At 39.2% G+C, this 576,716-nt stretch overlaps 5 protein-coding genes, 2 non-coding genes and 2 pseudogenes across 14 annotated transcripts; 6 read left to right on the plus strand and 3 right to left on the minus strand.

Moving 5' to 3' along the window:
• Nucleotides 1-14,646: 14,646 nt before the first annotated feature.
• TRNAG-CCC (transfer RNA glycine (anticodon CCC)) lies at nucleotides 14,647-14,719 on the minus strand. The gene has a single exon. It is a non-coding gene; the product is annotated as a tRNA-Gly (tRNA).
• A 25,256-nt stretch (nucleotides 14,720-39,975) lies between these two features.
• TRNAE-UUC (transfer RNA glutamic acid (anticodon UUC)) lies at nucleotides 39,976-40,048 on the plus strand. The gene has a single exon. It is a non-coding gene; the product is annotated as a tRNA-Glu (tRNA).
• A 5,940-nt stretch (nucleotides 40,049-45,988) lies between these two features.
• Nucleotides 45,989-375,069, plus strand: ANKRD44 (ankyrin repeat domain 44). Of its 7 annotated transcripts, none has more exons than XM_068544732.1 (28): nucleotides 45,989-46,140; nucleotides 173,622-173,705; nucleotides 211,938-212,016; nucleotides 231,050-231,120; nucleotides 245,792-245,992; nucleotides 246,636-246,723; nucleotides 249,206-249,348; nucleotides 250,365-250,577; nucleotides 258,855-258,933; nucleotides 269,665-269,779; nucleotides 278,497-278,579; nucleotides 279,764-279,827; nucleotides 281,831-281,899; nucleotides 283,257-283,397; nucleotides 285,028-285,111; nucleotides 288,087-288,198; nucleotides 338,044-338,115; nucleotides 346,447-346,648; nucleotides 350,630-350,717; nucleotides 351,750-351,867; nucleotides 353,467-353,683; nucleotides 357,045-357,132; nucleotides 363,525-363,608; nucleotides 364,628-364,773; nucleotides 365,256-365,338; nucleotides 367,296-367,378; nucleotides 368,253-368,344; nucleotides 372,655-375,069. In XM_068544732.1, the coding sequence occupies exons 1-28, from the start codon at nucleotides 46,114-46,116 to the stop codon at nucleotides 372,819-372,821; spliced, it is 3,093 nt and encodes a 1,030-aa protein (XP_068400833.1). In that variant the 5' UTR covers nucleotides 45,989-46,113; the 3' UTR covers nucleotides 372,822-375,069. The 7 variants fall into 7 exon arrangements, with proteins under 7 accessions (XP_068400833.1, XP_068400831.1, XP_068400834.1 ...); XM_068544730.1 differs by lacking the exon at nucleotides 372,655-375,069 and adding an exon at nucleotides 370,785-372,194; XM_068544733.1 differs by lacking the exon at nucleotides 372,655-375,069 and adding an exon at nucleotides 372,109-372,194.
• Nucleotides 114,152-115,349, minus strand: LOC137764806 (eukaryotic peptide chain release factor subunit 1 pseudogene; annotated as a pseudogene).
• Nucleotides 181,234-181,712, minus strand: LOC137764807 (small ribosomal subunit protein eS12-like; annotated as a pseudogene).
• Nucleotides 303,884-305,015, plus strand: LOC137765224 (1-acylglycerol-3-phosphate O-acyltransferase ABHD5). Its single transcript, XM_068544737.1, has one exon. The coding sequence runs from the start codon at nucleotides 303,899-303,901 to the stop codon at nucleotides 304,949-304,951; it is 1,053 nt and encodes a 350-aa protein (XP_068400838.1). The 5' UTR covers nucleotides 303,884-303,898; the 3' UTR covers nucleotides 304,952-305,015.
• A 38,560-nt stretch (nucleotides 375,070-413,629) lies between the features above and the next one.
• On the plus strand, nucleotides 413,630-492,833 carry PGAP1 (post-GPI attachment to proteins inositol deacylase 1). Its single transcript, XM_068544738.1, has 27 exons — nucleotides 413,630-413,885; nucleotides 419,281-419,434; nucleotides 421,919-422,094; nucleotides 445,317-445,488; nucleotides 449,164-449,321; nucleotides 452,938-452,990; nucleotides 453,831-453,897; nucleotides 455,701-455,806; nucleotides 456,478-456,533; nucleotides 457,979-458,062; nucleotides 461,867-461,913; nucleotides 462,671-462,722; nucleotides 466,514-466,591; nucleotides 469,974-470,049; nucleotides 473,985-474,058; nucleotides 474,165-474,216; nucleotides 474,706-474,772; nucleotides 475,213-475,321; nucleotides 476,989-477,027; nucleotides 480,630-480,723; nucleotides 483,912-484,002; nucleotides 484,808-485,005; nucleotides 485,939-486,074; nucleotides 487,354-487,404; nucleotides 487,887-488,074; nucleotides 489,288-489,392; nucleotides 490,459-492,833. Exons 1-27 carry the CDS (start codon nucleotides 413,739-413,741, stop codon nucleotides 490,595-490,597), a joined length of 2,769 nt encoding a protein of 922 aa, XP_068400839.1. The 5' UTR covers nucleotides 413,630-413,738; the 3' UTR covers nucleotides 490,598-492,833.
• Nucleotides 492,834-517,764: 24,931 nt separating this feature from the next.
• On the plus strand, nucleotides 517,765-525,746 carry C5H2orf66 (chromosome 5 C2orf66 homolog). Its single transcript, XM_068543674.1, has 3 exons — nucleotides 517,765-517,899; nucleotides 518,923-519,096; nucleotides 525,528-525,746. Exons 1-3 carry the CDS (start codon nucleotides 517,780-517,782, stop codon nucleotides 525,744-525,746), a joined length of 513 nt encoding a protein of 170 aa, XP_068399775.1. The 5' UTR covers nucleotides 517,765-517,779.
• GTF3C3 (general transcription factor IIIC subunit 3) lies at nucleotides 525,708-556,138 on the plus strand. 2 transcript variants are annotated; one of them, XM_068544740.1, is made up of 18 exons: nucleotides 525,708-525,918; nucleotides 526,849-526,960; nucleotides 530,534-530,727; nucleotides 531,238-531,361; nucleotides 533,381-533,572; nucleotides 534,094-534,259; nucleotides 537,551-537,698; nucleotides 538,241-538,340; nucleotides 539,149-539,252; nucleotides 540,532-540,703; nucleotides 543,067-543,269; nucleotides 543,615-543,716; nucleotides 544,338-544,473; nucleotides 546,284-546,521; nucleotides 547,102-547,292; nucleotides 551,335-551,459; nucleotides 553,192-553,344; nucleotides 554,768-556,138. In XM_068544740.1, the coding sequence occupies exons 1-18, from the start codon at nucleotides 525,817-525,819 to the stop codon at nucleotides 554,888-554,890; spliced, it is 2,685 nt and encodes an 894-aa protein (XP_068400841.1). In that variant the 5' UTR covers nucleotides 525,708-525,816; the 3' UTR covers nucleotides 554,891-556,138. The 2 variants fall into 2 exon arrangements, with proteins under 2 accessions (XP_068400841.1, XP_068400842.1); XM_068544741.1 differs by having other exon boundaries at nucleotides 540,532-540,616.
• The last annotated feature ends 20,578 nt before the right edge of the window (nucleotides 556,139-576,716 follow it).

Raw genomic sequence — 576,716 nt, forward strand, 5'->3', positions numbered from 1 at the left:
TGAAACTAAAACATAAGAATGACTCTAACTTCTTTTTACCAGACCAGATTATAATAGCTAAAATCTTAAAATACCCACTCTATATAATTATATGAGTTCTTCATTTGTATTTATATTTATATAAGTAACATTTATTTATATTTATTATATATTTTTTAAAAAGTTTATAATAATAAAAATGCCAGAAGTCTGTAGAAAAATGAGCAAAGGACTCAAAGAGAGTTAGTAAACCATGTGGTTAATAAGCGAATATAAAGATGCTTAACTCATGAGGAACTGAAGAAATGCAAAATAAAACAAAGTGACATTTTCAGCTACTGGTAAAGATTGGTAAAGATTTAATTTTTTTTTTTTTTTTTTTTTTGGCTGAGTCGCATGGCTCGTGGAATCTTAGTTCCCCAACTGGGGATCGAACCCCGGCCCCTGGCAGGGAAAGTGTTAAGTCCTAACCACTGGACCGCCAGGGAATACCCAAGATTTAAATGTTGATGAGAATATGAAGAAAGATACTTTCATACACTACTGCTTAAATTATAAATTAGTAAAAACTTTCTGGAAGGCAATATATGTTCAGTTAAAAAAATCTGTATACCATATTTCCTAGACATTCTATTTCTAAGAATTTCGAAGGAAATAATTAGACGAAGGCACAAAGATGTAACTACAAGCATGTTCACTGTAATAATATGTATAATAGTGAAAAATAGTACTGAATGAGCATTAATATAGGATGAGGAGGCATATTTTAAAGACACAGACAGTGTTCGGCTTACCCATTAGCTATAAATTGTGATGATATTTTCCATAAAGGCTTTGCTGAGCATTAGATAATTGGGGCAGAAAGGTCAGTGAGAAATATCTCAACTGCTTTACCATGGTGACTATGTAATATGCACTTAATGGAAACGCAACTTGCCAAAATATATAACTCTCTCCCACAGTCCTAGAGCCTATTTGTTTTTTAGTAAAGAACGTTTTCAACTCAGAAATGGTAAATTTAGTACAAGGCTTTCAGTTGTTTTGGAGGGGGAAAGAAGAAACCCTAAACGGATTCAAAGAACACAGGGACTAGAATTTCTATTGAAACCAGATGTTCTCATTGCGGTTGTATTTTAATGGTTATCAACAGTCAAACCTTAAAACCCACATCTTCAACATGGCCTGGCTAATGTGAGTCATCCACTAATGACTGGGCAAGTTACAATTGCCCTCCATATCCAGGGGTCGGCATCCATGGGTTCAACCAATTGGGGATAGACTATGTTAACGTTGTTGCTGACTTACACTATGAGGTTAGGCCTACTATGGTTGTGTCTGTATTGAACAGGTACAGACTTTTTTCTTGTCATATTCCTTAAACAATACAGTATAACAACTATTTCATAGCATTTACATTGTATTAGTAATCAATTATAAGTAATCTGATTTAAAGTATATGGGAGGTGTGCATAGGTTATATGCAAATACTATGCCATTTTTATAAGAGATTGAGCATTCGAGGATTTTGCTATCTGTGGGGGGTCCTGGAACCAATTCCCTACAGATACTAAGGGATGATTGTGCCTTTTTTTTTTCTGTGCACGAGAAACAGATTACTATACTGGCAGCTTTTGTTTGTGAAGAATTTGCTATGTGCTGGTCCCCATGTGTAAGCATCTATCCATCTTATTGCATTTAATTCTAAGAAGCCTATAGGGCCAAGTGTTTTCTGCATTATATAAATGAAAACGTTGAGAGTGTGAGAAGTTAATGGCTTGCTTAAGGTCATCCAGCAGGGATTCAGGCCCATGGCAGACTACAGCCTGGCTTATGTTTTCCACATCGTACAGTCTTTCCACGTTGTACAGGGAAGGACAGATGTAGAAGAAAGGGTCGTAGCAGGTCTGATATTCAACTGGTAAACACCAGTGTGGCCACGATGATTTTCTAAATGTTAAAATATTTCCATACTAATTGGTAAATAGCTGCTATTCTTAGCCCCTCCCTGCCCCCAGTGCTCTTCCACTTCCCTCCTACGAGACCCCTGCCCTGTCCCCCCAAACATGCAGCAACTAGAGGGGCCACACCTGGCCCAGGAGGAGGCTTCAGGGGGCCTTCTGTTTGGGCAGCGTGGTGATTATTAAGTCTCCGCACGTCACCCCTGAGGAGAGGAAATCCCTAGTGAGGATAGGGCAGAGACAGCAGCTCTGGAAGTTACAGCTTTGTTTGTCATGTGCCATCTCTAGCTACTCTTTTTTATACATTAAAAGTTTCCTTCCCATCAGTTATGAGTCAATCCCATGTTCACTCTTTGCTGCCACCCAGGGACCCATGCATGAGGTCTGGCCTTTCCATACAGCCTCTTCTTTCCTGGTGGCATTATTTCCTCACCTTCTGTTCAGCACTGTCAGCTCCAGGGCACAGCCAAATGTGATTGTGGAACTTGGGGGGGATTTCATCAAATCTAAGGCATCACTGACTGAGGTTCACCATTATTTTATGTATCAGAGAGAAAGAAAAAACCTGCCAACTAAACTGTGACCCAAGAAGTGCTGTGCCATTATGATTCAGTCTCACTAACGTCTTATTGCTTTGAAATTTCTTTCATCTATTCTGAAGGATTTGGCAATGTCTCTGCCATGATAGGCAATCCTTCTGTATATTTCTCTGTAACAAAACGTAAGCTAGATTCATCTACTTGTGGGTGTCTTCCTTTTTTAGGTTCTATAAAGGCTGTGGTTGGTTTACTGCTTTGCTAAAATATGTAAATGTGGTCGTTACTCCTAAGAGGATTATTTGTATCTTTAATACCAAATTCACGTTCTACTGTTGTTTCTATTTTCTGTGTGTGTTTCTGCTGAAACTTTTCATATCAGTGTTGAATCATAATGTCATCATTCTGCAGACTTTTCTTTTTTTTTTCTTTGGCTGCATTGGGCATTGGGTCTTCCTTGCTGTCGCGGGCTTTCTCTAGTTGCGGCGAGCAGGGAGTACTCTTCGTTTCAGTGTACGGGCTTCTCATTGCAGTGGCTCCTCTTGTGGAGCATGGGCTCTAGGCATGTGGGCTTCAGTAGTTGTGGCATGCGGGCTCAGTAGTTGTGGCTCGCGGGCTCTAGAGCGCAGGCTCAATAGTTGTGGTGCACGGGCTTAGTTGCTCCGCGGCATGTGGGATCTTCCCGGACCAGGGCTCGAACCCGTGTCCCCTGCATTGGCAGGCAGATTCTTAACTACTGCGCCACCAGGGGAGTCCTGCAGACCTTTTTCTTTTTTTTAACATCTTTATTGGAGTAGAGTTGCTTTACAATGATGTGTTAGTTTCTGCTTTATAACAAAGTGAATCAGCTATACCTATACATATACCCCTTATCTCCTCCCTCTTGCGTCTCCCTCCCACCCTCCCTATCCCACCCCTCTAGGTGGTCACAAAGCACAGAGCTGATCTCCCTGCTCTATGCAGCTGCTTCCCACTAGCTATCTATTTTACATTTGGTAGTGTATATATGTCCATGCCACTCTCTCATTTCGTCCCAGCTTACCCTCCCCCCTTCCCATATCCTCAAGTCCATTCTCTATGTCTGTGTCTTTATTCCTGTCCTGCCCCTAGGTTCTTCAGAACTTTTTTTTTTTTTAGATTCCATACATATGTGTAAGCATATGGTATTTGTTTTTCTCTTTCTGACTTACTTCACTCTCTGTGACGGTCTCTAGGTCCATCCACCTCACTACAAATAACTCAATTTCATTTCTTTTTATGGCTGAGTAATATTCCATTGTATATATGTGCCACATCTTCTTTATCCATTCATCTGTCGATGGACACTTAGGTGGCTTCCATGTCCTGGCTATTGTAAATAGAGCTGCAGTGAACATTGTGGTACATGACTCTTTTTGAATTATGGTTTTCTCAGGGTATATGCCCAGTAGTGGGATCTGCAGACATTTTAAATGGTGATTAAAACAGATAAACTATCAACAGTGCATATCACTCAATTAAGGTGACAATAATATGAGCAGCTAGGACCAAGTTCTTGCAAGCACAGGCAGGGACAACTCTGTCGTGATTACTGCCTGGCCAACAGTGATTGTAAGATGTATCCTGATTTCAGAGATTTTAAATGTGAAAATATATGCATCTTAGGACTGATTAAACTACGCCTTGTTTATTTGAGGTCAATCAGTTGAACTTTGCAGATGCAAAGACTGAGATTCAGAGCAGTTGAGCACTTTAAGATCACAACCTCATAATTGATGGAGCCTGGAATTCTGAGCCATGTCTGACTCCAAAACCTATGCTTCTTTCCGTATAAATTGATTATCCAAATGCGGAGAAAAGTCAGTCCTATATGAATATCAAGGACATTATTGATGCTTTACCTTGTGTCCCCAGCTACCAGGACTGTGTTCCCATCTACAGCCTCTGGGGGCTTCGCTCTTAATAGCTGGAACCTGCAGCCTTCTTTAGAGAACTACCCTAGGGCTACCGAAGCAGCTTGAACTGGACCTTCCCAGAGCTGAAAGGTAATGGGAGTTTTCATGCCCTCAGGGCAGCCGAAAAGCAATGACTGACTAATGCAGGAGTAGAAACTAATGCAGGAGTAGAAACTAATGCAGGAGTAGAAACTAATGTAGGAGTAGGAAGCTCAGCTCCTTTGCCTTGAGGCTGGACAGATTCTGTGATGTAACTGACCCTCCAGAGTTTCCCTCAGGATCAGGCTAAGCCTGGGACTTCACCAGCCTGGCATGGCTTTTTCCCTTTCCCTAACCTGCTTCCCAATTCTTGTACTGCTTTCTCCTGGAGCCTTTCCTTAATAAGTCAATTGCACACAAATCCTCATCTCAGGGTCAGCTTCTGGGAAACCTGACCCAAGACAACACAGAAATAAGTGAATAAGGCAGCATCATATATGGCACCATAATGCCAATGGCATATGCTAATTGAGTCCAGCCTTCATCACCCTTCCAGTCCTGGGGCAAGTCCTATATTTCCTGAATCTCACTGTTACATTTCTGATGGAGTAACTCAACTTCCAACTTCAAGTTCTAGGAGCTTTAGGTCTAGTTAAGACCTGCCCACTTTGGGTCCCAGGTGAGCTCCCTGTGGACTCCTAGTCCTAATGATGATCTTTCCACATTCCAGCATCAGCTACTGGGGTGGAGGCTCTCTGAAACAGCCCTTGGGAATCCTGTTTTCATTCTTGTCACTATTCAGACCCAAACCTAGATTATTCTAGAGACTGTGTCCCTGCGCGCCACTTTTGGGATCAGTAAACTCTGAATTCTCTTTCTCTTTTCTTCATCTAAACATTATGTTTGGAGTCACACAGTACTGGAATTGCAAGAGCTCTGAAAAATCATCCGGCCAACCAGAGAGGGGAAGTGACAAGCTCAAGATCAAAAAAAGAGCTGGGGGGACTTCCCTGGTGGCACAGTGGTTAAGAATCTGCCTGCCAGTGCAGGGGACACGGGTTCGATCCCTGGTCCTGAAAGATCCCACATGCCGCGGAGCAACTGGGCCCGTGAGCCACAACTACTGAGCCTGAGTGTCTGGAGCCTGTGCTCCACAACAAGAGAGGCCGCGATAGTGAGAGGCCCGTGCACCGCGATGACGAGTGGTCCCCGCTCGCCGCAACTAGAGAAAGCCCTCGCACAGAAACGAAGACCCAACACAGCCAAAAATAAATAAATAAATTTATAAAAAAAAAAAAGAAAAGATTATTTTTAGGCCAGGACAGTCTTTTTTGGGTAGAAAGGACCTACAAGGATTTTATCATGCATCATCATTGCCTCTTTTTCCTGGGGGTAGAAAGGGCCACAGAGGGTGAAAGATTACCTCAGTGGTGCTGAACAGAAAATTTCAGACTGGTTGATTAAGATTACATTTCTGGTGAGGGTCAAACTGCAGTTAGGTTAGGTATTAAATCTAGGTTTGGGGGACTTCCCTGGTGGTCGAGTGGGTAAGACTCCGCGCTCCCAATGCAGAGGGCCTGGGTTCGATTCCTGTTCGGGGAAATAGATCCCTCACGCATGCCGCAACTAAGAGTCTGCATGCCACAACTAAAAGATCCCACGTGCTGCAACTAAAAAAGAAAACAGAAAGATCCCACATGCCGCAACAAAGATCCCCGCGTGCTGCAGCTAAGACCCAGCACAGCCTAAATAAATAAATAAATAAAAATAAATATATATTTTTTTAAAAGTAAATTTAGGTTTGGTATCATGGGCTTTAGCACAAGCAATGCCATTTTGGGCCTGTGGTTTTTGTCTTTAACAATGTCTTCTGAGAACTGCAAGATCCATGCAGCTGTCTGAATGACGTCACATACATTATTTATCCTCCCTGAATTTCAGTTACTCTAGTTATACAATGGTTATAACAACACTTCTCTTTCCCAGCTCATATAAGGGAGATCACCTGAGATCATTTATGAGAAAGCGTTTTGTTTTAAGTTGAAGTATAGTTGATTTACAGTGTTTCAGGTGTACAGCAAAGTGATTCATTTATATATATATATATATATATATATATATATATATATAAATATATATATATATATATATATATATATATATTCTTTTTCAGATTCTTTTCCATTATAGGAAAGATATTTAATATAGTTCCCTGTGCTATACAGTAGGTCCTTGTTGTTTATTTATTTTATATATAATAGTGTGTATCTTTCAATCCCAAATTCCTAATTTATCATTCTCCTTTGGTAGCCATAAGTTTGTTTTCTATGTTGGTGAGTCTATTTCTGTTTCATAAATAAGTTCATCTGTATCATTTTTTTAGATTACACCTATGATATCATATGATATGTGTCTTTGTCTGACTTACTTCACTTAGTATGATAATCTCTAGGTCCATCCATGTTGCTGCAAATGGCATTATAACATTCTTTTTATGGCTTAGTAGTATTCCATTGTGTATATATACACACATGCCACGTCTTCTTTATCCATTCATCTGTCGATAGACATTTAGGTTGAAAGCATATACTTACAATGTGTTACCTTCTCTTTGGTCCTTGCTTTCTGCTGGGTGATATTGGGCCTTAATGAGAGAATTAGATAAACCATTTTCCTAAACTTCAATCACTCATATGCCACCTTCATGATTTTTACTGCAGCCTCATATTATATGTACTATCATCAGTTTAACATTCATATTTAAATAAACTGACTAGGTAAATTTAAATATATTATTTAAATATATAAATTGCTAGGTAAGTCAATTTAAATTATTTTAAACAATAATATCTGTGAAAACCCAGGTTTGAGGTGCTAGTTACATTTCTTCCTAATATATATTAAAAATAAATGTATAGGGGCTTCCCTGGTGGCGCAGTGGTTGAGAGTCTGCCTGCCAATGCAGGGGACACAGGTTCGAGCCCTGGTCTGGGAGGATCCCACATGCCGCGGAGCAACTGGGCCCGTGAGCCACAATTGCTGAGCCTGCACGTCTGGAGCCTGTGCTCCGCAACAAGAGAGGCCGCGATAGTGAGAGGCCCGCGCACCGCGATGAAGAGTGGCCCCCACTTGCCGCAACTAGAGAAAGCCCTCGCACAGAAACGAAGACCCAACACAGCCATAAATAAATAAATAAATAAATAAATAAATAAATAAAATTAAAAAAAAAAAAAGTGTATAACTGTTAAAATGGAGAAAATCTGTCTATAACCATCAATTTAACCCCCAATAAAAGATATGCTGCACTTTGGAAAATAAATCACCTGTGTATGTTGGCTTGCTAGTAGCTCCTGGCAGTTCTCAGCTAGTGTACAAGGTATAAGGTGAACCCTTCACAGGAGGGTGTGGGTATTGTCAAATTTTGACTAGCACGTTCCAGTTAATTCTTCCTGGGATTCAGTATACATGTATTTATTTATATGAGGTCTGTCAGCTGGAATAGGCTGAGGGGCTGTGTGACACAATGTACAATGTCATAGAACTTTCTGTGGAGCAAGCCGGTGCCAGAGAAAGGTCTTCTGTTGCGTGGATGTGAAAGGTAAAGTCATTGCCTTAACAATGTATAACAGAGCCTGGTCATGTAGTAAAAGGGTCTGCTAAAATAGTAACATGGTGCTGAAGGGTGACAATCATAACTGCTGCTTTGACAGTCACAGTGGCATTGTTCCACTGTAGTACGAGTGTATTGGAATTATCGCTAACTAGTTTAGTATTGTCTGAAGGCCTTGCAAGTGTGCCACTGGTATTCGAAAATGTCCTGCAGACGAAAAAGGCTCAGAACTGCTGGCACAGTGCTTTAGGCTGGTTACAGTGCACACACCTGCCTAAAACAGAGGCCCTTAAGGGTAATGTTACCGGTGGAAATTTCAGGGAAACTTGCAGGTCAACAAGATATCAGTATGAGAAGAAAATCTGCCTTGGTCATTGACAATCTCAGTTATTAAATGGTCTCTTTGTGCATTACAGATAGGCAATTGATAGAAGCATGGGGGGAAAAGACCCATTTTGCTGCTATGGGAATTCCTGAATGCCTTTTCTGTCATTTGCTGTCAACCAGCAATGAATTATTGGGTTGGCCAAAAAGTTCGTTCGGGTTTTCCGTAATATCGTCTTACCAAAAACCCGAGCGAACTTTTTGGCCAACCCAATATTTGCGGTTAAGTCTACCTTCCCTGCCTAATTCCAGTTATATATTCTCTAACTTACTTATTTTCTTATTGAATTAATTTTGAAGAGATATATTTTTCTAGTCAATTATTCATTTAATCTGATTTCAGTTTTATTGCCAAAAAGTTGTTCTTAGTATTCTCTTTTAAAAAAATCTTTGTTGTATTTATAGTAATGCTCCCTTGTTACTCCTAATATTGTCTATTTATGCTTTTTCTTTTGATTTCTTTACCAGTTTGCCAGGGTTTTGTCTACTTTTTCAAAAGTCCTCTAAAAGAGCCAAATTTGGGCTCTGTGGATTCTCTCTACTGTAGCTTCTTTGTAATCCATCTTTACACCCTTGGCATGCACTGCAATATTTGTATTTGAAAACTCCCCTAATAACTCAAAGCTGTTGCCCTGAATAAGTAAAAATTCCCCTTATCTGGAAAAGCTTTCAAAAATTTCCTGTGTGGGCATATTTCCTTCTTTCTGTCTACTTCTGTAAAGTCGTTTAACTCGTTTTAATATTGTTGCTTAAATTCTCTTCCTTTGGACGACACTTCCCGCAATTATGGGTATGTTCCCTCTCAGTTTTACTGCTGTTCAAAATCTGAAGCACATTAAGAAAGTTCTTTAAGGGCAATAAGTGATTAGCTTGGTGTATTCTAGAGAGCTCAGGCTCAAGTTGAGCTCTGAAAGATGATTAGAATTTGGATATGTGGTGGGACCAGTGATATTCTGGGTGGGGCTTGAAGGTGGTGTGTGTGGGTAGCAGTGAGACTATCCCCCTCAAAAGAAAAAAAAAAACAACCTGGAAATTCAAAGTTATCTCCTTCAGGACTCCCCTGGTGGCACAGTGGTTAAGAATCCGCCTGCCAATGCAGGCGACATGGCTTTGATCCCTGGTCCGGGAAGATCCCACATGCCACAGAGCAACTAAGCCCGTGCGCCGCAACTACTGAGCCTGCACTCTAGAGCCCACGAGCCACAACTACTGAGCCCGTGTGCCATAACTACTGAAGCCCACATGCCTAGAGCCCGTGCTCCGCAACAAGAGAAGCCACCGCAATGAGAAGCCCGCGCACCGCAACAAAGAGTAACCCCCGCTGGCTGCAACTAGAGAAAGTCCACGCACAGCATTGAAGACCCAATGTGGCCAAAAATAAATAAATAAAAGAAATAAATTTAAAAAACAAACAAAGTAATCTCCTTCAACCAGCCTCCTCTGAACCCTGCTCTCTCTGGCTCTCTGTGCCTTAGAGGCTCAGGCCATCTTTCAAAGTCTCAAATCTGTGCTGCTCCCTCTCACCAAAGGGCCTTTAAACATGCTCTTCCCCCTGCCTGGGACTCTCTTTCCCAGTCCTGCCACCTTTTTCCCACTTTATTTCTATTCCCCTTCTCAGATATCTGTTTAACCTCTGTCCTTTCCTCATGAATACTTTTCTGATTCCCACTAAAGAAGGTCAAATTCCCCTATTGCAACTTACCATGAGTGTAATTTTGTGTTTTTTTTGGCTGTGCCACAAGGCTTGCAGGATCTCAGTTCCCTGACCAGGGATTGAACCCGGGCCATGGCAGTGAAAGCCTGGAATCCTAACCACTAGGCCACCAGGGAACACCCACATTAGTGTAATTTTATATTAATGATGTGATTCCATGATTAGTGCCCATCTGCCTCTCTGGCATATAAACTTGAGGGCAAGAACTAAGTCTACTATTTTTTCACTTGTACCGGTGCCTTACAAAGAGTAAGCACTCAGGTAGCAGTTGTTTCATTTTCTCTCATTTGTTAACTAGTTAACATGGTTAACTAGCTGTTAACTAGTTAATGGTGTAGAGATCTACAAAGTCCATCTCTAGAGACATAATGTCCAGACAAGAGCTACTTGACCCAGGACTGCTCAGAATTTGAGAGGCCTAAGTTATTCCCACTTATTAAAATAAATGAAGAAATGCAAAATGACTTAGAAAAACTGCTATTTTGAATGTTTACGTTGAGGCAATTAACACTTTAACACATACAACACATAATACAATATAACTGTGCCGGTCACAAGATAATTGTAAGGTTTATTAAATTACCCTTTCATTGCACTCAGGCAGTGTGGACTGGATTGGAGTTCAAGCATAAAGGCATATGATGCATATCCTCTTCAACCCCACTACTGTATCTCTTGGTTCAAGGAGTCACCTCTTCCACTTCAGGCCCTTTGTGGAAGTGATGCCCAAGGCACATCCCCTCCTGAGCACCCACACCCATGGTGGGACCAGGCTTGACCAAGGATATTAGCCTATCCAAAGAAAGAGCCTTGGGAAAGACAGAGATAGGGAGAGAGACCCTGGTGAGTTCTCTCCCACACAGCTTACACCCTAACCTGGGAACACGCCCAGCTCACCTGTGTGGCAGGTCAAGTTCTAGAGATGAGTTGAAAGTGTCCAGCAATCACAGCTCCTTGATGCCATGAGCTCCCATGGCCCTGAGTCCAGGCTCACCAAACAACGTGTGATTATAATCTGATTTCCAGTGTTTGTAGCACTGTAATACAGGTCATCCTTTAGTAATCCCCCCTGCCTCTCATTGAGTGTCCTTAGAATATTACTGCAGAAGATATTCCCTACTTCCAGCAATTCTGGGACTATCTGAACTACCAGACAATTTCTCAGTCACAAGGATATGTTAAGGGATTTAACAAATATAAAAAATATTGTGTATCACATACTTCAAAAGTAGAGTTAGATAGATAGCACAAGGACTATGAGAATTCCTAGGTTAATGTCAATTTTTAAAGGCTGTTCACTTCACTCATCTTTTCTTCTTTTCCTTGCAGAGGAATGAGGAACCTTGAGATGCACTTGCCTTTGTGTTTAGCTTAAGTATTGTGTGACTAGGAACAAATGTATTTAAGTGGAGTGTTCACAGTCTCTTTTACCCACTAAAGAGAACTCTGAGTCTAGTGACGCCCACCTCTCCTTTTTCCTGAGAGCTGAGGAGGATTCTCTCTTTGCCAAGTTGGTTTCTGGGCTCTGTGATGCAGAATTGGGACAATAGTAGAAAACAGAACACAGAAGAGACAGGTTGGAGTATTTTCATAGAAAAAGGCCAAGATGTACTCATAAGAGGAAAAAAAAAGAGAGGATAAAAGGAGGAAAAGAAAGGAGAAGGAAGTCTAGAATTATGAGGACTTTTTCTCTCATGAATTTTGTAATTGATGGTTGAAGGTCAAGAAGAGAGAATATGGACTTGATGGGCAATTCTTTTCCACATAGAGGACACTGAAAGTGCCACTGGAGGTGAGAGAAAGGATTTTTAAAAAATATGTGTATTAAAAATATCCTTGATGCTTTCTGAGAGAGATGATAGTAATGATTTTATTTGTGTTAGTTTGGTTGCTGGACTGTTGGCATTGAATGCCAAACTGCTCTGAGATTGAGCTTCATGCGTCCTCAGTTCTATCTGAATTAGAGTTAGATGTGGGAATTAGATATTCCTCATTGAATAGTCTTTCTTTTCTCAGGCTTTGGATCTTCCCTCCAGATTTGGTCAGATTATGACCTTCCAGGAAGTTGTTGGCCTGGATAAAGATTAGTGTCCTAGCCTGAGTTCTTCCAAAGCAGATCCTGAGGCAAAGGTTTGAGTTCAGGTAGATTATGTGGGAATGTGATCCCGTGGGAAGTGAAACAAGGAAGAAGCAGCCACCACATGCATGTGGCCACTGGGTCTGGCACTGGTGTGGGTGACTGGTGCTCCATCCTGAGGGGCCTTTTGAGGAGCTTTATGAGATGTCTGAGGAGCTTTTTGTTTCCTCTGGGGAAACAAAAGGGGAAAGCATTTATCATTGGCTCTGATCTTCTCTTGGTCAAGGGTGGCCTCATAGACTTCAACTGTTCTGGGCCTTTGGCTGGTGCCTACCTGAGAGTTGAACAGTATTAAAAGATAAACTGAGGCACTTAAAAAATTTTAGGAAAAATTGATTAGAATCTTACAGCGCCAGGGCTTCCCTGGTGGTGCAGTGGTTAAGAATCCGCCTGCCAATGCAGGGGATGCGGGTTCGAGCCCTGGTCCGAGAAGATCCCACATGCCGCGGAGCAACTAAGCCTGTGCACCACAACTACTGAGCCTGCGCTCTAGAGCCCATGAGCCACAACTACTGAGCCCGCATGCCACAACTACTGAAGCCTGCGTACCTAGAACCCATGCTCTGCAACAAGAGAAGCCACCGCAATGAGAAGCCTGCGCAGCAACGAAGAGTAGCCCCCGCTTGCCGTAACTAGAGAAGAGCTTGCGCACAGCAACAAAGATCCAACGCAGCCAAAAATAAAATAAATAAAATTAAAAATTTAAAAAAAAAAAAAAAAAAAAAAAGAATCTTACAGCGCCAAACCAGAAGTAGTTAGGAGCACTCCGCCAACAGAAGCTGGGAGAGATGTTTATAGAGAAGATGCAGAAACAAAGCAAGGAAATTACTTGATTGGCTATAGCTTAAAGCATGGTTGGCTGTTTGTGTTTGGTTGTCCTTAGGTTTGGATTTTGTGACCTTGGGCATTTACAGGCTTAGATTTTGGTTTGCTTAGTAGGCCACCTCGGCGTTAATGCCATCTAAGTCTAGCGGCCTCCTTGTTTAATTAGTTTAACACTAGGTTCTCATGGACATCCTACTTCATGAGGTTAGAGAAGCCCCAAGGCCTAAAGCCAAAGGTCCCTGGTGTGGAATAGAGACAAGGCAGCCTTGGCTGGACTTGCTCAGAGCTGGTCACAGTCTGGAACTGGTTTGCCCCAGCAGTGGTGTGGGACACAGAGTGTGTTAAGAACAGAGACTCTGGGGAAAGGGCAGGGTGTGCGCCTGGACGGTGTATGTCAAGGAGAGCAGTGGGAGGGGAGATTGTTGAATGAGACTGTGCAGCCTTATGGGCTGAGCAAAGAAGACGGACTTCATCCTGAGAGCAGTGGGAGCCGGTGAAAAGTTGATGCAAAAGAGTGACCCGATCAGATTTATGTTTTAGGAGAAAAAGCTAACCCTGGTCACAGTGAGCAGGGTGGATTCATGGGGGTGGATGTGGCATGTGGGGGCTTGGTAGGGGTTTCTATGGGAAGTCTGAGAGCTGTGAGAGCAAACACACAGTCCAGGTGAGAGACCGTGAAGATCTGGAATAAGACTGGCCGGTGGGGGTTCCCAAGAGAGATCCAACAGGGAAAGGCGACCAGCAACTGGCTCAGTGACGGGCTCGTGACCCGGGCTGAGTAGAGCAGAGTCTCACTCCCTTCAGATCACAAGCTGTAAGGATGTGACCCCAAAGCTAGTGGCTGCTTTGTTCTCCATCATGTACTATACCTGAGCCCCTTTTAAACACTTTATTATTTTTTAATATTTATTTAATTTATTTATTTATTTTGGCTGTGCGGGGTCTTCGTTGCAGCATGTGGATTTAGTTGCAGCGTACATGTGGGATCTAGTTCCCTGACTAGGAATCAAACCTGGGGCCCCTGCATTGAGAGCTTGGAGTCTTATCCACTGGGCCGCCAGGGAAGTCCCTGATTATTGTCCAGAAAAACAATCTTTCAATACCTAATAATTAATGTACCATTGTTTTTGTTTTGTTTTTCCCCCAGAGCTGGGAGGATGAGGCCAACACACATCAGATGCTGAGGGGTATGGTGTGTGTATATGTGTGTGTGAGACAAAGAGAGAGAGAGAGAAAGAGAGAGAGTGTGCCCATGCATGACTTGCTGTGGAGTTTCTGCATCCAGTCTACCCCCAGGCCTGATCTAAACCCTACTTTCCATGGTTTGATGGTTTGTTTATATGAACATGTAATTTCCCCTTTTTGGCTTAAGCTGCTTCAGTTGAGTTTCTCGTAATCAAGAATCCTGACTAGAATAACATTTTTGTACCTAAAGCTTTTTTTTCTTCTATTTTAAATTATTTCCTCAGCATATGTATATATATTTTTTAATATTTATTTATTTGGCTGCACTGGGTCTTTGTTGTGGCACACGGGATCTTTAGTTGTGGCATGTGGACTTCTTAGTTGTGGCTTGCATGTAGGATCTAATTCCCTGACCAGGGATCGAACCTGGGCCCCCTGCATTGGGAGTGCAGAGTCTTAGCCACTGGACCACCAGGGAAGTCCCTCAGCATATATTCTTCTTCTTTTTATTTTTTTAACTAATTAATTAATTAATTAATTAATCTTTGGCTGCATTGGGTCTTCGCTGCTGCGCGTGGTCTTTCTCTAGTTGCGAGCGGGGGCTACTCTTCACTGTGGTGCCGGGCTTCTCATTGCAGTGGCTTCTCTTGTTGCAGAACACGGGCTCTAGGCGCGTGGGCTTCAGTAGTTGTGGCACGTGGGCTCAGTAGTTGCAGCTCAGGGGCTTAGTTGCTCCGCAGCATGTGGGATCTTCCAGGACCATGGCTCGAACCCGTGTCCCCTGCATTGGCAGACAGATTCTTAACCACTGCGCCACCAGGGAAGCCCCCTCAGCATATATTCTTATAAGGGAAATAATAATCACCAAATTACACCATCTCCGGAAATGTATAAGAATAACTTATTTCACCATACTCTTACAAGTACTGAGTAATATAATTTTTTAAGCCTTTGTTAATTTCTTAGGTTAAAAAAATCATGTTTAAAATTACTTATTTTTAATTGCTAGTGAGGTTGAAAATATTCCAGTTCTATTTGCTTTATACCTTTTTCCATGAATTGTCTAATTATATCTTTGACATATTATCTTTATTGGAGTTCAAATATCTTTGCTTTTTTAAATTAATTTTTATCAATTCTCTCCAGCTAAAGCCTGTTAATTTGCCTGTCATATTTATGTCAAATGTTTTTCCTAGCTTGGTTCCTCACTCCAAATTCTGTTCATTGTTGTTTTGGAGTTCTAGAAATTATAAAATGTTATGCAGTTAAGTTTGTGTTTTCTTTTACAGTTGTTTTGATTTAGCAGAAAATACAGTTGACCTATTTTCTGCTCTTTTGTCTTTATACGTTGGCTACAAAAAAAGTTTTTTTTAAGAAATGACTTTTTAAAAATAGAAGTGTTTCATAGTGAGTGTGGCAACCGTGGAGGCCCTGCTCAAACCTCATTTCAAGAAGGAGCTCACCTTTCAGCTGTGACGAGTGCAGTGGCTGACTCTCTCTAGTTGCAGCACCCTCAGGATCTGCCACAGTGTTTGAGCTGAGACCACCCTCTTCCCAGGCAGCTCCCAGCCAATGACTGAGCACAGCAGAGGGACTAGCCCTGGCCTTTTCTGCCAACACAGGCAGACTGCTCTATGAGCCATCCGTGTGCTGGACTGCATTGTCAGATTACGTGAAACTTCTCAGAGCTGTACTGTAGTCTGGAGCTCTTTCTCCGAATCTCCCTTCCTTTCCCCTCTTCTTTCATGGGTACCAGATCGACACTTGCAGTCTGAAGGTTTTCCCTGCCTACTCCCGCTCCCTCTCCCCTCTACTTTTCACAGGCATTACCTGCAACAAATCTCTGGCACCTTTAACTTTGTTTTGACATCTGCTTCCTGGAGGACATAAATGACAGTTATTATTAAACAATGAAGTGGTTCAGAGAAATACAACAGAGAAAAGAACAAATCAAACTAAGTCCTACTGTTGCAACACATCCATTAGTGCTGTAATTAGATGTAGACTAGTTGGGCAGCTGGCTGGATGGAGAGATGGGGCAGGGATTTATGTGTGTTCTGTTCACTACTTATGCTCACATCTAGAGCAGTGTCTGGCATGTGGTGGGTACCGACATGCTTGTTCAATGAATGGACAGATCAAATAGTTTACTAAAAATTGGATGGTACTATATTTTTTTCCATTAAACAACAACAATATTGAGTTTAATTTTACTTGAATTTATGAGAAGGAAAAGCTTTAGTAAAATGTAAGGAATTTCTGAACTGCAGAAAAGATTCATCATCACAAAAAGTAATGGTTTCTACTAGGATCACTCTAAGATTTAAACGTTTTTTAAAAATTACTTAATACATTTTATTTGATATTTTCAAACATTTTTCTCTATGAATTTTTGAATCCTATCATCATTCCTCAAAAAATCCTCTGAGATTTGAATTATGATAAATTGATGTCTGTATGATATTCATTTTTAAATCTAAAAAACATAATATGTTTCTGCATATATGCAAATCTCTGTATCTCTTCAACTTGGATTTGCATTTTAAAAAATTATACCATGCAAGTCTCTCATGAAAAGAGTCCTACTTCTAGGTATTTTAGAGTTTGTGAGAATGTAAACATCATTTCAAAGCAAATACATGATAATTTAGGACAACACAGCTTGCTGCTCTCACGAACAATCCAGGGTGTGAGGACCACAGAAGACTCAGGGAGGTGAAGAGCATTAGTAGCAGCACGTCCTGTCAGATGGAGTCCTGCCACCTGCCCTGGGCAGCTTCTTCCCACCTGATCCCCATTTTTGTTCAGCTGGTCTTCTCGTTGTTGGCAGAGCCTTTTTGCCACCAAAGGGGCTAAATGCTGGATTTTACTTTCAGCTTCCCTTACAATGAGAACCTGGACATACAAGATAGAAAAGGAAACCTGTTGAGTATCTAGGAAAGATTTTTTTTCCTCTGGTAAAAGAGAGACAAGCAGGGATAGAGCCCACCCCCTCACTTTCTTCCTGTCTTTGAACATTGATGTGTGAGAATATGATGGTTGGAGCTGTGGCTGTCATCTTGCAACCATGAGGGGAAAGCCGAGAGAAGCTCACAAAAGCTGTCCCAGTGACCTGACATCATCAGATCATTGCATCTGCCAACTCTGGAATTGCCTAATAGAATAATAGAATGTTACCACGTGTTCTGGAATGTGTCCTGTGTCCTGTCACATGCAGCCAAAACCGTATTAACTAATACACTTTCTGAATCTGCCTTTGCCTCTTTCAGCTCTTTGTCATACAACCCATTTCTAGTTGATAGTTCTTCCACTTAGAATGAGTGGCCTAGTTAATACCTCCAGATCTCACCGTTGCTAGCTCTCTGCTCTCCCATACATTTTTCCTCCTACATTTAAACGCTCCCTATTGCACTAGGAACCAGCCTGATTGCTCCTGGGGAGAACCTGTCTTCTACCCTTGCTCTATAGCCTACTGATCATTTGTCAGGGGCTTAAAAACAACACAAATTTTACACATCACGGCTGTTGCACACATATGCTGTTTTTTGTCTGCTCATCATTTATTCCCTGCTTCTCCTGCTAGCAGTGTTTTGAATGCCTATGAGGAATTGCTCTCCTTTACTCTCAGTTCACGTATGTGAATAGAATAGATCCCATCCTTTGTGTTCTAGGCCTGGCTGCTCTTCCATCACCTAACCATCATTGGTTCATGAATGAGCAGTGACACAATTTGAGCCAATGAGCTCCAGCCCTGTGACCTTTATTTTAACTAAATGGAAAGAAATTTATTTTTTCTGCTGAGATTGCCAGAGTCAGGCTGATGCAAGGCTGGGGCTTCTGAGGCCTATAGAATGTTGGACTAAGAAGAAGTCAAAACAGAAAAATACCAATCAGCAAGTGGAGAGAGAGAAAAAATAGGCTTGGTGACATTGTTTGAACCCCTAGACTTTTCTATCAAGTGACCCAATGACTTCCCTTTTTGCCTAGGCCACTTTGAGTTTAACTCTTGTCGGTTGGACTTGCCACCAAGGAAGCCCCGATTACTAGACCTCCTATAATCAATTGTGCAGGCCTCAATGACCTCTGGGTATTAATAACCTATTACCCCCATGTCATAACCATGGGACCTTGCCACCATCCCTTCCTCATCCCAGTTCCCGTCCACTGCTTCTCCAGGTGTCTCACATATACATGCTCCTGACAAGGCCTCTCACATCCTTCCACTCCAATGTCTAGGTATGGTCTCCTGTCCGTAAGTCACCTGAGGGAGGGCTTCACCGTTGTCCAAGCTGCCAGGGCCCTCCATGAGGACTGACCACCCTATTATATAATCTGAGTTTAGATTCCATTACAAACACAAAACAGCTGCCATGGATGAGAAGGTAAAATGGGTTTGAAACAGGAGAGAAGGGGGCAGGGCACAACCTTTAAAAGAATGACATAGTCATAGGACATGACAAAAACTGGTTAGAACCAGCTAGGTCCAAGATGGCAGAATATTCAACTTCCAGTAGACCTGAGCCTCATTATACGCTTATTGTAATACATTAGCATATGCTAAATGACACACCCACCAGAGCCATGACAGTTCTGAGGCTAACCATAAAAGGCCAAAAAGTGGGCGGTGGCCCAATTCCTGGAAGTCTCCACCCTTTCTTCGAAATAATTGGATTAATCCTCCCACTCATTAGCCTATGAAATTACCCAGCCCATAAAAACTAACCACGCCATATTTCAGGGCTCTCTCGCCTTCTGAGATGGCCCACACTCTGCCTGTGGGGTGTGTTTCTCTGTAAATATTGGGTTGGCCAAAAAGTTCATTTGGGTTTTTCCAAAGTAAAACCCGAACAAACTTTTGACCAACCCAATAAATCCACTTCTTAGCTATCACTTTGTCTCTCACTGAATTCTTTTTGCGACAAGACATCAAGAACCTCAGACTCGTTGGGAACAGGTTCAGTGTGCAGCAATGCTGAAATCCCTCAGAACCACAAGAAGAAAAATTTCATAAGTTATCACCAAAAAAGTGCATTACATAGAAATTCAATTATGAGCAATAGGAATTTTAAAGATACTGACTCTATGTATGAAAAACCAGAATTCAGAATCAGTGAGGGAATCCATGGTAGTTTTATAGTAAAACACTTCTAAGGACTCATGGAAACTTGCTAAAATAAACATAGGTTTAAGCATCTTTAAAGAAACAAAACTAAAAAATTCTAAAAGTAAATTTTCACTATTGTCTTAAAACCCCCTGGTGACCACAAGTTTGTTTTCTACATTTGTGACTCTATTTCTGTTTTGTAAATAAGTTCATTAGTACCATTTTTTTAGATTCCACATATAAGTGGTATTATATGATATTTGTCTTTCTCTGTCTGACTTACTTCACTTATTATGATAATCTCTAGGTCCATCCATGTTGCTGCAAATGGCATTATTTCATTCTTGTTTATGGCTGAATAATATTCCATTGTATCTGTGTACCGCATCTTCTTTATCCATTCCTCTGTCGATAGACATTAAGGTTGCTTCCATGTCCTGGCTATTGTAAATAGTGCTGCAATGAACATTGGGGTGCATATATCATTTCAAATTATGCTTTTCTCTGGATATATGCCCAGGAGTGGGATTGCAGGATCACACAGTAGCTCTGTTTTTAGGTATTTTGTTTTTATTTTTGTTTTTTGGCCACGCTGTGCAGCTTGTGGCATCTTAGTTACCCAGCCAGGGATTGAACCCGGGCCCTTGGCAGTGAGAGTGTGGATTCCTAACCACTGGATTGCCAGGGAATTCCCCTATTTTTAGTTTTTTAAGGAACCTCCATACTGTTCTCCATAGTGGTTGTACCAATTTACATTCCCACCAAAAGTGTAGGAGTGTTCCCTTTTCTCCACACCCTCTCCCACACATTGTAGATTTTTTGATGATGGCCGTTCTGACCAGTGTGAGGTGATAACCTCATGGAAGTTTTGATTTGCATTTCTCTGATAATTAGTGATGTTGAGCGTCTTTTCATGTGCTTTTTGGCCAACTGTATGTCTTCTTTGGAGAAATGTCTATTTAGATCTTCTGCCCATTTTTTGATTGGTTGTTTGTTTTTTTGATATTGAGCTGCATGAACTGCTTGTATATTTTGGAGATTAATCCTTTGTCAGTTGCTTCATTTGCAAATATTTTCTTTCATTCTGAGGGTTGTCTTTTCGTCTTGTTTATGGTTTCCTTTGCTGTGCAAAAGCTTTTAAGTTTCATTAGGTCCCATTTGTTTATTTTTGTTTTTATTTCCACTTCCCTAGGAGGTGAGTCAAAAAGGATCTTGCTGTGATTTATGTCATAGAGTGTTCTGCCTATGTTTTCCTCTAAGTGTTTTATAGTATCTGGCCTTACATTGAGGTCTTTAATCCATTTTGAGTTTCTTTTTGTGTATGGTGTTAGGGAGTGTTCTAATTTCATTCTTTTACATGTAGCTGTCCCGTTTTCCCATGACCACTTATTGAAGAGGCTGTCTTTTCTCCGCTGTATATCCTTGCCTCCTTTGTCATAGATTAGGTGACCATCAGTTCTTCATTGTCCTCAATTTGACAGTTATCATCCCAGTGAATATATTTCTATTTTTAAGACTATGCAGTAGTATTTGAATATTTCAAACTTCATATAAATCATGCTGTTGTATATACTTTACAGCTCTGTTGGCGTAATGTTCTGCTTTGTGAATTTATCCATGCTGATGAATGAGGATCACTGATTCATTATTATTGTTGTATAGTATTTAAATGTTGTTTATTTATCCATTATCTTGTTAATGAATATTTAGATCGTATTCATTTTTTCCACTATTATAAACAGTGCTGCCATGAGCATTTCTCCTTAGTGGAATTACTTGGTCACTTTACTAGATGTTACCAAATAATAAATTTATAATCCCAGATGCAAATAGGACAGCTCCTGTTGCTTCACATTCTTACCAACATTTGGCATTGTTAGACTTTTCAATTATTTGCTCATCTGATGAGTGTGAAGACTAATTCATTAGGATTTTAAGTTGCATTTCTCTGATGACTACTGTATCCAGCCTCTTTTTTATGTGTTTGCTGATTTCCTCTTTTGTGAATTATCTGTTTATATATTTTTATTATGATCAAATATACATAACAAAATTTTACCATTTAAACCATTTTTAAGGTAGAATTCAATGGCACTAAGCACATTCACACTTTTGTGCAGCCTGTATATTTTATTAATTTTCTAGTTTAGTGTGTTTAAAACTGTTACTCATCATAAGAACTTTATTTTATACTGTGATCCAGTATGTTTGCATGCATACACGTGTATAGATGTATAACTGAAACAAATTTCACAAAGTAATATTTATTTTTAATGTGTGATATATACTCAGATATTTTCTATTTTATTTTAATTTTTTTAAACAATGATAGCCTAGTGATTTGATTTTATTTTATTTATTAAAAAATTTGTTTTTCATTAATTTTTTTTTGGCTGCATTGGGTCTTCGTTGTTGCGCGTGGACTTTCTCTAGTTGCAGTGAACGGGGGATACTCAGTTGCGGTGTGCGGGTTTCTCATTGTGGTGGCTTCTCTTGTTGCAGAACACGGGCTCTAGGGCGCGAGGGCTTCAGTAGTTGTGGCACGTGGGCTCAGTAGTTGTGGCATACAGTCTCAGTAGTTGTGGTGCACGGGCTTAGTTGCTCCATGGCATGTGGGAGCTTCCTGGACCAGGGATCAAACCCATGTCCCCTGCATTGGCAGGAGGATTTTTTTTTTTTTAAATTATTTATTTATTTATTTATTTATTTATGGCTGTGTTGGGTCTTCGTTTCTGTGCGAGGGCTTTCTCTAGTTGTGGCAAGCGGGGGCCACTCTTCATCGCGGTGCGCGGGCCTCTCACTGTCGCGGTCTCTCTTGTTGCGGAGCACAGGCTTCCGACGCGCAGGCTCAGTAATCGTGGCTCACGGGCCCAGTTGCTCCGCGGCATGTGGGATCTTCCCGGACCAGGGCTTGAACCCGTGTCCCCTGCATTGGCAGGCGGACTCTCAACCACTGCGCCACCAGGGAAGCCCTGGCAGGAGGATTTTTAACCACTGCATCACCAGGGAAGTCCCTCTGATCTATTTTATATTTTTAACTGCTAATCTATAACCCATGAAATGAATTTCAGGGCCCATTAATGGGTCAACTATAGTTTTAAAAGTACTATTTTATTGGGTTATTTTTCTTTTTAAAAATTTTACTTATTTATTTTTGGCCACACGGCTTGCAGGATCTTAGTTCCCTGACCAGGGATTGAACCTTGGCCATGGCAGTGAAAGCGCCAAGTCCTAACCACTGGACCACCAGGGATTCCCTAAAATTTTATTTTAGATACTAAGACTTTTTTTAGTTTTATATATATGCTTTGCAAATATCTTTACTAGTGTATCTTTTAACATTTTTCGTATTTGATGTACTGAAATCTTCTATTTTTTTTTTAAACATCTATATTGGACTATAATTGCTTTATAATGGTGTGTTAGTTTCTGCTTTACAACAAAGTGAATCAGCTACACATATATATACATCCCCATATCTCCTCCCTCTTGCGTCTCCCTCCCTCCCACCCTCCCCATCCCACCCCTCTAGGTGGTCACAAAGCACCGAGCTGATCTCCCTGTGCTATGTGGCTGCTTCCCACTAGCTATCTATTTTACACTTGGTAGTGTATATATGTCCATGCCACTCTCTCACTTTGTCCCAGCCCACCCTTCCCCCTCCCCGTGTCCTCAAGTCCACCCTCTAGTAGGTCTAACTGTTTATTCCCATCTTGCCCCTAGGTTCTTCATGACCATTTTGGGTTTTTTTTTAGATTCCATATATATGTGTTAGCATACGGTATTTATTTTTCTCTTTCTGGCTTACTTCACTCTGTATGACAGACTCTAGGTCCATCCACCTCACTATAAATAACTCAATTTTGTTTCTCTTTATGGCTGAGTAATATTCCATTGTATATATGTGCCACATCTTCTTATCCATTCATCTGTCAATGGACACTTAGGTTGCTTCCATATCCTGGCTATTGTAAATAGAGCTGCAATGAACATTGTGGTACATGACTCTTTTTGAATTATGGTTTTCTCAGGGTGTATGCCCAGTAGTGGGATTGCTGGGTCATATGGTAGTTCTATTTTTAGTTTTTTTAGGAACCTCCATACTGTTCTCCATAGTGGCTGTATCAATTTACATTCCCACCAACAGTGCAAGAGGGTTCCCTTTTCTCCACACCCTCTCCAGCATTTATTGTTTGTAGATTTTTTGATGATGGCCATTCTGACTGGTGTGAGATGATATCTCATTGTAGTTTTGATTTGCATTTCTCTAATGATTAATGATGTTGAGGATTCTTTCCTGTGTTTGTTGGCAATCTGTATAATCTGAATCTGGCAATCTGTTGGCAATCTGAAAGTTCCCTCTATGCCTACTTTCTGGAGGGTTTTTTTCATAAATGGGTGTTGAATTTTGTTGAAAACTTTCTCTGCATCTATTGAAATGATCATATGGTTTTTCTCCTTCAATTTGTTAATATGGTGTATCACATTGATTGATTTGTGTATATTGAAGAATCCTTGCATTCGTGGGATAAACCCCACTCGATCATGTTGTATGATCCTTTTAATGTGCTGTTGGATTTTGTTTGCTAGTATTTTGTGGAGGATTTTTGCATCTATGTTCATCAGTGATATTGGCCTGTAGTTTTCTTTCTTTGTGACATCTTTGTCTGGTTTTGGTATCAGGGTGATGGTGGCCTCTTAGAATGAGTTTGGGAGTGTTCCTCCCTCTGCTGTATTTTGGAAGAGTTTGAGAAGGATAGGTGTTAACTCTTCTCTAAATGTTTGATAGAATTTGCCCGTGAAGCCATCTGGTCCTGGGCTTTTGTTTATTGGAAGATTTTTAATTACAGTTTCAATTTCATTACTTGTGATTGGTCTGTTTATATTTTCTATTTCTTCCTGGCTCAGTCTCGGAATGTGTGCATTTCTAAGAATTTGTCCATTTCTTCCAGGTTTTCCATTTTATTGGTATAAAGTTGCTTGTAGTAATCTCTCATGATCCTTTGTATTTCTGCAGTGTCAGTTGTTACCTCTCCTTTTTCATTTCTAATTCTATTGATTTGAGTCTTCTCCCTGTTTTTCTTGATGAGTCTGGCTAATGGTTTATCAATTTTGTTTATCTTCTCAAAGAACTAGCTTTTAGTTTTATTGATCTTTGCTATTGTTTCCTTCATTTCTTTTTCATTTATTTCTGATCTGATCTTTATGATTTCTTTCCTTCTGCTAACTTTGGGGTTTTTTTGTTCTTCTTTCTCTAATTGTTTTAGGTGTAAGGTTAGGTTGCTTATTTGAGATGTTTCTTGTTTCTTTTTTTTTTTTAAAGGAAGGAAGGTTTTATTTATTTGTTTGTTTATTTATTTATGGCTGCATTGGGTCTTTGTTGCTGCGGGTGGGCTTTCTCTAGTTGCAGTGAGAGGAGGCTACTCTTTGTTGCTGTGCATGGGCTTCTCAGTGCGGTGGCTTCTCTTGTGGAGCATGGGTTCTAGGCACGCAGGCTTTAGTAGCCGTGGTGCAGGGGCTTAGTTGCTCTGCGGCATGTGGGATCTTCCCGGACCAGGGCTTGAACCCGTGTCCCCTGCATTGGCAGGCGGATTCTTAACCACTGCACAACCAGGGAAGTCCTGTTTCTTGTTTCTTAAGGTAGGATTGTATTGCTATAAACTTTCCTCTTAGAACTGCTTTTGCTGCATCCCATAGGTTTTGGATCGTCATGTTTTCATTGTCATTTGTTTCTAGGTATTTTTGGAGATCCTCTGATTTCTTCAGTGATCTCTTGGTTATTAAGCAGTGTATTGTTTAGCCTCCATGTGTTTGTATTTTTTACAGATTTTTTCCTGTAATTGATACCTAGTCTCATAGTGTTGTGGTCAGAAAAGATACTTGATACGATTTCAATTTTCTTAAATTTGCCAAGGCTTGATTTGTGACCCAAGATATGATCTATCCTGGAGAATGTTCCATGAGCACTTCAGGAGAAAGTGTATTCTGTTGTTTTTGGATGGAATGTCCTATAAATATCAATTAAGTCCATCTTGTTTAATGTATCATTTAAAGCTTGTGTTTCCTTATTTATTTTCATTTTGGATGATCTGTCCATTGGTGAAAGTGGGGTGTTAAAGTCCCCTACTATGATTGTGTTACTGTTGATTTCCCCTTTTATGGCTGTTAGTATTTGCCTTATGTATTGAGGTGCTCCTATGTTGGGTGCATAAATATTTACAATTGTTATATCTTCTTCTTGGATTGATCCCTTGATCATTATGTAGTGTCCTTCTTTGTCTCTTGTAATAGTCTTTGTTTTAAAGTCTGGTTTGTCTGATATGAGAATTGCTACTCCAGCTTTCTTTTGATTTCCATTTACATGGAATATCTTTTTCCATCCCCTCACTTTCAGTCTGTATGTGTTCTAGGTGTGAAGTGGGTCTCTTGTAGACAGCATATATATGGGTCTTGTTTTTGTATCCATTCAGCCAGTCTACGTCTTTTGGTTTGAACATTTAATCCATTTACATTTAAGGTAATTATCGATATGTATGTTCCTATTACCACTTTCTTAATTGTTTTGGGTTTTCTATTGCAGGTCTTTTCCTTCTCTTGTGTTTTGTGCCTAGAGAAGTTCCTTTAGCGTTTGTTGCAGAGCTGGTTTGGTGGTGCTGAATTCTCTTAGCTTTTGCTTGTCTGTAAAGCTTTTAATTTCTCTGTCAAATCTGAATGAGATCCTTGCTGGGTAGAGTAATCTTGGTTGTAGGTTTTTCCCTTTCATCTCTTTAAGTATGTCCTGCCACTCCCTTCTGGCTTGCAGAGTTTCTGCTGAAAGATCAGCTGTTAACATTCTGGGGGTTGTTCCCTTCTGTGTTATTTGTTGTTTTTCCCTTGCTGCTTTTAATACTTTTTCTTTGTATTTAATTTTGATAGTTTGATTAATATGTGTCTTGGTGTGTTTCTCCTTAGATTTATCCTGTATGGGACTCTCTGTGCTTCCAGGACTTGATTAACCATTTCCTTTCCCATATTAGGGACGTTTTCAACTATAATCTCTTTAAATATTTTCTCAGTTTCTTTCTTTTTCTCTTCTTCTTCTGGGACCCCTATAATTCAAATGTTGGTGCATTTAATGTTGTCCCAGAGGTCTCTGGGACCTTTTCATTCTTTTCATCCTTTTTTCTTTATTCTGCTCTGCAGTAGTTATTTCCACTAGTTTATCTTCCAGGTCACTTATCCGTTCTTCTGCCTTAGTTATTCTGCTATTGATCCCTTCTAGAGAATTTTTAATTTCATTTACTGTGTTGTTCATCACTGTTTGTTTTCTCTTTAGTTCTTCTAGGTCCTTCTTAAACGTTTCTTGTATTTTCTTTATTCTATTTCCAAGATTTTGGATCATCTTTACTATCATTATTCTGAATTCTTTTTCAGGTAGACTGCCTATTTCCTCTTCATTTGTTAGGTCTAGTGGGTTTTTACCTTGCTCCTTCATCTGCTGTGTGTTTCTCTGTCTTCTCATTTTGCTTAACTTACTGTGTTTGGGGTCTCCTTTTCACAGGCTGCAGGTTCGTATTTCCCGTTGTTTTTGGTGTCTGCCCCAAGTGGCTAAGGTTGGTTCAGTGGGTTGTGTAGGCTTCCTGGTGGAGGGGACTAGCGCCTGTGTTTTGGTGGATGAAGCTGGATCTTGTCTTTCTGGTGGGCAGGTCCACATCTGGTGGTGTGTTTTGGGGTGTCCGTGGCCTTATTATGATTTTAGGCAGCCTCTGTGCTAATGGATGGGGCTGTGTTCCTGTCTTTCTAGTTGTTTGGCATAGGGTGTCCAGCACTGTAGCTTGCTGGTCATTGAGTGGAGCTGGGTCTTGGCGTTGAGATGGAGATCTCTGGGAGATTTTCACTGTTTGATATTACGTGGAGCTGGGAGGTCTCTGGTGGACCAATGTCCTGAACTTGGCTCTCCCACCTCAGAGGCACAGGCCTGACACTCAGCTGGAGCACCAAGACCCTGTCAGCCACACGGCTCAGAATAAAAGGGAGAAAGAAAGAAAGAAAGAAAGAAAGAGCAAGAGAGAGAGAGGGAGGGAGGGAGGAAGAAAGAAAGAAAGAAAGAAAGAAAGAAAGAAAGAAAGAAAGAAAGAAAGAAAGAAAGAAAGAAAGAGAAAGAAAAAGGTAAAATAAAATAAAATAAAATAAAGCTATTAAAATATAAAATAAAAAATAATTATTAAGAAAAATTTAAAAAGTAATAAAAAAAAAAGAAAGAAAGAAAGAAGAGAGCAACCAAACCAAAAAACAAATCCACCAGTGATAACAAGCACTAAAAACGAAAAAAAAGAAAAAACAAAACAAAACAAAAAAGTGGAGAGACAGAACCCTAGGACAAATGGTAAAAGCAAAGCTATACAGACAAAAATCACACAGAGAAGCATACACATATACACTTACAAAAATAGAAAAAAGGAAAAATATATATATATCGTTGCTCCCAATGTCCACCTCCTCAATTTGGGATGATTTGTTGTCTATTCAGGTATTCCACAGATGCAGGGTACATCAAGTTGATTGTGGAGATTTAATCCGCTGCTTCTGAGGCTGCTAGGAGAGATTTCCCTGTCTCTTCTTTGTCTTTCTCTCCTGGGGTTCAGTTTTGGATTTGGCCCCGTCTCTGCATGTAGGTCACCTGAGGGCATCTGTTCCCTGCTCAGACAGGACAGGGTTAAAGGAGCCGCTGATTCGGGGGCTCTGGCTCACTCAGGCTGGGGGGAGGGAGGGGTACAGAGTGCGGGGTGAGCCTGCGGCGGCAGAGGCCAGTGTGACGTTGCACCAGCCCGAGGCACGCCGTGTGTTCTCCCGGGGAAGTTGTCCCTGGATCACGGGACCCTGGCAGTGGTGGGCTGCACAGGCTCCCAGGAGGGGAGGTGTTGATAGTGACTTGTGCTTGCACACAGGCTTCTTGGTGGCAGCAGCAGCAGCCTTAGCGTCTCATGCCCGTCTCTGGGGTCCTTGCTGATAGCCGCGGCTCGCACCCGTCTCTGGAGCTCCTTTAAGCAGCACTCTTAATCCCCTCTCCTCGCGCACCAGGAAACAAAGAGGCAAGAAAAAGTCTCTTGTCTCTTCGGCAGCTCCAGACATTTTCCAAGACTCCCTCCCGGCTAGCCGTGGTGCACTAGCCCCCTTCTGCCTGTGTTCACGCAGCCAACCCCAGTCCTCTCCCTGGGGTCTGACCTCCGAAGCCTGAGCCTCAGCTCCCAGCCCCTAACTGTCCCGGCGGGTGAGCAGAGAAGCCTCACGGGCTGGTGAGTGCTGGTCGGCCCGATCCTCTGTACGGGAATCTCTCCGCTTTGCCCTCCGCACCCCTCTGGCTACGCTCTCCTCCGTGGCTCCGAAGCTTCCCCCTCTGCCACCTGCAGTCTCCGCCCACGAAGGGGCTTCCTAGTGCGTGGAAACCTTTCCTCTTTCACAGCTCCCTCCCACTGCTGCAGGTCCCATCCCTATTCTTTTGTCTCTGTTTTTTCTTTTTTCTTTTGCCCTACCCAGGTACGTGGGGAGTTTCTTGCCTTTTGGGAGGTCTGAGTTCTTCTGCCAGCATTCAGTAGGTGTTCTGTAGGAGTTGTTCCACATGTAGATGTATTTCTGATGTATTTGGGGGGAGGAAGGTGATCTCCACATCTTACTCTTCTGCCATCTTGAATCCCCTCTTGAAATCTTCTATTTTAATATAGTTAAATATTTTAATTTTTTACCTTTGTGTTTTGGGCTTTTTATGTCTTGTTTTAGAAATCTTTCCTTTTCTCACAGTCTTAAAGATATTCTTCTGTATTGCTCTCTAATTTGTTTTAAAGCTTTGATTTTCTATTTGGATATTTAATCAACCTGGAATTGATTTTTTGTGTTTGGTGTAAGGAAAGGATATAACTTCAGTTTTTTACTATGCAATAACCAGTTATTCCAGTGCCATTTATTGAATAATCAATCTTTATCCCACTGATCTGCAATGCCACCTCTGTCAAATTTCATGTTCCATAAATGAATGGGTCTATTTCTGGGGTCCCTATTTACTTTGTGAATCAATTTATCTGTCTCTTTATCAATACTATATTGCCTTAGTTACTCTTATTTTACAGTAAATCTTGACATCTGTTAAGGTGTGTCTCCCTGCCTTGTTCTTCATAATTGTCTCAGTTATTCTTAGCTTTTTATTCTTGCACATAAATTTTGGAATCAGGTTGGCAAGTTTCATGCAAAACCCTGTTGGTATTTTGGTTGGAGTTACATTGAATTAATGGATTAATTTGGGACTATTGAAAAGTCTGAAACATTGACTTTTCTCATCCATTAAGATAGTGTACCTCTTTCTTTATTGAGATCTTTAGTGTCTTTAAATAACGTTTTACAGTTTTCTCCAAATAGGTTTTGTACAAATTTTGTTAGATTTATTCGTAAGTGCCTTCAAGTTTGGATTGGTATGGTAAACAGTATCTTTTACTTTTAAATAATGTTTTCTAATTTTCATCAATGGTGTGTAACAGGAGTTACACACCTTATGGCCTGTGGACCAAATCCAGCCTGCACTGTTCTTTTGTAAAGAACACAGCCGTGCCCATTTGTTTACATATACTCTACGGCTATTTTTGCACTATAATGGCAGATTTGATTAGTTAAGATTGAGACCATATGCCTTCAAAGTCTAAAATATTTACTACTTGGCTCTTTATAGAAAAATTTGCTGACCCCTAATGTATAGGAGCACTATTGATTTTTGTATATGTACCTTATGTCCAGCAATGTAGGTGAACTCTCCTGTTAGTTCTAATGATTCTTGGGTTAATTCTCTTACCTTATTTATGTAAACTATCACATTATCTATGATTAATGATATTTTTTTTCTCTTTAGCTTGACTGTTTTGAAAAATGTTGAATAAAAGCTGTGATAACTGGCCTCCTAGCTTTGTTTCTAATTTTAAAGAAAATTCTTTGCATTAATTAACAGGATTGCTTTTAATTTTTGGTAAATATCAAATATCACATAAGGAAGTTCTCTTCTAATTTTTTATTTTTAGCTTTAAGAGTTGTTTTGTGATCACCAATGGGTGCTGAGTTTATCAAATGCTTTTTTGTATCTATTGAGTACCTATTGATCACATGCTTTTCTTTTGATTCTTTGACCATTGTGTATTATAAATAGTATGAGGAATCCTTAGAACAAATAAAATATATTTGTATTTTTCTTCCTGTTTTTTAATTTCCTTTTCCTTCTATCCATCAACAATGAGATCTCAATTCTGTACAACCACACAAAATAATCAAATTAAAAGGAATCTCTTGGTAGTAACTATAGTGGATGCTTCTGGCTGTATCTAAACTGAGATAGATTAAGTAAATTGATAAATTCACATTCCACCACAGGTGGTTTCCTAGAGCCAGAGATGGGAGTGGGAGGATAGCATACTGCTTGGCTTCCATCCCCCTAGCCCCAGGCAATAGTTGTGAACTTTTTGGAGAGAAGTATGGTATCTGCATTTCTGCATGGAACACAGCATGGTGTTGGCATGGTGCATCCTGAAGAGGAACCAATGGCACTTGGCACATTGAAGGTTTTACAGGTTTGGGAGCACTGAAGTCTGTGCTATGGGCAGGATATTTTCCCTGTGAGCTTCAGCAGAACATTGCAAAACAATGGGGCTGGCAGCCGATTGCCGAAGCTCAGCAGACTCAGTGGATAACCAGCAAAGCCCTGAGAGAGAGTAGAAGCACCTCATTTGTGTTGATTCATTCTGAATGTATGTGAAACACCCTTGTGACTTCCCAGAGTCACTTAGGGTCTGGAGTGGAAGTAGGGGGCACTTAGCCAGGAATATATTTGGGCTTAAAAGTTAAGGTAACCTGAGGCTGTTGGGCTGAGGAAGTGGGGCTCCATAATCCTACCTGCACTATTCTAAGTGCCTGCTTACTTGGATAAAAGCTTTTGTATGACAAGAAGAGCTATTGTAGACCTTCAGTAAGGCTCCAAAAGACTTGTCAGTGAACTATTTGGTGGATTTGATATTTGCTAGCTTATTTTTCACCATGGGCCATGCACTGACAATTACACTGCAGAGAAATAGTAAATGTAAAACATGCAAGCGCATTTTTAGATTCTTTTGCTGTGTTCTTGATTTCCTTGTTAATGATGCATCCAACTGACAAAGTGCCAGACACTAAATCTTTATTCTTTTCTGTTTCTACAAAAATTGAGGGTACTTTCCTATGGGTTCTACCATCACTGTCTGACGGCTATGCGTTCTGCATACTGGATGGGAAAATCCAGCTGTATCTTTGTGTCTCTGAATGTCATTAACTAATTCTCAAATATTCAGTGAAACCACAGATAGACAAGGTCAAGCACTTTTCCCCCTGAGTTTTTGAAAATATGCACATTTTAAGAAATGTATTGCATATGTTTCTTATTCATTTACTGCTAACTGTTCCAAATCTTGCATTGCAGGAGTTAGACACTGTCCAAAGAGCTTATTTTTTTAATTAATTAATTAATTAATTAATTAATTAATTTATGGCTGTGCTGGGTCTTCGTTGCTGTGCGCGGGCTTCCTCTAGTTGTGGAGAGCAGGGGCTACTCTTCGTTGCGGTGCACGGGCTTCTCATTGCGGTGGCTTCTCCTGTTGTGGAGCATGGGCTCTAGGCGCGCAGGCTCAGTACTTGTGGTGCACGGGCTTAGTTGCTCCACGACATGTGGGATCTTCCTCAACCGGGGGTCAAACCCATGTCCCCTGCGTCGACAGGCAGATTCTTAACCACTGCACCACCAGGAAAGTCCCCAAAGAGCTTACTGAACCATTTTTGAAACTGTTCTTTTACAAAAACAGAAAGTCACAATATACCAAATGTCAAGTAAATTTGAACTTGAGAGAAGTTGGATTAGGTTCAAAACATTTGAATTCATAAACTTGAGCAGGTTCTAAATCAGAGCATTGATGAGTCCCCTGGTTTCTAATTATTTTTCCTCTTTTATGCTTGTGTGTGTGTGTGTGTGTGTGTGTGTGTGCGTGTGTGCATGTTTGTTTATACAGTGCCTACTTCATATGCACTCTGAAGTGCACTGATGAGAAGAAGAAATTTCTCTGTTTTGATTACACTGGATTTTGGGAGGCAAGAAAAACAATCCTGAGGCTTCAGACTTGGAAATTCAGAATGCATATTTAATCGTCTATGAGCAGTGTGACTACCATTCTTTTTTTTTTAATTGAAATATAGTTGACATACAATATTATGTTAGTTTCAGGTGTACTACATAGTGATTTGACATTTGCATACATTATAAAATGATCACCATGATAGGTCTAGTAACCATCTGTCCCTATATTAAGTTATTACAGTATTATTGATGATATTCATTATGCCATATATTACAGCCCCATAGCTTATTTATTTTGTAACGGGAGGTTTGTACCTCTTAATCCCCTTCATCTATTTCACCCACACCCACACCCTCTCCCCTCTGGCAACTACCTGTCTGTTCTCTGTAACTATGAGTCTGTATTCATTTTGTTTGTTTGGTTTGTTTGTTTTTAGATTCCACATTTAAGTGAGATAACATGATATTTGTCTTCCTCTGTCTGACTTATTTCACTTAGCGTAACACTCTCTAGCTCCATCCATGTTGTCACAAAGGGCAAGATTTCTTTCTTTTTTTTTTTTAATTTTTGGCCCCACTGCATGGCATGCCAGATCTTAGTTCCCCGACCAGGGATTGAACCTGTGCCCCCTGCAGTGCTAGCGTGGATTCTAAACCACTGGATCGCCAGGGAAGTCCAAGATTTCATTTTTTTTATGGCTGAGTAGTATTCCCTTTTATATATATATATGTGTGTGTGTGTGTTTATATATATACATATATATATATATATCTCTCACAACTTCTTTATCCATTCATCTGTTGGTGGACACTTAGGTTGCCTCCATATTTTGGCTATTGTAAATAATGCTGCAATGAACATGGGGGTGCATGTATCTTTTCCAATGAGTGTTTTTGTTTTCTTTGGAAAAATACCCAGAAGTGGAATTGCTGGATCATATGGCAGTTCTATTTTTAATATTTCATACTGTTTTCCATAGTGGCTGCACCATTTGGTCCTGTTTGTTGTCATTTGTTAAAGCCACTGAAATAGGGGACATTTACACTTAGTGATTTTTTTTTTTAAGATATATTTCACAGATTACTTAACATATTATTGAAAAGAGTGCTTTGCAAAGATAATTAAAAAGTGTGTATGGTTTATTACTTTATATGCTAATCATATATATATATATTTGTTGTTGTTGTTACTGTTGGGGGACAGGAAGGAGACTTGGAAATGTTCCAGGACCTGAAAACAGCAAAAAACTGATATAACTGCTATGCTCTACATTTGTTTAGTGGCTGATGAATCTGTTGAAGGTGACTTAGAGAAGAATTTTTGGAGTATGAAAGAATTATCTTCTTAACAACATCTTATACATTAGAAGATATAATTTTAGTTCAGTTAATAAAAATTTGACTGAGGGCATATTATGGGACCAGGCACTGAGTGTGCTTGAGATAAAAAGATGAATTTGAAATGGACCTGCCCTCAAGGAGTTCACAGTAGAGTGAGATACAAACAAATCATCAATATTTAAAGTGTTAGACCAAGTAGTAAGAGGTTAGATAAAGTACAGGAATCATACAAAGGGGGGCAGGATTAAGTGTGTCTGGGGTGGTGAGGGAGGATGGTGAGGGAACGTACAGCACCTGGCACTGTGCCTGGTACATAGTAGAGGCTCAGAAAATGTTAGTTCCCTTTTCCCCTTCCTTTAGATATAATATGTTGACCTTTATATGCAAAAATTACGATTCTACTGGCCAAATGTCAAGGGGATATGGAGTTCGAATTCTTTCCTTGTTGAGTGTTAAGTTAGTACGGATTCTGCTGCATTAAAATTTTTTTCGATTCTTCTGGGGACTAGTGACCAATATTTACAAAATTGCTGACCAGTGCAATGGGCAAGCAAGGAGCAAAGAACAGACACACAAATCAATGTTCAACTATAAACTTGTGGTAAATGAACTGACCATATTTGCTGAAGATTCTTCTGTCTTTGTTTCATTTCAGCAGCATGGAAGCCTACCAAAGTTCTAAAAGCCGTACTTATTAAACTTTTCCTAAGCACCCCAAGAGCATAGCTGGGTAAAGACTTACTCCTAGGGCTTGGGAGTATGGAGGTTTGGTAGGGGGAGTGAAGGGAGACAGTGTGGGACTATTGTCCACTGGAAATACAAAATGTTTGAAATCTTAGGTTTATTTAAAAGAGGTATGCAAGTGCTATAGTCCAAGCTATAACATACCCATTTATTTATATAAATATGAAAATACTGCTTCAGGTTACTTACCAAGTAAATGATTTAACTTCCTGAATCACCAAGTAAAAATGATGTTCCAGGAAGAAGAACTGAGTTTATCCTGTGATTTCTGAGCCCTGGGTACACCATTATGAACAGCTTGGTCTTCAAGAAAGAAATAATTATTTGTATCTCACAGATCGTATGACCAGTTGATGAACTGATATAACGGCTTCATTACTACATTCCTCATTTCCCACTTGCTGTCTCTTTGAAGCACTATGGCTGCTCATTCTAATTTAAGACAAGACAGAGAATCTGTGCTCACTTCAGCAGCACAGGCATCAAGGTCTTACACATGATGGAGTGGAACGGTATCTCTCATGCCTTTCCTTAGAATCATCCCATTCCTTGTCACTTTCCCTTTATGGTAATGCCATGACAATTGTTCTCTCTCTCTCTCCCATCGATTTATTTCTTTCCACTTTCAAAGCATTTTCCACACACGTTTTGTCATATTGTTCTGTAAAATATTGAGGACAGACATTCTTAGCCTTATTTGACCAGCGATAAACTAAGGTTTAGTTAGGTTAAACGATTTACCCAAAGGTGCTTTCATTCAAAAGTATTTACTTTGTTATCTACCATGTGCCAGACTCTGTACAATGAACTAGAGACACAAAAGTGAGTAAAACACAGTCCCCGCTCTAAAAGAGGAGTCAAGAAAGTAAACAGACAATTATAGGATCAAGGGATAAGTACAAAAATAGGATTTAAGCAGAGGGCACTAAACATAAGCCTTAGGGAAATTCCTATTCCAAAACTGGGAGACAGTGTGAGTAAGGGAGAGCTTTCTTGGTAAGTGATATCTAAATTGAGATCTAAAGGATGAGTACAATTAACCAGACGAAGACAACATGGAGTTGGACGAAATTATAAATGCGAAACAGCGATATGCAAAGGCTCAGAGTGAGGGGAAATATGATGTGTCAGGGAAGCTGCTTTTAGCACAGTGTATGAAGTGTGAGAAAGAGGCGAGGCTGCCATGTTTAGTCTCACAGGTTGTGCACTGCACTACTCCAGCAGTCATCATTCACATAGACCAGGATGGGAATGGCGGCTCCAGAATTGAGCAACCTGGCTTCCCTGCAAGAAGAAGGGTGGGTGGGGAGAGTGCAGGACTTTGAAAACCAAGCATGCTAAGGTGTTTGCCAATAGCCTGCAGGTAATGGAAAGCCATTGAAGGAGAGTGACTTGATCAGGCTTGCAGTTTAGAAAGATTGTACTGCCTGTGGGATGGAGAATAGATCCAGGGAAACCAGCTAGGAGGCTGCTCCAATAGGTGAGTATACATTGAGACTGTCCTGAAGTGAAGTCCTGGAGACTGGGATCGGAATAAGTGATAGATTTAAAAGATATGACAAAACCAGAATTGATCAGACTTGGAAGAGCCTCAGCTTTTGTTTTTAGACCAAACTAGGTCCATGGTAGTGTCATTTACTGAGATGGAGACACAGGAGGAGGAATGGGTTTAGGGGAACATTATTAATTCTTTTTGGATATGCCGAGTATGAGGTGATTTTGCCACATCCAAGAGAGGAGTTGGATGGTATGGAGATCAGGAGAAATACGGTTGCCCTGAGACACAGAAATGCATTTTGGGCCAAAGACAAAGTGTTTGTCAGCATGTGCCCAAGTGGAGCTGGTCAGAGCTGCTATGTTTTCAGAGGAGTGGCTCAGGGGAGTTGGAGAGGGATGAGGAGGTGAGGAAGGGGAGATAAGAAAAAAGAGACATCCCTTGTGAGAAGTTTGGCTGTGAAGGAGAAGAGAGAGGGGCAGTTAACAAATTTTGTGAATTTGCATAATCATTTTTCTGGAGGAAGGTTGAGAATGGTGCCTTGGATTTTACAGCGTCCCAGTGAAGCTGAAGGACCACCACTGCGTGTTAAAATGCCCCATCAGGGGGTTCTCTTTTAATGGAGCTTGATACCTCCACCAACTTCACCTCTTTGACATTTCCTTGCAGCTTCTCTTCTCTCCTTTATTGCCCATCCCTTTGTATTTTAAGATGAGTCTTTCTCATCTTCTCTTGTTTTTGATTTGCTTTTCCAACACAGCTGTCTAAAAAAGTTGAAAATAAATGGAATTTTAGAAACCACAGTAAACAGTGGAAGCCTTAACCCAGAGCAAATGCAATATTCATTGTAGCAACCCCTCACAGGAAAACTTTAAATACTTTATTTCTAAATCACTGTAATAACTTAGCTCTTTCTACTTTGTTCTACATCTGAAAAGTTTTTTGTGTTGCTGACTTTTACACTTTGGGTAGGAAAGTAGGATTTTGAGTAAGTATTTAAAGAAAAATATCTTAGTACATATTGAGTAGAATTACTACATTTGCAGCTATCATTCCCTCCACTTTCATGCTTTTAAAATCAGATAGTGTGCCATTATTTATCGAATTTGTACTTAGTAGCCAGCACTATAGGGGATACCAAAGAAGTATAAGCCATGGTCAGTGCCCACTAGAAGTTTCTAACATAATGAGGGAAACAAAACAAGTACAAAATAAAATATAAAAAGTCATAGAAAATTGATACTTACAAAACTGTTAAATACAATAGTTGAATAATAGCAAATAAAACAATGAAGTACTACACTGAATGCTACTGATTACACATGTGCTAGAAGGTCAAGGACAGTAAAGAACAAGAGCCGCGGAAGGCATTCCCTGGTCTAAAGAACATAACTTCCAATAAATTAACACCGAAAATAATTTTACAATATTTATTTTAAAAAACTACTATATTTCTTCAATTCTAAGATGTCATCTTTTCACATTTTACAACAATAGATATAACAGCTAGCATTCATCTTGCACTGACTTTGTACAAGGTACTAAGTGCTTTATATGTGTTGACTCGTTAATACGGATCATTTAATGGGGTGGAAATATTTCATCTTCTCCTCCCTGAAAAAGTGCTATTAAACCATTGGTACAAACATAAACCCCATGGCTGTTTCGAATCCAGGAAGCATGGTGTGTGCAGAAATAAATAGTGCTTATAAATGAAAATTTATAAAAATGCACTGACAAAACTTTCTAATCTCCTTAGCCTCGACTGCAAGGCCCTGGGTTCTGCTTTGTGAGGATCACCTGTAGCCCTGATACCCTTGAACCTCCTGTAGCTTAACTGTTCCATCAAAGGCCACACCAGCTTCAAAACTGAAAAGTCTCCACCCTGACATAGTGAGGTAACCTCATTCAAAATTTATCCTCATTCAGCAGACATTTACACAGCTCTGCTTGTGGCTTTCACCTAGGCTGCGAGGGTGGCTCTGATTTTTTTACAAACAGGGGATCAACTATCTAAACCACCAGCGTAAAGTCAAAATAGATAATTACATTGGGTTGGGTTTCTCAGGAACAGTCTCTGAGGTGGAGATTGGCATGCTGGGATTTATTGGTTTTTAGGGTCACCACCTGTGGGGAATGAGGGAGAAGCTTATCTGCTATGAAGTTGCAGCACAGGCCTCAGATGATCCCAGGGGAGCTCTGGGGCTAAAATGTCCCCAGTTGAGGTTAGGGGGCTGGGCCTCTGTTCCCTTCCACTCACTGGATAGGAATACCTCCAGGGAGATGTTGTAATCTCGATTGCTCTTGATCAATGTTGATTGCTCTTGGCTGAGGCCAGTTCTTTAGGGGAAGACAAATGCAGGCTGTCAGCAGGCAACATTCTCAGGAGTTGGGGGAGCGAGGGCTTTGGTCTTGGAGGTAGGAACTGGGTGGCACACCACAGCGTCCACTACAGTGACATACATTATACATTCATATGTTTTGTATATTCACAGGCATATATGTTCATATAGACATACATGGGTATATAGGCAAGCATATATTTATGTGTGTATTTATATTTATCCAGGTTTAAGATGCATAAGTCAGGGGACTTCCCTGGCGGTCCAGTGGTTAAGACTCTGTGCTTCCACGGCAGGGAGCACAGGTTCGATCCCTGGTCGGGGAACTAAGATCCCACATGCCACGTGGTGTGGCCAAAAAAAAAAAAGCATAAATCAAGTAAAGAAAACAACCACGGTGAAATGTGACATAGTAAGTTGGGCGGATTTATTAAAATCATAGGTAGTGATCACTGCAGTACAGTAGATCTGAGGGTTGCCTCTTAGGGAATATTTTTGAAATTTGAGGGAGTGTATTTGGTTGTCACAAAGAGTAGGGAAGTTCCAAGCATTTATTGGGTGGGGATCAGAGATACTAGGTGTCATGCAATGTCGAATTTCAAATGTCCCACTGAATACTCATGTAGGTGAAAAAATCTGTTTGTAATTATCTTAGCCTAGAGCTTAACCCATTTTACATATAAACATAATGTTTTTGTTTTGTTTCATATGGTTTTAATATTCTGTGATTTTTCTTATTTCAGGGATGCACCTCTGTTGTTGTAGCAGACAGGATCTAGTCGGGAAAACAAACCACAGAAATAATTTAATATGGAGAATTGCTGAAACAGGTGTTGAGGACTGAAAAAGCAAAGAGGGAAGCAGCATCATGAACTGGGCTGGGGAACAAAGGGAAAAGTTTAGTTACCAGGACTAAAAGTGTGCAAGACTCATACCTTCATTCCTGAAGGGTCTGAATCTACTTTTAAACTCTTTTAAAAAAAATTATAGTAGCTTTCCATTAACTTTTACTATAGGACACGGAGGTGCTAAGAGGTATCACAGAAAATCAAGAAGGCAATCCTTTTGTCCCCATAGTCTTCCCTGACCCCACTGTGAAGCAGCAAGCCAATTTCCTCTTGGCAATTGGAACCAATCACCCCAGCCAGGACAGCAACCCCTTCTTCACCTGCTTTTTCTCTATAGTATGAGGAGCCCAAAGTGCCCAGGTACCATCTCAACCTCAACCTCAATGGAACCATAGTTGTGATCCCTGGTGGAAATATTCCTCTGTTGGGAAGTAAAATCTCCAAACCAGCAGGGCTCAAAGTTACAGGAACTGGAAACAGAAATTGTGTGAGTGGATTATTGGGTATAATGATGAGAGGAACCACTTCCACTTTCCCCACCCCTTGATTCTTGAACCTGTGTATTTTGAAAGAAACAGTACTATATATTGGCACTGACTCAAAGCATATACTGCATCCTATACGAGGGAACTTCAATTTTTAACATGTTATTTCCTAACTGGCACCAGAACTCAGTAGGCTATTCCATTATCCTTCCAGGAGCATCTGGCTAGTGGGGCATATGATAAGACTAGCAAATTCCAGGGAATTCCCTGGTGGTCCAGTGGTTAGGACTCTGCACTTTCACTGCTGAGGACCCAGGTTCAACCCCTGGTCAGGGAACTAAGATCCCATAAGCCGTGCAGTGTGGCACCCCCTCCCCCCAAATTCCATTTGCACGAGTCCATTGCTGCATTTCTTTTGCTATGAAATGAGTTCCCTGGAAAGAAGTAATATGTAGAATATCATAACAGTGAGTGAGGTATAATGAGTTCATGGTTGGTAATATCAGAAACATTCTGGGCGTAGAAAGCAAATCTGTATCCAAAATATGTGTTTATTCCAGTAAGACAAATAGCTGTCCCTTCCATGATGGAAGGGGTCCAGTATAATCAATCAATCTGTTACTAGGTGACTGGCTATTTTCTCCTGGAAATAGTGCCATATTGGAACTCAACGGGTGATCTCTGATGTTGGTAGATATGAACCTTACTGTGGGGAAGCCCATGTTCTCAAGCCCATGCATATCCTTTGCTTCTGACTCCATGGCTACTTTGTGCAAGCACTGCAGTAGGTGGAAAAAGAGGCCAACTCCATCAAATGTGTCATCCCCCTGATTTTGAAAGCCTTCTCTGAGTGGATGCCCTTTGGTGTACACAAATATCCTCACACTTTGTGCCCACTCTGAGGAGTGCATCCACATACCTCTTCCCTAGACCTCCTTGTCATCAATCTCCTAATCTTTTCTTTCCAAGTTATTGACCATTCAGGAAAACCATCAGCTATTGCCCATGAATGAGTGTAGGTCTATACCTCTGGCCATCTCTCAATCCAGACAAAGTAGACACCCAATGCACTGCAGGACGTTCTTTGTGCTGGGAGAATTTCCCTTCAGTACTACCAACAGGGGCATTCCTCATGGGAGTTCTAATGCTAGAACAGACCGCTTCCAGCTTGTGCCAGTATATTGAGGAGAACTGTATGTAAACCAGTTAACTGATTGAAGATGAGGAGGCAATATACCAGGAGTAAGAATCAAAGGAATCTAAGTCACTGGCTAAGGCAACTTGTGCTTTCTGGACCTGCTCAAGCTGTCTCTTACATACCACTTCCATTTGATGAGGGATTGCTCTTGTGCAAGCCCAACCTTATGGGCTGATGGGTCAGATAACATCCAGTTCATAACGGGCAGCTGAGGTTGCATAGTTACTTGATGTCTCATGGCCAGTCATTCAAATTCAGTAGCAAGCTAGGTACATTTTCTCAACTGGAGAATTGTTATCTGCAGAAGAGGGCATGGCTTTGCTGTGAAACTAAAGAAAGCTGCATTGTGGATCTTCTATTAGAGTTTGCCAGAGGCAGATGTATATGTATATATTTGCCACAGACACTTCAAGTATCATGGGATTCCTCTGGATCATAAGGTCCTGCTACAGAGTCTTCTTTTTCTTTACTCCTGATAAAAAATGCCAGCCTTATGAGTTACTGGGTAGATGGGTCAGAGCACCACACTCAAATGCAGTATATATTTCTTCCAAAATCCAAAGAGGCCCAACAAGTATTGTGTCTCATTTTTAGTGGTAGGTGGTACAAGGTGCAGCAACTTGTTTTTCATCTTGGAGGGATATCTCGATATCTTTCTATCACTTGGATCTCCAGAAACTTCACTAAGATGGTGAATTTTAAGACTTCCCTGGCAGTCCAGTGGTTAAGACTCTGCACTGCCACTGCAGGGGGCACAGTTTCCATTCCTGGACGGGGCACTGAGATCCTGCATGTCGTGTGCATGGCCAAAAAAAAAAAAAAAGTCTAAAGTATTTGTTACTTCCTGTTTATTAGGTCCAATCAGCTTGACGAATCTAACATAGTGATCGAGATCTCTGCAGACTAGATTATGACAGAGAGCAAAGGAGTTTATATCCCACAGACAAGACTATAAAGGTATGCTGCTGGCCTCGCCACATAAAAGAAAACAGCTTTAGTGCAAATTGGAATAGATGAAGATAGCACATATAGAATTGCAGTTGCAACTGGCATTACCATCTGATTAAGTTCATAACAATTCATAATTATTCTGTAAAATCCACCTGCCTCTGGATAGGCCAAACAGGTGCGTTAAAAGTGGGAAGTGATAGTATCACCACTTTTGCATCATCCACATCTTTTATGGTGGTCCTAATTTCTATATCTCTCCAGGGATATGGTATTGCTTTTGGTTTTCTATCCTGGTAGCAAGAGGAAATTTCCAGAGGCTTTCACTTGGCCCTTCCTACTACAATAGCCTTCACTTTGTAGGTCAGAGAAATAATGTGGTGATTCTGCCAGTAATTGAGCATGTCAATTCTAATTATATATTCAAGAAGTAGGGCAATAACCACAGGGTGGATCTGCAAACCTACTGGATCCATGGTGATATATACTTGGGTGAAAACTCCATTTACCATCTGACTACCATAAGGGTGCACTTTGATTGGTGGACCCAGTGATATTTTTGGATCCTCAGGAATTAGCATTAATTCAGAAACAGTATCAAAGAATCCTTCAAATATATGGGTATTTCCTTTTCCCCAGTGTATGGTCACCCTAATAAATGGCATCAGGTTCCCCTGGGGAAGGCTTGGATGAAGATTTGTAGTATATATTTATGGCAATGCTGCAAGATTCTTCTTCAAGGGGACCAGCTACCCTTTCAATCAAGGTCTCTGTGTCTGTGAACTGGCTGAGGTATGGAAACTGGATGAGAAGAATGATTTCATTTGATGGCTCAAGTCAGGTTTCAGGCAGCAGACCTAGAGTTTTGCTTGTTAAAGAGATCAAAGAATATTTCAGAAGTCTCTCCATATATTTCATTCCTGTGGCCACCTAGGGCATTACCAAATATCCCTGTAGGTCAAGACCTTTGAGTACCACTTTGTCCCTGCTACCCAGTATAGTAAGTGTCTGCCTGGTCCCTGCCAGTTAAGTGCTGCCACTTGGCCTTTGACATCCCAGGATCCCACTCTCGCAGAAATCAGGGAGTCGTCTCAAAGGAAGCATCTCCCACCATCATATCCAGTTACCACAGAGCTTTTCTGGTGCTCCCCTTACTAATGTATTTTTCTTTTTAAAAATTTTTTTATTTATTTATTTTTGGCTGCGTTGGGTCTTCATTGCTGCACGCGGGCTTTCTCTAGTTGCGGCGAGTGGCGGCTACCCTTCGTTGCGGTGCGCGGGCTTCTCATTGCGGTGGCTTCTCTTGTTGCGGAGCACAGGCTCTAGGCACGCGGGCTTCAGTAGTTGTGGCACGTGGGCTCAGTAATTGTAGCTCGCGGGCTCTAGAGTGTAGGCTCAACAGTTGTGGCGCACGGGCTTAGTTACTCCGTGGCATGTGGGATCTTCCCAGACCAGGGCTTGAACCTGTGTCCCCTGTATTGGCAGGCGGATTCTTAGCCACTGCACCACCAGGGAAGTCCCACTAATGTATTTTTCAATGCCTTACTGTAGGGGTTTGTAGTTTGGGGATGGGTATACAGTATGAATGATAAAATCACTCCAACATTCCCGTCTCCATAAACCTTTGGATTTTTTTTCTCTACATTGTACCAGGGACATTCTGTCATCTCCATCTCATCAAATATAGACCACCACTGAGTCTGAGTTTTTTTAACCAATGAAGCAAACTGTTGGAGTCACTTTCAATTCATGAGCTCACACATTAAATCCAGACTTTCTGGTAAATGCACCCATATCAATAAATTTAGTTTAATCTTCCGCTCTTTATTTTGTTTGGAACTTGACCAGGAACTATTCAACCTTTCACAAAATCATGTCACCAATGACAACACCAATGTTGATATGTGAGTTGCTAATAAAACATTCAAATTGGATTGCATTTGTAGTTCTCTCATTCACAATGGTTCTACACACAGGTGCAAGCATCTTACTATTTGTCTTCCGATAGAGTTGTGCTATAGCATCTACTTATTGAAATACACATTAATTATAAATTGCTTCCCTTTTATTTTTCCTTTATTATACAATTAGGACATTATGTTGATTTGGAGGGAAATTTGCATAGGTAGGTAATATTATCTATGAATTTCATTTCATAGTAATGAGTGTAAAAATACTAGTTATAAAAGGGGATGATGGGTCTGAAAGGGTTGAGAAATGCTTGCTCCTCCTTTCAAACCAGGCATGCCCATGATGAAGCAAAGTGGATCTTGAGTGCATCTGCCAAATCAAATCATATCTTATCACTCTTCTGAAAGACAGCTATATTTAGGTAGAGAAGTCAGTGTCCTGTTCAGTTACTTACAAAGCCATGCAGGATGATATTAATAAATAGACATACCAACAACAGCACTGAAGAACTGCTTCATAGATGCAACAAAAGCAAACTATTTTGTGTTTGAGGGAGGCCTTGGAGTGAAATTTTTTTTTGTCTCTGTGCGTCACTGAGGATAGTGGAGTGGAAGCCAGGAGAGTGCTTTCTTGGTTCCCCTTGCCTGTGTGACTGAATCCCAAGCCCATGGTTAGATAATAAATGGGAGGATACTAAGCAAAAGCTCCCATCCCTCCTCTCCTTTCTCACATAGACTCTTTGGGGAGGCTCTGAAAGTGGGGAGGAAGAGTCCACATTTGGTTTGTGAATGAAGGGTAGATACTGTGGTTTTGGTTTGCCGTTCAACTGTAGGTTTGTTCCATGGCATGCCAGGGGCACGTGGGGCTGCCTGGGAGCATCACCCCATACACTTGCCCACTTAACCCTTTCTCCTGAAGAATCTCAACTCTTGTCACTTTCTCAGGGAAGCCCATCCTCACCTACCAGTCTGGCCTGAGTCCTCTGTCATGGATTCCTTCATAAGTATTTTTTTCCCCCTGTGATCCCTTATCTCATTCTGTAATTACATGCATTAGTGATGATTATTTATGTCAGAGACCTCCTAAGACTAGGTATCTTGGATGTTTATGCTCCCCTTTACATACTGTGCCTAGCCAGTATCTGGTACAAAGTCGGCACTCGGTACATGGTTGTTGAATGAATAAGCGTTTGCTTCAGATTCCACAAGTATTAACACTTTACTCTGATTATGACTATTACCATTGTGTGTGTATATCCCATGCTGTTTGACAGCTGGGTCTTCTATCTGTTGAAGAGCATGGTAACTGGATTTTGTAGAAATGAATGAGTCAGAACCGGTGGAAATCCTCAAAAGCCCAATTAATGCGGTAATTTAAGACCTCTTTTCTTCTCTGGTAATCCGCTCCACCTCCTTCCTCCCCAAATCAAAACCCAGTGTTTGAATTTAACGATGGGGTTCTGCGCGTGTCCAGCAGGGAGGTAGCTGGAGAACAAGATGCAAGGGCCAGAGCCCTTGTCCCCAACCTCCAAATGTTTGACAAACACTCGCTAAAGAATTAGCGTCGGGGCCTCCCCGTATTACACAGATGGCATCAGCATAGTGGCCCCTGGCCCAGGTGGGATAAATTGAAGTGCTGGGCAGTCTGATTCCGGATTAGGGGGAGAGGTTTAGGGGAAGGCGTGTGATCCAATCTCCAGGGTTAAAGTTGGCTGCGTGTGAGTGCAGCCTTTCTTGCCCCTCGGGGTGTGTCCACAGGGCTTGCCCGTCAGGTTGTGTTTGTGGGAGACAGGGCGAGGGTGGTGGGTCACGATCAGCCCCCCGGGAAAGGGGCCTCTAACCGTGCACGCCCTGGGTGGGGGCAGCGGGGGGCGGCCGCGGGCCCCGGTCCCCCTCGCCCCTGCGCAGAGTGCAGGTGCGGAAGCAGGCAGCAGTCCGGCCCCACGGCGGCGCGCCGGGGGCGGGGGCGGGGGCGGGGGCGCGCGCCGGCGGGCGCCGAAGGCCGCGGGCTGCGAGGCGCGGCCGCGGGCGGCAGGAGGCAGCGTCGGCCCAGGCGTCGAGGCGGCGAGCGAGGCAGCGCGCGGTGATGTCAGTGGCGGCCCGGCTGGCAGCAGCCGGTACTTCCTGTATAAAGGCGGGCGGGCTCGGCTGCAAACCCTACTAGCCAGTGTCAGCCTCTCGGCGGGAGGAGGAGGAGGCGGCGGAGGAGGAGCAGGGGGAGGGCTGTCAAATTCGGGAGCCAGATTTTTTTCCTTTCCCCTGGCAGTCCCTTCCGCTTCCCCGGCTCCTGGCGTGACATCTGCGGACCGGGGACCTGTATGTGTGTGCGCGCCCAGGAGCGGAAGAATGGCAGTGCTCAAACTCACCGACCAGGTAGGGGGCGGCGGCGCCGGCGCGCGGGACGCGCGGGCGCGGGGCGGCGCGGAGCCCCGGCGGGGGGAGGGGGGCGCGGCGCGGAGCGTGCCAGCGAGCTGTTTACTCGCGGCGAAGAGGAGGAGTGTCTGCGGCCGCCGGCTGCTCCGAAATCCGGCGGCTGCAGCTCTCCTCCCCGGCTCGGTCCCCGCCCTGGGCCGTTGGAACTGCGCGCTCGGCTCGGCGGCCGGGGCGCCCCGGGGGCTGGGGAAGGGGCGGCGGGGCTCCCGCTGGCGTGCGGGGGTGCGCGGCAGTGCGTTGTCCGCGGGCCCGGGCTGGGCAGGGGGAGGGGAGGCTCGAGGTGCTCCTCCGGCTCCTGTGGCGCTGCGCAGCGTGGGCTCCGCCAGCCCGGGTGGGCCGAGGGGAGGCTGGTCCGCGCCGCCGGGAGGAGGACCGTGGATGGAGAGGGAGAAGGGATGGCAGCCTGGGACAAGCCAAGAGACCCCCAGCCAAGCCGGAGACCGGCCCATACCGCGGCTCTCGTGTGGTCGGGCTGTCTTTACCCTTTTGACATGACATCCTGACTTCCTCTTTAGTAGCCCAGAGGCTGTGTGTGTGTGTGTGGTGCGCGATGGGGGCCCCTGGCGCGGCTCTCCCAAGAGGAGTGAAGTCCGGCCCGGGGCTCCACTCGCAGACGGTGGGCTACCACACAGGGTAGCTCTGGAGTCCTTTGCTCGGAAAGGTGTGGGTATTTGCTGGCTCGGTTGACAGTCCTCACTGCAGGTCTGTGCAATGGAAACACCCTACTTTTGCGGACTCCGCTGCTCTGAGGGCATTGACACTCACAGGCGCCCAACCAAGTTGCATGACAAAACTCTGCAGCTCGTCCTACGAAAAAAGGAAACAGCTTGCTTTTTTTTCCTTCTGCCATTTATTCATGGATAGTGAAATGAACATTGTTTTGCGGTCCTGGTAGGCGGCAAGGCATTCTTGACTTTGACACACACGGTCAAACATGACAGTCCTTGGTGTTAAACATCTCATACTTATCCAGTGGGTTGCGCCTCGTGCCTCGCTGTCCTCAGTATCCAGCCAGAACTTCCTGCGACTTAAATGCAGTCAGTCACCACGATAGTTTTTCTCCTGCCTTTAGATTCAAAGTTTTGCTTTGCTTTCCATAAGTATTTTCAGGCTTTTAAAATTTTCTTTTTTGTGTGGGGGAGGGATCACTGAATTAAAATTCACGTTATCGTTAAATTTAGCAGGGGGAGCAGCTGGTAATCGTGACGAATCTACTTGTTCGCATTGGTTCCAGAGCATTGAAGAGTGCTTGTAAGTTGATACTAGTTTAGGCTTCCCCTCAACCTTTTTGGTCACATACTTGACAACTGTTATACATTTGCTTGTTTTAAATCTTCCAAGTTTAGTCTGCCTTGGTCTTGTTATCTTTGCCAGTGCAAGTTACTATATTTCTGTTAATGCCTAAATCTTCATCTTCAAAGTACAAAAAATGCTTCTAATAGGCGTTGTCATTTTCACATACACAGAAGAATTTCACATAGAATTTTAGAGCTGGAAGGAATGCCAAAGATGATCTTCACCCAGATCCTTGATTTTTTAAATGAAGAAACTGAGGGATAGAGAAGGGAAGCATGTCTTCCTCAAGGACCCAGCTTTTGACTTGTAGGGTAGAGATGCACTCCTGGCTCCTGCCTTCCAGGTTCCTGTGCTTTCTTCTAGGGATTAAGACACCTCCCTCCATCTTGTCATTGAATGTGTTGAAAGGCTGACAAGAAGGCATCCTCTCCTAAATCAGATCAACACTAGTGAAAAGTGTACTTGGTCTTAGAAAGAAAGGAAGTTATTCTCCAGGACTTATCAGAGTAGGACTTTCAAAGATCGTTTCTCTTTTAAAGTGTTTCTGAATACATCCCAACCCTTCCCCCAACAAACTAGTATTACTGTGGGGGGAAAGAAAGAGTTGTATAACCTTCATTTGGTTCCATTTACTGATGCATAAAGGGAAACTAAGGAGTTCTAAGATTCAAGAGCATCTAAAAATTGCCAGCCTATCTTGGGGCAAAACCGGAGGGAGGTTGGGTGAGGAGGTAGACTGGGTGGGGTGGAGTGGTGAACAGTGATGGTTTCTGTGAGGCTTTAGGTCCAGGAAGTGTGTGGTCTTTCTTGCCTTATATAGTCCTACCTTTCAGTTTGAGACTAAATTCTTAGAAGCTGGTTCTTAACCTTACCAGAGGCTTAAAAACCCTTTGCTTAAACTCCTATTGCAGGAGCTTTGCTTCACCATTATGGGTAGGGAGCCACCTGCTTTGAATCCGGGCCTTAGAGTTTGTAGAAGAGTGCCTACGTCTCCACTCAGCTGTTTGTAAAGCAATCACTTGTTAATTCCCTCTCATCTGTTTAACACCCTATTTGCAAGGTGGAGCTTATTTTTGCGAGGGTTCTTGGATTTTTAGTTTGAGGACACATTCTTGCTGTTGATAACCTGAATCACTAGTTGTCTTGTTTCTTTGTTTTATTATTTTGGTTTTTGTTTGTTTTTTTGAGTTTTATTTTGTTATTTTTTAAAGTGAGGTAATGTTGATTTGTAACATCACATAAGTTTCACGTGTGCATGAAAGAAGGTGACGTTTCCTGTCCCACTGGAGCTGGGGGCAGGAGCTTGCTGGCGATGACGGTCACCACCTCAACAGTCAGTCCTGTGCTGACATCTCCATCATGCAAGAGGAGGAAAATGCCTTTTCCTAACTCTGTTTTGGGAGAGTAAAAAGAAAGGGGGAAGGGAGAGGCAAGTGTGGTGTGTTTTTTTTTTTTTTTTCTTTTTTACAATGAAAAGGAACTGGGAGCTATTGCTGCAAACAAACTTCGCGTTGAGTACTTCTGCATTTTAACTGTCTCTTCTGTTTTCCCCTTCACAAAACACACATCAGTTTTCTTGCAGCGTTAGGGGGACCAGTCTTCCTGGTTTGCTAAGGACGGAGGGGTTTTCGAGGACGTGGGACTTTTGGTGCTAAAACCAGGACATTCTAGGCAAATCAGGTCAAGTTGATCACCCTATACAGCACAGCACACACTCACCTATGTAATTAACATAATAATGTAATTATTCCATCTATGAAGATGGACGTTGGGAGGTTTATTTATACCTTTGGTAAAGTGAGGTAATTTTAAGTTTGGGAAAGAAAATTTCATTGCATCCAGATGTAATACATTTTGTTTCAAGATAGACGTGAAATTCTTTGCAATTTGATTTGATATTGAACTTTGCAGGGCTGCGGGGGGCATTCTTTATGTCATATAGTGAAGGCACTGCAGTGATTTTAAGAGTGTGGTCATATCTTTAGCCTGGCCCCCCCAAAAAAGTTTTTCAAAGTTCTGAAGCAGAATGGTAAGTGCTATTGGACCTTTGAAATATTCACTCTTCTTCCTGAATTTGCCAGTGACAGCAGAATGCCATCTCCATCTTGAGGGCTGCCCCTAGACAAACTCTTTCTGCAGGGGGCCCTTTTTGGAGCTTCCTGCCTGGAGGCCTTTTGGTTTTGTGTCCTCTTGCCAAGTCCTATAGCTCACACTTGAGTCACCCACCTCCTTGCCAAAGGCAGTGGCTGGCAGCCGTGGCAGTGGCAAGAAACTAGAAATCCTGTAACTTTGAAGGAAGCATTTCTAGCCCATAGTGTGGGGTCTTGGGACACGTTACATATTTTACTGGGCTGCCCTTGTCCTTCCAGGGCTCCCGGCAGCACTGGGCTTACAGCAGACTCTGTGTCCAGTTCTGACTTCAGCAGAGAAGAAGGGAAAATAAAGGCTTTATTCTTTGGACCCTTCTCTAGTTGTCTTGGGATGCAGTCACGTGGTTTGGGGAGGGCACTTGAGGACTGGTGTTTCATGGCAGAGACCTCATAATGGCTTACATAATTGTGGTCTTATTGTATGCTGGGCCGTTGCCGTGAATCGTCTGTCTTAATCCTCACAGCCATGCTAGGAGGTAGGTGGTTGTGTGATTCTTACTTGAAGATGAGAAAACAGGAATAAAGAGGCTAATTGACTTGTTCGAGGTCACAGACCCAGTAAGTGATGGAGTGCAGTGTCCTACCCTGGCAGTCTGATGCTCTAACCACAAAGCTATACTTATGATAGTTGAAAGGGCAGTGCACCGTAGGACTCACAGATGCCTGCTCTTATTTACCGGGAAGGCTTCGGGTGAGCCACGCTCCCGCATTTCTCCTGGCTCGGGGGCCAGAACCAGGTCTGGCAGAGTCAGGAGCTGCTCTGAGGCCTCTGCTCCTGCCAGACTGGTGCCTGGTGCCATTTGCCTTTCACCTCCCTACCCTGGAGAATGGTGTGTCGGTTGGTAGCTTGGTGATTTTTTTCTTGGTCATTAACAAATAAACTGTGGTCATTGTAGAAAAATCAGAAAGCTAGATAAGCAAAAACAGTTAAAACCATCTGAAGTCTCTATACTCAGAGAGAGCTACTCTTGACAGCTTGATATATTTCCTTCTAGCTTCTGTCTAGGTAGCCAGGTAAGAATTTTAAACATTCCACATGATGATATTGGTATTTTTCTCTTGAGCATCAAGGTGATACCTATGATGTCTAGACCAATGGGTTTTCCAAATAAACTGAATTTATGCCTCTCTATAAACAACTGGCTGCTTTAGTGTAAATCCAGCAGTGGTACACAAGGTCTAGCCCTGGATTGATTGAAAAATTTTTTTTAAGGTTTCAACTTTTACTTCTTCTTTTCTTCTAAACAGGGAGTAAATATAAACTCAAAAAGGCACACTTGTTTGTGCCAGAAATAGGCCTGAAACATTCTTTAAGAAGATTTCTATTTCAACAATATAATGTGAATTTTAAAAAACATTTTTATTGCAGTATAGTTGATTTACAGTGTTGTGTTACAAGCAATTATTTATTTATTTAAATTTACTTTTGGCTGCATTGGGTCTTTGTTGCGCGCGGGCTTTCTCTAGTTGCGGCGTGCGGGGGCTACTCTTCGTTGCAGTGCGGAGGCTTCTCATTGCGGTGGCTTCTCTTTGTTGCAGTGTGCAGGTTTCTCATTGCGGTGACTTCTCTTTGCAGTAACATGGGCTCTAGGTGCATGGGCTTCAGTAGTTGTGGCACTCGGGCTCAGCAGTTGTGGCTCGCGGGCTCTAGAGCGCAGGCTCAGTAGTTGTGGCGCACAGGCTTAGTTGCTCCGTGGCATGTGGGATCTTCCCGGACCAGGGCTCGAACCCGTGTCCCCTGAATTGGCAGGCGGATTCTTAACCACTGCGCCACCAGGGAAGTCCAATGTGAGGTTTTTTTTTATAGTGTTTTTTAATTTAATTTTATTTATTTTATTTATTTATGGCTGTGTTGGGACTTCGTTTCTGTGCGAGGGCTTTCTCTAGTTGTGGCAAGTGGGGGCCACTCTTCATCGCGGTGCGCGGGCCTCTCACTGTCGCGGCCTCTCTTGTTGCGGAGCACAGGCTCCAGACGCGCAGGCTCAGTAGTTGTGGCTCACGGGCCCAGCTGCTCCGCGGCATGTGGGATCTTCCCAGACCAGGGCTTGAACCCGTGTCCCCTGCATTGGCAGTCAGATTCTCAACCACTGCGCCACCAGGGAAGCCCCCCTTCAATGTGAGTTTTTATAGGCGAAACTATAACATGAAATACTTTAAAAATAGGCAGGGGCTACAGAGATCTGATAATCCTGTGGTTTCCAAAATTGCATAAGCTATGGCTCTCCTTTTTGGTTTTTTTCCAAGGAAAATTCCGTATTGAAGCTCAGTATATAAAAGAGGTTGGTGAGAGTAGTGGTCCCTGAGGCCCTTTCAAAGATTATTTGGGTTTAGTATTATTTGAAAGTGTCTTGCAAAACTACTGGTGACTGGGTCAGTGGTTCTTTTCCTGACACACTGTGTACTCAAAAAACAAACATTTATAAGTGTTTGTAGGTGATTAGGAGTTACATAGCATTTGGATGACCATATCATGTTAATCCAAACTGGGACACCTTTGAGGATGATAGCGGGTAACATTAAATATCACGTTGAGGAAACAGGTGTGAGTCAGGACTGTCCCAGGTAAACCTGGACACAAGGTCACACCACATAAACTACGTTTGCTCACTTCAGTATTGAAGTGACAGTAATAGTGAACTAGTTTGGCTAGTAGACTAGTCACTCTCTTTCCAGTCAGATTTGCACTGGAGCTGGTATGATAAAGACTGTTTTATGACCTTATGCAAGGCCCGAGTTGGAAATTGGCTTCTTTCTCACACATCAGCTCTGACCAGTTGGTCAGGGGTTGCAGGAGCAATATGTCAGAAGCACTGTGCCTCTTGCAGCCAGAGATGGGGGAGAATGTGATGATTGATAATCAGTGTTTGCTGTGGGTATAATGATAAAGGAGAGGTAGCATATATTGTGCCTTAGCCAACCCTTGGCCAGTCAGATTACCCTCTGTGGGCCTCCGGCTCCTCTTTGTAAAATGAAGAGGTTGGACTGGGCGCCTTTCTAGTGCCTGGGCTCCACCCTCTCCCTCTGTGACTCACCGCTGCACGGGTGTAGTGGCTGAGGAGGGTGTGTTTGCAGATGAGCTCTAACTGAGCTCCCCAGGTAACGAAGTCAAACAGTTTATTTCTGGCTCCAGAAGAGAGTTTCAACCGACGTCAGTAATTCAGGAACTGATTCCTGCCCTGTCTCCCGCTTTCATTTTATAGATAATCCAAGATTATCTAAGATTCTTCATTTTATAGATTATCCATTTTATTGATTATTCCTTTAGTACCCTTTTGCCAACATCATCTTCGGCCTCTGCTCTGCCGTCGGAAAGTTAGGAGAGCAGGTATTTTCTCTTATCAATGTTGATGCTTCTGAAAGAGTTGGTCGCCCAAGAGGTTGAAATGAATGATTCATGACTCTAATTTTTTATGATGATATTCATAACTTTTAAGGATCCTCTTACTTGTCTCTCCTTTTGAAAACTGAAAATTTGTCTAGTACTCTATTAATTGGGCCAAGCAAAGAAAAGAAGCATGTAGTCCATCTTTGGGCCATTTCAGGCTTTACTAAGCCAATGTTTGCTTGTATTTCTTGGTTTTCATTTGTCTCTCATCCCCTCAAACACACCCTCATGAGTCATAAGCACCCCCATGTAACTTTCTAAGGTATCTTCAATGCCAGGAGGCCATTTTGCCCCAAGGGAGCCCCCCACCCCGACCCCAACCAGCTCCTTCTAAAATTAGAGGTGTGCAGAAACATCTGAGGCCTAGACACGCAACATTTAATCACAGTTCTAAGCTGTTTCTAAAGATTTCCATGTTAAATTGCTTTAGTTTTGCTTTCACTTATTTTTAAAATAACACTTGATTGGGAATCTGAAGATCTGGATTCTACTCATGGTTCTTTTTCTAATAGTTATATAGCTTCGGGCAGGTCCTGGCCTTAGTTTCTTTGTGAAATGGGAGTGGGTGGGTGGAGAGTCCTCTAAATTCTTTCAGCATTCTAACGTTCTAAGAGAGCACTCCAGGTATTTCAATGTCAACCTCTTCTCAACTCTTGGAATCTGGTTTCAAAAAGTATCTGCCTTCCATGAACTTCTGATTTTCCCTCCAGCACCCACAGTTCTGCCTGAGTCAGGGGTCCTTTCCCCCAAAATGCCATCTTCTAGTGTCTCCAGGAGCTTGGTTTTGGGGACACAGAACCCCTGGGGCTTTTCTCAGTGTGGCCTTTTGAGATTCCCTTGAGCATCTTGCAGGGCAAGGGGAGCAAACTTTCAGACCCCATGTTTGTCTGTTGAGAGCTGTGGTGAGCTGGGGCCCACTGTAGCCTTCCTCAGAGGGGCTGCTTTAGCAAACAGCCTGGGTTCTCTCCTTAATCCTGTTTTATTGAACTCCACAATATCTGGGTCTAACAAGTCTGTTTCCCAACCATTGGCCCCAGATACTGGGTGCAGTGGACCCAAAGACCATAAACTTTCACAAGGAGGGATTTCTTGCATGAGATCAACATGTGTAGATACACAGTCTGTGGAGGAAACTTGTTTTGGTATCTAAGACTGGCAGAATGAAGAAGAAGATAGGAAGTGAGCACAGGACAAGTGTCACAGCAGAAAGCCAGGCAGAAATTCAGGTCAACTGATACAAATCAGCCAACCAATTATTGTTAAACAATGGCCTCCTAAAGAGGAGGGGGGGCACCTCTACTCCAGGGGTGAACAGGATGCCTTATTGATTTTGAGAAAGAAAATATTAGAATATTTCTTAAAAAAATACCTTAAAAATTTTGTTTGTGTGTACTTTTAATGTATATTATATGCTAGTACTATAAAACCCTCTTAGCTCTACTTTCCACTTTTGGCCACCTTGGCCAAACCACAACTTAGATTATTGCAGTGGCCTTCTGACTGGTCTTCCCCATCCAGCCTTGGCCCCTGCACTCTATTCAACATAGCTATCTGATGGCTCTCAGATCATGTAGCTAACATCCTAGAGTGGTGCCCCGGGCCCTCTCCACCCAGTACTGCCACTCACCTGTTCAGCGTGTCTCTTCCAGTCTCTCCCTGGCTTCAACACAGAGGCCTCCGCACTATTCAGTGGATGTGCCAGGTGCACTCCTGCCTCAGGCCCCGAGCTTCCTGCTTCCCGCTTCCCGTGAAGCTCTTCCCCAGGTACCTGCATGGTCCACCCTCACCTCTCTCAGATCTTTGCTTGAATATTACCTTATCATTGAATTCTTTTCTGGCCACTCTAGTTAAAATGCCCACTCCACACACTTCTTGCCACTGTTTCTTTCTTTTCTCCATGGTACATATCCTTTATACCATATGTTTTATATATATATATATATATATATATATATATATATATATGTATATTATATACATATTTTTTTAAATAAAAACTTACGTGTAGGAGAGCCACAAGTAACAGGGCAAAGATATATATTATTTTCATTTCCTTCTGTACCTTCAGCACTTAGAGCAGTGTAAGGCACATAGTGAATGCTCAGTAAATATTTGTTAAGTGAATGAAATAAATATGTATGTGTATATATTTGTATGTGTTCAAATGTTTTTACTTACGAGGTGCTCAAAGAAAACAATTTGGAAAAACTTCTGTAAACAGAGCTTCTATCTGTACACTGGGATATTGAGTTTCCATTCAAACAAAATTCAGAGTAAATTTTTGGCCCCCTCAGAAGATAAAAGATCACTTTTGGTCTTTTTTTTTTTCCGGTTGTTTCCTCTCTTTTTAAATTGGGATGGAGATGGGTTAACATTGTATTTAGTTCTGAGCAAGTTCCATTTCTTTACAGGGGAAGTATCAGGGTGACACTAGGAAAAGGGACTCTAAATATGTAGGGAAGGGACACTCACACCCATGGCAAAGTGGATCTTCTATGTATTCAAGCAATCAAGGAGTGTTTAATGAGCTCCATCTCCATGGCAGTGACTCAGCTGGAGTCCTCTACTCCCCCTCTTTCCACAAAGCATAAGAACAGGTAAGACTAGGTACAATAAAATAGAGACCAGACAGAGAACTGGTAATAAGGAGACAAGATAATACTCATGCTTTATGTGATTTGATCCTAACAGCATATCTGTGAAGGAGTGGCTATTATTCTATTTTACAGATGATGAAAATGAGAACTGAGAGATTAAGTAATTATTCAGGGTCACATGACTCTGGGGTTCACATCTGGGCAAGCTTGACTCCAAGGTGCACATTCTTAGCCATTGTGCTTCTGGCCTCCTGACATAGGTGTAGCACCACAAGAGACCCTTTCCCCTGTGGAGGTCATGGTCTTGTTAGAGATGACTGTGAATGCCTTGTATGTGGAAGGCCCACCTCAAATCTTTATTGAATACATGTGGTATATGAAACAGCTCTCAAACCAGATATAGCGCAGGTTTAGACTGTATTTTGGGGTACTGATTAGGGACTACAGGAGTCCAGAGATGGGCAGAGTTATTAAGAAAGGCTTCAGGGAGCTGGAGGGAGCCCAACTGGTCCTTGAGGAAAGGAATGATTTAGGCAGCAGATGGGGGTGGAAAGTATCCCAGATGAGTGACGTGCCATGTACCTGTCGGGTAACCTGAGGACTGTGAATTTACTGAAGCATAGGGTTCATGCTAGGAAGGCAGAAGAGCAAAAGGAAGAAATAGTTAACATGCAAACTTGGTAGGAGAGGTGTTTGTATATTAACAAATCTTTCTCACTTGAGTTCTTCTGATAGGTACTACGTGTCCTCTCCTGGAGACCTAAATTAATGAGTTTGTATCTGGACAGAGCTCATTATTCCCATTTGTTGCTTAGGCATGAACTTTTAAAAACTAACACGTACCCCACCTTGTTCCAAAAAGTACTAAAGCATAAGGTAAGGTGTTACCTGTGGGTTCTTCTGTCTCCATGACACCCTCTGCTTGAATAGAATGTTGCATATATTACTTGTCATGGCAACATTTTGTGGACAAACATGTATCCTGGAGTAGCATGGACTTCGTTGAAAGAGGCTGATGGTCTTCATGGTGCAGGACATTGATGGAATAATGTAGTAGTCCTAGAGATGGCCTGTTTTTAACCTAACACATTTTTTAAATTAAAAAAAAATTACTTAAAAAAATAGAGACTGTGGGGATTCTACAATAACAAGATCCCATTTCTTAAAAAAAAAAAAATTGCATGAAAAAAAAGATGGAGGGGAAATATATAGATTAAATGAGAATTAAGACTAATTGGATTCTGATGCAAACAAACTTAAAAGACACACTTCTAAGAGACAGTTGGAGAAATTTGGATACGGACTGGCTATTTGGTGACTTAAAGTATGAATATAGTATTGTGATTATGTTTAAAAAGAGAATCCTTATCTTACAAAACAAGAAAAAAACCCATGAAACCTTAGCATTTGCCCAGGGCACTTAAATATTTTAGTTGACTCACTCTTTTTGGAAACTGTTTCTCTTTTTACTTCTTCCTGCTCCTTTTGTTCTCCTCCAAGCCCTTCACTCTCACGTGATAGAATATCTTCGATAGAGTTTTTAGAATCCTTTTTGATTGATTGTCAGAAAAGCACACAATTCTGCTAGTTCTGTTGCCTGAAGAAATATGCTTCTGAATTAGTTGTGAGGTTCACCCACCTATTGACTTAGTCTAAGCGGCACTCATGACTCCAGTCAGATATTTGAGTGTCTCCCTTAAAAATCACATCTTGTGTGTGTAAGGAAGACCTGGATTTGGCTGTCCTTGTAAAATATTTCAGGGTGAGGTTTTTCCAGGGGAATTCAGATTATTAGAGTTGCCAAAAAGTCATTTTGTTATATTAACTTTTTAACCCTGTTTCTATCTAACCCGGGTAGTTTTTAAAAGCAGCAAGCAGTTATAAGGTCTCAATTTTAATGACCCTGCCTCCTCCCCTCTCTTCTTACCTGAACAGGAAGTGTGTGTTGGTCGTTGCCCCAGGGATTTCAGTGTTGCTTTACGCATGCTGAAATATCTTCGTTTATTCCTACAAGTGTGAAAATCTTTCCATATCCTTCTTAATGGAGTCCAGATTTCAGAATAGGCTGTAAGCTTGAGAATTGGCCAACTGCAACTTGAGTAAATGATAGTGTCATAAGTTATTTAGAAGCCAAGTGAATAGGGTTTTAGGTGCCTTGGAGCCTCAGTACAATTATGTCTTGGGGCCTCTGAGGCGAGTGTAACATTTAGTTGCTAATGCTCCGTTTCTTAGCAGCCAAGAAGGAAAAATCTTGTTTTGAGAAGCTCTGCTCTTTAGCAAAGAGTCTTATGTCAGGGTTCTAGGGTACTCTATTACTGTTTTAAATGTAATGTTTTAATGTTTTAAAATATTGTGGCATCTCAATGAATGTTTTAAAATATTGTGGCATCTCAATGAATGTTTTAAAATATTGTGGCATCTCAATGAACAGCTTCCAAAAATATTACATGGGAGTGGCATAGTTAAGAGAACACTGAATTGCTGTCTGGAGATCTAGGCTATAAGCACATCTCTTCTCCTAACTAGCTGTGTCATTCTTCCTGTGACACAACTTCCCTCGATTATAAAATGGGTATAATAATACTTGCTTGATGGGAAAGTTGTGATAATCAAGTGGGAAAAGCCTGTGTCCGGCAAGTGGCTCATGGTAGGAACTCAATAGTCTTTGAGTCTCTAGTTGGTTCCTCATTTGTCAAATTAAAGGGACTAGCTCTCTAGGATTAAGTTCAGCTCTATAAGAATATGATTTTAATTATGTTTTGTTTTAAGTTTATGCCCATTTATCTGGTCTTCCTTCTCTCTAACTTAAACAACATTGGTAGAGAGTGTGTGTTTGTTTTATTTTTGTGTGAAATTTCCATCCGTAGGTTTGAATTGTAGCATTTTGGTCCCCCTACAACTTTAGGAGGTGTATTTTTCTTTCATTTCATTTTAAACAAATCAATTGACTTAGTTTATTTGACTGAAGAATCTTATGTTTAGATAGGAGAATAACTGTGAGTTGAAAAAATTCTGAGGCATTTGCAGTCATTCTTGATTTAAGTTGTCAAAAAGAACTGAAAATTACTTATAAGAATGCCATTTCCTCTTCGCAAAAGTATATAATGGTGTCTTTTTGAGGAAGTAAGAACAAGATAGTTGATAGAGCAATCTTGATAAAAAAAAAAAAATCATGGTGTAATTTCTGAAAAACATTGCTGTAAAACTTCAAGCCTTGAATGAATACATAACAGGATAGAAAACCCTAAATTTCTCTGAAAAAAATGTGGTTAAAAAAGTCAGATGACACATCCTGTGTAAAAAGTCACTTTAATTTAGAGTCCTTTTTCTCTTAAAACTACAGAATGCTATTTAGAGAGGAGGTAAGTTACACATCATTGGATACATGTGTGTATATTAATTTTAAAGTGTATTTCAGTTTGAGTTTATACCCAGTGAAGGTGTAGGGCAAAATAAAAAGGGTCACGGGAAAATGAAAATAAGAATTGGTACCAAAAAAAAGAAAAAGAGTAGATTAAAGAAAGAAAAATAGGAGAGAAACATATTTTAAAAAAAGAAGGAAGGAAGTAGGAATGGGAGGGAGGCTGAGCGTATTACTTTCTGAGGTGAATGTTGGAGGTGCTGTTGAATGTAGCCTGAGTTGGTCATCCCTGCTCTCTCTGTTCTTTGAAATAATTTTTAACATCGATCTCTGCTCTTCAGCCACCTTGACCCTTATTTCTTGGAGTTCTAGAATCAGAATAACCAAAGTGGAGGTTGTTACTTAGGCTGCAGAAGAAATGAGCAGAGCTATGTACCCAGAAGGGTGGAACGAATCAGGCTGATGGGAATCTGGCTCATCCTTTGGGTCCTTGCTGCTGATACAGAACCCTCAGAATTGGTGCAGTGGCCGGCAGATGATAACTTGTTTTACATAGTGGGCAGGCAGGTACTGAAGGCTCCTGTGACTGGTGACTAGTTTCCTGTGACATATCTGGTGTTAAGCACCCACGGCCCGTCCGTGTGAGTTGAACTCAAGGACATTTCTTCATCACTGCCTTACCTTTTCAATGATCCTTTCCAGAGATCTAATTCTCAGCTCCATTCCTCCTGTGAATTGGCCGGGAGACCCTGGCAGTCATCACACCTCTCTGGGCCTCAGTTTCCTTTAAGTGATGAGGACGTTGGCTTAGGTGAGCCAGCTGCCACTCCTGTGTTCCATGACTTTGACCCAGAGGCTGGCAGACCACTCACTGTGCACAGGTCAGATCCAGCCCGCCGCCTGTTTATATGGCCTGTGAGCCAAGAATAGTTTTCACATTTTTAAATGGTTGAAAGAGATCAAAAGAATAATATTTTGACACACATAAAAATTATATGACATTCAAATTTCAGTGTCCATAAATAAAACAGAACACGGCCTCCCTCATTTGTTTATGTACTGTCTGTGGCTGCTTTCGGGCCCTGAGAGCGGAGAGGAGTCCTTGTGACAGAACCTATATGGCCCGCAACGTTGAAGATATTTACTATCTGGCTTTTTGCAGAAAGTTTGCCATCCCCTGCTCTAACCTGAGCATACACTTGGGACCGTACTCTTCAGAAATTGAGTGCTGCCTTCTTACAACCTTAGTATTACCTAAACTGAACTTTGATCTAGACTTAATTAGATTAAGATGGGAGAGTCTTGCCTTTATTATTTTCTCCAGGAGAAAGTAGAAGCTTAGTTAGCTTTCTTGGTATGCTTTTAATTAAACAAAAAAAAAAAATCCTCTTTAAAACAATATTTTGTTTGTACTCAGACTTTTTTTTTCTCCCTCTAGGAATCACTGTAGAAAAGGAAGCCGTAAGTTTATATTTTAAATCATTTGCCTTTTAAACTGGATTTTTAAACTCCAGATGTGGACTCAGAAACAGTTAAAATGTACTTTTGATGCTCTCAAAGAGCTGAGACAGGAGAGGAGAGCTTTACCACTTTTATATATATATTTTTTTTTTTTCTTCTTTTTTTTAACATCTTTATTGGAGTATAATTGCTTTACAATGGTGTGTTAGTTGCTGCTTTATAACAAAGTGAATCAGCTATACATATACATATATCCCCATATCTCCTCCCTCTTGCGTCTCCCTCCCACCCTCCCTATCCCACCCCTCTAGGTGGTCACAAAGCACCAAGCTGATCTCCCTGTGCTATGTTTACCGCTTATATTTGAGGGTGAAACAGAAATCTTAAGATTTTTCTGTTTCCCATTGTGTGCTGAAAATGCTATTTTTAGTTTCTTTGAGTAGGGTCTCCAGATTAATGTGGGGATGAAAATGGTTTTAATTTTTATGGAAAACCAATTTAAACAGTTAAATACATTTAAAAGATACACTTAATTGTTATGCATGGAAATCATAAAATTAAGAAATAAATATCAATAGTATCTGCTTATCTAATGTTTCTCCTTATTCTAGGACGTTCTCTCCGAAGCTAAATCTGGTAATTTCTGTGTGAGTTATGAGTTTGGGTGAGTGTGTGCATGTGTGTGCGTGTGTGTGTGTGTGTGTGTGTGTGGTTTCCAGTGTTCATGTCATTATAATTGTAAAGAGGATTTGCCTCCCACTCTTGAGCTTCCAGAGTCATTTGAGTTATTCTAAAACTCCTCCTAGGCCGGGACTTCCTTTTGATCTTGGGAGAAGATGGGTACCTTGAACTGGTTAAGTGAGGAGCGGAAGGGCAGTCAATCAACACACGTCATCTTTCTTTTAAAAGTTAGCTTCATTTTTCTCTTCTGAGCCTACAGAGAGAAAGAATTAAGACTGAAGGGGGGGCTTCCCTGGTGGCACAGTGGTTGAGAATCTGCCTGCCAATGCAGGGGACACGGGTTCGAGCCCTGGTCTGGGAAGATCCCATGCCGCTGAGCAACTGGGCCTGTGAGCCACAACTACTGAGCCTGCGCGTCTGGAGCCTGTGCTCCACAACAAGAGAGGCTGCGATAGTGAGAGGCCCGCGCACCGCAATGAAGAAGTGGCCCCCGCTCGCTGCAACTAGAGAAAGCCCTCGCACAGAAACAAAGACCCAACACAGCTAAAAATAAATAAATAAATAAGTTTATTAAAAAAAAAAAAAAGTTGTCAAATGGAATTCAACTCAAAGTCTTTAAAAAAAAAAAAAAAAAGACTGAAGGGACTTGTTGATAAAGAAGATTTGTAAAGAAATTCTTGTAGTGTATAACTTTAGAAAACATTGACAGTGACTTTGTACCTAAAGTACCTGAAGACCTCCAACATTTTCTGAACAATATTATAAATCCTCCGGGGGAGACAGGAGGCGAACACGAGAATCCCCATTTTTCAGAGGGAGAAACTGAGGTCAGAGGCTGTTGCTGGGCTTGCTGACTCTCAGTCGGGCTAGAGCTCTTGTTTTTCCTCTGGCTCAATCTGAGGTGCATTTCATTTGCCTGTCCTGTTCTTAAACAGCACTTGTAAAAACATGTGTCGTTTCTACAGTTATATTTAGGATACAGCTTGAAACACTGCATAAACACCCCAGGATAGAATACTGAAGTCTGCTGCCTGGTAATTATTATGTGGTTCTAGTGTCATGTTGTCTGTGTTATCCAGGTTAGAACTAGATCACCCAGTTTTAAATTGGTCTAGAAGAGGGGGCCCCTTGTGTACAGGGCCGAAAGGATATTGCCTCATGGTTCCCCTTTGGGTTAAGAACTTTGTGATATACAGAAGGCCGTGGAACTTCATCCTTGTTTGAAAACACTTGTAACTGGGAAAAGTGCTGAAATACTAAGGCTTTCCCACGCCCTGACCCCCAGAATACCTCCACAGTGTGCTTTGTTTTCTTTTTTCGAATTTCCTGAGAAGTATCTGAAATGGCCATCTGAAGGGAATGTTTATCACACAACTGCTTAATCTCTAGACGTGTCTAAATGCAGATGTAGTTAACCAGTACTTGCATTTTCCTTCTTACATGGGCAGGGGCGAGTTTCTTGGTTGAGACTCTTACTTCTGGTTTTAAGCCATGTTTAGCTCCTTGTTTAGTGTGTGGCTTGGGAAGGTGGGAGCTAAGCCGTTTGTTTACTCTTCACTTAGGAGGGAAAGTGTTTGCACGCCCACTTTTTAGTATGCAGGGCTCTGGTGAACCTGATAGTAGGTTATCAGTAACTACTAACTGAATGAATGAATGATCCAGTGCCAGTTTCTGCTGCTGTGTTTTCTCCTTCCCCACCATCCTTCCCAGTTCCTTAATATTTACTTTCTTTCCTCTTCCTGAAATCATTAAAATGAAGCCAGAAAGGTCAGGACATGATTAATATTTTGTTATATAAATAGCCCTAGTAAAAGGATTGGTGGTGGAAAATATTGTCAAGTTTTTTGGTGGATGTTTTTTTCTTGGTTCCGTGTTAAATATGTATAATCAAGAATTGTGTGACTGATAGCTCATTGTGTCATGACATGAGCAGATCTGAATCAGCCTCCCTCACCCCCAGTCAAGGAAATAGCACAGGAGGAAATGTTCGGTTATCGTTTTTTTGTAGTTACAAGATTTTAGATGGGCTTTAACTGAGACAGGTCTTTAAAGACTTGCACAGGGACTTCCCTGGTGGCACAGTGGTTAAGAATCCGCCTGCCAGTGCAGGGGACACAGGTTCGAGCCCTGGTCCGGGAAGATCCCACATGCCACGGAGCAACTAAGCCCATGCGCCACAGCTACTGAGCCTGTGCTCTAGAGCCCGTGAGCCACAGCTACTGAGCCCGTGAGCCACAACTACTGAAGCCCGTGCACCTAGAGCCCGTGCTCCGCAACAAGAGAAGCCACCGCAATGAGAAGCCTGTGCCCTGCAACAAAGAGTAGCCCCCGCTCGTGGCAACTAGAGAAAGCCCACACGTGGGAATGAAGACCCGACACAGCCAAAAATAAATAAATAAATAAAATAAAATAAAATAAAGACTTGCACAGGAAGTCACTGTTAATGTGGGTGCTTGGTTTAAAGTACCGAGCTTATATGGGCCCAAAGGAGGCAGAATATGATTCCCACCATTGATCCTGGGTGGACCAAAGGGAGGGCCAAGCCGGGCCATCTAATGATGCTCACGAACAGCTCTACAACATTTTTTATCCTCAACTTTTACCTCTGAAAGATTTTATTTTATTTTATTTTATTTATTATTTTTGGCTGTGTTGGGTCTTCGTTTCTGTGCGAGGGCTTTCTCCAGTTGCGGCGAGCGGGGGCTGCTCTTCATCGCGGTGCGCGGGCCTCTCACTGTTGCGGCCTCTCGTTGCGGAGCACAGGCTCCAGACGCGCAGGCTCACGGGCCTAGTTGCTCCGCGGCATGTGGGATCCTCCCAAACCAGGGCTCGAACCCGTGTCCCCTGCGTTGGCAGGCAGACTCTCAACCACTGCGCCACCAGGGAAGCCCCCGTCTGAAAGATTTTTACAACTATGTATTCCCTTGCACATTTTTTAGGTTTTCATCATAAAGTTAGAAAGATACAAAGGATGTGATTCCTGGCATAATGTAAATATTGACTTTTAAAACAAAAATGTTGCATCACTGTTTAAAATGTATTGAATGGAATTTAAACACTGTTGTGATTTGATATGTCCCATCATCACTTAAAAATACCTGAGCAGGCAGTTCTTTAATAGAAGGAACTTTTACATTGTTCTTTTTTCTCCTTGAATTCATACTTCCATTTTACTTCCTCACACAGAATTTTACCCAAGTGTAATACGTTAAAAACCCTGATTATCCAATGATACTTTGCAATAAAAATATGATCCTAAGGTGGTAAGGATTATATAAATTTCTGAATTGATTTTATCTATAATAATTATTAACAATTTGTCAAAACTTAAATATCAATATAGTACAAAGTTCGATAAATTATTAACAAAACCTGCAAAGTAAGACATTCTTGTTTGAAATGCCTTTCTTAATCTCTGTATGAGGCTGGCTTTCTTGTTTTAAATTAGTTTGAGTATTTGTGGAGAACGTAACTTACTGCTGGGATGATACGGGTGTTCTTTAAAGGAAGTTCTCCTGACCTGTAGTATTTTGAATGTGCCCTTTCTTTGGCACCAGCACGTTTAACACCTTGCGGGCAGTTCCCTTGGTCAGAATCAGAATGGGGGAGAGGTAAGTCTACCTTTTGTCACGTGGGAGAAGAAAGATTCCCCAGGAGAGATGTGTGAAAAAAGCAGCAGCAGGTCTCCTGAACCGATGCCTTTTAGGAAGGTGGACATTTGGAAGCTGAGGATGTGGATCGCGATTCCCACACACAGCCTGTGTCTGCAAACCCCTCACAAAGGCTTCCTGTGCTCCAGGGGGTGAAGGGCCCCTACGTGAAGTCACTGCTCTAGAGAGGCAGCCCTAGAAGAGCTGTTGTCGTCCTGGGGGGCGACCTGCATTCCTGTGCCCCCTGGAGTCCCATCAGTTGGCCAGCTGGGTCACCAGGTCACCTCAAGTGTGAATGAGACACATTAGTCAACTCTCATAGGCAACACAGATCTTCTTTGAAAGCTTGTGCTTGCAATTTTGAAAAACTAGGCTCATATGTGTTAAAATTTTAACTTTTGAAGGTAAGGTAGAGGGATATGTAATAGGGCTTTAGATATATTCTCACTTAAAAGATATTTAAAACTAATTAATCCAAATAACATTTCTTTCATGATCTCTGTGTTTCTGAAAGATAATTCTAGTAACTAGATCCTTGATGAAAAGTCGGTTTCATGTGTATGGATGTTTGGACAACTTATCCCTCCGACATGTGAAACTTTATTTGACGCTTGGGAAGACTTCCTCTCAGATGTGTTGAATCTGGTGTCTGTATAGTACCCCTCCTCATATTCCACTCTGTGCCATAATAATCGTGGGATGTTAGCAATGGTGTTTCTCATTAAATTTTAAAATTTAATTAGAATTCAGTGTCTTGGAAAGCTCAGTTCTTATATTTAAAGACCCAGATCCTGCTCTTATAAATGATTTTTGGCAAAACAGCTGCTTGTGGGAGGACATCTGACAGCTACTTTGGTTTGTCAGTTTTGGAATGAGCTAACAAATCCCCTGATTCCCTAAGTTGGAAATAGATATTATATCTGGGCAGTTACTTTACCAAAAATGAGGTGAAATATCTAGACATAAAATTAAAAATGATGTATTGTTGTATGTATATGTCGAATGGCTTCATCTGGCTTTTCTGTGCAGTGTTTCAACAGCATCAAACATGGTTCTTTAAAGAGAATGCTGATCTCTGATGACTAGCGTTGCTGGTTCCTCTCTCGCTCATCTCTAGGCCAAACAGAAACACATCCTCTCTGCCAGGTATTCTGTGATGTCCCAAGGCAGGCCCGACAGCACAGCGGCTTTTCCTTTTCTGGCTGCAGGAGGTTTAACCTCTTCCTCAACTATTCTACCCATTTTTTTCAGTTGGAGGATATGTACTATTACATTATTTAAGATATTTAGTAGTGTTATTTCTTTTTCAAAAACCAGATTTTATTTTTTAGAGCAGTTTTGGGTTCACAGCAGGAATGAGCAAAAATTACAGAGTTCACTTATACTCCCAGCCCCTACCTGTACAACCTCACCCACTCTCAACATCTGGAAACAGAGTGGTACATTTGTTACAATCCCCAAACCTGGATTGTCACCTCATTATCACCCAAAGTCCATAGTTTACCTTAGGGTTCACTCTCGGTGTTGTGTGTTCTGTGGGTTTCGACAAATATTTAATGACAGGTGTCCACCATTATAGTATCATACAGAGTAGTTTCATTACCTGAAAAATCCTCTGTGCTCTGCCCATTCATCCCTCCTCCCTAACTCCTAGCAACCACTGGTCTTTATATTGTCTCCATAGTTTTGCCTTTTCTGGAATGTCATATAGTTGGATAGATTCTTTTTAAAAAAGAAATAATAGGATAAGGGAATTTTGGAACTTTAAGGAATCTTAGACTGTTTCCATTCTGTGGCCTTTTCATGCTTACCAAAGTTACATATTTTTTAACAGTTCAGATAAAAACCAAATGTTTAGCTTCACAAGCAAAAGCATACTTTACATTGTTTAAAATCAAGTTAAATATTTCTAGGAGAAGTAAGGAGAAGCATTAACAAAAAATCAAGGTATAGGAAGTAGAAAGAGATTCTTTCCTTAAAAACTCCTCAAAGAATTCTTAAACCAACTTTGGTTGCCATTTTGATAGCATTAAAGGAGATCTTTGATTAAATAAAAAGAGATTGCTTTCAGATTGAGAGAACTAGTATTAAATAGAAATATGTTCAGTTTTATTGCAAGGTGGAAATGGACTCTGTTGAGGCAAAAGACGTTTGGAAAGGTTAATGTGCTTTAATAGTGTCATGGAGAACTCTTGTAGAGTAGCAAACGACTATGTTGGCCAACCAGCTACAATGACCGAATGGAAGAGTTCTCTTCCTTGTGCCAAATAATTGGCCAGCTTGCCCCTTTACTCTGTAAATTGGGGTGGTAGTGCTATCAGTCTCACCCAGAATTAGCTCTGGGGTTCAGGCATTTAGTGTGGGAGGTGGTATTGTTGAATCACTTCCACTAGTGCCCAGTGATAAAACTGGCAGCCTTGATTTTGTCCAAGAGGTGACCACATCGACGTCTCTTCTTTAAGAATCTGATACTGTTTTATTTTATTCATTTCTTTAAGCTCTGTACAGGTTCTTTGTCAGCCACAAATGGGGTTTTGTGTTTTCTTTCCTTTTTGTTTTTCTGTAATCTGTTTAACCAGGGTTTATTTTGCAGGAACTTGTGATGGGGGGCATGCCTGAGACTAACAAACAGACCAAGTCTTTAGGGCTGTGACACTAGGCTGTTAATAGCTTAAGAGGCTCTTCGTTATGGAAGTAAGTCATAAAGTCACAGAAGGATTTAGTTTCTTGAGAAAGTAAAAATCTACTTAGCATGTTTATGAGAAAGGAGTGAGAGTCATTACCTCATTAGAGCCAAGCATTAAAGCTCCAACATCCAACTAGAATATTTCCCATAGTTTGGCAAGTCACTTTAACCCTTGGCGTCCTACACTTTGATCCTGTTTCTCCAGTTGCGCCATCACAGGCAGGCTACTGTGTAGGGATCACAACCCAGGAGAGGAGCAGAGGGGAGCTTGATGCCACAGGTAGCACTTTATGGAATCACACATGCTCCATTGACTAACTCTTGGCTTCCATGGTTCCAGACGCATTCCTACAGCAGGAGGGTTTGTGGAACTAGTTGGTGGACATCTTGCAACTGGAACTCACCAGGGCCTACAGGTCTTGCACAACTCAAACTCCCTAACTTTTCATTGCTTCCTGCAGAATGTTTGTAGGTGGGCCTAGGGATTTCACTAGAGACTAGTGAGTGATATATTTGTTCAGGGGTTAAAGCTCCTGGGTGGGCTTCGAGGTGCGCATTGCTCAGAGTGCCACAAAATTGGAATATCACTGCTTCTGTCATAAGAAAAAGACGCTGCTCAACTAGAAGAAAATATATTTCTATTGTAAGTAGTTAAAATTTAACAATCATATTTCTAGAATTTTGTTTAAATACACACATGTAGTTTTTGAGTACATGCTGCCTTCATTTCTTGTGAGATCATGTGGTGGTAGGTGCTAAGATTTTAGAGAAATTAATGGGAAAACTTTAAAAGAATAAATGTCATATCTATATGACACTATATATAATTATTGTTTTCCTTCTAAGAATTGGGAAAAAGACTCCATTGTTTGATTTTCATGGTGAGGCAACTTGGACCTGGTCAATAGAGCATGGGTAGCCTGAGGGACAGTAGTTGGAAACCTCTAGATCAAAATGCAGGGAAAACTCCGAGGAATCCTGGTAGCCTGTCAGAAGCCTGGGAGACCTTCGTTCATTCTGCGTGTGCAATTCTTTGATGTTGTTTGCAAGTGGATCTCACTAAAGTGAGTTCCATCTCTTTTTTTTTTTTTTTAAACATCTTTATTGAAGTATAAGTGCTTTACAATGGTGTGTTAGTTTCTACTTTATAACAAAGTGAATCAGTTATACATATACATATGTTCCCATATCTCTTCCCTCTTGCATCTCCCTCCCTCCCACCCTCCCCATCCCACCCCTCTACGTGGTCACAAAGCACCGAGCTGATCTCCCTGTGCTACGTGGCTGCTTCCCACTAGCTATCTATTTTACATTTGGTAGTAGTGAGTTCCATCTCTTAATGTCACTAGGTATAGATGTCTGTCCACCTCTGGAAGTACTTTGGAAGATGATCTCATACCAAATGAACATGTTACATGCCTGTTCATATGAGGCCTGATGCTTTTTTTTTCTCCAGAGTAAAATGTAGATATTTCAAGACTGTAAACTCTGTGAAAGCACTTCAGTTTTAGTTTCCCTGTACCCCTCAATCCAGCAAAGAGACAATGTCCTGGACCTTTTTGGGAGATAGTTGTCCGACTCTCTATTCATTTTCTTCCACATGACCAACTGGTAATTACTTCACGTAATTAAAACTGGAAAACCACTGGCAGCCCTCGTATAAGGCACCAGCCCCTAGGTAATTGACATCAAATTTCCGAAGCCAGTAATAGGATGTAAAGTGCCTCTTTTGATGAATCTAGCAGCAGATGTGTTTGGAAAATGAGGAAGTGATGTTGCTAACTTGCTAACTGTATAATGTAACAGGGTGTAGTTTAACTGGTATTTCCTCTATTAAGGGAATGCAGGCAGGCTTTTTTTCTTGGAATTAAAAATGTCTGTATTGCTCTAAAAGCCTCCTGGGAATTTGAAACTTCTACCTGCTTGCTTATAACTTTCCCTCATTTTCTTTCCAGCAATGGAAGAGAAGTTTAAATCTTGTTTAAATCCATAGTATATTCTATATTATGAGACTTGCTGGTAGGTGCTAATTCTAAACCGGTGTTCTGTCTAAAACCCTCTAAAATGATTCTGATACAAATATGGAAACTGCAGTGTCTACCATGTTTTCCAATGAAAGTCTTTACTTGGAGGCATTAGAGAGAAGAGGCTGCAGTGAGGGGCAGTTGTTGATGGTGTGTGTGTATCTTGAATGCTGAACTTGGCAGTTTATAGTATTGGGCTGGTACGGGGTGTGTGACAGTGTATGTTTAAGAGTTTGAGGATGAATCTGGCATTAGGATATAGGTAGCTTAGTTTATTTATTTTATTTAATTTAATTAATTTTTTGTGGCCACGCTGCATGGCACGCAGGCTCTTATTTCCAGGAACTAAGATTTCCTTTTTTGTGAGGCCTATTAAATTAAAAAAAAAAACATTATGATGAATTACCCTAGGAACAAACAAAGTGGAATACAATTCATTTTCCACCAGTAAATATTTATTGAGTCCTATAAAATTTTACGCCAGTCTGTGGGCAGAGCCCTTCGATATGTCTTTCAATACCTGTTGTACTGAAATTTCAGTATTAATCTCCATGTTCCCATATAAAGCAATTCAAGTAAAAATTAAGTGAAACAGTCGCTAGCGTGATGTAGTAAATACAAAATAATTGTAGTCTTAATAGAAACCTAACAGTTGAAAATGCGACAAATTAAGTACCTGGATGACAATAATTATCAAATCAACATATATTTTAGTATAATATCATATATATTAATAATATATTTTAACAATTTATGGGGAAGGTTTCTTAAAAAAGTTTAATGTAACAATGAAGTCATTGGAATCTCTGTTACCGAAGTGGATTTTTAAAATTACATTTCCCTCTGGCAACCATTTTACAGCAATAAAGGAGCAATAAGCAGGGGAAGGTAAGGCTTGGGCACTGCATCTGGCTGGAGTAGGTCAGGGCACTGTCTGAGAAGGGAGGGGTTTAGATTTTGGTGTGGAGAGATTTCTAGTGTTGCACTGTTTCAAAGAGTAGCTCAGTGGTATCGGTGTTCTTATACTTAAATGGGCACCAGATGTGGAAGGGTTTTATCAAAGGAGGAACCCCATTAATTACCTTTCCCGTTTTGCAGCATCTACTTATGGACAGTACTCTGTATCCTCAATTCACCGAAAAGAAGGGAATATTATTTTGGAAATATTTTTATGAGCCTAGAGAGACAATGTTGTGCATAGAACCAGGGCTTAAGACTTTAGGGTAAAGAACATTCTAGTAATCAACGACTTTATATAAAGAAAACCAAAATCTTAGCTGGAGAGATTTAGGAAGGTAGTAGCAACATAGAGTACAGTGGTCCCCTCTTATGCGCTGGGGGGGGTGGGGGTGGGGAATACATTCCAAGACGCCCAGTGGATGCCTGAAACTGCAGATAGTACCGACTATGTTTTTTCCTATACATACATACCTATGATAAAGTTTATTTTATAAATTAGGCACAATAAGAGAATATCTGAATTGCCAGCATCACTACTCTTGTGTTCTGGGGCCATCATTAAGTAAAATAAGGGTTACTTGAACACAGGCACTGCGATACTGTGACAGTTGATAGCCCAGATGGCTACTAAGTCACTAGCTGGAAAGATAACCTGGACAAAGGGATGATTCATGTCCCAGGCGGGACAGAGCTGGATGGTGCTAGATTTCACTGCACTACTCAGAATGGCGCTCAATTTAAAATTCAAAACTTACATATTGTCTATTTCTGGAATTTTCCATTTAATGTCTTCCGACTGCTGTTGACCTTGGGTAACCGAAACAGCGGGTAGGGGGACTAGTGTCATGGAGAAAGAGAGGCTAAGTATGTTGGGTATTGATTGGTAACATGTGACTGTTAATTGGTAAGATTAGTCTCTGAATTAGCGACTGACTAACATGGGTAGCTGTGTTTCTCAAGCGATGCCGCTACGCCTTGGCAGCTGTTACCTTTTCAGCAATCAGATCGACAGCACAATTCCTGGTGCACCAAACTGTCTGCAGTGAGGCCTGTCAGGACCATGGATGTTGTCTAGCTGTCGCTCAAAGCCTCCACACTCCGCCCCAACAGACCTGAAACTGTGGAGTCAGCTCGAAATCTCTCCATTTCTGTTAGGTTTGTGGTTCAGGCACAGGTAACTGAAAACAGATGTGCTGAGTGAAAACTGCTAGTTTTCTTACTGAGTTTTGGTGATTGGGGGCAGGGAGCTAAATCTGCCCCTTACAAAGCCTTTGTGCTTTCATTTCATGTACAGTTTTCCCATCTCAGCAATGTTTGCCCAGGTACTATCCAGATGCTTGCTTTCTTTTTTGTTACTTAGAGGGATTGCTGATGGGGGTGGAGAGGAGCCATAGCCTACTTTTCCTTTATGCTAATCTCTTTCTCCTGTTGCCTGTTTCGTGTCTGCAGACCGAACATGGCCCTGTGGGGCCCAGGGTGATTTTCCGACCTGGCAGTCACCTCTTAGGATTCTTTCGTTAAACACTCCTTAAGCTATTTGACAACCCTAGGGACAGAGTGAATTGGCAGTCCTGTCACATGCTCGGGCTAAAAGAGAGGGCAGTGATGGGACAGCGAGGAAGAGCAATAAGGTGATTTACAGACAGAAGTATCTCATAAACCATAAGTCCCAGGGAGGACCCAGATAGTGGTGATTGCTGAAGAGTGAGGGCAGCAAACCTCTCGTGAGCCTCCGCTGTGCGAGGGGAGCAGGTGATGATGGGGAAGTCGGTGCGGGAAGCTGTGCCCAGGAGCTGCACAGTCCACCTGGGGCGGGTTCCGGGATAAGGGAATAAGAAACCCACAATGCACAGCACGTACAATGCCAGCTGATTACTGTCATGGTAACTCAGGGAGAGAGAGATCCAGGGCAGGACATTTCCTGAAAAGCAACTTTGTGGAGGATATGAGAGTTGAACTGGTTTTTTTTTTTTTTTTTTCTTTTTTTAATTAATTAATTAATTAATTTATGGCTGTGTTGGGTCCTCGTTTCTGTGCGAGGGCTTTCTCTAGTTGTGGCAAGCGGGGGCCACTCTTCATCGCGGTGCGCGGGCCTCTCACTGTCGCGGCCTCTCTTGTTGCGGAGCACAGGCTCCAGACGCGCAGGCTCAGTAATTGTGGCTCATGGGCCCAGTTGCTCCGCGGCATGTGGGATCTTCCCAGACCAGGGCTCGAACCCGTGTCCCCTGCATTGGCAGGCAGATTCTCAACCACTGCGCCACCAGGGAAGCCCCTGAGCTGGTTTTTAAATGCCTCATGGTAGGAGTTTGACAAACTGGGAAGAAGGAGGAAGGGGGCATTTGGGACAGAGGTCTGCAAAGCAAGAGAGAAAAAGGAAGCTCTGCGCTGGGTTTTCAGGAGCAATGACATCAGCTGTTGACTGAAGCCAAGGGTTTGCACAGGTGACTGTGGGAGATGGATTGGAGAGAATGGGCAGCGCCCCAGAAAAAACGCTGAGGAGTTTGGGTTCCATGGGGAGCCGCGGAAGACTTGATCAGGGCTGTGATATGTGCAAAGTAGTGTTTTAGGACAATCTAACCACGATGTAGCGCACCAATGGCTTATTTACTGCCTTGACTGTGTGTTTCTTGAGCTATCGTTCAGTTAGAAATGCATTTTTATTGTATGCAGGTGGGCCCCCTGGCATTGTATCAGGAACTGACCCTCCTGATCTTGTTAGGAGAGGGAAATGTTTTTATCACCAGCTTCTCTTAAATCCAAGGAGGCAATATCAGTCCTTGAAGTGTGGGCTGAATGATGGGTATGCAGTCGACTCTTAAATACATCACTGCTAAGCTCAGCCCTGCAGTCATGCGGTTATGAAATATTATCCAGCCTGAAACCGTAAGAAAAAAAACCCTCTTAGTCTGATCTACTCACAACACACAATATGAGAACCTAGTCTTTGAAGGGATGCGGAAAAACTGGAGAACCGCTGACTGCATGCAATGCAAATAAGAATTCCATGAGGAGGGATTCTTAGAGTTGTGGGTATTTCATTCTCTTGAATGTTGGCTCCAGAGCACACCACCTGTTTCTGCTCCGAATGTTTCCAAGGCCAAAGGTCTCTGCTTCGCAGATTTGAGACGCTTGCTTGCTGCTGACCCACATGCCCTTCCTGAGGGAAGGGAAGAGGATGGAGAGGAAGAGCTGATGGGCAGAGAGCCTTTGGTCTTTTGGTTAATATAAGCTGGGGCCACAAAGCAGTGCTTTGATTGGAAATCTTCCTCCAGAAGCATTTGGTCTCCAGACAATGCACCTGGAAGTTGGGGAGCTGTGGGAATGGGGTGTGGTACATTGGAGTGTCTTGCTTTAGCTTAGCAGGAGAAATCCTCATTGCCCATGGTGATACATGGGATAATTGGTCCTGCCTTACCTGCATCTTCTCTGCTAGGTTGGTGAAGGCTGGTCCAAAAGAACCCGAAGTTTGATTTTACCAATGGGTGATGAATCTTGGTCAGACCAAGATTTCATTCATTGCAGAAGCCTGGTCCCCTTCCAACTGTGGACCCAGGGTTATCAGTCATAGTGGGAACATAGGTCAACACTGGGAAGGAGCAACGTAGAACCAGTGAATTTTCCTTAGGGTCCGCAGAGAAGTAGCCACTCAGCTATCTCTGATCTGGGACCTCTTGTCCTTGGTGGTATTCTGACTTCCCCTTTGATTAGCCAATCTCTTTTCACATCTATGAAAAGTGCAGGCCTCCACTGTTTTCCTTGCCATTTCGTCCTCATTCTCCACAGACATGTGGCAACCACTATGCTATTGCTTATAGCTATAGCCTCTTTATTCTTAAATGAAATGACAAATCATTGATTTAAAGAGTACATGGAAGCTTCCCTGTGTTATTAAGGGTACCCTCCATTGCTTGCTGAGATCACCTCGCTCCCTATCCGCCCTTCAGCTGCTCCTTCGTTCTCCCGGCCCCTCTTCCAAATGGCTCCTGAGACATTCTGAGCAGTGGTCCTCACAGTGTGGTCCCCAGATCAGCAGAAACAGCACCCCCTGCAAATTGTTAAAAAACGTAAAAAAAAAAAAAAAAACACACGTAAATTTTAGGGCCCTACCTAGGATCTACCGAGTGGGAAACTCTGGGGGTGGGCCCAGCCATCTGTGTTTTTACAAGCTCCCTAAGTGATTCTAAATGCATGCGAAATTCCCAGTGTCTGAGTTTGAGAAACGTTTGGCTTGGCTTATGAAGAGCCTTGATCTTTCCCTATGAAGTGTTAAAAAATAAATTTTTTATCTACCTGGATGCACACCTAGGATGTAAGAATAAAAACAGAACCTGATGCATTTCATCTTCATTTCCATGCATTGTTGACAGTTTCTGCGTTAGAATGGGGAAGCTTAGCACTTGCACTTTAACAGCTAGTTAAACACCACTTAACCCCTTAGCACTAGCCAGTTGCTTTTCCTCCGAGCACGTTTCCACCCCCCGCCCTTCCCACCAGTGCCCTCCTGATTGCCGCAGTCGCTCACTATTAGGCCGATTCGCTGCTCTGGGAGACAGGGCCAAGATGGCCCTCTAGTTAGGTGGGAATTGATTGAGCAGAAGCTGCTTTGTGCTGTTGCTAGATCGGGGGAAGCAACCAGAGAGCTTCTCATTCCGAGCCTCCTTCCATTTTGCTGTTGCCTCAATTAAGTTACTTTTCTATGCTTTGTGGCTCATCGGTGACTGCTGAATGCCTGTTCTCCTAGAGTGTTTCCAGCCTTATGTGAACGATACATGTTCAGAATCCCTCATCACAGTGAAATCCTTTTGCCATCCTGAATGTTGGTGACAAGGCAAATAGCAAGGTGGAAATGCAGCTTTTGAATAGAAGTCATCCTTCTTGAAACTCCCTGGGCCCTCCCCCAAACCCACCTTCTTTCCCCTGGGCCAGGTCCCAAGTGTTAGCTGGATGGTTAAGCCCTGTCCTCTGGGGCTGCAAGAGCTGAGTTTGAAACCTTAAGTTACCTGACTTCCCTGAGCCTCAGTATCTTCTTCTGAAAGACCTGGACAGGAATGATATTTACCCAGAGGGTAGCCGTGAGTACTGACAGAGGTAATTTTATGTAAAGGGCTCCTGCAGTGCAGCTCCCCAGAGATGAGACTCCTGGGATCACTGTTTTTCAGATCCCCACGCCAGTGCGCCCTCTTCAAGACACCTCCCCCAGGCTAGCATCTCCCTGTCTTGAATTCCCATAGCACTTTGTTAGGACGCATTTGCTGATTAAGTGCCTAATGTTATGGTTACACCTCCAGGCTAGGCGATGTCTTGGTGTCCCCTCTCTCCTCCGTAGCTGTGGCTACAAAGCCTGGATGAGCATCAGAATCACCTGAGGAGCTTTGAAAAAATACAGATTCCTGGGTTCTAGCCCCAGAGAACACTCTGGTGAGTCTGGGTTGGAACCTAGGAACCTGGATTTTTTTATGAACGCCACAGATGTTTCTGCTGAGGGTGGGTCTCAGACCCCAGTTTTAGAATCAATTCTATAAACCATCAAACCTAACATCCCCTTTTATATATTTTGTAACATCCTCTTTACTTCCTGAAATGGAACTCACAGGTAATAGGTCTCACTTACACACAGTATAAACAACAACAACAACATAAGCCTCTAACTGTAATATAGAGAAGTAACATGAAAATAATTCATAATAAAATAGCTTGTATTTCAATATGTGCACAGTTACATTAGAAGACATAATGAGAGAGATATTTGCTCTTATAATAAATCAGTTTGGATTTAAGGACTAGTTCAATTGAATATTATCAAAAATCATACATAAAACCTTAGAAATAAAGGCTAAATAAATCTTTATGTTTATCACTAAGACTAACATAGCTACAAATACAAACCAACACGGGTATGTTATAGAGGTGACTCAATAATCGTAAGTGACACTCCTGAAACTGTCATGACTTTTGGAGATGATAAAAAAAACTCTTGGTAAAGTCCTTAATAGAATAAAATACACCTTTCCCTCGATTTATAGGATAATTGAATTCTTAGAAAATTCAGTGTATTTAAAACTGAACAAAACATTTTTATGAAATGTAGAGTTGAGATCTAGATTCAGATGATGATATAAACTTTTGTTCTCTTTTTTGAAAGTCGTGTGGGACATGGGACAATCCATCATCAAGAGGGACCTTCTGGAGCATTGTAGGCATTTAGCATTTCTGCTCCCCCATCCGCAAATGCCAGCAGAGCCCTGCAGTCGGTGTAACAACCAAAAGCTGCTTACCCAATTCCAAAGCCTCTAGGGACATGACACCCCACCAAGAGCCACAGCCAAGGAGATAGACATCAGCCCTAAACTATAATCATTACAGAGCCCTTGTGGCCCCCAGCAGTTTGGCCCCAGGACATGATGTTGTGTACACATGTGGTGAATATGAATGAATTACCAGACTTGGAATACTTCGAAATAAATGGCACATATGCAAAAAAAAAAAAAAAAAAAGTTTATGAGCATGATATTTTTTTTTCTTCCTAAACCAGAATTGGCCTTTGTCACATTATGGAAGCTGTGAGGTACTTTAGACAGCCAAAGGGCTTTGTTGCATGTTGGGTTCTCTGGAAGCAGATGCATGGAATTTGGGGTGGAAGATGCTCATTAGAAACTGGTACCCAGGAGAGGAAAGAAGCAGGATTGGGTAGAGGAAGGGGTTGCAAAGGCCTCAGCCAACCTGGTGGGAAACCCTGGGGTGAGTACTTGCAGTCATGGTGTCCTGCTTTGGGCCAGAACTGCTGGGCCTCAGTCACCAGATGCAGATTGTCTCAGGCCCAACAGGGAGGGCATGATCTCATGGAGGCATCTCTCTGCCCCTGAGGCAGAGCCTGAAGGAGCGGGCGGCTGGAGGCCTTGTGCTGATCCCACTACCCATAGCTGGGAGGCAAGTCCTTCCCGGAAGGGGGATCTGGGCAGCTGACCTCCATCTACCACAGGCTTTCATGTATATCCTCACTTGTGTCTCACAGTAGCCCTAGGAGAGGCACAGTTATCATTCCCATTTCATAGATGAGGAAACTGAGGCTGAGAGAATTTTCACTAATTTCCATGGTTTAAGTACCTAACTAGTGTCTCAGTGAGGATTGGATTCTAGGCCTTCTAAATGTCAGGTTCCCTCAGTGATGTCCACGTGAGCGTGACGATTCTCATTCATTCTTTCATTTATTCAGTCCCATTCATTTGGTTGATGTGAGGTGCCGTGCCCCATGCTGTGTGGGATAGGTGAGCTGCTAAAACCTCTCCCATTTATACTGTTTCTTTCATGGCTGAGTAGCTTACAGGTAGATTAGCACAGTGAGGTAGAAATATCTGAGTCCTTTTAAATATCTAGCTTTATCACTTGATCAGCTTAAGGAATTAATTAGAAAAATCCTTGAGGTGCCGGAGAGCTTGTTTTGTGATAAGATTTTCCTTATAGGTTGTTTTTGGCAGAGACAAGGACCTTTGATTTAGGGCCTCTTGAAAAGAGTGCCTCGGGCCTTCCGGATACAGTATCACTTCCCAGGCTCCAGCCAAGTGGAGAATCGGTGGCTGGCAGCTGCCTTGGGAACCTGACATGCACACAGGAAGCTCTGGCCACTAGGTGCCCCGGCCGGGTCCTCCATCCTTCACTCTCTTCCTCTCTCTTTGCTGGGCACCTTCAGTTTGGACTCTCAGTGGCCCGTTGAAAAGACTTTCAGATTATTTCCAGGTCCCCCAGGGGGAACTACTGTCTTTAATCAAAGGCAAGACATTTCTGCTACAGGGTGTTGGAATAATTTTGGCTTTTTCACAAATCAAGTGGGAGATGACTAGGTTATGAGGTTGGCCGTAGGCAAGTCCAGTGAACCCTTAGTGTGGTCAGCCTTGTTAACCCCTGCAGGTGGAATAAGCACAAGGTATGAGAGTTTAATATTCTTGAGGCCAGAATTCTTTTAAAAATAGTGTAATTTTTTAAAATTGCAAAATATAAACTCACTTTAGCAATGAAATCTCCTGTCCCCTCCAATGCCATCATACCCTTAAGGCTATCAGTATTAACATTGTGTACATTTCCTTTCCTTTCTCTGTGCTTATTCAAACATGTACAACTCTGCTGACCACATGGGTTTTTCCCTTCCTTTTAAATGAAAGTATGATTCTAAATATTTTATAAATTGCTTTATCCACAAAACAATATATTACGGACATCCCTCCCACCCCAGGTCAGTATATAGCTTCATAATATTCCATAGTGTGGATGTGTCGTGATTTATTCAACTATTTCCCCTATTGATGGGCTTTCAGATTGTTTCCAGTTTTTGTTATTAAAACAATGCTGCAGTGAAAATTGTTAGTCCAAATAGTGCTTCTACAGGCACCTCAGAGCTGGGAATAGGAGGTGAATGAGAGAAAGGGTAGGGGGAAGGGGGAGGGAGGGAGATGCTCCCTCCTTTCTAGAAGTGTACATTGTGGTGGTGGGGAAGCTATGTATAAACAGGTAAAGCCGTTCATAAAGTAGGAAATAGCAGAGATAAGGGCTCTGAGTAAAATAAAGCAAGATTCCATATTAGAGCAAAGGCGTCTTTCAGGAGGTAAATTTATGCCAAGACCACAGGACCAGGGAGACAGCCCTGCAGTGAGCGGTGCATGTGAGGAGGTTAGACTCTTATCCTGGGGGTATCCGTTACTGGAGCCTGCCACCGTGACCTTCTGCAGAAGTTCTAGCAATGCCCACTCCACCCAGCAGTGTCTCGGAGGCCCTGCTTCCCCACACCCCCCTTAGCTCTAGTGGGGGGTCTTTAGTCTTGCAACATTTTGCCAATCCAATATGTGAAAATGGAAATTTCCCTGAGTGCTGAGGAGGGTAGGCAGCTTTTTATATGTTCATTGACCTTCTCTGTTTCTCTTCCTTGGATTGCTTACTCACTGACTTTGCCATTAAAAAAAAATTGGGTTATCCGGCCTCTTCTGACCATTTTGTAGCAGCTCTGTGTCTATCACACTCCATTCCCTCTTGTATTTCCTGACTTGTTTTTCTCTTCATCTTTCTTCAGTCTCTCCAGACTTCTTTCCTTAAGCCCCAGAGACCCCCAGCCTTCGTTAATCCTTAGGAATTATGAGCCTTGGTCCTGTGACCTTTTCAAAGGCCTAAAAATATGTCTGAAATCAGGAAAAAAAAAGAGTTTATGTTGGCCTCTTGAATACTGAAAGAAAACTTTAAAATCAAAAGTTATCTATTTTTGGGGACTTCCCTGGTGGCTCAGTGGATAGGACTCCACGCTCCCAATGCAGGGCACCCGGGTTGGATCCCTGGTCAGGGAACTAGATTCCCCCATGCATGCCGCAACTAACAGTTCACATGCCACAACTGGGGAGCCCGCCTGCCGCAACTAACACCCAGTGCAACCAAATAAATAAATAAATAAATATCAAAAAGGTAATATATGTTTAATCAAATGCCTATAAAACATAACATTTATGTCAACTAGTCACTTGCAACTCAACTCAGTATATAGGTATAACACAGATAAAATGTATATTTAATGTGGGAGGTGGGCATATTTTTACATGTTTAATATGGTGGGGGGCAGGGCTTCTAAGTGAAAGAATGGTTGGTGGTCTTGGAAGATTTTTAGTCACCCTTGAATCTCCCAGAATTCTTAAAAAGAAAACATTTACCCCGTTCTGCTTTTCCTCCAAGTTCCTTGAGCTCTCCTTTTTTGTGTGCTCTGTCTTCGATTTCTCCGCTTTCTGTCTTCCTGGTCCCTTGGCATCCTGCCCTGACGCTTCTCCCACGCGGCCCAGGACTGATTTAGTTCCTTCTCAATGGCCTCAGGATGCAGCTCTCACCTTAGCCTGATATTCTCTGGGGCTCTTGACCTCACTGACTACTCCCTTCTGGAAGCTCTTTGGCTCCCTTGATTTTGCCTATTTTTTCTTAGTTCTCCTTTTACCTTTCTGACCATTCCTCCTCAATGCCCCACCTCCCAACTCAGTGTTGGTTCCTCCTGAATCCTTCTCTGATTCTCTGCTTCCCTTGGTTAATTTCAGCAATTCCTTTGTCTTCAACTACCCTCACTATTTTCTGTATACTGCCTCAAATTCTTTGTGGAGGAAAGAGAATATAAATTTTCAAAAGAATCTGCACACCCCTTCCACCACCACAAACAAAACAAACAAACCTTTAGTATTGACTTAGCCCAAGAGAGTATTTTTAAAACTGATTTGCAACCCATGAGTGGGTTGTGAATGTAATGGGCTGGGGAAAAAAAACTGCATTAAAAAAATACAATAGAACAGAAAATATAATTTTATATCACATGTGGTTGGGAGATATTGTTTTATGAAACTTTTGTTAAAGGTATTTGTATGTGTCAAGATTGCCCTCACAATCTGTGGGATCCTGTACAACATGAAGATGGGGGACCTTTTGTTAAAAAATTATTGGAGATTTCAGGATGGCAACAGCAGAGCACGTAACCAAGAGGGGGGCCCTTCTGAGCGCGGGACCCTGTGCAGCTGCCCAGCTTACACGCCCATGTAGCCAGCCCTGGTGTGGATGTTCGTGTCTGACCTGGGCTCAGATGTCAGATTATTTTCTTACCGTGAGTCACAGGCAAATAAGTTGGAAAGCCACCATTCTAACATGTGCCAAGATTCGTGTGAAAGGGTGGCCGTAGCCAGTCAGCGACCAGGAGCTGGTTCCAAACCACCTGTATTCAGTCATTCCATCTCTAGTCCGCTCACCTCCACCCGGCCAGCTGGCTCTACTTTCTTAGCTCCTGCCTGCCTGGGCCTGGTTTCTGCTGTGTTGCCCACGTGGTTATGCCTGGCTCCAGGCACTCAGCTTTTTCGCCAGCAGTTGCCCCTCTCCCTGGCTTGTTTAGCACTCTGGGGAACACTCCTCCTGGTGGCCCCTCGAGGAATGGCTTGGACACTGACTGCAACTAAATGCGAAGGTTTCTCTTACTTCCAACCCAGATGTCTCTCCTCAGCATTAGTCTATTTATTACTTCTTAGACATTCCACCTGGACGTCACTTGTGTGCTTCAGACTCGTTTTCCGCCTCACCTTCCCCTCCGCTCCAGCCCTGCTCGGACTCCTATAGTCATCCCTTTGGTTAGTGCCACTACTGTTTACTCAGTTGGCCCAGCTTAAAACTGCGGGGGTTATTCTTTATTCTTCCATTCTTCCTTCTTCTCCACCTCCTCATAGCCCGTGAGCTGCCAAGTCTTATGGGCTTGGCCTCCTACGGGACTACTTTGAATCTGTTGTCTCTTCTCCACGTCTGGCAGAGAGTCTGACTCCTTGGCAGGGATGCAAGGCCCTTCATTCTGGTCCCCACCTGTGCCTTACCCTCAGCTCCCACCCTCCCTCCCACCCACCCCAACCCCTGCTCCAGCCACGCATCTGTTTTCCTAGGTTCTTGGGCTTCTCAGCTGCGAGCAGTAGCACACCCGCACTCCTTGGTACCTTTAGAAATGTAGGGGGCGTTACATTAGTTATCATAACGGTTGGGAGTCGCTGCCAGCGATTAGCGGGTAGGGTCAGAGATGGCAAATATCCTGCAGTGTGTGGGACATTCTCTCAAAGGGGAATTGTCCCACCCAGAACTGCAGTAGCCACCCTGTTGAGAAACAGAATGGGGCTGTGTCATGCCTCTGTCCTTTGTCCCTGCATTCCCTTGGCTTGAGACGCTCCTCCTCGACCTCAGCCTGGGGAACTCCTACATATTCTTTTAATTCTAGTTTTAAAAAGATGCCACCTTCTCTCTGAAGCCTCCAGCACCCGTTTCATGCTGAGGGTAGTTGGTTCCCTCCTTTGTTCCAGGCACTGGTACCTCGAGTGGAGCGCTTCTCTGAGCATGCCTTTCCCTGTAGAAGGGCCAGCCTTATACAGCTTTGCGTTTCCTGCACCTGGCATGGGGCTGGCAGGTACTACCGTGGGGTCACCATAAGGTAAAGAGGGCGGATTGGCTGAAATGAATGAATCCCATAGCCTGGCAGCCAGTCAGTCCTTAGATGGGCTTTACTTGCTGCACTTGAATTTCATCTTCTCCTTCCTCCGTCCCCGCCTCTCTCTCTTTTTTCCTTTCTTTATTGCAGTCTCTCTAACTCTGGCACGCGCTTCTTCATTACTACAGATCGGCCGTCTTCCATAGTTACAGTCATCTGCGGTTCCTCGAGGCATCTAAGAATTGAAATAGATCTTGGCCATCTTTGCTCCCGAGGTGTGATTGCAGTAGTTACAGCTCCTGTTTCCAAGGCAACAGCCTTCTGGTTATGAGTAGAGTGCTTCTCTTAGTGGATCTCCATTCGGAGAGAGGAGTCTTAACGGCTTCTATCTCCATATTCAAACTTACCCTGCTTTATTGCTTATAAAAGGCCAGTTTACATTCGAATAGGGCAAGGGTAAACTATTACTCTGCTCTGACAATTTTAACACTTTTTATTGAAGCATACTATACATATAGAAGAGAACACGTATAATAAGTGTATATCTCCATGAACGCACCTGTGTACGTAGCACCCAGATCAATAAACAGCACCTCAAAGCTTAATGATTTTCCATGGAACTGTTGGATTTTTTTCTAATGTGCATTTCTTATGGGTGTTTTATCTAAGAATCACATTTCTTTCCCAAACCAATACTAATCTAAGACCCTGTAAGATGGGGCCTGATTTAAGACCCCTGGGCATTCAACCCACAGGTTATATAGGGAGCTTTAGGTCATTCCTATTTAAAATACCATTTAAAAATGCTAGTCCTCTGGCATTAGGGAGGTACCCTGTGGATCAGCTACTGCAGTCTGATGCACTCACTCTGTTCTTTGAAAGCAATGCATACGAGGAAGGCCTCAGTCCAGGCTCTTTCCTCTGTGCAGGCTGATTCACATGAAACAGATGCACACAGACATAGAGCCCCCTCTCCTCACTCCATTCCTCCATCTTTTTCTCCCTTCTTTCCTCCCTCCCTTCTTTCCTTCCTTGTCACGTCTCCTGTGTATCACTTGGTGCAAGTGGGATTTAGGAATCAGATCATTCTGGAATAAATCCCACCTGTCACCCATGCTGTGTGGCAATTCTTTTCAACCTCTCTGGTTTTCAATTTCCTCATCTGTAAAGTGGGAATAATATACTCCTCTTGTAGACTTAATGTCTATAAGACATTGTATGAATGAGATAATGAATGTGAAACACACCAGGATTTTGCTTGGTTCACAGAAATAAGCGATAGTTCCTTCTCTTTTCTCACCCAAAGTTGAAAATCGTCAGAGCTTTCATCACATTATTCCTGGATAACTGTTGTCACCTATGTGATCTCTTTGCTCCTGCTTCCCCTTCCCCAATTCATCTCCAATGCTTGTCCGTCCAGATTTATCTTTCCAAACCACTATTTCCACTTTTGCTCTTCCCTTCTCAAAAAGATCAATAGATTTTCATGGTATGTATGCTAAAGCCTGACTTAGAAGGACTTCCTAAGTTGGCCCTAGAGCCTCTGGCTTATCATTCATAACTGCCATGTTGAGAACTGTGTTATTTCAGGGAATGAATGGGGTGACCGCACTGTAATGCATGTGGAGAAGTGTTTGTGTGACATATATAGTATGTTTGAGACAAATATAGGTGTTGGAGACGTATGTAGCTTTCTCCAGGCTAGCCAGTTGTCCCTTTGGTGTGCCTTAGGTTTTCCTGCCCCTGCATCACCCACTGGCAATGCCCTCTCTCATAGGTCATCCATTTGGGCATTTCAAACACAGGGCCACTTTGCCCTTGGGCCCTGCAGAAGGTGATGCCTGTGGGCCATGGAGAAAGGGATGGTTGGCAGCCCTCTGCCCCTGTTTTCCTGACATAATCTGCTGGGTTCCTCAGCTTTGCCACAACCTGAGACACTTGACCCCTACCTGTAGGTCCTGTCCCATTTGACTTTGAGGATTTAAGGAGCTTCAGCTGAGCTCGGGGACGCTGTGTCACGTTGGAAAATTGGGCTTTTTTGTTTTGTTTTTCTAAATTTATTTATTTTATTAATTTTATTTTTGGCTGTGTTGGGTCTTCATTGCTGCGCGCGGGCTTTTCTCTAGTTGCGGCGAGCGGGGGCTACTCTTGGTTGTGGTGCGCGGGCTTCTCATTGGGGTGGCTTTTCTTGTTCTGGAGCATGGGCTCTAGGCGCACGGGCTTCAGTAGTTGCGGCACGTGGGCTCAGTAGTTGTGGCTCGCAGGTTCTAGAGCGCAGGCTCAGTAGTTGCGGCGCACGGGCTTAGTTGCTCCGTGGCATGTGGGATCTTCCCGGACTAGGGCCTGAACCCGTGTCCCCTGCATTGGCAGGTGGATTCTTAACCACTGCACCGCCAGGGAAGCCCTGGCCTTTGGTTTTGTTCCTAAGTTGTCATGTCTACCTTGCATCCGACTCTGATGACTCTTTCTCAGCTCCTCCCTTTTCTGGAATGACTTCCTCCCTCAGAACCCCAGTGTCGAGAATGGGGTTTCCACTCCTGACAGACAGGCTTCCCTGCACTCCAGGGGTTTTGTTTTGGATACCCCCATTCTAGCCCTAGACCAGTTGCTTACTTAGATAACTACCAGTTATCTGGGGCCATAATTTCCAGATACCCTGCCTAGTGGAACAATTGCCTCTTAGCTCCTGGAAATGTCGCACTGAAATAGCATGAGTTCATTTAAAATGACCTTTTTGGAACTTGGCTTTCTGGCCTCTTACCTATCCAGAACAAGGTGGAGAGTCAGGAAGTAGTCTGAAAACCAGAGCTCGTGATCAAGCACACCTAGATATTGTAAGGTCTAAGGATTCTTTACTCCCAGGCTCTCACTTAGAGCCGTGTGCTCTTACTTGAGACATACTGCTGTGGTCGATTGCCTTTTAAGTGTGCAATAACCCAGAAACAGCCAATGTTAGGCTGTTTATAATAGGGGGAAATGATAACCCAACAGAAAGGGAAAGGTAGGAAAAATGACAAAAACATAAAATAACTGAGAAATTGCATAAAAAATTCTGGAGTGATTAAGTATTTTAAAGCCTGCTTAAGAACATCTTTGAAGTATAGGATGTATATAACGGTGACCTTCTGGTGTCGGCAAAGTGTGCGATTACTATCTTTATAATCTTTTCAAGAAGGTAAGAGAGGGCGCTACTGTAGTACACATTTTAAGGAAATCTCCACCTGAAATGGCTAAAATAAATAGCATTCCCACATTTATAAGGGCTAACTTTTATTCATTTGTTCATCTAATATATAATGAGCACCTATTATGTGCTGGGCACTGTTCTAGGTGCTGAAGATACATTACAAAGCAAAATACAAAATCCCTGCCCTCTTGGAGATTAATCTAGAAAACTAGGCTATCCAGAGCGAATAATTCTCTATGACTTGAGAGGGTCAAGGTTTTTCCTTTATTATTTTTAATAGATTATATGGGAAGTTTTTCTATGTTGCAAATAGATTAAATGGAAGAGATTATTTCTAAGACTTTCAAAACTGGTTGCATGAATGTCATATACCATGTTGAAAGTCTCTTTGGAGCTTGACTTACCCTAGTTATTTTTCATCACAACAGGAAGTACGAATTGTGGTTTGTTTTTTTGCAGGTGGGGAAATGGCAGAATGGAGAGGTGCAATGACTTGCCTGAGGTTATACAGGGGTTAGTGACACTCTTCAGTGCTCAGACTGGAAGATTCCCCACTTCCAAGTTCAAGTTCCTGGGTTGGGACCATCGTTCAGTTGTGTAAAGAATAAGGGGTAAAAAAGTCCAAATTTTAAATATGAAAGGTTAAAAAAAATGGAGTGATTTAACGTTCATGTAATCAGTCCTAAAATGAATTCCTCACCCATGGCTGTACATTAGTGGCTTAACTGGCTCTCTGAAGGATGTAATTTCAACTGTAGTTTTCCTTTTCCCCCCCTTCCCTCTGGCAATCTTATAGAAATCTCTTAGCTGTTATTTGGGGCTTTCTAAATGATCAAAATGAAACAGCTACCGCAGCTTTTATTTTGGTCCTTAATCAGAAAGAACTGAAAATGGTGGTGTTTGATGGAAAATTCTTTAGATGGTCACCGCTGGTTGGTCCCCTGAAAGACTGTGGGTTCAGCCTAGTCAAGACAGCCACCACATCCTCAGATAGGTTCCACCTGCCCGAGCAGTCACTTTGCTGCCTTCATGTACAGCTTTTTCCTGGCTTGCGTCCAGTTTGTGACTTTTTGCTTGGAGAGTGAGCATTTGATTTCTTTTTTTTTTTAACTAAAGTTCATTTTTTTTTTTATACAGGGATATGTCATACGCTTTATGGAGTATAGATTCTAGATGGATTTTTAATTACCTCAAGCTAAATATGCTTTAAATTTTAGCCCTTGGAGGGTGTGATAAAATACTTTCACTACTGGAGTTCAGTTTATGAAAACATAGGTGGCTAGGATTAGAACTCTTATGTTATGCTGCTAATAAAGCCAAAGGGTTGAAATAGGATTTAAAACCCCTTTCTTTTGTTTTTAAAATTGAAGTGTAGTAGATGTACAATATTAAATGTTACAGGTGTACAATATAGGGATTCACAATTTTTGAAGGTTATGCTCCATTTATAGTTATTATAAAATATTGGCTATATTCCCTGTGTTGTACAGTATTGTCTTTTTTTTTTTAATATCATGGAATCATGTGCTCTTTCAAATGTTAAAGGAAAGTGATACCTATTGGTTTGTGGTATTCTCATGGTAACATTTAATGTGCTCTGTTCATAAATGGTCTCAATTGTAATACTCTCTGCATATGAGATATCCCACACTTAGGAGTTAAAGAATCACAAAACAAAACACTCAATCATTTTTATTAGACAAGGCAGGGGCAGTAAAGAAAAAAAAAAAAAGACAACGCAGGCTTTCATTTTAAAAAAGCTTTTACTTAAGCAAGTGCATTTGCATTTCTGTGACTAAAATAAGAAAAAGCTATCTGGTGTGTGGAATGGGTTAATGATGTGTTTGCCCTTAGTTGGGTTTTTGGCTAGAGGGAGATTAGGGGTTGATATAGGACAGAAGAATTCTATGAGGACTCAATTCTGCAGGAGTTTTACTGGGTTTTCTCAGTGTTTTTTGGCTGCTGACTCTTTCACCCTTCTTGTCATTGAGCCAACTATCATTTTCATTCTGTAAGTGGTAATGACTATTACAAATTTGAGAAAGTTTAGTTTCTTTTAAAGCAGAGTGTGTGTGTGTGTGTGTGTGTGTGTGTGTGTGTGTGTGTAGAGAGAGAGAGAGAGAGAGTTTTTTTTTAAAGAGCAGTTTTAGGTTCATAGCCAATTTGAGAGAAAGGTACAGAGATTTCCCATATATCCCCTGCCCCCCACACGTGCATAACCCCCATTATCAACATCCCCACTGAGTGGTGCATTTGTTACAACTGATGAATCTACATTGACATTATGATGAATTTTTATTTTTAAAGAACCTATGAAATCTGACCTGTTAACTTTATCCTAAGTATTTTGTCCCGTTATCTGGAGTCATGGATTTTGACTTCCTGAACTATAAAAAGGTGATTTTTCTCTTTACCCTCAGGGGTCTGGGAGAAGTTAAGATAAGGTTCTCATTTTGTAAAAGATGTGAAGGAAGTTCCCAGGTGTGTCCTACCTTTCTCGATGGAGGGATGATGAAGACAATATGAGATCCATCTTATATGGATGAGATGGATGCTAGGTAGAAGGAAAGACTTTCTCCTTCTGAGTGTATTGTCATTCTTGAGTTAAAAGTCATTATACTTTCTTTAAACATTCTTTTGTGGAAAGAATGGACTCATTTTGGCAAGTTGGAATTTTCACACAGAATTTCCATTAGCACAAATCCATATGCATCAAAATGAGAAAAGCCTTCAAAGGACAACCTCTGGGAAATAGGTCAAAATTTTTCATTCTGGATGGGAATTTGATTCTGCAGTTGTTAGTGGTCTGTAATTAGGGCTGACTTGATGATGCAAATCCTAGGAATGGAGCCAAAACATTACAAACTCATTTATAACTCCCCCACCCCCTGTGAGTAACCATATTAATACGTAATTTTAGGGTCTGGGTTCTAAAATAATTTTATTAAAATATAAGAGTGATGTTTCTTGTTTTTCTACAAGAAGATAGTGCCAGAAAGCTCTGCCATTTCTTCTTTCTGGCTACTTCCTGTCTGGATTTTGCTTCCTGCTCTCTGCCCAGAATGCTCTATCAGAGGGAACTACTGTATGGTCAGGAAGGTTGGCTTGTATAAAAGTACGTGAATATTTTGTTCTTGTTGGTAGGAAGTGAGCCGTTGCTGATACCTAAATTCTTACTGCAAAGCCTGGCACATACCATATATTATAGATTTTTAGTTGAGATTCCTAGTTGTATGCGTGTTTGCGTTTTGCCCTTGGGTTTTCTCTTATTTCATCACACACAGCAAAGGTGATTTTGACATCTGAGCTTCAGATTCTGTTTTCCTCATAAGGGTGAACTAGACTTGCAGGCTGTCTCTTCTGGCCATCTATGAAAAGTTAGCAGGCCTTGTCTCTTTTTTAATATGAGGCAAATGTTCTTGCTGGCTTAGTAGTAGTATATATTGTGTCTCCAGCTTTGTTCTGGTCTTTGGCTTGGCCGTGAAGTTTCAGCGTCTCTAGGGTCCCTTGTTGTCACTCCACCTTAAACCTTCTTCAGGAGACTCAGTGGTAATGACAGCTACTACGGAAGAGACAGGGTATCAGCTGTCATCAAAGTTTCCTGTTTAGCATAGAGACTTAGGGTGAAAGTTTTTAGAAAAGACTGTCTCTTTTTTTTTTTTTTTTTTAAAGAAGCATTTTTTTTTTTTTAAAGGTTTGCATTTTTTTTTTAAATTTATTTATTTATGGCTGCATTAGGTCTTCGTTTCTGTGCGAGGGCTTTCTCTAGCTGCAGCGAGCGGGGGCCGCTCTTCATCGCGGTGCGCGGGCCTCTCATTATCGCGGCCTCTCTTGTTGCGGAGCACAGGCTCCAGATGCGCAGGCTCAGTAGTTGTGGCTCACGGGCCCAGTTGCTCCGCGGCATGTGGGATCTTCCCAGACCAGGGCTCGAACCCGTGTCCCCTGCATTGGCAGGCAGACTCTCAACCACTGCGCCACCAGGCAAGCCTCGTCTATTTCTTTTTGATTGTTGTTGTTCTTACCAAGAAAGCCTTTGATGAATTTCCTTTTAAAAGACTGTTTGGTTCAGGTCTCTGCTTCCAGGAAAGGTATTATTACCATTTTTCTGGGGAGGCCACGGAGATGCTTGATTTTGCACAAGGACCTATAAGGCTGCATGGCCTTTTTATTGCACCACATTATTTTTCAATGAGTTATAGTAAGTGACCCTCTGTTTATAGATGAACAAAGAGTGGTTATAAGCCCCCAGAGATACTTCAGGATTTTAGGTAAAGTAGGAACCCAGAGAAGGCAGACATCCTCCATGGAGAGTCCTTGCTGCTTGCGTCATGGTATCACCAGCACCAAGCTCAGCCCCTAGCACACAGGGGTCTGCAGCATATGCATGTTGCCCGTGGAATTAAAGACTGTGAATTGGAGGACAGTTTAATAAAAAAAAAAAGGAAGAGAAAAGATTTGAAAGGGAAATTTTCTCAGGCAGCCTAAAGACAGTTAGGTTAGCTTAGATGGAGAAGGGAAAGACAGATTATTTATAGGATTTGCAAAGTCATGGCGGGCTAGACAAAGAGGGACCCAGATCCAGAGAATTTCACAAGGAGTTATCTCACAGCAGGACTTTTAATTCCAAGATCTTTTAAGTGCCTGAATTTGTCTTTGCGTCTCAGGTTTACGAAGTTACTTTTATAATGAGGAGGTTGAATCTATTGCTGGGTTGTGTTGTTAGGCTGTGGCTTTGGGAGGGGTGCCAGAGAATGCATGTGTGCACATGTGAACACACGCGTGTGCATGCATGAGCAGGAGCTGATCAGCGAAGGCCTCGGGTAGCAGCAGCAGTACCTGACTCAGCGCACCAGCCTCCTGACCCCAGAGCCCTGGGACCATCCTGCTTTCCACGCACTCAGCTAGCTAGTTAATCTCCTTGACAACAAAGACATTATTGGCAATATAGGAGGACTGTGCTTAAGGCTGTTTTACCTAGTCTTTAAGAACCTGGAAGGAATTTTTGGAAGTACCCTTTATGTCCAGGCCCCAGGGATTTGGCACTGGTTGAGACGTAGATAATGGAAGCTTTGGCTTCTTAGTTTGAGTGTGTTGGAAGTTTTTCAGAGCTCCCAGAGCATTTCATAATTATCTACTTAGAGCAGTGACTACATTTCTGTCATATAGAAAGAGATACGGAAACAAAATAAGAAGACGTATTTTGAAACACCATTGAAAAGAAACTGGAACGGTCACTAATCACTAGGGAAATGCAACTCAAAACCACCATGAGCTATCACTTCGTACCCATTAAGATGGCTGTTATCAAAAGAAAACAGAAAACAGTAAGTGTTGGTTAGCTCACAGAGAAACTGGAGCCCTTGTGCATTGCTGGTGGGAATGTAAAAATGGTACAGCTGCTGTGGAAAACAGTATGGCATTTCCTCAAAAAACATATCATAGAATTACCATCTGAGGACTTCCCTGGTGGCACAGTGGTTAAGAATCTGCCTACCAATGCAGGGCACGTGGATTCGATCCCCGGTCCCTGAGCCACAACTGCTGAGCCCACATGCCACAGCTACTGAAGCCCATGCACCTAGAGCCCGTGCTCTGCAGCAAGAGAAGCCACCATAGTGAGAAGCCCGCGCACTGCAACGAAGAGTAGCCCCCGCTCGCCGCAACTAGAGAAAGCCCGCACGCAGCAGTGAAGACATTTGACCCAGCAACTCCACTTCTGCGTATATATCCACAATAATTGAAAGCTGAGACTTGAACAGATAGTTGTACACCAATGATCAGAGCAGTATTATTCACATAGCCAAAAGATGGAAACAACTCACATGTCCATCGACAGATGAATGTATAAACAAAATGTGTATATACATACAATGGAATGTTAGCCTTCAAAAGGAATGAATTTCTGAAACATGCCACAACATGGATGAATCTCGAAGACATTATGCTAAATGAAATAAGCCAGACAGAAAAGGACAAATATTGCAACGTCCCACTTATATGGTAGTCAAATTCGTAGAAATGGAAAGTAGAATAGTGCTTACCAGGGGTAGGGGTAGGAGGCAAGGGGGAAGTTGTTGTTTAATAGGTACAGAGTTTCCATATAGGATGATGGAAAAATTCTGGAGATAGTGGTGATGGTTGCATAACAATGTTGTTAATGCCGCTGAATTGTACACTTGAAAATGCTTAAACTGGTAAAGTTAATGTTATGTATATTTTACCTCAATAAAAAATATTTGTGCAAAAAATGTGTTTTAAGATACTAAAGAAAAAAAGAGCAGGAAAATGGAACTGAAGAAAGTCATGACGGTTTTTTCCCAAAGATTTATAATAATCAGTAAAAAGCTGCCTAGTATTGTGTGTTGATTCTAAGTTTTATCAAGTAAAAATATTCTCTGTGTGGCTTTAACTTTTTTTTAAAAAGAATACTTCTTAAAACTATTGTCGATTCATGTTGAACTGGCAAATACCCAGCTTTCTTTTGGGTCTACATTGGTACCCATGTTTGGCTAACTGACTTCCTTTGCACAGTGACCTAAAAGAAAGCTGACTACCTCGACTGTAAAGAAGTCTCCAGTTACTGCAGCTGCCTCCAAGCCAGTCCCGAAATCTGCTTAAGCTCAGGCACCTGCATTTTTTTTTTTTTTACATATATGAACATGCATGTGTATGTGTGATTTTTTTTCACACACACACACACTGTATTTTATTTTTACAAGAGATAAATAGACTGACACCAAGCATTGTAAATGGATGACCACAACAAAAGCAACAATGATTGCAATTACCAAACACGAAACACACTCATACTATGTCATAATATTGACATTCAGTCCAGTAATCCTCCACTGTAACAGCTCCTTTACTTTGCAGTGAAAATTGATTTGTATATTCTTTGCCTCTGAGTCCTTGTGGGATTTTTTTTTTTAATTCAAACAGAAAGTCACAAAAATTATAATCATCCTCATCAGTTCACTCAGTCCCATGTAATTAATGTTTTTTTTCATCTTGATCTTTTGTTAGCACTTTTATGAGTTCATCAGTTTTTCATTAGAGTTCTGAAAATGCTTATGCATTCAGTTCAGCAGTACAGTTACCAGAAACCTGTACTTGTCAGAGTCTTTTCTCTGAATTCCTTGATGATGAAAGGAATTTCATTATGTGAAATTTCTAAAAATCTTATATGTTCTGGTATAATGTTATAAGTCATAATTCTAGTTATTGCTTTAAAATGTATATCTCAGAAAAAACCGAAATTTCCTTGTCAATTGCACTATTATAAACTTTCATCAAATCTTTAACCGTGGTCATTTTTAAGTCTTTTGTCATTCACAGACAGTTCTGGGTGTACTCTGATGCTTTTGCAAATATGTTCCTATAAAAGGGTTTCATCTTCAAGGCACCTGCATTTTAAACCCTAAACCTGTGCAAGCGGTGTGCTTGCTTCTTAGGGGCTGGATTCATGTTTTCACTTTTTCCTCCATTTTTATGAAGACAGGCTGCTCTCTGAGATATGGAGACATCTACTGACTTCTCTATTTTCTACACCTCCTGAGGCACCCACAGCATGAGTCCAGTTTTTTTTTTTTTTTCCTTCCTCTCTTTGTATAGTCTTTGTCTTTATTCTGTGTTGAAAAAAAGAAGGTTGAGAAGGTTTTTTGTTTTTGTTTTTTTTAACATCTTTATTGGAGTATAATTGCTTTACAATGGTGTGTTAGTTTCTGCTTTAGTTGAGAAGGTTTGAAGCCCCTCACAGCACAGTTCACTGTTTATTGGGGATACATGGAAGTCTTGGACTAGGGGCATGTGGCTGCTCAAATTTCATAGGAAATAATTGGCTCAGAATATGAGCTTCTCGATTTGTTATTGATGTATAGAGCCTTATACCCCCTTCTTTTCCTGTGCCATTTTCTGAAACACCTAGGCCTTTGTTTTAAATCCATTCTACAGGAGATTAGTGATGTCTTCTTCAGAATGAATCTGTTTTTTTTTTTAACAAAAAATTAAGTCATTTAATACTCAGAAGAATCCTTTAGGTTAGGAGCAATTAGTATCTCCATTCAGAATGAGTCTTAAAGTGTATTTTTTAGAAAACTTCAGCCTGGAAGGTAGATGTTTAACTTTAGGATATATATATATATATATATATATATATATATATATATGTAAATATCTATCTATCTATCTATCTATAATTTCCCCTTTGTCTTCCCCAGGCTGATTTATTTCCTGATGTAATGACTATAATGCACTTTGGCTTTGTTAACTTTGTTGTACATAGATGCTTGTATTCAAACTGTCTTACCTTTGGCTCTGTTGTGCCTACACGTACCTTTTGTAAAACTGTTGATATGTGGAGAATATCTAAATGTTGGATTTAAAGTTAACGTGTCATTTAAAGGCACACAGTTAAAGACACAGAAAAACAGGAATCTCTTCTACCGATGCTCCTGACAGGGGCTAACTGTCCTAACTGTTTTAAGTTCACACTCCTAGTGATTTAGAAACCAGCCTGGTCCAGCCTGGTCCACTGTTGGGCATTTGCTAGAAACTCGTTCTTCATCTGAAATCTCTCTTTTTTAAATTACTTTCCCCATTTGTCTTATTTTCTGCTGTCCAGAACAGTAAGCGAAAGTGGTATGAATTCAAAGACTCTGTATTTTAGATTTGAAAATGGGTTCACGTTATAGGTCATCCATACATTTTCTCTCAAACCATGTGTACAAAAGACAGCCCCCATTACAAAAATATAAATTCAGAATATGATAAGAATTTCCTTCAGTCATTTTTCTTGATTTAGAACAGATGGTTTAAGATTCCTTACTATTTTTAAACTGTACTTAGTAACCACCCATTTAAAAGGTCTCCTGCAATGAACAGCACAGACGCATGATGAAGCATTTCTCTGTTTGGTGGGTGTCCTTCCATTAAGCGTGGTGTCTGCTCTGGCGTCCATGATGTGACTGGAGGAGGTGCACTGTTACTCTTCATCAGCGCTCTAGCCCTGCTTTCTCTGGCTTTCTTGTGCTGGTGGACACGTGGCAGTCTGTAGTGGGGCAGCCTCTTTGCACACTGATGGTGCTGACAACAGCAGAGCACGTAACAACCTGGAGAAAAGGGAAGTTCATAGTCCTGCTAAAGACTAAACACAGGCCTGCTCTTCTTCCTCTTTTTTAAATTTTTATGCTCCCAAATTACAATTTATAGGTTATCAATTCCAAAACTATGACAGTTTAAGGCAAGGCAGGTTAGATTGGTTCCTTCTTGCTAGGTAAGAAGGAATACCTAATTTCTATCCAAATAGGAGCCTGTCCGGTTATTGATTTAGTTTTACTGCCCTTGGCGTCTCTTCGTTCTCAATTTTTTTAAATTAAGAATTGCTGTTGGACCAGAGGGCAGACAGCAGAAGCAAGAAGAACTACAGTCCTGCAGCCTGTGGAACAAAAACCACATTCACAGAAAGATAGACAAGATGAAAAGACAGAGGGCTATGTACCAGATGAAGGAACAAGATAAAAACCCAGAAAAATAACTAAATGAAATGGAGATAGGAAATCTTCCAGAAAAAGAATTCAGAATAATGATAGTGAAGGTGATCCTGGACCTCAGAAAAAGAATGGAGGCAAAGATCGAGAAGATGCAAGGAATGTTTAACAAAGATCTAGAAGAATTAAAGAACAAAAAAACAGATGAACAATACCATAACTGAAATGAAAAATAGACTAGAAGGAATCAATAGCAGAATAACTGGGCAGAAGAACGGATAAGTGACCTGGAAGACAGAATGGTGGAATTCACTGCTGCGGAACAGACTAAAGAAAAAAGAATGAAAAGAAATGAAGACAGCCTGAGAGACCTCTGGGACAACATTAAACGCAACAATATTCACATTATAGGGGTCCCAGAAGGAGAAGAGAGAGAGAAAGGACCAGAGAAAATATTTGAAGAGATTATAGTCGAAAACTTCCCTAACATGGGAAAGGAAATAGCCACCCAAGTCCAGGAAGTGCAGAGAGTCCAATACAAGATAAACCCAAGGAGAAACAGGCCGAGACATATAGTAGTAAAATTGGCAAAAATTAAAGACAAAGAAAAATTATTGAAAGCAGCAAGGGAAAAACGACAAGTAGCATACAAGGGAACTCGCATAAGGTTAACAGCTGATTTCTCAGGAGAAACTCTACAAGCCAGAAGGGGAGTGGCATGATATACTTAAAGTGATGAAAGGGAAGAACCTACAACCAAGACTACTCTACCCAGCAAGGATCTCATTCAGATTCGATGGAGAAATCAAAACTTTACAGACAAGCAAAAGCTAAGAGAATTCAGCACCATCAAACCAGCTCTACAACAAATGCTAAAGGAACTTCTCTAAGTGGAAAACACAAGAGGAGAAAAGGACCTCCAAAAACAAACCCAAAACAATTAAGAAAATGGTCATAGGAACATACATATCAATAATTACCTTAAATGTGAATAGATTAAATGCTGCAACCAAAAGACACAGGCTTGCTGAATGGATACAAAAACAAGACCCATATATATGCTGTCTACAAGAGACCCACTTCAGACCTAGGGACACATAACAGACTGAAAGTGAGGGGATGGAAAAAGATATTCCATGTAAATGGAAATCACAAGAAAGCTGGAGTAGCAATACTCATATCAGATAAAATAGACTTTGAAATAAAGAATGTTACAAGAGACAAGGAAGGACACTATGTAATGATCAAGGGATCAATCCAAGAAGAAGATATGACAATTATAAATATATATGCACCCAACATAGGAGCACCTCAATACATAAGGCAAATGCTAACAGCTATAAAAGAGGAAATCAACAGTAACACAATAATAGTGGGGGACTCTAACACCTCACTTACACCAATGGACAGATCATCCAGACAGAAAATTAATAATGAAACACAAGGTTTAAGTGATACAACAGACCAGATAGATTTAATTGATATTTATAGGACATTCATCTGAAAATAGCAGACTACACTTTCTTCTCAAGTGCGCATGGAACATTCTCCAGGATAGATCACATCTTGGGTCACTAATCAAGCCTCAGTAAATTTAAGAAAATTGAAATCATATCAAGCATCTTTTATGAACACAATGCTATGAGATTAGAAATCAATTACAGGGAAAGAAACGTAAAAAACACAAACACATGGAGGCTAAACAATACGTTACTAAATAACCAAGAGATCACTGAAGAAATCAAAGAGGAGTCAAAAAATACCTAGAGACAAATGACAATGAAAACACGACGATCCAAAACCTATGGGATGCAGCAAAAGCAGTTCTAAGAGGGAAGTTTATAGCTATACAATCCTACCTCAAGAAACAAGAAAAATCTCAAACAATCTAACGTTACACCTAAAGGAACTAGAGAAAGAAGAACAAACAAAACCCAAAGTTAGCAGAAGGAAAGAAATCATAAAGATCAGAGCAGAAATAAATGAAATAGAAACAAAGAAAACAATAGCAAGGATCAATAAAACTAAAAGCTGGTTCTTTGAGAAGGTAAACAAAATTGATAAACCATTAGCCAGACTCATCAAGAAAAAGAGGGAGAGGACTCAAATCAATAAAATTAGAAATGAAAAAGGAGAAGTTACAATAGACACCACAGAAATACAAAGCATCCTGAGACTACTACAAACAACTCTATGCCAATAAAATGGACAACCTGGAAGAAATGGACAAATTCTTAGAAAGGTATAACCTTCCAAGACTGAACCAGGAAGAAATAGAAAATATGAACAGACCAATCACAAGTAATGAAATTGAAACTGTGATTAAGAATCTTCCAACAAACAAAAGTCCAGGACCAGATGGCTTCACAGGTGAATTCTATCAAACATTTAGAGAAGAGCTAACACCCATCCTTCTCAAACTCTTCCAAAAAATTGCAGAGGAAGGAACACTCCCAAACTCATTCTATGAGGCCACCATCACCCTGATACCAAAACCAGACAAAGATACTACAAAAAAAGAAAATTACAGACCAATATCACTCATGAATATAGATGCAAAAATCCTCAACAAAATACTAGCAAACAGAATCCAACAACACATTAAAAGGATCATACACCACGATCAAGTGGGATTTATCCCAGGGATGCAAGGATTCTTCAATATACGCAAATCAATCAATGTGATACACCATATTAACAAATGGAAGAATAAAAACTATATGATCATCTCAATAGATGCAGAAAAAGCTTTTGACAAAATTCAACACCCATTTATGATAAAAACTCTCCAGAAAGTGGGCATAGAGGAAATCTACCTCAACATAATAAAGGCCATATATGACAAACCCACAGCAAACATCATTCTCAATGGTGAAAAACTGAAAGCATTTCCTCTAAGATCAGGAACAAGACAAGGATGTCCACTCTCACCACTATTATTCAACATAGTTTTGGAAGTCCTAGTCACGGCAATCAGAGAAGAAAAAGAAATAAAAGGAATACAAATTGGAAAAGAAGAAGTAAAACTGTCAGTGTTTGCGGATGACATGATACTATACATAGAGAATCCTAAAACTGCCACCAGAAAAGTGCTAGAACTAATTAATGAATATGGTAAAGTTGCGGGATACAAAATTAATGCACAGAAATGTCTTGCATTCCTATACACTAATGATGAAAAATCTGAAAGAGAAATTATGGAAACACTCCCATTTACCATTGCAAGAAAAAGAATAAAATACCTAGGAATAAACCTACCTAGGGAGACAAAAGACCTGTATGCAGAAAACTATAAGACACTGATGAAAGAAATTAAAGATGATACCAACAGGTGGAGAGATATACCATGTTCTTGGATTGGAAGAATCAACATTGTGAAAATGAGTATACTACCCAAAGCCATCTACAGATTCAATGCAATCCCTATCAAATTACCAATGGCATTTTTTACGGAGCTAGAACAAATCATCTTAAAATTTGTATGGAGACACAAAAGACCCCTAATAGCCAAAGCAGTCTTGAGGGAAAAAAACGGAGCTGGAGGAATCAGACTCCCTGACTTCAGACTATACTACAAAGCTACGGTAATCAAGACAATATGGTACTGGCACAAAAACAGAAACATAGATCAATGGAACAAGATAGAAAGCCCAGAGATTAACCCACGCACCTATGGTCAACTAATCTATGACAAAGGAGGCAAAGATATACAATGGAGAAAAGACAGTCTCTTCAATAAGTGGTGCTGGGAAAACTGGACAGCTACATGTAAAAGAATGAAATTAGAATACTCCCTAACACCATACACAACAATAAACTCAAAATGGATTAGAGACCTAAATATAAGACTGGACACTATAAAACTCTTAGAGGAAAACATAGGAAGAACACTCTTTGACATAAATCACAGCAAGATCTTTTTTGATCCACCTCCTAGAGTAATGGAAATAAAAACAAAAATAAACAAATGGGACCTAATGAAACTTCAAAGCTTTTGCACAGCAAAGGAAACCGTAAACAAGACGAAAAGACAACCCTCAGAATGGGAGAAAATATTTGCTAACGAATCAACGGACAAAAGATTAATCTCCAAAATATATAAACAGCTCATGCAGCTCAATATTAAAGAAACAAACACCCCAATCCAAAAATGGGCAGAAGACCTAAATAGACATTTCTCCAAAGAAGACATACAGATGGCCACGAAGCACATGAAAAGATGCTCAACATCACTAATTATTAGAGAAATGCAAATCAAAACTACAATGAGGTATCACCTCACACCAGTTAGAATGGGCATCATCAGAAAATCTACAAACAACAAATGCTGGAGAGGTTGTGGAGAAAAGGGAACTCTCTTGCACTGTTGGTGGGAATGTAAATTGATACAGCCACTATGGAGAACAGTATGGAGGTTTCTTAAAGAACTAAAAATAGAATTACTATATGACTCAGCAATCCTACTACTGGGCATATACCCAGAGAAAATCATAATTCAAAGAGACACATGCACCCCAATGTTCATGGCAGCACTATTTATAATAGCCAGGTCATGGAAGGAACCTAAATGCCCATCGACAGAAGAATGGATAAAGAAGATGTGGTACATATGTACAATGGAATATTACTCAGCCATAAAAAGGAACGAAATTGGGCCATTTGTAGAGACATGGATCTAGAGACTGTCATACAGAGTGAAGTAAGTCAGAAAGAGAAAAACAAATATCGGATATTAACACCTATATGTGGAACCTAGAAAATGGTACAGATGAACTGGTTTGCAGAGCAGAAACTGAGACACAGATGTAGAGAACAAACGTATGGATACCAAGGGGGGAAAGCGGCGTGCAGTGGGGGTGGTGGTGTGATGAATTGGGCGATTGGGATTGACATATATACGCTGATGTGTATAAAATGCATGACTAATAAGAATAAATTAAATAAATAAATAAATAAATAAATAAATAAACATTAAAAAAAAAAAAGAATTGCTGTTGGAACAAAGGTCGCACCCACAGCAAAAGTGATTCACCTTATGATGAATGAGGCCCTGGGTTGCCTTTTCCATCACTTTAGCTCGTGTTTCCCAAACTGGAGTTCCCTGTGGTGTGCTCAGGTGAACTACTCAGGGAGCTAAGCTTCCAAATTGATGGAGTGCAGTTCCAGAAAGGGTGGCCCCCCTGACTGGACATCTCGGGGACCCAGGTGGCATTTTCATTCTACCTCGCACCTCTGCTTCTCCCTGAGTATTTTCTTCATTTGCTGCCTTTCTGAAGACCACATTTCTTGTCTCCTCGGATTACATAGGGGGACACGTGGCTACAGCTCCTGCCAAAGAGAGAGACGTCTTGCTCTCCATCTCCTCACATTCCCTGGATGGGGAACCTCCTGGTCCCCCCTGGGCCTTGTGGTTCGGTTAACAGGGTGAGGGCCTGGGGCAGCATACTGCACAAATGGCTCTCAGGAACTTGCTTTGTGGATGTGGTTTGTAATTGGGAAGGGGAACATTTTTTTTTTGTTTTTTTTTAAATATTTTATTTATTTATTTATTCATTCATTATTTTTGGCTGTGTTGGGTCTTCGTTTCTGTGCGAGGGCTTTCTCTGGTTGCGGCAAGCGGGGGCCACTCTTCATCGCGGTGCGCGGGCCTTTCACTATCGCGGCCCCTCCCGTTGCGGGGCACAGGCTCCAGACGCGCAGGCTCAGTAGTTGTGGCTCACGGGCCCAGTTGCTCCGCGGCATGTGGGATCTTCCCAGACCAGGGCTTGAACCCGTGTCCCCTGCATTGGCAGGCAGATTCTCAACCACTGCGCCACCAGGGAAGCCCAAGGGGAACGTTTTGAATAAGGCAGACAATCTGATGGGTGTGCACCCCACTGGGTACACGAAGTGCTGTAATACATCTACTTCCTCCTCCTGGAGTATCCATTTTTCCTAGAGTTTTAGAAGAAACATTTTTTGCTGTTAAAGCAAATGCATAAATACAACAGAGATTAAGCTGGAACATATACAAGAAATCTTAAGATAACCCCAAGGGAGAGTAATTTAATTTTGTATTTGGGATCTGCTCCTCTGCTGTTAGGATGCTTCAGTAGAATAGTTCAGGAGGCACCAAAATTTCTGGCCGATTACAGGCGGGAGTTGGAAGCTTAACATGAAACCATGGAGTAAGATACTGAGTGCTTTTGCCTGTTTTAGTTCAATGAGGCCAGAAGATTTGCAGCCTGCGTATTATAGAATTGGGTAGAGAATACTCCCACTGGGGGTGGCTGAGCTCAGAAACATTAATCTTGCAAGGAACCCCGGACTGATTATTAATATTGTTTCTGGAATGAGGCTGAATAATAAGACTGAGTCAGTTCAGGAGGCCACAGTTAACCCTTTTGCTTGTTGACTGCAGGACCACGTAGTGTTGCGCTTGTCTCCTCAGAGTCCAGCTAACATAGTGTGACTTTCTTTTTCTTGGCTACAGAAAGAAGATAAAACTCTAACCACAGGGCCTTCTCTCCACCCAGCTGAGGCTGCAGCTGAAGTGATCTTCTGTGATTTAAATACCTATGTGGAAATACGCTGGAGAGTTAGTAAAGCATTGACTTACGAAGGCTTCTGCATTAACATTCTTCTGGTTTTCAAGTGCATCCAAGTTTCTCTTTATATACATATGTGGAATACATACATATAGAATAACTGATATTAATAGAATAATGCAGAAATCAGCATTACTGAAATCATTAATAAACTATCCACTGTGCTTTTGGACATCTTAGAATAAGATTCTAATAATGCCTGACAGCGAAGAGAATTCAAAAGCAGCCAGTGAATAAATGGGGAATGCCACCTAGGTTTTTTACGAATCCCCTTTCATTTTCTCCTGAAGCATAAAAAGTAACTTTCCCATGACATTAAGGAAAAGTTTGAAAAACTAAAATTACTCATGGTTGGGCTACCCTCATACAAGTTGATTTTGGTTATTTATAAACAAGCAAACAAACAAAAAACAATAACAAACCCTTTGCAATAGGACTAAGGATTCTTGAATACTTCCTTCAGGAAGCACTCTGAGGGTAAATTGGTACCAGTGTTGATCCTGGATACCACGTGATCCTTACCTTACCTTGCAAAGGGCTGAGAGTCAAAAATGTTTGTCTCTGGCCTCTGCTCTTTCTTAGGTAAAAGATTAATTAAGAGTGTAAATTATCTTTCAAGAGCTTTTTCCAAAGCACTACAGAAGTAAATGCAGATCTTTTGCTTAGCAGGATTTAAAATCAATTTAAATATTAGCCTTATGGTTCTTGTTAAGAGTTAGTTTAAAATGAGAATTTTGCAGCTAAAATATTTGGAAACTTGGGGAATATTTTAAAAGTATAGATTATTAGGCTGCAATCCCGAAGATTTGGAGCATGGGACGGGAATCTATATTTTTAAAAGGCTCTCTTAGTGATTCTGGTTTGAGAATAAATATTTAGGTAACAGAAGGAGATAAGAGGCAGAGTGGTAGAGTCTAAAAAAAGTGTTTATAACAATGTGCCTTATGCTTTTTCTTTTTCTTTTTGTATTGAAGTATAGTTGATTTACAATGTGTTAGTTTCAGGTGTATAGCAAAGTGGTTCAGATATATATATATTATATATAATATATAATATATATATACTTTTTCAGATCCTTTTCCATTACTGTAGGTTATTACAAGATATTGAATATAGGTCCCTGTGCTATACGTTAATCCCAAACTCCTAGTTTATCCTTCCTTGCCCCTTTTTATGCCTTTTCTTTTTTGCTAAAAGATGATTGAAGAGTTTATTGTATATGTTGTTTTGAGGAGGTTTTTTTTTTCCTTTTTATACTTAAGGAAAACAAAATCTGAAGATACTGTTTTTTTTTTCCCCTAGGAGTTTGAACCTACCTAGCAATTTTGGGATAAAAGCACAAAAGAAATCTTATAAAGGCTATTACCCCATAGTGAAAGAATAATCCTTTATCTGCAGAGTGTAGTTGACAATGAAAACAAGGATTGATGTATATATGTTAATCCTACTCTTAGAATTTTTGAGTGTAGTGGTCTTAATAGTATCTTTGGGAAAAGATAAGCAGTGGAAACATTCTTGTTCATATTTTTATCACTAAGATGGACAGTTATGCCTCAGTTGTTGAAATCTAGGAGTTCTGGGAAACGAGCTGGAATTTGGGTCCACCCAAGTGTAAGTCTAGATAAACCAGTCATTTAGTCTGCATGCAGTTTGCAGAAATGAAATTAAGCCAACTTTGTTTTGAAATATGTGAATCACAACAGCACTAAAACCCAGAAAGATTAATGGGCAGAGAATAGGAGCAGGTTTTTCACAGGAGGAAATACTTGCAAACACGCCTATGGGGAAACGCTCCACTCCAAATCAAAGAAATGGAAGTAAAAAAATAATGAGAAACCATTTTATGGCTACTTAATGAATACAAATATAAATAAAACAAAGCTAATGTGACCTGAGAAAATGAGCACATTCTTACATTTCTGGCAGCAATGTTAATAGCTCAATTCTTTTTGAAGCCCATCCACAGTGGATGTAAAAAGTCATACAAATGGTCAGACCCTTTGACCCGGCCATCCTGCTCCTTGGAATCTATTCTAAAGACAAACTGCTGAAGAAGAAAAAAGCTATAAGGAAAAAAACCCATTTATTGTATTGTTATTTCTGATGGTGAAAAATTAGAAAGAATGTAGGTGGCCAACAATCGAGAGATAAAATTGGAATTTTCTTTTAGCTATTCCAAATGATATTCAGGAAGACTGGAAATGAAAAAGATTTGGAAGAAAGCAAAGTGAATGAAATGTATGTATTTATATATTGTAATAAAATATGTAAAAAGATTATCAAGAAATAAACAGTTTTATTCTGGTGTTGGCAATATATGTGACGTTTAAAACAAAAAATTTTAGCAATAAATAAAAGATATTTTAAGAGGAGCATTCTAAAGTGGAATGCTGGAATAATTTTTCTTCCTTCTTTGCCTTAATGCAGTAAAAATGGGTGAAATAAGAGTGAAATAAGATGCTTTTTATTTGAAATTTGAAGGGCTTTAAAACTTTTCTCCTTTTTAAAAAATATTTATTTATTTATTGGCTGCGTTGGGTCTTCGTTGCTGCACGTGGGCTTTCTCTAGTTGTGGTGAGTGGGGGCTACTCTTCATTGTGGTGTGCGGGCTTCTCATTGCAGTGGCTTCTCCTGTTGTGGAGCACGGGCTCTAGGTGTGAGGGCTTCAGTAGTTGCAGCATGCGAGCTCGTTAGTTGCAGCACATGGGCCCGAGAGCATGCGGGCTTCAGTAGTTGCGGCACGTGGGCTCAGTAGTTGCGGTGCATGGGCTCTAGGGTGCGCGGGCTTCAGTAGTTGTGGCTCGAGGGCTCTAGAGCACAGGCTCAGTAGTTGTGGTGCATGGGCTTAGTTGCTCTGCAGCATGTGGGATCTTCCTGGACCAGGGATCGAACCCGTGTCCCCTGCACTGGCAGGTGGATTCTTAACCACTGTGCCACCAGGGAAGCCCCTAAAACTTTTCTCCTTTTACTAGCTTACCTCCCCAGATGAATTTTATAGCCACCTCAGTTGTCTTTTCTGCTTTAAAATTTTTGTAGCCACCCAAACCAAGCCTTTGCTGACTGTGGGGTCAGACTGTCTGGATTTCAATCCTATTTCTATCACTTACCTGGAGAAACTATATGACCACTCTGTGCTTTGGTTTCCTCATCTGGAAAATGGAGATGATAATGGCCTCTAACTGGTGAGAACTAAATGATATAATGTATAAAAAGTACATAATGAGGTGAGTGGTACTAAAAGCATTCAATAATATAAGCTATTATTCTTTACCCATCTTTGGAAGTGACTCTTGATTGCCCATCCCGCTTTCTTCTTTGTTAACAGAATCCCAATTTTGTTCAGGCATCCGGCTGCAATGTGCCCAACCCCAGGGGATGAATGAAGACCTCTTAGCAGATCATGGCAATCCTATTCCCATTTGGCACAAATTCATTTAGAATGGGTCATGTGACTTCATTCTGGTTCAGGAGATTTACTGGAAGACTGGGGGCTTCTGGGAAAGATATTTCTCCCTTATAAAAAAGAGAGAGGTTCAGGGAGTATATACTCCTCACCTCTCTCTGCCTCCAGTGTTCCTACTTTGGACATTCTTGTGTGATGATGTGTTGTTTGGAGCTTTTGCCACCATTTTGCAATCACAAGGGGGTGGTCACCAACTACCAAAGATGCAGAGCAAAAGGATGACATCACTGAACCACTGACCTACTCAGGCTAGAACAACCTACCTCAAAAGGTTTTGCTAAGAGAGAGATATAAATGTCCAGATTGCTTAAGCCAATTTTAGTTGTCTTTTCTGATGTTTGCAGCTGAAAACATCCCAACTGATAGATAAATTTAACTGTCATTGTCTAGTGTAGTGATTTTAAAATTATGCCACCAAAAGAAATTGTTTTTCATGAGTAGATTAAAATTTCTGAAATAAGTCAGCATTCTCCTATTAGTGTTTCATCATAGGTGCAGATCTTCATTATAGAAAGGATATTTCTAGAATTTAACCTTAGTTAATACCTATCGTATATTTTGGGCCTAGAGACATCTTTGAAAACTACTTTGATGATAAAAGTGAAATGTATGTGGACTTGGATGCTTTTAATTACCCACATGAAAAATATTCTCAAAATAAATACTGTAGTGATGTAGACATGAGAATGAATGTAAACCTGTAACTCGACAATTGATGATGCAGCTGCAGCTGTGATAGGATTATGGCTTAAATATTTTGAATATCTGTTTAAAAATAAACTTCAGTGCAGCTGATGAAGAGATTATGTGTTTTAATGGTTGTGTTTGCTTAAATTACATATCTAAGACAAATAGGAAGTTGTGTTTTCCCTTTGCTCTGTCATAAAAACTGTTTTTGTTTCCCAGCGTACTGTTTGCATAAAAGTATGCTGGTGGCCACTTGATTATTCCACACATAGAGCAAAATAGGGAAGTTCTTCCTCTTTCATAATGTGAATCTTGTCCTCTTTTAAGAAGGTTAAGTTGATAAAAATTGTCAAATGGGTTTTCTAGTGGGATTTTTATAATCAAAGTGAGCTTTAGACCACACTTTTCTTACATATTATGTAATTTTCAAGAATAATAAACTTTCTCCTTGTATAGCTAAAAATGTTAGTTCTCCCTAAGCAAAGATCTTCTCAATTCCAGCACCGCCCCCCTGCCCCCCGTCATTCCTCAAAGTACATATACATCAGTACTTCCCTCCGCATGGACACCACATGCTGTCTCTGCTTTGAGTTCCTCTTCATCATCCCAGAGACCCTTCTTCATCTGTAGCAAAGATCTGCTCCCGTAATGTTCCACCATTGCCAGTTGGTCCCTGTGTTAGTCATGATTCTCCAGAGAAACAGAAACAATGGGAGATATATATATATATATATATATATATATATATATATATCACACACACACACACACACACACACACACACATAATTTTATATATATATATACACACACACATATATATATGTATAAATGATCCATATATATATGATCTATCTATCTATCTATCTATATGACATTTTTAATAAGGAATTGGTTCACATGATTATGGAAAGTCCAAAATCTGCAATGTGGGCCAGCAGCCTGTATACCCAGGGGCGCTAACGCAGCTCTCACTGGAATGGATACAGCTCCAGTCCCAAGGCAGTCTGCTGGAGAATTGCCCCTTGCTTGGGGAGGCTGGTCTTTCTGCTCTATTCAGGCCTTCAACTGATTGGCTGAGGCCCACCAGCATTATGGAGGGCAATCTGCTTTACCCATAGTTCATCCATTTAAACATTAATCTCATCCAAACACACCCTCCAAGCTGACACATAAAATTAACTATCACAGTTCCCCTCCGCATCCCCCTCCCCAGGTTGACGGTAATGAGGCTCTGCTCTTACTGCAACACTGGGTAGGAAGCCAGGAGGGACAAGTGTGGATGTTGCTACTTTCTTCTTTTCTGCTTCTGGGTTGTTCAGGTATTTTGGGGAGCAGGGAGGAGGAGGGGGGACAAGGAGGAGGAAGAGACCCCGTCCAGAACCATTACTTAGCATGCACAGTTGATGGAGTGAATGTCTTAAGCCTGCAGAAACCTGTTGCCAGCCGTTTCCTGGTTCTTCCTGGGTGCCTCTGCTCCTCAGCTTGGACTCTTGTATTGAGTTGGGCAGAACCTTTCTTTATCATGGAAGAGGCTGTATGTAGAGGGAAAGGTCTGTTAGAAAATAACTGCTCTTCACACCTGGGACCCTCAGGCTGGACTTGGAGAGAGAAGACTTGGGCTCTTGTCTTTTGTCTGTTGTGTGGTTTTGGGTACATTACTCATCATCTTTGCACTCAGTTTCCTCCTCTGCCAAATGGGGAGAATAATAAGGCCTCAGAACGTTGCCATGGGGATGATGTCAGAGGTTATGTGTAAGTGATTTGTATCCTGTAAAGTACTGTATGAATTAAGTTTGGGTTTTTACTTTATCCTACTTGTTGGCACCAAGCAAAACCTAATTTATATAAAGCAATTGATTTTGCTCTACGTACTCAGGACTACTGCCAGTATGATTGCCCTATGATAGATTTGACAAATTTTCTTTCAAGGAACAAAAGGATGTATTGTAAGGAGTTTGTTTCCTGGGTTGGGGACCCATATTCAACAACCATGCTCCACCCTAGTGTGACTTGTAACACGTCTGGGTGTAGATCTGTTACCGCTGCCTTGCTTGGAAGCCCTTGCTGACAGTGAGGAGATGAGTAATTAAGCTAACACGTTCTTGTGCAATTTCTTTGTTGCCTGGTGTCATGTTCAAAGATTAGATTTCCTGGGAAGACGCTGAAACAATTTTTTCCCTGTGGCATTGAAAATAAGGACCATGTTTGAATGAAATAAAAACTGACTGATCATTCATTAGCTTGGACATTTCATTCAGTCAACACGTATTCATCACGAGGACTGCATTGTGCTGTGCCAGGTAGTAAGGAAGAAACGAAAGGGAAGAGATGGAAATAAGACTGGAAAGATACGGAGATGCTTGATGGTGAGGCTGGAGAGTTTGGATTTTATTTTGTTGGTGTTGAAACATGGGGGTTGTGAGTGTTTTGCTGTATCCTAGCTGTGTAATTTTGGGTAAATTATGAAACTACTCTGTGCCTCAGTTTCTTCATCTGTGAAATGGAAAAAATGAGAATATAGCTCATAGTACCGTAGTGAGGATGAAATTAGATAATGCATGAAAAGCACTTAGCATAGTGCCTGACCCTGGGGAGCTGCTGTAGACGTTTGAGCTCTAGAAAATATGTGTCAGGAAGCAAATCTGGCAGCAGCACGAGGGTAAGGTGCTACAATGGGAAGGGCTGACAGGGGTGGTGATGGGGAGACTGTTACAGTAAAAGCGGGATACTTGGCAGCACCAGGGGCCCAGGAATTCAAGCTCCCTCTGTAGGCTGGCTGGGCGGAATGGTTTAAGAATGTAGGGGTTATGTGCGGCAGGGCATAGTTATTCGTGGCCTTATAACTGGACTTTCGTATTTTGCCTATTCTCTTCCTTCCTTTTCCTTCATCAAAGCCTGGCCTTCATCAAGGCTCATGTGGCTGCATTGTGTTCACGTTCCTGATGTCATTTTCTGGTTTGGGGACAGAACAAAACAGTAGGAATGGAGCATTGGGGGAGAATCCAAAATACTCCTCCCTTTTCCCATTTTTTCCCCCTGTGTTTTCTATTTCCATTTCAATGAGATAAAAGAGGTTGCATGATAATCTGAGTGCTATATTAGGGAATATATTTTATTTCTCTTGCCTTCCTAGTTTTTAAAATGTTCCTGGAAGAATTTAGGTACAACTTTGATTTGAATGGCCTCGATGCTTTTAATTTTCCCTGAACGTGAAGACATTCCCTTGTCCTTAGGAGTCACAGTCACTTGTGACGCTCCAGCTGCCTCCTGACTCGAGTGATACGTACAGAATCATCGTGGTGATTCTCATGGGACGGCCCAGCAACTGCTGCCACTGTTACGAAAAATAACTCCACAAACAACTTTGCTCTCAAGTTCCCTCTTCCCCTTGACCTGATAAAAACTATAGCAAACAGCCTCTTTATTTTGTAAGGTAAATGACACCCTTGAGTTAATCTGCTTCGTAATTGGACATTTTCATATATTTTCTTAAAACAAGCAGTGTGTGTAGCCAACCTGTGGGTAGCCAGCCTTCAAGATTGGCTACCCACAGACTTATCCACCTATCCATGTATTTTTACCAGGAATGGAGTGATCAATCATCTTGATAGAGCAAGGGGTTAGCTGAAGAGATAATTTGCGTCACTGCTTGAGATGTAGAGGTGGCTTTCTTTAAAAAATTGTCAAGCCAAAACTTTGTTGAGGGTAGAAAGCAAATAGTAAATAGTCTCTGTACATGTTGTCATTTCCCCCATTTTCTGTTTTTCTATCTCCTCAGCAACGGTTTCAACTAACTAAGAGACACACACGGTATTCTGTCCCACCTCTATCCTGACATATGCCTGGTGGCAATGAATAGAAATGATTATTAGCAAATAATATTAGAAGCGTTCTAAATTCTTCAGAAAGACGGGAGTAAATAAAAATTACTGCCCGCTGCTTAGATACTGACCAATCAGAGGCTGACACATTCTTCTTATCTGCTAAATTAGTAAGAGAGTGGGAAGCAATTTTCTCCTAATGCTATTGTATCCCTTGATGTACAGATTTATCTCAATTTTCCCATTATACCATGGGTAGTTGCTTAAGAGAGTTGTGCCCAAGCATTTAAACAATTACCCTATTTTTTAATGTGGCTGCTGACATGAGCTATTAAGAAACTTGAAACTTTAACAGCAGCTGCTTCCTTTGTCATTTGTAGCCACCTAAGTTGTTTTGAATTTCTTTTCACTTTTAAGATGTGGCTCCCATGTGTGAGAAGCATTTGGTTATTTTGATATTTTTGCCTTGGAGTACAATGTCAATGACTGTTTGCTAACTTTTATACATAGGTCATTTCATGTCTGTGTTCGTGGGTGACATAACAATAGTTCTGTGCCTATTCATAGTGCTGTTTGATTTCTTAACTCCCTTGTTTTGGGCCCACAAATATTTCCTCTTTGTATGTTTTCTTGGCCTTCACTTATTTGTTTTAACAAGTGAGTTTTAGGAAGCCCCAACTAGCTTGAACTTATTAACATTGATTCAATTAACACAAAATTTAGAGTTCAGGCCCACGTTTCTCTTACTTATAAAACAATTTTTTTTTTTTCCCCGTCTTAAAATAAAGTTGTACTTCTGAGGCACTGGATTCCTTGTTTCTTAGGCTCTCTAGGAATCCTTTTGAGCTAGTCTTACAGACTTTCTTGCTGCTATTGACATCGTAAGACAAATTCAGTAGTGTGAACTAGAAACACATTGCATATTTAGTGAATATATGTGTATAGTAAATACTCAAAAATGGTACACTTAGTTTATTTTTGTTTTGCTTTGGTTTGATTTGTGGATGTTTATTCCTCTAAATGGCTTTTCTAATATGGTTTTGTGGGTCCACTTTAGTCATTGGAATTCTTGCTCAGTGAAATTGAAGGAAATCTCAGCACTTTCTAGAAACTCTGTCCCAGCAGAGCTGTAATTAGAGCAGGGCAATATAATTTCCCTGAGCAAATAAGTTTGCTGCTTATTTGGCTAGTCACAAAATTTAGGCCTGTTTATTCAGGTCTCAAAGCAAAGGAACTTGTACCTATTTGTGGCCCTTCCATCTGGCTGTGGTTAACCTGGTGGACTGAGAATTTCTACACTGGGGCTTCCAGCTCACATAATTTCCCTGGGTTCCTCCCCTTTGAGTTGTAGAGAGACTACACAGAGATTTTCTGGTCTCATCTTGGGAGATGACGTAAATAGAAGCATGTTCTTTGTCTCCCTTGATGGGTGAATCAAGTCCCAAAGTCTGCCTACGTTAGAGTGTCCTGTTGACCATTCTTGACCTTCCCCCTAGCTGAGAGGAAGGGGGTCATTCCCAGAACTGTCTGAAAATATTCCATGGGAAGAATAGCCTGGAGGGGTTAGAAGAAGAGTTCTTTTGTTCATGGTGAACCTGGAGAGGTGGCTTTGCTAGTTTAACTGAGTCACTGTGGTTGTAACTGGGGACAGAAACGCCTTAACAAGTAAGTGGTGTGTAGAATTGCTAAAGATGGATTTTGATGCCTGGCTCCTCCTTCTCTTTTGCTAAACCTGGCATAACTGGAAACGTAGGAAGCCTTAGGACCAAGCATACTGAAATTTTTTTCTTTTGGCCAGAATTAGAATTTGGTTTTACTTTTCTGGATAGTCCAAGTTACCATGATTATCAAACTGAAAATAAGACAAAGCAACAGATCATATCATAAGATATTTGCTACGTAGGTCTGTTATAACTTTAGTTTCTCTATGCTAATTTTTCTCTTTCTAATTTTATAAATAGTATTAGATTTATTTAGCTAATAACCTGCTAAAATAACTAATCCTGAAGAAGGACCTGCTTTCATGGAATTCTCCAGGAATAATCACGTATTTCCCAGTATGTAATAAGCATTTAATAACTTGATGAAAGAATGAATGATAGAGTTTAAGGGTCTATTGATAAAGTTTTATTTCCAATTCAAGTTTTTATATATAGGGTACTGTTACAAAATAAATCAAGAGGTTATATTTAAAGGAGATCTTTTAAATGATTAGGGGGAAAAAGCACAATAGCATAAATATATATTTTTATATTGATATTGTACAAGTATTTTTATTATGTTTGCAGGCTTTAGTTTATTTATTAGCTCATAGTGGGAAGACCTTTGAAGAGTTTCTTTTCCTCTTTCAGGCTACTGGCACTATGTAGTGAATCATCAAAATAAATTCTTCCTTTTTATTACTCCTACATTAGAACCTGGCATACTGGAGGTATACAGTAAATCTTAAAGAACAATAAGCACCTCTGTTTCTTAAAAGAAAGAAAAAAAATCTCACTTTCAGTTACTTCTGATTTTTAAAAATATTAAAACAATATAGAGTCAAACGTTAGTTTTTCTTTCTCATCCTTAACTTTTTTCAGATTGTAAAAGCAATAGCAATTCATGATAGAGAATTTAGAGATACAGAGAATTAAAATTACCTGTGAACTTTATTACCCAGAGACAGCCCTGTTTAATCTTGATACATTTCTTTTCATTCTAGTGTGTTGCCATGTATATTCTACAGAGCATTTGCCATATAAGATGAACAAGAGTTGAAGTAGAAGATCTGTCTACTGTGCCCCTCTTGGAGATCCATAATGCATATTGGCAATATTAAAGGCTCTGAGAAGGTCTGCAAGAAAGAAACCTTTCAGTTAGTGTTTCCCAAGTTTATTTGACTCCTAGCACTGTGTGTGTTTGTGCGCGTGTGGGCGCGTGTGTAATGCCTATTGGCATCGTCACACATTGACAAATTTAATTCTATTTTCCTTTTCTCCTTTTAAGTCATGAGCTTTTCTGACAGTCTTCCCTGGCAATGGGAAATTCTCCTCTAATTTTTCAGACCTGATGTCTTGGTACACCTCAGAAACAGGACCGAGATTCAGAAAAGAGAAAATTTGTCCTGGAAAGGAGGAGTAATCTTCAAATGCATGATCATTGTGGGCTGTATAACATGATTTTGCATACCTCCAGTCCAAAAAATCAAATTTATTCATGGTCAAGAGGATGTTTCTGAGTCTTTGCCAGCTGTGGATTATGTATCTGGGGAAAGATGATGGAGAGGCCTTTGATCACAGGCTGGCTTGTTGTAGAATTTCCTGACTGCAAAGAGCAGACAGTTACTTTTAAGAGAGGATGGGTGTGTGTCGGGGTGGGCTGGAGAATGGGCCAGAAAATTGTGAGGTTTGGTTATTATGCAGTATACCATGTCCTCGGATCTGTCTTTCTGAGATGACTTATCCGCAGTAAAACATTACCACATGCTGCTGTGGTTAATCAAAAAAAACTTACTTTAAAACTGCTGTAGCCACACTAAATCTAAACTGGGCACAAAGCGTTTCCCTCAGAGAAGGACTCGCTAGAAACAAGTGAGGTCGAATCTCTAGCAATTTTGTAAAGGTTTCCTTTACGCTTCTAGCAACTGTCACTGGTGTCACTAGCTTGCCGTTTTTAGAACAGCTTCGGGGATTCCCATCTTGCTTCTTGCCCAGTTCTTCCTCTTAATTTCTGAAATACCTCGAGTTTAGTAGTTGAAGTCTGACCAACTCTTTTTTTTTTTAAGAAGGTACCAATCTGGTTTGACTTACCTCTTGAGTATATTTTTCTATGTAAGTTTTATTCCGTAATTAACAATTCAACCATTGGTATTTTAGGAAATGCAGAAGTCATATGACCCCAAATGCATATATCATAAGGGAGTGTGTTTGAGAGGTTAGCAGAAAAATGAAAAGCCCCTCTTCTGACTGAAAACCCACATTGAAGCCATTTGAGAAGAATTAGACTGATTGTATTTGGTATTTTTTTCTCCCAATATTCACCACATATATTTCTTCTTATGCAGTCTAATCTGAGGATGCCATGTAAATGGGTCACTGTGAAATGCAGCAATTTAATTTTTCTCCAATCGAACGATCTCATTTCTATTAACTTTTGAAGGTTTACAGCAGTGAAAGTATTTTTGCTTCTGTGTATGAAGTTTAAAAACATCATTTTTTTTTTTCATAAAATACAAGAGCAACCAATTTTCACCGTTGAGTAAAAATAAAAACTGGGATTTAAAAATTAGTCCAAAGTGGCATTTAGGAACTTAGCTGTAGGTTGCTGTGCTGATACCATGACAAACCAAAGTGTAGGGTTGGGTCAGGTTTTGTTTCGGTTTTCTTTTCAATATCCAGTGCTCGTGGATTAAGTTATGGAAATGTTCCAATTGTAAGGCAAGGATCTGTTTGGATTCCACCACGGGTATGTTCCTTGGGTTGGATGCTGGGGGGTGAGGCACGTTTCGCCAGACCCATGTCAACTACCTAGTAATCATCAAAGTCAAAAAATTCATCGTCTCCTCCTTGGTATTCCATTCCCTGGAAATCTACTCGGTACCGCAAGATACCTCCAATTGCACCAAATCCTTTCACAAACTGGGATCCTTCTTGTGCCTTATCTGTGACAATTTCCAACATAGCTCCAAAGTTTTTTTTATAGTTGTCAGCAAACAGTTCCAACAGGGGCATCATGCTCATGTTCTTGTCGTGTCTCTTTGTCTGTAAAATGAGATTTATCCTTCTCTTTCTCTGGAGTTGATAGAAAATTTTGTCCTCTTCTGTGCTCTGGCAATGAAGAACATGTCTCTGGCTGATGTCATCAGAGTATCGCTCTATTAATTTCTTCTCTTGAATGAGCTTCACGTTGGAGAGGACTTCAGTAGATATCTCAGTAGCTTGGTTGAATCCATTTTTACCACCGTAGGATGTATCAACTAATTTAAAAACTTTTGATTGTAACCTCTGATCAAACATATCAGATAGACTTAGTTCAGTTTTAAAGTCAGCTGATCCAGCTAAAACGAGACCAGTCACATTCACTTTGTCCCCAGAAATAAACAGCTGCCCCGCAGTCTGAGCTACTTTCCAAATCGAGTTAGGTCACTTCCCATTCTTAAATGGGCAAGATGCAGGCTGGTTGACCTCCTGCACCATGTTTCTTTGGGAGAGCCACAGTGAGTTTGTGCAGGACTTCTCTTGTATTTCCTTGGAGTGTGCCAAAAAGTCACCACTACCATCTGTTACAATGATGCCAACTTGCTGTCTTCTGGAAGCAGTGCTGTAAGAGCCTCTGGATGGAATTGGTTGTCCCACAAATACAATGACCTATTAATTGGTTCGAAAGGTTCAAAGTCAATGTTGACTTCCTTTCCCTTTCCCTCTTCTGTTACAGTTGTAGCACAGGCCAAACTACCAGGCCATTTGGATGTACTTCGTTGTAAAACTTGAGTCGTTGTTGTACAGATGTAATGGCTCCCAGGACTGAAAGGCGGTTTGCTAGTAACTTAAAGCTAGATGCACTTCCAAACTCCTCTGCTAACATTTTTGCCACTCGTGAAATCTGGTCTTTGGGAGGGATGATCAATGACATCATGCCTGTGCCTTTGCTGCGGGCCGCCTCCGAGCTCCTAATGAGCTTCCTGCTCTTCCAGATCTCCATGTTCCTGTCGGCAGCGCTGGGGTCATCTGCTGTGTTCTCGCTGCCTTCTCCCTCAGGGCCCACTCTTTGGTGGCAGCAGCTGCTCCTCCCCGGCGGTGGCTCTGATGTAGGACACCCTGCATTTGGCTTTTACATGAGTGTTCCCCTGGTCACATTTTCATCTCTTGTTCATGATCTGAAATCCGTCAGGGTACTGAAACTCCCAAAGACTAAAAAAAATAGTTCAAAGACCAAAGCAAAGGTGGTATATAGTCGAACGGGCAGGCTATAAAACATGAAACTCTGAGTCTGCTCTGGGACAGTGTAAATGGTACAAACATTTTATGAAAATAGAAAATAAAATCAAAGCAAAACTGAAAACATATTTCAGAACTCATGTGACGGTGATACTTGGTTATCTTGCATGGAGACTAACTTGTTTGTTCATATCAAGGCTCGAATTACATTCCGTTGTTGGACATACAGGTTTCTTTCTCCCGTTTGGTCGGTCTTACTTGCTTAGATGACATCCATTTGAGGAGGGACCTGCTGTTACCAGGAACAGCAAATGAGATCCCCTCAAATGTCTTTGCAATTTGTGGCAGAAACTACTGATTGTCTCCCAGTATCCAGCCTTCTGTTCTTTGTTATTAATGTAAACTTCTTCTAGAATACAGACTATATTTTCTAGCTTCCCTTGCCTCTAGGTATGGCTGTATGACTACATTCTGACTAAAGGACTTATGTGTGAAATTTCTAGAAAGGGGGAAGCTTTTTTACCTCTTTTTTTTACCTCTTTCTTTCTTATTGATGCCTAGAATTGGATGGGTTGGCTGGACTTGAGCAGCCTTGATGGATCATTGAAGTAGAAGCATGAAGTAGATGCTAAGCAGAGTTTTGCAGCAAGATAGACGGAACCTGGGTCTTCTCACTGCAGATCACTGTAGCAGTCCTGGGTAACTTTGTATTTAGACCTTGTTTACAGTGAGGGAGAAATATGCATCTATCTTGTTTAAGCCACTGCTGTTTTGGGATTTTCTGAACTACACTGCAGAACCTAATCCTTCTATCATATTATGCTATCTTTAGGACTAAACCAGTTCTTTGTCAGGGTCATGACCATAGCATAGATCAAGATAAACTAAATACGCCGAGAAGAATCTACTTACTAGCACTATGTCAAGCCGATTGATCAGACAGTTTTCAGAACACTATTTTCTTCACTTCATCTTTATTTGGCCTGACCATTTATATGGCAGGGTGTCAGGACATGATGGGGTTTGCTTACTAAATTCATTCAGCAAATTGAGTGCCTACTATATTCCAGGCGTTGCGTTAGGCTCCAAGAATCCAGTGAAAGCAAAACAGCCATAGTCTCTGTTCTGGCAGGACTTACAGTCTGGTGTAGAAAGATGGATATTAGTCAAAGAACACACACAGTTACATAATTACTCTACAGACTGATAAGTGCTCTGAGGGAAAAGCACAGGAAGCTGCAAGAACCTGTGTAACGGGGAATCTCATCTAGACGGGACAGTGGTAGGGTGGTGAGGGAAGGGTGTTTTGGACAAGGGCCTTTTGAATTGAGATCTGGAAGGTGAATTGGATTTAACTAGGTGAGGAAGAGTGTATAGAATGTTCTAGACAGAGGGAATTGTCTGTGCAGAAGCTGTGAGAAGGGAGAGGGCTGATGCATTTCAGGAGTGGAAAGGAGGCCACTGCATTCCCGTGCATTACTGGTGCACAGTAAATAAGGGAAAACGGTGGGAATAAACTAAGCTTATTTGGTAAGGATGTCACTTTTGTAAGGAATTAAGTATTATCTTTTATTACAGTATTATTGCAGAGAATCTGATCACTTAATTCCAAATCTATCACAAGATAGATAAAACAATCAGACCTTTTGTATCTTTGGAGGTGATGCTCTGGGACATGTAATTAAGCTCCAGGTTTTTCTGCGTGATTCTCTTTTGCAGTGATTTACATATTGTTTATCAACTGTCATTTAGACATTTGCACAGGTGGATAGTAGACACAAACAGAGCCAGCATTAAAGACATCACACCCATTGAAGCTTCTAATGAGAACATTAATGCTGTGAGATATTTTTAATGAGCACAGGCTCCCTTGAATAGAGCTTCATTCCTAAAAAAAAGGGAGAGGACCAGAGTGGCTTGAATGCAAGTGAGTTGGTAAGTCTCTTTTTTTGAGAAAAATATTGCTGAAATGGTACCTTTTAAGTTAATGCTACTGAAAGTAAAAACAGCAGAGGCAGGAAAATATTTGTTTTCCAAACACATTTTATTTATTGATTGGTGAGTTCTTAGAAAAGATGATTTAATAATTGATTCCTTCTTTGTTTTGAACAAATATAGTGTTTGGTGCCTTTCTTAGGCGTCGTAACTAGTACTGAAACACTCAAGAGTGCAGTACTATATGAGAACAAAGGTCTATTCTTAGGGAGAAAAATCAGCTATTATATGAGACCCACAATCGATGGCAAGCAACTTAAAGAAGTCGAGTTTGCTCCAAAAATGAGTCTATGCTGCCTCTCATCAGCTCAGTTCTACACTGTTGCCATCTTCGCTGCTGCCAAGCCATCAAAGAACACTTTGTTTCGCCTATTTTCTTGACTTCTAGTGAGAGACAGTAATGTCTTGCTTCTCTCGATTTTCCCTCTAGTATTTCTGAATGCTGCTGTGCCTTTGCTGCTTCTGTAAGTCATTTTAATTACAGTATAGTGTATTTCTTCTTACCATGTGCTCTGTACAAACTTGGACTTGACGTGGTACAGCAGTTCTCTTTTTCTCATAGCTACTGTAAAATTTCTTTCTTTCTTTCTCTCTCTCTCTCTCTCCCTTCCTCCCTCCCTCCCTCTCTCTCTTTCTTTCTTTTCTTTCTTTCTTTCTTTCTCTCCCTTCCTCCCTCCCTTCCTTCCTTCCCTCCTTTCTTTATTTTTTTAGTCATTTGTTGAGGGGAGATATTGGCAGTTTGGGGCTTAGATCGAGGCTACCTTTGTGAGGAATGGAGAAAGAAAATTGAAGCTTATTTAAAAGCTCCATTAAAGGGATATATAGATAGACAACACTTCTGTCCATAGAGTTGAAGGAAACGACTAGGCCCTCTAGATGATAAGGCTCAACATTGTAAGAATAAGTGAACACAAGAAATCTTTTTTAATATCCTCTTTTTATTGGCCTACAGAAATATTTTTTGCGTTATGTTCTCCTGTTGCTCCTTTTTTTCAATGTGTTCAGGCTCTACCATTGATTAGCTGGGGAGGCGGGTTCAGTTGTTCAGATACTTGTGAACGCTTTCAAGGTAAGAACCATGTGTCTTCTTAATCTGCTCTTAACTTAGGCAACAGACACATAGTAGATGCTTAGTGATGGTTTTTGAATGTATTTACATGCAGTCAGCCTTCAGGAGAGGAAAAGTGCCTACAACTTAAATTCTGATCCCACCAAGAAGGCTTTGCAGAGATAGTGCGTTGCAGCCTCTTTGGCCCGTAGAAGGTGCAGGGGTTGGGAGATTCTGGATATAGCTCTGGGTCTGTATTGAGCATCTAGGTGGCATCTTTTGGCTTTTCACCTATTGGAGCATTATTATGTCCTGTTTCTACCAGATGTGCACTTATACTTCTATTCATTTGTCCAGGAGTGTCTTAGACTCAGAATTACTATTTGATGGTCATGTAACAAATAGCCCTCATCAACTGACTCTATGTTTCAAGCCCTCACTGCAGTGCTGAGGGCTCTATTCAGAGTGACTTGTGCGGTGTTACTTCCCTTGATTTACTGTCCCTGAGAGCTCCTCCTGGAGCACCATTGCTTGAACCATTCATTTGCTCACTCAGATGAATGACTTTGGACTACTTTGCATTGTTACTTACTTGTTTTATTCCTGTAAACCTCACCTCCCCAAATGTTTTATAGCTTCTAGAAGGCAGAGGTTGGATCTCAGACTACTTTTGATCCCCTCTCAGCATATAGTAGGCAATCAACAAATATTTGAATTTGGAAATTCCAAGTGAAGATAGTTTTTCCTCTTGTGGAAAATTCTAGCAATATCATTCTATTTAGTTCTTTTATAGAACCCAAGACCATGCTTAACTGGGTAGACAATTCCATATAGCTTGCTACGATTTTCACATGCAAGCCTTCTTTCTTTCGTCTTAGCAGTGTGTGTGTGTGTGTGTGTGTGTGTGTGTGTGTGTGTGTGTGTGTTTTGAGGCTGAAGTTTGTAATGCATAACATGGAAAGCCCATAGGTATAGGCCCATTCTCTCCGAAGGTGAAACGTAGGACTAATTGAACAAATGCTGTTAGCAATGAATAAGGAATGAAGTTTGAAAGATTTAGCATTGAGTATAGACTGCTAACCCTCTCTTCAGCCTTTTCTTAAAATGACTCTATTGAAAGGAGATATTAGAACTTACTGGAAGTGGTTTTCAGGTGAAATTTGGAGAGAGGCAATCAAATGGAGATTTAAAAGTTTTAAAGTTTAGCAAAGTTTTGTAATTTTGGAAATCGAGGACCATTAAGGTTAAGTAAAGTTTGGAGTATTTACCTAACAGAAAACCATATGCTATTAAAAAGATGAGGTGGGCTTCCCTGGTGGCGCAGTGGTTGAGAATCTGCCTGCCAATGCAGGGGACACGGGTTTGAGCCCTGGTCTGGGAAGATCCCACATGCCGCGGAGCAACTAAGCCCGTGAGCCACAACTACTGAGCGTGCGCGTCTGGAGCCTGTGCCCCGCAACAAGAGAGGCCGCGACAGTGAAAGGCCCGCGCACCGCGATGAAGAGTGGCCCCCGCTTGCCACAACTAGAGAAAGTCCTTGCACAGAAACGAAGACCCAACACAGCCAAAAAAATAAATAAATTAATCAAGTGTCTGTTTCACTCTTAAAAAAAAAAAAAAAAAGATGAGGTGGATAGGCATGCATGACATGGGAAAATATACAAAAAGTCAAAAAAGCAAGTTGTAGGACAGCTCTTAAAGTATGATCTCTATTATATAACAAAACAGAATAAGAGATTTCTGTATATAAACACATATAGTTATTTGCAGAAAGAAGTCTGGCAGGATGCACACCAGACAGACTGATGGCTGATTACCTCTGGGGAGTGAAGATGGGTGGTTTTTTTTGTTTACTCTATATTTTTGTATCGTGTGAGACTTTTAAACAGATAATATGTTTATATATTATTCGTTATGAAAAAAGTACATCCAGTGGTCCCAAGACATTCCTCTGTCATTCCAGTTTTGTGGTGTCTTAGGAGAGAAAAACTGAAAGAACAGTGTATGGTTTTGGATTGTTTCATTGCATTATTTTTCTTGGCCAAAGATGAGTGCGGTTACACTTGAGTTATTGCTAAACAATGAGAAGCTGTGATATGAAAGAGAATATAAGCAGTTTCTGTTTATTCCCTTTGTTAAGTCAATTTAGAAATCATCAGATATTGGTTGAAGAAAAAAATGCAGCCCTCAGTTAAATAATATCATTTATGCAATCTAATTTGTATTTTCTAGCAGTTCAACTGTAGTCAGAGACATTCAGTGGCTGAGAGGCATATTAATCATTTCTGGGAAGAAGCTAGGACACCACATTACGAAATGCTCTTGCATGGTGTATCCCACTGGATCCTTTTAAGAGCAATGGATGAAGTAGCACAGGAGGCACTGATTCTGCTTCATATAGGAGGAGATGGTCCCAGAGAAAATGATGACATAAACTGAGCCATAGAGCTGGTAAGTGACAGCGTCAGCAATTGGATGGAGCCAGGCTCTCTGGTTTCAAATTTTGTTCTCTCTCCACCTAGCATGAGGGTGTGCACCATAGCAGAGCTGCCCAGGGTAAAATGTACTGGGACCGTGTTTTGTCCCAGTAAAGCTTCAAACCATTGAAAAGTGTTGTGAGAGAATATTAGGCTTGAAGGAAGAGGATGAGGGTCAAATAAGATAACAAATATGAAAGAACTTTCTTGGAAAACGTTTTTCAAAGTGAGGTGGTGCTTTGGTGATGAGTGGTATAACAACACGTTCCATCTGTCCTTGACATGCTTTGAGATGTGCCCGAGAGCTCTACTCTCTTTTAGATTCAAAAGCTGATGCAGAGGATGGGGAGAGATGAGGAGGGAAGAGAACCAGGAAAGGAACCTCATGGGCTGACTTCTGTTTGGATCAGTGGACTCACTGCCATTAAGGGAAGCTACTTTCTAGAAGAAAGTGGGCCCTACTCCAGACCTTAGGGGCTCCTCTCCTCTTCTCTTGTGTGGACAGATTTTGAATGACAAACAGTTTTGTCATTGTGCCCATCCCCACGTGCTGTGTTATTGAAGCTGGGATGGTAGTTGCATATACAGAGCTCAGATCAAATGAAGTTCAACAGGCAGCTGCCACATGGGTACAACTTCCTATATCTTTGGGCCTGGATGAGGGTTTGTGAAGAGCTGACTTATGAAGGTGAGGCTTTGTGCTTCATTACCAGCCTCTAAGGCCATGTGCTCCTTTGAGCATTGGATTTCTTAAGGACAGACTGGATTATCACCTCCTTGTTGTTGTTTTGTTAGGTTTTCAAAACGGGAAGTCTTGAGAACCAAATACCTTCATTTATTCAGAAGGTGAGAGTGTGGGACACAGTGGTTCAGGGTCATCCACCCATCTACTCATTCAACGTGTATTATATGCCTGATATTAGTGGACACTGGAGGGTGGTGATGGATACAAAAACCAATTCTGTTCTTGCCCTGAACTCATAATCTAGTGGGGAAGGGGAAGAAGAGACATGGAAATAACTATTCCATTACAATGGTGCTAGGTGAAGCACCGGGCACATAGTAGGTACACAGAAATGGCACCTGAATGCAAGTATTATAATAAGTGTATGAACAAGACCCTAGATTCAAGGCCTAGAGCAGAGCTTCTTAACCATGGTGCTATTGACATTTTGGGCCAGATAATTCTCTCTTATGGGGGATTGTCTTGTACGCTGTAGGATGTTTAGCAGTATCCCTGGCCTCTACCTACTAGATGTCTGTGGCACTCCTCACCCAACTGTGACAATCAAAAATGTCTTCAGGCGTTGCCAAATGTCCCTGACAGGGCAACATCGCCCTTGGTTAAGAACCACTGGCCTAGAGGAACATGGGATTATCATTCCATGTTTGGCAGGGCTAGGGAAAGGTATTCATGGTAGGACATTCTTAATTGATTGATAATTCAGGTTCAGCTCAGTTTACCCCCAAGAAGTATGGCTGCTGACAATGACTTAGCTAAAGGCATGTCTGTCTATTTTTGTCCAAATCTGGATTGATTTCCTTCCTCCTCCTCACGGCAGAGAAAATATTCCATCAAACCCTGTATTCTTTTCTCTCTGGGTCCAATTTTCCAGTCTTCCTTTCAGTTGGGTGGGGATAGGTGACTGAGTTCTGGCCAGTAGAATGTGGTCACTTTCTGGCCTCGTCCCTATAAAACCTCCCACATGTTCCTTTACTTTGTCTTTCCTGGCTTGTTGACTGTAAGCACAGAATCCAGAAGAGGACCCTGAGGGTCCTGGAAGGTGAGGGAAGCACTGGAGGAAGAGGCCTGAGACCCTGAATGGCCACGTGGATCCCTGCCCTCTCCTAATCTGCATTGGACTGTAACACGAGAAAGAAACAAACTCTTACTGTGCAATAGTACTGACGTTTAGGGGATGTTTGGCATAGTAGTTAGCTTTCTTGATTAATATACTCTCCCTTGCTCCCTCTCCTTTATTGGGTACCTCTCACATGTCATAAAAATACTACTTAATGTTACTTCTCTTTGGTCAGTCTGGTGATGTGCACATGTCATAACCTAGGATATAGCCCTGTCTTAGCAGTACCTATGATATAATTAATTGTATAACTTCTTATCTCACATGCTTTTCCTTTTCAAAATCTTCCTTGGAAAGGATGAGTGTTTGAATCTGCCTCTAGTGCCCTTTGAGACTCCTGGGACCCGGTCATGGAATAGGAGTTTTGGTTGCAATCCAAGCAGAAAATTCCTCCTGAATGCTGAGTTCATAGTAGCTTTATTCCCCACACGGTTCAGATGGTGACATTCTGAAGGCAGAGGAAGAAAGAGGACAGTCAATCCTTTTATTTAATTTTGGCAAGACTACGGGTTATGGTGCTCTGGGGAAATGCAGCCACAGATGCATCAACCTTTTTAAAAATTCTTGGCAGTTTAACCCTTTACGTCATAAACCTAAACACAGACAGTGCATCCTTGAAGAAAGCTTGTATTGGCTACATTTGTCACCAGTATCCCTCCTCCAAGATCATCCTTCCATCTGTGCTTGTGAAATGCAAGTTCTGTTTACTTTAATCAGTATTTATTTGCTACATTATTTGGGTTATGATTTTCAACATGTTGGACAGTATTATGATTAGCTTAGCAATCCCTATTTTATATATCATTTGCTGCCAAGTTATAGATAAGCATAAGGGAGTTTTTTTTTTTTTTTTTTCTAATCGTGATAATATTGTATCTACAGTGACAATATTGTATCCCTATTTGAGAGGCAGCATAGCAAAGTGGTTAAGAACGTGGACTCTGGAGCCCTACTGCCTAGGTTCTAATCCCAGTTTAGCATTTTACCTACTGTGTGACCTTGGGGCAGGTTGGTTAACTTCACTGGGCCTTGCTTTCAGGACAATAATTGTACCCACTTCATGGAGCTATTGTGAGAACCAAAAGGGTTAGTTTGTGTATGGACTTTAGGCGTGTGCCTGGCACAATATAAGTGCTTTATAAATGTTATCCTTCAGTGTTTCTGTGCTCTGTATTTTTCATATATTTTAATTACATGGTAATCAAAAAGAGAAACTAGTTATTATTTAATTCATTAGGTCTTGAAACTTCCTCTGTGCTTTTAAAGGACTTAATTAGCTAGAGTTATTACAACTCAGTTTGGGGAAAATTTTCTGTTTTTATATATACACAGACAGGAGGAAGTATGAAAAAATGAATTCCAAAATTTCATAGCATCATCTCTGGGAGGTTTGATTATGGATAATCTTAATTCACGGAAAATTTTCTCATGTGCATTTTTCCAGTCTCTGCACATGAGCCTATATTACTTGTAGAGTTTGTTTTAACAGAAAAAGGACTAATATTTTTGACATTTCGTGTTCTATAGTCAAATCCTTTTTTTAGGAATTTAGTACTCCTGAATGTTTTATCTTTTTATCTGCTGATGTAAGTCTCTTTCATTTCCTTTGCTCTTCCCAGTAATACTTACATTTATGTGCAGTTCTGTAAGGATTTCTTTTTTTTTTTTTTAGTCTTTGGTTGAACCATATACCATTCTAAGTGCTCTACATTACATATACTATCTCACATAATTTCCCAACAATACTACTACTATCCCATTTTACATATGAGACAAGAAGTTAAGTAACATGCCCAAGATGACACACATATATATATAAATTTTTCTATTTCTATTTCTAATATTGACATTCAGTCCAGTAATCCTCCACTGTAATAGCTCCTTTACCTTGCAGTGAAAATTGATTTGTATATTTTCTGCCTCTGAGTCCTTGTGGGATTTTTTTTTTAATTCAAACAGAAAGTCACAAAAATTATAATCATCCTCATCGGTTCACTCAGCCCCATGTAATTAATTTTTTTTTCATCTTGATCTTTTGTTAGCACTTTATGAATTTATCAGTTTTCCATTAGCGTTCTGAAAATGCTTATTAACTCAGTTCAGCAGTATAGTCAGTTACCAAAAAACTATATTTGTCAGAGTCTTTTCCATGAATTCCTTGAAGATGAAACCCTTTTATAGGAACATTTTTGCAAAAGCATCAGGGTACACCCAGAACTGTCTGTAAATGACAAAAGACTTAAAAATGACCACGGTTAAAGATTGGATGAACGTTCATAATAATGCAATTGACAAGGAAATTTAGTTATTTCTGAGATACACATTTTAAAGTAATAACTAGAATTATGACTTATAACATTATACCAGAACATATAAGATTTTTAGAAATTTCATGAAATGTCTGAAACATTTATATTAACATATTTCCATACAAATAACCCAAAGAAAGTTTAGTATTAGTTTTTTGTTTGTTTGTTTGTTTTTTTATACTGCAGGTTCTTATTAGTCATCAATTTTATACACATCAGTGTATACATGTCAATCCCAATCGCCCAATTCAGCACACCACCATCCCCACCCCACCCCGGTTTTCCCCCATTGGTGTCCATGCGTTTGTTCTCTACATCTGTGTCTCAACTTCTGCCCTGCAAACTGGTTCATCTGTACCATTTTTCTAGGTTCCACATAGATGTGTTAATATACTATATTTGTTTTTCTCTTTCTGACTTACTTCACTCTGTATGACAGTCTTTAGATCCATCCACGTCTCAACAGATGACTCAATTTCGCTCCTTTTTATGGCTGAGTAATATTCCATTGTATATATGTACCACAACTTCTTTTTTTTTTTAAGAAAGAATCTTTTTTTAAAAAATTATTTATTTTTGGCTGTGTTGGGTCTTTGTTTCTGTGTGAGGGTTTTCTCTAGTTGCGGCAAGCGGGGGCCACTCTTCATCGCGGTGCGCGGGCCTTTTACTGTCGCGGCGTCTCTTGTTGCGGGGCACAGGCTCCAGACGCGCAGGCTCAGTAGTTGTGGCTCACGGGCTTAGTTGCTCCACGGCATGTGGGGTCTTCCCAGACCAGGGCTCGAACCCGTGTCTCCTGCATTGGCAGGCGGATTCTCAACCACTGTGCCACCTGGGAAGCCCCCACAACTTCTTTATCTATTCATCTGTCGATGGGCATTTAGGTTGCTTCCATGACCTGGCTATTGTAAATAGTGCTGCAGTGAACATTGGGGTGCATGTGTCTTTTTGAATTATGGTTTTCTCTGGGTATATGCCCAGCAGTGGGATTGCTGGATCATATGGTAATTCTATTTTTAGTCTTTTAAGGAACCTCCATACTGCTCTCCATAGTGGCTGTATCAATTTACATTCTCACCAGCAGTGCAAGAGGGTTCCCTTTTCTCCACACCCTCTCCAGCATTTGTTGCTTGTAGATTTTCTGATGATGCCCGTTCTAACTGGTGTGAGGTGATACCTCATTGTAGTTTTGATTTGCATTTCTCTAATAATTAGTGATGTTTAGCAGCTTTTCATGTGCCTCTTGGCCATCTGTATGTCTTCTTTGGAGAAATGTCTATTTAGGTCTTCTGCCCATTTTTGGATTGGTTTGTTTGTTTCTTTAATATTGAGCTGCATGAGCTGTTTATATATTTTGGAGATTAATCCTTTGTCCGTTGATTCGTTTGCAAATATTTTCTCCCATTCTGAGGGTTGTCTTTTTGTCTTGTTTATAGGTTCCTTTGCTGTGCAAAAGCTTTGAAGTTTCATTAGGTCCCATTTGTTTATTTTTGTTTTTATTTCCATTACTCTAGGAGGTGGATCAGAAAAGATCTTGCTGTGTTTTATTTCAAAGAGTGTTCTGCCTAGGTTTTCCTCTAAGAGTTTTATAGTGTCTGGTCTTACATTTAGGTCTCGAATCGATTTTGAGTTTATTTTTGTTTATGGTGTTAGGGAGTGTTCTAATTTCATTCTTCTTCATGTAGCTGTCCAGTTTTCCCAGCTCCACTTATTGAAGAGACTGTCTTTTCTCCATTGTATATCTTTGCCTCCTTTGTCATAGATTAGTTGACCATAGGTGCATGGGTTTACCTCTGGGCTTTCTATCTTGTTCCATTGATCTATGTTTCTGTTTTTGTGCCAGTACCATATTGTCTTGAATACTGTAGCTTTGTAGTATAGTCTGAAGTCAGGGAGTCTGATTCCTCCAGCTCCGTTTTTTTCCTTCAAGACTGCTTTGGCTATTCGGGGTCTTTTGTGTCTCCATACAAATTTTAAGATGATTTGTTCTAGTTCCGTAAAAAATGCCATTGGTAATTTGATAGGGATTGCATTGAATCTGTAGATTGCTTTGGGTAGTAGAGTCATTTTCACAATAATGATTCTTTCAATCCAAGAACATGGTATATCTCTCCATCTGTTGGTATCATCTTTAATTTCTTTCATCAGTGTCTTATAGTTTTCTACATACAGGTCTTTTGTCTCCCTAGGTAGATTTATTCCTAGGTATTTTATTCTTTTTGTTGCAGTGGTAAATGGGAGTGTTTCCATAATTTCTCTTTCAGATTTTTCATCATTAGTGTATAGGAATGCAAGAGATTTCTGTGCATTAATTTTGTATCCTGCAACTTTACCAAATTCATTGATTAGCTCTAGTAGTTTTCTGGTGGCGTGTTTAGGATTCTCTATGTATAGTATCATGTCATCTGCAAACAGTGGCAGTTTTACTTCTTCTTTTCCAATTTGTATTCCTTTTATTTCTTTTTCTTCTCTGATTGCCGTGACTAGGACTTCCAAAACTATGTGGAATAATAGTGGTGAGAGTGGACATCCTTGTCTTGTTCCTGATCTTAGAGGAAATGCTTTCAGTTTTTCACCATTGAGAATGATGTTTGCTGTGGGTTTGTCGTATATGGCCTTTATTATGTTGAGGTAGGTTCCCTCTATACCCACTTTCTGGAGAGTTTTTATCATAAATGGGTGTTGAATTTTGTCAAAAGCTTTTTCTGCATCTATTGAGATGATCATATGGTTTTTCTTCTTCAATTTGTTAACATGGTGTATCACATTGATTGATTTGCGTATATTGAAGAATCCTTGCATCCCTGGGATAAATCCCACTTGATCATGGTGTATGATCCTTTTAATGTGTTGTTGGATTCTGTTTGCTAATATTTTGTTGAGGATTTTTGCATCTATATTCATGAGTGATATTGGTCTGTAATTTTCTTTTTTTGTAGTATCTTTGTCTGGTTTTGGTATCAGGGTGATGGTGGCCTCATAGAATGAGTTGGGGAGTTTTCCTTCCTCTGCAATTTTTTGGAAGAGTTTGAGAAAGATGGGTGTTAGCTCTTCTCTAAATGTTTGCTAGAATTCACCTGTGAAGCCATCTGGTCCTGGACTTTTGTTTGTTGGAAGATTTTTTTTTTTTTAATTATGCCTTTAGATGTGAACCATAGCTCCAATGTTTAGTTTTTATTATTTATTTATTTATTTATTTTCAGCTGTGTTGGGTCTTCGTTTCTGTGCGAGGGCTTTCTACAGTTGCAGCGAGCGGGGGCCACTCTTCATCGCGGTGCGCGGGCCTCTCACTATTGCGGCCTCTCTTGTGGCAGAGCACAGGCTCCAGACGTGCAGGCTCAGTAGTTGTGGCTCACGGGCCCAGCTGCTCCGCGGCATGTGGGATCTTCCCAGACCAGGGCTTGAACCCGTGTCCCCTGCATTACCAGGCAGATTCTCACCCACTGTGCCACCAGGGAAGCCCCTGTTGGAAGATTTTTAATCACAGTTTCAATTTCATTACTTGTGATTGGTCTGTTCATATTTTCTGTTTCTTCCTGGTTCAGTGTTGGAAGGTTATACGTTTCTAAGAATTTGTCCATTTCTTCCAGGTTGTCCATTTTCTTGGCATAGCGTTGCTTGTAGTAGTCTCTTAGGATGCTTTGTATTTCTGCAGTGTCTGTTGTAACTTCTCCTTTTTCATTTCTGATTTTATTGATTTGAGTCCTCTCCCTCTTTTTCTTGATGAGTCTGGCTAATGGCTTATCAATTTTGTTTATCTTCTCAAAGAACCAGCTTTTAGTTTTATTGATCCTTGCTATTGTTTTCTTTGTTTCTATTTCATTTATTTCTGATCTGATCTTTATGATTTCTTTCCTTCTGCTATCTTTGGGTTTTGTTTGTTCTTCTTTCTCTAGTTCCTTTAGGTGTAAGATTAGATTGTTTATTTGAGTTTTTTCTTGTTTCTTGAGGTAGGCTTGTATAGCTATAAACTTCCCTCTTAGAACTGCTTTTGCTGCATCCCATAGGTTTTGGATCTTCGTGTTTTCATTGTCATTTGTCTCTAGGTATTTTTTGATTTCCTCTTTGATTTCTTCAGTGATCTCTTGGTTATTTAGTAACGTATTGTTTAGCCTCCGTGTGTTTGTTTTTTTAACGTTTTTTTCCCTCTAATTCATTTCTAATCTCATAGCATTGTGGTCAGAAAAGATGCTTGATATGATTTCAATTTTCTTAAATTTACTGAGGCTTGATTTGTGACCCAAGATGTGATCTATCCTGGAGAATGTTCCGTGCACACTTGAGAAGAAAGTGTAATCTGCTGTTTTTGGATGGAATGTCCTATAAATATCAATTAAATCTATCTGGCCTATTGTGTCATTTACAGCTTGTGTTTCCTTATTTATTTTCATTTTGGATGATCTGTCCATTGGTGTAAGTGAGGTGTTAAAGTCCCCCACTATTATTGTGTTACTGTCAATTTCCTCTTTTGTAGCTGTTAGCAGTTGCCTTATATATTGAAGTGCTCCTATGTTGAGTGCATATATATTTATAATTGTTATATCTTCTTCTTGGATTGATCCCTTGATCATTATGTAGTGTCCTTCCTTGTGTCTTGTAACATTCTTTACTTTAAAGTGTATTTTATCTGATATGAGTATAGCTACTCCAGCTTTCTTTTGATTTCCATTTGCATGGAATATCTTTTTCCATCCCCTGACTTTCAGTATGTGTCCCTAGGTCTGAAGTGGGTCTCTTGTAAATAGCATATTTATGGGTCTTGTTTTTGTATTCATTCAGCAAGCCTATGTCTTTTGGTTGGAGCATTTAATCCATTCACGTTTAAGGTAATTATCGATATGTATGTTCCTGTGACCATTTTCTTAATTGTTTTGGGTTTGTTTTTGGAGGTCCTTTTCTTCTCTTGTGTTTCCCACTTAGAGAAGTTCCCTTAGCATTTGCTGTAGAGCTGGTTTGGTGGTCCTGAATTCTCTTAGCTTTTGCTCGTCTGTAAAGCTGTTGATTTCTCCATCAAATCTGAATGAGATCCTTGCCGGGTAGAGTAATCTTGTTTGTAAATTCTTCCCTTTCATCACTTTAAATATATCATGCCACTCCCTTCTGGCTTATAGAGTTTCTGCTGAGAAATCAGCTGTTAACCTTATGGGAGTTCCCTTGTATGTTATTCGTTGTTTTTCCCTTGCTGCTTTCAATAATTTTTCTTTGTCTTTAATTTTTGTCAATTTGATTACCATGTGTCTCAGCGTGTTTCTCCTTGGGTTTATCCTGTATGGGACTCTCTGCGCTTCCTGGACTTGGGTGGTTATTCCTTTCCCATGTTAGGGAAGTTTTCCACTATAATCTCTTCAAATATTTTCTTGGGTCCTTTTTCTCTCTCTTCTCCTTCTGGGACCCCTATAATGCGAATGTTGTTGGGTTTAATGTTGTCCCAGAGGTCTCTTAGGCTGTCTTCATTTCTTTTCATTCTTTTTTCTTTATTCTGTTCCGCAGCAGTGAATTCCACTATTCTGTCTTCCAGGTCACTTATCTGTTCTTCTGCCTCATTTATTCTGCTATTGATTCCTTCTACTGTAGTTTTCATTTCAGTTATTGTATTGTTCATCTCTGTTTGATTATTCTTTAATTCTTCTAGGTCTTTGTTAAACATTTCTTGCATCTTCTCGATCTTTGCCTCCATTCTTATTCCAAGGTCCTGGATCATCTTCACTATCATTATTCTGAATTCTTTTTCAGTGAAGGTTGCCTATCTCCACTTCATTTAGTTGTTTTTCTGGGATTTTATCTTGTTCCTTCATCTGGTTCATAGCCCTCCTCCTTTTCATCTTGTCTATCTTTCTGTGAATGTGGTTTTTGTTCCACAGGCTGCAGGATTGTAGTTTTTCTTGCTTCTGCTGTCTGCCCTCTGGTGGATGAGGCTATCTAAGAGGCCTGATGGGAGAGACTGGTGGTGAGTAGAGCTGACTGTTGCTCTGGTGGGCAGAGCTCTGTAAAACTTGAATCCACTTGACTGCTGATGGTTAGGTCTGGGTTCCCTCCCTGTTAGTTGTTTGGCCTGAGGCAACTCAACACTGGAGCCTACCTGGGCTCTTTGCTGGGGCTAATGGCAGACTATGGGGAGGCTCACACCAAGGAGTACTTCCCAGAACTTCTGCTGCCAGTGTCCTTGTCCCCATGGTGAGCCACAGCCACCCCCTGCCTCTGCAGGAGACCCTCCAACACTAGCAGGTAGGTCTGGTTCAGTCTCCCCTGGGGTCAGTGCTCCTTCCCCTGGGTCCCGATGTGCACACTACTTTGTGTGTGCCCTCCAAGAGTGGAGTCTCTGTTTCCCCCAGTCCTGTCAAAGTCCTGCACTCAATTCCCACTAGGCTTCAAAGTCTGATTCTCTAGGACATCCTCCTCCCGTTGCTGGACCCCCAGGTTGGGAAGACTAACGTGGGGCTCAGAACCTTCACTTCAGTGGGTGGACTCCTGTGGTGTAAGTTTTCTCCAGTCTGTGAGTCACCCACCCACCAGTTATGGGATTTGATTTTACTGTGATTGTGCCCCTCCTACCGTCTCATTGTGGCTTCTCCTTTGTCTTTGGATGTCGGATATCTTTTTTGGTGAGTTCCAGTGTCTTCCTGTCGATGACTGTCCAGCAGCTAGTTGTGATCCTGGTGTTCTCGCAAAAGGGAGTGAGAGCATGTCCTTCTACTCCGCCATCTTGGTTCCTCTCTGGGCTAGATTCTTCTATAAGGATTTCTTAAAATATAAATTATCTATTAAATTATCTGCTTGGTCTTCATAACAAACCCATCAGGTGTGATCCCAGCTTTGCCCATGAGGAAAATAAGCCACTAGAAATGGACTTGCTCCGGGACTTCCCTGGTGGTGTAGTGGTTAAGAATCCGCCTGCCATTGCAGGGGACACGGGTTTGAGCCCTGGTCCGGGAAGATCCCACATGCCGCGGAGCATCTAAGCCCATGCGCCACAACTACTGAAGCCCACATTCCTTGAGCCCATGCTCTGCAACAAGAGACGCCACCGCAATGAGAAGCCCATGCAACACAACGAAGTGTAGCCCCCACTTGCCACAACTAGAGAAAGCCCAGGCGCAGCAATGAAGACCGAATGCAGCCAAAAAGAAAAGAAAGAAATGGACTTGCCCCAACATATGCTGCCAGTAAGTGGCAGGAGCAGGGCTGGAACTGAGGTCTTCGGACCCCTGGGCCAGTTCTCATTCTACTCTGCTGTGGTTCTGACCCCTCTTTCTCACAGGTCAGCTGTCTTTCTTCCTGCCCCAAGAGGATAACTTTTGGTTAAAACAAAAACATTTTCTTGGTTATTTTTAATAGGTAAGAAGGATTGGGACATGCACATGGGATCAGGCAGGAGAAGCAGAGGAGACTGCTTTCCAGGGGTTTTCACACCTTAAGTTGTGTGAATCAGGAGGTATTCATGAAACCCCAGGTGGGGTCATTGTGCTTATCCCTTTCCAGAATCTGGAAAGGGACCAGCGATGCCACATGACACCCAGCTCTTGAGGAGCTTGGCCCATTCTAGCTCCATACAGTATTTCTGCAGTCCCATGTCAGCTCTTCCTGAAAGCAAAGCTTCAGACCACCCATCAGCAAATAATTTCTTTTTCAAGAAGTTGCCCCGGGCTTCCCTGGTGGCACAGTGTTTGAGAATCTGCCTGCTAATGCAGGGGACACGGGTTCGAGCCCTGGTCTGGGAAGATCCCACATGCCGCGGAGCAACTAGGCCCGTGAGCCACAACTACTGAGCCTGCGCGTCTGGAGCCTGTGCTCCTCAACAAGAGAGGCCACGATAGTGAGAGGCCCGCGCACTGCGATGAAGAGTGGCCCCCGCTTGCCGCAACTAGAGAAAGCCCTTGCACAGAAACTAAGACCCAACACAGCCAAAAATAAGAAAAAAAAATTAATTAAAAAAAATTAAAAAAAAAAAAAAAGAAGTTGCCCCGAAGCCATTTCTTTACATGAAAGCTTTTAGTTCATCCCTACGCTAGAAATTCAGTTTACCACCAAATGAAGTTTTTCAGAGGCTGTTGTTATTATTTCTTTTAAAGAGAAGTATCAGGACAGGGGTTGATGGAAGCAATAAAGAAAACCATTAAAATAGATTGTGAATTAGGCTGCTGCTTCCTGGTGAAGATGGCAGCAGTGGGCGTTTTCCAGCTCACATGGTGATGTGGTTGTTATAACAGCAGCCAATGGCTGGGTGTCCAGGCCACAGTTAGACTGACTATTGTGTAGCTGGTCTCTGGAAGCTCTCAGGGAATTGGGTCCAAATTTGGGTCCCTTTTTAAAATCAGACTCTGAGATCTAATTTCATAAGGAGAAATAGAATTATGAAAGAAAGTAATGTAATAGAGAAGAATCTGAAGACATGGGTTCTAACTCCCAAGTTATTATGGGCTAATTACCTATGTGACTTTAGGAATGTCACTTCACAGCTCTGGGCCTCAGCTTCCTGACCTGTAGAATGAGGTGGTACATCTGTGGTACCTGACCCTCACTATGCATCAGGATCACCTGAGGAGCGCCTAAAAAAATACAATACCCCAGCCCCATCCATAGAGACTCTGATTTAATTGGTGTGGGGTACGCCCAGCATCGGTATTTCTAAAAGTTCTGCAGGGGATTCAAATGTACAGCCCAGTTGGATCAACTCTAAAATCCCCTCTAGCCATAACAGTCTATTCTAAAATATATATAGCTGGTCTCTTACCAAGGGATTTATAAGCTACACAGCAGCTTGTAAATCGGTTTATTGTAATGAAGAACACTGATCATTTTTGTCTTGAAAAACATAGAAAAGTTATTAAAGAGTTATTGAAGCTATGTCATTGATTTGTACAATAAGCTAATTCTGCAGGGGAAGCCATAAAAGTTTTCTTCTATGAGGCATGGAGGATAGGAGAAAGAGAGTTTAACATAGCCAGAAGGGAGGAATTGCTGTTTTTAGGTAACTGAAAGTGTTTTTCCTCAGAGTTTATGTTGGGAGAACTGGTTCATAGGCCTCGAAGAGAATGTTTGGGTTGCAAATTATTTTTAAGGTAAGCACAGTAATTTCTAACCCATACCTCTTTTTAAGTCCCAAGGCAGAAATCATATTTTTATAAATGCCAGATTATTAGGTCTGGTTTTGGGTCAAAATTCCAGTCCTTGCTAAAGCAAATTACCCTTCCTTGGGAATCAAATTACCCCAAACCAGATTTATTTTTAAAGGTAATGCACTGGAAAACATAAGATTAATTGAACATTCCTTTTATTTACTTAGTTTCAAATTATTAACCATATAGGAATTGGGCTGAATGATTTTATAGTTTATACTTGGATATCAAAAGAAAAATTAAGAGACGTGGCATCAAATTTGATACTGAAGGTTTCCTCACAAGTACTTTCTGTTCAAGCCTTTGGTTCCTTGGATCCCCAAAGGTGGTTATCATCCAGCACATAAGCCGGTCATAGTAAATCCAAAGCCCAAGGTCACCCCCCTTCCGTCCCTCGCTCCCTCCCCACCACACACATAAAAAGCTCTGGCTATGTAATCCTCTTTTGTGTCAGAAGAATCTAGGCAAAATTCAGAACTGTTGTTTCTTGCAAACAGGAAGGTACCATTTATAGCCATGATAAACTTCACATTTGTTTTGAATTTAGAGCCTGTGAGCTATAACAATCCTATACCAGGAAAGGATAGTAACTGACCTCATGTGGCATCGGGTAGGAACAGATATAATTAGATAAGAGACACTTTTAAAACAATCAACGTTTCTACTTATTACTAGCCCTTGACTCCTTTTCCTAAAAAGAAAATTGAGTTTGTATTTGAAAATTCTATGAGGCTTAAAAAAAAAAAAAAATCAGGTGTTAGTTTCTTAAGTACAGAAAAGCATAATGAAGAAAAGAAAAATGACCCCAAATTCATCACCCAGCTAATCCTGTAAACATTAGAAACTCAAATGTCCAAAACGGGCACAAAAGACTACTCCTTAGATATCTACTTTTTAAAAAAAATTTAAGTATAGTTGATTTACAATATTCTGTTAATTTCTGCTGTACAGCAAAGTGATTTGGTTCTTAGATATCTACTCTTAATAGAGAACTTTTTTTTTAATTTAAAAAATAAGGCTAGAATATAATAACTAATTTTTTTTTTTTTTTGCCCACCTAGGTGCCAATTCCTATTCTAACTTCTAATTCTCTAACAACTATTACAAGGTAGATACTATTATTATCCTCACCTTACAAATGAGAAAAGATGCTAAATAATTTATCCAAGGTCATGGTTAATATGCAGCAGAGCTGAGATTTGAACTCAGATCACCTGGCTTCCAAGGCCCAACTTATAAACCATTTCTATATGCTGTATATCACAGAATTTTGGGGACTTCAACTGCAGAAAGTTCTAATTACTCTTGCTAAGTGACTAGACTGCTATGAAAATTGTGAATTATTATCTTAGGTTCTGAAGAACTCATCTCAAGACCATCCCCTTCTGCTCCTTTTCCAGGACTGCCCTTTGGGATCAGCTTAGAAAAGTAGAATTTGTTTTTTGTTTTGTTTTTTTTTTAATTGGACTAGAGTTGATTTACAGATTTTGGTTTTAATACCCGAAAGATTATGCAACTTTATATATATAGTGTTTCAGATTAAAATTAATATGTTTATAAGGAGGAAAATGCCAATTGTGCATACAGTGTATTGAAACTGATTTTCCTGTTTGTTCTCCTTCCTTTTTCATTTGTTCAGTTTTTTCTCCCCCTTAAATCTCTTTAAACTATGGTCAGGATTTTTTTTTTTTAATTAATTAATTAATTTATTTATTTATTTATGCCTGTGTTGGGTCTTCGTTTCTGTGCGAGGGCTTTCTCTAGTTGCGGCAAGCGGGGGCCACTCTTCATCGCGGTGCGCGGGCCTCTCACTATCGCGGCCTCTCTTGTTGCGGGGCACAGGCTCCAGACGCGCAGGCTCAGCAATTGTGGCTCACGGGCCTAGTTGCTCCGCAGCATGTGGGATCTTCTTCGAGACCAGGGCTCGAACCCGTGTCCTCTGCATTGGCAGGCAGATTCTCAACCACTGCGCCACCAGAGAAGCCCCTATGGTCAGGATTTAAGCCATGGAGAACCACTTCCCTCAGAGCAATGACAGTGGTGGTGGTGGTGGTGTTTCTTGTACTCTGCCTGTTGAAGCCTAGGACATGAGTTGCCTTCTAGAATGCAGAATGTGCTCAGGGAACAGTTTAAGGGACCAAGATCCTTTCTCTAGTTGTAATCAGTATCTCAGAAACTACTATTTCATAAATACAGATAGAAAATTCTTTTCCTACATGCACTCTATTACACATGTGGAGGTGCATCTCCCACTTTGGGGGGCTTGCTTACACATTTGTAGAGTCATAGATTTATTTGTTCATCAGACTTTTTTCTTTAAAAGTTTTTTGGAATTCAAAAACTTATTTGTTTTGTAAGTAATAAGGGGAAGCATGCATTTGTTGTATAAGTAATAAGTGGAAGCATACAAGTAGACATAACCATCAGATTTACAAGAATTAAAATCTGAAAATAACAAATGTTGGAGAGGCTGTAGGTACACAGAAACTCTCACAATACTGCTTCTGGGAGTGTAAAGTGTTATAACCATTTGGAGAGTAATTTGGAGATGGTCAGGTTGAAGCTGTGTACACCCTACAACCTAGTGATTCCATTCCTGGGTCTATACCCATAGGAAACCCTTGCATCTGTGTTTAAGTACAAGTACAAGAATGTTCACCACAGCATTGTTTGTAATGAAAAACTGGAAACAAACCTAACTGAAATGGAGAAATAGAGTGGTTATTTTTCATGCAGTGGAATACTATACAGGTGTAAACATGAATTAACTAGAACTATGGGCACCAACATAAGTAAATCTCCAAAACATAATATTGAACGGAAAAGGCAAGCTTCAGGAGAATATGGATACTATGACTCCATATAAACCTTTAAAACATTATGTTGTTCATGGTTATAAACACACCCAGTAAATATTTAAAAACATGTACGGGAGTGATGACTACCGATACCAGGGTAGTGGTTTACTGTGGAGTGGAAGATGGGTGATGGGTGTGGGGCTTTACTTACATCTGTTATGCTTCACTTCTTAAACTGGTTAGTAGGTACACAGATGTCATGTTTCAATTCTTAAACTGGTTAGTAGGTCTGTAATTATCTAAATTGTTTCGTATGCTTTAAGTATGTCACAGTTTAAGAATAGAAAAGAAAACAAGTATCTTGTACAAGTACATTAATTTCAAAGTAATTTATACGGCACAGACTTTTCTGCTGACATGAAGAAAAGTGCTTCTGGAATATTCTTCCTGTTTCTTACCTACACAATCATTTGTGTAGGTAAGGACAATAAACAGGGCAGCTTTCTAAAGCTTGTTAAAATAAAGGGAATCTTTTCTGCTAAGCTTTTACTCTCTTTCGTTCCTTCCTTCCATATTCTCTAAGGCTTTTCCCTGCCTTAGGAGATTTGTCTGTTTGGCCTGATTCTAATTTCCTCTGTAGAATATCTTCCCTTGGGAGATGAGATACAAGCTTCCTTTTTGTGTTACTGCTTTCTCCTATTACAAAGCAAAGAATCTTCTTTTCAGTGATTTACACTACATGATCCATTTGGTTAATTATCTTCTGGTCTTCCCAGACTCTGATTATTCTCAAGAATAATCAGGGTCCCATTTGCTTTCACAGTGCCAGAAAATTTTGTTTTATTCATTGTTTTTAAAAAAAAACCCTCATATCCTTTATGAATTTCTTGTATTTATCACTCTATACTCTGCATTTATTTATTAGTCAGGATTTTGTTGGATGCAAGTGACAGAAATCCCTCGCAAGCTAGTTTAAGCAAAAATGTCATGTTTTGGAGACGGATGGTAGTGATGGTTGTACAGCAGTGTGGATGTACTTAATGCCACAGAACTGTATGCTTTTAAAAAGTGACTTTATGGGCCCCCCTATACTGGGAAGTCTAAAAGGGCTTCAGGAAACTTTTTTTTCATTTTATCCCTTGGACACCCAATGTTTAACTTCTCATCATTTCTTTTTTAAGTTTCAGAAGTGCAAGTTTCCTTCCGTATGTGACAGATTCATGTGGGAGGTGGGAGTGCACGGTGGGATGGGTCCCAGGTGATTTCATGGAGAAGCTGGCTACTGAGCTGTGGTTATTGGCTTGGGAGCAGTTAAAAGAAAAGTTCTCAAAGTAAATTGATCAGCTTGAGCAAGGGTGTGAAGATGGGAAAATGCAGGAAAATAGTCCACTTTGGCTCTCAAATGCCCTGTACCATGTGTGCAGAGTGAAGGGGTGTGGTATAGCTGAGTTCAAGAAAGGTGGCCGGGAATAGCAGTGAGTCCCACTGGTATTTTAGACACCCCCGGAGGATGGAGGGTGAACATGAGGCCTGGGATAGTGGCCTCAGAAAGAAGGCAGAGACTCCTGCTCTGGGGAATTTTTCAGGGGAAGGAGTATTGGAGAAGGATCATCTCAGTAAACGGTCTTCGTTCCTTCTATTCAAATGTCTTTTATCTTTTCATTTATAGGATAATCTTTCCATGTCTCTGCCATTTTACAGGTTCTCTTTTAAAGAATCCCAAGCAAATAAGAATCTGTCCTCTTTTGGTGTCCTGATCTCAAGAATGATTCTTTCCTTCTCATTCTAGTGTTTTAACTCTGCCTATATATTTTCTTATTTATAACCTAAACCCTCATGCTACTGCTAATCTTATTTTATCCATCCATAGGAAGCAGAGGGAATATTTTAGTCTAGGAGTGGAGGGCTTTGTTGCTAAATATTTTTTCCTTTGGGGACAATTACTCAAATGTTTTTCTGGAAACTCTGTGGGAAATGTGTTTTGAGTTGAACTGTAGACTCTTTAGATGTGGAAAAGACCTAAAAAACAAAACAAAACAAAAAAAACCTCCAAAAAAAACCCCCTAAGCCAACCAAATGTAAAATAGGTAGCTAGTGGGAAGCAGCCGCATAGCACAAGGAGATCAGCTCAGTGCTTTGTGACCACCTAGAGGGGTGGGATAGGGAGGGTGGGAGGGAGATGCAAGAGGGAGGGGATATGGGGATGTATGTATATGTATAGCTGATTCACTTTGTTATACAGCAGAAATGAACACACCATTGTAAAGCAATTATACTCCAATAAAGATGTTAAAAAAAACCCCAAACCCAAGCCATCCAACCTGCTCATTTAACAGATGAAAAAACTGGACCCCACAGTGGTTAAATAACCCTATCATATGTTTATTACCTCAAAGGATAAAAATCTCAAGGGTGCACCTAGAGGAAGAGCAGGTGAATGATTCAGAACCATTATTGCTCTGTCCCAAAGTGGAAAATACGCTCTTCTGGACGTGTTATCTGGCTGTTTTCCTGTTGCTTAATTTCTCAATTGTTTTACACAACAATTTCAAGTATCTCTGAGGTACAGAGTCGAGTGTGATATTTTTGCTGCCTCCCTGCAGGAGAGTCTATTATGTCATTTAAGCAAGTACTAGACTTTCTCTGGTTGAGTCACTTGAATTTTGGTGGGCTGCAATGACACTAATATCTTCTGTATTAAAGAACACTAATGTGTTCCCCCATTGAAATCTGTTTGGGGAGCCACCCAACCTTAGTGAAAATCTGTATCTCTGGATGGTTTTAGAGCCTTTGAATGAAGTCCTGGTGGTATTTACATCATATCTGACACCCTGCATTTTTCTTTGCTTCTTTACGGGTTTTCATGGAAAAGTATATGAATCAGTCAGGAAACAGGAGGTAATGGTGATTATCTAGATAACCTAGTAATGTGGAAGATAATTGGGCCACGAAAAAAGTGGAAAGAAAATGAAATGATCTCTATTCATCAGCAAAGCCAGGCTCACTTGGCAGTGATGAGAAAATAGTCATCACTTCTTTATCTTAGGCATGGGAGCTTTTACAGATCAGCCAGCTCTGCCTTTTTATTTGTGATGGTGATTGTGTCTTTTTTTTTTTTTTTCAGTCAAGAGAGTAATTTTGGTTGGTTGTTTTTCTATCAATGTGCTTGCTTACACTAGCCACTGGCTGCCTTAGATTTCATGCTATTTCAGGGCAATAAGGTAGTGTTTCCTAGAAGTTGATGCTTGTGATGGCAGAAATGCTTTTCTGCTGGAAAAAGGCAAGAAAAGATAGTTTTGCGTGAGATGATGTTAGGCAGAATGGGATGTCTACTGTCTTCCAGTTAGAGAAGGGCAAGAGGAAGATGGTGAAACGTGCCTTTACTCAGTGTCTTAGAGAGAGATCACCCTTGTTCTCCTCCCAGGATCCAAATCAATTTCTAAAAAGAACTCTGACTTGTCAGCCTGCGTCATGTGCTTGCCCTGGTGGTGAGGACAGCTGAGCGAAGTGTTTTAATGAAAAATTTCATTGGAATCACAGGGATTTAGGGGGGACGGTTCCTAAAATTGGAGGGAGGTAGGACAGACTAAAAAAGGTCCCGGATTTTCCCTGCAGTGACACTGATCCTTTGGAGGGCATCGAATAGTTCACAGTAGGTAAGCCTCAGAAATTTGTTGGGTCACTTATAGGATGAGTCAAGGAAATAGTGTGTTTCTCCCCAAGTGAGAGACTTTCAGGGTGAAGTATCAACTCATCTTCTCTGTTGAGTGGAAGTACCGTTCTTGTAGATTACTTCCAGATCAGGACAATAGTTTTTGAGAACCATACCAGACACACTATATTTTGAAGGATGATTTTGTGCTCTGTACCTTCACGTGAGTTACAGCCAGAAGAGCTAGGTGATTTCCTCTTGGTTTTAGGAATAAAGAAACAGGCAACAAGGGGTGAAGTTTCAGAGGTGGCAAGGGGCCGAACAAATCCTTGAACCCAAGTCTGCGTGACTTTCTGTGTTCTTTCCTCTACACCCCAGCTGCTAGTCAGAGAACCGGCATGTGCTACTATTAATCAAGATTGTGAATTTGAATACAAATTGAGACGGGAATGTGGAGGAAACAGCCTCATAAATCCTGACACAAAAGTTTAACGCTTTGCGGCTGCTTCCCACTAGCTATCTATTTTACGTTTGTTAGTGTATATATGTCCATGCCACTCTCTCACTTTGTCACAGCTTACCCTTCCCGCTAGCACAGGGAGATCAGCTCGGTGCTTTTTGACCACCTAGAGGGGTGGGATAGGGAGGGTGGGAGGGAGGGAGATGCAAGAGGGAAGAGATATGGGAACATATGTATATGTATAACTGATTCACTTTGTTATAAAGCAGAAACTAACACACTATTGTAAAGCAATTATACTCCAATAAAGATGTTAAAAAAAAAAAGTTTAAGGCTTTTAAAAGACCTTCAATATATCTTGGCTCTTATGATCTCTCTGTTTGTTGTCACATAATTAGGACCAAAGACCTAATTGCAGGTTGATTTCTAAAACTGCATGACCCTTGCCAGTAGGATTTATGTTGAGACATTTACTTTAATTAAATGGCTACTTAGTAACAGGGCTTAATATGTATCTTTTAAAGTACCAGATATTTTTTTCAGATACTTGGTCAACCGAGAGTATGTTTCTTCCTCATTAACAGTACATAGACATGTTTCTTTCTGTTAATTGAAGCCATGTGAGGCCATCATAATTATTTGGGGAGATGTTCTCTAATCTGTGTTTTTTAGGGATGGGTTAAATTGGAAACTGTGGATTCACTGCCTCACACTTTCCCGTTTCAAGTGTTAAACTGAGGTATTGGTTTAACCCTGGCACCAAGAGATCCTCGTGCTGCCCAAACCTGAGGTTTCTGCAGTCCAGCCGATGCCAGACAAAATGGCCTTTTCTCCCTCAAAAGCGAGAAAAAGCTTCAGTTGAAAAACTGGAGCTGGCTATTTACTTCTTAGTGTTTTTCAGTGAACAGAGTGAAATAAGCTATCACGTTTTGCTTAGATTTACTATATCACCCCAACATAGAAAGTTCTGATGCAAAACTAATGATGACGTATCAACTTGCTTTTTAAATATAGCTCTTGGTTCTTCCAGTCTCTGAATTCTGGTTTGGCCTGACTTGGAGCATCCATCTAGGGAGAAGCAGCCCTGATCTCTGGTCTGAGGCTTTGCTTCTGCTGTAGCTGTTGATGTCACTGGGCTTCTGTGTTCTAGTCACTCTTCAAAAATTCCATTTAAATTGCAATTTCATTTAGACATCTGTTTTCATGTTAAGGGTTTATAATGTTTCTTTTCTCTCTCAAGTATATCAGTGATGGATATTAACTGTAAATTTAGAATATACACATGAGAAAAAGAAAAAAAGGAGAAAATAACTCATCTGTAATCTAATCACTAAGAGAAATACTATTGACTTGTTGATATTTTTCCTGTTTTCTTTATACTTGTTTATGTGTATATGTACTTTAAAATATAGGCTTGCTATCTCACTGTATGTGTTACTTAGTGTGACAAAATGCTTTTTGCATGTATGCCGTGTGCCAGGCCTTGGATATGGTTTTGTTTACCTTTTTTCTCACTCAATCTTACATAACAAATATTTCTCCAAGTCTTTAAAAATTCTTTGAAATATAATTTTTGATAGCTGCATAGTATTCTACCATCTGGATGTGTGCCATATTTTATTTCATTATATCCCTAGGATTATTAAGAAGATTCCAATTATTTTCTATAATAAACAACGCCCCAATTGACATGTCGAACATAAATCTTTGTGCTCATCCCTGATTGTTTCCTTAGGGCAATTTCCCACACGAATTACAGGAATAAAGGATGTGAAGATACGTGCAGCTCATTCAAGTGTACCCTTCAGCTGCAACCTCCATCTTATTCTATGATTCTTTGTCCCCTAAAGGGATATGGATTGCTTTAATGTGATCCTAACACTTTCATAGCATTAAAAAAACCTAAAATATGCTTTAGGAAAGATTCTATACTCCCAAAGATACAAACATTTAATCTCTTAAAGTGGCTGTGGTTGAGATATGTATCTTTCTAACAAGGAATGAAAGTGTCCTAAGTTTGTTTACTCAAAAAGTCTATTAAAACAGATCATTAGAAGTGTTGGAATTGTCTTGTTTATGAAAACTTACAGTTGATTTAAATTGGTCATTAAAAGATCGTATGAACCAGTCGCCAAAAGCTTAGCAATGTACGGGCCCAATTCCATTATTTGCTCAATAACAGATTTTTATGCTGAGGCTTAGCATATAAGGCTGATAATTGTGGCATCATAAGATTGCATAGTGCTCAAGTGTATAATAAGCCTTGCTTAGCTGGAGTAGAGAAATATTTACCAGTGCTCTGCTAACGAGCTGTTCTTTATATCATTTAATTAGCCAGATTTATTTTAGCTAAGGTTAAATGTGTTTAATATATTTAATAGAAGTCTTAAAATAACATGTGCTGAAATCAGTTAGAAGAAATGCAGAAAAATTCCAAATAGGCTTGCTGTGGAATAGTCACCATGCAGATATTATTTTGGTTCATCTTAGAAAAACCAGAAAACTGGTTGGAAGAAAATGTACTGAATCCTAACCCGTGCCAAAAATAATATTGTCTACATTATCAACCCTTCTTTTATAGACCACTTGTGGAAGCAGATGTCCAATCCTCTCCTTTGGAAGGTACTCCTTATTCAGCCTACTCTTGTTGTGGGTGATGTATCAGACAGGGCTTACCAAGTGGCTAGATTTGTGAGTGTGTATAGGAGGCAGAAGTCATGTAGAGTCAAAATTACCCTTGAGAGTCTCTTTGGAAGGCCCCACCTTGGAGGCCAACACAGCCAGTTTTGCCTGCAGAGTTGGAATTCACTGCTGTTTCTTTGAGCACCAGACAAGCAGTTGGCTTGAGTGTAAGGGCCGACCTGTATGAAAAATATATTTCCCACCAGGATCCCACTCAGGTCTGAGATGTCCACACTGGGATGAGACTGACTGAGGGAGCTGAGGAATGAAGTTGCCTTCTCTTCCTTACCCTGGGGCGTGAGGTCATTGAGTGGGTTGGCCGGTGCGTGTGTGTGTCTGTCTGTCTCCCTCCCTCGTGGTAGGTGTTATTGAATTCTTTTGAGAGAAAGCATGGGTGACGTGACACCACAGTAGTTGCCATGATGCAGAATTTTTACCCATGGAGAAGTTCTTCTGTGAGACCTTCCAGTGACCTTATTGTTCAGTACACACTATGAAAGCAGAGTAGAAGAGGAAGGATGAAGGAATGTGTTACTTTGAAACTAACCTATAATAATACTGTAACTTTCCTTTCCCTACATTCAGTGAGCAGAGATTTATTGAGAGCCTACTACGTGCTAGGATTTAGGGACACAGTGGTGACCATCCCTGCTCTTCTGGAACTTATGGTCTTGGTAGGTCCTTGAGAATGTGCCTTTGCCTAGGCAACAGTGGACTGACTAGATAATCATTATACCTATAAGGACTTAAATATTTGGTGCAGAAAATGCTTATTTGGGGTTCTTGATTTGGGACTGTATGATGAACATGGTTTCTTTGAGAGCTATCCATTACCTAAGCTCACATGGCTACTGACATAATAACCAACCTCAGAGGCCAGTTGACCTTCCTGTCTGATGCCGGTGTGCTCTCACTGCATCACCACCTACCTGGTTTCAGACTCAGCTCAAGTACTGCCTGATCTCTGGCATCTTCTGTGTCCACTGGCACCAGCAACTCCTCACTCCAGCTCCTCAGTCTCAGGATCTGCATGCCTGTCATATCTCCTCTGCTTCTCCCAAAGTGGTGGTGGTAGATTGTGTGTGCGTGTGTGTGTGCATGTGTGTACGTGTGTGTGTGTGAGAGGGAAGCAGACTCAGCAAAGCACATTCCTGTGCATGAGAGTTGACTTGTGATTACTGATCCTTCATCATTAGAGTGATGGTTGCAAACCTGGAGAAGAGGGCAAAGTGATTGGGTCCCCATTGTGTGTGTTCCTTTGGCTCTCTTGCTGTTCACCTTTCTTGGGACTTCCTTGTGCCGTGTCGTCTCCTGCTTGCTGTCTCTCACTATTCTTCTTATCTGAGTTATGGTTTATAACCTCCAGTCTTTCTAAATGAACACCTGGACCCTCCAAAGTTGGTAAAGAAGGAGAATCTCATGGTGGGGTGGGGCAGCAGGACCGCGTGGCCCTGACTTGGTCCAAGATTCTTGTGCCCCTCAAGATGGATGCCAAGATGGATGCCTCAAGGTATGCCAGGGTACACATAATCCACAGGATTAACATGATTTATCTTCCCAGGCAGTTAATTTTTTTTGTCAGTCACCTAAAAACATTATTTTTACATTGAAACAAGCATGGATATCTTAAGGCATAGACTACAAAATTTACACGAAGTTTAAGTTAAATTATTTTTGAGGCAGACACCCAGAGGGATACATTCACTCTTGTCTTCTGTTACAAGGACTTTGGAGGAAGAGTTGAAACAGGCCTGGCTGAACCCTGGCTCCTTGGTGCAGTTGTTTGAGGTGTAAGAAGCGCACGCGGTGCATGTTGGCTGCCCTCCCTCCCTGCCCCCAGCTGCCCCCAGCTGCTCCCTGTGTTATCACTCGCGCTGGAGGTGCTCTGCTCCTCATGTCACCCCTCGTGCATGCCTGCCTGGTCCACCAGCGCTGCGGACATTAATCCTGGGTTTCATTGGACCTGCTCAAAGGGCAGATCCCGTGGCCCATCAGAATCCTGGGGGTGAATAGTGCGGGAATGAGGAGTGTGAAGAGGGATGGAGAGCGGCTGTGGCCAGCTTCGTGGCGTCAGAATGGGAGGCATATGCCTCCTTTAGAGAAGGGGCCAGCGTCCCCCTGGCCCAACACCCTCTCTTGGCATCCAGGCACGCAGTGGAGCCTCCTGAACGTGACGGGGTGTCTGTAGTCCCTAGGTGAACCCACTGATGGAGCAGGACAGGATTAGCTCATAGGCTACAGCACAGACCAGAGCAGATTCCACCCTGGATGCTTTCTGCTGCATCAGAGGCTGCAGGAAGACATTTGTCCCTCAACCCTTTCATTCTTCTCTACGTGGAGCTGAGGCCATGCTCAGCTTCTGTTTCTGACCTCCTTTGAAGCTGCATCTCTCCATGCGGGAGGAATGATATTTGAGCCGAAGGAAGCTGACGCATGCCATTCCAGTCTGCATAGCCCTGGCACCCTAATCTCTCCAAGACAAGAGGTTCCAACAGGTGGGCAATCCTTCTCTTTTAAGACCTATCTTATAAGAGGAGAATTTCCTTCCTTCTTAATCTCTGGAAGAAGGCGATGCAGTAAGACAGGCATCAGCCTTAAGGAAAATTTCTGAGTGTGCCAAGTGTGTCTTTGATGCCATTCCAAAGGACGCAGCTCAGTGTGGTGGGAAGGGCGCCAGTGTTGGAACTGCCCAGATCAGGATCTGGATCCAGCTTTAGTCCCTTGCTACCCTTGTCTCGTCGGTGAGGTTACTTAAATCTCTGAGCCTCATTTGCCTCATCTGTAAAAGGATGATGTTAATAATAACTCACTGTTAGTGACGAGGAGGAAGCAAGATGATGTATGCAACGTGCTTGGCATGTAATAGCCAACTGAAAAATGCCCCTCACGGATGCTCTACATTCCCCAAGCCCAGTATTGGATACAGGGCAGCCCTTCTCAGGAGGCTCCAAATCACATTTATTTTCTTTCCTTGTCTCTATTGAAAACACTTGTCCTCCCCTTACTGCTGATCTTTATTTCGGAGTCAAGGGGGAAAAAAACTAAATAATTCTCCATAAGATGTGACTAAATGATAATCTAACTCGCTCAGAGGCGATTTCAGCCTAAAGGGGAAACTTTAACTCAAGGGAATTTCTGTTACTAAGAGAAGTCTTTCAGGTAGTAGGCGTGGGTTCCCATGGTTTCTGAGCAGTTTCCTGCTTTACCCATGTTCCCCCAAGTGAGGCCCCAGCGTGCCCTCTCTCCCCTGCAATCCTCACCTTGTAGCTGCAGCCCTGTTTTCACTCCCTCTTGGACTAAAACTCTTGCCCTGATAATTTGTTCTCCTGATTCTTAGTCCTCCTCTTGGGCTGTGTGCTGCGGCAGCTTGCTTATCTATTCATCTTACAGAAATCAGTTTTTTTTTTTTTTTTTTTTTTTTCCACTGAGCAGCCGCGTGCGCCGCTGGGGAGGGCGTTTATTACCGAGCGCACTGGGGTAAGGGGCTGGGTGTGGCCGGCCCCCGCAGCAGCAGGGAGCCCTTCCTTCGACAGCGCCCGGCCCGGGGGCCCCGGAGAGCGGGGACAGGGAGGCACACACCCCTGGGGTCCCGGCCGAGGCTGTCTTCCCACGCAGCCAGTGAGAAGCAACAGTTTTAACGTTTAACTCTTTCTAGTTTTCGTGGTGATTTCTATAAACTGTTCCACTTCTTAGAGGAAAATAAAATAAATAGTAAAATAAAATAAATAGTTAAATAAAAGACTGGTCAACTTTTTGTCTTTGTCTATCACCAATGGATTGTCTAGCTTTCTCTTAAACCAGAGTGACAAATAGGCCAACTGTTCTTGATTGTTAATCATTGCCTGGGGTACTTGAGTGTTGAGAAAGCTTCTGAGGTTGTATCTATTTGAGATGGAAAAGCATGTCATGCTTGATTAGTGATGTCTGCTAGAGGCACAGGAAGGGAAGTACAGTGCTGACTACATTATTTGTCATGCCTTTCTCCAACTCTCTAGACATTAGTCATTTCATCATTTCTCTCTTCATTTGCTCTCCCAGTTGAGAGCAGTTGGGGTATCAAAGAAGGTACTTGCAAGCCAGGTTTACTCTGGTAAATGATTTAGCCTGGCTGAAGCATGACGCCAACTAAAACTTATTTTCTGTAGATTTCATAATTATCCTATTCTTGAGGTCCATTCATATGAATAATTAAGAGTTCTGATAAAGTCAGGGTTTTTGGATCCTGGGGTCCATAAACAGCATCAGGATTTGGTTCATTCAGAGAAACGACTCAGAACATCTTGCCTTTTCATCTCTAAAGAGCCGTGAGCATGTGAACCGTAGGCTAGGAAATGAATTGCATTCATGAATCACTTGAACAGCACAAAGCAAACCAAAGAGCTGCCTCTAATAGTATCGGCTGTTGTATCCACTTTGCCTTTATTCTAAATGCCTATTTTCCAGGTAGCCTAATGGATGAATCACACTATGTTCCGAAAGAAGCAGAAAAACAGCCCAGAGAAAATGGGTCACTTACATGGGGTTTCGGGTTATTCTTCTCCAAGGTTACCATTAGAACCCATTTGAAAACATTCAAATGAAAGCCATTCTTGAAAAATAGGCACCCGGTGTGTGGCATGGCTTAGCTTTGCCCACTCACCTCTCCCACTGGGAAACTGAACTAGTCTTTGGATGTTGAAAGTTGAAGGGCTAACAGCTCTTCCCCCAAGTGTTGTTTATCCTCTGTTCTTCCCCAGGGTGGGAGGAGAGGTGGCGTAGATACTCAGATAAGTTTTTCCGTGAATTTAGGAGAAACTGGCCAGCTCTCTCTGACCTCCATTTTTTTCTGCACTGTTGGCGTGTTTGTGGGTGGTTACTGGTACCAAGTGTTCTCCACTAGGGTAACTGCAGGCAGGTTTAAGTCATACCTTGGTTTTGAGGCTCTTCTATGGAGTTACTGGGAAATTATCTAAAATACTTAACAAATCTTGAGCATCTCTTTGAACATCCTCCAGAGTAAAATATATATTTAGAAAGTTTGAAGAAAGCAAATTTTTTAAAGTTTATCAATACCATCCAAGACTACTGTAAAACGATAATCCAATAATAGCAACAAAACTCCCATCACCATTTGGCATCGCCTCTTCCTCTTTCCTTGCTGTGTAGTGTGTAAAAGGGGGAGGGGGACTTTAAAATCTTACTTTTAGGAGTCTGATATATTTTTTATAAGCTGATTCTGTTTGGAGGCAGGCTCATAAGTACCCAGGGAAAGGATACCTCATCCTCATTTCTGTTTTCCTCTAATTTGCCAAATGCAAAGGTTAGGATTATTCAACCATATGGGACACGAGTTCTTTCTTTCTGTAACATTTCTGGGAAAGCAGATTTTGACTCAGTACTACCAACCAGTAGTACATGAGCTCCTTTGCTGGTGGACCAAGGAAAGGTGTATGACAGGCATGAAAGATCATCATGGCAAAAGAAGAAACTACCAGAGGGCTTTCTCAGTGACCTGACCTAGGTGCGAATTACCTGAGCTGGTATTTAAAAAGGGACAGGGGAGGGAACACATTCATTTGCTAACGTACTTTTTTTCTTGCTAGAATGCTAAAAGATCAGAGGAGACATCCGAGGCGCCACAAAGCAATTAAAATCACCTCTAAAGGAGAAGCAGCTTAATGTGCCATCCACAAGCACAGCTGTTTAACCGAGGGTCATTCTTATACTGGAATCAAGTAAAGGAATGAAAAGAATGTCGTGGCTGTGACTTAAACCACAAGGGCTCTCTGGTAGGAACGTCCTGACCTCACTAGTGACCTGGGACTGAGCAGACTTCTGGAGACCATGGGTCAGAGCACCGGGAGTCCCCTCCAGACCTGAAAGGCCCTGAGCAGGGAGACCCTTCAGACAACACCCCCCCCCCCCCCCCCCCCCGTACACACACATACACACAAGTCGTGATTCTCTGGTGACTTGTTCCGTGGTCTGTTTTTGGATAACTCCAAACTTGTTCCCAGACCACCTAGCATCTATCCCGAATACAACAAGAAGGGTTTTCATTTAATTTAGTATGAGGCCACATTTAGTAAATTGTTAATAATGCTTCTGATTTATTAATTTAATATGCCATTCCCATTTTTTTCCTAGTCGATCATTTCTGTTCAAGGAACGATGTATTAAAATGGGGGTAAATTCTTCTTACTTCACATGAATGAAATACACCGAGAGTAGGCAGTCTGCTTTACATTCTCACGTATGAATATTAGAAACATAATGCTGAAGAGTACTGGCTTACTGAGGATATAGCTGTTTAGGGTTATCTTACGGGGCTCTTATACTTAATGACTCTCTCAGAATTGATGATGGAGGAGGGGGAAGGCAGCCCCCTAATGTCCTTTAACTATTATATTATTATTGATAACATGCTCAACCAGTCTACTTTTTGTATATTATTTAATACTTTTGAAAATACTTCCACAAGCATCTTTTGCCTGGCAGAGGGTGAACTCCACGACAGCAAGACTGTGTTTGTTTTTGCCCATCCTTGTACATCTAGCTCTGACAGAGTGGCCAGTACGTAGCCAGGGCTCTGTAATATTGTTTACAGAAAGAAGGAAGGAAGGGGGGCAGGAGGAAGGAAGGGGCACAGTCATCTCTCTGCTTCACAGCCTCTGCCCTGCCACCATCTTTGTAAGGATGACCATCCCCTCTTAGCTGAAATTATTGCCCCAGTCTTCCGCGTGGTCCCCCTGCCTCTAGTCAGTCCTGCCCTGCCAATCTGTTTCCACACCACAGCCAGTTGGATCTTTGTTAAGATGTGATTCTGAATATATCACTCCTTTGTGTTAAGCCTCAACCCTTTCTGTTTCCCTGAGGACAAATGATGAAGTCTTAGCGTGGCACACAAGTGCTTGGGGCTCTACCCTGCCCACCTGGCCAGCCCCATGTCTTGCCACTCCTTTCCTTGCATCCTTTTCTCTAGCCACCCTGAACTGCTCGCATTTCCCCACATGTGCTAGGCTTCCGCTGGCCTCTGGGCCTCTGTAGATGTTGCACCCTCAGCCTGAAATCCCTTTTGTCTTGTCACCTTAGGACTCTGGATTTGATGTTACCTCCTCCTGGAAGCCTTCCCTGATAACTCAAGGCTGGGTTGGGTGCCCCTCTCGTGTGACCCCCTAGTTCTCACTGGGATGTAATTGCTTACTTTTCTGCCTCGCTAGATTCTAAAGCTTCCTGAGGCTGGGGACTGTGTCTTAATCATTGCTGAATCCCCTCAGCCATTGCCCTGCCTGGCTCCTCAGGGGCAACTGAGAGATGTTTGTTGAGCTGGTGAAAGAGGGCACTTTGGTGAAGTTCAACTAGTATGTGGATCAGAGCCAGAAAGATCTTCTCAGTAACTAGCAGTTAACTTGGATCATACTCAAATTCCCCAAGTCTTAGTTTCTATCTCTGGGAAATGGGATGGAGGACATCACTTCTGACCTCCAGCAATTGTCGTGAAAATTCCATGAGATGACATAAGAAAGCATTTAGCACAGAGCCTGTCCTGTAATGAGCTCCAGTAAGTTGTTCTTCCTTCCTTCTGTCCCTCCCCTCCTTCCTTGCCAGCTAGGTCAAGCCATGGATTAGAGTCATAGAATTCCCGCATCAGAGTCAGGTTCACGGCGGTGGTTCTAAACCATCTGCCAGGAGGCTAAGACACTTTTAAAAAATACACACTCCTGGGCCTCACCCCATGGTTCTGGGATGGGGTCCAGGAATCTGTATTTTTTTCAGATTGCTGATACTCAGCCATGATTGGGAACCTTTGACCTAGTCCAACTTGTGACCAATAACAGGAATCCCGCTTACATAGCCCTTGCTGGAGCACCTTGGGGATGGGCAGCTCACTGCATTTTGGAGTTCTGTTTGCTGTTGGGTAGCTCCTTGAATGTTAGAAACCCTCACTTATCTACTGGGCCTAATTCTGCTTCCAAATGACACCCAGCCTTTAGTTCTGGATCTGCCTCCTAGAGACAAATGGATTAAGTTCACACGTCTTCCCATAGCCATTCTTCAGATATTTGAAGTTACTACCATGTCCCTTCAAAGGTTTTTCTTTTCTAGGCTAAACATTCCTGTTCCTATAAACTAGAGTTTGCTGACTGGCGCCTGTGGGCTACGTCCGGTCCACAGATGTGTTTTGTTTGGCCTGGGGTGTTTGAAAAATACTGAATAAGTTGCCAACGTTTAAAAATCAGGGCATTTGCTGAAAAGTCTGGAGCTCTAGCATCTCTTGAAAACTCAAAAGATCTGGAGCCGCAATTCCAGCTTTGGATGGGATGTAAGTTCTCCAGATTATTGCACTCTCAAACACTCCGTAGTTTTGTCTCACCCCCGCTAATTAAATCATTACATCATGGGTTTTTCAGACCTTTCATTACTCCTGTTACCTTTTCCTATCTGTGCTCCAAAGTGTCAAGTGGTCTCATCTTTTTAAAAAGTTCTTTATTTTTATGATTATAAGAATATTTAACAATAATTTAATGATATTTAATAATAAAAACAATAGGAAATTTGGGAAATTATGGAAAAATGTAAGACAGAAAATGTATCTGTCCATACCCTGTGTGACAATTTTATACATTTCCTTCCAGTGCTTGTTCTTCTGTGCATATTTATATATTGTGAAGCTGGGATCACACTAGAAGTAGTTTCATAGACTGCTTTTTCCATATTTTCTGCATCTCATTAAATTCCCTCAAAAGATCAATTTTAATAACTAAAAGATGCTGTTTTATGTATTGTGCCTTTTTCTGATTGTGGTAAAATACACATAACATGAATAAAATTTACCATTTTAACCATTTTATTTTATTTATTTTTATTTTTTTGGCCGTGCCATGTGGCTTATGGGATCTCAGCTCCCCGACCAGGGATTGAACCTGGGCCACAGCAGGGAAGGGCCGAATCCTAACCACTAGGCCACCAGGGAACAACCTTTTTAAAGTGTACAGTTCAGTGGCGTTTACAGTGTTGTGCAGCTAACCCCACAACCCAGTTCCAGAACATTTCCAAAAGGAAGCCCCGTCTCCATTAAGCAGTCACTTTCATTCCCTCCTCCTCCCAGTCCCTGACAACCACTAATCTGCTTACTGTCTGTATGTATTTGCTAATCCAGATATTTCATATAAATGGAATCATACAACGTGTGACCTTTTTGTGACCTTTGTGGCTTCTTTCACTTAGCGTAATATTTTCAAGGTTTGTCCATGTTGTACTATCTATCACTATATGTCATTCCTTTTTATGGTTGAATAATATTCCATTTTATGGCTATACTGCATTTTGCCTATCTATTCATCAGTTGATGGACATTTGGATTGTTTCCACCTTTTGGCTATTGGAATAGCGCTGCTATGAACATTTGTGTACACGTTTTTATTTGAATGCCCATTTTCAATTCTTTTGAGAATACATCCCGGAATGGAATTTCCAGGTCATATAGGAGTTCTATGTTTACCTTATTGAGGAGCCTCCAGATTACTTTCCACAGTGGTTGCACCATTTCATACTCCCATCAGCCATGTTCCAATTTCTCCACATTCTCAGAAACGCTTACTTTTTGTTTTATTTTGTTTTAGCCATCCTAGTGTGTTTGAAGTGGTATCTCACTGTGGTTTTTTTTGTATTTCTCTGATGACTAACGATGTTGAGCATCTTTTTGTGTGCCTGGCACCCATTTGTATAGCGTTTTCGGCCTTATGTTTTGTAACTTATTTAATAATTTCCCGAGCTTTTACACTGGTTCCTTTCTAATTTTTGCTATCATGAATATTGGTGTTATTAATATCTCTATATAAAAATTGTGTGCATATCTAGTTATTTTTGTAGGATGGCTTCCTTGAAGTGCGATTATGGGGTCAGAGGTGTGCTATTTCTAAGGTATTGATATGAAGGATCAGATTCAGTACTGCATGTTTGAGGAGCACATATAAGTTGCCTGGAAAGCCTTTTCAAGTGCCTGTGCTAGGATTTCCATTTCTGACTTACTGCATCAGGCTCATTGGGGTGTGACCCACTTTCCCAGGAGATTCTGATATGCAACCCAGCTATCACTCATTAGCCAAATTTCTTCTGCACCCATGATGTAGGTCTTTAAAAAAAAAAAAAAGAAGAAGAAGCACTTGAGAACTCCACACTATTGACTGTCCCAATACCCTGACCAGTTCCAAGCAGACTGGTCCTGCTACTTCCCCAGCTGTGAGCAACATGGTCCATTGGCAAAGTGAGCTTACCATCACCTGGACCCCTCGGTGGATTTTTTTTTTCCTCTTAAAATCTGGTCTTCCCCTTCTTGTTCTTTGGGAGTTGATTGTTTTGAACCCATTTTCTTCTGGTGAGGAAACAGAGGTTTCTGTTAGCCTTATGACTTGCCCTAGTTTTATAACACCTACTCGCCAGGGCCAAAGTAAAACCAGGCCTCTGGCTTCTCAGATAATTTTTCTACTTCCCTCGGTGACCTCGTTTCGACATTTTTGATGGGTCATGATCCAAGAAGTCAAATGTAGTCGCACATGCCAAATGTACTCAGAGTCTCGAAAAGAGGGAACAGGCTTCAACACGTCTGGGCAGGCCGTGTCCGTCACACGAAACCCTGGTTTTAATGCTTTTGGCCAAGCCCAATTCCATCCCTGGGAGGAGGAAGGGCAGCCAAAAGTCCTCCCCAGCTGGGACAACGGGACTGTGGTCTCTAAAGAACTGTGATTGTATGGTGCCTTTTAAACCACTGGAGCGTCGTGTGGTAACTGGGTGACGGCTGCGAAAAGTTTTGACGTTAGATATGCAGGGCAGATTCCCAAATCTAGATTTCATCTCCAAAGACACTCATGAGGTCTCCGTATCATTTAGTGCCAATGTCAGGGAGAGTGTTGGTGAGGAGAAGGGACTGTGGAGCCACCAAGAAAGACACCACCTCAGTTATCGTCAGTCGGGCCATAGGAGGCATCAGGACACTGGCTGCCTCGCTGGTACCCAGGCTCAGACCTCACTCAGTTGCCTTTGTGGATGGGCTGGTACAGTGGAGGTCAAGGGCTTTTTTTTGTTTGTTTTGTTTTCCCCTACTGCTAAATAGAAACACACAGCAAATTAGGTTTTATTTAAACTCAATAATTCCCTCTCCTTATTAAAAACCCTTATTTTCTGTGCTATGGCTGTCAAGATTATGTCTTTGAACTTGGCATTCAAGTTAACATCCTGGGAGTGAATCTTGTTTTCCTAAAGTTTAAAAAAATATGTTCAAAGCTAATTGTAGACCGGGAAAGGCAGTGAAAACAAAGAAAATCGTAGATTTCCCTGTGGCTCCACCTCCGTTAAAAATTGCTTGTGACTTTTAAATCTCAAGACTTTGAGATGAAAGGGACATTAATTTACGTATGCTGAATTCATTTGCAAAATTGTGTCACAGAGCCACTTATATTCAGTATCAAGACATAATACCTATCTGGCATACACATGGAACTCTCAAATCTTAGTTACCAATATGATAAAATTTAAAACATGGTATTAGATATATTTTATATTTAGATGGACTTGGTAAGTTGAAAACATAGCACTGTAGCATAGAGTCAAAGACTAACAGTGTAGTGGTCAGTTTATCAATAACAGCATTTTTTTTTTTTTTTTTTTTTACTAGATCCAACACTTGAATTTCTTTTTTTTTCTTTTAAATTTATTTATTTATGTATTTATTTTTGGCTGTGTTGGGTCTTCGTTTCTGTGCGAGGGCTTTCTCTAGTTGCGGCAAGCTGGGGCCACTCTTCATCGCGGTGCGCGGGCCTTTCACTGTCGCGGCCTCTCTTGTTGCGGAGCACAGGCTCCTGACGTGCAGGCTCAGTAGTTGTGGCTCACGGGCCTAGTTGCTCCGCGGCACATGGGATCCTCCCAGACCAGGGCTCAAACCCGTGTCCCCTGCATTGGCAGGCGGATTCTCAACCACTGCGCCACCAGGGAAGCCCAATAACAGCATTTTTAATAGAGTTTTTGATTCTCAAAAGAGCTCAGTTTTTTGGTTACACTACAGTCACTTCAACTTCATCATTACTTTCTTCCGTGTTACTCATGTTCTTTCCCAGGTGGACAGGAACAGTTTAAACAACTGCTGTTGTTTACAGGGCACAGAACAACGTGGGGTGTGTGTGTGTGTGTGCATGTGCAGGGCTGGGGAGGGGTGTGTAGGGGATGGGGAGAGAAGAGACCTGGGGAGTATTTTCAAGCTTACGCTGGCTGGAAGTAGTACATTTAAATCAATGTTAGTGTAGTGCTCTGTGGGAGCTAAACTTGGGATTTTTTTATGTCTTTAAGCAGAGGCTGGGTGGGCGTAGAGGAATACGAGAGGGCATGTTTGGAAATGCAGTGACCTAGAGAAGGGCCTGCTTACTGTCACTCTCCTGAGCATATACGTGGCTCAAGTCAGTGCTGTACCCTGGCTCATTTGTCTCTGAAATACAATTGCTTTTTCTCCATCCATCTAAACTGTTCTCAGGCCTTGGTCAAGTACTGCCTCCTCTGCAGATACTGCCTTGATTTCTTAGCCTTTCCTGTTTCCCCCTTTTCTGAATCAGAGAAGCTTCCTAGAATGTTAGGGCTAAAGGGCCCTCCGAGCTCTCGTTGTGCTGGAGGAAAACCTGGCATCCACTTGTGTGAAGTCTGTAGAACGTGGCTCAGTCTCGTCCTACACGGTTTAATTGTTCTGTGTGGGCTAGGCTTACTTCCTCAGCTATATTTGGCATTCTCTGAGGGAGGGACTATGTCACACATTTCTTCTGCATATTTCATAAAAATAGCCTGTAGTAGGTCCTCAGAAAATGCTTTCCGCTCTGGTAGCACTTTTCTGTGAAATGCACTGGCCAGGATGGACACTGATAGAGGCTGTTTGCTGTGCCACCAACTAGAAACAACCTGAATGCCCAGCCACAGGGGAGTAATTGAATATATTATGATCTCTCCATATCGTGGAGCGTCACATAGCTATGAAAAGAAATGAGTTAATCCTATAGCTAGTGACCTGGAGGATGTCCTCAATCTATTATTGTTCTTGCAAATACCAAGAAAGGGAAATAGTAAAATCTCACCTTGGAGATAACAGTGTAGCCTCCTATATGTGTATCTATATTTTGATATATCAGCAAGGACTTGGGGAAAGATGTGGAAGGTACACATTAGGCTGTTAATGCTGGTGATGGAAAAGGTTATTACATTTTTTTCTTTACCCTGTCTTTATATTCTTGCAACAGGGAAACTACTAAGATTAAAAACTAGCAAATATAAGACAAAGAGAAAATGCGTAGAGGTTTTTATGTATTAAAAAGTCCCTTTCCCATAATACTTCTATTTTTCAAACTTTGCATGATTAAAATAATTAGTTTTATTCTTTGACTAAATTTTAGAATTAGGAAATAAAGACAGCATTATACTTAAGTTGGGTCTTTTTTTTTTGTTTTTTGTTTTTTTGCTTTTTGAGCTTATGACATAAAGATACGTTCTATTTTCACCGAAACCTAAACTATGAAGGTAGCACCAAAACCGAAAGCCTGGCGCTCTGGTTTCTGTGGTGGAGTGGGGAGAGGAGTAGCAGGTTAGTTATACAGATGTAGGATGCTAACTGACTTCAGAGCCCTAGGAACTTCCTATCCCAGAGCTGAACAGAACAGAGTAGGCAACTGGAGATGCTTGCACAAGTGGGAAAGTGAAGAAAGCAAATGCTGCAGAACTTCCGGTGCTCCTCCGCCGATGGCTGGGGCAGCTCTGCTCCAGAGAGCCCTGCATGTCACCCAGGAAGTTGGTGAGAGCCTTTCTGAATGGAGACGGCCATGCTTGAGCTGGCTTGCCCTTGTTACATTAAAGGTGGAGGTAGCTCTTTTACCTTTTAGTCCCTAATAACTAAGGGACTCCATCCCAGGACCTCTCACCCAGACTGTTGTTGTGGTCTCCTAACTTGTTGAACCACTCTAGTCTTTTCTTCCAGTTCATCATACAATCCATTTCCAGAATGATTGTTCTAAAGCACAGCTCTTAGGTAACTCCCTTGCTCAAAAACATGCATGGCTCCCCAGCTCTAGAGAGGAGAGTCCAAATCTCTAAACCTGACATTCAAAGCCTTCTAGAATAGGATCCCTGTCTACTTCTCAGCTTACCTCACTTCTCTCAGGCTCCGGCCAAATGAAACTGTTCCTGTGCATGTTCAGTCTTCTGTTCACGTTCTTCTGAGGTGGGAGCACTCCCTTCCCATTCATCCATCTCTACCTGTTTAAATCCTCTCTAAGCTTCAATATTCGTTTCAAAGGCTACATCTTTCAGGATGCCAGGTGTGACCTCTTTCTCTTCTTCATGTACTTCTCCTATGGTACTTACCTTACACTCAGGTTGTCTACTTCCTCTTGCCCCTTGGTAACTTCATCAAGGGGGAGACTGGGTGTAACGTCTCAGTGTCTGAATTTCTTACCCTTAGTAAATTTCCTACATTTAATCAATCTTTGTTGAATTGAATTGAATGTGGTTGTTATCTGAAATGTACCAGATTCATTTTTAAAAAACATATCATTCATTTCTTGTTGGCAGGGTGCTGTGCAGAGAAATAAAGGAAATATGAACTGGGTTGGTGTCCCTGCAAGGAAATACGATGTGACTCTCCTTTTTTGCAAAAGTTCCCATTTTATATTATCTAATGTTTTCCAGTCTCTTGGACTGCTTTCTTCCTGCTGTCTTATCATTTCCCTTTGATATCTGTCACGGAGTGCCCTTGCCATGACACTGGATGGGGAAATTGGAAAGATGCTTCCAAGAAGACTACCTTGACAGGGTCCCTTATAGATTTGCATTCCTTGTAACTTTCCTGGTTTTGTGGGCAGCAGGGGACCCTTCAGGCATCTCAGGCAGAGACTAATGGAGGTCCTGGTCAGCCCACTGCCTTAGATTTGAGAGTGGTTTGAGCAGCCAAGGCCAGGAAGGTAAGTCCGTTTTGCACACCTCCATAATCCCCCACCTGGCTCCCTGTGGAGAAGTGGTGAGAGTTTAACTGCTATCTCCCTTTCCAAGGAATGCATGTGGAATTCAAAGAAAAAGGACTACAGAAAGGAAGGAGAGGTTTAAAGGGAAAATCTCATGGGCTTTGGAAAGACTTGATTGGGCAAAAGGTGGCTTTTGAGAGAATCCAGGTTCTAACAAATTAGACAAACCCAATTTGGAGTTTGCCTGAATCGTGAATAACTTTATGTGATTGAGTTAATTCATATATCTCATGTGTGGTCATTCCATCCCCCTCAAATATAACAATAAATTGTCACCTTCCTGATGAATGCCTTTTATTTCTACACATCGATTTTGTTTTTAAAGGCTGCTTGAATTGCTTTATTTAGCTTCCAATTTCCAGTAATTCTCAAAAGTTATTATTACTCTAGATCGCAAGAGAATATGACTGTAATTAACTTTCTGTCATATTTTTTCTTTAGGAATACTATTTTACCATTGTCCTTATTATGATAAGGGATGTACATACCAGATATTAATAAAAAATTGTGTTTGTACAATGCATCCTAAAACTGAGAACTGCTTTCTATATCTGAACAAAGAAATTACACTGAATACACTTATCACCCTGAAAACCATCTTCTGGCCCTATATAATTTTTTCCCCACAAAAATCACTAAAGTGGCTTTTATTGATTAACATTATTAAGTCACCCCATTTGTATTTGAAACCACATTAATTCAATATGCTCTAAGATACAGTTATACAAAGAATGTAAATAAAAAACTAAGATAGGAAATAAAACCTCTATAAAAATTTCTCAAAACAAGAAACTGTTGTAGAAGTATATTGTTCTTTTTGTTTCACTAAAATTACATTGATTTAAATACGCTGCACACACTAACCTATTGCATCCAGTGTGCTCTTGCTTAAATTAATTTTTTTAAAGGTTAACTCCTGAACGCTGTTTAATTAACTTAGCTAAAGTTGAGATTTGGTCTCAAGCCATTTCGAACTAGACGGAGTGAAAAAAGATGTGGGGAGTTGGCAGCAGATCCCAATACAAATTTGGCAAACTATGTCTGTGCTGTTTTGCTTTGCTTTTCTCTTTATGGTTGTGGCCTATTTTTGAAATGCTATGATTTAAATTCAGTGCCCAAATGACAAGTCTGACGAAACAGAACTTATTTCCCTGGAGGTTCTGTTGGGGGAAAGGTGAAAGTGTTCCAGGCACTAAAGGAAGTAACCTCAATTTCACCTGGAAACAGTAGTGTCTCGGGGCAGGAGATTTGGGCTATAAAGGAAAGTGGCGCAGGTGCTGAGCCAAATTTGAATCCAGGAACAGAGCAACATCAAAGAACTAAAAACAGTATCTGTTGTTTCCACTATATCCCTGTAAGTTGTAATCGGGGAGCCCGAGATAAATGGAGATCGGAAAGTTCTCTCCTGAGATGCCTTGGATTGTGGCGATGGTCTTCTAACTGGGTTCTCTAACTCCACTCTCCTTCTCCAATGCTCAGCCCACACTTTGGCCAGAAAAGGGTTTGCAAAGACTCTGTGCCGTTTTTTTGCTCAAGACCTCCAGTTCCTGTGTGCCCAGAAGATTAGGTTAAAACTCCTTCTGCTGGCTGCATGGCACAGGGAGATGAGCTCCGTGCTTTGCGACCACCTAGAGGGGTGGGATAAGGAGGGTGGGAGGGAGACGCAGGAGGGAGGGGATATGGGGATATACGTATGCATATAGCTGATTCACTTTGTTATAAAGCAGAAACTAACACAACACTGTAAAGCAATTATACTCCGATAAAGATGTTAAACAAACAAACAAAAATCTCCTTCTGCTGGCGTGGAGCTTTCCCTAACCCAGTTTTTTTTTTTTTTTTTCCTAACCTCATCATCTACTATCCTCCAGCATGAAAGATATTCTCCACAGTCTCATTCAAAATCCAGCTTAATACCTACGTCTCCTTTCTGATAATTCAATCCACACGGACTGCCACCGCCCCCCCCCCCCCAAGTTTGAAAGATTGTAGCTATTTGTTTTCTAACTTTTGGCAAGATTGTTTTATTGTTAGTTATTTTGTTAGGAGTGACTGTATCTAGAAATATATATACATATATCGTCACTATACGGTGTATACACGCACACATAGAATAGATATGGTAGCATTTTCCCTTAGTGAGTTGTTAGGTGTAAATTTCTCCATAGAAAGTTCATTGAAATTGAGGCAGAATTACTGGTTAAGAATTATATATAATATATTCTGTATTAATTGTATTGTATTATATTTATTGTATTGTATTAACATGACATGTGAGAGAGAGAAAGTACTAAAGTGGGAGAATCTGGAAAACTAAATCCTAGTCTCAATTTTGCCACTAACAGGCAAATCATTCGACCCCCTCACAGCTCCAAACGGGATTAATCTCCTTTATGAGAGAGCATAAAGGAAAGCATAAAGGAAAAGTATAATCGTGCTTGTTTATAATAACCTTAAATAGTAAAATTACGATTTCACGTCCCATCCAGTGGACATAAATATGCGGCACAGCTGGATTAGTCAAGAGAGATGATGTATTATTCAGGTGAGTTGCTGTTATTTTGGTTTTATAGATTAGACCCCTGAGTACAGAGAGGTTGTGCAACATTTTTGAGGTTGGCCAGGGCAAAAAAGGCCAAATCAAGCTCAGTGTGATTTTTACTCCCCTTCCTGTATGTAAACGCTTTTTTCCCCAGTGTGATGGGCCCCTCTGCTTTACTGGTGGTGTTGAGTGGGTTATAATCCTAACTTGATTTATATGCTCTGTAATTTTTAAGGAAATCTCCCTGGATCCCTTATTTTTCCTACTGTCGGATGGATGGACTTAAATGCACTTGTCTATGAAAGTTTTTGAGCTTGTTACCTCAAAATCAACACTAATCACTATCTTTATTGAGCATTGGCCCTGTACAGGAGGCACTGCATATATGATGTCATTTCTTAAACACATCTTATAAAATGGCTACAATAGCCCTATTTTGTAGATGAGGAAACTATGGCTAAGATTTAATCCCAAGTCAATCTGATACCAAACATAGGAGGAATCTCCCTCCTATGGCAGAAAAAAAGAGGGAGATCTCAGGTATGTAAAATCAACATTGCTTCCAGATTTCAAGCTAACCGATACTGTTGTTTCATCATTTCCTTTTACCTAATCTTTTGTGAGTAACTAGTAGCAAAGTTGACATGCCTGGGTTTCATTTTCCCTCAGACCAGCTCTCCTCTGGTGAAGGTGCTAATGAGTGCTCTTAAAAAGCAGAGAAATAGCCAAGGAGGATCTCAGGAAAGGAAGGTGTGACAAAGGATGTGAATTTTCCAAAAACAATAATTGGTCCTTGAATAACTATATCATAGTCAATGCCTATGTGTTATTTTCATTTTGGAAAAGGTCAGATAATTAATTTTTCCACTTTCTGATTAAATATAGTTCTTCTTTCACAATGTTTAAGTATAAAGTTAATAAATAGCTACATATAGGGAGGGTATTACTGATACTTGGAATTTTATGCTTCTTCTGTTTTTAATAATCGGAAATATTATAGACACTCTGCAGCACGGTTTGTAGGAGACATTTTCAGACATGTAGTCTTGCATTAAAAAATGTTTATGAAGACTCAGTATATTTTGTACAGTTCTTAAGGGAAACAGATTTTGATTTTATGATCATCATTGTCTTTCTATGATGGAGTGAACTTCTCCCCAAGTAGAATGATCTATATTCAGGAAGCACTCAATGGCATCCTTTCAGTGGATCACACAGCAGGAGCCACATGAGTAGAGCTAACAAGTTCTGTCCATTAAATCTAGTGACTCGAACAAATTTTTATTATCCTTTTGTAAAAATGTAAGCACTGCCTCACGCAAAAACCAGTTGTTACCTAATGAAGTGTTTCAACATGTTCATATACGTTGATGGTTTCATACGGCCAGATTATTGCTGCATCAGCTATTAGCTACTAATAACATGTTCCCATCCTGCTTTAATGACATTCTGTACTCAGAATACTTAAGTGTGGACAGATGTTTAGGAATATCATTTTTCCCTCTTGGCTATTGACTGACTCCCAACACCCACTCCTGATTAGACTGCAAGATGTTTTCTTTTAGACTTGGAGTCTTTAATTACCCAATCTAATCAGAAAAAGACAAGCAACACACCAAGAATTTGGAATGTAATGCGGGAGCATCTTCTTGGACTTCTTACCATGGACTGTATTTCCAGATGCTCAGTGACAGCATCTATCACTCTGTTTATCTTCCAAAGCCAAAGGGTTAGTAAAGAACATGCAGCTCTGACAAAGAGAAAGTGAAATGCACTCTACAGTGGTTTTAGCCAAAATCAAATTGATGGTTTCATTAGGAGATTTTGGAGGGGTGACCCACTACCTCATTGCAGGGCAGGATGGAGTGGATCCTCTAAACCAGCTGTGCTTTCTTCATAGAACCCCTGATGGGCTTTATTCCTAAACCAGTGGCATATCTGATGCCACTAGTAGCACTTTTTAAAAGTGCAGTTGAGGAAATAATTGAATTGGGTTTTTTTTTAATTAATTAATTAATTAATTTATTTTTATGGCTGTGTTGGGTCTTCGTTTCTGTGCGAGGGCTTTCTCTAGTTGCGGCGAGCGGGGGCCACTCTTCATCGTGGTGCGCAGGCCTCTCACTATCGTGGCCTCTCTTGTTGCGGAGCACAGGCTCCAGACGCGCAGGCTCAGTAGTTGTGGCTCATGGGCCCAGTTGCTCTGCTGCATGTGGGATCTTCCCAGACCAGGGCTCGAACCCGTGTCCCCTGCATTGGCAGGTGGATTCTCAACCACTGCACCACCAGGGAAGCCCCTTAAGTTCTTTTGTGTCTTGAATAAAGTGGATCCTCCAGCTACCTTATTACGCAACCTGAACATTTACTCTTATCTCCCAGGTAACAAATTACCATCTTGCTCCCCCTAGTGGAATTGTAACTCTACTTCAAAGTTTGAGAACACTGTTATCAGTACATATTTGATTTAGCATCTTATTTTGGGGAATTGGATATTTTCCTAGTTTGTTCTCAAAGACTGAGAATAAAACAGAACAATATTGCATTGAGTGGGCTGATAGGGGATGTGGGTAGCAAAATTGGCTTTTTGCTGATAAATTTTCAGTTCCTAGTGTCAGCAAGGTTGGCTACTTCGTTCATAGTGGCTGCCAAATTCAAGCGGCTTCTGCTCTGCACTTCTGTCTTAGAGGGGTCAGATGTCATCAGCCTGGCAGACAGTCACCTCTAGAAGGCAGCTGTTAACACTCCTGGCAAAGATGGTGGAGTGCTGGGAGTTGGTAATATTGAAAGACAGGGACTGGTCTCATCTGAATGTTGACTCCCACTTGGGCCATTGGTCAAGTAGGCCCAGGAAGTATCCTTCTACCTTCTCGATCTACATGAGGGACTGTGCCAATATCCACAGCACATGGCAGTCATTTCCAGTGTACAGCTGCTAAACATGCTAAAAAAATTCCAGTAATTGAAGCTGAAATTACTGTACATCTCTTCTTAAGAATTTAAGTTTCTTTAGGGAATGATAACCAATGGTTTCACCGCATCAGAATCTCTTTTTCCTGCCACTATTTGTTTTTTTTTTGTTTGTTTGTTTGTTTTTTTATACTGCAGGTTCTTATTAGGCATCAATTTTATACACATCAGTTTATACATGTCAATCCCAATCACCCAATTCAGCACACCACCATCCCCACCTCACCGCAGTTTTCCCCCCTTGGTGTCCATATGTCCATTCTCTACATCTGTGTCTCAACTTCTGCCCTGCAAACTGGCTCATCTGTACCATTTTTCTAGGTTCCACACACATGCATTAATATACGATATTTGTTTTTCTCTTTCTGAGTTACTTCACTCTGTATGACAGTCTCTAGATCCATCCACGTCTCAACAAATGACTCAATTTCGTTCCTTTTTATGGCTGAGTAATATTCCATTGTATATATGTACCACAACTTCTTTATCCATTCGTCTGTTGATGGGCATTTAGGTTGCTTCCATGACCTGGCTATTGTAAATAGTGCTGCAATGAACATTCGGGTGCATGTGTCTTTTTGAATTACGGTTTTCTCTGGGTATATGCCCAGTAGTGGGATTGCTGGGTCATATGGTAATTCTATTTTTAGTTTTTTAAGGAACCTCCATATTGTTCTCCATAGTGGCTGTATCAATTTACATTCCCACCAACAGTGCAAGAGGTTTCCCTTTTCTCCACACCCTCTCCAGCATTTGTTGTTTGTAGATTTTCTGATGATGCCCATTCTAACAGGAGTGAGGTGATACCTCATTGTAGTTTTGATTTGCATTTCTCTAATAATTAGTGATGTTGAGCATCTTTTCATGTGCTTCGTGGCCGTCTGTATGTCTTCTTTGGAGAAATGTCTATTTAGGTCTTCTGCCCATTTTTGGATTGGGGTGTTTGTTTCTTTGATATTGAGCTGAATGAGCTGTTTATATATTTTGGAGATTAATCCTTTGTCTGTTGATTCATTTGCAAATATTTTCTCCCATTCTGAGGGTTGTCTTTTCGTCTTGTTTATGGTTTCCTTTGCTGTGCAAAAGCTTTGAAGTTTCATTAGGTCCCACTTGTTTATTTTTGTTTTTATTTCCATTACTGTAGGAGGTGGATCAAAAAAGATCTTGCTGTGATTTATGTCAAAGAGTGTTCTTCCTATGTTTTCCTCTAAGAGTTTTATAGTGTCCAGTCTTATATTTAGGTCTCGAATCCATTTTGAGTTTATTTTTGTGTATGATGTTAGGGAGTATTCTAATTTCATTCTCTTACATGTAGCTGTCCAGTTTTCCCAGCACCACTTATTGAAGAGACTGTCTTTTCTCCATTGTATATCTTTGTCTCCTTTGTCATAGATTAGTTGACCATAGGTGTGTGGGTTAATCTCTGGGCTTTCTATCTTGTTCCATTGATCTATGTTTCTGTTTTTGTGCCAGTACCATATTGTCTTGATTACTGTAGCTTTGTAGTATAGTCTGAAGTCAGGGAGTCTGATTCCTCCAGCTCCATTTTTTTGCCTCAAGACTGCTTTGGCTATTCGGGGTCTTTTGTGTCTCCATACAAATTTTAAGATGATTTGTTCTAGCTCCGTAAAAAATGCCATTGGTAATTTGATAGGGATTGCATTGAATCTGTAGATGGCTTTGGGTAGTATACTCATTTTCACAATGTTGATTCTTCCAATCCAAGAACATGGTATATCTCTCCACCTGTTGGTATCATCTTTAATTTCTTTCATCAGTGTCTTATAGTTTTCTGCATACAGGTCTTTTGTCTCCCTAGGTAGGTTTATTCCTAGGTATTTTATTCTTTTTGTTGCAATGGTAAATGGGAGTGTTTCCATAATTTCTCTTTCAGATTTTTCATCATTAGTGTATAGGAATACAAGAGATTTCTGTGCATTAATTTTGTATCCTGCAACTTTACCAAATTCATTGATTAGCTCTAGCAGTTTTCTGGTGGCAGTTTTAGGATTCTCTATGTATAGTATCATGTCATCCGCAAACAGTGACAGTTTTACTTCTTCTTTTCCAATTTGTATTCCTTTTATTTCTTTTTCTTCTCTGATTGCCGTGGCTAGGACTTCCAGAACTATGTTGAATAATAGTGGTGAGAGTGGACATCCTTGTCTCGTTCCTGATCTTAGAGGAAATGCTTTCAGTTTTTCACCATTGACAATGATGTTTGCTGTGGGTTTGTCATATATGGCCTTTATTATGTTGAGGTAGGTTCCCTCTATGCCCACTTTCTGGAGAGTTTTTATCAGAAATGGGTGTTGGATTTTGTCAAAAGCTTTTTCTGCATCTATTGAGATGATCATATGGTTTTTATTCTTCAGTTTGTTAATATGGTGTATCACATTGATTGATTTGCGTACATTGAAGAATCCTTGCATCCCTGGGATAAATCCCACTTGATCGTGGTGTATGATCCTTTTAATGTGTTGTTGGATTCTGTTTGCTAGTATTTTGTTGAGGATTTTTGCATCTATATTCATGAGTGATATTGGTCTGTAATTTTCTTTTTTTGTAGTATCTTTGTCTGGTTTTGGTATCAGGGTGATGGTGGCCTCATAGAATGAGTTTGGGAGTATTCCTTCCTCTGCAATTTTTTGGAAGAGTTTGAGAAGGATGGGTGTTAGCTCTTCTCTAAATGTTTGCTAGAATTCACCTGTGAAGCCATCTGGTCCTGGACTTTTGTTTGTTGGAAGATTTTTAATCACAGTTTCAATTTCATGACTTGTGATTGGTCTGTTCATATTTTCTGTTTCTTCCTGGTTCAGTCTTGGAAGGTTATACGTTTCTAAGAATTTGTCCATTTCTTCCAGGTTGTCCATTTTCTTGGCATAGCGTTGCTTGTAGTAGTCTCTTAGGGTGCTTTGTATTTCTGCGGTGTCTGTTGTAACTTCTCCTTTTTCATTTCTGATTTTATTGATTTGAGTCCTCTCCCTCTTTTTCTTGATGAGTCTGGCTAATGGCTTATCAATTTTGTTTATCTTCTCAAAGAACCAACTTTTAGTTTTATTGATCTTTGCTATTGTTTTCTTTGTTTCTATTTCATTTATTTCTGCTCTGATCTTTATGATTTCTTTCCTTCTGCTAACTTTGGGTTTTGTTTGTTCTTCTTTCTCTAGTTTCTTTAGGTGTAAGGTTAGATTGTTTACTTGAGATTTTTCTTGTTTCTTTAGGTAGGCTTGTATAGCTATAAACTTCCCTCTTAGAACTGCTTTTGCTGCATCTCATAGGTTTTGGGTCGTCGTGTTTTCATTGTCATTTGTCTCTAGGTATTTTTTTATTTCCTCTTTGATTTCTTCAGTGATCTCTTGGTTATTTAGTAACGTATTGTTTAGCCTCCATGTGTTTGTCTTTTTTACGTTTTTTTCCCTGTAGTTCATTTCTAATCTCATAGCGTTGTGGTCAGAAAAGATGCTTGATATGATTTCAATTTTCTTAAATTTACTGAGGCTTGATTTGTGACCCAAGATGTGATCTATACTGGAGAATGTTCCGTGCGCACTTGAGAAGAACGTGTAATCTGCTGTTTTTGGATGGAATGTCCTATATATATCAATTAAATCTATCTGGTCTATTGTGTCATTTAAAGCTTCTGTTTCCTTATTTATTTTCATTTTGGATGATCTGTCCATTGGTGTAAGTGAGGTGTTAAAGTCCCCCACTATTATTGTGTTACTGTCGATTTCCTCTTTTATAGCTGTTAGCAGTTGCCTTATGTATTGAGGTGCTCCTATGTTGGGTGCATATATATTTATAATTGTTATGTCTTCTTCTTGGATTGATCCCTGGATCATTATGTAGTGTCCTTCCTTGTCTCTTGTAACATTCTTTATTTTAAAGTCTATTTTATCTGATATGAGTATAGCTACTCCAGCTTTCTTTTGATTTCCATTTGCATGGAATAACTTTTTCCATCCCCTCACTTTCAGTCTGTATGTGTCCCTAGGTCTAAAGTGGGTCTCTTGTAGACAGCATATATATGGGTCTTGTTTTTGTATCCATTCAGCCTGTCTATGTCTTTTGGTTGGGGCATTTAATCCATTCACGTTTAAGGTAATTATCGATATGTATGTTCCTATGACCATTTTCTTAATTGTTTTGGGTTTGTTTTTGTAGGTCCTTTTCTTCTCTTGTGTTTCCCACTTAGAGAAGTTCCTTTAGCATTTGTTGTAGAGCTGGTTTGGTGGTGCTGAATTCTCTTAGCTTTTGCTTGTCTGTAAAGCTTTTGATCTCTCCATCAAATCTAAATGAGATCCTTGCCGGGTAGAGTAATCTTGGTTGTAGGTTCTTCCCTTTCATCACTTTAAGTATATCATGCCACTCCCTTCTGGCTTGCAGAGTTTCTGCTGAGAAATCAGCTGTTAACCTTATGGGAGTTCCCTTGTATGTTATTTGTCGTTTTTCCCTTGCTGCTTTCAGTAATTTTTCTTTGTCTTTAATTTTTGCCACTTTGATTACTATGTGTCTCGGCGTGTTTCTCCTTGGGTTTATTCTGTATGGGACTCTCTGCGCTTCCTGGACTTGGGTGGCTATTTCCTTTCCCATGTTAGGGAAGTTTTCGACTATAATCTCTTCAAATATTTTCTCTGGTACTTTCTCTCTCTCTTCTCCTTCTGGGACCCCTATAATGCGAATGTTGTTGCGTTTAATGTTGTCCCAGAGGTCTCTTAGGCTGTCTTCATTTCTTTTCATTCTTTTTTCTTTAGTCTGTTCCGCAGCAGTGAATTCCACCATTCTGTCTTCCAGGTCACTTATCCGTTCTTCTGCCTCAGTTATTCTGCTATTGATTCCTTCTAGTGTAGTTTTCATTTCAGTTGTTGTATTGGTCATCTCTGTTTGTTTGTTCTTTAATTCTTCTAGGTCTTTGTTAATCATTTCTTGCATCTTCTCAATCTTTGCCTCCATTCTTATTCCGAGGTCCTGGATCATCTTCACTATCATTATTCTGAATTCTTTTTCTGGAAGGTTGCCTATCTCCACTTCATTTAGTTGTTTTTCTGGGGTTCTTTCTTGTTCCTTCATCTGGTACATAGCCCTCTGCCTTTTCGTCTTCTCTATCTTTCTGTAACTGTGGTTTTTGGTCCACAGGCTGCAGGATTGTAGTTTTTCTTGCTTCTGTTCCCTGCCACTATTTGTTTTTCACAACTTTGACCCTTGTAATAAATTTGTGTTTATTCAAATTTGCACACAAAGCACTCCTATTTTGTATATGCTAGCGTTGAAATGTGTGAAACTTCTAAAAAATTTTTGTACATGCCAAGGCTTAGGACTCTGTTCTTTTGCAAGTAAGACCTTTTCAAGGTCAAGGCAAAAGGTGTAAAAGATACAGTGGGGCTTCCCTGGTGGCGCAGTGGTTGAGAGTCTGCCTGCCGATGCAGGGGGCGCGGGTTCGAGCCCTGGTCTGGGAGGATCCCACATGCCGTGGAGCAACTGGGCCCGTGAGCCACAATTGCTGAGCCTGCGCGTCTGGAGCCTGTGCTCCGCAACGGGAGAGGCTGCGATGGTGAGAGGCATGCGCACCACGATGAAGAGTCGATGAGGAGTGGCCCCCGCTTGCCGCAACTGGAGGGAGCCCTCACGGAGAAGCGAAGACCCAACACAGCCATAAATAAATTAAAAAAAAAAAAAAAAAGATACAGTGATCGCCAAATTAATAGTCAACAGAATATAAGTACTTGGTACTTATGAGCAAGAATATTGTATTTAGAATATCCCCCCCTTTCTTAAAATCATGTAATAGCGACAGTATTTAGAAATATTTTTCAAAATATTTATTCTCAGGGCAAGTGTTTACCTAGGGAAAAATAAAAGAGCAGGATCCGATTAAAATCCCAACAAAAGGGAATGCCAAAATGTTCTATGGGCATGTTTTATTTGGGAGTGTGGAGAAAAAAAGAAACACCCGTACTGGTTTTTTTTTTTTTTTAAATACCATTGGCTCAAGAGTTACAGAAATTTAGTTTAAGAACTACATCCATGCAAACACACGGCTTCCGTTCAAGCAAAGCATGTACCTGTGAAGTTCTGGTTTGGAATCTCATAATGCCTGGATTAACAATTGTGAAGACAGTGATGTCACAGTGGCCGCACAGCCCGGCTGGGGTGGAGATGTCCATTTAGCAAGACTTCGGGCTTTGGGGAACCGGCAGTTTTCTATTCCACAGGGAGTATGAGGGATTCGTGCGTGAATCAGCACGTATCTCTGTGTATACACACATGAATGTAGATACAGATGTGTACATACATGTGCAAATGTAGGCATGTACATGTGGGTATATTCATGTATGTATGTGACTGCAGCTTTGGAAGAGTTACAGCAATGGCTCAGCTTCTTCCCCAATGGATGCTAGGAGTTCTGGGCGTTGACAGTGCTTCCCAAAGCAGCTTTTAGCTGAGGGAAGCTGGGAGGCATTGGGGAAGTGTGCATACCATTCTCTGCTGGGAATTCTCTGCACTGATGATACCCTTCCAACAGTCTGAGAGACCAGGGCTGGGAAGCTCCACATACCACTCCCTGAAGAAGGACTGTGCTGGCATCTTTGTCTGGCAGCATTACAGGGTGGCTCTCCTTGGGAACATTCCAGCCATAGCTTGGAACCCTTGTCTTTCTTGAGGGGTGTGAGGACTGAATATCTTCACGCATTCCTTAGACTCATGAGTGAAGAGAGGCTTTGCTTACCTAGCTCTGTTTCCTTAAAGTGACTAACTAGTGGTGCATTAAACTGGGATGGGTTTGTGTCTCAGAATCTTAACTTCTCAACTGTTGATTGACCACTGTTGACTCAACACTAAAATCTTGTCTGCCTCTGCTTGTCATCCCATTGTTATTGGGGTTTGTTATTTGCTTTCTCTTAAGTTTCAAAAAGGTGGAAAAGTATACACAGGCATTTGACCACAAGCAGAGCAGATAGAGAATTATGAAATAGATACACAAGATTCAATATTTTTGTTGAAATCCTGACTTTGTGTGACTGCCTGTTTTACATGAAATATGGCCCTTGCCATGGGGCAGATAGCTTGGAGACGTGGTTAGCAGGTAGTCAGCAAGTGTGGGAAGGAAGTCCTTGTCTTGGGCAGAGTGCCAGCTGACACCAAACTAGTCAAACTTGCATTCTTTTCAAGACTTCTTTCCTGCTACTTAATTGTTGGCAATTTGAGAAACTATCTTTGAATCATACACCTTGGCAAGAAGGTAGGATTAAGAGAATATTGGGGACAAAAAAGAGATACAAATGTCCACTCGCTGGAAACTTCGATGGCAGAGGGAAGACTGTGGACAAATTCCTGGCATATGGAAATATTTATCTGCAATTTAACATTTTTTATATAATGTTTCCTCAGGGAATCTTACTATATTCCTACTGACAATACTTATATTGGTCCCCCCAGATAACAAGGAACACCATCAAAACATGTAAGAGAGGCAACAGGAAGGTAAAAAAGAGAAAAGAAAGTTTGTAGGGAAAATCAGGACTTGGAGTCTCACATAGATTGCACAGGGAGCGGTTGAGGCAGATAACGCTAACCTCGTCACCTTAGGCCAGTGCTCTCCAGTTCCCAAGAACTAAGTGGGTGTTTATTAAAAATCTAGGTTCTCAGATCCCACCCCAGAATCTCCAGGGAAGGGATCTGGGAATACAGTTTTAACAAGCATCTCAGGTGATTCTTACCATCAGACAAGTTTGAGAAACTGCCATCATCCTATTGCCTACTAGGACTGAAATATTTCCAAAAGTTGTAAGTAAGTGTGTGTGTCTGTGTGTGTGTGTGTGTGTGTGTGTGTGTTATTGCCAAGGTTTTTAAAGTTTGAAAAAAAATAGTCAAATAGCCTGTATCGGCATCATAAACATTTCTTAGTGAAAACATCTGTTATTTGTGTAGGGTTGTAGAGTTACAGAGGGTTTTCCCATATATTATCTCATTTGTTCCTAATACCAACCGTTTGAAGGGCTGGGCAGTGAAGATCATGTTCGGCCCCAGATTACACATGGGAAGTGGGCACCACATGTAGCTGGCAAGTGGCAGAACTGGCTTTGAACAGGATCCTTTACCATGTGGGCAAGCCCAACTCCAACCTCTGAGCCCACGCCTTTTCCTCTCTTCCCCCCACACCCTGGTCACCAGGTTGATGGCAGCATTTGTAACATGGATTTGCATACCCACACCTTTGCACATCACGATCCCTCTGCCTGCATGTCCTTCCTTCCCTGTCTGCACACTCAAACCCATTCATTAAGGTGCCTTCCATGAAGCTTTTCTGGATACTCTTCTCACCCTACCACCCAAGCAGAGACAGTTTCTCTTTCGGCCGGGTTTCCATCAAGCTTTACAAATCCTTCTACCATATGTTGGGTCTTGTTTAATATAGGTGAGTTCAACGATACCTGCTCAGTAATGCCTCCCTTCTTGCTCCCCACCCCGCCATTGTACCACTTACTTTATTTTTTTAAATTTTTATTTATTTATTTATTTTTTATTCTACTACAGATGACAAACAGTAATGTTAGCGTTGAATAACCACTTACTTTAAGTAGATGGGAAGTAATCACCTCTAAAACACTCAGTGCTTGTTGGCTAAAGCTATGGGAAGCATTCAGGAATGATTTAAAGGGTTGTCCAAACATCGACAAAGAAGTGTTCAGGAGGCCAGAAACGTGGCCATTGACATCCTCTAGGAACAGAATTGTTTACAGGGACCAGGGAACATTGCCTAATGAGAGATGGCGGAAGGACAGGGGACTCTGTGCACAAAAGCATAGATTTGGTAGTTTCCTTGATAGGTAATTTAAGGGCCTTTCAAGGACATCTCCAACTAGGGTTGATTTTCATGTTATGCTCATAGCCCCAGGTTAGATGTGACTGTCTGTCATGGCTTTCAAATCATATTATAGTTAATTCTTTATGCAAATACACCCCCTACTAGACTTCGAGTGAGGGTGAGCCTGAGCCATATTCATCTTTGTCTGCCAATTGATAATTGTTGAATAAACTTTTTGGGGAACATATCTTCTAGCCATCTGCATCTGAATGCAATCCAATTATTTAATTATAGTTCTAATTCAAATTCTCCTGTGTTTACAGCCACCATTGGTCCAAGCAATCTTCAGCGGTGATCCAGAGGAGATACGGATGCTCATCTACAAAACGGAAGATGTGAATGCTCTGGTAGGAGATGCTCTGGCTTTGCCGGCTCAGACCCTCTTAACCTTTTCTGTGCCATGGACCTCTTTGTTGTCTGGTGAAAGCCCTGTCCTGCTTCTCAGAATTCTGTTTTTAAATGCACTAAATAAAATATATAGGGTTCGAATGGAAATCAATTATATTGAAATTCAGTTATCAAATCAAATTTTTCCTATAATAACATATGTGTTTATCAGCACATTTAAACGGCAAGATACAGTAGGAGATCTAATAGTGACCATAATTTAAAAATAGTGGTGAGCCTGATGAATATTTTGTGCTACCTGCTACCACTCTAATGTGGTATGAATGTGATTTCTGCTGACACTACTGAGGTTTGCTGCCCGCATTCATAATGCGAAGAAACGTGGAGTTTCCATTAGAAGTTAGTGAAAATAGAGACAGAAAATGTGTACCTCTAGAACCCTTGCCCTACAGCAGGGATTGACAAACTATGCTCTGTCACCTGTTTTTGTACAGACTACCAGCTAAGAATGGTTTTTATTTTTTAAATAGCCGAAAAAAGAATGAAAAAAGAATATTTTGTGACACAGGAAAACTCGATGAAATTCAAATTCTGATATCTACAAGTAAAGTTTGGTTGTAATACGGGCAGCGCAGCTTTCATATTGCAGCAGCAGAGTTGAGTCGCTGTGACAGAGACAGTATGTGGCCTGAAAAGCCAAAAATATTCACTCTCTGGCCCTTTAGAGGGAAATTTTGCTGCCCTCTGCTCTGGAGGGTCCATGAACCTGGGATCAGTGGATGGACTTGGCATTCTGTGTGCACCCTGAAATCGTATGTAATATGTGTGTGCACTTGTGGACATATTTTTTTCTGTGAAAGGGTCAAGGCATTTCATCAAATTCTTAAACGGGTCTATGACCCCCCCAAAGATTAAGAACCACTGGATCTGGAAGTTCTTGAAATAAAGAAACCTGCAATGAAGAAAGGTGAAAAGAGTTAGTCAATCATTTACCCTGTTAATAGTTTTCTAGACCTAGATTAAACAGGCAATTATGTACAGTACATGCTACTAATTTTCTTAATGTAACTCAATTACTTAAATGCTCCAGTCCATCGGGGAGAGGAGTTTTCTTTGAAGTCTCTAGTGTTCGGTAGGCACAACAGAGTCAGACACATCGGGGTAAGGAGAGCTTTGCCACCGGGAAATGAATTCTGTCTGAGGTTGCATCTCTATCCGGTCGGCTGAATGCTTTATTCAGAAGGCGAGTCATTGGTGCAGCCATTGTTCTGTGGCAGTGTAGGTTGCCGTGGCTTTTTGAAAAAGCTTTGGGCCGCTTCTCGCCAGCTGGCACTGAAAACAACGGAGCAATGTGCTGTGACATTTTTGCAAGGTAAGCACAGATGAGGACAGGGCCAGACTACTTGAGAAGGCAGTTGGGCCCTTGTGCAGGGCCTGCGGGGCCCTGTACTTCTGAGAGGAGGCGAGGCAAGGAAGCTGATCATCTATTGTTCTGACATCACCATAATTTGCCCAGCCTGTTTTGTGGCTTTTCCTGATGATCGTGAGCAAACAGGACTTTTGTTCAGTCACACATCCCAAGAAAGATTGTACTGTCCTCTGAATGGCCTTTATTTCTCCTTAGGAAAGTGACAAACGGCCGCTGGCTGGTAAAGATTAGGGGAGCTTAACTTGAGTTGTCACCTAACTGTGTGACTGAATTAGAGAGGTTTACTCCTGAACACGTAGATTCCTAAGTGTCTGATGGCTCAAACATAGGAGAAGGTTGGTTCTCTTATGAACAGATTAGAGGGGTGGCTCTTTTCCACATAGAGTCCCAGGTATCAACATGTAGCTTCTAAGGTCACTCAAGGGGTTTGTCTCCAGTCCAACCAGAAAGGAAAAAAGAGTGTGGAGGCAAAGCATGGGAGGATTTTTATGGGTCCGCTTGGCAGTGACTTAATCACTTCCACCCACGTCCCACTGCCCAGAACTCAGTCACGTGCCAAACTTACCTACAAGGGAGGTTGGGAAATTAGTGTAGCTGTGGCCCCAAAGAGTCAGAGAACAGGGACTTGGGTGAACAATTAGCAATTTTGGCCACACCAATTTTTGGTCTTAGATAATTCTAGGGAATACCTCTTACTTGTCTGTACAGTGTCTTGTTCATTCGACAGTTGTTTACTGAGTTCAGACCCTGTGTTAGGTGCTAGGGATACAGCAGTGAGAAGACAGCTCTTTCCCTCGTGAGCTTACATCATGGCAGAGAAGGCAACAAATGAGAAATCACACCTTGGTGTATTTCTGAGGGAAAATCCAGGACACTATGTAGGGGCCTAATCATGAGGGACTAATGAGACTACTGAGGAAGCTGATTTGTGTTTGTAGCCTGTTGGATGTGTGGCAGCAGAAAAGGGTGGGATAAAGGGAAGGAGAGGAATAAATGAATGAATGAGTGGTTGAATGAGTGAATGAACCCACCCAAGGGGGGCCTGAGTTCTTTATGTTGATCGTGTGGCTCTTCTGGGTCCACAGCCCCTTTCCACCACTCTCACCTCTTAAGACTCCCTCTTCGTGTCTCCCGTTCCCTTGTCTCAGGTGAGCGTAAAGATCATTTGCTCCCCTACTCTGTTACCAGGTGTGTTGGAGACACTGAGCTGTCCTCTTCGTCTCATGATTTTCCTTTGCCAACGCTCCGTAGGGATCAGTCACAGGGACTGTTTGTGGGAGGTGGATTAGGCAGTTTAGGGGAAGTGGTTGTTAATAAAGGGCATAGGGAGGTGGAAGATAAATAAGGATTAGAAATCTAAGCCTAGAGTTTCATTTTAGGATAGAAGAGAGGCTGCTTCAGTACATTTCAGTGTCAAGGAAGGGAAATAAATCGTGGAGGAGCCTCTTGTTAGTGGGAAGACAGTATTTGTCTTCCCTTCTCACCTTTTGCTTTTCTCTCTTCACCCCTATTTATTCACTTAATTTTTCCTTTCTGCCTTAGGTTCTGACTTTTTTGCCTTCTTTTTTCTTCCCCACCTGTCTGTATCTTTTGATGGGTTGCCTGTTCTTTGGTACAAGTACCCTTTGATTAGCTGATCCTGATAGAGGAAGAGTCTCATCCAGCCTTGCCTCTCTGTGTGTTTTTCCAAACCTTACTTCCCAGCGGTAGTATTCATGGACCCTATGCGTCAACCAAACCAAATTACTCAACCCACTGGTATTTTATTCTTTTCTCACTTCCCCACTGTTCTGATCCCACCTCTCCCTCCAGGCCTACTACTTCCTCTGGTAAGTTGGCCTGATTCTCAACTTCCTTTCTGCTGCCTTCTGTGCCACCTCCCAACTCCCATAGCTCTTTGCACCTCACTGATCACTTTACTTGAGTTATTTATGTCTGCGTTTTACTTTTGAGAAACTATGTGTTTGATGACATGATTGCTGTGTCATTCATTCTCCTTTGCTCAGTGGCTCAGTCCAGTCCTTGCAACACTTGCTGAGTGAATGACTAAGCCTGCTTTATTACTTATGTTGAGCCAGTTTGTGGTTGCCTATTTTTCATTTCTGCCAACGAGGACAAGTTGCCAAATAGTTCTGGCTTAGTTAGTGGCCCTCAGTTCTCAGTTGTAAGATTGAAAGTTCTCTTCATAAGATTGAAAATCTGTAGATAGATTTGAGGAGCCACTGAAGGATCGGGAAGGGTACTCTGAGTCTTTTTTGTGGTTTCTCTGGCCGGTGGCATGCCAGGGGCTGGAAAGGTGGGAAGACAGTTATATGTTCTGAGAAAGCCATTGAAGTTGACCCAGCTGTAGCTGATAATAGAAAGATTTAGACGCCTCCATCAGACTAATTAAATTGAGGTGGAGCATGTGAAGTCTAAATGAATGCAGAGAGTCTGAAAGCCAAAATTTGAACTCAGTGAAGGCATTTTGGGGATTATGTCCTGACAACATGACATCAATAGACCATTTTACCACGCACCGCACTGAAACAAGGACAGAGACAAATCGGTGCCTGTCAATAGCGAGTGGTGAAGACAGGGAAGGAACCATGCCCAGTGAGGAATGGCTGAAGAAACTGGTGATGTTTTAGACTTGGGAAGGACAGGAGAACTGTCTGAAATAGTTCAAGCACTGTCAAGTTAAAGTGGAGCTCTTCTTATATGTCTCGTGGTTGTCAGCTGCAGAAAATAAGATTTCAGGTCAAAATATAAGAAATAACTTCATAGAACTGTCTAAAGAAGTAATGAGTTGACTTGACAAGTATTAAGTTCCCTGAAAGACCACTAGACTAGAGATTCTAAAGGTAGCTAGTAGTAGTAACACACATTGCCCCACTCTCCTGTCTTGTGCCCTTGGCTGGCATTGCTAATGGTTCATGACCTCTTTTTCCCCTCTTAGTCTTAAAGGCCTAAATTCCTTCTCAGGACAGCACTATTAAATTGGAATTGGCCTATAAATTGAAATCTTCTTCCCATGCCTGGACTAGGTGATGTTTACAGTCTCTTAAAACTGTGAAAAACTACAATTCTAAGATTAGTAAGTCCCACGCGATAGCAAACCCATGGAGTTTATTTCATTTTTAAAGTATCACTAACAGATAATGAACACACACACACATATACACACACACAAAATCATTGTCATACTAAATAAAATTCTCAATAATTTCTCAGTATCACCTAATATCCAGTGCATATTCAATTTTATTTTGTCCCAATAGTTTATCAGAAATGCCTTTTCACAGTTGGGTTGTCCCTGTGTTGATTATTTTAATGCATCTATTTTATACAAAAAAAAAGATTTTTCCAAGCAGTTAATGTTTATTATTTGCCATAATAGGATCTGGCCCAAGTATATTGGTGCATTTTGCTTACTCTCTTCAGTTCCAGGGTAGGAAGGGATGATGTGTGCATCTACTAGAATAAATCTTGAGATGAAAGCTAAGCTTATGTTAGCAAAGTACTTAAAGTGAAAAAAGGGAAGAAAAGCATTAAAGCTGTGGTTCTTGACTACGGACAGTAATTCAGGGGATGGTGGCCTGCTAGTCTCAAAATCCAAGTGAGAAAAAAGAAACTGTATCAACATTGTATGATGAGGGGATTTTTTGCAATAAATAAGACAAATTATCAATAGTAAATTTATAATTTGTTCTCATGTGTGTGTTACTATACGTACAAAAAATACACCGTACATAGTTACAAAAAATTTTTTTTATGATTAGAACTTTTAAGATCTACTTTCTTAGCAACTTTCAAATGTGCAATACAGTATTATTAACCATGGTTACCATGCTGTACATTACATCCACATGACTTATTTATTTTATAACTGGAAATTTGCGTTATTTCTTTTAAAAATAGAATATATTTTTTGAATCCATCCAGAAGGCTGCAATCTGACTCTACCTAAAGAACTTTGAGTGATAAATTTAATGTCCTCTCTAAACTTGTCTCAGCTTCATTCTATCATGTCATGAGAACATGAGAAATACAAACTGTAGAGCACGGGCTTTTAAACTTCTAGATTTTTGTGTATTTTCCCTCACCTACATATATCTTACTTGATTTTTTCTTTTTTAATGAGGAATTTGATATGGGGGATAAAGACTTGAGGTGTTTTGTTAGCTTAGAGACCTGTACACCCTCTAAATTAGACCTAAATCAGAAACTGCTGGGAGCAAGGAGGCTGCAAGCAAGGGTAGGGGGACAACCCCCAAAGCAAAGTTCCATAAATGCAGAAGCACACTGTCACTGGGGGTGATGACCCTCTCAACTCTCACTGAATGTTCCTGCACAAGAATGCAGGCGCAGCGTGGCCCAGACTTAAGTTTTTAAGAGAAAATACAGGAAGTCTCTAAATTGTTAAATGTTGGTTCCAAAAAAATGATCCAACATCATTCAGGCCAAAGAAAACACATCTGTGGGCCAAATCCAGCTTGCCGGCCACCGTTTTGCTAACTGTGGATGAGATCGGCAAATATTTAACAGTTAAGGTTTCTCTGGCCACCTGCATCTGGAAATCTAAAGCATGGTCCTGAAGCAGAGGGTCCGGGGTTCTGGGGAGAGCAGTGACCCGTGTTCTGCAAGCATGGACAGCACTTCTGGCTGCCTGGCCCATGGGTAGGCTGGCAGCCCCTTCACAGCTCTGGGAGGGGTGCTTTTTGTCTTGAGGGTAGGTGCCCATCTCTCAGCCTATGCCAGGCAATACTGTCACCCTGCTCCTTGTTGGACCACTGCCCAGGATGTGGGGCTGTGGTTTGGAAGCCATGACCTATGTCCTGTAGAGAATGATTCATGAACTCCAGACGGCTCTGAGCAAGCTGCAGCGATGTGGCTTCAGGGCATTTACGATGTGTGAAGGCAGGTCTGGTTAGCATCACTCCTAATTGCCCTCCGGGGCGCTTAGCAGCTGAGGCCCCATTTCTCCAGCACTGGCCTTGGAGGCCAGAAAGCCATCCTCCATGAAAGAGAAATCTTATAAGGGTATTTGACGTGCACCCTCCAGATAGTAGAGATGGGTATTTTGGAGCTATGGAAAAATTCCAAGTATAATGGCATTAGTATTATTTTACAGTTGCTAGACATTTTTACAGCACAAAAAAGTCTTGAATTAAAAGATGTACTTTGTAAATAGCTTGAAAATGTGAACATCTCTAGGATAAAGGGTTATGGTTTTCCACGTTAGCTGCTAAGTTTGGGGGAAGGATGAAAATGTGAATAAATGAGCTACATCATTCTCAGATGGAAAGAAGACTCACTTGTTAGAAATTAATGTATAAATTCAGTGCATTTGATTTTGGTGGTAAGACTTGGATTGGGGAAACTTGACAAGATCATTCTAAACTTTATCCAGAGGAATAAATATATGAGGAAACTCTTGAAAAAGAAAATCGGTGAGGAGAGAATTTCACCAAATATAGTAGAACAAATTACAAAAGTATAGAAATTAAAACAATGTGTTACTGGCATAGGAATAGACAATCAAATCAGTGAAACAGATATAGTGAGTCCAGAATTAGACTCAAGTGTATATGGTCATTTGGTATAAAATAAAGGAAGCATTTGAAACTACGAGAATGAAATGGATTATTTAATAAATGGTGTTGAGACAACTGGCTGGTAAAACGCTGAATCCTTCCCTAATTTCTTATACCAAGATAAATTCTAGAGGTAGAAAATAAAAAGATGAAAGTAATGGAATACAAGGGGGGAAATACTTTTTTTTTTGAGGAACAAGAGCCCAGTTTTTGTTTTTGTTTTTTTTTTAAATTTATTTATTTATTTATTTTTGGCTGTGTTGGGTCTTCGTTTCTGTGCGAGGGCTTTCTCTAGTTGTGGCGAGCGGGGGCCACTCTTCATCGCGGTGCGCGGGCCTCTCACTGTTGCGGCCTCTCTTGTTGCGGAGCACAGGTTCCAGACGCGCAGGCTCAGTAGTTGTGGCTCACGGGCCCAGTTGCTCCGCGGCATGTGGGATCTTCCCAGACCAGGGCTCAAACCCGTGTCCCCTGCATTGGCAGGCAGATTCTCAACCACTGTGCCACCAGGGAAGCCCAGAGCCCAGTTTTTTTATTTGATCATTTCTTGCATTTGAAGTACTCCTCGATGACATCCTTGGCCTGAGACTCTGCCATAGCCCTTGACCACCACACAGCTGCAGCCAACCACTTTGCGGGGTTTTCCCTCTCTGTCAGTCTTACAGAGGCCTACCCATTCCCCTGGTTTCTTGTCGTCATCAACCTTAATCAGGTTGATCTGGTGCTCAGCACAAAGGGCCTCCACCAACTTGACATACATAGGCTCGTCACAGTTGGATGCAAGCACACAGAGATGGGCTTGGCGCTTGTCTAAGGCTTTGGCGGCTTCACGAATTCCACGCGCTAGGCCATCGTGGATGAGGGCGGTCTTCAGCACCTCTTGCAGAGCAGTATTAACGTCCGTTACACCTCCAGCTGCAATGCCTTCCTCGGCCATGGCGGTGGGTTACGGGTGGAGCCGAATCTTGAGTGCACCCACGCCTCCGCCTCCGCATGGCTCCGCGGCGGCGGCAGGGAAAGAGGGGAAATACTTTTTTAATCCTGGTGTGAGGGAGGACTTTCTAAGCATAATAGCAAAGATAAACATCATAATGGAAAAGATACCTTTGAATATATAAAAACTGTAAACTTCTGTATATTAAATCTCCGTAAACAAGGTTAAAAGATAAACTAAAGGTATGTACAATATATGTGAAAAGTGTTAATGTTCCTCATATATATAAAGAACTCTTGCAAATTATTTAGGAAAAGATAAACACCCAAATAGAGAAATGGGCAAAGAATATGCAGAGGCCACTCACCAAAGAAACTGTAGATAGCCAACACGTATATGAAAGGGTGTCCAGTCTCAATTTCACCTGAGATCTAAGAATTCATATGACAGCCATACGGTGCCATTATTTACTTGTCAAATCAGCAAAGATGAAACTAAGATCTCAAGGAGGGTGTAGACAAAGGGACACTTTGATGCCTTTTTGGGGAAAGTGTGATTTGTACTAGCCTTTGGAGGGCAGTTTGACATCTGTATCAACATTCAACAGAGTATATCCTTTGACAGAGCAGTACCACGCTGGGGAATTTACCCTAAGGGAAATCACTGGACAACTATATATACAAAAAATGCTTGTTGTTCTGTAGTTTATAATAACAGGAGATTAGAAATTACCAGTAGTTTATTTCTGAAATATGTTACAGTATATCCATATGTGGTAATATCATACCATCTTTTAAAGGGGTGATTTGTAGCAATTTTTACCTATTACATATATTTATTGATGGGTAAGATCTTCAAGGTCTATTTTTTTTTTTTTTTGGCTGTATTGGGTCTTCGTTGCTGTACACGGGCTTTTCTCTAATTGCAGCGAGCGGGGGCTACTCTTCGTTGCGGTGCGCAGGCTTCTCATTGCGCTGGTTTCTCTTGTTGTGGAGCACGGGCTCTAGGTGCGTGGCCTTCAGTAGTTGTGGCACGCAGGCTCAGTAGTTGTGGCTCACGGGCTCTAGAGCACAGGCTCAGTAGTTGTGGCACACGGGCTTTGTTGCTCCGCGGCATGTGGGATCTTCCCGGACCAGGGATCGAACCCATGTCCCCTGCATTGGCAGGCGGATTCTTAACCACTGCGCCACCAGGGAAGTCCCTCAAGATATATTTTTGAGTGAAACAGCCAGTTGCTAAACAGCATATGTCATGTGTGCATATAAGTTTAAGAAGAGGTCCAAAAGGTTAATTATGATTGAATCTGGGTAGTAGGATTTCCGCTGTTTTCTTTATTCCTTTGTGTGTTATTAAGATTTTTTACACTGACCAAGTATTGTGTTGATAAATGATAAAGACTAATACATTTATATCAAGAAGCCACATGCACAAGAAAACCAACAAACCAGGTTCCAAAGTGGTTCATATTTAGTATAAGGATATGATTGCTAAAATGCACTTGTTATATTTGTTTGAATAAGTATAGCGCATACTTCAATGGTGTGGTACTTACTACCCATAGTGATAAGCAGAGAGGTGCTCCCGCCTTTTATTACGTGACAGGGGCCTTTCTCGTGGTGGTGGGAGATGTTGGCATCTCAGTAGAGTCCTTTTCTTCTACCATCATGCTTCCTTCTTTGGAGGAATTTCAAGGGGGGACCCCATTCATTGGCATTTAAGACTGGAAATGTGTAAGAATGAGATTCTAGAGGGCAATATCATATAATTTCATGTCTTTTTACTTAGGTTTATGAACCACATGTCATATCATAAATTATGGAAAAATAATTTTTGATTGCTAGTTTCGATTAGGGTAAAAATCAAGTGAAAGTTTCCAGGTGCTTTTTGGGCTTCTTTATTTTCTAATTTCTTTTATAATGAGAATATACTCATAATCAGAAAAAAAAACATTTAAAGCTTTGTTGAAAAGAGCTAACTCATATTTAAAATGAATTGGGCAGAGAGAACCACATGCCCAGATCATTCTTAAGAGATATGCGCAAATTAAAAGGACATAACATATATTTTAGATCAATTAGTTGTGTCAGCTGTGATTTTTACCAAGGAAATATTGCTTTTGGTTTCAAATGTTAAATAACTATATAATTATGACAGCCAGAGGACTTTCCATTTGTAGTTTTATAGATGTATTATCATTGCAACTGACTTGAAAAGAAAAGAAATGCAAAGAGCTTAAATGTATGTTTTATTTAATTAGGGTAGAAGCCTGCGGGGCTGGGTGGGATTTTTTTCCCCAGGAGGTTGCATAGCTGGTTGTAGTCAAGTCAGTTGCCAACTTTCTGCTTAAAGAGATGTTCCTGGCAGTCAGTCTAGGGCAGCTGTGGGTTTCTTGCTATGTACTTTCCGAAGTCACCCTGAGTGTAACACAGGCCACATTCTCCTTCTCCTTCAGCCCCTTCCTAAACTCCTTCCTGGCTTTCCTTCTCCAACATGCACCTGATCAGAATTTTTGATGTAACACCTTCACAACCAACCCTTATATGTCCCTGCTTGATATACTTTATTTGTTGGTACATAATCCCTATCAGTCACACCAAAATGCAACTGTGGTGTAGGGAAAAGAGTACCAAGTTTAGCTCAGAGGCAGAAGCCTTGGGTTCTGTGTGTTTTTGAGTCAATTAATCTACTCTGGGCTCAGTTCCCTGTCTATAAAATGAGTATGATAACAAACTTTGTATAAGGTTTTGGTTGGAGAGATGCTATGTGTATATCTGTTAGGATTAGATTTGGCTGCATTAGAGAGAAAATGGATAATAGTAAAATGGTAGCTTGTAGTAAAATAAAAGCTTATTTCACTAAAATATAGTGGTTTTGAATAAAATAGAAGTTTATTTATTTCCTATGTGCAAGTACAGAGATAGACTGTCCCCGGACTAGCGTGGTACAGGCATACCTCAGAGGTACTGCGGGTTTGGTTTCAGATCACTGCAATAAAGCAAGTATCACAATAAAGCAAATCACATAAATTTTTTGGTTTCCCAGTGCATATAAAAGTTATGTTTACATTATAATGTAGTCTATTAAGTGTGCAATAGCATTACATCTAAAAAGCAATGTGCATACCTTAATAAAAAATACTTTATTGCTAAAAAGTGCTTAACCATCATCTGAGCCTTCAGCGAGTCATAATCTTTTTGCAGTAGTAACATCAAAGATCACTGATCACAGATCACCGTTACAAATATAATAATAATGGCAAACTTCAAAATATTGCAAGAATTGCCAAAATGTGACACAGAGACATGAAGTGGGCAAATGCTGCTGGAAAAATGGCACCAATAGACCTGCTCAACTCAAAGTTGCCACAAACCTTCAATTTGTAAAAAAAAACAAAAAACAAAAAAAACTCAGTATCTGAAAAATGCAATAAAGCAAAGCACAATAAAACAAGGTTTGCCTGTACTCAATGATGGTAGGAGCTAGTCTTTGTCTCCTTTTGTGCTGCCGTCCTTGGTGGGTGGCTTCCATCTCATTGTCCAAAATGTCCACTTGAGCTCCAGCCATCACATCCAAATTCCAGAGAGCAGGAAGGTGGAGGAAGGGGATTCCACCCCCACCCCACCCCAAGGACACTTCCACTAAGGAAACGATTGCTTATGTATTATCTAGAACCTCATCATATGTTCATGTACTCGGCTAAAAATAATTGTTTTTTTATGAAAGAAAGAGAGATGTTGGGGCAAACCAACAGTCTTTGCCATGACCTTTGAAAGACTTTTGTGACCTGGGAAATACTCTGAGTCCAAGAAACTACATTATTTATGTAATATGACTGTGAGGCAACCGCATATACATTCATCCATTCACCAAATATTTATTAAATACCTGCTAGAGGTGTAGCACTAGAGCTGACACCCCATATGCTTTCTCACATTTTCTTAGTTAGTTTATGTTATTTCCAAAAAAGAGTTTGAGAGATCCATGTAGCTGTGATTCCCTCCCCGCTTCCCGCTTTGCTGTGCATGTGGGAACATAACATCACTAAAATACCATCTCCCTCTATTTGGGAGGAGGGAAGGAGAAGGGTGACACTGGAGCATGTTGTAAATGGCAGCTCTCTTAGCTCACCAGTACAGACACTGTGTGTTTTCCCCTCCAGCTCTTAGAGGTCCTGTCTTTTGTCATCAATGCTTCATGTTGCTTTACATCTTGTGTCCCTACTTACTTTGTGTATATGCCTTTCCCTCTGTTTAAAACAGATGTGCTGGATTGTCTCTTTATCATCTGCCCTCTTCCTTTCAAACAGGGAACACTCTGTGTTTGAACAAGCCTTTGTTTTATTTGGGAGGCAAAGATGGATGGATGGATGGATAGATAGATCAATTAGTGGGCGGGGGGGCGGATGGTTATGCAAGCAAGCATGCATAACCTAAAGGCCAGGCAGCATTGTCCAGTACTGGGGTTATTACTGTTCTCAGGGGACCCCAATGTGTGCAGGATCCCTAAGGAAACAGGATCTGCAGTCACAGGCTCAAGATACTCCATTTGGAAAGGATCTGGAGATGTCTGACATCCTTCCTTGTAATCTTTCAAGAATTGACAGTAGTGGGCTTTTTTTTTTTTTTTTTAATCTTCTTGTTTCTTTTATTATGAAAAATTTCAAACATTCAGAAAACAACCATGAGCCCACTACTGAAATGGAACAAATGTTAACATTTTGCCATATTTACTTAAAAAAACAAAATGAAATTTTATAGCTGTAGAGATTTCCTCATATAAACACATGCTCCTTGTGTCATTCATGTCTTTGCATTAGCACCACCTTATCTGAGACACCGTCCCAGAACTTCCTTTGTAAAAGAGGCTCCCTCCATCAGCCTCTAACCTCTCTTGCTAGCACTTCCACCGCCTGACATATACAGTGCATTTTTCTGTCTTCTGTCTGTCTCCCTCCTAGCATGTCTAGCATGTCTGCTCCATGAGAGCTGGGACATGGCTTTGTTCCCATTGAATCACCCTCATCTGGCATCAACTAGGATCACATGAACAGAGATGAAGCCTCTTTTAGGCTTCCTGACCCATCATCTCCCTCCATGTCTCTCTCCCCAGGGGGAACCACTGTCCTGAAGTTTAAATACCCTTCCCATCCTTGTCTTTATATACTCTAATTTTATTTATACCTTTAAATCTCTGTGTGTGCATGTGTGTACACAGATGCCAAAACAATAGATGGTGTTGTGTATCTTTAAATACATTAACTAAGCAAGCTGTTTATATCCTCTGTAACTTGCTTTTTCCTGTTCGACGTTATGTGTTCGAGATTTATCTATGTGGATACATGCCCACAAGAATTTACTTCATATATTTCATATTCCTACAATATTCCTTCTAGGATTTTATCACAGTGGGTCCACAGCCTTTTAATAATGGCTATATTACCCTTCTTTTGTCATGAACTCTCTGAATCTGAATCTGATCTGTGGTAACAATTGTACAAATCCTAGAAATGGGCTAAAAAATTAGGATGGTAAATTTTGTTATGTGTATTTTACCACAATTTTTAAAATTTTAAAAAAACTTATTAAATTATACATTTAGAAAAAAATAAGTTAGAAGGGGGACCAATAAGCCTTGCAGTCTTTGTAAAAGTAAAATCATTGTTAATGGTAATTTTAGAGACTTAATTTTACTCACCGTTGAATACGTTTAATTATAACAGTAGCTTTTTCAAGGAATTGTGATTTTGTTCTTTGTACCTTAGAAACTAGAATTCCCTCAAAGAAGACATACAAATGACCAACAGGTACATGAAAAGATGGTCAACATTACTAATCAGGGAAATGAAAATCAAAACCACAGTGAGATATCACCTCACACCTGTTAGAATGGCTATTATCAAAAAGACCAGAGGTAACAAATGCTGGCGAGGATGTGGAGAACGGGGAACCAACCCTTCTATACTGTTGGAGGGAATGTAAGCAGGTGCAGCTGCTATGGAAAACAGTATGGAGGTTCCTCAAAAAATTAAAAATAGACCTATCATATGATCCAGCAATTCCATTTCTGGGTATATATCCAGAGGAAAAGAAATCATTGCCTTGAAGAGATCTCTGCACTCCCATGTTCATAGCAGCATTATTTACAGTAGCCAAGGTGTAGAAATAAACTTAGTATCCATGCATGGGTGGATGGATAAAGAAAACATGGTATATATGTACATTGGAATCTTATTCAGCCTTAAAAAAGAAGGAAATCCTGTCATTTGCAATAACATGGATGAACCTGGAGGACATTATGCTAAGTGCAATAAACCAGACAGAGAAAGACAAATACCACAGGGTATCACTTACATGTGGAATACAAAAAAAAAAAGGTAAATATGTGAGGTGATAGATGTGTTAATTAACTTGATGGGAGAATCTTTTCACAATGTATATCTATATCAAATCATCTCATTGTATATTTCAAATATCTAAATTTTTGTCAATTATATCTCAGTGAAGCTGGAAAAAAATAGAATTCCCTCAGAGATAAATCACATATTTCAATATATAGTTCTCCCGTATTAGAGAACCTTTAATGGCTTTTCTCCTAAGGAGAGAAAACTTGAGAACAAATATATTGAGTTGCCCTAAAGTAATATTCAGAATTCTTGGCTTTTGACAAGATTCTAAATGTCAGGGAAGTCTGTTTTTGCAACAGCATGACAACTTGACTTCACACGTCGGTACAGATTAACTGCAGTGCCTGGATTTTCTGTAAGACACATTCAAATATTCCCTTTCCAAGCTTCCTATTAAAAGCAGACTTGTTAGAGGACAAAGCTTTATTTATAAAGCATTTTGCAGATATAATTATAGGTACAATTGGAAAAGTTAAGGAAGATTTATCACCCATAATTTTGAATAATGACTCAGTAGACCTTGGCTAAATGTGAAAGTGTTCTAGAAGGATCACACGATTGACCCTGTTTTTCATTTTGCTCATAAAAATCCATCCGGGCTGTCCCATGAATGTCTTGTTTCTAGAGATACAGTCAGATTTAATGAGCTATTTATCAGTTTCAAAACAGGTCCTGTTACTGCATTTCTTAAATTCGATTGGTATATGTCCCCGAACCCTACTAAACTTGAATACTTAAAAACACTATTTAAAACATATTTGGCAGTTAAATTAACTATCTAACCGCGGCTGTTTCACTTCAGTTCAATCAGCAGATGTTTATTGAGCATCTACCATGTTCCCAGCACTGTGCCAGGGCTGGGACTATAAGATGAATAGAATAGGGTTCTGGTCCTCCTGGACCACATAATCAGGTGGCTGAGACAGATATTTATCCATGTTATCAAAGGAAATGGTCAATGCTACAATAGAAGTAGAATCGTCCTGTTACTGCACGCTCCCTGTGTGGCCAGGACTCTTAGAGCAATAGATTACTACCCTCAGCAACAGTGCCAGGAAGTGCATGGGCAGGTGTGAGGGTGGTGATGGGGGGAGAGCTTTTAAACCTACCTACCATCTTCATCAACTTCCTTCTTCAAGCTGCCAATAATAATAATGACAGTAGTTTTTGATTTGGGCAATTGATCTTTTCTCAATCTTATATAAAGTATGACTAAAAACATCTTTAGAAACTTTTTATTTTATTGAATTAAAAATAGACTTTATTTTTAATAGCAGTTTCAGGTTCACAGCAAAATGGAGCAGAGGATGCCCTCTGTCCCCACATATGCACAGCCTCTCTCACTGTCAACATCCCCGGACAGAGTAGTACATTTGTTACAGTCTGTGAGCCTGCATTGACATTCCCCTCAAAGTCCACAGTTTACCTTAATATTTACTCGTGGTGTGGTACATTCTGTAGGTTTTGACTAAAGTATAAGGACATGTATCTGCAGTTATAGTATCATATAGAACAGTTTCACTATCCCCCAAATCCTCTGTGCTCTGCCTATTCATCCCTCCCTGTCTCTGTTTTATTGAACTTTACATATAACCTAAGTAAGAACAGTTGGCCTGAAATGCAAAAGCGGCTCCAGCTAGACTGTCACACCGAAGCCCTCCCAAGCACATTCTGGAGTCACTGCTGACTATGTTACTTCCTTTGGTCATCCACGCCTGTACGTGAGAGCTGCTGTGTTTAGCGCAAATGCTCACAGTTTATGTTAGAGTCTGTGGCATTAAATTCTGCGGTTTCAAAACCATTGAATGTGGTAGATGTGTTCACGGTCAACTTTTTGTTCACCATCCTCCCTTTCCCATCACACTTTGACCACCCTTGTCTTTATAAAAAGGTCGGAAGTCTCCAGACAGAATCGCCTTTGTACTGCTGAGGGTTGGGGGTCTTCTGTGCTCCAAATGTCTGATTACAGTATAAACAGACCTATTTGCTTTTAGGGAAGCAAATGTTTTCTGTGTCCAACTGAGCTTGTAAAATTTCATTAAGAAGCTAATCATTAGCCCTGATTAAGTAAACACTGGATGTTCGGCATGAATATTTTAACTTCCTATTTCCAGGCTGGCTTAGCCTTCTCAAGGTTACTGATGGTCAGCTGGCACCGATAATTTTTCAGTCACCTGCGCAGTTTTCCACTCCATCATCAGAGAATCTCCTCCCCTCCCCCATTCAACTGGGGAAGAAAACCAGGGCTCTCCTAGAGTCCCAGACATGAAGCTGGTTCTCTGATGCTCATTAGAGGACTTTTTTTTTTTTTTTTTAACATCTTTATTGGAGTATAATTACTTTACAATGGTGTGTTAGTTTCTGCTGTGTAACAAAGTGAATTAGCTATACATATACATACATCCCCATATCTCCTCCCTCTTGCGTCTCCCTCCCACCCTCCCTATCCCACCCCTCTAGGTGGACACAAAGCACCGAGCTGATCTCCCTGTGCTATGCGGCTGCTTCCCACTAGGTATCTATTTTACATTTGGTAGTGTATATATGTCCATGCCACTCTCTCACTTCGTCCCAGCTTACCCTTCCCCCTCCCCCTGTCCTCAAGTCCATTCTCTATGTCTGTGTCTTTATTCCTGTCCTGCCCCTGGGTTCTTCAGAACCATGTTTTTTTTTCTCTTGCAGTTGAAGTAGTGAATCTCATTGCTGCCTACTCCAGTGCAGGACAAGAGACTAAACTCTGCTCTCTTTCTAATTCAACTTGAAATTGCCACCATTTCTATCCCTCCATATTTGCCTTTATAAACATTTCAGGCTTTAACAAAGATCAGATTTCCTTTTATGGATACTTACAAATCAGTAGGAAGACGTGCTTAATAGTACACTTTTATTTTCAAATCTAGGAAAGAGCATAAAAGATAAAGATGCAAAAACCTTAAAGCAGTTACCGCCAGTGACTCAGACGTTATTAATATCGCTGTGGGCACAAGGAATTGGAATGGTGTTAGAACGATTTTCTCCGGGGAAGAATACATTATGACAACATTTTCCAAGGTGTGTTTCTCAGAGGCCACAATAAATTTGACTAGTGTTTAGAAGGGGAAAAAAAGATATTTTGTGGCTAAATAAAATTGGGAAGTACTTCTACTGCAAATTTCCTTGTTTTAGTGATTTACAATGTGTATTGCTATATTAAAGGCTCTGGGAATTCCTGCCATAAGGAAACCTGTTTAACTTTCTTCAACACAGTGTTTCAAATTTATTTGGCTTCAAATGCCTACTTTTTTTTTTTTTTTTTTTTTTTTAATGTGACACCTGGAACCAACGCTCAGAGCCAATGGGATATACCTACACTTTGGGATATCATGTTGTAGAATGAGAGTCTCTGGAATAGTCTGTGGCAGTGGTTCTTGAACTTGAGTGTGCATTAGAATCCTGGAGGACTTGTTAAAATACTAGGTTGCTGGGTCTCACCCCCATAGTTTCTGATTTGGGAGGTCCAGGGTGAGGCTTGAGAATCTCTTTTTCTAATAAGTTCCCAGGCAATGTTGATGATGCTGGTTGGCGACCACACTTTGAGAACCACTAGTCCATGTTCAAACTGGAAGGAAACAAAAGTTATGGGGGATGGGGGTGGTACCACAGGTGCGCTGCTATACAGTATACAAGTTAGTGTACTCATACAAGAGATATCGATCAAACCTGCTCTGTGTCAGGCACCATGCTAGGTGCTGGAGATGATCCTGGCATTCAGGAGCTTACAGTATAGTAGAGAGATAGACAGTAAATGGGTAAAGGAAATGAGTCATAGGTCCCTATGAATTGAGACGACTACTGTGAAGGAAGCCAGCAGTGTGTGTGCTATGATGCTCAAAAAAAGGGGGTCGGGAAAGATCTCTCTGAGGTGGCAGGGACATTTCAGCTGAGACTGGCCGTGAGAAACCGGGGGGCCATGAGAAGATGGGGATGATGTTTCAGTCTGGATAAAGCCACGAGCAAAGGCCCTGGGGGGTGGTGGGGCGGGGGGAGAGTAGCAAGTTCTGGGAATGGAAAGAAGGCCAGGATGGCTGGAGGACAGTGTGAGAGAGAGAGAGAGAGAGAGAGTGTGGAAGAAGAAGAGGTTGGAGGGGAGACAAGGAAGGGCCGGGTCACTGGGACTGAATGAGGCAGTTTGGGTTTAATTCTAAATGCGAAAGGTTCTGGTGACTATTGTAAACAGTCACTCTGGGTGTTGTGTGAAGGAAGGATTGTAAGGGGAAGAGTAAAAGCTGTGAGACCAGCAGGAAGACCATAGCTGGAGTCAGGGTAGAGGTGATTTGCCTGGGGTTAGGGCAGTGGCGGTGGTCAGGCGGCCACGTACTCATGAGCTCTAGGGGGCGCCACTCACAGGGATTACTTGTGGCTGTTAGCAGTGGAGAGATGTGGATTGCTTCCCAGCATATCTCGGAGGTAGATCACCCCAGATTTGATGATGGGTTAAGTGTGAGGGGCAAGGAACAGACAGGTGCCAGGAATGACTCCTGAGCAACAGAGAAGGGGAAGAGCTGCAGGAGGAGGAGGCAGCTCATTTCAGAGAGAGAGGAGGGAACTAAACAGTTATTTTTCAGGGGGACAGTGAAGTGACCACAGCCAGTTATTCTGCAAATATAGTAATTGGCTGTTTGCTGGTACACAAGAGAAATGATATTGGGGTTTAATAAATACTCTTATTAGAGAGTTGCTCTATGTGTTGTGTATCAATGGTTGCCTGGTAGCCCAGAATTAGAAAACAAATAAGGCCATTTAACACTAAGCATAATGTTGCCTTTCTCTAATATTCAGAGAGCACTTCAGAACCTCACAGAGACTGTTACTATTGCTGTGTAACAAACCACCTCACAACTTAGTGGCATAAAACAGCCATTGTATTATGCTCATGGATTTTGTGGGTTAGGAATTCAGACAGGGCACAGCGGGATAGCTTCTCTCTGTTCCATGGTGTCTGGGCTCAGCTGGAAAGACTTGTCAGCCTGGGGGGACTTGACAGATGGGGGCTGGAATCATCTGGAGATGTCTTCACTCACGTGCCTGGCAGTTGATGTTGGATGTCGGCCTGAACACCTCCACGTGGGCTCTCCACATGGCCTGGGCTTCCTCACTTCTCGGCCCCTACACGATAGTTGAACTTCTGACATGGCAGCTCAGGGCTCCAAAGGCGAGTCATCATTGCAAAGATCTTGAATGTTTGAATTATACGAAACAGGTTGCTGAATTCATGTTCTGCTTAATAGAATGCTAGATATGAACGAGATTGCCTTGCTTGCATGCTGCCTCGGGGATAATTTGGGAAGAAGAGCCTGGTTTAGGGAAAGAGCTGGCTGTTTTGCATTAGAACAGATGACAAGGATATTCTCGCTTTGGCTGTGAGCCAGTCATGTGATAAACAAGTATTTTTCCAGCCTCTTCTACTTGCCCAGCTCTCAGGGGTGAAGCAACCAAGCATAGTTCATGCTTATCGGATAATAAGAGGATGTTTATAAACTAGGACATATAAGAACTGGTTTGGAATTATTTAAAAGCATTACCTGGATTCAGATTTCCCAAAACCTCTATTCATAGATCCATTCTGGTGAGTTTCATCCATGAAGTAGCAATGCACAATGCTTCCTTAGAAATTGTTCTTGATGTGAATCTTGGGTAGCCCTTGATGACTAGAAGACACCAGTCTGAGTTGGATGGTCTAACCCTAAGATAAATCCTTGATCTAAGGCAGTAGATTCCAAAAAGGGGAGTATAGGCCTCCCCAGAAGTGTTCAAGATGATCCATGGAGGGCAATGGAATACCTACCTCTATTTCTTAAAAAAAAATTTAATATATATTTTGTGTGCATCTTATAGAATATTAAATATGTAATGCATGTATGAAATTTATGATTGGTTAATTTAAAAAATAATTTTGTTTGTGCTCAAAAAGTTGTTTTTTGCTGATGGAGTACAGCTTAAAGGTGTGTTTTATCACATTTATTCCTTGTTGCTAATGCTTTTCAAACTTTATTATGCAAATCACCTAGAGAAACTTGATTTTTCTCAGCTCAGTGCAAGAGTGATTAGAATTTGGGGAATTGATTCACACTAAGCTCACAAGAGAATGATTTATCAACCAAAATGCCAAATTTATTAATTTCCAATAGCTGGAAAACTAGACCTATCATTGATACATGTTATGCTTTTATTCTTGGACAAAGTGATTTATCTCAGGATACGAAGTATCAGAAAGCTATGTGTCTTTTAGACACAGAACTGCATTTTCTGAGCTTCTCTAGTGTTTAGGGCTCTTCTTACATATGACCTCCTGGTTACTACTCTCTGTTCCTAGCTCACCTGGCTCACAGGTGCTCACCCACAGGAAATGAGATGCAGCATGTGACCCCCTCGCTGTGGTTGGTGTTCAGTCCACCTTTCTGGCACCCTGGTAATTATAGGTGCCTGTGGCAGCAGTCAGATTTTGTTCACCAAAGATGAAAAGCTTGTCTGGTCAGCTCCTCTGTCCGGTGACACCTCCTGCCATGTTGTCATATTTTGATTTCGTTCATCTGATCCTGTGCATCTCCAGTCACAGGGTCTACTAGAGAGGATGTTTATCTGGCCCTTGGACATCTTGATTACCCTGGAATTTAGGTGAGACTGGGTGGGACACCTTATCCTTCCCCACCTCTGTCCCACCCTGACTTCTTTCCCTCTTCCCATCAGCCAACCAGAATGGGGGAAAGAGTAAAAACATGGATTACATAACACAGGCAACATTTGTTGAGTGCTAACCATATACTAGGAACTGTGCTTTATTAGCATCATTTTATTCCATCTCACAAATTCCCATTTTACAGATAAAGAAATGGAGGCTCCAGTAATTTGCCTGAGACCACATGGCTCCAGGTGTCAGGGCCAGGATTGGAACCAGATCCCTCTGCTTCCAGAGCCCACTGTTGCACTGTCATCCTTAGAGATGGCTAAAATCCAAGGCAGAATCAACTAAGTACAAACAAATTTCAGGGACCAGGGAGGGGAGGAACTACTGCTTTTGAGAGATGTTGCTGGGAAGGCATTGCTGAGAGGGCCTGGAGGAGGTTGAGGGCTGTGCCTTCTAAAGTTAAGACATCTTAGGGGTGGAGAGACGCGGGGGAGGAAGGCGGTTCTGGTTAAGAGGCAGGCCTGATTGAGCAGAGGTTTGGGGCCAGGAAAGCCAGCGCTCTGGGGCTGGGAGGGTCCCTTGGCAGGGGGTGGGGGTGAGAGGTATGGGGGGGGCGGGTAGGGGCGGGCTGCAGGGAGGGGAGCAGTAGGAGGTGAGAGAATCCTGTCGCACGGCGACCTTCACCCTCCCATGGAAAGCTGCCTCTCCGAGTAGGGACGGCGTCATCACTGCGCATGCCCACTGTGGAGGCCAAGCCTGCCCTTCCTTCTTCCACCGAGAGACCACGCTGTGGGGAAGGGCTCTCTAGAGAGCTGCTGTTCGGCTGGAGGAAGTGCCTGACCTGCCTGACCCCACAGCGTGGCTCCGGAGAACCAGAACCGAGGGAAAGGGCTTCCTGTGTCAGGCCGCCTGGGAATTCCAGGAACACAGCAGCTGTTACTTCCTTCCCTCTTCCCCACACCCTTGACCTCGTGCTGCCAGAGAGGGGTCTGATATCCAGACACAGCTGGTAGCATCTGAGGCCAGACCTCCAGTGACCTGAGGAATGTGGAAAAGTCCCCGCTCGGCCGAGTTGGAAATCAAGTCGGTTCTCACCCCTGAATAAAATTTCCCTAGCAACTCCGGTCCTAGCTGAGGGACACGGCTGGACTGGGATGTGGGTCCCCCAATACACCTCAACCTTTTTGGGAAATCTATCCTTCTGGGAAATTCTTGAGGGATTGAGAAGCGGTAGATACTACCTGTGACCCCACTTCCGTTACTTGTCCTTCATAAAGCACTTTGCTGGACCCACACCCCCGCTGTAATCTGTTCAGCCCTCTCCTTTTAAGAAACAGTGTTGGTGTTCTCCGTCACCAGCACCCCTCCCCAGCACTGGGCCTGCACTGGCCTGTTAATAAAGGTGACCAGGGACTTCCCCGGTGGCGCAGTGGTTAAGACTCCACACTCCCAGTGCAGGGGGCCCGGGTTCGATCTCTGCTCAGGGAACTAGATCCCACACGCATGCCGCAACTAAGAGTTCGCATGCCACAACTAAGGAGCCCATGTGCCGCAACTATGGAGCTGGTGAGCCGCAACTAAGGAGCCCGCCTGCCGCAACTAAGACCTGGTGCAACCAAATAAATAAAAAATAAATAAAAATAAATTAAAATGGTGACCAGCTCACGCCTTCTCCTTTCTATGCTTGTCCCAAACATCTAGGTTTCCTATGCCTGGAACGATCCACACTAGTAGTTTCATTTTAATCGGAGCCTCTAATCATATCATATACAGGTTTGGGTTAGCCAGAGACAAGGAAATAAATGTTCCACATTTTTAAAAAATTCAGTGTTGGTCCACTAGTTCTACAAGCCACTGGATTCCCAGGAACTGGTATTTGTGGACTGGCCGTGGACATGAATGTCCCTCTCTAGGTCTTATTGTAGCTGAGGTCTCACAGAAACCAGAACTGCACAGCAGGCAGCCCTCACTGGAGGGGGCACAGGTGAGCTTTATTGATAAGAAACGACGCTAGCTGAGCCTCATAGCTTTTTGTTACCACCTTCTTAGCAAGCCTTCTCATCCACTGGGTGAGTGAGGTACAAAATCAAGGCCCTATTTTGAGAGCAACAGAATGGATAGGAAGTCTGAAGGGCTGAGGGGTCCTGGGATGCTCAGACAGCTTTGAAACAAGGCCAGCCCCTACCTGTGATGGACTGAGGGGGTTGCTATCTTCAGTCGGTGTTAGAGGTGGATGAGAGCCACACACAACCATGCCACCCACCCATCCAGACTCTTCGGCATCCCTAACCCCTTGTAGACAGCAGTTCTCTGCCTCATCACAGAAACCTGCAGGCTACCCTCATCCAGACCCTTTTCTTGTTGGAGTTTAGGTTTTGATAGAGTCTAAAATAAATCAAGACATTACTCTCTCTTATTCCTCCAAGAAATGTATATTGAGCACCTACTGTATGCCAGATGTGGTACTAGGTTGATACAGAAATGAATAAGACTATCTCTGCCCTGAGCTCACAGCTTGGTTAGTAGGAGTCAGGAAAAAAGGAGGGCAGACAATCGGATGTGATGGTGCCACGAAAGAAGATTGTAGAATAGAGGGGGTGGGATAGAGAATCAGAAGAGGTTTCAGAGGAAAGGTCAGTTGAGCTGCATGTGAAAAGACTCTCCCAGGCAACTCCAAAAACCCAAATCAGGGGCTCCCTGTTTTGTGATTTTAAAATAAATGTTGCCTTATGTTACGTCAACTGTCCCTGCTTCTTCTCAAGGGGGAATGTTTTGTGTTGACTGTCTCAACGCCCTCACACTTCCACATCCTTGCCAGCACTTGTTATTTGTGGTCTTTTTGATACTAGCCAACCTCATGTCCTCTTTTGTTATCTTGCCATTATTTTATAATTCAATGGAAAAAATAATAAATTTTACACAATTTTAATGTGTAGACCACTTTCAGAAACACATATGGTATGCAAAGCAACATACATTTAAATTAAAAATCTTTCCCCTCCATGAATACATAAGGTCAACAGAGAAAAGATAACACTTGCAAGCAAGCAAACCAACCAAATATGTGTTAGTGTTTAACCCATCCATGGAATGCCATATCCCCATGTCCTGTGGTGTTGAGTAGGGTATTTGAGATCTTCTGGGGGAAGACCCCATTCTTGCCTTCTGTATACTCTCAGAAGCCAGATTTTCAAGTGAGGATCCTAAGGAGCTCTTAACTCATGTGAAAAAGTACTAGTTAGTCTGGAAATACTAAGCAATTTGAAGTTGGGTTGGGAAAAAATATCCCCTATAGTCCACGGTTGCGAAGGCCAATTGTGTCCCCAGTGACCTTTTTCTCTGATGGTTGTTCTCAAGTGGTATGGGTTTTTTTGAGATTGTCCTGGAGGTGGAGCGATGCATCTTCTGTTTCCCTTGTCTCCAAGAAGTGCTGTTATGGAACCATCTCCACGTTCTGGGACCACTCACATCAGTCTCTAATTAGAGGGCTTGGGAGGCCTGCCATCTTGCAGTCTTCCCTCACTAAGCAGAATGCTCTGTATTGAATCATTGCAGTGTGTTTGGCTTTCTGTACTATTAGCTCAAGTTAGGAAGGGCGTAGATGAATGCTTCTTTGCTTGTTGTTGTAGAAAGTGGCCCCCTGTTTATTTTCCTGAGTACCTTTAATGATTCTGTGGTGGCTTTACTTCTAATAAGTTAATAAGGGAGACTTTGATTAATAGAGTAGGTGTCTTGGATAGCAAAACTCTCCTGTCAGGTGTCGGAAAGGTTTAGTGAGCTTTCGAGCTTGGGGATGCCTAGTTCGAAGGTTTTCAGCTTTGGAGGAGGAGAGAAAGGGCACAGCATCCAACCCCCAAGGACAGCTCCCATCTGTCTAGGTTGCTGACTCTACTGAGCTACCGAGACTGGATGAGAAAGGAGGCCTTCATGGCAGCAGAGATATGTTCTCAGCAAAGGTTTAGAGCTGCTGGGGGGTAGGTGTTTTAGGTGGTTCCACGAGAGGAAAAGACTCCACTGTGGGTCCCACGAGATAAAGGACGAATTATGCGAGGCCCAACTCTGGAGTCTGGGAGAAGCTTTGGTTACTTTGGTTGAGGTGGGACGGATAACAATGGCCAAGCCCACTGAGTTGACTGCTTTAGGCTGGAGAGGAAGCAGGCAAAGCACTGCTGTGGGCCAACTTTGAGCAGGCATTGCCAGCCCTTCTTCTGGTAAACAAATACCATTTCTTAACAGTAAAACTGTTTCCCCAGAAACTGTTCTGAATCTCCTTATTTAGTCTAATCACCAAGGGGAGCTAAAAAAATTAGGATAAGCCACAAAGATGTCAATAATAATAATAAGATGGCTGATATTTATTGGACATCTGATTTGTGACTGCAAGGGAGGTGATCCTGTTTTCATTTTACAGAAAAGGAAAATAAGTCTCCGAGAGGCTGATTTATTTGCCCAAAGTCACACAGCTCCTAAGTGGCAGAGGAGGGATTCAAAGTCAGGTCATTCTGACTCCAGAGTGTATGTTCTTTAGGCCACATGAGGATGCTTCTAATGAAAGTGTGTGTGTATGTGTGTGGGTGTGCGTGTGTCCATCCCTATCCTGCAGGTCACTTGACAGGAAAGGTCAGAGTAGGACCAAAGGCCTCCAAAGTGCCGTGAGGAGGGTGGAAGCAGGTTCTTCCTTGGCGAGGAATTCGTACCAGCTAGTACAGCCCTATGTAGTATTGTGAGAGAACACAGAGAATGTGGAATCAGGACACCCAGAGTCACCAAAAGTCGGTGTGTGACTTTTGGCAAGTCTTTCAACTCTCTAAGTCGGCCTTGATTGCTGTCCTGTTAAATGGGGATAACAATACTACCTGATCAGTCTCCCTGACTTTTCCTATGATGCATCGTGTAGGATGCTGCTTTGGCAACTCTGTGGTACATTATACAAATTACAGTTTTTCCAGGTTTATTCATAAACATAATATTTTGTCATTTGCAAAGAAACACATTTGCATATCAATTATTTAAAACCTTACTACAAGATAACAAAGGTTTTGGACAGGAAATAACGTCCAGTGCTTTACTATTTATATTTAATTACTTACAACTAGCTCTTGTTAGAGCAGGCCTGTTTTTTTTGTTTGTTTGTTTTGTTTCTGTTTTGTTTTTTAAGTAGGAAAGTCTTTCTTATTTACAAAAGGAATTTTGGTTTTCCTGGTTCTAAACTGTGTTAATATAAATCTTGAAATACGGGCAAAGAAAGAAGAAAGTGAAGAACACCCATAATATTCTTCACCCAGAGGTTATCAGTGTTAACATCCTGGTTTATTGAGCCGATCTGATATCTTAGGTCCTGATAACTGCATTGGTGATTTTTATAATCGGTTTTATATATAAACTCTGTTTCTATAATATCCACCTGGAGGCTGAAAAAAAAAACTTGTAAAGAGATGCTAATCATTTTAGTTAAGATGATTTTTTTCTTTTTTGTTAAGATGATTTTTTGTGGACCACAGAAATTGTTCTTATAAGCTTTCGCTGTTAATTCCCCTCCCCCACCCCCAAATAAAAAAGAGAGATGGCAAGAAACAGACCCAGTAACTAAGAGTTATTGTTGTGTACAGAGTAGCTTCCTTTGAGCATTGTCTCCTTTCATGCCACACTCTTTCTTTCTCTGTTTGCCATTTTCTAACACTGCGTAAGTGTGTCTGCTCTTTGCTGATGGATGTGATTAATCTAATATTAGTCCACTGTAGTTAAATAGCCCATTGTCGTAAATAGCCTGGAGCCAAGAAAGTGAGATTCTTTGAGGTTCCGTGAAGGCAGGGACCCTCTCTTGAATGCTGCTGCATCCCAGGACTGAACATCATGCCCAGCACATAATAGGCGCCAGTAAATATTTTGTCATTTGTATGAATGAAAGGTTCCACCGCTGCCATTAACAGCTATGTGACTTTGGGCCAATCAATTAAATTCTCTGGATGTCTCTAATACCCTTTCAGTTTAGATATTTTATAATTCTAGGCTTCCTCTCCTGAGATTTTGATTCTGACACTGTGTGGTCATATACCTGATGACAAACTTTCACCATTGCTATCTCCTTAAAGATGTGAAAACCTAGCAACTGCCTTCTCGCCATCCTTTTATCAATAGGACATAATTTTCCAAGTAATTAACTGATTTTCTTAGTTATCTGCCTCTCCTATTAGACATCTTTGTTTGTTGAAGAAATTGGTTAATGATCTAATTAAAAGAGACAGGGAGCCTGGGGTGGGGTCCTAACAGAAACTAGACTTCTCACGTTGTTGGTTAGCTCATTGGAACCAAGGGCAGTTCCAAATTGTGGGCTCCCTTAAGTATCCTTAGCAGTAAAACCTTCCCACCATGTATACAAGAGTTATGGTTTCTCCATGAGAAACTATTTACCAAATGCATTAAGTTTAAAGACACTGCTTCTTCTTATACTTGGGATGCTACACAGAGCATCTGTGAACTTTATTAGCTTTTAGGATGCAGGGGGAGGTAGTGCTGTGAAGATCTGCCTTGGTTTCATCAGAAGCTCCTGATGACTGCCTCTGCAGTGGGTGGATGTGTATTACTGTTTCACTGGCAACAAAACCCAAGCATGTTGGCCAGCTTTCCAATCTGTAGGACTCGAGGACTAGAACCCTTTTCTATGTTCTGTTTCCACTGACTCTCAAGAAATGTTTCTGGCCAAACGAAATCAGGGCAACAGAATAAATAGTTGGTATCCCATCAGTTTCCCCAGGCAGAGTCTGCTCTAAAAGGACTTCTGTCACTTGGGAATTTCTGAGCGCTGTGGTAAGATCCCAAGGGTGCTCTGGTAATCTGCTGGTGACATGTTGCTGTGGACCCACAGGTTAGGCATAAACCATTCACTTTCATACTTGTACTTAGTTTTCTAGATTTATTTTTCTACTTCCTTACCCAGTACACATTTGTCAAAGGTTTCACTGAGGAAATGTAAATGTCCTAAGAGATTTTGCAGAGAAATCTTGCTTGTGCCTGTTTTTAAAGCATATAGACTTTAATCCAGCACCCCCTTCTTTTGCCAGAACTTCACTTTTATGTCTATACATGAGCAGGACATAACATGAATTGCCTCATTTCCTTTCATGACTTTGCCATTTCTTTTCTTCCTCGTAACTGAGTTGTTGCGTAGGTGTATTTTTTTAACTCTTAAATATAGACTTCTTTATGTTATGCAAAAGAGAATATGTTTCATTTGCCTGCTTGTGTATTTTAAAAGCAGCTTTATTGAGATATAATTGACATACAGTAAACAAAAATTTCCAGTTTTGACATGTTTACACCCATGAAACCATCACCACAATCAAGATAATGAATACATCCATCACCCCCAGAAGCTTCCTTGTGCCCCTTGGCAACCCTTTCCTCCCACCCTTTCCTATCTCCCTTCCAGCCTCCTCAGGCAAACCCCGATCTGCTTTCTGTCACTGTACATTAGTTTGCATTTCCTGGAATTTTATGTGAATGGATTCATACAGTACATACTCTTTCTTGCCTGGCTCCTTTCATGCAACAGAATTACTTTAATTCATCCATGTTGTAACATGTAGCAATAGCTCATTTCTTTTAATTGCCGAGTAGTGTTCCATTGTATGAAAATACCACAGTTTGTTTATCCATTCATCTGTTGATACAAATTTGGATTGTTTCCAATTTTTGACTATTAAAACAAAGCTGTTACTACTTGTGGCTACCAAGGGGGAGGGGGCTGAGGGAGGGATGGATTGGGAGTTTGGGATTAGCAGATGCAAACTGTTGTATACAGAATGGATAAAGAACAAGGTCCTACTGTTTAGCACAGGGAACTATATTCAATATCCTGTACTAAACTATAATGGAAAAGAATATGAAAAAGAATACATATAATATATACATAAGTGAATCACTTTGCTGTACAGCAGAAACTAATACAACATTGTAAATCAACTATACTTCAATAAAATAAATTAAAGAAAATAAAGCTGTTACAGGCATTCATGTACAGGCCTTTGTGTGGACGTATGCTTTCTTTTCTCTTGGGTAAATACCTAAGAGTAGAATATCTGGATCATATAGGTCTAATGATCAATGCCATTGAGCATTACTTCATGTGCTTATTTGCTATCTGTATATCTTCTTTGGTGAAATATCTGTTCACATCTTTTGCCTACTTTTTGATTGGATTGTTTTCATATTAGTGAGTTTCGAGATTTTTGGGGGGTATATTTTAGATAGAAGTCCTTTATCTGATATATACTTTAAAATATCTTCTTTCACTCTGTGGCTTGTCTTCTCATTCTCTCAACAGTGTGTTTCAAAGAGCAGAAGTTATTATTTTTGATGCAATTCAATTTATCAATTTGTACTTTTATGGGTCATGTTTTGGTGTTATATCTAAGAAATCTTTGTCTAACCTAAGGTCACAAGGGATTTATCCTATGTTTCCTTTAGAATTTTAAGTTTTACATTTAGTTCTACGTTCCACCTTGATTTAATTTTTGTCTAGTGTGCAGGGTTTGGGTTGGAGGTTTTTTGTTTGTTTTTGCTTATGGATATCTAATTGTTTCAGTGCCATTTGTTGAAAAGGCTATCTTTTTACCAGTGAGTTGCCCTTGTACCTTCTTTGAAAATCATGTGTTGTCCATATATGTGCCTTTGCACCTATTCCAAATTGTCTTGATTACTGGAGCTTTAAGATAAGTCTCAAAATCAGGTAGTATTCATTCTCCAACTTTATTCTTCTTGCCTACTAGTACTTTTTACTTAGGAGAATTTTGTTCTTAGGTCTGGAGTATTAGGGCAAGAGTACCAATTATCACAAACAATAACTTTCACTTTGTTTACTTATAACTATTCAGAGAGTCAGCAAGAGAATGGGCAATGGAATCAGATCTGGTTCTGAATCCCGGTTCTACCACTAATTAGCTGTGTGACTCTGGTCAAGTTACTTATCATCTCAAAGTTTCAGGCTCCTCCACTGTAAAATAGGGATGATAATATTTACCTCACAGTATTGTTTTAAGGAACAATAAAATAAAAATAAAAATCTCTGTTATAATTTTTGCTTAATATACATTAATTTAGTTAAAAATTAATGCAATAAAATATATAGTATTTAGTTACCCAAGGCATATATAATCAAAATGTCTTTGGCATTCTCATTTATCTTATTTTATCTTTTTTTTTTTTTTTTGGCCACACAGCTTGCAGGATCTTAGTTCCCCGACCAGGGATCGAACCTGGGACCCGGCAGTGAGAGCACCGAGTTCTAACCACTGGGCCAATTCCCGCCAGGGAATTCCTATATTTTATTTAAAGTCTTTTAATAAGACTTTAAAATCTCATTTTAAAGTCTTTTGAGTGATTATTGTTTAGTTTCTATAATTAGGTATAGTTTTGAGGTTTGAATTTGAACATTTTTGATATAGCAAAATGTACTAGTGTTTCCCATACATCTGTGTTACATTCAGATGGATGGGTTGAAATACCAACAGAGTGATAGTTGAATGAGGTTGTTCAATGGTGCGGGTGTATAGGGACAGAGATTAACCATCACTTTTGAGGCATAGAAAATTCCAGCCAAGGAAAATCCAGCTCCGTGGGGTCACTCATACATGGAAGATGAATGACGATTGTAAATCTGAATTTTTCTCTTATGGTGACTTGGGGTAGACATTGACCCATCTCTGCTGTGTCTAGGTGAAGGCATAACGAGTTTTCATTGAAAGCTGAATTAAGCAGTATTTTAAAAAACCCTCCACACATCATAAGAAAAAGACTAATTAAACTGAATTTGGAAATGGATAAAGGATATGTACAGGCAGTTTGCAGTTGAAGAAGCCAGAACTTTTAGTAAACATATGAAAAGAATCTTAACCTCACTTGTATTTAGTGAAATATAAATCAAAGCCACAATGAAATACCATGCTAGGTATATCATATTGGCAAGGAGTAATAAGGTTGATAACAACAAGTATTGGCAAGGAACTCATTAATATTTGACTGGTGGGAGTATAAATTGGTGAACCATTTTTTGAAAGCTATTTGGCAATACCTAATAAAGTTGAACATGAATATTCCCTAAGATCCAGCCCCTTCATTTCTTGGTATCTGCTCTAGGGAGATTCTCATACATATTCCCAGAGAGACATGTACAGAATGTACATTGCAACATCGTTTGTGGTAGTGAAGAACTGAAAACTGCCTAACCTAACATGTCTCTGTTTCTGTGTCTCTGTCTCTCTCTCTCTCTCTCTCTCACACACACACACACACACACACACACACACACACACACAAGTTATTTTCAAGACCATTTGCAAGTCACAATGCTCATGACATTTTACCCCTAAAGCTATTTTTTAAAAACAGAGTTCTGAAGCAGATGTAAAAAATATTAACATGTTTGACATGTTTGATTTTGCTGGTGGGAACATATAGATCTGGTATTTTCTGTACTCCTCTGTATTTGTGAGATGTTAAAAAGAAACATGATTTTTGTTTCCCTCCTTTGCTTTCTTTTCTTCTTCACAAATTTCTTTTAATTCACCACCTTCAGACTAAACATCTTTCCCGTTCTGCATATTGTTTGATTTGAATCTTTAATGTGTCTTTGGCTCTTTTCCTCATATGATTTGAAGAATCTCCAAGGTACATATTTTGTGTCCAGAGTTCTTTAGATATCTGCTTGTTCCTAGTGATCTCCGTTCAATATCACATAAGCTGGTTGGGCCTAAGTTGTTAGTAATTTCTTCGCTTCTTTGATATTAGTGGGAGTTTGAGTTGACGATTGGAACTTAACTTTTGTATTTCATGACAGGAAAGGTTTGCAGAGCTTGTTTTTTAATATTGCTCCATCTGCCCGTCTTGGTATATAAGATATTTCTATGTAGGGAGGGATGTTTGTTTTAGTGTATGACAGATACTTACAATGAAGATTAGATCATGCACTTCTAGCTGAGAATTTCCGAAGCATGTAATAAACAGTTCTTAATCTTCAAAAGAGAGGCTTGGGGTGCCCCCTCAGTCGGCCTGCCTACACAGTATTTTCAGCTGCCAGAACGGACTCTCTGCCCATGTCAAGCTCACTTTACATGGACATACTTCTAGTTCCCTATTTTCTTTCATCTGCTTCTTTGGTAAACAGACGACAGAAACTTCCTCTGCCTGATCTTTCTATGACATACTGCAAATTTAGCTCAGACGCCAGCTGGCTCTGTGTCTTTGGCTATTCATAGAAAGGGAGGGTTTACCTTCCTTCCTTCTGAAGAAACCTGATTTTTTTCCATGGGTCCGAATCTGTTTGCCAAGGGCTATTTGGAATGGGAGCTCCTGGGGAATGGAAAAAGACCTCTCTTTTTGTGGTACTTGAACAGTCTTTTTAAAAACTACATTGATGAGTTATTACTAATCTGTGCTTGCTTTTGAATTGTTTTTTCCTCTTATATTCCTGGGTGTTGTAAAGACCTACACAACCATTCATGAGCTGTTGGTCATCACAGAGAATCCACTTGGGTAACAGATAGAAGTGAATGCAAATGGTGCAGAACATGTAGCTCGGCCACTCTCCCCAAAGGCTACTCTGGTCCTAGCCTGGTCCTGGATTCTAATTTTGATCCAGAAACTACCCCTAAGGCAGCCTATAAGATACAGGCTGGGCTCTGTGACTGACCTGGAAGTCTGACCCAGGGCTTCCAAAGTTCCCATTTAAGCTGGAGCCAATGGGGCCTTTCGAGAGTCCTGGGCAAAATTTGTTTACTTCCCAGTTCAGGAGAGATTTTTTTCTTGTCGGTTTAGACTCCCTGCCCAGGCTTGGTCAGAACTGGACAGGTTTGGGGGCAATATTTACTACAACATTTGTCTCAGTTTATTTTCACAAATCTTTTAACATCACGAATATCACTAATTACCATGTCCCTGCTTTTGTTTCTGTTTTGATGTCCTAAATTTGGAAACTGGTAACTGGACTGTGTCTTTAGGGTGAGGACTGGATATTTTAAATTTTCTATTCCTAACATCCACCACAATGTCCGGCAGATAATACCTTCTCAATAAATGTCTGTGCCTAGAAAATATGGCTGAGTAAATGGTTGTAAAACATATCCCAAAGTCACTGTACTTATTTTATCCTTCTCCAATTTTTTTTTTTTAACCCTTGTTTTCATCTCTCTTAGACCAAAGTCTTACATGGTTTCTAGCATCATTTGTACTGCTTCCTGTAACTCTTCCTTCATACCTCTTCCCCCAAATTTTGTTCAGTTAAAAAAAAAATAAGGTCTTGTTTTCTCCCTTGGGCTTTGTCCTTCATGTTTAAATGATTTTAAACATTACTCGTATCTCTGTCTGCTGCTTCTATAATATTATCTCAAGCTCTTGCTGGTTGTTATGCCTGCTGACTCTGGCTTATGGGGAATTAATTGTTTCTACGTGGGTCTGTGGTTTAGGCTGGTGAGCTCATCTTCAGCGGAGGTTTAATATGTGGGAATCCTGGATTGCTTGGATTGAGGGCACATCTCTCCAGATAGATTTTGTTTCTTCTTCTTGGCACCCTAGGGGTATCCTTGGCTTAGAACCAATTTTTATGCCGATTTTTTAGCTTGAAAGTTTCTAGACTGCAAAGGTATTGTGAATTCAAAACCCCAAACCACACGAGGGCAGACTCTGGAGACGTGGATGCTCAGTGGAGACACTTTTGTTCTTCCACCAAGAATCTAGGCCAAGGCATCGCTTTGCCATCTGCCCATGGAGTGTCTGGCTTTTTCTCGAGCCCACCATTGCACTTCAAGGATCTTTCTTCAAGACCACTTCATGGGTCTTCCAGTTCCAGTTCCCTACCTCACCTCCCATCCCTGAGCAAGTGTTCAGTCCCAGGCTCCTGGGGTATGACTTCTCCCTGCAGGGTAATAAGCTCATGTGCTTCCAGCTTTGGTTCTCACTTTACTGTTCATTTCTGGCCCCAGACTATTACTTTAACTTACTGTAAGCTCATTTAAATGAATGTTTACTATATGTTTGTCACATTTTCCCTAGAATCTCTTAGGGATTATAATGGAAAGTTTTTTAGACTATCAAGGCAACTTCTAAAATGATGTTCTTGTTTCCATTTTTATAAAGAAAAATGTTTTAGGTTGGTAGCCCAGACACCTAATTCTTTGGCATCAGTTTGCTGTGTCGGGCAAGTCATATAATCTAGGGGTCAGATTCCCTATCTTTTAAATAGTGGTAACAAGACTTAACAACACAGTTCTGAAAGGTGTGTCTCCTCTGATAGGGATGTTATGAGATTTAAGTAATAGAATAGATGAAAAGACATTTTGAAAAAAAATTAAAAGCCCTGCATAAGTACCAGATAGGTTTTTTTTTTTAACATCTTTATTGGAGTATAATTGCTTTACAGTGGTGTGTTAGTTTCTGCTTTATAACAAAGTGAATCAGTTATACATATACATATGTCCCCATATCTCTTCCCTCTTGCGTCTCCCTCCCTCCCACCCTCCCTATCCCACCCCTCTAGGTGGTCACAAAGCACCGAGCTGATCTCCCTGTGCTATGCAGCTGCTTCCCACTAGCTATCTATTTTACATTTGGTAGTGTATATGTGTCCATGCCACTCTCTCACTTCTTCCCAGCTTACCCTTCCCCCTCCCCGTGTCCTCAAGTCCATTCTCTACGTCTGCACCAGATAGGTTTTGTTTCTTCTTTTAGATGCCATAGGGGTATCATTGGCCTAGGACCTATTTTTAGTAGTATTATTACTAGTATTCTCTTTTCCCCAGAGCCTTCCCCCGCCTTCTTCTACCATTGCATCTCCTACTCCATTTGTCTAGCTTATGGCAAGTAGAGTGGCCCTGTACTTAGGCAGAGGATGAACTGCAGTTGGTGAGACCTGGCTGGTTTCACCTCATTGGGTATGGTGATAAATGTGGCTCTGTTATTCACACCTCAACTCATGATCCTGTACATCACTCGGGTTCCTTGCTAGAGAGCAGGTGTTGGTCAGTAGTAGTAATGCATTGTTATTTTGGGTAAGGTCTTAATAGCACATGAAATTATTTATGTGATTCTGCTGCTTCAGTGAACCAAACAACTACTGCCTGAATACAGATCTTCTCTGCAGTTACCTGTCTATGGCTTGTCACTGAAGGAGAGTGTCAATTGGCATAGATGTTCAGGAAGCTACAGGAAGCCTTTAAATGCATATTAACAGGAACACTGGGATTTACAGTCAAGGAGTTTTTACAATATGATCTCATGTAACACACCCATTTTATAATATAAAAACTTCAGTTTGAACAAGTCGTGTCATAAAAGGGGCCGCAGAATGAGCAAAGCCAGTTATATAATGATGGACCAACCAGATTTGGATATTGGTGTTTTCTTGGCTTTTATTTGAGGCCAAGTTCTCAAACAGAGCATTGAATTTGCTTCAGGTCAAATTAAAGTTATAATTTGCATTGGGTTAGTCCTTGTTTAAATCACCTAGGTGAGGCTTAATTTGTTGAACAAAACTCTGGAACCAGTTCAATTCATGAAAGAACATATAATTATATAACTTTTATCCTAAGACCCAAGAGGTACTTTTCAGTTGATATAATGAGGATTCAAAGGGAATATGAAACTAAAAAGGAAAGTGCTTGTAGAAATATCAATAGAAGAAATAGAAATAGAAGACATTTGTGAAAGTCTGGTCTCAGTTATTTGTATAGTTCATTGCACAGATTAATACACTTGATTCTCAAATAAGCAAACATGTTTTTAAATATTGACACTTTATTTTCACAGAAAGGATGATATAGCAATAAGAGGGTTAACCATGGTTGTATATCTTACTGAATTTTCCAAGGCATACCATTATTTAATAGGGAATAGTTAACATGACTGCCCTATTTCCTCTTATCTGTAGTGATTGCCTGCAGCATACATAGACAACATAAATTCCCCGCTAACTCTTTTGATCCACTGAAAAGTTAGTTAATCCATTCATAAAACCTATTTACCAGACCTCCTAACAAATAGACTGGTCTGAAGATCAGTTCTTGTCATGTTCCCTGCCTGCCATCTGTTTTAGATATTAGTGAGTCATGAAATGCCTAAAATCTATGGTCTGAAAGAGACTGAGAACAGAGGGCCTGAACTGTCCGCAAACAGAATAACAGAATCCTTAGGCTACAAGGACTGTTAGGTATATTGTCTAATCAAGTGATGATAGGAATGATGATTAAAATCAGTAGTGAATCCACAAATCTCGAAACTAAAATGCATGCTAGTTTCAGGAGAAACCTCTAAGATAGCATATAGGCTTTGGTTACTGTTGTTATGGGACAGTTGATGGAAGTTTGTGGAAGAGACCACACACATAGACTAGTTTAGTTTGGTCAGTTTATGCTGAGCACCTACTGTGCTGCTACTATGGGGAGAGAGGGGAGTAAGACCTATTCTTTACTCTATGAGAGTTCTCGGTTTTGGAGGGAAGATGTAACCAAACCAAACTTGGGTCTGCTCGCCTATGTGCAGTAAAGACAATCTACTGATACTGGGCTGTAGTGAAGGAAGGTGCAGTGTTTATCGCAAGGCCAAGCAAGGGGTACTTGCCTTAGCAAGGGGTGGCTATTGCTCAAAATGCCTGCACTCCTCAATGGCTTTTGGGGAAAGGTTTTTAAAGTCAGGGTGAGGGAGACGGTTTGGGGATGTGTGACCAGCTTGTGGACATTCTTCTGACTGGTTGGTGGTGAGGTAATCAGGAGTCAACATCATCAACCTTCTGGTTCCAACTTATCTGGGGTCTACGTGCTTGTGGTCAGCATGCAGTTAACTTCTTCCTCTTGGTGGAGGTTTCAGTATCTGCAAAACAACTCAAGGATGTGGCTCAGGATATTCTCTGTAGCCCTTGAGGAGGAACTAAAGGTCCTAGACTTTGTTTAATGGCTAAACTATTATTATTTTCTCTTACTTTTCTTTGTTTCTTTCTTTCTCACTTCTTTGATTAAATTTATTCTTTGGAACTCGGGGAAGGCCTAGGAGGCTAAAGTTTTTCTACAAACGAGAGGCAGGTAGAGGACAGGGATGCGGGTGCTGTCCCGGGAAGGCCCCATAGGGTCCTGCTGGGTTACAGTATCACACAACTATCTATGCTGTGACAATAAAGGCTACTATGGAGCACTTGCTGGGCATGGGCCCAGCCTCATGCCTGCCTAGGACTTATTTACTTACATTATCTTGAATGTTCTTATCAGTTCTCTAGGGAGATATTATCATCTCCAGTTTACAGATGGGAAAGCAGTATTTTTTCCCCTGCCTGTTAGCATGCTGCCTCTTAGCACAATATGTTAAATGCCTTGCCAAAGACTGAGACTGGAATCTGACAGGTGAAGGTCTAATCTTGACTCTGCTATATACCTGTGGGGTCTTGAGGACATTTCTTAATTTATTTGAGCCATAGTTTCTCATCTATGAAACAGAGTAATATCTACCTCACCTCTCAGCTTCAAGGTCAACATCCTCTGAAAGGCCTTACTCAACCACTCTAAGGAATCTTTCCCATCTCCCCAGTCACTTGATCTCATTATCCTGTTTTTATTTTGTTATGGCCTTTACCACCATATGAAAGGATCTCATGTGTCATTGGCTTACATGACTACTGTTGGCCTCCCCACGTGATTATGAGTTTCATGAAGCCAGGGACTGGGCCTGTCATGGTCACCCTCCCTGTCCCCAGAATCTGGCTTCTGGCACATAGTAGGCATTCAATAAGTACTACATGAATGGGCAGTGGTCTAGGCAACAGTTAATGGAAAATATCCTTGTGAACAATTCCACTAGGTTCTCTTAGAAAGAAAATAAATCATTGAAAGCTTTGAACTATGCTGTTAAGGTAGGTAGAAAGATTTGAATTTTTTTTTTTAACCATACTGAAGGTTTAAAAGTAAATTGAATTTCATCATCCAGTGCATGATGGTCCATCCTTGACCTGAACTGGGCTTCAATAAAAGGAGCAGGGAGGTAAATACGACACACAGACACAGAAATTGGGATCTTTCGTACACGTGACTGTGGGAGATGCTGAGAGAAATGTGTAACCAGAACTGACCTGAGTAGGTGTTTGGCCTTCACTCTCTGTCACAAGCATTAATCTCAGAGTGAGTGACATGTCGTACTATAACTACAAAAGATACCTCCGGCTGCCACTGACTTGTTTATCTTTGCCATTGTTTCAGGATTCTGAGAAGCGAACCCCGCTTCATGTGGCTGCGTTTCTGGGAGACGCAGAGATCATTGAACTCCTGATTCTGTCAGGTAAATATCAGCTGTACTTAAAAGTCAACTGCAGATAAAAATTTAAATGACCAGTTTACTGGATTGACTACTACAATGAACCCAAACAAAATTTCTTTACTGTGCTCGTGGAAGTTTATTTGATCATGGAGTTTATCAGTAGACAAGGGACAATGCAAGACCTTCTTCTTATTGAAAAATGACTTCTCTAGTGAAACTTTTATATTGCCTTGAAAGTCTGATTCCTGACTGTCTAACCAGGCCCAGTATTGTAAATGAATTCAGTACATTTGGATATCTTTTAATTTTTTTCATTGTAAAAATACAAAGAACAAACAAGAAAGCTGTTTTCTTAAAGTCTGCATGAACACACGTAAATGTTTATGTGTATTTACATATATTTAAATTGCATTACAAAACAATACTATGTTTTGCTTATGGATACATGACTGTAACGATATAATCAAAGAACAAAAATATGGAAGGAAAAGAAACATATCCATTTCTGGATAGTGATTACCTCTGAGGAGGCCAACTGAGTGAGAGATGTCTTCAGGGGAGGGTATGAAAGAGACTGTAACTCTGTAAAATATTTTTATTTTTTAAAAATTGGGGTAAATATGGCCAACACATGTTAAATCAGATTTGTGTGTGTACTGGTCTTTGTGATATTATTCTCTTCATTTTTCGATGTATTTTAAATATTTCATCAGATTTTTTAAATGTCAGTGTTTTCATTTTTGGAAACCTGTATGCTTGGTACATCTCACCAAACAGGTTTCCAAAACCGTTATGTGCTTTCTCCCTTGAGTATTTGCTAGACAAATCCCCAGAATGAATCTGAGCACGTGCACGTGTCTCCGTGTGGATTGTATGCAGGCCAGCTGGCTTTCTTCCTCCTTCTTTTGGTTTGGGGAGATTCAAATCTGGAGGCAATGCCTCTGCCCACAGACTATGCAAAAGGCCTATAATAAGGTTTTACCTTTGTTTGCAGTAGTAAAGGGAAACTGTAGAATTCCAAAGTCAGCTACGCAAAGGTAGGAACTGACATGGTATTCGAGCAGATGGGGAGAACATTATGGAAAAGAAGCAAGCATTGTGCTGTGATACACAAAGAAGACTCACATTGCCCTTATTTTTGTTGTGTTTGTGTCCTTGAGGTGGGTTTTCCCAGGAAACAAGTATTTTGTGCCTTACAATGCTTGTGCCCCGTGCTCCTGACAATCTCGTGGAACTTAAGTTCGACTCCCTGTAGTATTTCTGGTGCTCTTGAGAACAGGCCTTCATTCTGATAATTCTAAAGATGTTTCAGGGCTGTGTTCCAAACAAAACATGTACTGTTTGATGCCGGCACAGTCTTTGGCTAACAGACAGCGCACACCTGGCTGGTCGCCCCAACAGTAGAAATTTGGCCCATGGAAAATTATAGGCAGAATTGGTGGGGGTGAAAAATAAAGAGTTTTGTGGTATGACACCTAATGGTCCCGACCCGCTGTACTCACCATCTAAATGTTGTATTAAGAGACAGCTCTGGGTCTCAGAGGAATGTTTGGTTCATGAAGGTACAAATTCAAAACCTTGTTTTAGATCCCCAGCTTTGGTTTTTTGGTTTTTGGTTTGTTTTTCCACATTCGAAGGGGAAGGTTTTAATTCTTCAGCATGAAGGACCCATCTATTTTTTTTTCGGGCATCTGGGGTCTGGTGATCAAGAAACTTGGTTTCACCTCCCCTTCACGTGGGCATGGAGTACACCAGCCTCTTTTAGATGGGGCTTATTCAGTAGAGCCAGGAGAAACGGTTCTGTATATCTTGATCTGTACACCTGTTCTCTTAGCCCAGTCATCTAGGAAGAATCACTGGCTATTAATGTCTCTAGTATAATTTTGGGTGGCACATGCTATGGAATTTTTCCTTCTTCCCTCATCAAATTAGGAAGACTAAGGGCATGGGAGAGCATTGGGAAAGTTCTTTAGAAATTTTATTCAGCTGTGGAGACTTAGGCGAATTCTTGGAATTCTCATGGTTTTAATTTCCCCAAAAGGTCCTTTATTCAATTTGTATATATTCCTAAAGAAATATCATTGCAAGAGCAATGATTTCATCTCTGAGCTTACATCTGGCAGCTGACCCTTTAGGGAATCCAACCAAACTGTTTTCCAATTTAATAATGAATGAGGTGCTAACAATTCCCACGTTGGACAAATCACTTGGCTTTGCCAGAATTGCCCATTACAGCTGTGTTCTCCATTGTTGTATTAACTTACAGAGCATAGTGTAACCCAAGCCCGTTAAATTCCTACTGACATTATCTCCTGTTAGCCAGGCAGATGGAACCCTGAATGCCTCTGAGCAGACAGCGAGGAATTCAGGCCTTGCAGATTTCCTCTTCTAACTGCCGGTCCACATTCTGGCTTTATTTTCCCCACCTGCTTCTAGCTTCTGTTTTGGAACTGGCTGAGTCAGGATTAAGGCAAATACAAGGGTCAAGAGCTTGCTAAATCGTTTGCCTGGAGATGGATGAATGAGATCAGTGTGAACCAATCAGTGGCCAAGAGTTAAGAGCCTAGGCTTGAGATACAGGAAACAGAGCACACAGAGAAACAGCCACAGTAACGAGACCCTGTAGAGAAACTCTGGAGACACACAAGGGTTAGAGAGTTCTGGGCTGAAGGAAGAAAACCAGAAGTACCCACCCTCTAACATGGGAGTGTTTGTGAGTTGTAGCTACTAATTAAAAATAGTAAATTTATTAGAACATAGGCCACCAAACAAGTGGTATTCCTGTAAAATTATTTCCTGTGATTGTTCAAAATGTGATTACTACTCCCAATGCAAATTGCCTCCAGAGCTGGTAGCAGGTCATTCTTTTGATTATCTCATGCATAACAAATATTCATCCTTTGAGGTTGGATTTGATTTTTTTTTTGGTCTAGAGAAAGAGGGGTGATTAAATGAGTCAATGCTGATTTTGGCCTCCAATGTGGTGCGATTATAAAGTAATGGGCCATTTGCTGACGGGTATATAAACTGGCTCCAAAGGCAGCTCCAAGGGAAGTTTTTAAAATGCTTTGGACAACTGCTACATACATGGAATTATAATACACTCTTCCAAGGTCATTGCTTTGAAGGACAGTGCTCCTGGGCTGTAATAAGATTTGGTCTGTTTGTTAAAAAAAAAAAAATCAAAAGCAAGCTGATCTCACTGTATTATAATCATACTTCATATGATCTTTCTTTCATATTTCTTTTTCTTTTAAATTAATTTATTTATTTATCTATGTTTTTGGCTGTGTTGGGTCTTTGTTGCTGCACGTGGGCTTTCTCTAGTTGTGGTGAGCGCGGCTACTCTTCTTTGTGGCGCGCGGGCTTCTCATTGTGGTGGCTTCTCTTTGTTGCAGAGCACGGGCTCTAGGTCCGTGGTCTTCGGTAGCTGTGGCATGTGACCTCAGTAGTTGAGGCGCACATGCTTAGTATCTCCGCGGCATGTGGGATCTTCCCGGACCAGGGCTCGAACCCGTGTCCCCTGCATTGGCAGGTGGATTCTTAACCACTGTACCACCAGGGAAGTCCCCATATTTATTTCTATAATTAAAAGCCAAACATTGGCTAAGCCCGCCTTAAGAATCAGTTGTTCTCTCTGGCCTGTAAGAGTTTTAGTCATTTGGTTTACCTTTTTTCTTTATTCTTCTTCCTAGAAGACAGGGCTAAGAGAACAGAAATATTGCCTCTGGAAAAGATGCTCAGAGTTGTTTTTACTCCTAATATCTATGAAAATAAAATCAAGTGTTAATAGGGATAAGATTTTTAAAAAAAGGTACTTAATTTGTAATTAGAGTTTAACTTTTAGTTGGGTCTTTGTTTCTGCAGAATCAGTATAGCCTAGTGCTTTAAAAAAAAAAAAATGATAAGCTTTAAAATGTCCTTGGGGAAAAAGCATTTGCCTTTAAATCATGAGACATGCAGACTCTGTGTCCTTCAGTGCACAATGGTGCCTGACAGGCAGGTAAATAACATGAAGCTTCCTTTAGAAAAATCAGTTATAAATATTCAACTCAAAGCCATCTGATGTCTCCTTCTGACATGTAAACAAGACTCTCAGACAGACGGAGGAAGAGGATGAGGAAGCCGGTCTCACGGAATGACACTGATGAAATACTGCGTCCCGATTCAGATAGCTCTGCTTTTGTCGTAATAATTTTGTTGTTCTGGGAGAGGAGGTTTACTCGGCAGCTGCCTCTTCAACCTTTTGGAGGAGGATTAGTAGAGGAATGGAGGACTTAAATAGTGACTGAAAGAATCTACTTCCTAGATTTCTAATTATCTTTCATTTCCTCAAGTAACCCCAAAGCTGCATGAACACAGTGCTGATGTTTGTTACACACGGGGCGTGTGTTGCTATGCTGCGCAGCAAGCTCAGGGTCAAGGTGGTGGGATGAATCGGGAGATTGGGATTGACATATATACACTAATATGTATAAAATAGATAACTAATAAGAACCTGCTGTATAAAAAATAAATAAAATTAAATTAAAAAAATAATAACAAGACAATATAAATGTATGCATATAAATTATAAGAAAAACATAGAAAAATAGGAGAAATAGGCAAAGAATATAAATAAATGGTTCTCAGAGAATGAATTATAAATGACCAGTAAACAAACATATTAGAAGATGCCCAACCTCACTGTTAAACAGGAAACCAAAAATGTGAGACCATTTTTCTCCAATCAGATTTGCACTATTTTATTTTATTTCTTTATTTTTGACTGCATTGGGTCTTCATTGCTGGGTGCGGGCTTTCTCTAGTTGCGGTGAGTGGGGGCTACTCTTCGTTGCGGTGCGTGGGCTTCGCGGTGCGTGGGCTTCTCATTGCGGTGGCTTCTCTTGTTGCAGAGCACGGGCTCTAGGTGCGCGGGCTTCAGTAGTTGTGGCACGTGGGCTCAGTAGTTGCAGCACTCAGGCTCTAGAGCGTAGGCTCAGTAGTTGTGATACACGGGCTTAGTTGCTCTGCGGCATGTGGGATCCTCCTGGACCAGGGCTCGAACCCGTGTCCCCTGCACTGGCAGGCAGATTCTTAACCACTGCGTCACCACGGAAGTCCTGCAGTATTTTAAATAACTGATAATATCAAGTGTTGATGAGAATGTGGGGAAATTAAGCAATCATACACTGTGAGTGTGTACATTGATACACTTTGGAGGGTTCAGACTATGAAAACCAAAAGTGTGCTTGACTGTTGACACAGAAAGTCCGATTCTAATTATCTATCCTAGACAAATACTTGCACATTTGCGTAAGGAGTCATTTTCTGGATATTCATAGCAGCATTGTTTGACTAGTGAAATACTGGAAACAATTGAAATACCCATCAATAGAGAGAATGTCTAAAAAAAATGTGTATTTATATGTTGGAATACATGTGGCAAATAAAGAGAATGGACTCATTCTCTAAGTTTCAACATAAACAGATATGAAAAATATATTATTGAATGAAACAAGGAAATTCAGTGTTATTACAATATGGCACATTAATGTAAAATCATACTTATGAAATAGTGCTATAAATTTTTAAAAATTGTGTAATATTTTAAAAAACAAGAAGACTATTGTATTGGCCACTCAGCTTAATTCTCTGATTTTCTATGGGTACACATATTTGTATATGAAGACATAAAAGAAACCAGAAGCTCACCAACCAAACTCAGAGTAGTAGTTTTCTTCAGGGAGTGAAGAGAGTCCAGCATTGGGGATGATTCTCAAGGGGATTTTACCTAAATCTTTAACAATCTATCTTTTAAAAGAAGAATGCATTCATGTATTACTCATATGATCAAAACATGAAGTAAAATAAGTCTGCTGCTATTCATGGTGATAGGCACATTTTCATAGCTCTGGTTCAAGCCAGTTCAGTTGAGGAGACATTGCTGGATCTCTCTTTTAACCAGAAAGCATCCTTCATGTGGCAACTGTTAACTAAGGTCTCAGCCGGACTCAGAACTGTGCCAGTGGTAGATACCCCCAGTCTCTATCCCTTAGTTCCCTGACTCTACTTCGATAACAGTTAGCAAGCAAGTATACAGTGTTTACCATGTGCCAGGAAGTGATCTCAGGGCTTTTGTGGTACATCCTTCTAGAATGTTTAATGTTTTTACAAAAATGGGTTCATTCATTCATAATGTTTTAGTACTTGCTTTTTGCGCACAACCATAGTTTGTGAACATCTCTCCACATTATTAAGCATTCTTACAAAGCATCGCAGCTACATCATGTGGCTGTATTGTAATTTATTTAACCAACTCTTTGTCTAATGCCAAAGTTGTTTCCAGTATTTTACTTTTATGACTAACCTTTCTTAAATCATCCTTAAAGATTAGTCTTAACATTTACCCAGTTATTTCCTTAAGATAAAGCATTCTAATGCACACACACAAAGACAAAAATAGGTTGTGTATATGAGAGAGAGAGGGAGGAGGGAGGAGAGAGGAGGAGGGGACAGAGGGAGGGAGGAGAAAGAGAGGAGGATGGAAGGTAAGATTTTGGGGTTTTTTTGTTTAACATCTTTACTGGAGTATAACTGCTTTACAGTGTTTGTGTTAGTTTCTGCTGTATAACAAAGTGAATCAGCTATATGCATACGTATATCCCCATATCCCCTCCCTCTTGCGTCTCCCTCCCACCCTCCCTATCCCACCCCTCCAGGTGGTCGCAAAGCACCGAGCTGATCTCCCTGTGCCATGCAGCTGGGAAGGTAAGATTTGAACTTGCAGTGGCAAAAGCAGGTAGACACAGGTCAGGCATGCACTACACACATGTCCTCTGCCCTTGTCAGTATGCTGGTGGTTTGGCTGGTGAGGGAGCTACTGGGATGAGATGCTTACATTCAAAATGTGGTGATAAAATGGCATGTGGAAAGACAGCAAAAGATTCGCTAAGATTCTAGAGCCCTCCCACCTTTGGGTAGGCACAAACTTTTTTTTTTTTTAATTTTTTTTTTTATACAGCAGGTTCTTGTTAGATATCTATTTTATACATATTAGTGTATACATGTCAACCCCAGTCTCCCAATTCATCCCACCACCACCACCCCCCGCCCCCGTTTTCCCCCCTTGGTGTCCATACCTTTGTTCTTTACATCTGTGTCTCTATTTCTGCCCTGCAAACCAGTTAATCTGTACCATTTTTCTAGATTCCACATATATGCGTTAATATATGATATTTGTTTTTCTCTTTCTGAGTTACTTCACTCTGTATGACAGTCTCTAGGTCCATCTACGTCTCTACAAATGACCCAATTTTGTGCCTTTTTATGGCTGAATAATATTCATTATTGTATATATGTACCACATCTTCTTTATCCATTCATCTCTGGATGGGCATTTAGATTGCTTCCATGACCTGGGTACTGTCAATAGTGCTGCAATGAACATTCGGGTGCATGTGTCTTTTTGAATTACGGTTTGCTCTGGGTATATGCCCAGTAGTGGGATTGCTGGGTCATATGGTAATTCTATTTTTAGTTTTTTAAGGAAACTCCATACTGTTCTCCATAGTGGCTGTATCAATTTACATTCCCACCAACAGTGCAAGAGGGTTCCCTTTTCTCCACACCCTCTCCAGCATATGTTGTTTGTAGATTTTCTGATGATGCCCATTCTAACCGGTGTGAGGTGATACCTCATTGTAGTTTTGATTTGCATTTCTCTAATAATTAGTGATGTTGAGCAGCTTTTCATGTGCCTCTTGGCCATCTGTATATCTTCTTTGGAGAGATGTCTATTTAGGTCTTCTGCCCATTTTTGGATTGGGTTGTTTGTTTTTTTAATATTTAGCTGCCTGAGCTGTTCATATATTTTGGAGATTAATCCTTTTTCCATTGATTCGTTTGCAAATATTTTCTCCCATTCTGAGGGTTCTCTTTTCGTCTTGTTTATAGTTTCCTTTGCTGTGTAAAAGCTTTGAAGTTTCATTATGTCCCATTTGTTTATTTTTGTTTTTATTTCCATTACTCTAGGAGGTGGATCAAAAAAGATCTTGCTGTGATTTATGTCAAAGAGTGTTCTTCCTATGTTTTCCTCTAAAAGTTTTATAGTGTCCGGTCTTAGATTTAGGTCCTTAATCCATTTTGAGTTTATTTTTGTGTATGGTGTTAGGGAGTGTTCTAATTTCATTCTTTTACATGTAGCTGTCCAGTTTTCCCAGCACCACTTACTGACGAGACTGACTTTTCTCCACTGTATATCCTTGCCTCCTTTGTCATAGATTAGTTGACCATAGATATGTGGGTTTATCTCTGGGCTTTCTATCCTGTTCCATTGATCTATATTTCTGTTTTTGTGCCAGTGCCATATTGTCTTGATTACTGTAGCTTTGTAGTATAGTCTAAATCAGGGAGTCTGATTCCTCCAGATCTGTTTTGTTCCCTCAAGATTGCTTTGGCTAGGGCTTCCCTGGTGGCGCAGTGGTTGAGAATCTGCCTGCCAATGCAGGGGACATGGGTTCGAGCCCTGGTCCGGGAAGAACCCACGTGCCGTGGAACAACTGGGCCCATGAGCCACAATTACTGAGCCTGCGCATCTGGAGCTTGCGCTCCGCAACAAGAGAGGCCGCGATAGTGAGAGGCCCACGCACCGCGATGAAGAGTGGCCCCCGCTTTGCCACAACTAGAGAAAGCCCTCGCACAGAAACGAAGACCCAACGCAGCCATAAATAAATACATAAATAAATTAAAAAAAAAAAAAGATTGCTTTGGCTATTTGGGGTCTTTTGTGTCTCCATACAAATTTTAAGATTTTTTGTTCTAGTTCTGTAAAAAATGCCATTGGTAATTTGATAAGGATTGCATTGAATCTGTAGATTGCTTTGGGTAGTATAGTCATTTTTACAGTATTGAGTGTTCCAATCCAAGAACATGGTATATCTCTCCATCTGTTTGTGTCATCTTTGATTTCTTTCACCAGTGTCTTATAGTTTTCTGAGTACAGGTCTTTTACCTCCTTAGGTAGGTTTATTCCTAGGTATTTTATTCTTTTTGTTGGAATGGTGTATGGGATTGTTTCCTTAATTTCTCTTTCTGATCTCTTGTTGTTAGTGTATAGGAATGCAAGAGGTTTCTGTGCATTAATCTTGTATCCTGAAACTTTACCAAATTCATTGATTAGCTCTAGTAGTTTTCTAGCGGCATCTTTAGGATTATCTATGTATAGTATCATGTCATCCGCAAACACTGACAGTTTTACTTCTTCTTTTCCAATTTGCATTCCTTTTATTTCTTTTTCTTCTCTGATTGCCGTGGCTAGGACTTCCAAAACTATGTTGAATAATAGTGGTGAGAGTGGACATCCTTGTCTTGTTCCTGATCTTAGAGGAAATGCTTTCAGTTTTTCACCGTTGAGAATGATGTTTGCTGTGGGTTTGTCGTATATGGCCTTTATTATGTTGAGGTAGGTTCCCTCTATGCCCACTTTCTGGAGAGTTTTTATCATAAATGGGTGTTGAATTTTGTCAAAAGCTTTTTCTGCATCTATTGAGATGATCGTATGGTTTTTGTACTTCAATTTATTAATATGGTGTATCGCATTGATTGATTTGCATATATTGAAGAATCCTTGCATCCCTGAGATAAATCCCACTTGATCATGGTGTATGACCCTTTTAGTGTGTTGTTGGATTCTATTTGCTAGTATTCTGTTGAGGATTTTTGCATCTATATTCATCATTAGTGATATTGGTCTGTAATTTTCTTTTTTTGTAGTACCTTTGTCTGGTTTTGGTATCAGGGTGATGGTGGCCTCATAGAATGAGTTTGGGAGTGTTCCTTCCTCTGCAATTTTTTGGGAGAGTTTGAGAAGGATGGGTGTTAGCTCTTCTCTAAATGTTTGCTAGAATTCACCTGTGAAGCCATCTGGTCCTGGACTTTTGTTTGTTGGAAGATTTTTAATCACAGTTTCAATTTCATGACTTGTGATTGGTCTGTTCATATTTTCTGTTTCTTCCTGGTTCAGTCTTGGAAGGTTATACCTTTCTAAGAATTTGTCCATTTCTTCCAGGTTGTCCATTTTATTGGCATAGAGTTGCTTGTAGTAGTCCGTCATGACGCTTTGTATTTCTGCGGTGTCCATTGTAACTTTTCTTTTTTCATTTCTAATTTTATTGATTTGAGTCCTCTCCCTCTTTTTCTTGATGAGTCTGGCTAAAGGTTTATCAATTTTGTTTACCTTCTCAAAGAACCAGCTTTTAGTTTTGTTGATTTTTGCTATTGTTTTCTTTGTTTCTATTTTTTTTATTTCTGCTCTAATCTTTATGATTTCTTTCCTTCTACTAACTTTGGGTTTTGTTTGTTCTTCTTTCTCTAGTTCCTTTAGGTGTAAGGTTAGATTGTTTATTTGAGGTGTTTCTTGTTTCTTGAGGTAGGATTATATTGCTCTAAACTTCCCTCTTAGAACTGCTTTTGCTGTATCCTATAGGTTTTGGATTATCGTGTTTTCATTGTCATTTGTCTCTAGGTATTTTTTGATTTCCTCTTTGATTTCTTCAGTGATCTCTTGGTTATTTAGTAACGTATTGTTTAGCCTCCATGTGTTTGTGTTTTTTATGTTTTTTTCCCTGTAATTTATTTCTAATCTCATAGCATTGTGGTCAGAAAAGATGCTTGATATGCTTTCAATTTTCTTAAATTTACCAAGGCTTGATTTGTGACCCAAGATGTGATCTATCCTGGAGAATGTTCCATGCACACTTGAGAAGAAAGTGTAATCTGCTGTGTTTGGATGGCATGTCCTATAAATATTAATTAAATCTATCTGGTCTATTGTGTCACTTGAAGCTTGTGTTTCCTTATTAATTTTCTGTCTGGATGATCTGTCCTTTGGTGTAAGTGAGGTGTTAAAGTCCCCCACTATTATTGTGTTACTGTCGACTTCCTCTTTTATAGCTGTTAGCATTTGCCTTATGTATTGAGGTGCTCCTATGTTGGGTGCATATATATTTATAACTGTTATATCTTCTTCTTCAGTTGATCCCTTGATCATTATGTAGTGTCCTTCCTTGTCTCTTGTAACATTCTTTAAAGTCTATTTTATCTGGTATGAGTATTGCTACTCCAGCTTTCTTTTGATTTCCACTTGCATGAAATATCTTTTTCTATCCCCTCACTTTCAGTTATGTGTCCCTAGGTCTGAAGTGGGTCCCTTGTAGACAGCATATAGATGGGTCTTGTTTTTGTATCCATCCAGTGAGCCTGTGTCTTTTGGTTGGAGCATTTAATCCATTCACATTTAAGGTAATTATCGATATGTATGTTCCTATTACCATTTTCTTAATTGTTTTGGGTTTGTTTTTATAGGTCCTTTTCTTCTCTTATGTTTCCCACTTAGAGAAGTTCCTTTAGCATTTGTTGTAGAGCTGGTTTGGTGGTGCTGAATTCTCGTAGCTTTTGCTTGTCTGTAAAGCTTTTGATTTCTCTGTTGAATCTGAGTGAGATCCTTGCTGGGCAGAGTAATCTTGGTTGTAGTTTTTTCCCTTTAATCACTTTAAATATATCATGCCACTCCCTTCTGGCTTATAGAGTTTCTGCTGAAAAATCAGCTGTTAACCTTATGGGAGTTCCCTTGTATGTTATTTGTCATTTTTCCCTTGTTGCTTTTAATACTTTTTCTTTGTCTTTAATTTTTGTCAATTTGATCACTGTGTGTCTCGGTGTGTTTCTCCTTGGGACTCTCTGCACTTCCTGGACTTGGGTGGCTATTTCCTTTCCCGTGTGAGGGAAGTTTTCAACTATAATCCCTTCAGATATTTTCTCGGGTCCTTTCTCTCTCTCTCTCTTCTCCTTCTGGGACCACTATGATGCAAATGTTGTTGCATTTAATGTTGTCCCAGAGGTCTCTTAGGCTGTCTTCATTTCTTTTCATTCTTTTATCTTTGTTCTGTTCTGCGGCAGTGAATTCCACCATTCTGTCTTCCAGGTCACTTATCCGTTCTTCTGCCCCTGTTATTCATCTGTTCTTCTGCCTCAGTTATTCTGCTGTTGATTCCTTCTAGTGTGGTTTTCATTTCAGTTTTTGTATTTTTCATCTCTGTTTGTTTGTTCTTTAATTCTTCTAGGTGTTTGTTCTTTAATCTTTTAGGTCTTTTTTAAACATTTCTTGCATCTTCTCGATCTTTGCCTCCATTGTTTTTCCGAGGTCCTGGATCATCTTCACTATCATTATTCTGAATTCTTTTCCTGGAGGTTTGCCTATCTCCACTTCATTTAGTTGTTTTTCTGGGGTTTTATCTTGTTCCTTCATCTGGTACATAGTCCTCTGCCTTTTCATTTTGTCTCTCTTTCTGTGAATGTGGTTTTCGTTCCACAGGCTGCAGAATTGTAGTTCTTCTTGCTTCTGCTGTCTGCCGTCTGGTGGATGAGGCTATCTAAGAGACTTTTGCAAGCTTCCTGATGGGAGGGACTGGTGGTTGGTAGAGCTGTGTGTTGCTCTGGTGGGCAGAGCTCAGTAAAACTTTAATCCACTTGTCTGCTGATGGGTGGGGCTGAGTTCCCTCCCTGTTGGTTGTTTGGCCTGAGGCAACCCAGCACTGGAGGCCACAGGCGCTTTGGTGAGGCTAATGGCAGACTCTGGGAGGGCTCACACCAAGGAGTGCTTCCCAGAACTTGTGCTGTTGGTGTCCTTGTCCCTGCACTGAGCCACAGCCACCTGCCGCCTCTGTAGGAGACCCTCCAACACTAGCAGGTAGGTCTGGTTCAGTGTCCTATGGGGTCACTGCTCCTTCCCCTGGGTCCCGATGCTTTGTGTGTGCCCTCCAAGAGTAGAGTGTCTGTTTCCCCCAGTCCTGTTGAAGTCCTGCAGTCAAATCCTGCTAGCCTTCAAAGTCTGATTCTCTGGGAATTCCTCCTCCTGTTGCTGGACCCCCAGGTTGGGAAGCCTGACATGGGGTTCAGAACCTTCACTGCAGTGGGTGGACTTCTGTGGTATAATTGTTGTCCAGTTTGTGAGTCACCCAGCCAGCAGTTATGGGATTTGATTTTATTGTGATTGCACCCCTCCTATTGTCTCATTGTGGCTTCTCCTTTGTCTTTGGATGTGGGGTATCTTTCTTGGTGAGTTCCAGGGTCTTCTATCAATGATTTTTCCATGGTTAGTTGTGATTCCAGTGGTCTCACAAGAGGGAGTGAGTGCACATCCGTCTACTCCGCCATCTTCATCCCAAGAGGCACAAACTTCTGAGGTCCTGCCTTTCCTGCGTGTGCTGACTTGCCTCTATTCAACAGCTTGGGAGATCAGCAATAGTGATTGTGGAGAGAGGACAGAATGAGAAAAAAATGACAATAAGACCAGCAAATAACACGTCATTAACTTGAAATTTTCTTATCAAAACCGACTGTACAGGGGCTTCCCTGGTGGCGCAGTGGTTGAGAATCTGCCTGCCAATGCAGGGGACACGGGTTCGAGCCCTGGCCTGGGAAGATCCCACATGCCACGGAGCAGCTAGGCCCATGAGCCACAATTACTGCTCTGTGCATCTGGAGCCTGTGCTCCGCAACAAGAGAGGCCGCGACAGTGAGAGGCCTGCGCACCGCGATGAAGAGTGGCCCCCACTTGCTGCAATTAGAGAAAGCCCTTGCACAGAAACGAAGACCCAACACAGCCATAAATAAATAAGTAAATAAAATTCTTTATAAAAAAAACAAAAACAAAAAAAACGGACTGTACAAATGATGTCATCTGCAAAGCCAACAGCAGCTCTTACTCCTCTTTTCTTACTCACCTGGGGTGAGCCTTAGGAAAGTCCTGGAAGAGACTATGAATGGACCATTTTATATGAAAGTGTCATTTTTCTAACAAGAAGGGCAACTAACCAAGAAAAAAGTAGTGTAAGAAAAAGCAACTTAATCCCCCCCTGAACCATTTTCATTAAGAGACATAAAACTTTAAGTGTACTGGCTTTCTTTGAAGTATTTTATTAGAAAATATTTCAGACATATAGAAAAGCATGGAGAATAATGTAATTAATACCCATGTATATCAAGCTTTAAGAAATCTTAAGATTTTTCTATACTTGCATTATATCTTTTTGAAAAGGAGGTAAAGCATTGAAGACACAGTTGAAGCCCATTGTATCCTTTCCTTATCCTTTCACACCCTCCCTCCCAAGAGGCAACCACTAGCCAGAATTGGTAGTTGTTTTTTTTAGCCATATTTATTACTTTTATTTCAATCTATGCATCTATAAACAACATATTGCTTTGTTTTTGTAAATTTAAAAACTTTATGTAACTGGTATTAAGCCATTGGTATTAATCTGCAACTTCATTTGTTCATTCAATGTTGTGTTTTTGAAGTGCATATGTTTATATATATAACTTCAGTCTGTTCATTTCCATGACAGTGTAGCATTCCATTGTACAAATATACCACAGTGTATTTTTCCATTTTACTCTTGATCAACATTTAGGATCCCAGTATCTTGCTGTTACAAACATGCTTCAGTGAATATTCTTGTACATGTATGAGAGTTTCTCTAGGGTATATGATTGGGTGGTATTGCTGGGTGGTAGGGCATGCACATCATCAGTTTTATTAGGTAGCACCACCCTGTTTCCAAAGGGGGTTGTACCAGTTCACACTCTCACCATCTGTATCTGTGTTTCCCTGTTGCTCCATATCCTTGCTAACTCTTGGCATTTCACACTTTAAAATTTTCCCCAATTTGATGGGTGCGATATGCTTTGTTAATGTTGCTTTCATTTGCTTCTCCCTGATGAATTTTGAAAAGTATCTTTTCACCTGTGTCACAAGACACAGGTAAGCCTGTGTCCTACCATTTGGGTTTCTTCTTCTTACATTAGCTTTTTAAGTTTATACACAATATTTACTCTGTGAAAGACCATGAATAACAAAATATGTATTTCTGTTCCATATTATTACAACCAGTGTTTGGAACTAGAAGGAAAAATATGAGAAAGAAGGAATGAAATCAAGGGGGAATATATACATATATATGAAAATATATACATGAAAATGGAGAAAGAGGGAGAGAAGAGTGACTCTAAGGACCAGAGAGAAAGATGGGGAAAATGGAAGGGAAATGCAATCAGTGTTAGTTGAATGCTGTATGAATGTTGCTAGTTGTGAAATGAGGCACACTGCCCTAGAGCTTGGCTTTGAAGTCAGACCACCTGGGTTCAAACTACCATTTCCTAAGCTGGGGACCTGGAGCATGTTATTTCTCATGGCCTTGGTTCCCTCATCTATAAAACTGGCATAATAATAGTATCTCCCTATTAAATGGATTACACATACGTTAGTATAGAGAGTCAGCGTTCAGATCACGTTAGCCATTCTTAACACGGCTCTTAGCAATCTCACAGCTCTAATAGTAGAATCATAGCTCCTTAGAACTGAAGAGAGCTACTCAAGCAAACGAGTAGCCAAGCCTGGGCTCTGCCACCTAGCATTTAGAGCTGCACTGTTCAGTATGGTAGCCACACTCCAGCTGTGGCTATTGAACACTTGAAGTGTGGCCCGTTTGAATGGAGATGTGCTGTGAGTGTGAAATATACATGGGATTTTGAAGCTTTAGTATGAAAAAAAGAATGCAAATTATCTCAATAATTAAAAAATTCAATTACATGATAATATTTTGGATATATTGAGTTAAGTAAAATATATTACTAAAGTTAATTTACTTGTTTTTTATACCCTTTTTAGTGTGATTACTAGAAAATTTTCAGTTACTTGGTTCACATTATATTTCCATTGGGCAGCACTGATTTAGAGGCTCTGAGGCAGAACTGATATGCTACCCATAGCGGGTATCAATCTGTCCCATGTAGCATTCCTTCCTACAAACGTACTAAGGAACGGAGTGACTAAAGTGTTGATAAGAACATCATGCAGACAGCCAGGTGAAAATTCAAACCCAGAAACAGAGGGAACTTACGGCCAGATGTTCTTCATCTCAGATGACTGATTTGACTTCGTGACACGGAAGTCCCTTAAAAGCGGGCAGGGAATCTGAAGGGACACCCTGATACAGCCATCTCTACCGGTAGGGAATGAGACTTGAATCCAGCTCTTTGTGAAATCTGGGTGATGTTCGTGACGTGTCAAACAGCCTAGAATTAAGTAACAAATATACATTTGAGTTACGAGAGAGAATAAAAGGTCTGTCTTCTGATATGCAGGTATAAGCACAATGTGGTAAAATAGACATATTTATGACCCGGGTAAAGGCCTGACAAAAAGATGGGTAATTTTAGAAGGGTGAATAACTGAATGTTGGAAGAAGAAGTACTAGGACCTGAGGGATAAATACTGTTTGTTTCTAAACCAGAAAGGTAGGCTTGTAACAATCATCTGGTGCTCCCTTGGAACTAAGACTTAGGAGAGGAAAGCTAAAATTTGTTTTTTGGTAGGGAAAATTTTGTTTTAAAATTCACAATTTTGGGGCTTCCCTGGTGGCGCAGTGGTTGAGAATCCGCCTGCCAATGCAGGGGACATGGGTTCAAGCCCTGGTCTGGGAAGATCCCACATGCCACTGAGCAACTAGGCCCGTGAGCCACAATTACTGAGCCTGCGGATCTGGAGCCTGTGCTCCGCAACAAGAGAGGCCGCGATAGGGAAAGGCCTGCGCACCACGATGAAGAGTGGCCCCTGCTTGCCGCAACTAGAGAAAGCCCTCGCACAGAAACGAAGACCCAACACAGCCAAAAATAAAATAAATAAATAAATAAAAATTAAAAAAAAAAAAAGTCAAAGGAGTTTAAAAAAAAAAAAAAATTCACAATTTTTTCTGCTCTTAATTACATCTGGGTTTCCTCCTCCCCGGCATTCTCTAGCATCTGAGTCTCTCTTAGTCTTCAAAAGATACCTGTTTGTGCAATCTCTAGGTGATGGTTCTTTGCGTTCTTAAATCTATATGTTTGACTTCCCCCTACTTTCCTGGGCAAAGACTGTGCCTCTCACTTCCTTGAAGACCTGAGTCATAGATTTAGAAGTAAATATGACATTAGAGGGGATTTGGAAATAAGAACTGCTAATATTTTTCTAGTGCTTTGCAATTTACAAAGCACCTTCAAATTCACTTGATTCTCCCTACCACCTCATGAGGTGGGTAGAGAAGTATTATTATTATGTTGTTGTTAGCCTCATTTTACAGAGTAGTGGCTTTTGGTAGCTGGGCCAGTAGGTGCTGAAATCAGAATCAAATCTGGGTCTTCTGACCATGAATCCCACTGTCCTTCCCAGACCTCATTCGTTTCACTCCAGAGCATTTAGCCCAGGACATCCTGCTACTGGGGAGTGAGATGTGTGCTGCCTTGGCATCTTAGCACCACCAAACTGATTTTGTTTGGTTCTTACTGATGTAAGGGGCTTGAACCTTTTCAGGTAAGCTGCCTGGATGAGGTTAGTAGAATTAGGATTCAAATAATTTTAAGTTTGATAAACTAAGCAACAATTTACCAGTGGCTCTCAATCTTAACAGCCTATTACAATAACCGTGGGTCCTGGGGAGTTTTTAAAAAATACCTGTGCCTGGTCCCACCTCCAACTAATGAAATCAGAATGAGGGGAGAAGAGACACTTTCTCTCTCTTTGTTTTAGGGATTATTATGTTCTTGTTTTCTATCATTAGTATGGTTGATGGTATTTGTTCTTCAGTTAAAGAGAAAACACAGTGTAAGTTTTATGATTAAATTCAATTTCTATCACACTTTTATCCATGAAAGTCTCCTGCTGCCTTTTTTTTTTCTAAACACGGTTCCTGTTTTTTAGCTGTCAGCTGGCCTTGGCCTCACAGAGATTGGTCAGCCTCTGCTTACACTTGACTCACTTTCTCGGCCCTTGTCTCAGAGCCACCGCCTTTGCACTTCCCCTCCTCTGCCTTACTTTCTAGTTTCTTTGATCCATCCCTCCACTCTTCATCCCCATGAGCTTCCTTCCTTGTCCTAAGGCTAAAAGAGGCTCCTCTTATTGCATCTGCAAAGATATCATAGATATTTTCTCCTCCTCTCCTTTTGCAGTCCTTTTATAAAACTTTCCATCTCTGACCAGAAGACTGATCAAAATCCAGATTCCAAAAAAAGGAAGCTCATATTGGGTGTCGTAGTGGTTCAGCGGTAGCTTGGTGGACGTGTACGCATGGAGAATTGTACAGGTGTCATGGGCGGAGGGCATACTCTACTTTCCGGGAATCTGTTCCTGTGGAGCTTCTGCTCCGTGATTGTGATGTGGCTCCCAGGGAACTGAGCATGGGCACCTCCCTGAGTATGACCGGGCTCTGGCTCGTGTGTCAGCCTGTATGCCCACCCCATAGTGTGAGGGAGCCGTGAACAGCCTCCATAGGCTTCATGTTGTGTCTGTCCAAAAGCTCCATGGAACCTGGCTTCTTCCTACCAAAATATTTGGCTAGTTCCAGAGAAATAATTGGGATTCTTGGATAAAACGGATTTCTGCTAATCCCTTTAGCCCAGATCAAATCTCATCAGAACTCAACTTCACTGGCCTCTAGTATACATTTGTTGGAAGGCTGCTCATCGCTACCAGTTTTCCAAGAAGGATGTTGCGTGCCCTGTGAGATAAATATGCTTAATGACTAAAAATAAAATAATGTATATGATTATATATTTTATATTCAGGAATATATATTACATTCAGGAACACGAACACACACACACACACACACACACACACACACACACACACACACACGCATACACACCCCTGAAAAGCTCTTCATTCTTCAGAACCTACATTTCTATAGTTCTGGAGAATCTGAGCTTTCTTACAACTGTATCTCCTACCCAGTGAGACACTGTTATTTCCCATCTAGTCTTGACCCGATTCTTGTGACATCCTCAGCTCCTGATCTTGCTCCTTCTACTGCATTCAGTGGCTTCTCCTTGTTTGGTGGCTAGAAAGCACATGACTGGCAGAAAGGAAAAAACAAAACAAAATGTGTTGGTTGTACCAGGCAAATGAGAGCACAAGATATAGCATCTGACTTCACATCAGCAGAATTGCATTATGCCTCTAACCTGTGCTGTTTGGTTCTAGGAGCTCGTGTGAATGCCAAGGACAACATGTGGCTGACCCCGCTGCACCGGGCTGTTGCCTCCAGAAGTGAAGTGAGTGATCATCTTATTTAATCTAGCACCTCCGGTTCCTAGAAAGAGAAAAATGCTTTCTGCTGAATTAGGGATTCTCACTGGTGAGCAAAAGGCTTTTACTTCTAATGCAAGAGGGTTACCAAATTGAACAGCTGTTTGTTTAAGCACCTCCTGTGTGCCAGGCATGGTGCTAGGGGCTGACTGGGGTGGTCCAAGATGGACGGTGTGATCCTTGACTTCAGTGAGTTCTCAGTCTGAAGGGGGTGCAAACAGGTAAGCAGATCAGTACAGTATCGTAACTGAATTGGAGGAAGAAGCAAATAACTGTCTTCTTGAATAGACGAAGTCTTCCAAGAAGACATGTCAATTGAGCTAGTCCTTAGAGGATGATAGGGACTTACCAGGCCAGGAAAAGGAGAGAGGGTTGAGGCAAGAGGAGAAACATGCTGTAGGACAAGGGTCATGGAAGTGATTGAATGGTGGGTTCAGTTGGATGTAGCTGGAACACAGGGTGTAGTAGAAGATAAGTCTGATAGTAGAGGCTGGGTCCAATAGCAGAGGGCTGGGTGTCCTCTGAGCAGTGGGGAGTGTTGACAGCAGAGATAAGTTGTGAACCTGACAGGATTTGGAACTTGTGAGGGTGAGATGGAAAAGAAGCCATTGGGTGAATGGTAACACTATTACCATTGGTAACCCAATGGAAGGCAGAGGCAAAGGAGCAAGGGTTGGGGAAGTTAATCAGTTCTGTTTGAACATGCTGAGTTTGGCAAATATGTCACTGGAATATAAGCACCGTGATGGCAGGGATTTTGTTTTGTTTCCTGATGTAGCCCAAGCCTGGTACATTGTAGGTGTTCAAGAAAGAATTTATTTTGAATGCTGGAAATTTGGGTGAGGATGGCAAATATGTCTTTTAATTGGAACATTTTGTCCATTTACATTTAAAGTAATTATTGATAGGTATGTACTTAATGCCATTCCATTAATTGTTTTCTGGTTGTTTTTGTAGTTCTTTTTTGTTTTTTTTTCTTCTTTTGCTCTCTTTCATTGTGATTTGATGACTTTGTTTAGTGTTATGTTTAGATTCTTTTCTATTTTTCTACGTGTATCTGTTGTAGGTTTTTGGTTTGTGGTTACCATATATGTATATGTTGATGATCTCTTAATTTCAAATGCATTCTAACAAATCCGAATTTTTACTCCCCCTGCTATATTTAATGTTTTTGACATCATATTTTACATCTTTTTGTTTTGTGTATCCCTTAACTACTTATTGTGGATATAGATGATTTTGCTACTTTTGTCTTTTAGCCTTTCTACTAGCTTTATAAGTGGTTGATCTACTACCTTTAGTTTATGTTTGCCTTTACCAATGAGATTTTTCCTTTCATAATTTTCATATTTCTACTTGTGGCCTTTTCTTTTCCACTAAGAGAAGTCCTGTGAACATTTCTTGTAAAGCTGGATTAGTGGTGCTGAATTCTTTTAGCTTTTGCTTCTCTGTAAAACTCTTTGTCTCTCCTTCAAATCTGAATGATAACCTTGCCAGGTAGAGTATTCTCAGTTGTACGTTTTTTCCTTTCATTGCTTTGAATATGAAGTGCTACTCTCTTCTGGCCTGCAAAGTTTCTGCTGAAAGTCAGCTGATTGTCATATCCCTTGTACATAACTAGTTGCTTTTCTCTTGCTGCTTTTATTTTTTATTATTATTTTTTATTTTTTTATGTATTTTTAAAAATTTGTTTTATTGAAGTATAGTTTTTTTTTAAAAATATATTTATTTATTTAGTTTTTGGCTGCATTGGGTCTTCGTTGCTGTGCACGGGCTTTTCTAGTTGCATTGAGCGGGGGCTACTCTTTGTTGCGGTGCGCTGGCTTCTCACTGCAGTGGCTTCTCTTGTTGTGGAGGCACAGGCTCTAGGCGTGCAGGCTTCAGTAGTTGTGGCATGTGGGCTCAGTAGTTGTGGCTCACGTTCTCTAGAGTGCAGGCTCAGCAGTTGTGGCACACGGACTTAGTTGCTCCGCGGCACGTGGGATCTTCCCGGACCAGGGCTCAAACCCGTGTCCCCTGCATTGGCAGGCGGATTCTTAACCACTGCGCCACCAGGGAAGTCCCCAAAGTATAGTTGATTTACAATGTTATGCTACTTTTTGCTGTGTAGCAAGTGATTCAGTTATACATATATGTGTGTGTGTATATATATATATACATATATACACATTCTTTTTCATATTCTTTTCCATTATGGTTTATCACAGGGTATTGAATATAGTTCCCTGTGCTATACAGTAGGACCTTGTTGTTTATCCATTCTATATATAATAGTTTGCATTTGCTAATCCCAAATTCCCAATCCATCCCTCCCCACCTGCTCCCCCTCCCTCTCCCCCAGCAACCTATTGCTGTTTTTAAGATTCTCTTTTTTTCTTTAATTTTTGTCATTTTAATTACATTGTGTCTTGGTGTGGACCTCTTTGGGTTTTCTTTGTTTGGGATTCTCTGGGATTCCTGGACCTGGATATCTGTTTCCTTCCCCAGGTTAAGGGAGTTTTTAGCTATTATTTCTCTGCCCCTTTCTCTTTCTCTTCTCCTTCTGGGACTCCTATATTGGAAATGTTAGTACACTTGATGTTGTCCCAGAGGTCTCTTAAACTATCCTCACTTTTTTAAATTCTTTTTTTCTTTTTTCTGTTCAGCTTGGGTGATTTCCACTACTCTGTCTTCCAGATTGCTGATCCATTCCTCTGTGCCATCTAACCTACTGTTGATTCCTTCTAGTATATTTTTCATTTCAGTTATTGTATTCTTCAGCTTTGTTTGGTTCTTCTTTATATTTTCTAACTCTTTGTTAAAATGCTCACTGTGTTCATCCTTTCTTCTCCTGAGTTCATTGGGCATCTTTATGATCATTACCTTGAACTATTTATTGGGTAGATTGCTTATCTCTACTTCATTTAGTTCTTTTTCTGAGGTTTTGTCTTGTTTCTTCATTTGGAACATACTCCTCTATCTCCTCATTTTGCCTAATTCTCTGTGTTTATTTCTATGCATTAGGTAGGTCAGTTACATTTCCTGATCTTAGAGAAGTGGCCTTATGTAGGAGATGCCCTATGGGGTCCAACAGCATGCTTCCCTCTGGTCACCAGAGCTATATGCTCTAGGGGTGCCCCCATCTGGGCTGTGGGCCCCCCTCTGTTGGAGTGGGTCCAGTTATTGTGGGTTTGCTGGGAAGCGGGGCTGGCTCCCACTTGGTAGGCTGTGAGGTTCTGCCTCATGGAGTAGCTGTGGGCCCACTGGAGGATGGGTAGTTTCCCCAAGCAGTTAGCTGTGCAGCCTTGGGGGTGCTGGGCTGGTGCTGGTGGGCAGGTAGGTCCCCCAGCACTAATAGGCTATCAGGAGGATTCCAAAATGGCACCTGCCAGTGCTGACGTCATTGTAGAATGAACTCCCCCAAATGGCTGCCACCAGGGTCTTTATCCTCAGATGGATTCCCGGTTGCCTTCTGCCTCTCTGAGAGGCTCTCCAAGAATAGCAAGTAGGTCTGACCCAGGCTCCTTTTAAACTACTGCCTCTGCACTGGGACTTGGAGTGTGTGAGATTTTCTACACGCCCTTTAGGAGCAGTCTGGTTCCTAAGGTCTCTGGCTCTCCTGAACACAAGTCCCACTGGTTTTCAAAGCAGAACTTCTTGGAGCCCATTTTCCTGATGCAGGATCCTGGGCTGGGGAGCCCAATGTGGGGCTTGGACCCCTTGCTCCTTGGGGAGGACCTCTGCCATTGTGATATTCTTCCCACTTATGGGTTGCTGACCCAGGTGTATGGGTCCTGAGTATACTGCATCTTAGCCCCTCCCATCCATCTCATTGTAGTTCCTTCTTTATATCTTTAGTTGTGGGAAATCTTTTCTGCTGTCTTCAGGTCATTCTCATAGATAGTTGCTCTGTAAGTAGTTGCAATTTTGTTGTGCCTTTGGCAGAAGGTGAGTTCAGGGTCTTCCCACTTTGCCATCTTGGCTACATCCCATCCTTCCTTTTGTGAATTCTATCCTGTAGCCATTACTTTATGCCTCCCCTAAAAAATAGCTGGGGAAAGGGAAGCATGCTTGAGAGGGGAAGAACAGAGAAGGTTTGGGCTGGTCTTTTGGAGTTTTGCTATTAGCACTTGCCAAAGAAGATATGTGTGTTCAGTAAGAGAGCTGGCACATCTGTCTATTGCTTAGATGGGGCAAACAGTGATATTCCTTACACAAATATGTTTTAAAAACCATTTCTTCATTGAAAGGCTTATAAACTCTATATTGTCTTCAAAACCCCTGTGCTTCTAAAATGTGGGTAATTGATCTCTCTCGGAGCTTCAAGGTTCAGGGTTCAATCAGGGAAGCAGAACCACAATGAGAAATATAGATAAGATATTTATTATAGGAATTAGAGCTTACACAATTGTGTGAGCTGCTGAAGAAGTTTATGTAAGGCTATCCCCTTGGTTTCTGTGTGGTCCTAAAGTCACTGTAGGCCAGCAGGGTCTGCAGTTGAAAAGAAAAGCTAAACATGAAATGGGGGAAAACAGGAATAAACTGGAACCCCTGTCTGTCTCTCACTGCCTCTGCGTCGTGGATGTGGGTGCCTTGCAGAAGGAGCTGTGTGCTTCACCTCTGAGCTTGCATGCACCTGGCCCAGGAATGGAAGAAACTGAAGAAGATATGGCAGGATCTGAAGAAGCATCAACCTGGTACTGCCCTTTGCCAACACAGTGATGCAGCTGGTCAGTGACACCGTGCACAAGCTGCCACAAACCTGGCACCCAACATGCCAGTCAATCTGTGGTTTCATGTATGCCTTCCAAAACTCATGCAGATTTCTCCAGCACCAACCCTAAATGGAACAGTACAGCGGAGGGAACTCTGCGAAATGTAGCTCAGCTTGGCTAACTTAGCACAATATAAAACTGCCATTGAAATTATTTTTCCGTTTTAATTAAAAAGATCTTCTAGGCAGTAAGTTCTTTGCAATGAGTGGCATGCCTATTGCTTGTCATTGTGTGTTTAGCATCTAGCCTGCACAGGAAACAATTGTTTTTTGAGTGAGTCATTAAAGACTGGGTTTTCCACTTTAACTTTGTTAACCTGGTTCTCTGTAAAACTGCTAACGTGGAGCTAGTATACAGCACAGAGAACGCTGGTGGTAATCATCTTTCATGCATGGAAGGTAAACTAACTTGAAGTTTGTTTATGGGAGCGTGGCACTAAAAGCAAGTTAAGCCACTGGATCCTGCAAAATCAGAACAAGTTTCAAAAATAGCGTGCAACAAGATATCAGGTTAAGTCAAAGTTATCAGTATACGTCAACATTTCTGAGCCTTCTTTCCATCAGGCAAATTTCATGTTTGGATTTCTATGCCTGGAAAAATCATGTTCATTTGCTAAATTCATTTCCTCAGCCTGTTATAGCAATAGGAGTATCAGATCATAATACTGATTAAACATCCACCCATGCTTGACATTATAAAAGCTCCTCTGCAGACAAGAAAGTAGATCAAGAAATGGTCATGTCCCTTAAAAACTGTCCAAAATAGATTGGGTTGTGGAGATGAACCTTTAAGACATAACTTGGTACTGACCAGGCTGCATTGTGTGCTCCCTTCTAGGCCCAGTCCCCTCCTCCTCCCGCCTCCACCTGCTCCCCATGCCTGGGATTCCCAGGGAGGAAACGCCAAACAGATAATTGGAGCCCACCAGTGCTGTGTTCTTACTGACCCGCCCAGGCCACCATTCATCCCCCTCTTTCTCTGACTGCTCCCACAGCTGTGAAGAAATGAAGAGAGTCTCATATGAAAATATTAGGGAAACTTATTTTGCAATGCTAGATAACATACATGAGCAAGATTTGGGGCTGCCAGGGAGAATTATCTGAAGTGCTGCTGTGAATTATCTCATATCGTTTCCCCTGTTTAGCTTATTGTTGTTGCTTTTTTGTTTCCCTTGGAAAAGAACAGCTGTAGGGGAAAGGAATGAAATGCATACCAACCTGGAGGGTTTAACACATGTTTATTGAAGCCCACTCTGTGGAAGGCACTGTTAAGTGTGGACCTTGAGGGAGTACAAAGTGTCCCTTCTTGGACACTGTGTGGAGGGCAGACAACCAGTACACAACCAGTAGACAACCAAAGAGCCTACTGTGGCCTGTGTCCAAATGTGTTTGACCGTTCACACATGCACTTTCTTCTCTAATGAACTGAGAGTAGCACCAAAGGATTTGCTGAACTTGTCACTTTTCTGTTCTGGAGGCTATTTTGTGGTTAGAAATGTTGAAAATAGTTGTATTCTGTCTTTGGGGTGTAGAATTGAGGATGTTGTGTTCAAATATATATTGTCACGGTGAACATTTATTGAGCACTTACTGTGTGCTAGGTAGTGTGCTAAGCACTTTCTGCACGTTATTCCATTTTAACCTCTGAATCACTCTCTGAGATTGACACCGTTATTAATCCTAATTTAGGAAACGTGATCTCAGAGAAGTTAAGGAACAAGCCTAGGACACCACAGCCAGTAAGTGGAGGAGGGTGTAACCCGAAAACCTGCTCTCCTAACTGCCGTGCTCCACTGCTGCCCTCACGTCACATGGGCACCCCTAGGGATACTGGTCCAACTAATAAGATGCATCTATTTTTGTGTCTGTGCAGACAAAAGTCTGACAGGTATAAAGATGTTTCCCAGATCTGAGCAGGAGAAGCATTTTATTTTATAGCTTAAATTTTAAACATCACATTTTCCCCTTCCCTCTGAAAAACGTTGTCATTATGGTGGGCTAAATGCTAATAGACAGGAGAATTTGAAAAATTACATGGGAGACTTGAATGTTATTGCTTTCCATAAATTATCTTTATGATTATAAAAAGATGATCACATATAGAACATAGATTGTACCTGGAATGGGAAGAAAGTAAGCATCTTATAACCTATTAGAAGGTAGATGAGTAGTATTCAGATTTAGTGTGCATTCAGATCATCTGCAGTGCTCGTTAAAAGTACCTGTTCTAACACTGCTATATATAAAATAGATAAACAACAAGGACCTACTGTACAGCACAGGGAACTATGCTCAATATTTTGTAATTTCATGTATATATATAGCTGAATCACTTTGCTGTATACCTGAAACTAACACAACATTGTAAATCAACTATACTTCAATTTAAAAAATAAATAAATCAGTCAAATTACGCACACACACAAAGTACCTGTTCTAGAACCTCACCCCCCAGTGATTTTGATGAAGCCTGTAATTGAGGCTGGAAATCTGTATTTCAAAAAGAAGATTCCGATGCATGTGGTGTACATACCACACTTTGAGACCAGAGATTAAAGATTGGAAATACTTTAGTATCTGGCCTTCCCAATGTTTAAAGCCAGTGGTGCTTTTTTTTTTTTTTTAATATTTTATTTTATTATTTATTTTCTTTATTTTTTGGCTGCGTCTGGTCTTAGTTGCGGCACGCGGGATCTTCGTTGAGGCGTCCCGGATCTTTTTTGCTGCAGTGCGTGGGCCCTTCCTTGCGGCGCGCAGCATTCTCTCTAGTTGTGGCGTTTGGGTTTTCTCTCTCTAGTTGTGGCACGCCGGTTCCAGGGTGTGTGTGGGCTCTGTAGTTTGCGGCACGCAGGCTCTCTCGTTGAGGCAGGCGAGCTCAGTAGTTGCAGTGCGCGGGCTTAGTTGCCCCACGGCATATGGGATCTTAGTTCCCCGACCAAGGATCAAACCCGTGTCCCCTGCATTGGAAGGTGGATTCTTTACCACTGGACCGCCAGGGAAGTCCCCCAGTGGTTCTTGAATAGTTTGAATTCTTTCACATCCCCAAGTCCTCCTTTGTACTACTAGTTCTTAGAATAATTGTACTCTAATAATAATTATAATAATAAAGTGCAAGTTTAGTTTAATAATAGGTACTTTTAGAAGAATAATTTGATTAATTGGAAGAAATTAGGCACCAACTTATACAATTCTTACAGGATATGAAATTGCTATAATCAATAGAGGGTAAAAGCCCCAACTGGTTATTACTTTACATTAATAGAGTGAATGCCTTCGAGACTCGAGTGCAGCCTCAGGGACCTCAGCCCATGTAAATGTCTTGTTAATTTTCCTGCTGTATATTAAAAAAAAGTCTTGTTAATTTTTGCATATTATTACTTAGAGAGTTTGCTAATGATTATACCAATATATTTATTCTACCCAAATTTATTGAATATACACTAGGTGCCAGATACCTGCCAGGCTTTGTGGTGAGTATAGAAAATCGTATGAAACTCAGACCCTGGTCTAAAGCAACTTACAGTTTATAAAATTTGACATTGTTTATGCCTACAAGGACTCTGTATAGTCATAAAGCATTACTTTTCCATGAGTAATTTATGATTACTTAAATGCAATGCACATTTGAGAGTAAGAAAAACAAATATTGGAGGAAACAGTTTTTAAGGCACATGTATCCTATTTCTTCTCATCTTTTCCATGTGCCACAGTGTATGTTTCTACTTCTTATACAGGGTTGGAGTGACCTTTTATAAAAGGAGAAAGTCGTAAAAAGTAGAAATAAAATGACTGCAGATGCCATCTCCAATTCCCTCCTGTGTCACATCCCGTGACAGTTCCTCCCTCTGTCTATTATTTCTGTGTCTCATATAGGACAGCCTACTGTGGAGTGTAATCCAACAAGGCCTACAGTCCTAAGGCTGAATGCTAACTAGGCTGATCCCTCCACTCAGGAGAAATGCCAGAATCCTCACACATGCTTGTTCGTTAAAAAAGAAATCAAGGCTTTGAAGCAGCACTGCTCACAGTGTGGCTTGTGACTAGTCTGAGTTTTTGTCTTTCCTTTTGTGACATGAGTGAGCATTTAGCAACTTTTAGAGAAATTTGATAGAGTAATTTCATGCCTGCTAAATTAAATGATAAAATAATTGAGTTTATAATTTGTCTTTGTCTTTTTTCATTTTATTATTCTTCTAATTACTCATGATGAATTTGAAATAATAATAATTAAAAAAAAAAACTGTCCCTTCACCACAGATAGTTTGAAAAGTACTGTTTAAGTATCCTTTCTTGATTCAGAAATTGTTCAGCTTCCCTTTGCCCACATTAGCTTCTTCTTTACCTTGTAAGTTTCTGTCAGTGCAAACTCCTAGCTGTTAATTTTTTAGCCAATGTGTGATACAGGAAAAGAGAGACTTCTTTTGATTACAAAAATCAGTAATTCCCTAAATAGTCATAGAATTACTTCCTCTTAAAACCAAATTAAAATGCTTACAAGATTAAAATTTTTGAAAGAGAAATGCAACTTTGAAAAAGGAAATTGTAGTCTTTTTAAATCAAAGCTTCGTTTTTGTGAAAGTATTGTATTACATTTCTATTAAATGTACGAAGCCAGTTTGGCAGGCTAAAACTTCAGCGTTTAAAAATGTAAATAACTGGGCTTCCCTGGTGGCGCTGTGGTTGAGAATCTGCCTGCCAGTGCAGGGGACGTGGGTTCGAGCCCTGGTCTGGGAAGATCCCACATGCCGCGGAGCAACTGGGCCCGTGAGCCACAACTACTGAACCTGCGTGTCTGGAGCCTGTGCTCCGCAACAAGAGAGGCCGCGGTAGTGAGAGGCCCGCGCACCGCGATGAAGAGTGGCCCCCGCTTGCCGCAACTAGAGAAAGCCTTCGCACAGAAACGAAGACCCAACACAGCCAAAAATAAATAAATAAATAAATAAAATTTTTAAAAAAATGTAAATAACTAAGGATCATTAACATTTCAAAGTATTTACGTCAGGGTGCTTGGCTGTTACTGTGCGCCGAGTAAGCTCTGACATAGTAGAAAATGCACGAGCCCTTAAACCCGGTCTGGCAAACCATCTTCAGCCATCTTCCCTATAAAATGAAGCTGCCTATCAAATGAAATGAGGGGTCAATCCAGATGACCCCTGAGGCCTTTTCTACTTCTGAATTTAATTCCATAATCATTTTATACTTGCATTTTCTTTTTAAAAAAAACGGTTAATCCTTGGAAATTAAATAAGAACCCCTCCTTTGTAGACTAAGTATTCCTTGATAGAGTCCTTTCTTGTCAAGTAAGATGAAAACTGTTCAATTCACAATATAAGCAGATATAAAAGTAAAAATGGAGAATGGCAAAGTTAAAACATTTTATAAAATTGGAGAAATAAAAGTAACGGTTATTCTAGGTGTCCTTGAACTGTGAAAGTGAGTGTTGGTACAAAAGACACGTGGTGAAATGGGCACTCACTTGGGACCTATGTAAAGTTCACATGAAAAGAAATTTATTAGAGACCCTACCCACTTCTTTTTTTCCTATCTGATCAATGAACTTGAACCTTTTCCTTTTCTAATTTTTGAGGTATAACCCAGATGTTGGTCAGGGGCACCTAGCCTTCTAAATGGATATGACTGACTGGAAACCACTTGTTCAAAGTCTGATATTCTCCCAACAATTCCAAAGAATTCCTGGAGATTTAAGTTTTGGTTGTCTGGCTCCACAAGCCTGCTCTTGCTGCATTCATTGGGTTTGTGCATCAGCTTTCTCCTCTTCCCTCTTGGCCTGTTGACTCGGTTCCCACCCAGATGTATACTTCCTCCCTGGGGTGCAGGGCCACGTCCTCTCTCCAATCTCTCTGTCCTCATCCCTTCCTTCCTGCCAGGCTCTAAATGCTTCCCACTCTATTATGCAGAGCAATGCAACTCTGTTTGGCCCCCTCCTAAAATTCACTGTAGACCCACCATCACGTAGCAAGAGCTGAACTCAGAGGCCTCTGACTCTTTTCATAGGACCTGCCCTCCTTAAAAGACTATTTGGACTTAAAAATAGTATTTTTTCATGCTGGTAAATAACAAAATTTTAGTTTAACCAGATTTGATAATTTATAGTTTGTGGTAATTCAAACAGAGAGCTAGTCCAGGGGGTCTGCAAACTTTTTCCGTGTAGGGTGAGATAGTAAATATTTTAAGCTTTGATGGCTGCATGTGGTCTCTGTCACAAATACTCAACTCTGCTGTTATAATTTGAAAGCAACCATAGATAGTATGTAAACAAATGAATGAGGCTGTGTTCCAATAAAATTTTATTTACAAAACCAAACCAAAATTTATCTGATTAAAGTATTTTTAGAAGTATTATCTACTTAAGAATACAGTTTTTTCCCCCACAAACTCTAAAAGCACTTATTTATATATAAACTATAACTGGCATATGAATGTATATTTTCTTTGCTTAAAGTATTGCTGTGGGTACAATGAAAATCATTCCTAAATATTCGTTTAAAAGTAGGGCCTCTCCTAGGTAATATCTCATTCACCTAGTCGCAGTTACTCTAAGAGCAATCACATTTTACCTTTAAAAAACAAATTTCTCATGAATTGGTCTTATAGTATAAATTTGTGAAATGTTCCTGTACATTTTCCGTTTTGTTAGTCTATCCTGAATTTACATAATATTTAATGCAAAGCAAGAATCTGTACAAGTACAGTAAAATAATAAACAAAGCGAAGGTATTAAAGAGACAGTATGTATTGTTATTTTGCTGTGAATGTGTGAAAAGGATATATACCATTTTTTATAGTACTGCTTTTGAGATGGTTATCTCCAACCCTTTTGGCCACGTATCTGCAAAACTTTTTCAGCATGCATCTCCAGAATATACATCTCATTTATTTATAAATTATATATAAGAACTACTATCATTAGATAATATTTCAAGGCACAGGTGAAATGTTAGAGTGAGGCTTTTCATTTGTCCTAGTCTTAAATAACCATATAGATAAGAGACGGGTTTTTTTTTATAAATTTGTTTATTTTTGGCTGCGTTGGGTCTTCGTTGCTGCGCACGGGGTTTCTCTAGTTGTGGCGAGCAGGGGCTACTCTTCCTTGCGGTGCGCGAGCTTCTCATTGCGGTGGCTTCCCTTGTTGGGGAGTACGAGCTCTAGGCGCATGGGCTTCGGTTGTTGCAGTACGCGGGCTCAGTAGTTGTAGCTCACAGGCTCTAAGAGTGCAGGCTCAGTAGTTGTGGCGCACGGGCTTAGTTGCTCCATGGCATGTGGGATCTTCCCAGACCAGGGCTCGAACCCGTGTCCCCGGCACTGGCAGGCGGATTCTTAACCACTGCGCCACCAGGGAAGCCCTAGATAATAGACTTTTGATGATTTCTCTGTTTTTGCCAAGCTCTTGTCAGATCTGATTAAATTTGTCGTTACTTTTACCTTGTAATGTAGGTGATAGAAAGCTTTTACGAGGAGTAGAGGTGTCAGCTCTGTGACTTTCACATCATTTATGCTTGCATTGGTATTATTATTGTCTTTAATCTGTGGGTTCCTTGCATAAATCTTGTCCATTTTAGGGTGTTTTCAGTTTAAGGGTATGTATTACAATCTGTAAATGGACTGGGCAGGCCATCACTGTATTTCAGTGCACTCAAAGTGAATGAATGGAGAGGGCAAGCCCCGCCCCCCCAGCACTGTGGAAGCCCCACCCCTCCCTGAGGGCATCTCCAACACTGTGAGGCAAGATCTTCCATGGAGCTGACTGAGGGCAGGATGCCAATCCAGAAGTTAAATAGCAGCTTAAATGCTTTCCTTTTTAAAGAAATAAAATATAAATGGAGGTTCCAATATTTTCTTCCCATATCACAATTGATTGCACATGTACATAAACTGCACAATTTATGGGATGAAAATTGATAAAAATATTATTTTTCTCTTTTTTAAATCTTAACGCTTATATTGTGATCTAGCTTTTCTTTTATTTTTTGTTCACCCACCTAATTTTTAGGATAGAGCCTGGCTAATGTTTCCTTCACTCTTCCATAGTTCTAACAGTGTTTTTTACATAGTAAGCGAGCATTTATAATACATGTACACGTTTCACTCTAAAATGGGCTCAAGGAATATTTAATAGTCATTATCATCAGTTGTGCTGAGGATGGGTGGCATATATCTTTTTTTTTTTCCTTTTTGGTAATCTTAACAACTTGATTGTTTGCTTGGATCCTATCAGTTTATTGCCCTTTATTTATAGCATCTAAATGGAGTCACATTGTTTTCTTAAAGTGTATTCTCTGATCTGCAAAGTTAACTTCTTTTTGCTCTCATTCTACTGTTCAAGTTAGCCATTCATCTCAATATGTTGCCACTACTGATTCATGGAACATTTTTTTAATTTCATCATTTATGTCCCTGGTTAAAATGTTAATTCTGAGAGTTCAAGTCATCTACTTTTGGGGGATTCTTTTATATACCTGCATGATAAAGTTGATAGACAGTCCAGGTCTGTGGGGATTAAGGTGGACAAGGGTAAGTTCTTTGTCCATGAAGGGTGGCAGGAATGTGGTACTAATGCCTTTCATTGGTCTATTGATGCCACATTGACAAGATGTCCGTAAAGGAGCCAGGGACACCCAGCTGGTCTCAGGGATGTCTCTAGACATAAAGAGAAACAACCGACAGCCGTTCCCTCCTCTTGAGAGAAGCTATATCATTTACTTGACTAAAGAGAAGAGTGTCCTCAATCCTGGCTGCATAACAGAGTCCCCAGGGAGCTTTACAGACATTCTGAGGCCAGTTGGAATCAATACAGAACAGTCATGTGTATTTTTAAGAGCTCCCCAGGTGATTCCATTGCACAGCCAAGGTGGAGAGTTATAGTTCAAGAGGCTAAAAAGATGATTAGGTCAATAGAAGGAAAATCAAAAGTGGGAGGCTCAGTAAGGGTGAAGGGACTCAACAGCAGAAAAAAAGTCTCATTTTAACATAGAAAAGATTGGGGAAAGACGGAACAATTTCGTAACTTCAAGTTGAGGTGGTAATAGACATCCTCTTCCCTTGACTGCTTAGGTTAGGGAGGGTTGAGATTTGGCCAAGAGAACCAAAGGTTTATAAATTGATCCAAGAATGTCTGGAGAGCTTTGGGACCTTTGGCTTTGGAAGAGGGAGGCTTACTGACAAATATGTCTAACCTTGGATGATCTTTGGGGGCCCTTTGGTCTATGGATGTTCTAACCTACTTGCACATGAGTGCTCTCGTTTGGCCTAAGGATACCTTATATTTTGTAAGGAAACCTTACACTTGGATGGTTTATTTGGTTTTGGAGTTATGCCAGGGCTCTTGGCCTAACAGAGAAAGGGAGAGTGAATCTGTTTTAATCTGTGCCACTCTTTTTTTTTTTTTTTTAATTTATTTATTTATTTATTTTTGGCTATGTTGGGTCTTCGTTTCTGTGCGAGGGCTTTCTCTAGTTGTGGCAGGCGGGGGCCACTCTTCATCGCGGTGCGCGGGCCTCTCACTATCGCGGCCTCTCCTGTTGCGGAGCACAGGCTCCAGATGCGCAGGCTCAGTAATTGTAGCTCACGGGCCCAGTTGCTCCACGGCATGTGGGATCTTCCCAGACCAGGGCTTGAACCCGTGTCCCCTGCATTGGCAGGCAGACTCTCAACCACTGCGCCACCAGGGAAGCCCTGTGCCACTCTTTTAATCTTCATCCCGTATGACCTTGCTTGTCTCAGAAGAATATACGTCGTGAGCCAGCCTGTGAGGGCAGGGAGCCTTTCCCTTTCTGTAGTTCCAGGGTCTGGTGAAGCAGCTCATATGCAATAAGGATTGACTGAGCGTTTGTCAGTGACCCCTGCAAATTCTGCTTTTGTTGTAGGAAGCAGTGCAAGTGTTGATTAAGCACTCGGCTGACGTCAACGCGAGGGACAAGAACTGGCAGACCCCGCTCCACGTGGCAGCAGCCAATAAGGCCATCAAGTGTGCGGAAGTCATCATTCCCCTGCTGAGCAGCGTCAATGTCTCTGACCGAGGGGGACGCACAGCCTTGCACCATGCCGCTCTGAATGGCCATGTGGAGGTCAATGTCCTCGTCATTGAGAACAAGAATCCTCCCCACAGACCCTCTTAGCCCCATGTGGAAACTAATCTCATTGCTGAGGCTTTTAGATAATGTGACAATAATATTTGTACACCAAACCTTAGGTGACTATACCTATTTTTAAATTTAGAGCCACAGTGAATTGAAAAAGTAGCCGACACCTCAGTCTTTTCCTCTGACACACATGCCGCAGGTTGGCCGTGGTATCTTCCTACTTTGAACTTCAGATCTCTGACCTGCCTTTAAATTTATTTATTTATTTATTTTTGCTGTGTTGGGTCTTCGTTTCTGTGCGAGGGCTTTCTCTAGTTGCAGCAAGCGGGGGCCACTCTTCATCGCAGTGCGCGGGCCTCTCTTGTTGCGGAGCACAGGCTCCAGACGCGCAGGCTCAGTAGTTGTGGCTCATGGGCCTAGTTGCTCTGCGGCATGTGGGATCTTCCCAGACCAGGGCTCGAACCCGTGTCCCCTGCATTAGCAGGCAGACTCTCAACCACTGCGCCACCAGGGAAGCCCTGACCTGCCTTTAGATTGGACATTAATTTGGCTCAGATCACCTGCTGAGGGTGAGGGCCCCTCACCATTACAGAGTATACACTTGATTTCACTGTCGGTTATCTTTCAGATGGTTAATTTACTCTTGGCCAAAGGGGCAAACATCAATGCGTTTGACAAGAAGGACCGGCGTGCTCTGCACTGGGCAGCTTATATGGGTAAGGATTCCATGAATGGAGAGCAAAGTGCAGATAACTTGAACTAAAGAAGCCCCGGGTTTCTCACTGACCACACAGGTTTTCTCTTGGGCGAGCCTGACTTCTTTTCAAGCTTGGGATTCAATTGAATTAAGATCCGGTCCTTGTACTGGCATGCACAGAGCACTCTAATTGGGCAGTTGCTTTGTCAGAGATTTATTTATCCTACAAAGAGCAGGAGGGATGAATCATGGCGTGGACTTCATTGAATGTGTTTCAATCTGGATTGGAAAGCTGCACAAATTGTGCTTATTTTAACTTGTTATGGCAGCAAAATAAGGTGTTTAAAAAGAAAGAAGGATGGGCTAGCAAAGCAAGGATGTAAATTTCATTTGTCTTTTTATTTATCAATATTCCTGAAAGAAACAAAAAGGAAGGAATAAAGGACAACACCCTGGCTGTCGTGTAGGTGGAGGTGCCCAGAGTCACTGTGGGTGATTCTGCTACCCCACTGCCGACAGAGCTGGGGCTTGCTCCTTGTTTCTGCCAGCTCGGGTGCAGAAGACAAAGGAAGACATTACATTTCTACGCTTTTCCTCTTCACTTTTGTTGGCACTAGTACCACTGACAAATGAGAGCCCTCATAGAGTTTATTCTCAGTGTTGACTCTTGGGAAATGAAGAACTAAAAGAACTAAGATCCTTCCTTTGTGTTTCTAATTGGAGAACATCCTGCAATTAGAAAAGCAGAAAAGCAGGATTCTATCAGCACCAAGTTATAAACACCCTGACTGCCCATCACAACACAGGAGATTGTGAAAGATCTACACAATGGGACACTATGCAGTAACTACAGTGATGATATCATTAGTATTTTTATTAACATAGAAAGGTTCTGTGATATGTTAAGTGAAAACAGATCATAATACAGTATGAATAATACAACCCTCATTTTTGTTAAAAATATATTATAAAATAGAACAACCTGGGATGTATTAAACATTGAAATATTAACTGAGTATCTCAAGGGATTGTGGATGATTTTGGTTTCCTTTTAACACCTTTATGCCTTTTCTGAATCCTTTTTAATAAGCCTACGGGCCTTTTATTATCATAAAAAATAATAATGTTAATTGTGGAGAGAAAAAAGAGGATGGGTTGGGGCAGGGATGAAATAAATTCTGTGGCTATAGATGGGCCTGAGTGAATTCTTGGACTTAAAAAAAGCAGAATCTTAAGATTTTGCACGCATTATCCTTTTTTACAAGGTGACATGGACTTTCGAGTTGTTTGAAGCAGGTTGGATGTCTGCACGGTCCCTGCAGGACTGGAGCCAGTGAGCGTTTGCCACATGATGTTTAGGCAGAGCACACACTATGCTAGTGTGACGTGGGACTCAAAGAACCTGGAGTTTCACGTTTGTTCTTTGCTGATACGTGGCTAAAACATATGTGTAGAATTGCTTTAAAGCAGTAAAGTTACATTTTTGTGTGTCATCAGGATACAAATAGGAACACATATACAGATGACTATCTTTAGGGACTAAGGGACAAAACCAGGACAAAGAGCTTAAGATAGCACCATCAGTAATTCAAAATAGTTTTTTTTTCTGTATATAAGTCTTCATAAAACTAGCCAAGACAAAACTCTGTCTCTCTTGTACATACACACACACACACACACACACACACACACACACACACACACACACACACACACACACACACACACACACACACACACACACACACACATATTTTACGCCCTGGAGCCAGTACTCATCTTCTACCCTTCAGTTATCAACAATGTTTAGAGCAATGATCTTGAAGCATCGAACAATCTTTAGTCAGGAAATAAAGGTCAGATACATTTATCGTTGTATATGTAGCAAGATAGAGAACAAAGGAAGATATTCTAGAAAATATGCCAACAGGAGTCGAAACTAGACGGGTTTTCAGTTTAGCCAGTAATTCATGAGAATTTGAAGTTGAACCATATGAAGTTGCCATTTTTGTGGGCCCAAAAAAGGGTCAAACAGCAGCAGTTTCATATGATTTAACAATAATCTGGAGTTGTTCTGATTAATTGATCTTTTTTTCTTTCATTAGTTTTTCCAAACCAAATTGTCATTGTTAGACTTTTCAGTGAAGAATGGCAATTGGTTTCAAAAGCATTGCTTTCATTTAACATGAATTTTTTTAGTCTCTGGTTCTAACATATTGGCAGGACCTCCTCATTATTTATTTGTAAACAGGCATCGATCTCCTTAAAGAGAAGGCTCACACGTGAATCATCTTCTTTCTTCCCACAGCACTTACGTGATGCCTGACACATAGTACGTACTCCCTAAATATTTGTTGGATATTTGCCATGAAGCAGCTTTTTATAAACAGCTTAGCAAAATGCTGGCGGCAGTAAAAGCTGATGGTGATAATTCAGGTGGAATGAATTGTCCAATTGTCCTATAAAGGTTAACGATGTTTTCTGCTGCTTTGTTTCTACAGGCCACCTGGATGTTGTGGCGTTGCTCGTTAACCACGGCGCGGAAGTGACGTGTAAGGATAAGAAGGGCTACACGCCCCTACATGCCGCGGCCTCCAACGGGCAGATCAGCGTTGTCAAGCATCTCCTGAATCTGGGGGTGGAGGTGAGCTATGATTCAGGCATCACCCCATGGTGCATTTGTGGGTTTTCTGTTGTTCTGAAATTAAATCCTGTTTGCATTTTAGTTCAAGCGGGGAAAAAACCCCCCCTCATTTCTTACCATACTGTCTTTTTTGAGTTTACATGGGCAACTGATGAAGGGCAATGGGGCATATGCTAAGTTGTAGAAAGCCAGAAACAGACTAACTTTCTATATCAATATAGATAGAGAAATATTTTAACATCTATGATACATATCCACCAGTCGTTTTTAAAAGACTGGCGAGGTTTCATCATCCCACCTTTAGAACCTAGCCTTCTAAATCGTGGCTTCCGAGCAGAAATGAACGAATGAATGAATGGCAGGACAAACATGCTGAGCTGGAGAAGTAGGCCTCACGCCATTCTCTTTAGGTAGCAGGGCAGGAGCAGTAGTGAGGCTGTCCCGGAGGAAAGGAAAACCAAGCTGCAATAGTGAGATGGTGATAACAGCAGTCAGGGCAGGTCTGGGAGAGCAAGAGGGAGCTGGGGGCTAAATAACCAGGGCAGCTCCACAGCCCAGCCACCAGAATGTGGCCTCTTGAGGTGTCAGACCAGCAGAGCGGGTTCTGAGTTCAGGCCCCACAGCAGCTCCCTGAGCACCTCCCACCCTTTCCTCTTCTGTTCACTGTTGAGATTCGGGCTCTTTTCTTTCTCCCCCGATTCAGGTCTCCTCTGGCGTTTTGAGGCAGCTTTGCCTTTCCCTTTTTATCCCTTCCCTAGCTGAAAGATATCTTCCCACGAGTGGAAACCTCTCACTCTTCCTCCCAGCTCACTTTCTGTCACTTTCACGTTTTGCTGATCTTTACCTCCGCGTGAGAAGCCTTCCCAGGATGACCATGCTGGGGCAAGGGTAAGCTCTGAATGATCACACTGACAGATGGGTATCTCCTTTCTCCAGCACAGCCATTAGGCTTTCGGTGGCAAATGGAGTAAATTGGCTTCAGTGCTTTTAATCGCCCATGTTGGACTCATTTGCAGATTGATGAAATCAATGTGTATGGAAATACGGCCCTCCACCTGGCCTGCTACAACGGGCAGGATGCTGTAGTCAACGAGCTGACCGACTACGGTGCTAACGTGAACCAGCCGAACAACAGCGGGTTCACCCCGTTGCATTTTGCTGCTGCCTCCACACACGGTGCTTTGTGTCTTGAACTATTAGTAAACAACGGGGCGGATGTTAACATTCAGGTATGACTCTCTCTCAGTCTCCCTTTCTCAGTGTGAAATACCTTTGCGTTGAGCCTCTGTTTGAGCAAACTCACCTGCTGTAAATTACAATTAGTGAATTGTAACTCGAAGCATCCTGATTCTTGCGGACTTACCCTATATTGGCATGATGTGGAAACTTCTGCAGGAGTGGTGGTACCAGTGGATGGCACTGAGGTTCTAGCCACGTGCCCTTGGTAGCTTAGTGAATATACGGGAGCAAATACTGGGTCTCAGGGATGTTGACTTGGCCGAGATCCTAATACTGAGGTGAATGTTGAGCTGATAGGGCAGAGATGCTGAGCATGAAAAGGAAGCCTAACCTAATGATCTCAGGTCTGTTTCCAACCCGCAAGGCCCTCCAAGGAGTTTCTCAAATGGCTTCCTGGAGTAAACCCCAGATAGTGGCTTCAATCATATGATATTAATCTGGTTTTAATGGTAATTCCTTTACTCAGCAAACTTACTGAGGACTACCTAGTGCCCTCTGTTTGGTACTGGGTGTATACTCCAAGGCGCCCTCAAGGAATTTACGATATGGCAAGGAGATAATGTACTCAGATAATCATGGGGCAAGAGAGAATGTCATGAGTGGCATGAGAGATTAATAAAGTGCTGCAAACTATAAGAAGCAAGTATTGACTTGCTTTTTGCTTGGGCATCAAAACTAGAGATTGCTTTTGAGCTGAAGATTGATATCAGTTGCGATGAGGAGGGATAGAGAGAATTTGAGAGAGGACATTCCAGATACATGGAATGGCAAGCAAAGGAGTTGAGAGGTCTCGATAGGTAAACTTTAGGTAACCAGTCTGCTCACTGTAACATAACCAAGAGGAACTTTTGCAGGTAGTCTTCATGATCCAGGTTACATCACTTGGATGCATTTAGATTGTAGCAGAATATCCTGATGTATACCAAGTGACCTTGTTCGCATCCTCAGCTTCCCTTCTCCCAAGCACACAGGAATTGTAAAGTAAGGTCCCAGTGTATTCTGTCTCTGCTTTTGAAAAATTGTTATTTCCAAGATTTAATTTCAAGAATATTGGATCAGTCTATTTTAATGATCTTCTGTATTCACTATTAAAGTCCTTTTATATTTTTTCATTTAATTTATAATAGTGGGGAAATATGGGACAAATTTTCAGAATAGCTGTTTATTGTGATTGAATGGAGTACAAATCATATGAAAGAAAGGAGCCAGGAACAAGCTGAAATGTGACCCGACCAAGAATGAGCACTTATCTACTGGCCAAGGAGTTGGGGCCTCTATAGGGTGTGGGTCCGCTAATCATTATAGAGGCCACATGATCAGAACTGAGCATTAGAAACAGTAATCTGGGCAAAGAAAACCAGAGACAGAAAACATAAAGAAAAAAATGTATATATGACTAAATAAAATTTTTAAACTTTTATATAATAAGACACAACAACAAAAAAGAAAAAAACAAAAACCTTAACATAAAATTGAAAGGGGAGCAACTCGGAAATTTTTCTGCAATATACGTATAAGCAAGGAGTTAACATATTTAATATATAAGAGCTCATAAAAATCAATAAGAAAAAGTCTGATGGTCTACTAGAAAATATGGGCAAATGCAGATCACAAGAGAGAGAATACAATATCCATTAAACTTATGAAAAGATATTCAGTATTACTAGTCATTAGAGAAATGCAAACTAATACTTTTATAATACTAATACATTAATATTTGCCTTTAAAATTGGCAAGTATCAAAAAGACTAGCAATGCCCAGTGTAATCAATGAAAAATTAAAATCCAATAAGTAAATATGATCCAGTTTTATAATTTCAAAAAGTATGTGTCTATGTATGTGCACAGAAAGAAAAAAATATCTGGAATCTACATCAGTATCCTAGCAACAGTTATCACTCCAGTGAGGCAAAATTATGATTTGGGTTTTTAGTTTCTTTTCAATATATTTGGTTTAATCTTCTTATTGTGATGCCATAAGCATGTGTTATTTTTATATCCAAAAGAAAAAAAAAGCTATTTTCATTTTTATAAAAAAAAAAAATTTCAGATATAGTGGACCTAGGGAGGGGACAGGTAGAAGATAACTGGAAGTCAATGAAATGGGTCTGGATAAGAGGTAATGAGGACAGGGGGATGGGGACAGCCAACGGAGGGAGAGGCTTCGCAGAAAGGAAATCGCTGGGATTTCGTTGGACAAGAGATGGAGGAGATAAAGATGAGTATAAGAATTGAAATCTGGCTAAAGAGGTAGTACAGCATAGTGATTCAACGTCCAGTTCTGGGTCTAGACTGCCTAGATTCTCGTCCTACCTTGACTTTTAGTAATTATGTAATCATAAACAACTTCTCTGTGTGTCTGTTTGTTTATCTGTAAAATTAGGGAAACAGTAGTATCTTCCTCATGGGACTGTTGTGAGGATTAAGCAAGTTATCTCACATAAATTACTTAGAACAATGCCTGCCACAGAGTGAGTACTCCATAAATGATTATTGTTATTAAAAGGGATGTCAGGAGAAAGAGTAGGCTTAGAAGGTAAAACCAGTGAGTTTAGTTCTTGAGAAGCTGATTTTGAGCCTTTGATACAGCCAGTCTGAGAAAACCAATAGTGCGAAATGTGATTCTCTAGCATGGGAGAGCAGTAGAGAAGAGAAGAAAACACCTAGGTTGTCTCACTCACATAGAAGTGATTGATAGTTGAAACTGGGAGAAAAGGATGATGAGGTCACCCATGGAGAGAGTACATCATAGCCTGAGTAGAGAAGGGGATGTAGGACTCCAGTAACCCTTTACTCTTAGGATCAGGAGGAGGAGGAAGAGCCAGAGAAACGGATGAAAAAAGAAGAGTTAGGGAAGATAGGAAGGAAATGAAGGGGATGGAGTGTCTTCATGAAGGTAGAAAGCAGGCAGAAATGAAAAAGTAAACTAGCTGAAAAGAATTTCAGAGTTCTAGATCTTGTAAGGGAACCCCATCCAAGGTCCTACATGGAGGTAAGATGAAGGTCTTTAGGAGCAACAAAGAAACCAAGGTGGTGAAAGAGCCAACATGCGGGGTTAAAGTCTAAGAGGAGGGTGGTGGAGGACAGGAGGCAAACAGGTGGCTCAACCGTCAATGTCCCCAAGACTTGTGACACTTTTCTTGCCATCCTGATGTCTGAGGGACCTCCTGTGGATCCTCCAGAGGAAGGAACATTATTGAAGTTGGATACAGTATCTCTCTTTACCAGCCTTAATTAATTCACGGGGTTATCTGATGCTCTCCATTTCCTCTGTAAAGCATGCCAACTGATGCTTTCAGTGTGCCCTATGCTGAGGTTAGAAGGCCACTTTCTGGCATACCTACCTACTTCTCCCAGGTAACTGACTAGCAGCCAGTTCAGATTGGATAAGAGGCTTCAACTAGGTATGGTGCCTTGGTTTATGGCAGCCTTCTCTTCTCCCCCACAAAATGGACATGGAAAGCATAGCTACTTAATTTTAATAGGTAATTTTTTCCTGTAGACTGCTAATCATCAATAGAGTATAAGAAGCACCATTTGAAAAAAGTCTGAGACTTGGGTTTATGTATTATCTAATCCGTGTAAATGGGATTTTGAATCAAATCTAGCCTCCTCCCTCAGTCTCCCCATCTACTCTGTCTACATCCTAATTCTCTTGAATCTTTATTAGTTAACTCTGGATGCATGGATCATCTAACATTTCCGTGGAGCCATTCAGTCTGACCGGAGGTTGTTATCTCTCTGCACCACATTGCCCTTGGATTTTGAAAGTGTTTGTAGATTGCAAGACAATTTGTATTTGTTTAGATTTTCCAAAGTTAGAAGAAACTAGCAGATTGAAATGTAGCCAATACCTACTCATGTGTTCACTATGTTTTCCTCTGTCCTCACAAAACACAAAAAGTGATGTCTTCAGGAGAAATTGCAAGATGATGGAGAGGGGAGGAAGGCTGTGTGTCCTGCATGCATTTTACAGTCCCTCATTTTGCTTAGATTGACCGTGGCCCTGTCCTTGATTTTGAATATTGTGATATCACAAAGTTTAATTATTATAAAATAATAGAGACGCAATACTTAATACAATAATCTGTTGAAAGTTTACTTTTTTTTTGCAAATAGGAAGAGCATGAGGAAATATGAAATAATTTCCCTTCTCCATTAGAGACCACATTGTAATTTTTGTAGCATCTCAAGGCTCTTTTTGGAAGCACTCAGACTAAGCATTAAAGAAAGACAGTAAACACGTGGCCATGCTGGATATGACTTAGAAAGATAGATTCAGAAATTACCATTGCCTGCCTAACATTCCGCCTGCCTATGGTCTCAATTCTTTTCTGTGCACGGGCCCTTAGATCACTTAACCCTAAGAGACTGGAACTGAAGCCCATCACACATTTACTGAAGTGGACTAGCTCCCTTCTTTTTATGTACGAGGACCAAGTTATATTCTATAATTGCATTGCAGAGGTTGCGGATGAAACTGGAGTAGGCAAGAGTAAGCAGTAATAGCGACATGGCCCTTGGATCTTAGGAGAGGAAGTGAGGAAAGGAGGGGGGTGAATGTCTGAGCTAACCACGTACCATCTCCGGCCTTTAGAAGCATTAAAAAAATTAGACTGTATATGGCTTTTTGCACACCAGGGTATTAGATTGCTCTTCCATTGAATTAGGAAGCCCTTTGGGGTTTCTGACTATATTTATTTTATAGAGACTTTATTGCCCTCCACCAGGGCCCCTGAGCTTTGTGGCGCCAGGGGGCACTGTGCCACAGAGAACACAGTGCCTTCAGCTTCCTGGGGAGTAACTATGTATTTAAGTTTAGAGAAGGTTTATGGGAGGAGGAGGAAAGAAGGCATTAGAAGTGGAAGAAAAGAATGAATGGATTTCTGAGAATGGAAACGCTTCATTAATTCAAGGATTAATCTTCCTTGGATGATGGTGAATTTTTCCCTGAAAGAATACTAATGTTTGTCATAAAATAGTCTTAGTCCTCATTGGTTTTCTTTCATGACTTATGGCTGAACCATAAGTCAACAGGAGAGCTATTAAGCAAGTTCTCAAGGTAACAAAATTTTCCAAGCCCTAAATCTGCTCTGGGAAAATGCACCTAGAAATTGGAAGGAGACTAGAAATGAAGTTTTTCTAAAAGCAGAGCTTTGAATAAGTGGGATAATTGATCATTTCTTCTTTGAGCATTCAGGGAATGTTTGGTATCTGAAGTTCTAGGGCCAGCAGCAGCAATGGCAAGTTCCCCGCCACCCGACCCCACCCCCACGTGAAAAATTTCTCAGGCAGATAATGAAACTCAGTAGGATCCTCAGTCTCAACCTGAATATTCTGAGTTCTAACTTGTAAAGGCTAAATAAAAAGTACTAGTCTTTTGACCTTCATTGGTTTTCAATGGCTTTTTGAAATGAGTTCCCTTTACACCTATACCATGTAAACAAAGCTGCCCAAAAATGACTGCTATGGTACCCTTAATGCTTCCTGTCCCCAATTCCCAACCTCCTGCCACCCATATCCCAGTGAGAAAAAAAAGTCAGCTAAGGTCTGTCTTCAGTGGTATGTGAACTCAGGCAAAGATCTGCAAGGGTAGATCAGAAGCAAGCATCACCATTGACCATATTGCCATCCTTTTCATTTAACCTAACTTTGGTCATCTCTGTTTGTCCCTTTACCAAAAGCACAAGCACTCCAAGGGAGGAAAAGGGTATGGTGTTTGCTGTCCTTGAAATGGGACCAGCTTCGTAAACTATATACTGTAGAAACTGGTGACTTCTGCTTTGGCTCTCTGGCTGCAATTTAGTTAGTGGCCACCAGGTTGGTGGTTACTCCTAGCCTTTAAGCTCTTTTCTAGGCGTGGAAAAGTGCTTGGTTAAATATTTATAAAGATATTATCTAAACACTGAAATATTTAAGGCTTTCTATATATTTAACTAAATGCTAATAAGTTATGTTTTCATCTTAAATTTAAGAGAAAATACTGGAGCAAAATTTAAAGAAATAGCACCATCTAGGGACAAATGAATGTCGGCTCTGCAATTTCTGTCTTCTCTTTCCTTAAGAGCCTTGGACTGTCATCACTTTTTTGTTGGAGGGAGTGTGTCTTAACTCCTTATTCCTAAGTGGTTCCCAGACTTCTTAGTCTTTTGAATTGTCTGCATTTATCCCAGCTAAGACCCAGGCTCTGGAATCGGAAAGCTTTTAGGAGCTCTTCTCCATCATATGTCTTATGATTGGTGATGGCATCATATCCTCATTTTCTTGACTAATGCTCCTTTTCCCTAAAGATATAATTTCAGTAAAGCTTCAAGCTTACTTCCATCTTCCTTTCCTTTCTCAATCTTTTCTAATTCAGGTTATAATCATACAAGATTAAGATGGAGAAAAAAAAATCCTATTTTTTGTATTTTTTTCCCCATCAACCTGAGAACCTTTCACTATAATGATTATTTACTTCACTCAACATGCAGTTACCACTCTGACTAACTCTTTCCTTGGCACAGATTGTGCATAGTTCCTTTCTTAAGTCTAAGCAATAGACTTATAGGATATAATAAATATTCTTCTGTTAAACCTTGTGGTTTTATAAGCTATTCCAGTGGCTCCTAAACTTTAGTGTGCTGTGGAAGTTAGAAATGAAATCAATTCTGGGTCAGTTTATGTCTGGGTTAGGGCACAGAATTCACATTTCTAACGAGAATCCTGGGTGATTCAGATGCAGGTAGTCTGTGGTTCACTCTGAGAAATATTTAAGTGATTATTTGTTTTCCATTGTAGAGTTTTTGAAAGAGTCATTTTAAAGCACACGTATTTGAATTTCATCACAAAAATGAACTTGTGTTTTTGAAATCTCATATTTTAACCTCAGGCTTAGGAAAACGTTTCTTCTGAGACTTAGAAAAAGAATAGTTACATAAATTTCTTTATTTTCTTTTCTTTTTTAAATAATATCTGAATGAAAGAATGCATAATATATTCTCTCAGTTGAGGATACTTTGGGTCTTTCTTTTCTTTTCTTTTTTAATAATGTCTGAATGAAATAATACATAATATATTCTCTCAGTTGGGGATACTTTGGGTCTAAAATAACAGTAATATTTTCGTTTGGGTATCACTATTTTTAGAAGAAATTCTGTAAATGATTATTTCTTAATCAAATATGTAGGACTTTGGTATTTGGTGTAATGATGACTAATGTATGGATTCTGTACATTTTTCATCTTTTGGCTTAATCTGTGAGAGAGAATGCCATCATTTATATCTTGAATAATAAAGAGATGTATAAATTCAGTGCATATTTCCAGCTAATCATTAACATGGCAATTTGCATATCTTAATCCTATGATTTCTAATGAGTTAAGTGAAGCAAATGTTTCTCTTTTGGAATAATTGAAAGTGGTGTTTCTCTGTGGAACTAGAATGTAGAGAATGGTGGAGGATTTCAGGTCAATTTTGAGAGTTGCAGTGATTTATAGCAGTTTAGTCATCTTCAGGTCAAACAGGGCCAAACAAGTTAATACATCATTTGTCTTTTTTTCATGTACTATAGACAAAAGGTGAAAAAAACACTGTAATAAACTATACATATACTATCCATTTTACTGTATAATGGAAAAGAATATGAAAAATAATATATACTGTATATGTATAACTGAGTCACTTTGCTATACACTAGAAACTAACACAACACTGTAAATTAACTATACTTCAATTTTTTTAAAAAGTTGAAAAATAAAACTCCTTGAAGGAAACCTTCACCAGTAGATCACAGGAGATGAAAAAATGTTTTGGATGATTTCCTCAGTTTAAACCAGGGTAGTTTAAAAATTGTCCGTGTAACTAAAAATTTTGCATTTCTTCTCTAGAATAATTTCCACGTCTCGAACCTTCTTTAAAATGTGATGTTATAGATAAATAACAAGGACCTACTACTGTATAGCACAGGGAACTATATTCAATATCTTGCAATAACCTATAATGGAAATGAATCTGAAAAAGAATATATATATGTATAATTGAATCACTTTGCTGAAAACCTGAAACTAACACAACGTTGTAAATACTTCAATAAAAAAATGTGAAGTTAGGCAATAACTTGTGATATCACGTGTAAATACTTCAATAAAAAAACGTGAAAAAAAATGTGAAGTTAGGCAATAACTTGCGATATCACATACACTTTATTGAGCATTGCTGGCAATGTCCATAGGAATGTTTCAGATTGATGTCACTGGCCCATTGTTTCTCTCTCTCTCATTTTTTAGAGTAAAGATGGTAAAAGTCCTCTGCACATGACAGCTGTCCACGGAAGGTTCACACGGTCACAAACCCTCATTCAGAATGGTATGTGAGATTCTTCTCCTGTGTCATTACTGGAACAGTTTCCTGGTGTGACTGAGTTTGGTTGTCAGTCATTTGAATGTGAAATATGATGCTCTGTTTTAGAGTTTATTAAGCTTGGATTTATACTGTCCTTTGATGAACTTTGCTAAAAGCTCTTAGACATGTCATCACCAATTCAGCCTAAGAGTGAGGGCATAGAGCCACTAAGTTTCACAGTCAATTCCCAGTCAGTCAAAGAACATGTGAGTTTTGAAACTGGAAATGATCTACTTATATAGGCTCAAGATCCTGCATTTTTCACTCTGAAACTAATAAAAATAAGTATCAGACGTTCTCTAGCAGCAAATCTGAATTATTTTTAAATTTTTGAATTCGCCATAGTTCCATAAGTTAAAACTTGTTAAGCTACTTGGGCAAAGGTAAGAAAAATGAGTGACTCAGAGGAAAAGCAGGTATGTACATGATACAGAGGATCGTAAAATCACAGGCTTGATAGAGACCTTGGAAAATCACATAATCTAGTAATTTCCCAGGCTTACAATAAAGGTGTGTTTGAACCATTGGGTTGTCTCTGCAACCAAAGTACTAGGGAGTGTCACTTCACAACATGGCTCACGTTACTATTAGAGGGTCATGGCCAGAATCTGTGAGTGGATTGACTTTGACAACACAACTTCTATTATTTTAGCAAATCTTAAAGACAATTTAAAAAAAACAGGTTTAGTTCAGATTTTATGCTGACATTCCAGGTGAATCCAGCAGTTCCTAAACTATCTTTAGTTGACCCACATTTCTAGTTCTCAGAATTCTGGCATTAGTCAATTTTTTTAGACCTATCTTTTTCTCATCTGTAAGAATACTGGATGACATACACTTGAATTGTTAGTGGTACTAAGTTATGTCTTAGGCACTGAAGTCATAAAACTAAAAAGTCATTTGACATTTGGATGGAAGACCAGCCAGGGAAATTATGCTGAGGAAGCAAAATATCTGCAGCAAAGCACAGGAAATTTATAAGCATTTCAGTGAAACTATAGAAGAAAAGAAATCCCAACAAATTTCCAGTGAGCAAATGCAGGTAAATGAAAATGAACTGCACAACACCCATTAATTCTAGTTTGAAATATGTGATATGCCTTTGTCATTCACTTTATTGAAAGGCCACTTTAATTGTTTTGCTTTGCTTGAAGTAAACAAGGGGAGGTGGGGAGGGACCCTAGCATCTCTCCTCTGCACGCTTTCCTCATCCCACTGTATTTCTCAACTGTTTTTCAGAAACAGTGTCCACTGCCTTAAAAATAAACAGAACTAGGGAGCTATTTGGTATCCATTTTAAAAAATTTAATGTGAACATAATCACCAGGCCTTAGCTCTGTGGCATTAAAAAGCATTGTTCCGGGCTTCTGTGGTGGCGCAGTGGTTGAGAATCTGCCTGCCAATGCAGGGGACACGGGTTCGAGCCCTGGTCTGGGAAGATCCCACATGCCACGGAGCAACTGGGCCCGTGAGCCACAATTACTGAGCCTGCGCGTCTGGAGCCTGTGCTCCGCAACAAGAGAGGCCGCGATGGTGAGAGGCCCGCGCACCGCGATGAAGAGTGGTCCCCACTTGCCACAACTAGAGAAAGCCCTCGCACAGAAACGAAGTCCCAACACAGCCATAAATAAATAAATAAATAAATAAATAAATAAATAAATGAATGAATGAATGAATGAATGAATGAATGAATGAATGAATGAACGTGAATTTCTTTAAAAAAAAAAAAAAAAGCATTGTTCCCTGTTAGAGCAATTTCAAGCACTAGTGACCAGATCAGAGAAAGAGCAGTTTTTCACCTTGTAAGCACTGCCTTCCTACAGGTCCATCCCTGCGGGCCAGACCTGTGTCATGCTAGTGTGCTTACAACAGTCTTGGGGGTGCTGCTGGCTGCTTTGACCTCTCTAAAAACCATCCCTGTGGACTTGAAGACTTCCATGCCCTCTCTGGACATTCTTGCTAGACTTTTGAGTTGGGACGACCCCTGAAAGAGACCTTATGTCTTGTCCTCTGTGATCAAGGAGCTTGTCTCAGAGCCTATCTCATTCTTGGCTGGCCTGGCATCTTGCTTGTGGGTTGAGTGGGATCCTGGGTCCTATAATGCTGAGGATATAGCGGCTATAATACATAACTTATATGTAATGATAAAGCTAACATTGGTTGAGCGTTCTTCACGTTGTGCCAGGCACTTGGCTAAGCACGCCACATAAATCCTTCCAACCACCCCATGAGAAAGAGGTGCTATTATTATCTCCATTTCAAAGATAGGGAAACTGAGGCAGAGAGGTTGTCACTTATGCTGGGATACATGGCACGTATGTTGAGGAACAGAGATTAGAACCCAGGAAGTCTAACACTGGAGACTGAACTCTCAACTACTCTTCTCTGTATGAACAATGACAGGTTAAAATGTTTTTTAGCTTGAATTCTATTTACTCTATGAGTAGCTTGCATTTGGCAGAGAGTTATTTATCCCTGTAAAAGGATGATTTGGCATTCTCTTCTCTCAGCCGACAGTTCTTTGCATTCATTGCAGATGTGAGAACTGCGAGTTCTTCCATTCGACTTTTTTTTAAAAATGCCCTTAGGGACAAGAACAGGAAGCTCTTTTCTTTCCTCCTGTTTGTTGGTTTCTTTCTGGGAAAAGCCTGGAGGCTCACACCCCCAGGGCCTGGTGTCTGTCCTCCAGAGTGGGTAACCACACGACAGGACCTGGAATGCCCGTCCCCCATGGGGACATCACTTGGCTCTTAAGACCTGCTGAGGAACATTCTTGATGTTTATTTATTTGTTTTGTTAAATGGCTCTGATGTTTGGACTTTGTGCAGCATTTCTCTGCTTCTCTGACTGCTCTCTAGTCAGGGTTATTAATTCTTTATAATAACTTTTTTTCCCAGAAGCATTCAGCTTTGGTAAGGTGATTGTTGAAGAAAAAACCCAAAAGACTCTTTTCTTCTTTAAGTTAATAAGCAAAGACTACCTCTGCGGTTCAATCACGTTGTTTGTTGTCTGAAGCTGTGTTGTCAGAGCCAGAGAGGGAAAGAAGTAAACGAAGACACAATCTGATATCAGAAGGCATTTGTTCTGGCCTTTTGCACAGGCAGCTGCCTCAGATGCTGTCCAGCAGGTTACAAAAGTTCAAAGTGATGTTTTTTTTCACAGAAGCTTTAAAAATAAAAGTTTGAAAAGGAAGAGTGAAGTGATAGGTTAGGATGATTCATTGTGAGGTTTTTGACCTTTGGGCTCACAGACTTTCTGAGGCAACTTAATAAGATAACTATTCTTGCTTGTGCAATGAAAAACTAATTTCAGATGAATGCCTAGATAATGCTGCATAAATCATCCCTTCTGACGTGCTCTGCATATGTCTAAACTCATGGATATTTATTTTCCTCAATAATAATCAGTGATCGATAACCAGCATTTAACTTGCAACCTTCAAATGAATAGTAAAGATATTTAATTTGCTAAAAAAAAAGATAACTAATAAAGACCTGCTGTATAGCACAGGGAACTCTACTCAATACTCTGTAACGGCTTATATGAGAAAAGAATCTAAAAAAGAGTGGGTATATGTATATGTAGAACTGATTCATTTTGCTGTACACCTGAAACTAACACAATATAGTAAATCAACTATAGTCCAATAAAATTTTTTTAAAAGATATTTAATTTGCATTCCAAGCAAATGAAAATGGAAAGGCTTGGGGAGTGACTATAAGATAGAAATTCATTCATCTAGAGGTCCTACTTTAATATAAAACATATTTCTGAATAACAAATAACAAATAGTCTCTTTTATTTTTCTACTAAGTTATGATGTTTTCCAGAAGTATATTTTAAATGAAAATTAAAGGTAATTACCCATATTTTTACAGTTTTAAATTGACTTATGAAATGACAGTAACAACAAGAAACTTTATCAGCTCAGACCCTCTATTCCATCCTTTCCAGTATTTTTCCCTCTTCTCTTTTCCTATCCAATTTTTGGCATATTCGAGGCTGGTAAACATGGAGCTCCTACTCTTGTCTGGGAAGGACATGAGCAATGTAGTGTTTGTCCAGGACAAAGACTTCTTTGAAGTCTGGGGATCTGTCTCCCACATTTCCCTGGATCAGCTCGGTGGGTGGACCTCTCAGGCTGACCACTGTGGGCAGCTCTCACATGGATACATGTACCCTGGATTGCTCTGAGGTATCCATGGAGACCAGGTGGCTGCCTGTCCCCAAGGCATAAAAATGATCTAAATTGGATACTTCTACATTTAGATTACTGTGAACTATTTCTTGAGTCCCTAGAAGTTTTCCATAACTAATTTTATTTTAATTTTTCTTGATTGTAAAGTTAGTACATGCTCACTGTAGAATAAAATTACCTTATTGGGGCTTCTCTGGTGGCGCAGTGGTTGAGAATCTGCCTGCTAATGCAGGGGACACGGGTTCGAGCCCTGGTCTGGGAAGATCCCACATGCCATGGAGCAACTAAGCCCGTGTGCCACAACTGCTGAGCCTGCGCGTCTGGAGCCTGTGCTCCACAACAAGAGAGGCCGCAATAGTGAGAGGCCCGTGTACCGCGATGAAGAGTGGCCCCCACTTGCCACAACTAGAGAAAGCCCTCGCACAGAAACGAAGACCAAACACAGCCATAAATAAATAAATAAATGAAATTCTTAAAAAAAAAAAATTATTAAAGCGATTCCCCCATGACCCCCATCAATGTGTCTCCCTAACCCCATCCCAAGAATTTCTATTGACAGTTTGGTGAAACTTCCAGATTTTTCTGTGTATTTAAGAATGTATAGATAAAGATACATAATTATTACTTTTACAGAAATGATCGTAGTCCATTTATTTGAACAACTGATTTTAAAAATCACTACTGTGCCACAGACACAAAGATATGAGGAAAGATCAACATTTGTATTCAAGTTGCCATTTATATTTCTCTGTCACAAAGTTAAAAAGGCATTACCTTTTTGTAAACAGCTATTAAGTTGCAAACTCCAAATGTGCAAATTTACTGGCAGCAGCTAAACTCTACATGCCAAAGTCTTGGCTGCAGAGTGAAGCACCTTAAATCCTGTGTAAACATATGTACTAATTGGAGTTTTTTTTTTTTTTTTTGTCCTTAACATCTTCCCCTTCTACAAAGCTCACACATATTTGTAATTATTTCACTTTTTAAGAGGGATTCTCGTTCATTAACTCTGTTGTACCAGTACACCTGGCTAGAAAATATATTGTTTGTTGGAAATAAATCTTAGGGAGTTGGTGGTCATAGTTAGGATTCATTAGAATGAAGGACCATACAGATATTATCGTGAAGATTTTATAATGGTCATATTATAAGAAATAGTGTCTTGGCCTGGAAGTTAATGCTCTTTCCTCAGATCTGAAAAGGCTCTCAATGGCTTCCTTTTGGTGCTCAAGTATACCTCTGATGGGTGTGCAAATGGGCACAGCCTTTCTCAAAAGCAATTTGCCAGTGTCCATCAAGAGCCTTAAAAACATTCCTACTTGTGATCTAGTAGTTCTTCTTGTAGAAATATTGCTGAAGGAGATCATCTGAAATGTGGATAAAGATTATGTATAATTATGTTCATTCCTGTGTTTTTCCTAATGGCAAAATTTGGGCATAGCCTAAATGCCTAGTAATTGGGGACTTGTTGAGTGAATTCTCTAAATACTGATATCATGTAGTCATTTACAGTTGCATTAATGAAACTAATTAATGACATGGGAAGTGTTTGTGATGTAATATTAAGGGGGAGATCGGGATACAAAACTCTTTCTACCCTATGATCTCAACCATGGGAAATGTCTTCACACACAAATGCATACACGCATACAAACAACTGGAACAAAATATCCAGAATATTAATACTGATTATCTCGGATAATCAGTGAATTTATAGATGACTTCTCTTTTCTTCTTTGTATTTTACTGCATCTTCTAAATTTTCTAGAGTGAGAAAATTACTTTCTCAGCAATAAATATTATTTAAAGTAAATGCTTAATATCTTTTTAGATTGATCTAAGCCATTTATATAATATTCACATTTCTCAGGATTTTGTATTTCTTATTCTGGAATATATAATTGTGTATGTGTAGTTTAGATATACAAACTAAACATTATAGTATTAGTATCTTAAAATTATGTATTTTAGTTTTAAAATATCAGCTTACTTTAGTTCAATATAATTGATGATGAAAGTAAAGCTTAAGATTTGACCTATTGTAAAATACCTGCTATCTAAGAGCATGAGCTGACAATTCAGTAACTTACTGCTTTCCATAATGATGCAGAGATTTGTTTATGAGCAGGATAGTCAGGAAATAAAACCTTAGAATAATTTCGATGCCCCAATATCCTAGGTGCTTTCTTTAAAGGAATGTAGTATTTATTTATTTATTTATTTATGGCTGTGTTGGGTCTTCGTTTCTGTGCGAGGGCTTTCTCTAGTTGTGGCAAGCGGGGGCCACTCTTCATCGCGGTGCGCGGGCCTCTCACTATTGCGGCCTCTCTTGTTGCAGAGCACAGGCTCCAGACGCGCAGGCTCAGTAGTTGTGGCTCACGGGCCTAGTTGCTCCGCGGCATGTGGGATCTTCCCAGACCAGGGCCCGAACCCGTGCCCCCTGCATTGGCAGGCAGACTCTCAACCACTGCGCCACCAGGGAAGGCCCTAGGTGCTTTCTTTTATTAAAAGCATAAGTGCGTGTGGGCTTACATAAGCAAGAGTACACACTATGCGATTTTTCTCCTTGGTGTGCTTCCCTGTCCTTTACTCCCTCCCCTTTTCCTGCTTTCTTCAGGCCCTTGCTTTTTGACTGGGATATAATTCATATACTATAAAAGTCACCATTTTAAAGTGTACAGTTCAGTGGATTTCAGTATTTTCACAAGGCTTTACAACCATCACCGTTATCTAATTCCAGAACATTTTCATCACACCCCTCCAAAATCTTTATCCTAGTTAGCAGTCACTCCCCGTTCCTCCCTCTCCTTGATTTCTCCTTATTTCATGATTTTCAAGGACTCTTAAACTACTTGGAAGCTTACCCAATTATCACTAATGCATGTAGCAAATATTTTCACATATGTCAGTTTCCTTATTGCTAGGATGTGGGGAAAGCCTTTTTAACTACAATGCAAAATCTAGATACAATAAAAGACATAAATTACGAAAAGAAATTTTTTTCAGGGTAGAACACCAAAGACAAATGAAAATCTAGGCCAAAAATATTTGCAACATGTATTACTGATAAATGGGCAATCTCCCAAATATTCTAAGAAACTTTAAAAATTAAGGAATAAAAGATCTCTCTCACACACACACACACACACACTCTTAGAAAAATGGGCAAAAGTCATGAAAAAATGGTTCGTAGAAAAAGATAAACAAATGGCCCTTTAATATATTAAAAGATTCTCAACTTCCTTAACAAGAGAAACGAAAAGACTACAGTGAGATACCAGTTCTCACTCATTACGTGGTATATATTCAAAAGCTTGACAAGGCTGGGGAGAAAAGGCACTCTCATACATTGCTTGTGTGAGTGCAAAATTGCACAGCACCTGAAGAGGGAAACGTGGCAAAATCTAACAAAACCACATACTCATTTCTTTAACCTAGAAATCCCCTTTCTAGGAATTTATTCTGAAGATAGACCCAACAAATACAAAACACTTGCAAAATGAGGTTATTCACTGCAGCATTCCTGATATTAGCAAAATGATTTTTACCACCTAAATGCTCATCCATAACAGACTGGTGTACTTAACTAATACATCCATGCAATGAAAAATAATTAAGCTATACAAAAATGAGGAAGATTTCCAAGAAGGGATCTCTAGGAGTGAATTCCAGGGTATGTTGTTAAGTGGAAAACAAACAAAAAAAAAAGCATGGTATAAAAGATTCTATGTGCTTGTTTTTGCAAAGAGAAACACAGCATAAACCAAAACTAATGAAAATGATTAATTACTATAGCATGTGGTTGAGGGTGAAGTGAAAGGGATAGAAATGAGAGTGGGACATTTTAAAAGTGTAGAATTTTTGACTTTTGAAACGTGTGTTACATATTAATAAAATAAAATTAAATCAAAGCTGGTAAACATTTTGAAAACAAAATCAAATGAACCTGTGTATCAAATTGATAATATAAGCACACAGAATAAAGAATTCAGATAACTTTTGAACGAAGTACTCCCTGTATATGCTAAAATCATTATGGGAAACTTTGTTGGGAAATAGAGTATTTGCACAGTATGTAAGTATCACCCACAAATTCCTTGTTAATTACAAAAGGCGAAAAGACATTTGTACAGTGGAGAGTGCTGGCAATCATCTCTTGTATTTCTTATTCTGGAAGATATAAATGTGTATGTGTAGTTTAGATATACAAACTAAACCTTATAGTATTAGTAGCTTAAAATTATGTATTTTAGTTTTAAAATATCAGCTTACTGATATTTTCTTACTGATAATCAAGCCTCTTTTTTTTTTTATTGTGGTACATAAAATTTACCATTTAACCTATGTTTAAGTGGCACTAATAAGTACATTCACATTGTTGTGCAGCCATCACCACTACCCATCTCCAGAACTTACTTTTTCATGTTCCCAAACTGACACTCTGTACCTATTGCAAGTAATCAAAATTTGCATCACCCAGTAATGGAATAACTTGACCTTATGTGTGTGCTGTGGAGATGTGATGGGAAGTGCAATTCAACTCTGGGGTATTCTTGCCAAAATGTTTAGCCTGCATCTAATAATGAGGAAATAATCAGACAATTCCAGAATGCAGTATATCCTACATGACTCCTCGCGTGGTCTCCAAAAATATCAATGACATGAGAGATAAATATATACATACATAAAAGGCAGGAGGATTGTTTTAGATGAAAGGAAACTAAAGAGACATGACAACCAGATGCTATCAGAATCTTTGATTGGATCCTGGATTTAAAAAAAACAGTTATAAAGCACATTTGGGGGAACAATTGGAGAAATTCGAATATGCACTTATATAAAATTATGGTATCAATGTTATATTTCTTGGATATGATGATGAAATTATGGTTATGTGGGAGACTGTCTTTGTTCTTAGGGGTGAAATGTCATGATGTCTGACTTATTTCTAAATGGTTCTTCAAGTAAATGAATAGACTATCTTTCATATTATATATAACTTTTCATATATATATGAAAAGGGGAGGGAAAGAAAGAAATGTAATAAAATAAAAATTAGGGGAAAGAGAAGACAAAATAAAATAAGATGTTTCCTGTGTTACTAAAGTGATGGTTAATGTTATAGCTTTAATAAATATAGATTTTTCAGTTTATGGTTCATGCTTTTACTCATTTTACTCATCATCATTTAGATAATCAAACTACATTAAATCTTTTCCTGAACACTCTATTCCTTCTGGTTCTTACGCTTTAGCGTAAGGTTTATTTACATAGGTCTTTAATTAAGCAAGTAAAACTAAAATTGAATGTGTCTTCAGAGTTACATTTTGTGGAATTTGATTACATTATTTATTCAGAGAGGGAATCTAGTTGTAAGATTTTAGAAGCTTAAATAAGACAACGTGGAAAGGTTTTTTAAAAGCATTTCTTTTTGTTGTTGTTGTTGTTGCATGTATCTTTTTTTTTTTAAATAGATCTTTATTGGAGTATAGTAGCTTCACAATACCGTGTTAGTTTCTGTTGCACAGCAAAGCAAATCAGCCATATGCATACGCATGTCCCCATATCCCCTCCCTCTTGAGCCTCCCTCCCATCCTCCCTATCCCATCCCTCTAGGTGGTCACAAAGCACGAAGCTGATCTCCCTGTGCTATGCGGCTGCTTCCCACTAGCTATTGATTTTACATTTGGTAGTGTATATATGTTGACGCTACTCTCACTTAGCCCTCCCACCCCATGTCATCAAGTCCATTTTCTATGTCTGCCTCTTTATTCCTGCCCTGCAACTAGGTTCATCAGTACCATTTTTTTTTTTTTTTTTTTTTTTAGATTCCATATATATGTGTTAGCATACAGTATTTGTTTTTCTCTTTCTGACTTACTTCACTCTGTATGACAGACTCTAGGTCCATCCACCTCACTACAAATAACTCAATTTCGTTTCTTTTTATGGCTGAGTAATATTCCATTGTCTATATGTGCCACATCTTCTTTATCCATTCGTCTGTCGATGGACATTTAGGTTGGTTCCATGTCCTGGCTATTGTAAATAGTGCTGCAATGAACATTGTGTGGTGCATGTCTCTTTTTGAATTATGGTTTTCTCAGGGTATATGCCCAGTAGTGGGATTGCTGGGTCATATGGTAGTTCTATTTTTAGTTTTTTAAGGAACCTCCGTAATATTTTCCAGAGTGGTTGTATCAATTTACATTCCCACCAGCAGTGTAGGAGAGGGTTCTCTTTTCACCACACCCTTTCCAGCGTTTATTGTTTCTAGCTAAAAGCATTTCTAATAGACTTCCCTCCATGCAGATTTAATAATACTACTACTTCAGATGGTAACTTGTCCCCTTAAAAAGCATTCTTGTCCTTGAGAGCAGAGATGCACAGAGTAGAAACGAAACCAACATTTGGTCAACGTGAGTGACTAGCATAAAATGTAGTATCTGAGTCAACCTGAATCCTTATGTAATTCTGTATTAAAATGTCTCTTTCAGGAGGTGAAATTGACTGTGTGGATAAGGATGGCAACACTCCTCTCCATGTGGCTGCAAGATACGGTCATGAACTTTTGATTAACACCTTAATAACCAGTGGAGCTGACACAGCCAAGTAGGTTACTGCAAAAATATGGTGGAATAATTTCCACATGTGGGAATACTGCCAAAGGGATTCTGCCATGCCGTAGATAGTTCCCATTTATCCAGGTTAAGGTAGATCTGCACCATTATGCTAAACACAGATTAAATTTGAACTAAATTAAGTGACTTTTAATGCGAGGAAGAACCAGTTTTATTTTTCAGCTGTATCAGAAAGAGGCCTGTTTCAGTGGTTTTAATTAAGGAAACTTGAACTTTATTCCTAACTCTGCTTTTTAATATTCTTCTGTTTTTTCCAATGTGCAGTGTTAGTTAAGCAGGAAAAATAAAACATAATTGGGCAAACTCAGAATTTATTCAGGGTGCTGTTTTGCATGTATTAATGACCCATATTAATGATACGCTTATACGGTGCAATTGGGTAAATACGCTACATTGGGAAGGGGGGACCTGACTTCATTTTGTACTTTAATTCAACAGGAATATATAACGCATCTATATGAGTCTGTTGCAATGTTAGGTGCTGTGGGAAATTTCAGAAGTAAGTTAACTGGTTGGTACCTTCCAGGAGCTCATAATTTTGTTGGAGGCCCAAGGCCCACTTCAGACAAAGAACCATGCAAGATAGTATTGAATAAAGTTCAAAATGAAACAGGACTTTAATGGCAAAATGTTTGGTGTAGACAGTATATGCCATAGAGTGTAGACAGGAAGGATAGAGCTCAAAGGTGGCCACAGTTTTCAAGGAAAAGGTGAGTTTTAGGTAGTCTTTGAAGGATGACAATTATGTGAGTAGAGCAGAGAGTGGCAGACATCCCAAGCAGGGAGGCAAGCAGGAACAGACCCAGCTCCGGGAGGAGCTTGGCCTGGCAGGCCTGTGACAGTGCCACGCTCCGCTCTGCCCAGAGGCATTGTTATATCAGTGCGGGGGACCCAGGCTTTCTTGGGCACTAGCTGGGCTCCAGTCCAAGCTACCTCACTTGTGAGCTGTGTGACCTTGAGGCTGTTGCTCAATCTGTCTGTGCTTTGATTTCCTCATTTGAAAAATGGGAGTAATAATGGTACCTACCATAGGTTTGTTATGAAGATTAAAGGACTTAATCACCATTAAAGCTCTCTGGTATATGTTAAGATCCGTGTGAGTATGAGTTATGTAAATACATCTGCTAAGGTTATTCAACAAGATAATCCACGTTAAAAGCTCTTTGAACAGTGCCTGGCACATAGTAAGCTATCAATAAATGCTAACTATCGTTTTATTACTTCATAATAGGCAGGAGAACCAAATTAAAGAGGGCCTTAAATGCTTAAATAGTTTGGCCTTATTACAGAGACTGGGGGTAACAATAACTGAATCTTTAGGAAAGGCAAAATATGAGGGCAGTGTTACGTTAGGAATTCTAATTTATTTGTCAAGGGTTGTGCAACAGAATTGAAAATCTTGGTGGAGAATGAGCCAAAATTTAAATGGTCCAGGGAGGGCATGGTGGGTTCCAGTGGCCCTCTGGGCTCCCAGTCCAGTGGTGGAGATAAGATCAAGAGCAAACGTGACTGCAGCATCATGAGATGTGTTATGATGGAGGTTTGGATAGGGCAACACTGACTATCTCTGGGTTCCGCAGAAGAGGTGACATTTCAGCAAGAAGAAGGATGGGTAGGAGTTTGCCAGGTGGACAGAATTGTGTGAGATAAAAAAGAAGGGGAAGCAAAGAAGGACATTCCAGGAAGAGGGAACAGTATTTACAAAGGCACAAACATGTGAATATGTTGAAAGCAGATTCCCAAGGCCGGGTTATCTAACATGTTAGGGGGAGTGGAAAGAGATGAGGTGGAAAGGCAGGAAGAACCACATTTCAGAGGACCTCGAATGTCTTGCTAAGGAGTTAGATTGCATCCTGAGGCATTTGGAAGCTGTTAAAGAATTATAAGTGGGTGTAGGGTAGGTTGTGTCTAATGCTCCCATTTGTGTGTAAGAAAGATCGCTCTCATAGCAGTCCAGACAGACTGGAGGTGGTCCAGGCTAGAAACACTTTGCAGCCTCTTGCAAATGTCCAGAGAAGAAAAGATGAGGGCTCGGGCTAAGGACAAGACTGAGGGTGGACAGAGGAGGGGGCATGCTGACAAATAGCAAGAACAGTGGGTTGTCTCAGAAGAGAAAGGAATCTGCTTCAAGCCAAAGGACCTTTTTGACTGGGAGGTTGCAAATCAAAAGAAGCAGTTCGGGACCTCCCTGGTGGTCCAGTGGTTAAGACTTTGCCTTCCAATGCAGGGAGTGCGGGTTCTATCCCTGGTGGGGGAGCTAAGATCCCACATGGCTCCTGGCCACAAACCCAAAACATAAAACAGAAGCAATGTTGTAACAAATTCAGTAAAGACTTTAAAAATGGTCCACATTAAAAAAAAAAAAAAAAAAAAACTTGAAGAAAAAGAAGCAGCTCAGTTTCCTAGAAAGAGCCTTGTACTAGGATTCAGGAGGCTTTCACCAGATTCTAGAGTTCCCAAGCAGGCCGTGGCTACCCAAAGCCAGAGATTTTAAATGCTCAGTGTCAGTTAAGCAGAAATAAAATATTAGGCACAAACCAGCTTCACCTGTGATATGTTAATATTTTCAGTGATGTTTTTCTTTCAACTCTGGGTTATTTGGGGAGTTTTAGCCAAAGAACCACGAATTTCTGATTTTCTTTCAGATTTGAACTCGTTTGAGGAATAAAGATCAACTGGGCCCAATACGTAAAATTTCTGAAAAAAACACATTTAACTCAATAGACACAAAGTCTATTTCCTCGTAATTATTTTCCCTTCAATTTATGCGAATACAAACTTTGTGGCAAAAATGCCTTAGGAATGACATTGTTGTTCAAGTAGCCTTTCCTTCCATTGACCATGCTGTGTCCTGGGGACAATGACAAGGGAAACATTGTCCCAGCCTCAAAGAGCCACATACGTATGCTTTCTTCTGTCACAGCATTATCTGGTGTTAAGACATGCTCCCTTCAGTAACAGTGGTTCATTAAAGCAGCAATTTGTGTGTGTGTGTGTGTGTGTGTCTGAGTGTGTATAGTGTGTGGAAAGGGAAGTCATCTAAGGAAAAAATATCCAAGTGCGGGGGAGGAGAGTTGGAGAAGATTAAATTTGCTAAAGACTCCCCAGAAAGTCACTGTTCTCTGGGCTCCTTGTAGATTTATGTAGGATAGCTCCTTAGAGAGGAGAAAAACAGGCCTTTCCTTCTGTAAATAAGTGAACAAAGAGCATTTATGAAAATAACCCATTTTCATTCATAAGCAATATGGCCAATGTATTTTTAAAGATCTCTTTATGACAAGTTTTATGGTCATTACTTTCTGATGAATTTATTTGCATCTTATTCTCAGGCCTTGTTTGAATGTTCTTTGTATTCTTTTTTGCTTCTCTGAACTTTAAGTCAGAGAAGTTTCTGCAGTGTGACTCGGTGCTTATGCAACTTACGTGGTATCGGAGCCATTGGGTTTTTTCTTCTTTAACTTTGTTAGGTTTGGGGTGCTTGTCTCTAGGATTTTAATTTGTCTTCCATCTTACCAATTATGCTCTCACTGCTTTTTCTGCCTCAACTGCAGCAGAATTAGCAGTATTGTAGTTTTACAGGTAACTGGTTCTGACATTCTTATATTCGCTAAATATCTGTTGATAACTTGTTAAGTGTCACCCACTGTGTCAGGTTCTGGGGTCACGGAGCTCCCTGCCAAGGAATTTATAGCCTACGGAGGTGGGGGAAAGAATTAAACAGGCAATGACAATCACACATGCTAAGTATGATGCCAGGACAGTCGCCAGGTGCCACTGGGATACAGGAAAACATATCTGGGAGATAGCAGGGCCAGCAAAGCTTCCAGGAAGAGGAATGTTAACCTGTAGGACAAGTAGTGATTAGTTATGTCATTGAAAGTCTTTCAGATCCCAAGCATCGACTTAGATTATTTTTATTATAATGTTTGAATATGTATAAATGTAAGACTAGATAGAAACTCCTTAGGCTTTTGACTCTAATATAGCAATAAATCAAAAAAAAATTACAGAATACATGCAAACAGGAACCACCAATGTTCACATTAACTGCACGGGACAACAATAGTAACAAACACTCATGAGTGCTTACCTATGCTACGCCCCACTCTGAGAGGTTACATTAAACTGTCACAACAACCCCATGGGGTAAGTGCTATGATTATGCCCATCTTACAGGTGAAGCAAAGGAGGCACAGAGAGGTTCAGTTACCTACCTGAGGTCACAGAACTAGTGGGCGGAAATGGGACTCCATCCTCGGCCGTCTGGATCCTGGGCAGGAGGCTTGCTGCCCTTCTTCGTAGTGGATGATGTGATACTTCACATTTTGCATGGGATGATGGTCCTGGTGGCTAAGGTGCTGAGTCTTTAGGATCCAGTACACACCATGGGAGTGGAGATTTTGCAGTGACTTAAAGTGGTGGGCAGTGGACCCGTCACACGGCGCAGAGACCTTTACTCAGACTACTGCCAAATTCCGTGCATCCAGGAGGCTCAGTGTGCTACATTATCATTGGCCCTCCCTAGACTCAGACATTTCATTTTCTATTAAGTCCACCTTCTTTTCTCATTAGCCCCTGCCAATTAAAGTCGGACTACCCAGCACAGCTGTGATCCTAAGTACAAATGTGGGCGCTGAAATTTGGCAGAGGTGTGTGGTGATATGGTGGTCCGTCAGATGAGCTGAAATATGCTTTGATGCCAGCTGTTTTAGATTACCATCAAAAGGAAAAGACAATTAAAAAACTGCCACAGAGACGTCTTAAAAGCCCAAAGATATTTCCAGCAACCCCCAGAGATGCACTGACTAGTTTGAGAAACACTGTGAGAAGCAGGAGAGAATGGTTAAGGGTTTCAGGGGGGCCCTGCATGTGAAAACCTAGGGCTGGGCAGAGCCTGGCTCTTCCAGGAGGAATGGACAGAAGGTCACAGAGATTAAGCGACAGTCAGATCCAGAAAGGGCGTTGTAAGCCACGTTAGAGTGTTTGGACTTGATACAAAAGAAACCACTGAAAATGTCTGTAGGTCGTAAACAGCAAGGACCAGGCCTCATTGTTGTCAGTTATCCCAAGTGCCTGTAACTTAAGGGTGCGTGATAAATACTTGGAATGGCATAGATAAAATTAATAAGTTTATTTTAGGGTTTGGTTTGATCAGTTGAGTAAGAATCATAAAATCATTTGATGATCGAAAATCATCAAATTTTTTGTCTCGCCCACTTGGTGGGCAAAACTAAACCAATCCCACCTTCCCTGGGAGAGTTGAGAGATAAGTATTGTAAAGCATTTTGAAATATAGAGAGAGAACAGAAATGCTAGTTGATCACACTTCATTCTTGGGATTTAAGGAATCACACACCTGATTTTAAGGAAGTACAATCTGATTACCACTTCAAAACTCACAGACTGCTGGTTATCCAACTAAGCTAATAATAATTGCAAGGGCAAAAATATCACTAACACGTATGGTGAAGGCTTAACCATGGGTCAGATGTTCTATTTAGCAGTTTATGCGCATTATCTCAATTAGTCCTTACAATTGTTCTATAAGATTGACACTGTTATTATCTTTATTTTCCAGGTGAGGGAACCATTATGTACTTGCCAAAGATCAAATAGCTAGCACATGGCAAAGCTAGAACTGAAACCCAAAGGTTCTGACCCCATCACCTTAACCACAGTGTTTTTTACCATATGGCCTAAGGGAAGGCTCTAGAAAAGCCTGGATATGGAAAGGGACAGCCATGTCCCCCAATGCCAAGGGGAAAACTTAAAAAACTGATATTCTAATGGTGCAGAAACCCTTTCCTCACCTCTGATGGCTCTCTACAATTTATTCTGACCTCATTTATTCTGAGATAACTGGGTAGGAGATGCCAGCTAACAGCTAAATTAGAAATAGCTAATACAAACATGTTCCATTAATTTTATGACTGCTCAAATAAATGTAGCAAATTAACTGGAATTGGTCTTCCCTTTCCTGTAATTTATGCATTGTTAAGTTTAGTGTTATCTGACATCTTTATTTCTTGATCTTCCTTGATGTAGACCTGATGAAATCAGAGCGATGCTTCTTATTTGACCGAGACAGCCAAATCCTAAGTTTCCTGCTAAAGGTTTTAAGATCCTTTCTTTATAAGCGGTCTTATTTTATAACAATAAAGGAGAAATTTTATTTTGAAATGCATGAATCATTTCTGAAGTGATTCAGAGATTCTGAGTTCTACTTTGACTTTCTTTCCCATCTTGGCCTGATACTTAGTTTTTCTCTTTGAACCGGAGCATCGTATTCAAGTTCAAATGCCAATAGTACTTGAGTCTAAATTAATATGTTTCAAAACCTGCATTGACGTAGTGACTTTTTATTAACTATGGAATGAAAAATATATATCAAAGAGAATTTTTGCTAGGCCTTTTAGAGTTCTGCCTCCCTTACCTTCTCAGGTTTATAAGTAGCAGCAGAAAAAAATGAAATTATTAACTAATGTAGAGTGTGACAAATTACCTAAAGACAATGGTGTTAAATGGTAAGGTTGGTTAGAAGTGTTAATAATGAAGTTTATGAAATATATTATACTGAGGCTGTTAAAATATCTCATACTTTATGTTCTTCTTGATTGTTTTATTATAGAGTTTGATACTCTTTTCTCTAATTCATTTGCTTGTATTAGTTAATATAAAGTTGTATATTTTATGTACCTATATAAACCATATCATAAATATTGTGTGTATATGTGTGTGTAAGTATGTGTATGTATATAGAAAATATTAAAATATTTAAAATACTAAAAGTATTTATATTTTTATACATATTAAATATTTGTGTATACATGTATGTAAAGAATGAGGAAGACTCAAAGAAATCTTGACAAATCCACTCCTTGTTTTAGGCATGTTCTTACAGGAACTCACAACTATCCTAGAAAATATTCTATCCATTTTCTTCTTGCAAATGTCCAGAAATATTTAATCAAAGATTTTTGCCTTAACTCCCCCAAACAAATAAAATGGTTAGGTAAAATCTTATTAGCTTCAAGTTCCATTTAGTAAAGAGCTTTTAAAACATGTTATACATCAATAAAAAATTAGTGTGTTTCATTGGCATGGGGAGGGAACAATATAAATAGCAGCACGAATAAAAAGCTTCTCTCCCATCCCCCAATTCCCTCTTCCTTTTCATGAGCATCAAGGTTGTCACTGATGCGATTGCTTTTCAGAATTTTTTTTTTTTTTTTGTAAATGACAAGAGAGGCAATTACAAGCAGTTCTCCTCCGCGTGACACTACCCAGAAGACGGGCAAATTGCATCTCTTGATGGATGCCAGCTATTATATACACTGGGTTGGAAATCTCCATATAGGGAAAGGAAAATGAACAGAGGGAAGACTGAACAAAAACACCAACAAATAAAAAGAAGTTTTCATGAAAAGAGAGAGGTGGTTAATTGCTAGCAGACTCGAATTTTGCAGAACACTGAATACCATGAACTATCTGTGAACATGTATATACTTTCACATACTCATGCACATCATAATAACTTTTGAGATAGCAAATAAAATTCATATGTCTCAAGCTTAACAAATTCAAATCATATGTATTTTTTCATTCAGCATAGAATCTGGAAATGGGCCACTTTGTGCTAGGGAAGAAACTTAGATGATTCATGCTGCAGGTGTAAATATAAATAGTCTCATACTCCTTGTGTTATGTAGAGGATTTACAAAATCTGAAATATATTATTTGAATAAAATGAGATATTATGAGACGTGATCACTAACATGCTTCTAAGTACACAGGAACCTCCTGATGATGCTGTTTGTTTTGAACTACAATTCAGCTCACGACTTTGACTTTGGGTCCTTGTTTGAGGAGAGGTGATGGGCAGGAGGAGGAAGGTTTAATTCTAAGGGCAAAAAGCACTGCCATCAGAAAGCTGCCTGTCTCGCAGGGGGTTGCTCCAGGGACTGTGTTATGGCAGGGGTCAGTCTAAGAAGTCCTGTTCTGGATTCTTTCTATAATGCTGTTAGGGAAAATATGCTAGATTTATGAAATATATGCAAGATAACTATTAACTATTCTGTGACTGGTATCCTTGTGTGGGTTAACGTGCAAAATAAAAGGCTATTAGAAAGATGAAGTTTCACTTGCCGAAGGTAAACAGTAGTTTTAATTCTCATCCAAAATTTTATTTCCAGTAATACAGCCATTATTAACTTAGCAAAGTGCTTGGCACATAATAGGTCAATAATAAATATTTGTTTATCAACTCAAGGAATAAAACAGGTTGCTTTTCAAAGTCGAGGGTTTGTCAGTTTCATGTTTTCTCCATCACTTAGCATGGTATCTGATGCTTATAAAGTGTTAAACGAATGAATGAGTGAATGAATGGGACAAAATTGCTAAGCTGAAAGAAAAGGAGACAAATTAATTTTAAATGCTTAGAGTCACTGTTTATGTGAAACGTTTTCTTAAAAATATATATTCCTATTGTTATGGGCTTTTCATTGTGGTTTAGGTCCAGGATTTTATTATTTTAAGATAGAAATGATTGCATAATTATTTCAGCCAAGAGTCCCTAAGCAAGGTCTCATGGGTTTAATTTTCATCAGAGAACTTACAGAAAGATCATCCCCCTTCTGCGCGTATCTTGAGATCTGTTACCGTGAGCTGCTCTGTTTTTTTCCTCCTCAGGTGTGGAATCCATAGCATGTTCCCCTTACATTTAGCTGCCCTCAATGCTCACTCTGACTGCTGCAGAAAGTTACTGTCATCCGGTAAGTAACTCCATTACCACAGATCAGGCTTAACATGTCCTGTAAATGAGCCGTGTGGCTTCAGGTGTCTGGTCAGCATGAGCGGCTGCCTGTGCTTCATGTCATCCATGACCTGACTTGGCAGGATGAGTTGTGTCCACAGCTAACTGCATGTGACAGCTCCCAGCGGCTCATGGTGTTGAAGCTGTTTGAATGTCAGTATTCCTGCCCCAGAATGAGAGTCTTGTCTGTTTATCAAGTTAAAGCTCGCGTGATCCAGAGTGAGAGGCAGGCAGGGATGGCCATAGCTTACAGGAAGTTTCTCATAGAAGGAGAAAACATCTTTGAGTCTTAAATTGGTGGCATTAACATTTCATATTTTTCAACAAAGGGAAAAGGCCAAATCCCCTACGTTTTAATGGTAGAAAATGTCAAATTACCATCCCACTCCTTGAGCTCTGAAAAATTGCTGTGGTTGATACCCCTCCAACTAGGTTTCATTTTTATTATTTTTAATGCGGGTCTATTTGGAACCAAGAAATTCTTTCTGGTTTGGAGCTTTGCTAATCTTTCTTATCACTGCTTCTGCCAACCTCCATGTATTAAGAAGTTCCTGGCTTTCAAAGGTGATAGAGGTCTGCAAGGCAAAGATTGCTTACGAGTTCATTCAATAGATATCCCAGAGGCGGTTTTTTTTTTTTCCTTTAAGTTCTTTACTTATGAGTGATTCTGCTTTCACTGCTTTTGGCATGTTTAACAATAACCCCTGCATGAAAGCACGTTTCCCAAGTCTTAAACCAACTGAAAGCTAATAATACACTTAAGAAAATATCTCTTCTAGCATGCTACGATTACTCCTTTGTCTTCCATGTTTTCTCCATGTGTTCTGTCTGCCTGTCTATTGCCCTACTTATCTCAAATTGGTTTCATAAATTTCTATCCTGGGATTGAAATATGGGGCTGTAGTTCACCCAGGGCTGAATGTGAAAATAAATTCTTCTTGACTTCACGGTTCTTCCTATAAAATTGCCAAGCTTGAGCAGTTACCGATCGTTTCCATGACAACCTCTTTCTGACTACAGTGGCTTGCGTTCTGGTTTTTCTACTAACTGATTTTTCTGTCTCTGCAATGTTTCTTGTGGTTTAACTAGGACAAAAGTATAGCATAGTATCCTTGTTTAGTAATGAGCACGTGCTGTCTGCAGGCTTTGAAATAGACACCCCAGATAAATTTGGAAGAACGTGCCTTCATGCTGCTGCTGCAGGAGGGTGAGTAGTTAACAATTTTAGTTGTTATCTTATGGCCTAATTACTAATTCGTCTTAATTGACTTAAGTTGTCTGTGGATCAAAGGCAACTTCTTTAGTAAAACGGGTAAGAACTCTTTCTACCAATACCAAGTATCACTATGTTGAATTTCCAGGTTACTCGTGTGTTTGTTTTTCCAAAGAAAAAGTGTTAGCCCATCTCATATAGAAAATATTTTTTCTTTTGTTTTCTCTTCTCTCACTCTTTTTTTTTTTTCTTTTCTTGTTTTAAATTGTAGGTCTTTAGCCTATAGAATATATACTTACTTGGTACCTCTTCCACCAAAAGAAAATAATTTGAGTTTTGTTCCTAAGTTTTTCCTCTTTCGTTGCTGGAAGGTGGTTGATGATCAAGGGAATCCAGGGTTGAGTTAATTCATGTTCATTTACAGACATTTTGGTCCTTATTTCAAAACTGATTTTTAAGTCCTTATAATGATTAAATGTGAACAGAGGTCAAGAAACCCAAAGGATAGGCAGAAAGTGAATTAATCCTTGCCTTTTTTTTTAAGTTGTAAAGAGAATTTTTCATCAGATACTCTTTTTCATATCAGTGGTTAGATTAAGGCTCTGATCAATATATTGTTGATATATGACCACACATTGGCCAAACATGGTTTCCTTTGGATGGCCTCGTTTGGGTAAGGTGTTGGTTCTTAATCAGTTTCCTAGTCTTAAGGAACAGCAGTGCTTCTCCATGTGTCAACTGTATATGACCGAAGGTATTACCTATTTAACAGAGGTGGATTGACTGTGAAGCTTTAGGGCCCTTTATTTGCATGGCTCCCTTCCAAAGTCTTGTATCTAGTTTTATATTCATAATTTTGTTATTACTTTTTAAAAAGAACCTCCTTCTCCTCACCCCATTTCCTCAAATTGTATGAACTTCCTGAGCCACACAACTTGGATCTGTCTCTGTCTTTGATCCTTTGGCTCAAAGAGACAGGTGCTTTACATCAGCTGACATGTTACACCAACACATAATGACCTCATAAAGTTCTTATATTTTATGACTTAAACTAGTCGCTAGTTCTCTGCGAAAGGTGGCTATAAAGGGTGGAAGTGGGGTGGGGAGAGCCCTCCTCACGTTTATCATTAATGAGATCATTTTTCTTATTTAAACGATAATAAAGTCATAAATCCTAGGCCACTTCTTAGCATCCTAAGTTTAGAACAATGATGGATGAGTGTCTCTTTTTATGCCCCCATTTTAAAAAATATCAGACCTGTACAGAAAGTGGCAACAAACCATTCTGGATTCATGTCTGAAACCCCTATTAGGATTAGTATTTAGCTATATGCCCTTCAATAGGAAAATTCACTTCAATGGGTTCTTTTCTCTCTACTAAACATGATTTATTGCTTCTGCAAATGACAAAGAAGCTTTGGAAGATCACTACGCTCCATTACATCATTTTCGGCCTTGGTTCTGCACGTTCATTTACCTAGATTACCAAGACAGGGAAATGCTGCTGTTTTATTTTCCATTAAGGAGAGTCTGGGTCGAAAATGGTTATCATAGTGAATTCATTCTGCTGTGATAAAAGGTAATGCTCATCCATTCTGGCTTATTGTTTAAAGGTGACATGAAATTATTATAGGTTTAAGGGGTTGTTTCATAAACTCTTGATGGTTTTGAAAGAGAATTTTAGGGTAAATGATGGAACCATCACTGAAAGGTTTCATCATGTAATAATCATTAAATTCTTTAGTCATGGAGTTGAAAATGTTCCATCAAGCTCTTTAATGTATTGATATATTAGCTTTGAAAAAGGAATTGTGGGAACTTTAGATCCTTACGGTATGGCATTACTGTAATGTGTTCAGGTTATTTTTGTGTTAGCAGAATTTAAAGTTAGTGCTCTCATTTCATCTGGGCATGCACTCTGCAGAAAACAGCTCTTTCTGAAGATAGCCCAGCAGTTGACTTCCACCATCTTAATGATGTTTTCCCTGTCTTTCTAGTAATGTGGAATGTATAAAACTCTTGCAGAGCAGCGGAGCAGATTTCCATAAAAAGGACAAGTGTGGGAGGTATGTAAACAGGGAACTCTGCTTCAAGTGCCTAAATAAAAGGAGTGGGGAGCAGTCCATCTGGAAATCGTGTTATGTTGAAATGGTAAACAAGGAAGCTAGCTGGGGAGATTCCATTCTCAGAAGGAAACCCCTTCTACACCAACAAAGCAGGCACAAGGCACAAGGAAAGAATCTCCTCTCCCTGCTTCTGTTTAGAAGTGCCAATTGTTTCTCTGATCCTTCCAATATATATATATAACTTTATCCATGTGGAGGATTACATATTTTATATGTGCATATATATTTATATCTATAAAATATGTAATTTCCCACATGGATATAGTTTAGAAAATTCTGTCTGTAGCAGAGTAGAACACTTCAGCCCTTCCAACCCAGAATTTGGTCACAAGATCTGGAGCACTTTATTGTATTTATTGAACATTTCATTTTGGGATAAATCTTTAGACACATTTAAAACATGAATCATAACTAACGAGAACCTGCTGTATAGCACAGGGAACTCTACTCAATGCTCTGTGGTGACCTAAATGGGAAGGTATCAAAAAAGAGGGATATATGTGTACATATAGCTGATTCTCTTCGCTGTACAGCAGAAACTAACACAACATTGTAAAGCAACTATACCCCAATTTAAATAAATAAAACATGAAGCACACACACACGCCACCTATAGCCCCTTTGGCTATTGGGATGGGTCATAGAATTTTTCTTACCTTAATTGTCCTTTGCATGCATAGCTAAATCATGCCATAATACTAGCTGGTACAGGGAAGAAAACAGCGTGAGGAAAGGTGGAGGAAGTGAGGACATGATCAAGAAAACCTCAGGCCATTCAGTTTGGAAACAGCATTGGACACATTTAGGGGAGAGAGAGATACTTTATAAAGATAGACCAGGGCTAGCTTGGGAAAGTATTCAATTCCAAGCTAAAAAATCAAGGCTTTTTTCACTGGGGCAGACTGAAGGTTTTAGTACAGGTTTGTTATATGTAGGTATTGGACCTTAGAAAATCCAGTTCTTCATTGATGCCAACTAAAAGTTACATGGAAGTTGCATTCGGGCAAAGGAGGCCAGAAGGGATGGTATTGCAAGAGTCCAGAGGAGCAGCAATGTAGACCTGAACCAGGATAGGCACTAGGAATGGAAAGAAAGGAGAGATCTACAGGTGGGTGGCCTTGTCTGAAGCCACCGTCTTTGTTGCCTTCGTTCTAACATAAAGTCAGAGAAAGGCATGTCTCTTGGCCTCCACACTCAGAGCCAACACCCCTAGGAATACTGCTGTCTGTGCTGGTGCTAATGATGGGCGTCTGTTTTGCAGACTGAATGAAGTAATAAACTGCTGTTTGTTTTTCAGGACCCCTCTGCACTATGCAGCTGCAAATTGTCATTTCCACTGTATTGAGACATTAGTGACCACAGGGGCCAGCGTTAATGAAACCGATGACTGGGGCCGCACCGCTTTGCACTATGCTGCTGCATCAGACATGGATAGAAAGTAAAAACAGCCTTACTTCTGTTTCCTCTCGGGGTGGGGGAGGTGGGGGGAGGTTGCCAAGTTTTCTTCATACCGCCTCACAGAGAGTGTGAATGAAGAATCCCTCTCATCCAGACCTGAAGGAGTTAGAATTGCTTCATCCCTAGCCCCGGGTTTCCCATTCTGCTCTCTTTACGTTTGATTAGTATGTGTCACTGCACAATTACTTCTCCTCTCTGTTCTTTGGGTTGAGTGCCAAGTGGAGCTGTCAAGCCCAGGTTTTCAATTCATTCAAAATCTGTCGTAATTTGTTTTGTCATATACTGCGGTTTTCATCATCACCACTTACATGCTTCATTTGCTGTAAAACTTACATTTGCTAATAAATATGTCATGTGTCAAAAATATCCATCTATGCATAATCCTAATAGTCTTCAAATGCAGCATCAGTATTTTAAAATAGGCACTGTTGTTCCAAACCTGGGCATGAATACTCACTCTTTCAGGAGCTGGAAGAGAGAAAGTTGGGTACCCTGACCATGTTTGGATTCTAGGTGGCGAGGAATGGAAAGCAGAATTAAGTGAACCAGTTCAGGGGGAAAAGGTGGAAGAGGTGCCCACAGTTTATGAGATTGTTCTCAAAGACTTGAGGACCAGGCCTTCCTTCATAGGAATACATTTCGGTGATCCTGTTTGGAGAACCACTGAGTTATTTGCTGCCCTGTGCTGTGGAGTTGCTTCTGGGTCAGTACTAACTCCTTTTCTTGTAGATCAATGGCTTTCAAACGTATTAGACAATGACCCACACTAAGCAACACATTTTACATCATGACCCAGTACACACACTCACATACATATGTTTCATACATATATATGGAAAATGGAAACAAAGATTTCATAAAACCATATTTACTTTTGCTATGTGGGATGCATTTTGATATACTTTTATTTCATTAAAAAAAAACCTACTGACTTCAACCCACTAAATTGATTTCACAATTCAGTAATGGATTATGATCCATATTTCCACAGTTTGGAAAACACAGCTTGTTTTCCTTCATATAATACTGGCAAGACTGTTGTAGCCTCAGGATCCCAGGGCCGCATGTTATTAATTGAACAAACATTTATTGAGCATCTACTATATGCCAAGCTCTATGCTATTCACTTGGAATAGAATGGGAGACAAGTATACTTCATCTGTTAAGAGCTGGCAGAGGAATCCTAGATGGTGAAGAATTGCTCTGGCAGATAAGGGGTGCTCAGGAACCCATTTATTCCTGGATAAATGAGATGCTCAACTGCCAAGGAGGTAGCAAGGAATGTTGTAGGAGACAGGGAAGTTTAAGCTAGTCACTTCCTCTTTCCATGGGGAGTTTAGAATACTCATGGTAGGGCGGGCAGCATGATTGCTGTCTTAATCACTGATACCTCGGTGGAAGTTTTAGGAAAGTCATGTTCTCAGTCCGATTCCTTGGGAGAGAATAGACTTATTGGATGGCCTTGGGGAGAACCATGTATATCCTCCATGAAAAATCAGTAGTGCTTACTTCTTTTGAGTTGGGGGAGAAATTGTTAAGATATAAACTGCACCAAAATCATTAGCAACTTTGCCACTAATTGTAATTTTTTTTCTTTCCCTTATGCTGAGAAGTAAGACTATCTTAGGAAACGCCCATGAAAATTCCGAAGAACTTGAAAGAGCCAGAGAGCTGAAAGAAAAGGAAGCTGCATTGTAAGTTTCTTCTCAGCTTAAGCACAAGGTGTAGTTACTGATGCTTTGTCTGCTGTTCTGGGTTGCCTCGTGGGCCAGCCTTACTATTTTGGGGTCTCACTTGGGCTCTTGCAGAAGTGATGTGGGCTTGCCTTTGGTGAAGAAGAAACTGTTCTTTTAATATGTCTTTCAAATATGCTGTTTTCACACAAGGAACTCTTTCTAAAATTGACACCTTTGCCGTGACCATCACTGTGATTGGTCAGCAGTTTTTAGGACTAGGTACCTTAAATACAGTTTCTGACTCTGCCATGTAGTATGTCTCAGGGGACATATTAAGCCTCCTCTGAGGGCATCAGGCTCTCCTTTTGTGACCTGGGGATAACTATTTAGCAGATTCTATGAATAAATGTTTTGAGATTTTGGTGTGAAATACACCAGTTGTACTCTCCCCTTCTCCCCAGAAGACACCCATCAACTTACAAACAGCTCCTTGCTTCCTGCAGACAGCTGCTCTGTCACCCCCTCATCCCACCTGCCCTGCTCTGGTGTCTGACAGAGATTCAGCTATTACTGTGATGGAGTGACTGCCAGCACCCAGGGCTGTGGATACATGGGAACCCCTAATGCTTCCTCCTCTGAGAGCCCTTCGTGCACTGGAAGTGGCAGTGAGAAGGTTGTGCTCTGCCCGGTGCAGTGCCCAGTAGGTAGCTGGTGATCAGTAACTGTTTGTTGAATGAAAGAACACATGAATAACCGGTGCCCACACTTTGTGTCCTGCCCCCGTGAGACTCAGTGGATATAGTGCTCTAAGAGTCTGCACACACACAGTCCTTAACTTGCTTATTCTCTTCTCCTGCTGTCAGAGGAACCCGTTTCTGTGTGACTTGAATGCTCGTGTCCACTCTGGGGTCTTCCCACTGGGCTCTCCTCCCATGTCCAGACCATTGTGGAAAGGTGTGGTTAGAAAGTGAGGCCCCAGTGCAATTTGGGGGGGCATAACTTTGACTGTCCCTGGGGTGAGCACAGGAAACACCGCTGTGAGTAAATCAGAATAACAAAGGTTTTGCCCTAATATTCCAAAATTAAGATAATGGTATTCAAAGACTGTAGAATTTTAAACCACCTCAGCAAATGCTCCCTTCTCCAGTGAAATGCAAGCTTGCCCTGGGCCAGAGCAGCCCTCTCTACATCTGATGGAGAGGGAAGGAGCAGGAGAGGCAGGGGAAGGCAGGGACCAGCCTGCTGGAGATCTGTTTCATGCAATGAAAGGCTACTCCCCTTGTCCAAATACACCCCTGACCTAATGTGCCTCTCTTGATTTTGCAGCTTAGGTGCCAAAATTACTAGTCAGGGCCCTGGGTGGTAAAGAAGACAAGCATTCCCAGTGAAAACTGGATTTCATTTGCCCTTAGGAACAATGTGGAGAACATTCACGTTCTGTAGTATTGTTGTTATTTCTAATAGTACTGTTGACAGCTATAGTTCAGCTATATTCTGCATTAAATAGCTCTTTGGGAGTAATCCCAGTACTTTCCAAATTACATATTAAATTTATCAACTGATTTTTAGAGTATAATCCTTTCAGAAGCTGGGAATTGTGTGTCCACTAGAATGCTATTCCTACTGAGTGATTTTATTTCAAGAGCCAAATTCAGTTTAAAATGAGTCACACCTAGGATTCAGTCCATGGGCATTTAATTACAAAAATAAAAAAAGACTTCCTTTTAAGGTATAAATCACCAAAGACAGCCTGGTATATCAGGACTCCAATAATAGTTTGATTTATTACAGAGAATTTTATGGATGAATCATGTGATATGTAGGTATTTGGTTTAAAAAATTTCTCTTTCATCAGGTTTTCTAGAAATTAAAATGTCTGTTTTAATATCTCTCTCTGTGTGTGATTTATTTACTCCTTTTGCTTTAGGTAAGTGTTATTTTAAGGTTTTTGAGTAAACTATAGAAATTTTCCATTGGAGGTCTTATTTAATATACAAGCTTATATTTAGAATCTTACAGTTTTGATTTGAGTATGAAATTGAATCAGCCTGGGCTTGTAGAGGACACGTTTGTCCCACTGTCACAGAAATAAAACCAAAATCGTGGAACGGTGCTCCCTGTCTAGTTCTTCCCTCTTTGACCAGCCGGATGGTCCCATTTGCAGCATGCCCTGAACAGAACACATTACGTCCCCGAGTACCTGTGTCTTGGAGTCTGGGGCTCTTCAGCAGAGGTGGTGCCACTCCCCTTCCTCTTACCTATTGCAAAGATGGTGTTTTTTTCAGAAAAATTACAACTGTTTCAGAAAAGGCTTTTATTATTTATTATTTTAAATATTATTTAAAATTTTATTATTATAAAATTTATTATTTATTATTTTATTTATTTTTCCAACCTTTTGATCTCAGAGTCTCCAGTAGCAAGGTTAAAAATAAACCCCCCTCTCTTGAGGTTTATCCGGTTGCAATGCCTTGACCACTTCTTTATTATGCTGAGGACTTGTCTTTTGAACGCGGAGCTCAAAAACTTATTATTCAGTAATCTTGATGACAGGCAGGTTCTGTACCTTAAGATGAGAAGGGAAAAAAAAACTTAATTACCCTCTAGTTCCTAAAGCTTTTCCTGAACTCTAGAATGGCTATTTTAAGCTGAAATAGGGGACTTCCCTGGTGGTCCAGTGGTTAAGACTCTGCGCTTCCACTGCAGGGGGCGCAGATTCAGTCCCTGGTCAGGGAACTAAGATCCCACATGCTGTGTGGCTTGGCCAAAAAAAAAAAAAAAAAAAAAAATTTTTAAGCTGAAATAAAGATAGCTGCAGAAAACACACATAAAATATCCAGTACATAAACCCTCACTGCTGTAGGATTTTTAAAGAAACACTTCAGCTCACAAAGTGCTTTGTGGAACACTCATAATAAGAGAACATTTACATTAATTATCCCTTTTGGTCCAGAGATGTTTTCTGAAATAACATCTCATCTTTATACTTACAGATGTCTAGAGTTTCTGCTTCAGCATGATGCAAATGCATCTATCCGGGACAAGGAAGGCTACAATAGCATACATTATGCTGCTGCCTATGGCCACAGACAGTGTCTGGAATTGGTGAGCTGTTTTGTCTTGATTTGTTTTCTCTCACACAAACACACATACACCCAAACCTGAAAACGCTGGTCTCAATCTCTCAACACATGTGCCCTCACTGCCTAATTCAGTCCCCACTGGAACTCACCTGGAAGATATTCTGTGCTAAGCTATTAAATTGTTTCCCTTTACAATATGTAGATCTTTTTGTTCCATTTCTGCCCATTCTAATCTCAGAGCTGACTAACAATTGATTCTTTTCCGCATTAACTTGGACTAGGAATTTTAGACCCCAGTGTGGACACAGTTTGTATTTTGAAGATAATTTGGATGTATCAAATAAGCTTAGTATATATTTCCAGAGTCACACTTAGCACCCCAATATCCAGTAACAGTGTCATAAGATGACTTACAGAACCATTAGGCATATGGGTTTGTTATAGTCCCACATTTGTGGTTTGGGGAAAGAAATCGGCAAGGGTATCACAGCAGAATTCACTGGAATTTCTAAACCACCCCAAATTTCAAACCCATTAGTGATCAAGAAACACTTGATTTGGAGTCTGAAACTCCTCTGTTGGTGTAGGTTACCAGATGCAAACGCAATGTCTACAGGCATAGGAATATAAAAAACAAGTGAAGTGAGCCCAGGTGTGGATAATAGGGAGTGGTGGGGACTGTGGCAAATAGAGAGGACATGTCCTGTCTGAGGGGAGAAACAGCTAGTCATCTGCAGCTGATGGAGACCAGATGGTACTGCAGACCCAGGTTTGCTAGAATTCCATTGTTTCAAGAGAAGCTACAAATCTAGACTTCTTGTGTGGAATTTCCTGTTTTGAAAACACTGGGTGGGCTAGAAAGAAAAATTATGGGTTTGTGGCTGAATCCTGCCTGCAGGCCATCATTTGCCGTCTTCTAAACATCACCCTTGGTTCAGCTTCACCAGGATACATGGGGTATCCCAAACTCACCATCTCTGGTCCAATGATAGGTGCCACCTTCCTTACTGGACTCCAACTGTTTTCCTTGTTCTTTTAAAGGAGAAGTCCTACTTTTCAGAGTTATTTGAAGGTGTGTTTGGTGAAACACTTGCCCTTCATCAACTGCATAGTTTATTGAGAAAGGCATGCGGCAGAGAGCCCGCAAGCAATGGTGTGAGCGCCTACATAGAAATGACTCGATGCCCCAGTGAGGTCCTTTACCTTTGGCCTTGCTGCTGGTTTTTCAAATGGTTCCACTTAGGGTCTTTCTTACTACATTTGTTTTAACTATGAATGTGGGAAAATGTTCCTAAAGATCACCCAGTTTGGAAATAAAAAGATGATTATTCTGGTATTGATTTTTGTGACATTTATTGGTGAATTGTACCTACCTTCATCATTTCTGCAGACTTCCAAGTCTGCTTTTCCTGAGGTTCTTGTGGATGCTAAAGATTTCTTTGCTTGACCTTGGAGGTGGCGTTTTTTTTCTCTCCAGTTTTAATTCCATCATGGTTCCTCTTCCCGTTACTGTGGCTGCATAACAAATTACCCTAAAAGTTAGTGGCTTAAAACAACACTAATCACTTATTGTCTTTGTTTCTGGTCAGGAATTCAGGTGTGGCTTAGCTGAGCAGTTCTAGTTAATATCCTATGAGATTACAGTGTCGGGGGCTGGCATAATCTCAAAGGCTTCTTCTCTCATTTGTCAATCACGTGGGTAGGAAGAATCGAATTGCTGACGTTCCTTGGGCTTTTCTCTCTGTCTCTATGTGGTTTCTTTATGCGGTTTTCTCTAGTTAGTATGGTGTTTTCAGAATAGCTGGATATCTTACCTGGTGGCTCAGGTTGCTAAAGTATCTGCCCTGGGAGAGAGTGTGAGTGAGAGTGTGAGCAAGTAGAAGAAAGAGACCATATTACTTTGAACGATTTAGCCTTGAAGTTCACATTTCTGTGGCATCTGTTCATTGCCGCAGTCACAAAATCCAGAGGTGAAGTAGATGCCACCTTCCAAGGGCAGGAGTATCAAAGAATTTGTGGACATATTTTAAAACCCCCCAGTTCCATAGGAAGATGTAGGAAGCCAGTGACGTCATAGCCTTCTATAAGTTGAATTTAAAGTAGAATCACAAGCGGCCCAGGGGCAATCTCTTATCTTACAGATGAACAAACCAAACCACAGGGGCATTTACTGGGTTGTCCAAAGTCATAGCTCTGGTCAGTGGAGGAAGTGGGACCATGAATCAGGATCCCTGATTTAAAAAAAAAAATTTTTGTTACCACATCATGCTGCCTTCCATTGCTGGTCAAAGCTCTAGCACCATCCAAAGCTTTTCAACATAGGGCAAAATCTTGGTAGGACTTGGTTAAGATATAAGGCAATATCACTTCTTCCTTCTAACACCAGCAATGGAAGTTGATCTAGACCTATCAGCAAATAGGATTTGTGTTTAGATCCCACAAAGAAAGGAGTGTTTGTGTGTGGGTGGGTGGGGTGTGTGTGTGTGTGTGTGTGTGTGAATCAGTGGCAGAGTGAAGGTTTACTACTGTAACTACCCATATGAGCCTGCATTCCAAAGTTTACTTAAGACACAGCTGTCTTTAATTGGTTTTCTCTATGAAAACCATATGTCATCATTGGACATATGAACTTTTATTTCAAAGATTGTTATTATAGTCTTGATAACTTGTGCTGTTTTAAAGTACTTTGATGAGTTATCTTTAATCCCATAGTATAATAATTCTGATAATGATTTACCCATAACACCTTTTTTCTATGTAAATAATATATGGCACATTATTTTCATTTTTCAGGAAAGCCCTTTCAGGGCCATTATTTCTGTTATCCAATGAAAAGTTTTTCTGTCTACAGAAAGTTTCACAAGTGCTATATGATAATGAAATTATCCCCTTGATTAGATCAACACTGTGATTTACAAAGCAATAATGATTCTTGGAAATTATTTACATACTTGACATACAGCACTGTATAATTTTAAGGTATACAGCATAGTGACTTGACTTACATATATTGTGAAATGAGTACCATAATAAATTTAGTTAACATCGATCATTTCATATAGATAAGAGAGAAAGAAGGAAGGAAGGAAGGAAGTAGAGAGAGAGAGAGAGAGAAAGGAAGAAAAAGTTTTTTTCCTTGTGATGAAAATAAGGACTGTTTTTGAACAATAAGTGGGCTTTTTGAAGGGCATCTTTTCTAACTTTAACTTTCTCTCTCGACTAGGACCTCAGTGCACTCATATTCCTTAAAACTCCCATTTCTTTGAGTACTAGGTGTTAGGAAAGCAAGCCACTTAACCAATATGCAGTAGGAGGAGGTACGTTCCTAAGACTCACCACCACCATGCCAATCTTCTCCCTTATCTCATGACCCAAACACCTCAGTCCTCCTAGAGGGTTATCTGTTTTACAAGTTGGTCCTGACTCTGTGTTAGATGCTAGAATTATGACAACGAAAGACATGATTCTGGTAGCTCTGAATGGCTTACGTGAGCCTCTGAACAAGAATTATTCAGGGATACCATTTTTTTTTTTTTTTGGCCGCACCGCACGGCATGCAGGATCTTTGTTCCCCGACCAGGACCAGGCATCAAACCTGTGCCCCCTGCAGTGGAAGCACAGAGTCCTAACCATTGGACCACCAGTAAATTCCAGGGAGACCTTTCTTTATGTCACATTTCCTAGCCTATGTTTCTGGCCTGTGGAAGGTGTGGAGAGAGTAAATGAGTATTTGTGGCCCCTGGGCCTCCCATAGCAGACCAGGGCCTTTGTGCTTTGGAGTAGGAGTAGGATTAAAAAAGATGGGTGGCATCAGAGCCAGCTGATTTGTGAGGTTGGTAAAATTTGTCTTTTCCCTCTTTTCTCAGAGAGCAATTACTGTGATTACGCATATCATTAATTTTGATGCATATTTTATTTGACTCTTAGTGTGTGTTTACTTGGCATTCGTGGTTTACGGCTCCTGTCTGTGATCATAAGCTTAGAATTTGTAAACCATCCTTTGTGTTCAGTCCATTTTGCTATAATCAAAAAGGAACAGAAATTATTTAAGTTGTTTTCATTCTATTTCCCTTATACAAAGTACTATTGAATTCATTCAATGAGCAAAAAACTTCTAGAAAGTAAGGTGAACCCCTTAGCCTTGATAGAACAAGTTCAGAATTCTGCCAAGTCTGGCTACTTAGGCCAGTGTTTTCAGCTGGTCTTGATCAAAGATGTACGTTCCGTGTGTGCAAGCAAAAATCTGCCCACAAGTGTATGCTGAGAGCTGTCATCAGTCATATTCAATTGGGATCAAAATATCAAAGCGGAGCAGAGGAGACTTGGCTAATAAAGCATCTTGTGTCTGAATAAAACTTATGTTTGAGTGGAGGAAGGGAGTTGGCAAAGGAGAGCTCTGTGCCTCCCTTTTCCTTTATCTGGAATGCATTCTTACCGACTCTGGAGAGAAAAATCAGAGTCGTGCCCCTATTTGGAATTTGTGAGTTTATATGGGCACACTGTTTTTCTCTTACAACATTAAAAATTTGTCTATGAAAGAAAGATCTTTGTGGCTTTGTTACTGAAATGGAAAAATGTATGTGCCAATATAATTACATAAATTATCTATGGAAATTTAGAGATTGTTTGAAAACTCTAGGCCTCTGATTAAACTCAGTCCAAGATTCTACCATGCCAGATCACTTGGAATTTGGCTGCTTCCTTGGGACCTTCTCTCCTTTTCACTGTTATGAGCTAATTTGAACTTCAACTGGGAGAGTTTATGGGGGTGACAAATGCCCCTGTGTGTATATTCTAGGAATTTCTGGGATTCTCTGAAGACAGTTGTATCTGGGGCAACTGAACACTGAAATTATGCTGCTTTTAAATGTGTCTTGTATTTATCATAGGGCTTTAGGAAACCATTACCCTCTGGCTTTGTATAAGATGTACTCACATTGGCAGTGTCTAATTAAGCTTCTCAAGACTGAGAAAGCAGGATATAGAAGAGGGGTTTAAAAAAAAAAAGAAAAGGAGAGCTACTTAGCAGTCAGCTGAGGACACGATGAAAACCCCGTGAACTTGAACCCCAGCCCCAAACAAGTCTCTGATGGCTTTTCTCTGTCCCCAGAGGTTCTGCTAAGAGATGGAATTGGGGGTGAACATGACCTCCCAGCAGGCGGACTTCCAGTGGGCAGTGGAAACTTCAACAATGCTAGTCTTGTTTTTTCTTCTAGTTAATTCAGTTGAAGAGAAACATAAAATCTTATAGGGAACTCTTATTAAGGGAGGGAGTAGAGGCGTGGGCACAGATACTTTGCTGCTGTCGGCAGCCTCCTCACTGCTGTGAATAAAAATATAAGCCCACAAATTTTGAATCAGAATTTGGATGTGAGTCTACGTTCAGAACATTGGAGTAGACAATATTTTGGGACAAAATGTTCCACTTACCTCTTTGTAATAGAGCAAAAAAGAAATTTTTTTGGCTTTACCATGAATGAATTTGGCAACTGATGAAAGAACCATTCAATAGGATGTATTAAAATAAACAATTTCAGTTTCACCTTCAGTCGAGTGCTCAGGACAGTGGAGCCATTGCCCCCACATTTCAAAGTCAGATACTAGTTTTCAACCCATGGCCCCCTTGCCCATTTAAGAGGCTGAAGATCAGAGAGCAGATTTCTTTGGAGATAGTTCTGCTTCACATCCCATCACCACTCCCCTGCCCCTATAGCGCGGGAGAAATCCTCATCCCAAGCCCAGTGAGAGAAGCTTCAAGGAGATTGCTTGGATATCTGATATGAATTCCACACACTTTAGGGGGCTGAGCGGACTGGCATGTGATGAATCTAAAGACTGAATGGCTCTGATTAGAGCTTGCTTGCTGGGAAGTTAAATAAAAAGAGGGCTGTGGTTGAGAAATACTCTACCCCCACCAGTGATAGGTCAAGAGTGTATGTTTCCCAATGTCCAAATATGAGCCAAGGGCCAGAGCTGGCCTGGAGTTCTCCTGGATGCTACTCAAGAGGGCTGCCTGGAAGTATGGGGAGGTGTAGGATGCCTGGGGTTGGGGAGAGGGGAATGTGAGCTACCAGCAGAGAGGGGCAGTCACCCAGGGAAGTTGGGAAGTTGTTGGAGAACCTAAATAAGCATCCGAGAGACAGTTTTAAACATCTGACCCAGTCAGAGGATCACTGCCAGAAGGGTGCCAGTCAGTAAGACCATTGTCCCTGTACCCTTGGTGTCCTCCTTTTCCCTCTTCTTTTTAGTCCTGAGGGAGGCAGAGGCAGCCAAGAGGGGAAAGGAGGAGGAGAAGCCATAGTCTGGGAAAGAGAGAAGTCAGCCTTGTCTCCTTTCCCCACTGGGGGAGGCGGAGAGGAGCTTGGGTGCTAAAAAGCATTCAGGGTTTGTTACTACATAACAGACATTGTAATTACTGACATGAAGTTATGTTTGTGACTAAAGTGCCTGGAGAACTTTTTGTCATTTGTTGGAGATTTTATCTGAGGTGGCAGGAAAAGAAGTAGTCTCATAAAGATTATACCAGGTATAGGAAAGGGAGAATAAAGTTATTGTTTGATTATACCCCATGACTCACTGGTTCAGTACAAAGTCACACACTTAGAGTCATTATTTTAGGAAAGATTAACACTCAGCTCTAAAGGAAAAAAAACTATTACGCTTTAAATATATGCGAATTTAAGTATCAACTTTATAAGACATAGGTTCTAGTAATGCCAAGCACTTATCAGGTAGCAAATTGTTGAAAAAATGAATCACACTTGTGAATGATAAAGCCTGACTTAGTGATAAAACTTAAATGCTAGTTTATAAGTATTATGGTGACTATCCTGTTAGGAAGGTATTTCATAGAATCCACAGGTGAGAGAGAAAATGAAAATGTACTGTTCTGTAGCGTGGCCTTTTCTGTAGATTTGATTACTTCCCAACACCAACTCCAAATTTTATTGCATCCTCTCCTTTATTTTTTTTTTCTTCAAGATCTAAAAAGCTGTACTGATGCGTCAAATTGGTATGAAGACATCTACAAAATTAAAATTACACGCACACACACATGTATACACACTTCCTGTAATTTCTTATAAATAGCTAGTCAGCACTAAGGGATTCAAAGAAGAGGAATCATTGCTCCTGATATGGGAGCTTTAAGGACTCGATGTAGCAGAAAGGAAGATTTCTTAAAGAGAATATAACTTAAACATTAGCCTAAAAGAAGTTTATCTGGTCTTCCTTCCTTCCTTCCTTCCTTTCCTCCTTCCTTTCTTCCTCCTTCCCCTCTATCCCTCCCTCCTTCTCTCCCTTCCTTTCTTCTTTTCCTCCTACACAATTACAGACCCATTAGGCAGGCCTGAGGAGGGTAGGAAGGCAGTCCAGCTGGGGCCCAAGGAAAAGGATATCAGGAAAGCAGCCCAATAAATATTGGAACTTATTCAAGGAGAGTGTCCTAAATGTATATACACTAAACAACAGACTGTAGTATATATGAAGCAAAAACTGATAGAACTGAAAAGATGGAGAAATCCACAATTATAGTTGGAGACTTTAGCACCTCTCTTTTAACAACTGATAGAACAACTAGATAGAAAATCATCAAGCGTATAGAAAAACTCAATAATATAATCAGCCAAGATGACCTAATCAACATTTATAGACTGTTCCACCCAGCAACAGAATGCATATTTTTTTCAAGTGCCCATGATATCCTGAACCATAAACCAAACCTCAACAAAACTGAAAGAATTGGAATCATATAGAGTGTGTTCTCCCACCACAATGAAGTAAAACTAGAAATCGATAACAGAAAGATACCAGGAAAATCTCCAGTACTTGGAAATTAAACAACAGACTTCTAAATAATCCACGGGTCAAAGAGAACATCTCAAGGGAAATCCCCAAAACTACACTGAACTGAATGAAAATACAACAAATCAAAATTTGGGGGCACATATTAGTGCTGAAAAAAATTGTAACACTAAATGCTTACATTAGAATAGAGGGAAAGTCTCAATTCAGTAAGTTTCTACCTCAAGAATCTAGAAGAAAGCAGAGCAAAATAAACTCAAGATAAGCAGAAAAAGGAAATAATAGAGATGGGAGCATAAATAAATAAAACTGAAAACAGAAAACAATGGAGAAAAATCAATGAAACAATGACCTGGTTTTTTGAAAAATCAACAAATGAAGTAGGGTATATTACTATAGACCTTGCAGACATCAAAAAGATAATAAAGGAATATTATGAATAACTCTATGCAAAGAAATTTGACAACTTAGGTGAAATGGACCAGTTTATAAAACAACACAAACTACTACAATTTACCAATATGAAGTACTGATCGTTTGAATAGTGTATAACTATTTTAAAAGTTGAATTTTAAAACTTCCCCAAAAGAAATCTCTAGGTCTAGATGGTATCACTGGAGAATTCTACCAAATATTTAAGGAAGAATTAACACCAATTCTACCCAATCTCTTCTGAAAAATAGAAGAGAAGGGAACACTTTTTAATTCATATGTGAAGCTAATACCCTGATACTAAAAGCAAACAATGGTAGTACAAAAAAAGAAGTATATATATATATATAGATGCAAAAAAATCCTTAAATATTAACAAATAGAATTCGGTAAGAATTATATACTGTAACTGAGTGGGATTTATTACCAGGAAAGCCTATTTTGATATTTGAAAATCAATCAATGTAATTCATCATATTAACAGGATAAAGAAGAAAAGTCACATGACTGTGTCAAACACTGTAGAAAAAATGTTTGACAAAATTCAACACCCATTAACAATTTTCAAAAAACTCTCAGAAAAAAAGGAAAGGAGGGGAACTTCTTCAACTTGGTAAAGAGCATTTAACAACTTAATGAAGAACAGCTAACATTGTACTTAATGGTAAAAGACTAAATGTTTTCACCTGAAATCAGGAAGAAGGCAAGGATGTCTGCTTTCACTGCTCCTACTTGACATTGTGCTGGAAGTTCTAGCCAGGGCAATAGGGCAAGAAAAAGCAGTGAAAGGCATAAAGATCAGAAAGGAAAAAAAAAAACTTTTCCTCTTTGCAGCTGACGATTGTCTACATAGACAATCCCAAGGAATCAAGAAAAAGTAGCTAGAAATTATAAATGATTTCAGCAAGGTCACAAGATGCAAGACAAACATACCAAAATCAATTGCATTTCAGTATACTAGAAATGAACATGTGGACATCAAATTAAAAATTCAATATTATTTACAACTGCCCCCCAAAAAATAAAATATGGGGATTATATGCTGAAAACTACAAAATGCTGATGAAAGAAATCAAAAAAGATATAAAATAATGGAGAGACCATGTTCATGGATTGGAAGACTCAGCATAATAAAGATGTCAGTTCTCCCCCAGTTAATCTGTAGGCTTAATGAAATTCTTATCAAAATAACAGCAAGGTTTTTTATAATAGAGGTAATATTTTTCTAAACTTTATATGGAATGGCAAAGGAACTAGAATAGCTAAAACAATTTTGAGAAAGAAAAAGTGGGAGAAATCAGTCTACCCAATTTCAAGACTTATAGCTACAGTAATCAAGATTGTCAGGTATTGGCAGTCTTAAGATACATAGATCAGTGGAACAGAATAGACAACCCAGTCATAGCCACACACAAATATGCCCAACTAATTTTGACAAAGGTGCAAAAGGCATTCAATAGAGGAAATGTAGAGTGTGCAACAAATGGTGCTGGAGCAGTTGGACAGCATAGGCAAACAACAATGAGCCTTAATCTAAGTCTCACACCTTATACAAAAGTGAACTCAAAATGAATCATAGACTTAAAGGTAAAACATAAAACATAGGAAAAAATCTCCAGGATATAAGACTAAGAGTCTTAATACCAACTAAAAGTCTTAATAGGCAAAGAGTTCTTAATACTGATACTTAAAACTGATAAATTGGACTCCATCAAAATTAAAAACTTTTGCTCTGTGAAAGACCCTGTTAAGAGAATGAAGAAACAAGCTGAAGGCTGGAAGAAAATATTTGCAAACCACATGTCTGAGAAAGGACTAGTATCTAGAATATATAAAGAATTCTCAAAACTCAACAGATAAATAAATAAACCCATTAGAAAGTGAGCAAAAGACACTAACAGACATGTCACTGAAGAAGATAAACAAGTGGCAAATAAGCACCTGGAAAGATGTTCAACATCATTAGCCATTAGAAAAATGGCTCCACTGCACAGCGCAGCCCACTCAAGTTCCCCTGGAAGAAACTTCCAAATCTGTATCTCTAACCTCAATCCTCTCCAAGGTCCAGGCTCATCTGTCAAATGGCCTTATAGATAACCCCATCCAGAGGTCTTTCTGGAACCTGAGTGGGTCCTGAACTTTATGGCACCAAATTTCATGGAATTTTGACCAACAATATAAGGTCAACAGACCCTCGGTCCTTGAAAGAATCAATCCCTCACGCAAAACAAAGCCCTAATTCTCTTTCAAAGCCTTTTCTCATGGGGGACAAGTTTAACAACCATGCCTATTTTTAATAAAGTCATAATAATGGACATTTATTGTAAGCATATTGGGCTAGACCCTGTGCCTACATCATCTCATTTAATTCTCACAACAGCACTGTGAAATAACTCCTGTTTTTAATCCATGTTTCACACATGAGTATCCTAAAGTACAAAGAAATGGAGTAACTTGCCCTGGGTCTTACAGTTGGTGTGATATAGAAGCAGGACTCAAATCCATATTTATCTAACTCTAAATTCCAGGCTTTTAACCGTATGCTCTACTGTCTGGAGGACTGGCAAACTCCAGACTTTAAAAGACAAAGCTGTCTCAGAGGATCTGAATTCACATCAACCAAGACAGTGATGTCCAAACAAGATATCACTGAGATGAGCAGTGTTTCAGCTTTGTCAAAGGGAAGCAGGAGGACCTCAGGCAGTACCAGTATCAGTTATGTCTGTGTCATCCATTTCTCTGGAAAGCCTTAGGCAAGGCAGTCTGCATTTTCTTTTTCTGTCAGGAGAACAGAACTACCTTATAGCATTCCCCATCCTGTGAGGGGTAAAACCACCCCAGCTACAGTTCTGAAGTACGTGCTATTATTGGAAATCTGCAGCGCTGACCCCTGGACTTCACGTATTTTCATATAAGCACTCTTACTTGGGCCCAGCCTTCCTGTTGAAATCTCTGTTCAGTATGTTTGTAACAGCTGCTGTCAGCTTGGCCTCACTCTTCTTATGATAGCAGCTGCCAGGGATGACCCTTTCCAGCTGGGGGTGGAGTGGGTGGGAGTGAGGGGGAGGGACTTCCCAGCAAGATTGTTTCTCCAAAGACACTTTATTCTTGGCAGCCGCCAAGGCCTCCTGGCTTGTGAGGTCTAGACCAGGTCCCTCTGATAATCACTTCCCTTCTTGACCCTCATTCAGTAATAGAAAATGTAGAGGCCCGAGCATTTTTAAATCAGACTAAGTGCTCACATACACACCTGTGCCTCCAGGTCATGGGGTGATGGTGCCCACAAAGAACAAAGAGCCCTTCTGAGATTCCAGAGAAGGGTAGAGGCCCAGCCATCTGTAACAGCTGAAAGGAATATTTAGGAAAACCAAACCACTCAGCAATAACTAAGATTTATTTTCTCTTATGAGCAGATCCCTATAACCTAAGTGATAACATCACTGGATTTAAATTCTGTGGGCCATTCTGTACTTGGAAAAGTAGTTTTGTTAATAGTAAACAGTAACATTCGCTTGATCACTGGGAAGCCATTTAGCATAGAGTGACAACTTCATAGCATTTTTTCCCCCAATTCAAGGATTCAGCCAGCTGCTGCAGGTCGTGTAGTCCTGTAGTATGCATTTAGTGAAAAAAGTCCACGTATTACTGAACCTGTGCAGTTCAAACTCATGTTGTTCAAGGGTCAACTGTATTGTTGGTCTGTTAGGATTTTGTATTTTTGTTATTTTTATCATTATCCAAAATAAAATGTGATCTTCCAGAAGAGTACAGGTGCTATGCTGTGAGAGTTCAGGGGAGGGCACATCCCATTCTGGGTTCAGTGGTTAATGAGAGATTACCCGACACTCGTCAACGCAATGCATTTGCTGTGTTTGTCTCTCTAGATTTCTTGTCTCATCACTGCCACCCCCCTCCCCATTTGTGTGAATGTGGGATAGTAGCACCAAACCTGAAATGCGTTGAATGATGGAGAATGTGGGTAGATGTTTGGACTTGGTTAGACCAATTGACCAACACGTCATTTTCAGAATATCAGAAGTTTTCATGATGGTTTCTTTCCTTTTGATGATATTCGCATCATCCACTAAATAGAAAAGTTGTAACTGACATCGTACGTTGGAGTAAAAGGAAAATGGATGCTGTATCTCAAATTGTGCTCCTGAATCCCATTACCATCTGGGATCAGTCATTCATAAAAGATTAAACGTGAGGCAGGCACACATCTGAATATATGTGTGTCAGTCTCTCCCATCTGTTTTAATTTTGCTTAAAATAATAACAGCTTTCTTTACCCACTTACTTGAATCTGCGTTGATTCTTTTAATGTTCATTAGCCAGAAGTAGTCTGTGGTGTTTAGCTAGAGTTTCAGAATCCCACCAAGATTAGCTTTAATTGAATCAGTAGAAATTTTCTTTAAAGCTGTATATTTTAATGACTGAGCTAGAATCACTACAATGTTAATTGATGCTTAGAATGGGTAATTTATACTGTAATTTAACATTAAAAATGGTATCTGAAGATACGTTTATGTTGGTTTGCACAGCTTTTGTGGGGACTAAGACCAGGTAAGCAAAATGCCTTTCTGAAGCAGGGTACTTCTACTATCACATAGTTTTTTTAATTATTAAAAAAAAGTGTGTTCAAATCTAGTATTTCCTTTTTTCTCTTTTTCTGCAGTTTTTAATCATATTACCATGTCCCTCCGATTTTACATTCCTCTCCAACCTACCCCTACCTCTCAAATATAACCTCCCTTGTCCTAGGCAAATAAATTTCACCTTGTGCTGAGGCAGAAAGTAAATTAACACAATGATAATGTAATTTAGGGTAAACTAAGAATATCATCTAGAAGAGAATTACTTAAACTTAAGAATTGCTCTCAGAAGTCACCATGGAAACATGAGGGCAATGTTACTGTTTTGCTTGGTAATACACAAAGAACTGGATGTGCTCAGCAAGTGGAACTGATCAAATGTAACACCCATGACCCTGAATATTTTACAGGATTGACTACTTGTCACCATTTCAATATGTCTGTCACTTAATGCAATCAAACGTTTTGCAGTGCAGAACTTCAACTGAATTAGCTCTCAGATGAGTATTTTTGTTGATAGATAGGTGGATAATGGCTAGGGGACTGAATACATTTTAAATAGTATGAAATCCAGGAGACCTGCTGCCTTTTTGTTTTAGATGCCAACTTACAGTGGTGATTAAGCCCCAGAGTTATATAAAGACTCTCTAATAATCAAAGCCTTTGTAGATAAGCATTCACATTTTATCAATGAACTAATAATGCCCTGGGAGGTAAAAAAAATTAAGCAGACTGACAAAATCTAGGCTACTTTAATTTTCATTAAAATTATCCATTATCTCTTTTCATCTTGTATGGTATCCCTTCTCTGTTTAAAAGGTTTTAATTTGAAGAACACAGGGCAATAAACAATTAAATGCTGGAAAAATACAAAAGATTCACAGTCTAAATGTAGCGAGAACATCTCTCTGAATCCCCCAGTTCAACTCTAGTGCTTTTTTCTGTTAACTTTAAGCCACATTGATTTAAATATTTGGTGACTTTGGAGACCTGCAGTGTCAAGGATGAGATGACGGAGTAGATAGTTATTAGTATATGCATAACTACAATCCCAAGACATTTTTCCAGATAGTACTTAAAAAGATAACATTCTTTACTGTTGAACAAAAAATTGGACTATCACCTGCAGTGGCACCATCTGGTGGTTTCATTTTCAATTCACTGCATGTTTATTGAGAACATATACTATACCGGGTACTGCTCACTATAAAGTGGACCCAGCTCCATCCCAATGGACTCAGCATATGTTGTGAATTGCCAAAAATGCAGGCAATAAATGAAAGAACTTTTCTGTTGGAAGTATGTGGTTTCTATAAGATTCTTTGTCTTATCTCAACCCTCAACATGTTTCATTTCATTTAGATAAAGATATCACAAAAAAACTTTAGATAAAAGCAAACAGAGCTTTTATGTGGTTAGATCACTGTAGACAAGATTCAGAATAATATAAAGGGCTTGGGGTTAAAGATCTATTCTTTTTTTAATGTTATCTACAGTTCTTATGTTGCTTAAGGTAGATTTTTTTAGGCTGAATATTTTTTAGACTGAAAACATCCATTCAAAAGTACTGACAGTTGTAAACAAAATGCTGGCAAATTAAATGCAACAATGTACTGAATAAGATAAGACCTGCATGGTAATTGAGATAATTGAGTGGGAGTATTCTAGGGATACAAATGTAGTTTAGCATTAGAAAATTAATCAAGGCAATTTACCACATTAACAGAAAAAGAAGAAAAATATCACATAAACATCTCCATCAATGTAGCAAAAATATTTGGTAAAACTCAGTGTCCATTTATGATTTTTAAAAGTCTTAGCAAACTAGGAATGGAAAGGAACTTCATTAATCTGATAAAGATTATCTGCAAAATGTCTATGGCACACATCATACTTAAGAGTGAAATATTGAAAGGTTTTTTTCCTTATAGTGGGAAACAGACAAATATGCCTGTTGTTTCCCCTTCTATTCAACATTGGACTGGGAGTCCAAGCTGGTGAAATAAGGGAAGAAAAGGAAATAAAAGTGTGGTAGACAGAATGGCCCTCAAGTGATGTTCACGCCCTCATTCTTGAAACCTTTGAATATGTTACCTTATGTGGTAAAAGGGTCTTTGCAAATGTAATTAAGTTACAGGTATTAAGATAGGTGGCAGGTTAATTGCATATGCCTATAGGGAGAAATGAATCTTTTCTTCTACCTCACACCACATACAAAACTCAATTCAAGATGAACTGAAGGACTTCCGTGGTGGCACAGTGGTTAAGAATCCGCCTGCCAATGCAGGGGACACGGGTTCGAGCCCTGGTCCGGGAAGATCGCACATGCCACGGAGCAACTAAGCCCGTGCACCACAGCTACTAAGCCTGCTCTCTAGAGCCCACGAACCACAACTACTGAAGCTCGTGTGCCTAGAGCCTGTGCTCCGCAACAAGAGAAGCTGACACAATGAGAAGCCCGTGTACCGCAACGAAGAGTAGGCCCTGCTCACTGCAACTAGAGAAAGCCCGCACGCAGCAACAAAAACCCAACACAGCCAAAGATAAAAATAAATAAATTTATAAACAACAACAAAAAAAGATGGATTGATAAGGGTATAAGGTCAACATACAAAAAGCAATTATTTCTATATACCAGCAACAAAACAAATAGGATATACACATTTTTAAAGATATCATTTACAAAAATATTTTAATTTGCATCAGCATCTAAAATGTTATATAAATTCTTTCTATAAAAACTATAAAACATTATTAAGAAAAATTAAAGATGACCTAAATAAATGCCCTTATCTTACCATATATAAGGTTAATATGTTAAAAATCAATTGCTCAGTCGGCCTGGCAGCCGGCTTGGAAGTACGGCCGGAAGCTCGTGCGGCGACGGCGGCCATGGCGGCAGAGGAGGTGGAGGTGGGCTCTGCGGATGCTAGTGAGAAGTCAGGATGGCTAACTGGTTGGCTTCCCACGTGGTGCCCTACGTCAACATCACACCTTAAAGAAGCTGAAGAGAAAATTTTAAAATGTGTCCCCTGCACATACAAAAAAGGACCTGCTCGTATATCTAATGGAAATAAAATATGGACACTGAAGCTTTCTCATAATATTTCAAATAAGACTCCACTTGTCCTCCTCCATGGTTTTGGAGGAGGTCTTGGACTCTGGGCACTGAATTTTGGAGATCTTTGCACCAATAGACCTGTCTATGCTTTTGACCTGCTGGGCTTTGGACGAAGTAGTAGACCCAGATTTGACAATGATGCAGAAGAAGTAGAGAATCAGTTTGTGGAATCCATTGAAGAGTGGAGATGTGCATTAGGATTGGACAAAATGATTTTGCTTGGACACAACCTGGGTGGGTTCCTGGCTGCTGCTTACTCACTGAAGTACCCATCAAGCAGGGTTAGTCATCTCATTTTAGTGGAGCCTTGGGGTTTTCCTGAGCGACCAGACCTTGCTGATGAAGAGAGACCAATTCCAATTCGGATCAGAGCCTTGGGAGCGGCATTGATTCCCTTTAACCCTTCAGCCAGCCTCAGGATTGCAGGACCCTTTGGTTTAAGTCTAGTACAGTGTTTAAGGTCTGACTTCAAACGGAAGTATTCTTCAATGTTTGCAGATGATACTGTGACAGAATACATTTACCACTGTAATGTCCAGACTCCCAGTGGTGAGACTGCATTCAGAAATATGACTGTCCCTTATGGATGGGCAAAAAGACCAATGCTGCAACGAATTGGTAAAATGCACCCTGACATTCCAGTTTCAGTGATCTATGGCGCCCGATCCTGCATAGATGGCAATTCTGGCACCAGCATCCAGTCATTACAACCACATTCATATGTGAAGACAATAGCCATTCTCGGAGCAGGGCATTATGTGTATGCAGATCAACCAGAAGACTTTAACCAGAAAGTGAAGGAGATCTGTGACACTGTGGACTGAGCACACTGCAGATGACGTGGGAAATGCACATGGCTAATACAGTTCCTCAGCAATAATTTGCAGTCTGCGATGCAGAGTAAGGAATCTCACATGAGAACCAGGCAGTCTTCTTGACTGTACTTTCCCCATGTTTTCTTTATGAAGCTGCTAGCACATTTAAACCAGTTAGTGCCTTCTAGAAGAATGACTTTCCTTTCTCCAAAATCAAAATATACAAGAGTCTCCAAATCTAGTGGCTTTAATAAAAGGTTATTTGTCCCTCTGCTGTACTGAAATATTATAATTTTTCAACTGAAATTTTTATTTCTAACTTTGCTATATCAAGTATTTTTTATCTTGCAGTCTGTATTGCCAATTTTAAAAAGTGATTTCTGGGTTTATTATTTTATATAATGTAAAGGTGCACCTTATTTTCCTTGCTTATATATACCTTGTCTAATAACTGATAGAGTTAAACAAAATTCGGTGTGTTTTTATGTAAAAATTTGTCACTTTCTTAGAATGCTTCACTTCGTTTTTGAAATGGAGTGTTGAGACAGGGTTTTGGTTAAAAAGATGGGAGTTGATTTCTAGCATTGATTTTTCTGATTTTCCTCTGTTCTCTATTTAAGGCTGCAAAGCCATGTTCACCATTTTAAATGTGATCCATCCTTAAGTATTTCAAGTACTGAAAAGCCTTAACTAAAAGTCTATCCTGTTTTCCACCATTAATACTGCTATTCTTTTCTTTGAGCCAGCATGCAGCCAAAGGAACAGATTTCCTCACTGAGGGGTCATTAAGACTGTTACCTTCGAGTAAGCCAAATCATATATTTTCATCTAACTCTTGTAGACGGGTGCTAAAACTGGATTACATTTTTACCACTAAAATATAAAAATCGGTGGTGCTGTTATATCTCATGGCACCAGAAGTCAGCTAGTACTTGGGGTTTGTTTTGTTTTGTTTTGTTTTTTTTAAGAGTTTTGTGTTGATTAAATAACTTACATACTTGAAGTTATATTACAAAAATTCTGTAAGGTTGATTGAACTGTGTGACAGTAACTACCATCAAGTGTAGCACTTTCTTGCTGTTTTTAATACAAGGAAAGCTTCTCTGAAACTGTGAAAAAGCTCCATGTGGTAACTGGCTACTACTGAGAAGACCCTCTGCAAAAGAAAGTTGAATAGGATGGTCACCAGCAAGTCATCTTTGCCTTATGTTTTGCTTAATGTTGCTTGTCTAGGAGAAAGGTGGTTACGTAAATAAAAACAGTGAACTAGAGGGAAAAAAAAAAAATCAATTGCTTTTCTATATCCCAGTAACAACAAACAGAAAATGAAATTTTAAAAAGATACTACTTTAACAATTACAATTTTCAGTAGCATAAATATATTAAATGCCCATACCATAAAACTATAATATGTTACAGATAAAAATTAAGTATACTTCAATAAATGGAAAAATATATTCTTTCCATTGATTAAGACTCAATGTTGTAAAGATAACTCTCCCCAAACTGACACAGACTCATCAAACTCCCTGTAGGGCTTTGTATATGTGTGTAAATTGAAAAGCTGATTTAAAATTTTATATGGAAATGCAAAGGGCAAAGAATATACAAGGCAGTCTTGAAAAAAGAAAAACCTGGGGTCTTACACTTTCAGATATCAAAATCTGTTATGAAGCTATAGTAATGCTTTGGAGTGAAGATAGATAACTTACAATGGGACAGAATGGAGAGTTGAAAAATAGATCCACACATATAGTATCCTGATTTATGATAAACGTGGCAAAAGGGTCTTTTCACTAAATTTTAATTGAATATGCATATGGGGAAAATGAATTTTTTTATCATCTACAGAACAATTCAAGATGAATTGCAAATCTAGATGTGAAAGTTACAATAATAAAGCTTTTAGAAGAAAACATAGGAGAACATCTTCATGACTCAGAGGAAAAGATTTCTTAAATAAGACACAAAAATAATAAACCACAAGGAAAAATTGGATATATTGGAATATATTAACATTAAAATTTTGTTCACTAAAGGACACCACTAGGAGAGTGTAAAGGCAACCTTCAGAGTGCGATATGAAAAAGGTCTTGTATCCAGAATATGTACAGAACTCTTATAGAATATATAAAGAAGCCTTAAAAACCATTAAGAAAACAATAGGAAACCCAATAGAAAAATGGGCAAAAGGTGTGAGCAGGCACTTCAGAAAAGAGGATATCCAATAAATACATTAAAAGTTGTTCAACTCTATTAGTCATTAGGGAAACATAAATTAGTGTTCTATTGTATTAGTGTGATATAACAAATTACCACAAATTTAGTGGCTTAAAACAACACAAATTTATTACTTTACAGTTCTGTAGGTTAGAAGTCCAACACAGACCTGACTGCACTAAAATCAAAGTGTCAATAGCACTGCATTCCTTTCTGGAGGCCCTAGGGAAGAACTCAGTTCCCTCCCTTTTCAGCTTCTAGAGGCTACCCTCATTCCTTGGGTCTACCCCCTTCCTCCATTTTTAAAACCAGCAATGTTGTATCTCTCTGACCCTTCTTCCATCGTCATATCTGTCTGTGTCCACAGCTGAAAAAGGTTCTCCACTTTTAAAGACTTGCATGATTAGGTTAGGCTCACCCAAATAATTCACAATCATCTCTCAGTTTCAAGGTCCATAACCTTAATCACATCTGTATATTCTCTTTTGCCGTGTAAGGTAGTATAGTCACATGTTCTGGGAATTAGAACATGGATATCTTCTGTCTACAGTATGCTTACAACTTCACACCCACCAAAATGACCAATGAAAAAGAAAATACCAAGTATTGGTAAGGATGTGGAACAAATATCAAACTCATACACTGTTGTTAAGAGAAAAACCACTTTGTCTTAAAAAGCCCTTTTGTTCACCCTTCATTTTAAAAGAGATTTTCACTGGTTATAGAATGCTGTATTGACAACTTTTTTTATTTCAGTACTTTCCTAATGTCACTCCATGGTTCTGGCTCACAAAATTTCTGATGAGAAATCTGCTATAATTCTTTGTTTCTCTGGATGTAATCTTTCTTTTTTCCTCTGGTTGCCCTCAAGATTTTCTCTTATCTATAGGTTTCAGCAGTTTGACTAACATGTATATAGGTGTGTTTCCCCTGCTTTGATATTTAAACTGCTTGAAATTCTCTGGGCTTTTTTGATCTGTGGTTTTTTTGGGGGTTGTTCGTTTTTCAATTTTAGAAAATTCTTCAAGTATTTTGCTGGCTCATTCTCGTTTCATCTTCTGGGACTCCAATTACACGTATGTTAGACTGTTTGATAGCTGTTGATACTTTGTTATTATTTTCTTTCACTCTTTTTTTTTTCCCCTCTGTTTCAAATGTTTGGATCATTCAGATTGACCTATCTTAAAGTTCACTGATTCTTTCTTCCATGGTATGTATTTAGTCTGCTGATGAACCTGTAGAAGGAATTCTTCATCTCTGATAACATGATTCTTTGTATAGTATTTCCATTTAATTCTTTCTATAATTTTCATCTATCTGCTGAAATTCCACATTTATTCATACATATTTTCTACCTTTTCCACTGAATTCTTTAACATTAGTTAACTTAGGTATTTTAAAGTCCATACATGATAGTTTCACCCATTTGGGTCATCCGTCTTTGAGTCTGGTTCTGTATTGCTTTATCTCTTAAAAATAGGTTGAGGGGGTGTTCTTACCTTTTGTATCTCTCATAATTTTTGAGTGAATGATCAGTGTTTTGTGTGGAAGAACAGTGGAGACTGAGCTAAATAGTAATCACAGCTGGAAATGGATAGGCCTCTTCTTCTCAGTGTTAGTGTGGGCATGCATCAATCTAGTCAGGAACTGAGCTGGGTTTGAGTTTTGTTGTTGGCATGGTTATCTTCAGTACACTAGAGACTTAAAATTCCTCTGGAACAAGCCATTGCTACCTTGAGCTTAGAGTGGAAGCTGAGCTGCCAAAAGGTTTTTCTCAGTATTTCTTCTTCACTCTCACCTTTCAGCAGTCCCTGCATCCTTGTTCCACAGTAGTGGTCCTTTTTCATGCTGTTACTTCTGCAGTAGATTGCTTTTTTTTTTTTTTTACCATGCTGTGGCTTGCAGGATCTTAGTTCCCCAACCAGGGATTGAACCCAGGCCCCCTGAAGTGGAAGTGCAGAGTCCTAACCACTGGACCACCAGGGAATTCCCAGCATTCCTACTCTTCTACCCTTTGATAGACAAATGCAGCACTGTATCTATGGTGGTTCTTGAGTAAGAGAGAGGTTCCTGCCACTCCCTGAGTGATAGCAGAACTCTGCTTTTTGTAGATATAACATATAGGCCTAAAAGGATTTTCTGCCGTCCCCAAGGGCAGAGGATTTTTGCTTCTGCCCCTCTTCAGAGGAAGACTGATTTTGCTTTTACCCCTCCACCAGAACTAATGGAATATTGTCTGGGTCCTAGGGATGAAAGAGTTGTCGCCCCATCCTGCTGGCCTAAGACTTTTACTTTGTATGAGAGAAGAATCCAGGGAAACAGGCAGCGTTTCCTGTTTATCTTGCAGTGGCATCCAATCACCTCTTCCATACCTCCTCCACCAAGGAGGGTTCTCCTTGGTCTCCCATTCTGCCCCCAGTCTTGCTCATGAGCACCCAGTGGAGACCTATGGTAAAGAAATTTCAAGTTGAGTGCAAACTCCCCTTGTGTCTAATATTCCCAGCTATTCTAAAAGACAGCTTGGCCTTTAAGAATTCATTAGAAATTTGAGTTGATTTCTTTTTTCCTGCTTTTTTATGGACGTCACTACTTTCACCCATGCTCTGCCATAGGTGAGACAGTTCATGTGTCCCATCTCTCCTTGGATGGGCTTATTACTCTTCTGAATTAATTTACTTAGTTGCCTTGTGACCTCAGCTGTCTGATGAGCTAAAGAAAAGTTATGATTGTGTAGACTATCTTTTTTCTCATTATTAGGGTAGGAGCAATGTGCTCTTGTAGCTTTCAAAATCCTAAGTGAAAGCAGAATGATAAAACACTTTGGAAAACTGGCAATGTAAATTAAAGCTAAAACTATGCATGCCCCCCTAACCCAACAATTCTACACATAGGTATACACCCAATAAGAATGTCTAAACCTGACTACCAAAAGACACGCAAAGAATGTTCAGGAAGTACTATTCATAACAACCCCAAACTGGAAATTACCCAATGCTCTTCCACAGTAGAATGGTAAAATATATTGTGGTGTAGTTATAGTGAGATACTCTAAAGCAAGCAGAGAATGAGTGATTTACAACTACACATTGCAACATGGGTTAATCTCACATACATAATGGTGAGCAAAAGAAGCCAGATACAAAAGAATACATTCTTTATGATACCCTATAAAAAGAGCTCAAAAATGAGCAAAGCTAATCTATGTTGTTAGAGGTCAGGATAGTGTTTACTCGTGGAAGGGATTAATGATTGCAAGGTGGGGCATGAGAAGGACTTTGAATCATTAGTAATGTTGTGTATCTTGCTTGATCTGTGTGCTGCTTGCATAGAATTCTTGATACTGGAATGATTCTGCTGGGTCAAGGTATTATGTTTCAGTTAAACTGAAGATTAATGTCCTAGAAGGGAACGTATTACTACCTGCTGACATCTGAGCTCTGAGACAGCAAAAGCTTGAGAGAATGAGAAAAAGGACATAAATTTTGCTCTGTGGGGGAGACTTGTGCAGCTAAAGGCCAACGTAAGAGCATCGAGAGGATGAGGGAGTACTGGTCCAAAGTATTAGTCCAATTTTTCCATGTCTACCTCAGGTTGATGTCACCCGGACCCATATCTTTTCCATATTCTGTGACCTCAAAACATCTGTCACCATAGTATCTATACAGAAGGCCTTCTGTAAGTGATGCTTTAACCACAAAGTTACTAGGACTATTATTTTAAAAGAGCTCTGGGAATATCCATATGCCCCTGTAGTCATGAGGAAATTGTTATAAATCAAACAAGAATTCCCCATTGTTTTGTGTTTTTTTGAATTTTATTTTATTAATTTTTTTATACAGCAGGTTCTTATTAGTTATCCATTTTATAAATATTAGTGTATATATGTCAATCCCAATCTCCCAATTCATCCCACCACCACCCCCGCCCCTGGCTTTTCCCCCTTTGTGTCCATATGTTTGTTCTCTACATCTGTGTCTCTATTTCTGCCTTGCAAACCAGTTCATCTGTACCATTTTTCTAGATTCTACATATATGCATTAATATACGATATTTGTTTTTCTCTTTCTGAGTTACTTCACTCTGTATGACAGTCTCTAGGTCCCACCACATCTCTACAAACTACCCAATTTCATTCCTTTTTATGGCTGAGTAATATTCCATTGTATATATGTACCACATCTTCTTTATCCATTCGTCTGTTGATGGGCATTTAGGTTGCTTCCTTGACCTGGCTATTGTAAATAGTACTGCAGTGAACATTGGGGTACATGTATCTTTTTGAATTATGGTTTTCTCTGGGTATATGCCCAAGAATTCCCCATTGTTAACACCATGGAACTAGAAATAGCTAGTGGACAAGATCACTTACCTGCTTCCAGGATCATTGTGGGCATAATTTATTGCTCACTTATTGACATATCAAGAAAGCCTCATTAACTGAGTGGTAGGCACAGGTATTTTCTTCAGTTTGTATTGATACTTACACAGGAATTTCATTATCTTTTGCTTAACTATCTAGACTTTAATTTTAAGAGGATGTATTTGTTTTCAGTGGTAACACCTATTAATGTTTGATGTGACTCTGCCTTTGAACCTTAAATGTTGTTGACTTTTTTTTTTTTTGAGGTCAGATTGTCAATTCTAGCTTTGATATGCATAAATTCAGTCATTTGAGTTTTCATAGGATGATAGCAAAACAAATACTTTCTCTCAATTCTCTAATGACCGTGAAATTTAGGTAAATCTGTGTTATATATTGCAGAATTTTTTGGTGCTTTGCTTAGGCCACCATCAGACACCTTATATCATCAGTGTGTCAAATTATTTCATTGAATGCATACATTGCATACAACTTGGGACACTGAGCTAAAACATAATTATACTTCAGATCCTTTTCAAGATTTGAGCCTCATATCTTCAGTATGTCCTATAATTGGCCTGGTTGTGACTCTTTTCTATTTTCTTTCATCCTTTCCTTCTAACTATCCGTTGCCAGAATATAAGGGTATGTGTACTGTGGAAGATAGAATTTGAGAGGTCCTTTGATAAACTAGTTCTTGAGTAACATGTTAACATGTTACCCACTAAACAACATGTTATACAGTCAGCTCTATAAGTAGGTAATACTGGGTGAGATTTTCATCTGATTTGATCTAGTATCAATGGTTATTTACCCTTTTTCAGCATAAGTACTCATGTCAATATTTAAAGGATAGCAGTGGAGGTAGAATTGGATTATAGTTAGGGAACGGAATAGAAAGGCAGAGGGGTATAATTACCCTATTCCAGGTTGTTTTCTGATTATAAAACTAATATATGCTTAATTGTAGAAAATTTGGAAACATCATAGAAATATAAAAAGAAACTTGAAATCCCCTATAATCCCACCATCCAGAGATAACCCCTGTTTAAATTTTGGTCTGTTTTCTTCCAGTCTTCTTTCCCCATGTGTATGCAGATGTGTGTGGGTGTGTGTTTGTGATGTTTTAACTCTCTCAAGGTCTTCAGAACAACAATAACAATAAAACAGGAAATCATTTTAAAAAAGGAATTGATTTAAATTCTTACTCAGGAGTGGGGCAGTCATGCATCAGTTTAATTTAAACTTCGGCAAAAGGAATATTTTATTTGGAACTTGGCTAAAGGAGACAAATTGGGTCAATCTGGTTTTAATCCCCCCTTTACCAGCTAAGACGAGCAGCTCACCTTCTCCCCCGTCTTCTCTTCCCATGTTGTTTGGCAGAGCTGTACACTCTCTGGCCTGATTACCAAAACAAATGAATGCTTCTTAAGTCTGCTTGTAATTAATAACTCCCAACAGAACATGAGTCTTCCGTAGGCTTGGAATCTTGCCTAATTTTCTCTAAGATAAGTAATTAGATGCTGAGGGCTGATAAGGCTCTTTCCTCTGAGCATCTGCCAGACAGCTGGTATCTGTAATGTGGGTAAGATGATTGAAGTCTGAAAATAGCTGGAGGTTTTCTCCTGTGTCACAACTGAAGATATTTATTTCTACTCCATCCTCCAAGCCCAACACAGCCCCAAAGGAGAAAAGATTTAAAATGGATTTTTAAAAGGCTATACCTAAAGTCTTTTAGATGGTTTAGTTAGCCTCTGTTTTCTATTTTCTTCTTCATTCAACTCACACATTTTCTGTGCAGTCAAATGAAATGTGAAGGATGGGTTTCTCACTAGCTATGAACACTATCAAGTTAATGATTACACTTTCTCTGGAGCTTGGTCTCTATGCCAGTGGATTCAAGTTTACTAAACTCCTTTATAAGAATCTACTAGGGCACCCCCATCATAGGACTTCTATGTAGAAACTTGTCTTCCTATTAGGAGGTTCTAAGTCAGATCTCTATACTTCTTGGATGGTAACACTTTCCAAAGGTTCAATGGGAATACTTTTCTTTTACCTGCTTTTATTTCATTCCCTTAAAGCAGGTTTTCTCAACCTTGGCACTGTTGACATATTGAACAGGATAGCTCTTTGTTGTGAGGGCTATCCTATGCATTGTAGGATGCCTTATAGCATCCCTGGCTTCTCCCCACTCAACGCCAGTAGGAACCAATGCCCCCTCTAATTTTCGACAATCAGAAATGTCTCCAGACATTGCCAGATGTCTGTTAGAGGTTATAATCAGGCTTGTTGAGAACATCTGGCCTACAGAATAGTATTCACATGTCAGTGGTCACAGTAAGTTAAAGTAGATCTTTATTTATCGGTGAGCTATAGCTGGGATTCCAAGCTAGTACTGGGAAGAGATGAATGCATCTCTTCAACAAAGTGACTGTTAAGTAATTCAGAAGGCACATGTGGAGACCAGTTGACTGAACACATATTCTGATTTAACCAAGCTGGTACCTCCTAGTAGCTGGATTTGGTAGAAGCTTACAGTTTTGAGACGCTTCGGTCCTACTGTTTATGAGTCATCAGCACTTTACAGATACAAAAGGGAGGCATATGAATAATTCCACACATTGAAGTGCTCATCCCAGGGGCTCAGGTCTGCTTCTGGGAGGGCCGTGCTCTCACAGAGCCCAAGCACAGCTAGGGATAACCATGGTTTATTTATACGACTTTCTGTAGGCAAGAACTTTCAAAAAATAACCTGGTGGTTTGCCAACAGAAGGAGGCTCGAATTTAATTGGCCCAAAGTAACTAATTATTTGTGGAGAAACGTTTTCATTGCAACAAAGGGTATTGTGAATTTGGAATGAGGGAGAAAGAGGATGCTTTCTTATTGGTGGTCAAGGTGTGTCCTGGCCAAGATACAGAGAAAGGCCATTGGATTAGTTTAGAAGGGAGAATAATGTATGTTAAAAAAGAAAACATGCTCCAGGAATCTTCTTTCTTTCTTGATTAAAATCACTACTAAGGTCAAATTCTTAAGGTAGGAATTAAGAAGAGCATCTGGTTATCCTAAGGTGTATATAAAGCAAGAACATTTGAAGCATAGCTGACATGAAAATATAAAAGTTGGAGAGGGCAGACAGCAGAAGCAAGAAGAACTACAATCCTGCAGCCAGTGGAACAAAAACCACATTCACAGAAAGATAGACAAGGTGAAAAAGCAGAGGGCTATCTACCAGATGAAGGAACAAGATAAAACCCCAGAAAAACAACTAAATGAAGTGGAGAGAGGCAACCTTCCAGAAAAAGAATTCAGAATGATAGTGAAGATGATCCAGTACCTCGGAAAAAGAATGGAGGCAAAGATCGAGAAGATGCAAGAAATGTTTAACAAAGACCTAGAAGAATTAAAGAACAAGCAAACAGAGATGAACAATACAATAGCTGAAATGAAAACTACACTAGAAGGAATCAACAGCAGAATAACTGAGGCAGAAGAATGGATAAGTGACCTGGAAGACAGAATGGTGAAATTCACTGCTGTGGAACAGAATAAAGAAAAAGGAATGAAAAGAAATGAAGACAGCCTAAGTGACCTCTGGGACAACATTAAACATGACAACATTCGCATTATAGGGGTCCCAGAAGGAGAAGAGAGAGAGAAAGGACCAGAGAAAATGTTTGAAGAGATTATAGTCGAAAACTTCCCTAACATGGGAAAGGAAATAGCCACCCAAGTCCAGGAAGCGCAGCGAGTCCCATACAGGATAAACCCAAAGAGAAACATGCCAAGACACATAGTAATCAAACTGGCAGAAATTAAAGACAAAGAAAAATTATTGAAAGCAGCAAGGGAATAACGACAAATAACATACAAGGGAACTCCCATAAGGTTAACAGCTGATGTCTCAGCAGAAACTCTACAAGCCAGAAGGGAGTGGCATGATATACTTAAAGTGATGAAAGGGAAGAACCTACAACCAGGATTACTCTACCCAGCAAAGATCTCATTCAGATTCCATAGAGGAATCAAAAGCTAAGAGAATTCAGCACCACCAAACCAGTTCTACAACAAATGCTAAAGGAACTTCTCTAAGTGGGAAACACAAGAGAAGAAAAGGACCTACAAAAACAAACCCAAAACAATTAAGAAAATGGTCATAGGAACATACATATCGATAATTACCTTAAACGTGAATGGATTAAATGTTCCAACCAAAAGACACAGCCTTGCTGAATGGATACAAAAACCCATATATAAAAAACCCATATATATGCTGTCTACAAGAGACCCACTTCACACCTAGGGACACATACAGACTGAAAGTGAGGGGATGGAAAAAGATATTGCATGCAAATGGAAATCAAAAGAAAGCTGGAGTAGCTATACTCGTATCAGATAAAGTAGACTTTAAAATAAAGAATGTTACAAGAGACAAAGACACTACATAATGATCAGGGGATCGATCCAAGAAAAAGATATAACAATTATACATATATATGCACCCAACATAGGAGCACCTCAATACATAAGGCAACTGCTAACAGCTATAAAAGAGGAAATCGACAGTAACACAATAATAGTGGGGGACTTTAACACCTCACTTACACCAATGGACAGATCATCCAAAATGAAAATAAATAAGGAAACAGAAGCTTTAAATGACACAATAGACCAGATAGATTTAATTGATATTTATAGGACATTCCATCCAAAAACAGCAGATTACACTTTCTTCTCAAGTGTGCATGGAACATTCTCCAGGATAGATCACATCTTGGGTCACAAATCAAGCCTCAGTAAATTTAAGAAAATTGAAATCATATCAAGCATCTTTACTGACCACAACACTATGAGGTTAGAAATGAATTACAGGGAAAAAAACGTAAAAAACACAAACACATGGAGGCTAAGCAATACGTTACTAAATAACCAAGAGATCACTGAAGAAATCAAAAAATACCTAGAGACAAATGACAATGAAAACACGACAATCCAAAACTATGGGATGCAGCAAAAGCAGTTCTAAGAGGGAAGTTTGTAGCTATACAAGCCTACCTCAAGAAACAAGAAAAATCTCAAATAAACAATCTAACCTTACACCTAAAGGAACTAGAGAAAGAAGAACAAACAAAACCCAAAGTTAGCCGAAGGAAAGAAATCATAAAGATCAGAGCAGAAATAAATGAAATAGAAACAAAGAAAACAATAGCAAAGATCAATAAAACTAAAAGCTGGTTCTTTGAGAAGATAAGCAAAATTGATAAACCATTAGCCAGACTCATCAAGAAGAAGAGGGAGAGGACTCAAATCAATAAAATTAGAAATGAAAAAGGAGAAGTTACAACAGACACCGCAGAAATACAAAGCATCCTAACAGACTACTACAAACAACTCTATGCCAAGAAAATGGACAACCTGGAAGAAATGGACAAAATCTTAGAAAAGTATAACCTTCCAAGACTGAACCAGGAAGAAATAGAAAATATGAACAGACCAATCACAAGTAATGAAATTGAAACTGTGATTAGGAATCTTCCAACAAACAAAAGTCCAGGACCAGATGGCTTCACAGGTGAATTCTATCAAACATTTAGAGAAGAGCTAACACCCATCCTTCTCAAACTCTTCCAAAAAATTGCAGAGGAAGGAACACTCCCAAACTCATTCTATGAGGCCACCATCACCCTGATACCAAAACCAGACAAAGGTACTACAAAAAAAGAAAATTACAGACCAATATCACTCATGAATATAGATGCAAAAATCCTCAACAAAATACTAGCAAACAGAATCCAACAACACATTAAAAGGATCATACACCACGATCAAGTGGGATTTATCCCAGGAATGCAAGGATTCTTCAATATATACAAATCAATCAATGTGATATACCATATTAAGAAATTGAAGAATAAAAACCATACGATCATCTCAATAGATGCAGAAAAAGCTTTTGACAATATTCAACACCCATTTATGATAAAAACTCTCCATAAAGTGGGCATAGAGGAAACCTACCTCAACATAATAAAGGCCATATATGACAAACCCACAGCAAACATCATTCTCAATGGTGAAAAAAGCATTTCCTCTAAGATCAGGAACAAGACAAGGATGTCCACTCTCACCACTATTATTCAACATAGTTCTGGAAGTCCTAGCCACGGCAATCAGAGAAGAAAAAGAAATAAAAGGAATACAAATTGGAAAAGAAGAAGTAAATCTGTCACTGTTTTCAGATGACATGATGCTATACGTAGAGAATCCTAAAAATGCCATCAGAAAACTACTAGAGCTAATCAATGGATTTGGTAAAGTTGCAGGATACAAAATTAATGCACAGAAATCTCTTGCATTCCTATACACTAATGATGAAAATTCTGAAAGCGAATTTAAGGAAACACTCCCATTTACCACTGCAACAAAAAGAATAAAATACCTAGGAATAAACCTACCTAGGGAGACAAAAGACCTGTATGCAGAAAACTATAAGACACTGATGAAAGAAATTAAGATGATACCAACAGATGGAGAGATATACCACGCTCCTGGATTGGAAGAATCAATATTGTGAAAATGACTATACTACCCAAAGCAATCTACAGATTCAATGCAATCCCTATCAAATTACCAATGGCATTTTTTAGAGAACTAGAACAAAAAATCTTAAAATTTGTGTGGAGACACTAAAGACCCCGGATAGCCAAAGCAGTCTTGAGGGAAAAAAACGGAGCTGGAGGAATCAGACTCCCTGACTTCAGACTATACTACAAAGCTACGGTAATCAAGGCAATATGGTACTGGCACAAAAACAGAAACATAGATCAATGGAACAAGATAGAAAGCCCAGAGATAAAGCCACGCACCTATGGTCAACTAATCTATGACAAAGGAGGCAAGGATATACAATGGAGAAAAGACAGTCTCTTCAATAAGTGGTGCTGGGAAAACTGGACAGCTACGTGTAGAAGAATGAAATTAGAACACTCCCTAACACCATACACAAAAATAAACTCACAATGATTCGAGACCTAATTGTAGATTCGAGACCTAAATGTAAGACCGGACACTATAAAACTTTTAGAAGAAAACATAGGAAGAACACTCTTTGACATAAATCACAGCAAGATCTTTTTTGATCCACCTCCTAGAGTAATGGAAGTAAAAACAATAATAAACAAATGGGACCTAATGAAACTTCAAAGCTTTCGCACAGCAAAGGAAACCATAAACAAGACGAAAAGACAACGCTCAGAATGGGAGAAAATATTTGCAAACGAATTAACAGACAAAGGATTAATCTCCAAAATATATAAACAGCTCATGCAGCTCAATATTAAAGAAACAACCCAATCCAAAAATGGGCAGAAGACCGAAATAGAAATTTCTCCACAGAAGACATATAGATGGCCAAGAAGCACATGAAAAGCTGATCAACATCACTAATTTTTAGAGAAATGCAAATCAAAACTACAATGAGGTATCACCTCACACCAGTTAGCATGGGCATCATCAGAAAATCTACAAACAACAAATGCTGGAGAGGGTGTGGAGAAAAGAGAACCCTCTTGCACTGTTGGTGGGAATATAAATTGATATAACCATTATGGAGAACAGTATGGAGGTTCCTTAAAAAACTAAAAATAGAATTACCATATGACTCAGCAATCCTACTACTGGGCATATACCCAGAGAAAACCATAATTCAAAAAGACACATGCACCCCAATGTTCATTGCAGCACTATTTACAATAGCCAGGTCATAGAAGCAACCTAAATGCCCATCAACAGACGAATGGATAAAGAAGAAGTGGTACATATATACAATGGAATATTACTCAGCCATAAAAAGGAACGAAATTGGGTCATTTGTTGAGACATGGATGGATCTAGAGACTGTCATACAGAGTGAAGTAAGTCAGAAAGAGAAAAACAAATATCGTATATTAACGCATTATGTGGAACGTAGAAGAATGGTACAGATGAACCGGTTTGCAGGCAGAAGTTGAGACACAGATGTAGAGAACAAAGTATGGACACCAAGGTGGGAAAGCCACGGGGGTGTGGGGATGGTGGTGTGATGAATTGGGCGATTGGGATTGACATGTATACACTGATGTGTATAAAATTGATGACTAATAAGAACCTGCTGTATAAAAAAATAAATTAAATAAAATTCAAAAATTAAAAAAAAAAAGTTAAATAAGCAATGAGAATGTTCCTTAACAGCATAGAACTTAAATATTAGCGTCTGGTTGTATGGATGTTATGGGAGGGTAAAACAAGGATTGCTTGCTGTCATGCACATATTTGGAAGATCCCAGTTATCCTTCATAGTAGTGTCCTGTGAACTTGTAAAGATTATAGAAAAATCCTTTGCACCTAAATTTTTAGAAGATGAAAGATCTCTAATGATTGGATACATGAAAATAGATGAGTTTAGAAAAGCACAATGTAGGGACTTCCCTGGTGGTCAAGCAGTTAAGACTCTGTGCTCCCAATGTAGGGGCCCGGGTTCCACCCTTGGTCAGGGAACTAGATCCTGCATGCCACAACTAAGAGCCCACATGCCACCACTGAAAAGATCCCACATGCTGCAGTGAAGAACCTACGTACCGTAACTAAGACCTGACGCAAATAAATAAATAAAGTAATTAATTAATTAATTAAGAAAAGCATGATGTAGACGATAAATTATTTCATACCTTACAGGAAGTCCATGTAAAATATTTATTCATAGAGCTAAAAGTAAGGTTTAAGATTTAAGTTCTTAAAGGAGTAGCTAAAAGTATTTCAACAAAGAAATTGTGCATGAGTGTTTTTTTTTTTCTCTCTTGAAGGCAGATATTTTTAGTTCCAGAGGGCATTTGTTATAGGCATTCAAAAAATTCACTGAAATCACTCTTAAATTCTTACCTCTTACCCTCTTACCCTACCCTCTACTTTTTGGAAAAGGTTTCAAGTCCTTCTCTACTAAGTTCTTCTAAAGCACACTGAGTATCTCTGTCATTACTAGAAACATTGTGGCACTAGTCCTATAAGATGAGAAATTCTTTCTTCATTAATTTATAGTGGTTATTAATAAAATGAACAAGCCATTTAATTACTCAAGTGACCACTCTGAGCCCAATGTGTATATTTTTTTCTAAGAATAGTTAAGGCTAAATTTTAAATGTGAGTAGCCAGTTAGATGCCATATTATTTTGTGTCCAGTCATGTTTGAGAGGATTGCATTTTGGTTATTATCTTAAAATAGCAATTCTAAATACTTTACCAACTGGAGATGAATGTTTAAAGAAAATTTTAATAGTCTTCTAGAGACAGTTATTCATAGATAGCCATAAATTCTGGTTTTTTTTAAAGAAAGGCTACCGTTTTATTCTTGCAAGTTGAAATTTATTTTTATTAAGCAAGTGGAAAATATCAGGTTATGTTTGTTTTAGTTTAAACATGAATAAATTCACATTTTACTTCACTTATTAAGGATGAACACAGTCAAGATTTGAAAAGTTGTAAGAGTACAAGATTCATTTTAGAATTGCTACGAGAAAAAGAATTGAAAGACATGTACACTACTCCAGCTGGGCATGAAAGAACAGCTGGAAATACCTATGGAGCTGTTTTTAATGAAAGAGAAACAAGTTTCCTGCCCTCTCTGAGGGTTCAGTAACTGGCTCCTTGGTGAATGACTGCTTTGATGAGCCTTGAAAATATAAAATCAGAGATAGGGGTAAATAGTATTGGAAATGATGAACTAAGACCCAGCAAAACAAAGCTGCAGGCACTGTACCTCAAGCTACACCAAAAGTTGATTTAAATTACCAAAAAGATTTTGCCAATTACAAATCAAAACCTTAAATATTCTGCTTCGTGCAGTTTATCATCAGGAAACCGTCACGAACATCCATAAAGATTCAGCCACACAAATGTTCATTACCTGTTTATAATAATAATAATAATAATACCAAGAAGGGGACAACCTTAAAGTTCAAAAATAGGGGAGAAAGGTAAATTATTGAGACATTATTGTACTGATTTACTGAATGCTGTGTAGCCATTAAAATGACATTGCAAAAGAATATTTAATGTGTGCAAATATATTCAGTACATATTAAAATAGCACAAAAAGGAAAGTTATAAAATAATACATACATCATGATTTATGTGTGTTTATGAGCTGTTATATGGCTAAGAGGGCACATACTAAAATTTAACTGGTTATCTCAGGCTGTTGCCATTACGGTTTAGGGACCACATTTTGGGGGTTTTTGTTGTGTGTGTGTGTGTGTGTGTGTGGCTTTTTGACTTATATTTTAAAGATTAGTTTACAGTTCTTTCAGTTTTTAAATTCATGCATTAAAACAAATTTATTGAATACCTCCTCTGGGCAAGATACTGTTCTAGAGTCAGACACCATGTTAAATAATGCATGCCTTCCTGAGTACATCTTCTTTAAAAATTATATTTTAAAAGTCAATGGAGGGTTTCCCTGGTGGCACAGTGGTTAAGAATCTGCCTGCCAATGCAGGGGACACGGGTTCAAGCCCTGGCCTGGGAAGATCTCACATGCCGCAGAGCAACGAAGCCCGTGCCTCACAACTACTGAGCCTGTGCTCTAGAGCCCATGGACCACAACTACTGAGCCCGCATGCCACAACTACTGAAGCCCACGCACCTAGAGCCTGTGCTCCACAACAAGAGAAGCCACCGCAATGAGAAGCCCGCGCACCGCAACGAAGAGTAGCCCCCGCTCGCCACAACTAGAGAAAGCCCGTGCGCAGCAACGAAGACCCAACACAGCCAAAAGATTAAAAAATAAATAAATTTTTTAAAAAGTCAATGGGAAAAAATTTCAAAACTTAAAAGTTGACTTTAAAGGAAAATTAAGCTCATCAGAGTGACCAGTGGTATCTAGAAGCCTGTCTCTAGACAGAGGAAGAATAACAGAGACCTGAACTTCCAACTCCTTCTCTCACCCTTCCTCCTCCTGAGGATGCTTTTAGGCTACCTGCCAGGGAAAGTGAACACAGGGGTGGAAATAAACACAACACTACAGGTGGGATTATCTCAGAGTTATGGAGGAGGATTTTAAGTCCCTGTTGTTAAGGGATGGATCCTGTTAAAAATAAAATGCCTTCAGAACATAGTAGATTGCAGTAACCTAACCTCATTAATGTAGCAGAGAAAGCACAACAGTACAACTTCTTTACTGCAGTTGAGGAAGGAAAGTAAAATGAAGACAGAATCATCAGCATGTAGAAGCATAAAAAGAAGAGCTCCTGTACGTTCAGCAGAATAAAGAGAAGATGGCTGTGAAAGCAACATAGCACAAGCTTACACAGCCCCACTGATAGAGTTGCTCTGACTTCCTATTGCCTAAGTGGAAAAGCAGAAAAGAAAAAAAAAAAAAGAAAGAAAAAAAATCCAAGTGATGGTTCAAGCTGTGCGACTATTTGTGAAATTATCAGATAATTTGATAATTCTTTTGGTATTTTAATAAAATCCACCATTAATATTTAATTTTAATACTTTTGAGTTAATCTTTCCAATCCAGCACTCTACCTGAGCACCAACTCAGAAACTTTTTTCAAAGCTGTTTCAGCAAATAAATGCTAAAATTAAGGTATATTTAAAAGTTTTTGCTTAGACATAGAACTTCCTTCTTATACCTCTTTTATGGCAGAGTTAGGAATCTGCATAAGCTATTTATAAATTGATGGCTTAGTTTAATATTTTAGGACCAGGTGAAATCTCAGCCTGTGCTTTGGCATGTTTGGGCATTTATCAGGATCATGTCACATACTTTTCAGGCATATACTTAAAAATTGATCATCATAAATAAATGTAAAGCACCCTCCTGAGGAAAACATTCATTATGGGCCAGACTTTAAAACTGGAACATGCAACCAGGAGCTACAGGAACTGGTGTGCAATTTAGCACTCACTGTGTTTATCAACCATTCAGATAATTTCAGAGCAATTTGGTATGTAAGAGAAATTCTGAAAAAAAAAACCCACCTTTTTACTGTGGTAACACAGAGAAGTCTCTCCCAAATTTTTATGCAATTATGTTCAATTGCCATTTGTATTAGTTAGTCATTAAAACTCCAAAGGATATAGTGAGTAAACAAAAAAGAAAATGTCCTGCAAGTTGTGATTTTATTCTTTTAAGATATGCTTTCTTGATTTTAATCTTTCGATCACTGATCCCTTGACTTTAAAAGAAAAAAGTCAAAAACTGAAAACACTTCTATTACAGCCACTTTTATATTTGCTGCTAGATTGTGTAAATAGATCATTCTGATCTAACTTTCAGCAATCTAATTTATGAACGTGGTAATCAGAAGTGAAACTAACGCTTTTAGTTTCAAATGTGTTCCTAACTCATCCATACTCTAAAGAATCCATGGTACGGTGTGTGTCCTCAAAGGGAAAAAAAAATGGGTCTAAATTTGACACCTGTGCTCTTGTACAGCACATGAAGGTAGGTTAGTTTAAACTGTGCGGAGCTAACAGCGTCAGTACCTATTTTCTTAAATGGAACTCTGAATTTTTTTCAGCTGCCTTTCAGCTGTACACTGACATGTTTGAAGCTCCAAATTAAAAAAAAACAAAACAAAACAGGACTGCATCCAAATTAGAGTTTTCCATAGTTTTTAAAGAAATGAAGTATGAAGGTTTCTTGTTTCTTGTTTCTTGCTAGTTTCTTGTTAAAACCAGAGCAAAGTCATTCTGATAGATAATTGGGAGCAACAGGGAAAAAGCTTTACAAGAGTATAGATTTCTTTTAAATTGTTCATTTGAGTGACATAAAGTTACACAGCATTCTAAGGTTTTCTTTCACTAATAGGGATGAGGTACTAGGCTAAGTGCATGGGTGATACAAAAACTTAATTTTAATCAATAGTTTCACCTGTCTTCTTAATCCCTTTATTGAAGGTATCAGCAAGCAGTGAGAATGGTCCCTCTTACAACTGTGAGGACCTTAGTCATGTACTTTATGTAATTAAATACCCCACCTCTCACACCTTCTGTTCAAAGAGCTAATTAACAGCTAGAAAGAAAAGACAACAGATGGGAAAGGAGGCACAGACACTCCCAAATTGGTGAAATGGCTCTCTTTGTATCCTGGTGGCTCAAATTCACAAATTTTAGCGTGTTTTAAATGACGAACGCTGTTTGCTGAAGATGCTTCATTCTTGCCATCAGCTGAACATGATTAATTTTTAGAATTGCTGGGTCTGTGAAAGTAAAAGGCAGATAAAATAGTTTAGGACCTGATTTTAAAACTCATTAAAATTCATGAGTTATCCATGGGCTCTCTGAGAGGGTTTTGATGGCAAATTATGTTCTGTATTGTGGTGGTGGATGGGAAGCAAGGTGCATGTGTTCCCCGAGAGAATGGTGGTTATTTACATACGTGCCCTGGAGGCAGGAAAGGGGTTTTGGTTTTGGTTGTAGTGGAGGGGGAAACTGTGGAATGGGAGGAGAAATTGAAAGGAATAGGAATTAAGCCCTAAGGACAGTGTCTTTCCTTCTCTTCCAAGACTGTTGGCTGCTCTGGAAGGAAGGGTCAATATCTCCTGTTCAATAATAGCCAAAGGACAAGATAACAGGAGTCAGACTCAGATGGGTAGATGACCTAACACCTCATAGAAGGAGAATCCAGGAAGGCTAGATTTGCCAAAATGCCAGCCTACAAGCTGCTCCCGGCGACCCCTTCAATTAAGGGTAGAGCGTGTGGCTAAGGTGGGGTCCACAGCGGAAAGACCCACAGAAGAAACCATTTTTTAAACTGACACAAAAAATCAGGCTGAGGAGCATCATAATTTCATTATACTAAAGAAAATAGAACCCTGTTGTGATTTTTGTGTATGTTATACCTTCTATAAATCTAAAACCATAATTTTCTTATATTTTTGTAATTCCTATCCCAATAAAATAACCACGGCAGAACAGTCATCTTACATAAATGAAAACAGGATTTAATGAAATGAATTTTATGAGCTTTGAGAGAAACAATTCTTTGAATTATCTTATTTCGCTTAAATGAAATTAATGTGCTCTTGCTTTCAGTCGTAAATGATCTGTGCTTTACTGTGAATTTCATTTTCTTCTGCAGAGAGATTTATTTTTAAAAAGAGGTGAGATGGAGGAGGAGAGAGGGGTCTGCCTCTTGGGTTGTAGGTGATCTGAGATTTAAGCTTTACAGGCGTCTGCCCGGGGTGAGGCTTCCTGCAGTTCTGCTGAGGATCCTAAGTCAGGAAGGAGGCCAGAAAGAGAGAAGAGGTGGTCCACTGTGAGACCCCCAAAGTGTGCTGAAGGGACATAGCCCCCAAGGCTATGCCTCCTCTCTTAGACTGGGGGGTGAGAAGAGGGCAGTGTTGGTATATGGCAACTCCAGTCTGTTCCTGGGATAAAAATGAGCAGATGCGGACCATAAGGCCTTCAGCCCAAATGAAAAGTTCCTGGCCACTACCATGATTCTCTGGATAAAGTAGACACTTGAAGAGCGGAGGGGAGCCCATGATTCCTCAGTCTCAGAGGCTGAGAAGGGTTCATTGGAAATTCAGTGGGACTGATTTTCTGATCGTGGGACAGCATAGCTCTGTCTGCCCTGTATCTGCACAAGTTTCTTTGGAAGGAGAGGAAGGCACCTTTTCAAGTTCTCTCAGTGTTCCCATGGAGAGTCCGTTGTGGAACGACATTGACGGGGGAGACTCTTATAGGCATTTCTAAAGGATATTAAGACTTTTGAGGTCTTGTATTAAGACTGGAGCCGGTGGGTGGTGTCAAAGTATACTTCTCAAAAAATTTAAAATGAGACTCTCATAAAAGGAGAAAAAGAACATGTGTTAAAGATTTTTTAAAAAATCTCATTAAGTAATGATGGAACCACTAAGATGCTAAAGTTTATTCAAGGAGCATTTGAGGAACAGAGCATTTATAGAGACTTTAATAAAATAATATTAGAGTAAGATTGCTAGGTAAGATACAAAACTTGTTACCATCCAAAACAGCAATAAGCTATAATTTCTAGAGTTATCTTTTCTACCACACAGAAATAATGCATATTTCTGCAGGAAACAGATCTACAAGTTAACATGTAACTTCACAGAGACTGAGCCCTTAATTAACATTTTACTAAAAATTAATCCTTGGGTGGACCTGTTAAAACAGTGCCTCAGTATGATTCTTAAAAGGACATGGAATTATCCTCTTTGCCTTATTTACAAGTTTTGGATCATTTTTCTGAACAATAGGGAATCTTGTGTAGTACCTCTTGATATTTATCCCTCTTATTCTTTTTCCTTAAACTCATGTTACCCAAGTGTGATTGTGGTGGATTAGCACAGACCTTTTGCTTTTATCTTTCTCCCCTGTGCCCCTTTACTCACACACACATATCCCAGCATCACCACAACACAGATGTAATGCCAGGATCCAAAAGAGAAGAGTCAGGTGTCTCTGACTGAATACACCAATTGAATTGAGTATACCAATGTGTTGAACTCACTGCTGATATAGAAGGGTGAACTTAACTTTTGAATTATTCTGCAAAATTCAGGAGGTCTAAGCTAATTCCTTTACTATGAGTATCAAGGGAATAGGCCAGGTTTTTTGTTGTACAGAAAATTCCTTGCAGTAATTATTGCTAGATCCAAGAGGGCTTGCCATACTCACTATCACATCCCTAGTGGATATATTAAGGGAACCCCCAGGGCATACTTTGCTGGTATCAGCAACCTAGGCACACACTTTATCTGAGATTCCTGCTTCTGGAATTTGCTGGTGACTGCAGCCTATTCCCTCAGAGATTTTCTTAAGGACCCTTTTCAGCTATCTCTCTTTTCTATCCTGTCTCAAAGACATCAACATTCCTTCCCTCTTTTGGCTCACCGCCCACACAAAAGAATGAAACCAAATTCGGTTATAGAAAACTATGGAACCAAAGAGAATAATTTCTTTATTATGGTGAATTATGCCTTCTGATTCTGTTTAACCCAGATTTAGTCATTTCATATTTTTATCCTGCTTAGGAAAAAGTGAATTTAGGAATTCTGAGCATTAGTTAAATCATTTAAATCCAAAGCTGCCATGGAACCTCGAAAATAATAGGGAGCACTTTGATGATTTTTTCACATTTGGGATAGCTTCTGCAGCGATTCTTTGCAACTCCTTCAGTGGGTTAAAACCCTTGTTCTCTCCATAATCAGTTTTGGCTTCAACCTTGGATAAGTCCTTGTGTTTTCAGGAGCCATGGTTATCTTTTCCCTAAAGAGAGTGACATTTCTCATGAGTTAATTTTAATGCTCTTCCTTATCTAGAATGCTCACTCATGGCAAGATGAAAAGAATTCTACTGTTTCATTATTTCAAACACATATTATCTGGCTTTCTCTGGACTGATTTAGGTATTTACAACCAGAAAATGTGTTTCGAATTCTTTTACTAGTATCTTACCTTCTTCATCGTATTGGTACATCGATCGTATCAAAATTTAATTTGATATTAGTCTTCTTTACTTCCTTATGACCGAAGGCCAGAGGGTCACCTCGGGATGAGTTCTCCCACTACCTGGCAACAGCAAACTGACATCGTGGTTTAGAAAGACACACTTAGCCTAGAGCATTTTTCAGTTACAAGACCATGTTCTATGAAAGGTCAGGTTTGTTTGTTTATTTGTTTTGCTGGTTGGTCGATTTATTAAATGTAGCAATGAATATGGTATTCACATTGTTTTTCTAAAGGGAAAAATCCATCCAAAATATAAGATCCCAGTAATGTTTTTGATAGTTCTGCAGTGTCAGGGCAGCAAATGTGTTATCACCCTGTAATTAATTCCACTAGTGCTCTCTCATTCACTTATCAGATTTAAATTAAATTCAATAAACATTATTGAATACCTCCTACAAGATATAGGTAGTCCCTGCCCCTAAGGAATTTGCAATTTAATGGCCATGAAGGAATGTACTCAACCAATAGTAATACTAGCCAGAATGGTGTTATTGATTTAATAAAGATATACCAGTCATGGTCATGAAAACATTGACCCCCCCCCACCTAAATTTTGACTGGATAGGATGCAAAAGGGACCTTGAAATCATCTGACTCAATCATCTCACTTTTAAATAGAAATTTATGTTATTCTTTATTAGAGTTATCTATATTTGTTGTAGAAAGTTGAGAATATGTAGAAAAGTGGAAAGAAATCAAACACCCAAAGTCCCTCCACTACAAAGCAGTTATTATTAACTCTTTTGGTATATTTCCTTCCAGTCTCCTTCTCACATATTTTATTTTTTACATACATGAGATAATATTTAATATGCAATTTTATGCATTGATTATTTTTCCATAAAATATTCTGACATGATCCTTTCCCAGTGCTATTAAAAACTCTTGGTAAACATTTTTCAAGCTAAATAACGTTCAACTATTGGATCAGTCATAACTTAGACATTCTTCTATTTAGGTTGTTTATACTGTTTCACTACTGGATGGCTTTGGGCTTAAAACTTTCTCAGGATAGAGTCTGAAGTAGGTTTATGGGTCAAAGTACATGAACATTTTTAAGGCTCTTGCAAGATAGTTTTTGAACACCACGTATTTTGTACCTTGCGTTTGCCTTTATCTTCACAGCAGGTTTCATTGGCCTTCCTTACACATACTACAGGCTCTTCTGCCTTTTAATTGGCAAGGAAATCACCAGGAACTGAATATACACTGGAGGGAGGAGATAAGCAGAGTTATCAAAACCAGCTCCCAAGAAGAGTTGGAAACTTAATCTAGCTAAGCTTCTAGTAGTGCCCTCCTAACAAATGTGTTACCTCCTTCTGAAGTTGCATAGACCTTGACTTACACAAGTATAGAAAGTTAATGGTTCCTTACTTATGGAATTGAGTGGAGAAGGCAGAAATTAGATTAGATTCATGCATTTCTAGGAACCACTGAGTTTCCAGTAATTGTTGTTAATAACAATTTCAAGCAACACGGCTTTCTCTAATAGCTGTGAAGGGGTGTGAGCAGAATCATGAGAAACAGTCACTGCTGTTACTGATGTGCCGTCATGAGGGAGCTAGTTTATTTTGGGCTAGGCTCGAAGGCCTGGGGTCCACTGAGGTCCAGTATGGCCTGAAACATCATATTAAGCCTGAGACTGGAAGACCTGTGGGATCCCCCGAGCTCTATCCTGTGCCCCTGGAAGCCTCTGAATGGAGCGTTGACATAGGCTGGGTGGTCTGAAACTTCTGCAGACTCAGCCCCCTCTTCTGGCCTGAGCCAGAGTCAGGTCACAGCACAGTGGACTCAGGATTGGCCTTGAGGTTGCCTAAACAGCATCTCATTCTCAAGCACAGACAAGTGGAATGTGAAATAGAATTTCTGACAGAGGTGCCAACTTTCCAGGGACCTTGGTTTGCTTCCAGCCCTTTGACTTGAAGACTCATAAATGTCCTCACTGCTAAAAGATAAATAAATCCATTTTTAAAACTTTCCTCAGAGCACCTCCTTGACATGGTCCCCATGGATATTTTCTGATTGGTTTTCTAACTCCTCTTCTCCCTCCTCACCTGTGGAAACTAGTTATGTAGTCCAAGTCTAACCAGCACCGACAAGAACAAGGGTTACCTCACAGACCCACTGTCTACACCTTTCTGTTTTTATATTCCGAGCCATACTTGGTTTCTGCTTTCTTAAATAGCACATTTAGAAAGTGGTTTAGTTCAGCTGAAGGTCTCTTGAAATCCCTGAATTTTTTCCTGCCATATTTTCAAATAACTAGTGATAAGCTATACTACTTACAAAGCTTGGGTTTCCAGCTAAAGTGTAATGTTTGTGTGTTTCCTTGCAATTTTGGATTAGATCACTGTTTTGTTAACCCAGCGGCCAGTTGGCTTATGGTCAAGTTCATATTTATTCTTGATTTTGTTATCACAGATTCACTTTTTAGAGAAAGAGGCTTAAACTTGGCCTTCTATTACCTCTGCTGTTTTAAAATCCAAGACGTTGAGGTGTTCTTTGTGTGAGTCCTCCGGTCCCGTGGAAATGCCTTCCAAATTCAGAAAATGTCCTACGAATTGTTATAATCTTAAATACAATCGTTTTCTCAGGCCCCCCAAAGTTATAGAGCATCCCAGCCACCCCCCACCCCGAGTTCATGTTTTACAAATAAGATGGTTGAAAAGCCTGCTTGCTCTCATCTTAGCTTTTTTCTCTCAATTCCTACTTCAGATGCCCATCTTTACTTGTCAGTGGGGGGTTGGGAGTAGCTTGAATCTCAGACCTTCTGGTGTTTTCAGCCAAGAGAGTCTTGGCAAATGCGAGGTGGTAGGAGGACGCGGTGGGAGAAGAGGTGGAGGTCAAGCGGTGCTAGATTCTCCATACAAGCTTCATAAATGATTGATCAATTGAGAAAAGAAGCAATTCTGGGATTTTGGCGATAACAAGGAATAAGATTAAGTAGTCCAGATAAAGGCTTTATTAAAGCAGCCATTTTAATAGATTTTTTAGGCAGAGGACCAAGTCGATCCTTGGAATGAGTGCAAATTTTTTATTGAGCCAGTAGAAACTGATGGTGACATATTGGACATGTACATTGGATTTATGAGTGTAATTCAACGTGAAAACTAGCATGTGAATGCATGGGTTGTGTAAATGTTACGTATAAAATTATATTCTTTGATTTATAACTACAAGCTTTATGTGCAGAACTCATTGCCTTTTTATGATGCTGCTTGTTTGGCATGTATTCTTAGCTGTAACTGTTTCAAAAGAGCCATTCTATTTCGGATTTTGACAAGGTAGGTTGCGGATGATCTCTGTAGAACAATGTTATTTTCCAGTAATATTGCAGACCACAGGCTGAAGTACGAGTTTGTATAATGAGTCATGGTAGGAGCTCTCTGTCTCCTTCCGGCCCCCATATTCTTCCCCTGAGTCGTTTATGCAGAGTCGAGTCTCTGAGCAGTGCTGTGTATCTGCATCATCCCTTGGACTTGATATGTTTAGAATCAATTTTAAATTAGAAAGAAAATTCTAAACGTAAACGTCAGTTTTGAATGACTTGCAATTGGCTTTTCTCCCCACTTTTTTCACATTGCCTTCTTAACTAACAAAGAAGAATCGCTAAAGGAAGAGGCATATTAGAGGAGCTAGATTCCAATTAAGGTCCCCTGTGACTGCTGTGTAACTAAAATGACTACTTACCACTCCTAGGAAACAAAGAGGAAAATCTCAAAGATCAAAGGGAATTATTGAAGTTAGAGACATAAAAAGACCCACATACTTTAAAAACACACACACACATGCACACACACACAAAAAAACTCTTCTTGTCTCCTACCCTCATCCCTCCTGTTGGATTTTTTTTTTTTTTAATATCAGGAAAAAGTTTCAGCTTATCAGTTGATAGGAAGACATTGTTTTGTGGGGTGAATAACATGGGTTTTGAATTAGACCTGGTTCAATTTCCTCATCTGTATTTTCCAGGCTGTGTGAACTTGAGCAAGTTACTTAATGGATTACTTGAGGATAGATTGAGGTGATCCATGGAATGCTCAGGTCATAGTAAATGCTTAATAACTTTCGGTTGTCATCAGTGAGAATCTTCATCATTATCACTTATCACCACCACCGCCTTCATATCATGGTCACCACGGCCTCCACAGCCGCCAGTCACCATCACCATCACCATCACCATCACCATCACCATCACCACCATCACCATCACCATCACCATCACCATCACCTCCTCACTCTCCTGGTTTTCCTCCTACCTCTCTGTACCCTCCCCTGCTCACAACCCCTTTTGCAGACTCTCTTCCTCTTCCAAACCCTAAATACTGGGATTCCTGAGGTTTACGTCCTCTCTCACTACACATTCTCCCTGGCAGCCTCATCCACAGTGGGGGCTTCCTGTCTCAGCCATTGCTGATGACTCCCAAATCCATTACTCCAGCCGAGGTCGCTCTTCTAAGCTTCAAACATTATATCCATCTGTCCACTGGACATCTCCCCTTAAATGTCCCAGCGGCACTTCAGACTAAAGCTCAACACAATTTCCCTCCCCTGACCTTGTGCCTTCTCTTTGTTTCTTATCTTAAAGAAGGCATCACAATTCACCCTGTTACCAAAGCAAGAAAATTGGGTGTCATCCTTGACTCTACACTTTTCCCTTCCTCCGCTGTTCAGTCGATGAATGATGTCTGTTACACCTTCTAGGCTCTCAGGTTCATGTGGGTAGCGACCATTTTAGAACTGGAAATCTCAGTGCCTAGCACAGTACTCAATAACTATTGCATGAATGAATAAAGGAGTGAATGAATGTCCTGAATATCCCCACTTCCTTCCATTTCCTCTGCCTCTTCTGTAGTATAGGCCACCGTCCGTTCTCAACAACTTAATAATTCATAATTTAGAAATCCCATAGTTGAAATATCGTAACTGATCTCCCTGCTTCTAGGGTTGTGGTCCCCACCCCCAGCACCACTGCAGTTCATTTTCCACACGGCACAGAGAGATTTTCATGAAACCCAAGAATCTGATTGTGATCATGCCTCTTCCCGGCTGAAAGCACTGCAATGACTCTCACTAATTATCCTGATTTGATGTCCTGGCTTACAGCTGTTATCCCGGCCCAATTGTCAATCTCATAAATGTCCTGAATTGGGCGATAATGATATGATCACCCTATACCTAATCTCTCGTCTGCTTACGTTTCCAGCCTAATTGCTCCTCATTCTTTCCTTACCCCTACATGCTATCTAGTCTTATTAAACTTAAAGCTTTTTGTATTTGTTGTGTTCTCACATGCTCTTCCTTCTGCCTAGAAATTCCCTTCTCTCTTTGCCTCGCAGATTCCTACCATCCGGGTCTCAGGCTAAACCTTCCTTTACAGAAGCGTCTTCTCTGACCCCCAGGGTTATGTCAGGTACCTCTTCCTTCATGTTCCCATAGCATCTTGCATCCTAGCTCTTGCCTCACTGTTTTCACTACCTGTTAACTTCTGTGGTTCCGCACTAGCCTCTAAGTTCTCTCAGGTCAGTGACCACATCTGTTCGCTGCACAGTTGAATCCTGGTGCCTAACCCAGGCTCCCCGACAGAGATGACATTCAGCAAACGTGTAGTGAATGAAGTAAAAATCCCATGCTATTAGAATGATCAAAGTACACGTGTGGAAAAATCTTCCACGATAAATCTTCTGGGAATATGCCTAATTTTTGACTGTAAACAGTACATTTGTCTTCTTGCCTCTGTTCATCGTGTTTGTGATAACGGTGGAAATGATTCTGTGTTCCTTTGATTAAAAGTTCATTCTAGGACAGGATTTGGAGTTGGTACGCACGGTCAATTCCAGGAACTCTTGCAGGTGATAATGTTGCAAAACAAAGCAAAGAACAGCTGTTTTCTAGCCTTTTCAAGCAGTTGAAGCTACTTTTATTTCAACTATGTATGGCAGATGGTTTTAAAGTTATTTGTTCTGAAGTTAAAGTTAAATTTGCTCTAATTATTCTAATGTATCCTAGATTGCTTAAGTTCCAAATTCTATTCTCACACTAATAAAAACAAACATAAAATGTCTCATACTTCCGATATAATTATTTGTATTGTATTATTTGAAAACTTGAAATTGTGTGCTTTTAGATGGTAAATTTTACACTGTTATTTGATCTACCAGAGAATGCAAACATTTTGTTTCACATGCATTGACTAGAAAGGAGTTCTGGACCTATCTAGGGGTCTGTGTACATCATTCTATTAAGTGAAAAGGAAGGTTAATGGCTTTTATTCCAAACAGAAATAGCTTTAGTGTTTTTATTACAAAAACAATACACATTCATGGCCAAAAAAAAATCAGGAAAGATAAAGAAGAAAATAAAAATCATCTGTACTCCCACTTTTAGGTTACTGTGTTAAACATTTTAGGGTATATATTTCTCATCTTTTTTTCTGTATGTGTAGTCATATCAATACAGTTTTTTAAATGGAAATGGTATCATTCCACACATATGGCTTTAAAATGTGTTTTTCCACTTGACAAGTTTGGGACTTTCCGGGAGAAAAAAATGGGTAAAGAGCATGTTAGGAAGTTTTGCTTCCTAGCGTATTGAGTGTTGTAACTTCCCTTTTGCCATCCCCATTAAGAAAACTTAAATAATCTGTATTACTTTTTGAATCAGTCAGGGTTCATCTGAAGGAAACAGAAGCCATGCTAGCTGTTTTAAGCAGAAAAAGATTTGATTTTTTTAAAATAGGTGTTTATAATATTGTTGGGAGGTCTAGAAGAGGGCGCCCTAGGCTGATCCTCCAGAAATAAACCTAAACTGCACTTGGACTGCCAGAGTGGCTGCCCCTTCCTCATGATCAGGGAGATGGGGAATCAGAAAGGACCCTGGGGCTTCCCTGGTGGCGCAGTGGGTGAGAATCTGCCTGCCAATGCAGGGGACGCGGGTTCGAGCCCTGGTCTGGGAGGATCCCACATGCCACGGAGCGGCTGGGCCCGTGTGCCACAACTACTGAGCCTGCGCGTCTGGAGCTTGTGCTCTGCAACAAGAGAGGCCGCGATAGTGAGAGGCCCGCGCACCGCGATGAAGAGTGAGAGGTCCACGCACCGCGATGAAGAGTGGCTCCCGCTCGCTGCAACTAGAGAAAGCCCTCGCACAGAAACGAAGACCCAACACAACCAAATAAATAAATAAATAAATATAGTTTTTAAAAAAAATAGAAAGTACCCTGGAACGGCTGCTCCATAGACACATCAGCCCAGCTGACGTACGGGGACGGACTTGTCACTGCCACTGCTATTGGCCCTAGAGCCACACAGCATCTGCTGAATCCACACTGCCAAAAACGGATGCCTGTATCCCTGTCTTGCTTCTCTGCCCTCACGAAGATAGTAGCCTGTACACAGGAAGCTAAAAGACAAGCTAAAGTCTCCATGACTCTGCTTACCATCAGAAATCAGAGATGCCCTCCGCTCACTTCTGTCTCTAAAATTTCAGACTGCATCTAATTGGCAGAACCTAAATCACATCTGAAACCCTAGTTCAAGAGAGTCTAGGAAATGTAGTTTGGATATGTCTAGTCTCTGCTGTATAGGGCAGCCCAATCCCATCAGTCAGGAGGCTGGAGTGGACATTGAATACTGCCATAGTCACCACACATCAAGGCTTTGGGTGTTGGGTTTTTGTCCCTTTTGGATGCATCACTATACAAAGAAGAACTTAACAGCAACATAAAGAGGGAGAGTTTATCAGAAGTGGTGATATATACCACTACAATTTATTTACTCCATTCCTATTGCTATTTATTCATTTTCTGTTGTTTGGGGTTTTTTCCCATATAAACAGTGTCTTGATAAACTGCTCTTAGCAGAGTCACTAATAGCCCATGTTCCTAAACCCAATGGGCAATTTCTCAGGCCCCATTTTACTTGACCTGTCAGGACTTTTGACATGGCTATGCTTTCTCCCCTTGAAACTCTTTCTTCACTTGGTTTCGGAACCTCCCGCTCTCCTGATGTTCTTTCTAGCTCACCTGCTCGTTCTGCATCTCCTTGCTGGTTCCTTCTCATCTCTCTAGCTCTTAATGTTGGGTGCCCAGGATCCAGTCTCCCTTCTCTGTTTACTCCCTGGCTCATCTCATCCAGCCTTATGGCTTTCAGTACCCTGAAGTCCACACCAGTGTATCCTACAGCTGCCGATTAACATGTACTTTTGATGCTTTAAAAACATCTCAAACCTAACATTTCCAAAATCGAACTTCTGCTTTTTCCCACTACATATATTCCACTCACTCCTCCATTTCAGTTCGTGGAACCTCCATCTTTCAGTTTGCTTACAACAAAATCCTGAGGGTTGTCCTTTACTTCTCTCTCTCACATTCACATTCAATCCATCAGCAAATCCTGTTGATTCTGCCTCCAAAAATATCCACAGTCCAACACTTTTCTCCATCCCCACTTGCTCCCTGCGGGTCCAAGCCACTGTTATTTCTCTCTTGGACTTTTGCCCCAGCTCTTCAGTGGTCTCTGTGCCCTCCCTAGAGTCTAAAAGTTAGAACATGTCACCTCTCTGCTCAGAGCACTCCAGTGAAATTCTATCTCACTCAGGATAGAAGTCACAGACTTTTTACAACAACCCAGAAGGCACCTTATGATACTGCCACCCACACTGCCACCATCTTTCTGATTTCCTTTCCATCATTCTCATCCTTGCCCACCTTGCTCCAGTCTCACTGATGATCTTAAGCATCTCTGTCCCTAAAGGACTCGGCAATTGCTGGCCCCTCTGCTTGGAATGCTCTTCCCCCAGACATCCACAAGGCCCTCTCTTCACCCCCAGACGTTGTTCAGCCATCACCTGCTCAATAAGGCCTTTCCTGATCTCTGTATTTAAAGTTGCAAACAGACCTCTCCTCCAGCCTTCCGAACCCTCCTTCTCGGTTTTATTTTTCTCCATCGCACCTACGGCTTTCTAATTAATTATATAACTTCTTTCTTCTATTGCCTGCCCTGCCCCCTGTGAAAAAATTGATTTTTAAATATATTTTTAATTATTGAGTCAGTGCATGGAACAGTATCTGGGCACATTGGTAGTCATTCATCAAGTGTTGAATGAATATATTTCTTTATACATGTGTCATTGTGCACTTGTCTAATTATTTAGTGGGGATTAATTCCTGGGGTCAAAGATATGCACAAAATTGCCCAGAAAGGTTTTAACAATTTGTTCTCCCAACAAGAGTCAATGAAATGTCTTTTTCCTGATACCCTCACCAACATCATACCCTGGTCACACTATCCGTTCCATTCCTTGAACTCACCGTGTTCATCCCTACTTGATGCATTTGCACTGACTCCTTCCTGCTCCCAGAATGCTCTCCTGCCACATTTTGACTTGATTTCACTCTTCTTCTTATTCAGGTCTCACTTGAACTGTCATCTCCTTGGAGAGGCCACCCCCGGCCATCAGCTGTAGAGTAACTTCCCAGTCACTCCATATCACATCACCCTAATTTACTTTCATTACAGCATATTTCTCTACCAGATATTTTCTTATGTGTATGTTGTTTATTTGTTTGTCTGTGCTTTCCCGCTCTAGAATGTAAGCTCCGTGAGAACAAGAGCTTCCTAAGTCTTTTGCAACGCTATCTCCATAAATGTGTGTTTGATAATGGAATAGACCCTGGGTATTGTAATTTTCTCGCTGTGACGATCTGCTGGGTGGGAAGTGGATTTAACATGAATTATTTGCCTAGATTGGTGAAGCTGAGCAACTTTTCAAGTATGAAAGCTTCCTTTTGAATAACAAATGCTAAGATGACCTAGAAGTTGAAATATTCAGTTAGCATATTTGTTTTAGATATGCTATATCAGATTTCTTATGTTTCTGAGAAGTTGCATGATTTCTTAAGTTTCTGAAGCCTCCTTTCTCATTTATGTCAACATTTGTATCCATAAAGTAGGATTCCTTCTGCAAATTGCACTCATGTACTCTTGTTTTCTTTGTGTCTCCACAGCTTTTGGAAAGAACCAACAGTGTTTTTGAAGAGTCAGATGCCGGTGCTACCAAGAGTCCGCTCCACTTAGCTGTAAGTGAGATGCTGTGGGCAGCTTCCCCTGTTACAAAAAGAACCTCAGTGTTCCTAAAACTAGGCTGCTCTTAAAAGGAAAGCATAGCAATGCATAATAACTCATAATGGAAACAGTACATGGGTAAAGGCTCAGGCTGTGGTGAGAAAGCATGTCTCAAATTCCAATCCCAGCTTCCTGGTGACCTTAGACACATTACTTACCCTGTCTGAGCCTCGATTTCCCCATCTGTGAAATGAGGATACAGGAAAAGAGACAACGTGCATGAAGCCGTATCACAGTGCCCTTAATAATGATTGTTATAAATTTTAAGTCTCTAAATTATTATTATCTAGTAGTTAAATCAGTAAACTGAGGAAATGTTTTATTTTGGTTTTAGAGATTTAAGTATAGACAACAAGTATTGAACTTACAGATAATCGAATGCCACAGTTAAAAACTTGAGATATTTAAATACAGACTTGTGAGAGCAAGATGAAAATATGCATAATTGCAACTCTGCTGCTTCTGCCTGGGCTTGGAATCGGGGTCTCAGAGGAGGTATCAGGCGCTGATTCTTGTACTGGGTGAGATCTGGGAGGGAGGGGAGCAGGGGTTATTCTGTCACCAGTAAAGCTTCCTTTCCACATCCCAATCATTGAAGAGAAATGCAATAGCTCAGAGTGAGGATCCCCAAACTCTCTCTGAGGGTGACCGAGCTGGGAAGTTCACTACCACTCTACTTCAGTTAAGGTCTTGCTAACCGTTGATAATCAGCAGCTGTTCCCTAGGAGCCCCTCAGACTGGCAACAGCCAGCTCACCTACGCAGGGCTCTGCTGAGCTGTGAGGCCTCGGTCCAGGGCCATCAGGAAGGTGTTTGGATGCACCCAGAGGCTGGATGCTGGGAAGAGTAGGATGCTGGGTCTCTGTGTTTAATGATTATGACATTTCACTCAGTACCACGCACACATAAGCACTTATTCAGTTTCCTTCTGATGAAAAATTGAGATGGAGATTTTGGAGAGCAGAGAGGAGTGTTTTATTGATGGCATACATAAGCAGTCAGGCAAGGTAAGAAGGGATGAGGCCATCCCGTAAGGATTGGGATGAACCGATCACACTCACGGAGCCCTCCCTTCTCTGCCAGTCTCCCCACATACTCACCAGCACACCTGATAACATCCCACTCACCACCCTCTGCCACATCTACCAACGCAGGGACTATACACACGGACACACGCACACACTGAGTCCAGTGAAATCAGGCTAAAATGTCCATTCGTCTTTCTTCCAGACATGGGCTTAGAGTAGAAAAGGTGGATGGAGAGTAGGATATTTACATGTATAAAATTTCATACCAGTCGGCTCTTAGTACAGGTTGCTCTACAGGTTGACCCTAGAATCTCTGCCCAGCCATCTGCTGTGCCTGGGGAAGTTACCCCAAAGCTGGGAGAGGCCTATTGGAAAGGTTATCTCAGGTAGAATTCTCATGCCCTATGAAGGTGGGGTTGATTGCTTTGCTAAGCCTGCTGGTAATATGAGAAGAGACTTTCCTAGCTTCCAAAAAATTCTATCATCTCTCATTCTTTTTTTTTTTTTTCTTTCAAAAATTATTGTTGAGTGCTTACTGGGTGCCAGGTACTCTGCTAAGCGTTGTGGGTTCCCAGTCCTGTAAAGACAGGGTGGTACCATATCATCGGAGAGAGTTGGGCTTTGGTAGTTAGTTCTACACCTAGGGGATCCTAGCCACCAGTCTTCTCATTAGCAACTCGCCTGGACATGGTTTTTCCATCTGTAGATTAAAAGGAGTGAGGTAGTTAAGGATCCCCAAACCCTTTCCAATTTGTTAGTTTATTTAATTGTTTTTTGTATGATCTTGGCCAAGTACCTAACCTCTTGTGTCTCAGTTTTCCCACTCATAATACGGGGAGAATAGCAGTACCTCTGTCATAGGGCCACTGGGGGGATGACCTGGGTTAATGCATGTAAAGCAGTTAGAACACCACCTGGCACTATCATCCTCGCTATTAGTAACATCAGTATCATTCTTTCCTTTGACATATACTGACTGTGCGTGTACCAAACACTGTTTCGGGAGCTGGAGAGATGGCAACAAACAAAACCCAGCCACTGTCCTTGTAGAGTGTGCAGTCTAGGAGAGACAATAGGCAAGTAAATACGCAACATGGCAGGTGGTCAGAAGTGCTGCTGCCAATGGGAACAGTGAGACAGAGAGCATCGACATGCAGTCTGAGCGCTGTTTCCCACAACATAGCATCTCACGTTTGACCAGGGATGCGACGAGCTAACCATTTGGTCTCTGACAGAAGAATGCTCTGGGCAGACGTGCAGAGTCCCTGGGGTGAGAGCACACTTGGCATGTTCCCAGAGCAGCAAGGCCACCATGGCTGGAGCACAGTGATGCGGGGAGGGTGGTAGGGGTCCGAGTGTCGTAGAGGGGGCAGGGAGGCGGGGGAGGGCCACAGACTCCAGGGGGAACTTTGACTTTTTCACTGAGCAAAAGAGGAAACCATTTGGAGGGTTTTGAGGAGATAGATGATGTGATATGACTTTTATCTTAGAAGGATCACTTTAACGTCTGCATTGAGTTTAAATTGTCAGGGAACAAAGCAGAAACTAGACAACCAGGCAAGCGATGATGGTGATAACATTGACCAGGGTGATCGCAGTGGGTCAATTCTAAAACTATTCTATTTTTTACCTCTAAAAGCTAATACTTTTTAAAGAAATTATTATTTGCTCCAAGAACCCTGCAAGTATGCCCATCGCCCTCCCCAGGGCCCTCTGTAGCAATTAACTTGATTAAAACCCAAGGCACATTATTTCTTCCGTGGAAGATTCTACAGTGAAAGAGAACCAGATGCCCCCAAACCTTGACTACCCCAAGAAACCTGACTGGCCTTGAGTTACTATTTCCTGGCTGAATGATTCAAGTCTCCAGGGTTATCTGCCCAGTGAATTTCATAAGCATTTCATCCACTTGAAAAAAATTAAATCAAGAAACAAGGCTATGCAAATCAAAGGCTCCAGCTGTCAAGATTTCCAGATGGACCCATTGTTTCATGGATTCTGTTGAGATCCCAAATTCTTTCTCCTTGCTGCCCTCAGTTCCAATCTAAAAAGTTCAAAGAAATTAATTATGTTTAAGAAGTATTTAAGTTACTTAATGAGATTTTTTAAAGTCTTTTGTAAAACAAATTTGAAATGTTTGATTGCCACCTCTAGTGAAGGCTTAAACTGGGTTGTCTATTGAAAGCCAAAATACTACATGCTTTTTGAACCAGCATATTTGCTCTTTTGTGTGATTACTTCTTCCTGGAGATATTTTAGAAATTATTTGTGGAATTACCCACTAAACACCTGATTTAGGATGGGAATAGAAAGAAAAATAAGACAATGTTCATCATGCACTGCTGATATGAGAAAGGTCTTCTTTCCTGACTACCTGAGTCTCTTTCAGAGAGTTTAAAGCTTTATTGTATACTTTCTTATAGACTCTAAGAACCACATAACTGCCTAAAGACAGAATCATGCATTTAACCACAGAATAGAATTCCATATTATGTGGTAGTTTGTTTCTAGGGTTAAGCCCTAAAGTGTGAAGGTAAGTGAAAATTCTTGTATTATCAAATTTACCTTTATTATTTCCATTAAATTGCCCTGGAAGTATAGTATATATAGTGTTATGTCTTCAACTCCATATTGTAATGCTTTTGGATACTAAAATTCAAGAGCTGCAGGCTTGACTAATGGAAGAAACAAAGGGAATTCTATATATAAATCTGGCCTTTCAACCATCCTGTCTTTGAATTTTTAAGTGCCTGATATAGAAGAAAATATGGATTGGAATTCTGAAGCTTTCCTTCAGCAGGGTTCACTCCATTTTATTTTAATGTTAAGCCTCTTTAACTTTAACACATGCAAGTAGGTTTATTTTTTGTTGTGAGAATTAAAGGAGAAACTGCAGGGGTCTTTTACAGGAGTTAAGTTCTTAAGTCAGCGCCTAAGCTAAGTGCCCTTTGATGTGACTCTGCTGTCCTGAACAGTGCTGATCCCTCTACATCACCTTCCTTCCTGAATGTGTTTCTCTTTGCCCTGGGTTTTCTCTTTATTAACATCTAAATATGTTAGCCATGGTGCTTTGTAGATATGCATGCAGTTTATAGGTTGCCAATTCTATTTTCCTAGGCTAAGTCAAATTGACAGAAATTGTAAATGTTTACTATCTTTGTCATCATAGTAACTGCCACTGAAGGAATGAGCATTTACAAATAGCATCTAGAACCGTCTATTATCTACATGGACTCATTTCCCTTTGATGTAAAGTCAGGATTTCTACATAAGCTGAATCAGTCACTACCATTACAATTTAAAATTAGAAGAGGTGTTATGCAAAAATAAGCCACAGACTCAAGCCCAGAGTCAAGTGAGATAGACTGACTTATACCCTGATGTAGATGCTCCTGTTGCCACAGCCCTTTATAGGAGGATAGGTGCTCCCAAGTTGGCTTAAAATCACCAATGACGAGTTGATGATGGCCGAAACTAGGTGATGGGTATTTGGGAATTTATGCCACTATCCTCTATTCTTTATATAAATTTGAAACTTCCTGTAATAAAAAGTTAAAGAAGCATATATCTTATGGTCTTGTTGTATCCTCTCCATAGTAGAAGCTCGTGAGAAGCCCACAGCTCGGGCTCTGGGATCTGACTGGTCTGCCTTTGAATTCCGGCTCCACCACATAAGGCTGAGGGCTGAGTAACATCTCAGCCTTTCTGTGTCCTTGTTGGTGAGATGGGGATAACAATAGCATCCAAACCATGGGTTGTCGTAATAATTAAATAAGGTGCTACGTGTCCAGTCCTGCCTGACACACAGCAAGTACTCAGTGAAATTAACTATTGCTTCAGAAGTTAGGTTAGACTAAAGGCTTTCCATCCTAGGTTTCTGATTCAATATTTGTTATTAAGCTCTCTGAGCCATTACACATAGGCACGAAAGTATTTTGCTTGAAAGTCAGTTAAATGGAATTACTGGGAAAAATTATAAGACATTGCCTAAAAACATAGATTCTGGTGGTCACAGATTGTGGGTTTCAAACCTGACTTTGTCACTTACTAGCTTAAGTGATCTTGGGTGAATTAATTAACATTGCTTGTTTTGTTTTTTTCATCTATAAAAAGGATGTTTGCAAAGATTAGAGCTCAACACAGTGCCCTCAATAAATAGTTGCTATTTTTAAAATATATTCTTATCACTAATATTAATAAATTATAATAGCAGTCATTATATTCATTCATTTATTCATCAAATAATTGTTGAGTGTCTACTCTGTGCTGTGCACGAGTCTAGAATACATCAATGAGCAATACACATAAAGTACCTTCTGTCCTAGATAACAAAGAAATCAATAGATATGTAACAGATATCAAGTGATAATAAATGCTATAAAGCTAAAATAAAGCAGGATAAGTGGGGTGGAGAGTATCCGATATGTTGAGGAGAAGGGTAGTGGGCTACTTTATATGGGCCTGAGAAGCCACCAGATAAGGGGACAGTTGAAGCAGAATTACTGAAAAAGCCTTGTGGCTCTTTGCGGGAAGGGCTTTCCAGGCAAGGGAAACAGAAAGGACAGATGCAATGGCCCAGAGGAGGACATGCATGACTTAATCTTAGGGGGTGCAGAGGGGAGGCTAGAGTGGTTGGAACAGAGTGACTGAGGGGCTATGCTGATGGACAGGGTCGAGGGAGGCCAAATCCTAAGGGCCTGAATGGTCATGAGAAGTTTGGGATTTTATTATCAGTGAGGGAATTATCAATGAGTTTTCATCAAGGAGTGCTATATCCAACTTGAGTTTTAAAAGATTTCATCCTGTGGCTGTTCAGTAACAGTTTGCAGGAGGGCAAGGACGGAAAGGGAAGCTTTTGCCATAATCCTGGCCACAGAGGATGTGGTATAGTGAGAGCTGGATAGATTCTGGATATATTTTAAAGAAAGAGTAGAGATGATTATGGCTTGGAAGCAGAGATGATCGTGGCATTGAGGGCTGCTACTAGTCACCCAACACCTGTGTGTGAATTACAACAGGGATATGGATAGATATTTCCTGCCGGATGCCCGAGAACCTGATGACACCTCTGTGTGGTTAGCAAAAGTGTCCCTTCCTCTCAGCAGACACATCCCTGTACCAGGGCATGGCAAGGCAGTGGGAAGGGGTGGGGAAGCTACTTGTCAGCACCCCCTTGCCCCAGTGTCCCAGAGCCCTTGTGCAGGGCCACAACCCTGGGCTTAAGAGGGAAGACGAAGAGGACGCCAAAATATTGGGCCTGAGCAACTAGAAGAACAAAATTGCCATTTACTGAGATGCAGCAAATTTTAGGAGGGAAATTAAGAACTCAGTTTGGGACATGTTAAGCTTGAGATGCATATTAGGTATTCAAGTGGAAATTTCAGTAGACAGTTGAATATATATGTCTTGCAAAGTAAAAGAAGTAGTTAGAACTGGGATATAAATTTGGGATTCATCAGCATATGAGTTATTATACTACATATATATGTTTAATATGTAGCATAATGATCATAATCATTCACAAAAATAATATAATGAGAAAGTTTTAAAAACAGTTCCTATCAGCACTCTTAAATCTTGTGGGTCCTTTTAATCTAGTTTTTGTTACTGTTGTGGTTGACATGTACTTGGGAAAAACATTCAAATGGTTTTTTAAAAGATAAGGTGAAATGAGTCCACATGTTCATTACTTTACCTCCCATTTCTAGAGGTAACCACTGTTAACAGTTTCCTTTGTATCCTTCTAAAATTTTCAATGAATACAGAAATATACATAGATACAGATATGTGTATATCTGGATATATTTGCTTTTTATAAAATTGTTATATGTACTATTTTCAACTTTTTTTTACAATTTTTGATAGATTTTTGTCAAATCACCCTCCACAAATGTCACACCAATATATACTCCCACCACCAGAGCGTAGATTGCTTTTTTTTCACCAGGTCTTATCTAATACTGGACATGGCCAAACTTAATCATTGCCATTTGGTAGTTGAAAAATAGTACCCTGAAAATTTACATGGTTTTTTTTTCGTGTATGTATTGACCTTTTATATTTCTTCTTCTGTGAGCTGACTTTTCATGTCCTTTACACATTTTCCTAGTTTTTAAAATGGTTTGTATAAGTTCTTTGTGTATTAAGGAAATTAGTCCTTTGTCTGTGCTAAGACATTTTTCAAATAAATCGTGCCTTGAGTAATTGCTGCAGTAGAAAAACAGAAAGTGCAGGAGACATAAGAGGAAACGTTGGCTGCTGACGACACTGGGGACAGGCTTTTTCTCTGTCTCCTTCTTTACTTCCCTCCACCAAATCCCCACCCCCACTGTATCCTTATCTGTTTTCTTTCTTTTATTTCAATGTCCTTGGCCTTATATGTGCATATACATTTTTTTTTTTTTTTTTTTTTTTTTTTACCTTATAGACTTAGTAAAAATTACCTTTCGGGCTTTTAGTTTTGTGTTTTAGTATGAAGCCTCCTAACTTTAATGCAGCATAAGACTTCACAATAGGTCTGAACTTGGCACTGATGTATGGAATATACTTCCATAATTGGTTCTATGTTTTCATTATAATCAGTGGAGGAAACAGAGGAGAGAAGAGGAAGCATCAACTATGTATAAGACACGATGCAAATCCTGTGCGATTTTATCTCTTCTCGTCTTCTCTGGAAGGCAGCTTTTATTGCTCTCATTTATAGATGAGGAAACAAAGTCTAAGTGAAATTAAGAAACTCACCTAGGATCACGAGGTTGAAATTTAAAATGTTGGACTGTGGCAGAAGGTCACTATGCCTCTGTTGAATTACAAAGTCCACAGTGTTTTTAGTGGTTTTTTCCCTCGAGGTTTAACAGAAAAGCCTCCTGAAAAAATATTCTGATTGTGTTAATAGGTTTAGGACTGAACTGGCAGATGAAAAAATATATTAATTCACTCAGCTATTAGTCTGCATTAGATTATTAGATCAATAGATATAAATATAAGAATACATTGATACATTTAGTACCTTTGGAATAAATTATTTGACAAAAGAGAAAGAACATGAAGAAATGCATATGTAACTGTGAGGTCTGTGCGTTATAATTTTTCCATCTAACTCTGGTTTTGCCTGTGTTTCAATAATTATTCCAGGCATCTTTCTGATGTGCTCTTTGGAGTGGTCTCCATGCGTGATCTGAGAGCCTTAGCCCCTCACGTGGATTGTTGTGGGATTTAAGGTGAGCAGGCATTTGAGTGGTTGGTTTCTCCTTTGCAGGCCTACAATGGGCACCACCAGGCCTTGGAAGTCCTTCTGCAGTCACTGGTGGACCTGGACATCAGGGATGAGAAAGGCCGCACTGCTCTGGATCTGGCTGCCTTTAAGGGACACACAGAATGTGTGGAAGCACTTATCAATCAGGGTGCGTCCATCTTTGTGAAAGACAATGTAACCAAAAGAACCCCACTTCATGCCTCAGGTAGGTCTTGTCAAGAGTCTGGTTACCCTAGTTTTGTGGCCCACTTATAAGTTCAAGTAAAAGGATGGCAGCATTTTCTTTCATCCCAATTGTTAAAATATCTATTTTCTTTCTACATCAAACATGCCTACACTCTTCCAAAATGCTTTTGGCTTACTATCCACTTGGTGACAACTGGTATTCTATGGCCAGAGAGCCTCTGGCCTTCTTCTTTAAAGACAATTTTTTTTAGAGCAGTTTTAGGTTCACAGGAAAATTGAAAAGAAGGTACAGAGATTTTCCACATACCCCCTGTCTCCCACATGTGCATAGCCTCCCCCATTATCAACATCCCTCACCAGAATGGAACATTTATTACAATGGATGAACCTACATTGACACACCATAATCATCCAAAGTCCATAGTTTACATTAGGGTCCACTCTCAGTGTTGTACATTCTATGAATTTGGACAAATGTATAATGGCATGTATCCATCATTCTGCCCTAAAATTCTGCCCTAAAAATCCTCTGTGCTGCATCTGGCCTTCTCCTTAACTCCAAAGAGAACCTTTGGCCAATGGCAGTCACAAAACTTTCTGAAAAAAGGGCAAGGTGTAGTGTGATCTGCAGATAAATTACATAGAATAAAATCACACAGCATTTCGAAGCACAAAATTAATGATATTTCACAGCTACTTCATAAAAGGAGTTGTCAGACAGCAATCTACTCAGTACGTTATTGTGCAGCCCAAATGGTACTTCTTCACTTTTGCTCTGATTCTTGATGCATCAGGTGTAAAAATAGGGACTGTTAAAAAGTGCATGTATTTTTCAAGAAGTAAGTAATTTGCCTTTTCTGGGACTTTTCTTCAACATACATAAAATAAAACTGTGTCCAGACACTTCTAGACATATACACAGATGTAAAGGTAATGTGGAAGAGTTTCTAGCTCAGCTAAGGCATAATTTCCTTTGGACTCAGGAATTCAATGATAATGGCCTTTGATCAGGAAAGCAGGTATCATCTTATAAAGAGAAATAACCATGAAATAATGGATGTATTGAGGAAGAAAAGGAGTGAAAGCAGTTTTCGAAAGACTTTATGATTCTTGTACTTGGGAAAATGTTCTTGGAATGTTAGATTTTGTGGAAGTATTGCCATCCACATCCCTGAATTTCCAAACCACTGAAGAAAAACAATTCGGAGATTGAAAAACGTTGCCTAATTATCTGGAAATGATTGTTCCTGGAAAAAACTTTAGCAGTGGTTGGTATGGTTAAATTATAAATTCTTATTTCCCATCATCACATTTAGTCTTTTTGGTATTTTTGGTATTTATAAGTATTATTATAAAGTTTGGTATTCTAGGCTTTCTTGGTGTTATCTTAAAGTTTACATTTAGTTCTCCTTTTTAAAGAGTAGTTGCCTATCATGAAGGCAAGCATTGTGCTTCAGTTACCATGTACTTCCTGACAATTACAAAGGGCCTATTTTGATTGTGGAAAATCACCCTTGTGAACAGGTAAACAATGAAGAATAATCATTGTCACTCATTTGCCGCTGTGATATTGGTTGCGGTCCAATGGAGCCCCCTAGTGGTCAAGAGGACTCACTCCTTTTGGGTTTCCCTCGTGTCATTCATTAAAAAGATGCAGGCTGTCATTTGACTCTGTTCTCCACAAAATGTCTGCTGTGCAGAAGCTTTAGCCTGTGCTTTGAGAATCTGCTTCTCCAGAATCTTTTCCAGCTCATTTGAGACGCCAATTTTTTTGTTTGTTTCAAATCCTGAGAGTACAGTGAGGAGGAGGAGCCAGGATGGATTTTAGAGGGTTTGACACAGATAGTTGTAATGACAGTTGTGGTCTTTGAGCAGCCTGAGAAATGGCTGTCACTCATAGTCAGGGAGAGGCTGAGCTAGTCTGAAACAAAGCTGGACTTGGCAGTGCACAGCTAAAGGAGATGGTAGCATCTTTTTGTTGGAAGGCAACTGCGGAAAAACATAGTTTGTGGGAAGCCAACGAGAATCCTAGGGTAGCTACACTTTTACGATAAGGGGGAATTATATTTACTGAGGGCTATTAGCTAAGTTCAAAAAGCTACTGTACACGGCCTCACCTCCCACCCCCTCACTGCCCCCCCCCCAAAAAAAGACACACTACTGAAAAAATCGGTTTGCTCTCCAGCATACTGGATGAGTGATACGAACTTAGATGATTTTTCCCCCCTTCTTCTGTTTAGGCAAAAATCAAAATCCTTGGAACCATTATGATTATGAGTGTTTAAAGAATATCAAATTGCTATAGAAAGAGGAATCAATCAAAATATGCTGTACCTCCATTTCATGAGTATTATAAAATACCACCACCTGTAGTATTTAGCTATCAGTCCTCTGCTAATTATTTACTTTTGAGCATACATTAAACCCCTTGCATATTTCACCATTGGTAACAGATTTAATGTAATTTTTAAAACAAAAAGCAAAACAACAGCAACAACAATATTTCCACTGAATTTCCTCCTGAGGTACATAAATGGGATGTTGCTGAGCATTAGCTGAATGCAGTGTCTACAAAATATGGGTATTATTCCTGTAGTTAATTTGAGTGGTGTCGATGAATGTGAGCTAATTCTAATACGAATTGTCCCTGAAAAATGTGTCTTTGTTAAATTAGCCTTCTCTCGTGACTGGCATGCAATAAAAAGGGCTGTAAAACGCAGCTCTTAGAAGAGCCTCTATCAACCTAACATAGCTGCATCTATTCCCTTCTCTCTCCACATCCATAACGAGGTTAATACAATGTATTTTATGGTGTTCTCATTGTTCAGAGAGGAGAGAAGGTCACGTTTGGAATTTTAAACATATTTGTTCGCATCCTACTCCCTGAATGGAAAGCCATGTCTTTTGTAAGGCTGTGGGTTCCATTCAACAAGCTGGAGGAAAGTATCTTACCTCAGGGATTGTCGTCCCCGGAGGTTTGCTTCCGGGCCCTGGGGCACCGCAGCTCCTAAAAGAAGCATCTTGCCTGGTGCTTGCCCTGCCCTGTGTGGGCTCTGCCCTGGCCGGTCAAGGCCAACCCAAGGTTGGGGCCACACTTCCTGCCCATTGCCAGTCCCTACCCAGGCAGCTGGGTGAGGAGGGGCAGGGTGAGGGCCTGCCGCACCCCAGTCAGAGCTTGGAAGGGAGGGGGGGACAGAGGAGACGGGGTTGGGGGGGGTGGTTGGGGGGGGGAGGCCGCCGGGAGAAGGCAGAGAAATGAAGGCTTTGATTTGAGGAACTCAGATGGAGGCGTCCTCCAGCTACTGGGGGTCCATCTGTGAGTCTCCTGGGAGTGCCAGTCAATCAATGAGCAGTGAGCCAATGGCTCTGTACACCTTGCTGGCTTGAGGTTTTGCTTTAAGTCACCACTAATCAGTTGGAGCAGAATAACTGCATCAACGTCTACCTCAGAATGTAAAATGATGGGGAAAAGAGGTAAGATCTGTTCCCATCTCCCTTCTTCCCCTCCTCTGCTCCCCTCCCCGCTCCTCTTCCCTTCTGCCCCTCCCCTCATTCGCTTGCTCTCCTCTCCCTCCTCCTCTGCCTTCTCCTCCCCCTTCGACCTGCTTTTTAAAAAGGGCTGGAGGCAGGCTAGACACAGGATGATTATACAGAATTGAGAGGCTCTCTTAGAGGAACAGAAAGGATAACTGGAAAGTGGAGAGAGATGATCAGTCCCATAGGAGGAGATAAGAAAGGATGTCCTGTTTAAGGAAAAAAGCCTCTATACAGCAACCAGGAGAAAAAGTTAGTTGAGGACCAAAGTGCCCTATAGGAAGAAAGGGGAAGATGGGTTGGTAACATACACATTGTGTGCTTTGCCCAGCAGCTGGCACGACCTGGAAACCTGGAGATGTCTGTTAGCAACAATTGAAAACTACCCATTTGAAGTCCAAATAAATTTCACTTTGGAGGGATATGTGTGGTCTGTTAAAAGAATGTCCATTATTTTCTTTTTCAGTAATTAATGGTCACACACTGTGTTTGCGGCTATTACTAGAAATTGCAGACAACCCAGAAGTGGTTGACGTGAAAGACGCCAAAGGACAGTAAGTGTTCATGCGCTTGGGGTTGACATTTCAAATCACTGCAGGTGACTGGTTAATTTGTTAAATAGCTAGGAGGGCTGACTGCTGAATTCTAGGTTGGGGGTATATATTGGGGTGAAGTTCATGGACGAGGGTCCTAGAATAATGCAGTGGCTTTGCACTGGAGTGTATATCCAAGAAAAATGTGTGTGTGTGTATATCTTGATGAAAAACAGCCAACTTTTTAATGTCCGTAGCCATGTGCTCTGGCCTTTTTAAAATATTCCCTCCTTTGTTCCTTTCTATCCATTTGTACCCTCTTCTGAAGCTGCTGCAGTCTCATTTTTTAAATTAATAATGGAATAGGACAGACCTCAAGAAGTTATCTCCACTGTAAAAATCCTTCATATTTTTATCCTTCCCAAGTTTGTTTTTCCCGAGTATTTTCCATCTGTTAGCCCGTTCTCCCACCCAGTCTTCTCTTACAAATAGGAAAGGCAGAGCAATAAAGCGCTAGTGACTCACCCCAGATATATGAGTTCATGTCGAAGCCAAAGCTGGAACCTCACCTCCTGGATCCCAGCACTTGGATCTTTCCTCTCTGGGCTTGTCTGACTTTTCTTTAAGGCAATGAAGCTTTGTTCAAATAAAATCTTGAGCCAAAGTCCGACATAGAAAACCATGAAAGTAGAGCTGCTCTGATAGAAGCAAGAGCATCTCTTACATATACACACTCCTTACTCACTTGATATTTGGTCAGTGCTACATAGTTCTGAAAATGATGGAATTCAAATGAACATTTTGAGGTGGAACCTTCCTGTGCCCCACCCGTATTGATCAGTCCGCTGCCGCCATTCCATGTGGCCATTAGAGACCAGAGGCAGATAGCTTGTTCCAAGTAGCAGATAGCAAACTGGGGACACTCAGAAAATATCAAGCAATTGTCAAGAGGAGAGAGAGACAGAGAGATGGAGAGAGGGAAATCCTCCCACTGGAAGTGATGAGTATTTTTTTAATCTTCTTTTTAAAAGCCTAATTTCCCTCTTTTCCTAGAACCCCGCTGATGCTTGCAGTAGCATATGGACACATTGATGCTGTTTCGTTGTTACTTGAAAAGGAGGCAAATGTGGATGCTGTTGACATCATGGGCTGCACAGCTTTACACAGAGGGGTATGTGTATTTTCCTCAGCTTTAGTCAAGCAATTTCATAGTGAGCTTGTTTCTTCTCCCCCTGCCCATATGAATTTTTAGTAAGAAAATTGTTTCCTGAGATAACCAATTAACCTCAGTCAGCCAAAAAAGAAATTACAAAATCTTTTGCAAAGGTAAAATAATGGCAGGTACTCTTAGGTCCCGCTCTTGAGTTGTCGCATTTGATTGTGATAATAGGTACATGAACACCTCCTGTTGGTAGAATTGGTTCTTTCTGATTGCATGCACATCATAGGAAATTTGCAAAAATTTTTTAAAAGCACAAATAAGAAAATCATAATCACTAGTAATCCCACCTCCTGGAGATAACCACTTTTTGGTGTATATATCAGCAATCTTTTTTTCTAAATATAGATTTGTTTTAAATTTTAAATTATTTATTTATTTATTTATTTTATTTATGGCTGTGTTAGGTCTTCATTTCTGTGCGAGGGCTTTCTCTAGTTGCGGCAAGTGGAGACCACTCTTCATCGCGGTGCGCGGGCCTTTCACTGTCACGGCCTCTCTTGTTGGGGAGCACAGGCTCCAGACGCGCAGGCGCAGTAATTGTGGCTCACGGGCCTAGTTGCTCCGCGGCATGTGGGATCTTCCCAGACCAGGGCTCAAACCCGTGTCCCCTGCATTGGCAGGCAGATTCTCAACCACTGCGCCACCAGGGAAGCCCTTAAATTTTAAAAAGAGAGAATACTGAAGATGCTATTCGGAACCTGCTTTTTTTTCTCTTAGTGTATCAAGTACCTTTTTCCATATCACTAAATGTTTTTCTGCCCTATCATTTTTCATCCTCCACTGTGTACAGGTGTCATAATTTATTCCAATGATTACCTAGTTTTGAGTAGCCATGCTATTTTTAATTGTTCTTTATACAATGTAGGCCCATTCCCCACCTGAAATATGTATCCTGCTGAAATATGTATCCTGTGGGTAATTCTTCATACACACCCTGCTGAACTGTTTTTTAAAGCATGTCAAATAATCCAAATGAAACAAAAGCAGAAATCAGAAAATTGCTATTTGAAGATGGTGCTGACCACCATGATCAATGAAAAGAAGAGGAACTATGAGTGGTTAACGCCATAATCATGGATCTTATTTCTTGGGTACTTCCTGCGGGCCGCACAGCAGGCTGAGAGCCTTTACATATTTTATTAGTCCTCACAACAGGCTGTGAGGTCATTATTACTATCCCCATTTACAGGTGGGTAAAGTGAGGCATAGAGAGACAAATTGACGTGTCCAAGGTTTATAAGAGGGAACCAGAATTTAACTCACATCTTCCTGATTTTAAAGCTGATGCTTTCCACTATATCATGATTCCTTTCACGGTTATGTTTGGAGAGTCAAGAAACGTTTCTAAAACGCTGGTGTTCACACAGACCTTTCTGTTATGAATCCTGCTAGGTTGTCCTGCCTCTCTCCTCCCAAGTAGGATAGAGTCTGTTTCCCTTAAGACCCTGGAGTATGTCCACTTACTCTGAGCCCAGCCTCCCTTAGCCAACTGCTTCGCTTCCTGAGTCTTCTCAGATTTGTGTTCTGTTTTTCATTGCGACGCATCAGATTATGACAGGACATGAGGAATGTGTGCAAATGCTGCTGGAACAAGAAGTGTCGATTCTGTGTAAAGACTCCAGAGGGAGGACACCCTTGCACTATGCGGCTGCTCGGGGCCACGCCACGTGGCTGAGTGAGCTGCTGCAGATAGCACTTTCCGAGGAGGACTGTTCTTTCAAAGATAACCAGGGCTACACGCCGCTGCACTGGGCTTGTTACAACGGTGAGTTAACTGTCACTGGGCTGAATTCCATCAGACTTCCTGCCCCAACACCACTGTGATCTCAGAGGAGGTGGGAACAAAGCGTCAAGCTGTAAACCAGAGTTTCCAATCTTTCTGCATTCAGATACCTCAAAAAAGATACCTTTTTTTTTTTTTTTTTTTTTTTGATATTTTTCCCTCCGTGGCTACCATGATGCCATAATGGAGTGAAAATTCACTTTACCCTTTTTGTTGATCAATAACCTTTGACTCCTAATCAGGACTTCTGATGAACTGAAATAACCAGTTTTAATCAGGGTTTCTTCTCTATATGAGACAACCAGGGATCCTACAAGGAATTAAAATAATACAGCTAAAATCAACCAAAACAATATGATGTAATAATCTGTCACAACTGACAGCTGGTAGATGCATGATTTATCTTTCAGTATTTCCTTTTTATGTCTCATAGTCCCCATTTATTTAGTTACACTTGCTACTTAGGAGATTTAAAAATTTGTGTTTCGCTTATTTGAGTAGAAGAGTAAATGCATGCTAATTGTTACATTTCAAAAATACTGAGGCGTCTAAAGTAAAATTGTCTCCATTCCCAAACTTACCTTCTGATGTAATTTGGTGTTTATCTTTCATAATTTTCCCTTGAGGATGTAAATAAATACAGATGTATGTGCATCTATTTTTTTAAAACTAGAATCATGTAACAAATATCATTCTGTAACTCTTCTTGTTGTTGTGTACTTTTCTATTGCAGATATCCTTACAAGTCAATGTGTATCAGTATACATTGATCTTTTTAATAGTTGTGTATTTTATAGCAGATAGATAAATAGGTATAGACATGCATGAGTCTTGAGTGTGTATACCAGAATTTAATATTTATTCAGCCAGATCCCTGTTGATGAACACTCAAATTGTTTTCAGGTTTTTTTCCTATTACAAACAGTGCTGCAGTGTGTGTGTTCATATTATGGACCTTATATTCTGTCAGATAAGTTTCCAGAAGTAAAATTATTGATGAGGGCACGTATATTTTTTAATTTTAATAAATTATACCATATTACTTTGGTATATCATAATTTTTTACTCCACCAAATATGAATATAAAACTACTTTCCCAACCTTTTATCAGCCCAAAATGATATCATCTTTTTAATTTTTGTCAATTTGAAGGGCAGAAAAAAGGTATCTCATTTTAATTTGTGTTTCCTTGTCTAATAGTGTATTGATTTATGTATTTGCATTTCCTCTTCTGGAAATTACTTTTTCCATCTGTTGCTCATTTTTTTTCCTATTGAGTTGTTTATCTTTTCTCACACATTTGTAGGAGCACCTTGTCTTAGGATATGAATCCTCTGTGTGTTATGTGTGTTGCAAACGTTTTCTGTCAATCTACAGTTTGTCTTTGCTCCTGGTTGATGATGTCTTTTTCCATACAGAGATTTTTGAACTTTTATGTAGTTGAATCTGTCAGATTTTTCCTTTATGGTACCTGGGTTTGCAGTCTTGCTTAAGAAGGTCTCCTACCCCTAAGAGTACATGAATATTTTCCCATATATTTCTTATTCTGCTTCTGTTGTTTTATTTTTCCGTTTTCAATTCTTCTATTAAAATTTTCACTCAGAAACTATGATTATTGGGTCCACAAAGGTTTTATGGTGCTTTAACTGTATCAATTTAATACCTTTCATTATGTTTTTATTACAGTCCTCCTTTTTTCATTGGTTCTGACCTCAATAAGAGTCAAATTCTCTACTTGTTCAACTTTGTTTTGCTCCCTCACTGCCATTGGAGGATTGTGATTTCTTTTTTAATTTACCTGCTCATGGGCGAGGTCTCCCTAACCCCCGTCAGAGTTAAGCTGTGAGAGCTATCTGGCACTGGAAAACCTACAGAAAGGGGAAGACGCAGTAAGAGTGTTGATTATAATGGCAGGTGGAAAACCTGCCACAATCCACATTTTCTCCCCTGGAGTTGGGTGGGGTAGGTATGGCAGGTCTCTCTGTTCTTAGGCCTCTCAAGGTACAAGCAGGGGAGGGGGAGCAGTCCTCTCCTAAACAATTCACCTTTCCAGTGCAGTCTTCCAGGTCTGAGGTTTAAGCTCCCCTCTCCCCAGAGTCTCCTTCACCGAGCACTTTGAAATACTGAAAGTCGTTCAAGGATCCCCAGTCCTACCTACACAGACCTTTAGATTGAGATTCATATAGTCTCTAAGAAATGGTTTGGGTATATGCTGCCCTAAACTAGGTACTTTGGGGGAATTCATACTAATAAAGGGGTTGAAGCGTTTGGGACTGTTTGAGTGAGGGTTGGGTATAGTTGGAAAGCTAAACAGTATAACTTACATAAAGTTAGGGGATTTTTATATTCATTACTTCATATGCTTCTCCCTAAAAGCAATTTCACCTTTTTTTCTTAATAGGTCCAAGAAAGGTTTGATTTTATTTTAATACTTAAAATTGTCCAATCTATATCATTTTGGGGTAGATCGGAAGAGAACTCTAATTTAGCACTGAACTCAGCCAAGAAGAAGTTCCAGGGCAACAACCTATATTCCAAAGCCAAATAGCTTTACCTTCTTGCCTTAACAATTTAACATTGCTTTACAAACCTCATTTAGGTCCTTTATCAAGTAAAGCTCCCATCATCCTGTGACATCAATAGGGCAGGTATTCCTACTTTGAGTTTTTCTATGTAGGAAACTGAGGCTCACAGGTCACATAACAACTAGGCTGATAGAGCTGGGGCCTAACTTAAATTCAGTTGACTTGAAAACTACCTGTCATCTTGTTGAAAATAATTATTCACATTCACTCATCTACTTATTAAAAAATACTTATCGGGTGCATACTATTTGCCAGGAACTGTTCTTGGTGCCATTTTAAATACTATATAGTGTTTTACAGTCAAAGCCCTTTCACTGGCATTATCTTAAATACTATTTTCTATCACTCACATCTTCCCTTCCCTGGGGTGCATAATTACAAGTGAACCCATTCATATGGGTGAAAGGGAAACTTTCTATTATAAATATGGGCAAACTGGGGCATACCTGTGTTAGGCATCTATCTATTAAGAGCTGAGAGTAACATAGAATTATTCTGCTTGTAAATGAGGTCTCTTCTCTTTCTCTCCACCAGACCATATGGCCTTCACTGTTTTATTTATTCATTATGTCTCAGAACACCTGTGAACATAGTTAATAACATTTTGACATTTGGTGAATTTTATTCCATGGAGAATGAATGTTCAGCTAATTCATGAAAATTCATAGGCCAGAATTCAATACTTAATGAAAAAAATAGATTGAATTAAACAAAGTTTCTTTCTTGGAAGCTCCCTAAATTCTTTTGATTCCTTGCAGGTAATGAAAACTGCATAGAGGTACTTTTGGAGCAAAAATGTTTTCGAAAATTTACTGGTAATCCCTTCACTCCACTGCACTGTGCAATGTAAGTAGAAATGCTGGAAGTTAATGGTGTTGCTTGAATTCTTTAAACTACACATAGAGAAATTGCCTTTTGGGGAAGGAAAAAAGGTTTTAGATTATAGATAAGACCAATATATTCCATTTCACTGCTAAAGGCAAACAGGTCTGATAGCAAAGTGCAGTCCATAATGTTAATGATTTTCTAGGAAATTTTTGTGGAGTGCCATGGTTCCAAGGTGGCTCACAGACCATCTAGGGAAACTGCAGGAAGGGGTGGACAGAGAAACACAGTACACACCTCATGAAGAGTTCTTCAGATGTACCTCACATCTGTCTGCCAAATTCTAAAAATAAGTTGGGGTTAACAACATATGCCTGTGGATGATTAGAAAGATATTCTATACCAGTAAGACTTTTCATATGTGGTAATTCTCCATTCTTCATAATGTTGAAATTCTTTTTTGGTAAACGTAATTTTTGCTCCAGTCTCATAGTGTGAACCATTATTTAGAGAATACAGTGACTTTGAGACAGACTTCCATGGTAAGCTTGGGGGGAACATGGTCACCTGGGCCTGTGTTCATCTGGGGGTCCATGTTCACCTGGGCAGTGATGGACAGCCTGGGGGCCCAAGACTTGGGAGTGCTTTGTCTTTGCCTCATCTCTGTGCTTCACATGAAGCTGGGTCATTTGATTAGAAAGATATTAGAGGTATAAAGTGGATCAAAAAAGAAGAGATAAGAGATTATGAGTAGGAGTGATTTTAAATCTGAAGAAACATGTCTTCTTCACTTTGTTGTATCTCCAAAACACCTAATATGATGCCTTGTGTAAGTGGCATGCAGTAAACTCCTTCCTCGAAGTAGGGGGTTCTGAAGAAATGCTGGCGGTTACAGAGTGTGTGCCTTTAGAACTGTTACAATGATTAAAGAAGACTATTGAAGCAAACTTGATTTTACACTTCATGAAGCAGGCAGTCTCCACTCTCAAGAGTTCAAAGAGCTGCAAAGTGGGGCAGGAGACAGGAAGCTTTTACAGGATGAAACATAGGGAACAAGGAGGAGCAGGAATAAAACTAGCTGATTGGCTGGGGTTACATATCTGGCCTTATTTGAGGTATCATAGGAATAGGGCAATCACCCACATAACTTGGTGCTCATGGACTGGCTACCTAGATGGTCTGACCTCTAGGCAGGTGGAACATTTACAAGAACACGAAGACTAAAAGTTAAGTTTCGTTTTGCGGACGTGGTTTCTCAGGAGCAGCAGCACCTGACCTACTGAGGAAAGGTTAATGCAAGATCAGTTTGACAGTCCCCCCTTTTGATCAGCCTCTGGCCAAGCAAGAGGTTTGAGCAAAGATGGTGTTGTAAGTTATTCTCGGTTACCATTGCCTCTCTGTGTTTCGGTATGTATTTCACCGGAAATGATATCAGATTCATCATTCCAGTTGGAGAAAGACCATTTGTTGACCGATTGATGGCTGCGTACACTCACCTAAAACCTTGAGAGAACACAACAGACCAGAGAGATGATTATTATTAATAATAGTAAAAGTATTCCTAAGGTTTGCAGGGCAATCTTAAGCCAGGGTCCCCATGAACCAAACCAGCTAGAATCAAATACGTCAAGAAGTGATCCCAAAGAGGGACCTACTTCTTTAAGCCAGCTGGTCTATTTACATATTTCTTGCGACTCTGTCTCCATTTCCCCAGAATTGTTTTTTCAGTGAGTTCGTTCCAGAGAAACTGAGGCATTAGCAATCAGAGGGAAGTTTCTGTAGGCAAAACCACAGGATCACCAGCATTGCAGCAAATCCAACAGGTTGGAGGTTAGATCACCCCCCTTTGCAATGGCCTGACGTATGTGAACAGTGATATATCTTTCCAGGCAAGGGCAAGGCAAAAGGTGGATAGAAAAATTGTAAAGACCTCCGTGGTGTAAGTATAAGGAAAAGGATGGCCAGAGAGGGGAAGAGGAATGGAAAGAAACATTCTTGATCCAACATCTTGGGAGGAAGCAGTTTACTTCGGTGTTAGCTACTTCTGGTCAATTTGATTTTGAGGTCTCTGGCATTTGCCGAGGACTAGGTGTTAGGTGGAGCCTTCTTTAATTTTGAAATATGCACTCAAAGTTCAACACTTTGTAATTTGGCAGCAGTGTCAGTGGTCAGGAGTACTTGGTAGGGTCTTTTCCATGAATCTCTCTTTTGCAAAAGCATCAGAGTAAAACAATTAACTGTCTACAGATGACAAAAGACTTAAAAATGCCTGTGGTTAAAGATCTGATGAGAGTTCATTATAATGGGATTAACAAGAAAATTTGGTTATTTCTGTGACACCCAACATTTAACTGGAATAACTGGATAACTGGAATTATGACTGATAACATTATACCAGGACATACCAGATTTTTAGGAATTTTATACAATTTCTGGAACACATATAGATAACATAGACCCCTACAAATATAACCTAAGAAGGTTAAACATCACTTCTTATTTGACAATGCTTCCTATGTAATTTAACATGTCAAATAAGCATAATTAGTTTAACATTTCTCTTTTGATAAGGGAAGAGAACAAATCTTTTGAGATATTCTAGGGGCCCTGTGGAAAAATCCCAAACTTAGTTTAAGACTTTATTTAGAATTTGATTTTAGGAAGTTTATCAAAATATCAAAAGCTTTTAAAACGTTTGATCAAATAGGATCATAGGTCACTGTGAAACAATACTTAATTATCCATTTAACCAAAGTGACAGTTAAAGACTTTAAAGGCAAATACAGAACATTACATAGCAGTTAAAAACAAAAACAAACACAAACCTTAGTTCTGTTAATATTGAGAAGACTGGTTTTTCTTAAGTAAGACCGGGTAAAGTCAGTGTGAAGCACAGTAAATTATTTTGGTGAAACACAAAATCTTTGCTTTTCAGGCAGATTATTTAAAAGGTAAAGAAAAACCTTTGTTTATAATTTCTTATTAAGAGCACACCAGTAATCTTTAAAAAAAAAAAAACTTTGTCTTTTTAACAGAAAACCAAATTCTAATTTTGCTTTACTGTACTTTTGATATTAAAACTCATTTTTTATGGTAGTGTATATATGGTAGTGTATATGGACATATATACACTACCAAATGTAAAATAGCTAGCTAGTGGGAAGCAGTCGCATAGCACAGGGAGATCAATCAGCTCAGTGCTTTGTGACCAGCTAGAAGGGTGGGATAGGGAGGGTGGAGGGAGGGAGCCGCAAGAGGGAAGAGACATGGGGATGTATGTATATGTATAACTGATTCACTTCGTTATAAAGCAGAAACTAACACACCATTGTAAAGCAATTATACTCCAATAAAAACATTAAAAAAAAATAAAGAGGATCATAAAGATTAAAAAAAAAAAACAAAAACTCATTTTTTAAAAACTTAAGTCCATTCCAATCTTAGCCAACTCAACCACACATAAAACTCCTTTTCCAAGATTCCTTTCCACAAATCTTCTACAACTTTCTTACATCCAGTCAGATTTTGTCCTATTTTTCCCCTTTTTTCCAATTCTGGAATAACCAGTCATTTTACTTTAAGACAAAGTTACTTTCTCTTTTCCCTTACCAAAACAAAATAAAATGAACAAACGATAACAAAAATGTCCTTCATACGTTTTCTTATCCAAAAAATATATTCTACTTTTCTTACCTACTTTTCATATACAGTTGTTTTCTTTCACCCTTATTTCTAATTAGTTTTAATTGACTAAAATTATTAACCCTTAGAATCCTTAATTTTAAATCTTAAAACTTAAGAAATAAGCAATTGTGGGCTGTGTTACAGTAGCACTCTGTGGATTGGCAAATTTATGAATACACTTCCTAATTTTTAAAGTATATTCTTCCTTATAGTAAATTTTTCAGCATGGCACAAAACATGTTTACTAATAGAACCAAATATCTTATGTCCTCTGTAAAAGGAAGCCAAAAGTGGATAAACTTATGTTGAGTAAGTTTCAGTATTTTATCTTATTTGGAAATGATCTAGATATTCAATGAATATCCATTATTTAATTTATCTCAGTGTAGCTTTAAGGTTTCAACTTACCAAAAGCATTTTGGAAACTTTAAAGTAGACATACCATAAAGCATACTTGTTGAAAAGTTCATTTATAAACTTTTATCTTACTTACATCTATTTAATTTACAGTTCTTAACAGTTATGTTTAGATTAGTCATGAAAATTTCATGAGACATTAAACAACTAACCATGATCTTAGGTTATTTTTCTTGCTGACAAATTCTGTAACAGAGATAACATGGGCTTACTTGACTTTTAGTAAACCTAGGTAGAATAAAATTTGTATGCCTGCCTTATATTTAATTCTGATAAGTCTGAAGACATGCCTGTTTTAATTAAACCAAGGATTTGCATAAAACCTTCTAGGGCAATCTTTTTTCCAGTTTCCCTGTTGATTGCAAATGAGACACCAATCTCTGGTGTTTTGATGACCGTGCAACAGTGTTTTAGGTTTTTGCCCTTGGAATTGTTGCAGCTGTAAGGCCAGTAACTTTGAGAAGACTTTTGCTTATGGTCTTGTAGCCTTTTCAGAATGGAAAGGCAATTCAGGTAGAGGATTAATAGACCCTGAGTACTCAGGTAAAGGAGGGCAGAGGGGAGTAGTAGGGTCACATTTGTCTTATAGTCTTTTGTTTTAGGTACCTCTGCATCTTTAACTTTTCATTAGCCTTTTGCAATAAATCTTTCAGTAAGGCTATTTTGGAACCTTGAAGCCTTCTGGGGGCTTCTGCATACCAGTTAAAATAAGTATTCCATTCTGTTTATTGATTTGGGAACCCTTGCTGTCAAGTGCACTTCTTAAATGAATAATCTTGTCTAACTGGAACATATAGCGTCTAGGACCACAGTTCTTAGACAAAATAAGCAGGTGTGCTGGAAGGTAGAGCGCTCAGTTTTTTGAAACTTGGGGATTCTATTTCTTTAGCTAAGCCTGAGTTTCTTGGAGCCAAATTAATACCTAAGAGATGTGCTGCTGGGTTGGGGATTTTGTGGTGTTTTACAACGTACTTCATAGCATAGAAATTTTCTTGAGGTTTTTGGGTGACCTAGTGTCAATCTAAACCATTCCATTACCAACTTAACCCAGCACAGGGGAATTAGATTTAGGTGCAAGCTCTCTAACAGCTTTTCAGTGCTTGATCTGTGCCCACCAATTTTGAGGCTTTGGCTTCTGAGATTCTCATTAACTGTAGATCTATTGCTCTTTTCACGAGAAGATTTCTTCATAGTGGCAGATGCTCTAACGGCTTTCAGTGTCTAACTCGTGCCCACTGAGATTTTGATGTGCCATTGGTCAAGACAGTCTGAATCCCTTATCTTATTTCCCCATGTCCCCCAGTGTTTATGCTATGGACTTACCTCGAGGTCCACGATGGTCCTTTGGCTGCTGCCCCCTGCGATGGACTCCCAATATAATTGTCCCAGAACCTTTCCAGGATCCCAGAAGCTCTCTGGGAACTTTAATAAACCTTTCTTTTAATAATTTTTGGGTAAAGTTTGTTTGGATTGGAAAGCTGCACGCAAGTGAGCAGAGCTCAAATCTGAGTGACTTACCCGTGGCCCTCGATAATGACAAGAGGAACAGTGAACTCAAAGGGTTCAGCAGGCACCTTGCCTGTGTGTCTTTCTTGCAGGCTGTTAGTAGTCAGCTTTGAATCTCATTCTCATCGGCAAAACTGTTAAAATGATTAAAGAAGACAATTTAGGTGATACAAAGTTTATTTAATAGTTCATCAGGCAGGCAGTTCTGAGAATTCTTTTTTTTTTTTTAAATTTATTTATTTTTGGCTGCGTTGGGTCTTGATTGATGCACGCGGGCTTTCTCTAGTTGCGGAGAGTGGGGGCTACTCTTTGTTGCGGTGCGCGGGCTTCTCACCGCGGTGGCTTCTCTTGTTGCGGAGCGCAGGCTCTAGGCACACGGACTCAGTAGTTGTGGCACGTGGGCTTCAGTAGTTGTGGCTCGCGGGCTCTAGAGCGCAGGCTCAGTAGTTGTGGCGCACGGGCTTAGTTGCTCCGCGGCATGTGGGATCTTCCCGGACCAGGACTTGAACCCGTGTCCCCTGCATTGGCAGGCGGATTCTCAACCACTGCGCCATCAGGGAAGTCCAGTTCTGAGAATTCTTGAGAGTAGAGACTACCCACTTCATAATGTGTTAGAGAAAGTTTATTTGTATGACCTAAATTGTCTTCTTTAATCGTAAATTAAACACAGACCACAGATATTTGCATCAGATTTTTTTAATGTGTCAGATTATTAAACATATAGTGCATAGGAAGATGGAGTAGGAGGGGATATGTAATTTTTTAGAGAGCAAGATTTTAAAATTTGAAATCTATTCTCATTTTAGAATAAATGATCATGAGAATTGTGCATCATTGCTACTTGGGGCCATAGATTCCAGTATTGTCAATTGTAGAGATGACAAAGGCAGGTAAGTGATCCCAGGATGGCATGGCTCTTGTCTTGATGAATCTTAGTCTGCTTTGTGGTTGCAGAGTGGCCAAACGTCTATGTTTTTTAATTGAAAAAGTAATGTAAAAGCATGGTTTTTAAAAATTAAGTATAATAAACGATATATAATTTAAAGAAATTACCCTCTTAGCCCAGAAACCCCAGCCTCTTCCACTGAGAAATCCACTTTAAACTGTTCTTTCTAAATTTTTATATTCTCCCAAATATTTTCTATACATAGCTACAAAAATATATAAAAATATATATGCTTCTATTCTTTTTATGCAAATGAGAACATTCTATAGAAATGCTCTGCTTTTAGCATATCTTGGAGATCTTTCCATACCAGAACATATATATTTACCATATTCTTTTTAAAGCTGCATATTATTCCATTGACTGGATATGTTATAATTTAATCAGCCTGTTCTGCTTTGAAGAATATTTGGTTGTTTCAAAATTTTGGTATTTTAAAGAGTGGTGCAGTGAACAGTCTAGTACATTTGTCTGTTCACATGACCAAGTGTATCTGGGAGATAAAGTCCTAGAAGTGGAATTTTTTGGTTCAAAGGTCATAGTGTTTAATTTTGATAAATCATGCCAAATTGTCCTCCCAAAGAAATCAACTATTCCCATTAAATGATGTAGGCTTTTTTAAAAATAGCCAATTGTCTACACACTTAAGGCTTAATTTTGGAAGTATGTTTATCAAAGATGAGAGAGAAGTCACTGGAACTCAAGATTAAAGGGTCAGTAAAGATGCTAATTGTATTATCAGGGACACTTCCTACACCCCCGAAATCTGGTGGTGCCGTTCACATCGGTGACACTTCAGTGTCCACCCGGAATGGCCTTTGGGGGAAACTGATCACCATTTCTGTAAGCTGATAAGTTTTAAATCCCTAAGACGATACCATGCACATGTTTCTCAGGCATATATAGAAAGAGAGTGTGTTAAGTTTACAGGAAGTTAAAATCGTACTTGTTTTAAATCGTTAGGACACCACTTCATGCAGCAGCATTTGCTGATCACGTGGAGTGCTTGCAGCTTCTTCTGAGACACAATGCTCAAGTGAACGCAACAGACAATTCAGGGAAAACAGCACTGATGATGGCTGCTGAGAACGGGCAGACCAGCGCTGTGGGTACGTGCTTGACTTGTGGACTTCGAGTTTATGCCTATCCAAAACCAAAGGCATGTAAAATCGAGCAATTGGTCATCCTCTTGGTTTATACATGTGAAAAAAGACCAGCGTTTTATTTAGGCCACCTCATCTACCTGCTAGTCATCTTCAGTCCCCTGTTAACTTGGTTATTGATGGACTTTGTCAAACTGAGCCAACCTTTCTGCAGTGAAATCTCTCAACATTTAGAAACCAAATAGAGCAACAGGATCATTTTATCTGGAAATAACAAAATTGTAAAGGGAATTAAAATTAATACCTATGGACCTCGGATTTGAATAGAACAGCTATGGCAATAAGTTGCTCCTTTTTTCTTTAATAATATTAAATATGATTTTGTGAGCTGTACAAATTTAAATGTGTTATTGTTTTGGTAGTAACTTCTCCAAAATGCATGTAATTAACATGTAGTCTGAGTAACTTTCTTTTGGCTTTTTCTGCAGATATTTTGGTGAACAGTGCCCAGGCTGACCTGACTGTAAAGGATAAGGACTTGAACACACCCTTACATTTGGCTAGTAGTAAAGTATGTAAATGAATTTGAAACACTGTTATTTAGTATAATAATAATGATGATAATAACAATAAGACCTAAATCTATCTATCTCAGAAGTGTGTATCGTGGCTCTTATTTAAGATGTCTGTTGTCACTCTCAGTGGAACTGAAGGGGGGAAGCAAAGGGCAGACGCACACAAGGGTTGAGGGGCTATGCCTTTCATGGAATTTGCCACTTGAAGTCTTGCCACAGTCTGGCTTGATGCTGCCACTGTATCTGTCTTCATGGTTGTGGTACCACATTTTGCTTTTAAACACAGGTTAGGAGCTCAGTTATCAGTTCCACATGCTTTCATTTTGTTCCACGTGAAGACATTGTAATAACACAGCCAAAAAATACTCTCCTATGAGGCAAATAAATGTACTCATGTATGCTTCTATTCTCCCCTTTTTTCTGGTGCATAGTTCAATGCAAAGAATGTGCTTGTTTTTTTTAATAGCATCGTGTTCACATATAGCTCAAGGTTCCTGCTTCTGTAAAAGATAAATGTATGATTTTATGAGAGTGGGATCATACTGTTTGACAACCTGCTTTTGTTACTGAATCATATATTATGAATATCTTTCTTTTAGACATCATATATTATAATGTTTTAGAAGATGTGTGGTATTCTGCCTTAGGGCTGTGCCATCCTTTATTCAACCCATCCCCTATTGTTAAACATTCACTTGTTTTCAAATATATGCTGCCATAAATAATGCTAAGTGTAGATAATAATAATCTAAATAAATTCCTATATGTGAAATTAGTGAGTCTAAGGCTATGAACATTTTTAAGACCAAACTGCCCCGTAATAAGGTTACAACCATTTACCCTCCGCCAGCAGTACATCAGAATGAAAACTCCATGGACACTTCTAAAATTACCTTTGTAAGTGTCTCTCTTATAAGGCATTATAATATGATGCCAGTTATCACCAGTGATGGTGGTTTGTTTCAATATAGTTGTAGTATTAAAGGTGTTATCTATACCCAGTGGTACCAGAAGTCTCAGCTATTCCTTTCATTGGTTGCATTTTCTCATTTCATGCTCTGAGAAGCCTTTGGAAACCACAAAAAGTGCTCAGGTTCATGAAATTCATTTCAAGGTTTGTGTTTTTGTGAGTATAAGTACAGTGCTTTCCAGATTTTATTGTGCAAATGAATTGCCTGAGGATCTGGTTAAAATACAAATTCTAATTTAGGAGGGCTGGATGGGAGCCTGAGATTCAACATTTCTAAGTCCCAGGTGAAGCTCATGTTGCTGGTCTGTGGGCCACATTTCGAGTATCAAGGGTTTAAGAAGTGGCGACCCCTTAACAGGGCACTAGGCCTGAAATTGTGAAAGTGTCTCTGATTCATCAGTTGATTTTTAAAAAATTATCAACCATCATTAGTCATAAGATACAGAGGTATCTTCTGGATGAGGAAGAAAAGAATGACCTTTCCTGAAAAAGATTCTCTTCATAATATAAGGCAGCCAGTGATGATGAATGATACAGATAACAGATACAATGGGAATTCCAGTGAGAGGATCACTGAGGTGGTATTTGAAGGCTTGAGGAAGGATATGGGACTCGACTTGTGTTTAAAAAGCATTGATGAAGAATTTAAAGGACACTCCTAATTCTAGTCTCTGTTTACCAGCTGACCTAGCTGAGCTAGCTTCTGCTTCAGCTCTCTGGACATTAATTCTAAAAGTTATCTTAAAAATAACAATATTTTAGATCAGATTTATATTAATCAAGTCCTAATAGACCTTATTTAGAATCTTTGAAAATCTAAGGCTGTTTAACCATTTGCTTTCAGAAGAAAAAAAGAATTACTCAGAAAATAGCCTATTTTGTTATTAGACAGGGCATACATTTTAAATTTAAAGCATAATGAAGTGATTTTTCCAGAACTTTTCTGTATCTCTGTCCCATGTTTCTTTTTTTTTTTTCATTAGGGTCATGAAAAGTGTGCCTTGTTAATACTTGACAAGATACAAGACGAGAGCCTTATTAATGCAAAAAACAATGCACTGCAGACGTAAGTGTGGCTACTAAAGTTTGACTAAGTCCCAGATTCATAGTCATTTATTCAACAAACAATAAGAATTTGCTGTATGCCAGGCTAGAGCTGGGAACGCAGTGGTGAAAGACACAGACCTGGCTTCTCCTTCGTGAAGTTTAAGGTCACATAACTATAAATGGAAAACAAGTTTTATAAATCAGGTTCCCAGAATACATTTGAAGCATTTCTAAGCTATTTTCTTAATTATATTTTAATATAATTCAGTGTAATCCTTAGCATGAAAGACCCGAAAGCTGCTTCATTTTCCATTTTGGGAAATTACCTATGCATTCGTTTTAAGGGCAAAGGAATATTAGGATTTTTTTTTTTCATTAAGATTCTTAAGCAGCATAGCAGAATATATTGGGTATGTTATTATTCTTTAAGGTATTCTAAATTCAATAAAACATCATTTAGTGTATTTAGTAATAACAAGGAGGTTTAAGATTATGTAATATGGGTGATAGTGATACCAGTCATACTGATGAACTGTGTGAAACAGTGATTCAAATGCTGACCTAGAAAGCAAGGGGTAAAGAACCTTCTAGAAGACACACCAGAGCTTGAGTTCTTCTTCTGGCTTCTTGTGTCCCGTCACTAAGGTTGTTTGAGGTGTAGAGTATTTGTAATATCTGCAGAGAAATTTGGGCCAACGTGGAAGAACAGTTGGATCATTAGCACCTGGAAAAGATGTGGTGGACAAATATTTTTTTTTGAAAAAGTAATAATATTCATGTGCTATTTATAGATTCTCAAGTCTTTTCTTCCTTTTAGCCACTCAGACTACCCCAATTGCCACATTCTCACACAAATATATATCATAGTTGATGCTCGCTGTTGTCTTTTTTAGACCCCTCCACGTTGCTGCGCGCAATGGCTTGAAGGTAGTCGTTGAGGAGCTGCTAGCCAAAGGGGCTTGCGTACTTGCTGTAGATGAAAATGGTAAGTGGAAAAAGTAAGCCATTACTGCAGGTACCATGCACCTGCGGTGAAGCCAGAGGAAAATGAGAAAGCCAGGAGCTAGATAAAAAGGCAGTGAGAACTCTCTTCCCCTTGGAAGTTCCCTGTGTGTGAGCAATCAAGCAAGGATAATTTGTCCTGTCTGTCGTTGTAAGACATATAGTCTCCCTGCAGCCCCCCAGTGCCTTCCATGTGCATGTAATGTCAGCAGCTGGTCTCAAACTCCTCAGCGTGGTGGTTAAAGTATGTTAGACACACTCAAAAACTTTCAACTTGGCATTCAAACCCAATTCTAACTGCATATGCTGAAGAGTTAGGGATCATACATGTCATGAGTGCATGCTCAAGGGCTCGAATTAAAACAAAATCTTTGTATTTCAGTTCATTCTGAGATCAAACCTCTTATTATTATTTTTTTAAGAACAGATCAGAACTCATATTTCCAGTATGGATATTTGGGGAACATGAGTAAAATTTTTAAATTAACATTTAGGCTTGAAAGCTTCTTCTGATCTATAGCACGTTCCGTTTCTAAATGAACTAACTCTTAACAGAAGCTTTCTACTCTGCTTCCTAAAAACTTTTGAAAGCTAATGAATACTAGAATTGTATTAAACTACCATGCCTTTTAATCTTGGGGAGCAAAAGAGGAACTTCTGGATATTTATGAATTAAGTAATTTTTTGAATGTGGCATTAATTGTAGCATTTAATTAAAGTATTTTAAAATGTATTAACATAACTCAATTAACTGCTTATTACAGGTATTGGAATTAGCAGCTCATGCCTATTTCTCAGAAGTAAGCAGCCATATGACATCATTAGCTAACTCCTATTAGTTTTGGTTTTGCAGCCCCATTTATCCTAGCATGTACCCCGCTCTGTCCCCAACCTGACTCATGTAGGAGGTGCAGAAAGTTCTCTATTACTCCATCTCCTTGGTCCTCCTGCCTCACCCTCCCTCACCTTCTTATCACGACCATATATATATATATATGTATATATATATCTTATCACGACTATATATATATATATATATATATATATATATATATATATATATATATATATATACACACACACACACACACCTTGGGGTTGGCATGCAGAGGCCCACAGTTTTTCTGCAAAATGACTAAAGAGACCAGAATAAACTAGTGTAAGTCTGCTGTATCTGAAGCTTGTCCAGCCCACAGCAACCTTAGGAACAAGAGCCCCAGGCCTATAGAACTGCAGCCTGTGTCAGAGCTTAGCTACATCCCAAAGGTCTAGGAACATTTGGGACAATTTTGTACAGCACTACAATCTTAATTCCTTTACTCATCACGGACCTTTGTGGAATGGAATGTTAAGATATCTGTCCATTCTTGTTTGTTTTCATACCAGGGAGAGGAATCATCTGTTAAGGGGGGAGAGGAGCAGAAATCAGGTCAAGTGCTGATAAACAATACAGCAAAAAATTAAGTTTTATTGAGCCAGTGCCTCTGAATAAATGAGCGAGTGGTTAGTAGGAAGTTTAGCCAGCACAAGGGGCTGGAACCCCTTTCCGGCCAGTAGAATAAAGATTGAATAAGGGTAGATGGAGTCAAAGACTTTATCTACCTCCCCATGGCACCTGCTTCATGAGTTGAGATAGTTTTCTTTTCTGGACTGGACCCATCAAGTCCAAATGGCAGAGAATGACAACTCTATGGCAAATAGCAATTTCCCCACATCTGTTACATTTAGGACTTGGGACTTTGGCTGGTGGTGTTGATATTACTTAAAGTTCTGTTTAAGTTTCTTTTAAACGATAGTACATTTCATCACATACAACGAGTGCTTTCCTGTGTCTGATCTACTCAAATGATTCCATTTCTCCAGAACCAGTTACCTATGCATACTTTATATAAAGTATATATGAAGTGACAGAACGGTGTTACTGACTCTTACAGACATCTGATTCTTGACATCCTTTCTAATCTGACACACGATTACCTACAGTGGAAAGTCATTGTTCTCAGAATGAGAGTGCTCTGGCCCCAGCCCGAAGCGCATGGTGTGTGCGTGTGCTCGCAGGTGGAAACATCTTTCTGATTGTCCTGTGGCTGTTTTTTTGTGGAATTGTGTCCCACCCCCGTCCCCTCGTGTTTCTGTTCACTAGATGAAGACTGAAATTCTGCCTAACTTCAGATAATATAATGCTTGTCGTTGTCATGTAAGCAGGAAAAAAACCCCGAAACCTTCCATCAAGTGTCTCCCACCCCCAGTCCCCTCCAGCCTCACCCCAAGCATGACTTGTGGGAAATAACTCCTTTGCCTGGCATGATTTCTAACTTGACATACATCTCTGCGTGTGAGGTCGTTCGAGATGTACTGTGGGATGCTCACACCACCTCTGGATTGCCTGGACTAACCACTGCCTTGTCTGCATTTACGCCCAGGTCATACCCCGGCCCTGGCTTGCGCTCCTAACAAAGACGTGGCTGACTGCCTGGCCCTCATTCTGGCTACCATGATGACTTTTTCTCCTTCCAGTACCATGACGGCTGTCAACTTCGTTTGTTTTAAAAAAGACAGTTTGAGCAGGACGACCCTCTCCAACCTGGGTAGCATGGTTAGCCTGTGCAGTAACAACGTAGGCTCGGAGGATGGGTACAATGAAAATGATTCTGATTCGGAAACATTTTGACTTTGGACTGTAGAAGCTTTACCTTGATCACCCATGTTGGAGGAAGGGAAAGAAGCTTGAATTCCAGGTTTATGTTGTGTTCAAGTATTATTATGGGCCCGAGCTTCCAGAAGCCAGTAGAGAAGGAATTAATTAAACCGAGGGAAGGCAGCTAGGCTGTAGGGCAAAGCACTCACACAGATGGGCCTCGATTTTGCTTTGTTTCATATTTTCCTTAGATCTGAGATACTTCTGTGAAAGTCTACCTCTCATTTTAAGCAAGGAATAAAAAAAAAAATGCATTTAATTCTTTGTCTTTGGGGATAATGCAACTGAGAGGGAACTGGTCTCGAAAAGATTTTTTTTCGTGTACTCACTCGGCAGTGAGTTCTCAGAAGTGTATCAATATGACATTCGTGTCCCCCAGCAGGGGAGAGAATGGCTGGGTAGGAAATGCCTCAAACCTCTTCTCACTTTGATGTTTACTTCCTTACTAGAAGCCAAAGGTAGAGGTGTTCATCTTCAGAAAAAATGCCTTCATCTTCAGAAATAATCTTTTTAACGGGGTCCAATTATTCATATCTTCTCTATAGTAAGCACTTAAATATCCAGAACTTCTGTTTGAGGATTTTTGTTAAAGTTACCAGATGAAGGGAAAAGTTCACTGGAAATTGAACTTGCTTTCTTCATTTAACATAAATATAGCACTCAGTGATCCCCATAACAAGCCTGTGACTAATTTTCACCCGAGTGATCGAATCCAAATCTCTCCAGTAACATTTCAGGTGAAAATTATATTGCACCAAAACTTTGAGACATATGCAAATATAATATGAAACTACCCTTTATTAATTTGTCTGTAAATCAAAATACTAACTTTATGAAAACATAAGAACCATCAGTATTGTTCATCAATAGTAAAATGTTAAATGAGCTTCTCGGTCAAAGTCATGCCCCAGTGAGTGGAAGTGTGACTCCAAAAGGGAACAAAGTGAAAACGGGATGTAGAAATGGGCAATGTGGAAATTAAGGCCAATTAAAGTTGCTTGATGATGAAATCACCGTAGTGAATACTGTGTCTGCTCCCTCTGCCAAAGCTTCTAGGTCAAATGGACCCCGTTCCACACCTGGAATAGCTGTACAAAAAGAAGAATGAGACTCTTTAGATTATGCACATACACATGCACACGTATATGTATGTATGTGTATATATATATATATATATATATATATATATATATATATATATATATATATATATATATGTCTGTAGTTCGTCAACCAGCTATCCACGAGGACCAAAATGCTTCAGTCTAAAATGGAAGATTTAAATTGTTTTCCTTCGAAGTGGAAGTGAGAACTGAAATAGCTTTTCTATGGAGTTAAAATGTAATCTTTTTGCGTAACAGTCTTTGTTGTGTTTTATATTTCTTATGACACAGATTTCTAGTTGATGGCTTAACATTTGTAACTGATAATGTGTTGACTACGGCTTATTTTTTTTGCCAAACTAGAGAAAATGTTCATATACTTTTGATGTAAATGTGTTTGTATTTATTTGAAACGAAACAAATGCCGAGGAAACATCCATTGTTTGTTCTCTGTTTTAATTCCTACTTGTCTTACTTGGAATCATGAAAAAGCCGGAAAATACACAGGACTCTCCCTGGGCTGGCCCGCAGTCCTGGGGCCAAGCCCAGCAGCATTTCCACTCCTAAGGTTTCCAGCCAACCCTCAGGTTCTTCCACGTCGGTCAGAAAGGGGTAAAACATCCGTGGCTCAGCCCGTGTGTAGCCAGCTCAGAGCTTAAAAGACACTGCGGTCCTGTGATCTTCTGCGAGATGAAAACTGAAGTGTGTACTGGATCATATGCCCAAAAGTGGCCCAAAGAAAGATATAGAAATTATCCTGAATACGCTGAAAATCTCACATGATCCCAGCAACCTAATGGGAAACTATGTCAGTGTGTGGGCACATGTACCAAGAAGACAAATAAAAATCACCAGCTCATGCTATTTTCCACTTGAGGAAGAGACAGGAAAGAAACATGTTGCATTAAGGTAGTGCTCGCCGACATTTTATAATCGATTCCATTTTCACCCTGAAAATTTCTATCTTATAATATATGTGAGATACTTTTAAAACAGTGTTCTATCATGTCTGGATCAAATACAGATACTGTATTATATATTTCATCTAATTGTAAAAGACTTTAATCTTACTCTGTAATATCCTGGATTTAATTAAAAACTCATGCTGGGTTCTTCACAAATGAGAACTTGTTCAAAGGACTTCTAAGAACTGGTATTAATTTCATTGAAAAATTTTGACACCACCATATTGCTTTTTTAATTCTTGGTGGTGGGTTCCCCTCCTTCCTCTGTCCTTTCTGTTTGTTTCGAGAAGATGAGTTTCGAAAAAGTGGATAAATTGCTAATGAGCAGTAATGACCTTATCTTTACCAAAACCCTGAAAATAAGGGAGATCTAACACTGAAGAAGCATGATATACTGCGGAGTCTTTTTCTAGAAGTGAATGGAAATCTTGCTCAGTTGGCATTCAAAGCAGGATATGCGATGCCTGCTTTAATGGTGAAGCAGCATTAACATTTTTCCCCGTAGAGTAGCACAGAGAACGAGAAACATTGCGGCAAAGCAGTGGCAGCCATGCGACATTATCTCCACGGAGCTGCGTTCTGACTTTTCCCCACTCTTTCACTGCTAGAAAGAAGGAAGACAAAGGAACAAAATGAAATCATGCTATGAATTGTTCACTGAATCCATCTCTCGCCCCCGCTCTCTTTCTCTTTCTCCCTCTTCCCCAGACCAATTTTTTTCCTTTAAGAAACGACTTTAAAAACTATGAGTTCTGTTTTTCACATACATCTCTTAGAAATAAAGCTAGATTTTCCACATAGCTTTCTAAGAAAAACAAAAACAGAAAACATTGTGCTTTTACCTTAATGTGTTCTTTTTAGACTGTATTTTAACCACAGCCGCGGGGATCATGTTTCATCGCACTTACCTATTCGCCGGTGTCTGCCTATCCTGGATAAATATGTTACTATCTCCAAATTGCCTAAAATCTGCTATGATTCCACAGTAAATAGCTCAGGGGATTTCTATTTATCACTACTAAAAGGGCACCATAGTATGTTTTGGTACTTTAGGCAGTAAACAGCTGCTTGGTTTATTATTTTATTATGAAATTAGGACAAGAACATCAAATGGATTTGCTGCACTAGTAATTCTTCGTACTGTTGAGCAACTAGGTTTGCTTATCTGTTGTGTTGGTTGAAGAACTCATCCCTTTTTTTGTCTTGTAATATGAAGTTAGAGTGCCTTTTTATATTTGTATATTCTGAAAATGTTCTGTGAAATGTTTGGTATTTTTTTCATTTGAGTGTTATCAGAGCAATATAATACCAGTGAGTTTTCATTTCAGCCTTTCTTTGAATGTATAAAGTGTCTTTTTCCTCCTTCCCCTTTTACCTGCTTTGAAATGAAAATGAAGATGCAAAGTTTTCTATAGGAATTGTTTGATTTTGCAGTGCTAAACTGCTCTCTTTTTACAAAACTGTAAACCATAGGTCAGTGTTATAGGGGAAGAGCATTTTAAGATAGTGACAATCTGAGTGTGTGTATAAAATGTAATTCTAAGCGTTTCTTATGCAGTGATCTAAAAATTCAATGCAAATATCTTTTGTTTGGTAGTTTTGTCTATATATTTTATGCTTTAGCATGTGCAATATATCTTTGTAAAGCGCGATGATACAAATCTGGTGCCAGTGTTATATTTTGCATAACATATTTGTAACAGCATAAAATATTGTTTGATGATTTCAGTGGGATTTTTGTCTGTAATGTTTTCGTATGTAAATTGGAGGTGAATGACTCTGGTAAATGCCATGACTGTAAAAATGAGGAAATGACTTTGAACCAATCTGAATCTTCTCAAGCACAGTTTAATACTTTTTCAACTACTGAATGCTAATAATGTAATGAAGTACTTAACTGTAATATACTATGGAAATGCATTCAGATGGTTATTTTTACAAATAAAAGCGGTACAAATATTGTTGCAATTTGTGTTGTCTTTAATTTTTCCAGTTATGCTAATTTTACCAGTTATCCTGCTAACTTAAACCTTTGTCCCCCGCCAAAGGCAAATAACCTTAAATTTTGAAAACAATCAAGATAGAAGTATATCTCCATATTTTCTATTTCTGTTTATATAATCACAATTAGAGCAAAAAATTTCAAACAGATATTTTATGTTTGTTTTATCTGTTTATGCCTCCAACTTTTTCCATAAAAATTTAAGCTGGCTTGCAACAAAGACATGTGAAACTAGAAATAGAAAAAGTAGGACAAGGAAAAAGAATTCAAACAAATATGGGAATCCTAAAGTTTAATGCAGTGGCTGTAACTGAACTTGAATTTGGTCTAGACTTCCTTACAGCCAAAGTAAGAGGGAAATGTGATTAACTCTGTAGATCACATATATCAGAAAAGAAGAAGCCTAATAGGTCCTCAAAATTGGGAAAGCAACCATGTTACCTTTGTTGCTGCCACCACTATTCTTCAACTGCTTTGTAGTAACACAAGACCCTACTTCTCAGCACTGTCTTTAAAGATATCCATAGAATTACTTCTCCATCTGTCTCACCATTCAAAATGTCTCCCCTTGGGTAGTAACTCAGGAACAGTCCCTAGAAGCACTAAGGAACAGCTCCCTAATTATGGGGTTTCCAGCTGATGAGAAAGAGATTTGGGGCGGGGGGTGGCTTCCCAAGTTCCTCAGATCACAGTGTCCTAGAATGTTAGCAGTTCTCACAGTCTAGCCCAATCCCATCACCACCTTTTTCATGAAAACATCCAATCCCAGAGAAGTTATATAATTGCTCAAATTTGTGTAATTAGTGATCTGAATACACACTTGTGCCTATAGATGTTCTCTCCTCTATGCTGACCTACCATACGATGTTTTGTGGGATTTTTTTTGTTTTTTGTTTTCTGCTATAGATGTTCAGGGAGGTTTTGCACTCTGCCTTGCCTACTCCTTATTCAAGTATACAAACCTGAGTGTTTTTCAGTCTTGAAGACTATAAAGCAGGAATTAGACTGCAGGTGAGTATTTCCTGTAGTTTGGAGCAGACTGGGTGTATTAGTTATCTAATGCTGTTTAACAAATTACCTTAAAACTTAGTGACTTAAAACAACAAGTGTTTATCATGTAACAGTTTCTGTGAGTCAGGAGTCCAGGCATGGTTCAGTTGGGTCTTCTGCCTCAGGGTCCCTCACAGGCTATCATCCCAGTGTTGGCTAGGGAAAGCTCCATTTCTCAGTTCACACATATGGTTATTGGCAGGATTCTTCATGGGTTGTTGGACTGAGGGCTTCAGTCCCTTGATGGCTGCTGGCTGCCCTCAGTTCCTTGCCAAATGGGCCTTACCGTAGGGCAGCTCACAACGTGGCAGCATGCTTCGTGAGAGTGAGCAAACTGAGAAAAGCCAGAGAGAAAAACTCACAGAACTCACGCGTTTAGAGCTGAATCTTGAAGTGGCATTCCATCATTTTTTCCATAGTCTACTCATAAGAAACAAGTCACTAGGTCCATCCCACATGCAAGGTCACATCCCACCAAAAAGTGTGAGGACCAGGAGACAGGAATTACGGGAGCCATTTTGGAAGCTATTGACCACACCGGCTCTATCACAGTGCCCTTCAAGAGTGGGGGTTCACACCAGGATAACTTTCCCAGTCGTTGCTAAGGAAATTGTTTACTTGACTTCCTTAATTTACCTGTTCAAGAAATACATACGGATCCCCTAATTTCACTTGTGCTTTCGTAAGCAAGCAGAAAGGGGATAATGGCCTCCACTGAGTAATTGTATTGTTGGACATCGATGTGGTGCTTTGTCTCCAAACTGCTTGTCAAAGGATTCCTCTCCCTAATGCCATTCAGTAGGTTTAGATCCCTATACATCTATCCCTCACTTAACACACTTAATGTGTTCCAGAATTAGCTTGCAAGGCCAAAGACATTAAGCTAAAAGGCTCTTAACACAACCTAAAAATATTAATATAAAATATTAATATAAAAATATTGTGGGTAAAAGTACTGTATGAATTGTCTCTTTAGCAGATTTCATACTGAAGGTACATTTGCTATAAAATATAAAGCAGCAAGGATAATGGCTGTGCCATTTATTAATTTTCAAGCACTCCAGGGGGTGATCGAAAAGGTGTGGGCATTAGTGGTTGGCACAGTGACTGGGGAGTGGGAGGGCTTGCTACTAGCATTTGGTGAGCCAGGGATACCAAATGTCCCACCCAGCCCAGTGTACAATCCCCCCACCCCCAATGCCCATGCGTCCCCACCTCACTGCTCATATACTTGCTCTCCTCTTTTTTCTGAATCATTCCTTCATCAATGTATTACTTGTGAAGCCAGCCATATTCTAAAATCTGTTTTCACAGGGAATTGCATAAAGATGCTCTACTCTGCATCCCCTCCTAAAGAGCACTCCCAAGCTTAAGAAAAAGAACTTCAGAAGGCAATGTCGAGTACATGTTCCCTGGTTGTGTATTTCTCCAGGTAAGATCACATGCAGGTGAGTGGAGGAAAGTGCTACACAGATTTGAAACAGATACTTAATTCCTTTGTTGTTAAACACACAAACGCAGGCCTGCACATGTATATTTCTTGTCTTAAGCAAGGGATGATTGCATCCTCTTCACAGTTGGGGTAACCCTGCTCATAAAGACAGAAACAATTGGCCCACAGTCTCATAGCAAGATCTGGCAACAAACCACTGTTGGCTCATGTGGTTCTCTGGGCACTCTGGTAGACACAATTTCTAGAATACCATTTTCTACCTTTAAAAGACAATTTAATGAAGTATATTTAATATCTAGAAGAGTTTTTTAATTTTCAAAATAAAAAGTTGAATCAGTACCTAGAGCACAAAAATCTTACCTGTGTTTATGTTCAGTTGATAAAGCACCCAGCAAAATTGAAAACTTGAATAACTCATATTTCTTTTAGTTGGGTTCCCTGAGAATTACAAATGTCTAAACTCAAATCTGAATGTGAAGAAGTTGCCAGCCATATAGAGATCAAAGGAGGAAACAGGGAGAGGGAACAGCCAGTGCCAACAACCAAAGGCAGGAATGAGCTTGGCATGTTCCAGGAACAGAAATGGGGCCAGTGTGGCTGGAGACTTGTGGGGTAGGGAAGGGTGGTATGAGATGAGATCATGAGTGGTCTGAGGCCAGATCTTGTAAAATTTTTTGAGCCAGGAGAAGGAGTTTCTATTTTATTCTTAATGTGATAAAGATCCACTAGAGAAATCTAAGCAGAAAAAAATGGCTGTGTTCCTACTTCATTTTTAAGAGACCACTCTGACCACGATAGGGAGGCAAGAGAGGAACCCTATTGAGTGGTTAGGTGGCTACTGCACTAGTCTAGATGAGTAAAAGCATGGTGGCTTGGATTGGTACAGCAACAAGGGAAACAGAGTGTGGCACAGTTTGGGTACTCTTGAAGACAGAGTTGACTGACCTTGCTGATGGTTTTATGTCAAGTAAACAGTCTAGAGTTTGGGAGAGAGGCTGGGGCTGAGGTCAATGAAATTGTAGATGAGAGAGGAGCTTGCCCTGGGAGTAAATGTAGAGAGAGATGAACCCTGAACTGTGGGCACTCCAACATTCAGACGTCAGGAAGAGAAGGTCTAACAGAGAAGACCAAGAGGGAGTGGCCAGTGAGGGAGGAGGAAAAGCAAGAAACCTAGATGTCCCTGAAACCCGGGAAAGAAAGAATGTATGAAAGGAGTGTCAGTTGTGTCTCCTGTCTCAATTGCTTCTGGGAGGTCAAGATATGATGCAGCGTGACCATTGGATTTGGCAACATAGAGTTTATTAGTGACTTTTGCAAGAAAGATGCATCAGAGTGGGGGGGGGGGCAACAATCCAAAGAGGATGGTTTAATGAGGGAAAGAAAGGGGAGAAGGTAAAAGGAAGAAGAAAAATAAGGCAGTAGCTGGAGGGATGTGAAGACCAGAGAGAGTATTTGTTTTTTAAGATAGGAGACACTGTATGTAGTATATCAATGCTAAGGGGAATGTCTGGGAGTGAACAAGAAGAAGGTGTGAGAAGGGATGGGAGGGTAATTTTAGAAGGAACATTTTAGAGCAGCAGAGGAGGATTGCTGAGTAAGGCTTAGCACACTTGAGATTTATGACCATGAATTTTAAGTGGTACCAGTCATCCTGGTGGGTTTTTCATCAATGTTGGTACAGGCATAGAGTAAGTAGATAGTGGAACTTAAGGATAGAGCTTTGCAAAATGAACCCAAGGGGAGTTATGGAACTACAGTGTATTCAATAGACATGATTATGTAGATCATGGATTCTAAACTGGGTAAGGAGGGAAATGAAGACATGAGGGAGGTGATGGAGAGTGAAAAAGTGGCCCAGTCACTGGACTGAAGGACTTCGTAAGATGGAAGAATTCTTGAGCTGTAGCACCAGAGTTGGTAAGCTAAACATGGGGTGCTTGAAGTAAAGATTTTAGAAGTGGTGCAGTTTTGATGTTGACAAAGTCAAGAACATAATCACAGGAGTGGGTGGTTGAGGAAAATTGAAGGAAAAAGCACTGGAGATAAAGAAGTAAAAAACTGAGGAGGCCAATATAATGAATGGCTTGAAAGCCATTTAAAATAGAATTTGAGCAGAATTGATGAGAAAATTTGGCCACTTCAAAACATCTGTTTTTCAGGTGTTTTACTTTAAGACACACACTCAAAACTGATTAATTATCAGACTGATGTTTGGTTCCAGGATTAAGATGAAGCTTTTGAAGAAGTGAGAATGGTCAAGTGCATTTCTGTTAAAAAACAACAACCAGACTTTGACTATAATACAATGACAGGTTTTATGTCCATATGGTTTAACCTAAATGTGTTTATGAGGCTCTCCAGAAAACAGGACAGATGGCTAAGAGCTGCAGAGTGAACAAAAAAGGAGTGTGTGGAACAGACAAACGTCATAGTGATAACAATGAAAAATTGAATACTTCCCAGTGGGCCTTCCACAGAGGACAAAAGACTAAGTTCATTGGAATTCTGTATTGCTCTGTAAGTGAAAACTAAATTTGCTTTAAAATACTAACTTATCCTGAAATCTCAATTTTTAACAACAACAATAACAAAAACCAGAAAGCTGACTTGGGTTTATAATTCCCTTTTGACTTTCTTTTTTCAGAAATGATTTCTCGATTTCCAAGTCCATCCCATGATTTTATGTTACTTGCCATGTTTTATGTTCTTCAGGCCTGAGATTTATTCCTTTCTATTTTATGATTACTTAAAATCCGTAAAAACTTTGTTAGAGGACTGTTACCTGATAATTGATGGATTTTCTACTTAACTTCATTCGCAGGGTCTACACATTAGCAATGTAAATTTTGATGAGGCTGCTGGGCCTATTTCATTTTGGCATCAGTGCTAAAAAATCTGATAAAGGGCTCAGTTGGTGCCATCTGGGAGCTTGCTTTGTGATGTCACAGCTGACACTAGAAATTAGATTGAGAAAACTAATTAATTTCCCACAACATTTCAGATATTGAAAAAGAAAAGCCTTTCATGATGCTAATAACATTTCCTAGAGATAAGAACATATTTTCCAGTATATATTAATAATCCCTCTTCATTTTCCTTGCTGCCAGCCTCACGATATGATAGTAACTTGGGTAGTACAAAGCAGAGGACATCTGTTAAAATTCATATATATGTTTATAGGTGTCTATACAGTGTAAATATATACAATCATGGACAAAGATACAGCAGGATTTAACCCAACAATGTTGAAGGAGGAGGATATAAGGAAGTAGCGAACTTGTAGTTAATTGGGAAAATGTACATGACATAATGTTAAATTATGAAAATATAAAATGTAGAATATACATTGTTTTATATTACAAAAATAGGTTAAAATTGAATATGTTTATGAGCAAGAGCTAGAAGGCAACGTAGACAAATTAAAACATTGATTTAATTAAGTGACAGAATTGTGGGCAACATTTTTTCTTTTTTTTGAATTTTATTTTATTTATTTTTTTATACAGCAGGTTCTTATTAGTTATCCATTATACATATTAGTGTATACATGTCAATCCCAGTCTCCCAATTCATCCCACCACCACCACCCTCCCCCACCACTTTCCCCCCTTGGTGTCCATACGTTTGTTCTCTACATCTGTGTCTCTATTTCTGCCCTGCAAACTGGTTCATCTGTACCATTTTTCTAGGTTTGTGGGCAACTTTTGCTCTGAATTTATGTTGTTTATTGTTTTTGCAATACAGATTTTAAAACAAAAAGAGACTGGAATGTATAAATAGGAACTTGGAAGTATATTAGTCATTCTAATGAGTGCTGGGTTTATTCTGTTCATTAGAACCAGCTCCAGACTCCCTAGTTAAAGACGAATGAAGAACACTTGGAGATGCTCCAATAAAAACCATAGATACATTAAGAATTGAAGAATACATCCTTTTAGGAAGAGTAAAAGGAACTGAATTTAAACAGCTTAAAGGGTTCCTCAGCTGTAAAATATGGAGATTTGAGTCAGTAACTTCTCATATCCTTCCAGCTCTGACTTTTTAAATTCTTAGACTAGATCCATTAGTCAACAGAGTAACTGCCAACCACCTACAGCATCTGAAGCAGTAAAGTGGGCATATGCATATGCTTGGGAATAAACTTGATTGAAGGCTGACTGCACTAATAGTCCTTCCACTAATAGATGAAGAATTTCTTTTAGATAGAAGAGATTAAGGAGATGTGCCCTTCCTTCTCTGAGCAAGAAAATCAATGGGCTTTAACTACAGCAAAACAAATTTAAAATCATGAAAAGCTATCTAAAAAATGTGTAGTAAATGTAGACATGGTTCATACAAGACTGATTGTAAAGTCCCTTCACTGAAGACTTTCAGACCATCATCACTCCAGGATGGTGTTAGAGAGATGTCAGATGGCCAATGTGCTCCATAGCTTAGAACTCTTTGCAGCACCATGTACACTATCTCCACCAGGTTCTTGTTCCATAGATACTCAAACACAGTTTTCGTCCTCTCTTCCTTGAACAACCTATAGTACCTATCATATTCAGTAGCATTAAAATTCATCCTGTGTCTCCAAGCTGAAAACAAGACAGACATCCTAGACTCCTCTCCTTTGCTATCCTTATCTGGTTGGTTAGGAAGTGTTCTTCCTTCTATGTCTTCTAAATGTCTTTTGAACCAGTTACCTAATTTCTTTATCCACTACTCCTATTTCAGACCCTCATTATAGGATACTGCAGTGATGTCCTGACTAATCTCTTTGCCTTCAGTCTTGCCCTTCTTCAATCTTTTTTCAAAATTGCTGCCAAAACTATGTATTTTTTAAAGTTCAAGCTCTTTAGCCTGAAGAAGCATCTTCCCCATCTCTTCATTTCCCATCATTTGCACCACTCATCCACCCTACACTGTAGACGTTTTGGAGGGACTGAGGTTCTCCTCTTTCATATATTCCTGCCTCCATTTCTGTTAGTTCTTCTACCTAGAATACAGCTCCCCTGTTATGCCTGCTGAACTCAACTTTTCAGACCTGGATCAAATGTCCTCTTCTCAAATGTTTCCTAAACTTTTATCTGAAAACAAAAGGCAGAAATAATGATTTCTTCCTCTGTGTTTCCAAGGTACCCTGAATATGCCAATAGTAATGTTGATCATATTACCTTCCATTGTAATTATATGATTATATATGTGATAAAGATGAAATATTCTTGTGTCTATGCTCCTCACTCCCCATCTCCTCCCTGCCACATGCCAAAGGACAGTTTGGATCTTTTCTGGGTGAAAGAACAAGGGGTGATTTAAAACCAGGAATGAAAAGGAAGAAGAAAAACCTAGGGGCCTAGGAGAAAGCAGCTAAATCTATCAATAACAAAGAGTTTGGAGAAAGGTAGTATTGCCATCAGGGGGGATTTAGCATATGAGGCTCTGGGTAATCAAAGCCTGTACGTATGAGGAATGGAATTGAGACTGCTTTAATATTATTTGAGAAACATAAATAAATATTGAAATATATTTTAATTACTACTTGGAAACTAGACTGTGCTTCCCATACAGAGACTAAGCCACTTGGAACCCTAGCGTTTAGTTACATATATCTGTTGCCTCTTATTCTACTCCATGTTTATTTCAGTACCTAAGACAGTGCCTGAATAACTTAGTAAGTGAATGTATGAATTGTATCTGGCCCTTCCAAGAAAATGCCACAGGTTTCCAAATTAGCAATGATGAGCATTTCCAGATGGTGTCACTTTGCTGAATCCTCAAACACTAGTGGTCCTTGAGGCCTGGCCAGCAGATGAAAGGAGATGAAAGGACTGCCCACCGGTTGGAATATAGACGGAGGGACCTGGGTGAAAACTCAGGTTGGAAGGACAAGATATCAGGGCAGTCCAGAGTCTCCAAGGCAAGCTTTAGAGTGTGTTAAACCTCTGGTGCCCCATGTCAGTATACTGGAATCATACTGGTAGACACTGTATTCTGCACTGTCCCACACTTGCAGGAAAAAAAAAAAGATGATGCAGTAAAAGCGATCTCTGAAGTAAGACACAAACTCCCTGGTTTTCCACCTTTCCGGCCAATGGTCCTTTGTGGGACCCGTTCCTGGACCAATTTCAGTAAGATCCTTGAAGAAATCAAGTGTTCTCGGTAAAGCAACTCCATTTCCACATTTGGTCTTTTCTATTCTTCCTTAGTTAATTTTCCTCCAGGATAAGTATTTTAGATTGCTATTGCCTTGGTATAGAAAACAACATGAAACTGTGAGAATGTTTCTTCAGATTCTTAATTTTAGCAGTTTCAATCTATTGAATTTATTTTCCAATATATATAATTCTATTGTATGCTCCGCTTTTATTGCCATTGTATAAAATTGGGTTCTATATTGTTTATTGCATGCAATTATTTGTGTAGTTAGTTTTTAAAGATCTAGTTTGCATCAATTTAAATCAGGCACTGGTATCATGTTTCTGTACATATTTTCCTTATTTGAGTATTTCCCATCCTCCATTTTGAGAAAATTAATATAATTGAACATTTTCTTTTTCTTTTCTTTCTTTTATTTTTCTAAACAGCAACCCAGGCTGTTAACCCTTCGGGATCCGAGACCGTGGGTCAGCTGTATAATAGGAGCCCTGAGGAACCAGTTATGAATCAGAGTGTGCTTTATCCCAGTCACGGCATGCAAAGGGTTACACTGCACACACTACAGGGGCTGTGGTGGGGGAGAGGAGCGAGTTTCCTTGCCCTTCCTGCCTGGGAGCACTTATCCTTTATCTGGCAGCAAGATACTGGAAATTCCCCCTTCCACTTTTAAAATAGAAGACAAGGCTGCTTGCTGTGGGAATTAGAACTGGGTAGTATTTATGGAGCACATTGGAATTCTTTTAGGGTAAGTGTTAGAAGAACACAAGTTATTTCTTTTATTCTTAAACTATGTTCCTGTCATCAATAACTCTCCAAGCGTAGCCTTTCTTATTAAAACGCTCAGTGCTGTAAATCACTGAATAATCAAGGGCTTTGCCATGAGGGAGGAGTCAAAATCAAGCAAAAAAAAAAATCAGCCTCTGATTAAATTACCTTTGTCCCCCATTTGCCATCACAGATTATGGTGTACTGCCTGCTGGACACAAAGTGAGAGGGGAGAGGGGAGATGGAAAGGTAGGAGAAATAGATCAAAATGGGAGCCCCAAAGCTCACATTGAAAGAGAAGGAAGAAACCCAGTGTGGTGTGGAGACAAAAAGACGTGCCTGATGGAAATGAAGTCCACTCATGTGGGAAGGAAAAATAAATCCTGTCCTGAGTTATAAGACAGGAAAGAAATCAAAAAGTGGAAACTCAAGAATGAATGTGGGGAAGAATGTGGTCATATTTTGAAAGGGGTTCTGGGCTGTACAAAATTCAAGTGCCACACTTTGAAGACCAATACTAAGGAAAATGGGGTTCTCTCTTTCCCTTGTTTCATTATCCAGTGTATGTCATCTGTAAAGAATTAGCTCTGGGAACACCATGTGTGTGTGCTAATTTTTTTTTTTTTAATCATACTAGTTTCAGTTTATTGTGCACACACCAAAAAAAAAAAAAAACAGTTTGCAAGACAGGAGCACGCAAACCAAAACATGGAATGAGGCTCAGAGGTACATAGTTATAAAGCAGCTTACGTGGTGTGGAGGCAGTGACTATTCTTCACAGTGATTGGTTACAATATTAGAATTTTCTTAAATGAAAGGAATTGGTTTGTGGTGACCTCGTAACAATCTGGGAGAACAATTTTAGTTTCACTTATGATTTTCAGAGGCATAAGCAAGAAGTGACCCAGGTCATGTTAGCATCGTTTGGCTTGCAAAATAAGATAAATTAAGCTTTGCTTTTATAACTAAACTGGTTTTGTCTGCTCAAGGAATTTTCAAGTCTAGTCTCCATTTGTGTTTGATTTTAACAGTTCCCTCTTTTGGTCATTCCCTCAGCAAGCTCAGAGTATGAACAACTTGTACAGCATTTCTCTTGGTTACCATTGTTGCTGTAGCCAGGCTGAAGAATCACATATTCACTGTATCCAATATTTGTCAGGACAGAGGGTCATGCAATTGCTGTTGCCAACAGTTGCATCGTCATCATAGACCTGGGAGGTCAGATCATTGAGTTCCTCAAGTTGACTAATCCTGATGGAGATCACTGATGTGTGTGTGGCTGCCAAAACGTATTTAAAACCCTTAAGAGGATATAGCACACTAGAAAGGTTAATATGATGACTATAAGGAAACTAGTAGCCAAGGACTGAAAAATTCCCCCGAGCAGAGATTTCCAGAGGCCAAGATTTAACCAACTAAACAACTCAAATGGGTTATAATCAGATTCAGACTTTACCTTTCTAAGTCAATCTACATTTCTGTTTTGAGTGATTTATGTAGCACAACATGATGTACTAACAATCACATATTCTCGTGATTACTTAGGACAGGATGAATGTGAGGACGTGTTATTTCAGGAGGTGGTGCTGCAGGTGAGTTTTCACCTAAGTTAGGCCTCTGTATGATGTGGGCAATCGAGTAATTTAATAAGAGGCATTTCCATGGAAAGAAAAGGAAAACAAAGGGTAATCGTTTATGTGTGCTAATTTATACTATGAAATGGTTGTTAAATGAATAACTAATAGCAGTCACATTTGTGGGCATGTAATTATTGGTACCCCCTTTTTATTTTCTACAACTACCCCCCTTCCAAAGATGGATTCTATTGAAACCTCTCTCTCCATGTCCCTCTAACCTAAGTGTGTATAAGAAACAGTTTGGACACTCTTACCAGTTTTCTCATCCATGTCAGTTAAAGGCCCAGGTTCCTGGATTTTATCCCCTTCTAGCCAAACTCCCCGCTCCTCCCCTTACTCTTTTTCCCTATCAGCTCTTCTCAAAATGTGGTCTGCAGATGCTTGGCATCCCAGGGACCCTTTCAAGGGTTCATAAGATAAAAAAACCTTTTGTCATAATAATTTCTAAGACTAACTCCCTTTCTCACTGATGGTGCCGAAAGCAAGTGTCATAATTAGCAGAACTGTCGGTGCCTTAGCCCTACTGGAACTAAGTAGTGTTGGTTGTTACTGTATTCTTCACTGTTACATACTTGCAGTAAAAGAATAATGATGCAGTAAAAATTATCTATTTTTACTAAACCTTAGTACTTGAAGACATGAAAGTAGGCATAAAGCGCTTGGACTGCATACTGAAGTACGATGGTTTGAGCACTTGTGATTGTTAGAGCTACTAACTGAATTAGCTGCTTTTTCATGGAAAACCGTTTTTACTTGAAAGGTCAACTGATGAGATGAATGAACCATGGTTACTCAGACTTGGCTGTTTGGCAGTAATTTTCTTGAAAATGAGTGAAGTGAGCCTGTCACTTCAAGGAAAACAACTTGACAGTATGTTTAAATGAATTAATTGCATATTTTAAAAGCCTTTCAGTGTTAATTTTCTAATATGGTTAATGTCAATAGCTATAACCCACATAAACAAAACTTAGAGATCCTCACTGGTTTTTAAGAGTGTCGAGAGATCCTGAGACCAAAAGTTTGAAAGCAGTTGCTTTATATAAATGCTTCTCAAAGTATGTTCTTTGGCAGTCTGATCTTTGGGATGCTCTAATTTTGCACTGTCCAATATGCTAGCCAGTAGCCACATGTGGTTGTTTCAATTTACATTAAATAAAATTTGATTGCTCCATCACGCTAGCCACATTTGAAGTACTCAACAGCCCAATGTGGGTAGTGCATGGCAGACAGGGCTCTGCAGTCTGGGAGGCTTGCAGACACCCTCCTCTGGCTTCTTCACCATGTTCACTAGCAGCTAAAGGCTCTGCAAAATTCTGAAAGGAGGAAACACTGTTTCATTTTGTTTAAACATCTCTCCAACTTATTTGAACACAGGATTTTTTCACATGACACCTATTCCCATTCTATGAAATCTACTTTGAAAAATGCTGTTCTGCCTTTTCCCAATATTTTTATTTTAACCACTCCACTGATTGAGGTTTCGTTATAAGCAATTTTTTAACCTCTTTTGGAAGTAAGTGGCCGTAAATAATATATTAAATTGTAGAAACCTATCATCTGAATTTAAATTCCACTCCTTTGCTAGTTCGCACCTGGAATTTCCCCCATCAGTATATATTCCAGTTCAAATTACTCTTCTGATTATTTCTGAATTTTTAGTCTAATGTTTACATTCAGGTTATATATTTGGGTTTCCTACAGGGGAGTCTCAGAGACTGTATTCCTGATTGGGATTCTCTGTGACTAATGACTATCACCACCAGTTAACAATATTTTGTAAGCTTTAGTTTTTTTAAGAAAAATAAACTTAAAATTTTAGAATAGTTTTAGACCTCCAGAAGAATTGCAAGAGTTACAGAGAGTTCCTGTATACCTCACACCCAGCTTTCTCTATTAATATCACTGTGGTACCCTTGTCTGCAAGCCTTACTTTTAAAGTTTCTAATGCAAAAACAATAGGTTTATTTATGATTTTCCAACTTAAAATCATAATATTGAATATGCGTTTTCAGACCACCAAACTTCAACACCCTACTATGAGAATCATTATTCCAAGTTTCCTTGAGCATAGCTAGCTGAGCTTCCAAATAGTTTGCAGTCTTATCGGTTAAGTCCAACAACCCTCCTTCATACTTCTCCCAGGTAGGTGAGCTGCTGGGCTGCGACATTGGAGTCAGGGCTCCGAGCAGGCAGTGCTGGCTGGAAGCTGTAGGGCAACAAGAAAATATGGGCACTGAGGGCCTTGCCCCCAGTCAGGGTGAGGGAGCCAGGGAGGTAAAAATGCGGAGTGCACAGAAGCTCCAAAGTAAAAAGTCAGCCGTGGAGGACAGGTAAGCAGTGGAGGACAGAGGCAGAAAGCTGAAAAAAATAGAAGGGAAGGAAGTGCGGAGAAGTAGACAACATGGATTGCGTGCAGATAAGTTCACAAGTTGGGAGGGAGAAGTTAAGGACACTGAACTGATATGATTGAACTATGCATTTTCTATAGCAAAATAGTATATTTAAATAGTATGCAGACTAATTTATATGCCGTTTAAAATTTTTTCTCTCATAAAAGCAATTCATGCTTATGTTTGTGAATGTGTATATGAAGACGATCTGGAAGGATCTGCACCAAATTGTAAATCGTGATTACTTCGGGTAGTGGGCTGGGAGGGTTGGGGGTTAGAGGGAGGTGATACGCATAGGGAGTTTCACTCCACTCTATACTTCTAGACTGTTTCAGTTACTTACAGAATACATTCATATATTACTTAGGTAAATAAAGAAAACAAAAAGTAGAAGTAATATATGTTTGTTTATAAAATTGGGGAATACTGAAAAGCATATGGAAAAAATCAAATTATTTATATTCTCACCACCCTGTGATAACCACTTCGTTCAGTGAATTTCCTTCCCAGCCCTATGCCCTCCTTTAATATTTAGATGCATAGATGTGATAGGCTATAATATTGTTCACAAATACTTGGTGCCTTTCCCTGCCTTGCTGAACTCAGATGAGGCCATATTCCTTCAGCCAATGAAATATGAGCAGAAATAGTGTGTGTCACTTCTGGGTAGAAGGTTTAAGGGTTTACTCATGCTTTTGCAATCATGCAAGCTTGTCTCAGGATGAAGCCTCTGCCATCTTCTTGGGTTCCAGGGTGTCTGTGAAGAATATAGCAACCTTGGTGACTTGGAATGGGCAGGCAGCATGAGGGAGAAATAAACTTTGTCAGTGTAAGCAGTGGAGATTTTCAGGTTGTTGCTGAAGCATAAATTAGCTTATCCTAACCGACAGAAGAGATAAATAGATATCTGTGTGTGTGTGTGTATGTAAATGCAACTGTATGGGTGTGTGTGTGCGTGCATGTGTGCGCGTGTGCAGAGAGAGAAAAATATACACAATTACATAACATTCATCGCTACTATGAAGGTGGGTTCACACTGTATATATATTTTATGTACTCCTTTTTATGTATTTATTTTATTTTTTAATTTCAAAATTTTTTTCGGCTGTGCCGCATACGGCTTACGGGATCTTATTTCCCCCACCAGGAATTGAACCCAGGCCCTCGAAAGTGAAAGTGCAGAGTCCTAACCACTGAACTGCCAGAGAATTCCCATATTTTGTGTACTCCTTTTTTTTTTAAAATAAATTTATTTATTTATTTTTGGCTGTGTTGGGTCTTCGTTTCTGTGCGAGGGCTTTCTCCAGCTGTGGCGCGTGGGGGCCACTCTTCATCGCGGTGCGCGGGCCTCTCACTCTCGCGGCCTCTCTTGTTGCGGAGCACAGGCTCCAGACGCGCAGGCTCAGTAGTTGTGGCTCACGGGCTTAGTTGCTCCGCGGCATGTGGGATCTTCGCAGACCAGGGCTCGAACCCGTGTTCCCTGCATTGGCAGGCAGATTCTTAACCACTGCGCCACCAGGGAAGCCCTGTGTACTCCTTTTTAGACTTAATATTTTATTACAAAAATTTCCCTCCTTATCATGTAGTTTTTGAAAATATGATTTTAATAAAAGATGATACAATATGGATGAATACAATAATGACTGTATTATTCCATTTCATGGACTTACCATCATGTATTATTTAATATATCTCACATGGGCAGACATTTAGGTTGTTTCCAAGTTTGATTGTGGCAAGTTATCAACTAACGTATTTGCCCACAGCTGTGACCTAGGATAAATTCCATTCTTAGGATAAATACCATGAAATGAGATTACTGTTAATTCTAGAGCCAACTCTCTTACCTCCTCGGCTTCCTATACCTGCCCCATCTCCATAGGGTTCGTGTAGGTCAACAAGTTCCGCTGCCTACCCACAGGGACAGAGGCACTGAGCCTCTTGCCAGCTTTAATAGATGGGATAATAATCCCCTTATCTTTTCCATTCCTCCTCTGTTCACCAAAGGCAAGGTTGAGGGTTTTTTTTTTCTCTCTCTCAAGAATTTTCACTAAAAAACTAAAAGTAAAACAAAACTATGTCTACAAAATGTGGCTTTCTGCTGATAACAAACTCCTCCCAAAGATTATCTTTCAGAATACCCAGTCCCTGGCCTTTTCCTCACTTCCTCCCTGACTGAGTTAGGTGTGATAGTTTCCCGGGCCCTCCCAGACCATATTCCTGGTCTTCTCTGCAGCCCTCACCCTGAGATGTGCACTCACCCCACTCCATCGCTCCTGGGGCACCCTGCACTAACATGAAAGCAGCACTTTCCCACGCTGTTGTAACTGTTGGTTTCCTTTTCTTTCTTTTCCAGTAGGCTACACTGTGAGCTTCTTGAAGGCAGAGACTGTATCTCATCCCTAGAGCCACAATGATTAGCATGGTACCCAGAACTCAGCAGACTTTTAGAGTAAATATTGGATGAATGGATGAATGCAAGCAGAACTAATGCATGAATTCGTGCATATATGAGTGCATGAATAAATAAATGAATAGTCATAAGGAAACATGGGAAATGTATTTTTCCATCTCTATGATCAGAAAGGGAGCATCTTCCTGCCTCAGGGTGGTTATATTTTTAGACGAGCAGTTTATCTGTAAGGTGTTGGCGCTTATAAGATAGGTGTTCATAACTTGGAGAATGCCTGTATATTTGAGGAACATCCTGAAAACCAAAGAAGCATATTCCTCTTTTCCTTTCTTAGGACTAAACCTCAGTTATGCAAAGTAAAGAGAAAATAAACGAAAATAAGAGCATGAGGCAAGGCCTTCATGACCTTGTCTTTTTGAAGAGAGAGACACATTCTCTAATTTCACTAGTCAGTGCCTAGATACACAGTGTGGGGAACAGGTAGAGAAACAGTCACTCTTAGACAAAACTGCTGGGAGTGTAAATTGGTGCAAACATTTTAGAGGTAATTTCAGGACTATTCATCAAAATTCTAAATGCATATACCATCTGACCAAGCAATTCCACTTCCAGAGGTTTATCTCCCAGGATGCTTACATAAGTGCATAGACATGAATGTATAAGAATGTTAATTGAAGCACTATTTGTAATAATCAAAAATTGGAAATAATCCAAATGTCCATCAATAGGGGATACAGCCCTTTATTTACTGACATGCAAAGATATCCAGTTTAAATTATTTAGTGATGAAAGTCAGATTGTAGAACAGTTTACATAGTATGGCTCCATATTCTAGAAAGAAGATGTGTATGCATAGGAGAAAGACAAGATGGATATTCTGCAAGTTTAACAGTGCCTACCTCTGGGGAGTGGGGATTAGAATAGGAGTGGAAGACATCTTTTTTTTAATCTTGTGTATTTACTTCTATATTAAAAAAATTATTTATAGCAAATATGTATTACCTTTTAAATAAACATTTAAAAAGGAAAAACAATAGTTAATTGCTACTTTTTCAAGTCCTAGGCTGAGAATTTACCTATTCTTGAGTCTTAGAAAGGTTTTATGATTGTAACTATTTCCTTTTGAGGTAATTTAAATGTTGGAAAGAAAAACATTGAGCAGAATACCAGCTATTTCAAATTTTGAGCTACCTGATCTGTACTCCGGTAGTAAATAGTTTTTGGTGTCAGGTGTTATAGACATAATAGCCCTGTGTTGGGTTATTTTTCACAGTAGTTTAGAAACTTTGAATTAGACCATTCTTAAAATATGCATGTGATAGTGGATATTCACATCTCAGGCAAGACTTGGTGTTGGTTGGATTTATTTTAGTTTATCCTTAGCCTTCCCAGAGCAAACCTCTCAGTAACAGTTTCTTATTGGTCTGGTATCTGCTTTTTGTTTATTTTGGTTTGGTTTTGTTTTGTTTGCCCTTAGAAGTTGCTGCATATTCTACCTGACAATATGATTTCTCCATATTTTAGGGCTGAATCCTTTTCCTGATTCCATTTCCCATTTTGTGTTGGATCTTTCAAAGGTAACCATATCAAGCTCTTTTCAATCCCCATGAAGATTATTGATAGTTGCCACTTTCAACCCAGTGACACACCCAGCTCTGACAACTTCAAGGACCCTACCATTTATATTTACCTCCAAATAATTAAAGCAATCTACACCAAACTCTGGCCCTATCAGCTTGCACTTTAGCCAGGCTGAAGAATGGACAAAGTTCACTGAGCTGATACGTGCTTTTTGGCCATGGCTCTGAGCAAAATCTTCACGTGGTTGCAGTTCGTATGCTAGATGGCTGGCCAAGCTTTTGAAGTATGCTGAATAACGCAACAGGCCTTTGCAGCTGGGTCCAGACACTCCTAATACAAACACAACCGCCAACATCCAGTTAAGTGTTTACTCTCATTGGCATGCATGGGTACTTTAGTTTGGTAACTGGGGCTGGGCAGGAAAGAGGGGTGATAAGGATTATAGAGGTGAAAATATGACACTGAGAGCTTTGGACTGGTTTTGAGTCCCTAGAGCTACACACAGTTTTCTTCATGCAGAAGCAGCTCTGCTTTGGGGCCCACATGTCAAAGAGTGGCACCAAATTGAGAAGGGCCACTTTCTCCACTTCCTCATGGAATCCAGCATTGTTCTGGCACATATGATTGGAGGCATTGAAAATATCGGGAGACAGCGTTCTTGGCACGTTCTTGGCCAAGTGTTTCACAGTGAGCTTTCCCAGCAGAGGCAGTGATAAACCTTTCTTCCAGCTGCTTGCCAGCACTGAATGTTGACAAATGAGAACTGGAGCAGACCAAGAACAATACTATGAATGCCCCAAGAGGGCCAGGACAGAGAGGCCTGTACAATTCTGCTATGTCCCTTCACACACGGTGGAAGCTCAGTACATATTAATTGAATGAATGAATGTAGTGATGAAAACTGAAAGACTGGTTTTTGAATATGGAGAAGGCACTTGTCTGGGGACTCCCAGCAATAAGCAGGATCATTTTGGGGGAAAAAATAGCTCCTGTTTAAAGAGGATGGAATTTGGAGCCACTGTAATTTATGCATAGCTATAGTGTGACCACATTTGTATCTATAGGCTGTTAAAAACAGGTGAAAATTGGGCTAGGAATATTTTCTAAACCACAATTGCTAAAACAACTTTTATTAAATAGATGATCTTCAGGCTTTTTTTGCCCCCAGGAATAACATCATTTATAAAATTGGGCAGTATCTGCATGGTAGTGGTCTTTGATTAGATTTTTCTATAGGCAACAGGATCTGTAACTTTAGACCGAAATTATCCTGCTTTCAAAAATATGCCTGAGAAACAAAAGTTCTGTGGAAATAATAGAGCTTGCTGAATGTTTTTGTCCTCTCTCTTGATTAGTCAAAACTGAAACCAAATGTGGGACTACTTAGAACCATGAGTACTTAGATATTAAGACTTTGAATAGTCACCAGAGTCTGTTAAACTGTAGCTAACAAGCTCCCTTCTAGTTCTCAGATCTGTTTTATCACAGAACTTTGTGTTTGCACTTTAAAATTTATTTCTAGACCAGGTCTTGGATAAGGAGAAGGAAGAAAGGGAAGGTATATTCTGTTTGGCTTTTAAGGTCAGGCAGTCAATTTGGCAGCTGGGCTTATATAACTTTTAACTTCTCCTAATTAGAAATTTTCAACGTACCCGGCTCTCCCCAGGATGCCAATTTGCTAGAGAATCTGCTTGCAGCCTCCTTGTGAGAAGTCAATTTGAAGCCTTAACCAAAAAAATAACAAATGCTTCAGCTCCATGAGAAAAGTTACCCTCCATTGTTTGCCTGACTCATTGTGAGGTTGGAGTTCTAGCCTGACTTAATTTTAAACTCATTCATCTTAATTAACGTACACCCTATACTATCACAGCCATTCTCCTACAAAGAGTTCATACTTTTATAAAGCTTCAGAGGGAAGTCAGTCATAGAGAAGACGTTTTTTCCTCTCATTACTGTCAGGGGTGACTCTTTTTAACATTAATTTCCAGATAAAGTTTTTTAAAGGAGTTAAGCTGTGTTATTCTTTTAGTACCTGATAATAACCATGATACTGAGTTCAAATGAACATTCCATTGAATATTGGTTGTGATAAACTAATCATATATCTTTTAGACAGTAAAATGGCAAGTAGGAGGAAATTTCTGCTTGTTTTTAATAACGTGGAAGCTCAATTTACTTCCATATAGAATTTCAGGAAATATGCTGACACGTGAATATGCCCTTGATTCTACAACTTTATGTGCTTGTCTCCATCTTATGTAATTTTATCCCCTTCTGTAGCTTCGATTACTATTTAAGGCCTGTCTGAAGCTGAATTCAGTAGCTTTCCTTCCAAACCTGTTTGTCTCCCTTTACTCCCAGTATTGGTAACTGACACCACCATTCATTCAGTCCCCTAAGTGAGATATCTAGGAATCATGCTATCGTGATCTTTCTTTTGAAAACAGCTTTATTGATTGAGATGTAATTCACATAGCATAAAATTCATCAATTTATAGTGTATAAAATTTGGTGGTTTTTAGTATATTCACAGAATAGTGAGATTGGTCTCTAATTTTCTTCATATTTTATTTTTTATCAGGTTTGGTGTTTGTTAGTATTAGACTCATTTCTGTAAAAACGTAGCATCCTCATGTCCTTTGGTGGTTCCAAAATGCACAATCGATGGATGAGTATCATGGGGAGTAAGGGTGGGAGGGGCAGGGCTTTCAGTGTTTTTCTGGGCCCTACACTCTGTTAAAACTAGGATAGAGCTGAGGAATCTGCATTAAAGACAAAAAAGATAAGTTCCCAGGGGAATTCTATCAAACCACAGGAGATGAGATGATCTCAATGCTATTTATCCAGTTCAGAGCACAGAAAAAGAAAACCAATCGCACTGTGAGAGCCAAAAAATCTTACATATTAGCAAAGAGAACCAACGGTATATTTTAAAATAATATATGTGTACAAAGTGTATTCCAAGAATAAAAGTTTTTCTATAGTAGGACATCCATTAGTATGATTCATCAAATTAATAAAGCTAATGAGAAAAGTCAGATCATTGCCTTAAGAAAGGCATTTGATAAAATTCAACAGATATTCAAGTTAAAAATACTCAATTAAATAGGAATTAAGGGATAGTTTAGTCCATAAGCCAGCTTATTCTTGAATGGGAAAATGTTACTCAAAGTCGGAAAAAGACAAAGATGACCACTATGTCCATTACTATTTAACATTGGAAACAGAAGTATTAGTCAATACAATTAGACAAGAGAAAGCATTTAATCACACAAGAATTGGAAGGAAGATGAAAACCTCTCTTTGCAGATAACATGATTAACTAGAAAAGAAAAAATAGATGGAAAAATTAATAGAAATTATAATAAGACAATTTAGTAAAGACATAGGATATAAAATTAATATAAATAAGTCAATAGCTTCATATAAACAAACAATAAGCAGGTAAAAGAAATAATGGAAGAGTAGACTGTATTTAGAAGAACAAAAATATAATACTGAAGCATAAAATTAGTTTTAAAAATGAGTAAACTCTATATAAGAAAAGCTATGAAACACTCCTGATAACAAAAAAAATAGATTAAAAAAATAAAAAGATATATTCTTGGACAAGAAAGACTTATGTCATAAAGATGTAAATTCTCCCTAAGTTCATTTATAAATTTAATAAGATTACCCTCAGTTTTTTTCTGAATCTAGTTGAGTTGATTACAAAGTATAACTTAAAGTACAAACAAAAAGTAGAGTCAGAAAGCCCTAAGAAAAGAATTGAGGGGGGAAAAATGTACTACCAAATATTAAAAACATTATAAATCTGCATAATTGAAACAATGTTATATTGGTACCTGATTAGGCAGAAAGACAATGCAAATGGGAAGCAAATCCAGAAATAGATGCAAGTGAAGATAGAAATGTAATAAATGATACCAGTTGGGTCTCAAATCAGTGCACTATGTAGATTTTATTTGGATTCCAATCCAAACAAATCAAGGTAAAAGACAATTTTGAGATAATGGAGAAAAACTGCTCACCGAATAAATACTATATGTTATTAAGTGTTAATTTTCCTTTGTATGATAATGGTATTGTGAATGTATTAAAAATATTTATCTGTGAAAGATATAAATTGAAGTATTTATAGTGAAATAATATACAGTCAGGATTTGTTTAAAACACCAGCAAAAAAGGGAAAGTAGAGTGTAGAATTAAGAAAGGAAAATATTACTAATTGTTGTAGCAGGATGATTAGAAGTTCACTATATCATTTTCTCTACTTTTATATAGGTTTGAAGAATTCCATAAAATAAGATTTTAAAAAATACAAGTTTCCATAACTGATAAATGACTTGCGTGTATTCTATGCATGTGTATTTATAAATACACACACACTAGAAAAAAATACCAGGTTCCTGAGGATGTGACAGGTCTGTTTCTGATTTTACCAATCTCAAATAAATTTTTTTTTAAATTAATTAATTTATTTATTTATTTATGGCTGTGTTGGGTCCTCGCCTCCGTGCAAGGGCTCTCTCCAGTTGCGGCAAGCGGGGGCCACTCACCATCGCGGCCTCTCCCGTTGCGGAGCACAGGCTCCAGACGCGCAGGCTCTGCAGTTGCGGCCCACGGGCCCAGCCCCTCCGCGGCATGTGGGATCCTCCCAGGCCAGGGCCCGAACCCGTGTCCCCTGCAGCGGCAGGCAGACTCTCAACCACTGCGCCACCAGGGAAGCCCTCAAGTAAATTTTAAAGAAACAGTTGATACCTATATGTATTGCTGAGATATTCTTGTAATATATTCTATCCGTGAAAAAAAATTCTGCAGGTGAAAAGGACTAAGTGATTAGGTATGGAGGTGGAGAGAGCAACTTTGGCTTTTCATCTTGTAGCCTTACGTTTGAATTATATAACAAGTTTATAAAGGTTTTTTTTTTTTAAACTAGTTAGCAATAGGAGTAATAATAACTAATTTTTTTTTTTTAGAAAAAGGTTTCCAGACGATTGTGTGGATGGGCTAAAATACAAGGCAGTAGCGTGTACATCCTGGATGGTCTGGAGCCTCCAGACTCACCTCTTGCCACATCCTGTCCCACATCCCTTATGCCAGCAAAGCCTTACCTAACTGCAGTTCCCTGGTACAGCAGGTTATTTCAAAGCTCCATGCCTTTGCTATGTGCATGATGTGCTCTTTGCAGGGCAAACATAGAAGGATAGTCTCCGTTCAAGTGTCACACTCACTGGAGCCTCTCTCGGGTACCCCCTTCTCTCCAACCCTGACCCCCAGCTCCAGATAGCATTTACTACTTCCTTCTTTGTATCACTCTGTGAAGCTTGCTCATTTCCATGTCTGCTTCATCCCACAAGACTGTCTGACTCCTCTCTAAGCGTACTCCTTGCCCTAAAGTATCTGGTAAATAAATTGAGTGAGAGAGGAAAATGTTTGGGCTTAATTACTTGACAGTTGCTGTCTTGATTTCTAAAGTAGGAGACTGTAAATATCCCTACTCTGGTTTTCCTAGCCAAAATGTTTGTCATATATCATGACACTGAGTTGGTTTTGAATCATACTATAAAAGAAATATTCATACTTCTTTGAAATAAAGTAGAAAAAATGACTATGAAAAGTACTTTCTTTTCAAGTTGTATCAATTAAAATTAAGAGGTAGGAAAGGTACCATTTGTATATGATTAAACAGATTGTCAGTTTTTTCAATTGTCTCTATAAGTTAAAGATACTTATGTGCACAACAGTCGTTGCCGCCCCTGACCCTGTATTCCAGACAATGTGGGACCCTGGAGTTGTGCCCTCCATTGCCTTAAGTTGCCATCGGTGCCACTGTGGTCCAGTTGCTGAGTCCCCAGTCAGCAGGTGGTTCCCATGGTGTATGCTCTTACCCTCCCAGAAGTTCCGTCGCTACCCCATCCACCACCATAGACACATTTTTGTTTCCATTTCCATGGTAGTTCTAGCACAGAGGTTGAGGGAGAAGGGGAATGCTCTCTGCTGGGATTTGGGAGAGGGTTAAATGGCGGAGAATTAGATACATTTCTGATAGTCCAGGTTAGAAGTCAGAGCACAACTTAGCATAGAAACCATGTGATTAAATGTGTTAAATTTTATACTATTTCGTGTAAATGTACTGCATTTGAGGTGTAATCAAAAGCTAGTGAGCCTCCTTAAGAAACTAGAAATTTACCATGCAGTCTGAATTCCAAAGGACTCGCAAGCAAACTGTGCTCCCAAAGTTCATTTGTAAATTGAGGACTTTGTTTTCATCAAATCAAGACGAAAGGACAAGTGAAATAAAACACACTTTTGATGATACATAATTAGAAAAATAATCCTTAAAAGTAATTACCAGGGTAGCAGGAAGATTTTTCACCATACACACTTTATATCCATTGAATTGTGGACCACGTGCATGTGATAATTATTCCCCCAATAAGATTTATTTTAGTTTAAAAGTGTTAGAAAGAACTGCCAAATTACCTATTTAGAACATTTCTCTAGAGTGCAGGTGGACAGATACTATTTCTTTAAATTCTGGGGTCTTTCTCTGTTCTACTGTTGAACTTGAACCAGCTTGGTTATGGTGCCAATAAATCTCAAGTAATCTACCGTTACTGTAAAAGTTACTCTGCATGCTGGCTACCCCTCCCTGTAAAAATAATTATACCACTATGGGGGTAATTGACTTTGCCTTAACTATAATATGGCTATCTTTAGTGGGAACACTTATTCCCCACCCCTGGTGTTTTCTTCCAGCTGAAGGGACATCAATTAGTGTAATTCTCTCCATCACTACACCCTACCCTAGGAAGGAGAAGTGACCTGTCCATGAATTTGGGAGCAAGAACTGGGTAATCAGAGCACCACTCCTCCACCTCTCCTCCTCTTGGGGACCAGCTGCCCACAGGAAGCATCAATGTCTCCAATCCACAGTATTACAGGACTAGACCCTGTGGAGGCAGCCAGTGGTGGTCCACACCTGAGTGGGTGTCAGTCTAATTCTGGGGTTCAGTATAGCTCACAGACATAAACCACATTCTCCAATATCTGCTTTATCTGTAGTCAAAACGATATATCAATCTCCATCTATCTTACTCCATGCCTACCTCATCAAAACTCATACAAGAAAAGCAGGGGTGTTTTGTACCTGTCCTTGTGGATATCACCTGCTATACCTTTCTTCAGTGATGCCCTGAAGAAAAACAATTAGAAAAAATATTCAAGTAAGATGCATTGAAGACATATTAGCATTGGAAAGTAATTTGGAAAAGAATATTAAAATGAGGAAAATCTAATTTCAGACTGAATTTCCTGTGCTTTGTTCCTTCATTTCTCTCTATTTTTGTCTCCTCCTACTATTTCCTGGCTGTAGGTACACTCTTATTTCCATACTCAATTTTTTCACTCACTACTCAGTTCATCCATGTAGCAAATGTTTAGTTAACTTCTACATGCCAAGCACTGAGGATACAGAATTCCAAGATGACCAAAACAGAATCTAGTGGGAGAGATAGACAGATTGCTATTTAATATTGCTATGAAAGTGTAATTGGTTAAGTACAGTGGCAGAAAAGTGCACAGGGAATTATGGGTGCATCCAGCCAGAGGGAGTCAGAGAAGATGAAGACCTGAGCAGCAACTTAAAAGATGGGTGGGAAAAATGAGTTCTGTTAAATAGCTTAAATTTTTTTCATTGCTACTTTGATCTCCAAGAGGGTACATTTGCACAAATGATATTTAAAACAAGTAACCCATGCACCATGAGTAAACTTTTCAAATGTGAGCTCTGGCTCTGTCATGCTACTGGTAGCGGACGCTTTGGTGCACCCTCAGCCTACTTCTGGTTTCAGCCACAGCTGTGGTGGACAGTTCCAGGCATGCTGGCAGGATTCACCTCCTGTACCACTGTATGCACAACACTTTTCTGCCTCTGGGTTTCTCCGAAAGCCTTGAGCCTCGTCCAAGTGCAAGTTCAGCCCAGAAGTATTTTTGCATCTATGTTCATGCATGTGATTAAGCTGTAATTTTTTCCTTTTTTGTACTGGATTTCATATCAAGATTTTTTTTTTTTTTTTTTTTTTTTTGGTTGCATCATGCAGCTTGTGGGATATTAGTTCCCTGACCAGGGATTGAACCTGGGCCCTCGGCAGTGAAAACGTGGAGTCCCAACCGCTGGACTGCTGGGGAACACCCTCAAGATATTTTAATATCATAAAATGAATTGAGGAGTCTTTATTTCTATCCTCTGGAAATATTTGTGTAAGGATTGAAATTATTCTGTTTAAGTCATCTTTATCCTTATTGATTTTTTTCTGCTTTTATATATCTATAAATTATTGATAGAATTGTGATATTCTTCCACTAAGGTTGGATTTTTTTTCCTCAAAATTGTTGAATTTAGTGTGTTTTACATATATAGTAAGTATTGAGCATGTGGCTTTATTTTTAGCTTGTTATATTGTGTTTTTTATTTATTCCACTTGAGTATTTGTTAAAAGTTTTCTGGGTACAATGCTTTTCCTTCTGGAGCAGTTTTAAAATTCTGCTTTAATTTTTTTAAGGGATATAAGACAATTCAGCCTTCCTCCCTTTTGTGAGTCATATTTATAAGTTATATTTTTCTAAGAATTCATCTACTTCATATAAGTTTTCAAATTTATTGTATAAAGTTGTTCATATGAAGAAACTAATATTTATTGAAGATATATTATGCATTGGATTATATACTATACACTTGTGTTCTAGATTCTATTTTTCTTTTTCAAAGTTTTTTTTAACAGCTTTTTCAAGATATAGTTGACAGACAATAAATTGTGCACATTAAAGTGTACAATGTGATATGTTTTGACATATGTAAATATCCATGAAACCATCACCACAATCAAGAGAGTGAAAATATCCATCATGCCCAAAAGTTTTATCGTGTTGCTTGGTAATCCCTTCAGAGTACTCCATCCAGTGTCTGTGAACTATGAGATTTTTCCAAACTGGCTGGTGGTAGCAGGCACTATTCCTGGCTCTTCGTGAACTCCCAGCCTGCTTCCCTTAAGGCCTTCATATGTTCTTCTCTGGCCTCAGGTAGTTTCCTCACACGCATGTGCAGATGTACTAGGTTCTCTCTCTGCAAGGTTCTCGTTCTCGAGTCTGCTACTGTCTTGCAAACTCTAGCTTCTTTAGTGTCCCTGGACTCACAGCTCTGTACTCCCTGCCAATCAACTTCTTAGCAACTCTGGGAACCTGCTGCGCTCCACCTTGATTCACCTTCCCTGCACCGCCATGACCTGGAAATGCTCAAGGTGGTAAGTCCCAATCACAGGGCTCTCCTCATTCGCTTTCCATCTCTTATGGAACCACATCAGTGCTCGTTTTCTTATGGGATTAAGGGGCAGGTGTAGGGGGCAAAGGTGGGCATTCCCCTAAAAGTTTGTAGCATATAAACTAGCCTTGAAGCCATGACCCAGAGTGTTCCCTCGTGATACAGTCAGTCCTCCTTATCTGTGGGTTCTGCATCCGGGGATTCAACCCAACCTTGCTGACTGTAAGGGACTTGAGCATCACAGATTTTGGTATCCTCGGGGCGTCCTGCAACCAATTCCTGGTGCATATTGGGGGAGGACTGCATATTTAAGAGAAATGATAAAGCTGATCATTTCCCAACTACTATAAGTACACCCTCTAACAGAAGAGAACTAAAATTAGTCATTTGTTTTATTGAAATTAAAACTATTCTCTTCCCAAATTAATAATCTTTATTGAGTTTACAGATGATTTTTTAAATTGCATTTCATACTATCAGCTGGTTTCAGCTTTTCATCACAAATAAAGACAGAAACCCTTTGCTTCACTTGAACACTTCTAGCCCAGTACTATGAATACAAGATACTGAATAATACTGCAATTGAAAACTAATTAATTCACTCAGGAAACCTCTGGATTTATTGTTCTCCTTCTCTAGTAACCACTGGAGGGAATACTCAAGGATTAAACATTTCCATAAAGACAATTTATATCCTTATATGTTTGCCTACAAATTACCAGCCACAGGATGAAATGGTTTCCATGGTAAATTGGGAGGATCATTGTGGTAGTTTATTATCTTGGCTTTGTTCCTAAGATTCAGATTTCAAAAGGCTATACACAGTAGTGGAGAGGTAATTGGGACTGGTACAAAAGTAGCAGAGATGGATGCAAGGTTGCCCAAAACAAATGCCTGCTACATTTTCCACGTGCCATGGTACTGTGCTAAGTCCTTGTACATGTATTAACAATTTTATCTCTCCACAACCTCATTGGGTTGGTGCTATATTATTCTAATTTTACAGGTGAGGGAAATATCTGTAAAATACCTGTAATAGGGGGTCATAAAGGTTAAGAAACTTGCCCAAAGACACACTGCTAGAAAGTGACACAGTCCTAGTCTGTCTGACTCAAGAGTTTACACTCTTAACTACTGCATTAAGAGACCAAATGGTAGACAAGGTCTACCTGGATTTAAATATTTTCGGTCCCTTACTACAGTTCTTGCTTTGGGCCTTCCTTTTAAAGCATTAAAAAAAAACTGTATGCAACCAATCACTAATATTCTATACCTCTTTAATTCTAGAGCCGTTGTTCTTATAGTGTGGTCCCCAAACCAATAGCATCTGGCATCACCTGGGAACTTGTTAGAAATGCAAATGTTCAGTTCCTAACCGAGATCTACTAAAGAACAATCTCTGGGTGTGGGCGTAGCAATCTCTATTTTAACAAGCCTTCCAGAGGATCCTGATGCACACAGAAGTTGGAGCACTGTTCTAGAGAAAGCATACAGATGTTGTTTAGGCCTCCTTTCTCCTCCAGAGGGTTACAACAGCTCACAGGTTGAGGGGGGCTGAGGTCCATGCTCAGTTTCTCTCTCTAGTCCTGTTTTGTTCCACAATGTCTTCCCTGTTGAGCTCTTCTGCTGACAGATTATCGTGCCTTAAAGTTCCATGGTCCTTGTTGTCATGCTTGCTGCTGAGGGTTCACAGACTTCAGTAGAGAGCTACTGCTACATTTTCTTCTTTTTCTTCAGATTTTATGTTGCTTTCTACTTTTCACTTCTGTTATCTTCATTTCCCCCTTTCCTCTATTTTTCTTTTCAGATTTTTCCTGAGCACATTGCATTCTGCATGACACACTATCCTAATCTGCCTCCTTTTCCTCTCCTGCTCTTTCTCATAGTAGGATGTGCTCTTAATTACTCCTTCGGAAGCTATCATTTTGACAGCAAAGTACTGGCTTCTTGGTGGTGCCAAGAGGAAGACACTTTCATTTGTAAGCGATTCTAAAAAATCCTAAAACTATCTTTCGATACTTTCTCTTTCCTGAGAACAAGAATCATTTGATTTCTCACTAAACTGAAAATGCTTTGAGGACAGGATTCCTGTATAATTCACACCAGTTACCCATTGCTATGAAAAGTGATAATCCTCCAAGGCAATTACTCCCTTTAAAAATCGTGGTAAAATACATACAACATAAAATTTACTCTCTTAACCATTTTTTAATGTACAGTTCAGTAGCACTAAATACATTTACATTGTCATGCAACCATCACCACCATTCATCTCCAGAACTCTTTTCATCTTCAAAAACTGAAACTCTGTGCTCATTACAGAGTACTATTCCCCCCTCCCAACCCCTGATAACCACATTCTGCTTTCTACTGCTATGAATTTGACTACTCTAGGAACCTCATGTAAGTGGAATCATATGGTATTTATCTTTTTGTGACTGGCTTATTTCATTTTGCATAATGTCTTCAAGGTTCATCTATATTGTAGCAGGTGTCAGAATTTCCTTACTTTTTAAAGCTGAATAATATTCCATTGTAGAAACACACATATTGTGTACAGACACACACACCCTATTTTGTTTATCCATTCATCTGTCAATGGACACTTGGGTTGCTTCCACTTTTCGTTATTGTGAATAATGCTTATATGAACATGGGTGTACAGATATCTGTTTGGGGACTATCACCCACTTTTACACATGATATCAGCACCACTAATCCATGAGTGCCCCCTATATTTACGATGGACAGGTAGAGGAAGGGTAAAAGGCAGGCCCATAGAGGCATATCTAGGGTCTCCAAGGCATGCTGGCATCTGACCACAGTGCGAGCCTCTATAATCAACTTAACTATATTTTCAGTTCCCGTGCTCTTGTCTCTCTGCCAGAACCCACCAGGAATCATCTTCATTTTGTTCCTTAGACTCTGGTTCTCTCCTTTTCTTCTATTCAGACTTGGAGCCTCTGGTTGTTGTCTTGGTTCCTTGACTTTGTTCTGTTCCTCACTCTGCTTTTACTGATTACACTTTGGCCACTTGTCACCTCCTCAGTTTCTGACCTCAGTCTCGCCCCTACTTTTTGGATTCTTTTCACGAACTGCTTGAAGGGACCCATCTCAGCACCAGTTTTGAGAAAGGAGGATCCATTATCTTCCATCCGGCTAGGCATCAGGGTAAGTCAGGAGCACTGGACTAGGAGCTGTTGGGCTAGACTGAGCAGGTACCAGTACATACCTGTCTGCCTAAAGCTCATGGCATGTGACCCACCCACAAGACACAGGAAAAGACAGATTGAAAATCAGGCTAAGCCCTCCCAGACAGTCTGCTGGCTCTGTCTCTGTTCAAAGAACTAAATGGGTGTTAGTCATGCAGAACCTCTCAGAGGAGAGTTCCTAGAGCCTTTATAATGTGACTCATTGAATTGAGGGTTTTAAGAACAGCAGAGCCAGGGACCCTTTCTGTGTACCTATCTCGGCACTGGCCTCTTTTGACATCCAGCAAGTGAGCCTGGAATCTTCCCATGTGTTTCATTTCTTGGGGTCTTTGAAGCAGGGCTTTAGCAGCTGGCAACTGCCCAGCAGAGAGGGCTTAAGAAGCATAACAGCAGCTGTAGGTTTGCAGTAAACCTTGCAGTAGCAGAGGGAAAAAGTGTCAACACAGCTTTAGGAAGAGCCACTAAACAGAAAAACAGACACATGCTGGACAGCTGCCCTGGACCATAGGTGTGATAGGGGTCCAAAATCAACTGTCCACAGAAACTCTGTGCTTTCACTTGGGGAAATGTGCTTCCCTTGGGGAGACTCCCTACCTCCTAAAAATACTAAAAGATAGTGCATCTTTCTGCTGCCTGTAAGTAAAGTGTACTCATTTCTCCTTTTAAGGACTTCCCACCTTCTTTTATTAAGTTTCTATTTCTGAATGTCAATGTGGTGCCATACATCATGTTAGCCTCTTTGACAGATAGAAAGATGGTGGTCCTTATGTTCTGTTAGTTGTGCACCATTAGTCTTTCTTTTTTATTTTTCCTTTTGGTGCCAGGAAAGTCTCTTTGACTTTACTGGGGCTAGTACTAGTTTTTCTAAATAGCCAAGTGTTATGAAGCTCATAGTAATACTAGTTACATTTTTTTTTTGAGTGCCTATTACATATCAGGCACTTTACACAGATATTTGTAATCTTCCCAGCAATCCCCAGAGTAGAATTATTCTTCCTATTTTTCAGATGAGGAAACTGAGGCTCAAAAAAATTAATTTCCCAAGTCATAAAAATTGTGAGTCAGAGATAAAAACGGAAACAGGCCTCCTTACATTAAGCTATTAGTTGAGAAAAGTTCATTTTGAAGTTTGGACTCCTTAGAAACTCCCTCTGCTTCTTATCAGGTCATAAGTAATTTAGCATTAAAAAGCTAACTAATCAAGGAAAACAAGATACCCATAACAATTCTTCCTAGAAATGTCCCTTTGCTTCCAGCATCATCTCCCGTTTACTGAGATTATCTTAAACAGGAGTTTGTCCCTCAAGTTCAATAGAAACCCTCTGCTCACCCTGTTTTTAGCATAAAAAATATTTAAACGTGATTTTTTATCTCAGTAGTCTATCACCAGGACCAGGAGGGGTATGCATTAAGAATTTTGTAGATGAGACACTCATGGTAAGAAAGGCAACAGTAGAACTTTGTGCAGGCTTGGGCTTCTGATACTGCTCTATAAATGACCTAGCATATGAGTGGCTATTCCTTTGGTCCCTACCCCTCTAAGAGGAAACTTAAGAGTTATAAAAACAAATGGTATTTATTTTGCCTTAAAGTTCCTTAGAGAGATTTCTTATATCCATATATGTTTGAATACACTTCATAAAATATATTAGGTAGTTATTTAAAATGGATCTGTTAATAAGATTAGTCATAATACTATATCAAGCAGTGTCACAATATTTCATATATATATATGCATGGTGATATTGAATAGAGAGAACTCTGGTTGAATTGACGCACATTTAGCTAAAGTTCGAATAACACTTAACACCTAAGTTTGTCTGCTATCTCACCATTAATCACATTTCTTGACCAATGTCTAATGAGTTTGGAAAGTCAGAAAATCTGCATTGGCCAATGTTAATATTCACAGGTATAGAATATTGAATCTGGAATATTGAATTAGAATCTTCTAGCCCAGGGATCAGCAAACTATGGCCAAGAGGCCAAATGTGGCCCACTGCCTGTGTTTATAAATAAAGTTTTATTAGAACACAGCCACACTTGCTCATTTACCTATTGTCTATAGGCCCATTCATGTTACAACAGAAGAGATGAGTAGTTGTGACAGAGACTTTACGGCCCACAAGGCTGAAAATATTATCTGGCCTTTTACAGAAAGTTTGCTGACTCCTGATTTAGTCCATCCTCCTCAATATACAGATGAGGACACATTTCCAGATCCTTTGCTAATATTTCTATAGGTCTTATCAAGTTCCATACTTTGCTTAAATATATGAACATGTCCTTTAGCCAAAACTCACCATCTTTTCCTATGTGCCTTACTGTTCTCAAGATAAGTACATGTTTGTTTCACATGTTGGTACTGTATTCTCTTTCAATATAAAGACTTTTATGTTAGCTAAGGTAAATTTCTGGATTAATATTTTATTCTCTAAGTCTTTTTCAAATATTAAGAGTTGTTTTACAAACAGTAGTCTACTTTGGCTATTAGCGTTTACAATTAAAATGTGTTTGAATACCACAAATTCTGCATTTCATAGTAAAAGACCCAAATGTGGCTAAAACCTTTATTTAAAATATAGGGTATTAGTAAATAAATACAAAATATTTATTCAAAAACACTTATGGGGGCTTCCCTGGTGGCGCAGTGGTTGAGAATCTGCCTGCCAATGCAGGGGACATGGGTTCGAGCCCTGGTCTGGGATGATCCCACATGCCGCGGAGCAACTGGGCCCGTGAGCCACAACGACTGAGCCTCCGCGTCTGGAGCTTGTGCTCCACAACAAGAGAGGCCGCGACAGTGAGAGGCCCACGCACCGCGATGCAGAGTGGCCCCCGCTCGCCGCAACTAGAGAAAGCCCTCGCACAGAAACAAAAACCCAACACAGCCAAAATAAATAAATACATAGCGTTCCCTTTAAAAAAAACAAAAAAACACTTATGGAAGAATACCTCCAATTACTAGGCCCTGTACTGAGCGTAGGTATTAAAAATGATCAAGACCCTTGTATAGGCCATGCCTTTGAAAAGCTGGAATCCTTTGGGGGAAATAGACATAGAAGTAGAAAACTGATGTAAGGAAGCCCCCAAACAATGATATGAATCATTCGTTCCCATTAGAGCTATTATCTGAATTTCAGTATTCATTGTCTGAAAATATTAATATGCCATCTAAAGCCTCCTAAACTGTACTTCCAGTAAAGCAAATTTCTATTGTGCACTTCACCCCAAAGAGAATCCTCTGACTTTAACTACATTTTTAAATAGAGGAATACTGCTTTTTATTCCCCCAGCTTTATTGAGATATAATTAACACATAACGTTGTGTAAATTTAAGATGCAAAATGTGTTGATTCGAGAGGAATACTGCTTTTATAAAACACATAGCACCACTAGGTAATATGACAATGCTAAATCAAAATTTTGTTATCTATAGCTACCTATATTGTTCCAGATCATGATTTTTATCCACAGTAGATACAAATATGTAGAACAAAGAACAATGTTATAATGGTATTTTGCTCTGTTGAATGGAAATCCAATTATTTTCCCCTTGAGTCCTATCATTTTTTTCATCCTGTCCTCTCTCTCTTTCCTATTTCTTTAAATAAAACATTTCATCCTAGAAGTCTTTATCCTTTTCTTAGAAATTCTCATTACTTACTTATATTATTCCTAAGAAATGTTAAATCTGAGATCAATAATTTAAACATTTGACATTTTTGATGCGAAAACATGTTAAGTTATTCAGCAGATGTACATAGTACTTTATATTCAAACGGTATTCTTCATCCTTGTGAACGAGTTTAACTCTCTAGGAGAAAACCAACATGTAACTCAAGAGATTAAACTTTTTGCCTGCTTTTAATAGCAAGAGACAGCACAAGCAGAATCAAGAATCTGAATTGCAAGGCTGAGTTTATGTTGCCTTTCATTTTGCAGCAATGGAGTCTGAACTGGTGAAAAAAGGGTAATCAGGTTGAAAATCCTTACTTTGTTTTTGATGATCTATTCTCTGTTTCCTTGGAAACAGAGCTGGCAGCCACAGAGTTGCTGGCATTATGTTTTCTTTTTAAGCTTTGAAGCATCAAAGAAGAAGGTGAGGTTTTATGACTGTAATTCATAGAATCTGAGTTATTTTCAAGTAAATTAAAAACAAATATTATTGAATGCCTATTACATATAAGGTACTAGGAGGTAAAAACTAACAAGTTTGAGAAAAAGTTTTAAACCAATTGAGGGGAATAAATCTTAGTTTCTAAGAGCCAATCTATTATATACATATTTTTTAAGAAAAAGAGGAAATAAAGCTTATTTAAAAACCTATAGTGTGAGTGTAGTACATTGAGATCAGTATAATTTATTGAAATTAATTTTAGAAAGAAAATAGATTCCCACACCAAACAGCATGATTCTTTCTTCCTGTATTCAAAACTAGATAATACGGGGGTGGTTACCATGTGTTGAGAGGACAGTTTTTGCCTCCTGTAAATAAAATAGACAAAAGCTAAGGGGAGCTTAAGCAAATCTAGAAGGTTTCCTAAAAAACTGATATATTAATGAATTTATTAAATATTTCAGTCGATGGGTGATTGTCAGATAATTATAATATGGTCATTTCCTTTATGAAAGTTGCATTAATTTAAGTTTAAAAAGCCATACCTTTAAAAACCCTGACTGAGATGAGAAGGCAAGAGTTACAGGCAATAGTTGCAGGGAGGATTTTTCTTTTTATTTTAATAAGAGCTAACGCAAATCAAAACCACAATGAGATATCACATCTGTCAGAATGGCTATTATCAAAAAGACAACAAACAACAAGTATTGGTGAGGTTGTGGTACTGTTGGTAGGAATGTAAATTGGTGCAACCACTATGGAAAACAGTATAGAGGTTCCTCAAAAAATGAAAATAGAACCACCCTATGATCTGGCAATTCCACTCCTGGGTATTTATCCAAAGAAAACAAAAACATGAATTCAAAAAGATATATGTACCCCTATGATCATTGCACCATTATTTACAATAGCCAAGATATGGAAGCAACCCAAGTTCCCATCAATAGATGAATGGATAAAGAAGTTGTGATGATACACACACACACACATATGTGTGTGTATGTATGTGTGTGTGTGTGTGTGTGTGTGTATATATATATATATATATATATATATATATGTAATGGAATATTACTCAACCATAAAAAAGAATGAAATCTTGCCATTTGCAACAACATGGATGGACCCAGAGGGTATTATGCTAAGTGAAATAAGTCAGACAGAGAAAGACAAATACTATATGATTTCATTTATATGGAATCTAAAAAAACAAAACAAATGAACAAACATAACAAAACACAGAATCACAAATACAGAGAACAAACAAGTGGTTGCCAGAGGGGAGGTGGGGTGCAAGGATGAGAGAAATAGGTGAGGGAGATTAAGAAGTACAAACTTCCAGTTACAAAATAAATGAGCCACAGGTATGAAATGTACAGTGTGGGGAATATAGTCAATAGTAACATAATGTTTTTGTATGGTGAGAGATGGTAACTAGACTTATCGTGGTGATCATTTTGAAATGTATAGAAATATCAAATCACTATGTTGTACATCAGGGGCTAACATAGTGTTGTAGATCAATTATACTTCAAAAACAAATAAACGCACAGAAGAAGAGACCAGATTTGTGGTTACCAGAGGCTGGGGTACAGGAAGGGGGAATTGGACAAAAGTAGTCAAAAGGTATAAACTTCCAGTTATAAATAAGTACTAGCGATATAACATGCAACATGATAAATACAGTGAACACTGCTGTATGTTACCTATGAAAGTTGTTAAGAGAGTAAATCCTAAAAGTTCTCATCACAAGGAAAAAAACTTTTTTCTATTTAATTTTGTATCTATATGAGATGATGGATGCTCACTAAACTTATTGTGGAAATCATTTCATGATGTATGTAATTATAGGGTACACCTTAAAATTGCTGTGTCAATTATATCTCAATAAAACTGGAAGAAAAAATAAAATTAATAAGATCTAAGCATACTTATATGCTTCAGGGGAGAGAGAAAAGAATCGGAGAGATTGACAGAGACTTTAACTTGATAGAACTAATTTCCTGAAGAGAAAGGAAGGAATGGGAACTAAAACACAACTAGAGGGATTTGCTTTTGATGTCCTCTAACGACATCGTAATAATATTAATGCTTACTATGTGCCAGTCATTGTTCCAAGCACTTCAGATGTATTAACTGAATTAGGACTGGATGGAGATAATGAACTTGGAAATGAAGAGATGAAAGAATGTGCACCTGAAAATCAAAATTATCACTGTGAATATGAATATGAAGATAAAATTATGTACTGGTAATCTGCTAAAAGAGAAAGAAAAGATGGTGTAGGCAGCCTAAAAAGAGGTGGTTTGAGGACTAGGAGAGGGAGTTGACCAGAAACATATAAAAGTATTTCTGAACGGTAATTCAAGTGATTGTGCCATTTTCTCCAGCAGTGCTCAGATACACTGGTGTCAGAGCTCAGAGCCAGACTACATTGACCCAGGGCTGGACGTTTATAAGCAGAGTAGGATTGAAAGACAAGAGTTCAGGAAGTTGACAGCACTGGCAGAGGGTGGTTAAGTGATGCTCTGGGTTAGGTTAGACATGAAATGAAGTGAAGCCATGAGGGGGATAATAATAGGAAAAAAGAAAGTAAAAAGGTAGTGATAGAACAATTACAAACATAGAATCCATTGAGTCTCTCTCACTACTTTCTGAGTGGACCATCAAGGCAGCAGGTTGCCACAACTCATGAAAGCCACCAGAACAGTAAGCTCTGTCATCTTCAGGTTCAGGGGTTTTTCATGGAGGAGAGTCCTCGGGAAGGATAAAATCCTTGCTACTCAAAGTGTACTTGACTGACCAGCATCACTAACATCACTCAGGAGATTGTCAGAAATGCAGAACCTTGGCTTCCACTCCAAAACTGAATCAGAATCTGCTTTTTCAAACAGAATCTCCAAGTGACTCATATGTACATTAAGTTTAAGAAACACTGGGATGAACAGATGAGAGTGTAGCTTCACCTTTGGTTTATCTGTGCTGAGCGTGATACGCTAGGGGAAACAAGGCGCAAACATCCTGCCTGTGATGTCCTTGAGATCCCAGACTACGGAGTATTCCCTTTTTAATGTATACTTTAAATCCTTTCACAAATGACTCCTTATGCCCTGCACAAACTCCTCCCTAATTCCACCCCGGACCCCAGGTGCTCTCATATCTGAACATCACAGTATCCTATGAGATAAACTATAAGCTTCCTTTTAGTTTTAAAATTATTTGATTTTATGTATCATAGCCAAACTTCCTGTGCACAGAAAAATTACCAGAAAATCAGCCCAAGCGAAATGAAATTCAGTGAGTGCCAAAAATAATCCTCAGAAGAATTCGGCAGTTAGCTACACACACGCACACACCCCATCTGCTGTTGGGTCAGCTTTAGAGGGTGCTACCGTGTCTTTCTAACTCCTAACAGACACTGTTTTGAAGCTGCTATACGTGATTGTGAATGGTTTTTGAGCTGCTTTTTACCCCCTTTTTGTGCAAAACCAAACCGAAATTCATCTAAATGAATTAAGTCACTTGAGGGAGTCTGAATGGGAGCTTGAGCGAATTTGCCTCCACATGTTAATGTGGAACCAATTTCCAAAGCGGTGGAGGAGATTCTGAGGAGTAAGGCAAGTCAGCGATAAACTGATAACGCAGATCCCTATCGGGAGCATCAGTGTTAATGGAAAAATCTGGTAACGTTAAAGACTAACGATGCTTTTTGTGATTCAGGCTTTCAACTTATACCAAGACCAGAATCTTGTCGACCTGCTGGTGGTTTTTTAAGAGTCCGTGCTTTTAAGCGCTGTTACCTACTGGGCCGACATCGGCGGTCGAAGAGGGGGAGAAAAAGCCATTTGTTCCCTGTTTAAGCTAACTGGTCCGGAGAGCTGTGAATGTGCTCCACCACTGCTGGGAGAACCGAAATTGCGGAGGCCTGAGGCGTTTCAAAATTGAACGGTTAGGGTTTTTAAGCTGCGCAGGAGAGGTGTTCGCTACGTGACAGCTGATGGTCTCCGGGCTCTGATGTCCCCCCTCCCGGTTGGCTGACCATCATTAATAGCCTCCTCGTCTCCAGGTTAGCGCCCCCGACGCCCACCCCCAGCCCTTCCCTCTCCTCGCTTTCAGGACTCCCGCGCTCCGCCCATTCCTCGCTAGTACCCCCCCCCCGCCCCCCACTTCTTCTTCTTTCCCTCCAGCCAGCCTCTCATTGCCCTTCCCTCCCCTTTCCTCCTTCTCCTCGCGCCCTTCCCTCACTCCCCTCACCCTCCAACCCAGCCCACTTCTGTTTCTCCCTTCTCGGCCCTCTCATTCGCGCTCCCACAGCAAACACCGCCTCCCCCTCTGCAGGCTAGACGCCTGGCTGGAGGCGCGCCGACAGGCTACGCGCAGGCGCACTGCGCGGCGGGCCCGCGGGCTGGCCGGGCATCCACGCAGGCGCGCGGTGCTTGGGCTTAGCTCCCCGGCGGGCAGCCGGGCGTTCTTCAGCTCCCTGAGTCAGGGCTAGGGGTCCCGCGGGTGCGGCGGCGGCGGCACCATGTTCCTCCACTCCGTCAATCTCTGGAACCTGGCGTTTTATGCCCTCATGGTCTTCATGGCGACCCTGGGGCTGTGGGACGTCTTCTTCGGCTTTGAGGAAAACAAGTGCAGTATGAGCTACATGTTTGAGTATCCGGAGTATCAGGTGAGGTTCCACCCTCCCTTCGCTGGGCGCTCCGAGGCTCGGGCCCCTCCAGTGTGTGTTTCCCCTGCGTCGGCTCCCCGCGCCTCTCCCGCCCCCTTAGCCCAGCCTTGTCCCAGCTTGCTTCGCCCCGGAAGACTCCGCAGCCCCCCGCGGCCCCTTGCTCCTGCCCTTTGTGTCCTCTCTTCACGGTGGGGTGTTTGATAGATGGTTCCCCGAGCATGCTCCCCGCCCCCCTCCAGGTTGCTCCCCGGTCCCTTCGCGGTCCCAAATCCCAAGCACAGGCTCATCAGAAGGGCTGGGCCCAACGCCCCTCATTCCCAGAGACGCAGCTCCAGTCCCTCTCCCCAAACCCAGACCCCATCCTCCCCGCCTCCCTGCCTTAACAGGTGCCCCGGGCAACTCCTTTGCTTCCCACGCGCCGAAATTCTTCCCCTCCCGCCCTGGGGTTTGCGCGTCACCTCTCGCTTTTCTGGAAAGGAACCGAGCTTCTGCAGAGCGTGTACTGGCTACACAGTTCCCAGGGTTGCCTTAGAGACTTCAGGGGTTTACGTCTGAAAGGCTAACCTGATGAGTAAATAAATGGGGAACTAGCGCAGTTCTCTCCTGTGAAGGTTTTGCGGAGCCCTCTTGTTTTGTAGGTCGTGGGTCGGTGCGTGTGCTTGCGTCCTGTGTTGATGCGTGTCGCCCCTTACCAGTTGCATACAACATCTATTTCATGGTGTTATTTTTGTTTTCTCACTGTGTTTGCAATTGAAGAGAGACCCGGCCCTTCTTTCTCTTCCTCTCTCCGCCCCCACCTCTTTCGTTCCATTTTGGATATTTTCAGTCACAGTTGCTTTAATCAGTTCAGCATAGTAGACGCTAGAATTTCATTCATGACCAGCTGTAAAAAGAGATGGTGACAGATGGCACAACCGTCCAGAGAAATTTCTTCCGAATGATTCTTTTCTTTATAACTGCATCTCCTAATTACGGAATATGTATCGTAATGATAACTCCCTACCTTAGAAGTATATGTACTATAATACATGTTGATAAAATGCATTTAAAGCCGTAGCAGATTTATTCTTTGAGGTGAAGGATGCAGATCCTGATTGTTTCCGTGTACAGGTCATTATGGAGGAGCATATTATTTGATTATCCTGCTATTATTTAGATCTTAAAACTACTTAAGGTTTAAATTGCTGAACAGCATCCTTTCCCATGGGCAAAATTCGAATTTAGATTTCATTTGTTTTGAGATCTTTACCTTGGTTTTGCATCAGTGCTTAGGAAGTGGAAGCATTTGATATCAGATGCTACTGAAGGAGCAGATTTTAACATGTTACTGTTGTCTCTTAATTTCTAAATGAATATGCTGGTTTATGTTTATCAGAGGCCACATATAGTTAAATATATGGGCTTTTAGTTTAGATTTCTTAAAAAACTGAAAATAGAGCCCTTATAATCTCCTTTCATTTTTCTATGGTTTAATAATTAGGAAACTCCCAATAGATTGAAGTAGGTCATTTTAGTTTTGTACTGCATTGAAGAGTTTGGTTAAAATAAAATCATTTTGGAACAGTACAGTACTAATTCCCATTTATTTTTAGATTACCCACAATTATTGAAACTATTTTAATATTTGCAGTAGTAGAAATCACTTAATGTTGGGAACAAAGCATATGGACCTCACAGATGTATTTCGTGCCTCATAAAATTGACTGGAAAGACACAGAAAATTAGTGTAGCTAATGCAAAAGAGCTATTTGGGTTTTTTGGTGTTGTTAGGTAGTCTTATTTAGTTATTTTTGCTGTTTTGAGGTTTTACACTTCTGTTAATAATATGTTAGCACAGTAATATTACAGTGGGAGGAGTTTTTGATACACATTTTCAGTAAATTTTTATTTTTATGATGTGAAAAGTATTTATTCACTACAGTATTTGTCTTTGACCCTTAGTCCTTTTATTGTGCACGCTAGGTTGCGTTATTTTACAAATACAGTTAAAAGCTGCCTACAGAAATGATTCATTTTGAATATAATGTGAGATTTCTGGATAATTGGGGTCAGCCTATTAAGAACCAATGGTTTGTTAAAAGTGTTCTAAACATATTTTTTATGTTGCTTTAAATTATATTTTATAGTAAGGTCTAATTGTTCACAGGTTGATATTCAGCATATGGGATGGCCTGGTTGTTGGGTTTTCTTCTCTCTCTTGATGCTTTTCTTCTTTTTTACTGCTCGTTTGCATATTCTTTAGTGGAATTTTAGAGGCACTTGAAAGGTTAGTTGAAACATGCTCAATTTTATTCTCCATTTTAAAAATAAAATGTGGGACAGGAATTTGAAACTCTGAAAAAATTGTTTTGAATTTTAAATTGTTCGAGTATCTTTATTAATCCTCTACCTTTAGTTTTCCTAGATTCACTTATTCAGAGTTAATTGAACATCTCACACACCTACCAGGCAAAATACACACTATCCTTTAAAGCTTCTTGCCTTATTATGACAGCAAGGCAGAGCTTGTATTTGGTAGCAAACAGTTCTAGGCAAATTGTAGAATTCAATAAGAAAACATCTGTGTTGTGTTTTTTCATGCAACAGTTTGGCTCTCTTTAGATATGTGACCTGACAATTGCTCTCTGAAAGGAAATGTTGATATTGGGAAATATGACTCATATATTTTGTTATTAAGTGTGATGTTTATTTAGCATATAATTTATTTAATGACTTCTCTGTGTAGATATATTCTAGATCCTGGGTATGGGTGAGAGGGAATTAGAGATGAATCAGACCTTGTGCCTTTAAATTTATGTCTTTAAAATATAATGGGGGAGACAGGAGTGAAATGGATAAGTAAAATATAATGTGTTAAATGTTATAATTTCACTGTCAGAGAGTGTGTACGAGGCTCTTCACAGAAGAGAGCAGCCGTGTTTGTCTTGGGTAGTCAAAGGCTATCAAGAAGAGGCTGTGCACTGGGCAGTGGAGGATATGTATACAGTTCACAAGGTGCAGAAACAAGAAAATTGCAGGAATAAAGAACAGCATTTGTGAAGGTGGGAAGGCACCAGGATACATGCCATAAGTAGTATTTATAGTATGTTATCATTTATGTAAAAAGGAGAAATCACCTAAAACAAATTTGCCTGTATTTGTATATATGTAAAATATTGGTATTTCTGGAAGCACAAACTGCTAACATTGGTTACCTTCTGGGTAAGGAACTGGATGGCTAATGAACCAGGGGTAGGAGAGCCTTTTCAGTATATACCCTGTTGAATCTTGAATTTTGGAACATATTAAAAAATTTAAAATGTGGCATGGGTAAATTATAAGGAAGTAGGTAAGAATAATTAGAGCCAGGTTTTAAAGGACCTCTCTCTTAAGTGTTTATCATTTGTGTATGCAGTGAGGAAACACATAAGGTGTATGTCTTAAAAGGTTATTTCTTGACAGCAGTATGGACTATGGATTGTTTAATTTTGGGGGGGTGGAGGGTTCTCATTTAAAATAATCAATATAAAATAATTTAAAATATATTGGAGTCCTGTTACTATAAATGTGTTTTTTTAAAACCCCTTGACCCTCTTCTGTATTTTTCATCTTTGTCCTTTTTGTATGCCTACATCTTTTCTGTCCTCAATCTAGTCAGTACCCTTCCTGTCTTTTCCTGCCACTCACTCCCAACTTGAATTCTGTTGGAAATGCAGCTTTGCCATTGCCTACAACTCCCACTTTTTATTTTTGTTCTACCTCTTTTTTCCACCTTTATACTTTTTTCTACTCCACATTATATGCCTTCATATTTTTAAGTGTACATTGTCTCACTATAAAATTGCCTTTATAATAGTAGATTATGAAATATATCAAGTAATATTCTTTCGCTTGTTTTTCTGTCTCCAGAGAATTAAATATTTCTTTTTCTATATATTTGATAGTTCCTGTTCTTCTGAGTTAATTTTCAAGTAGTTCAAAACTTTTTTAGTTACTGTCCTAAAGAATAGTGATCTAATACGCATGTACTGCTGTATCAAATGGTGTACTAAATTGAGAGGAGTTAAGATAACTGTTCCCTTTTTCTCTCATATTTTCTTTTTGCTTAATTTGTACCTAAAGAAACAAAATATTACATCATTTTTATTTTTGATTATTTACTATGCGTAATTAATATTGGGACTAATTTGAGTTGAAGTACATGTACACATATAAAGCAAATAGTGGGGTTGGTATTTTGAATATTTGAGGAGATAAAGTTGCTAGTATCTTAAACAATAAGGTCATAGTCTCTAAAGATGTTTTCATGGTGTTATTGGCACAGATTGTTTATGGTACTATCCTCAAAGGAATATTCAGGAATTTGCACGAATGATCAGAATTATGCTTTCTAGAACAGGGATTTTTTTCAGTAGTCATTATCCATTTACAATTTTCAAAATTCATTCAGTAGTTAAAATTTTTACCAAGCACATGTACATTACTGCTAGATCATTAAATCTATTCACGTCTACTTAAATAAAATCTACTGTTCAATGTAACTGGTTTCATTTTTAACGGTCTCCATCCCTTAGGGGGAAGAAAGGAGCAGAAGAAGAGCTTATACTTTACTCCCACTTTTATAGATGCCTACCTTTTGGGGATGACATTAAGACTTCATTTGTATTTTGCTGAAAGAAATGTTATGTGAATTACTGGCTCATTTGGTATACAGTAATATGAATTGCAGAGTAGTTTTAGTCTTGCTGATAAACCATGCACCAAGTCCATGAAAACTGAAACAGATGCTAATTCACTGGAATGTTCATGGTGAGAAGAGTGTACATGTCTCAACCAAGACATGGCTGTAAGGTTCAGATTAATTTGTTAAGCACATTGTAGGTCAAGCATATTAAGTTGAGAGGTCAGAAAGCTGCATTATAAAACAAACTTACTTTCCTTTGAATGATGTAACAGCTTGGAGTATATAGTTAGGCCTGAGTGAAAGGAGAGACATTACAAAGCAGTTTAAAATAGCAAAAAAGAATTCATTTGATAATGGAACGTTTTTATCATTTCTAAGTATAATTGATAACTGATACTAAATTAAATGCATTTTCAATTATGTTAACATGGAACTTGCTGACATAAACCAGTGTTTTTCTCTTGCCAGTAGCTATTCTGAGTAATTTGTATTTATTAGAATTTCAAATAGTCCCATTTTATGCTTTCTTGAAGACTACGTGGTTTAAAGCTCACATAATTCAAGACTGAGTCTTCATATGTGTAAACTAAAGGTAGAACTTGTGCATTAAGTGTAGTTTTAGCATCAGTAATATTTTTATATTGTACTATTTCAAATTCAGAATTGGGTACGGTGAGACTGAATTGTATTAGTAAAACTGATTAAAGTGAAGTTGCTTTTTTTTTCCTGTAGAAAATAGAACTTCCAAAGAAACTGGCAAAACGCTATCCTGCATATGAATTATATCTTTATGGAGAAGGATCCTATGCTGAAGAACACAAAGCTCTCCCTTTAACGGGTATTCCTGTTCTCTTTCTTCCCGGTAATGCTGGAAGTTATAAGCAAGGTAAGTCTCAAAAGTAAATTTTGAAAGCTGTGAAATTCAATTGAAGAATTTATTAGACATGTACTCTGTGTTAGGTATTACACTAGGCATACTGGGAGACACAAATATATGACATTTTGTCTGAGAGAAGTACATGTGAGAAGTACACAAAAAAGAATAGCTGCAAGCCACTTTGCAAAGAGTAAGTAGGAGAAGATAAGACGGAGTGGAATGATAAATAGATGATATAGGAATTCAGGAATCAGCAGAAGAAAGAGGTTTATGTTAGAAGTGGAGGGTACAGAAAACAGAACCTAAAGCATTGATTAGAGAAGTAAATCAGTGGTTTATGTTATTGCTGAACAAGAGAGGAGACTGGTTTCTTTGTGTTGGAGCTATTTAAATTAGATCTAGAAATACTGAGGGAAACACAGAAAGGTGGGGGTAGGGAAGTTATGTGTACAGATTCCAAATTGAAATATAGCAGTTATTTTTGGCCTAACAGTCAAGCAATCTAGAAGTAATTTCAGCTAAAACCTGCTCTTTTTTTGTTGTTATTAAATGGTGTATTCTTTTGTATAATGAGAATAGAATTATTTCAACATTTAGTATAATTACTTACATGTTTATCTATTTAGCTAGCAAATATTTACGGGGTACCTACCATGAGCCAGGCAGTATTCTAGATATTCTAGATATCAGTACGCCAGTAATATTAAAAGTTAGAAAGAAAAATAAACCAGAGTAAGGGATAAAGGATAAACAGGTCAGGAGGTGGCTAGTTTAGATGAAGTGGCCAGGGAAGGCCAGTATGAGGAGATGACATTTTGAGCGGAGGCTTGAATGTAGCAAGGGACTGAGGTATGTGACTATTTGGGGAAGACCCGGAGGCAGGAAAGTGCTTGGTGCGTTCAAGACCACTGAGACTAGAGAAAGTGAAAAGAGATGAGGATGGAAAAGTAGCCACAGGCTATGTCATAAAAGGTGTGGAAGAGACTTAGAATTTTGATCTAAGTGTGATGGGAAACTATTGGAGGGTTTGGGTAGGAAATGATATACTCTGATTTTTTAATTTAATCATTGTGTTTGAAATATAACACATATACAGAGAAATGCATAGAATATGGCTATTAGGTTAAAATGATTATAAAGTGAGTACCCATGGAACCAAAACCCAAGTCAAGAAGTAGAAGGTTGCCAGCACCCTGGAAGCCTCCTGTGTGCCCCTTCCTGATTAAAACTCCCTCCCTTCCTAACTTTAAGGTAGTCATTTTCTTGACTTTCTTTATAGTTTTAGCATCTAAGTATGCACCTCTAATACAGTCTACTTGTTTGGGGCTATTTTTAAACGTCGCACTATAAATATAATCACTCAGTACGCATTGTTCTGTGTCTGGCTTCTTCCACTTAACATCGGGTTTTTGTTTTTTTATCTAGTAAAAATAACTTTTACTGTTTTTTTATCATCTTAGATTTTTTTTTAAATTGAAGTATAGTTGATTTACAATGTTGTGTTAGTTTCAGTTGTACAGCAAAGTGATTCAGTTCTATCTATCTATCTATCTATATATATATATATATATATATATATATACACACACACATATATATGTATATGCACGCACATGTATATTAGTGCTTTCTAGGAATTAGGAGGAGAAGAGGAATAAGGAGTAACTGCTCATGAGTACAGGGTGATCATTCAATATCATTGAATTGTACACTTTACACAATGAGTTGTATAGTATGTGAGTTATATATGTTAAAAAAAGAAGGAGTGGCGAACAGCTATTTTGTTTGCTAAACCCAAAACCTAGAGAATACAAATGCAGGAAATGGGAATTGCATTTGAAATTAAGAGACCAGCAACTGAAAAAAAAAGTTGTATATATATGTAGACTACTTTATCAAAACCTAAAACAGTGGAAGCAGAGAGACCATTTAGGAAACTGTTAGAGTAGTTCAGGCAAGAGATGATGGTGCTTGGATTAGGAAGGTGGTGGTGGAAATGGTGAGAAGCCTTGATTGGGGATATATTTCGAAGGCAGAGCATGACAAGATTTACTAATGATTGGATGTCATGTGTAAGAAAAAGAGACAAATTATGCATGAGTATTTACACCACTGTGATGAGGTGTAATGAGCAGACGTTTCTTGTAGGAATTTTCTCATTCTTAAAATCCTGGAGTGTGACAAAATTCCTATTTCTTATTCTTCAAGGAATCCTTCCTTCCCTTTTAGCTATTGTTGCCCCTACTGCAGGGGAAGCAGGTAGAGAATGAATGAACCATTCACGTTATACTTAACTTAAAAAAAGTTACAGGATAAGACACACAATTGCTAAGTTGATTTGTTTTTCTAAATTGCTGTTGTTAAGGATGTCACCCTGAAATAGGTTGTATTCAGAATGTGGGATAAAGTTATTTGTTAAGAGACTTTGAAGTAAGAATAGATGAAACTTTAAAAATTTTTGTTTAATGTGCACTTCACCTTTTTCCTCTGCAGTTCGTTCTGTTGGCTCTATTGCACTTAGAAAAGCTGAAGACATTGACTTCAAGTACCACTTTGATTTCTTTAGTGTGAATTTCAATGAAGAACTGGTGGCGCTATATGGTGGAAGTCTTCAGAAGCAGACCAAGTTTGTGCATGAATGCATTAAAACAATTCTCAAGCTCTATAAGGTACGAGATAATCATACAAATCAATAGTGATCAACCTATTGGTTTTTTTTTTTTTTTTTTGGTTAAAGGGACTCAGCATATTTTAAATTATTTATTTGTTTGTATGGAAGTCGAAGCAAAGGTGGCACAAAGGTTTTTTTGTGTGGGACTCTGTCGTTTTGAACTCAGTGGTGGGTTTTGAAGTTCCAATTCAATTTACAAGAAATCTTTCTTGTGAATTTTGGAAAAAAATTTTTTTTACTTTATGTATAAATTAGGAGTGCAGTGCGTTTCCTAAAGCCATTAGTACGGATTTCTGCTTCTAGTTTTGGCTAAATAACTGCTACTAGAGTAGACTGCTTCCATATGTAAACAACTGTAAAACTAGCCAAGGTATCTGAAGCACATGTTTTCAGGTGTTGGACAACCAAGTGGTAAAGGATGTGATCACTGAAAGAGGGGAAACAGGTGAGGTGAGCTCTGTGAGTGCCCGGCTTTCTGCCTGGAAGCATTTTCCAGACCATGGAGTAAATTTTTAGAGGTCAAGCACAGGAAATTGATATCACTAAGCTGAAGAAGGCAGAGATTGGAATTTGGGACTACTGAAATGGCTAGATCTGTGGTCAGGTAGGAGAAAGAAGAGAACTAGGCAGAGACGGGAGCTCTAGAAATTTGACTCTTTCAGTCTTTGAGTGCTATGCTACATATGCGCAAGGCAAGAGGCTACAAGGCAATAGCATACCAAGGAGGAAGTGGTGGGGTGTGTCTACTTCAGGTGCAAGGAATAAGGGGGAATATGTGTCCCTAGAGAAATTTAAAAGAGCAGTACAACAGACTCAAATTCATCTGTGCAAGCAATTCTAAACAGCGTCAGGGATAATTCTACTACCTACTAGGATAAGTCATTTCCTCCCTTGGTATACCACTGTGCAAGTCCTGGCAAGAACAGCTCATGCGGAATGGTGCGTTGAATTGAGATTTGAGAGGCCACATGGTGCACAGGAGTTCTGACCAGCTAGTTAGAAAGACTTATCTGAACATTGGGCATTCATTTGAGACCCAAGAAAGGACACGATTTAGGAATAGAGCTACTCTAGCCCTAAAGTAAGAGCTACTCTAGGATCCACCTTAACAATGCTTCCATGTAAGCCTCAAAAACATCAAAGTTAAGGATTTAGAATAAAAGATGCAAACAACAAGGGAACAGATGAGGGAGCGCAGTAGAGACATGGAAACTATTAAAAAAAAAAAAGGACAGGGACTTCCCTGGTGGCGCAGTGGTTCGGAGTCTGCCTGCCAGTGCAGGGGACACGGGTTCAAGCCCTGGTCAGGGAAGATCCCACATGCCACGGAGCAACTAAACCCGTGTGCCACTACTACTGAAGCCCGCGCCCCTAGAGCCCATGCTCCGCAATGAGAAGCCCACGCACCACAACGAAGAGTAGCCCTGCTTGCCACAACTAGAAAAAGCCTGCGTGCAGCAACGAAGACCCAACGTGGCCATAAATAAATAAATAAATAATGAACAAAAAGGAAAAATTGAGAACTGAAACAATAAAACAGAAATGAAAAATTCAGTACATAGGCTTTAAGCAGGTTGAACACTGCAGAACAAGAGATCATTGAATTTGAAGACAGGACAGTTAAAAACTATCCAAAATATGAAGCACAGAGGATAAAAGGATGGAAAGGACAAAGCCTCAGGAACCTGTGGGACAATACTAAGTAGGCTAACACATACATAACTGGAACCCCAGAAGAAGAAGAGAGAGAAATATAAGAGGAAAAAATATTCAAGGAACTAAAGGCCCCAAATTTACAATTCTGATTAAAATTTTCAACTGACAGATCAAAAAGGTCAATGAATGTCAAGCAGGATAAACACAGAATCACACCCAAGTTTATCCTAGTCAAATTGTTCAAAACCAAAGTAAAGAGAAAAATCTTAAAAGCAGCCAGAGAAAAAAAGACTCTTTGCCTACAGGTAAAACAATAAAAATTATTGCTGGTCTCCATCAGAAATAATGAAAGCCCAAAACAATAGGACAGCATCTTAAAGGTTTTTGGAGGATGATGGGGTGGGAGGGGACTCTCAACTTAAAATTGCATATCTAGCAAAAATGAGGGCAAAATAGAGACATTGTCAGAGTAACAAAAACTGGCAGTTTTGTGATTAGTAGAAGGAAAGAGGGAAATAAAAAATTCCCGTTAGGTGAATGGCACAGTAATAATTGCTACAGACAAGATTCATCATGGGTACTAAAATCAGTAGGTGAAAGTTTGAGGAGGAAAAGGATATCCACATGGTTTCACAGTATCTTTTCTAAAATATTTATTAACTACAAAGGGAAAGAACTTCACAATAAGAAACCTGGCAGACATCATCTTAACCAAGATTAACATTACAAGTAATAAGACATATTGATATCATGAATCTCCTGACACTATAGTTTCTGTGGCATTATTGTCAAAAATGCATAACCTCATTCTAATCATGGGAAAACTTCAAACAAACTGAAATCGAGAGACATGCTATAAAATAACTAACCAGTACTCTTCAAAAGCATCAAGGTCATAAAAAATGAGGAAAGACTGAAGAACTGTCACAGATTAGAGGATACTAAGGAGAAATAACAATAAATGCAAGGTGGGATGCTGGATGGAACCCTGAAATAGAAAAAGTACATTAGTGGGAAAACTGGTGAAACTTAGGTTAGGTCTGCAGTCAATTCTGTTGCTGCACCAATGTTAATTTCTTGATTTTGATAATTGTATGGTTATATTAAATGTTAACATTGGGGGAAACTGGGTGAGAGGTATATGGGAACTCTCTGTGCTATTTTTCCAACTTCTTTCTAATTGGTTCAAAATTAAAAGGTTAAAAAGTTTATTTTCAGTAATGAATTCCTTATGAGGTTTATAATTTATTTAGAAGGAAAATATATACTAATGGTGAAGAGAATGGGAAGAGGAGTAAATAGAATTATTCCACTGCAGTAAGAAGTATAATATTAATTCATGGTAGATAAGTTAAGGCTGTATATTGTAATTTCTAGAGTAACAACAACAAAAAAGCAGATGTAGCTAAAGAGCAAATGGAGGAGAAATACAGGTATACCTCAGAGATATTGTGCGTTCGGTTCCAGACTGCTGCAATAAAGCAGATAAGACCTAAATATAAGGCCAGACACTATAAAACTCTTAGAGGAAAACATAGGAAGAACACTCTCTGACATAAATCACAGCAAGATACTTTTTGACCCACCTTCTAGAGAAATGGAAATAAAAAAAATAAACAAATGGAACTTAATGAAACTTAAAAGCTTTTGCGCAGCAAAGGAAACCATAAACAAGACAAAAAGACAACCCTCAGAATGGGAGAAGATATTTGTAAATGAAGCAACTGACAAAGGATTAATCTCCAAAATATACAAGCAGCTCATGCAGCTCAATATCAAACAAACAAACATCCCAATCCAAAAATGGGCAGAAGATCTAAATAGACATTTCTCCAAAGAAGATATACAGATTGCCAACAAACACATGAAAGGATCTCAGCATCACTAATCATTAGAGAAATGCAAATCAAAACTACAGTGAGGTATCGTCTCACACTGGTCTGAATGGCCATCATCAAAAAATCTACAAATAGTATATGCTGGAGAGGGTGTGGAGAAAAGGGAACCCTCTTGCACTGTTGGTGGGAATGTAAATTGATACAGCCACTATGGAGAACAGTGTGGAGGTTCCTTAAAAAGCTAAGAATAGAACTACCATACAACCCAGCAATCCCACTACTGGGCATATACCCTGAGAAAACCATAATTCGAAAAGAGTCATGTACCACAATGTTCATTGCAGCTCTATTTACAATAGCCAGGACATGGAAGCAACCTAGGTGTCCATCGACAGATGAATGGATAAAGAAGATGTGGCACATATATACAGTGAAATATTACTCAGCCATAAAAAGAAACGAAATTGAGTTATTTGTAGTGAGGTGGATGGACCTAGAGTCTGTCCTACAGAGTGAAGTAAGTCAGAAAGAGAAAAATGCCATATGCTAACACATATATATGGAATCTAAAAAGAAAAACGTTCTGAAGAACCTTGGAGCAGGACAGAAATAAGGATGCAGACGTAGAGAATGGACTTGAGGACACAGGGAGGGGGAAGGGTAAGCTGGGACGAAGTGAGAGAGTAGCATTGACATATATACACTACCAAGTGTAAAACAGATAGCTAGTGGGAAGCAGCTACATAGCACAGGGAGATCAGCTCAGTGCTTTGTGACCACCTAGAGGGATGGGATAAGGAGGGTGGGAGGGAGACACAAGAGGGAGGGGATAGGGGGATATATGTAAACATATAGCTGATTCACTTTGTTATACAGCAGAAACTAACACACCATTGTAAACCAATTATACTCTAATAAAGATGTTAAAAAAAAAAGCAGATATCACAATAAAGCAAGTCTCATGAATTTTTTGGTTTCCCAATGCATATAAAACTTACATTTACACTATACCATAGGCTGTTAAGTGTGCAATAGCATTATGTCTAAAAAAATGTACGTACCTCAATTTTAAAGTATTGCTAAAAAATGCTGACCATCATTTGAGCCTTCATCAAGTTGTAGTAGTAACATCAGAGATCACGGATCACACAGCTCACCATAACAAATACAGTAATAATGGAAAAGTTTGAAATATTGTGAGAATTACCAAAAATGTGACACAGAGACAAAGTGAGCAAATACTGTTAGAAAATGGCACCAATAGATTGCTCAGTGCAGAGTTGCCACAAACCTTTGATTTGTAAAAAATGCAGTATCAGTGAAGTAGAATAAAGTGAAGCACAATAAAATGAGGTATGCCTGTATTCAATCTGAAAGGAGGAAAGAACAGAAAGACAGATGAGACAAACAGAAAACAAATGGCAAAGTGATAGAGTTCAATGCAACTATATCAATAATTACATTAATTGTAGATGGATTAAACACTCCAATTAAAAGAAAGATCTTGTCAGACTGGATAAAAAAGCAAGACCCACCCAACTATATGCTAATCTGGATACTAGAAAGCAAAAGCCACTTTAAATGTCAAGATCCTGATAGATTAAAAGTAAAAGAATGGAAAAACTGTACATACAAACAGATCGTATGAAAGCTGGCATGGCTATCTTAGTGTAGATTCTAGGACAAATGATATTACAGGGATAAAGAGGGACATTTCATGATAATGAGTCATCTCATCAACAAGGCAAAAGTATCTGAAGTGAGCATGCACCTAATAACAGAGCTTCCAAATTCATGAAGCAGAATCTAACAAACTAAATGGAAAAATAGGTACAACCACATTTAGAGTTGACAATTTCAACAATCCTCTCTCAGTAATTGAGGAAATAACTAGAAAATCAGTAAAGTATAGAAGATTTGAACACTGTTAACCAACTTAACCTGTTGACATTTATAGAACACACCCAACAACTGTACAAACTGTGTTCTCTTTAAATGCATGTGGAACATTTACTAAGGTATGCCATATGCTAAGCCGTAAAACAAGTCTCAATTTCAGAGGATTGAAATCATACAGGGTTTATTTTCTGAATATAGCAGAATTAAATTAGAAATCAACAAGAAAAAGATATCTGAAAAATCCTCAAATATTTGGAAATGACTTCTAGATAACCCAGAGGTCAAACGGAAAATCACAGGTAAAATTTGAAAGTGTTTTGAATTGAATTAAAATGAAAACACATCATCAGAATATGTAAGATTAAAGTAGTAGTTAGAAGAAATATAGTTTTAAATGCTTCTATTAGGGACGTCCCTAGTGACGTGGTCGTTAAGAATCCGCATGCCAATGCAGGGACATGGGTTCGATCCCTGGTCCGGGAAGATCCCACATGCTGTGGAGAAACTAAGCCTGTGCGACACAACTACTGAGCCGGCACTCTAGAGCCCACGAGCCACAACTCCTGAGCCCGCATGCCTAGAGCCTGTGCTCCGCAGCAAGAGAAGCCACCGCAATTAGAAGCCCGCGCACTGTAACGAAGAGTAACCCCCACTTGCCACAACTAGAGAAAGCCTGCGCACAGCAGTGAAGACCCAACACAGCCAAAAACAAATAACCAAATAAATAAAATTATAAAACTAAATAAATAGAGAAGCTTCGGAGCCACGGAGGAGAGCACAGCAACAGGGGTGTGGAGGGCAAAGCGGAGAGATTCCCGCACAGAGGATCGGTGCCGACCAGCACTCACCAGCCCGAGAGGCTTGTCTGCTCACCCGCCGGGACGGGGGGTGAGCTGGGAGCTGAGGCTCGGGCTTTGGTCGGATCGCAGGGAGAGGACTGGGGTTGGCGGCGTGAACACAGCCTGAAGGGGTTAGTGCACCACAGGTAGCCGGGAGGGAGTCCGGGACAGGCTGGAGCTGCCGAAGAGGCAAGACACTTTCTTGCCTCTTTGTTTCCTGGTGCGCGAGGAGAGGGGACTAAGAGCACTGCTTAAAGGAGCTCCAGAGACGGGCGCGAGCCGTGGCTATCAGTGTGGACCCCAGAGATGGGCATGAGATGCTAAGGCTGCTGCTGCCGCCACCAAGAAGCCTGTCTGCAAGCACAGGTCACTATCGACACCTCCCCTCCCGGGAGCCTGTGCCGCCCACCACTGCCAGGGTCCCGTGATCCAGGGACAACTTCCCCAGGAGAACGCACAGCACGCCTCAGGCTGGTGCAATGTTATGCAGGTCTCTGCTGCCGCAGGCTCGCCCCGCAAACGTACCCCTCCCTCCCCCTGGCCTGAGTGAGCCAGAGCCCCCGAAGCAGCTGCTCCTTTAACCCCATCCTGTCTGAGTGAAGAACAGACGCCCTCAGACGACCTACACTCAGAGGTGGGTCCAAATCCAAAGCTGAACACTGGGAGCTGTGTGAACAAAGAAGAGAAAGGGAAATTTCTCCCAGTAGCCTCAGAAGCAGCGGATTAAAGCTCCACAATCAACTTGGTGTACCCTGCATCTGTGGAATACCTGAATAGACAACGAATCATCCCAAATTGAGGAGGTGGACTTTGGGAGCAACATATATTATTTTTTCCCCTTTTCCTCTTTTTGTGAGTGTGTATGTGTATGCTTCTATGTGAGATTTTGTCTGTATAGCTTTGCTTTCACCATTTGTCCTAGGGTGCTGTCCGTCTGTTTCCTTTTTTTTTTTTTTTAACTTTAAAAAATTTTTTTCATAATTATTTTTTATTTTTTTATTTTAATAACTTTATTTTATTCTATCTTATTTTATTTTATTTTATTTTATTTTATCCTCTTTCTTTCTTTCTATCTATTTTTTCACCCTTTTATTCTGAGCCGTGTGGATGAAAGGCTCTTGGTGCTCCAGCCAGGCATCAGGGCTGTGCCTCTGAGGTGGGAGAGCCAACTTCAGGACACTGGTCCACAAGAGACCTCCCAGCTCCACGTAATACCAAACGGCGAAAATCTCCCAGAGATCTCCATCTCAACACCAAGACCCAGCTTCACTCAACAACCAGCAAGCTACGGTGCTGGACACCCTATGCCAAACAACTAGCAAGACAGGAACACAGCCCCATCCATTAGCAGACAGGCTGCCTAAAATCATAATAACGTCACAGACACCCCAAAACACACCACCAGACGTGGACGTGCCCACCAGAAAGACAAGATCCAGCCTCATCCACCAGAACACAGGCACTAGTCCCCTCCACCAGGAAGCCTACACAACCCACTGAACCAACCTTAGCCACTGGGGACTGACACCAAAAACAACGGGAACTATGAACCTGCAGCCTGTGAAAAGGAGACCCCAAACACAGTAAGATAAGCAAAATGAGAAGACAGAAAAACGCACAGCATATGAAGGAGCAAGGTAAAAACACACCAGACCTAACAAATGAAGAGGAAATAGGCAGTCTACCTGAAAAAGAGTTCAGAATAATGATAGTAAAGATGATCTAAAATCTTGGAAATAAAATAGACAAAATGCAAGAAACATTTAACAAGGACCTAGAAGAACTAAAGAGGAAACAAGCAACGATGAACAACACAATAAATGAAATTAAAAATACTCTAGAAGGGATCAATAGCAGAATAACTGAGGCAGAAGAACGGATAAGTGACCTGGAAGATAAAATAGTGGAAATAACTACTGCAGAGCAGAATAAAGAAAGAAGAATGAAAAGAACTGAGGACAGTCTCAGAGACCTCTGGGACAACATTAAACGCACCAACATTCGAATTATAGGGGTCCCAGAAGAAGAAGAGAAAAAGAAAGGAACTGAGAAAATATTTGAAGAGATTATAGTTGAAAACTTCCCTAATATGGGAAAGGAAATAGTTAATCAAGTCCTGGAAGCACAGAGAGTCCCATACAGGATAAATCCAAGGAGAAACACACCAAGACACATATTAATCAAACTATCAAAAATTAAATATAAGGAAAACATATTAAAATCAGCAAGGGAAAAACAACAAATAACACACAAGGGAATCCCCATAAGGTTAACAGCTGATCTTTCAGCAGAAACTCTGCAAGCCAGAAGGGAGTGGCAGGACATATTTAAAGTGATGAAGGAGAAAAACATACAACCAAGATTACTCTACCCAGCAAGGATCTCATTCAGATTTGATGGAGAAATTAAAACCTTTACAGACAAGCAAATGCTGAGAGAGTTCAGCACCACCAAACCAGCTTTACAACAAATGCTAAAGGAACCTCTCTAGGCAAGAAACACAAGAGAAGGAAAACACCTACAATAACAAACCCAAAACATTTAAGAAAATGGGAATAGGAACATAAATATTGATAATTACCTTAAATGTAAATGGATTAAATGCTCCCACCAAAAGACACAGACTGGCTGAATGGATACAAAAACAAGACCCGTATATATGTGGTCTTCAAGAGACCCACTTCATACCTAGGGACACATACAGACCGAAAGTGAGGGGATGGAAAAAGATATTCCATGCAAATGGAAATCAAAAGAAAGCTGGAGTAGCAATTCTCATATTAGACAAAATAGACTTTAAAATAAAGACTATTACAAGACACCAAGAAGGACACTATATAATGATCAAGGGATCGATCCAAGAGGAAGGTATAACAATTGTAAATATTTATGCACTCAACATAGGAGCACCTCAATACATAAGGCAAATACTAACAGCCATAAAAGAGGAAATCGACAGTAACACAATCATAGTAGGGGACTTTAACACCCCAATTTCACCAATGGACAGATCATCCAAAATGAAAATAAATAAGGAAACAAGCTTTACATGATACATTAAACAAGATGAACTTAATTGATATTTATAGGACATTCCACCCCAAAACAACAGAATACACGTTTTTCTCAAGTGCTCATGGAACATTCTCCAGGATAGATCATATCTTGGGTCACAAATCAAGCCTTGGTAAATTTAAGAAAATTGAAATCGTATCAAGTATCTTTAACGACCACAATGCTATGAGACTAGATATCAATTACAGGAAAAGATCTGTAAAAAATACAAACACATGGAGGCTACACAATACACTACTTAATAACGAAGTGATCACTGAAGAAATCAAAGGGGAAATCAAAAAATACCTAGAAACAAATGACAATGGAGACACGACGACTTAAAACCTATGGGATGCAGCAAAAGCAGTTCTAAGAGGGAAGTTTATAGCAATACAATCCTACCTTAAGAAACAGGAAACATCTCAAATAAACAACCTAACCTTGCACCTAAAGCAATTAGAGAACGAACAAAAAAACCCCAAAGTTAGCAGAAGGAAAGAAATCAGAAAGATCAGATCAGAAATAAATGAAAAAGAAATGAAGGAAACGATAGCAAAGATCAATAAAACTAAAAGCTGGTTCTTTGAGAAGATAAACAAAATTGATAAACCATTAGCCAGACTCGTCAAGAAAAAAAGGGAGAAGACTCAAATCAATAGAATTAGAAATGAAAAAGGAGAAGTAACCACTGACACTGCAGAAATACAAAGGATCATGAGAGATTACTACAAGCAACTCTATGCCAATAAAGTGGACAACCTGGAAGAAATGGACAAATTCTTAGAAATGCACGAACTGCCGAGACTGAACCAGGAAGAAATAGAAAATATGAACAGACCAATCACAAGCACTGAAATTGAAACTGTGATTAAAAACCTTCCAACAAACAAAAGCCCAGGACCAGATGGCTTCACTGGCGAATTCTATCAAACATTTAGAGAAGAGCTAACACCTATCCTTCTCAAACTCTTGCAAAATATAGCAGAGGGGGGAACACTCTCAAACTCATTCTACGAGGCCACCATCACTCTGATACCAAAACCAGACAAAGATGTCACAAAGAAAGAAAACTACAGGCCAATATCACTGATGAACATAGATGCAAAAATCCTCAACAAAATACTAGCAAACAGAATCCAACAGCACATTAAAAGGATCATACACCATGATCAAGTGGGGTTTATCCCAGGAATGCAAGGATTCTTCAATATATGCAAATCAATCAATGTGATACACCATATTAACAAATTGAAGAATAAAAACCATATGATCATCTCAATAGATGCAGAGAAAACTTTCGACCAAATTCAACACCCATTTATGATAAAAGCCCTGCAGAAAATAGGCATAGCGGGAACTTTCCTCAACATAATAAAGGCCATATATGACAAACCCACAGCCAACATCGTCCTCAATGGTGAAAAACTGAAACCATTTCCACTAAGATCAGGAACAAGACAAGGTTGCCCACTCTCACCACTATTATTCAACATAGTTTTGGAAGTTTTAGCCACAGCAATCAGAGAAGAAAAAGAAATAAAAGGAATCCAAATCGGAAAAGAAGAAGTGAAGCTGTCACTGTTTGCAGATGACATGATACTATACATAGAGAATCCTAAACATGCTAACAGAAAACTACTAGAGCTAATCAATGAATTTGGTAAGTAGCAGGATACAAAATTAATGCACAGAAATCTCTTGCATTCCTATACAGTAATGATGAAAAATCTGAAAGTGAAATTAAGAAAACACTCCCATTTACCACTGCAACAAAAAGAATAAAATATCTAGGAATAAACCTACCTAAGGAGACAAAAGACCTGTATGCAGAAAATTATAAGACACTGATGAACGAAATTAAAGATGATACAAATAGATGGAGAGATATACCATGTTCTTGGATTGGAAGAATCAACATTGTGAAAATGACTCTCCAACCCAAATCAATCTACAGATTCAGTGCAATCCCTATCAAAGTACCACTGGCATTTTTCACAGAACTAGAACAAAAAATTTCACAATTTGTATGGAAACACAAAAGACCCCGAATAGCCAAAGCAATCTTGAGAACGAAAAATGGAGCTGGAGGAATCAGGCTCCCCGACTTCAGACTATACTACAAAGCTACAGTAATCAAGACAGTATGGTACTGGCACAAAAACAGAAATATAGATCAATGGAACAGGATAGAAAGCTCAGAGATAAACCCACGCACATATGGTCACCTTATCTTTGATAAAGGAGGCAAGCTTATACAGTGGAGAAAAGACAGTCCCTTCAATAAGTGGTGCTGGGAAAACTGGACAGGTACATGTAAAAGTATGAAATTAGAACACTCCCTAACACCATACACAAAAATAAAGTCAAAATGGATTAAAGACCTAAATGTAAGGCCAGACACTATGAAACTCTTAGAGGAAAACATAGGCAGAACACTGTATGACATAAATCACAGCAAGATCCTTTTTGACCCAGCTCCTAGAGAAATGGAAATAAAAACAAAAATAAACAAATGGAACCTAATGAAACTTAAAAGCTTTTGCACAGCAAAGGAAACCATAAACAAGACCACAAGACACCCTCAGAATGGGAGAAAAGATTTGCAAATGAAGCAACTGACAAAGGATTAATATCCAAAATTTACAGGCAGCTCATGCAGCTCAATAACAAAAAAACAAACAACCCAATCCAAAAATGGGCAGAAGACCTAAATAGACATTTCTCCAAAGAAGATATACAGATTGCCAACAAACACATGAAAGAATGCTCAACATCATTAATCATTAGAGAAATGCAAATCAAAACTACAATGAGATATCTTCTCACACCGGTCTGAATGGCCATCATCAAAAAATCTAGAAACAATAAATGCTGGAGAGGGTGTGGAGAAAAGGGAACACTCTTGCACTGTTGGTGGGAATGTAAATTGATACAGCCACTATGGAGAACAGTATGGAGGTTCCTTAAAAAACTAAAACTAGAACTACCATACAACCCAGCAATCCCACTACTGGGCATATACCCTGAGAAAACCATAATCCAAAGAGAGTCATGTACCAAAATGTTCATTGCAGTTCTATTTACAGTAGCCAGGACATGGAAGCAACCTATGTGTCCATCATCGGATGAATGGATAAGGAAGATGTGGCACATATATACAATGGAATATTACTCAGCCATAAAAAGCAACGAAATGGAGTTATTTGTAGTGAGGTGGATGGAGTTAGAGTCTGTCATACAGAGTGAAGTAAGTCAGAAAGAGAAAAACAAATACAGTATGCTAACACATGTATAAGGAATCTAAGGGGAAAAAAAAAGTCATGAAGAACCTAGTGGCAAGACGGGAATAAAGACACAGACCTACTAGAGAATGGACTTGAGGATATGGGGAGGGGGAAGGGTAAGCTGTGACAAAGTGAGAGAGTGGCATGGACATATATACACTACCAAACGTAAAATAGATAGCTAGTGGGAAGCAACTGCATAGCACAGGGAGATCAGCTCTGTGCTTTGTGACCACCTAGAAGGATGGGATAGGGAGGGTAGGAGGGAGGGAGATGCAAGAGGGAAGAGATATGGGAACATATGTATATGTATAACTGATTCACTTTGTTATAAAGCAGAAACTAACACACCATTGTAAAGCAATTATACTCCAATAAAGATGTTAAAAAAATAATAAAATAAAATTAGGCAACTATAAAAATAAATAAATAAATAAATAAATGCTTTTATTAGAAAAGAACAAGTTTTAAAAGCAATCATCTAACCTTCCAACTTAAGAAGCTAGAGAAAGAAGAACAAAGTAAACTCAAAATAAGTAGAAATAAGGTAACAATAAAGATGAGAATGGAAATCAGCTAAATAGAAAACAGTCAAACAGTGGAGAAAAATTGATACCAATGGCTGATTCTTTGAAAAGATGTGTAAAATTGATAAACCCATAGATAGACTGATTAAGAAAAGAAAGGAGGGGACACAAATTAACAATATCAAGACTAAAAGAGGGAACATCTCTACAGAGCCTACAGATACTAAGAAGCTATTAAAGGAATGTTATGAAAGACTTTATGCCAATAAATTTGACAACTCAGATGAAATGCACAAATCCCTTGAAACTTAAATTACAAAACAGTTACAAGAAGAAACAATGTCTGACTAGCTCTATATCTGTTTAGAATTTTTTTGAATTTGTAATTAAAAATCTTACTGCCAAGAAAAACCTAGAGCTAAATGACTTCAGTGGCGAATTCTTTCAAACATTTAAAGAGGAAATAATACCCATCTTACACAAACTCAGAAAATAAGAAGACAACAACACTTCATTTAAGAAACCAGCAAACCCTGACTATCAAAATCAGACAATGAGTGACAGTTGTTTGAAAAGAAAATAAAGACCTCATATCCCTCATAAACATAGATATAAAATTCTAAACCAAAAAAAACCACAACAGGAAAAAGGGACTTCCCTGGTGGGGAAGTGGTTAAGACTCTGCCTTCCAATGCAGGGGGCACGGGTTCACTCCCTGGTTGGGGAACTAAGATCCCGTGTGCTGCACAGTGTGGCCAAAAAAATTTTTTTTGAATTCTAAACAAAAAATTAGGCTATCAAGGGGCTTCCCTGGTGGCACAGTGGTTGAGAATCTGCCTGCCAATGCAGGGGACACGGGTTCGAGCCCTGGGCTGGGAAGATCCCACATGCCGCGGAGCAACTAGGCCCGTGAGCCACAATTACTGAGCCTGCGCGTCTGGAGCCTGTGCTCCGCAACAAGAGGCCGCGATAGTCAGAGGCCCGCGCACCACGATGAAGAGTGGCCCCCACTTGCCACAACTAGAGAAAGCCCTCGCACAGAAACGAAGACCCAACACAGCCATAAATAAATAAAATAAATAAATAAATAAATAAATAAAATAAACCCCCCCAAAAAAAGTTAAAAAAATTAGGCTATCAAATCCAGCAGTATTTTAAAGTATAATACATTATGACGAAGTAGGATTTATCCCAAGAATGCGAAGTTGGTTTATATTCAGGTATCAATCAATGTAATTCATCATAGGATCATCTAAATAGATGAAGAAAACTCATTTGACTACATTCAGCACCCATTCATAATTTAAGGAAAAAAAAAATAAAACTCAGCACAGTAGGAATGGAAGCGAACTTCCTCAAGCTGAGGAATTACAACTATCATGCATATGCATAGTATTATGGGAGGAAACAAGCTGTATTTAGTTAAGGACCATTTATGTATCGATTTTGCTGGATAAGATAAGTACGATGTGATCATAAAATGAGATTTCCATAAATGTTATTCACAATAAATAATCAAATGTCTTGAATGTTGTATACAGACGGTTTTTTCCTTTCTTCATTTTTCAGCTTCTGTCTCCTCCCACCATCCCTATTCAACATTGTACAGAAGTCATAGCTAGTGCAATAAGGCCAGAAAGAGAAATAAAATTAATAAAGATTAAAAAGGAAGAATTAAAACTATCTGTAATCACAGATGACATAAGTATACAGAAACATTTAAAGGAATTTACAGAAAATTTTTAGAATTCATAAGTGAATTTAGCAAAGTCACAGGTAAATGGTCAATATTCAAAAGTCAGTGAACAAATGGAAGGTGAAATTTTGAAATGCATTTACAGTAGTATACAGAATAAATTCTTATGGATAAATTTAATGAAAGATGTGCAAGATCTGTTCACTGAAAACTGCAAACCTTGCTGATAGAAATTAAAGAAATCCAAAATAAATTAACAGACCAACTTTATGGATTAGAAGATTCAAGATTAAGATGTAAATTCTCCCCAAACAGACCAGTAGATTTAATGCAATACAAATCAAATACCAGCGGTTGTTTTTTTAAAAAACTGGTGAGCTTATGTGGAAAGAATCAGAAAGACCAGCCTTGAAAAAGAACAAAGTTGGAGGACGTGCACTGCCTGATTCAAGACTTAACTGTAAAGCTACAGTAATCCAGGCATTTGTATTCCTGTGTATCTTGAAAATGAAATTTAGGCGTCATGATTCTTTGCATAAGCCAGCATTTTAAAATTACTTCAACAGCAAGTATTTTTTAGCTTAAATCTACACTTATTATAGAATGAAATGAGCCATAGGATGAAACAGGACTTTTTATGTATCTGATATTTATTGAACAAGATAAATAAGATGTGATTACAAAATGAGAATTATTTCCATAAATGACTTTCACAATAAACAATCGTGTCTTTAATGTTATATACTAGGTAGTTTGTTTTCCTTGTCTATTTTTTGTAGTCATGTTTTGTGTAACAAATACATACTAAATTTATAATAAAACAAATAAACTTTCTTTAAATTGAGGCTTTTAGAGAGTAATATTTCTATTACAAGCAAGTACAGTAGGAGTTAGAGACAATTGAATCTTGTTGAATGGATACGATTTGGGTGTGGGAAAGTGAGAGGACATTTTAGGTAGAGAAAAGCACATTCATTCATCATATGAGTCTGCATGCAAATATAGGAATGAATAAAACAGAAGTCCAAGCCCTCATGAACCTTATGTTCTAACAGGGAGAGGCAGACAGTAAACATCATAAATAAGAAAAATACACACTATCTTATATGGTGATAAATGCCAGGAAGAAAAATAAAACAGGAAAAGGAGATAAGGAGTTGAGGGTAGAAGACTGCAATTATAAATAAGGTTACCCAGTGAAGACCTCCAGACAGTTTAATACAAATTAAGGACATGAGGGAGTAGCCCGTTTAGATATCTGGGGAAAGTACTCTAGGCAGAGGAAACAAATATCTGAGGCAAACACATGTGAACTGTATTTGAGGAAAAACAAGGAATCTGGTATGGCTGGAACAGACAGTGAGTTAGTAGAAGGAGAGTTTGGGGCGGGGTGGGGGGAGGCAGATTATAGAGCCTTGTAGGCATTTTTAGAATTTTGCCTTTTAAATGATATGGAAAGCCACTGGAGGTTTTTGAACAAAAGAATGACATGTTCTGTTTTAGGTTTTAACAGTGTCATTCGTTATGCTCTTGAGCATAAACTGAAGGGATGTAAAGGTAGAAGCAGAGAGACCAGTTAGGAAGCTTTTGCAGTAATTCAGACAAATAATTGTGATTTGATCAAGTTGATAGCAGTGGAGGTGATAAGAAATGGTCAGATTGGTGTAAATCTTAAAGGCAACAGGATTTGCTGGCACATCAGGTATGGAGGGGTAATGTGAGAGAAAAAGAAGAGTTAAGGATGACCCAAATTAGAAAAACTAAAAGGATTGAATTATCATTAACCAGGATGGGGGGAAATGTAGGAGGAGAAAAGGTACATGGGGTGAAGTCCAGAGAAACTAGGTGCAAGCTTCCCAGTGTTCTCTTGCAGGAAAGTCACACTGGATGTGTTTAATTCCTACAGCAACGATTGTGACATGTATGAAATATCATCTATGAGAGAAACTCATTAGAGACCCAGTGGCCAAGGTTTTTTATTGAGGGCTGGTCACCTAGACACCCTGTGCCTCTGCCTTCCGTGTACCAAAATCCCTACCAGAAGGATAAAGGTGTTCAACATAAACCATGTTGTTTACAAAACAGTTCTAGAACAATGAGCTATTCTTATCATTTAGGAATGATGAGAACCCTCCCAAAATCTATGGTCCCATACTGCAGCCCAGAGCCAACCTTTAATGCAGTCTCTTCTAAGGAGAGCAGTCTCAGGCCTATTCTGTTAACTCTTTTCTGCACAAGGCCCAATTTATTCATAGTAACAGGAGAAGAGGCATAGGTGAAGGATCAGTGTGGAGGGTGATGAGGAGAAGTTTGGTAGTAGAACTGAGGATACTATGTGGAGACAGAAAAGATTTTTTAAAAAGAAAAACTTACTTTAAAAATAAAATATGTAGACCAGAGGGCAGACAACAGAAGAAAGAAAAACTACAATCCTGCAGCCTGTGGACCAAAAACCACAGTTACAGAAAGATAGAGAAGATGAAAAGGCAGAGGGCTATGTACCAGATGAACAAGAAAAAACCCCAGAAAAACAACTAAATGAAGTGGAGATAGGCAACCTTCCAGAAAAAGAATTCAGAATAATGATAGTGAAGATGATCCAGGACCTCGGAATAAGAATGGAGGCAAAGATTGAGAAGATGCAAGAAATGATTAACAAAGACCTAGAAGAATTAAAGAACAAACAAACAGAGATGACCAATACAATAACTGAAATGAAAACTACACTAGAAGGAATCAATAGCAGAATAACTGAGGCAGAAGAACGGATAAGTGACCTGGAAGACAGAATGGTGGAATTCACTGCTGCGGAACAGACTAAAGAAAAAAGAATGAAAAGAAATGAAGACAGCCTAAGAGACCTCTGGGACAACATTAAACGCAACAACATTCGCATTATAGGGGTCCCAGAAGGAGAAGAGAGAGAGAAAGGACCAGAGAAAATATTTGAAGAGATTATAGTCGAAAACTTCCCTAACATGGGAAAGGAAATAGCAACCCAAGTCCAGGAAGCGCAGAGAGTCCCATACAGAAGAAACCCAAGGAGAAACACGCCGAGACACATAGTAATCAAAGTGGCAAAAATTAAAGACAAAGAAAAATTATTGAAAGCAGCAAGGGAAAAACGACAAATAACATACAAGGGAACTCCCATAAGGTTAACAGCTGATTTCTCAGCAGAAACTCTGCAAGCCAGAAGGGAGTGGCATGATATACTTAAAGTGATGAAAGGGAAGAACCTACAACCAAGATTACTCTACCCGGCAAGGATCTCATTTAGATTTGATGGAGAAATCAAAAGCTTTACAGACAAGCAAAAGCTAAGAGAATTCAGCACCACCAAACCAGCTCTACAACAAATGCTAAAGGAACTTCTCTAAGTGGGAAACACAAGAGAAGAAAAGGACCTACAGAAACAAACCCAAAACAATTAAGAAAATGGTCATAGGAACATACATATCGATAATTACCTTAAACGTGAATGGATTAAATGCCCCAACCAAAAGACATAGACTGGCTGAATGGATACAAAAACAAGACCCATATATATGCTGTCTACAAGAGACCCACTTTAGACCTAGGGACACATACAGACTGAAAGTGAGGGGATGGAAAAAGATATTCCATGCAAATGGAAATCAAAAGAAAGCTGGAGTAGCTATACTCATATCAGATAAAATAGACTTTAAAATAAAGAATGTTACAAGAGACAAGGAAGGACACTACATAATGATCCAGGGATCAATCCAAGAAGAAGATATAACAATTATAAATATATATGCACCCAACATAGGAGCAGCTCAATACATAAGGCAACTGCTAACAGCTATAAAAGAGGAAATCGACAGTAACACAATCATAGTGGGGGACTTTAACACCTCACTTACACCAATGGACAGATCATCCAAAATGAAAATAAATAAGGAAACAGAAGCTTTAAATGACACACTAGACCAGATGGATTTAATTGATATATATAGGACATTCCATCCAAAAACAGCAGATTACACATTCTTCTCAAGTGCGCACGGAACATTCTCCAGGATAGATCACATCTTGGGTCACAAATCAAGCCTCAGTAAATTTAAGAAAATTGAAATCATATCAAGCATCTTTTCTGATCACAATGCTATGAGATTAGAAATGAATTACAGGGAAAAAAACGTAAAAAAAGGCAAACACATGGAGGCTAAACAATACGTTACTAAATAACCAAGAGATCACTGAAGAAATCAAAGAGGAAATAAAAAAATACCTAGAGACAAATGACAATGAAAACACGACGACCCAAAACCTGTGGGATGCAGCAAAAGCAGTTCTAAGAGGGAAGTTTATAGCTATACAAGCCTACCTAAAGAAACAAGAAAAATCTCAAGTAAACAATCTAACCTTACACCTAAAGAAACTAGAGAAAGAAGAACAAACAAAACCCAAAGTTAGCAGAAGGAAAGAAATCATAAAGATCAGAGCAGAAATAAATGAAATAGAAACAAAGAAAACAATAGCAAAGATCAATAAAACTAAAAGTTGGTTCTTTGGGAAGATAAACAAAATTGATAAGCCATTAGCCAGACTCATCAAGAAAAAGAGGGAGAGGACTCAAATCAATAAAATCAGAAATGAAAAAGGAGAAGTTACAACAGACACTGCAGAAATACAAAGCACCCTAAGAGACTACTACAAGCAACTTTATGCCAAGAAAATGGACAACCTGGAAGAAATGGACAAATTCTTAGAAAGGTATAACCGTCCAAGACTGAACCAGGAAGAAACAGAAAATATGAACAGACCAATCACAAGTAATGAAATTGAAACTGTGATTAAAAATCTTCCAACAAACAAAAGTCCAGGACCAGATGGCTTCACAGGTGAATTCTATCAAACATTTAGAGAAGAGCTAACACCCATCCTTCTCAAACTCTTCCAAAAAATTGCAGAGGAAGGAACACTCCCAAATTCATTCTATGAGGCCACCATCACCCTGATACCAAAACCAGACAAAGACACTACAAAAAAAGAAAATTACAGACCAATATCACTGATGAATATAGATGCAAAAATCCTCAAAAAAATACTAGCAAACAGAATCCAACAACACATTAAAAGGATCATACACCACGATCAAGTGGGATTTATCCCAGGGATGCAAGGATTCTTCAATATATACAAATCAATCAATGTGATATACCATATTAACAAATTGAAGAATAAAAACCATACTATCATCTCAATAGATGCAGAAAAAGCTTTTGACAAAATTCAACACCTATTTCTGATAAAAACTCTCCAGAAAGTGGGCATAGAGGGAACCTACCTCAACATAATAAAGGCCATCTATGACAAACCCACAGCAAACATCATTCTCAATGGTGAAAAACTGAAAGCATTTCCTCTAAGATCAGGAACGAGACAAGGATGTCCACTCTCACCACTATTATTCAACATAGTTCTGGAAGTCCTAGTCACGGCAATCAGAGAAGAAAAAGAAATAAAAGGAATACAAATTGGAAAAGAAGAAGTAAAACTGTCACTGTTTGCGGATGACATGATACTATACATAGAGAATCCTAAAACTGCCACCAGAAAACTGCTAGAGCTAATGAATGAATATGGTAAAGTTGCAGGATACAAAATTAATGCACAGAAATCTCTTGCATTCCTATACACTAATGATGAAAAATCTGAAAGAGAAATTATGGAAACACTCCCATTTACCATTGCAAGAAAAAGAATAAAATACCTAGGAATAAACCTACCTAGGGAGACAAAAGACCTGTATGCAGAAAACTATAAGACACTGATGAAAGAAATTAAAGATGATACCAACAGATGGAGAGATATACCATGTTCTTGGATTGGAAGAATCAACATTGTGAAAATGAGTATACTACCCAAAGCAATCTACAGATTCAATGCAATCCCTATCAAATTACCAATGGCATTTTTTACGGAGCTAGAACAAGTCATCTTAAAATTTGTATGGAGACACAAAAGACCCCGAATAGCCAAAGCAGTCTTGAGGCAAAAAAATGGAGCTGGAGGAATCAGACTCCCTGACTTCAGACTATACTACAAAGCTACAGTAATCAAGACAATATGGTACTGGCACAAAAACAGAAACATAGATCAATGGAACAAGATAGAAAGCCCAGAGATTAACCCATGCACCTATGGTCAACTAATCTATGACAAAGGAGGCAAAGATATACAATGGAGAAAAGACAGTCTCTTCAATAAGTGGTGCTGGGAAAACTGGACAGCTACATGTAAGAGAATGAAATTAGAATACTCCCTAACACCATACACAAAAATAAACTCAAAATGGATTAGAGACCTAAATATAAGACTGGACACTATAAAACTCTTAGAGGAAAACATAGGAAGAACACTCTTTGACATAAATCACAGCAAGATCTTTTTTGATCCACCTCCTAGAGTAATGGAAATAAAAACAAAAATAAACAAGTGGGACCTAATGAAACTTCAAAGCTTTGCACAGCAAAGGAAACCATAAACAAGACGAAAAGACAACCCTCAGAATGGGAGAAAATATTTGCAAATGAATCAACGGACAAAGGATTAATCTCCAAAATATATAAACAGCTCATTCAGCTCAATATCAAAGAAACAAACACCCCATTCCAAAAATGGGCAGAAGACCTAAATAGACATTTCTCCAAAGAAGACATACAGACGGCCACGAAGCACATGAAAAGATGCTCAACATCACTAATTATTAGAGAAATGCAAATCAAAACTACAATGAGGTATCACCTCACTCCTGTTAGAATGGGCATCATCAGAAAATCTACAAACAACAAATGCTGGAGGGGGTGTGGAGAAAAGGGAACCCTCTTGCACTGTTGGTGGGAATGTAAATTGATACAGCCACTATGGAGAACAATATGGAGGTTCCTTAAAAAACTAAAAATAGAATTACCATATGACCCAGCAATCCCACTACTGGGCATATACCCAGAGAAAACCGTAATTCAAAAAGACACATGCACCCGAATGTTCATTTGCAGCACTATTTACAATAGCCAGGTCATGGAAGCAACCTAAATGCCCATCAGCAGACGAATGGATAAAGAAGATGTGGTACATATATACAATGGAATATTACTCAGCCATAAAAAGGAACGAAATTGAGTCATTTGTTGAGACGTGGATGGATCTAGAGACTGTCATACAGAGTGAAGTAAGTCAGAAAGAGAAAAACAAATATCATATATAAATGCATGTATGTGGAACTTAGAAAAATGGTACAGATGAGCCAGTTTGCAGGGCAGAAGTTGAGACACAGATGTAGAGAATGGACATATGGACACCAAGGGGGGAAAACTGCGGTGAGGTGGGGATGGTGGTGTGCTGAATTGGGCGATTGGGATTGACATGTATACACTGATGTGTATAAAATTGATGCCTAATAAGAACCTGCAGTATAAAAAAAAAACAAAACAACTAATACTAAACTTTCATTGGGTTATTTGTATGGAAATATGTTAATATAAATGTTTCAGACATTACATGAAATTTCTAAAAAAATAAAATAAAATAAAATAAAATATGTAATTGTCAGTGAATAAATGTTGTGGAATGCTGGCTTCTTTTTAAACCCAGGCACACAATAGAGAAATAATTTGATGAGATAAGATATATCAATATGATGAGGTAGTACATTGCTGTGGCAGTTGTAAATGTTCTGGCTTTTTTGTGCTATTTCCATTTTCAAATAAATGATTTGACTTTATATATCCCATAAAATCTAATATTCTGGTATACACCAAATATAATTACACCTCTTACATACAATATAACAAATGGTAAAAACATGATTTGCTAGACCAAGTGTTCTGATTTTGGTTCAGAAACCAAAGCCTAGCTGTTAAAAATGTTTGCAGGGGGCTTCCCTGGTGGCGCAGTGGTTGAGAATCTGCCTGCTAATGCAGGGGACACGGGTTCGAGCCCTCGTCTGGGAAGATCCCACATGCCGCGGAGCAGCTAGGCCCGTGAGCCACAACTACTGAGCCTGTGCGTCTGGAGCCTGTGCTCCGCAACAAGAGAGGCCGCGATAGTGAGAGGCCTGTGCCCCGTGATGAAGAGTGGTCCCCGCTTGCCACAACTAGAGAAAGCCCTCACACAGAAACGAAGACCCAACACATCCAGAAATAAATAATAAATTAATTAATTAATTAAAAAAAAAAAAACCCCTGGGCTTAAAAAAAAAATGTTTGCAAAACACAAAATATGTATACACTAATTACAAATATATGAAAATGTATTTCTGTATCTTATTATGGGAGGTTATATAAATAGTTTAATTTTCTTTTTTCTATGAAATTGCTCATATGTAGAGAGAAGTATTTAGTATATTTTTTATGATATTAATCCTTAATCATGCCTTGATGATTTTTTAAATAGGGTCAAGAATTTGCTCCAACGAGTGTGGCAATAATTGGTCATTCTATGGGTGGCCTTGTTGCAAGAGCTTTGCTTACATTGAAAAATTTTAAGCAGGATCTGATCAATCTTCTTATTACACAAGCAACGCCTCATGTTGCTCCTGTGATGCCATTAGATCGTTTCATTACAGGTGAGTACTGTTACATAAACACTAACTGACCTCCCCATTGTTGTTTAGGATTAAACAGATCCTTGCAGCTACTACTCCCTTTAGAGTATACTATAGGTTTATCCATGTGTGAAGCAGCTTAGGTTTAAATCAGCACCTCCAATTCTGAGCATCTCTTGGTTGTGACTTTCAACTTAGGCTCATAACTGAAACTGCTGTTAATTTTCTCTCCCTTTTGCATCTTAACATGGAAAGCATGTGTCTTATAACCCCTAGGAACTTGAGCTTCATTTTAGTTATTCTTGAGGATGACTCTTGGTCTCTTAAAGTGTGTTTATACTTCCTTTTTTTTGTTAACTCTTCTGGGTACTTCATTCAAAATAACCTTATATTTAAGTAAAATAGTAGAAATGCCTTGGTTTTTTTTAATAAATAGGTCTGCTAACACTTTATATGATTAGGTAAGGTAGGATTGCTAATCTTTATAGAGCTCTTATTATATTTTGGATATTGTGGTGAGAACTTTACATGATTATTGTATCATTTGATCCTTATAGCAGTTCTTTGAGATAGGTACCATTGTTATTGCCATGTTCATGGACAGAAAAAAGAGGCCAAGATAAAGTTCTTGCCCAAAATCACATGGCAAGAAAATAGTGGAGCTGGTATGCGATGGTCCAGCCACCGCAGGGGGTCTTCCAGGTCCCGAAGGAGAGGGGTAAGGGACTGAATAGCACTGCGAGTATGGGGTCAGAAGGACCAAGACAACTGATGGTTGCTAGGCACTTTATTTAGAATTTACTGAATCTTATATAGACAGAAGAGGAACTTATTATTAGACAGTAATCCCATGGAATTGCTTATCGTCTCAGTTCAGTCACTACCACAGACGTCAACAAGTTTACAACAACTATCCTTGAACATTATCTTCCCTTAACCAGGCTCACACACAGCCCCCAGCCATAGGGAACAACCAGGACTCTCAGTTCCCTGAGGTCTCCTGGCTTGAGATAGCTTTGCTAATCTCTTTTACATTCCTCAGGCCTGGGAAAAAGAGTGTATTCCAAGATAAGGGCTTTGCTTTTTGTGAGAGACATACTGTCTCCTCCAGGAGTTACCTCCGGCTAAGACTGCATGCTTCCCACACTGGTATTTGACTCCAGCAAGCTTGTTTCTGGGCCTGTACTTTTAACATTTACGTATGCTGCCTCTGAATTGAGTTACATTATGATAACAGAGGAAATAAAATTATGGATAATACTGTAATGTTGCAGGGAATTTTGAGTGAACAATAGGAGTTTATGATTGTTGTCATCTAATTAAATAGTGATAATGTCACAGAATAAGAATTAAATGCCTACTATCTCAACTTTTTATTAAAGAAAGTCAAGTCAAGTATTATCTTCACTGCTTTTTGGAATGTTGTATGTGTAGAAGAAAATCTTTAGAAAGAAATAATTATTTTTCCTAATCAGTAAATTTACACAACTTCTTACCCTATAAAAATATGCATTATCTTAATTGTGGTGAAAATTTTGTTTATAGATAAGTGAGTCATATACCCTAGTGACTCCAAACCAAAGTAGTTTTCCAAAGCACCCATCTTAACATAACATTGCCAAGGAGTAAGCTTACTTGCTGGAATATCTGGTGCAGTAGCACTTAAAGAGAAGTTTGATTTTTTTCCTTATTACATTTAAAACTTTGCCTGTAGAACTCTTCTAATAAAAATTTTTAGTTTTATTATTGAAGTTGGTTAAATATGCTTTACTGATTCTAATAATTATAAATTATTATTTATAATAGGTTTAGGAAAAAATTAAAGGTATAGACAAGTCATAATACTTGCCATCACAGTTGAGAATTCTTTCTCTTACTGCATTTTATGTGGTGTATGTAGATGAGCCATGCAGGTTAAATTACAATTACTCAAAATGCATTTTAAAAATCTCTTTGAGGAAAGAACTGTCAAGAGAGTCAGGTTTACTGTTTCTGAAGGATACCGATGGTCTGTCTCTAAATGGCTTAGGCTGAAAGTGCTTCTTAGGGTCAGGGAGCCTCTCCAGTAATTAGCAAGCTTCTATGCCATTTATTCTGTATTTATTTTTTATTGCGTTAAGCCATAATTAGAATGAAAAAACAAAAGTTCAAGGGTGGATTTTAAGTTTTTAGGAGACCCACATGACCTCCAGAAGTAGATTCCCTATTTTTACTTGGTGGAAATACTGTCCTTAAATAGGGGAGAGGAAGCTTTGCACTGAGCTCTGTACTTCAGAGGGCCCTGCTCTCGTGTTGCCATTCCCCACGGGGTGTGGAGTGTACAGGCCAAGCAGCCTCCCCACTTACAGGCTGTACCTTTACTTCTGGACTATGATCCAGGTAGCCAGTCCTTCAGACTTTTCTTGCCCATATGCCTCAAGCCCACTTCCTTAGCCTCTTACTTGGATCTGTCCTGAGGACAGGTATATAGAATCCTGAGCTTGAGTTATGGCCAAGGGGTGGCTCTGCATGAGGTACAGACAGAATTTTGATGTGCACAGGAGGTCTTTCTGATGCAGGACGGAATGTGACTGGGAAGAAGAAGAGAGCACAGTGATCTCTTCCCCCTTTGCTGCAGATCTCCACAGCAATCTGTGGCCAGAGATATGCTCTCCCTATGCTGCCATAATCTGGTGTCCAACTCTGAGGTGTCCTAGAATTCTTAATTTGAACCTGGCCTTCCAGGTTATTTCAATGATATATTTGTCAAGGTAGGCAGAGAAAAATACATTTGATTTAAGTTTGTTAACTGGAATTTTGACTTTTAAGTATTTAGACATATGGCATGTATACCCCATTGGAACTCTTATCCCAAGCCCTGGAGATATTAGGAATGGGTCTGCTTGGTCTCAATCTAGGTGAATACTACTGAGATCTTTAATGAGAAGAGTTTGCTGTTCCAAAATGTTAAAAGCCATCAATGGGATCAAATGCCAGGATAAAAAATGCAGTAAGTTTTGATAATCAGAATAGGAAATGAGAACTCCCCTGCCCTGGCCTCAGATCTTTGACACTAAATTTTTCTCATCTTCCATAGATAAAGTGGAAAAATTGTCTGCACCACTTGTTACACTAAATGGATAGAATCTTCTTAAGCATCAGATTTTCCGCAGCGGAGAGTCCCAAGACTAATGTGACTGTCATTGTCCTGATAGATGGTATTTTAAGAACTTAAATAGTACTTTGTGTGGTCACCAGTACTACAGTGGCTGCAGTAGACAGTTGCTAAGCCCTTATAAGCAGGGACACAGCCATGATTAGGAAGATCTATTGATATAACTCCTTAGCATAGTAAACTTGTATCTTTGGAAGAATTTCGGGGGTTTCTTTCTATACTATGTGGCTCATAAACAAGCAGCATCCTTGTGGAATGTAGAGACCTGTTTGCTATGGACTTGTCAAAGCTAATAAAATTGGGTTATCTTTTTTCTTTATTGATACCTTTACTAACTCTTAGTATTTGTACTCTGATGGGGAAAGTAGAGTATGTGTAAAGATACTGATTTTACCCAAAATAGAGAAATGTGGATGGCATTGCTTATAGACAATTCAGATGGGTTAAACAGAAATTCAGTTTAATATTAGTATTATAGATGGGTTATTGTTGCAGGGCATGGTTAATGATTTTTAATGTATGTCTTTTTTATTTCCCACTAGATTTTTATATGACTGTAAACAACTATTGGATTCTGAATGCTAGACACATAAATTTAACCACGCTGTCTGTAGCTGGAGGATTCCGGGATTACCAAGTTCGTTCAGGACTGACTTTTCTACCAAAATTAAGCCATCATACCAGTGCCTTATCTGTTGTGGTAATCTTTTTAAAGATTCTACTGAAGTAGTAACATGATGGACACAGTGGGGCATGAAAGGAGAAATGATATGTAATCGGTTGGAAATGATTCCTGAGTTGGTCTGGTATACTGTGTGTGTGCAAGTGTGCATGTGTATGTGTATGTGAGAGAGACAGAACATGAAACAATGAATACGAATATTTGGGGAAGACAGAGGCATGGATACTTACATCCATGGAAGGTGAAAAGGATCTTAGAAACTTTGTGCAAATGACTCTTATTTATGAAGGTGATTGTTTCTTGTTCAAAATAAGTGCCTATCCATTGAGTAGAGTTTTAAGTATAAAAAAGTATGGGCTGAAGTCCAGGGGCCCCGGGTGTATCTCAGTGGTATGCTGTATACAGTGGTAATGGAAGATCAAACATTTCACATACTCTTGAATTTTAAACTTGAATGAAGGTTTACTGATTTTAAAATTTAAAAATTAGCTTTGATAGTATAGATAGAGCTCTGATTAATTAATTTGCTAATTATTCTTCCCTGCTAGGACATCAAGTATTTGGTCTTTAACTGGGATACACAGCTTCTGTAAAATAAGTTCAGGTTTCCTTTTAGGATTTATTTTTGTATGTTTAACCTTTAAGTCTTTAGTTAAGAGCTTAACTTTTAAACTCAGTATACATGTCATCTCCAAATATAACTTAATTTCTAAAAAGAAAATTTATAGGCTTCCTTTTGCTTTTTAGATGATAGTTCTTTGTTTCATAGTTGTTCTCTTAATAGATACTCCTTTGCTCAGTTCACCTACTGCTGTTCATTCAGTAAATAGGTATTACTGAATGCTTGCCATACATAGAACAAAAATTATTAAGCTATTCTGCTCTTATCCACCATTTTATTATAACTGAAGGAGTTGTGATGTAGCCATAATAGCTTTGGAACTAATTAGTACTAATTTACTAATTGGTAAATCTCTCAAACCTCATCATCGGTAGGAATCTTGTTTTTTGATGCTGAATATTTTGGGCAGATATGTGCTAGAAGTTCTCAAAACTCTAAATATGAACTCCTTAGTATAAAAATAGATGTTTGAGTCAGATAAAATTGGATATAACTTATTTCCTAGACTTGGTCTGGAGCATGATGCTGTATTGATACCCCTTCCTGCAGCTTTTAAAGAACTTGGTCTTTTTAATGGTGTGTGTTGCGGGGTGGGGGGGGGGGGGGGCGTGTGCTTCCCTCTTTTCTAATCCATTTGATAATGTATTGTGTTCAAGGCAGCTCATATATCTGTATCTCTGATGAAAATATTATTTTACTTATTATGGAACTTTCTCAAAGCTGGTTATTGTATAATCTGAGTTTTATTTAGTTTTTAAATATTTAATTACTTAGTTTTTAGCTCTCAAATAATCTACAGTCTTTATATATCTATATGTGTGTTCTCTTTAAAAAAACAATTATTAAGAAGTAATTTTTTAATGATTATCTCAAGAACAGTTAGATGACGTTAAATCCATTGGGACTAGAAAAATTGTTTAAGTTAGAGACCTTAGTTATATTCGTAGGGTAGGCTGAACTACTGTAATATTCACTCATGCAGGTAATGGCACTTAAACACAATAGAATTTTATGTTTCACTCATATGACGGCCCTAGGTGTGCGTTTACGTGGTGGGTGGTTTTTGAGGAGTCTCACTAAGGGACCCAGGCTGGTAGTAGGCTCCCCCTTCTTGAATGCTTTGCTTCCGAGGTTGCTCTAATCATCACTGTTTCAATCCACAGGAAGGGGGAAAGAGCATGAAGGAGAGCAGTTAGGCCTGGAAATGGCACACATCACTCTTTTTCACATCCCATTAGAGAAAACTTAGTCACACCATAGAATAAGAGAGGCTGAGACATGCATTCTAGTTAACTGTATGAAAAAGGAAGAAGATTTTGGTGGACATTTAACAGTTTTTATCACAAAGGTCATGAGCAACTACCTTTATAATGTGTGTTGACTTTCCTTTTTTCAGCTCTAACACAGATGCATTCATTAGACTGAATGAAAGTAAACTAGCTTTTGTCCTTGTTAATAGTAAATGATGTCTACTGTGTGTTCTTACTTTACTGAGCATCTGGTATAACCTTAGAACCACAGTGAACTCTGGTTGTCTTAATTTTTTAAAATAAGTTGCCAGTAGCAATTCCTAAATAAGATAGCTAATGCTTATAAGTTCATTAAGTAATCTATAGATTCCTTCAACTTTAGAGCCTCCAACCCAAATACACGTTGATATTTGCAGAGTACAATGGTGACAATGACTCAATGACTCCTTAGAAGTTATAAATACCTTTTGTTTTGTTACAAATACCTTTTTTTATTATTATTAAAGAGGCATAGGGCTTCCCTGGTGGCTCAGTGGTTAAGAATCCGCCTGCCAATGCAGGGGACGTGGGTTTGAGCCCTGGTCCAGGAAGATCCCACATGCCGCGGAGCAACTAAGCCCGTGTGCCACAACTACTGAGCCTGTGTGCTAGAGCCCGCAAGCCACAACTACTGAGCCTGTATGCTACAACTACTGGAGCCCGCGTGCCTAGAGCCCATGCTCCGCAACAAGAGAAGCCACCGCAATGAGAAGCCCGTGCACTGCAACGAAGCATAGCCCCCGCTTGCCGCAACTAGAGAAAGCCCACGCGCAGCAAAAAAGACCCGATGCAGCCAAAAAATAAATAAATAAATAAATTTATTAAAAAAAAACAAAAAGAAAGAGACATGTTAGGCCTTTAAATTTTCTTGCATACAGCATTGTTAGTTTCCTATTTTCATTTTGTTTTGACAGTTCTAGTGAGGGCATCTCATTGTGTCTTTGACAGTGTAGAGAGAGAGATGATATGAAAAATAATATCAGATTTACTTAATGTTTCCGCATTGTATGTAAGATGCTGTTCACAGGGAGGTCATTACCCTGTATAAATAGAAGTCTCTAGTTCTTGGAGGGTGCTGTGCCACTGTTAGGAAGCCTTCTGAAAATAGTTATATTTTTTACTAGGCTTTTGCCCTTCTGTCTCTAACCCGTAGTATATATGCTAATCATCTAGGGATTTTTTTCCAAATAAGTCTGGACCCCACTTATAAGAGTCCGATTTGGTAGTTTTGTGATTAGGCATATTTATTTTGAAAAGTCTCCTCAGGCCTAGGTATCTCTCAGGCACATCCTGATTAGAATTAACATCTTAGAATTTATTAAGTGATAGTCTAGTCAGAACTAAAATTACTGAAATATCTATTATAATTTATATATACACTATGATTTATTAAAGAATCATAAACTCAACCTCTTATTAGAGTAATGAAGAGTTAGACAGTAAACTTCAGTAAGTAATCTGTGGATGTTTTAATAATTTTAAAGGGTAATTTAAGCTTGACTAAGTAGTAAAGACAAAGAATTATTCTATGCAGGAAATATTCAATATCTTAATATTTTTGGATCACCTCTTACAAGAGTGCATCATTTAAAAATTTCTGCGCATCATAAAATAGTGAAACTAATGTTACATGTTTCTAAAATTAGCCTATAAGAATTTCAAGCCTTTTGGAGAATAATAAGTGCATTTTTCTTAAGTATGATTTTTGTTTCTTTCCATTTAGAGTTCAGCAGTGCCTAAGACCTGGGTTTCAACAGACCACCTCTCCATTGTATGGTAAGTTAATATAACTTATTTTGGCAATTTGTGGTGGTCCTTTTTTCCCCTCAATGAATTGATTGGTTTGTTAGCTTTCTTAGAGCCTTATCCATAAATAAATAAGGATTTGGGAGAAAGATTAACTTAGGGGTTTAGAACTTCAGACTTTGTTCTTGTCTCAGTTTAACCAAGGTGTCCTTGACAACCTATAAAATCATCTCCTGAAGAACCAGTAGCATCAGTCTCAAATGATAATGTCAAAATTTTAGAATTTCTCATAGCTGGGCAGAATCAAAGATACTTGTGGTAGGACTTTCTGAGCTCTTGGCCAATCACCAAACTCGGACTTGATTAATGCAGCATTGCCTATTCTGAAGCAGCACATGGAAAACCAAGTAGGAATTAGATTTACCCTTAATATAAATAAAGAAATAGGTTAAATAAGGGTCAAGAAATACATAAATCCTAGTATTTTATCTCTATATGCATTGGCTTAAAGATTCTCTTTTCACCTTCCTCTGGCTATGCAATCAGTAGTGTTTGCAAGGACCACAACAGTTCAGACATATGAAGATGGGGCAGACAATATGTCTATATCTGGGGTAGACAGGAAGATTTAGGGAAGACGGGGGCCTGACACTTATACTCTCAAATATCCAGGAAGATTTAATTTACTTTATTTTTATAGGTTTCAGCTTCAAGATGTATGCTTAATAATGATAATTTGTTAAATAATTTTAGAGTTTGCAGCATTAAAGGAAATTCATATATTCCATTAAATAATATAATTATTTATGTTTGTATTAAAAGTGTATTTTTTAAGAAAGTTTCATTTGTAACATTTATTTTATTCTTTAGGTGTAAACAATTACAATTGACTACAATTCGAGCATTCTTTGATCTTATTGATGCTGATACTAAACAAGTATGTATTTTTAAACTAAAATTATTGCAGTGAAGTAAAAGCTTTTGTTAGAGCAGTGATAGATTTAATACGTGTTTTTACTTTGATGAAAATAGAAACCTATGCCTTATATTGACTGTAATTAGTTTGAAAATGGAAATATCTGTATTTTTATCTGTAATCTTTGATAACTATTAATAATTAAGAATGCAATAAAAATGAAAAAGGAAAGAATACCTTAAATCTTCCTCAGTTCTTCCCCTTTACTGTTTAAAATTTGATATATGTCCTTCTGACTTTTTTCTTTTACCTTAAGGGAAATACTTATTACAAATATCCTTATGCAGTAGGATCAAAATATCTACATTCATTGAGTAACACAAGCTCACCAGAACTTAAATTATGTACTTCAAGAGTCAAACCTTTTCTGTATTGATATTTTACATATAAACTCTACAAACTAGTGATTTTCTAAGTTGTTCAGTTAGCAGGATACCTGGAAATCATATTACTCTTTATCTCTTGTCTGCCAGCAGATAAATAGTAGTGGGCACCAAGGATTTCAGCAAAATTCAGAGAATTCTATTAATTTTTTTTTCCTGTGAATTGGGAACAGATTGTCATTATTCATCGTAAGCAGCCTTTCACCTCAGGTCATTTTGCAGTGCATCACTGTTCCATAGAAGCATGTTTTGAGAACTACGGCTCTGGCTTCTCCCTTTGGAGAAAAAGTTCCTTGTATTTTTGGTAATTTTTTCCATTATGGCATATATTTTTGGATTCTTTTTCCTGAAGGCCCCAGTTCTTTGAGAGACTATTATGTATGGCTTCTTTTGCAGTAAATCTCTGGGTAGTGCTTCCTTATCATTGTGTCTTAACCTTGCTCCTAAGCATTCTCTCTTAGGAGTAGGGTACTGTCTGTATTTTTTTCCTTAATCCTTCAGAAAGCTGCATAACTATTATTAGGGAGAGTTATAGATATTTAGCTCTCTCCTGAAGAATGCAGTAAAAGAGAGACACAAGTTGATCTGTTTTACCACATTTTAAACCACAAGATACCATATTTAAGTTAGTATATTTATTAAAGTAAATCAGCTTCATAGAGTTAACACTGTTAACATTGGAATCATGTAGTCATGGAATGTAAATATTTTTCAGTTTTTCAGCCTTGTTTTAATTGTGACTCTGTCGGAAATGTGTTTAATCTGTTCAACTATATACAACAGTAGAATCAATTAAAATTTGTATTTGACCAGTTTGTATTTTAAATGACATTTGGTAAGTTTAGGAAAAACCCCATTTCAACTAATGAAGAACAGGTGAATCTCAGGTATATTATTTAAAAATTATACATCAAACTAATTTTAACAAATCAAATCTTGTTTTCCATTAAATTCTAAGGTGAGAAAATGCTAATACTAGCATGTAATAAATTATAATTCTGGATGGATAAGTATTTTACAGACACATTTTAAGGGACAAATGAGAAATTTTTGACTAATACTGCTAAGAATCAAAATATTATGAAACTGAGCTCTCTTTCACAAACTCAGTATATATGATAGACTAGACTAAATATTAGACAATAAAATGTTAGGATATGATTCCTACTTCTCAAGAAGCATATCGTTTAGGAGGAGAAACAAACATATATACAGGGAAACTGTAACTCAAAGCATAGTTAGTCCCATGTTAAGCACTTAGAACAGTGCCTGGCCCAGAGTAAGTAACTGTTGGCTCTTGTAATTATTACTTGAAACAAAGTTTCATTAGGTCATCACAGTGGATATAAAAGGATACAGAATGTATCAATGTTCTTTCTAGATAACTCAAAATCCCAAGAAGAAATTGTCGGTTTTGAATCACCACTTCATAAGACACCCAGCAAAACACTTTGAGGAAAATCCATCAATAATTTCTGACTTAACAGGTCGGTAGTAATAGCATGTTTTAATTTTAAGTAGAGTTTTGAGTATTATTTTTAGGTAAATTTGTCATTAGCAGACAAATTCTTTGAAACTGTAATGCTTCAGGTATTATAATCCTATTATATTTTATTAATTTCCCTATGCTGGTTTCTTATGAGGTTCTTGGCTAAGGAGGGGAAAAGTAAAAAAGCAACTTGCAAGATGTTGCTGATAAAATTTTGTACTAAAAATAACATGACAGTAGAAAAATTTAAAAGCGTTAAATGTCTCTATTCTCCTGACAGCCACATAAAATAAATTCTATATTATTCTTGACTTAGTTTCTCAGTATCATTCTTCAGTCTTTTGGTTTAACAGCATATCTTTTGCTGGTAAATTTTGTTTTTATATGTATCTGTCATACTCTACTTAGTTTGGAAAATGAAATATTTGTTTTCTTCTGTTGATACTTCTTAGAGTTAGACATCAGAAAGATTTTAAATGCTTTACATGATCTGAATGCTCCTTGGTGATGAGCATATAGAGAATATCTCATTAGATTTTCTATTTTAAAATAGCCAGTGTTCAGGAAACTGCTTCTTTTTCAAATCCTGTTATGATTGAGAAGGATTCAGTAAAAGAAATCACTTAATGTTTTTCAAAAAGCCAAACAAATTAATTTCTTTTACCTTAGGGACATCTATGTGGGTTCCAGTAAAAGTGTCCAAATGGACCTATGTGGCTTACAATGTAAGTATACCACCAATGGATTTAAAATTGTTTTCAAGAATATTTTAGTATTTATTTTTCAAAGCTAGACTTTTTAAAGAAGATAACAATGTTATTTTCCCATACTAAATCAGTTTAGTAATAATTCCTTAATATCTAGTCAGTGTTCAATTTTCCAGTTTTATCATAACTCAAATTTTTTGTTGTTTCTTTGTTTTCCAGTTTGTTTAAATCAGGGTACAAACAAGGTGTACATATTATTTGTTGATATGTCTCTTATTCCTCTTTAATGTCTAATACTTCCTTCACCCTTTTTTTTCCTTGCAGTTTATTTGTTGGAAAAAAAAAAAAACTAGTCATTTGTCCTATAGAGTTTCACACAGTCTTGATTTTGCTGATTGCACTCCTGTAATGTCATCCAGTATATTCCTTTCCCTACTCTTTCCTGTGACTTGGTAGCTGGATCTTGGATCTAGATGCTTCATCAGATTCAGGTTTTTGTTTTATTTTTGTTTTTACTAGACTCGCTCTCTTTTTATGATGTTAGCAGCTATTGATGAAGAAGGCCTAGAGTCATTAATAGGGAGTACAAAAGCAATGAGACTCCGATTATTCCTTCTTCATTTGTTAACTGAAACACTATATAGAAAAACTTCTCATCTACTAAATTTATCAAAAGTAGAACAAATTACAAAGGAAAAAAATGATAATTCTTTGGATCTTATATTTACTGGTTTTTAGAATAGTGAGTTGGCTCACAAACACCCTCCATCAGTGACCATAAGATGTTTTGGGGGGTTTTTCCTCCAGTATTATTATGAGCTTAAACATTTTTGTGTTTCTGTCTAAACTAAAATACTAAAATTGTTCTATCTTTGATACTAAAATTGCTATTAAAACTGTTCTGTCCTTGACCAGTGGAAGCCATTTCAAGGTAGGCTCCTGAATCTTTTTGATATAGCTGCTATTTAGTTGTCTTGATATTTTCCTCACTATCTAGTATGAGAAAGTATTTTAGCTCATTGTGTACCATTTCCCATCCCAGACCTTGAATCTGCTTTTTCTCAAAGAAGCTCTTCCTATTATTTGGAAAACAGTATCTGAAAACCATAATTTGGGCACTAGAGATGTTTATGGCTAGTGAGTTAGCATTTCTAAGGCCTTTTCAGTGAACAGAGCTAAGAAATGTATTTTATCTTGGTCATAAGGCCAAAAACCAAACCCAAACAAAAAAGACATGCATTCATACTGATACTTCCAAGACAAATTCAGGTCTACAGAGTTTATACCTGATCTATCTTGCATCTGTATCTTCTTCTTCCCATTCCTAGATTATTGGTTCTCAACAACACCAAGAATGATAGAATTAAAATAATTAATTAGAATAATTATTCATTACTTTATCTAAATTTTTGAATGATGAAATTATCTACTCATAATTTATTGTGCTTTCCCTCTTTTTTTAGGAATCTGATAAGATATATTTTACATTTCCCCTTGCAAATCATAGAAAAATCTACACTCATGTCTATTGTCAGAGTACCATGCTGGTAAGATAATTGATACACTTTATGTAAATTTAAAAGGCTAACTGTTGTTTATTTTTAAGATTCAACTAGTATCTAGTGGATATCATCTTTAGCTATGAACTATTATTAAATCTAATTAGTTGAAAAACATTTATCTGGAACAGAGGGTATTGATTGAAAAGTACTAATCAAAATGCTTCTGTAACTGATAATATATCTATACTATTAGCTTGTACCTTTACCTCTAGTTTAGGTTTTTCTACTTTAGTTTCACTATGTTTAGGATGAAGGAATTCAGTTCAGAGCTCCTTTAATTCTAAAATTCTATTAGTATTTTAAAGAACAGATATATTTAAGCAAAGCTATCCTTTGTTTTATAAAGTAAATCCTGTTTTTCCCATGGCTTCCATACTAAAATTTGCAGTACTTTTTATACCAAATATTCTCTAAAATAGTATAGTAACTTTTTGTTACAGTGTTATCTAGACTTACAGTATCAGTATGATGATTATGTTTGTGTATTTCTTTTTAACGAGTACCTACTATGCTAGAAATATGTTAGACGCTTTAGCATGCTTTTGTTATATTAGGTCTGTTTAAGTAATAATTTATCAACACTTCTTAATTTCAGGAATTTGTTTCCCAATTTGGGTTCCTTTCTCTCTATTCTGATTTTTTCCCCTCATGTCCTAGGATTCTTCACTTTATATTTGCATCTTTCATAATTTAAGTTCCCTTGTTTCCCTTTTGTTGGATTATTTGTATTTTTTAGGACTAGGATCTAATATATCACTCAGTTGGTTGATACCGCCATTTGATATATAGTAAAGTCTTTAGAAAAGATGGTAGGCAGGCACTGTGGGCTAGGTGCTAATGAATACTAATTTTAGTGGAATTGCCACAGTTTTGCATCTCTCACCAGAGACAGACTACCATCTCTCAGCCTAAAATTTGGTTGGGTAGTTTATCCCAAGAGAATCTGGCCCTGAGAGTGATGGCTTAAAATATCCACACTCCTACTAAATTCCAAATCAGAATGTCAGTATTATATTGAGAAAAATCCTTGCCAAAGTGAAAATTATCCATTTGGCTTATTGGAGGATCCCTTTTATATAATTAAGGTCCATGGGTGAGTATTACTAGTCATGTGGAGAATTTGTTTTAAATGTTTTCAATTTTTATCATAGAAGTTTTCAAACATACAAAAGTAGAGAGAGAATATAATAACAAATTCTCATTTAACCATCACACAGCTTTAACAGTTACCAATATTCTGCCATTCTTACTTGAGTTGTCCCTTCCTCACTTTTTTTGAGTGAAGCATTTTTAAAGCAAAATCCAGGCATTTTATCATTTTATCCATACATATTTCAGTATGTTTTTATAACAGATAAGAATTTTACATATTATTATAATACTAATAATATTATTATATTATGTTATAATAATGTTATTATATTATTTTATCCAACAAAATTAATTACTTATTCCTTACTATCATGTGGTATCCAGTCCATGTTCAGTTTTCCTCTGTTCATTTAAGTTTTAAGTTAGCTTGTTTGAATCAGAATCCAAAAAGTACATACATTGCATTTGATTCATATGTCTTATGTCTTTTTTTAACAGCCCCCTCTTTTTTTCCCCCATGCCATACATTTGTCCTGGGTTTAGTTGATTGTATTCTTGTGGTATCTTTTAACATGTATTTCTATCCATTGTTTTGTGTAAACTGGTAGTTAGATCTAGAATCTTGAATAGATGCATTTTTTTATGGTATGAATGTTTTATAAGTAGAACTGCGTACTTATCATATCAAGAGGTATATAATATCTGGTTGTCCCACTTTCACTGACAAAAATCAGTGGACTGATATATCAGTGGACTCAGGTCATATCGGCCTGACCCATTCATTATAAAGTTCCTAGTCAGTCTTTCACCTAATGATTTTAGCAGCCATCGAGGACATATTTTTTTACTGTAGATAGATTTTTTTTTAGATCTATAAATTTTATAATCAAGTAGCATTTTCTTTTCTGTGCACTTCAGGAGTTAGTAAATTCTTTTTTTTTTTTTTTAATTAATTAATTAATTCATTTATTTTTGGCTGTGTTGGGTCTTCATTTCTGTGTGAGGGCTTTCTCTAGTTGTGGCAAGAGGGGGCCACTCTTCATCGCAGTGCGCAGGCCTCTCACTATCGCGGCCTCTCTTGTTGCGGAGCACAGGCTCCAGACGTGCAGGCTCAGTAGTTGTGGCTCACGGGCCTAGTTGCTCCGCAGCATTTGGGCTCTTCCCAGACCTGGGCTCGAACCCGTGTCCTCTGCATTAGCAGGCAGATTCTCAACCACTGCGCCACCAGGGAAGCCTCAGTAAATTCTGAGTGACTTTTTCTAAGATTTTTAATACAAGTTTTAAAATTAGCTGAGTTAGGGGTGTTTACTAGATGACCTGAAATTGTTCTTTTGACACCTTCTAGGTTATAACAACGTGGTGTTTTAGGGTGGATTTGAATAATACTTTATTCAGTCTGTTAGTTAATGAATCAGAATTCCCTAGACACCAAAGTAAGTAGTGTGCAATCTTGGCAATTTTCATAATAAGGGCTGTCTTTCAGTTGCAATAGCTTCAAAAACCTATTACAAAAGTGAGTCGGATCTTGAGAGGTTGCTAGATTCTCTTTGTCTGGGCTATGCAGATCCGTTCTGTTGCCTTGCTTTATAATGTCACGTTGTTGTTCTGGTAAGCACAGGTAACTGATAAAAGAGTTTACCGAAGTATTTTGCCAGCAGTGGAGAGTAGAGAAATACCACATTGTTTTTGTTTTCTTTCAGCTTGCTTTTCTGAATTCTTGAAAAATATCTTAAAATTTTATTTAAGCTCGATGAGGGCAGAGGGTATGTCTGCTTCATTCATCATTTTTCTTGAGGGCTTAGCATAATTCCTTGGCCCTGGAATGGACTTTATAAATATTAATTGAATGAAAGGATTGATATTTTTATTGTCCTGTCTGTATACTAAGGAAAAATGTATGTAGCTGTCTCAGCAGTGTTTCTCATTCTCTTATGCCCTGGTAGGATTTCAGTAGTTGGATCGTTAGATCTTGGAGCATTGCTCTTACTACTTCATTAAAAGTTAGAGTGAAGGTCTTGGGTCATACTGCTTTTAAATGACTGAAGCTGAATACATAATATTGTTAAAATACCACAACCATCTCTGCAGCATTCCCAGTCTGCACTAGTAAAGTAACAACTAGCTTTAGTCTTAAACCCTTGGAATTGTGCTTCAATCCAAGCACATTCTCAGTTGCATAAAAGTTATCTGCCTAGTAATCAAATGAGAACTCAAATGATAAACTAAAAAGCTGTACTTGGATTGTTATTTTTAATTACTTGGCTCTGGAGTTTTGTTTTTTTTTTTCTGTTTGTGTGAAAGTCTACCTCTAGTTGTTCACTCTTCTAGTTTTGTTAAAATATAGGTTACTTTCTATGTAAGTACCTAGCTAAAGTGTGGACATTGCTGAACTCTAAAAGTGTTGGTTCAGAAATTAAAATTGCTTAACAGTATGCTGTGGAGAGATAACCCATCAGGCACTCTCTCATACTGCTGCTCCAAGTTACTTGCTTACCTGTCTATGTTGACATTAGATTCTTTGCCTCACCTTGACCTGTTTGACTTTTGAGAACATTTTGAATACATTTCTAAACAATAAGTTGTTATTTTATGTTTCCATTGTGCCTACTGACCCTATCATAAACAGTGAAATGCCTGTTTTATATAATTATTTTCTACAATATTTAGTGTGCTTTATTTTGTGTTATTAATCAATAGGATACAAATAGCTGGATTTTTGGCTGCATAAACAGCACTTCTATGTGGTAAGTGTTTTGAACATGAGGCCCTCTGTTCATTTTTCTCAACATAAGATATACTCAAATCACACTTTCAGAATAGCTTCTGATATTTTTTTTTTTAAAGCTTAACAGTTTGCTTTTTTCTTTTTAATATAAATTTATTTCTTTATGGCTGTGTTGGGTCTTTGTTGCTGCGCGCGGGTTTTCTCTAGTTGCGGCGAGCGGGGGCTACTCTTTGTTGTGGTGCGCCAGCTTCTCATTGTGGTGGCTTCTCTTGTTGTGGAGCACGGGCTCTAGGCACGCAGGCTTCAGTAGTTGTAGCTTGCGGGCTCTAGAGCGCAGGCTCAGTAGTTGTGACACACGGGCTTAGTTGCCCCTCAGCATGTGGGATCTTCTGGACCAGGGATCGAACCTGTGTCCCCTGCATTGGCAGGAGGATTCTTAACCACTGTGCCACCAGGGAAGTCCCACTTCAGATATTCTTAAGCTCATTTTGCTACTAAACTAAATTATAGTATTGATTTTAAAATTAAAAATAAAGAAAATTAACATACTAGTAATTTTTGCAAACATTGATAGTTGGTTGCTAGGAAAAACTACGTTTTGTTCCCCAAAGGACTATGTGAATAAAGTGTATTGTGTTAGACCTACTAGACTTGAGTTCATTAGAACTGTCTTTGGTAGGTCTATAGATGGTTTCTTTTTGCTCTGAAACTTATTTATAATTTATAATACTTTAATATATTTGTCCTTTAATTATATTTTCATATTTATTTCCAAGCCGGCAAGGGGTTGATTTATCATGGAAAGCTGAACTGCTGCCAACAATTAAGGTAAATTATGGATTTAGAATGTTAATATCCATCGCTTCTCGTCCTTTTGGCTAAGATCAAGTGTAGAATGTTAATATCCAGGTGAAAAAATATTTGGGCATATAGGCATGTACAGTATGGTCTTTGATTAATTCATCTAGGTATTAAATAAACTTGAAATTTGCTAAGATACATTTTAGGAATATTTTCTCTGGAAATACATTTAATGGAGAATAACATGCAATTCTTTTCTAGCTTTCAGAGGTGAAAACTATAAGTCATCAGTCCTAAATAAAATTAAATTTATATGTTATAGCATCATACTAAGAGGTAGATCAGTTTTTAAGATTCAATTTGAGGGTTTGTTTGGAATGGTCTGTCTTAAAATATTAAGTTGAATATACTCAATTCATTTTGGGGAGGACCTACAGTAGGGAAGTAAGCATCTCAAAAAGACACAAAGCAATTTTCAATTTCAGTATCATCTGTGGTTAAGCACTTCAGTAACTACTTTTATCTAGTACTCCATGGAATTTATTTAATAATTGTTAGTGATTTCCTTAAGCAACTGTGGTAGGTCAGCACATCTTTACAAAAGGCTAATTTGCACACTCACAAAATCTATTGTTGAGAAAATAAAACAGTTCTAAAATGTGATGAAAATACCTGTTCTAAATTTCAAATTGTATTTATTATAACTGATAATCGTATGCCAGAGTTGATAGTTTTTAGTCTTCAAGTAAATCTATACTTTAGAATATATTGTCATAATGAATACTATATTCATAGGGTTGAATGTGAAGTCCTCTGGTTGGTCCCAATCATCTCCCTACTCCAGTTAGTTATTTGTGCTCATGAATGTTTATTTATCTGTATGTGTAGTCAACTCTGTCCTATACCAATGAGAAGAATGATGACAGGATGAATAATTGCAAGTCACTTACACTTGACTTTGGAATGATTGCAGTTATTTTTTGTGTCACCTTGGTCAATCTTACTTTGTGCATGTTCATTTATGTGGCTTTGTATTGATAAGACAAATAAGTGATTTGACTCATAACATTTTTAAGGTCTCTCACTAGTTCTATCCTAACTGTCTAGGCAGGAGCAAAGCAAAAACAGAAGTATTGGGGTATACTTACTGATCAATCATTCATAAGATATATTAAATGTTTCCTTGAATTTCCAGTTTGGATATCCTTTCCAGTCTGTAATTTAAGGGTTAGGAAGAAATAAATCATTAAAAACCCGATAAAATGTTACTTTGCTACTATTTTAAAAAAAATATTTCTTAAATCATAATATCCTTTTTTTTTTTTAAGTCTCAAAGATTTAACAATGTATTCGTCTAGTTCTAGACCCCTGTGTTGTTTTTTCTAAGTGTAAGAAACAGCTGGCTGAGTAGTAGAACAAGTTCTTCCAGCTGCTTTTTTTTTTTTTTAATTTATTTATTGTATTTATTTTATTTTTGGCTGCATTGGGTCTTTGTTGCTGCGCACGGGCTTTCTCTGGTTGCAGCGAGCGGGGGCTACTCTTTGTTGCAGTGCGTGGGTTTCTCATTGCGGTGGCTTCTCTTTGTTTTGGAGCATGGGTTCTAGGCTCTCGGGCTTCAGTAGTTGTGCATGGGCTTAGTTGCTCCGTGGCATGTGGGATCTTCCCGGACCAGGGCTCGAACCCGTGTCCCCTGCATTGGCAGGCAGATACTTAACCACTGTGCCACCAGGGAAGCCCTAGCTGCTTACTTTTTATAGTGGATACTAGAAGAAAGTGCCAGGCGGCATTAAAAGCCTACTGGAATTTCGGGAGAAAACTGGAAGAGAAAAGTTAGAAAATGAGGATTATAATACTCTGCTATCTTAAGCAATCTCAGTTGAAAAGGATTATAATCATTAAATGCAAATAAACTTTTCCATTGTAATGAAAATCAAGATTATATATATATGTGTTTAGCCATTTATAAAAAGCACACAAAATTATTTTGCCATGAAGTTGAAGGGAAAGGAAAGATTGAAGTGAAAAACTCTTGTGGGTTTTATTCATATTTATATCATCTCAACAAAGGTAGTGTAAGATGAGAATCATACCACCTTGGGCACCTCTGCTGACTGAACTGTTAATGAATAGACGGAATCCTCCAGCAAAGCACTTATAAATTCGGTTTAGGGCCTTCACAGCATGAGTCACATGGAACTTTTCTGTCATGGTACAATGAAGACAGAAACCACAGCAGACCAACAATTGGGTAAGCCCAAATGGACTTATTGCTAAAAACAAACAAAACAATTAACTTTGAAAAGAAATCTAAGTTAATGAGAAAAATTACCTAGTCACTATTGTGCCTAAATCATACTTTAGCACCACAGCTTTGCCCTACACACAGCAGCAGAACTTGAAGGGTTTCTGACATCCAAACGCTGGTGTTTGATTTTCTGTGTGTGTTGCCTCAGCATTAAGGTCATTTTACCCTTAAAACACTGAAAAATTTCCAAACTTCATATTAACCTTACCTGTCAGTGTAACAATTTCATGAATATTATCTTCCCAAATTCCTACTGACGTTATAACTATATGGGAACTTAACTTTATAAGTAAATGTATTTTGACACACTGATATCTTTTTAAAGTATTCTGATCCTAAAAAAAAAATTCTTGAGGAAAAAAATTATTCTTGAGAATAAATAACAAAAGCTCTCAGTGGATAGCTACACAGAGTAACCATGGTTCTTTCTAATTAATTTACCTTTCATATTGTCTACCACCTGTCTGGTTGGTTTCAGTTGCCTTTAGCTTTGGTTTGTGTGGCTCTTTTAAGGCCCTTTAATTTACATTAGAATATATAAGTCTGTTGCAGAGACTTTGCTGAGTAAGTTGAGGTGCAGCCCAGGAGTTTAACAAGCACTCCCAGGTGAATCTGGTCAGGTTGTTTGAGGACCACTCATTGACAGTTCTCTTTAGAACCTCTATCCAACTTGCCCACATTGGTGCTTCGGAAGAACAGTGGAGAGTATTAAGTGAAGAAATTTCTTAATGTACACAGATTGTCACAGCATATAACTACTCACACCCTCGCCACATCTACTGTCAGAAAAAAAAAAAAAAAAAAGACTTGAAAACTGTATTTGGTGGCCTGGCTTTTCATCAGGTAGACCAGTCTCCAATCTATTCATTCCTCAAAATATGGACTGTAAGATAAGGTCTTTAGTTTTGATAAAAGAATAGATGCTCATTTGGTGAGGTGCATTATTAGACTTACTGTGTTCATGTCACTTACTGAATAAGTTCCAGGGAATGATGTTCATACACATCATTAGCCAGCAACTGTTTATTACTTGGGCTAGATCAGAATCATTTGAGATTAAGTTGCAATTCTTCCATCATATTGAGCATCCATTCATTCATCAACTATTGAATGCTCTTTGTCATATACTACCAAAATAACTGTAGAAATCATACTGTAACATTATACAAAACAAGTAGACAAATTGTAAGAAACATCAAATCTGGAAATAATTATGTAAAATAATTAAATTTAATGTTAAATGTCATTTATTTTACATGAAAGGATACAGTTGAAGGAATATTTTTGGCAGTCCATATTTACATAATTGTTAGAAATTTGACCTTCAGCAGGCTCATTGACCTGAAAATGTAAACATGGGCATTTTATGAAGTACTGAACATAAAGTTTGAAGTCAGTTTTTTCATGACTTACTAGGTAAGAAATAAATGTTTGTAATTTGTCTTTCTTTTAACATGCTTTAAGCTCTATATATCCTGAGAAATAAAATCAGCTTTTTTTCATCCTTTTTTAGTCTCTGACGTTAAGACTTCAAGACTATCCATCTTTGTCTCATCTTGTTGTTTATGTACCATCTATTCATGGAAGTAAGGTAACAAATTAAGGCTGTTTTCAGAATGTTTTGGGGATACTCATGCTAAATATTTTAAGTTATTTTTTGATGAATTCTTCAGCTTAGGGCTTACCTGAAACAGTGGCCAGGTTGGTGATCCACCTAAGACTGTTTAAAGCATTAGGATCATCTACTCTAACTTGAACTAAGCAGAATAAATCCAAGTCTCTTTGTTTCAAGTGGGAATTAGTTCTACTTTATCAGTCTTTCAAAATCTGTTAACTATTGAGTACTCTCTTATGTGCAAGACTATGTGCCAGGAATTATAGGAGGCACACAAATGAGAAAGACATGAACCCTGTTCTCAAAACGCTACGTACTGTTGGGTAGGGGGAGAGAAATATATTTGGTGGCCAGGGAAAGGGTGAGAATGAAAGAGTTATCCAAGATGTATAAAACAAATCAGAATATAGCAAATCCATGAAAAGTGTTAAAGGGGGAGATATCTCTGATTGATGAAATCAAAAAAGGCATTATTATGAGGTGATATTTAAAATTGCCTTAAAGGATAGTTAGGGTTTTTATAGGTAGAATGAATATTCTAGACCTGGGATATCTAATATGGGAGCCACTAGCACATGTGGCTATTTAAATTTAAATTAATTAAAATTAAATAAAAGTAAAAATTCAGTTCCTTAGTTGTATTAGCCACATTCCAGTTGCTCCATAGTAACATCATTGCAGAAAGTTATAATGAACAGCACTGTTGAGACAAAGAAATAGTAAGATCCGAACATGGACAGTGTAGGGTACGTTTGGAAAATAGTGAATAAGTAAATAGTAGTTTTAAAAGGATGGCTACCATGGGTAGAATAGTAGTGGAAGAAAAGTCTGGAAAAGGAGTTAATGGCCATATTCTGGAGGGTCTTGATTGGAAGATTCAGGACTTTATAGAATTCAGGAGTCAGTAGGGAACTGAAAGATTTTTCACCGTAGTAGTAATGGGATCAGAGCTATTTATTTTGGAAAATGAATCTATTTATGGTATAGGATAGATTAGAAAAAGAGAGAACAGGCACCTCATATAGGATTATGAAGGCTTGTACTAGTGAAGTGGGAGTAGAAATAAAAGGATGGTGATTTTTGAGAGAAGTAGGCAGGGAAAGAAGAAGATAGAGGTAAAAGACCCTCTACTCCCCTTTCCACATTTCACCCAGCAAACTTACCCTTCAAGATCTAGCCTAAGTGTCCCTTGTTTTCCTTTTCTAGACTACTCCAGTAACCTCTTACTTATTCCCAGGATACTTTGTTTATAACTTCTTTGAGGAATATATTATATCGAATTATAATTTATTTGTTTACGTCTTTATTGCCATCACCATAGTATGAATTCATTCAGAGTAAGGACCAGATAGGTTTTACTCTACTTTGCATCCTCAACCTTTAGTGACTACCACATAAATGCTCAAAAAAGTGTTCCTTGAATGAGAAAGTTAATGAGATTTGGGGCCAATATCATAGGAAAATTTAAAGGAAAAAAGAAAAGGGGATGTAGTTAGGAGAAGTCTCAAGGATTGAGTCTCACGAGTACCTTATAATGGATTCATTGTTTTGTTTTGCTTAGCTCAAGTGAGAGGTAATTCAACATCTTCAATACTAAAAGCTCTCTTTAAGGGTTTTTCTTTCAGGTAAGTTGGTTTTGAATGAATTTAACATCTTCCCAAACTTGCAAAGGGCTTCCTTGGTTATTCCAAGAAATTAATGAGCGTTTCGCAAATAGCCAGTCTTAGTGGCCTAATAAATACTTAATGTGTCTTAACGCTCTTTGGAAAGTAACACTGCTGACTCTCGTATTGCATAGTATCCAATCTCACAAGGATGGTAATTTAGGCGTTTCATAATTTCTATGTGTCTGTTAATAGCTCATCATCAGAAGGATACATATATTTAAATAGGCAGTTCAAAATTTTCTTGAGTCAACTAATCATCTTAATATAGTTTTCCAAGTGTAAATATGGAATTACTTGCATTTTTTGATGACGGAAAACAAAATAATTGAGTCCATTAGAAATTTACTTACCTTGTGTATTTCAGAGACAGACTCTTGAATTCTTTCTTTTTTGGGTAAGGGTTTATTCCATAAAGAAATGGCCAAATTTTTAAAGCAATAATAAAAGTTGTATTATTTTAAATACCTGTTAAAGTGATTTAAAATCGCTTCCCTGTCTCAGGCAATGTCTCACCCAAAGATACTTGTAAAAATATAATGAATTATCCTGTTGAATAAATGATTTCTCTATAACAGCTGTTTTCTATAGTGAAAATATCTGACAGTGTTCTTTGCCTTCTAATTAAAGAGGGAAAAATAAAAGCAGAGCCCCTTAGTTTTTTTCTTTTATTCCCTCGTGTGTGTACATTCTAATAGCGTTTTCCCTCATCTGTTTTTCATTTTCAGAAACAGTCAGAACTCCACCCAAGAGGCAAACAACATAACACAGCTTAAAATACAATCCAAGGTGTAGTTACTGGAAAAGCCTAGGATAGACCCCACTGACTTTCCACTTATTGTAGACAGCAAACTACTTGCTAGCTACAGTTAGGCATCAGATTAATTACTTCCTCAGCTCATATAAATAGATCAGAGTAATTTGGTTGGATTGTGGAAATGATTTTAATGAAACTGTTCTTATTGTAGACAGCTGAGAACAAAGTTCGTTATGCCACTGTAGAAATGTTATTAGATAAGAAATGTCATTACAGAAATTGCAGTGATGCAGGTGTCACATTTTAGGTTCATGTTTTTTGAGATAGTGTTTTTTTTTTCTTTGTACATAGTGAATCTCTTTTCCATTTATTATAATCTCTGTTTAGCCTGAAATAATCTTACATGAATAACATTAGCCATCTGTAGATGAATGGCAGTATGTCTCCAAAAGCCTTTTGTAGTCTAATTAGACTGCTGAAACATACTAAATATGCAATTTTTTGAAAAGATGTAACAAAATCACATTTCCTTTTGAGTATGAAAGAATTCAGAGATATATTACCTAAATTCTTAATTAATCTTGAGTTAATCTTGGCTCTTAATGCTTTGATCCATCGTTTATGGTCCCTCTTCTATAAACACCTAAAACTAGCTGCAGGAAAACTTTGCTGTACATCTGCTCTTATAGAAATGACCCTCTAATAATTTATCTATTAAGTTAAGCTGTGTCACCAAATTCTCTTAGCTTAGCATCTCTCCTTGAGGAATTCATGCCCCCTAAATATAACCAGGGTTAGGGTGTGATAGATAATAGATAATACCTTCTTCAAAACTGAAGTTTATAGATTTTTGTTTTCTACTCAAATATCAAGTGAAGATATTTTACTATAAATTTAATTCTATTTTTTCCTAATAAATCAATGTTTTATATTCCAGTTTGTTGTAGATTGTGAATTCTTTAAAAAAGAGACAAGATCCATACAGCTTCCTGTAACTCATCTTTTTTCCTTTGGTAAGTACTTTGATTTTGGAAATCTTAAGAATTGCTTTTATTTTTAAGAGTGCTGATTTATTTTGCCAGTTAGTTGCAATAATGCAGAGCCCTGTAACATTGTGTTTTTGTGTATTTCAAGTGTAGTTCTTAGAATAACCACGTGATATGGCTCAGTGGTTTGATTTTTAACTGGGCCAGCAATCATTTTCTGAGAAATGAACTTTATTTTTTTTATAGACTTTATTTATTTATTTATTTATTTAAATATTTATTATTTATTTATTTCATTTATTTTTGGCCACGTTGGGTCTTAGTTGCAGCAGGCAGGATCTTCGTTGAGGCATGCAGGATCTTTCGTTGCGGCGCCCAGGCTCTTCGTTGTGGTACACGGTCTTCTCTCTAGTTGTGGCGTGTGGGTTTTCTTTCTCTAGTTGTGGTGTGCAGGCTCCAGGGCGTGTGGGCTCTGTAGCTGTGGTGCGCGGGTTCCAGAGCATGTGGGCTCTGTAGATTGCGGCACGTGTGCTCTCCAGTTGAGGCACGCAAGCTCAGCAGTTGTGGTGCGCGGGCTTAGTTGCCCCACGGCATGTGGGATCTTAGTTCCCTGACCAGGGATCGAACCCGCGTCCCCTGCATTGTAAGGCAGATTCTTTAGACCTGGACCATGAGAGAAGTCCCAGAAATGAACTTTAAAATAAACTTATCCATGATCATATACATTTGCAGGTAATTGTCTGTGTGTATGTGTTTTCACATGAATTTATACTACATATAGGCCCTTTTTATAAAAGGTTTATTCTAAGATATAAATTACTACCTGCCGTCTGAAGGTTTCAAGATTGCTCTAAATATTTCCCATTTTTTTTGTTGTGGTAACATACACATAACTAAATATTCCTTTAAATTTTATTTTGAAACAATTTTAGACTCACAGAAAAATCACAGAAAGAGTAGAGTTCCCATATAGCTCTCATTCACCTTAACATAAACAATAAAATTGTCAAAACTAAGAAATTAGCACTGGTACAATACTGTTAACTACAGTTTTATTTGGTTTTCATTGGATTTTCCACCAGTGTTCTCCAGGTTCCCATATTGCATTTAGTTGTCATGTCTCCCTAGTTTCCTCTGATCTTTGATAGTTCCTCAGTCTTCCTTTGTGTTTTATAACTTTGAGGCCCTTGAAGAGTACTGGTCAGTTATTTTGTAGAATATCTCTCTATTTGGCTTTGTCTAATGTTTTCTTATAATTAGATTGAGGTTACGCATTTTGGGCAAGAATATCACAGGAGCAATGTGAACTTCTCAGTGTATCATATCAGAGGATACATGATGTCACTACGTCTAATTACTAGTGATGTGGACCTTGATCACTTCTTGGTTAATGTGTTATCTGCCAGGTTTCTCCAGTAAAGTTACTGCTTTGCTTTTCTCTTTGTGATTAATAAATATCTTGGGGGAGATACTTTGAGACTGTGTAAGTATCCTGTTTTTCTTCAAAATAACCCACTAATTTTTATCATCCATTGGTTTATCTAGTCTGAAGCAATTATTACTGGCATTCTATAATTATTGGAATTCTTCCTAAGGGAAAGTTGTCCCTTTTCCCCCATTTATTCAGTTTTTATTTATGTCACTATGGACTTATGGATATTTATTTTATTTATTTGGTTATAATGCAATACTATGGTTACTTTTTTTTTTTGCTTAAGTTGCTCCAGCTTTGGATGTTGGGAGCTCTTTTTAAGTTGGCTCTTGTGCTCTTTTGGCATGCCCAATTTTTTCAATAATTTTCTTTTGTATTCCATTCGTGAAAAGAATCTGTTACTTGAGAGAGGAAACTTCCTTTAAGATTTTTATCCCTCCCTCACCTTTTTTTTTTTTTTTTTTGGCTGAAGAATACACAGAACAATACAGAAATGACAACTCTAAACCACCTACCTCATTAAAAATAGCAAGCTTATAAAATAAGAGATCTACCCTCCCTAGGTCAAATTTTTGTAATTGTGACTCCATGATTACACATACCATATTCAGTTCCATGTTCATAGAGGCAAATTCTCCTTGTTTTAATTTATGCTCAGCTAAACTGATTAATACTGTATAATGATAGGAAACTGGTTTCCTAGACATAATGGATATAGGTGCTTCTGGAATATGCTAAGAAATTTTAAAGTTAATCTATTAAAAGAAAAATGGGTCTTGATTTCTTCAGGTGAAAAAATGAAATTTTTATTGTTGCTAGAATATACTCTGACAATAGTATGTAACTGATGTCCACCAATACTTTTGATATCTTAGATTTAATAATAAATTAAGACTTGAACTGTTTTAAAAGTGAGAACATTCAGGGAAATTTATGCTTTGATTACTGGTGAATGTCTCACATTTTAAATTATAACACAGTTGAACACTTGTGGCTTATTTGTTGATGTTAAACAATCTTCCAAATGGGCCTATCAACATTTTAATAATAATGTTCTTTCTAAAATCTTCAAGGTGTGAGTCAGGCTAAAAAAAAATTTTTTTTTAATTAGTAAAGTGTTCAGCTTCTGATTTCCCTTTTGCCATAGTGGAAAGCAAAATTTTAAATTATTTCTTACCTCCTGTTAGAATTTTTTAAACACCCAAAAGTTAGACCATCTTACTTGTGAAGAAGGGTACCACAGTGAATGGTATTTTAAATTAGATTAAGTAGAATGTGAAGTATACTTCATATTTACTAGTTTTTCTCCTATTGTTCATTTTGAGTTGCCTTAAATTCAGTGCTGTATTTTAAAATATTGGTTACACTAGGTACTCATTAAAATGGTTTGTAGTTGAATGTGTAAGTTAGCATTGTGTTTCGAAAGTGATTTATTAATCACAGATTAATGGTACACCTTGTATTTAGCAAATTTGTTTACATGTTGATAAAATATCCTGTCTTTTTTTTCTTAACTCCAAGTATACATCCTATAATATAGTTATGATAATGCAACATTATGAAAAAACTGGTTATGTGTTTTAACTGGTGCTAAATGTGACTGACAGAATCTTAACATCATACAGTATTTATTTTTTAACAAATAGAATTTCAGTGATATACTTGGTAAAATATTTCAAGCCTTTTCTGTCTATTGCACAGTGGTGGTTTGTCTTATTGTTTTCTCTTTTCAAAGAAGCATCTGAACACTTGCATTTGCATATTCTTTTTTTGTAAATTACTTAATTTTAACATCTATTTTTCAATTATTTATTTATTTATTTATTTATTTATTTATTTATTTATTTATTTATTTATTTATTTATTTATTTATTTATTTATTCATTCATGGCTGTGTTGGGTCTTCATTTCTGTGCGAGGGCTTTCTCTAGTTGCGGCAAGCGGGGGCCACTCTTCATCGCGGTGCGCGGGCCTCTCACTATCGCGGCCTCTCCTGTTGCGGGGCACAGGCTCCAGACGGGCAGGCTCAGTAGTTGTGGCCCACGGGCCTAGTTGCTCCTCGGCATGTGGGATCCTCCCAGACCATGGCTCGAAGCCGTGTCCCCTGCATTGGCAGGCAAATTCTCAACCACTGCGCCACCATGGAAGCCCCGCATTTGCATATTCTTATCCAAAGGCATTCACATGTAAGTGAATGCGATTTTTTAAATTTGATTAAAATGTTAAAAAAAAAAAAAATCTACCAAGAAAGCATGCCTTTTTGAAATTTGAACTATGTAGTGATTTTTTAAAACACATAAATGTCATTGAAAGTCATTATAAATGTTATGCTTTGTTCAAAATTTATTGAAGGAGGATTGGATTTTTAGGAGTTCACTCCTCCATACTGAAAGCAAGAACCTATAAACTCTTTTCTAATGTTAAAAATCTGTTGGCATTATTTTAGACATTGTTTAAGCAGTCAGTACTTTTGTACTTTAAAAAAATTTTTTTTGGTATTCTAAGTAATACAGTACTTTTAATTCTATAGGATTGTCTTCAAGGAAAGTGATATTAAATACAAGTGGCCTGTTCTATAATATAGAGCTTCTGAACTTTGGACAGGTAATTAATTATCTTGACAATAACAGGACTTGATTTTACTTTACTGTTTAGTTAAACAAACTTATAAACTTGTTTTTTTTTAATTTTTGTGGTCAAACTCTATTAGATATACCAAGCTTTTAAAATCAACGTCGTAAGCAAGTGCTCAGGAGTGAAAGGTAAGTGTATTTCTGAAAAAATAGTATTGTCATTTGAAGAATCATTAGGTCTTCACTTGAATTTTCTGTAATACTTATTTTTCCATATATTTTATGTAAATTAATATTAAATATATGATAATAGAAAAGCTGTTTATATTTCCAAATGGATTTAACATAGACCCTTTCTTAACAGTAAGCATCTTCATCTGTTTCAGTTTAAATATCCACGTTTTAAAAATACTGTATATCTTGCTGTTTTATTGTAGTAATAATTGAGATTTAGCTGTTTAATGTTTTTCCAGTTTCTTATACTTCCCATATGCTCTAATATCTTGTTGTAGGTCTAATTAAACATTATTATTAAGTAATTCTCCATAATTTATTGTGTGATATAACTCTTACTGATTATTTTTTAATGAAATGAGTATTGTGTAAATAGTTAGGTATTATAGTAGTAACCTTAGTAACATAAGGTTAGTAATACATATTTCCTTTATGTTTCCACAGAAGAAATTACTAGTATCTATAAACTTCATATTCCCTGGTCTTATGAAGATTCACTAACCATTGCACAGTAAGTATATGAAAGAATTTACCTTAAACTTTGTTGTTTTTGAATAATACATATTCTACTTAGTCTGCTTATTTAAATCATAATAAAATTTTAGAGAAATTATTACAGGGCCTCTGAGTAAAATGTAGGTATTCTTTATGTAACATTGTGCCCATAAGATAATATAATATTATAAGATACCATATAGTATTCTTATTTAAGTGATCTAGAATTTAAACCTTACTTGCTTCAGATATGAACCCCTTTCCACCCTCTCCCCCAATTTCTGTGTCCTAGAAGGAGCATTCAGACAACTGTGATACGACTGGAAAAGTGTCAATCCATAGTAACGTGTGGCATCTAGCCTCCTTACGTTATTTCACTGTGTTGTGCTGAGGACTGACTTAGCCATGGTTATTTCACAGCATTTTGTATTTGAGAACTGATATTTATCTTTTCAGGGCTCCATCTGCTACAGAAATTTCTGTGAAACTCCATATTGCTCAACCAGAAAATGACAGCCATGTAGCATTATTAAAAATGTATACATCATCAGACTGTCAGTATGAGGTAAGTTCTATGTTTGCTTAATTTTTAGGATTTAGTTATAGAATAAACTGGAAATATATTTTTATATTTGCCTCAGATATATGGTGATGCGAAAGCTAATTAATATAAGAGAGAGTTAGTTACTTATGATACTTTAAATAGTCTCCATTTTGCCTGTTAGCACCACCTCAGTATTTCCTTAGCTGGACCATTGAAAGTATGTATCTTAATAAGTAATAGAAAATAAAATAAAAATTGAGACTGCAGATTAACCTTCTCAGTTTGGAAGCCCAAAGTCCAGAATCCTCCATAAATTGAAGAACTTCATGAAATCAGCTGACATGGCTATACTGCAGTAACTGGCATGATATATATTTTCCAGCACTACTGGATAAGCTTAAGGATCTTCTTTTCACTCATTATTTTAAGCTCTATTAATCATTAATATGTGCAATTTAGTACCTGTTGGTTTTGTTTTACAATCACGTAGATCTCTTTGCACTGAGAGAAGGGAAATGGACTCGAGAGTAACATTTTATTTACATATAGATTCATGAACTAAAAGAGTTCCTCTTTGTATAAGAACATACCAGCTTCTAAGGATTCCAGATTTAAGTGCTTGAAGTATACATTTCAATGGTGGTTTTGGTTTATATGAAATATCTTATTTCTACTCAGTTGCTTAATTTGGATTCTTTATTAGAGCTAACTTTCTTAGGGTAAACTAGAATTGGTAGGTCAAGTGAATATAATCTGTCCTACAAGCTTCAGTTTGACCTATATTATGAGTTATTTTAGATTTCATGGAATTTATTAATGCTTTGATATCTTGCTTTCTGTTTCTAGCATTGAAGGATTTTGCAGGGATATAATGGTTTTCAGCTTGTGCCTTCATATTTCTAATATTACTATAGAGATAGAAAGAATTGTGTTAGTAATTTGGCTGTACTGCATATTCTCTTAATGTCCATATTTTTACAAATACTTTATTTTTTTAAAAAGTCCATGTATTGACAAAATATAGTTATTTTACAACTTCTCTATGAAAGATGAATTTCCTTTTCCCAGACTTCCTAATATCAAAAGAGTTATATTTATGGCAGAGATAATTAATGATGAATTTCTTTTTAAAGTGTTGTTTTGGCTCAAATTTTATTACATGTGACCTGTTTGTTCCTGGTATTATATCATGTGAAACCTATTTATATGAAATTTACTCAGAAGTGGTTTAGCTTAACTATATTTAGTACCATACGATTGTAGGTTTGAGATTTTAAAGTACAAGTTACATAAGTAAGTTGATTAATTTGTGCTTTATTTTTCAGCAAACATACGTATAGTTTCTGACTCAATCATTCAATAAATTCCTTTAGCTTGTATGATCTGGTAATAAGATATTCTGATTAATTAAATATTCTAGTTAGTAAAGGGTTACCACATATCACGGTATCATATGATACCACGTATCATAGCATTCATCCAATTAGATTACAGAAAAAATATTGAACAGCAAAACCACAGTTGATACAAATTAAATGTTGATGGTTCAGAGAATTCTTTTAAGCTCTTGGGTACCTTTAGGTTCATCATTATAAAAAAATTAATGATTATGCTTAGTGCTCAGTTTAATAAAATGTGAACTAGAGTTTAGGGAAAATAACCTTTTTTTAATAATTGTTTTAAACTAGGTGACAGTTAAGACTTCCTTTTCACAAATACTTGGACAGGTAAGAGAGACTCCTTGTCGATTATTTATTGCCTTGTGAATAGAAACTGTAAGGCAGGGATTGTAAACGTTTTCTGTAAAGCACCAGATATTAGTATTTCTGCAGACCATATATAGTCTCTTGCCACTGCTGCCACTACTGCAGCTACTTCTTTTTTCTTCTTTCTCCTTTTTTCTTCTTTTTCTCACGTTAATAAAATCTGAAAGCCATTCTTGGCACACAGGCCATAGTTGGCCACCCCTGGCTTTAAGGTGATGCTTTCATGTTTGATACTTCCTAAAAATGAAAGTTGATTCCTGATTTTCGAGAAAATTAATATTTTTGGCTAAATGGATATCATATTAAGATTTCATATTGCTCATACGATGCTATAATTCATAATCCAATAAAATCTGTAGGCTCTGTCATATAAATGAGCTTTTTCCAAGAACTTTTTATGTTGTGCATGCTCAGTTTGTAAAAGGTAAAAGTAAATTATATTAAAAATAAACATGCTGAAATAGGTTAAATTCATTTGGGGAGTATCTTAAATTCATAGGCAAATAGTGTTACAAAAATAATTTATCAAGTTGTAGAACTACTATATTATTATTCAACATCATTATAATTTGCAGAATTGTACAATCTGGACATAAATAGATAATACTGATTAGTCAGAGAAATTATAGTTTTAAAATTCACTAAAAATTTTATTGTGTCTTTTATTACTTTCACTTTATTTTTTTGGTCTGTTATGTTTTGCAGTCTAGGCATAGCAGAATTTTTAAGTCATTTAATTCTATAATTATAGTAAAACTCACAAGTTAAAAGTAAATCAGAAACTTTTTATGTATGTTATCTCATTTGATCCTGACAACAACCTGGTAAGAACTAGATTGTGATTATTATTAAATTTGTGAACATTAGAAAATTCTAAGCTAATGTGTAAAAATTTTGTGCTACATTAGAAAGAGAAGATTAAATATTAGTGTAAGTTGGAAAATAGGATCATGGATAGTTATAATAAATACTCTAAAATGTTAAGAGATCAATTATTAAGAAAAATTACATCTTGGAATAAAAGTGAAGAATTCATGCTATTGTATTTTTAGTATGTCACTGTACATGGTGGTATGGCTGAGGATATAACACACTCTCTTATCCGTATCATCCCTGGGGCTCATAATTCAGATTAGTGACAAGAAAAGTCAAGTTTGCTTGATACTGTATAGTTAGGTGTAATTATATGTACACCAAAAAAAAACAGACTAATAGTCTTGTTTAGACATGGAAATTTTTCTAAAAGATGATGATGTGTGGGTGTTGCAGGATCAGAGGTAGGTACTTTTTTAAATGTTGAAGAATTCATGACAATTGAGTTAAGTCCTCAAATGTTTGGAATGATATAAGGTGCTCTTAGTTCATGTTTGTTTCAAAGTTTAGCTTGAGAACAGTAGGAGAATGAATTAGGTTTTGTATATCTTATTTGTCTTTTAAAAATCATACGTATTTTCAGTGTTAACTGATTCAGTCAAAGAAGACTGGAAAGAGGACTAAAGAGAAACCACTTAGGAGAATCTTTAGCCTTTGATTAGATAATTTTTTCATAAAATTAATTTTTTTTTTAGAAAAAGGAAAGAGGAAAATATACTTACATATTGTTCAGTCTACTCTTATGAAAGAGAGAACAGAAAATAAACTGAAAGTTGCTTTCTCAAGAGAATTATTTAAACTCTTAATAAATCATTTCCATGTAGGAATGAAGCCCAGTGTTGCCCAATCTTTAGATTTTAAGAGAAACTAGAAATCTGAATTTTTAGATAAAATATTTTAATTTTTCAATGTTGGCATCTAATTCAAAATGTAAAGAAATACTATGCCAAATACTAAACCAAATGAAGCACATATACAATTTGAATATGACCCATGGAGACCAGTTTATGATTGTTGATTGTTATATCTGTGGCTCAGTATCATATTTACTACTCATAACAATGACACTCAGTCATTAAAAAGAAATTTTAAAATTTTAAAGAATTTTAAAATTTAAAAGAAATTTTATGTAGCACCTCTTACAAGGTGCTTGACTCAAGTTTATCATGTTCAAGTTAATATTCTCAATATTAATATTCAGTATTAATATTCAAGTTAATATTCAAGTTTATCATGTTCAAGTTAATATTCTCTTACAAGATTTCTGAAAACAGTGAAGGGCATTAAAGGTTAATAATAACAGTGAATATTTTCTGATCACCTACTTGTGCCAGTTACTATTCCAAATGATTTGCACAAATGAACACATTTAAGCCTCAAACTCCCTGTGAGATAGTGCTACTTAACTCCATTTTACTGATAAGGGCCTAGAGAGAAGGAGGGGTAAAATAAGTTGCCTAAGAGCTAGTGAAAGGCAAAGCTGTAGTCTGAACTCAGGAGTACGACTCTGAGCCTGTTATGCTACTTAACTATCCTTCCAACACACTTAATAACTAAAGTATGCTATGTATTTCCTAGCATGTCATTAGCAGCCAGTGAGCATCATTTAGTAATAGGTAGGAAAATGGCCTTTTCCCTTTCACTCAACTCTCCTCTCCTCTCACTCAAAGCTACAAACTATAAATCATGAGTATGAGCTTTATGTTTTTTGAGTCTTATCAATTTTAATCTGGGAATCCACAGAGGAGCTTCAGGGAGACCTTGAACTTGCTGAAATTTTGCTTAACATTTTGTGTAAGCATTCATTTCCATAGTTTTCATTAGACTGACAGCAGGGGAGTCTGTACATTTTCTTAAAAATTCTGTGGATTGGAGAACATGCTTTCAAGTAATTTCCTTTTAAAACTTTAACATTAAAAGAAGAACTTACACTATGTTTTTGTTATATGTATGTTTTTTATGGAGATTGGATCAGCTGATAGAATGACTTGAGGTGCTATAACATAATGGTTATGAACTTAGGCTTTGAGTTAAATTCCATTCCACAAGATTTCCAAAGATGGTGAAGGACATAAAAGCCTAACAATAGCAGCTCATATTTTTGATAGTTTATCATGTTCAAGTTAATATTCTAAATGCTTTACACAAATGAACATGTTTAAATCCTTAAAACCACCTATAAGGTAAGTACTATTACTGTCCCTATCTTACTGTTAAGAGCAAAGAGAGGTAACAAGTAAGTAAGTAACTTGCGTGTCTCTTAATTGTGCAAGTTACTTGGGCCCCCTGTACCTGAACTTCTTCATCTGTAAAATAGGGATAAGAACTATATGAAAGGATTTTTGGGAGGAGAGCATGAGATAATGCATATAACATGTTTAGTATTATACCTGGAACATATTAAATGCTCGATAAACATTCCTTGTGAAAAATTCTGTAGCATATGCTACACAATTAAATATTGCCTCTATTATGCCTTTGATGAAAAATTCAGATAACATGTTTCTAATATGCCATATATTCTTAGCATTTATTTTGCTTAGAATTTTTATACCCATTACTCAAGATATCTTTTAGTCATGTCAGAAAATGTATAAAGTGAAAAACAACATTTTAATTTCATGTGGAAGTATATTTATTTCACTAACATGAACATTCATAAGTTGCCCATTGATTTGCCTGTTTTCTAGGTAGTTAGATTTCATGGTGGAGCTCTTCCTGCCTATGTTATATCTAGTATCCTTCTTGCTTATGGAGGACAGTTATACTCTCTTTTCTCAACAGGTAAGAATGTTTCTATTCCTCCCTCCCTCTCTTCCTTCCTCAATGCTTCATTACTACTTTTTTTATCCTACGTGTAGCTAATGAAGACACATCGATTTCTTGAAAATTCACAACCCTTCTCTCTCAAGGTTACAGGAGTTTGAGATCCTCTTAAGTTTTAAGAGGTTACCAAGAAAATTCCTTACTTGTTTTCTCCATTTTATACCCTTGTGTCTAAAGTTTATTCCCTCTGTTCTGAGGATCTCTTAAGAGATAGAAGCTGGTTGACGGGGGTTTTCTTCTCCATTCTATTCCTGGTGCCTGACATAGGGCCACGCATATAGTTGGCATTCAGTGTAATATTTGGGCTGTATCAACTGTATCATTTAGGTCTTGGTACACTGAATGGAATAATTAAGAGTTTAATTGAAGGGACTATTTCAAAGGTATGTATAGGTTTAAGGGAAACCAACAGCAAATGATAAAATACCAAATTAGCAACAGAGCCATCTGATACTCCTAGGTTTCAGGGCAAGGGAGGGAGCAAACCTAGAGAGCTGTAGGAGAGAGCAGCAGTACTGCACCTGAGCCTTGGGTACAGAAATGCTGTGGCCACTGTCAGCGTGTGGCTCAGCAGGGAGAAGGCAGGGAGATAAATACACTAACTTTATTTCCTTCTATCCTCCTATCTGCCAGTGCTTCTCATTCACTGAACCCAACTAGAAGCCAGTTCATAAAAGTCAGCCTCCCAGAATTCAGAGCAAAGTAAAGGGTAGAACATGGATCTGGAGAAGAAAATATAGACTGTATAGTACATTGGACAAAGCCCTCTCTAGAGTATAGCAGTTAGAACAATTTCCCAGGAGCCTCACACACTTGCCAGGCTTGTACAATGATAATCAGAGGAGGCAAGAGGGAGAGTGGGGACAAAACATACAAAAGCAGTCCAAAAATCCCCTCCACCGTTTCCATGGTGCCAGATCCTTTCACAGCTACTCGTTTCCTTTCAGTGACTTTTTTGCAGTTTCAAGTCTGCCTTTAGTGTTCATTTTAACCTGATTTAACCTATTATATTCCAGGAAGAAGTAAGCAACGTTTAATGTGATCTGCTCAGATCCAACCTTTTAATTAAAAGATTATTCTGGCAATATGACATCTCCTATACTTGAATATAATTTTTGGAAATTTAAAAGAGACACCTCATTCTTCTTAGTTTTAAGTGACTTGACAATTGATTTTCAAACATTTGGGATTTATATCTAGATAGTCCACAGAGACCCTGGGGATATATGATATTGGTTAATCTAGAGGACTTAAGTATGGGATTGTGTCTCAAATCAATTAAAGAAGTAGTTCTGAACCAAAGATGCTTATTAGAAATCACTGGAATGGCTATAATAGAAAAGACAGATAATAACAAGTGTTAATGAGGATTTGTAGAATTACAACCTTCGTATACTGTTAGTGGGAATGTAAAATGGTATAGCTGTTTTGGAAAGCAGTCTGGCAGTTCATCAAAAGGTTAAACAGAGTTACCATATGACACAGCAACTCTACTTCTGGGTATAGACCCAAGAGAATTGAAAACACACATCCATACTAAACACTGTTTATAATAGCCAAAAAGTGGAAACAACCAAAATGTCCGTCAACTGATGAACAGATAATGTGCTGAATGCTACAAGATAGATGAATCTTGGAAATATGCTAAGTTGAAGGAGCCAGTCACAAAGGACCACATATTATATGATTCCATTTTTATGAAATCTTCAGAGTAAGCCAATCTATAGAGACAGAAAGTAGATTAGTAGTTGCCTAGGAATGGGGAGGCATTGGAGGTGACAGTTAAGGGGAACAGTTTCTTTTGGGAGTAATGAAAATGTTTTAAGACTGACTGTGGTTCTTAATGCACACTCTATGAATATACAAAAAACCACTGAATTGGATATACTTTAAATGGATGAATTTTGAGTTATAAGAATTATATCTCAGTAAAACTGTTTTTAAAAAACAGCTCACCTGTGGAGCTTTGTAAAAATACAAATGACAAAACCATAGCCTTGGCTCCTGAATTTGTTTCACAAATGATGATTGGCTATGTACTTTTGTATGAGAACCAGTAAATTAGAGTAAATTTTTATGGTAGGTTTATGTTTATCTTTTTTCTTTTTTTTAACTTTTTAAAATTGATGTATAGTTGATTTATAATGTGTTAATTTCTGCTATACAGCAAAGTGATTCTGTTATACACACACACACACACACACACACACACACACACACACACATATATATATATACACATTCTTTTTTATATTCTTTTCCATTTTGGTTTTTCATAGGATATATAGTTCTCTGTGCTATACATTAGGACCTTGTTGTTTATCATTCTCTATATAAAAGCTTCAATCTGCTAATCCCAAACTCCCACACCATCCCTCCCCCAACCCCCTCCCCCTTGGTAACCACAAGTCTGTTCTCTATGTCCGTGAGTCTGTTTCTGTTTCATAGATGGGTTCATTTGTGTCATATTTTAGATTCCACATTTAAGTGCTATCATATATTTGTCTTTCTTTTTCTGACTGACTTCACTTAGTATGATAATCTCTAGTTGCATCCATATTACTGCAAATGGCATTATTTTGTTCTTTTGTATGGCTAATATCTCATTGTATATATGTACCACATCTTTATCTATTCGTCTGTTGATGGACATCTAGGGTGTTTCCACATCTTGGCTACAGTAAATAGTGCTGCTATGAACATAGGGGTGCATGTATCTTTTTGAATTAGAGTTTTGTCTGGATATATACCCAGGAGTGGGATTGCTGGATTATATGTTATTTCTATTTTTTAGTTTTTTGAGGACCCTCCATACTGTTTCCCATAGTGGCTGCACCAATTTACAATCCCACCAACAATGTAGCAGGGTTCCCTTTTCTCCACATCCTCTCCAGCATTTGCTATTTGTAGAGTTTTTAATGATGGCCATTCTGACCAGTGTGAGGTGGTACCTCATTGTAGTTTTGATTTGTATTTCAAATTAGGGTAATTTTTAATCTTTTGAGAAGAGTCTCTGTGATAGTAATGAAGGCCCTTGCTTTCTGACATGAAATATGTTGCTCTTATGAACAATGCAGCATATAATATGTCTCATACTTAATTACTGTGAATTCTCTACTACATATAATTTTTTTTTAAATCACTAGGTCACTGCTTAGAATATGCTGCTATGTTGGATAAAGAAGCCAAACCATACAAAGTTGATCCTTTTGTAATTATGGTTAAGTTTCTGTTGGGGTAAGTTTTATTGTCTGTGATAATGATTTTAATTTTGTTTTATATATAAAGTATTATGTTTGGCTCAAATATGAAGGATAAATTTCCATACAAATAAGGCAATTGACTTGTTTTATTAAATGGACTTTTTCTCCTAGGCAAAGGCCTAATAAGTACATCAACATTTACTTCAATAGTTTAGAAGTAATTATTGAACTTATATATATATACACATATATCAGTCTCAATTTAGACTATAAATATACCAGGACTTTAACATTTTCAAAAGAATGTATGTGGTACATGAGCTTTGGGTGTCCCAGATTCATGGACACAAAGCAATATAGGATATTGGTGAAACAGTGCCTCAGAACACTTTTTATTACTTCCCATACAAAGTATATTTTAGATCTCTCTACCCTACTTAACATCGCATTCTTAATTTATTCAGGTTTTGTTTTTGTTTTTGTTTGGTTAAAAACCATTACTTAGATGTCTTTTCTTCTGTCTTTATAACTAGCTGTTGGCTTTCTAACTTAAAAAAAAGACCAGTTATTACTTCATTACAAGGATCAATGAGAGCAGTAAAGCTGCATTGAGACTTGAGACTCAGATCCTTGAAGATCACTAGACTCGCTAGTTCCCTGCCAGGAACTGAAGTTTGTTTTTTCATTATAATTATAAATGAAATATCATGGTACTCTGGGGACTGTAGTGAATGGTCAAACACTTCAAACATTAAATCCTTTAATGAGAGTTCTTGGGGTTTTTTTGCTTTTATTGTATTATTTGCTTTTATTTTTTGTATGTTTTCTTTTATCCACAGATACAAGTGGTTTAAAGAATTTTGGGATATGTTATTGTTACCAGAATTAGATGCCATCGTTTTAACTAGTCAGAGTATGTGTTTCCCCCTTGTATCGTTGATTCTTTTTCTGTTTGGAACATGTACTGCCTATTGGGGTGGCCTACTCTCTTCTATGTCTGTGAGACTCCTTTCTTCATTGTGGCTGACTTTGAAAAGGTAATGAATGACGAAAACCTTTCTTATTGCTCTTAAGAAAAAAACTGTATTCTGATAGGGAACCTTAAAATTAACTTGCTTTCACTAAACTATAATTTCTAAGGAAAAATGTGTAACTAGCAAAACATGGGGTTAGTGTTCAAACTTATGTTTTTGTCATGTTGTCATTTATTTCAAGTTAAATGCTACATTTGATTTTGACCATAGTGCTCAAGAGTTAATCAAAAAAGTTTGACAGATTACACAAGTATTTTTAAATTTCACTGTTGTAAATCTTTCCAAGGGCGAGTGTTTCTCTGGCAATGCTTTTATATGTTGATTTTCAATCAAACCTGAGACTCCAATCTTGATATTTAGGATCAGATTAGATGAAATGTATAAGAGCTCCAAAAACATTGCCTAGAGGTTTATTATGATCCAAAGACAGTTTGAAGTTGCTGGTATGCTCTTTTGGTAAACCAGTGATCTAGTTTCCATTTCCTCACCAGCCGTGTTATGTGATTTACTGTCACAGAGTGGATTATGGTATGATGCTTCTTCCTCCACCCTTCTGAGGTGCTTCTGACATTAACACCATCACATGTCTGAGTGACCTCAAGACTTTAAGAACAAAATTATTTCTCTTCCTATCAAGATTGGAATTGTATGGCACAGGGCCTATAATTAATAATTATCTTTAATAATATTTTTTCTTTTTTAGTACATGTATTACCCATAGTATATATAAATGCAAGAGAAACTATCACAGTGTATAAAAGAATTTTAAAATATGTGTCACCCCTCACCTTTATTTTAAAAAGCCTGTTTACCTTATAGTAATACTTGCACATTAATAAGGAGAGCCTGGCAGAGCACTGTATTGTTTTCTGCTTATATGTGACTGTGTAAATAATTGTTAATATGCTTTTGAAAGCTTTACTCTTGTTATTCCAGGCCCTCTGAACTTCCTAAAGATATCAAGATAATATCACCAGACTTGCCCATTTTGACAGTTGTTTTGATCATAGTTAGTTGGACAACTTGTGGAGCATTTGCCATCCTTCTTACTTATCTTTACTATGTGTTTAAGGTATGTCAAATCAGTAAAGTCAGAAGGCCTGAGCTTTGTATCAGACAGGCATAGACTTTCCCATGGGTGGTGTTAAAAAATTTTTTTTGATCACTGCTGTTATATAACAGGCCTAAGTGTAAAGTTTTTTTTAACATCTTAGCTATTTCAAATATATATAGTTAACTGTAGAACTGAAGTTACTAATCTGAGTGGGTTTCTTTGTTAAAAACAAAGGGAGGGGAGGAGATATAATCTGTTCCATATTGCTTGATGCTCTGGCAAGTAATGTTAACTTATTAAAAAACATTTTACTAGAACGGTTTTTATTCACACCTCCCTTTAAACGTGGATAAAAGACAAAACAAAAAGTTATGTCCGTGGGATCAGGCTGTCAATCATGCTGAAATAATGTAGAATGTTACAAATGTTGCTGAAGAATCACAAGACAGGATAAAAGTAATTAAGCTGACAATTTTACTGAGGAAATGAAAAACACTTCTAAGAAGGCTGACAGCTTTTCAGGAAAATCTACGTTATACAACTGCATGTTCTCCACATTAATCTTATGTAGAGACAGTTGATACTGGAAAGGATAATAATTGTTTCCTTTTTTTAACAAAGGTTTATTTGCGTCTGCATTTAACGCTAATACATGCACATTATAGATTACTTTCAGTTTACAAAGGAAAAATATGTCCATCAGAAAAAGCTATTTAGAATTATTTTGATTTACAAATATAAATTAATTTGATTTATAAATATAATATTTTTAGTTTTTTTAAGTGGATATTTCAAACAACTGACACAATAAGCAGAACTTTCTCAAATACTTAAGCAAACCTAGTAAATTTATAGACTTTCTCAGGTTCTTGTAAACATTTCACCACCCTATATAATTGAGTTCCAGATTTTCAAAGATTTAGATTATATAACACATGTTAAACTCTTTATACTATGCTGAATATAATCAAATTTTTGACTCACATGACACTTTAAGTTACGATAGCAAGGCACCATTCAAGCATAGGCTCACACAGTGTGGAAGATATAGCATTATATCCTGGCCCCAGGATACTCTGGAATTTTGTATTATTTTGTTTGTTTTTTAATCCATGATAGCAAGTACATGTAGTTATTATTTATCTTTTCTAAAAGAATGTTTTTAAATGTTTAAATGAATTTTTATTTATTTAGGTTTTTAAAATTTCAAATTACAGTGCTTCTCAATTTCAGTAAAAATGGTTATGTTTTATTGTTTCAAAATAAAAGTAAAATTAAAGTCTTTTCTTTTTCGTAGATTGTTCATCTGCAAGCCAGCTTAACAACTTTTAAAAATAGCCAGACTGTGGTAAGTTTTATTTTCAAAACACTATATCACTTTAGTATGAAAGAACATGGGAAAATATAAAAGTTTATTTTTGTAAAAAAAGGTTGGGACTTTACAGTATTTAAAAGGTTTTATGAATTTAAATAACTTTAAGAAAAGTGAGCCTAATGAATATTAAAATAAGACTTAGATTGTCATTTAATTTGATCTTTGTCAGTCCTTAAGTTGTTTTTGTTATCACAATTATCTTTTAAATTTTATTTCAAGTAATTACTTGAGGATATATTCTTGGCAGTGGAAATAGCAAGTCAAAGGAATAAAAATTTTATAACTGATAACTGCTTTAAAATACTTTCAAACAAGATAATTTCAGTATTTTATATCAATTTGGTAATGGAAAGATGTATTTATTTAGCTGTTAGATAATTGAGTATGATTCTAAATAAAATAATAAACTTAAATTTTACTTAATATCTTGATATTTTTACTTTATTGCTTTGTAGAACCCCAAACACTCTAGAAGAAGTGAAAAAAAATCCAATCACCATAAAGACTCTACAGTACACCATCTCCGTTTATCTGCCAGTGATGCTGAAGATAGTCTTCGCATGCACAGTACTGTGATTAACTTATTAACATGGATTGTATTACTCAGCATGCCATCTTTAATTTATTGGCTGAAGAATCTTAGGTGTGTTTTATTTATATAATTATAATTTATGTGGTTCAAACTATAAATATCTGTAAGTAGAGACTTGCAGGACTCCTAATGTTTCATAAAACTTTCTCAAGAACAAGAAGCTATCACCTGAAATTTATTTTCAACATATTCACATTTTCTTCTTTTCCGTGAGAATATAAACTTCCCCAAAATCTGCCCAAAAGGGGAGGGATTGTATTTTCTTTAGCCTTCTTTGAGTTTAGAAATATGAGAAAATGTGCTTTATTTTGCTGACTTATAGTATTCATAATGCTAGTGCTTTGTATATTTTTCAATTCACAATCAATTTTATATTTTCTTAAATTTGAGGGGAAGAAAAATGCTTACATTTAAAATAATAGAAATAATGAAGGAAGTGTGTACTTTTCTGATGGTTCCTATACGTTGAACTAAAATAAATGATCAGCTGTTTTACTAGAAAACTGTCATTTGCTTTGTTACCTGATAAGTGTCCTAGGTTAAATGAGAGCCTAAAAATGCTCTCTAAGGTTATTTCTAGAATATTTAGTTATTGGTAAATTGTCTTTTTTAAAAGGCCACATTATCCAGTTAATAGTTAACCCCTGCTTAATATAGTTTTTAGAAATGATGTAAAACTTTCAGATTATCTAAATACTGGAAGTTTTTTTTTTTTTTAAGTTGGCTGAATCAAAGTAAGTTCAGTAAATTAAATCACAGGTCACCAGATATTAATATCCTTCCTTTGTCCCTTATTTTAATCAAGGTGCAAATTTTTGTCCACAGATTTGGGGAAACAATTACTTGAGGAGCACAAATTTATGATTCTAGAAGGCTGTGGACAGTTACTTTATATAAACCTTCATTTTTTCATCTTTTTTAAATAGAGCAGTTTAAATATGTTTTAAATAATTTGTTTTATAAGATATTATTTATATATGACCTTTCAGGCATATACTTACTGTAAAAAGGAAGTGCTTCCAGATGGGATATTTTCATTTCCTTTAGTAGTTTCTGAACATAATTCTCCATATAAAACCTTGAGGATAAAGATGATGTAAAGCTAAATTTATTTATCAATGATTTCTTGAGCTGTTTAGAGCTCTCTTATATCCATATTGCTATAGGAACGTTTTCAAATGTATTTAATTGTTTGATTCTGAGAATTTAAAATGATTGGCAGTGCTTTGTTGATTTATGATTTATTGTTTTCTTTTTGACATAGGTATTACTTTAAACTTAATCCTGATCCATGTAAACCTTTGGCATTTATCCTTATTCCAACTGTGGCAGTTCTTGGAAATACTTACACTGCTTCAATAAAATCAAGGTATAGTATTTTAATCTTTTTTTTCTCACATCTGTTCCTGGTCTTTATCATAGTTTCATGTCTGAAACATGTCTTTTGTTCCTAATTACTTGGACTGTTCCTGAAGGTAAAGCTATAATAGTAATTATGGTTTATGTGCAAATACAGTTTATATGCAAATGTATTATATTTGTTTCCTTAATTATGCATTTTATTTGTTAGGATATAATCATTTCTTTTCATTAAGAAGTTAACCCTTGAAAGATACGATATCTAACGTTTGCTTCCAAAAAATACAGGAGGAGTGGAAGTGGGCAGTAATATAGGTATAGTAAGATTGGCCATGACTTGATAATTTTTGAAGCTGGTTGATGGGTCCATGAGGTTCATTATACTGTTAATCTACTTATGAATATGTTTAAAATTTTCCATAATAAAACTTTACTTTTCATTGACCGCTTGTTTGCTCCGGAAGCCTTTTCAGTTGATTCTGGCAGATAGTTGCAGATATTCTAAAGTCAGGCAGATCTGGGGTTTCAGTCTAAGGCTCTGTGTCCTTAGATAAGTTTCTTAACCCCTCAGTGTCTCTGTTTTCAGAGTAAAAAGGTGATAGCCTTTCCTGATAGTGTTTTTCTTTTAAAAATAGTGTCTTATCTTACATGCTCCTCTTAGGAATTAAAGATGGTTCCTTTTTTATTTGGTTGAAGTTTTTTGCTGATATTAAATAGGGTGAAAATAAATATTTCTGTAGCTATATCTTAGTAAACATTGATTTTTTTCTTATTAGGATAAATCTCTAGAGGTAGCATTGCTGAATAAAAGTCCAACTAGTATTTGTCTGTGGTTAAAATTTAAAAGAATAAACAAAACTGGTGATTTACTTAACAGAATATTTTTCTCTTTTCTAGCCAAAATTGACTTGTATTGATCTTTTAAAAAATTTTGGACAGTTAAAGTAATTTTTCATATAATGAATTTATTTAAAATCACTTAGAACACTTTCTCAAAACTGTATAAAAGATTGACATGTTCAGTTTTTGCTCACAATGTAGGTTACATTATAATGTATATTTCTGTCTCTTTACAGTAAATTGTTGAAGACTACTTCACAGTTTCCACTTCCTCTGGCTGTTGGTGTGATTGCTTTTGGGTCAGCACACTTATACAGGGTTCCATGCTTTGTCTTCGTTCCTCTTTTACTCCATGCATTATGCAACTTTATGTAAGATTGGATTTAAGGAATGATAAAGATCAGTTATGCCTTTAGGTCCAGTAATAAGAGGGAACACACAGATCCATCAGTGTGGACAGCAAGATCCTTTGGAGAAGACAGGTCTATTTTTACAATGTTGAAAATAGGAAATTAGTTTTGTAATGCTTGAGGAAAGTAGTTGAAGCATGGTTTTGTTTTGTGGTATGACATCTGTGTACTAGTCATTATGAAAAATCAGTAAAAGGATATGGTAGCCTCTGTCTTTGAGGACTCTGCATATCAGCTAGTCTGCTTGATTGGCCATACCAAGATCTTCTCCTAAACACTCAGTAAATGTAGCATTGTTTGTATCCTTACCTCAAGTATTCTCATTTCGTCAAACTTTCTTCTGAAAAGTGGGTTACTTTGTATTTGCTACAGTATACATGTTGAAAAATGTCTTAAAAGATTAATGAAATTTAAACTGTTTGCTTTCTCAGAAATGAAATAGCCACAGTCTTTAGTCAGTTTTTGGCAGCCGTAGTGAACAAAATAGATCTTTTGTTTTCTTACGCCTATGAAAATACAACTTTAAATTCTAAGGAGACATGTTTTCTTGGTAACCAGCAAGATTGATGAATGGAAACGTAATTCAAATTCAAAACTCAATGAAATTTTCTTGTTTCTTTGCAAATAAGAATCTTATTTTGTATTCTTAGTGAATATCAGGAGACTACTGAAGAGATGTATTGCTAAAATTTGAAAAAATTTTCATAGATATTTACTTATAGACATTGGAGCAGTTCAGTCATTCAGTCTTTACCATTTTATTCAATTCACTGACCCCATGGTTGTCAAAAGTGCCTAGGGTCATGGTGGGTTGTTAAAATAACTAAATTCCAGTGGTCAGAAAATACTCTACATTGGCACAATTTTTATTTACTATGGAAAGAAAATCAGCATGATGAAGTGCAGTACCACATTTAATGTATAAAATTATACTATTAATGGAATAACAGTGGAAAAACTGTTACCCCATTAATAGCATAAGTATAAACAATGAATACCTGAATAAGTAGGAGTGTTTAGCCACTAGGTTTAATAGTGGAATCTTAATTTGCCAAGGTGATTACTATTTGACAGATAGAGAGTAATATTTATATTTCATTTCACATTTCAGCTCACTTTTTGGAAGTAGGTAATGGAGCTAGGTATCTTCACCTTAAGATAGAATTAACTCAAGGCTGGGGTATACCTGAGTGATAGAGCCCTTCCTTTAGATGTGTATGCTGTAAATACCCCAAACCTTGCAAGTATAGTCCTTAAGTCCCAGTAACTCCACAGTTGTACCTGTGAACTTGTGTCCTTGTTAGTGCCCAGGGATGTCCTAGAGTACCAGGTTCATTTTACGTGCCATTGCATCTGGATTCCATTACAGCCTCTCAGTTGTTACTGCCTATTAGAAGGTTACTCCCACTTTACTGCCTGTAGAGGGTTACCTCACTTCTTTTCTCATTTGTTCTTCGGGTTCTTGCTGTTTCATCATCAGTTGAAGACGGTCTTGCTATCATCTCTGAGAGTTTTAAGTTTGTTTGATTCCATTGTTGTCTTTTCCAGCTTCATGTTCAGTGTTCATATTTTCACTTATGAGATCATTAAAGATAAGTGATAACCTCATAGTAGACATGGCAGGCATACCAGGCTCTTGTTTGTTTGATAGAAGCAGCAAAAGGGATAAAATACAGAATGCTTGTGTGTTCAAACCTGAAAGGAAAGAGAACTTACCAGATTATATATGCACTTTCCCATGGCATACCACATATATATTTAAACAAGGACACATCTGCCTAGGTTTAGCTTATACATATACTCGTAACAACTTTTGTACATATGGTGTTGTATTTCAAGTTTTCACCCATATGTAGTTGCATTTCAAGTTACAGGTTAAATATGTCATTTAACTATTTCTGAATTTGAACTTAGGTCCATATACAGAACTTAAGAAAATTCATTAATTTGAATCTTCTATTGACAGCCATAATCAATGTGTTTAGATGATCTAAAGTCTCCTTGTTTAGTCATTCCTGCTCTTGAATAAAATGCAACAAGCTTAAATTTCTCATTTGTGAGTAGTACATTAGCTTTTTAAAGCAGCAGACTAGGCACGTTAGTTTCCATGAAAATAATTTCATGTGAGTGTCATTATCATCAAGTCCTAAAGTCTTATTTATTCCAACAAAATATTTTATTTTAGGACTACAAAAAGGATTCTCATTAGACATGTTATAAACAGCAGTAGTTTGGGGTTTTTTCACATATATTTAATATTATATGTATATACACACACACACACATTTTGACAGAGTCTTCATCAAGTCCTAATGCACTTTAAAACCGAATAACTACCGGAGATGAGAAAGTAGGCTCTGTCTGAAGATTAACAAAACTGATGTTTCTATCACTTGAGAAAAGGAAAGTCCTTTGTCTTTATTTATTTATTTTTAAATAAATTTATTTATTTATTTATTTTTGGCTGCATTGGGTCTTCGTTGCTGCACGCGGCTTTCTTTAGTTGCGTCGAGCAAGGGCTGCTCTTCCTTGCGGTGCACGGGCTTCTCATTGCAGTGGCTTCTCTTGTTGCGCAGCACAGGCTCTAGGCGCGCGGGCTTCAGTAGTTGTGGCACGCAGGCTCAGTAGTTGTGGCTCATGGGCTCTAGAGCACAGGCTCAGTAGTTGTGGCTCACGGGCTTAGTTGCTCCGCGGCATGTGGGATCTTCCCAGACCAGGGCTCAAACCCGTGTCCCCTGCATTGGCAGACGGGTTCTTAACCACTGCGCCACCAGGGAAGCCCCCTTTGTCTTTAAATTCACATTATTTCAACCATGCCTACAATCTATATTATTAGCTGGCAAAACAACACAGGTTTATCAGAAATGTTACCAAAAATGAAATTGTTCATTGGCAGTTAGGGATTATCTAATTTAGCAAACTTCTGAGCTCTATTGTTATGACATTTTTATTTAGATTTTGTTTTTTGAGTTTTGAGTAAGTTTTGAACTTATAAAAATTACTCCTGGATCCTATTGTTGATACCTAGACCAAATATAGACTGGACAGGACAAACAGCGAGTACTTTCAGTATCTCTAAAGAGTCCTCTGGAGTTACTACTATTATAATTTGGAACAGATAATATGATAGAAATCATTAATGCTCTCTTTTCTTTATCTTTTTCATGTTGGAAATTACACAGGTTCTGCTAGCTGTTTTCTTGGTTGTCACCAGAATGAAAGTATTTAAAACAGTAGTCCTAAAAAAAAAACATTTGTGCCTGGTTAACACTGAGTTTGAGTCTCTTCAATGTATATATTGATCATGTGTTAATTAATCTTTAATTTTTTTCATATTTTGCTCAGATAAATTCAGATGTATATAATGGAATACGTTTTCTTGTTTGAATTACACTATGATATCTGCATGATTATACAGTAAGGAAAAGAAATAAAGAACTATAGTAGGCCTAGTAAATGCTTGTTGTTGATTATGCTGTCACTCATGCAGATGGTACACATTTCCACCATACACACATACTTACATGAGGCAGATTGTCTGATTTGTTCATTATCTAGTTCCCATTCTTTTCTAAACTCTTCAGACTTTTCACTTATAGCATAGTGTATTCTTTTTACCTCACTGCTTATTAGCATCTCTTACAGAAGGTGGTCAAGGGAAATAAAACTCAATAAAAGGTAAAGCTCAATTTTCAGTTTATTCTTGAGAGCTCTGGGGAAATGGGGTAAACACAAAGATGATGAGATAAACTAGGGCTGTTGATTCCCAAATCCCCAGGCAATTCAATTAGCCTGTATTTTCATCTTAAGCGTTAGGTCTAAATTAGTGTAGTATCTTGCTTTATTATGAGGTTTAGTGCAAAACCTTGCAGTGCTGCATTTGCAATTTTTTAGGAACTTGTTATGAAAATCAGTTGGGAAAAATTTTTTTAATGTGTTGGGACCTTCTATGACTAAGGCATTTGTTGATTATTTTTCGTCATCACTTTCTGTTTTCTCTGTGTTTTATTTTTATAAATTTATTTTATTTATTTATTTTTGGTTGCGTTGGGTCTTTGTTGCTATGTGCGGGCTTTCTCTAGTTGCAGCGAGTGGGGGCTACTCTTCGTTGCGGTGCACGGGCTTCTGATTGCAGTGGCTTCTCTTGTTGCAGAGCATGGGCTGTAGGCACGCAGGCTTCAGTAGTTGTGGCTCATGGGCTCTAGGCACGCAGGCTTCAGTAGTTGTGGCTCACAGGCTCTAGAGCACAGGCTCAGTAGTTGTGGCACACGGGCTTAGTTGCTCTGCGGCATGTGGGATCTTCCCGGACCAGGGATCGAACCTCTGTCCCCTGCATTGGCAGGCGGGTTCTTAACCACTGCGCCACCAGGGAAGCCCTTCTCTGTGTTTTAGATTTGTGAAATTACAGGAGACAAGATACCTTGTGTAGTTTTGGGGGGGGTGTCAATTTGGAGAGTATAGCACTCCCCAGGAAAAAGGAAGCAATAAAAGTATCTTTGTATTATGAAATTAGACTCAGACAGAAAACTTCTTGCCACATAAGGTCAATGTAGAGGATACTATTACAAAATAGTAAGATGATTGGGAGCTGAAATTTTATTTGTCTTTTTGAACAAAGAACATTTCAAGTTCTGTAATGAACTTTTACTTACACATTATTAATCATGCATTCTTTCACAGTATATTTTAACAGCCTGAGGAAATAGAGTTTGTGAGGCTACTCACATTCTTTGCTTTTAATAAGGATAATAGGAAAGAAAAGTCAGACCCGTAATCCAAATCCGAGTATGTATACTCTTAAATGCTCAAGAATTCACATTTTTGATAAATAAATTATATTATGAATACAGATGGCTGAATTTCATAATTAATAACTTAGTCGTAAGAATGGAATAAAATTTGGAAATAGTGAGAATAAACTGTTATTTAATTTATAGTAGAAATGTAACAGTACCCCTGAATTGATAATGTTGCTTTCAAAAGTTAGATGATATTCTGAGCTACATCTTGATTACATTGTCTGTAGTTGAAAAATTTTAAATCAAATACAGTACTTTCTAAAAGTGTTTGGCATGTTATGTTGCCAAAAATGACTATGTTTTAAAATACCAAGTAACCAGTTAATTTCTGATGACTTTGTATAGGACTTGATATATGTGAGTCAGATTTATTCTGTACTCATTCTGTACATTGTAACTTTGAACACTTATGAAAAACTGTATCTGTTGATGTAGTTTTATTAGTTAGTGTAAATTTGTTTGCATATTTGAACATTAATCTTAGTTTAGGAAATCTAAACCTAACCATTTTTGTAAGGTTCATATGCTATTTTTTTTAGTGTTATCTTGGTTTTTAGTATTTATGTAGTAGAAATGTTACTAGTAAAAATTTGTAGACAAAGCATAGAACTATTAACTGTTCAAAAGCCTAAGTGTTAGGCATATTTTGTATTTCATGTTGCACTTGTTTTGTTTCATATTGGACTTTTTACATCCCTTTTTTAGGAAAAAAAAAGGTGTGTTCGAATTTTTTTTAGCATAAAACTCTACATTGGAAAATAGAACTGTTTTCATATGGTTAGCAAAAATACACTTTGCCACCAAAGCTAACTGAAACTGTAAAATACCTCCAGATATTTGTGCCAATGAACTTTTCTTACCATATTGGGATTAAAGCAAAAATAATCTTTTCAGTATTTTTCTTCTAGGACTTATATTAAATACACATGATCAAAACTTATATTTCATATCCTGATTTTTCTTTCAAAATATGTAAAGCTTATAGCATAGTGTATTCTATTTTGTCTGATTTCTGGAATAGTGTTTTCTGGTTTTATTGGGTGAAAGTTAGTTTACCCAATAATGATCTTTCAGTAATTAGTTGAAGAAATCATTTAGGTAATCTTGCTTCAGATTCATTCTGTAAAACTTTAAATTCTGTTGCCCAGATCATTTTTAGTACCGGTGTCTCTCATTTATGTAATAGAAAGTTTATTGTGGAATTTCTGTTGTTTTCTATGTGTTTCCATTCAGTCCCTCTATACAGTCACATGTTTCATAGGGGAGAATTATCCACTAGAACTTAACATAATACAATGAAATAAACATTGTAAAATGCATCTTAAAGGAAAATATAAGAACAAGATGTTAATGCTAAAATGTTAACATTGATGTGGTAGATGTGGTAGTGTACTCATGAGAGAAAGCAGAAATATGATAGATTCAGAAACTGTTGTGTTTATATGGTTGACATTCTTTAATTTCTCTCCCACAGAAATTTTCAGAGGGAATTTCAGTCCCTCATATTATGTTTTTTCCCATAATTTAATGTCACTTAACTGTTTCTCTGCCCAGTCATGTTGATGTAGTTTGCATAAGTAGCCTTGGAAGTGAAGAGACAGAAGAGAAAGCCAAATATTAAAATGTTTGGCCTTGATTTAGTTACAGTTTATCCAACTATCTGGTAGGGACATGGATGATATTAATAAAAAGATGATATATAAGACCTAAAAATTCAGTGAACATTATTTTTGGAATGAGTTTGTCCTTTGTGTTGAATAATTTTATCCTAAGTAGGAAATGCCTGTATTTAACATAACCATGCTTTCTACATAATCAGATAATGTATTTGTTGGAATATTGGTAGAAATAATCTTCTCTGCCTCCACTATGGAAGGGGGAAAAATCCAATTTTTAGTGTATATAAATTAGGAAATTGTATTGTGTATTTACATTTTTAAAACTATAAAAATGACTTAGATATATTATTTTGAAGTGATTGTATTACCATTTCTTAAACTTATGACTAACTATAAATGTAGCAACATACCCATGAGAAACCAGACCAAAATTGAATGCATATTTTTACTGTGACCTTGAACTTATAGTTGTTTAGGATAAAACAGACTGTGCCTTAAAATGATGAAGGAATGCCCTGCAATTTTATAACTATATATTTATTATGGGTGGTCTTCTCAAATTGGCCCCAAATTCTTTTCTTTGAGGTTGGTGAAGTAAAAATTTTAAATAAAAGTTCATCAGTATTTCCCTTAGTATCTGCTGAACTATTGCTCTAGAGGCCTCCTTTAATTTCCACAGTTCCCATTTCAGATTAAAATTGATTTACACTTCATAGGTGTAGAAAATTAAGTTTGGTTAAAGTTTCTGAAAATAAATTTATTTTAGGAGAAGGTGCTGGCACTTCTGAACTTATTACACATGGAAAAATTAATCTTCAAATGTAATTTTTTGTCTTTTTAGTGAATACTCTATCAAAAACATGAATTCTTCCCTAAAACCTGTACTTATTGTTCCTCAGATTATTGAGACTTGTATTTGTATATCAAATAAAGTTAATTTAGTCAATAATAATTTCTCAGTAGTTAAATATAAACTCACATTCATGTATATTTTTAAACATTTTCCCTTTTACTTTTTCCTTCCTAATTATTTTTAAGGTATCAAGAGAGAACTGGCTCCAGATTTTTGTGGGTTTTTCTTTTAATGTAAAGACTGACATTTTTACTGTGCTTATTTAAAATAACGTAATTTCTATCAAAACAAATTATTCCATTCATAGGACATTCATGGTCTCGGCCAAAAGATGTCCACATCTCTGTGTGGCATCTCAGAATTTTTTTGTATATTTTTCAATTTCAATTTTGAACATAAACTCTACACTTTTCTTTCTTCTCATTTTACCTCCACTGCCTCCCATCAAAGACAAAAATATAGGTTTCTCTAAAAGTATGTAGAAAGAAAACATGTCTTTCCTTAAAGCATGGTCACAATGAGACGGAAATAGTTTGGGGAAGTGTATGTAGTACAATAAAATACATGGCTGTCAACTCGCATCAGTTTCTATATTATAGTTAAAAGTTTATAGAAGACAAACTATGTGTTTTACTGAGACAGACTCAGTAATCATTTATTTGCAAATCAATAATTTTACTCTCATCGGAAAATGCAGTGCATAGTAATTATACTTAACAGTGCAAAACAATTTCTCCTATAGTATATACTGAAAAATGATTGTCACCTTGCAGATTTTTCTTTTTAAACATGCATGATCTTCTCCAGTACTTTGTACAATGTATGGTATACTAAATACATTTATGTGTAATTTTGTGTGTATTTTTTTATGGTATAATTAACTTTATTACATTTAACTGGTTGTAATGCACAAAAAAGTGCTATTTATTGTACTCTGTAGAGTGTTGTGAATGTTTTTATCTGTGTTTCAGCATTACGGTGTAGGGTTTAATAGATGAATATTTGCCTTCAGTCTCCGCTCAGGTATTAATGTGTAGCAATTTTTGGTGCTTTCTTTTTTATCTGTCATAATTTGGCGTTCCGAATGTTCAACAATAAATTTGGTGAACAAGAGCACGTGGTGCAGAATTGCTTACCGGTTCACATACTCCACAATACCATCTCAGGAAAAACCCTTAAAATGATTTCTTTATAGCATGTCTAGCATTTCAGATGTTTGAATGCATAAGCATGGGACATGATAAACAAGATACATCACAGGTAAATATTGGAAGCAAGATAATTTCTAGTATTTCCCAACTTGATATCTTGTAGCTTCCCATATGCATTTGTATGGACATTTTATGGTTCACGTTCTATTTTAAAGAATTGCACAGTCATGTTTCTCCCAGAGACCGTGCTTTCCACTTTTCTTATGCTAACTTAATATATATTCTGGGTGCCCCATTTCCCAAATTACAGAGAATAATTTAGACATTTTTTGAAAACAGATTCCCTGGTCATCTTAGAACTACTAAATTTGATCTGTAGAGAGGAGACCTGGGATTCTGTTTTAACAAGTGCCTCAAACATTGCTTTAGTCAATGAAATTTAACTTGTTAGAGCTCCTAGAAGCAACTAGAAAGGCTGTCTTTAGGATTACAAGATACTAAAGTGACACTACATAATTTGAGAATTTAGTATAGATCTAAACTTTATTATAGAATGGATGACAGGAATCAAATGGGGTAGGACATCTTTTGAGGGATTAGTGTCTTCTTACACATTGATTAGAACAGTGTTTTCTAAATTATTTTAACCAGCATCTCTAAATATATGAACATTTATACATTATCTGCATGTGTTAACATTGTGTATATTATTAAATATACCCCAAAGGGTAAATGTTTAAAGATGAGAAATATGCAACTAGAAGCTTTAATATTGATATTTTCCTTGGATACTTAGAGGATTATCTTGAAACCACCCAACGTGGAGGCCACTAGAGTGTACAGCATGAAAGCCTCATAGGCCTTTCCCACTAGTTTTTCTTTAATCAATTCCCACTTCATCTTCCCTTTCTTTCTGTAAGATAGATAGATAGGTAGGTAGGTAGATAGATAGATTACAAATTTAACAGCTTAAAACAACACCTGTTTATTTACTCACAGTTCTGTAGGTCAGAAGTCTGGGCACAGACCAGCTGGGTTCTCTGCTCAGAATCACACATCTGAAATCAAGGTAACAGGACTGCAGTCCCATCTGAGACTCATTCAGGTTGTTACAGGTGGAGGTTCCTGTTTTCTTGCTGGCTATCAACTTCTTAGCTCCCTGTGTCTTTCCCTGCTGTGTAGCCCTCCACAAAAGGTTGGTTTACTCCTTCAAGACCAGCAGAATTCCTCTCACATTTTGAATCTCTTCAACTTCCTTTGTCTCTGACCTTTAGACCCAGATTTAGAGGTCTCTTGTTAGCAGCTCAGATCCACTTGAGATAGTTTCTCTTTTGATTAACTCAAGGTCAACCTTAATTATACCTGCAGAATCCTTTTTGCCATATAAGGTAACATCATATTCCCATATATACATTGTCCGCTCACACTCAAGAGGCATGGATGATACAAGGTGTATACACTAGAGAGTGAGACTCTTGGGGGCCATTTTAGAAGTATGCCTACCATGCAATATTAGGGAACTAAAGTCTTTTTCATAATTGCTGTGCTTAAATAATATTTATTCCATAGTTTTAATTGAAAGAGCTGATAAATATAAAATATTTCAGGGAAAGAAAAGCCCCTCAATTCTTGGACTGAATTTTAAACAACCCTTAGAGATGAAAACAATCTCCCATCCCTGGGTTAGTGTGTGTGTGTGTGTGTGTGTGTGTGTGTGACATTATAATTAGTTTAGAGATTGTTTTGTTCTTTCTTGTTTCTTTTGAACAGTTAGAACTTGGATATGGCCTGAAATTAAGGAATAGTAGACTAGCTTACCTTATCAAGTGAATGGAAACATTTTACTGTACTTAATAGACATAAGTTCATACTGGGTATAGGTCAAGAGTAATGATCAACTGAAACAACATTACATAAAATATTAAAATTGAACTTTTAAAAATACTTCTGGTGATTTGCTTTTCTCTTGAATATGTTTGGAGAAAGAATTGAGTTTCATTAGACTTCCTAGATGTGCTTAAATCGTAGTATACTGTGTAAATGGAAATCTTCAGGTTTTGCAGTTGTGTGCTCATTTGAATATCCATGTATGTAAATCAGCCTATCCTTCAGTATCAAATAGTTCTATAAGGTATGTTCACGTGCTAAAAAAGATTCAATCATTATGCTTTTTACCCTTAGTATTTGTGCCATTCTGATAAAGAAAGAACTATAGAAGGTTGAGAAAAACAACTAGAATGATCTAGGGACTGGAGTGTAAGATTTGACTGAAACAATAAAGGCCTTTTTACTCTGGAATTACAGATATTTAGTTAGAAGGTGTTTGAAGAGGAAACTTCATGATTCACACTCTTTTTGTTCCCTGGCTTACAGGAAATAACAGTATTTTATGTGGTAGACATTACAGAGATGGTTGGTTGCCCTTAAGAAAGTGATACAAGATAGGGATGGAGGAGAAAGGAAGAAAACCTTTTTATAAAACGTTTGACCTACTGGAGAAAAAAGGAATTTAGTTAAGAAAGGAACTTGGTTTACTCTTTTTAGAACACTAAAGCGTGCAATATAGTTGCATTTTAAACTAGGAATGTGTAACATTCACTGCACTTAAAAAATCTTTGTTCTAGCTAATTTTTAAGTAGAATAAATAAAAAGTTTAGTTACATATATAAATTACAGATCCACAGAGTACTGTAAAAGGAAATATGATTGTTTTGGACAGTGATCTCCAAACTTTTTTGATTGCACACCCTTATTAAAAAAGTTTGAACTTTACCCCCATAAACATAATACTACTATAATAATATGTAAACTTTAATTATATGTAACTTTTACATATAATTTTATTGTATATAGGAATTAATATATGTAATTTTAATAGAGGAATAACTTATCAGATATGGTTAAATTATTGTTTTTAATTCTTTTTTTAAGATTTATTATTTATTTATTTATCTATTTTTGGCTGTGTTGGGTCTTAGTTGAGGCGTGCGGGATCTTTCGCTGCGGCACGTGAGCTTCTCTCTAGTTGTGGTATGCGGGTTTTCTCTTCTCTAGTTGTGGTGCACGGGCTCCAGGGCGCGTGGGCTCTGTAGTTGTGGTGCACGGGTTCCAGAGCACGTGGGCTCTAGTTGAGGCACGCAAGCTCGGTAGTTGTGGCCCGTGGGCTTAGTTGTCCCGTGGCATGTGGGATCTCAGTTCCCTGACCAGGGATTGAACCCGCATCCCCTGCATTGGAAGGCGGATTCTTTACCACTGGACCACCAGGGAGGTCCCTGTTGTTTTTAATGCTTAATGAGCCTGACAAAAGAGTAGAAGTGTAGACACTGGTAAAGTTTCTTTTGTTGGTTTGCATTAATGGTATTATTTTCAAATTTTGTTGTAAGGAGTAGTGTCTAGTAAGGTATATTTTTAAGCTGCTTATTCATTTTGTGATAGTTATGTTAGTTAAAACTAGATAATGTAATAAATACTTAATATAATGCATGGATTTTAACTGGCTCATAGATATTACCATGTCACAATATGCTTAAACAAGTGAATGAAAAAAACTAGTGGGGTGCCCTGTCATCCTCCAACAAACTGTAGAATTCCCACTCTTCTCTCAGAGTATATCTCACGCTCTATGTATGATCAGCTATGAAGAAGGCTGAGTAAGTGAGAGCATTGGTATCAATTCATGTATAAAATGCTAGTACATTAATTTGTTAGATTAAAAACATGAAAACGAATTGTTTTCCTCCCACATCCCAACATGTTGCCTTGCACACCACTTAGAATGTACACAACCCCCTTCTGAAGAAACTTAGTTTAGAATATATTTTTGTAAGCCTTTGAGGTTGTCTTTAATAGGTTTTAATATCTATATTTATATTATCCTGAAAGCAAAAAAATGAGGTTTCTGGATCAGGAACCAACTATTATTACTTAAAGCAATAACCACAGCAGTTCCCCTTGCCCCATTCTTCCCCCTTGAGGGCTGCGTGAGGAGGGCCAGGTGAACCCTGAATGTTCAAATATGGTTTTCTGTTTTGTTTGGCACCACAGGAAAGGAACTCTGAAATTATAAATCTGGGAGTTTATATAAGCTACATGCTGCCCTCTTCCCCTCCTGAGAGAGGAAGTAAAGCCTTTGTTCCCAAATGTTTTACAGTCTTTTAGAATGTAAACAGATGGCTCCAGGTTTCATCTTCCCATAAAATGTAAGCGTGTGGCTCCACCAAACAGGAGGCAAGGGGAAGAAGAGCACTGGAGAGTAAATGTTTCTGGGAAAAGGAGACATGTCTTTATAACATGTCAATTTCCTTTGCTCAGGAAGCCAAACCATGCAGAAACATGAAAATATACGTGAGGCATTGTTTCCCTGATAGCCTTCTTGGGGTACAGAAATAATGCCTCGCTCCAAGCTGGCTTACTGTTAGAAACATTTAATGACCAAAGGAATTGAGTAGGGCACCTTAAATGTCATGACTTACAATCCTTCAGCTGTGATCTATTGGGTAGGGTAGACAGGAATGAAACTGGCAGAGCCAGCATTGAGGAGTTCTTTTCTGATACTGAAGTTTGTAAAACCTTTGTGTGTAAAAAAATTAATGGGAGTAAAATACGCAGGATAGAAGGGAAGTAGGTGAGGCAAGGAGAAGGAGATCATTTATAAAACTGCTACAAAATTTGGAATACTAGTAATGATGATTTAAACTAGGTTGGGAGCCAAAAAAAGAGTGAAACAATGTAAGGGGACTCGTTAGGGGTTAGCAACTAATTGGATGTGGTATACAAGCCTCTTTCTGTGTTAGATTTGAAGTGGGACCTTGCCTGACTCCCTGTGTGTAGCATATTATGAACACAACCAAAATGTCTTAAGTTGCTGCCAGCCAATAGCCTATCTTAATTTTCATTTTCCCCAAGATCCTAGGTACCTTAACTACAGCGGACCGAGTGGAGAATGGATTTTCTGAATCTCCATTTTGTTCTTTCTTGTCTTGTTGCAGTACCTTATAGTTTTAAATTAACTTTTTTTTATTGTTCCAGTGAGACTAAAATGCAGTAAGACCTTTAGGTGCCAAAATGCAACTAACTGGAATCCTTAATCAGAAACATACTCTGTAATTCAACTTTGAAAGAAAAGAAACAAATCGTAGAAAAACTAAAAAGTATAAGCAATTTCTTTTAATAAAAACATTCCAGACCATATTGTGGGTTTTCTACAGACCACCTTGTCACCTATACTTCATTCTTTCAGCAGACGTTCACTAAGTACCTGTTGTACCAGAATCCATGCCAGACACATTCACGTTCAGTTTCTCATTTCATTCTCCATAAAAACCTTTAGAGGGAGGATTATTATCCTCCATTACAAGAAAAGAAATAGTCTCAGAGAAATTAAGCAATTTGCCCGTAGTAGAATTCAAACCAGACTGTCTGAGTTCTGCAATATGTAATTATCAATACTAGTTCACTTCCTACTCTCTGAAAATCTTTTCTGACCATACTAGTTACTCCTTTTGCTTTGGAAAAAATTTTTCCAATGATATGCCCACAGCTTTCCTTATTACTCTTTCTATATTTTCCCTTAGAGATTTCATCTGTGACTTCAGTGTTATATTCTTGGTTGATGATTCACCAGGTCAGACAGACTTGCTCCCTCAGTTCCATATCTAAGTATTTCTGAATCAGTGGTAATGTATTTAGCCTCCCTGAGACTGTATCCTCATCCATAAATTGTGACAATAATATTATTTTAAATATTACCATTAAATGAGATAATGAACCAAATGCATCTGACACCTTTGTGTACAAGAAATGATAGGTGCTTTCTTCCAGCTCTCCAATCTCTAGTTTTCTCCAAACTAAGCAAATTCAGTTGCAACTCATTGTTGAAATTTAACCTTATGATTTCTCTCCCTCCCTAATTAACATCTCCTTTCAGTTTCCAAATTTCTCTTAAATCCTCCAGCTACTAAAGTTGAACCCCCACTCATTTTGATCATGTCTCCTTTGCCCACCGTCTAGTTCCTCCTTGCATACCACAGGCCCTGAAGAGTCCAGCACTTTAGGGCCACCCTTACATTAGTTCACTCTTTTCTGGCTCCCACCCTAATTCAGACCATCATTACTAGTATTCCTAATTTTGCAGCAGCTTCACAAATGATCTTCTCATTGTCTCACCCACTTCCTTTTTATCCTGCATATTCCCATTAATCCTTTTTTAAACAGCAATTTAGCATTATCACTCTCTTTTTCAAAACCTTTTAATCTTCCCCCATGTTTGATAGGAAACAGTCTGAACTCCTTGACAGTTTGATCCATTTCCAGCCTTCTCTCCTACCGTTTCCTAAAGACACCCATCTCCTCCCCACACAGGCTGTTTCAGTTAGGATTAGTTTGCAAGAAACAGGAAGCCTGAGAAATAGTTGCTTAAACAATCAAATTTTCAGGTAGAGAGTCCAAGATAAGACTCCATGAAGTCATCAAGAACCAAAGTTCCTTCTATCGCATTTGTTCTCCATCCTTAACGTGTGGCTTTCATAACAAGACCGTGGCTGCATGACATTTCCATTCCAGGAAGGAGTTGAAAGGAGCAAAAGGAATTTTGCCTTTTATTTGGAAGGGATTCTCCCTCTCCTCTCCCTTTCCCACTCTCAGGGACTTCCATTTACAGCTCACAGGCCAGAGTAATATCACATCACCACTAAAGAAATGCAAGGGAGATGGCGGAATCAAGTTTTTAAGCTGGGTTTGTGCTACCCCAAACAACATCTAAGAAGAAAGGTGTATTTCTTGGGCTGCTATAATAGGATTCCACAGACTCCGTGGCTTAAGCAACAGAAATTTATTTCTTCAAGTTCTGGAGGCTGAGAAGTCCAAGATCAATGTGCCAGCTGATAGGGGGTAAGGACTTCAACATGTGAAACTTTGGGGGGAGGGGAACACAATTCCACCCATAACAAAAGGGATAAAAGGAAACAATGAGCCAAGTCTGCCACACACACACAAACTTGGCTACTGCATCTCCTTTGTCTTCTTCCTTTTGCTACTTCGCTGCCTTTGCTCAAGAACTTCTTCCTCCCACATCTTTGCTGTCAAAATTTTCTCCGTTAAAAATCTACCAATTGCCAGTCAGGACTAATCTTATCCCTACTTCTAGCTCTTGCTGTCATAGTTTCATATCCTATGGGAATCATCACATTAGGTCACATTATGTGCAGTTCTTAATAATAGTGACATTTATTTAGCATCTACATGTCAGGTGCCCTTTATATGTATCATTTCTAAATCTTACAACAACACTGCAAAGTAGGATTACTTCACAGATGAGGAAATTGAGGTGCAGAGAGATTAAATAATATTTGCCCAGGAGAATGGCAGAGTCCAGTTTTGAACATGGTTAAATTTGGTTCTGAAACTCCACCACACCATGCTGTTTCTCCATATAGGTTGTTTGCTCTTAGCAGGCAGGGATCATGTCACTTTCCATACACCTATTTGTAGTCCCACACTTAGCAATGCATATTTTACATGGTAGAAATTTGTTAAATATTTTTTCAAATGAGTAATCATAACAGTGACCCAAGATAATTCAAAATCCTGATTTAACAACAACAAAAATTATGTCTGTAACAAAATTGCCTATGTGTTGATAATTGTTGAAGCTGAGTGATAAGTACGTGGACTTGCATTATTCTTTTCTCCTTACTTTTGTATATATTGGAGTTTTATATAACAGAAATTTTAATTATGGTCCAGTTATTATATTTACTAAATAGATTAATACATTTAGAAAAACTTTCAGAAATAATTGAAGTTTTTCTTTTTATAATTGACCCCAGCTAATTTGAAAGTATTATTCCCTGTGGTTCCCTATGTGTAAGATTACATATTATAATCCCTAAAGCAACCATTAAAATAATAATTCAAAGAGGTATAGCTAGAATGCGAATGGAGAAATTAAAATAGAAATTTTTAAATATTTTTAAAGCCCAAATCATAAAAGACAAAAATTGATGAATTAGACTTCATCAAAAATAAAAACTTCAACACTGTTCAAAAACAGTGTTAAGAAAACGAAAACACAATTCGCAAGTGGGAGAAAACCAAACATACATCTGATAAAGAACTTGTATCTAAAATATATATAAAGAATTTTCAAAATTCACCAACAAGAAAACAACTAAATTTATAATGAGCAAAATACTTATATACTTCACCAGAGAAGATACATGGGTGACAAACTAAGTACATGAAAAGATGCCCAACATAGTCATTAGAAAAATGCTAATTATAACCACAATGCCTAAAATAAAAATTTTCACAAACGGGCAATAGTGCTGGTAAAGATTTGAAGCAACTAGAATTCTCGTACATTGCTGGTGGGAATGCAAAAGAGAATGTCACTTTAGAAAACAGTGTGGCAATTTCTTAGAAAGTGAAACATACCTTTAGCATATGAACCAGCAATACCACCTCCATATGTTTACTCAAAAGAAATGAAAACCTATGTCAAAACAAAGACCTGTATGTAGATATTTGTAGCAGCTTTATTAATAATTTCCCCGAACTGGAAGCAAACCAAGTGTCTGCCAACTGGTGCACGGATAGAAAATTTATGGCACATCCATAAAGTAGAATATTACTTGGCAAGTAAAAAGACGTGAACAGCTGATATGTGAAATAATATTGATGACTCTTAAGTACAGTATGCTAACATGCCATATTGTGTGATTCTACTTATATGAGAGAAAAAGGAAAAACTGTAGTAACAGAAAACATAAGAGTGGTTACAGGGGAACTGACTCCAAAGGGGCTTAAGGGGAATTTTGGGGGTGATGGAAATGTTCTAAATCTTGATTGTGATGGTGGTTGCATAGCTATACAAAATTAGTGGAACTTTTTACTAAAAAGGATATATAAGTTACATGCTAATAAACCTGACTTAGAAAAATTAAAGCTTCCCACAAAGAAAACTCCAGGCCCAGATTATTTCAGTGGTGAATTGTATTGAAGTTTTAATTCTGTTGAATATTGGGTAACACCAATGTTGACAACTCTTTTGGAAAATAAAAGAGGAGGGACCACTTCCCAAATCATGTTTTGAGGCAAGCATAGCCTGATATCAAAGCATGACAAAGAAATTACAAAAAGTTACTGACCAACATTCCTTGTTAACATAAATGTGAAAGTTCTTAATGAAATACCAGCAAATCAAATCCAGTAATTTATAAAAGCCTCAGAAATATATAAATCAACTACTAGGACTGGTATAGTCACAGAATTTAAGGTCAATATACAAAAAATATTTTCCATATTCAAATATCAAGCAACAGTAAAATAATTTTTATAAAATGCCATTTATATTATAAGATACTTAGGAATAAATAAAAGTATGTACAAGGCCTCTCCACCAAAAACTACAGAATATTGCTTAGAGAAAATTTTAAAGCCCTAAGATAAAGAGAGATAATATTCATTGATTGGAAGACTCACTATTTTTAAGATGTCATTTTTCTCCAAAATGATGTATATATTAAATGCAATCTCAATAAAAATTCCAGCAGGCTATTTTTCTAAAACTCTACACTCTGACTCTAAAATGTATATAGAAAAGCAAACAATTTCAAATACTCACAACAATTGTGGAAAAGAATCACACCAATACGTGACTTCAAGACTTACTATAAAGCTACGGTAATCAAGGCAGTATGGTATTGGCAAAAGGATAGATAAGTAGTAAGTACATCAGTGGAACAGAACAAAGAGCTCAAAAATAAACCCACGTGTTTATGGTCAATTGATTATTGACAAAGGTGCCAAAACATTCCAATGGGAAAAGAAAATCTTTTCAACATACAGTTCTGGAGTAACTGGATACTTATATGGGAAAAAAAAATAAGCCTGGACCCTTCCTCACATCATATACAAAACTAACTTGAGATAAATCATAAACCTAAATGTGAAAGCTAAACTATAAAGCTTCTAGAAGAAAATATAGGAGAAAACTTTGAGATGTGATGGTAGGCAAATGTGCATAGTTAGGTTAAAGAAAGCAACGACAATTTAAAAATTGTTAAATTATAGGGGACTTCCCTGGTGGTGCAGTGGTTAAGAATCCACCTGCCAATTCAGGGGACACGGGTTTGATCCCTGGTCCGAGAAGATCCCACATGCCGTGGAGCAACTAAGCCCGTGCACCACAACTACTGAGCCCATGTGCCACAACTACTGAAGCCCGTGCACCTAGAGCCCGTGCTCCGTGACAAGAGAAGCCACCACAATGAGAAGCCCATGCACAGCAACTAAGAGTAGCCCCTGCTCGCCACAACTAGAGAAAGCCCGCGTGCAGCAGTGAAGACCCAACGCAGCCAAAAAAATAATTGTTAAATTATAGTTCATCATAATTAAAGACTTCTGCTCATCAAAAGACATCATTAAGAAAGTATACAGGCAAACCACAGACAGAGAAACATATTTCTATAAAGAATTTGTTTTCAGAATATATAAAATACTTCTACTACTCAATCATAAAACCTCAAATAACCCAATTTTTAGAAGTAGAATTTTTAAAGACGGAAGTCAGGAGGTAGTATTTTTAGCAGAAACCTAGAACGTCCTCACTGCCACTTGGAAGCACATTATTGTTGGAGGATTAAGATGACATCATCTCTGCTGCTGAGATTTCTTGGGAGTTTCCCCAGGGCTAGACTTACAGAATGCACTTTTGAAGAGTAAAGGTCTGCTATTTATTTTATTTTGTTTAAAATAATTGTATAACACTTTATGCACCTAGAGAACTAAAGAGCTCCCAGAATACTAGGAACTAACCATCGATTTGGGGGGGGGGGGATTATTTTAGGGAGAGGGGTTTGTTGATTTTTTTTAAAATAAAAACTCACTGGCTCTATTTCAGAGCTCATAATTGATGAATAGCACGAAGAAAAGGAATCATTTGCCCATTATGTCCCAAAATATCCAAAGAAATACCCATCTGAATTGTCCTCAATTTTTCCCCTTTTCTGAAACTACTCCCTTTATCATACAAAATATGTACCTGGAAATTTAGGTGGTATTTTAAGTATGGTGTTTCTTCCAGGTGTTTGAATAATTTTATCAATGGGTTAAAATATGAGGTCCATTACAAAATTATGTAACTCAGGGGTGGGGTCTTATCTAACTTAATAGTCTAAGATGGAAACTTTTCTCATCCCTTTCGTATCAAAAAGACATTTTATAGTATAGTTTTCCTCATGTAGAACCTCAGGTCCATAATAGACATTTCAACCCAAATTCACTTTGTATTGTGAACTGGAAGACAGAAGAAGCTTCACCTTTCTTAAAAGGGAATAGAGACAGCTTCTAGGTCTCTCCATGGTGCAATGTATTCAGTAGAGGCTAAAGCAGTTGTGGTGAGTTATGGGTCTTTCTCCTTTGTGATTGTCCTGACATCTTGACATTCCTTGTCTTAGTTTCCAATGGTTACTGTAAAAAATTACCAAAAAGTGGGTGGCTTAAAACAACAGAAATTTACTCTCTCACAGTTCTGGAGGCCAAAAGTCTGAAATCAGTATCACTGAGCCAAAATCAAGGTGTGGACAAGGCCATGCTCCCTCTGGAGACTCTAGGGAAGAATCTGTTCCTTTCCTTCTCCAGCATCTGGTGGCTGCCCACATTCCTTGGCTTGTGGCCTCAGCTCCAGAACAATTTAAATAGAAAGGCATGTGTGGTCATAAAGGTGCCGCACTCCAGTCTCCGTTGGTTTGTGTGCAACAGCTAGACTGAATGTTAATTTACACTTTACTAGTCCACTGAATATTCAAGTCAAATCAAAAAATATTTATTGCCTACCTACAGTTATCTCTTCCCTCCTTATTAAAATATGGCACTATGTAAATCTTTAGATGAACAGTACAAAATAGAAATGTAACAAGGCTCAAATTTCAAAAGAAAATTGCAAGAATCTGAACTCAAGTTTTACCTAAAGAATGATTAATTCTATAAACATTTGTGATTTGCTGGCCTATTCTATGCCAGGCCTTATGCCAAACTCTGAAGAATCAATGATAAAAAAGACATGATGCCAAATTTAAGGAGCTCACCTTGGAACAATGAGACATGTGGAAGCAAATAGCATCATCCAAATTCAGCAAGGTAAAAGCTGTTGAAGTAACTAAGTGGTTTCTTTTTCTCAGAAGATGTGACATTTGAGGTGGGCCTTGAAGGACAGGGAGAAGTTCTGAGAACACACAAGGGTTAGAGAAGGCATTCCAGGCAGAAGCAATAGTGTGTTCAAAGGCACTGAGGTATATGTGTGGGTGGTGTTCATTAGAGAGGTCAGATGGCTTGAATGGTAGGACTGGGTCATATTGAGGGTCTTTACATCACAGTCAAGAGCTTAGACTTTATCTTATGGGCATCCTGAAGCCACTAGAGGTGGATGTGATGCTAGTAAGCTTTTTTTGAGCTGTGTGACCTTTTTTTTCTGTTGTCTCTCCACCAGGGTCAGTTGCAAAAACAAACTTGTTACCAACTACCTCAGGCTCTCCGCTACAAAAACATACTGCTTGCTGAAAGGCTTTTTGCAAAGTCATAAGAAATGATTCAACCTTTTATATTTTAGGAAAAATCCTTAACTTATTTATGGCTTTGGAGATACCAATGTGGCCTGAGGTGGCAAGGGTTTTGGGATCTGGTTCTCAAACCCAGGCTGAGAGAGTTTGGTTGATACTTCAGTCACCTTGTGAATCTAGATGTCCATTTTCTTGCTCTCTGTCTCTGAGCTGGTTTCAGATTAAGCATGATTGTCCTAATTTCTACCTTTTGTTGCCTCTACTCCTTCATCTTAGTTGCAGGAGAAATAGCTGGAACTTGGGGCAGCATTGAAAGATATGTTCTGGCTGTCCCTCTCTAACTAGCCCATGGCGTTTGTGTTTCAGGAAGGCTGGTGGCAGGGAGGAAGACCAACCAGGGGAGGGACCTTGGGAAGAAGGGAGGCCACTGCTGAAGCCCCAGTTGATGATAACAGAAACCTGACGAAAGCAGAGGCCTTGAGACCAAGCTGGGCTTGAAAGCAAATGCTCTCAGGGAAGGATGGCCACCCCACTTGGCCTTGGCTTCTAGGATTGGCACACACCCTGGCCCTAAACAGCTGTAGCATGTTTTTGGAGGAAGATCTCTTTTTCTCTTCAAAATACTCCTTTCACATTTTTTTAAACAAAATAGAGGATAGCAAAGAATAAAACATTTTTCCATAGTGAATAGCTAGAGAATTCTGAGGGTCAACTCTCTACAGTCAGAGGTACTTAACCCTGTACCGATACTGCCGAAAGGAACAAACAGTCAACTGTATTGTGGAGGTGTTAGAGAATGTCATGGGTTTTTTAAAACCAACTTGTCTGACTCTAAGCCCCTTTCCGAACGGGGTTGGGGAGCAAAGATCCAATTTCAGCAGTTTCTGGACCTTCCCTCACCTCCCCAGCGTCTCACAGGATCTGGAAACTTTATGTGGCCCCAGGATATGAGGGGTGAGCCTCTCCCATCCATCGAGGTCACAGTGGGTTCTCTTTGCTTCTGTTCTATGCTTGGCAAGAGCCTTATCCCTTTTTTCCCCTCTTCTCTTTAGTCTATTTTCAAACTGAAATCTGCCCACTGCCACAAAAAGCAGTTACAATTGCTGTGAACAGAAAGCTGCCTCGCATACTCATTAGTCATGTAAGCAACCTTTCTGTTATCTCTGAAGTTCTCATCACTGAGGAAGCAGTCTATAAACAGTCATTTTCCCTTTCCCTTACTCAGACCAGAGGGAAGAAAAAGGAGGTAAAATTCTCGTCCCTGTTCATGATACAGCTAAATAGCTATACCAGCTCTGTCTTTTTTTTTTTTTTTTCCTAATAAGGACAAGAAGGGTTTGAATAGGTTATAGAGTCCAACAGTCCAATAGTTTTAAAATTCCTCTGTGCCTGCCACAATATCCTCTTCATTCCTCTCATCTTTACCATTATGTTTGAATTTATTTTTAACATCTTTATTGGAGTATAATTACTTTACAATGGTGTGTTAGTTTCTGCTTTATAACAAAGTGAATCAGCTATACATATACACATATCCCCGTATCTCTTCCCTCTTGCATCTCCCTCCCTCCCACCCTCCCTATCCCACCCCTCTAGGTGGTCACAAAGCACCGAGCTGATCTCCCTGTGCTATGCGGCTGCTTCCCACTAGCTATTTTACATTTGGTAGTGTATATATGTCCATGCCACTCTCTCACTTCGCCCAGCTTATACTTCCCCCTCCCCGTGTCCTCAAATCCATTCTCTACATCTGCATCTTTATTCCTGTCCTGCCCCAAGTTCTTCAGAACCTTTTTTTTTTAAGATTCCATATATATGCGTTAGCATACAATATTTGTTTTTCTCTTTCTGACTTAACTTCACTCTGTATGACAGACTCTAGGTCCATCCACCTCACTTACAAATAACTCAATTTCATTTCTTTTTATGGCTGAGTAATATTCCATTGTATATATGTGCCACATCTTCTTTATCCATTCATCTGTCGATGGACACTTAGGTTGCTTCCATGTCCTAGCTATTGTAAATAGAGCTGCAATGAACATTGTGGTACATGACTCTTTTTGAATTATGGTTTTCACAGGTATATGCCCAATAGTGGGATTACTGGGTCGTATGGTAGTTCTACCATTATGTTTGAATTTATAATCTAATTAAGTTTGTGATTCAGTCACTATATATTTATTGGATTTCTTTTATGTGGAAGCCCTGTGCTGAGTACTCTATTTTCCTCTTAATTTCTGGCAGCAAAGGTCTTCATTCAGATGCGTCTAGGTGTGGAAGGCTGAATATCCCAACTGCTACTTTTACACACACTCTATTTAATGAAGAGGCCAAATGGGACAATTTAGACTAGAAATTAATGGTTTGGGAACCCGAACTCTTCTGGGTTTTTTTCCTCTCTTTTGATTGAACTTATCAACTGAATAATTGCAAAATACCTACTTAGTGCTGTGTTGATACATTCTGAAAAAAATGTCATCAGCTTTTGCCTTTCAAGACAGAGATTTGAAATTAAGAAACAATTACAAGAATGTAAAATAGTTTTATTTAAATATATAACTTCTTTTAACAATCAGGAAAACTCCAGTCTTAGTGAACAAGATGACAATATGTGTGTGTTACTTTTAGTCCATTGCTCTTTTGAGAAACTATAAATATTTCTTAAATGGGGAGCTCTTAAAACAAATGAGCTATGGTTTTATACAAATGGATCTAAAGTTAGAAATTATTCATAGGTAAATGGTTATGCAAATCTTTTCTGATTTATTCAGTGTTTCCCATTTAAAAAGTTCATTGTCTATGCATTGGGCTCAATGCTGGTACTGGGGGAATGTAAAGGTGAGCACTGTTTAAGGAGTTTACAGTGTTAATAATCTCAGCACTTAATACTTCAATATTATTAGGTGCTTTAACTTCAAAGTCCTGGAGTTTTTGTTTTTGTTTTTTTAATTTTTGAATTTTATTTTATTTATTTTTTTATACAGCAGTTTCTTATTAGTTATCCATTTTATACATATTAGTGTATACATGTCAATCCCAATCGCCCAATTCATCACACCACCACCACCCCCCCACTTTCCCCCCTTGGTGTCCATACGTTTGTTCTCTACATCTGTGTCTGTTTCTGCCCTGCAAACCGTACCAAAGTCCTGGAGTTTTAAGGAGAGTTGATGTAATGAAATTCCAGGGTATTCATTTACTCACTTGACCACTGATATTTAAACAGACACAAGTCTTAACAATACAATCAACACCTTCTCTTATTTCTATTTCCCCCTCCAGGTACTGCCTCTCTCTCTCTCTCTCTCTCTCTCACACACACACAAACACACACACACACACACACACACACACACACACACACACAGGTGAACTTCTCAAGAGCTTGATGGATTCATTCTCTCTTTCCTGTCCATCGACTCCCTTCTAATCTGACCTTCACCTCCATCTACCCAAACATCTCTAATGCTCTATGGATCCTTTTAAGTCCTCATTTACCCAATTTGTCCCTTCTTGAAACATTTTCTTCTCTTGCTCCCATCCTCTCCTGCTTTTCCCCCTACCTCCAGGGTCTCCTTCATATAGATTCTGGTATAGGGCTGGTTCATGTTAAAATTTCTCAAAGCTCAAGTCCTACGTCACCTTTTCTTCTCATTTGCTAATCTTCACTGAGATAATCTCATCCTTTACATGCCATATTTACAACTCCCATAGTTACATCTCCTTTCCAGACCTCTCCTCTGAGCTTCAGGCCTGTGTATCCAATTGTATACTCCCCATCCCCACTTGGAGATCTCCAAGGCTCCTCAAATTCAATGTGTCCCACCTGGAACTCATGAGCCTCATCTCCTCATGCCGGTGTTTGATATGTCAGCTAATGGCACTGTAGTCCGCTCAGCTGCATAATCCTGAGACCTAGGGATTGGCCTTGAAACTCTCTTCCCCTTAGCTCTGCCTCCCATAGTATCCAATACATTATCAGTACCTTCTAAATATCTCTCAGATCCATCCACAACTCTGCATCTGTGCTACCACCCTAATCCAAGTTAACATCTTGTCCTGCCTGTACTATTGCAGTAGCCACCTAACTGGTCTCCCTCTTTTCTAGCTCAGTTTGTCCTCCCCAGTGCAACCAGAATAGCTTTTTAAAATTGCAAGTCCGTTATCAAGTCACTTGGATGCTTAAAACTTTTCAATCAGTTAGCATTGTTTGCAGCAGAAAGATCATAATCTGACTACCTCTAAAGGCCCAAATTGCATCAGCCCCCCACCTTACTCCTTATACTCCTCAGATACTGACTTAATTTCAGTTGCATTAATGTGCCATGTTCCTTCCAGCCACAAGGTCTAGTACAGTTGTTCACCTTGTCTGAAACTCTTCTCCCTCTGTCCTCCCTAGGTTGCCTAGGTAACTCTACTCATCTACCAGATATAAGGTCACTTCTTCACAGAAGCCTTACCTGATCCCTGAGACTGCATCAAATCCACCTGTTCTACCCTGTCATAGTGCCATAATCTCAATAGAAATTATCATCATTGATATTTATACACTTTGTTATATAATGGTTTGATTAATGTCTCTCTTGCCCACTAATCTGTTAATTCCATGAGGGCAGGGAATCTATTTATTATTCTTACTATTTTATCCCCAAAGCCTTGTGCAGTGCCTGGCACATAGTAGGCACTCAGTAAAAGTTTGTTGAATAAACAAAGGCGTGAATAAATGAAGGTCACAATGACCCTCCCAAGGTCAAAATGGCAAGACTGAGATTGTAGCCAGGTATTCTAATTTTCAGTCCAGATTACTAGCCTTCTCAACAAAGAGCTTGTTCTGGATTGTTCTGAATTATTGGAACCAAAGCAACTTCAGTTCATCAAGTCCAATTTCTCAACCCTACCATTTTCTGCGGATGGCATTTATTTAGCAAGGGGATGCTATAGGTAAGGTAATTTTTCTTTTTTCCACAAAATATGTGCTATCTTTTTGCTCTATTTTGAAAGGGTATTATGATTAACCATACCACTATTTAAAACTTGTAAAGCTTCTTGAGATTCTAAGAAGAAATATAAGGTATGGGTCACAAAGAGCAATTTTGTCTCTTGCAATAGAATTTTCTGTTTAAAAAATGTGATTAATTTGAAAGGCTGATAGCTCCAAAAGAGCATTCTATTAGGTGGGATAATCATCATCATATTCCCAGCTGCTGTGTACACACCTTCTCTTAAAAGTGAAAAAGGAGAAAGCCATTTTTCTGTGTGGAAGTGCCTTGTGTATTCTATAACATCCAAATGAAATGTTCAGTGGTTGGAGGAGAGTCTGCTGTATTTAGGACAAATAGCTTCACTGTTAACCCTGAAGAAGCCTGAAGATGTGATTCTCAAGGGTCTTTGTGCTGTGGATGAAAATAGAATCATTATTTTTGAGCTCCCCTCCCACCCGCCGCCCTGCTCACGGCAATGACTCCCACCTGCAGCCGATCCACTGGTTATAAGTAGCCATGAATCGCCTTGCAGATTGTAGGCAGCGTAAACAACCAGGGCCAGGCAAAACCAAACTCCAGGTAAGCTTTATTAGCTCTTTCTGTGTGTTTCATTTCCATTTCACACCTTGGGGTGGGATACAATCTCTACTTACACTGGTGTGGTGTGTGTCTGTCTCAGACCTGTGTGTAAGGTGCATCTTTCAGTCGGGGTGTATATTTTTATCTTTTCTCTCTTCTTTTTTTTTTTTTAAGACTGCTGTCTTAACACTTAAAGTAATTTAAGATTGGTTGTTTTTCCGTTTTTTGTTATTGTTAAGAATTGCAGTTTCTTTGGAGACAACAAAGTGCAATTTTTTTCAGATGAAAAGGCATACTCACTTTCTAGGTTGTATTCATAATTGCTTTGTTTATCACTGTATAACATTCTCCTTATCATGGACTCCTTTAAGCTAATAATTGGTTTTAGGGGGGTTCATTAGGAAATGAATGTGGAAAAAAAGAGGGCTGCAAAATTCAGGTGAACCAATATACTATTTCTTCTTCCTTGTCTCCCTTTAAAAATGTTTCCTCTTTCTCTTTTCTACTTTTGCCTTCCCTTCTCCTCTCTCTCCCTCCTTCAATCTCTCTCTCTCTGGCCATTGACATTTCCCTGATCCTTCCTTTCACTCAGCTTCCTTCCACAATGCCCAAAGCACTCCCGCTGCTGGCTGTTGCCCTGGTGCTACTAGGGCTTGTGCACGGAGCCATGTTGAGAAACGAAGAAAAATGGAAGCCCCTCAACAATCCTAGAAACCGAGATCTGGTAAGAACAGCCACTGGGACATGCCAGGCTGCAGGGTGAAATTGGCACCTCCCTGGAGTTATGCACACTGCACTCTGCTAGAGCACGGTGGAGAGGAGGCTGCCAAGGGCTGAGAAGATTCCCCAGCAGGACCAGAGAAGAATTTTGCTAGCCTAGTGGCCGGTGTTCTAGCCAATTTACACTTGTTTCTGTACGGAGAAACAAATTTATGTTTAGAAATGATCTTATACACACATAGCACATTACATTTGTAAATATTATATACACATTGACTTCATAGCCTTAATTTCTAATATACTGATACATACGGAATCAAGAGCGTAACAGGGAATTACGTTTTGCACAGCTTAGGTTGAACTGATAACAAAACAGATTCTCACATAACCAATACTTGCAAAGCTCCATTGCAAAAACTGAAAGTCAACCTGCATTCTTTTCAACATAACGTTATCTAGGAAATAGAATTCAAAATACTAGTAAAAATTATCTTTTAAAAATATGCCAAATACAGTAAACATGATGACATTATGATTTCAAAATATAGTTTTTCTAAAGAAAATGATGTGAAATATAACAATATAGTATTAAAACAATCAAATAGCACTTTGCACAGCTTCTGTGTATTCACAGAATACACAGCTGAAAACCCCACATCTGAAATGACCGGGATCTATCTCACCATCAATCGGAGAGGAGACACCTGAGCTCTGATCACCGTGGAGTTCAATTTCATCTCTGACTTCAGTACTCAGAGATGGGCAATGAATCTTCTCACTGTGGACTGTTAAATAATTGATATTCAAGAATGGCGAATTATCTTTGTTTAGAGTTGAAATGTCAGGTAGAAAGGAGGGGGAAGGGGAGAAGGAGCCACAGCTTGTGTTTCTGAGTTTCCACCTCCTGCCTCCTAGGTTAGCTCTAAAGTCAATTTGGGGGGAAAATGAGAGGGGAAAAATACTCATCTTTGAGTATTTGGAGTGTTTAAATGATAAATGACATTGAACATTTTCTTTTTCTCTTCAGTTTTTCAGAACCCTTCAGGCATATTTTAAAGGAAGAGGTCCTGATCTTGGGATGTTTTCAAATATTTCCTCCATGAACAAGAATCCCAGACCTCTCTCTTTCCAGTCAGAACTTATTGCTTCTGCATTTGCAGATTATGAAGAACAGAAAAACTCCTTCCCCAATTACCTCAAAGTCTGAATCTTTCTTCTGAGTGCAGGTAAAACTTATCCCTTTATTCCCAGCATCTATCTAAACATACAACTCAGTCATAAAGTTATAAAGAGGTTTTGAAAATATTTATTTGAAAAATGATTTTATTTCCTCATGTAAATAACTGCTCAGTTCTGATGATACTCATCACTGTTAATACTCTGATTTGGTTCATATATTTTACAGTCTGGTTTTAAAAAGAAATGACAGTTATGATTTTTTTTTTAATTTTTATTTATTTATTTATGGCTGTGTTGGGTCCTCGCCTCTGCGCGAGGGCCCCCTCCAGGTGCGGCAAGCGGGGGCCACTCTTCATCGCGGTGCGCGGGCCTCTCACTATCGCGGCCTCTCCTGCCGCGGAGCACAGGCTCCAGACGCGCAGGCTCAGCAACTGTGGCTCACGGGCCCAGCCGCTCCGCGGCATGTGGGATCCTCCGGGACCAGGGCCCGAACCCGTGTCCCCTGCATTGGCAGGCGGACTCCCAACCACTGCGCCACCAGGGAAGCCCCGACAGTTATGATTTTTAAAGCATAGTTTTCTGGGGAGAGATATTAAAATAGTAGAACTATCACTCAATAGAATTATGAAATATAATTAAAAACCACATACTTATACCTATATCTTTTTTCAGACCAGGTCATAGAGCTAAATTATGTGAAAAATCATCTGTAAAGAAATATATTGAGCTGTACAGTTGGATTAAATGGATATTAAAAATTTTAAAGAATGGTTTCTTTTGGGAGAAAGTATTAAGCATATATTTGAGCTTCAACTTCCTCACCTAGAGGGGGACAAAGGGTAGAATATTAGTAAAGATGGCACTTCATAGGAAAAAAATTAGAAATTTATGTCTAAGATTTGAATTTTACTATTCTTATTACTTTAGCATTCCTATCAAATAAATACCTACCATTTAAAAAGGAACAGGTATGGTGCAGTCGAAGAAAATATACTATGATTCTAGTCTGTTAGCTTTTCATGTGGCTGAATAATAATGGGAACCGAATCATAATTAAAATCTACTCCCATTCTTTCATGGGCATATGGATGAAATTGTGAGGAAACAAACCATTGTTGCACTTCATTATGACTGTGAAAGGATTTTGATGATTAGCTCTTTTAAATGTGATGACTTTTTTAAAATAATGATTGTTATTCTAAGAGGATGCAATTTACCATGTGGTATATGCACTTGAGAACTGTCCTACAATGAGAAAATAAAATAGAATAAACACAAGTATATTAATGAAGGATCCCTTGACTATTTTTCACACTCAGGTCCTAGGGTAACAGACACTAAAACAGAGAATAATTAATACCAAGTACCTATTTCGGTATGAGACAGTATTGCATACAAGTTGTTTGTAAGCCTTAGTTTATTCATCTATAAATTGCATATATGGATCTCTAATTTGGATCTCTAAAAGTATCAGAGAAAACATCGAATACATACTTTCGTGTGAGCATGAAACACGGAAATGTTTAAGGGCAGGAAAAAAGAGAAAGCACCCAGTTAGTGATATTGTAATATAAGAATTATTCAATTTTGCAAAAGAAGCAAAGTTTCTGATTTGGAGGATATTTCATAATTACAAGCTCTCCTTTCCTAACAACTCTCATTAGGAAATGAAGACAAAAAGAGTTTTCACTGAACTATGTTGATCTTTGGGTCTTTGTGTGAATCGTATAATCTTCATTTTCCATTTCGTTATAATGTTTTCTTTCAGATGTCTGGTGGTTTTAAAACTACAGATGAAGCTTCTCATTAGAAAACTTGATTCATGGTCATGGCTAAACTTCTGTGTGTTTTTTCCCTCCATTTTTGTTAATTCGTAATGATTCTACATTTTATTCTACATAGCTCAAGCTATGTAAATAGCTTGAGCTTTGGGACATATGTGACTTATGTGCATGGGTTTTTTTCCCAGTCAATATCCATAGATACCAGTGTAGAGCACAGCATATATTGCAAGGATTACGGAAACACCATAAAGTCAAAAGAAATGATCTTCTAAATTATGTTTCCTTTAAGCTTGTCTTCCATGTTTCTTACCTTTTATCAATCTGTTTTTATTTGAAAGGGACACTGCTCATTTTTACTTTAGTTCATTGTATGTAACAGGAATTTGGGTTTTAAATTTATCTTTTTCCTAAAAGGAAGATGCATTCCCATTGTCAGCATATGCTACTGAAAGACCTCACAGTCTTAGTTACATATCAAGGGAGAGTAAGTGATGAATATCCACAATTAAGTTGAAATGGAAGGCAAAGAAACGTGGGATTTTAGGAGTCTCTTGGACCTCTAGGAGATGTTCTCTGCCACGATGTTCAGAGGTGGACATTGTGCTACACCAGATATCCTAGCCGTGCCTCACCTCTGGCTCTTCCACACACAACCTCAGGAAGGGAGAGTAGAAACAGGTGGATTTCCCTTCTTTCATAACCAACCCTCTTCCTCTACCCACCCCTCCCCAGCTGAGGCTGAATCATTCTGATTCTCATATTCTCATCTGAAATAGCTACTTTTCTTTATGAAGAGCTGCATCATTTTCTCTGATTTCTGCAAAAGGAACACTGTACTAGAAGGAAACACTGTAATCCTAAAAACACTAGTCTGTACATTCCAAAATAGTTTTCTGTGGCTTTTTTGTGGATGATTGATATTGAATATCAAGAATAAAATATTTATGCAAGAACAGATTCTATATCTGGTTCAATATGTTCTATTGTAATTAGTTGTGTAAGTGTTTTCCCTGGAGGGTTGTGAGATATTTGTGAGCCAAGATCATATCTAAGCCACTTTTATTTCTCCAGCACCTAGTACAATGCCTTGCATGTAGCAAGCACTCAATAAATACTTGCTGAATTGAAATAAATGTGTGTTATTTTGCTATTCGTCACACAGTAATGGAAGCTGCTTCTAGTTAATGCCAGACTTTTTTGTTTTACCATTTAAAAGATATGTTATTATTATTTATAATTATATTTTATGTTTGGCTGTGTGGGGTCTTCGTTGCTGCGCGTGGGCTTTCTCTAGCTGCGGTGAGCGGGGCTTACCCTTCGTTGCGGTGTGCGGGCTTCTCATTGCGGTGGCTTCTCTTGTTGCAGAGTACGGGCTGTAGGTGTGCGGGCTTCAGTAGTTGTGGCACGCAGGCTCAGTAGTTGTGGCTCGCGGACTCTAGAGCGCAGGCTCAGTAGTTGTGGCACACGGGCTTAGTTGTTCCGCGGCATGTGGGATCTTCCCGGACCAGGGCTCAGAACCCATGTCCCCTGCATTGGCAGGCAGATTCTTAACCACTGTGCCACCAGGGAAGTCCTAAGTAATTATTGATGAGCTATTCCTCATAAAAATAAGCCTGTTCAGATAAATGGTAGAGTGGTAGGGAGTGCTTCACCCCTGTCCAGTTCCACTCAAGTACCAGTGACTGGCTTTCCCTTTCCCTTTCACCACTCCTGCTCTGGTTGTCAAGGCCTCCACAAAGGGAATGTTTATTAGTTTAAAGGCCTCTGAAAAGGAAGGGCATCCACAGGGGACTTTTAGCTATGAGCTTGCAAAGTCTCAGCGCAGGACATGCATCCTTTTGCTGGAAAATTCCTTGCACCTGGCAGGTAGCTGTTGATGGGAGGCCTACACTCCACTAGACTAGAGTTTCTTATCAGTGATGGTATTGTCAGTTGGGGAAGGACAAGTCTTCGTGGTGACCATTTAGCACACCTGGTCCCCAGACAATGTATAGTGGTATATTAGTGATTTCCCCACCCCTGCGCTATTATTTTGACCACCAAAACCTCCCTATTCACATTTCTAAAAGGCCACTGGGGAAGTGATTTTGTTCTTGGCCGAGAACTGTTGTTAGGAAAACAGCAGAAGTGTAGTGTTTCCTGCAATGAAAATAAGTGTTCTGCAGGTGATCTAGGCTCCCAAGGGGTCTGTGGTCCTTCTCTACATAGGTCCTTGACAGTCTCTCAGCACTGACTCTGCTCCTCTTTGATGACCATCCCATTCCCCATCCCTAGGACATGGCCTATTGTCCCCTATCCCGGGTCTAGTGTGGTCAAGAACTATTAAGGGTGTGAGACTTTACCCGATTTGCAAGCTACACACTGGCTGCTACAATTTCACAGATCCTGGTGGGCCCTGAGACCAGTGGGTCTAAGGCAATGGACTTTATTATTCATGGCTCAGCAGGCAGCATGCGTTTTACATTCATATTGGTTCTCCTTGTCCCCCAAGTATCATGGGGGCCATGTGGAGGGGAGTCCAGGTGTTTACTGGGCACTAGTTGGTTTGTGCCACAGCTGAGGAACCCCAAACTTAGGAAATCCCCACTCTTACAAGGGGGCTACATGCCCAAACATGCCCAACCTTTGCCCCAGAGGGAAACATTATCATACTGGTCAGAAAACAAATCTGCCCTCTGTCCCAGAGGGAGACAATATCTCTATCTTTCAAGGCTGTTTGTTCTCCAGACATCCTTGAAAAGATAGCCCAGAGTGAAAGCAGTCACAAGTTTTTGCAGAAAAGTGAGAGAACCATGGGAAAATTGTCTCCCCGAAAGTGTCACACCCCATCCTGGCTCCTCCCCTTGAGAAAGGAGGGAGTCATTACCTCCCTGTGTACCCTTCATGCTCTCGTCTTGGTATAAATTCAATGTTCTGCTTTCTTCAGACATTCCATTTTGATTCTCAGAAATCAGTCTGAAAGTCTGAAAAGTTTCTTCTTGCTATTTTCATTACTGCTATAACAATTCCACTTCATCTCAAGGTAATGTGGATGCCTCTGACTCACCAGGGGACACTTACAACGAAGCAGATTCCAATTTCAAGACCTGTTGCTACATTCTGACCTGTAAAATAAAAACAAAAACAAACAAAAAAAACCCTGTCACATCATCAAGGTGTTCCACAGCAGAAAAACTGTTCTCCCACCCCTTGCTCCCTGCTGCAAATCTCTGCAATGTGAATCTATATCATCACAGTTGTTATTCCCATATTCCAGGCAGCCAATAACAGAACAAGCTAGTCTAAGCCATCTGGGTCTTAGGAGAACATTCTCCTTACCAGGTGACCAGATTTGCTCCTTTTGATTTCCTTCTTTTCCCCTAGGAGAGTTAGGACTAGAGACTCGACTTCCTCTCAAATGCAGTTCCCTGACTGCCTGGAGAGATTCAGGGGGGAATTTACCTATTAGGGATTTCTGCGGATTACCTTAACCCAACCCACCCTCCTAGCCTCCCATATTTTATACCCAGATAGGGCCCTGAGGATCCTTTATCATGAGAAAGGAATGACTTCCAGCTGTGAGATATTTTTTCTCTCACCTAGAAGTTCCCCTCTTACAGGTCCTGGCCCCTTATTCTCCCATCCAACGGTTGCTTTTCCTCATTTGGATTGTCATAAAGAGGCACCAATGGCCAAGCCAGGTGATAGGCTCCCTGTAACTTGTCCCTAACCTCAGCTTCGTATTGAGCTGCATTCCGTACCTCTTATCCTTTGCCCATTCCCCAGGCACTTTCAGTTCCATCCAGTTGAATTCATAAATGTGTTTTGAGCATAGATTACTAGCCTACAGAGGAGAGTTCACAAAGATGTATCAGGTAGTGCTGTTCTCAAGATGTTGACAGCTAACTAGTGTCTTTAGAAGAGGACAGCAGAGAAATAGTTATAAGACAAGGTAAAATATAAACCACAGGAGTGTGTAGGAGCTGAAGAAGCGTTCCACTGAGGAGAGGCACTATATCATATTAATTCCAAGTATGGGATTTGGAGTCAGATAGACCAGGGTTTGAATCTTGCCTCTACTACTTATTAGATACAGAACGTTGGCATTAGGAATAACATAAAATAATAAAATAAATACAATCCAAAAGGATTATTTTGAGATATGAATGTGATATGCGTAAGACAGTACACGGCTGTATAGTAAATAGGCAATAGTGTATGCTAATCATAGCAAATATTTGATTCTTTCTAAAAGTTTAACTGTTAAGAAAAGAAGAAAATCTGGGTGAGAATTAGAGGTGGGACGTGAAGTCTAGATAACCTATTTACAGACTGAGAAGGAATCTGAGGAAGGGGAGAGCTTGAGGATTTGTGGAAGAGGGGAAAACTGATGGTGCCATTGAGTGGAGGAGATGCAGAGTTAAACCATAAATTGTGGGAGGACTTTAGCTTTCTGTGGCAGGGCAGAACTGGAAAGCGGAACGTGCACGTGGCAGAGCAAATGGTTAAATTAAGAAAAAAAAAATCACTACACCAAAGATTAAATTAATTTAAAAAACAAACATTCAAAAAAGAAAAAAAAAAAAAAGAAATGGATTGAGAGTCAGAATTTTAATGGAGAATTGCGGGAAATGATGTAGATAAAGGAACATTTTCTTAAAGCACATTTTTTTTCCAACTCCTTAATAAGCTTAAACCGGAGGCCGGAGCCCAGCGGCAAGCGCGGCGATCCGGTCGCCGGGAGGGTCCAGCCGCGGTCCAGTCCGGGTCCTGCCCACGCCCACGCCGCCAGGAAGAGGCGGGGCCAGAAGCTCCCGCGGAACCCGAGCGCCGCGGTTGCGGCGCAGGCCGGGCAGGTTTCCCGGAAGGACTACGGGTCCTTGTCTTTAGCGCCTCGGCGTGGGGGTAGCGTCTGGGAGCCTCTGCTCTTCCGTTTCTCTGTCTCGGTTCCTGGAACTGCACATCAGAACCCCGCAGACATGTCGGGGTTCAGCCCGGAGCTCATCGACTATCTGGAAGGGAAGATCTCCTTTGAGGAGTTCGAAAGGCGGAGAGAAGAGAGAAAAACGCGTGAGAAGAAAGTGAGGACATAATGGGCCAGGATGCTCCCCACTGTCTTGTCGCCTTAAAACACTTAAGAGAGATGTGGGGGACCCAGTAACCTCATTCGCTGTGATGGGGCGGGCCGGGTACTTCCAGCAGTTTCTTCCCCTTATTACCGAAACTCGGGTTCTCACCTCGTCCCTGTTCTAAGCTCCTCTTCAAAACATTTCACCCACCAAAAAGCTTTTGTCTCGGTGGTAACCACTTATCTTTTTTTCTGTTGGCAAATAGTGCATTTTTTATTTGAGGGTAGCATAACGCTGGTAGATTAAATGGGGGGCGTGGGGAGTAGAGTTTGGAGTCAGTATCTGTTTCTAGTCCTAGCTTTGCCGCTGTCTTCTTGCGCAACTCACCTCTCTTCTTTAGGCCTCAGTGTCTCTGTTTCTAGACGGAGTGATTTGAGCTTCCATTTTTGAGGAGTCTCCCAATGGTGTGGTGTAATCTTACACAGAAAGGAGTGAATTTTCTTGTCTGATAACAGAATCTCTGGTACATATTTTTTTATACTTATGAGGAAATACATGAACTTTCCATGTCTTCTCACTTGAAGTCCGAGGGAAAATAAAAGTAATTACACCTTTTGAGATTAGCTGTTGGATTCCTTCCTAAATCATGCAACTAATAGCGCCCCGTCTCTTTTCATTGAAGAAGCAAGGATACAATGCGTAGATTAATGAAATCATCAAGGTTTTAAAAATTATTTTTTACAAACGACTGATTCAGCCTGAAGGATGAGACCTAAGTACTATGAAATGCGTTGGCAGTATTCAAATTTAGATTCCACATAGTATGTATGTGTTCAGAGCTCAAGTCATAGAAATAGAGAATGAGGCAGATGCTGTATTCTCAACTGGGGAGCGCTAAATGTGCACTTGTTTTTGGAATCGTTAATTAATTTTCAATCACAGAGTCTTCAGGAAAAAGGCAAGTCATCAGCTGAAGAAAATCCAAATGACTCTGCAGTTCCATCATCATCAGGAATTGACTCTACCAAATCTCAGGACAAAGATGTCAATGAAGGTATGTTAAGATCACTACCTTAAATGCACTAAATGTTAAGGGTACCTAATAGTTTAGTGAAAGCGTTATTTTTTTTTTCCTGCAGTGGTATTCTGTCATTGATACCTGGCTTATTAGGAGCATAGTATTTGGTGTGTAAGAGGTGCTCAATAAATATTTGTTGAATTATTGATTATGATGATGGTTAGTTTAGTGGGTTATGTTTGTGGAGAAGTGTTTCAAATCGACATCAGCATTTGTTTGGGAGCCTTTTAGAGTCATTTTTCTTTAAATTGACCCTCTCACTTGACTACTAATTCTTCTAGACTATACTCCCCCAAATTGTAATGAATTATACTTCTATACAAAGTGGCTTCCAAACCACTTTTTTAATTATGGGAGATAAGATAGAAATGTCAGAGTGGAAGGCCAGTTGGCTCCATATGGGACCTCACACACACAAGAGGTATCTTGATATGTTGCCTCATTCCAGGATCCCATCCTCAGCTCTGCATGACCGGATATTATATTTGGTTGCTGCACCCAGGCTAATTAAACTCATGAGAGCCTAAGTGATGAATTATTATGCAAATTTATTAATTTCTGGTGATTGATACATCTTTTTAGTGACCAGAATACTGATGATAGTTCATGGTATCCATGTACCCATGTCAAGTAACCTGGGATACTGAACTATCAGTTAGAATTTAGCTTTTGGTGTAAGGTCTGATTGAGAACTTAATTAAACTTTCTAGTCCTAGTGGGTAGAAATAGAGGCTGGTTCTTTTCCCTCCAAATAAGTAAGACTTTACACAGAGAAAACACTAGTAGGGTGGACAGAAAACGAACAGGCTTTGTTCCTGCTTCCTTGGACCAAGTCGGGAGGAAAGGGTAAAGAGGAGAGAAAATTGGGGTTATAGTTTCTTACCTTGCCAGGCAAGTGCGGTGAAAAATGGGGCTGAAATTGTTCTAAAACCTGTGAGTCCTTATCTGCTCAGAGGAGGAGCTGCTCTTCCATCATCACATCTTTGAGGTGCAACTGTAGTACCAGACACCATGGGGTGCCTGCCAGTTTTCTTACCTAAAGCTGCCCCTGAGAGGTGGCCATTAGGCCCTCCCTAAAAAAAGGTGGTTAGTTGAATCCCATTCTAGCTCCCCATGAGCAGTCAGGCATACTAGCCTCAGCTCAAATAATCCCATCAGTCCTTTTAAGATATTAAACTCCCAATTTCCCAGGAAGGTATTGTCCCAGAACTTTACCAAGACCTTTGGTAACTGTGAACATGTATTCAGAGCAGAGGAAGGGGTCAGTTTTGAACAGGTAAAGTCTGCTAATTGGAATATATGGCCACTGGAGTCATTGTCTTTTTCCTCCTATACATTGGTGAATTCCACTGCAAAATTCTTATTCTTGAGCACCAGGCAAATAGGGACTTCTTTTAATTTCATTTTCAGTTAATTGTTGCTGATATAAAAATTGCAGTTAATTTTTGTATATTGACTTTGTATCCAGGAACCTTGCTAATTCATGAATTCTGACAGTTTTTGTGCAAAGATTCTTTTGGATATTCTATGTATATAATCATGTCATCTGTGAATGACAGTTTTATTTCTTCCTTAATCTTTATGTCTTGTATTTCTCTTCCCTTATTACATTAGCTAGGACCTCCAGGACATCCAGTAAAATATTGAAAGGAGCGGTGATAGTAGGCATACTTGTCTCATTCCTGATGACTTTGAATAGTTAACCGTTAACTGTGTTTGTGGAAAATTTTCTGTAGGTACTGTTTATCAAACTGAAGGTATTCCCTTCCATTTCTAGTTGACTTAAAGTTTTTATTAGGAATAGGTGTTGGATTTTATCAAATGCTTCTCTGGGGGAATTCCCTGGCGGTCCAGTGGTTAGGACCAGGTGCTTTCACTGCCAGGGCCCAGGTATGATCCCTGGCTGGGGAACTAAGATCCCACAAGCCATGCAGCATGGCCAAAAAAGAAAAAAAAAATGCCTCTCTGTATCAAGATGATCATATGACTTTTCTCTTTTTTTTTTTCTGTACTGTAATAAATTTTATTGATTTATTTTACACCTTTTTTTCATATTTATTTTGGGTGTTTAGAATTCTTGAAGATGATCATTATGACTTCATAATAATAATTACTATTTGTTGCTCAGAACATGTGGGTTTTTTTCATTCTCTTCTTCCTTAAGTGTATTGACTATCTCATTTATCCAGCATCTTTGGGGTTTGAGGTATTTCACATAAGTGAATAAGCTTAAGGATTTTTGAATATATATATATTTAAAATTTTAACTGTTTTGTTGTAGCTTTTCTAGAATATGCTACTTGTCTCTGCTTTAACAGAAAATTGGCTTCTAAACTTAACTTTTCTTGATCATTCAAGATAATCATTATGAGGGCTTCCCTGGTGGCACAGTGGTTGGGAATCTGCCTGCCAATGCAGGGGACACGGGTTTGAGCCCTGGTCCGGGAAGATCCCACATGCTGTGGAGCAGCTAGGCCCGTGTGCCACAACTACTGAGCCTGCGCTCTAGAGCCCGCGTGCCGCAACTACTGAGCCTGCATGCCACTACTGCTGAAGCCCATGCACCTAGAGCCCGTGCTCTGCAACAAGAGAAGCCACCACAATGAGAAGACCTCGCACCACAACGAAGAGTAGCCCCCATTCGATGCAACTAAAGAAAGCCTGCATGCAGCAACGAAGACCCAATGCAGCCAAAAATAAATAAATAAATACATACATTTATTTTTTAAAAAAAAAAAGATAATCATTATGAACTTAGAAAAATCATTTTACTGTAGTGATATCCTCAGATACAGATGAAATATGTCATGTTATTTTGTTCCTGAAATAATAATAGTATTTTAATTTTAATAATAGCACTTATTAAGCTCTTACTATATGCTGGGCATTTTTCTAAGTACATCTGTATAAAGACTCATCTCATCCTCAGAGTTACCCTATAAGGCAGACATTATTGACCCCTTTTACAAATGAGCAAACTGAGGTACAGAGAGCTTCAGTAATTTGCCCAAGGTAACACAGCTGGTGATAGATGGAGATGAAGTTTGAAACCAGACAGCTTGGCTTTAGAGACCTCACCTTAAACCACTGTGCTATACCCACTGGTTATGTATCACCTTAAACTACTGTGCTACACCGCCTGGTTATGTACCACCTTAAACCACTGTTCTATACCTCCTAGTTATGTACCACCAGACTTGTTTAGTTCTTAGGTCTGTGTCCTACAATTCTTTTATTTTTTTTTTCCTCTCTGCTTTTAACAGTTACCGTGTGTGCTTCTGATTTCCCACTTAATTTTGCCTGTATGTCTCGATAAGGCCTAAAGGATGAGTCACCAATTCCTACTGAGTAAAATACATGGCTTTGTGACAGCTTTCCTCTTTGGATTGTTTTTGGGAGTGTTCATTTGTCTGTGTTTTTCTTTCAAGTTTGGTGTTGCTGGGGTAGAAATGTATATTCCAGAAAATAACTGTTTGTTTTTTCTTTCAACTAGTGAGTATGCTAAAGTTTTTTTTTTTTCTTTTTCAACCTCAATGTCTTTTACTTTAGGAGAAACATCAGATGGAGTCAGTAAGTCAGTTCACAAGGTCTTTGCTTCCATGCTTGGAGAGAATGAAGATGAGGAGGAGGAGGAGGAAGAGGAGGAGGAGGAGGAGGAGGAGGAGACACCTGAGCAACCCACTGCAGGCGACGTGTTTGTATTAGAGATGGTTCTCAATCGTGAAACCAAGAAAATGATGAAAGTAAATTTTCTTATTTTCGTATTTATAAATGGAATGTAAAAATGTGACATAGAAATTGAAAAAGAATCTTTAAATTATACATATATTCTGAAAGAATTCAAACTGTAAGAAAGGAAATACTATGAGACAACTACTGTTATTGGTTTCTTATGTTTCATTTTAGAGATTTTTAAATGTAAAACTTTAATTATTGCATGTCTCAAAATGTACTGTAGTTTTGCTATTAAAAGGTCCATATTGTAACTTGATTTTTTTTTAACCAAGTTCATTCTGAGTAGATAAATTTGAAAGGAGAATCTTCAGTAGATTGCATCATAAATCTCCTGACATATAAATCCATTTTACAGCATCCAGTTCCACATTTGTTCTAATTAGTAATTTAGTAATGCCTGACCAGTTTGATTTTTGCTCTCTTTAAATATTTTACTGTGATTTGAACTTGCTACTGTAGGAAAGTTTTGTTGGATTTGTTTTTTGTTTGAATCTAAATGTCATTTTTGTTCTGTACAGGAGAAAAGGCCTCGGAGTAAACTTCCCAGAGCTCTGAGAGGTCTCATGGGTGAAGCCAACATTCGCTTTGCTCGAGGAGAACGTGAAGAGGCGATATTAATGTGCATGGAAATCATAAGACAAGGTGTTTAACGTGGGAATTATTGACAATAGCAGTTTAATAGTCTGACTTTTTTTTTTTAAAATAAATGTATTTATTATTTATTTTTGGCTTCATTGGGTCTTCGTTGCTGTGCGCGGGCTTTCTCTAGTTGCAGCGAGCGGGGGCCGCTCTTCGTAGCAGTGTGCAGGCTTCTCATTGCGGTGGCTTCTCTTGTTGCAGAGCATGGGCTCTAGGGCGTGTGGACTTTAGTTGTGGCGTGTGGGCTTCAGTAGTTGTGGCGTGCGGGCTTAGTTGCTCCGCTGGAACCCGTGTCCCCTGCATCAGCAGGTGGATTCTTTTTTTTTAGCAGGTGGTTTCTTAACCACTGAACCACCAGGGAAGTCCTAATAGTCTGACTTTTAGAACAAATGGAGGAGCACCTCACTGTGCTATTTGGAAAATATATTCAGAAGCTTGGAGGTGATTGTGATAACAGTGATTTACCACTTTTCACATTGAATGGGAGTCATTGCCAAGAAAATGAAAATCGCAGAGTATGATTCAATGAAATATCATTATATTTATTGAACTCTTAAGGCTTTTTTTAAGTTTGTGTGTTTTTGAATGTTTCATTTTAGGAGTTTTAGGCTTTTATAGTATTAGTCTTTTTAAAATATGGCAAACAAATTATTTTAAAACCACTTTTGAAGAGTATTCTTTTTCTTCTATTTTCCAAATCAGACAGTGTTAGATTATTTTAATCTACTTTTTGATAAAAGACACAGTATATACTTGTCATCTTTCCATTCAACTGAAAACCTCAGGAATATTGAAGGATATCTTCAGAAGTCACTTCTTGACTAATCACTTACATTTATTATTTTGCTCTCCTGATGTGTTGCCAAATGATGCCTTGCATAGTGGCAGGGATAGTTGTACTAGAGTGAACTTTCAATTTATCTTTTCAATATTTTGGCATTTCCTTTCACTTAGTCTAGGGTCCTTTTAGAAATCTTGTGAGATTCCTGGATTATTCATTAGAGTAATTTGAGGTCACTGCTTTTCCTCTTTTACCCCATCAGAAATAAGATTAATCGAATTTTTTCCTTTAGGATATTTTGTTTGGTTCCTACTTTCAGTATTATCTGTTCCTTTATTTGTCTATAATTGTTTATTTTGACAATTACCTTTGATTTTAATCCCTTGTGATCTTAGAACCTCAATTCAAAAACATTATTTCAAAAATGTGGATTAACCTTTCACTTTGATAATCTGGATTTAGGTGCTACTTACGTATCTTCTGTCCATTAATCCCATACTCCTCGGTGTGGAAGCTGGATCATGAAGATTTAACCCCACTGATGTGGCTGATGCTCATTAGGATGAACTTGCTGAGTTAGTGAGCCCTGTTTAGCCTTAGCAAAGGGGGATTTTCATGAAGGGGGCATGGTAGAGAGTAGGGTTTTTCATGAAATTACACTTTGCTTACAGAAACGAATATTTTAAAAATGTGAAAATATACTAAAGCAAATACAATCTACTGTTTATTCTTTTTTTTTTAATAAATTTATTTTATTTATTTATTTTTGGCTGCATTGGGTCTTCATTGCTGCGCGCAGGCTTTCTCTAGTTGTGGCAAGTGTTGCAGTGTGCAGGCTTCTTATTGTGGTGGCTTCTCTTGTTGCGGAGCACAGGCTCTAGGCGCGTGGGCTTCCGTAGTTGTGGCTCACGGACTCAGTAGTTGTGGCTCGTAGGCTGTAGAGCACAGGCTCAGTAGTTGTGGCGCACGGGCTTAGTTGCTCTGCAGCCTGTGGGATCTTCCCGGACCAGGGCTCGAACCCGTGTCCCCTGCATTGGCAGGTGGATTCTTAACCACTGCACCACCAGGGAATCCCCTCTACTGTTTATTCTAAATTCCATTAAGTGGTTTGTATAATTCTGCTCAAGTTATTTAAAAAGTTTAAATATTAGAGAAAGGATCCATAGTGTGAAACATGGAATTGACTTCAGCTCAAGCCTCTTCCCTCAACCAATGGAATTTTTTTTTTATATTCATTATAGCTCCTTTGGCTTATGAGCCATTTTCTACTCTTGCTATGATATATGAGGACCAAGGTGACATGGAGAAATCACTGCAGTTTGAGTTGATTGCTGCACATTTAAATCCCAGTGACACCGAAGAATGGGTTAGATTGGCAGAAATGTCCCTGGAACAAGACAATATTAAGCAGGCTATTTTTTGCTACACAAAAGGTAATAAAAATGTTTTTCTCGTTTTCTTTGATAAAATGTTATATAATAGGTTTTTTGATCTATGTACTTGCTCTTCTGGGGTGATGTTAGCTGAAGTATATTTATTCCTTATATTCTGTTATACCAGAGGTAAGTATTTGGGCTCCCTGTATTTTCATGTTTATCAGCGACTTTCTTTATATTGTGAGCTAATACTGCACAAAAGTTGGTAGAAGAATAGGACCTTCAGTTTCCCACCAAGATCAGTGTTGGTTCTAAGCTGTTCCCTGAGGGTTAATATTAGACTTCAGTGACCAAATGGAGATTAATATGGAGATTTCAGGTTCTATTTGGTCTTAGATCAAGCCTAGTCTAGAGTTCCTGTGAAGGTAGATTTATTCCAGAATAACCCACTTGGTTGTATTGGAGAATTAGTTTAGAGTGTTTAATAGATTTTCTGGAAAGAAGGTGGGTCACACCCAGGTACCATGAACCCCTTTTTATGATGAATCTATTATTTGTATTCCTTTTTTTCTTTTTAGCACTTAAATATGAACCTACTAATGTCCGTTACCTGTGGGAGCGATCAAGCCTTTATGAACAGATGGGCGATCACAAAATGGCAATGGATGGTTACAGGCGTATTTTAAACCTTTTATCTCCGTCTGATGGAGAACGATTTATGCAGTTGGCTAGAGATATGGCAAAGTAAGTTCAAAGTGAAATATATATAAATGCTCATTAATCATCTTATTTTAGAAATCGAAGCATATATTTGATGTGAATATACTTTTTATTGAGGTTCAGTGAAGTGTTTTGCTTCTTGTATTCTATATTGTGCTTAAATATAGAGGTTTCCCCCCCCCACCCAGTACTCTTCTGTTTCCAAGTCAACTGTGTGATTGTTTAGAAAAATTTGGATATATGATGATCTTTCACATGCTCAGAAGTTTAAAAATGCAGCATGTTCTGAAAGGCTGACTAGGTTCCCAGGCTTTCATAATTTAGTTGAAGTTATGTACATTTGCAGTAATATTAAATTATTGCACATGTGCTGTTGAAATGTTTGTGCTCTGAGATCTTCTGTAATCATTTTATCTTGAGCCTGTACCAGAATAACATTTTAAGATGAAAATTTTTCTTTAGATTTGGCACATGCTACTGACTATGGTATATATTTTATTCTAAACTACATTCTCTTCTCTGATATGCTGTGCAGCAAAACAAAGCAGGGAACATTCTGGCTACATAATGCCTTGTGGTATGCTTTCTCTTCTAGGATGTCTACTGTTTCAGCCTAGGATTAACCATGTTAATCTGTGATCTGGGTATTTTAGGTTAACCCTATTAATTCCATGGCCATTGTCATGAAGATGCTTAGCTGTGAGATCACTCACTGTGCTCCCAAAGATGGGCTATGTAGGAATCCTGGAAGTGTTTTTAGGAAATTTGTTGAGGGGAGGCAACCCTTAATCGATCCCTGGTGTATATGATGAACATTGAGGATCTTCCCAGGTTACTTTCTTTTAGTCAAATCTTTAGCTGTCATACTGGTGAGCCCAGTAGGCTTCTACTTTATGAATTGTTAGATGGCCTATGAGAGTAAATTTGTTTTCCACTTGTATTTATAATCTTGTCAGGAAAGGGTGGTAATGAACAGTTCTGCCACTGCCATAGAAGTCTTTCCTACATGGAATTCTGTTTCTATAACTTCTGATTGATTAGACTTTCTCTCAGTCCCTACTTTCCCTCCAGAAATAATTATTGAATATAAATTAGGTGTTAGGCACTGTACAGGGCACCAGGAGATTCAGTATTGAATGAGTTTCAAAATTTCCTGCTGTTGAGGAGCTTACATTCTAGTTGGGGGAGACAGGCAGTAAGCAAATAAACAACTAAATATGTAGTATGTCAGATGTTGGTAAGTGATATTAAGAAAAATGAAGCAGGGAAGGGAGATAAGTTGAGGAATAGGACTGAGTTATTTTAAATAGGGGTATTAGAGAAGGACTTAATTCTTTATGTTATGGTCATACTGACCTGAAAGTGAACTGAAGGAGATACGGGAATAGACATTAGGGAAGAGTATAATAGGCAAAGGAAATGGCAAGTGCAAAGGTATGCTCAGGGAACAATATGGAAGCTGAGGGTGTAGGGGGAGCGCAGGAAGGGGTAATGTTAGAGAGGTATCAGGAAAAGATCCCTCGGCCCTTGTGGGTCATTATAAGGTCTCTGACTTTTAATCTGAATGAGTTTGGAAGCCATTGGAAGTTTTTGAGTAGAAGAGTGACTTGATCTGACTTAAATTTTAAATGCATCAATTTTGGCTGCTCTTTTGAGAATAGATTGAGTATTGGTAAGGATAGAGCAGGGGGAACAGTTAGGAAATTATTGTAGTAATTCATGGAAGGGATAATGTAGCTTGGACCAGGGTAAAAGCCGTAGGAGATGGTGAGAAATAACCAGATTCTGGATGTATTTTGGAGGCTGAGCTCTAAGGATTTTCTGATATATTGGGTATGAGGGAAGGTGTGTGTGTGTGTGTGAGAGAGAGAGAGATGGGGGGAGGGGACAGGAGGAGGGGAAACAGAGAAGGAAAGAGTTCTGAGAACTAAACCCTGAGGCACTACAGTGTTTAGAAGTCAGGAAGATGAGGAGGAAACAACAGGGAGACTGTAGGAAATGGACAGTGAAGTTGGAAGAAACTAGGAGAACATGATATTCTAGAATTTTTTACTGAAGAAAGCACTTCAAGGAGGAGGGATGACCATCTGTATGAAATACTACAGGTGGATCACATAAAATGAGGACTAAGTATGAACATTGGAGATGGGTTGGGGGGAGTCTGGGGGATAGACAGCTCTTTGGAGAAATTTGTAAGGGGAGCAGAAGAATGAGGAGGTAATTGGAATGGGTTGTAGGGACAAGAGATAATTTTTAAGTTGGTAAAAATTACAGTATATTTGTATTCAGGTGGGAATGATCTACAACCAAGGGACATATTGAAGATTCATGAGAGAAGGGACAATTGCTTGATTATCCTTGAATAGATTGGAGGGAATGGGATCTAGTTGAGGGTTGGGCTTATGATAAAAGGAGAAGGCAGAAGATATGGCCATGGGTATGGGTAAGTAGGTAGATATGTTGGGAGTATGTGGGATGTCTGATTTGATTCTCTTTGTAAAATAAGAAGTGAGGTCATCAGCTGAGAGTGAGGATGGGAGAATTGTGGGTTTGGAGAGGAGAAGATGTGAAATAGCTGTCTGGGTCCTTGAGGTCTTGCTACCCCACAGACCGGAAGCATTTGTATTACCTGAGAGCCTGTCACAAATGTAGACTCTCAACCCTGCCCCAGCACTACTGGATCAGAATATGCCTTTTTATAAGATTCCCAGTTGACTTGTGTGCACATTCAAGTTTGAGAAGTACTGGACTGGTAACTGTAGTAAGATTCCTGACCAGCACCATGGGCCCACTTGAGGCTAGTGGTCATTAATTTAGAGTTTAGTGAGCATGGGCAGCTGGGCAGCTGTTGGTGAAGGAATATTTGGATTAACCAGGGTTGGAGTTTTTATCAGATGATTTTGATAAAGGGAGAGAAGGGCAGGAGAATTGGGATGTGCAGTGGAGTAATTATAATGTTGGATCACAGAGAAGGAGGAAACTGAGGACAGGAAGGGTGCAGAGACGGTGAAAAAGTGGTAGGATCAAAGCTTTGTAGATCCCATTGAGGTAGAAAAGTTGTTGGTATTGCATTACAGAGCAAGTGAGCTAGAATGATATGAAGTAGCTTTGGGAGACTGAGATGTGTAATGTTATGACATTACACATTTTTCTCTGGATCAGCTCTGATTATGATTTTAAAGAAGAGTTTTTTTCCTCCTCCCAAACTTTAAGAAGATGAAAATCATAGTTAATAGTCAGAGGGTCTGTGTAAGAAAATGAATTTTATAATCTGAATTAAATAAGCACTCATCCATTTTGCCATTAATTTTTTAGGAGTTACTATGAAGCCAATGATGTTATTTCAGCTATTAACATAATTGAAGAAGCTTTCTCAAAGCACCAGGGCCTAGTCTCCATGGAAGATGTTAACATTGCAGCTGAACTATACATTTCTAATAAACAATATGACAGAGCTTTGGAGGTAGGAACACTTACGTGTTTCTCTGTTAGGTTTTGAACACGTTTCTGTGTTCTAGAAATTCTTACAAATTGACAATTCCCCATTTTAGTTATATATATTAAATTACTTATATTTTAAATTATATATTTAAAGTCTGTATGGACACATTTAGATTTTATAATAATCCCATATGAAATATAAAATGTAATTACCATATAATAAAAGCTATTGCCGTTATCACAGGTGCTAGATACGTGTGTCCTTCAGGGTAGCAGGACTCAGCAGCCAGACTAATTGCTATGATACATCTCTTAATCTGTTGGGAAAATTAGATTGGTTTGATATAGAGAAATTATGTATTTTCAGTTAAGCATTAGTTAATATGATATAAGAATGTTAATGTATCACAGTGGTTCCTTATTTTAGAGAGACATACTGTTGCTTTTTATAGCCTATTTATATTTTGTAAGGATTATTTGAATTAACTACAAATCTTTGCATTGTGAAAAGGTTTTTCATACATACCTATTGTATTATTTCCTTTTCTTCCCCCATTCTTTTAGGTAATTACAGATTTTTCTGGAATTGTGCTAGAAAAAAAAACTACAGAAGAAGGCGCTTCAGAAGAGAATAAAAGTTGTAGTTTCCTGTGCATAGGAGAGTGTGCGTAATCCTCTCTTGTTCATAATGTGGCATTTTGAAATCGATAGTTAGTGTTCTCATAACAAGTTTTCCCAAGGAGCATTTTTTCGTAACAGAGATTCCATATCTTTTTCTTGTGAGTGTTCACTCACAAGTAATCTTTTTTTAAAAAAAAAGTGTTTTCAGTCCCTTTTATTTCTCAATACATCCATTTGAACTTGGCATTTGTCATTGACCCAGGGTCTTGATAGTGCTGTGTGAAAAAAGAATGAATTACCGAGCAACTTATCAAAAACCTTTAGAACTGAAGCAGTTTACTTTTCAAAAAGGGCTTAAAATGCTCTCTACTGGTTTATTTCAAACTTAAGCATTGAAAAAATTTTACTTGAAACTTACGCATTCACATAAAATGCTACTTCAGACTTAAGCACACTATTACTTTATCTCTTTCTCAGCCTCTTTGTAGTGAAGACTAAAAAGAGGCTTTTGGATTCAAGAAGAAAAAGAGGAAGTTCATGTATCCGTATTTGTCACTTTTGTTTTTTAGTTCTTTGTAGTTTTGATAGAAGGTGTGGGAGTTTATGTAGGTTTTCAGTAAGTGGATAAGGTATTAGGAAAAGAATAAGAAGGATAATTGCTACCAAAGGACAGACGACCGAAAGAGGTGTAAGAACCTAGAACTAGAGTTGGCCAAACTTAGAATTGACTGTAGAATCATTTGCTTTGAGTGAAGTAAATGAGATCTTGCATAGAAGGTACAGTTTGCTTCATTTGCCCCACTTTCTAAGATTACATATAGGAACTTTTTGTCTGTCTGTCTAATCCACAGCTGGTGAGAATGTTTCCTGCACTATACCAGATGGTGTGCCAATAGATATCACAGTGAAGTTGATGGTCTGCCTTGTACATCTCAACATCCTTGAACCACTTAATGTAAGTAACATTAAGATTTGTACTTAAGATACTTTAGATCAAATCTACAATGTTTAGATAACAAGAAATTTTAAGTTGACCCTAGATTTCATATTAATAACCAGGAAGTCACAGTAAACATCAGATTATTTTGTGTGAATGTCTTTTAAAAGCTAAGTGGCGCTTCCCTGGTGGCGCAGTGGTTGAGAATCTGCCTGCCAAGGCAGGGGACACGGGTTCGAGCCCTGGTCTGGGAAGATCCCACATGCCGCGGAGCAACTAGACCCGTGAGCCACAACTACTGAGCCTGCGCGTCTGGAGCCTGTGCTCCGCAACAAGAGAGGCCACGATAGTGAGAGGCCTGCGCACCGCGATGAAGAGGGGCCCCCACCTGCCGCAACTAGAGAAAGCCCTCGCACAGAAACGAAGACCCAACACAGCCATAAATAAATAAATAAATAAATAAAAATTAAAAAAAAAAAAAAAAAAGCTAAGCGTTTGGAAATGGGCTTATGATAATTTGTTTTTCTTTTAAAATGAGAATAATCCAGAGATCAGAATGTGACATTAGGCCTTTTAGACAATTGGCAGTTTCTGACAGCTGTTCTCTTTTGCCGACTTTGGACTAAGTATTTCATTGAATTAAAAAATGTATTGGGCATCTACTTTGCAGACCTTAGGATAAAGTGTTGAAAATAATACACAGATCCCTGTCCTTATGGATCTTTTGTTTTAATGGGATTAGATAATAAATAAAATAAATACATAAAATATAGGATGTTAGTTGGTGATCAGGGCTCTGGAGAAAAATCAGAGAAGAATAGGGAATACTAGGGGTGGGAGGAGTTACAATTTTATTAAATTGGTCAAGAAAAGCCTCCCCCGATAAGTGACATTTGAATGATGACGTGAAGGAAGTGACGAAGTAAGCCAGGCGGGTACCGGAGGGAACAGCTTTCCAGAAAATCAGCAGACACAGAGGCCCTGAGGCCTGGGCATTATTGACTTGCCAGAGGAAGAGCACAGCAGGTCAGTGTTGCCCTAGCTCCTGCAATGCCTGCCTTACAACAGGCCTTCGGAAGCAGTGGCTGGATGAGTGAATGACGGCAGTATGAATTCTTTTTTAATAGAGACTCAGAAATGAATTTAAAAAGTGATTATTTAAAGCTGGTTTTATTAAGCCTTTCTCCTCTTAGATTTGCCTCAGATAACTTGTATATATGTTAAAAAGAGAAATATAAGTAGATGAGCGTATTTGTAATGACTGTTTGACTTCCGGCTGTTAACTGTTGGGGTCTAGCCTCTCTTGACAACACTCGTGGAACAGAATCCCGAAGACATGGGAGACCTCTATCTCGACGTTGCTGAAGCTTTTCTGGATGTTGGTGAATATAATTCTGCACTTCCCCTCCTTAGTGCGCTAGTCTGCTCTGAAAGATATAACCTCGCAGTGGTTTGGCTTCGGCATGCAGGTAATACTTTTTTGTAGGAAGGAGAAGTGTTAATCACATAAGCAGGCAAGAACTTATTTCCCTAAGATGGTAATAATTATTATAAAATGTTAATGTCTTAGTGAAAGTATTTCTGGTTTCAGGGCAGTTTTTTGAAAGTCAGTATTTTAAGTTGTCTTGGTTTACCGCTAAGTGATTTTCCCTCACTAATGCATTGGAGGAATGATTCACTTAATGGTACCAGAGTGAAGTAGAAAGACTAACATATCCCTGTTAAAAATACCTTAAATACCTGTCTTTTACCTGTCTTAACCACAGGCTGTGGTTTCTAGTAATAGATTGTCAGACTTGGGATGCAATCTGATTTTTGAAGAGCTTTTAAGGATTTATATTTAATGTTATTTTGAGGAAAAAGTTAATATATTTTCGATGTTCTTTGAGCTGAAAATATGCTCAAGATTGGGTTTTATATGTCATTTTATTTCACTGCATCTAAATCCACAGTAATCTGAAATAAATCATTTAGAGTAGGAAAAGCAGCTTGGGAAAAACAACTGAATCTCTTACAGAAATGTATGAAAACCAGAAATATTCTCATAGGATTTCCTATTGAATCAACATAAGAGATGTATTAAAGTTTGAATAGTCTTTGTTTCCAATATTGCATGATGGCAGAAAGTTTTAATATTTTCTTAAAATATTACATAGTGGCAGAAAATCCTCTATAACTAGAGTAGCATTGATTGATATTCTGGGATATTTTGACACATATCACAGATATGAAATGGCAAAGAGAGCACTTAATGATTAAGATATCACGTTACTATTTGGATGAGTGAACATGAATTACAAATGTAATACCATCATAAAAAGTTACATTATTTGTGGGTTTTGAATTTTAAAGACATGAGCCGGGAATTGAAGTTTTTATTGCCTTCCATAAGGCTGTGGTATTTAAACTGCTCCTGTTACTAACAGTAGACATTTTAAAATCCTCTTTAGTTATGATCATGATACTGATAAATGCTTTTTCCACGTTGAGCCTGTGTAGCTTGAGATGAGTGGAAGGTAAAACCTCAGAATCATCTAAAAATCATAAAGAAATTTGGAACAGTAGATAAGAAAGATCATTAGAGGAATTTAACGTTTGTAGCGTAGTAACAAAATATCTTTTAAAGTGAGAAGTGAAAAATTATGAGAAATTCCATCACGATGATCCATCCACATTTAGTAGTCTTCCTTTATTACCAAAGTTGAACCTAAAGATAGTGATCAGGAGATATTTGAGAAATCTGAGATTTGAGAAAACAATGGGAGGCAAAATACCATCATAGGAGATCATTGCAGTGAAAAGGAAAGAGGTGGAAGGTCTTAGATTAGTGAGTGCTGTGGCTATTAGGGTGGAAAGAAGAAATGCTTACCAGGCATTCATCTTCAAGTTCAAATGATAGGACTTAATGATTGATTGGCATAAAGAGTGAGGAATAAGGCCCAGTAGCCTCACTTCTGAGAACTTATCCTGAGGAAATAATTGAGTGAGGTGAGGGGAGGTGGTTTATATTGGAGATCACAAAACTCAGGAGCCTGGCAGGTAACAAAAGTGAATAGAGTAGGTGAGTGAGAGGCCCAGGGCAGGGTGAGAACTGGAGACGCCCGTCTAAAGGGTGCTGCTGTCTCTCAGCATGGCAGATGCACCAGGTGGGAATGAAGGGACTCGCTGTTGCCAAATCCAGATTTTTCAAAAGAATCCAGTAACTTGGATTTCATAAAACATCCTAGCTTTTAAGAATGTAGACAATTCACTGTTTTTAACGGCACTGTGGCCTAACAAGGCATATCTGTAGGTTAAACTGGTCTGCCAATTTGTGAACTCTGGCTTATATACATGAAGATATTTACTGTGGCGTTATTTTATTAGAGTAAAAATTTGGGAATAACCTAAATGTCAAATAATATGGTTAAGTAAATAAGCAATTTAATTGCATATTATAATCAGTCAGAATGCCAATGAAGGCATGGGAAAATGTTGAAAGCATAATAGTAAGTGAATAAAGCAGAATACCAAATTGTGTGTGTGTGTGTGTGTGTGTGTGTGTGTGTGTGTGTATATATATATATATATATATATATATATATAAAAATATATGTATATATATATATAAATATATGTATATAAATATATAAAAATATATACTGATTACATTCTTGTAGCATAGATAGAGATTAGAAGGGACAATTGTTTTAAAGTACTGGAAATATGCATATATTTCTTTCTTGTTATAATTTTTTTGTATTGCTATAATTTCTTTTAAGATGAAGAAATAATTTTGGCCCACTTACAAATCTGTAGTTCATATTAATGCTTTATTTTAACATCATTTTAGAATGCTTAAAGGCCTTAGGCTATATGGAGCGTGCTGCCGAAAGCTATGGCAAAGTGGTTGATCTGGCCCCCCTCCATTTGGATGCAAGAATTTCACTTTCCACCCTTCAGCAGCAGCTGGGCCGTCCTGAGAAAGCTCTGGAAGCTCTGGAACCCATGTATGATCCAGATACTTTAGCACAAGATGCAAACGCAGCACAGCAGGTAAGCCATGTAACATAGAAAGAAGTTTTTCTTGGTGGATTATGTTTTAGAACTTTCTCCTCGGTTAATGATGTCCCTACGGCTTATATCCAAGTTTTATTTTAGTGTATTAAATTCAGTGTTTTTGAAAAAGTGATTTTGAGTCTTAAGTTACAGCAACTTAACATTGTAATTGTTAATGTTATAATTTATAATTTCTAAAACATTGGATTTTAATTATTGTGAGAGATCATAAAGCAAATGTTCTTAAGGTTTGGTTTCTAAGGCAAAACTTTTCTATGCAAACAAAACAATTTACAGCAAAGGAATCTTGTCACACTTATTATCATGTGCTTATTTACTTAGGAACTGAAGTTGCTGCTTCAACGTTCTACTCTATTGTTTTCACAAGGCAAAATGTATGGTTATGTGGATACCTTGCTTACCATGTTAGCCATGCTTTTAAGGGTAGGTAATGATCTTTCTTTATATTAGCCTTGTTGACTTCTTAAATGTTTAGAATTTGTTTTAAACATAGATTATAGCCATTTTGTAACTCTCTTTTACTCTGTTAAACTTTTTAAAGTGAAAGTCAGATAAAAGAAGACTTAGAGATTAATGGTATATAATTGAAAGTTCTACATGAAAGTGTAAACTTTACTATAGATTGTACAATAAAATCTTTGCTAGTACATATTTAGAAAAATGAGAACCATCATGGTATCAGTTATTGGCTCTGTAGACACTGCTATGTGCCAAAATTGTTCACTTTGCAAAAATGTTTTCCGGATATGACATCCTTTCTGAGTCTGGCTTTTTTACAGGGAGGTGGCTGTGTGTGTGTGTGTGTTATAAACTTAGTATGAATTGCTTTCTTTTTCCTTACTAAGGTGAGTAGTGTGACCCAGATTCCTCTGTTAAGGAAAAAATAAGTCTATTCATTCTCTTCTAGGCGTTTATATGCACAATGACTGGTCTATTTTTGCCTTACTAAAGAAGCTTTCAGGCACACCTGTGACACTTGTTTCCCATAGATTTTCTCTAAAAAATTATGTGACTAAAAAATCTCAATTATCATCTTTAATTCAGGTAGCAATGAATAGAGCCCAAGTCTGTTTGATATCTAGTTCCAAATCTGGAGAGAGGCATCTCTACCTTATTAAAGTGTCAAGAGACAAAATATCAGACAACAATGACCAAGAGTCAGCAAATTGTGATGCAAAAGGTAATTACTTTCATTTGCTTTATTGCACAAAACTTGGCTGAGTTGGAAAAAAAACTCATGAAGTAATACTTGACAGTAATCTAATTGAAAATGTATCCTTTTTGAATAAAATGATATTTTCTAATCTAGATCCCTCAGGTAAAATAAACTCTTTTGGTGTTTTTAAAAAAGAAAGAAAGACTATACGTAAATACTTCAGTTTAAAAAAATTAAAAGGCAGGCATCTACTTAGATACTTCTATGAAAAAACTAAAACAATCTTTTAATTTTGACTTTTTAAGAGGAAAATATACCCTATTTAAAGAAATTTGTGATGATTAGATGATAATACAGATTGCTTTATTTGTCTAGTCACTTCAATTACATATATTCCATTCTCTGTTAAACTTATTTTTGACAAATGTAGCAATGGTCATAAAAAGTCTGAAAATAAGTTGCTTTGGCCCAATCTCAAGTCATGTGACTTTGCGAGCCATCTATTTTTAGCTGAAAAATGATCGAGTATGTTGGGTGAGGTTATTACTCAGAGAACTTTGGAAGAGACCTAGGCTATAAACTAGAGATATCAATCTGGCGGAAAATTTTTTCATTGTTAATCAGGTCCACAGATACTAATTAATCCATTGTTACTGACATGGCAGTGTGCAATGGACAGGGTTTTGGAATCCAGAAGAGCTGAATCTCTGTTAAGCACACTATAAGGACATAAGCAAGATGTCGCGGGGGAAGAGAGTCAGAGGATAGGAGTGTGGGCTCAACTGCTCACAATCTAGTCTCAGAGCCCTGCCATCTCTCTAGTTAATTGATTCTGGGCTTATCCCAGTGGCTTCTGCCTCTGCACACATTATTTTGGACTATGTTTCCTTAACATATTTTTCTCTGTATCTGATCCTGGCTGTTTTCTCTTTCAGTATTTCCTCATCTCAGGTCCATTGTTGGTTTTTCTTAAGCTCATAAGGTTTTTGTTTTGTCAGTTAGTTTCATCATGGTGGGGGTCACATTACACCAGTGCATCATGGTAGGATTATCTAGGGCTCTTTATGTTACATGCATCTTTTTACTGATTTTTTTCACTCAACATTTTCTCATGTTCTATTCTCTTTGTAGCTGTTATATTTAAGGAGTATGTAATATTCCATTGGATAGCAGTTCCATAATTTAATCATTCCCGTATTATTTTTTGATTATGTGGTTGCTTTTGATAATTTTCTTTTCTAAATAATACCATAGTGAGCATCCTCATGCCTATAGATTTATCCATATTTCTGACTAGTTGTTTAGGACAGATTCCCAGGAAGAGAATTACTGGATCAAAGACAGTAAAAAAATTTTATGGCTTTTGATATTTTTCAAGGGCTATAAAGGGAGGTTTCTTACGGACAAATAAGGAAGAGAAGATTTGTTAAGTATGAATTTGAAGTCCTTTGCTTAGCAAATATTTGAATGCCTTGTAGATGCAGAATCCCATATCTGACCTCAATCATGGAAAGCACACTCGCCCTGGAGGAGCATATATTCTAGCTAGCACTGAGAAACACAAATGAAGTAGGTGGACTTTACAATCAGAAATGAGAATTACCTAGGACTGCAGGTTGTTAGGCAGGCAGAGCAGAGGGGGGTCATGTTGAGGGAGTGGAAACAAGCAGCTCCCTCCTTCTCATCATTGTCAGAAGAATGTTGGCAAGAATTCAGTCCCATAGGGCCATGGTTATTAAATTTAACCGTAAAATTGATCATGTGAATTTTCTTTCTAATACTCCTATTTCTGGAAGTGCAGTGTCCTAATTGATTTTCATTGGTCTCATTTTAGCAATATTTGCTGTACTCACGAGTGTTTTGACAAAAGATGACTGGTGGAACCTTCTTTTGAAGGCCATATACTCCTTATGTGACCTATCCCGATTTCAGGAGGCTGAGTTACTTGTGGATTCTTCATTGGAATATTACTCATTTTATGAGGACAGGCCAAAACGCAAAGAGCTAGAATACTTTGGTCTCTCTGCTGCAATTCTGGACAAAAATTTCAGAAAGGCATATAACTATATCAGGTGATTTTCCAATAACTTATTTAAATTAGATTCTTTGATGGAGCATGTATATTTACTTTGACGTAGTTTCTCATGGCCCAGATTTAATAAGCTGTTTTATTTTAACTCTCTTGTCACTTACAGATTAATTTGTTCATTGGTGATTCTCAGAAGCAGTATATGAGAGCATGCACTCCCATTTACTTAACCTCTTGTGCCTCAGTCTCCCCATTTATTGTGATAAAACAGGCATCATAATATTACCACCTTATAGGATTACTGTGAGAGTTAAGTGAGTTGTCGTATGTAACACCTTTTAACAATGTCTGATACACATTATTATTACGCAGTGTTCATTGTTCTGCAGCTATGAGAGTGGGCTGGGAGAGTAAAGGTGAAACTTAAACCTCTTGATTCTGTTTTGTGGTTTAAAAGTTTTGCTGAAAAGCAGAAACAAGATGTAGAAGCACTACATCCCCCTTGTTGGGGGCGGTGCATTTCAGTGTTGGTGGGACAGCACTGAAAGGTTTCAATCTTAAAAATCAGGAAGATTTTTCTTTTTACATTATTTTTTACCCTCACCCTCTTTCTGCAATTTTAGGATAATGGTAATGGAAAATGTCAATAAACCCCAGCTCTGGAACATTTTCAATCAAGTTACCATGCATTCCCAAGATGTACGACATCACCGCTTTTGTCTCCGTTTAATGCTGAAAAACCCAGATAATCATGCCCTGTGTGTCTTGAATGGACACAACGCATTCGTATCTGGTAGTTTTAAGCATGCACTTGGTGAGTGTCCTGGCATATGACTTTGTCTCCTTCCCTCTGCCTTGGTTTCTTTATCTCTGAAATGGAGATAATAATTGGACCTACCTTGTAGATTATTGTGGAAATTAAATGAGTTAATATAAAGTACTTAAAATAATGCCTGGCACATACAGTAAGTGGCTATAAGTGTTCTCAGTAATTATAATTAATATTTATTTTTCTTATGATGCTTTGGTTTCAAAAGGTTAAAGTAAGTCTTTAAAGTAGGACTTTTTTTTTTTTTGAATGGTTTTTAAAATTTATTTATTTATTTATTTTGGCTGCGTTGGGTCTTCGTTGCTGCACGCGGGCTTTCTCTAGTTGCAGCAAACGGGGGCTACTCTTCGTTGCGGTGCACGGGCTTCTCATTGCAGTGGCTTCTCTTTGTTGTGGAGCACAGGCTTCAGTAGTTGTGGCTCACAGGCTCTAGAGCACAGGCTCAGTAGTTGTGGCACACGGGCTTAGTTGCTCTGCAGCACGTGGGATCTTCCCGGACCAGGACTCAAACCTGTGTCCCCTGCATTGGCAGGTGGATTCTGAACCACTGCGCCACCAGGGAAGTCCGAAAGTAGGACTTTAAAGCTCAACAACTCTCCCTGCTGAGGCTTGTTCGTTCTCAAAATAATTTTAATTAATTATGGATGCTTTGCTACCTGATTTTAATTTGCTATAGTAACAAAGAGGGACTTAAGATTTGCTGATGGTTCATTCCTTTAGGACTGCGGTCCTGAACCTTTTTGGCACCAGGGACCAGTTTCATAGAAGACAATTTTTCCACGGACCAGGGGTGGGGTGGGGTGGAGGGGAGGGGGGTGGGAATGGGGATGGTTTGGGGATGATTCCAGCGCATTACATTTATTGTGAACTTTATTTCTATCATTATTACATTGTGACGTATAATGAAATAATTATACAAATCACCATAATGCAGAATCAATGGGAACCCTGAGCTTGTTTTTGCTTGCCACTCACTGAGTTACAGAGTTTTGATATGAGTCTGCATCAGTTGATTTATTATGGTCTCTGTGTAGTCAGACCTCTCTGCTAATGATAATCTGTATTTGCAGCCGCTCCCCAGCGCTAGCATCACTGCGTCAGCTCCACCTCAGATCATCAGCGATTATATTCTCATAAGGAGCGTGCAACCTAGACCCCTCGCATGCACAGTTCACAGTAGGGTTCGCGCTCCTATGAGAATCTAATGCTGCCACTGATTTGACAGGAGACGGAGCTCAGGCAGCAATGGAAGCGATGGGGAGTGGCTGTAAATACAGATGAAGCTTCACTTGCTTGCCTGCCTCTCACCTCCTGCTGTGTGGCCCAGGTCGTAACAGGCCATGAACGGGTTGGGGATGCCTGCTTTAGGAGACAAGTCTTTTTTTTTTGCCTTTATTTATTTATTTACTTACTTATTTACATATATATATATCTCTTCTTTTTCAAATTTTTTTTCCCATTTAGGTTATTACAGAATTTTTTTTAATATGTCTTTGTTTTATTTATTTATTTTTATTTTTTATTTTTTTGACTGCATTTGGTCTTAGTTGCGGCACACAGGCTCTTCGTTGTGGTGTGCGGGCTTCTCTCTAGTTGTGGTGCATGGGCTCCAGGGCATGTGGGCTCTGTAGTTTGTGGCACACAGGCTCTCTCCGTTGAGGTGTGCGAACTCAGTGGTTGTGGCGCGTGGGCTTATTTGCCCCACAGCATGTGTGGGATCTTAGTTCCCTGACCAGGGATCGAACCCACATTCCCTGCATTGGAAGGCGGATTCTTTACCACTGGACCACCAGGGAAGTCCCCTATTACAGAATATTGAGTAGAGTTCCCTATGCTATGCAGTAGGTCCATGTTGGGTATCTATTTCAAATATAGTAGTGTGTATATGTCAATCCCAGAGTCTCAATTTCTGCTTTGGTAACCATAAGTTTGTTTTCGAAGTCTGTGAGTCTGTTTCTGTTTTGTAAATACGTTCATTTGTATCTTTTTTTTTTTTTCGATTCCACATATAAGCAATATCATATGATATTTGTCTTTCTTTGTCTGACTTACTTAGTATGATAATATCTAGGTCCATCCATGTTGCTGCAAATGGCATTATTTCATGCTTTTTAAAGGCTGAGTAATATTCCACTGATATGTACCACATCTTTATCCATTCATCTGTCAATGGACATTCAGGTTGCTTCCGTGTCTTGGCTATTGTAAACAGCGCTGCAATGAACACTGGGGTGCATGTATCCTTTTGAACCATGTTTTTCTCCAGATATGTGCCCAGGAGTGGGATTGCTGGATCATATGGTAGTTCTGTTTTTAGTTTTTTAAGGAATCTCCATATTGTTCTACATAGTGCCTGCACCAATTTACATTCCCACCAACAGTGCAGGAGGGTTCCCTTTTCTCCACACCCGCTTCAGCATTTATTGTTTGTAGACTTTTTTGATGATGGCCATTCTGACTGGTGGGAGACAAGTCTTTATATTAAGTTTATTTACATAGCTCTTACTAATTCTAATTAAACTCAGGGAAAATTTAATCATTTATAGGAAATTTCTGTAATAAGGAATCAGGAGCAAACAAGTAGAAAAATACCTAACCAAAAGTTTAGGTGAGACATGTATCTCCTGCTGCCTGAAAGCTAGTGTTGCCAAGGTCACTTCTGAATATACTGTGATTTTGGCTGTTTAATACTTTCATGTTTCTTTGTGTATGGCTGCTGTTTTTATAGTTGTTCAGCCAGTAATCTTGAACATCAGACACTGAAACTTTCCTTCATTGTGTATGCTTTTTTGGAATTTTTAGTTTAATATTAAGAAAATATAAAATAGAGATTTTATTTTATTTTCCTATATTTAGAAACTTTTACACTACACAAAAATAGGAAGTCCAAACGGCAGGCTACCATCTGTGCTGCTAAAGAGATTTTACAGTGCTGTTCCTTCTGGAATAGAAGTTTTCTTATCTATATGATAAATTAGAGATCATACCTTTATAAGAAAAGTTTGCTTAAATTCCTCTATCTCATACAGTTAGGCATTTGATATGAGACAATTATGTATATAGAATACATGGAATTCACAAAACCATGAATTCTTATTTTATTATTAAATACATTTAGCTCTTCTCAGGCAAAACAAAGTAGTTGCTACATTTGGGAAAATAATACCCATAACCTAAAAAACAAAACAAAACTATGTTTCTTTTTCTCACCTCCATGATCCATGACATTTGAATTTATAAGATAGGTCTCAATTAATTTTATGAAAGAATTCACCAAAAGACACACTCCCCCATTGGCTTTTAAAAAGATTTAAGATCATAAGATATATTTATGATCACAACTGATACATTGTTTATTTTGGAAGTACTATTCTACATGGAAATGTCTAACTGTACCTTAAAAAAGTTACTTTTATACTCATATTTAATCTTTATGGTCAGGATATGTTCCTGGGTAAATCCTTCTAATTTTGTTATATGTTATATATTATTTTAAAATTCAAATTAATGTTCACCTGGTTGATATTTTTTTATTTTTATTTATTTATTTATTTGTTTTTGCCCGTGTTGGGTCTTTGTTGCTGCGCACAGGCTTTCTCTAGTTGCGGTGAGCAGGAGCTGCTCTTCATTGCAGTGCGCGGGCTTCTTATTGCGGTGGCTTCTCTCTGTTGTTGAACATGGGCTCTAGGCACACAGGCTTCAGTAGCTGTGGCACATGGGCTCAGTAGTTGTGGCTCACAGGGTCTAGAGCACAGGCTCAGTGGTTATGGCGCATGGGCCTAGTTGCTCCGCCACATGCGGGATCTACCCGGACCAGGGCTTGAATCTGTGTCCCCTGCAGCGGCAGGCAGATTCTTAACCACTGTGTCACCAGGGAAGTCCCTGGTTGATATTTTAGAATGTACTCCTTGCATATGTTAAAGTAACAGTAATGTTTGCTTTACCTTAAAATATATTAGAGTAAGTGTTGAAGAAATAAGGAACTATGTTTTTGTCCCACCGTCTGACATCACTGTTCATTTTTCAGGACAGTATGTGCAGGCCTTTCGCACCCATCCCCATGAACCTCTCTATAGCCTCTGTATAGGCCTAACCTTTATTCACATGGCATCTCAGAAGTATGTATTAAGGAGACATGCTCTTATTGTGCAGGTAATTCACTTGTATTCCTCATTACTTGATTTTATGTTCTTTAAAAATGAATATACTTAATGCTTTTGTTACTCTGCTTCAAAAGTAGTACCTGCTTAGCGCACATGTTGGGAGTACCCAACACCTATCCCTATGTTCAACACTCATGGACCAACATCTAGGGGTACCCCCGGCTAAGACTTATGCAACCATGTAGAAGAGGGTGCGCAGCCAGATCATCAACGAAGAAGACGCAGGCGGAATCCTGTGCAGACTTCCTTATATTCTGGAGCCTCAGAGGCTTCCAGCCTTCTAGGTCCTTAAGATTTTTTAATTAATTTAAAAAATATAATAATGTATACATACAGTAATGTATGAATATGTGCCTGTGTGACTGTTTCCTTACATCATCACCACAATTTGCTCTTTTAAAGTCTTCTTAGTTCGTAAAGCAGTTTGAAATTACCTTTTTGTTTTCTTGTTTACGTTTTTACATAGCTTGTCTCCTCTAGTAAAAATGTAAACTCCAAGAGATCAGAGATCTTATCTGTCTTGTTCACCCCTGTATCCTCAACACTTTTGCTTCTATTTCAGTTTTTATGTTTATATATTTGATGCATGTATATACCTGTTTTTTAAGTAGTTAGGAAAGGAAGGAAAACGTTCTTTCTCAGATTTTTGTCTTTAAATTTCTCATTTTTAAATAAGAAGATAAGATATTTCTGAGATTGTTTGTCTGCTGTTACTTAACAGAGAACCATGTTTTTCAGTGGAGTAGAGGTCATATTCATGTACTCAGATGGGTTCATTTATTGTGCAGAAAGTATGATTTGTTTACTGAGCATAATTTTTATTCCTAGAATGCATTAATTCTAAAGAATTCCTTAATTTTTATTATTAATTTATGAAGGAAAATTTGTGACCATTTAGTGCATAGCAGATCACCCAGGAAATTGCATTTTATTTTCTGTACGTACAAATTAGTTGATTTACTCTTAACTCAGATAATATATTTATTTAATTACTTACATCAGATACTTGCACCTTGCAACTTGAAGCTTTCTGTGCGTGATAAAAGTTGAAGCTGCATTAAAGGGGAAAGTGAATACAAGAAGAAGTGAAGAAGCAAGTTGCTTTTTGGACACTGTGACACACAGGGAGCCTGCATCATTTCAGTTGGGCTCTGAAATAATCAGTTTCTCCATAAAACTATTGAGTCAGAAGTTTTCAGAGGGAAAAATAACCAAGTTTTTTAAGGTTAAGAGGTTATTAAGGTTCTGAGAGGTATATAAAAGGTACCATTTACCCAGAAAGGTTAGATATGCTCAAGTGAGTTTGCTCATGAGGATGAAACTTTCTGAATTGTCATTATAAGGGCTTGGATTTTATATTTTGGTCAAGCTTTTAGACATGTATCTCAAACCTAAAATTTTACTGGCCTCTAATGCCACAAAAGCCAACTTGAAACCATAAAAATATATATTCTGTGTGCTTATAGATTACAGATCTTTAACAGCTGGTTGTAACATTTGGCTTTGTTTTCTATGAATTCTTTTGTCTTTAGTTTAAAAAAATCTCTCTTTTACACCTTCAGAAGAGATATTGACCATGTTGTGATATAACACTACACCACAGGCATATATTCTTTTAGGGTGGCACTGTCTTTTTGAAAAAAAATATTTGTATTCCTGCACCTGGCACATACTGTCAAATGAGTGAACTATTGAATTATTTATCTTTTTCTTTTTGGTAGGGCTTTTCCTTTCTTAATCGATACCTCAGTCTACGTGGGCCTTGCCAGGAATCATTCTACAATTTGGGCCGTGGCCTTCACCAACTGGGGCTGATTCACCTTGCAATCCACTATTATCAGAAGGCCCTGGAGCTCCCTCCATTCGTGGTAGAGGTATTGTATGATTTACTCTAAAAACTGAGGAGTCACCTCATTTCATCTATAGATAAGTGCAGTTAGCTCAGTGTAGTGGTCCAGACAGTGAAATTAATTGTAGCTTATATATTAAAATATATTTTCCCCTTATTGAATGCACTTATTTAATTATGTTCAGCAACAAGTAATTCTTTGACATCCTGGCCTTAATGACCTGATCAGCAACTATGTGGCCATATATGACTTCTGGTTATGACCATTTCAGTTATCCTAAGATAGCCCCTGTGGTTAACAGGTGTGAGCTGGTAGACAGGAAGCCTGAATATTGAGTAGTATAGCCATTATTCATTTCCAAGTTCAAAAGTGTAACTAACATACTTCTTTATAAAAATGAAAGACCAATATAAATGCAGTTTTGTTTAAGATAATGTAATATAGAGTGAAGTGTTGCCAATACTATGATAGTCTGTGTTTAAAGCCTGATTTTTAATTTCTGAAGGAAAGTATGTTTTCACTGTTAATTTTTTTAAGTTGCACTCATAATCCCCACATTCCCTCACAACTGTTTTCTATTACCCTTGTTCAACATTAGCCACTAAGCAAATGAATACATATTCTTATAGTTATGCTGATGAAATACATATACTTTTGTGTTCTTTATTTCATAAGTACTTTATGTATTGCTCCTTAAGCTTTATAGGTATCATTTTTCATTGTTGCAGATGTTTTTTCAGGTGACTATAAAATTTTGCATGGGGAAGATTAGGAACATAGATCTAATCTATTCCATTGAGTTCATTGTTTTGTTATTTAAGTAGAAAAAAAGGTAATAACACTCATAAGGTAATCATTATAATCAATTTGGTTATAATCATATAATCAATCATATAATCAATGTGCCCTCCTAGACCTATTCTTTATATGCCTTTCTGTTATATAGTACAGGTAGTTTTTTCCCATCTGGTCATTTGTGTTATGATTTTTTTTTTTGCATGCAGAAGTTTTACATTTTTTATGAAGTCATATCAATCTTTCTCTTTATAGTTTCTACTTTTGCTGTTATACTTAGAAGGGCCTTTCCTACCCAAGATTATATTATTGTATTTTTCAACTGTATTTTTCTTTTATGGTTTCACTTTTTTACTCTTAAATCCTAATTCATCTACAGTTCATTCTGCCATGTCTTGCGGATGAGACTTTTTGTTTAACTTATTGGTTACACATTTAAAAATATTTGATGATTCAGTTACTGTAACAATTAACTGAATCAGCATTACCTGATAAAAATTTAAATCCAAGGTATATGTCTAGTTTTATAAATTTTTTTTAGTATTATGAATTTTAATAGTTTTTTGAATGCTTACAAAACTATTTATTTGCCATAAAATTGTCCTGGTTGTCAGTTTGAAATATAACTCATTCATATATTTTTTCCCCCTAGGGTATGGAAGTTGACCAGTTAGACTTACGAAGAGATATTGCCTACAATTTGTCTCTCATATATCAGAACAGCGGGAATATTGGAATGGCTCAGAAGCTTTTATATACTTATTGTTCTATATAAAGCCCCTAAGCTGGGAAAGCAGCTTGGGCAGCTGCTGTGCATGGACCAGTATTTTCTGTCTCAGGGCTTATTAACCCAAAAATGGACATGATAATTTCAGAATTATCTGTGTATTTCATTTTTAATATATGATAATGATCTTTTGGTAGATATGCAATATTATCATTCCTGCAAGAATTTTATATTGGTCTGTCATTTTCCCTTACCATTTTTTGGTAAGTTGTCCCCCAAACTGAAATGGACAGTATTAGCCATTGAACCAGCATGGAGTTGAATACACTGTTTTTTTTTCACACCATTTATTCATTTGTGTATTTAATACTGTATATTAAACACCTACTATGTACCAGGCACTGTGATAGGTGTTTGGAATACAGTAGTAAGAGAGATATTACCTCTCAATACAGTTCTTTAAATACAGACCTTGAGCATATATTTGTTTGAAAGAAATGTTTGCTACATTTCTACATATATCATTGTTGTCAGTCATCCATTTCTTAGTGCCCTGTTACTATTGCCATTAGTTTTTCAAATACATAGAAAAGGAGGTTGCTTAGCAGAGGAAAGACAGATTGGGACTCTCATGTCAGCACAATTATATAATTCACTTAGTTCCTTGCAAACTTATTTTAAATGGTTATGTGGTAGGAAGACAAGTAATGGGGTTAATCTTTTACTTTTCACCTGCATGTATCTTAGCCATAAAGACTGAGGGCTGGGAGGCTGGGCTTAATTCATAGCAAACTGCTCTGAGGCAAATAAAAAAATGCATTATCAATGTTTGGCTTTCTGACCAAAAAAATAGCCATGACCTTCAATAGCCATGACCTGGTTTCCATTTCAAGATCACTAGGAATGTAATAGGAAGACTGGGGAATTGTATGTATGGAATAAGGTTTTACTGATGAAGTAGAAACAGATAAAAACCTTTTACTTATCTCAAATATTACATATTCTTGGATCTAAGATAACAGTACTTGTTAGATATACTTGGTTTAATAAGAGCTTTTTAGAGTTTCTTTTTAGGGGGAAACAAATACTGTAATAAATGTACATGTGGATTATAAGACCCAGTCCAATTGTGGGAGGAAGACAAGTATGAGATTTAGGATGAAAGAAGTACAGTGGGGGGCTTTTTAGGAATTCTTACCACTGTTTACACTGTATACATAACTTTGTAGTTGAGAAGCAGAATTTGTATGTAATAAGTAAATGTATGGTGCACTCTGTGTGTGTGTATGTGTATGTATGTGTATATATAGAATTTAAATAAACTTTATTTTTGTAATTAAAGTTAATTGTTTCATATGCTTATATATATATTTTATTTCATGCCATTTGCAGGTAATGATAAAGCCGACTGTGATAGAGTGATCAGGTAGATTTGTGTCTTGGAATCCTGTGGAGTTGAGTACTCTGTGTTCAGAATTTCTCTCTTGAATTAAACTCACTGTGCTGTAACTCCAGTATCTGCTGAATAGCCTTGGAGGACACAATAAATCTCTCTAGCAGTCTTCTAAGAAAAAAATAGCTGATAAATGCATGAGTTTGTTTATCATTTAAAATCATAACTACCATTTGCTGAGTGTTTTTACTATGCTACTGTGTTGTAAGTACAGTGCAGGATATTTTAGATACATTAACTCTGATTCTGTCGGAGAGTCACCTGCAAGGTAGGTGTTATTGTTGTTATTATCATCCCCATCTTATTTATGAGAGATTAAATAGCATGTTCAGGATCACTAGCAAGCTACTCCTTGCTCAGAGATGTTCCTTTGGAGGAACATACTTGCTACAGTTCAGAGTAACAACATAAAAATTGAGCATAAATATACTTTAGAAAGAAGAAGGAGATGAGCAGTTATTTTTTCTATCCTCCAGGCCTTCTGCCTATTTTTTTTAAATTAAAGTTTTTATTTTATTTTTTCTATTTTTTAAATTTAATTTTTATTTTATAGTTGATCTACAATGTTGTGTTTTAGGTGTACAGCAAAGTGATTCAGTTATACATATACATATATCCATTCTTTTTCAGATTCTTTTCTCATATACGTTATTACAGAATATTGAGTACAGTTCCCTGTGCTATACAGTAGGTCCTTGTTGATTATCTATCTTATATATAGTAGTGTGTATATGTTAATCCCAACTTCCTAATTTATCCCTTCTCTCCACACGTCCCCATTAGTAACCATAAGTTGGTTTTCAGAGTCTGTGGGTCCGTTTTTGTTTTGTAAATAAGTTCATTTGTATCAGTTTTTTAGATTCCACATATAAGTGATATCATACGATATTTGTCTTTCTCTGTCTGATTTACTTCACTTAGTATGATAATCTCTAGGTCCATCCATGTTGCTGCAAATGACGTTATTTCATTCTTCTTTATGGCTGAGTAGTATTCCATTGTATATACGTACCACATCTTTATCCATTCCTGTCAGTGGACATTTAGGTTGCTTCCGTGTCTTGGCTGTTGTAAATAGTGCTGCAGTGAACATTGGGGTACCCATATCTTTTTCAAACTATGGTTTTCTCCAGATATATGCCCAGGAGTGGGATTGCTGGGTCATATGGTATTTCTGTTTTTAGTTTTTTAACGTACTTCCATACTGTTCTCCATAGTGGTTGTACCAGTTTACATTCCCACCCACAGTGTAGGAGGGTTCTCTTTTTCCCACACCCTCTCCAGCATTTATTGTTTGTACACTTTCTGATGATGGCCATTCTAACCAGTGTGAGGTGATACCTCATTGTAGTTTTTTTTTTTTTTTAATTAATTTATTTATTTTATTCATGGCTGTGTTGGGTCTTCGTTTCTCTGCGAGGGCTTTCTCTAGTTGTGGCAAGTGGGGGCCACTCTTCATCGTGGTGCACGGGCCTCTCACTATCGTGGCCTCTCTTGTTGCGGAGCACAGGCTCCAGACGTGCAGGCTCAGTAATTGTGGCTCACGGGCCCAGTTGCTCTGTGGCATGTGGGATCTTCCCAGACCAGGGCTTGAACCCGTGTCCCCTGCATTGGCAGGCAGATTCTCAACCACTGCGCCACCAGGGAAGCCCCTCATTGTAGTTTTGATTTGCAGTTCTCTAATAATAAGTGATGTTGAGCATCTTTTCATGTGCTTTTTGGCTATCTGTATGTCTTCTTTGGAGAAGTGTCTATTTAGATCTTCTGCCCATTTTTTTGATTGGGTTGTTTGATATTGAGCTGCGTGAGCTGTTTGTATATTTTGGAGATTAATCCCTTGTTGGTCGCATCATTTGCAAATATTTTTTTTCATAATGTGGGTTGTCTCTTCGTTTTGTTTATGGTTTCCTTTGCTATGCAAAAGCTTTTAAGTTTAATTAGGTCCAATTTGTTTATTTTTGTTTATTTTTTCATTACTATAGGAGGTGGGTCCAAGATGATATTGCTATGATTTATGTCAGAGTGTCCTGCCTTTCACATAAATATGTCAAATTTGAAAATATGATTTATGTTTTCCTCTAAGAGCTTTATAGTATCCAGTCTTTTTTAAAAATTTATTTATTTATTGGCTGTGCCACGCAGCTTGTGGGATCTTACTTCCCTGACCAAGGATCGAACCCGGGCCCTCAGTAGTGAGAGTGCACAGTCCTAACCACTGAACTGCCAGGGAATTCCCTGTATTATCCAGTCTTACATTTAGGTCTTTAATTCATTTTGAGTTTATTGGAGAACTCTAGAAAGAAATTAAGATGCCTGGCGTAGAACATAGACTCAAAAGGAAACACGATAGTTATTTTCAAATAGTAAATGGCAGACATGTGGGAGGGTGATTACTCTTTTTTCTGGGTGACCCAGAATAAATGGTATTTCTCTTTTTTCTGAATCTAGCTCATAAGACATATCTACCTAATATTGTCCCTCATTTTCACCTGTACAATCACTGGCAAATGGCATCTGCCTAGGAGTAACATCTTTTTTGGATGACTGTTAGCTCACGCTTCCTCCCTCTATGGAAATGGCCCTCAATTAGTACTAAGTCCTCCTGGCCACTGCTAATTGAACTTGACTCAAGTTGGGCCAATCATATTCTCCCTTCCTGATATTTTGAAGCTCAGCCTTGAGAGATGATGGTGAAGTTCAGTGTCCTTGGAACTAAATTACACCAACGCAGTGCCTTCAGGGAAAGTCTGGCAGAGTCCTGTTGCTGAGGCACCTGGAGTGCTTCTTCCTTCACAAGTGAATTCTTCATTTGAATCTCTAAGATAACTCTGTATCCTTCCAAGAGATTCTCTTTCTTACATAAGCTAGCATGCCAATTGCATTCTCTAGGAAGCAGGTGTTGAAAACAAAAGGTGTATTGATGAGTAACACTTGTGAGGAAAACAGGCCCAGGCCTGGGCAGGGGGAGCCATCAGACTTTGATGCAGACGACACAATCTGAGCCAGCTCAATGGGGAGCTCTGGAGCACAGATTGCCCATTGGAAGAGTTCCTTAATGGTGGACACGGCTAGGCCCTTGCGTTCCAGCTTTGCTCAGTCATTGCCTAGAATTCAGCAGAGACGAGCATGATCTGGGTTATTTATCTCCACCTTGCTCAGTCATTGGCTGGGGGCCCAGGTGAGAAGAGCATGCCTTGGCTCCGAAGCTGAGGCATAGCTTGAAGTTGCTAAGAGCTGAAAACAGTCAACTAACTGGTCTACACAGACACCCCAGAGGTTTCAAGATCAAAAAACAAAAGATCCAAAAAACCCAAAGACAAAAGCAAACCAAACAAAAAATACAGTATAAACTCAAGACCACAGAGAATAAAAGACAGGCAGATGAAATAATTTTGGAAAGTAAAAAGCAAATAGGCAATTGGCAACTGAATATGCCAGAGGAAAATGAAAGCCAAGTGCCCACAGGAGGTGGTGGAGAGGCAGTCGGATGCCAGTTGAGTCAAGCCCTGAGAGGCTCACGCATTAGAGATGTCAGCAACCTCCAAAGGCAGGTGAGATGGGGCTAAAAGCAGGTGGAGCAGTTGAAAGTCTGTTAAGCCATTAGATCTTCTCAGTTGCCCTGTTCACCTCGAGTAGGTTACCACTTCACCCCCGCCCTGCAGAACACCAGTGGTTTACTTTCTGGAGCTGCTGAATCAGGATCTCTGGATGCAGGAATACCAGGCACAGCTGAAGACAGACTGTTACACCGAAAGCAGAGGATTAAGTAAAAGTCTACACACGGAACAGTGATCTCAGCATCCTTCTCCTATTAAACTCCCAGGAAACTGGCAGCCAAGTTAATATCCTCCAAGCAGGGGATTAGAGGATTCCTCGCAGAGGAAAACCTGGCCCAAGATAAAAGACCTGTAGATACTGACAGCTGGGGGTTCCCAGTGAAACCTGCCAGTGGACAAACCCCTCCCACTTTCACTGTACCCCAGTCAGCTTGGAGGTACCTTGATATTCGTCTGAAGAGGCAGCTAATGATCATTAGACGTTTGAAGAAAGCCTCTGAAATGACAGAGATTCATATAAGCAAATGGGTAGGGGATGGGGGGAAACTCAAGGGAACAGAACTAGTGCAGGAAGTAGAAAACTAAAGAAAATGTAATTAATATTCCCAGATGAGAAGATATTGTATACATGAAGAGAAAGTGCTATAAAAAGGAATATTCAAAGAATAAAAGAGAGATTTATCAAATTAAAAATGTAACTGCCAGAATTAATTCCATGAAAGGGCTGGGGAAAATAGAATTTTAAAAAGACAAAAAGGAAAATTGAAGAGATGAGAAAATTTCAGATGAGAAAATTAAAGGTTACAAAACAGTCTAATACAGGTTCTTTGCGGCAGTTACCGTATCTTATAAATTCATTTATATTTCAAGGTGTGTGATTGCGTGATTATAAATAATTCCAGTAGGAGGAACAATGATTTTTTTATATGCAGTAGATGGCCGTACATTTTATAAATTTAGAATTGTACTTCATCATTTCATTGTCTTAATGCAGTTATGCCAGCTTTTAACATTTTTCCCCAAAATAAGCTTAATTATTTTTACTTGAAGAGAAAAAATTGCAAAAACACTCTCCACATTTGGGCAATCATATCCCAAAAGCTCTGTCCCTTTGCACTGCTCTCCATCAGCATGGAGAGGACAGCTGGAGCCCTATACATGTGTTTCTTGCTGCCCATTTTTTTGGCCTTGAGCAAAAGAATGTCTAGGAACTATCAAGGTACCCACACCATGCACGAAAAGAAATCTACCCTGTTTTTGGACTCAGGATAAGCAAACTAGGATCAGAGTGACCATTAGCAAGACCACTTGGCATTTTAGCAAAGACACTCAGGTGTTTGTATTCAGAAAAGGGAGTTCAAGCAAGTGAAAAGAGGAAAGAGAAAGCTGATAAACACAGCTCTGACTCAGGGGCCCGCAGCTGTGTCAAGAGGGCCGGAGGAAGTCACTGCTGGGATAGCCAGTTCTAAGGATGTCAGTTGTTGCCTCTTTCTAGAGCTAGGCAGTGGTGTAGACTAATTTCAGTTTCTAGTTTCAGAGGGGGTTGAGTGCAGCAAAACAAGTGTTTATCTAAGCCCGCCTGCGTACCTACGGACAGTTGAAAGAGGTGTTTTTCTAACAAACACTTTGCAGAATTAGTTCTGCCTTGTTAGGAGATGCTTGGTAAATTTGTGCGTGGGTGAGGCGCGTCTTCCCCATTTCAGGTGTTTCTCTTCCGTGATTAAAGGAGGAGAAAGGTAGGGACGCTGACCGCTAGAGGGAGCGTGGTATTCACAGACCTTCCCAACCGCGAGAATCTTCCAGTCGGAGCCGCGCTGATCACCTCGTCAGGCCTTGCGGAGGCCAGAGAATCCTGGAGCCGCCTGCGTGCCCTACAGATACTGCCAGTTATCGTGTGCCACGACGTGGAAAAGGTTGGAAAGCACGACTTTCGTGCCATTTTTGAGGCGCAGATTAAAACCAGCTTTGGATGAGTAAAGAACAATTCACATTGATTTTTATTGCCGGGAGATTATCGAAAGGTAAAAATATCCTGACAGTTTCAGAAGTGTTAAATGACAGGACGGGGTTTTTCCCCTCTCCTTAATCTCGTCCCAGCCCTACTCTTTTTCTAGAGGGTCTCTGGTAAGCCTGAGAAAAGAGACAGAGCCGGTTAGCGTGTTAACACATTGAAGTTCTGCTGTGTCCGGAAAGACCTAGACTTTTCCTCTAAGGATGCAAAGGACTTGTAGTTACTGATTTAACCCTTCCAGGGGAAAAAGAAAAGAACTGTGCTTGCCTCTCTGTGTATAGTCAGAATCGTCGGGTAAATGCTACCAAGCTGCCCTCCCAGGTGGCTGTGTTGATGGTGCGAGGTTAGCTGTCTCCCTATGCCCACTTCACACCCGATATTTTTTTCCCAATTGATAGGAGAAAAATGGTTGTTGCATTTGCAACAGGATTGCAAATAGATTGCAACCAAGGTTGAAATCTATCGTCTCATGTTTATAAACCTTTGGACTTTTTTTCTTCTCTGAATTGCTAAATTTTCTTCTCTGAATTTTTTCTTCTCTGAATTGTCATATCCTTTGCCCGTTTAAAAAATTGGGTTCTATTTTTCTTATTTAATTGTAGGTATTCTTTAATCTGGAATTAAATCTTTGTCTTTCACTTGTTTTTTTTCACTTTATGGTGTCTTTTTTTTAAATTGAAGTTAGTTTTAAGTTTTCGGCATAATCAAATTTATTATTATTTTTTCCTTTTATGGCCAACATGAAGCTTCAGAAGAAAGTTGGACTGTGTTTAGGAAAGTCAGGAAGATTCTGGAACATCAGGTGGAGTTCTTAGGAAGATCCCAGTAGAAGGCAGACTAACCCCACCTCCATCTGGACCTACAGGAAGTAGGGAACAAATTGTAGGACCATTGAAATAGCCTGGGTGGAAAGCTGGTGGGTTCTGGAAGCAGAAAGTGGGTGCTGGGGGAGGGAGAGGCATCTATAGAAACACGGCTAGACTTCTCAGAAACTAAGAGGCAGAGGTGGATTTTGGAGGATTTACTAGGCCCTCCTGGAGATGTAAGAATTAAAAATACGGAGAGGGTACATGGCCCAGGTGCTTGCCTGCTAAAGGGCTTTATAGCAAGCTTTGGCTTTGACTTATACAAATGATTCTAGTCTCATCACAAGCCAGAGGTCTTCTCTAGGAGGAGTCAAAAACTTACATATGTTTTTAAAGGCAGTGGAGATGGGGAGGCCTACTGGCTTCTGTGGGCCAACTTCAGGCATCTCAGGAAGCAAAAGAAACTCCCGAGATTCTTCTAATTGTTAATTCTGAAGGAAGGAGGGAAAGCGGGGACTATAGGGAATCAGAGAAAACAATACAGGGCAACTCCCATCAGCTAGCAGAATACCTTGGAGCAGGTGAGGCAGAATTGGCCTTGTAGGTGTGAGAAGAGATGTTAATACTTCATTAAAGGCAGTAGGAATCAGAAACCTATAAGCCTCACCTGTCCAGAAGAGACCTTCCATTTGAGGTCATGGGGTTTTCTTTGGCGGGAATCCTTTATGACTGACTGGTGGCAGAGTCTTCCTACCCAAAGGCGCCCTCCCTTGGTAACTGGAAAAGGTGCAGAAGTGCTGAGAGGCTGCCAGGAATGGACTTGGGGTCCAGACTGACCCAGCATTACCTCAATCTCTACTTGGCTCCAGGCCGTAAAGCAACTCCTGGCCGTCTTCTAGATGGGGTGGGGGGTGGTGAAAAGCTGTCACGAGGGGAGCCATGCCAAGAGTTGTTGGTCCCAAATAACTGCCTTTTACTAGTCATTCTATGAGCTAATACTTATAAGGTCTCTGTGGCTTGAAAATAGAAAGTCACTAATACTTGGGATACCCTGTGATGCGCTTGTTAATTTCCAAGCACTTTGCGGAGGTAAGAGAAGTTGTAGGCATGCTGCATTGCCAGGGATCCCTGGGCTCACAGCAACAGGGGAGCTGATTATAACCAGCTCCTAGAACTCACTGTTGTTGGCAATAGGCTAAGGAAGGTATCATATACATGCTTATGTCCCCTTTGTATGGTACAGCCCTTCAGTGTTCCCCAGAATTCCTGGGAGCGGTGAGGTCAGGGTATTAAGAGCAGGATAGTGCTTTGTGCTCCCTCAGCACCCAACCTAGAAATGGAAAGAAGGTTAATATGGAAGTTGAAGGCTAGGAACAGGCATGTCATCTCACTACACCTGGGAATTATAGAAGCGTAGACATTTAATGAGTGTTGGAAAGAGTTTGGGCAGAGATCCACGGTTTAAGGTAGTGCTGTCCAATAGAACTTCCTGTGATGTAAATGTTCCATGTCTGTGCAGTCCAATTTGGTGGGCACTAGACACTATTGAGCTGTTGAAATGGGGCTAGTGTGACTAAGGGGCTGAATTTTAAATTATACTTAATTTTAATTTATTTAAATTTAATTTAAATTAAAATTGAAATAGCTTTGGCTGCCATATTGGACTGTACAGATTTGAGGGACCATATTAAGACATTCTTAATTAATGCCATTATCTGAATGTTAAAGTTCTTAGGCATTTTAAATAGTCTCCCAGTGGTAGAGGCTGTGTATGAATTACGGGTACTGAACAAGCAAACTTAGATTGATCAGTTCACTGTGCCCTGAGTTCAGGATGCCCTCAACTGCCAAACAGAACTAGCATGTCAGGAATTAGGGGTTCCCAGATGCTCATGGTGGAGAAGAAAGAGAAGACAGCTCACATTTGCCGGTACAGGGCGTCACTGGAGTGTGGTTGGGATATGAAGTAGTTGGTGCTACTGTGGGTAATGATTCAATGATGTTGAAAGGGCTTTGGAAGAGCATGAGAAACAGGTCCCTGAACTGGTGGCTCTCCTGCAGGAAGTAAGGAGGGAAGAAATCTGTCACTTGAAAAGCATCATTTCTCTTGCATTTCAGAGAAGTATGTGAAACACATCATTTTTAATAAGTATTGGATTCAAATAGATTTCTTCCCTGGTCCATCAGCTGCTGAGAACTAAGGCTATGTTTTGAGTTTAATGGGTATGATAGGTGGTTTGTTGGAGACAGTCCTGAAATCACCAACCATTCACCAATTTGACTCGAGTAACTTGGCAGCAGGAGGACCTCTTCTGGGTCTGGAAAGAGGGCAGAGCACCTGGCTGTGGATGAGGAGCAACCCCAGTGCTATTGGAGGCTTTGCAAACCCCCCAAAGTCTTGCTTATCACACACCTTTTTATTTCAGGAGGATTTGGGGGAAAGAAACCTGTCGCATTTGCCATGGTTGCTCATCTGACAGTGAGGAGGCCTTGTGTATCCTCTGTGAGGTTCAGACCAAAGTGGTCTCTCCCAGCTGTAAGCCAGGACCTGTGTGGGTGCCAACTGACTGCCCAGAGGTGGGGGCCTCATTGCCACACCAGGTGGGCCACAGGTGCAAGACACAGGTAGACGAGGAGGAGAAAACTCAGTGGGTATGTTGTTGGCTTGTTAATTTTGTTTATAAAATAAAGGACTCTTTTTTTCTAGTTTTTTTTTTTTAATTTATTTTATTTTTGGTTGCGTTGGGTCTTCGTTGCTGTGTGTGGGCTTTCTCTAGTTGCGGCAAGCGGGGGCTACTCTTCGTTGCAGTGCGCGGGCTTCTCATTGCGGTGGCTTCTCTTGTTGCAGAGCACGGGCTCTAGGCGCACAGGTTTCAGTAGTTGTGGCTCACGGGCTCTAGAGAGCAGGCTCAGTAGTTGTGGCTCACGGGCCCAGTTGCTCCATGGCATGTGGGATCTTCCTGGACCAGGGCTCAAACCCGTGTCCCCTGCATTGGCAGGCGGATTCTTAACCACTGCGCCACCAGGGAAGCCCTCTAGTCTTTTTTTTTTCCCTATAGGTTTTCTGTTTGGGGTGTCATTCTTAGAAATGTCTTTCTCTCCACAAGATGACAAAATTTTCCACTCATATAATCTAGTACTTTAATGGTTTTGTCCCCACCTTTTAAAAATGTGGTTAAATGTACATAACATAAAATTTACCATTTTAGCCGTTTTTAAGCGTATAGTTCTGTGGCATTAAGTACGTTGACATTTTTGTGCAACCATCACCACCATCATCTCCAGAACTTTTACATCTTTCTCAACTGAAATGCTGTACCCATTAAATGAGAGCTCTCTATTCTCTCTCCCCCAGCCCTTGGCAACTGTCATTCTACTTTCTCTCTCTATGGACTTGAACTTGACTACTCATATAAGTGGAATCATACCGTTTTTGTCCTTTGTGACTGGCTTATATTACTTAGCATAATGTCTTCAAGGTTCATTCATGTTGTAGTATGTGTCAGAATTTCCTTTCTTTTGAAGGCTGAATAATATTCCATTCCATTATATACCAAATTTTATTTATCCCTTCATCCATTGATAGGCATTTGGGTTGTTTCTACCTTTGGCTATCGTGAATAATGCAATGAACATTGGGGTACAAATTTCTGTTCAAGGTCCTGCTTTCAATTCTTTTCAGTATATACCCAGATGTGGTGTTCTTCCCCTTTAAGTGTAAAATCCATCTGAATATAAAGGCTTGTACTGAGGTAGGATGAGGTAGAAACCCACCTTTGTTTTACTAAAAGGCTGACTAACCAATCTGTGTCTCGATTGACTTTACTGAATAATTTTTTACCACTGTTTTGAAATGCCACCTGCAATGTCCACTCTGCTTGACCAGCACAGTGACTCAATCCAGTGGGACACTCGCAGTCACAAGACCAATAGGCCACACCTGGTATCAGCCTCATTTAGATCTATAGAAGGATACAGGACAGGAATTACAGCATGTCAGCAGAACAGCGTCAGATGTGTCATCACCAGGGGTCCTTACAGAGTCCAGGAGCTAGACTTTTGGCCTCCAAGGAACAGCACAGGTATAAAGGAACAAAGCCACACAAGAACCAAGACCACCATAGGAACCAATATTGTTTGTAAAAGCTCATGAACATCACTTCCAGGGCCTAGCATGGAAGTATGCACTCGCTCACAGAGTGAACCTCATAGTGAAGCCCCAGGGCCCTGCTTCTCACCAGGCGTTATAAGCCTCCCAGTCTAGGTGCAATTTACTCATTAGGGGGTCATTTTTACTATAAGCAATGCTGCCTGGTAACACAGCTGACACCCTACCCTATTAGGTTTCCAGGCAAATAATGCTGGGAGAAGTTGAATCCAAGGTCTTTTCCTTTTGGAAAAGGAGAAAGGGTTTTGTTAACTCTTTATTTACACCATCTTAATTACATAGCAAATTCAAATGGTGACTATTTCTGGACTTTCTGTTTTGTTCCATTGAACTGTTTGTTTCTGAGCCAGTACTAAATTATTTTAATGATTATAACTTTACAACACATTTATTTTCTTTCTTTTTTTGAACTTAATTTTTATTTTATATTGGGGTATAGCTGATGTACAATGCTGTTAGTTTCAGGTGTGCAGCAAAGTGGTTCAGTTATACATATACATATATCCATTCTTTTTTAGATTCTTTTCCCATATAGGTTATTACAGAATACTGAGTAGAGTTCCCTGTGCTATACAGTAGGTCCTTGTTGATTATTTTATATATAGTAGTGTGTATATGTTAATCCCAACTTTCTAAATTATCCCTCCCCTCCACATGTCCCCTTTGGTAATCATAAGTTGGTTTTCAAAGTCTGTGAGTCTGTTTCTGTTTTGTAAATAAGTTCATTTGTATCATCTTTTTAGATTCCACATATAAGTGATATCATATGATATTTGTCTTTCTCTGTCTGACTTACTTCACTTAGTATAATAATCTCCAGGTCCATCCATGTTGCTGCAAATGGCATTATTTCATTCTTTTTTATGGCTGAGTAGTATTCCATTGTTGTATATACGTACCACATCTTCTTTATCCATTCCTCTGTCAATGGACATTTAGGTTGCTTCCATGTCTTGGGTCTTGTAAATAGTGCTGCAATGAACATTGGGGTACACGTATTTTTTCACATTACGGTTTTCTCTGGATATCTGCCCAGGAGTGGGATTGCTGGATCATATGGTAGTTCTTGTTTTTAGTTTTTTAAAGAACCTCCATACTGTTCTCCATAGTGGTTGTACCAATTTACCTTCCCACTCACAGTGTAGGAAGGTTCCCTTTCTCCATACGCTCTCCAGCATTTATTGTTTGTAGACTTTTTGATGATGGCCATTCTGACCAATGTGAGCTGATACCTCATTGTAGTTTTGATTTGCATTTCTCTAATAATTAGTGATGTTAAGCATCTTTTCATGTGCTTTTTGGCCATCTGTATGTCTTCTGTTTTATTCCACTGAACTGTTTGTCTATTTCTGAGCCAGTACCAAATTATTTTAATATTTATAACTTTATAACACATTTATTTTCTTTTTAAAAATGGCTTATTTAGTGAAAGTATAATATACTTAGGGAAAAGGGCTCAGATCATGTGTAGGGGCCAGTGAATTATTTCAAAGTGAACACAACCATGAAATCACCACCCAAATCAAGAAATAGAATGTGACCAGCTCCCCTACAGGCCACCTATACTCATTGCTGGTCAGAATGTGTGGTTTGAACTGTGTCAATCTAATTAAGCTGGAACTACATTTTCCAGAATTCCTTTCTCTGAGTGGTTCCATGTTAAGGTTGGCCTGGGGAGTTTGTGTGTGTGTATATATATATAAAATTTATGTTTGTGCAGTTGACTGCTCTCCCTAACCCCACCCCACTGCATTAGAAAATCCATGTGCTGCTATCTCTGCCTCAAAGACAAAGGAATTGATAGATGCCTCACTCAAGGGCAGGAAGGTAAAACCGTTTGTATAGAATCAGGACTCAAATCCTAGTTTTTTTGATTCCACATACTGTGATCTCTAATTGAACACAAACTTTTCCCCACACTTAGTTAATTTAAAGTTTTGTAAAATGAAAATACAGGTGCTATATTTATTGAAAAAATTTGCATGCAAATGGACCTGTGCAGTTCAAACCCATATTGTTTAAGGATCACCTATGTGTATATATACACACACACATATATATGTATATATAATTTTATATAATATATTTTATAAACATATATTTATAGATGAAGTGAAATCTGTATTTTTATATATATTTGCTCTTGTTAAAAACTCTCAATTCCTATTTTCTTGAGTATTTTTATCTTCAATGGATGTTGATTTTTGTTGTAGGCTTTTTCAGCATCTATGAAAATAATTATGATTTTTCCCATAGATTTTTAATATTTTTCCCTTTTGGTTTTTAATATGGTATATGATATTAACAGATATCATAATATTGAACCAACCTTGCATTCCTGGAATACAGCCCACTTGTTTATAGTATATTATTTTCTTGATATGGTGTTGAATTCTGTTTGTGGATTCTTTAGTATTTTTGCATGAATATTCATGAGTGATATTGCTCTGTAGTGTTCTTTTTGTATCATCTTTATCAGGTTTAGATATCAATGTTATACTTGCCTTAAAAAAGGTATTAGGAAGTTTTCCTTCATTTTAATGCTCTGGAATAATGATGAAGCATTTGGGTACCAGTCTTTGAAGGTTTGGTAGAATTCCACGTTTATGTTAGGTAATTTCTTAATAACTTTCTCTATTTCTTCTACAGAAATTAGTCTGTTTAAGCTTTCTATAATTAAGGGCCTCAATTTTGGTCATCTGTATTTCCCTAGGAAATTATCCCTTTCATCTAAGTTTTCAAATTTATTTGCAGCAAGATGTGCAAAGTAGTCTCTCAGGACTTAAAATTTCTTCTGTTTCAATGGTTATTTCCACCTTGTCATTTTTCAATATTTATGCCTTTTCCCTTTTTAATTATCAAATTAACTAGTGGTTTTGTCTATTTTGTTTATTTTTTTAAAATAGGATTTTAATTTATTTACTAGATCTATTTTTTAAATTTTCTATCATCAATTTCTGCTTTTATCTTTATTATTCCCTTCTTTGTATTTTCTTTTGGTTTACTTTGTTCTTTCACTAGTTTCTATGAGCTTGAAACTTGATTTGTTCGTTATCAGTTTTTCATTTTTATTGATAAAAATGTTTAGTGCTATGAATTTTCTTCTGATCACTGCTAATATTTTGGTAAGGATTTTTGCATCTCTATTCATCAGGGATATTGGCTTGTAGTTTTCTTATGGTATCCTTGTCTAGTTTGGTATCGGGGTAATGCTGGACTCATAAAATGAGTTTTGGAAGTGTGCCTTCCTCTTGTATTTTTTGGGAGAGTTTGACAAGGATTGGTATTAATTATTCTTTGAATGTTTGGTAGAATTCGCCAGTGAGGCCATCTGGTCCTGGAGTTTATTTTGTTGAGAGGTTTTTGATTACTGATTCAATCTCCTTATTACTCTTCAGTATATTCAGATTTTCAATTTTTCATGATTCAGTCTCAAGGGTTGTGTATTTCTAAGAATTTATTTCTTCTAAGTTGTCAAATTTGTTGGTGTGTAATTCTTCATAGTAGTCTGTTATGATCTTTTGTATTTCTGTGGTATCTCTCTTTTTTTCTTGGTGGGTCTAGCTTAAAATTTTTCAGTTTTGTTTATCTTTTCAAAGAACCATCTCTTAGTTTCATTAATCTTTTATACTGTCTTTTTAGTCTCTATTTCATTCATTTCTGCTCTGTTCTTTCTTTCTTTCCTTCTACTAACTTGGACTTCATTTTTTTCTTTTCCTAATTCCTCGAGGTGTAGTGTTAGGTTGTTTATTTGTGATTTTTCTCATGTCTTGAGGTAGGTGTTTATTGCTATAAACTTCCTTCTTAGAACTGCTTTTTGCTGTATTCCATAAATTTTGGTGTGTTTTATTCCCATTTTCACTTGTCTTAGGTATTTTTTTATTTCTCTTGTGATTCCTTCTTTGACCCACTGGTTGTTCCATAGCATGTTGTTTATTCTCCACATATATGTGAGTTTTCCAGTTTTCTTCTTGTAATTAATTTCTACTTTTATACCATTGTTGTTAGAAAAGATGCTTGATATGATTTCAGTCTTCTTAAATTTATTAAGACTTGTTTTGTGGCCTAACATATGATCTATCCTAGAGAGTATTCCAAGTGCACTTGAGAAGAATGTGTATTCTGCTGCTTTTGGATGGAATGTTTTGTGTGTATCTGTTAAGTCTATTTGATCTAATGTGTCATTTAAGGTCTATGTTTCCTTATTGATTTTTCTGTCTGGATGATCTATCCATTGATGTAAGTGAAGTATTGTAGTCCCCTACTATTATTGTATTACTGTCTGTTTCTCCTTCTTTTTAGTCTGTTAATATTTGCTGTATATATTTAGGTGGCTGTTATGTTGGGAACATAAATATTTATACCTGGTATATCCTTTTGCTGGACTGACCCCTTTATCATTATATCCTTCTTTGTCTCTTATTATAGTCTTTGTTTAAAGACTATAATATTTTGTCTGATATAAGTATAGGTAACTCAGCTTTCTTTTCATTTCTGTTGCATGGAATATCTTTTTTTATCCCTTCACTTTCAGTCTGTGTTCTTACAGATGGAGTGTCTTGTGAGCAGCTTAGATGGGTCTTAGTTTTTGTGTTTTCTTTAATCAATTTAGCCACTCTTTGTCTTTTGATTGGAAAATTTAGTTCATTTACATTTAAAGTAATTATTGATAGATATGTATTTATTGCCATTTTGTTAATTGTTTTCTGGCTGTTTTGTACTTCTTCTCTGTTCCTTTCTTCTCTTGATCTCTTCCTTTGTGGATTGGTGACTTCCTTTAGTGGTATGCTTAGATTCCTTTCTCATTATCTTTTGTGTATCTACCATAGGTTTTTGCTTTGTGGCTACCATGAGGCTTATATATAACAACTTATAACAGTCAATAAGTTGATAACAAGTTTGAACATATTTTGAAGTTCTACCTTTTTATGCACCCCCAAAGTTTTATATTTTTGATGTCACATTTTATATCTTTTAATCTTATGTATCCCTTAACTAATTATTATAGTTATTTTTACTACTTTTTTCTTTTTAGTTTTATAAGTGAATGATCCACTACATTTACCAGGGAGATTTATACTTTCGTATGTTTTTCTGTTACTAATTAGTGCCCTTTCTTTTCAGCTTAAAGAAATCCCTTTAACATTTCTTTTAAGGCTGGCTTCATGGTAATGGATTCCTTTAGTTTTTGCTTGCTTGGAAAACTCTTCATCTATCCTTCAATTCTGAATAATAATTTTTCCAGGTAGAGTATTCTTGGTTGGAACATTTTTTTTCTTTTAGCACTTTAAATATATTGTGTCACTACCTTCTAGCCTGTGAAGTTTCTGCTGAAAAATCTGTTCAGAGTCTTATGGGAGAGTTTCCTTGTATGTAACAAACTGTTTTTCTCTTGCTGTTTTTAAGATTTTTTCATTGTCTTTCACTTTTGAAATTTTAATTGTAATGTGTTTCAGTGTGGATCTCTTTGGGTTCATCTTTTTTGGAACTCCCTAGGCTTTCTGGATCTGGATGTCTATTTCCTTCCCCATGTTAGGGAAGTTTTAAGCCATTATTTCTGCAAATAAGTTTCCTGCCCTTTTCTCTCTCTCTTCTCCTTCTGGGACCCCTTTAATGTGAATGTTAATATGCTTGATGTCCCATAAGTCGCTTAAGCCATCTTAACTTTTTTTCATTCTTTTTCTTTTTACTGCTCTGATTGGGTGAGTTCCACTGCCTGGCCTTTGAGTTGACTGATCCTTTCTTCTGCTTCATCTACTCTGCTGTTGAACCCCTTTAGTATATTTTTCAGTTCTGTTACTGTGTTCTTCAGTTCTATGACTTCTATTTGGTACTTTCTTATATTTTTCATCTCTTTATTAAAGTTCTCACTAGGTTCATCCATTGTTCTCCCCAGTTTGGTGAGCATTTTTATGACCATTATTGAACTCTTTATCAGCCAAATTATCTCTGTTTCATAGGTTTTATCTTCTTCCTTTATTTGGAACATATTCCTCAATTTCTTCATTTTACATGACTCTTTGTTGGTCTCTATATAGTAGATGAAACAACTACCTCTCTCAGTCTTGAAGGAGTGAACATGTGTAGGAGATGAACCTTATCATTCAGCCCTGCCCCAGCTCTTCGTTGTCTCTCAATCCTTTGTGACTGTCCACATGGCCTATTTTATTTTTAATAGTTCCCAGTATTTGAGGGTGTGCCAAGACCTGTCAGTGTTCCCAAGAGGGGTATTTCAGTCAGCACCTTGATTCAGGCAGATTTAGAAGCCAGACCTTCAGGCAGCAGCTTTTAAAGCATGCAAATATATACAGTCCTGTGGAACTGCAAGCATAAGTCCTGCTGGCCCCCAGAGCCAGGTGATCTGGAGGTGTCCCCTGGGCAACAGCTGCAAAAATCAAGGCTCCAGAGGAGTGTATAAGTTCCTTTTCTGGGAGTGAGGCAGAGGGAGAGAGTGTAGATGGTGTCCTCTTGCCCATATTTCTTGAGAGCACCTCCACATGCCTCTAAATGCATGCTATACCTGAATCCTGCCCCTTAGACCAAAGCTCCAGGACAAGTAAATACCTCTTTCACAGAAAGACCAAGGGTGTGTTTCAGTCTTGTGTCTGTGCAGTGCCCTGTGGGTGGCAGTCTGCCAAGATTTCTCTCTTCTATTGTTACAGTCCTGTGGAACCCAGAAATGTGAGCCCCTGTGGCCACCAGAGCCAGGTGATCAAGGGATGTTTCCTGGGTAGCAACCACAGAAACCAGGGCACCAGAGGTAAAAACTGGGGCACTAGACATGTGTAAGAGCTCCTGCCCAAGCAATACTGGCATTCTGGAGTGCCAGTATGTGCTCTGGAGGGAGAGCATAAAGGTAGTGCCTGCCCTCTGCAGTCTCTAGAAAGGTTTACAGTCAGCCCTTAGTGTGTTTTGCCTTGCCCCTATGCTGCGTCAGTGATGATGCTAAACGTTTAGGCCTCTTTCATAAGAAGACTGAGCTCCTGGCTCTTCTGAGCTCCTTGCCTCTTGCTGTGCCCTAAGTGTGGTAGCTGTTTAAGAATTCTTTCTCCTGGCTATAGTTCTGTGGGACCCATAAGTGTAAGCCACCAGAGCCAGAAAATGTAGACGTGTTCCCTTGTGGCAGCTGCAAAAATTGGGACACCAAACAAGGGTATAAACTCCTTTCTGGAATATACTACAAAGCTGGAGTGAAGCAGGGGGAGAGCACAAAGATTGTGCCCACCAGCCTCTCTTCCCCAAGATCACCTCCTAGAAGTGTGCCAGACCAGAAAAGCCTGCTGCTCAGGTCAGAGCTCCTGGACAAGCAGATAGGCCTCTTTCTCAGAAACACTGTGAGTATGTTTTAATAGGCTATCTCTGCAGTGCCCTGGGGGTAGTAGTCTGCCAAGAGCTGTCTCTGATTGTTACAGTCCTCTGGCACCCAGGAATGTCAGCCCCCAGGCCTCCAGAGCCAAGTGATCAAGGGGCATCCTGTGGGCGGCATCCACAAAAACCAGGCACCAGATGCATATAAAACCTCCCCTCCGGGAGATACTGACACTCTGGAGCACAGTAGAGAGAGAGAGAGAGAGCACAAATATGGAGCCCACCAACAAGAGAAAAAAAGGTCTAGAGTGGGGAAAAAAGATGGCACCTCTAGGTTTAGCAAAATTAAAGTTTTAGTGAGGATGGCACTCCCTGGTTGGAGGGTAGAGATGACACCTGCCAAGGGGTGAGAAAAAAAGGCACCCACTGGCTTTAGCAATGCAGAGGGAGAGTGTGAAAATGGTGCCCACCATCCTCCGTCCCTGGAGAGTATTGCAGCACATCCCACCCTTCTGGTGGATGCTTTAAGATTAGCAGTTGAATCTCTTTCTTGTAAAGTCGAAGTGCTTTTCAAATGGCTGCTTCTGTGCTGGGCCCCGTGGTGAGTGAGTTCATGCAAGCCCTTCAAAGGCCATTTCTCAGATTGCTGCAGCCCTTTGGGTCTCATGGACATGAGCCCTGTTGGATTTCAAAGCCAGATGTTTTGGAGGCTTGTCTCGTGTGCAAATCTTAAAAGTTGGGGTGCCTTTTTGGGGGTACAAACCCTTCACTCCTCAGGGAGCAGCTCTGGGGTTATAAGTTTCCTCCTGATTGTGGGTTGCCATGCCAAGGATGGGGTTTGTGATGAAATTGGGTCTCAGCCTCTCCTACCGCTTTTGATGCGGCCTTTTGCTCATTTTCCCCATGTAAAGGAGATGCTCAGCTAGTTTTCAGAGGAAATTGTCCCATATGTAGCTGTAGATTCAGTGTGTCCGCAGGAGAAGGTGGGTCCAGAATCTTCTTACATCATCGTCTTGAACTGCCTCCCTTGCTTGTACTTTTTAAAAAGCTGTTAGTCCAGTTTCCTTATTTAACCTTCGGCTATCTGGTTTATCAAGTTTTTGTTTATCCTTTAATGCCCTCCTGTGGCCTACATAGCAATAGTATTATTCTATTTTTGTATTTCCTTCTTCCTTTTGCCATTTTTGTAGTTGCATTTCTGCTTTGTCATAATATGTAACATTTGTACATCAGTTTTCCATTGTCATTCCGACCTTTGCTTCATATATTGCTTTATATATTTTTAAATGCTCACACCATCAGTCCTTTGCCTGAAATTTTCCCAGTTATCACTTGGTTGGATGAGGCTCATCCTTAACACAGAGGTTGTTCAAATAAGGCCCACAGGCCAAATATGGCCCATAGCCCATTTTTATATGGCTTATGAGCTAAGAATTTTTCTCCTTATTTTTAAAGGATTGTATAAAACACACACACACACAAACCAAAGACTAATGAGTGACAGAAACCATATATGACCCTCAAAGCCCATAATATTTACCATCAGGCTCTTTACAGAAAAAATTTGCTGACCTCTGCTCTTGCAAATTCCTTAAGAAGGGCTGATGGGTACAGAATTCTCTAAGTTTTTTTATGTTTCTAACCAATTTTCTTAGTCTTGATTTTTTTTTTAAACATCTTTATTGAAGTATAATTGCTTTACAATGGTGTGTTAGTTTCTGCTTTATAACAAAGTGAATCAGTTATACATATACATATGTTCCCATATCTCTTCCCTCTTGCATCTCCCTCCCTCCCACCCTCCCTATTCCACCCCTCTAGGTGGTCACAAAGCACGGAGCTGATCTCCCTGTGCTATGCGGCTGCTTCCCACTAGCTATCTATTTTACATTTGGTAGTGTATATATGTCCCTGACACTCTCTCACCCTGTCACATCTCACCCCTCCCCCTCCCCATATCCTCAAGTCCATTCTCTAGTAGGTCTGTGTCTTTATTCACGTCTTGCCACGAGGTTCTTCATGACCTTTTTTTTTTTTCCTTAGATTCCATATATATGTGTTAGCATACTGTATTTGTTTTTCTCTTTCTGACTTACTTCACTCTGTATGACAGACTCTAACTCCACCCACCTCATTACAAATACCTCCATTTCATTTCTTTTTATGGCTGAGTAATATTCCATTGTATATATGTGCCACATCTTCTTTATCCATTCATCTGTTGACGGACACTTAGGTTGCTTCCTTGTCCTGGCTATTGTAAATAGAGCTGCAATGAACATTTTGGTACATGACTCTTTTTGAATTATGGTTTTCTCAGGGTATATGCCCAGTAGTGGGATTGCTGGGTTGTATGGTAGTTCTATTTTTAGTTTTTTAAGGAACCTCCATACTGTTCTCCATAGTGGCTGTATCAATTTACATTCCCACCAACAGTGCAAGAAGGTTCCCTTTTCTCCACACCCTCTCCAGCATTTATTGTTTCTAGATTTTTTGATGATGGCCATTCTGACCGGTTTGAGATGATATCTCATTGTAGTTTCGATTTGCATTTCTCTAATGATTAAGGAT

Source organism: Eschrichtius robustus, chromosome 5 (genome assembly GCF_028021215.1).
Source record: "Eschrichtius robustus isolate mEscRob2 chromosome 5, mEscRob2.pri, whole genome shotgun sequence".
NCBI classification, from domain to species: Eukaryota; Metazoa; Chordata; class Mammalia; order Artiodactyla; family Eschrichtiidae; genus Eschrichtius; species Eschrichtius robustus.

Bases quoted from the DNA above. Each gene is read 5' to 3' on its own strand.
- LOC137765224 (XM_068544737.1), top strand. From the start codon at position 303,899: ATGGCGGCAGAGGAGGTGGAGGTGGGCTCTGCGGATGCTAGTGAGAAG.
- ANKRD44 (XM_068544730.1), top strand. From the start codon at position 46,114: ATGGCAGTGCTCAAACTCACCGACCAG. The intron at 288,199-338,043 runs GTGAGCTGTTTT...GTGTCTCCACAG, and splicing joins ACAGACAGTGTCTGGAATTG to CTTTTGGAAAGAACCAACAG. The intron at 367,379-368,252 runs GTAAGTGTGGCT...TGTCTTTTTTAG, and splicing joins AAAAACAATGCACTGCAGAC to ACCCCTCCACGTTGCTGCGC.
- PGAP1 (XM_068544738.1), top strand. From the start codon at position 413,739: ATGTTCCTCCACTCCGTCAATCTCTGGAACCTGGCGTTTTATGCCCTC. The intron at 462,723-466,513 runs GTAAATTATGGA...ATCCTTTTTTAG, and splicing joins AACTGCTGCCAACAATTAAG to TCTCTGACGTTAAGACTTCA. The intron at 480,724-483,911 runs GTAAGAATGTTT...TTAAATCACTAG, and splicing joins ATACTCTCTTTTCTCAACAG to GTCACTGCTTAGAATATGCT.
- C5H2orf66 (XM_068543674.1), top strand. From the start codon at position 517,780: ATGCCCAAAGCACTCCCGCTGCTGGCTGTTGCCCTGGTGCTACTAGGG. The intron at 517,900-518,922 runs GTAAGAACAGCC...TTTTCTCTTCAG, and splicing joins ATCCTAGAAACCGAGATCTG to TTTTTCAGAACCCTTCAGGC. The intron at 519,097-525,527 runs GTCTGAATCTTT...CTCCTTAATAAG, and splicing joins CCTTCCCCAATTACCTCAAA to CTTAAACCGGAGGCCGGAGC.
- GTF3C3 (XM_068544740.1), top strand. From the start codon at position 525,817: ATGTCGGGGTTCAGCCCGGAGCTCATCGACTATCTGGAAGGGAAGATC. The intron at 530,728-531,237 runs GTAAATTTTCTT...TGTTCTGTACAG, and splicing joins AAACCAAGAAAATGATGAAA to GAGAAAAGGCCTCGGAGTAA. The intron at 543,717-544,337 runs GTAGGTAATGAT...TCTTTAATTCAG, and splicing joins TGTTAGCCATGCTTTTAAGG to GTAGCAATGAATAGAGCCCA.